At 36.3% G+C, this 469,264-nt stretch overlaps 13 protein-coding genes across 55 annotated transcripts; 7 read left to right on the top strand and 6 right to left on the bottom strand.

The window, feature by feature from the left end:
- Positions 1–15,802: 15,802 nt before the first annotated feature.
- On the bottom strand, positions 15,803–19,539 carry LOC117322002 (60S ribosomal protein L35-like). Its single transcript, XM_033876696.1, has 4 exons — positions 19,484–19,539; positions 18,444–18,518; positions 17,768–17,829; positions 15,803–16,070 (listed from the first exon to the last, which is right to left on the bottom strand). The coding sequence occupies exons 1-4, from the start codon at positions 19,484–19,486 to the stop codon at positions 15,839–15,841; spliced, it is 372 nt and encodes a 123-aa protein (XP_033732587.1). The 5' UTR covers positions 19,487–19,539; the 3' UTR covers positions 15,803–15,838.
- A 175-nt stretch (positions 19,540–19,714) lies between these two features.
- Positions 19,715–23,812, top strand: LOC117322001 (actin-related protein 2/3 complex subunit 5-A-like). Its single transcript, XM_033876695.1, has 4 exons — positions 19,715–19,917; positions 20,843–20,915; positions 21,195–21,371; positions 22,634–23,812. The coding sequence occupies exons 1-4, from the start codon at positions 19,778–19,780 to the stop codon at positions 22,694–22,696; spliced, it is 453 nt and encodes a 150-aa protein (XP_033732586.1). The 5' UTR covers positions 19,715–19,777; the 3' UTR covers positions 22,697–23,812.
- An 11,753-nt stretch (positions 23,813–35,565) lies between these two features.
- Positions 35,566–57,613, bottom strand: LOC117322000 (golgin subfamily A member 1-like). Its single transcript, XM_033876694.1, has 21 exons — positions 57,508–57,613; positions 56,079–56,191; positions 55,254–55,366; positions 54,971–55,052; positions 54,214–54,288; positions 53,813–53,910; positions 52,879–53,007; positions 52,361–52,509; positions 51,863–51,974; positions 51,527–51,622; positions 50,503–50,631; positions 49,714–49,809; positions 49,305–49,400; positions 43,690–43,785; positions 43,290–43,442; positions 42,907–43,002; positions 41,640–41,729; positions 40,919–41,009; positions 37,877–38,190; positions 36,904–37,233; positions 35,566–36,268 (listed from the first exon to the last, which is right to left on the bottom strand). The coding sequence occupies exons 2-21, from the start codon at positions 56,188–56,190 to the stop codon at positions 36,110–36,112; spliced, it is 2,616 nt and encodes an 871-aa protein (XP_033732585.1). The 5' UTR covers position 56,191; positions 57,508–57,613; the 3' UTR covers positions 35,566–36,109.
- Positions 57,614–57,931: 318 nt separating this feature from the next.
- On the top strand, positions 57,932–60,312 carry LOC117321999 (peptidyl-prolyl cis-trans isomerase FKBP4-like). The gene is given in 3 exon segments (XM_033876693.1): positions 57,932–58,033; positions 59,315–59,863; positions 59,865–60,312. Coding segments are annotated over 2 exon segments (840 nt in total). The 5' UTR covers positions 57,932–58,033; positions 59,315–59,348; the 3' UTR covers positions 60,190–60,312.
- Positions 60,313–65,882: 5,570 nt separating this feature from the next.
- LOC117321998 (prostaglandin G/H synthase 2-like) lies at positions 65,883–109,610 on the bottom strand. Of its 5 annotated transcripts, none has more exons than XM_033876688.1 (12): positions 109,489–109,610; positions 91,964–92,057; positions 76,028–76,130; positions 75,202–75,318; positions 74,161–74,304; positions 73,731–73,874; positions 72,162–72,340; positions 71,443–71,526; positions 70,283–70,529; positions 68,694–68,980; positions 67,619–67,763; positions 65,883–67,133 (listed from the first exon to the last, which is right to left on the bottom strand). In XM_033876688.1, the coding sequence occupies exons 3-12, from the start codon at positions 76,095–76,097 to the stop codon at positions 66,790–66,792; spliced, it is 1,761 nt and encodes a 586-aa protein (XP_033732579.1). In that variant the 5' UTR covers positions 76,098–76,130; positions 91,964–92,057; positions 109,489–109,610; the 3' UTR covers positions 65,883–66,789. The 5 variants fall into 5 exon arrangements, with proteins under 5 accessions (XP_033732579.1, XP_033732581.1, XP_033732580.1 ...); XM_033876690.1 differs by lacking the exon at positions 109,489–109,610 and adding an exon at positions 104,659–104,739; XM_033876689.1 differs by lacking the exon at positions 109,489–109,610 and adding an exon at positions 101,500–101,600.
- Positions 109,611–120,515: 10,905 nt separating this feature from the next.
- Positions 120,516–167,681, top strand: LOC117321997 (cytosolic phospholipase A2-like). Of its 4 annotated transcripts, none has more exons than XM_033876683.1 (18): positions 120,516–120,681; positions 139,383–139,531; positions 142,821–142,853; positions 147,083–147,107; positions 147,328–147,409; positions 155,040–155,189; positions 156,017–156,132; positions 156,887–156,924; positions 158,794–158,926; positions 161,520–161,656; positions 162,036–162,258; positions 162,463–162,577; positions 163,475–163,612; positions 164,324–164,425; positions 164,640–165,002; positions 165,501–165,685; positions 166,220–166,406; positions 166,627–167,681. In XM_033876683.1, the coding sequence occupies exons 2-18, from the start codon at positions 139,518–139,520 to the stop codon at positions 166,962–166,964; spliced, it is 2,379 nt and encodes a 792-aa protein (XP_033732574.1). In that variant the 5' UTR covers positions 120,516–120,681; positions 139,383–139,517; the 3' UTR covers positions 166,965–167,681. The 4 variants fall into 4 exon arrangements, with proteins under 4 accessions (XP_033732574.1, XP_033732577.1, XP_033732575.1 ...); XM_033876684.1 differs by lacking the exon at positions 120,516–120,681 and adding an exon at positions 132,061–132,190; XM_033876685.1 differs by lacking the exon at positions 120,516–120,681 and adding an exon at positions 136,058–136,218.
- A 1,944-nt stretch (positions 167,682–169,625) lies between these two features.
- LOC117321995 lies at positions 169,626–183,538 on the bottom strand. Of its 6 annotated transcripts, none has more exons than XM_033876676.1 (13): positions 183,469–183,535; positions 182,408–182,527; positions 180,593–180,657; positions 179,119–179,505; positions 177,721–177,958; positions 177,092–177,375; positions 176,312–176,511; positions 174,924–175,266; positions 174,227–174,495; positions 173,456–173,905; positions 173,157–173,280; positions 172,508–172,757; positions 169,626–171,142 (listed from the first exon to the last, which is right to left on the bottom strand). In XM_033876676.1, the coding sequence occupies exons 4-13, from the start codon at positions 179,488–179,490 to the stop codon at positions 170,817–170,819; spliced, it is 2,856 nt and encodes a 951-aa protein (XP_033732567.1). In that variant the 5' UTR covers positions 179,491–179,505; positions 180,593–180,657; positions 182,408–182,527; positions 183,469–183,535; the 3' UTR covers positions 169,626–170,816. The 6 variants fall into 6 exon arrangements, with proteins under 6 accessions (XP_033732567.1, XP_033732570.1, XP_033732571.1 ...); XM_033876679.1 differs by having other exon boundaries at positions 180,619–180,657; XM_033876680.1 differs by lacking the exon at positions 180,593–180,657.
- Positions 183,539–183,756: 218 nt separating this feature from the next.
- LOC117321994 (cap-specific mRNA (nucleoside-2'-O-)-methyltransferase 2-like) lies at positions 183,757–199,730 on the top strand. Of its 3 annotated transcripts, none has more exons than XR_004531445.1 (14): positions 183,757–183,826; positions 184,577–185,059; positions 185,940–186,148; positions 191,500–191,697; positions 191,970–192,090; positions 192,448–192,722; positions 193,146–193,310; positions 194,429–194,560; positions 195,207–195,404; positions 195,858–196,007; positions 196,342–196,440; positions 196,937–197,240; positions 197,771–197,986; positions 198,270–199,730. XR_004531445.1 is itself a non-coding variant. In XM_033876675.1 (13 exons), exons 2-13 carry the CDS (start codon positions 184,582–184,584, stop codon positions 197,887–197,889), a joined length of 2,448 nt encoding a protein of 815 aa, XP_033732566.1. In that variant the 5' UTR covers positions 183,757–183,826; positions 184,577–184,581; the 3' UTR covers positions 197,890–198,119. The 3 variants fall into 3 exon arrangements, 1 of the variants encoding a protein (XP_033732566.1); XR_004531446.1 differs by lacking the exon at positions 183,757–183,826 and adding an exon at positions 183,965–184,090; XM_033876675.1 differs by lacking the exon at positions 198,270–199,730 and having other exon boundaries at positions 197,771–198,119.
- A 10,836-nt stretch (positions 199,731–210,566) lies between these two features.
- On the top strand, positions 210,567–239,918 carry LOC117321993 (folylpolyglutamate synthase, mitochondrial-like). Of its 3 annotated transcripts, XM_033876671.1 has the most exons (15): positions 210,567–210,701; positions 211,861–211,878; positions 221,093–221,224; positions 221,643–221,761; positions 223,023–223,137; positions 223,421–223,663; positions 223,921–223,998; positions 224,543–224,711; positions 225,326–225,424; positions 225,734–225,831; positions 226,790–226,842; positions 229,467–229,542; positions 229,770–229,833; positions 232,892–232,903; positions 236,581–239,918. In XM_033876671.1, the coding sequence occupies exons 1-15, from the start codon at positions 210,630–210,632 to the stop codon at positions 237,177–237,179; spliced, it is 1,947 nt and encodes a 648-aa protein (XP_033732562.1). In that variant the 5' UTR covers positions 210,567–210,629; the 3' UTR covers positions 237,180–239,918. The 3 variants fall into 3 exon arrangements, with proteins under 3 accessions (XP_033732562.1, XP_033732565.1, XP_033732564.1); XM_033876674.1 differs by lacking the exon at positions 211,861–211,878; XM_033876673.1 differs by lacking the exon at positions 232,892–232,903.
- A 3,289-nt stretch (positions 239,919–243,207) lies between these two features.
- Positions 243,208–275,043, bottom strand: LOC117321991 (protein SCAI-like). Of its 4 annotated transcripts, none has more exons than XM_033876667.1 (15): positions 274,742–275,043; positions 269,935–270,030; positions 269,417–269,503; positions 260,288–260,392; positions 258,926–259,022; positions 258,341–258,439; positions 257,209–257,364; positions 256,417–256,557; positions 254,375–254,555; positions 252,646–252,742; positions 251,903–251,984; positions 251,143–251,215; positions 250,339–250,509; positions 249,873–249,973; positions 243,208–249,646 (listed from the first exon to the last, which is right to left on the bottom strand). In XM_033876667.1, the coding sequence occupies exons 1-15, from the start codon at positions 274,849–274,851 to the stop codon at positions 249,491–249,493; spliced, it is 1,752 nt and encodes a 583-aa protein (XP_033732558.1). In that variant the 5' UTR covers positions 274,852–275,043; the 3' UTR covers positions 243,208–249,490. The 4 variants fall into 4 exon arrangements, with proteins under 4 accessions (XP_033732558.1, XP_033732560.1, XP_033732559.1 ...); XM_033876669.1 differs by having other exon boundaries at positions 256,435–256,557; XM_033876668.1 differs by having other exon boundaries at positions 260,294–260,392.
- A 12,305-nt stretch (positions 275,044–287,348) lies between these two features.
- LOC117321990 lies at positions 287,349–399,538 on the bottom strand. Of its 13 annotated transcripts, XM_033876658.1 has the most exons (65): positions 399,282–399,404; positions 393,593–393,685; positions 390,601–390,735; positions 389,691–389,826; positions 389,022–389,156; positions 388,321–388,458; positions 387,170–387,316; positions 386,161–386,304; positions 378,899–379,168; positions 377,910–378,038; positions 377,671–377,805; positions 377,408–377,542; positions 376,044–376,313; positions 375,556–375,684; positions 375,276–375,410; positions 374,998–375,132; positions 374,527–374,796; positions 373,696–373,824; positions 372,643–372,774; positions 371,640–371,774; positions 371,256–371,525; positions 365,698–365,826; positions 364,928–365,059; positions 364,229–364,363; positions 363,845–364,114; positions 363,503–363,631; positions 363,175–363,309; positions 357,791–357,925; positions 357,048–357,317; positions 356,382–356,510; positions 355,749–355,883; positions 355,481–355,615; positions 353,127–353,264; positions 349,375–349,521; positions 334,655–334,795; positions 333,544–333,702; positions 332,940–333,086; positions 331,563–331,703; positions 331,067–331,210; positions 330,418–330,555; positions 329,928–330,089; positions 329,137–329,304; positions 328,653–328,808; positions 308,500–308,599; positions 308,166–308,293; positions 307,221–307,379; positions 305,706–305,723; positions 305,066–305,224; positions 304,237–304,404; positions 303,836–304,018; positions 303,007–303,177; positions 302,797–302,816; positions 302,396–302,459; positions 300,918–301,079; positions 300,467–300,493; positions 300,111–300,269; positions 298,886–299,071; positions 298,553–298,714; positions 297,845–298,078; positions 297,397–297,484; positions 296,655–296,709; positions 295,775–295,858; positions 295,002–295,214; positions 294,649–294,696; positions 287,349–291,823 (listed from the first exon to the last, which is right to left on the bottom strand). In XM_033876658.1, the coding sequence occupies exons 5-65, from the start codon at positions 389,152–389,154 to the stop codon at positions 291,764–291,766; spliced, it is 8,859 nt and encodes a 2,952-aa protein (XP_033732549.1). In that variant the 5' UTR covers positions 389,155–389,156; positions 389,691–389,826; positions 390,601–390,735; positions 393,593–393,685; positions 399,282–399,404; the 3' UTR covers positions 287,349–291,763. The 13 variants fall into 13 exon arrangements, with proteins under 13 accessions (XP_033732549.1, XP_033732545.1, XP_033732547.1 ...); XM_033876654.1 differs by lacking the exons at positions 389,691–389,826; positions 399,282–399,404 and adding an exon at positions 399,438–399,538; XM_033876656.1 differs by lacking the exons at positions 375,556–375,684; positions 376,044–376,313; positions 377,408–377,542; ... (2 more) ...; positions 378,899–379,168; positions 389,691–389,826 and adding exons at positions 381,372–381,500; positions 381,771–382,040; positions 382,730–382,864; ... (1 more) ...; positions 384,511–384,639; positions 385,020–385,289 and having other exon boundaries at positions 399,282–399,406.
- A 4,833-nt stretch (positions 399,539–404,371) lies between these two features.
- On the top strand, positions 404,372–426,054 carry LOC117321989 (procollagen galactosyltransferase 1-like). 6 transcript variants are annotated; one of them, XR_004531443.1, is made up of 16 exons: positions 404,372–404,837; positions 407,090–407,199; positions 409,218–409,333; positions 409,486–409,550; positions 409,976–410,051; positions 410,574–410,778; positions 411,850–411,969; positions 413,928–413,972; positions 417,229–417,305; positions 417,572–417,678; positions 417,979–418,053; positions 418,794–418,851; positions 419,406–419,533; positions 419,992–420,195; positions 420,845–425,344; positions 425,474–426,054. XR_004531443.1 is itself a non-coding variant. In XM_033876651.1 (15 exons), the coding sequence occupies exons 1-15, from the start codon at positions 404,590–404,592 to the stop codon at positions 421,029–421,031; spliced, it is 1,821 nt and encodes a 606-aa protein (XP_033732542.1). In that variant the 5' UTR covers positions 404,372–404,589; the 3' UTR covers positions 421,032–426,054. The 6 variants fall into 6 exon arrangements, 2 of the variants coding, with proteins under 2 accessions (XP_033732542.1, XP_033732543.1); XR_004531442.1 differs by having other exon boundaries at positions 425,388–426,054; XR_004531444.1 differs by having other exon boundaries at positions 420,845–425,695; positions 425,739–426,054.
- Positions 426,055–435,510: 9,456 nt separating this feature from the next.
- LOC117321988 lies at positions 435,511–464,991 on the top strand. Of its 7 annotated transcripts, XM_033876643.1 has the most exons (10): positions 435,511–435,804; positions 437,889–437,912; positions 440,372–440,422; positions 454,551–454,610; positions 461,637–461,727; positions 461,993–462,124; positions 462,493–462,647; positions 463,158–463,362; positions 463,624–463,735; positions 463,912–464,991. In XM_033876643.1, the coding sequence occupies exons 1-10, from the start codon at positions 435,574–435,576 to the stop codon at positions 464,150–464,152; spliced, it is 1,302 nt and encodes a 433-aa protein (XP_033732534.1). In that variant the 5' UTR covers positions 435,511–435,573; the 3' UTR covers positions 464,153–464,991. The 7 variants fall into 7 exon arrangements, with proteins under 7 accessions (XP_033732534.1, XP_033732535.1, XP_033732536.1 ...); XM_033876644.1 differs by lacking the exon at positions 437,889–437,912 and having other exon boundaries at positions 435,512–435,804; XM_033876646.1 differs by lacking the exons at positions 435,511–435,804; positions 437,889–437,912; positions 440,372–440,422 and adding exons at positions 448,436–448,675; positions 452,549–452,563.
- The last annotated feature ends 4,273 nt before the right edge of the window (positions 464,992–469,264 follow it).

Raw genomic sequence — 469,264 nt, 5'->3', positions numbered from 1 at the left:
TAAGATGGTGAACATTTGACAGTATAAACAAACAACCAAAGACGAGTTGCGCAAGATCATCAGAAAATCGAAATCTTGTGAGCTGGATCATATTATCCTAAAGTTTTATTGAAGCAATGTCTTGAAACACTGCTCCCCTTGATAACCTTAATAATGACCAAGCAAACTCGTGGAATCTATATCCCCGTTTCCCTGACTTATTGTAGGTAAATAATTTGAGGGAGTGAACTTGTCATTATAGTTCGACAGAATGATAAACTCTATTGAGTCATAATGTATTGCTTGAAACTCTGAAAGTAAAGCATTATATATAAGCAGGGACGTACACGTACCATTGTAACCGTTGACATATGTCGAGTCTAAGTAATTGCAGTCGGGCAAACCCAAATTAATCCCCCCAACCCGTTCCGATGAAAGCGGGATAACAAAGCAATTATCCGAGTCGATGGTTCAATTGTTTTTCAAGAAGGCTTTTGTTATACTTCTGTTGAAGAAATATATACTAGCGCCAAAAAGAAACGCAAGTTTTGTTTTTTAATATAACGTTTAGACACGTGGTCTAATTTCAATTAAATTTCACTCTGAGCTAACTCCGTGCACTATGAAAATCTTTCATCAGATTTTTCAAGAAAGCGTGCATCCAAGGTACTCTTGCACCATATGTGCTGGTAAATCATTACAAATTTATCATTGGAACAGTACAGATCAGTTACACAACATTTCTTTTCGAAGCTATTGTAATGACGCGGCTGAGTGAAGTCGATAGCGGGAGGGCAATTGCAATTCGCAACGCCATGTAGTTCTGTAATATGGTGTATATGAGACAATTATACATATCCCGTTTATTTGGGTGTCTCCGAGCCACAGGGAGATTTGGTGACTGTCCCAGGAGCGGACGCCCGCGCATTACGTCGCGACGTCAGGATAGAAAGGCATATGTCTCTCGCACCTCAGTAACCAATTTCAGACGGCGAGTCAAGTTGTTTCGGTTGGAGACACGTGTTGTTGTTTACTGACCACTCCCGCTTTAAAGGTCAGATGGACGACAACGTCTCTCGACGTCGTGGTGAGTGATATTCTGGCGCTAGCGTTACAGAAAGCGTTGCGTAACAGAAAGCGTTGCGTAATAGAAAGCGTTGCGTAACAGAAAGCGTTGCGTAATAGAAAGCGTTGCGTAATAGAAAGCGTTGCGTAACAGAAAGCTTTGCGTAATAGAAAGCGTTGCGTAACAGAAGGCGACAGATTCGGAGGAGGCTCTGTTATGGTATGGGCAGGGGTACCTGAAGGCGTACAAACAGCTTTCGTGGTAGATATCGGGATTTGATGAAGAGTTTCAATCGTTGATTTGATTTTCTTCTGGGGTATAGTTGATGAGTTATTTTCGGGAGTAAGTGGTGGCAAAAAAGTAAAATCCTTTGCGATGTTTTAGGCGTTGCAATTTGAGATTCATCTGGCATGTTGTACAGAGTAGTTAGTTGCATATTCAATGTTTCATGAACGCGTATTCATATTGACTTACAGATTATATGACCCAGCCGTATTGGTAACTTTTGTCCTGTTTATATATTTGAAATGGCAATATAAGTTAATTGATAATGAACATCACTATATTAATGATGTATGTCTTCATTATGGAATTGCCTTCGATTTCCATTGAGTGGTATCGTTTTAAGTGGCCAGGTGTCATTGTTATGTTTGTCTAAATGTCGAATTAAACAGAATTGTATGTACTGCAATGTGAACTCATTTAAGACGTTTAGCTGATGATGACAATTGAAAACTCCAATCTATTGTAAAAACAATAAAATACGTTGTTAATTACCTGATCTTTTAATACTTTTGAGTATGTGTAACAAAAAACAAAACTGAATCACCACACATTTTCCACATGGTCCACTCATCTCAGTTTTCCTAATGATAGCTTATAGTATCAGGAACTCAAGAACACTGATAATCGTAATGGATGCAATAAAAGAATATTAAGTGTATTGATTGTTGGAAAACTGCAGATATCAAAAAAAAAATGTACACCCGGTACTCTAAGAGCATCATCAATTATTGATGTAAGAATGAATTCAGCACGAGAAATAATGTTGAACTCCTGCTATCAAATATGTATGTAAAAGCTTATTTGTTCGCATTACTTCTCCATATTCCAATATTCATCTTTAAAAACCACATACCAACGTCACACAACAAGAAGTAAGTCACCTTTTGTTAAAACACATTTTATATGCTTGATATGTCAAGCAAAACTCACAAAAAATGCTTTGCTTGCAAGCTTTGATATATTGTCTGCTTTAACTATTTGATATATTTATATCTACATATAACAAAATTCCTAAAGGGATCTTGGCGCCTACTATCGAATAATCTCTATCTGATCTGTGAAAGTCTGTTCTTTTCTCTTCTTTCCACATCCTTTGTGTTTCAAAACATGTTAAATTTGAAAAAGATGCCTTCGTACTTTCTGAGATATAGCGGTAATAAAATTTGTATTGTGACAATCCAAGATGGCCATCTGTCGACCATGTTGGATTCCGATCTCTTTGAAAACGACCTCAGGTGAATATTCATGTCAAATTTGAAAAGGATGCCTTCGTACTTTCTTAGAAATAGGGGTAAAACAAATTTATTGTCAAAATCAAAAATGGCAGACTGGCGGCCATGTTGGATTCCGATCTCTCCGAAAATGTTATATGCAATACTAAATATCAATGGGAACCTTCATATCAAATTTGAAAATGATGCCTTCAGTACTTTTTGAGAACTTTCTATTGTCAAAATCCAAGATGGCCGTCTGTCGGCCATGTTGGATTCAGATCCTTTGAAAAATATACATAACAAGACCTCAGGGGGATCCTTCATGTCAAATTTTGAAAAATCAAAATCAAAAATGTTTACATACGGACGGAATAACGCACAGACCACGGCCGCGGGGTGATTTGAATAGCCTACATGTGTTAATGGTTGGCTAAAGATATTATGTAATGACCTTAAATGCATAATATCTGAATCATTCTATGAAACATCACTCTGACGTGAACACATTAACCATCTCGATGGCAGACAAACGGTTTTGGTGAAAGAGTTCATAATTATCCAAAACTGTAATTCTTAGAACATTTCCGCATGTGTTTGCCATGGAAAAGCTTGCTGTAAAGTCGCCTACCAGATCTTCCATATGGCCGAAAGTCAAGGTTGCGGATTTATCCCAAAGGCCAAGTGCATCACCTCGAGTCCAGTAACGAACTTTAACAGATGGTCGAGTTTTTCTTCCTCTGTAAGATAAAGAAAAGATATAAAGATATACGTATTTATATAATATATTATGATATAGATACGTAATATGTATATATGCGGTGTAATTGTAAGTATTTATTCGTATGAGTTTGATATCTTTTCCCGTACTCTTCATCAAATTTAAACAGGATAATGGCTTAAAAATCATTTTGATCGTGTACCTTCCAGGTCCTGCAAAAAATCTCTCCAAAAGCAGAGAGTCTTTTCTTCTTTTTCGAGGCGATGATGTCCGGGCAAAGACAATGATGACAACGGTACTTCAAAGTACGAACCAAATATAACTGCATCCATCACAGGGTTATCAGCAAGTCGGGGTGGTCTTGTGTGACATGTAAAACATTACATGTTTGTGGTCCTGTCTTAAATATGAACAAATAAACATCGTTAGCACAAAAAACACGATCCAATACCTTTAAAAACAAAAAGCAATATCTATTATATGCAAAATATTGCACATAATCCTTGGCAGGAAAATGATTCTTTTTTTTTCAAAGTGTCATACCTTTGCTATTTTCAAACGTTCAGTTGAAACTCATTCTCCTTATAATCTGATGTATATCTTGATGTATATACAGGATGTAATGGTTAAAGTTATTTTCGTAAAAAGTTATGTTTTCCACTTTGTCATTTACTGATATATAAAAATAGAATCTGTATCAATTCTTAATACAAGTGTTGGAAAGAATTCTAGAAATACACGAATGTATGACAAAACATTAATAGATACTAATAGATTATCAGTTTCACTCACTGCAGTGGCATATGCTTTTCACCAGCCTTTCCTTGTTGCTATACCTAGTGGATAGTGTGATACAGCCGGATAAACGTATGGTGTCGCTCATACAGTCCACGGCGTGTTGAAAAGCAATTGCATCTTGTCTTCCCCGACTCTGAAACGCATATCAAACGTATGTATGGTAAGTTTATAGTTGGGTATGCCATAAATTAAGATACGTAGTTTAACTCCCATCAAAACACAGACACCCATGAAAAACAACACAAAAAGATACCTTAAAGGGTGTTCGTAGAGCACACATCCTCGAACACCATTATCAAATATTACATGTACCATAAATCTTGATATTTTGCTGTCGATAATGAATTGCGTATTTTGCGCATTTCCTCAAAACGCGAAAATAGAAACTAAAGAAAATGAGTATGTATGTGTGTGGGAGAATTATGAATGTTTACGAACTCATGTAGCTTTGCACTTCAGTTTGTTTTGTGTAGTTGACTTATCTTAATACAAGTGTTATTAGATTGATAGATTGTAATAGATTGATTTAATAATTGAAAAATCCTTATGCATTTTACTTTCGGCGGTTTGTTTTCTTTGAAAGAAAAGTGAATAATCAGTACTACAACACATGTTCAAAGGACAAAAGTTGAAAACAATAATAAATCTCTATCGTTTCAGTAAAAAAAATATATATGGAAACAACCGTGTAATTATCTCTAATTACAATGTATATCATTTTTACATAGTGTGTTTTGTCTAAATGCAAAGGGTTGTCTGTAACTGCGGATGTAGCTGTCATATTAAAGGGATATATATACGAACACAAAAGTGTTTAGAATGAAACAAGAATCAATCGACATACCGCCTGTACTTGTTTCCTTGTTTCCAAGTCGACAATATCGAATATTGTCGATGTCGCCTTGTCACTATACCCTTCGATATAGCATCGTACAGTACAGGGCTGAGGAATGCCGGAACGGGACCTCCATGGACAATACTATAGGCTATAATGCTCCCAGCCGTTTTAAACAAACCCTTTTTCAAGTGCTAAAATACAGATGTGCATCAATTCAAAACAAAAGCAATATATCGTCCATATAACGCACATGAATCCCGCACATATAGTTTAAAGACACATTAATCATTGATTATTTTATATATATTCATATTTTGGAACAATTTCATACGTATATCTCAAAACGAACGACAACAATGCGTTAAAAGGTGGTACAATATACATATTTTGTCTTTCTACATCAATTCAAGATTGTTATATATGTGCCTTCTGTCTTTGAATTTCCAGTATAAATCCATCGATTAAATTTACGAAATTACGAAATCGTGTTAAAAAATCCAGTGAGAGCTGACGGGCTTTAGAACCCCCTTCGAAAATATTGAGATCTCTAATGGCCTTCAAAGAAAGCAACACAAATTATCTTGAAGGCCCACCATTATCTATTCCCTGTTCCGAGGAAAACGCCACTGAGAGTGAAGCCCGCTCTCATTCCACCATCCAACACATCTTCTCTAACCACATTTACAATAATTCCAAATAATCGTTGCGTATATTCGCAAAAGTATTGCGTTTATTCACCAGTATTTACCACCATTACTGATATTACAGATTGCTTCTCTTTTATTATCTTCCTTTTCCTGTCAAGAAATAGAACAAGTACTTAACAGAGATAAACTCCTGGGCTAAAACATGGTTAGTTTCTTTTTATGATCTTTATATCCAGTTCTGTTGAAATCGAAGCAGACCTTGATATCATTTTTGATAGAAATTGTCTAGCTTTTACGGATAGTCACAGACATCTTGGGGGTAATTTTTAGTTCAGCTGCTAAATAGGGGGGATCATATTAATTCTATATATCAGTCAGTTATGAAAAAGATCAATATGCTAAGGAAATTAAAATTCATATTGAAACATGTACCGCCCCCTATGTAACCCCTCCAAGCAAACATTGTGTAACAGTTTTCATTTCTTGAAAATATCTTAAATTTTCATTCGTATACATTTGCTATTGAAAATGAAAAAAAAATATCATTGAAGACAGTCAGTATATTCAAGAAGTAGTCAACACGTTTCGAGAAGAGAAAATTGATTAAGTTTGTGCACATGTGTCGATTTCTGTGCGAATGGCTAGATATTGTCGAAGTGTTCGAGAAAACAAAAGCACTTTGGGATGAAAGGTCCGGTTCCGATGAAAGTGCTTTCCTTGCTGCGGTCCGTGCGCTAGTTAAATCAATGATATATGCTGAATATCTGAGCAATACTGACTTTGCCACTGTCGGGGTGCCTACCTCTATTGAAAATGCCCCCCCCCCCCCCCCCAACAGTTGGCTAATACACGGTGTTATTGGTAAAATATGTTTCTGTCCCAGATAAAATTTCTTAGCAGAAGGATTAGGTACACGTTACAGGAACGTTAGATACACATATGGTGTTCCGTTAGGACAAAATGTCTAATATCGCTCCTTCGACCTAAACACGAAGTTCTAAGCGAAAACAAGATGGCGAAGGGGCGATATTGGAAATTTGGCCTTAACGGAACACCAAAGACACCCGTTCCTAATAATATTATCAAACATACTTATATACATCATAAGATGGCTTAATAGTGATGTGCAATATGATTATAGTTGGATAAGAAAAGGGGAGATAAAGAGTGTGGCCCCGGGCGAGATCGTGGTATTTTAATATACTAAAGGGAAAATAATAGATGATAATTATAAAGAGGTAAATCCTTAGATAGCCAACTTTGAAAATTTACAACTACTCCGCCAATGATGACTTTATGGTAATTATGACGTCATTGTATTAATAGCGTGTCTGTACACTGTGCGACATTATTGAAGTCTTCCCATTACGTTGTTGATAGACTGGTGGTTATTTATACATTACAATAGTTTCATGGCTATGTGTGTTTTATACGAGTTTGGCCGTAAACTATCTCACAATTGGCTATCAATGTATGAATATGTCATCAGGGAAGTTCTAAAGCATCCTTAATTGTGATTCGCCTTCAACTTTTTTTTGTCGCTGTGATTGTGGTACTAGGCGACATGCGTCAGTATTTACACCAAAGTTTCTGAAGAAAATGTATAATATAGTGGAGATTCGAATCACCTATGGATCTCTAGACTGGCCCCCTGTCTCTAGAATATTAAATTTATAAATAAAATTGAGCTTCATGATTTTGATCCCTAGGATACGTCTGATCCTAAGTTTCAAACTAGGGGCAGATAATCTGGTATTAGAATTTAGCTTGTCAATTCTTAAAAAAAACCAACTTAGGGTCTGGTTGCCAGTCTAATGGATCTCGTACATAACAGCTTTGAAAAGGGAAACAGCTACATACGGTGTAAATGCGTAAGAAATATGCGAATCTTAACAAAACCTACATGTATGCAATTCCTGCTTGGCCTTGTTAGTACCAATTTCTGGTGTACGGTATACACAGTGAAACAAGCGACTCAAAGACAACGAGATACGATGTCCATCTCGGTCCAGCTACTTCGACTGATGAAGTTACTGTATCTTTGGAAAATACAACATATTATACGGGGGGTAAATCTTTTGTTAAAATGGATTTTTTCGGATGTTGTGGGGCTAAGGTAAAAGCACAGGAAACGGATCTAATGGGAGTAATAGGAGAAGGGACAAGAAGCTATTGGGTCTGAATACCGCGTGTGGCTCTAAAGGTTACAGATCGAATACCGAAGTGGACACTGGATACTGAATTTTGGGTGAATTTCAACCTTCTAAGTATTCCTTTTTGTTTCATAGCACTTCTACAGAGTATTATCAATATGGTGCGTCCATTTACAATTGACATCTGGGTAAATAACTAGATGATTATCGTGTTTAAAATGATCTGTATTAACATTAGTAAACACTAGTAAATCTATATCTAGTTCTGCGGCAGAATTTGAAACAATTCATGCTTCGTTTTAATAAGGGCAAACTTTTCAAGCCATTTGGTGTCCATGTTTGTATTTTTGCAAGAACTTTAATCATAAGAGTTTGGCTTTCTTTTTGAGTAAACGATAAACCGGGGTTCACTTCAGAACTACGATGTGAAATCAGAGACAGATTACATGTCATCTCTAATACAAAAACAACTAATGCCGGTGTACCACAAGGGTCAGTCTTGGTTCCGCTACTTTTTCTTTTATACATTAACGATGCCTTGTTAGTCTTTCCAGCTAATGTACTGAAGATACCTCCCTCTCAATATCTGTTTTTACTCCATACCTTAGCATACGTATAGTAACGTTCACCTTACGTTTGAAAGAAAACAATTTCCTTTTAAATATTAATTAATTTCTGCATCGCACCAAATGTCAGACGGCGAGGAAAACTCCAGTAGTGTACTCTGTACTCTATGTGCATAAAATAAGTCCCGGCCTGTTCTTTTCGTTAATGTTTTACAGTTCATTTTCAACTAAAAAAATAACAGATATGCAAATGAGCTTTCAACCAGATTTTTAGGTGAAAGTAATTCTTTATGAGAACGGCACTCAAGGGAGGATGGTGGGCTAGATCAGACACTCCAAAAAACTTTAGAAGTTACTATGGCAAAATGTTACATGATATTTAAATGAGATATTTAAATATGCAAATGAGCAATTTGAATAGTAAATAGGATATTATCTCCAATTTTTACTGTTCGCTCATTCAGTACACTTACTTTTTTTACAGCCGATGATTTAGACGATTATCCAAATTCAGAAATGATCAGCTATTTTTGTTCTAAGTTTCCTGCAATTTGTGCCTCGTATAATGTTGAGGTAATTTGTTTATATGTAGAAAGTAAATACCCCGACCTATAGGGATGATTTCAACTGGACCGATGGTTTTGGTCATTTCCTATTTTGCCGGACTAGGACCACCGACACCGACACCAGGGGGCGGAGCTGATGCATGATTTTCAGATGGGGGAGAGGGGGGCGAGTGTGCCAAGTTAAGTTAAGGGGGTCCTCTCCCTGAAAAAAAATCAGTAAATGCAAAATCCTGTATTCTAGTGTATTTCACAATAGATTCATACCCTTACTTTGACAATTTTACACACAGACACCCCCAGTAATAGTACCACAGCAGCAGTAATACAATTTAATCATTGAACATTTAAAAGTGAAGGATATGACATTTTTTGATACTGAAAATATTTCATAGAAATCGTCATTTGACCCCTGTGACCTTGAAAGTAGGTAAAAGTCATTCATTGAGAAAAAAACTTAGCAGCCTTTCATCCCAGAATGCTACTGCCCAAATATCATGTTCACATGCCTCTTGGTTATTGAGAAGAGGTTGTTTAAAGATTAGGACACATTTGACCCATATGACCTTTAAGATATGTCAAGGTCATTCATTTGAACAACTCCATAGCTCTTCATCCCAGCTACTGTCCCAATATCAGGACAATGGGTATCCTGGGTATTGAAAAGAAGTCGAAAATAGTAATTGTTTACGACGGACGACGCCGGACAAAATACGATCGCAATAGGTCACTTGAGGCTTCGTCTCGGGTGACCTACAAATTGTTGAAGTATTCTTTCCATGATTTCCATTTAGAAATTCCTTACGTATATGTTGTGTATACAAGAATTTTCCTTTTTGTTTGTTTCTAAAACATAGATTTTCAAAATGGCCAACACCATGACCCTGAAATTTTGCCGAGATATTCTTTGCATTACTTTCTACATGTTTCGAGAGCATTTGTGTATACAAAAAAGTTGATTGATTTTGAGATACATATGAAAAGTAGATTTTCAAAATGGATGTCTACGGCGACTTTCACATGCGACAGACCTGAAAAAATCAAAGTACTGGAAGTACTGTAAACGAACATTATTGTTTAATGCAAAATCAGTAATCTTCTTAGTTTTAAGTTGATAAATTTACTGATATCGGTTTAGGAATTAATTGCAAATAATTTGAAATGTTTGCATCTGTTCTGATTTGATTATACACATGCATGTTTCTGTAAGGTCCTAATTGAAATTGGAAGTTTGTTGATCTATCTTGGATCGATGAAAATAAAATATGTCTTCTTTCTTTCGGGAAGGCATCATCAGTTATAATACAGCCAGGACTCTGTGACCTTATTGATGCCAACTTCTAATATGCACTAAATTTCATCTTCGCTAGCCAAGGCTTCTGATTACGTTACACTCCACGAACCCTTGGCAGATATAGTCGACAGTCCTGGCCCTCTAGCGGAGATTCGAAATTACCACCCTTTACGCATGAAGTTTTCGACCAATCAAAACGAACGTTACCGATTTACTTCATCGGTGATGTTTACAGACACACATGAAGGCTTGTGTCAATTTTGATGAGCTGTGTGATCAATGACTTATATAAATTGATCAAAAACTGCGAATATTTCCCTAAAGATTGAACGTCTCTGTTTTTAGGTAAAATATCATGACATAGTCGACAATGTAGCTCTGCACTGGGCGCCGTAATTTTTGTTTACTGCGAAACCAAGCCTGAATGTAAAACGCGATTTGATTGGATGCCCTGGGATTCCAGGGCGCGACGGTTTGAACACGACTATATCCGCCAAGGGTTCGTGGAGTGTAACGTAATCAGAAGTCTTGGCTTGCGAAGATGACTAAATTTAGGCTAGTTCCATCGTTAGTTTGGCATACATAGTTGTATTTCAACTAAATATGATGAAACACACATAAAGAATTACTGAAAACCAAAACCAGAGCTGCTAATCAAGGCCCGAATTAGGAATGTATCCTATTGAAACTGTACTCAAGCATTTATGGTACTTCAAAACAAAAAAACTTGACTCCTTTTGTTCAGGAATCATTTGATGTTAATAAATCTGTATATGAGAAGATAAACTTCTGTTATAATTACAGTATTGTAAACAATGTGATAAAGAATAACCACCAGATAAAGACTATCTTCATGGAATAATTCAGCAAACAGGAAAAGAAAACTTCAAGATTCATTTTCAACTTCAAACCTGATCACAAAGATTACAGTCCATTCGATGGGACGACACATTCCCTATTTATTGTCCTTTTCCAATGTTGATCATCCAATCATACTGAACCACACAATTCAGCAATGTAATTGCACAAATCACAACTTTATGTGGTGAGAACATTTTTGGGGGTGTTATAAGATTCCATAACTGTATGCAAATTGTGAAGCATTCCATATCTATAACTATATATATATATACACTACGTGTATATATTTACACATATCAAAATTGGAATGACACAGGAGATTTGCAAGTTTAAGTTCACCATCAGTCATGGGAGGTTTATGTAAAATGTTATATTTACCGGGGTAATTAGTAATTTTGAGAATATATTTATGAAGCTCTATTCTGTACATTCTACCAGTGCTTAGAGAATGGACACAATTTTATGTTCTCCAATGTCAAAATTAATCATATGTAAAATATTAGGGGTTTATTCGCCATTCTAGGCCTGATTGCCGTCATAGTAAAATTATCAAAATGGACTTGAAATCAATATTTTTAAGAGAATGATGTATGACTTGAATATTTCATAAAAATAATGTAATACATCGTTTATTCACTTCATTCAGATTTTCAGACACCACATAATTTGTGAAGTCATATATAGAAATATATGAACCATTTTGTTATTAATTTATAGTTCACACAAGTAAGCACTAGATGTAAGCAGTAAGTATATGTACCGCTATCTACTGGCATGACTTTGAGTACAGTAAACTACACTCGCTTTGTGGATATTGACAGGATAACATATATTTACATACTAATTCAATTTTAGAATTGTAACTGAAATCTTGTAACAGCATGGCACAAATAGTCATCTGAACATGTGTTGTATATTGAAAAATTATTTAGGTAAATATCAACTCATTTGCTTGACTTCAATTTTCAATTTATCAATTCATTGATTACTGTGTTTGAAGTATGGTGTAGCGAGAATTTCAAGTCTTGATCATGACTTGATGAACGTTCTAAATTAACAAATTATCAAAATGAATTTGTTTGAAAAATAACACAAGTTCCACAGCAATATTATATAGAGAATCGATCACACTATTTCAGAAGTTATGAAACTACAAATAACAATTAATGGCTGAATGTCAAATTAAGTGAATATCACAAGTCTTTTTGCATTTGTTTTTAGATAATCCGGATTTCCGTTTTCCGTCTTTGAAAAAAAATTACGTAGGCGTATTGCATAGTAAACGTAGCCATGTGTACATGTACATATGTAACAGCTGATTTCAATCAGATTGACAGTAGTTCGTTACAATCGAAAATTTGATCGTGAATTCGGTATTTTGCAAATTCTTTCAAAATACTTCCAGGTAAAGGAAAACAATGCATATGGTCTCTATACACACACCAAAGATTTATAGATCCTATATTGGGTCCATTCTCTCGTAAAAATCCACTATCGGCCATTTCGGTAATTCAACTCTAACAACAATCGGGCCGCGATTCGCAAATGAAAAATTAATTTAAAATTCGTAAACCTCTAATATTTTACATATGATACAATTAGGCATTGAAAAACATATATGTGGGTCAATTCTCTGAAAATAATGCCAATTTATATTATAATTAGGCCTAAGCCCCATTTTTCTTCGTTTCGGTATTTCCAAGTCTGCTTCACCTGTGGTCCGTTTCAGTAAATATTCTCGACTTTGCCGAAATAAAAACAAGCTATATAATTGTTCATTTTAAACATGACAACTGCCGACCACACGTATCTAAAAGTGTTATTGTTCATATCATCTGAATATTGCCGTAGTTATGATTATCTGTCACTTCGATTGTAAACCCATTGCCAAAGTCATGGAAGAATCGACCAATCAAATTGGTTTAACGTTTGATTTCCGTAATCTTGCAGTTACCTCCCTTACAACAGTAAATACGTTCTAAGTATCGCCTACAACAACCAATCCCGTGCACATGACAACAAGATATTATCATTTGCATTTGATTTATTGGTCGTTTTCGTCAAAGGAAAATGGAAATCGATGACAATGTTAACGCTATGACCAGTCAGCCTGACCACAAATGCCACCTAGTATCTACCTTTCTCGCAAACATGTACTGTACAGTAACCTATAGTATGATACAATGTATCGTCTCGTATGCCGTTATTGATATATTTCTTTCTCTAAATTATAGAAATACTCATCTAGTTGATAATGATGTAACATTCTAGAATATATATAATACACATTTAAGTAAATCGCGGACATATTTGCAGACTGATGCTATAATGTCAGCCGTTTTGGAGTGAACACGGAAGAGCAAAACTTTCTAAACATCCGGAGACGAATGCGCCTGCGCAATATTTGTTTACATAAATATATTGACCTGGAGTTATTCGCAAAGTTCAGGTTCATTTAGTCTTCGCATTTCGCTAGCGTTATGCATTTCTCAAATCATATGCATCTTGAAAACATCTACTGAATACATTTCAACATTTTCGGTAAAACTACTACATAAAACGAAGATGTTTTTGCAGGTAAATCATTTGAAGCGTAAGGCCATGGGGGCAGCCATATTTCATTGAAACAGACAGTAGATGGCGTATTGGTGAATGTGGCTACCAAATATGGTCATATTTCTCAGTCCAGTTCTTGATGGCAATAACCGAACATTAATGTTCGTTTAAAAACAACTTGGAATCCAAGAGTTACATAGCAATCCTACAAAATTCCATTGGAATGCCTCTAAAGGAACTTGATTTTAGAAATAGGTTTACCGAGATGGCCGTTATAGCATTTGATTTTAAAATGACTTACAAAATAACAGCACTTGGCCAGAGCCAGGTACTAAGCATTGCTGTCTAGTTTAACCGAGTCCCCTATAGTAGTTTTTTTTAGTTAAAATCCAATATCTGAAAGTTGCACGACGACGGTGGACGGCGGTCGCAATAGAACTAGACCACACAAAATACTGTCTGCACATTTCACATACCGTAAGAATTGAAAGTTTATTTTTCTAAGCATTGTCGGAAATTGTCCAAAGTTTTCAGCGATTTTATTTGCTACGATTTTTCCCTTTTTATTTAATAATTTTACCTCTATCTTTTTAAATATGATGCATTTTCTTGGTTGGGCGGTGGTCTGGCGTTAGCATAAAATGCTTTAAAATTCTAGCGCAGTTTCTTTATTCTATAAGCCCTACAGCTAGCTTATTATGAATTACGGGATAAAATAAGCTAATTTTGCAAAAAATGGCATTGCATGGAAGCAGCAGAAACGAAACGTTTATCAAGGGGCCATAACTCTTCCAATAAAAATGTCCGGCAAAAAGTGACAATCGAAATTGGCCTAAACCTGAAGGCTTCAAACCCAGTTATAAAGTTTGAAGAAAATTTGTTGCAGTTATTTTACGAAAACGAATTTACTATACCCCCGTCTCCGTGAAAGCGTGGGATCTATCCCCTGTCCAAGTAGATCTCGTTTCAAGAAACGGTACAAAATATTTCCAATGAAGGCTATATATATATTGATACCAAAAACTATCTCCATTTGTGTTGTGTTGAGCATGTGTATACTAAATAGCAATGAAAAAGTGTGTTGTTCCCGTGTAGTAAACACATGGCTACTCACGAGTTAAAAGCTATATACTGGTAATAACCGACTTGTAGTCCTCTGAATTTGATAACATTGGCCACAGATGCCAAGGTCATGTGTACGCAGAAACTATAGGTCAAGGTCATGTGTCAAAAACTTTATAGCATTCCATACCAGGTGCAGTGTGCCTTGACACTGATGGTAGTTAGTCATATGTACCAGAATATCTTCCATCCAAGGTACCTGCAAGTTAACTATCTGCCCTCTTGCTTTTCTAGCTGAATCTCATAGAATTTCCATATTTGACTTCAATGAAATTGAAAGTAGGTAAAGACAAATTATGAGGAAACCCTGGCAAAATTAAGCTATCTGCATGGCCTGCGTCTCATAAACGTTCATAAATCCAAAGTTTTCCTTAGGAAAAGCATTACATAATTTAAAGAAACAATTTTAGTTTAGAAATCTTCGTTAAAACTCTCAATATCTTCCTATGGAAATTTCAAGTGAAGGAATATTCATGAAACTGGCTCCTAAAAAATCTAGGTAAATGGTAATGGTATGAGCAAACCATAGCAGGTGGCTACTGGCCAGTAGAGTGTCTTCTAGTAACGAGAAGATCCTCAAAGGACCATTTTACCTCTATAGTAAGATAAGACAAGGTCATTTATAGAAGATACCTTAAACAACATCATGAGAATCAAACCTGGAAAATATTGGAAACTTCAATGATTCTTGCAGTACATGTATTTTAAAATATTTGACCCATGACCTTACTAATAGTTCAAGATCTTTCATATGAGGAAATTTTAATGTATTCTACCACTGATACCTCATATTGGTGCAGTATCAGGCCAAAGTTGTTCAAAAGGTAATTAAGCTAATCACAGTTCAACAACATTTGAAATTCCTGATAAAATTAACTTGACAACGTTAACATTTAATGAAACTAAAACACTCTTCAGTCTCTTCCTACCTGTCTATTTCTAGGGAATACACACACTCAAGTTTTGAAGTGAAACAGAAATGAGATTTCCACTAATAAAGTGATTAAGCTAATCACCTTTTGAACAACTGGGCCCTGGTTGCTTAGTTTCCTAGAAGTTAAAATGCGACAGATTACAAAAGGCGACCACTTCTTCATCATAGCTTAATCACAAGCTCACTGAATGGATGAAAAACACAAGACTTTTCTACCCCAACGGTTTATTTGAAGGTAACATGTCTATTCTTTTACAGCAAATTTTCTCATAGGATAGAGACTGTTCTTCCTACGCTCCTTTCTGGTCTTCTGAGCAAGTTCAGAAGGAATGAGCTTGCGACGAATAGCACGTGTTTTCTTTTGACGAAGATCCTTGGGCTTATAGCGCTTTGTCCTGTAGTATTTCCTTAGGTTTTCTTTTTGTGTCTGATGAATGACAGTCAACACACGGGCAATTGATTTACGGACAATGTGACTGAAAATATAAAAGTACAAAGCCAAATTATAAGAAGAAAATTAACATGCTCTTTCTCTTTTGAAATGGAAAAGTTGGTTAGCAACAAGAGGCCCATGGGCCTTAATGTTCACCCGAGTTCTGAAATATTTCAGTCAATTTGACCACTTTAGACCATTTTCTGGTCTTACGAGAGGTCACAATTAAGTTGTAACAATTGGCTGCATCCAGTTTAGTTCATAATGATAATCATCATGATCAACAGAAATCTCAGTCCTATCGATCCAGTTGTTAAAATCTTCATAGATTATCGGATTCAAGATTTCATCATCTATTTCTGTTGTCATGATGGAATATTCATTTGAAACAAACATTTTACTTTGAGCGACAAACTGGCAAGAACTGAAAAGACAATGCCAGACAATAGGCAACTACAAAAGGTCAGTCGAGACTTCGTCTTGCAGGGACCTAAAAAGGGAAAGCTTTCTTTGAGCGTTAACTGTATAATAAGAATATACTTGATATCTTGAAAACTTTACCAATATCACAAGAATTTACTTTTAATCCGTTTAAAATTGGACCAACACGTTTTAAACATGAACTTGCTCAAGGACCAACAATGCTGAAATCTAATTTCTTGCTCTGTTGTATACATATGTTGGAAGAAAAACATTCAGTAAGGCATTTTCAGAGCTTGTAACTTTGACCAGCACTATTACACATTTGCCTGTCCTAATCTTACAAGAGGTCAGAATTAAGACATCAAATTAGCTGCATCCAGTTTGGTTCACAATGATAATCATCATGATCAACAGAAATTTCAGTCCTATCGATCCAGTTGTTAAAATCTTCATAGATTATCGGATACAAGATTTCATCATCTATTTCTCTTGTCATGATGAATTATTCATTTGAAACAGACATTTTATTTTGAGTGACAAAATGGCAACAACTTAAAAGACGATGCCAGATAAAAGGCAACCACTAAGGGTCGACTTAGTCTCGCAGGGACCTTAGTCCTAAAAACGGAAAGCTTTCATGGTGAGTTACCAACATCACAAGAATTTACTTTTGATCTGTTTAAAATTGGACCAGCACATTTCAACTTTGGGACAAGAGTTTTAAACATGAACTTGCTCCAGGACCAGTGATGCTAAAATCTAATTTCTTGCTCTGATGTATACATATGTGGGAAGAAAAACATTCAGTAAGGTATTTTCAGAGCTTGTAACTTGGACCAGCAATATTATAGACTTGCCTGTCTCGTTTTTAAAGAGGTCACAATTAATAATTGTTGTGACCTCTCCTAAAAACGATAAAGTCATAAAAGTTTGCTGCATCCAGTTTTGTCATAATAATGGTCATCATGATCAACAGAAATTTCAGTCCTATCGATCCAGTTGTTAAAATCTTCATAGATTATCAGATTCAATGTTTCATCATTTATTTCTGTTGTCATGATGGAATGTTCATTCAAAAGAAATTTTAGGTTGGGTGACAAATTATCAAGAGCTTGTTCTCTGAATATCTATCCACCATCTTCTGACCTACCACCTCAAAAGTTCACAAGATTTGAAATCAGTGACTCAAGTTTCTTTTCTATAAAGTTATAGGTTTCATAGAATATAAAACCATGATGGCCATGGTCCATCAATCAATCTTTACATTTTTTAAAAATCTAGTTCAAAAATATCTTATTCTGGAGTAAATAGACTCACATCTTGGACAGCTTTGATGCAGCTCCACCTGTCACCTTGGCAACCCTCAGGGTAGCAAGCTCCTAAAATGTGAATTTATAGGATTAAGCTCAAGACTCGCAGACAATTCAAAATTTCAACTACAAGTCATGGCTGTACATTAAACAAATTATCACTGTGGTGGCATCAGATCGATAAAAGGAATGAACTGTAACAAGTGCACTCGTGCAGGAGTGGCCCAGCCATCTATAGCTATTGACAGGTATAGTTCTGCCATAGCACACACATTATACGTGTTATGTAGCTTGCACAAAGCAGTCACCTCAACTATTTTTGATAAGACACCACACTTTACTTGAACATTTTGTGAAATAGGAAATATATTTCTAATTTTCTGAATTCCTGGATGACAACAGATATATAAAGCTCATGTTATTTTCAGGAATTGTGGGACTTTGAAGGAGATTTTCATACATTTCTCAAGTTTAAACTTTATTTTGTATTTATTCTATGATATTTACAAAGCAGACCTTGAGAATTTGTGAAACACCACGGTTTGATAAATTTGTATTTTTTTCATACACTGAAAAGATCAAAGTGACTCATTCAAGATGGCTGTCAAATAACCTCTTTAAAAAAACTATTATCCTTCACTTCATGAAAACAGAAATTGACAATAAGCACATTGCTGCCTTACGTTTTTGAGCTCATCAAGCTGTTTCATCAAATCTTCCTTCTTCTTACCCCGGAGTTCCTTCGCCTTAACTTTTGCCTGCAAATGGATGAAAGAAATGAAGATTGTGAAAATAACATTGTCACAATTACTTAACGAGAACACTGCAAGTTTTTATTTGTATCACAAGTACTTTAACATCAGTCCTATTGATGTCTCTGAAGTTAAGGAAAATCTTTAACTTCAATCCACAAACTAGCCTATTATATGACATTTAGAGCACATCGGTCCATTATATATATATATAATTACCAACCCTAGTATATGCATGCATGTATGTCACCATTTGTAATCAACCCCTGTGCATCTACTTTTAGAAATTTCCCACCTGCTAAATAATTTGACTTTTACTATATTATATGATGTTCCATGGCCAAATAACTGTGACAATTGCGGAAAAAAATCCTGCATATGGAGCTAATTTTAGTAACAAATGCCATATATCAAATTTATTGGCTGGTTTGCATATGTTTCATGAATACACAAGTTAGTAGCTTTTCACGACCTTTGTCGCAGGGATCTAACTTTGTATCAATACATACTAATTATACATCTTTGGGTTATATTGCCTGGTACTGTATATATGTATTGATAGCTACTCCTGTAGGGCGTCAGACTCCGGGAGTCCTGTGCCTGTATCATTAAAGTGAAAGTTTTAACATCTTCACAAGATTCCGCTCGCAACGTTTGATTTATCAAAGTACATTTTTAACGTAACAGAAACGACGTTCTCATTCTGATGTCAAGTGTGCATTCCTTAATTTCACACACGTATAATTACCACAAAGTTCGTAAACAATTTTTAGCGTTTAACTTCAGCAGACGAAATTTCTTAAGGATTTGTCTATTAAAAGCAATATTTTAAAGAAACGAGTAAAGTTATATAGAAACTATTTAGGTAATTATTTAAACAAATCCTGCTTTATTCAACCTTCAAAAAAGAATCGATGACAAAATACCAGAAAACGAGATGTTTATAGATTTTAACTGACAAAATTTCGTACCATGGTGGCAAATGTAATGTGTATAGAAAAGGCCGGAAGTCAGCCTTACCTCAGAATGTATGGACCTCCGTTACAAAAGTTTTTCAATGAAAGCCTGAATTTGAATTTTCACATTTTGCTCATAGATCAATGAAATTTTATTATACAAAAAAGATATGGTAATGCAATTTAAGTACTAAGTTACAATTTGCGTTATGACCTTTCAGGGTCTATTTGACCTAGGGTAAGAACCGGAAGTTTATTTTATTTCCGGGGTGTGGGTGGCTATCAAGATAGGAGACACGAGAGCCGAAAATGTCGAAAAACACCGGTGCTAGCAAATTCAGAAAGGTGAATGTCGACCAGTTCGACGAAGATCAATACATAGATGATGAGGATGACCAAGAAGCCGACATTGGTCCCAATGAAGGAGAAGTCAACGCATTACTTGCTCAATATCCTTACTCAAGTTATTGTAACTTATCACTTCCTTATGATTAATAACATAATCATGTCGATGACCATAAACACTGATAGCCCGAGTTTCCTCTGGCCCTAGCTGGCAGCACATACGGATTACAACTTAGATTTGTGTATATTAAGAATAATAATAATACATTACTTAAAGTAATATTTATTTTATCACATGTATTTATATCATTTTTTTAATGAAAGACTATCAGATCACAGATTTTTACGATTTTCATTTTGTTTTCGGACTAAAAATCATAGATAAGACTCCTGCACAAATATTGATTCAGTGAATACTGATTATAACATCACACAATGATGAGCAGTGTGTAATGTTATAATTCACTGAAAAATAGTAGTTGCCTGCAGTGTTCTCCAGTCTTCATATGTTATGGACTGGGTTGATCATCGGTGACCAGGTAGCTCTCGGAGGTCCTGGGTTCGAACCCTGGTCTGGCTGCTACATTGTCTCCTCTTTTGTTACAAAATTGGCGTCCAACTAAGATACCCACAGTGGTGGTATAAGGGTCCCGTGTGTCTTCGAGACTTGGAAAAAAGGAGGGAGGTGTGTAGCAGGACTAGACTGGGTCGATGATTGGTGACCAGGTAGCTCACTTGGTAGAGCATCCGGCTAGGTGTTCTGAGGTCCCGGGTTCGAATCCCAATCTGGCCTCTACATTTTCTCCTCTCCTGTTACAATTTTAATAGGAAGGAGTATCTCCACTCTTAGATATTATTTATGATTTTTACAGTTTTGATGGTCTTCAATTATCTTTTGCCTTACACAGAAAAGATTTCAATTATTTCAGATTGTTAACGAAGTAGGTGGTAAATATGTGAAGTTCATTGATTGCTAGGTAAATTTATTCCATTATTTTATTCACAATGATTTTCCTTAATGCTGATTATATCAAAGCAGAAAGAAGCACTAGTAGCAGCACTTAAAAATCCTCCAATAGGATGCAAAAATCAGGCAACTAAGGTAACTACATATATATGTCTTTTTCTTTTGGTGGAGAACCTTTAATTGCAAGTGTTCATTTAACAAAACCCACATTAACATATTCATTCTTTAAATATAATAATTGAACATTAACAAATATGGACATAGTCATGATATTATTTCTTATACTGTGTAAATATTAAAAGGAGAGTCTCCTTTTAACAAGCTGTATATTGGTACAAACAGCTATGACCTCTTACACGTTTATTTTTATTATTTGTAAAACTTGTTTTGATTTGTTTTTTCTTCCTTCTTCAGGATAAAACAACGAATCTTGTGGTTCGAGTTTTGCAATCATTCAAGAATAACGAGATTGAAGGCTGTGTGAAGACACTGGACTCCAAATCTATAGATGTTCTCATGAAATATATTTACAAAGGCTTTGAATTCCCAACAGATAATAGCAGTGCCACCCTTCTCGGCTGGCATGATAAAGTAAGTACATTGTATATGTGTGATATATAAGGTAGTAATCTATTATCTATTTAGAGTGATAGTTGTAGAAGGTAAGAACTTAAGAAGGAAATTATTTAGATACTGTATATCGAAGAAAAGGATGTAAAAATGTTTAAAACTTAGATGTGAAAAATGTGAATTATCATATTATAAGATGCATGGGATCCAGTTGGCACTTGATTTTTTTCCATTTCAGAAGTCAAATGACAATTTCTCAGAATTTGTAAGAGTCAACAAATAGTCAAATAGACAAATGTCCCTTCAACTCCAAGAGTTAAATATCATTTTTGGGAGTCAAACATATTCTCTCAATGGTCACCCGGATGTCCTGAGATGTGTGATGGTTGTACATGTAACAGTATTACATTGTAAACTGCATTGTGATATCAAATTTCATGTGACAAACAAAACTACATTTCAACATCATTCGAGATTGTCTCCCTTGTTTTGAAGTTTTATTCAAATTAAAGAGACTTTAGACTGGTCCCCTGGCTCTTAGAATAATACTGTAATAGAATTACACTTGATAATTTTGGGCTGTCTCAAAAATTCAAGATATCCCAAGTTTTAAACTAGGTGGAGATAAGCTAGTTGAAAAAACTAAGGGACTGATGGTAGCCAGCCTGGTGCCTTATGTTCATACCAGTTGACTCAAGTTAACAGTTTTTGTGAAATAAATAATCTGATTGAAATTGTGATTTATGGAATGTGTAATATTTATCATTAATAGGTGTGAAGTCATTGGATGTTGAACAAAATAGAACATATATTGTACCTAGTAATCTACCGAAAACAATTAAGAATTATGAGATATTTTATTTTTAATGTTAGTCTAAACAGTTTCTATTGCCCTCTTGTATGGAACACAGTTACCTTATCATAAGCGTAGTTGCATAGGTAATTGATTAAAAAATTACTTTGACTTTTTGTAGCTGTCCCTATAAATTGTATGTTTACATTCAATGGATAGGGAATCATTTTACCTGTAATAACTGTTATTGTACCATTTCTTTCATAAGATGGCAAAAGCTACAGATGTTTATTCATGATGATTATGTTCAAATCAAAATATTTTACACACTATATAGTATATACAAGCATAATCCAACTTCCAGAAGAGTCTACGCAAAATATACGGATAGAAGTTTTTTTAGCATTTTCAACCCCAAAAAGTACACTGGTGCGTAAATTACACAGGTTTTTGCAGTATCTATTTCTATATCTTTCTATCTGCATTCCAGGTATTTGCCAGAGCTGGACAGGGTAGTATTATACGAGTGCTGACGGACAAGAAACGCCTGTGATGATGTAAAACTGGATCAAAACATCTGGTGCAAATAATTCCAAGACATTTTATAAAACTTTATAATCATTATGAGACAATGTATTGTCATTATGCTGTTGTGTGCCTACAGGAAAGCGAGCCAGTCTCCTGCTGCCCGAGGTATGGCCACAGATTCAGTCGTTGGTCTCGTAGTGTGACAGACAGCTGACTCTCTACTATATAGGTCACCAGTACTTGTCATATCAGGTGGTGAAATTCAGCAAAGATCAGTTCTTCATCATAATCAGTGAGAGTGACTTTTTAATTTATATCAATGTTTATTCAAATCTTATTATCAATATTCATTCCATAGGAAATTTCTGTATTTTATTTCTAGGAATGTGATTGTTATTTATCAATTGCTGAAAAAAGGGGAATGAAAAATTAGTGTCTTACATGCGTTGGAGAACATCATTGTAAATAAAAGAAAGCCAATGTCATATGACCACTGGGACACTTAACTAATGATATTAATTTTCCATTAGTTTGTCCCAAGTTAATATTCCTTTGTGTATCAAAGAGTGCAGAAATTGTAAGTGCTTTTCATTAATACAGTTTGTACATATGAATTAGTTCAAGAAATAATGAATAATGTTCAAAAGTTACAGCTACCAATCTTCCTTTGTTTAATAAGTAAGTCGTCACAGGTACAGGGCATCCAGTTTACACTTGATATCTTGGAACGTTGAAACAGTAGTCAAAACATATTTCTCATAAAAATCGGAAGCCTAGAACATGTCAAAAAGATGTGTCCCTTCAATCCCAAAAGTCAAATTTTATTTTGAGGAGTCATACACACAACCTCAAGGGCTTACTGGATGCCCTGCAGATACCAGCATTACTCTGTCATAAGATTCCGTTCTCCTGTGATATCAGTGTCCTGAAAGGCTCTTTCTAAACAACAATGTCAAGGTAAAAGATAACAACGGTTCTTTTCACTTAGCTCTATAGTATAGATCAGGTTGAATTCGTGGTGATCTGTATCTTTGACATAAAATCACATTTTAAGAGAAATGTGTGTATGAGTTTATATTATGTGTAACATGTACATGTGTATGAATAAATATGTTACAAGATATTAAATTTATTAATAATACTCATGTTATTATCATTTTTTCCCTTATACAGCATTTAATCCTACATTTGTATACAGAATGAATTTGAATATATGTGAACTTTTATAACAAGCCTCTGGCAAACTAATGCTCTTCTCTCCCATCAACAAAATATGATTTCAAAGATTTCATTATTCACATCCAAACCCCATCCCCAAAACTCTGACAATACACCACGGCCAATCATTTGGTGAATCATTTGGTTTGTTTTTGTCCTTTTAACAGCCAGGGTCATTTAAGGACGTGCCAGGTTTGGAGGTGGAGGAAAGCCGGAGTACCCGGAGAAAAACCACCGGCCTATGGTCAGTACCTGGCAACTGCCCCATGTAGGTTTCGAACTCGCAACCCAGTGGTGGAGGGCTAGTGTTAAAGTGTCGGGACACCTTAACCACTCGGCCACCGCGGCCCCTTCGGTGAATCATAAAATGTGTCTGCCACAGTTACATCATACATGATAGACTAAAGTTTTTAGGCTGCAACCGAGATAAAGTCTCAAGTGACCTGTTCTAATTGCCTTTTGTCCATTGTCCTATGTCCTATGTGTAGGATTAATATATATTGTTCAACTTGTTGAAGGAGTTACTGCCCTTTGTTTATGTCAGTATGTTACTCCTGTCTGGAGATCTTTGTTTTAAACCAATCTCTATGCAATCTATATTTTGTGGATTTGTTACCATCATATTTACCTTAGTAATGGTTTCTTTGGCAATACACTTTGTATTTTGGTTGGAGTTTCATAATTCATGCATTTTGATACAAAAGTCGACATTACTTTGGCATGCAACAGGTGGATATTGTCCCCTCGCCTTCACCCTGAGTAAAGCATGCAAATTAAATGACTGAGCCTTGATGGCTGTTCACTATTCATTGATGGGGCAAAAGTGTGAAGTTGACATTCTTATCACAATAGCACTCTTTACCTTTCAGTAATACTGCAAGGATCCGAGGATCGACTGGTGTTTTAACCATTCAGTCCTTTAAAAATGATCTCATACAGAGTATTTAACAAATAAATAATAAAGAATTAACCAAATTGAAGATGCCTCCATAACAGAAGGAACTACCAGACCACTGGATCTATGTGTGTTGAAACAAATTATGGAGTTATCTTGAACAGTTTTGGAGATATGCTCCAGGAAAGCCAAACAGATAGACATAACCTGTTCGTATATCCTTGCCAACCTTTGTTTTGTGGGGATGAAGGTTTAATTACAAAGCTACACGAATGTACCTGTTTATAAAATTTTATTCATACATATGTCAATAGTTTTATCACAATTCCATGTTTAAGTCACAATGGACATATTGCATTTACATAATTATATATGCCTACCACACATGTTCCATTAAACAAAGCCAGGCTTTAATTTCTGCGACATTGTACCACACTCCCAAAGACTTCAATGATGTCCGTCAAAAAAACAGACAACTACATGTCCAATATATCCTATAGACCACCATAAGCTTGTATAAGGAACCCTGGGAGAGATTGCATCATGTCAGCCGTGACTACAATTTCTCACAGAGTCTTAACACATGCTGATCAATAAGGGTTATGATCTGTATATTAAACCATGCATTACCATAATAAATTAGAAATAATCATGACAAAGCAATGCATTCTGGGAGAGACTGCCGGGACCGTTTTAATGTCTGGGTTGACCTATTCAAAGCATTACTATAACACTACTTGATGTCTAAATATTTCATTAAATTTTGAATAGATTCAAATCTGTTGAAATTCCATGGGCATTTGAATGTAATCCAATTACTGTAAACTTACTAAATTTATGTGTGCTAAAATTTTAGCACATTATCAAATTTTAAGAGTTCAGCACAATGATGGACTGGGAAACCCACATTATTTGCTTTGAAAATCGTATAAATAGTCAGAGAATGTGGTGAAGTACTTACACAATTCTGTGAAGCAATTTATTTACAAAATGCAATTCCTGTTTTTATGAAAGTCAGGAACATGGGACACATAATTACGTATTCTAGATTTTGGATTCTGTGAGAGGGTTTTTTATCGTTGTTTACTCTTCATTTCTTTGAATGATTTAATAAATCAAACGTTTTGAAATAGCTATCCTAGATACAGTTGTTACAATGCTTCCAGTGTGAAAAGCACTTGAATTGGATTACCACAAAAAATATGTACGTTCACAGTATTGTATTACTGGGGTATCTTATAATATCAGACATGATCATTGACATCACTAATACTGCTCTAGGGCTAAGCTGATAGCTACCAGTACTGATAAGCGACATGACAGAAATTAAAACAAACTTCGCACTCTTAATCCCACAAAAAAAGAGTGATGAATTAGACACAGCGATACCTCTAGGCTTAGTGAATTCTTTTTAAAAAGTGACCAATTTGCTCACACACTATTTAGACAGTTAAAATGGAATCATTTTAATATAATAGCTGATTTTAATACAAAAGTAGTTAATATAACCAGTAGTTCCCATCAGAATATGATTTTTTTACAATCCACGCTGAAGAATTATCAACTTTCCCATGACAGATAAAATTACTACACAGAAAAAATTAGTAACAGTTATTTGAGATTCTATTATCAAATCATTCCTTTCGATTCCAAATTCATCTTTCCTTACACAAAACTGAAGAAAAAAAGTTATTTAGTGCTATTTAGATAAAATAAATGTATGTATTATGTACAAAGTTATAATACTAGTTTCAATCTTTTCTAGTTAGGACCAGATTCAGATTGTAGTTTGTGAATAAAGTCACCTTTTGAATACTTACAGTATTTGACAGTGAATTACAGTGTAAGTCAAGTGGTAATGATTTATTTTGGCAAATGCTTTCTGACATTAAGGTATTTTTTTCTATACAATGCAGCTTGCCACTTAAAATTAAGGTATTTTTTCTATACAATGCAGCTCGCCACTTAAAATTAAGGTATTTTTTTCTATACAATGCAGCTTGCCACTTAAAAATAAAATCCTCAATCTTTGTAATGTAAGCGAGAAGAAATATAAATATTAAGATAGGTCAATAAAAGGCAAGACAACGAATGGATCCTGCTTTCAAATGTTGTTAAATAGTATATATATAATATATACAATCAATACACACTAATACATATCAAAATCAAAATACCTTGAGATATCACATGTTGACTGTAAACTTCTCCAAATGACTAACAAAATTTTTGGTGCAAGAGTAGGCCTTATATTTCAACTACATTTTGTGTATTACCATATTTATCTGTAAATAAGCCCCTTCCCACAAATAAACTAACTTCTTCAGCCCCTACCCACAAATAAACTAACTTCTTCATATTTGTAGAATCATCAATTTCAAAATTACTGATGTAAAACTAAAGGTGGTTCACAAATAAGCCCTTCCAAAATTAATACTGAACTTTTACACTAGGGGAGGGGGGTTTATTTGTGGATAAATACAGTACTAAACTTTACACTAGGGGAGGGAGGTTAATTTGTGGATAAATACAGTACTGAACTTTTACACTAGGGGAGGGGGGTTTATTTGTGGATAAATACAGTACTGAACTTTTACACTAGGGGAGGGGGTGATAAATAATTTGACTGGTGTATGTACATAAATATGATGGGGGTGATCGTATAGTTCTGTTGCCCGATATGGTCCCATCTTTATACAGTTTATCAGAATCAAAAAATTATCCCTGAAGTATATTGTGCGATAGATTACAATGATGCGGAAAAAAGGCTTTGATGATAAATTATTTTAAAACAGGTACAAGAAAAATATTATCTGGTACACCTCTTGCATTCAGACATTGAAATCAATGTACAGTGTACCTGGTAAGATGGTGTCATTGATGTACCAGGTATTCAAACTTATAATTATTTCATTAAATTAATGTATTCTGGAAAATATATTCACATTCACATCTGATATTTTCAATAAATGTAAATGAACCCGTTTTAGGTCGGACGCATATGGATATAGAGAAAATATTTCGATTTCTCTCCAGATAGTATTGAAACATAAAAACACGGAAAAGAATTTTAGATCTCTCGCAATCGTATGGAAACATACAAACACGGAGAATAATATTGGATCTCTCACGATTGCAGGGAAACATACAAACATGGAAAAGAATTTTACATCTCTCGCAATCATATGGAAACATACAAACACAGGGGGAAATGTTAGATAACTCCAGACTGTTCCAAAAATAACACTGTAAAGAATTTTGATCCCTCCGGATTGTATGGAAACATCATATGAAACAAGAAGTTTTAGATCTCTTCAGATTGTAAAGAAACATAGGGAAACACAGAGTCCGAGAAAGATCCATTTGTATTTAGGCTTCTCCTGATTGTATGCAAACAAAACAAAATTGGAGAAGAATTTTAGATCTCACTGGATCGTTCCGAAAAAATAACATGGACTAGAATTTTAGATCTCATCGTATTGTATGGAAGCATAACATGGAGAGTAATCTCAATAACAACGGATTAAAATGTACATATTAAATATCACATTATATAAAATGGTCGGTGTTGTTTTATCTCAATGATAGATGAACACATTACCCTCTAACAAAATGATGAACTTTATCATATCTTATTAACGACACATAAATGCCAGTCATGAATATTTGAATATATGAGAGGTACAAATACAAGGAAACACAGTTCCGACGGTAATGTACGACAGGTCAGTGAGATCACTATATATGGACGTAATCAGAAGATCAAGTGACAACATTTCTCCCGTAATTAAGCATTTACTGTTCAGCCAACCGTATTAATGAAAACCATGTCCTGTAGGCATTCTCCCCCCGAACTGTACCAAACGTGTGTATTTAATAGTAAAACATGTACTAAAACGACTCATGTGACCCAACTTCATTCATGCATTTGGCTGAACCGGAAAATACATTGCTGGAAAAATATTGTCACATTCCATATATATAGTGATCTTCATGATTTGTTCAACATGTGTAATGAAATAAAAGCAGATGTGAGGAAGGGCTCACTTAGTACTTAGTACTCCCACCTGTAGAAAATGGTGTACATGTGTCCATTACCCGGCATTACCTGTAATTCTTTTTACCTTTGATAGTTGAACCTTAACCAAAGACCACTTAAATCTTAAAAGGTGTTTCTGATGATCCTAATGTCATGATGATACAGTGCAAATTTTAACAAAATATAATAAAACTGAGAATTACATATTTGTATATGTACTTTTTTCATTTTTTTTTTCAAAAAAATGCTCCAGTAAATACAAAATTTCTGGAAAGAAAGACAATTTCATTGAGGTTTCCAGAAATTAAATTTCATTGAGGTACATCAACCTTCTGTGCTATCAATGACAGGCATACAGCACTGTTACTTGGACTAATTGTATATTGTCTACAACCACAAATAAATAAATAAAGACACCCAATTCAATGATCAAGGCATGAACATAATTTTAAAAAACAACTCCTTAACACATTCTATTACAGAAATTCTGCAGTTGTTGCAGAGATTCACATGTTTCCAATTCTATCAAACATTCCTGATCTCTCATTTATACACAACACACCAAAACAGTATGAAAGTCAAAAATTTATTGAATGGAACCAAAAACTTGTTCAGGCTCATATTAAATATTATCTAAAGGTTTTGGCATTCTTAGGGGCTGCTCATTCTTACAACTAAATAACATCAACTAACAATATTACATAATAAATTTTTACTCGCTACTCAAAAGATACACCTAAACAATTAAGATACTAATTATACTATAGGGGCATGCAACCCCCAAGCTAGAGCGATCATAGCTTAGCTAGCTATGACTAATAGAGAGGAGAGAAACCTAGCTTGAGCGACCTCAAGCCACAGAGTAAGCAGTTGGTAGCTAAAAAGCAGGCAGTTCTGCTAAGACTGTTTCAGATGGGGCGACCCCCGAGCTTGGGCGATCCCAAGCATATCATCTACATAAGAAATAAATACACAAAATATGATATAATGAATTGGGGGCAAGAAATTCCCCGAATTTAAAAGCCAAATCGAAGAGGTTACAATAAAGTAACCGAATGAGAGCCCCCAAGAAAGAAATTATGTGCAAGAAGGATATGACAATGTAATATTTTTAAGAATGTAGATAAAGTGAATCGATGATGAACTAGAAAATTATTGATTATAATCAGTACAACTAAGCACAAATTTGCCTATAGAAATTAATGCACCGTATTACATATATACACACATAATTATCATATGCTCTAAAATGAGACATTAAGAAGTTAAATGTGGTCAGTGGCACAGTAACTGGTATAAAGCTTGCAGATAAACCAAGTAATGACAAGAGTTCAAATGATTGAAAGGTTATATCACGTATGGAATAAAGCTGAAAAGGAGAGGAAAAACATACCTAATACTATAAAGTGAGATAGTATTTAAAGGAGCACTAGATTCTGCGTCTGTGAATGAGACAGATGCAAGAACTACATCCTTCTGATGGAGGTCTAATTAAGGAAACAGTGCCAATGATAAAGTGTTAAGGATGATAATTAGGTACTGGGAACGCACCCTGAAGATGTAAGAGGATAACAAGCTCCGTATGTCAACTATATCTACTAATAATAGACAAAGAAAGGGTTGCAGATGTCCTAAGAAAGTCAACAAACTGGTTGCCAAGACTAAGGAACTTACATACACAGAACAGGTAGTTATAATGAACCTGCCAACACTCAAACTGATTACGATGCATAAAAGGAGATACGATTAAAGTTATAAGTACTTAATGCAATAAGGATACTGAATGTAGTACAGGGCTTATACAGCTAACTTAAATAAACAAGATGTGAGTATTCCGAGAAACACCCAGAGAAGAGACTTGACTCTGTCGGACTCCAGAGAAGCAGCTTGACTCCAGGTATTTCACAGTGAAGAAAGAATTGAGTACTCAAAACTAAAGAAGGGGCTTGACTCTACTGAACAGCAGAAATACAATAAGGATACTGAATGGTGTACAGGGCTTAAACAGCTAACTTAAATTAACAAGACTTGAGTATTTGGAGAAACACCCAGAGAAGAAACTTGGCTCTGATGAACTCCAGAGAAGCAACTTGACTCCAGGTATTTCACGGTGAAGAAAGAAAATGGAGTACTCGAAACTTATAGAAGGAGCTTGACTCTACTGAACCGCAGAGAAGCAACTTGACTCTAAAATGCCTGACTTAGAGAAGAAGCTTGACTCTACTTGACAGCAGAGAAGCAACTTGACTCTAAAATGCTTGACTTAGAGAAGAAGCTTGACTCTACTTGACAGCAGAGAAGCAACTTGACTCTAAAATGCCTGACTTAGAGAAGAAGCTTGACTCTACTTGACAGCAGAGAAGCAACTTGACTCTAAATCATTCATACTGAAAGGTCCTACTAGAGAAGAAGCTTGACCCTACTGAGCCATAGAGAAGCGACTTGACTCTAGTACCCCTGTAGTGACAAACTTGACTCCTATGTGCTACTGAGAATACCCTTGGCTCAGAGTCGCAGTGACTCATAAGAAGAGACTTGACTCGCAGACACAGCTGAGAAGACCCTTGACTCTTGAGTTGTGATTACTCATGAGAAGAGTTTTGACTCATGATTGGAGAAGCGATGACATGACTGCATAAACTAACGAATCAAAACACAGCGAAGTAGTAGCTGGTGGCATGACAAACTTGACTCCTAAGTGCTACTGAGAAGACCCTTGGCTCTGAGGCTCAGTGACTCGTGAGAAGAGACTTGACTCGCAGACACAGCTGAGAAGAGTTTTGACTCTGAGTGTGATTACTCATGAGAAGAGTTTTGACTCATGATTGGAGAAGCAAAGACCTGACTACGTAAGCTAACGAATCAAAACACAGCGAAATAGTAGGTAGCTAGTGCGGGACACTCTTGACTAAGTGCTACTGAGAAGACTACATACTTGAGTCGCAGTGACTCATGAGAAGAGACTTGACTCGCAGACACAGCTGAGAAAACCCTTGACTCTTGAGTTGTGATTACTCATGAGAAGAGTTTTGACTCATGATTGGAGAAGCGATGACATGACTGCATAAACTAACGAATCAAAACACAGCGAAGTAGTAGCTGGTGGCATGACAAACTTGACTCCTAAGTGCTACTGAGACGACCCTTGGCTCTGAGTCTCAGTGACTCGTGAGAAGAGACTTGACTCGCAGACACAGCTGAGAAGAGTTTTGACTCTGAGTGTGATTACTCATGAGAAGAGTTTTGACTCATGATTGGAGAAGCAAGACCTGACTACGTAAGCTAACGAATCAAAACACAGCGAAGTAGTAGGTAGCTAGTGCGGGACACTCTTGACTAAGTGCTACTGAGAAGACTACATACTTTGAGTCGCAGTGACTCATGAGAAGAGACTTGACTCGCAGACACAGCTGAGAAAACCCTTGACTCTTGAGTTGTGATTACTCATGAGAAGAGTTTTGACTCATGATTGGAGAAGCGATGACATGACTGCATAAACTAACGAATCAAAACACAGCGAAGTAGTAGCTGGTGGCATGACAAACTTGACTCCTAAGTGCTACTGAGAAGACCCTTGGCTCTGAGTCTCAGTGACTCGTGAGAAGAAACTTGACTCGCAGACACAGCTGAGAAGACCCTTGACTTCGAGTTATGACAACTCAAGAGAAGAGTGACTTGATTGTGGTTGAAGACATGACCTGATTACCCACAAAATAAACAAATAAAACATGGCATAGGTTGGTGGCTATTGTAAGGAAAAACTTCACTTCTTATGGCTGCTGAGAAGATCCTAGACTTTAAGTTGTGATTACTCATGAGATGAGTGACTTGACTCGTAATAGAAGAGGCTTGATCTGACTGATAACTAATTAAACCTAGTACATGATAATAACAATCTAGTAACAGACTAAATAAAGTGAGGAAGAAACATCATCTCTATATATATCTATGACAAAGCTCTCCTTAACAGTTGCATAATATATTCCGCACAAGTATAAACAAGAATCTGTGACAAGTACAAGGAAAACAATAATGCTAGATACAGATAAAAGGTGTGACAGCTATGCCGTAAACCAATTATTTAGAAATATCTGTGACAAGTACATAGAAAACAGTAACGCTAGATACAGATAGAAGGTGTGAACGCGAAGATATAAATGTTTACTAGAGTAACAAGTATCGAGAATGCTCCTCTGATATCCACGCTGTAACCAAAGTCTGGTCAGGTACAACAAGTCAAAATAGACAGATTGATGAGTAATCTCACCGCTGAAAAGTCCAAGACAACTGAGTTGGAAGCATAGTAAGCTGATGCTACGATTTCCACTTTATCTGCATGTCGCTATCATCGGGAGATGGAAACGCATAATGTAGTTCGGTGAGTTTCCGAGTCGTCTGTATGTAGTTATCAAAGTTGTTCGTTGATTATCCGAGGAGTCTGCATGTCGTAATCGTCGGGAGATTGAAATTCCGACTAGTTAAGTTGTTCGGTTAGTTCCGAGTACACTGCATGTCGTAATATCGCGAGATGGAAATCTAGACTAATAATGTTGTACGTGTAGTTCCTTAATTATTTTTCCTTAAATCAGATAATTACCCCTACAAAATTAACCGTAAACGCCAAAGAAGACGATGCAATGCCCTACAGTGTTCGACAAGACATGGGCGCTGCCATCTTGAATCCCGCACGGAATCCTGGGATCGCGCACCAAGCTGCTGGTAGTGACGCGTTCCTGACCTGCTTGGCCGCCATGTTAGATGACCCGAGACGGTTTACAAACTGATGTCTTTCGATTTCCACTAGCACGAATAAGTCACACACAAAGTTAGATCCCGATAGCAAAGAAAACACATTGTGGTTGCATAAAGACTGTTAGGATCCAAATAGGAAATACACAGCTCGATGACGAATGACATTCGTCAATGTAAACTAAAGGAAATGTCCTCGACACACGTCGATAAAAATGTAAACAAACACAACACACGTGTAAATACCGTTATTGGTGTGTACTACTGTCGTAGAAGACGACAACTCCAGGCAAAACACTCGTAAGTTCAAAAGTCAATAGGAGTTGTTGCGACGAAAGTAAACAATAGGAGAAAATAATGATGAATAAAACACTGCTGCTACAAATAATCACGCTGCTTGAAAATGAATGCAGGTGGCGCTATCCCCTGACGTATTTCCATTGGTCAAGAACATCACGTGATCAAAGGCGCGAGGTTAGAAATAGATATTTACTAACATGAAGACTGTGACGGGGTTTTTAAATGTTGTGTACAAACAACTATTTAGTAAACAAAATATCATTTCATACAATTGTGTATTCACTCAAACAGTCATCAGTAACCTGAAACCCCAACACAAACACACTCTAAAAGACACTTCAGACAGTAAGACAGTGTTATAAATTTAAGACCAGTTGATAGGTATATAGTTTCAGAAAAAAAGTATCTCAATCACTTGGAGAAGTATGTTTCACCAGAGGTGACCGTCTCTTTAATGGGTGGGCTTAGCAATGAGCGTGGACAAAACACAGATATTATACAAAACCAAATATGTTAATTTCATATTTTGTTACTGTGCTTCGACACTGTGAGAATTAAATAGTGTATAACATTGGAAACTTTAAATTTTATAATACAGCATATAAAATAAAGCACTATTAATTATTAGAATTAATAATTATTTTCAACATTATCTGTACAATGTAGAACTAACGAGATTTGACTCATGTAGCATGTCTAAGTGTTAACACAACCCATGTTATGATGTTATTGTTGTTCAGTAAAATTACAAATAAATATTAATTCATTGTCCTGATTTAAGCCGACCCTCTGCCATCGAATTAGAGGCTAAATATTGATCCACTTGGTATAAACACCTTAGTTAAACATTGTGCTGCCTGGCACCATTATCTATTGTCATAATCATTAAAAAGCTTTGCAAGCAAACATCATATAACGCCTCTATTCAAGCTTTGCATAAACTGTGACAACCAGCTGGGTCACATATATGTATTTATATATAACAGCTATAAATACCATGTCAAGACAGTTCAATGTCAATGTTTACATTTCCCACATTGTTTGATATAGATTCTAATTTTATTTAAAGTCATTTGGATGAAGAACTGACACCATTTGGCTACAATTATGACTTCACAACGGCCCCATGATGAATGTCTTTCGCAAAGACCACACAATGGATGTCTTTCATGACGGATGTCCTTCATGATGGATGTCCTTCATGTTGGACGTACGATGGATGTCCTTCATGTTGGACGTACGATGGATGTCCTTCATGTTGGACGTACGATGGATGTCCTTCATGTTGGACGTACGATGGATGTCCTTCATGTTGGACGTACGATGGATGTCCTTCATGTTGGACGTACGATGAATGTCCTTCATGTTGGACGTACGATGGATGTCCTTCATGTTGGACGTACGATGGATGTCCTTCATGATGGACGTACGATGGATGTCCTTCATGTTGGACGTACGATGGATGTCCTTCATGTTGGACGTACGATGGATGTCCTTCATGTTGGACGTACGATGGATGTCCTTCATGTTGGACGTACGATGGATGTCCTTCATGTTGGACGTACGATGGATGTCCTTCATGTTGGACGTACGATGGATGTCCTTCATGTTGGACGTACGATGGATGTCCTTCATGTTGGACGTACGATGGATGTCCTTCATGTTGGACGTACGATGGATGTCCTTCAATGTTGATATTGTCACCTTGACCTGGTAACATAGTGTATCACACTTCTAGAATGTTGATATTGTCACCTTGCCATGGTAACATAGTGTATCACACTTCTAGAATGTTGATATTGTCACCTTGCCATGGTAACATAGTGTATCACACTTCTAGAATGTTGATATTGTCACCTTGCCATGGTAACATAGTGTATCACACTTCTAGAATGTTGATATTGTCACCTTGCCATGGTGACATAGTGGATCACACTTCCAGAATGTTGATATTGTCACTTTACCATGGTAACATAGTGTATCACACAGAGAGATTGAGCTGCACAGAATAAAGTTGAACATGCCAGTGCCCAATTATGAGTCCAATGAAGTCCATCTTTATATGGCATGCTAACCTCAGAAAAACCAACACAATAATAAACTGTCACATATACACTTAGTTTATAAATTATAGGCCAATACATCCCCAGTGTTAACACTATCTTTCATGTTAACACATACACCTTTTGTTTACCCATTTTTACATCCAAATAATCACAGCTTGGTATTCTAGTTTGTCAATATGATGGAGGAATAAACTTTGTCGTTTGACCTGCACCAGTTGGTGGGCGGCTACCAAACCACGATTTCTTCCACTCCAGAGTTTCACGAATAAGTTTTTGTTCCTCATGAGTAAATCGGAGCAACACAGAAACAGCTCGTATCAAGTGGAGAGCCTGAAAAACAGGAAAATTGGTCAAACTGATGAACATATTGTCATTTATGATACAGAGAGGATACCTACTATGACTTATGATATTAATTAAATGAGTTCATATGATATTGATATACCACAAGCATTTAGGTGATTAAATTATTGAACGTTAGGGGTCTTTTTCCCAATCAGTTTTTATCTAAATTATTGAACAAATTTCATAAATGCAACAACACACAGTAACAAGTGTTAGTTCTGTTTATCATATAACTCATGTTGGTGAGAATATAAGTGAAGCTGTCTTATTAATTTCTTCATAAGACATTCAAATTTTGACTCCAACAGTGTTTTCTACTGAGACAATCATGCGACGTCCTATATTAATTGTAATGTGATAACCGTATTACAAACGGAACATGCCAGTTTTGTGAGAAAATAGTGCTTAAAATCAGTACACCACCTCAAACATTTTATCAGGCATGTAGTTAGACAAGTTATGTTCTTGTTGTATTGGAGATATTCTATGACATCTACATTAGCCTAAAAAATGCTTGAATGTTCAAGCTTAGATTTTAAAATCCAATTGCAAACCTAACCTTTTACTGTTTGCAAATTAAAATGATCTAATTCTCTACTAACATAAAACGTCATGCTTACCTCAGATTCTCTACTTAACATGAACTTTAGCACCACGTGTTTGAGGTATTGAAAATTCACTTCATTGTCCAGTGACGTGTCGCCCCCTGGCATGTGTAAATTTGGACTGTGTACTTCTAGGAGCCTATTGGGGCTCAGCCCTCCTCCATTGTAAACATAATCCCGGGGAGGAGAGGGTCTACTTGGTGGGGTTAATCTCTGAGAGATAGCACTTTGATCTGAAGCACCCCTCACAACGATAGGCTCGTCGTTGGGTAAGGCCTGTACTTTCAATTCTCTTTGTAAAGTCTTTTTTAAATCAGCTAACCTCTGCTCCTGTTTTTTCAAGGCCTGTAAATATTGTATAAATATCAATGTTACTTTAGAAAACATGCATTATCTAGAGAAAGATTAACCATTCTGTCTGTTTATCAGTACACTGACTTGGTGTGTCTGAGCCACATGAAAGCCCCTGATGGTAACAAAAGAAAAGTTTTAATCTTTATTAGTGTTATTGGCTTTGTTAAGAGGTGTCGTTATTACTTTTCAGAACACGTCCAGTATTCGTAGAACAAGGATGATTGTCTAAGTCACTTACCAGCTGGCCTGATTCTTCATTTTGTCACTTAGAAGTTGCAACTTAGATATTGCCATAACAGTGCTCCCTCGATAAAAAGATTCTACAATTTTGGTGTCCTTTTTCCGATTTTTGTTTTTAATTCCCACTGCAGTTAGTCAAGGCTCGCCCATTTTGGTCTAACTGTTTTTGTAAAATTTTAATTAAATTTTTAGAAATTTTGATATTTTTCAGAACTTGACCTGCATTGTTTTCATTATATACATATGTACAATTACATGTACACAGTGTATATGCCAAATAAGAATTCCTTATCCAGCAAAGAGTAAATGAGTGGAAACGAAAATATGATGGAATGATGGCCAAGGGTAACACTACCAAAGTGTATAGGGCTGGGGCTTACAGTCCACAATTTACCTTGTTTTTGTCCGCTAGCTGCTCCTCCAGACTCGTGACCGTCTGCTGAAGTGTGGACATTGTACTGCTGTCTTCCACCGACTTTGACCTTTGAACCTCTAATTCCTTGACCTGACCTTCATACTGTTGTAGCCTCTCATTCATCTGTTCAGCCTGTGACTGCTTGTCCTTCACTTCCTGTTGAAGGGCTTCAATAAGGTTCTCCTTGTCTCTCACCTCCCCACTGAGTTGTTGTTCCTCCGAAGATTTCCTCACCTCCATACACTTGAGTTGTTGTGAAAGCTCAGCATTTCTCACCATTAGCTCATCTTTTTCTAAAAACATAAAATTGAAACAGATCACATGATGATTTTGTGTTAAATGATTGTTTGAAATAATATCTGGCAAGCCAGATGAGAGGATGAGGAATATATTTGCGACTAATGTGAAACCTCAAAAGAGACACAAATCATTTTATCATTATCTCCCCAGCTAACATTGACTGTTTCCCTGGAAAATTTTCATGTCAAAGTGAGAACTAGTTTGCGGGTATTACCGATAAATTCCGTACAACAATGCTTTTGTTTGTTTTTGTTTAACGTCCTATTAATAGCCAGGGTCATTTAAGGACGTGCTAGGTTTTGGAGGTGGAGGAAAGGCGGAGTACCAGGAGAAAAACCACCGGTCTACGGTCAGTACCTGGCAACTGCCCCACGTAGGTTTCGAACTCACAACCCAGAGGTGGAGGGCTAGTGATAAAGTGCCGGGACACCTTAACCACTCTGCCACCGCAGCCCCACATGACAATGCCCTGTAAAATTCTCCAGCACAGACTTCTATACATTAGTATATACATGTATAATCATTCTCTGGGTAATTGTTTTCATTCTGTATTTAATGACCAGGAAAATAACAAAATTAACCCACTACCCACACCCTATTGCAAATTATACAGTAAGGCCATACCAATTTAATTTATTGTTCGTCGGATTTACCACTCCTGTTTTATCAAAATCAAAATTTTAATTTTAAACAAATTTACCGCTCCTATTTTTTCGTCAACGAAAAATGACGAATCCGGAAAAAATTCTCACGATTTCAAAATTTAGAAAGCGCCTTTCTGGATCAATTGAACGTTTGAAACGAAGGTCACAGTACAGTAACTGAAGCGCTTTTTTAACAGTGATGTGAACTGTCAAAGACAATGAAAGCACGAGGGTTTACCTGAAGAAAAGTTGTGTCAACATGGGTATTTTTGTTGTATCAGTAACGACAGAACGCGGCCGCCACAATGTACTACAACATACAGCTATGGAGGTGGACGACGCTTCATCATTTGAACATTTATTTAACAAGGTAAACGAAACACACACTCTCTCGTCGAGATACGTATATCGAGCAGTTGACTCCCGTCTGCAGACAGCATCGTTGTGTCATCGCTTACGATGACATTATCTTTGTGTCAAGAGTTGGGCATGAGATTTGTGGAGTTTTTAGTTAAGCCTGAAAGCATGATATTTAGAAGTTCATTTGCATTTCATAATTATGTTAGTGTTTTGTCTGTTTTGTCAGGGACATATATATTATACGTCCCTGGTTTTGTATTTTTGGTATTTAAATTATTCTTGTATCTATCAGTATCTTTACTATCTTATAGGCTCTAATCATTCCAATTCAATCTGTTCCTTATTTTTATATGACAGTCCATGAAAGATTGAATTTTAATGTGATTATTGGTGACAAGAGGTTTGTTTTGCATTCCAAATTATCAGTAGGTTAATTTCCATGTTTCCTGTATGTAATTTTGTTGAATAAGTATTAGGTTCTAGTCATTTTATTGAAATCATTTGTTTTTATGTGCCAATCAAGTATTAGGTTCTAGTCAATTTATTGAAATCATTTGTAACTTTATGTGCCAATCAAGTATTAGGTTCTAGTCATTTTATTGAAATCATTTGTTTTTATGTGCCAATCAAGTATTAGGTTCTAGTCATTTTATTGAAATCATTTGTAACTTAATGTGCCAATCAAGGAAAGTATTTTACCCGTATATAATTTTGGATCTTGTTTACAGAAGTGTACTAGCAGTGCATAATTTTGATTAATACAATACTGTTGATTTTGTTTTAACAATGTGTTTGTTGATTATTTTGAAATAGCGATAACCTTGGTCTGTTTCATCAAAACATCTTTCATATCACTAGACTTCAGGATTTGGTTGATAGAGACACCATACCGGTACATAGAATTTATTATTGTTATACATATGCATTCTTAATGAATGATAGAGTTTATCGTTGAAATGATTTGCTCATGCAGGTAAATTTGAAATTAATAATATATGGTTGCAAAAAGGCTGCTCCATATTGTTGTGGCTTTATCTTTTAATTTCAATGGATAGTTCTATTTAAAACGCTATTAAACAGTGCCTTTCTCTCTTGTGTAGCTCTATACACTATCTCAGTGCTGTGCAAGTCATTACTTTACAACATTTAACCAGTTAAAAAGTGTTTAACACATGTTTTCACATTATTTACACAGTCAAAGACATTTACTGATATTGAGACCTCTGAAATAATTTGCTCGCTCCAAATTTTCATGATTTCAAAATTATTTTAAAAACAAAAAAAATTCGCTCGCTCGCTTCAATTTTGAAATCTCGAAATCCGAAGAACAATTTATTAAATTGGTATGGCCTAACATGTGATCCCAATTTCAAGGATATAGCAATGGTAACTATTATATGTTTATCTGAAGTGTAGATTATCACTGTAAAAAAGAGTCAAGATAAATCCAGAGGGTGATGGAACTTTGACCAGCATACAGAATATGGATTAGCTTCCGACCTTCCATTTGACAAAACATGACACTTGTAATACAAAAATAGCATACTGGGCAGTTAGCATTTGTTTTCAACTGTTCGTTATCAAACAACTATTTACAGCTTATTTATCAACACTACCCTATTAGCCCAGGGATACCTGATAAACCATATTCCATGAGGCCCTTACTTTACGCCTTTTTCAGAAGTCTGACTCTGTGAGACAATTATTTCATACAAACCTTTTTCAGAAGCTTTTAACTTTGCCTTTTGTTCTTTGAAAACATCTGTATTTTGCTTCACAGACAGCACTTGTTCTTCTAATGATGTCACCTGTCCAGGAAAATATTAAACAATGTACATGCTTCATGTCATTATGTGTTATAATGGACCAATGGTGTTATGGTTTGTTGTGTAATAGGCTGATGGTGTTACATTTGTTGTGGTGTAATGGGCCAATGGTGTAATGAGTTATTTTATTGTGTATTAGGCCAGTGGTGTTTTTGTGTTGTGTAATGGACCAATGAAATTTCAGAATCTGTAACACTTCATGTTTGGGTCTTTCAAAATACAGAAGTTATATATAAATTACATATTACAAAACTTATTTCAATAATTATCAATTAGAGTATATTATTATATATAATAGTTCAGATAAAGTACTTACCTAAGCTTCAAGTTCCGTATTTACATGTCTGTAGATAAGTTATTATATAGAGTTTATAATGGTACAGATAAAGTACTTACCTTAGTTTAAAGTTGTCTGTACATCAATTATTATATAGAGTTTATAATGGTACAGATAAAGTACTTACCTAAGCTTCAAGTTCCGTATTTACATGTCTGTAGATAAGTTATTATATAGAGTTTATAATGGTACAGATAAAGTACTTACCTTAGTTTAAAGTTGTCTGTACATCAATTATTATATAGAGTTTATAATGGTACAGATAAAGTACTTACCTTAGCTTCAAGCTCTGTTTTACATGTCTGTAGATCTGTCATATCCTTGTGTAGTTTTGCTATTTCTTCCACCTTCTCCAAATTCTCATTCTACAATGACAACAATATCCAGGTCAACAATGACAGAAGGAACACTGATAATGCCACAATACAAGTTCAACAGCTCTGTGCCGATGTGGCTCTGTCAGTCTATAAAACAGCTCTGTGCTCATGTGGCACTGTCAGTCTATAAAACAGTGCCGATGTGGCACTGTCAGTCTATAAAACAGCTCTGTGCTGATGTGGCACTGTCAGTCTATAAAACAGCTCTGTGCTGATGTGGCACCGTCAGTCTATAAAACAGCTCTCCACTGATGTGGCACCGTCAGTCTACAAAACAGCTCTCCACTGATGTGGCACTGTCAGTCTATAAAACAGCTCTGTGCTGATGTGGCTCTGTCAGTCTATAAAACAGCTCTGTGCTGATAAGGCACTGTCAGTCTATAAAACAGCTCTCCACTGATGTGGCACCGTCAGTCTATAAAACAGCTCTCCACTGATGTGGCACCGTCAGTCTACAAAACAGCTCTCCACTGATGTGGCACTGTCAGTCTATAAAACAGCTCTGTGCTGATGTGGCTCTGTCAGTCTATAAAACAGCTTTGCTGATGAGGCACTGTCAGTCTATAAAACAGCTCTGTGCTGATGTGGCTCTGTCAGTCTATAAAACAGTGCCGATGTGGCACTGTCAGTCTATAAAACAGCTCTGTGCTGATGTGGCTCTGTCAGTCTATAAAACAGCTCTGTGCTGATGTGGCTCTGTCAGTCTATAAAACAGCTCTGTGCTGATGTGGCTCTGTCAGTCTATAAAACAGCTCTGTGCTGATGTGGCTCTGTCAGTCTATAAAACAGTGCTGATGCGGCACTGTCTGTCTATAAAACAGCTCTGTGCTGATGTGGCTCTGTCAGTCTATAAAACAGCTCTGTGCTGATGTGGCACTGTCAGTCTATAAAACAGCTCTGCTGATGAGGCACTGTCAGTCTATAAAACAGCTCTGTGCTGATGTGGCTTTGTCAGTCTATAAAACAGCTCTGTGCTGATGTGGCTGTCAGTCTATAAAACAGCTCTGTGCTGATGTGGCTCTGTCAGTGTATGAAACAGTGCTGATGTGGCATTTTCAGTCTATTTCTATCATTTGAATGATAACAATATAATCATAAGCTCCCAGTATTTGTGACTTATCAGACCTCATTAATCATCCTGTCCTCGACACAAATCAGAACTTACCATTAACTTGTTTTTGTCCTGCTCCACCTCCTCCACAAGTCTCTCTAACCGTACAGCATTGTCTAGATAACCCTGCTGTTGACTCTCTAACTGAGTCTAAAACAAATACAATAAAGGGGTTATGTACTACACTGTACCTAAATATAAGATTTGTCAACATCTTAAGTGTATATTTTGCATACATGAAGAAGTTTGAAGGTTTTATTGTGATTTAGATATTAACCCAAAGAAGAAACCAGCCATGGCTCAGATAATAACCTAAAGCTACGTCATGGTTTTATGGTCAAAGAAAAACCCAAATTGACATTATGTCAACATAAAATCAATAAATTCAGATAAATGTCATTATTAACACATTTGAACAAACATTTTTCTCGACTTACCATATTTTGCTGAGCCAAACTCTTTTCATGCGTTTTCGCTTCCTCCAGGGACTGAATTTGTGATTCAAGGGAGGTCATCTTGGCAATCAGCTGGGTCTCCATGTCTAATTTCTCCATGTGTGACTTTGTTATTTCAGCTTGTAAATTGTGTTTCTGAATTAAAAAAAAAATTCAGTTCAGTATACACTTGTTGTTATTTTAAATTTGCTTCCAAAAGATACATACAAATTTACATACAGCAAGTTTGAACATAGGTGAAAGAGCAAGGAGGATTATGTTCTGGGACAGGTATGTAATTATTCATTCTAAGTATTTTAAGAGGAAGACTTTCAATTCTTCAGTATTAATCACATGATCTGAACATTTTTTTTCCTTTTCTCATTCCTTATTCATCATTTACCTGTTCTTCAAAGAGAGAATCTTTCTTGTTTGCCAGTTGCCAATTTTCTTCTGCCCTGTTTTCTGCATCATCAACCTTTGATTGCAAATCTGTGATCTGTCAGAATAATGGAGATGAATCAAAATGCCACACAGGAAAACACTACACATTATGATTAAGTGTAAACTTTATTTGTTTTATGACAATTGCGAAACTTAACAATATAACTTAATAATATATTAATCATGCTTGTTGGTCTGGATGGAAGCCTGCAAGGGATCTTACTGTGGGAGGAAACAGGAGTACCCAGGAAAACACACGTGGTCGGGCAAGTGACCCCATACCTTTTCACCTCCAAGGGAATGGAACCCTGGCTGCCTAGGTGAAAGGAAAGTTACCACTGTGCCACCCGACCACCTATGTCATGATTATAAAGTCTAACCAAAGTTTACACAACCCACAGAATGCCATACCATTATCCTTACTAATTCTCATCAAGATTTTGAATGACATTTACAAACCAACATGTATGTTAATACACTAATACTGGTGATGTAAAGAGTCTATGTATTTCCTACAGATCTTGAAGTTATATGATATCATTATTGTCCCAGATATGCTTCCTGATCACAAGTAGATACCAAATGACTAGACCAAATCAAAGTACTGAAAGTACTGTAGGAGGCGTTAGTCAGATGTAAAAGGAGATATTTGAAATAAAGCAAGAATACAAATTAAACTGATATCAACATGACTAAACATTTCCACTTAAGTGTGTCAAACCAACCGGACATAATGGTTTTCACAGTCCTGATGAATGTAATGGTTTAGACTGTTCCGATATACATAATGGTTTTAACCATCTTAAAGTTTCAAACCTACTTCTAAAAGTAGTTAAACATTTCTTATTTCAATCAAACCTTTACTTAAGAAGTCAAACATTTTAAATTTTTTCAAATCAACTTCTACTTAGGTACATGTCATTAACATTCATACTTTAAACCATCTTTTATATTTAAGTAGTTCAAAATTTGCATTTATGTGTTTAAAACAAACTTATATTTTATAGGCATGGGTATTAGAAATGTCGAAACAATATGATATGCATTTCGATAAGTTATAACAATACACGATATGTATTGAAAATACAGGGAGTGTCTGCTACTTTTTTTGTTGAAAGTGTGCAATGTCTTTCAATATCTTGTAAACAAAATTGTTTATTCCTTTCTATTTTGATCTTAGAATAATATCAAAATTAGATTGACGGCTTTTAAAAGTTATTACACTTTTTTTTCAACAAAGACCTCATTTGTTAAGGACAATTATTTTAAAATTAGATATCAATTCCATCTATTTTAATAGATCCAATGTCAATATTAACAATAAACTGTGATTTGTGATTTGTTGCTTTTTAATTTACCACCAAGATGTAGATAATAGCCTAGTAGCTATAGGTACTGTATATAAATATACAGCGTTTTACATGCAAAATATTGAAGAAAACTTTCATATTTGATATCAATTCAATATGATTGTATAAGTCCCTTGGGGTGGGGAAAGAACCCTGGGCCTATTTTTACATCAGGATTGTGTTCATCTCTTGGTCAATTTGGCTTAATTGACATAAATAACTTCTTCTCTGAAACTAAGCAATCGATATAGCTCATACTTGACTGGTAGCATCATTTTGGGTAGGGATTCAAAATTGTAAAAATGGTGGGGTTGACCCCTGGGGGGGGGGGGGGGGGGGGGGCAGGGTCAAAAGGGGTCAATTGGTTTCTCTGAAACTAAGTTATTGATATAACTCACATTGGTGTGGTAGCAATCCCTATGGGGTTGTACCCAAAGTCAATTTCATTTCATGGATTAATTGCACAATTTGGTATAAAACCTACATTTGCATGGTAGCATGGTTATGGGGTGGGTATTCAAAATTGTACGAATGTTGGGGTTAACCTCCCGGGGGCTGAAGGATGGGACCAAAATAGGTCAATTTCGCTCAATTGACATTTTTAGAATAACAATAAACCAATGTACATGTACCCATATAAAATGCTTATGATATATTGACATAGAAATACCAGCGACAAATTAACTTAAGCATCATTCTTGTTTCATATCTCATAAAACCAGGTGAGCGATACAGGCCCTCTGGGCCTCTTGTTTTATCTGTGAAACCATTCAGATCCCAACTCAATAATCTTGCTGGACACCCCTTTTGAGCCAACAATTGAATTGCAATTTATGGATAATTTTTAATTTTGGCAAGAAAACATTCTTTAAAGGGCATGTCTGCATCATTTTTAATAATTTGCCCTTGAAACTTCGCACACACCTTCATAAGAGCCGGTTCTTTAAAATGTGAATGAAGGTCATGGTCAGAGAGATAAACTCAATATTTGTAGCCAGTCACACATGTTACATGTATCTGTTTGCCAAATATCCAGCCTTCATGTGTATGTGCAGTTTTGGGTCATTTTTTCATTTTGGTAGGAATTTCTTTTTAAAAGTGCCATATCTGCGTCATTTTGATTATTTGACCTTGATACATTGCACACACCTTTAAAAGGGCCGATTCTTTAAAATGTGACCCAAATTAATAATTTTGAAAGAACTTTGAATTTGTTTCATCATTTGACCCCCGTGACCTTGAATGAAGGTCAAGGTCAAATATAAGTATAACATTTGTAGCCAGCCATACGTTATCGATGCGCCAAACATCAAGCCTTCATGTGTATATAGATAAAAGAGCAGAAACCTTTATTCTGCAATTTTGGATTATTTTTTAATTTTGGCTGGAGAAAATAGCTATATGATTCTTTTCCAAGTGCCATATCTTTCTGCCTTATTTTTATCTGATGACAATAAAATATGCACATTCTGTTTCAGTGGACTATGTTCTTTCATATGAAATGAAAAAAATAATCAATTTGAGATTTTTATTTTTGACATTCGAACCCATAACAAGTCGTTGGCCTTGACATTCTCTGACAATATGTCATTGAGAAAAGTTTGCCCCAACCACGTGCTAACCAATTTCCAATGAAAATGAAACAAATTATGCTAAAATATGTGTGATGAGTTTCCTATATAAACTATAGTAAAATGTATCCTCTCCCCAGGGAGAATGCGACACATAGGGGGCCATGAAATTAACAATTTTGATAAAACAGCTTAAGAACCTTTTGTACACCATTCTGCGATATCTTGGTCTTAAGAAGAAGACCGACGCATGACGACAGATCAAATTATAATGGTGTATATTATGAGCTGAATGTCAAAGGATTGTAAACTCTGTACAAATTGTATTATATTATCAGGCAGTCAGCCTAAATGTATGTTTCATATCTACCATATTAGAAGTTTGAGGTTTTGTACGATATATATATACTTAATTTTTACACATACATTAAATGAGTTAGCTACTTTCATAAATTAAGATGTTTTTTCTAGAGTTTACTAGGCCGGATGAAATATGATCATGAGCAATCAGTATGGTCAATATGAGATTTGATAAAATGCCTCTCGTAGGTCAACCACTCATGATCACTCAACTTCTTTTTGTAGGAGTCAATATTATATGTACGAGAATTAAACTCTCGCGATGTCTGTTGCACATAAGTACAAAGAAATACATTATCACTTAAGCCGAAAAAATTCACACTTAAGTAGCAATAACACATAATAGTCGAAAACCCAATATATGTTATCAGTGATAAGAAACAGTACTTATAAGCATTTTTGGCAATTTATCCTGAAACAGCTATAGCCTTCCATATTTGACATCCCACAGATTGTTGCTTGTATATATATATAGTTTTAAAGGTCAACATTGGAAAAAACCTAAATGGTTATACATAAATTCATAATAAATAGAATTATTGACAAACAAGTTTCATTTATTTTCACACTTTCTGGAGACCAATAAGGAGATTGATGATTATTTTAAGGGATATGTTCGCGACATGAAAATCAAACATTTTTAATTAAATTTCAAAAGCAAATATAGATTTATTTTGAAAGTTATGAGGAATATTGATATTTGAGAAAGTCTTATATTATATGGATTTGATATCGATTGCCAATAGATATACATGTATTTATCATTTTACATGAAAACAACAAAAAGTTATATTACATGAAAACAACAAAAAGTTGTACTAATAGGTTAAATGCAATTGGTATACATTTTGTTAATCTACAATTACTTTGTATTGTTTAAATATTCTATGTAATACAAACATTTCACAGCTTGGTGCATACAAATGTATATATATATTACATGAAAACATTTGAAAAGGTTGAATCGTGAGCTGAATAATATATAAATAAGACAAGCTGGTTCAATAATAATTTAGCATTTTCATATATATTACGAGCGCGAGTAGCTACTGCAGTAAACCTTATCACAGAAATCCAAATTCTGTATATTGTCTCTGTCGGGGAAAGTACAGCACAAATGACCACCACGACAGATATGTGCGAGTTTTCTTAGTTTAAAAAAATAAACGATCGAATTCCATCACGCCATCACGTAGGTCTACCGATTCATGGATTTGAAACACAGGGACTTCGATCAGTTATCGCAGTAATCCGAAGGGTTCTGGGGTTGATATCGCCTTAAAGCTGATTAAAGTTTGCATATAGTATATAGCTGAGCAAGATCGTCAGAAAATTCGGACTATAATCGCAGTAGATATTGTGATTTTGTGGTCTGGCCAGGCTTGAACAACTTATCGTAAACAGTTTCGTCCTAAATAAACAAACACTTATTTCAGTGAGTCAACAAACAGATTTAAACTTTATAAGCAACTTGCCTTTAATTCATGTTGATAGATATTAATTTCTAGCGACAAACATCATTTTGATGCTTCGTGTGAAGCCCGTGTCCACGTGCTTCCATTTTGACAGAGTGCTCGCTCACGTAAACAGACGGAACACGTGATCGCTAAATATCGGACTAAATCTCATAAAATCTTGTGAACAAACTACCAAGTTGTAAACAAAAGAAATGTTGTTAGCCAAAACCTGGAGGGTATTATGAAAATCAGGAATTTGTTTGCGCTTGGTTGTTATGCCATCCTTATTTCTAGTAGTTAAACAAGTGTCCTTCTGTAAGGTAACGTCAGAATCTCGCAGTTATCTCCCTTCAAACAGTATTTTCAATATAGATTTGCAAAAATCGATGCAGGTGTAGATATTTACAAGACATTATTCTTATTGTTTATTCAAAATAATTCCTGAAATGTTCAAAACATTATCAGCATAGTTAATACATTTCTGTGCACATCTACTTTGAATGACGGACTACAATGACGTGCCTCATACTTGGAACTAATTATAAGCGAATCATTACCCCTAGTTACAGAAATTACCACCAGAGGTCTCAAATTCCGGGCTTCCGCCGAAGAGAAATTTATACTGAATATACCTTTTTTCATGTAATAGCACTTTATTTGTAGTCTTGATAGTTTTCATAAATGTATATATAGTTCAACTACATCATATATGTACCGAAAGAAACTACAAAATGAACTGTGAAAGGAAACATAACGAAAATGAAAGTGAGAGATTGTGACGTCACAACTCGTAGGTGATTGTAATATGGCAGGCGTAAACGCCTCCATAAAAATTACCTGTGACTTCAATTGCTGTCTTGAGGATTCAGAAGATTTCTGACTGCGTGCCATTTCTTCATTGTCTTCCACAATCTTTTTATTTAAATGTGTGATCTGAAAAAAAAATGGTTGGTTACACATTATAATATACAACATACCACAGCTGTATTTGATCCAGTTATTGAAAAATAAATGATACCATACTCGCGGTTCCAGTTTGTAATTTCACTGTATTCATGACCATTAAATTAGTATGAAAATACTTGTAGATGCAATATACACAAGAATGTCAAAATGTGTTCTATTTCCGTTTATTGCACAATTTTGAAAAAGCAGTGTTGTGTGAAATTTAAAATCTGAAAATAGTACAAACTGACAACAGTAAAATATTAGCCTTACACAAGAGTAGATAAGAAGCTAGCCATACCTGCTCCTCCAGGTGGGAAATTTTATTACTCCATGTCGTTTTTATCTCAGACAACTGCTGGTGTGACTCCTCCAACTTTCTCTCAAGGTTGTCTCTCTAAATACAAAGGTCAAGGTCATTACTCTCAACATAAATGTCAAGGTCATTTCATTCAACACAAATGTCAAGGTTGTATGTTTAGGGAGTGAAATAGATAATAAACTATGCATACCACATTGAAAATAACAGAATTTCTTAAAATGATACTTTACACTATTACCACCCTCCAAAAGTTACATACTTTACACAATTACCGCTCACCTTAATTCTGAACTTCTGTTTTTATATTTGAAAATTTAAGTGAATTAATAATGAAATGCCAAATGAAATTCTACAGTACTCTGCCTCTATATTAGGTATGTACCTCTTGGTCTTATTAAAGTGATCGTTTGTTAGACAACACTTACTATTATATATCTATTTGGTTAGTGGTAATTAGATAATGTGGGTGTCATTTTATGCATTTTGTGACAAGCATTGTATAGGCTATCAACAATGTAGCATCTTTAAACTAGAAAATGTCTGTAAGAAATAAATGCCATCACTACCACTTTACACCCCGAAACACAGTTTGTTGAGGATCGTATAAGCAGTTCCTGAGATTAGCTAGTTACATTGCATCGGGACGGGATGGCATGGGTAACACTTTATGCCCCACCCCCCCTCCCCCCATTTCATGGCAAGGACATGAAAATACATTTTTCATTTATAAGACATATTAATATTTAGATTATTCCTGTAAATAATCACCTCTGCCAGGACAGCCTGTACCCTCTCATCTCCACCTAAACTTTGATCTTGTACTCTCTGCTCCAGCATCTTCACTCGGTCCTGAAGCTGTGAGACATGGTCATCCTTCTCCTCCAGTAGCTGTGTAGTCTGTACAAACAATGTATTAGTTATACACTAGATCTCAAGGTTTCTAAACATAATCAAATATTCTTCATCATATGATTATAAAACAAAAGTGGGAAACATGTAATCAAACCTGTCTATAAAGACAAAGATTCCAAGATGGTCTTTATTATAGACATGTGGTTTTTACAGAGAGGAAATTGTGATTGACAGTTACTGTTTTATACAGAAGATCGTAGAAGACATCTGACAGAGGATATTTTCTCTTACCCTGGACAGGGATATCCGCAGTTTTACCGCGGTGAGAATTTCTTATCTCACCATAGGGAAAAGACAAGCTACACATACTCTTTTCACACTCTCAACAATTGTATTTTGTCACGTCAACAATACCATGATGTCACGGAAACAGTACAATGATGTCACGTTGACAATTCAATCACGTCACGTCAACATTTCCTTGCAATGATGTAACATTAATATTAGAAACATAAGAGGGTAAACAGGGTAAGAGAAAAATACCGTAATCATTCACCCCCATGGAAGTGAGACAGGGGAATCTCAACCCTCGGGGTAAGATGATTAAGTTGCCAAACACTCAACAAGCCTCGTGTTTGGCAACTTGAGACTCTTCCCTCGGTTGAGATTCCCCTGTCTAACCCCCAAGGGCGTGAAAGATTCTATTAATCTATCACAGGTGCAATTACAGTTGATCACCAGCTCCAGATATTTCATTTATCACACAAAGGGCTTTGATAATCAGTTGATACCAAATCCTAATTATGCATCCTCAATCCTCCAGTGGTTACAATCACTAACTAGTCATATGCCTTTGATTTTGCCATGACATATTCCATGTGTGTAGAGAGTGACAGTAATTGTAACCATTCTGTTTAGATATATATATACATTTTTATACCTTATTTTTGTGTTGGTCAAAGTTGTGTCGCAATGTCTCACTTCCATTTTCCAGTTCGGCTTTGGCATTCTCAACAGATTTCAACTGAGTAGAAAGCTAAAATAAATTGAAATATTCATATAATTAGTATGTAGTTAATGTGTATGCATAACTGAAAATTAACACATGTGTAGCAACATTATAATTATGGGCCTTTTTACATAAACAAGTCTCTTATATGTCCATAACACCCATCTTTAACAAGTCTCTTGTATATAATTCTGTAACCATCAAATAAAACAAGATAGCTTGGATTATCATAACCTTATTCTGTCACAATTACTGGTCAATACAAACCTGGGATAGCTCTGTGTTCAGTCTTTCTATAGCCTTCTCACATGCTTCTTTCTCACCGGACAGACTGGCCACCAACTTGGAATGTGCCTGTGCCTCCTCCTCTAACTGACCGCTGTCCAGTATAAATAATACTGGTGGTGAGTATAGCATTAATCAAACTGCTGTCATTTTCTAGCAAATCATGAACCTTGCATATCTTAAATATGTCCATTCAACTTCATTGTGTGTAAGACTTAACCCTAAAAATTCATACGTTTTTGCTCTAAACTGTAAAACCATGAAATCTGAACCAAATAGGAGATACTCTTATAATGTGCTAACCTGCATGTATCTAGAAGTCAGTTCCTTTGCCACAGATCAAAAAAGAATCAAACGGAGCAAAGCGCTCCTGTTTTGCAATAACAGGTATTGAAAATCAAGATCATGCTAAGTCTATTAAAAATCCCATTTATATTTTCCCCAGTAATCATAGAAACATGAGGCTCAGTAGAAACATACCATTGAAGCCTTTGGTCATCCAGCTGACTTCGGAGTGTTGAAACTTCCTGTTCATATTTTACCACCTTCTGTTCTGCTTGGTCCAATTTGGTAGATTTATTCTCCAATTCTTGTTTCAATTGTGACACTTCTTCTTGCGTGTTAAGCAGCTGTAAATTGGTAAAGAAGAACAGAAACATTTAACAATAGAGATACACAGAATTTGTAACCAAGAATGAAGTCCTTCTTTATTAAAAATAGTACTGCATTAAACTTCATCACAGTTAAAATGTTCTAGCCCCAAACATGTAACAAATTTGAAAGAATAGATAACTAAAAATTATTTTCGCAATTTAATTCATACCTACCATCATTTTTAGGCCCACAAAAACATTCACGCTAAAAATCAGGACAATAGTATCTGCCTGAAATGTAGATCACTGAAGAAACTGGCCACAAAACTTTAATGGATTGGTTATGGACAGACAGACAGAGACATCTACCATGATCTACCCATCAAAATTTAATGGTCTACTAACCATATGTTTGACCTTGGCCAGTTCCTGGGTGGTGAGTCCCTGAAACTCATCATTCTCCTCTTCTCGTTTGAAGAATTTCTGTTTGTAATCTCCCACTTGTTGTAATCTCTGTAAAACTTCCTCTTTCTCCTACAAACAATTATACTTATATTAAATAATGAACCATGAAAAGTTCCCAACAATATGAACTCAAAGTTTAAATACACACTTGATTATTACTGTAACAAACTTTACCTAACGTAAAGTGGCATACAATCTGGTTTAACGCACCTGTATATACATATATACAGTCAAATATGTCTATAAAGTCACTCAGGGGAACAAAAGAAATTTACTTCACTGTAGAGAATACAATGTTGTGTATTAACTTCCATTTGTTTTCATGGCTGCTTTGGAAAAACAAATATAAATACAACAAATACAATCGTAAGCATTATAACTGTTATATTAATGTTGCATTAAGACTAACAATAAAAGTTTGTACCCACGAACAATTCCAAAGCTCAAAATTAAACCATGAAAAAAAAAAAATTCACACGTACATTTCATGTCATAAAGTTTAGAATTTGATAGAAGTTCTTGTTTCTGTTATAAACAGGTGTCATTATAGACAGGTTTTTGTTATATATAGATGGCCTTTATAGACATGTTTTTGTCATATACAGATGGCCTTTATAGACAGGTTTTGTTATATATAGATGGCCTTTTTAGACAGGTTTTGTAACAAGTAGACTGTCATTATAAAGATGTTTTTGTTATTAACAAGTGGTCATAGACAGTTATGTCATAAACGGTATCTACACTTTTTTTTCCAGGGTATGGAAATGTTTGGTTCTCTATGGATAAACATCTGTATAGTTTATGCTGTATATGGTAAAGGAGATGTACAAAATGTGTCATGACATCTTTCCTAAAGTTTCTGATCACTAATTACCTCATCCTTCTTCTGTAGGGCCAGAGTAAACCCTTCGGACATTTTGGCCTGCTTACATTGAAACTGCTCTTGGAGTTCTTGAACTTTCTGTGCAGAATCTGAAAATAATTTTCTTTTGAAAGTAACCATTTCTAGTCAATACACTGGCATGTGAAGGTATCATATCTATCACTCATAAGTATAGATAATAATAAGAGTTTAAACCAGTGTTTCATCCTAAAATTTCTCATAAAAGATATTGAATTATCAAAATATTGAGGATTACAAAGTTGTGTTACATCAAAGGTATAACCAGGCAAGGCTGATGATATATTCTGAGGGAGAGAGAATTGAGTTTGTTCTGACAATTAATTACTGAACTAGAGCTGTTAAAATTTCCCTAGCGACCCATTTATACTCACCATCTTCTTGTTTCTTCAATGTCTGCTCAAGCTTTTCTGTGGTCTTGTTCTTCTCTTTGATTATTGCAGCATATTCTGTAAACACATTAATGGATTGGTGATATAATCGCTGACAGACCTAGGAAACAAACCATGTAAACTTACCATGGTCAGGAGAAAATTGATAGGCCTGGCCTGGTGAGAAGAGGAAATTAATGGACCATGGTCAGAAGAAGAAATTAATGTACATGGTCAGAAGAGGAAATTAATGAACCATAGTTGGAAGAGGAAATTAATGGACATAGTCAGAAGAAAAGTTTATGGATCTGGCCTGGTGAGATAAATTGACATGGTCAGAAGAGAAAATTAATGTACATTGTCAGAAGAGGAAATTAATGGATATGGCCGGGTCAGAAGAGAAAATTAATGGACATAGTCAGAAGAGAAAATTAATAGAACATGGTCAATGGAGAAAATTAATAGCACATGGTCAGAAAAAATTATCAAAAAGGGATCATTATAACTGTCAGAAGAAAATAAATTGTACCTAGGACAATGATTCAACATAAACAAAACAAAAATATTTGTAAAGGTCAACTCAACCTTAATTTAAGTACTTTTAATAGTAGCATGATATTTGGCATCAATTACAATATATAACATTCTTCTGAGTTTGATTTTGGCCTCAATTTTACCATTTTAACATCTTAGGTTTTTGTCCCCATTTGATTTTTTATTTCATATCTAGGATAGTAGCCTTAACCGAAACATTCCATACCTTTGATTGTAGCCTCATACTTTTTACACTGTTCTGTTCGCTTTGACAAGGAAGCTGCAAGCTCCTCTTGTGTCCCTGGGATCTGCCCACAAAACAGAAGAGATATTCCTGAGGTATTGTCAAATCTTTCCAGTTTCACTATGATTCAAGTGAAGAAATATTTTAGTAGAATAAATATTAATATTAATACTTTAAGGTCAAGTATACATATGAAGTCAAATAAAGAAATACTTTTTAAAGCACATGCATTAAATTCTGACAGAAGTACTCCAAAATCTCTCACCTCATTGGCTGATTTTGAGTTTACTGCACTGCCATGTCCTCCGGTATAAGTAGCTGCAGAATCAGACTCGTAACCATGGCGATCCCTGCTTAAGGGACTTGATACTTGGGTACCTATATAATGTATTACATTTGTATTGAAAATTAAGTTGAGTAGTCTGGAATATTACCCTAACAACATATCAATGACTACAAATACTGGAAATTAAGTGATTCAATTGCAAGTTCTTGTTTCAGAAAGTGCTCAATTGGAAATAATCAAGAGATATCATTGCTTTGTGAAATTGCAAAATACACCTTTATATAACTGGTTTGTCAACAGACATTTATACCTAATTTGTAAATCAACAGACATACCTATTTTTTATGTCAGCATACATAAGAGACATTTTTACTTACCTGGTTTGGTAAGGGACATTTTTACTTACCTGGTGTGTTAAGAGACATTTTACTTACTTAGTTTGTTAAGGGACATCTTTACTTACCTGGTTTGTTAAGAGACATTTTACTTACTTAGTTTGTTAAGGGACATTTTTACTTACTTAGTTTGTTAAGGGACATTTTTACTTACTTAGTTTGTTAAGGGACATCTTTACTTACCTGGTTTGTTACTTACCTGGTGTGTTAAGAGACATTTTACTTACTTAGTTTGTTAAGGGACATCTTTACGAACCTGGTTTGTTTAGGGACATCTTTAAAAATTTACTTACCTGGTTTGTTAAGGGACATCTTTACTTACCTGGTTTGTTAAGGGACATCTTTACTTACCTGGTCTGTTAAGGGACATTTTTACTTACTAAGTTTGTTAAGGGACATCTTTACTTACCTGGTTTTGTTGACGTCTGATGAGTAGGGACAGGTGATCCAGGAAGACTTCGCTCACTGTCGCTTACATTTTCTCCTTGTTGTTCAAGCTTCTTCTTTAGATTCTTGAACATTCTACAATAAAATGTACATTTGTAAAACTGTGTCTACATGTCTAGCTAGAAATCAATACTTATGGAGACAAGTTTTACATATATGTTATTGTGCAGTTATGCTAAAATTATTTATTTTTATTCATACAGAACTTAGAGAGTGGAGTAATGCATACATGATCATGGTTAATACATGTTTGTGATTTTTTACCAGAAGGCAAGATATAAGACAAAATTGTCACTTACATGGGAAAACGAAAAATGTGTTAAGATTTGTAGATCTGTTTGTATGTTGCAGATACACAAATTTCTGATGTCTGTGTCACATAGTATAAATACCTGTGTGTGGGTGTCTGTCATGACAATGTTTATCTGAATGTGGGTGTCTGTCATGACAATATTTACCTGTATGTGGGTGTCTGTCATGACAATGTTTACCTGTTTGTGGGTGTCTGTCATGACAATGTTTACCTGTTTGTGGGTGTCTGTTATATGACAATGTTTACCTGTTGTATGTGGATGTCTGTCATGACAATGTTTACCTGTATGTGGGTATTTGTCATGACAATGTTTACCTGTATGTGGGTATGTCATGACAATGTTTACCTGTATGTGGGTGTCTGTCATGACAATGTTTACCTGTATGTGGGTGTCTGTCATGACAATGTTTACCTGTATGTGGATGTCTGTCATAACAATGTTTACCTGTATGTGGGTATCTGTAATGACCATGTTTACCTGTATGTGGGTATGTCATGACAATGTTTACCTGTATGTGGGTGTCTGTCATGACAATGTTTACCTGTATGTGGTCGTCTATCATGACAATGTTTACCTGTACATGGGCTGTATTTGTTTGCCTTGAGGTTGCATGTTGAATTAGTTACTGCTTCAGCTGTGATGTGTTCTGTATAGTATGTACTGTGTATGTAGGTGTCTTAGTTCGAAAATTCAATGAACTGCTTCTGTCAAAGTTATTCTGCAAAAAGTGATACAATATCGATATGTAAGAGTATTTTGCATCATTGTAAGGGGGGGGGGGGGGGGGGGGCATGTGTATTCTCGATTAATTTTCTATATATATGTATTGACTGATAGCTATCCATACAATATTTTAAGTAATATAAATAGACATTAAAGTTGTATAGGCTACATCAGACATATGATCACGTGCACACTTACATAAACAAGGCCTTATGGACGAAATGACGTTGAAACGGCCCGGGGAGGTGGATTTGATGGAATGTAGGTATCTAGTAGACAAGAAACCAATCGCATTCCCCTATCAACGCAGATAAATCTAACGATTTGAATTATGTACCATTAAACTTTACTCACCTAAGAAATTCACATCGACATCTACAGGTCCCATAAAATAGTACAAGTCTATGCCAACATGGCAAAACTGCAAAACGGGAGTCGGTGTCTGTCAATCTACCTTTAACTTCCGGTTCCTCTGGTGCTTTTCGGGAAGGAGTAAATGGTGGAATTTCCACACTCTTTGTGCTATTAAATATCCGGTCATTAAAATCATTTACCATAAGATACGACTAAGGCTTACATCAAAATAATTAAATGGTACTATGAATACGTCAATTTCAGATTTCTTTAAATATTCGTTGATAGTTTATATATGCATATATAAAGTTACTGTTATTTGAAGCACTGTTTTGCATGAGTTGGGAAAGTGGTGTGGGTATTTCGTTGGTCCGCCAAATTTCGGCAGGTTTCCGCGCTTTACCCCATATCAATATAGTTTGTTTCACAACAAACCAAATAATAACTACACAGCTGGCATGTCTACTCTGCAGATATAACTGTCACATAACGTCTTCTTTATTCACATGTCGTAACACATTTTCAGGTAACTTCCATTGTCAATTATTGCTGTTAGGCGACACAATAGACATCTAGATAAATGCAGTTCCCTAGAAGATTGAGATGTTTCTATGACCATGCTTATGCTAATTTTAAGTTTGTTCAAGGTTCTTAAAGTTCGGAAAGTGTCCGAAGTTACCCGATCTCAAATTTTATAAAGGTTATGATCCACAAAAATCAGATGATCACAGGTTAATTATCTGTCATTATAGTATTAATTGTACCACAATGGTTGTCGGTGTACACAGGTCAAACTATGTACATATACCAGGTTACACAGACTAACCTGACCAGTGTAGTGTACCACATGGGTTGTCAGGTTACACAGGTTAATGCGACAGATATATTGAACAACATATGTAGGTGTCAGATTGCACAGGTTAATATGACCAATACATTGTACAAAATGGGATGTCAGATTACAAGGTTTAAATCTGACCATTATATTGTACCTCATGGGGTGTTGTAATATTACCACATGGGTCGTCAGATTACACAGGTAAATATATGTACCATGTGGGGTGTCAGATTACACAGGTTAATATGACCAGGGTAATGTAATATGTACCACATGGGTTGTCTGATAGCACAGGTAAATCTTACCAATATATTGTACTACATGGATTGTCAGATGACCCAGGTGAATCTGAAATATTGTGCCACATGGAGTGTCGGATTACACAGGTTAATGTGACAGATATATTGAACAACATATATAGGTGTCAGATTGCACAGGTTAATATGACCAATACATTGTACAAAATGGGATGTAAGATTACAAGGTTTAAATCTGACCATTATATTGTACCACATGGGGTGTTGTAATATTACCACATGGGTCATCAGATTACACAGGTAAATCTATGTACTATATGGGGTGTCAGATAACACAGGTTAATATGACCAGGGTAATGTAATTTGTACCACATGGGTTGTCTGATAGCATAGGTAAATCTTACCAATACATGTATATTGTACTATATGTACATGGATTGTCAGATGACCCAGGTGAATACGAAATATTATGCCACATGGAGTATCAGATTACACAGGGTAATCTGACCAATATATTGTGCCACATTGAATGTTAGTTTACACAGGTTAATCCAATGCTTTGAACATTGTGAGAATATATTATGAGAATATTGCATGGCCGATGGGTAACATAACACAGCTCCTCATATGATTTTACTTACTTAAATTTTTCATCCGTTTTGTATTAAGTGAACATATATACATGTATAATGTGATGGTTCTTGTTTTCCAGATCAATGTTAGGAATCCTAATGTGACTGGAGATCATGGAGACTACAGAATGTCTTAAAGATGTTCCAGAACTTCAACTAAACAAGTCATGCCTTTTTACCAAAACTATTCTTGTTGAAGGGTCGGGCTTAGCCAGACCTCAAGATCAGGCTACATGTTCAGTCATCGTAGAATCAAAAGACCTTCCAGTGTCCGATAGACAATGTGGTGAGGGAAGCTTGCTTGTTTGTACTATAGGGGAGCTGGACAGTGAGCATGATCTATTTATAGATAAATGTATAACCACAATGAGGATCAATGAAGTTGCAACATTTCAAAGTAAAGTTGCCTTCGAGGGGTTTGAAAGGCCATGTGTAGTTACCATAACACTTCAACACTTTGAAAACCCTTCAGGATGGCCACTTTTGACCAACACCCAGAAATACGAGAAAGCAAAAGAACACAAACAAACCGGGGTGGAACTGTTTAAACAAGACCAAATAAAAAGTGCCTTCAGACAGTTCAGTAAAGCAACAAAGTACCTCCTCCTCATTGATAAAAGTACGGAAGTACCAGGAATACTTTGAAAAGCTACTTTATGAATGTCATCTCAACCTGGCAGCCTGCCAACTCAAGTTTCCCTCGGCAGCAGACCATGTTATCACAAATTGCTCAAAGGCTTTAATTCTGGATAACAAAAATGTGAAAGGCCATGTTCGAAGAGGCCAGGCTTATTTGTCAAAGGGAGACTACTCCGCAGCAGCACAAGATTTCAACAAGGGACTACAGTTCAATCCTGAAAATAAGTTTATCAAAAATCTCCTCATGAAAGCTCATAAAGGCCAACGTGCTGAAAATAGGCAACTATCATCAGGACTAAGCCAGATGTTTACATGAAGATGTCGGCAATCACTTAGGAATTATGACAATCATCAAAACTCAGGCAGATTTTTACCTGATATTATCAGTGATCTCAAATGTATGACAATCATGTGGACTTAGCCAAATGGTTTACTCAAATTGACAAATGGATGCTAATGGTTTACTCAAATTGACAAATGGTTGCTAAGTTATAAGAATCATTAGGACTCAACCAGATGTTAACTTGAAATTGTCAGTGATGAATGAGGTGTTTTGGTTAGGTGATTTGGTGCCATAGATTATTAGTTCCAGTTCAGGTCAGGGCAGGAGTGAACTTTATATGAAGGTCTCGATCTGATGATCTTCGGCAATGATTCACCAAACCAGAAATACAACCTAGGGGTGTTACCACCTTACCAAGTCAACATCTCTAAACAGATATAACAATTTTTGTCCATGTATATATGATTAATATGTAGTAGGAGTCGAAAAATGCACGGCCAGACCGGGGTTCGAACCCGGGACCTCCGAACACTAGCCGGATGCCCTACCGATTGAGCTACCTGGTCGCCAATGATCGACCTGGTCCAGTTCTGCTATAAATATACATAGCAACACAGGGGCTTGTATCATCTAATATACCATTTGTTACTATATATGATCATGTCAGGGTATCAGACTGTCAATCACTACATATTTTCCTACTTCATTTCAAATTTGAAAAGTTGACATGTGTAGATCTAAAAATGTATATTTCTATGCATAAAATTTTTTTTGGATGCTTGCCTTCTAGTTAGAGAATGAATGATAGTCAAGTCTGAGTAAGGTATCAGGTATATGTATGGACGATTTAGGTAACACACTGGTGTGATGTGTACTGATGTAGATTTATGTACATGTATTCCATGTTTGATATCTCCTATGCCTTTAGTATTTGGGTTTCTTCATATTTCACATCTAAGAAAAGGATTTGTTAAAGAAGTATGTGTACTAGAAAAAGAGGCATCATCTATTATTTTTAAATGATAATGTAAACTATATATATGATAAAAAAAATAGGGTGGGGTTGAGGGGGGGGGGGGTGGGTAGATATTGGTAAACCTCCAGTTTTTTTAATACTTAATCCAAAGGAATTGAATCTCCTGGGTGTCTTTGGCCGCCACATTCTTGTTGATTCAGGAACAATATAGAACACATTCTTGTCAATTTTCATCCTTTTCACCAGGAACATGACAGAATACAATCATGGTGTCCACAAAACAACCAGACAGCGTAAAAAAATCAACGTGATGGCACTCTATCTTTATTAGTTAATCTTTGCAGACCAGATATCATTTATGATTACAGTATAGCAATTTCCCAAATCAATGATGTTTATTGAACACAATATGAATGACATACAGACTGATGGCAGTGTAAATTTACATTTCCTGGTCCTGCTGTTGAGGTGGTATGAGATTCTTGTTCCTAGAATACGTTCTGTACTTTGTTCTCAGTGTTACAGCGATAAGAACATTGTTCCCATGTTCGATATCAGCTAAGAACAGTGTTCTTTGTCACCCAAATATACCTCTTATGTATACGTCACCAAGGGAATTCTCGTATATTTTTACCATGATATCTTAACATGTTACTGACACCTTTGGTTGCAGTGAAAATGAAATGGATATATCTTACTTGAGTGGTTGTTTATAAGATTAATGAAATGTATATTGTTTCCAAACTAACCAACGATTTGAAAAATATTAAACTATTTTTCTACAAACTGAATTACGTCTGTCTTAATTCCGATATTTGGCTGCTCCACTTTGACCCCTGGTTTTACAGCAACTACTGAATGAAAATTTCTGGAGTAGGATTAAAGAAAAAAAATTCTGTCTTAGTTTCCATATTTGGCTGAACCACTATGACCCCTGGTTTCACAGCAACTTCATCTTTACAAAGTATTTTCTCGTTTCCCTAGTCATGTTTTAGACTAACAGTAAATTTAAACCTTCAGGAGAAGTAGGATTACACAGTAAAACAACAATCCCTATTTCCCCTATTGCTGTCCCAACTGGGCACCCCTGTCATGTAGGGGTCAAACAACCCTTATTTATTAAAATAACCTATTTACTTATACTATATATTTGTTAAATTTTATGGGGCTAATATTTTGTGGTTAGCCTTAAGCTTGTCAGACCTATATCACAGATATTAAATCTTTGCAACCTTGCATTTGTGTATACAAGGTATATTTAACGATACATAACATGTTTATAATCCCCTTAGTACAGAGGGGCGACGCCCCCCATGGGTAACTTGGCTGAAATTTTGCTTTAAACCCTACTCCTGAATGGATTACAATCAAATAAGGTCTGAAATATCACTAGCTGAGGACAGACAATTTATATAAATGAGGCTGGTTTGATCACTTGGGATGGAGGGGTGTGTCTCTGCTGTAGGTCTTTGACAGATGACCATTTAGGCCCATGGGAGATCATTTTGTTTATTTGTGATGTTTTTGGCAGTTTATATAAACACAATGACAAAACACCAAGGTACCTATTTATGTTGGTGATTGTTAACAAAACACTGAAGAAAATCTCTGAATAATTATTTATTTCACACACAACATTCAAACATTATACATAAATTTATATAATAGTGAATCTCATCAAATTCTCATGAAATCAATTGTAAATTCTCATGTTAACACTACATATACTGGTACACATATATACACATACTCCATGTTACCTTCGTCAGCATACACAAGTATAAGTGGGAGTTTCGTCAAATCAAAACTGGGGCAAATTTCATGACCTTATACCATTTAAATGTGTAATAACTGAATGATTGACAAATGGCAGGCCAACAGTACTAGTGTATTTACCCTTAGTGAAATCGGTGACTGCACTGCGGCAGCCATCACAATATGCTTCCAGTTAAATTGCAGAAACTTTTTGGGGTATAAAATCTCAGTGCATTTTATACTCAAAACAGTTGATATGTACGTGAAGTCAAAACAAGTAGTCCCAACAAATTAAGTTTTGATGTCCAACAGTTTAATCTAAAATATGGGAATACGATAAATGTATTCAGAAAAATTCAAAACATTTTCAATACTGAACTGTCATTTTATCATACCTAGAACACAGGTATACAAAATAGAACAGGTGTGATTTTATTGACTTTAAAGTCTTCAAATTACTTTACTGTGCATTTTAATACAAATAAGATAAAAAAAAAAAGCAATACAAGAGGTCACAAAGCAAAAACATGGTAAATTACTGTAACTGTACATGTATTAACCCAGATAGGGCAGGTGTGGAATGTATACTTATAAACTTAGAAGAATTTCAAAAACTTACTCCAACAACTTCAGAGTTTTTGGGTGAGGACCGTTACACTGACGTTAGTGATAACTGATGATAGCTAAAATTAATCTATCTCAAAAAACATACAAGTTAGGTATTATGATACATAAATACTGATAATGAGGGCATTTACCCATTACAGGAGTTGTTTATGATGGACATGTTAGAAAAATAAAATACATACCATATTTATCCACATATAAGATCCCTCCCATAGTGTAAAAGTTTAGTACCATATTTATCATCATATAGCCCCTCCCCTTGTGTAAAAGCCCAGTATTAATGTTGGGGGAGTGCTTATTGATGGACCATTTCAGCTTACCATGTACTGATTCAAAATTGATGATTATTTGTGGACAGGGCTTATTTGTGGATTAATACAGTATATGACATAATGCACCTAGTAAGTAAATCACAATGGTTTAAACAATGGAACATCTATATTTGTATTTTACAAAAATCTTAACAATAACATCATCACAAACAGGGTTGGGGTAATTGTAATTTGTAATTACATGTAATTGTGCTCATCCCTGGAATTCACAAATTTGTTATTTAGCTACCCATGTATATACCATTCTCATGTCAAAAATCTGCTTTCTACATTCTCTATTTTATCTATTAAAACAAAAAATCAGAGCCAACACACATACACTGTACATTTTTTTTTAATTCCTGCTCACTAACATTCCCAAGGTAAATAATTCTGCACAGCAGAATTTGAACATACGTGGAAATGTTACTTTCCAAATTAGTTGTTTTATCGACTTTTTTATATCATTGAAATTTACCCCCTTTTTCACTCAAATGACTTCATTTCTCAACAATAATACAAAAAAAAAAAAAAAAAAAAAAATGGCTACCACAAAACAGAAAGTGTTGGAATTTCCATCATCACAGTGGATGTGTATGCACGAAGATTCATATATTATAAAACTTTTTACATTTATTTTTATTTTGATATAATAATTTGTAGAATCTACTAAAGCAACCAAAAATGAGTCAGACTTCACAATCTTATCGCACTAGTGTAATTATGTAAATATGTAAATATGTAAATATGTAAAGCGAATTGAAACAGCAAAACTTCACAACCCTATCATACATATGTAATTATTTAATTATGTAAAGTGAAATCATCTACAATATATTCCAAAAGGGAAAATCTTCACAATGTTAAAGTACTTGTGCAATAATGTAAAGCCAAATGCAATCTATTAAAAAAATGGTGTAACATCACAACCCTATCATACATGTATAAAAAAAATAGTTATGTAAAGCTCAATGCAATCGATTGAAAAATAATGTAACTCGCTTATTACGAAACATTTGTAACTTCTCACAGAGTGTATATACAAAAGTGTACAAGAGTTGTCAGAAGTCACCCAGAAGGGTAAAATTCCGAATTAACTGTCAAATATGAAAGCCTTATCCCATACGGCCAAGGTTAAAGTTTTTTAAAAAGTAGGTCAAAAGGTCACGGTCAAGGTCAGCAGGTCCGCAAATATAGTACCAATGGAAAGGCCTTGTCACAAGAAACACGGATATCAAATGCCTATTGACACAAATTTTATAAAATTTTAACCTATAGCTGTCTACGGATGACACTGACAACAACTCGGGGGGGTACAGCATTACCTCCCTTGGCTTTGTTCAAGTGAGCTAAAAACTCATCAGAAACAAACATATAATGATATAAAACATCACAGATCTAATACATTTATAAGTATGTTTATATTTATATTATCGTCAGTGTTTTTCTGACAACATCTACTAACAGAGAAAAATGTGATACTTTTTCCAAAAAGCCTACCCCCAGCAGGGTTATCTCCCCTTAAGATGTGATACTTTTTCCAAAAAGCCTACCCCCAGCAGGGTTATCTCCCCTTAAGATCGAGAAGATAAAAGTGATTTATTATGGTATATATGCATCAACATTCTTTTATAAACCATACTCTGATAAAAACCAAACATTAAGTTAAATCTAAATTTTGTTCTATTGGCTATAATTACATATCATTATCATCTTGTATTGAAAATGACGTCAAAGACGAATTGTGGAGAATCATCAACATTATACATTGATACCAATAAATAATGTCATTAATACCTTGAGAATCAAATGTCATATAAAATCAGGCCTTATTCAGTCAAAATATTACAGTATCAGTTTTTCAGAGACAGATTAATTGATACTAAACTTGTGTTACATGATTTCGAAACAAAAATACCACCAATTTCAATAATTTCGTCCTTACTTCCATCAATATCTTAAAATAGATATGTAAATATATATAAAATAGCACTATGAAGTGATATTGATGAATATTCACCAGTAAACATACGTGTATCTTATTTATCACCGACATATTTAATTACCAGCGACAATGTATATCTCCTTGATGAATAAATGGGTAGCATATTTTGATATGGTATTGATAAAAAAATCTTTTTAAATGAAACTTGTCTATAATTTCCATTCCACTTCACACATCACAAAAAGAAATGAAGAATACAAAATTAAATTCTCATTTATATATATAGATAGTGACAGTGAAAAAAACCATTATAGTACTGTAAATAAAGTCTGGAATGAGGGAACTGTTAATGGGACTTAATGATGATTGAAAACAACACAAAGCAGTTATCCTGTAACGATAGTTGTGATTATCTGTAAAAATGTAGTACATGTAATACAAGAAATTCAGAAACAAAAAATATGATAAACATTGTACAGCATGATCGTACAATTCATTTTGTGATGTTTAAAGACTCATATGACTGTCTTAGGCCAGGACCATTTTACATTTGGACTTATCAAAGGGCATTACAATTACGATTGTCAGCATTTTTACTGAAATGCAATTTAATAATAAGATAGGGGTGGGCTTATTGCCAGATAAATAATGTTACATAAGGCTGGCCTTTTTGAACAACAATTTGTGATTTACATTCTTTCAGAGCTGAAAAAATATTGTCACTTGATGATTAGTTTGGTATATTATTGACTTATTTAAATATTTAAAATTCAAAATTGACATTTTTTTTGTTTTTCATCAAACTTAATATTGAAATATTACGTTCTACAATGAAATGGGAGTATAGAGTGAAACCTGACTTTACCGACACACTGTGGGACCGAGTCAATGAGTGGAGCATGTCTCTGCTCCAATTGATATGGTCTGATGTTACAGGATGTCGTTTAAGTCAGTGGTAGGTAAAGTCAGGTTCCACTGTATATATATTTGATAGATAATGACTACTATAGTTAGCTTTATCATAGCTCATCGTGTAAATCATCGCCTTCCACATAGCCGGGCACTTCAAACGTCACCGCAGGACAGTCTCCTTTAATATTGTTACAGAAAAGCGTTTTTAGTGTAGCTGTATTGATGATATCGAAGCCTACATCCCCTCCAAATGTAGAAGGTTTCCAATACTTAGGGCTACATATAGGGTTAGCCATGAGCCCTTTTACGGAGTAGGGACCGCCCATCTCTACTATAGATGTTCCGAACACTGATCGGTAGCGTCTCTTCTCCATGATGAGCCCTATATAAAATTCTACAGCATCAATGTCGTGGTATTCCTCTTCCAAAGCCTTGGCTAATTCTTTGTTCCCTAAAACATATAACAGAGACGCATGTCACCAAAATATATAAACTGATTTAAAAATCACGCTATGTAATCATTATTTATTCAATTCGCATTTTTAACATGATTTGTGAAACAATACATCAATCAATCAATAGATGCACAAGGAGATAATGTTTCAGACAAATTTAGGGCAAAAAAATTCAATATTAACTGTATAATGTAAAATTTTAGTGGTGATCATATATTCATAGGGGAAGCATTGCACTCAATCGTAATTGTGCGCTAATTACATTATATCAATTAATACAGGTGAGCTAATTCCTCATTGAGCTAATCTGTTAAAATTGGACAATGCACTAATTTGGGTGCACTAAAATTAGTACATTTAAAGTATATTGTAGGTTCCGTAAGATGACAAATGAGGCACCAACCCCCCACATTATAACAAAATTTTAGCTTGTTGTATAGATCAAGATCTGTTGATTAGGGATTGGTTGATGGACCCGTACCTGTCATATCCTCGAAGGTTTTGTAGGGAGGAAGGTTGAACTTTTTCCTATACTGGTTATAGGGTTGTAGTCTGAGCTGTCGTCCCTGTTTGATCAGTTCTGTTACCACGGGAATCGTCATTGGACCATGGTTATACGGACCAAACTACAACAGCCAATCGTATCACTTTAATATTGAAAAATGTTCGATTGTGAATATGTTTTTAAAATAGCTAGTTCAATAATTTTGCTGTGGTAATAAACTTCAGCAAAATCCTTACAAATGGAAAATAACTAAACTGCATTCTAATAGCATTATAAATTTCTTCAAAGGTGCTATGGCATCTTTGACAAAGACTAATCATGATCGAATGCAAACAAGAATAGGCCGATCAGCTGTTACATACTGTACTTTAATTACGCTATAGTGTACAACCCTCCCAAAGTTAAAATTTGGACTTTATTTTATCCCAAAGACGTTCTATCATCATCTGCCTCTATATATGATATGTTACTTTTCAATTTTTCTATTTTAACAAATTTCATTTCAAAAAAGAAAAAGGATCAAACAACAGGCATAGCCTCCTAAACTCCTATGTATTTTGACTCTTATCAGAGGTTGATCATTATCAGGACACTATTAACATTGTTTTCATTTGTTGCCAATAATAAGACATATATCTACACCATTTTCTGCATATTTGTGACAAGTAGTGTATACAATGTCTGCAATGTAGCATCTTTAAAACTGTGGTACTGTATTCGCCGAAATTTACGCCCCTCCCCCTTCCTGCAGAAAGAATGAAATTATATAAATGCCCCTCTTAATCTTGAAAAAACTTCAAAATAAGTCATACTACTTACATTTTATGTATATATGTAGAGACTTAATTTTGGTGATCAAAGCTAGACTCCTGCTAAATCTTAAATATCTGGTCACAATGCATCAAACTATTTTCATAATGACTTCTTGTCCATAACATAGATTTAATTACCTTAATAAGCGCCCCATTGTTACCATTTTTTTAATCACACTGGGTGCTAATTACGGCAGATACAGAACTGTATATTGTTTATTTGTTTCAAATACACATACTTGTCCAGCTCTTTGTTTCGATAGAGAATCCACAAAATCGTGCATGCCATGTTTAAGTAAGATCTCCGGGTGGTATACGAATTCCCGCAGGCTGTAGGTGGTACCACTGATGTTGAATTCACTAGGCATCAGTGGGTGCCAGTGATAAAGATGGTTAAACTCCACAGCGATTCTGTTCTGGTACTGGAACTCCTCCCCAAACAAGAGTTCTGGTCGGAACAGCAACTTGTAGTTATAGTGACTCAGATGCTGTACATAGTCCTCTATCACGATTTTGATGGTCTCCCCTATAAAAATAATAAATATATGATAAATAGGTTTTCCACTATTCCAAAATATTTTACTTATGATACACTATCTACAGTCTTCATTCTAAAAAGGGGCCGCGGTGGTCGAGTGGTTTAGGTGTTCCGACACTTTATCACTAGCCCTCCACCTCTGGTTAGTGAGTACGAAACCTACGTGGGGCAGTTGCCAGGTAATCCAGGTACTCATACTCATGATAGGACATTAAACAAAATAAACCAAACCAAACCAATCATTCTAAAAATAATGCATAGCTATGGTCTCACTGTTCTTCAAACACCAAATTATTCTACCGATATATTATCAATTTTTTTATATTGGTCAAAATGATGATAAAATGTTGGAATTCAGACTATCATTTTTTGTTATTAGGAAGATTCGAGCTTGTCTCCAATTTTACCATAAATTTTAATTATGGTATTAGTGTCTTAATCTACGATTAAACATTTCAGACTCGTACATTGTATATGTTGCATACTCATTAAAGCAAGCGTCTATGTGTTGTGATGATCGACCTACCCAGTGTAACTAGTCTCCAAATCTTGATTGTCTCCCCTTAACAACTGATTTAACAAATCATCTACTAAACAGATACATTCTACTCATTTTTAATAATCTACCCAGTATAACAAGTGTCTCCGTGTGTTATGATGACCTACCCAGTATAACAAGTGTCTCTGTGTGTTATGATGACCTACCCAGTATAACAAGTGTCTCCGTGTGTTATGATGACCTACCCAGTATAACAAGTGTCTCTGTGTGTTATGATGACCTACCCTGTATAACAAGTGTCTCTGTGTGTAATGATGACCTACCCAGTATTACAAAAGTCTCCGTGTGTAATGATGACCTACCCAGTATAACAAGTGTCTCTGTGTGTTATGATGACCTACCCAGTATAACAAGTGTCTCCGTGTGTTATGATGACCTACCCAGTATAACAAGTGTCTCCGTGTGTTATGATGACCTACCCTGTATAACAAGTGTCTCTGTGTGTTATGATGACCTAACCAGTATAACAAGTGTCTCCGTGTGTTATGATGACCTACCCAGTATAACAAGTGTCTCCATGTGTTATGATGACCTACCCAGTATAACAAGTGTCTCTGTGTGTTATGATGACCTAACCAGTATAACAAGTGTCTCCATGTGTTATGATGACCTACCCAGTATAACAAGTGTCTCCGTGTGTTATGATGACCTACCCAGTATAACAAGTGTCTCCATGTGTTATGATGACCTACCCAGTATAACAAGTGTCTCTGTGTGTTATGATGACCTACCCAGTATTACAAGTTTTCCTGTCTGGTATAATCTTTCGTCGTCCCAGTCTGGGTGTTCAGCTTTGAGGATATCACACACACGATTATGTTCGCGTAGCCAGACAGTAGCGTACATAAAAAGTCCAGGTAGCAGTCCGAACACCTGCTGGCCGATGGCAAACCTGTTGTTCTCTGGTGTCCCAGGGGGATATATCATACCCACTGGGGCATCCTTCTCCAAGGGAGGGTACTCCTCACCTTTTATTACCTAAAACAAACATCAAATTATTTTGTTTACACAAATATTCAAATTTTCCTGTGTTGTTTTTAATACATCAGGTACAGAAGTATTCCCCCTGCATTCAGTCTTAACAAATCATTTTTCAACCAATGCTTTATTTTAAACTGTGGATTATTAATGACTAATAATTTTATTGATATAACAATTGAAAAGTCAAATTTTCAAAACACATGTACAATATAATGCATACAATTTTTAAGGAGATATGTATAAATGGAGGTTCTATGCTTTTGCATTTGAAAACAGATTAGATTTCTCTTCATAGTCAAAATTTGACAATGATCAAGGAAACTTGAGATCTTGATATTTCCATAGTCAATATCTAACCAATCCCTTCAGGATTTATACCATTTCTGAGTTTACTTTATTGTATGTGAAACAACCAATCCCCACAATCCACAACCCGCCTCCACAACCCATCTGCCACAACCCATCCCCACAACCTACACCCACAAACCATCCCCCACAACCCACAACTGGGGCCCTCACAATCAACAACCCGCCCCCACAACCCACAACCCACAAGCCACCCCCACAACCTACATTCCACAAACGGGGCCCCCTGCAACCATTGATCACAAGCTATTACAATTTAATTATTTACTTTATGTAAAAGTATAGTGTTCATCGGTGCTAGGTCAGAAAGATGAAACAATTGCACACTGATCATATAAAGCGACATAACAATATTTTATATTCACTATCCAAGGGTGACAATCCACCAATTCCTCTTCACGAATCTTCACCTTTGGCTAACGAAGATGATGAATATTCAGCTAATTACACTGAAGAAAACTAGTTTAAAGTTATACGCCCCTAATTTCTCACTAGAATCCTGATAGGAAGTCACCAGTTTGTTAACACAGAGATGATAATTTACCTGAACTTTCAATTTTCCATCTTTAAAACTTCGTAGTTTTGCCTCTGCGTCTTTATCCCTGCCGTAAACATGAGTCACATCAACCTGATTTAGGAGAGACATATCACACTGTACAGTATGTGGACATTGTCTATCCTAGCTTATAATTAATATTCACAAGTGCAGATCAGAAACTGATATGGCTATACATTTGTATATGATATAATGTAATTTTTCTACTTTCAGTGAAATCTAACAATTCAAGATTCTACAATTTATCAGTTCCTTTGTCTATTCATACATCAGCAATCAAATTGTGTGGCAGGGATTTTCCAACTGGGTACAGGGTCCATTGAATTGGCAACAAAATGTGACATTGGTAAAAACCAAAAAATAGTGAAATTCATACAAGTTTCAGTTTTTCTTTGATGAATATTACCTTTATATTATTTTTGATTTCATTTTTTTTTATCTGTAGCTTTTTTTTTTTTTTTATTTTTTTCAAAATTGCCTTAGTATATGCCTTTGAAAATATAAAACATGCTTAATCATTCAAAAGTGACTTCAAAATTGGGAATTTTTACAAGATGTTTTTAGGGGAATAAGTCCTTTAAACGGACCTTGTTTCTATTGTAGGGAAATCCCTGTGTGTAGTCTGACTCCAGCCTGATACATCACTATACAGTAGCTGTAGGATGAATTTAAACAGAAGAAAAGAAAGAAAACAATATGTGACTTACCCCATGACCACCCCATTGATACTGAGGACCTTTTTTAACATCAGTCTTGAAAAACTGATGTGTAAAATGCTGAGCAAAGAAGCTGAACAGTGCACTGGTTCCCATGGGTTCTGGAATAAACTTCTTTCTGATGAAGAATTTTTTTACTATTCTATCCACATCTGGCATTTCTTTTTTACCTGTAATTATAAAAATAATTCATATCCAATCACCAAATTATTATGAGCAATTAACATAAACTAAAGAAATTCCATTCACTTAATACATGTATGTAAAAAGTCTAAGGAAAGATTCAACAGACTACCTTATACCTGTGATTTCTGTTAGAGTTAAGGGTGTATGCTATCTTACACTTCTACTCATGATCTGTTTCAGAGGGTATATGGTATATACTACCTTATATATAATATTTCTGTTAGAGTTAAGGGGATATGGTATTACTACCTTATACATCATATTTCTGTCAGAGTTAAGGGTGTATGGTATACCTTATACATCATATTTCTGTCAGAGTTAAGGGTATATGGTATATACTCCCTTATAAATTATATTTCTGTCAGAGTTAAGGGTATATAATATATATATACTACCTTATACATCATATTTCTGTCAGAGCTAAGGGTATTTGGTATACTGTAAAAGTGGAAATATTCGCGGTGTGGACATTTTTGCTTATTTCGCTATCAGTTAATCTCCGCGCGAATATATTAACACATAAAAATACTAAATATAAAAGATACAAGTTAACGCAAAAATATCTTGACAGCGCGAAAATATCTACACCGCGAACACTTGGGAAGCTGGCTAAGCGAAAATTTCCACACGCGAAAAATATCCACTTTTACAGTATACTCCCTTATAAATATTTCTGTCAGAATTAAGGGTATATAATATATATATACTACCTTATACATCATATTTATGTCAGAGTTAAGGGTATATGGTATATACTCCCTTATAAATTATATTTCTGTCAGAGTTAAGGGTATATGGTATATATATACTACCTTATACATCATATTTCTGTCAGAGTTAAGGGTATATGGTATATACTCCCTTATAAATTATATTTCTGTCAGAGTTAAGGGTATATGGTATATACTCCCTTATACATCATATTTCTGTCAGAGTTAAGGGTATATGGTATATATATATACTACCTTATACATCATATTTCTGTCAGAGTTAAGGGTATATGGTATATACTACCTTTTACATCATATTTCTGTCAGAGATAAGGGTATATGATATATATTACCTTATACATCATAAATCTGTCAAAGTTAAGGGTATATGGTATATTCTACCTTATGAATTCTGTCAAAGTTGATAGTGTATGCAATCTTCCACTTCCACTAGAAATCTTTTACAATGGTATAAACTATTTAAAATCATCATTTTATCAAGAAACAATCACTATAGAAAAAGTCCACAAGCAGTGCCAGAAGAGCTAAAACTAGATGAAATTAGTAGATTTTAATACAAAATCATTGGGTTACTTGGAAACTGTACATGGACAGAGTCCCTCTGTCTTCATCAGTTCAGATAAAAATTCAGGTTGATACTTACCCCATATGCCCATGGGTGTGGGACAGTCATTTGGAACAGGTGGTAGTGTGCGTGTATAGTACGTCATGTTGAAATTGGCGTCCAGTGTGATGTAGGAGTGTTCTGACGTGTAGGTGGCAGGACTGTCTACCATATTCGACCGCACTGTAAATACAAAGCTAACACTGAAACAATAGCAGATGTTTTATTTGTCTTCAAACTTCGTAGCACCAGCACGTGTTTGCAGATCTCAAGCTTCTTTCTGATATCTATGATGGCTATAGTCAATGAAAAGCTTTCGTTCAATGCATTTTTTTTATCAACAAGAAGGTCTTTTTATCTACAATTTTTTAAAACTCCAACAAAAGCAAATTGATTGTATTTTCACAAGATATAGCATGTACCTGTACGTATCACAGCGATATTTTAGGGTATGTAACCGTTTACTCACTTGTGTAGACCTTTTTCATGACAGCCTTACGTAAGAAGTCGACACTGTTGACAAAGTTCCAGAGCCAGTCGTAGTGAGTCAGTAGGTAATGGCTGGTATCAGGGCTAGGTTTTAGCCACAACTTGATACGCTTGATAAATGTAGCTAGAAAAGAAAGAAACATCCACCGTCTACAAGTCATTAGGTCAAGTTCAATTTTAACACATCATAAAGTAATGCTTTGCAGACGTTTATTATAGTTACACATCAGAATTGATTGGATCAATATTAATGAGTGTTATTCATTTTGTTAAAATTGTGAGCTCTTCATCGAAGAATGCTAAATATAAAATTTCTTTATCTCAATGTGGTTTAATTGACGATTTTTCTGAAGAAGAATTTTAAAGGTTTTAACACACTAAATACCTTTATGACTAAGAAAATAGGTACTATTTATTCAACAAACTTGATTAACCAGCCATTTCAGTAAGCTTCTGATCAAACAATATTACCTTCCTTACATGACAACCAGTTCCTTTATATGACAACTGATAATTGATATTGTTGATAGAGCAATGACAAGGATTTATTATATAGTAACTATGACCGTAACCATTTCACCTTGAAACACAAACTTGTTCCAGGTTTTCTTATGCTTAACCAATATATATGAAGTATAATAAAAATGCATTTCAAAGTAAAGTCGCTGGAGCAAAGGCAAATCTATAAATAGTTTCTGTAACCTTGACCTTAACCTTGACATCTGGAACTGTGAATTTTTTCGAGGTATTTCCTATGCTTGACCAATATATGGAGTTTTATTAGAATCTGTTTGAAATAAAAGTCAGTGGAGCGATAGCATCAATTAAGATACGCATATTGTTATGTAAGTATGTAAATGTGTATGTACCAACAACATATGCTATATATCCCCTCCCTGATGTCCTCCCAGGGATAAAAACCAGCCACCGTACCTCAAAACCAGATCCCTGACATGGCAACCACTTGTAAAACAGATACAAAACATATTATGGTGTAATCTGGGTCTGGAGATATACTTACGAGTCTCGCACGTTGTACCATAAAAATCTGTACCCGTACAATCACATTTAAATCCCTTCATTCCTGTTGTCATACACACACCTCCATTCTGGCAGGGATAGGAGCAACAGCTATTGTCTGTAACAAACACAGGATAAATTATAGACACAAGGGTAAAAGTTGGTGTTACAAAATAATGTTTTTAAATAATGCAGGTACATTACTTTTTTAACAGTTAAAAAAATCATTGATAAAAAGGTAAATTTAACTGTTGTTTTTATCTATTAGATCACGAAAACAAAACATGTTGACAAAAAAAAACAAATGTTTACATATATGTATTGGAAACACTGAAATGTTTTGATATTTTTAACACATGTAATGCACATAGATATTATCACGTGTACATGTACATGTAAAAGCTTATCACACAGATATACATTGGGTAATTCATGCCAATCAAATATTTCAGGTAGTTTTTCTACTGACACTTTCCTCTAAATCACTTAAACCTGAATAACACAGGGCAGACCCATATATGTCCGAGATCACCAGATGAACTAATGTTTAAAGTGGATGGACAGACACAGAGTGCCACAATATAGGAGTTGACAGGTGTCTGAAAATCTAAGGAGTCTCCTTAAAGTTAGTGGTATTGCTAATAGGGGAAATGTATCTCAGTGTCACATTTATAAAAAAAATTTCAAGATTATCGGGTTTTCAGTGTCAATACCATACAAACTATCAGATTTTGACAGAAATTTTACTGACCAATGTATTTACAGGCTGATGTAGAACAGTAATTATACATGTATAAGTAAAACTGGGTTAATTGTAAAACGCTTACTAGCTGAAACCATCCCCATGACAACCACCAACACCACCAAAACTCCACATCCCTGCTGAAATTCCTTCATGGTCTCACGGTTCTATCGAGTCGCTGGTTCTCCCTGTAAAATATCAAGTATTGTAGAATAAGAAAAAGATCAGTTTACATTTTCTCTACAAGGTTTCCAGATCAAATATAAATTCACCTTTAAAGAATATATATTTAAATTGAGAGCCACAATACCTCAAACTAACAGCATCAGCGAAGGATCTTTAACACAGAATGTCACTGTACAATAATAAAATATCTCTTTAACAAATTTGGCTTCTATGTGGTTTTCCTCATCGTGTGCCTGTAAGGATCCCTCCCACATGTGTCAGAACTACACATTTTGCTGTTTCATTCTCCAAGCTTTAGAATCGCACTCATTATCACAAACTGTTCAGTGTGGGTTTAAATATTATCACAACACAAAATAATTATCACATCATTTTGTCCTCTTACTGGTATACATGCAAGCCTTGTGACACGTGGTTCACCAACACGTGAAGGTTAAGCGGTGTGTACCAGCCCACTCAACACATCAATCAGCCACGAATCAGTACGCTGAAACTATTTATTATTTGGCAATTACAGATTTCACAAAATTGTATCAATTTAATGTTGATTTCATGACACCTAATCACAGGGACATGGAGTTGACATTTAAGATGTCGGAGGGTGTTAGAGACACAGAAAATCCAAATATACATTTTATCTGTAGGAATATAGGTTAGCAGTATTATAATTGGTAGCAGGCCATCAGCAAGCATGGGGAATACAGCAATTGTGATAAAAAGGGGAGATAATTCATCATTATGAACAAAGAGGGATATACATGTAATTCCTTATTAAAGAATAAAGGGGAGATTACCCATCAATCATTAAGGCAATGGCAACATCTTTTGGAAATTTACTGCAATCAAAACTGATTTCCGAAGATTGCTGGAAATTTCTCCAAGATGTTGCGATTGCCATTAGGGAACATAAGGGGAGATAATTCAGCATTAATGAAACATGGGAGATAATCTATCCCAACTTAAGATAAGACATAATCCAGCATTAGGGATCATAAGGGGGGATAATTTTGATTAATTTCAATAAATTTTCATTGAACAAAAACATACCATTGGATAAGATAGCAGGCTAAGCCCCTATAAATATTCTCAAATTATAAACAGATTAATTGAAATTTAGGTAAATAGAACAATTAGATAAAATGAAGATATAAATATTTTATATAGATCAGTCACCATAGAGATGTCATGTATTTGTATTGTTACTGGTTAAAGGGAGGTAATACATTATTTTATTTTTGAAGTATATATTACATTTTTTTTCAATTTAAATTCCAAAGAAATATCAGCTGTTATTGGTGTATGGAATTGACATCCAGTCCTAAATCCATCATCACTTAAGGGTTTCTGGCACTAAGATAACCATTATCTAGTCTTTCTTTTTCCTTCGACGCAGGAGCGTTGGAATTCTAACTGGATGCCCCAACACCCCAATAACAATTAAAAACTCTGTTTGGAAACAGAGTGAAAACTTTAATGTGGATGTGTGTATACAATACTACAATAGTATATTAATTACGAGTGAATGTCACCAACCATCAAACAATTTTGGCAAAATGTCATGAGTGATGAAAGGGGAGAAAGCATATGCTAAAATGTACAAAATTAAGGAGATCAAGTTAACACAAGATCTAATAGAATTAAGTTTCTTGTATTTTTATAGTTTCAGAATCAGAATTATCATAACAGGTTTATTCAGGATAGTTAATGGCCTTGAACTTTGTGAAAGGGTCTGTATAAAATATTTTACCTTTGTCAATCATCCTCAGGCTCTAAACCACAGTAGGTGGTCAATTCAAGCTTTGCATATCATTATATAGAATAGTCAAATGGGAATGTGTTTTAGATTTGTCAATTTCATACTCACTGCTTATAATTCGATTACAGAGAGTGATCTGCTAAGTGCTGAATATACAGTACACAGCAGCATATGATGTGCGAGACGAGAGAAGACAGGCCCGTTATCCAAGTGTAACTAAGTTATATCTAGAATTTGTCATCTGTCTATTTTGGCTTATTCCGAGATAATTAGGATGTCTATATAGCGACCATATAAACATCTGTGTCAGTACAGGTTCTACACATTCATAATCAAATCACCCTAACAGTACATACTTAGAAATTACATGGCATTACACTATCAGTACATACTGTAATCAAGGATGGGTATAGTGTAATTAACAAGTAATTAGAACTTACATAGCATTACAGGCAACAGTGTAATTAACAAGTAATTAGAGCTCACATGTTACCCATAACAGTTTGCCTGCTCAATCACAAACTGTACTCAGAGTTAAGTTAACTATACCTCGCTAGACCTGGAGTTACAAGTGTAACCTTAAGGTTAAGTTAACTATACCTAGTCAGGCCTGGAGTTACAACAGTTACCTTGAGGTTAAGTTAACTATACCTTGCCTGGCCTGGAGTTACAACAGCTACCTTGAGGTTAAGTTAACTATACCCAGCTAGACCTAGAGTACCAAGTGTAACCTTGGGGTTAAGTTAACTATAGCCAGGCCTGGAGTTACCAGAGTAACCTTGAGGTTAAGTTAACTATAGCCAGGCCTGGAGTTATACCAGACCTGTAGTTACCAGAGTAACCTTGAGGTTAAGTTAACTATAGCCATGCCTGGAGTTACCAGAGTAACCTTGAGGTTAAGTTAACTATAGCCAGACCTGTAGTTACCAGAGTAACCTTGAGGTTAAGTTAACTATAGCCAGGTCTGGAGTTACCAGAGTAACCTTGAGGTTAAGTTAACTATAGTCAGGCCTGGAGTTACCAGAGTAACCTTGAGGTTAAGTTAACTATAGTCAGGCCTGGAGTTACCAGAGTAACCTTGAGGTTAAGTTAACTATACCTAGTCAGGCCTGGAGTTACAACAGTTACCTTGGGGTTAAGTTAACTATAGCCATGCCTGGAGTTACCAGAGTAACCTTGAGGTTAAATTAACTATAGCCATGCCTGGAGTTACCAGAGTAACCTTGAGGTTAAGTTAACTATACCTAGTCAGGCCTGGAGTTATAACAGTAACCTTGAGGTTAAGTTAACTATAGCCATGCCTGGAGTTATAACAGTAACCTTGCGGTTAAGTTAACTATACCTAGCCAGGCCTGGAGTTATAACAGTAACCTTGAGGTTAAGTTAACTATAGCCAGGCCTGGAGTTATAACAGTAACCTTGAGGTTAAGTTAACTATAGCCAGGCCTGAAGACACAATTGTAACATTGAGGTTAAGGTAACCAGACAACAGTATAATGACTGTAGCTCAGATATAGGGATGATAAATTTGGAGAATAAGAGGGGAGAGATTAATGTATGTGCCTTACACCTTCTCTTTACCTAATAATTAAATGTCATTATGACGTCTGACAACATATTAGTACAACTACATTTCCCTACTTACGGAAAACGAGCTTCTCCACAATGCCAGTGGTTTCCCCATGTTATACACACATAACCTCTAGTATATAGTATAAGATATGGAATTCCTCATCATTTAATCACTACCTCTTTTGTGCTGAATAACAAACCTGACATATCCGTGTGTTGTTGTTGAATAAGGAACTGATTAACCAATTAGGAAAATGTACTAAACCCTGTTTTTATCATTAAAACAGCACCAATATTGGGGATAAGGGGAGGTAACTTGTCAGTATTGAACATAAGGGAGATAACTCATCAAAACTGAACAGAAGAGGACTTAATTCATCATTAGGAAATATAAGAGGATAATTCATCATTTATGAAGATAAGGGGAGATACTTTCATCATCAAATATTTCAATTTCTACTCAAGTTGGACTCGATGAAACTACCAAACTTAATCTGTTTCATTTGCTCATGAATTTGACCAGATTAACACTGATCAGTGCGTATGAATACATGGTTAAAATCCTTCCGCGGAACTATTTCACTTTTTCTACATTGTTGTTATAAACATGGATTAATTATTAAAATTATCAGATTTATAATGTATTCTTGTATTTTATGAAAGACCAGATATGCTAGATACTTTTATTTTGACAAAATAATGCTGTTTTTAATCCTAAAATTGCGGACTATTTTACTCGACCGACAAGACATGCACAATCCGGAACTCCTCGGGCTTTTCCGCATTTAGACTTGCACAAGCTACAAGATATTAATATCTAGACCGACTTTTTTATTCGAAAAAAAAACCAATTGAAATATAAGGATTGAATCTAGATTTGGTCGATTTCATGGGGTCATGAATTGAGTTGCTCTTGAGACAAATTCAACATGAACTGCTTCGCAGTTCATTAAATTTGTCTCAAGAGCAACTCAATTCATGACCCCATGAAATCGACCAAATCAAGATTCAATCCTTAAATAAAGAAAGGGGGCAGAGAACATGAGGGGAGATAATTCATCATCAGAGAATATAAGGGGAGATAATTCATCATCAGAGAATATAAGGGGAGATAAGTCATCATCAGAGAATATAAGGGGAGATAAGTCATCATCAGAGAATATAAGGGGAGATAAGTCATCATCAGAGAATATAAGGGGAGATAAGTCATCATCAGAGAATATAAGTTATCAATTTATCAATTTGTTTCGTAATAAAAAGAGCAAACATACAAATCAGCTTAATGAGAATGCCAATAAGAAAAATGACCAAAAGCCACAGGTAGCCTGCACAACTTGAATTCACCATGCTGGTATTTACTATGTTTGAATGGATAATAAATGTTACATTGGCAGGATACCTGAACTTAGCAAGCCCATCTTGTTTTTTGTTTTTTTCATATAGTCTTATTTTCTATTTTTATATAGATTACAGTGATAAATTTTACTCAATAATACCAGTGTACAAATTTAACAATTTTTCACACCAAATTGTGTTTATTCTTTCACTCCAGATTGTGTTTATTCTTTCCCTCCAGATTGTGATTATTCTTTCACTCCTGACTGCATCTATTGTTTTACTCCAGATTGTGTTTATTCTTTCCCTCCAGATTGTATTTATTCTTTCCCTCCAGATTGTGTTTATTCTTTCACTCCTGACTGCATCTATTGTTTTACTCCAGATTATGTTTATTCTTTCACTCCAGATTGTGTTTATTCTTTCACTCCAGATTGTGATTATTCTTTCACTCCAGATTGTGATTATTCTTTCACTCCAGATTGTGTTTATTCTTTCACTCCAGATTATGTTTATTCTTTCACTCCAGATTGTGATTATTCTTTCACTCCAGATTGTGATTATTCTTTCACTCCAGATCGTACTTATTCTTTCACTCCAGATTGTGATTATTCTTTCACTCCTAATTGTGCTGATTCTTTCCCTCCAGATTTGTTCATTCTCAGAGTATCAGACACATTAGAGAAGCTACATGTACTTTTATGTAAAGAGAAATGTTATCTTAATATTATAGCTGTTATAATGCAGGCAGAGATTAACTGCAGCAGGAATTTTAACTAGACTGGTAAGAATGTTTTACCTCTTTAACATAAACATAGGTTAAAGGTCAAACCTCCTCAACCATACCAAGATAAAACATTAAACCATTCAGAGTGTAAGAGCCATGTAAAGCTTCAAGTTTGAAGGGAACCTATTCATCTTGTCGCTGGGATGTTTACACTCTTGAATACACAAGAGTAATCGTGATATATTTTCTAATACATTAGGTGATGAGATATATCTAGAACTAACTAAAGCAATCACAATACACTATTTGAAATACTTGTGTCAAGGTTTACCTTGTGTTTTGAGATTCAATTGGTGTTATATGTTGAAGCCAGTAGATCTTGTCAAGGATCAATTTGGCTACACTTGTGGACAGACTAAGCAGAGCAACCATAATACCCTACTGTCTCAATAGATCTTGGACTGACTAGAGCAACCATGATATATAGATATTGGGAAACTTTACCTCTGTGCTGACTAGAGCAATCAGGATATATAGATGTTGGGAAACTGTACATCTGGGCTGACTAGAGCAATCACAATATATAGATGTTGGAATACTGTACATCTGGGCTGACTAGAGCAATCACAATATATAGATGTTGGAATACTGTACATCTGGGCTGACTTGAGCAATCACAATATATAGATGTTTGAATACTATACCTCTGGGCTGACTAGAGCAATCAGGATATATAGATGTTGGAATACTGTACATCTGGGCTGACTAGAGCAATCACAATATATAGATGTTTGAATACTGTACATCTGGGCTGACTAGAACAATCACAATATATAGATGTTGGAATACTGTACATCTGGGCTGACTAGAGCAATCACAATATATAGATGTTGGAATACTGTACATCTGGGCTGACAAGAGCAATCACAATATATAGATGTTGGAATACTGTACATCTGGGCTGACTAGAGCAATCACAATATATAGATGTTGGAATACTATACCTCTGGGCTGACTAGAACAGTCATAATATACAGATGTGATACTATACCTCTGGGCTGACTAGAGCTATCATAATATACAGATGTGATACTATACCTCTGAGCTGACTAGAGCTATCATAATATACAGATGTGATACTATACCTCTGGGCTGACTAGAGCTATCATAATATACAGTCTCACTAATGTACCAAAATTTACAGTATTCTTTCATCTTACCAAATACAAGTCTCTAGATTATTATCTTTCCCTATTAACAGAAAAAAGCATTGCTGATTTGAATCCGACCTTATGTTTTGTGTGTGATGTTGAGCTGTATTAGGAACTTCCCATCACCAGGTTTAGATTGGTGTAAAGTACACTGAACCAACATTAATCACGGTGAAAAGGTGAATTGGTGCTGTACAGCATACAACATGTTAATATTTTATGAGTTCGAGTTGGTATTTAACTGGAGACAAGTCATTTGAGCACTATTACATTATCTTACGCACCACGTACTAATGTACCTGGGCGAACGCTTGGCCCAGCTAAGATTAGTGGTATACAGTTGTACACTCTTTACAGTCACACAGATCAGACTAATACAAAGGCTACAGCTCATTAATAAAGTATGATGTATCCCACCTATTCAGTCATCCATCCACTGTTCAGATAGTTCACAGAGAAATGCTATCATCACCAATTATTTTTTCTGCCTATGACTGTGTTCTGTCTGGTATATAGAAATGTCACATCGACTAGACAGAATCATCGTGATTTTAGTCATCATCTTTGTGACTTTCATCCTAACATGATTTTTTGTGATAAATGCTGTGTATTATCCATATATCAGGTAACAATTCAAAATGTTGTGTTTTCCAATCACATCATACATAAACTGTCACCAGCGAGAGGGGTTCTTCATATATTGGCAGACTAGTACGAAACAGATCATACGTGATTAATATATAAATAATTTGTCGACTTTCACAGACCAAAGATAGTTCAATACAAAAATTTAATGTTAATAAAACTGATATTCCAAGGTAAAATATGCAGATGAGTTGATTAATAAGATAAAATTATTAAATGAAAACACAATTTAAACTCATCTCAGGTTACATATATAACATATAAAGTGATATGAGAGATTTAAAATCATAAAACTACCACAGTTCTAACATACCTTTTCAGTGAAGACTGTGATGAATCCAAATGAAAGGCTAATGGAATATAGCAATAACCTGCCTGTAATAATGACAGTACAGTAAATAATTGAGGAGTCCTTGTGTCACACGAGGAAAGACTGGCATCCGTTTCACGATAGTATCATCCCAACTCATCCTACGATTCCGTGGGAGTGAGTTGTGGGGTATTCCCTATAAACGCTATGTTAATGGGCGTTTACTATAAATAACTTTACTCGTAAATCTCGATAGGAATATAGAATCTGTAGGTAAATTCTACAACAAACAGAATACTGATATGAAAACAAAGGAGGATACCTTTATATCGGTATATTAAAGACTCGAGTCAAACCTGGTGTATAGGAGTTATCTCATTAAATGATAAATATCCACGATACATCCCACACTATTTAGAGGCTTAAAGAATGTCTATGTGATGGCTATCAGAAGTGTAGGTGGATGGGGTATGACAGGTGAATCCTAGTTCAGGATTTTCAATCATTGCCTTTTAAAATAGCTCCTTTCAAGCTGCGATAAAATATTCCGGTTTTTGTCCGGATGACACTTCATACCCCATGTGTAGTGGTAGGGGACATGTATTTGGCACGTATGTATACATAAAAATGTTAAAATATCTATCACTTAAAATATCTCTAAAGAGGTAGAATAATCCTTCTCTATTTACATATTCATATCTGTCGCAGACAATAAGCTCAATCTCACCGAAGTCTAAAAGTAGTATGAGAGTAAAAATGTCCTATAGTCAGGTGTGCAGCTGTCCTGGTCTATCAAAGCTTTCATAATACCATTGTAAAAAGTTTTGCAAGCAAGTCATAATCTCCTTCCTCAAAGAGACAGAACTGTATCTATAGTGTGGTACAAGATCCAGTTTTATTATCCAACATCCTGTCACTCCATAAATGGCAAAATGCCAAAGATAGGTGACATTGTAAAGAATAACAAGCATGCTATGTATTGCTAAAGCAATACCTGCCCTGTCTCCCGTCCCCAAACCCCCGCAAAGAAAGAAAGAAAGAAAGAAAGAAAGAGAAAGAAAGAAAGAAAGAAAGAAAAAAGAAAGAAAGAAAGAAAGAAAGAAAGAAACCCCTGCTAAGAAAGAAGGAAAGAAACAGAAACAAAGACCAAGACGGCACTAAAAGCAGGGAATACCAACATGCAAAGAAAACCTTACTTTAAGCACAAAATCACTTAAACAAGGGCAACCTTGAAACACATGACACATATGAAGTATTCCATTATCTCAAGACAAATTGCAGGCAAAATTTACAATTACATGTACATGTAACAGGTGACAAATATATGAGTGTATGTGCTGGAAAAATAATAATCTCTGACTGCAAGGATGACCAAGTGTTAACTATACTGTCATCTGGTAGGGGACACAAACCCCAACATGTTAAAGTATATCTTCTCTTTAGGTTTACTTGTAATGGCTGTCTCCCATATGGTAAGACAAAACTTAATTCTGGGATATGGCCCTGTGGTGACAAAATAGTCCCTACTGCCCCATCCTTAATAAATAGTCTCTACCTTACACTTACACTCAAGGTCGGACTTCTCTACCTCAGACTGACACTCAAGGTCGTTATTCTCTACCTCACACTTACACTCAAGGTCGTTATTCTCTACTTCAGACTTACACTCAAGGCAGCAGGATTTCTCTACCTCAGACTTACATTCAATGCAACAAGACATCTCTACCTCAGACTTACACTCAAGGTCGGACTTCTCTACTTCAGACTTACACTCAAGGTCGTTATTCTCTACTTCAGACTTACACTCAAGGCAACAAGACTTCTCTACCTCAGACTTACACTCCAGGTCGTTATTCTCTACTTCAGACTTACACTCAAGGTCGTTATTCTCTACCTCAGACTAACACTCAAGGCAACAAGACTTCTCTACCTCAGACTAACACTCAAGGCAACAAGACTTCTCTACCTCAGACTTACACTCAAGGTCGTTATTCTCTACTTCAGACTTACACTCAAGGCAACAAGACTTCTCTACCTCAGACTTACACTCAAGGTCGGACTTCTCTACTTCAGACTTACACTCAAGGTCGTTATTCTCTATCTCAGACTTACACTCAAGGCAGCAGCATTTCTCTACCTCAGACTTACACTCAAGGTCGTTATTCTCTATCTCAGACTTACACTCAAGGCAACAAGACTTCTCTACCTCAGACTTACACTCAAGGTCGTTATTCTCTACCTCACACTTACACTCAAGGTCGTTATTCTCTACCTTAGACTTACACTCAAGGCAGCAGGATTTCTCTACCTCAGACTTACACTCAAGGTCGTTATTCTCTACCTCAGACTTACACTCAAGGTCGTTATTCTCTACCTCAGACTTACACTCAAGGCATCAGGATTTCTCTACCTCAGACTTACACTCAAGGTCGTTATTCTCTACTTCAGACTTACACTCAAGGTCGTTATTCTCTACCTTAGACTTACACTCAAGGCAACAAGACTTCTCTACCTCAGACTTACACTCAAGGTCGTTATTCTCTACTTCAGACTTACACTCAAGGCAACAAGACTTCTCTACCTCAGACTTACACTCAAGGTCGGACTTCTCTACTTCAGACTTACACTCCAGGTCGTTATTCTCTACCTCAGACTTACACTCAAGGTCAGACTTCTCTACTTCAGACTTACACTCAAGGTCGTTATTCTCTACTTCAGACTTACACTCAAGGCAACAAGACTTCTCTACCTCAGACTTACACTCAAGGTCGTTATTCTCTACTTCAGACTTACACTCAAGGTCGTTATTCTCTACTTCAGACTTACACTCAAGGTCGTTATTCTCTACTTCAGACTTACACTCAAGGTCATTATTCTCTACTTCAGACTTACACTTAAGGCAATAGGACATCTTTACCTCAGACTTACACTCAAGGTCGTTATTCTCTACTTCAGACTTACACTCAAGGTCGTTATTCTCTACTTCAGACTTACACTCAAGGTCGTTATTCTCTACTTCAGACTTACACTCAAGGTCGTTATTCTCTACTTCAGACTTACACTCAAGGTTGTTATTCTCTACCTCAGACTTACACTCAAGGTCGTTATTCTCTACCTCAGACTTACACTCAAGGTTGTTATTCTCTACCTCAGACTTACACTCAAGGCAACAAGACTTCTCTACCTCAGACTTACACTCAAGGTCAGACTTCTCTACCTCAGACTTACACTCAAGGTCGTTATTCTCTACTTAAGACTTACACTCAAGGTCGTTATTCTCTACCTCAGACTTACAACAAAGGTAACAGGATTCTCTACCTCAGACTTAAAACAAAGGTAACAGCATTTTTCTACCTCAGGTTTACACTCAAGGCAGCAGGATTTGAATAATGTTTCAGCAAGGTGAACTATTCATTCATATATTTTTTTTTTGTAAAATGTACATGATTCATATTACCATTACGGTATTTTGTACCTGTTTCATACTGCCCTTCTTATCAAATCCATTCCTTATGGTGAGGTGTTCACTACCTTTAAAACTAGTCAGAATACTGCCAAGCTGTAAGGAAGCTTTATTGTGACAGCTACAATACTCTACAGCTCTACACAACATTTTCAAGATGTCATTATGCATTTGTCAATTGTAAATTGTTTGAACACTTTGGAAATGCACATAACATGTCTAGACATTCAGAGCATGCAGTTACTATATTTAAACTTCTACTTGAACATCACAAGTTTATAAATGATCATCTCAAACTCTTATGTAAAACCTTTTAAACAGTCCCTATAGAAATGATTCTGGAGTACTATATAGGCTGCACCCCTTACCTTCTATAACAAACCTTTCGAAGTTAAAATCTCTGGAGCCTACTTCCAATAGTTCCCCACCAACCTGATGTGATCTATATATATAAGTCGGCAGCATGAGGCAGCACGATTACCAGTCCCAAGGACAATCAAATATTGAATTACCAGATAGAATCTAGAAAATCACACTAACACGATTAGATCTAACAAAGCTTTTACTTTCTTTTGCGTCAGGTCTTTGTAATGGTACAGGCCTTTTTATACTTGTCACTAAGACTGAACAATCTACCAGATTTGATTCTCTATATTGCTCTCATTAAATGGAGTGTTAATTTTTATTCAAAATTAATTTCAGATAGTTAATTAAATGGCACAAAATCTTGCCCAGACTGGTTTGCACAGATAATTCTATCTAACGGTATGACCTGTTAAATGTCTATACAGTCTATGTCTGTGACTCATTCATTCAAATCTCCTATCAGTAATAAAACCAAAGTAACACACTGATTTGATCACAAAAAGAAATCTGTAAAATTTGGTCAGCCTTGAAATGGCTTAAGGCAGTTACCTGACCAGATCAGTAAGTTCTGGACATGTGAGTACTAGTATAAAGATGTGTAGGTCTACTTTTGTTTACAATTACACTATTGTAACATGGACAAGTTGCCACTAAGAAATTTAGCTGACCTGAGTAAACAATAATATAAATATCATTATGCGTGGTCTCACTTCTTCATAATCAATTAAATCGCTGTGTAGTACAAAATTACCCTCTATACCATCAAAAGTAACTTAAGTTGTGTTGTACAAAATTACCGTCTACACCTACATAATCATGTAAAGTTACCACAGTGTGTTTAGATTAGCCTCTATTTTTGAATAACACCTTTTTATTAATAAGTTGTTGTGGGTTGTACAACGATGAACTTCCCAGGACAAAAAACATAAAATTTTACAATCAATTAATATCTCCAAAAACGAAAATGCTGGAAACATGACAGATAACTTTAAAACATAAAGTTATACTTCAATTTAAAAATTTGTATTTTAAAAGGTAGAATTTCCTGTATAGAAAGAAATACTTAGAAATGTTATATGGACTAGAATTTCCTAGAATTTCCTGTGTGGAAATATGCAGAAATGCTATCGGGACTTTTCATGAAATGCTTTTCACTGATGCCATCTGCTTTTAAATAAGTAGTTAAGTCAAAAGGGCACATTCATTACACTTTCTTTTTTTTTTTTTTTTTTAAATATTTGGTGACATAGTTAAAGTACAATATATCTTTTTATGTCCATCAACAGATGAGAAGGTCACTCATGCAATAAGTCTTCTTACAACAGATTCAATCTTTCACTTTAACAAACTGTTGATGAAAGGAAAAACTGTTTCAGTGAGAAAAACTGATAAAAGATAAAGATTTTTCATTGCATTAGATTGTTGATGTGTATTATCGTCCACAAACTTTTAGTGAAAGTGTTGGTGAAAGGTGAACGTATTTCACTGTACTTTTCCTTAGGTGAGCTATGCTATTTGTTACTATATGCCTAATGTCAATGGAACAAAAATTTTTCGTTTCCTCTCTCCTATGATACACTGCACTTCAATATCTTGTATTTGAAAAAAATCCCCTTTTTGCACGGAACTGTATTGACACTCTAAACAAAGGATTTTTTTTTTTTCATTTTATAAAACTATATTTGTAGTAAAGGGAGTCTCAATACATATATAGATGTTATATATTATACAAATATATCATGGGTGTCCTGAATATTTGACACGAGATACTGGTAATCGACCGATGTTTTATTGCACGAGGCCAAAGGTTGATTACCAGTACCTTGTGTCAAATATTCCGGACTATTGCACAGACACCCATGATATATTTGTTTTATCATTTTAATCACTAAAACACATTTAGAATCACTGAAATCACGACTTTTCTGTAGGCCTAGAAGTCACCATGACTGTCGTTTGGCAGTGTTCACATCTGGGTGACTTAGTCGCTTGAAAGGGTAGGACTGAATTCTGAAACGTCACAAGTATTCAATAGGTCGCAAGTGACCGTGCAATAGTCATTTTAGCCGTGCAATAGTTCAAAATATAGCTTATTAGTATAGTTAAGGAAAATCAAATGCAATATGTAATTAAAACTGACACTGAATTGGTCACCCCTTCACATACTAATAAGAGAGGGATTTTGGTTTGGTTTGGTTTGGTTTGGTTTACAGTATTTTGTTTAACGTCCTATTAACAGCCAGGGTCATTTAAGGAAGTGCCAGGTTTGGAGGTGCAGAAAAGCCGGAGTACCCCGAGAAAAACCACTGGCCTACAGTCAGTACCTGGCAACTGCCCCATGCAGGTTTCGAACTCCCAACCCAGAGGTGGAGGGCTAGTAATAAAGTGTCTGGACACCTTAACCACTCAGTCACGGTGGCAGAGGGGGAGTTGTAGGCTGAAGCCTAAGGAGGGACAAGACATTCTACATTAAATTCTTAGCTTAAAGACCTGTCACTGTAAAATGCTGTTAGTAAATGGAAAGGGTCTGAAAACCCTTTACAACACCACATAAAGGAAAGCTAAATGAGAGCTCAAAAAAAAAATAAAAAAAATTGATATTTGAACTTCGATGTGTCATTGTCAAAAAGGGGAATTTGAATTTGTTTTTGCAAGAAGCAGGAAGTATGTATTATCTGAACATGGAGGACGGATCTCAGGTAGAGAATGATCCTGTGACCCTAGTCTTGATAGACTAAGATGTTTTGTGTTTTGAAGTCCTGCTTTTTTGACAGATAACAATGTTGAGTATCTTGCACTAGGGTAACTTTTATCTTCCTGTAGTTTTCCATCACCAAATATCATTCACTTAAATTCAAGAAATCTCCGTCCATCTTAGACCTATATATCACGGAAGTAAGGCCGACAGCTGTGTCTGAAGTTAGCATGATTTACAGGTATACGTACATGTCACTATTATCTAGTTCTGTCAATGCAAGAGGAAATGATCAAATTCTATTGCAGGTTTTTCGGTTTGTATTTGATTTCAATAGAATCAACAGATCTTTGTCAACTTAAAAATCTATATATGGGCTCTCCATGTACAAAGATATGTACAACACACAATGTAGCATAATTTATGTATATATTTGGGTAAAAATATGTTTACTTAAATTTAACTTTATGTTTAATTTAATAATCTTTAAGATCCATCTTAGGTTTAACATTCTTCAATAATTTCACTTCAATAAATGAAATCCTTCCATAATTACATCTCTCCTATACATAAAATCCTTCCATAATTACATCTCTCCTATACATAAAATCCTTCCATAATTACAACTCTCCTATACATAAAATCCTTCCATAATTACATCTCTCCTATACATAAAATCCTTCCATAATTACAACTCTCCTATATATAAAATCCTTCCATAATTACATCTCTCCTATATATAAAATCCTTCCATAATAACAACTCGCCGAGAGAGAGCGAAAGGCGGCCAGAAGGACAAACGCGCCGAGAAAAAGCCGGCCAGAAGGACAACTCGCCGAGTACAGAAAAGCCGCCAGAAGGGCAACCTCCTAACAGAAAATCCGTCCAGAATGTACAACGCCCGATAGAAAAAAGCCGGCCAGAAGACAGCGCGCGAGACAGAAAAGCCGGCCAGAAGGACACCGCGCCGAGAGAGAAAAGCCGGCCAGAAGGACAACGCGGCGAGACAGAAAAACCGGCCAGAAGGACAGCGGCCGAGAGAGAAAAGCGGCCAGGAGACAGAGCGCCGAGAGAGAAAAGCCGGCCAGAAGGACAGCGCGCCGAGAGAGAAAAGCGGCCAGAAGGACAACGCGCCGAGAGAGTAAAAGCGCCAGAAGGACACCTCGCCGACGGAAAAAAGCCGGCCAGAGGACAATCGCCGAGAGAGAAAAGCCGGCCAGAAGACAGGCGCCGAGAGAGAAAAGCCGCCAGTATTACATATCTCCTATATATAAAATCCTTCCATAATTACGCCGCTCCTATATATAAAATCCTTCCATAATTACAACTCTCCTATACATAAAATTCTTCCATAATTACAACTCTCCTACTTATAAAATCCTTCCATAATTACAACTCTCCTTTATATAAAATCCTTCCATAATTACAACTCTCCTTTATATAAAATCCTTCCATAATTACACCTCTCCTATATATAAAATCCTTCCATAATTACAACTCTCCTTTATATAAAATCCTTCCATAATTACACCTCTCCTATACATAAAATCCTTCCATTATTACACCTCTCCTATATATAAAATCCTTCCATAATTACACCTCTCCTATACATAAAATCCTTCCATAATTACATCTCTCCAATGTTTGCACTTCACCTATATTACAATTTGATGTAATATTCTGGTTTAGACCCATTGAAGCTCCTAATATAGGATACTTATGTATTTCATTATTTAGATAAAGGGATCACATTACCTCCAGTAGTCACTGTCTATTGAAGGACTGTTTATGCAGTTTACTTGTCCCTGTCTGGTGCAAATCTATGGAGAACCGGAAAATTATGTCACCACTGCAAAAGAAAAAAAAAAAAATGTACAAATTATGATGCAAGTAATCCTCTTGTTGGAATATGACAACAATCCAAAAACTATATAGATTTTGAAACTGATTAATTTCAAGTTATTTCCCATATTTTTGCTGAATTCGGTACCCATCACCTGTGTACTGGCATTGAAAGTACCTGGGTAAATTTGACAAAGTGCTGGCAGTGAGAGTATTTTACAGACAATGATCAAATCATCTATCACTGTCAAAGATATCCCTTTTTTCAGCAATTGAGAAAATTGTATTAATATCAGGTTACCTGCTATTTGTCATATATTGTAAAGGTTAAACATGTACACATTTATACATTTAAGCAGGTCATATTTCAATAACATCTGAAAAGTGACATTTTCAGCATGGTCACCACTGTGACATTTGTCTGTGTAACAATGTGACATCAGCGTAGTGACATTTGTCTGTGTGACATTCTGACATCAGAGTGGTGACATTTGTCTGTGTGACATTCAGACATCAGAGTGGTGACATTTGTCTGTGTGACATTCTGACATCAGAGTGGTGACATTTGTCTGTGTGACATTCTGACATCAGAGTGGTGACATTTGTCTGTGTGACATTCTGACATCAGAGTGGTGACATTTGTCTGTGTGACATTCTGACATCAGCGTAGTGACATTTGTCTGTGTGACATTCTGACATCAGAGTGGTGACATTTGTCTGTGTGACACTCTGACATCAGCGTAGTGACATTTGTCTGTGTGACATTCTGACATCAGAGTGGTGACATTTGTCTGTGTGACATTCTGACATCAGCGTAGTGACATTTGTCTGTGTGACATTCTGACATCAGAGTGGTGACATTTCTCTGTGTGACATTCTGACATCAGCGTAGTGACATTTGTCTGTGTGACATTCTGACATCAGAGTGGTGACATTTGCCTGTGTGACATTCTGACATCAGAGTAGTGACATTTCTCTGCATGACATTCTGACATCAGAGTAGTGACATTTGTCTGTGACATTCTGACATCAGAGTAGTGACATTTGTCTGTGTGACATTCTGACATCAGAGTGGTGACATTTGTCTGTGTGACATTCTGACATCAGAGTGGTGACATTTTTCTGTGTGACATTCTGACATCAGAGTGGTGACATTTCTCTGTGTGACATTCTGACATCAGAGTAGTGAAATTTTTCTGTGTGACATTCTGACATCAGAGTGGTGACATTTGTCTGTGTGACATTCTGACATCAGCGTAGTGACATTTGTCTGTGTGACATTCTGACAGAGTGGTGACATTTGTCTGTGTGACACTCTGACATCAGCGTAGTGACATTTGTCTGTGTGACATTCTGACATCAGAGTAGTGACATTTCTCTGCATGACATTCTGACATCAGAGTAGTGACATTTGTCTGTGTGACATTCTGACATCAGAGTAGTGACATTTGTCTGTGTGACATTCTGACATCAGAGTGGTGACATTTGTCTGTTTGACATTCTGACATCAGAGTGGTGACATTTTTCTGTGTGACATTCTGACATCAGAGTGGTGACATTTCTCTGCATAACATTCTGATATCAGAGTGGTGACATTTCTTTGCATAACATTCTGACATCAGCGTAGTGACATTTGTCTGTGTGACATTCTGACATCAGAATGGTGACATTTCTCTGTGTGACATTCTGACATCAGCGTAGTGACATTTGTCTGTGTGACATTCTGACATCAGAGTGGTGACATTTGCCTGTGTGACATTCTGACATCAGAGTAGTGACATTTCTCTGCATGACATTCTGACATCAGAGTAGTGATATTTGTCTGTGTGACATTCTGACATCAGAGTGGTGACATTTGTCTGTGTGACATTCTGATATCAGAGTGGTGACATTTTTCTGTGTGACATTCTGACATCAGAGTGGTGACATTTTTCTGTGTGACATTCTGACATCAGAGTGGTGACATTTCTCTGTGTGACATTCTGACATCAGCGTAGTGACATTTGTCTGTGTGACATTCTGACATCAGAGTGGTGACATTTGTCTGTGTGACATTCTGACATCAGCGTAGTGACATTTGTCTGTGTGACATTCTGATATCAGAGTGGTGACATTTCTCTGTGTGACATTCTGACATCAGCGTAGTGACATTTGTCTGTGACATTCTGACATCAGAGTGGTGACATTTGCCTGTGTGACATTCTGACATCAGAGTAGTGACATTTCTCTGCATGACATTCTGACATCAGAGTAGTGACATTTGTCTGTGTGACATTCTGACATCAGAGTGGGGCCATTTGTCTGTGTGACATTCTGACATCAGAGTGGTGACATTTTTCTGTGTGACATTCTGACATCAGTGTGGTGACATTTCTCTGCATAACATTCTGATATCAGAGTGGTGACATTTCTCTGCATAACATTCTGACATCAGAGTGGTGACGTTTTTCTGTGTGACATTCTGACATCAGAGTGGTGACATTTCTCTGCATAACATTCTGACATCAGAGTGGTGACATTTTTCTGTGTGACATTCTGACATCAGAGTGGTGACATTTCTCTGCATAACATTCTGATATCAGAGTGGTGACATTTCTCTGCATAACATTCTGACATCAGCGTAGTGACATTTGTCTGTGTGACATTCTGACATCAGAATGGTGACATTTCTCTGTGTGACATTCTGACATCAGCGTAGTGACATTTGTCTGTGTGACATTCTGACATCAGAGTGGTGACATTTGCCTGTGTGACATTCTGACATCAGAGTAGTGACATTTCTCTGCATGACATTCTGACATCAGAGTAGTGACATTTGTCTGTGACATTCTGACATCAGAGTAGTGACATTTGTCTGTGTGACATTCTGACATCAGAGTGGTGACATTTGTCTGTGTGACATTCTGACATCAGAGTGGTGACATTTGTCTGTGTGACATTCTGACATCAGAGTGGTGACATTTGTCTGTATGACATTCTGACATCAGAGTGGTGACATTTTTCTGTGTGACATTCTGATATCAGAGTGCATGGTGACATAAGTCTGTATGGCATTCTGATTTCTGACCTTTCATGAATTTGATACAGTGACATATATATCAAGACTAAATGTAGTGACTTTTCCCTGTGTGACACTGTGACACCAGAGAAGTGACATTTCCCTGTGTGATACTGTGACATCAGATCAATGACATTTCCCTGTGTGACACTGTGACATCAGAGCAATGACATTTCCCTGTGTGACACTGACATCAGAGAAGTGACATTTCTCTGTGTGACACCATGACATCAGAATGGTGACATTTCCCTGCATGACACTTGACACAGTGACCACAGACTTTCCCTGTCTGACCACAAATGACTACAGACTTTCCCTGTCTGACCACAAATGACTACAGACTTTCTCTGTCTGACCACCAGTGACTACAGACTTTCCCTGTCTGACCACCAGTGACCACAGACTTTACCTGTCTGACCACCAGTGACTACAGACTTTCCCTGTCTGACCACCAGTGACTACAGACTTTCCCTGTCTGACCACCAGTGACTACAGACTTTCCCTGTCTGACCACAAATGACTACAGACTTTCCCTGTCTGACCACCAGTGACAAGACTCTTCCTGTCTGACCACCAGTGACTACAGACTTTCCGTGTCTGACCACCAGTGACTACAGACTTTCCCTGTCTGACCACCAGTGACTACAGACTTTCCCTGTCTGACCACCAGTGACCACAGACTTTCCCTATCTGACCACCAGTGTCCACAGACTTTCCCTGTCTGACCACCAGTGACCACAGACTTTCCCTGTCTGACCACCAGTGACTACAGACTTTCCCCGTCTGACCACCAGTGTCCACAGACTTTCCCTGTCTGACCACCAGTGACCACAGACTTTCCCTGTCTGACCACCAGTGACCACAGACTTTCCCTGTCTGACCACCAGTGACTACAGACTTTCCCTGTCTGACCACCAGTGTCCACAGACTTTCCCTGTCTGACTACCAGTGACTACAGACTTTCCCTGTCTGACCACCAGTGACTACAGACTTTCCCTGACTGACCACCAGTGACTACAGACTTTCCCTGTCTGACCACCAGTGACCACAGACTTTCCCTGACTGACCACCAGTGACTACAGACTTTCCCTGTCTGACCACCAGTGACTACAGACTTTCCCTGTCTGACCACCAGTGTCCACAGACTTTCCCTGTCTGACCACCAGTGACTACAGACTTTCCCTGTCTGACCACCAGTGACTACAGACTTTCCCTGACTGACCACCAGTGACTACAGACTTTCCCTGTCTGACCACCAGTGACCACATACTTTCCCTGACTGACCACCAGTGACTACAGACTTTCCCTGTCTGACCACCAGTGACTACAGACTTTCCCTGTCTGACCACCAGTGACCACAGACTATCCCTGTCTGACCACAAATGACTACAGACTTTCTCCATCTGACATAATATTCCTGACTTTATGTATGTATATTTACCTCACTGCAGTGTTTTCCACAGCTGATTTTTGAAAGCACAGAAATTAAATCTAAACTTTCAAAAAGACATATATTGTCATGGATGACAGCTTTTGTAAGAGAATTTTGAAAGAGAAATCTTACTTATAAATCAACCTATATTTGGTTTACTAAATTGAAGTTACTATGTGAAGAACGTTCTGCATAATACACTGCAATAGCAATGACATCTAGACTGGTTAAACACAAAAAATATATTGTGCCTAAATCCAAAAACTTGTGCTGTCCAACAAGTTTCCATTCATTAAAATGTGTTGTCCTTGAAAACATGTTTGTAAACAATTTTAAAACTGTAAACATATTGAATACATAAAATATACAATTTGGTGTAAAGCATGTTACAAATATAGATCTATATATATACATACCTCAGGTTAACGACATTGAAAGCACATGTACTTGTGGACAGACAGGTACGGTTCTGTCCTGTTCTCATGTATACAGCTACTGATAAAATGCTTTGTCAACTTTAAACTGTTTTTCTTGAGAATTACATATCAAGGTAATCAGTCATGCATGACGCTATTATAGTAAAGTCATTCACATAGCTGTTCACTCATGGCTCCCTTACACGATACAGCTATACGTAGAAAATGGTATACAAGACTACATACCTGTTCCCTCCCGATACAATGTCCCACTAACAATCCCTTGTATCATATATGATACCCATCTGATTCCTGACCTATAGTTACAAGCAAATAAATATAAACTAGCATTCTCTTCAGCATAACTGAGTTGTCAGTTAGACTTACCTGTACAGGTACGATACATACATATAGAGAAGTCCTGAAATCTACACCGGGCATCCCTACTTCCTATCAATGTGTGTTAATCTCATCAAGGTGAGTATCCATGCACCGTCTGGTAATTATAGGTGCGGTGCTGCACATTGCTGTTCCCAAGTTTAAATAGTTTACCTGTACAAATGTGGTGCCAGACACACCTTTATGTAAAAAATCACAGTCTCACATGCCCTCCATGTAAAACACAGGTACAGTGGTCACACACATACACACATGAGGAATGCTTCAATTTACTGAATTTAATTAAGCAGACAAACACATATGTGTTCAACTCCAGTTGATACGGAACATCAAAACTAAGAACAAATATGTTCTTTAATTGCATACCATGTCACAGAGTAGCATCTAACATTGAACTATAAATAAATGTTCTACTTTATGTCTTGTATTTCTCTCTCTCTATTTTTTTAAAAAAATTTTTGCTCTACCTCTCATATTGAACGAACATATACTGTACACAATTTCCTGTACCATACCCACATTCTGATCATCAGCTATTGAACATGTTCTGTACATAAATTCCTGTGCCCACATGTGTTCATCCAGGGCTGTCTATCCACCCAGGACAGTCCACCCAGGAGGGTCCATTCAGGACTCACAGTCCACCCAGGACAGTCCACCAGGACAACCAGGACTGTCTATCCAAGACTGTCCATCCAGGACAACCAGGACTATATATCTAAGACTGACCACCCAGGACAGTCCACCAGGACAACCAGGACTGTCTATCATAGACTGACCACCCAGGACAACCAGGACTATCTATCTAAGACTGACCACCCAGGACAACCAGGACTATCTATCTAAGACCATCCACCCAGGACTGTCCACCCAGGACTGTCCACCCAGGACTGTCCACCCAGGGCAGTCTATCCAGTACGTTCCATTCAGGACTCACAGTCCACCCAGGACTGTATACCCAAAACTGTCCGCCTAGCCATGCCTGCCAAACCCAAAACTGTCCACCTACCCATGCCTGCCAAACCCAAGACTGTCTCGGGCAGTGATCACCATTGTCAGAATCTGACCAAAGAAGATAAATATTTATTCATATCTGATATATAACAAAGAGAGCATTACACAGTGTTGAACAATGGGCAGTAACTTAAGCCTAGAGTGGGGTATAATATGATTGTGTAAAAAAAGCTTAACCTGTCTAATATATACAGCCAAGTATCTACCAATGGTCGTCAGAAACTAGGTAGTATCTACCATTGGTTGTCAGAAACTAGGTTGTATCTACCATTGGTTGTCAGAAACTAGGTTGTATCTACCATTGGTTGTCAGAAACTAGGTTGTATCTACCATTGGTTGTCAGAATCTAGGTAGTAGTTGCTAGACAAATAGGTAATAATTACCATTGGTTGCCAGACAACTAGGTAGTATCTACCATTGGTTGCTAGACATCTAGGTAGTATCTACCATTGGTTGCTAGACAACTAGGTTGTATCTACCATTGGTTACTAGACATCTAGGTAGTATCTACCATTGGTTGCTAGACATTTAGCTAGCATCTACCATTTGTTGCTAGACAACTAGATTGTATCTACCATTGGTTTTTAGACAACTAGGTTGTATCTACCATTGGTTGCTAGACAACGAGGTTGTATCTACCATTGGTTGCTAGACAACGAGGTTGTATCTACCATTGGTTGCTAGACAACTAGGTTGTATCTACCATTGGTTGCTAGACAACTAGGTTGTATCTACCATTGGTTGCTAGACAACTAGGTTGTATCTACCATTGGTTGCTAGACAAATAGGTTGTATCTACCATTGGTTGCTAGACAACTAGGTTGTATCTTCCATTGGTTGCTAGACAACTAGGTTGTATCTACCATTGGTTGCTAGACAACTAGGTTGTATCTACCATTGGTTTCTAGACAACCAGGTTGTATCTACCATTGGTTGCTAGACAACTAGGTTGTATCTACCATTGGTTTTTAGACAACTAGGTTGTATCTACCATTGGTTGCTAGACAACTAGGTTGTATCTACCATTGGTTGCTAGACAAATAGGTTGTATCTACCATTGGTTGCTAGACAACTTGGTTGTATCTACCATTGGTTGCTAGACAACTAGGTTGTATCTACCATTGGTTGGTAGACAACTAGGTTGTATCTACCATTGGTTGCTAGACAACCAGGTTGTATCTACCATTGGTTGCTAGACAGATAGGCAGTATCTTCAATCACTTTTCTGACTTTGCTACACTGTTTATGGAGGTATACATCAACATACTCAACTCCATCCAAGCATGAGGCTTAACTCTGTGAATTTAGAATCAAGTTTTGCAAATAAAAAAGCTAAAATTACAGACAGAAAAAAAAAGATTAACCCCAAAACACATCAATCTTACTAATGGTATGTTGAATAGAGTTAATCGGTATATTTATGATAATTACAACTTTGTATACTTAGTTTTTTTTTAACTGACCTGGTCTTTAAATCCAACACGTTTGAACTCAATATCTCACACCAATTTACATCTGTCAGGCTCAAAGAAAGGTGTGACGATCCATACAAACAGTCTTTATGAAGGGTTGGTGTACTGTATAACTTAATGCAATCATGTCTTTTGTATTTCCAACATGACATTAACAACTTAAAGTTCAAATTCCTGAGACTAATGCATGCAAAACACAAACAGTTTTAAAAAAAAAAAAGAGCAGTGTATTGTGACAAAAGGTATTGTTTAATATCAATTTTAGAGATTAAACAATTTTTGAAAAGAAAGGAAGTACTCTGTAATCAAAAACAACAAAAGCATCAAGATTTGAAATCTGATAAAAAAAAAAATTTACTTATTGTAGTATATCAAATGTTATTTCCGTCTGAGAAGGAGATTGTTGAAGTGAAGGGAATATGTTTCCATTATGACAAAATAAGATAAATAAAATCTCAAATAACTTGAGACCAGGATTTGAATCTAAGTCCCCAAACCCTGAAGCTTTACTGTATAACATAAAATATTTGTGTGTACATTCTTTCGTGGTTTGGAGCTTTCATGGTTTGAAGCTTTTGTGGTATTCGAGCTTTCAAATTAATTTGTGGGCACATTAAACTTTTGTGGTTAGCCTATGCAACAATAATATAACAATAATTCATTGTTCCTTAGCAACCGTGAACACAACAAAAGTTTATACATAACAAATGGTTCATGCTATAAAGTATTATTTTAATAAGGTACTTTGTCATGTTTGAGGTCCCAGTTTCAAAAACATTAATTAACTTAAGGAAATCCCTTAACTTAAAATTTTCCATAGGAAAGCATAACAGAATTCAAGGAATGTTCCTTAACTAAAAGTTTTCCCGTAAACTTAATTACGGTTTCCTATTTTAAGCTATAAATAAAGAATTGCCTGAAGTTAAGGAACAATGATGAATCGTGCCAGTAACAAGCCACTGTTTCACTACACCGTTCCTTCAGAACACTTAGATTTGGGTTTTCTCTTGTCGAGTGCCCATAATGCACATAGTACTTGAAGCATGCAGTTGTTCACAGGGTGCCGTCAATATAACAGGAAATGAAGGTGGCAAAATCAACATGATGAGACTAAGATTTGAACATAGACGAACACTCTAGATTCTATATATTCATTGACATAGTGAATTGACCCTGTCGTACTACATCCAAATCTGTCGAGTCTATTTACCAATTACATAAGAGCTCTGTTTGCTGTTACTTCCACAAGAGCTCAGTAATTGGTAGCTTGTACTTTTAATTCTAAAATGTTTAGAATTAAGAAAGACAGGTAAAAAAATCAAATGTACACCCAAATTTAACTAAAAGATTAATAAACACACCTGGGTAGTTCTTACCTGTAAATCTCTATAACAAACAAAAGTCTGGTTAGTATACACAAAACTCTCCACCTTTAACAAAACCTTATGAAAATGTGATCTCTTTCTCATCAAATTTGATACAGATACGACTTCAAGACTCCAACATAGCCTCGGGTTGGTCACATAAGTTATATCACACAAACAGCAGGCTCATATATTTCCAGACAAAACCCAATGGTCAAATTCACCTGGCGGAATCAGTTACTGACCAATACACAATCTGGTGACCAGTGTTTGTGTAGCAGTAAAGAGGCTTACCGTGAAACTTCTGTTACTGTTAATTGTCAGTGTAATTCCTCTGTCATGTTTGTAGTACTTCTCACAGGACATCAGCTCAACACTTGAGGTCGTGTGTCAGTGTGGGGTGTATTTGTACTCAACAGTCACCCTTCACTGACCAGAGTGGGGTGGCTAAACACAGTGAGAATGTGATCGCCAGCCATACAGTGTAAGTGTTGTGGAGAGCACTTGAGTACCTCTGAGAATGTACTGCCGAAATCAAAAACCAATAATTATATGTCAAAACACTGATCAGCCCATTGAAATAGACAATCTAAAGAGGTAGTCACACTAGACCAGTTATATTGAGTCACAGGTGCCTGACTCGTTTTATAAAATAATAACATATCAGAGTACATATAAATGAGATTTATATGGACTCTTATATGTTATTATTTTATAAAACGAGTCAGGCACCTGTGATTGAGTCCTATACCAGAATAAGATGACAGTTCTGTCAGGTCAAAGCCCCCACATAGGGTGTTTACCCTGATCGGAGGGGACATATCATATCGTGTCATTATTACCTGATAGGCCCCCTCATCCTTTGTGTCATTGTGTACACAGAACTCCTCAGCAAGCCTAATTTATTTATTATGTCCACTGCCCACACCTCTTCACATTCTGTTCCGTGACGTAGTTCAAGGTGCTATGATTAAATAAATGTCAACATCTTCCCATCAAAGGAAGTGACATATATTCAAAGTGGATGAGTGTACTACCTAATTTACCAAACTTTTCATCATTAGAATAAATAGTTATTTGTTTAAACCGTCATATTCACCCTTTTATCAATAAACCACTTTATTCAGAGGGGAAAATATTTGAAAAATAATAGCCGATGCATATATTATAGTTCTTACATGATCAACAACTGAATCTGAGCTGATGTAACAAAGTTAGTAATAGGTGTTTCAATATATCATGAAATTGAAACAAAAGGCCAACAGTACTTGTATCACTCACTTCCCTATTTTAGTAATGACCACAAAATATTGTCATCAATGTATTATGTATATCGCCAGAGACTTATTCCCCTTGTATAGCCTCTTCATGCTCAGGAAGTATATATTGTCATTTATAGGATGGGGATTAGAATTGTTTCAAAACTTTGTCTCAAGGGTCTAGTAGAACACGGAGGCAATAACGGTGGCATGATTGTGCTTGCCTTTTCATGCCCCGGAAGTGATATTTCAATCGCTTCAAAACTTTAATCCAAGAGTCTGGCAAAACATGGAGGCAATAATGGTAGCATGACTGTGTTTGCCTTTTCATGCCCTGGAAGTGATATTTCAATTGCTTCAAAACTTTAATCCAAGAGTTCGGCAAAACATGGAGGCAATAATGGTAGCATGACTGTGTGTGCTTCTTTATTGCAATAAAATGGGGTGATATTTCATCTGTTTCCATGTTATTACCAGGGACCATTTTTTAAAGTACACTGTACATGACAAGCCAATGAGGTTAATACCTGTGGCACAGGTTTGGCTGTTCAATCAATATTTCTATAATTTGTTATAGGGTGGGGATAATTATCAGCTGTTGTTATTACGAATTTTTGGTCTTTGCTTTGAATAAATATATCGAATTAACAGCTCTAAATAAAGTCTTGCTCTGCCAAAAATCTTTCACAGTGAAAAAAATAATCTACAAATCGAATGATTTTATAAAAATTCTTTTTCTGATGTATTTTTCTTTTCTTTTTTAAATGTAGAATCTTATTTAACAAATAAAATTGCTGATATCAATTGAATGAAATCATCTGGTATTTCTAGCATCATTATAGAGGTACATATATATGTATATGTATCAATTTAGTACTGGTAAATAACAATAGTTTATTTTCAGATACAAGTATTATGTATTCCATGTTGTGAAGTCTCTTGCTGTTGGGCACAGCCAGATAAATCTGTTTAATATGTTTAAATATACTTAATGAAAATGAATGAAATCTTCAACTTGATCTAATTCAACGCCCAGAGGTTTACATTAAGGTATTTTTGATATAATGATGTCATGGTCTGAAAGCTATAAAGACACACATCGGTAGTTTTTGTGATCTTTGTGCCTTTAAAATATTGTGCACTGGAGGGAATCCCCTCCCTACAATCTAGTCTGTCACTTACTTCTGACACCAGATATAGTCACCCAGTAGTTTTATATCTCTTCAACGTGATGATCATTTAATATTCACAACGATTTGGGAGTTATTTATTCATTAGTTCTTTAATTTACACACAATCTTGACAAACAATGCTCCAGGCAACTCTTAAACATTAACACTATCAGTGTTATTTAATTCCGATTTATTCTAAAAATATTGGACAAAAATAAAAATCTTCGCCAACACACAGACTCCTGCCAAAACAGGGATGATATGAATATTTTACTGCCAAAAAGTAGGGGCAGCCACATTTTCAGATTTTTAAAATCCTACCAGTTTGAACTTTACCAATATTATCAAAATCAGATGTTCATTATCCATAAACTCTGTTCATGCGGAGTATACAGAGTTGATAATGAACATCTAATTTTGATTAGACTGGAACCTTACAGCTTTATTTTTCGAAAACGTTACTGGTCGTACACTGCCTAACTTGTGGTAACAAACTATGCTCTTGTCACTTGTACTATAGGCCTCAACCAATTTAGACAGACAATATCGCAATGTCTTCTGACTTCAGTTTTTAGATCCAAATTGAAGCCTCTCAACCTCCCACAGCTAACAATTGGCGTAATCAACTGTATCAAATCTTAAATTAAGGAAGAAGTAATGAAAAATATTCTGCCCATGCTCGAGCTTGAACTGTGGTGGACCCCTCCCTACCATTAGCTGATGCTAGTTAGACTACTTATTCTCCAAATCTGTTCCCTTCTGTGATCAGTAAGAACAATGCTCTGTTAACTGAAGCTCAGAACTAATTATATTTATGACAATAATTTATGAATAAGCCTGACATTTAATTTGTTTGGAGCAAACTACCAGTAGCTTACAAGTAACTAGTGATGGAAGTGACGTATCAACATCTCTACGGATCATTTAAACTATAACATCCTATCCTGGTTTGTTTAGTGAAAATTGGTGACAATGCACGCAAGTAGAACAATCGGAACATGACTGTAGAATTGTCTTCCTACCGGTATCCGCTAGTCGATATCCTGTAACCTGAGTGTTGATTGGCTGGGTGGAGATCGGGTGTTGTACGGGTACCGCGTCCACAGCCGATGACAGTGCGGTTAACCATAAACCTCACTTACTTATATCCTGCTATATAGATAATCGCTGACAGTAACAACTTCCGATTACGCTGTGTGCGCTCATCCATGAGAATTGTCTTATCAGGTTACTTCCCAATAAACACGTGCAACGAAAAATTACAAACTTGACAAGTTAATAGTAAGGATGTCAAAGGCATTCCTATGAATATAGCATTAAATCAGGTGATAATGAAATGGTCAGATTTATGAATGAAGGCCAAAGAATACTTCTATATATCCTGCTCATTCAGAAATACACAATGATAGAATTTTAATTAGATTCTATACCGATAGTTTATCATGGCATATTGTATCAGTAGTAAGGATCTGAGTTTGTTTTATAAATAGTAACACCCTATTTATATATGATGGCAATATAATCCAGTTAAATATACATTATATGCTAAAAAAAATTGAACTCCATGGTCCATTTCCTCACGGCCATAGTATGTATCCTGTACCTCTACCTAAAATAGACTTGGTAAATGCTCTGTATCAAATTTATTTCATCTAAATCACTACCCATTAAGCTCGGCATTCATTTATACTGTATTTTCCATATCAGCAATATGCGTATGGGGCATATACATCATAATATCTATTTTATCAATTTTATCTCATTTCCATAGCTTATAAGTATAGAATTGGCATACAGGTATATGATCTAACATGAACTGAATAAGATTCTTAACAGGTAGCTACAACATATACATACAGTGCTTTGAAGGGGAGAAATATACTTGTGTATGCAAATATGGAATAGTGAATCATCACTGATTTGATAGATTTTGATTGGATATTTAACAATATTTATCAATTAAAATATCATGATTATATAACTTATTTCTGTCAATGCCTCAGTCAGGATTTAACATAATTTTAATGTTGTTAAAGCCAAAAGATAAAATCACATTAGTATAGTCACAGAGTTTGATAGAAAATCTTGGCGAAAATAACAAATTCAGGTAAATCTGGCAAATACTCAGGTGAGGTCATGATGGTCATTGACAAATATACAGGTGACGTCAAGATTTTGTTTGTTTGTTTGCTTTTGTTTAACGTCCTATTAACAGCCAGGGTCATTTAAGGACGTCAAGATGATCAGTGAAAAATATACAGGTGATGTCAAGATGATCATTGAAAAATATACAGGTGATGTCAAAATGATCATTGATAAATACTAAGGTGATGTCAAGATGATCATTGAAAAATGTATAGGTGAGGTCAAGTTGATCATTGATAAATACTAAGGTGAGGTCAAGATGATCATTGATAAATACTAAGGTGATGTCAAGTTGATCATTGATAAATACTAAGGTGATGTCAAGTTGATCATTGATAAATACTAAGGTGATGTCAAGATGGTCTTTGACAAATATACAGGTGAGGTCAAGATGATCATCAATGAATTATAGGTGAGATCAAAGTTTGTGACAAGCACAAGCTTTATCAATGTTATTTTCATAATCGAAGATCACATATTAGCTAACTTCTCAGCAAAATTTGTAGACTTGCAATTGTTAGAAATAAGATTTTGCCTGACAATATATTGTGCCAGCACAGATATTTACACAAATTGGCCAGACAAAATACCTCAGATTTGACAGATATCTGTCAGACACAATATCACTGCCCTCTGACATTACATAATTGACCAGAAAAAACACCACACGTGCCATTGTTAACTGATGAATTATTACTAGCCTTGCATACATACAGCATCTGGTCATACAAACTGTCACTGACCGGATGCCAAGTGGCTTGATATTTAAGTTTTGTGCTTCTTTTAAATGTCATATATGTTAATATCAAGTGACATTCATAGCAGTTCAATTGTCATTGTAGATTATATACTCAAAGGAAAGTCAGTGTGACTACCAAGAATCATACCTAAATCTCTTATATATGTACATTCTGTATATCATAAACCACAATGATAGTCCTAGTTATCAAAACATTAAAATAATCTTTGGAGGCTAATAGCTGAAACTTTCACTAAAACTCCATTTTAAAGAGATCTTAAACAAAAGTAAATAAACAGAGGCTAAAATCTGATTATTAACCTTCAGGAGGAGTAAAGTTAATTTAAGATGTAATTTTTACACTGGTAAGTTGTCAGAGATGGCAGTTGAAAAATGTTGGGTGAAGTACTTGTGAGTTACTTCCCCTGAATTACACAATGTCAATCAGAAAGTGATAATTGTATGAACTAAGGGAGAAAAGCCTCATAATAAAATCCCACTCTATTTAGACTGTACAAACTTTAGTGGAACCATTACCTATTAATTTTACAATAATTAACAAATTTTGTATCAACATGCTAGATTAGAAAAAACTACCACAGATAAACAGAAAACTGTAAGCCACAAGCAATCTGTAAATAAATTTCTCCCTGTACGATAAAGGGAAATACATTTTATGAAAAAAAATATTTCAAGTAAAAAATAATGAATAATAAAAAAAAAATACAAACAAAGGCATATAGCTCTGAACATCTGTCCACTAATACACGGGTAGTTTCTTAAATAATGGCATGAGAAGCCCAAATCATCAATGGAAACTAGAACTGTCGCCAGGATGGCTGACTAATACCCCCGCAATCTGCACGAGTCAATGGTGAATTGGAACTGTTAATTAGAGGCTAACTAAGATAACCCAGTAATAAAGTGACCATTTGCCATAGCAAACATAATTTTGTGAAAAATAAAGTGGCATGCACATCTACACATGGTCCTCTATATTTGTGTGAAGTTTCATTGAAATCGGCCCTTCAGTTTAGGAGGAGTTGTCCGGACAAACTTAAAGTTATGGTTCTTATCAGAAAACCTTTTTATAGTGACCAGTTGCCATAGCAACCATAATTTTGTGAAAAATAAAGTGGCATGCACATCTATGTATGGTCCTCTATATTTGTGTGAAGTTTCATTGAAATTGGCCATTTAGTTTAGGAGGAGTTGTCCGGACAAACTTAAAGTTATGGTTCTTATCGGAAAACCTGTTTATAGTGACCAGTTGCCATAGCAACCATAATTTTGAGAAAAATAAAGTGGCATGCACATCTACACATGATCATTACCAGTGTCCAATAAAGTTCAATCAATATTTATAGTTGAAAGATGATTAAAGACTTCAGCATATTTAACATCATGAGGATAAATCAACTATCTGAAGAAAAACACATGTTTCACCATAACAGAGCAATGTCACATGTAGAAAATAAATGGCCTCCAAAATATACAGTGTCACATGACAGAGTAAAAAGTAAGATGGCCTCCAATACAGTGTCACATGACAGAGTGGAAAGTATTAAGATGGCCTTCAATACAGTCTCACATGACAGAGTAGAAAGTAAGATGGCCTCCAATACAGTCTCACATGACAGAGTAGTAAGTAAGATGGCCTCCAATACAGTGTCACATGACAGAGTGGAAAGTAAGATGGCCTCCAATACAGTATGTGTCACATGACAGAGTAGAAAGTAAGATGGCCTCCAATACAGTGTCACATGACAGAGTAGTAAGTAAGATGGCCTCCAATACAGTGACACATGACAGAGTAGTAAGTAAGATGGCCTCCAATACAGTATGTGTCACATGACAGAGTAGAAAGTAAGAAGGCCTCCAATACAGTGTCACATGACAGAGTAGTAAGTAAGATGGCCTCCAATACAGTGTCACATGACAGAGTAGAAAGTAAGATGGCCTCCAATACAGTGTCACATGACAGAGTAAAAAGTAAGATGGCCTCCAATACAGTATGTGTCACATGACAGAGTAGAAAGTAAGAAGGCCTCCAATACAGTGTCACATGACAGAGTAGAAAGTAAGAAGGCCTCCAATACAGTGTCACATGACAGAGTAAAAAGTAAGATGGCCTCCAATACAGTGTCACATGACAGAGTAAAAAGTAAGATGGCCTCCAATACAGTGTCACATGACAGAGTAGAAAGTAAGAAGGCCTCCAATACAGTGTCACATGACAGAGTAAAAAGTAAGATGGCCTCCAATACAGTGTCACATGACAGAGTAAAAAGTAAGATGGCCTCCAATACAGTGTCACATGACAGAGTGGAAAGTATTAAGATGGCCTTCAATACAGTGTCCCATGACAGAGTAGAAAGTAAGATGGCCTCCAATACAGTGTCACATGACAGAGTAGAAAGTAAGAAGGCCTCCAATACAGTGTCACATGACAGAGTAGAAAGTAAGATGGCCTCCAATACAGTGTCACATGACAGAGTAGAAAGTAAGATGGCCTCCAATACAGTGTCACATGACAGAGTAGAAAGTAAGATGGCCTCCAATACAGTGTCACATGACAGAGTAGAAAGTAAGATGGCCTCCAATACAGTGTCACATGACAGAGTAGGAAGGAAGATGGCCTCCAATACAGTGTCACATGACAGAATGGAATGTAAGCTGAATCTGAAATGCTTAACAATGTGTTATAGTCAATCATGTGTTATTTTGTTTAAAATTAAACTACATTTTCCAGGCTGAAAATGAACATTAATGATATAAACTATTTACTTGTAATCAATTTTGATTAAGACATATCAACATTCCACAATGTTAATACTCTGAGTTTCCCATGAAAAAATATATATCGAAAACCTTATAAACATAAATCACAGCTTCATTATTGCTTTTGATGTATGTGAATATTTTGTTATTAATATAATCAGTATTTCAAAGTTGTGAGAAAACTTACAGCTAGAAGATAGCAGTAGGGAAAGTCAGTTTTCTTCGTCCTGAGATCTGCAAGTCATTGAAGTTGAGAGATATTCTGAGGTCTTCTGACGGTTTGTGGAGTTACATTATGATACTTTAACTTATAAAATGCTTCCAATATTTACATACGATTGAATGAATAAAACCAAACATTTTCTATCTGTAGAATGATTCTATAACCAACCAATCCAAACACAGCTATTTATACAGCTTTGATCTCCCGACTTTGATGAATACCTAATAATAGGAAAAGTCACAACTTACATTCATTTAAAAGGATCTAGTGTTACACAGTCAAAGGAAATTCAATTTGCTTATATATCACCTTGGAAAGGTCTAAAAACTTACTATCATCAATGTGTCATTGGCAGGATTTTGTAGACTCAAGTCTATGATAAAAAGTTCAGAAATAACAATTCAATACAAGAACAGAGTAATGTTATACAATTCTGAACTAAACAATATTACCCAGCATACCCCTGAGCTACAGAAATAAACTTGTATAACAAAAATCACTGAAAACTAATTAATTTCACTGAGGTTAGGCCTGAAGGTTTGACCAAACCTGTTTGATACCTAAGCAAGGTGTAATACTGGTCAAACGTCATTTAATTTCCTGGGGTCATGACACAGATGAAATAACCTTGACCAATGACTAACAGTATTATTTTTACATGTAAAGTATATGTACTGCTATAACAATGAGTCGGCCTTTAAACCTGTAGAGTAACCTGCTACAATACCCGAGTGCCAATCAATTTCAGCAAAAAAACAATTAATCCCATATGATGGTTGTTGACTGATCACTTTCAATACCAATATATAAAACAGTGTGGCCGATACCTGGTGAGAGAAGTGGAAAAAACACATTCCTCTGGAGTGCCAAGACAGAAATTGAACCTGACTCTCTGGCCCGATAATCCAAGCTCTAACTCCTGATCCAAAGGAGAATATTCCATCAGCGTTATGACAGAGACTGTATTTAACATTAAATGCACAAGCCACATCAACCTGTTCTTTTACAATGTAATAGAGTACCAACCTATTTCACATATTGAGAGCCATAAAAACTGGGTTACATAGCTGACTTACCAGTTCCATTGGGTAAACGGTCCTACCACCGGCTGGTATAGTCATAGTGAAGTGTGGAATGTCTTTCAGAGGGATATATATCAAAGTGCAAAAGTACATCTAATTATCTGTGTAGGAGCAAGGAAATGTCAATACTTCAGTGGTATAACTCTTAGATGTAGGCCTCCTGATACTCCTCCATCTTTATACTCCTACAGACTACACAAACAGATATTCTCCCAGTCTCATCATTTCCTCCAATTAGTTATCCTGTAAAAAACAACATTAAAAGAGGGTATTACCTATTGAATTTATTAGATCTCAGGGACCTTAGTATTCAGTGCTTAATTAGACATAGGCCCTTCTGATGGGGATATATCACTTAATATGATTTTACATGCTCTCCAGAATAACCTGCCTGAATTCCACATCACCTGCTTGAACTCCATATTACCTGTCTGAATTTTATATTACCTGTCTGAATTCTATATTACCTGTCTGGATTCTATATTACCTGCTTGAATTCCACATTATCTGCCTGAATTCCACATTACCTGCCTGAATTCTATATCACCTGTCTGAATTCTATATTACCTGCCTGAATTCCACATTACCTGTCTGAATTCTATATTACCTGCCTGAATTCTATATTACCTGCCTGAATTCTATATTACCTGTCTGAATTCTATATTACCTGCCTGAAATCCATATTATCTGTCTGTATTTCATATTAAACGCCTGAATTCTGTGATACCTGCCTGAATTCCATATTCCCAGTCTGAATTCCATATCCCCAGCCTAAAATCCACATTACCTACTCTATTCCACTAAAGAGACCACAATTGATCTGCTGCAACACTTGGAATCTTTATATCTTTATTTTCTACTCTTTCATTCTGTGCTTTGGCGTCTTCAGTTGCTGTTCTAGACATCATTATATTACCCTGGCTGTTATAGGGATATCAAACACCATAAACCTAAATTCCAAACAAGTAATCAATATACCTATTGGAAAAGAGGGAAATTAATATATTCAGGCAGGCAATATAAAACTATGGTACCTGTTAAAAACTTACTTTCATATAATATTTAATGGAATTTTACCGATTTCCCTTTGTAGCATACAGTAATACCACTATCTAATCAGTTACAAGCTCAGTTATATTTCTGTGTACATCATACAAAATTTTTAAGTCGGGAATACCAATATTCAAACAAAACCATCAAAATCTATAAAACAAAGGCAAAATGCTAAAAAATGTAAACCTACATGGTGACCCTTACAAAAGTACAAGGAGAATAAGACCAGGTGTTCACGAGGGGTAAGCGTCTTCTAGTTCCAATCAGGGTTGATACACTTTCTTGAAATGAGAACCAGGGTGGAAACTATGGAACTACCAGGCACATCAATTAACAATCTAATATCACACTTGGAAAAAGAATATTTCCTAAATGAGATCAACATGTCAGCCATAAAACATTCCTATGGTTTTCATCGACCTGCATCTCTGAAAACCTCAAAATACATGTTACATGCCCTTCAATTAACATTTAAAGGTCTCTCTCTCTCAGACATTGGCAACCTGACCTTGAATGACCCTTTAAAAACCTTTTAAGGTTTTTGATGACAGTTCGAATTGCAATCTTTTTGTGGAAGCTATGGCATTGACTCAATAAGTTTCTGCAGTGGTTTTTTTTTATTTTTAAAAGATTCAGTTTTTATTCTAATTCAATCTCATTCTGTCCTGAAAGTACTGAAAAATAGAAACTATCATGAATAACAAGTACAGTATACAGTAGTTTACATCATATAAGGATCTAGAGAGATAAATTAAGAAATACACAGTACAATTAATTGAAATTAAAGATAAAATGAAATTAATTTGATTTAAGATATCAGAATCACTGTAATGTTTGTACTTTAAAAATCCAACAGAAATGAAAATAAATCAATTTGATCAAAGATATCAAATTATGCAATATTTGCATTTTCAAAAAAGCCTTATATATAAGGAAGTTAAGAATTTTTTAGAATGGATACAGTTTTCAAATTTCTGAAATGTAAAATTGAGTAAAATGATTCCAAAACCTTAAGCTCTGTGCTTGTGCTCACTGCTATCAGATGATGGCACAGTAATCCTGAGTGGTGCCAGTATCTGAAGTTTGAGAGGCTAAATTGTCTCACTAAACCAACATCAATGGAGACTAATTGGTTCCAAGACTGGTGCCGATTCTCAGCTAGGCCCCACGGGGACACTATAACATCACGACTACCTCCACAACAGATGGTCCCTCCTTCTCTACCATCTCTATAATTTTCTCAAGATCAGTTATCTTTTTTTATAAATATGTGAAGACATGGCCGATGGAAGATGCAAACCCTTGAATTAAGTGAGTGTATGATAACATCAACTGGAGCCAAATTATCTTATTACCTCCAAGAACATGATTGCGTTAATTTATTTTGGAATGTATAAACATGGTGGCTTAACCATGGAATTTGTTTCATGAAATTGAGGGGAAAATGCTGACCTACTTTCAAAATATTTTGATTTGAAATTAAATCAAATGTTACTTTAGATATTTACATATGATATTTTTAATAAGAGGGGACAGAACCCAAAGCCTTCCTCCAAGGGGCGAATGTTCAACTAAAGGCCAGTAGTCAGGCAGTGTCAAGGGAGACATTAGGAAGAAGTTTGTTTAGAAGGAAGAGAAAAGGTAAGATCCAAACTTAAGTGACCTCTTACGATCATGCAATGAGGCAGCAGGTCGAATTCTTACACCATATCTGCAGAGCAGGCCTTATAAACATTGTGCAGTAAACACTTCGATACATTTGTTTGTATATATAGATATTCACTAGGTAGTTAGTTTTGTTTGTATATATATAGATATTCACTGGGTATTTAGTTTTGTAATATATCTAATGACTGTAAATATAGAGAGATTAAATCCCACGCAAAATATCACCAACAATACAATTATCATTTACATGTGTTACATGTAGGACATTTTACAGTAGTGATTTCCACATCGTAAAGTACGGCCACATCAAGTCCTATAGACCCTGTCTTGTCAAACTTGTCACACACCTCAGATTTTAATATATTTTCCATACTTGAGATTTTTTTCAATAACCCCCACCGTCGATTGATATGTAGATGATTTTTGCACACACAATAACATATACGAGTTTCCTTCAGGCAGCCTATATCATATGGTACTTTCATGCTTGAATCTGCTTTCCAAGTCCTTAAAGGTCATTGTTTAAAAGATTTTAGCAGAACTGTTACACTTTTATAAATTTAAATTCACAACAAAAAAATTATCTACCAATGAATATTTTTCAACTTGCATATACAAATACAGATGTATAGATCTGCTAGTTGTGGATTATTGTAAAAGTTAAACCTAGAAGATAAACAGATTAAAAAGTTCTTAGTAAACACTATCAGTTACTGGTACAGTAATATCATATTTTTGACAAGTTTTCAGTGTATATTTTCTAGATTTAACAAACAACTGAATTGACACTTGACCTACGTCATATATATCCAAAAATAAACTATCGTGACCCAGGTTAATAAAATTCCTCAAAAATAGTAGTAAGATTTAGACACAGTCCAATTGATTTGGTATTCAAGAACATTTTTATAGATTTGTCTGGTGATAAAAATAGTTCTTCAGACGTCATGTTCCTCAATCAGTTATAAATTGTTTTCAATTAACACATTTCCCAAAGCTAAAACTATTTGCCCCGATTGCCCTGTTTATATTTCATGGCGTGAAAATTGAGAAAATATTGATATTGAGATTTAATAAAATACACAAAAATATATTCGACACTTTCTATGAGGTGTGTTGGCTAACCCAACAAAAAACATTTAATGTCAACAGCGATAGATTGGTTTTGAGAACTACGCTGGAAGTTAATCTGCCGGAACTTCGTGGTCAATCCTTCACTGATCCAAAATCTAGTGTGAATGACAATACGATAAAATACAATAAAAACACATGTCTGATGTCATTGTTCCAACAAAATATTAACATTTTACCATTCTACTGTTAATGTGATTGTGAATATGTGCTAGTTTGTTTTATTTCATCTCCGGGCTAGTATGCCGATATATAGCAGATCTATATATAGGTATTACTACCGTAATTCTCACTTAATTCTCACAATTGTATAACCAGTTGGGAACTCCCTTTAAAAGTCAAGACAGCCTTGATTTTGTGGGACCATTTTGTAATTTATTATTGAGTTCAACCATTTTGGATTTCAGTATTTGACTGATGACTGAACCTCATTTGGTCTTTTGGTTTTTGACAAAATTCCTGGTTTCTACACATTCCAGTAAATGTTTTTTGGCTTTGGCAGCCAAGTGGTTAAGGTGTCCGACAATTTATGACTTGCCCGCCACCTCAGGGGAAATCCACGTGGGGCAGTTGCTTGGATGACCCTGGCTATCAACAGGACATTAAACAAAACAAGAGGCCCAATGGGCCTGTATCGCTCACCTGGCTCTACAGCAACATGAAGGTCAAGGTCATTTATTTGAACAAACTCTGTAGCTCTTCACCCCAGCATGCTACAGGCAAAATATCAAGTCCCTGAGCCTCTTGGTTATTGAGAAGAAGTTGTTTAAAGATTATAGCCAATTTGACCCATGTGACCTTGAATGAAGGTCAAGATCATTTATTTGAACAAACATTGTAGCCCATCACCACAGCATGTTTCACCCCTAATATCAAGTCCCTGGGCCTCTTGGTTATTGAGAAGAAGTCATTTGAAGATTATACCCTATTTGACCCATGTGACCTTGAATGAAGGTCAAGGTCATTTATTTGAAAACACTTTGTAGCCCTTCACCCCAGCATGCTACAGGCCCAATATCAAGTCCATGGGCCTCTTGGTTATTGAGAAGAAGTCGTTTGAAGATTATAGCCTATTTCACCTCTGTGACCTTGAATGAAGGTCAAGGTCATTTATTTGAACAAACTTGGTATCCCTTCACCCCAGCATGCTACAGGACTAATATCAAGTCCCTTGGCCTCTTGGTTATTGAGAAGAAGTTGTTTGAAGATTATAGCCTATTTGACCCATGTGACCTTGAATGAAGGTCAAGAACATTTATTTGAACAAACATTGTAGCCCTTCACCCCAGCATGCTACAGGCCCAATATCAAGTCCATGGGCCTCTTGGTTATTGAGAAGAAGTCGTTTGAAGATTATAGCCTATTTGACCCATGTGACCTTGAATGAAGGTCAAGGTCATTTATTTGAACAAACTTTGTAGCCCTTTACCCCAGCATGCTACAGGCCCAATATCAAGTCCCTGGGCCTCGTGGTTATTGAGAAGAAGTCGTTTGAAGATTATAGCCTATTTGACCCATGTGACCTTGAATGAAGGCCAAGGTCATTTATTTGAACAAACTTTGTAGCCCTTCACCCCAGCATGCTACATACCCAATATCAAGTCCCTGGGCCTCTTAGTTATTGAGAAGAAGTTGTTTGAATGAAAAAGTTGAGGCCGGACGGCCGGACGGCCGGACGCCTCTCCACGGCATAAGCTTCGGGCAGGTGAGCTAATAAAACCAAAGTGTTTTTGATGCAGTTAAATCGGTTCAAAAACAAGAGGCCCAATGGGCCTGTATGATCACCTGGCTCTACACCAACTTTGAAGTTGATTGAGGTCATTTCTACACATTCTATGCTGATTACCTCTTTATTCAAATATCAGTGTATGCTTGGTTTTTCATATCAATAAATTTTCTAGTCCTTCATTCCAGCATAATATTTGCCTTATATCAGGTTTCGGAGACTCTTGGCTATCGCAAAATTATTGTTTACAGATTTAAGCCAATTTCACCCCTGGGACCATGAATGTAGGTCAAGGTTATTTATCTGAACAAACTTGGTAGCCCTTCACCTCAGCATGCTACAGGCCCAATAGCAAGTCCCTGGGCCTCTTGGTTATTGAGAAGAAGTCATTTGAAGATTATAGCCTATTTCACCTCTGTGACCTTGAATGAAGGTCAAGGTCATTTATTTGAACAAACTTGGTAGCCCTTCACCCCAGCATGCTACAGGACTAATATCAAGTCCCTTGGCCTCTTGGTTATTGAGAAGAAGTTGTTTGAAGATTATAGCCTATTTGACCCATGTGACCTTGAATGAAGGTCAAGAACATTTATTTGAACAAACATTGTAGCCCTTCACCCCAGCATGCTACAGGCCCAATATCAAGTCCATGGGCCTCTTGGTTATTGAGAAGAAGTCATTTGAAGATTATAGCCTATTTGACCCATGTGACCTTGAATGAAGGTCAAGGTCATTTATTTGAACAAACTTTGTAGCCCTTTACCCCAGCATGCTACAGGCCCAATATCAAGTCCCTGGGCCTCGTGGTTATTGAGAAGAAGTCGTTTGAAGATTATAGCCTATTTGACCCATGTGACCTTGAATGAAGGCCAAGGTCATTTATTTGAACAAACTTTGTAGCCCTTCACCCCAGCATGCTACATGCCCAATATCAAGTCCCTGGGCCTCTTAGTGATTGAGAAGAAGTCGTTTGAAGATTATAGCCTATTTCACCCATGTAACCTTCAATGAAGGTCAATGTCATTTATTTGAACAAACGTGGTAGCCCTTCACCCCAGCATGCTACAGGCCTAATATCAAGTCCCTGGGCCTCTTGGTTATTGAGAAGAAGTTGTTTGAAGATTATAGCCTATTTGACCAATGTGACCTTGAATGAAGGTCAAGGTCATTTTTTTGAACAAACTTGGTAGCCCTTCACCCCAGCATGATAAGGGCCCAATATCAAGTCCCTGGGCCTCTTGATTATTGAGAAGAAGTTGTTTAAATGAAAAGTTGATGCCAGCTGGACGGACGGACCCTGCGGGCAGGTGAGCTAAAAAAATTATTGAGATCATTGGTAAGGATCTTAAATTAATTCAACTTTTAGTAAAAAGGTCATTTGCTTGATCAAACTTGCTAGTAATTTATCCTACCATACCACTGCACCAATATCATGTCCCTGGGCCTTTTGGTTACTAATAATTTGACCTGTGACCTTGAAAGTAGGCAAAGGTCAAAAATCACTTAAAGGAATGACAGGTAATCTAAAAAGTCAGCTTCAAAATGTCATAACAAAATTTACCAGTTTAAAATATGAAATTTATTTGAACATACCCTAGCATGCTACTAGCCAATCATGACCCTTGGTCTTATTGAGAAGAAGCAATTTTAAAAAGTTGACCCCTATGACCTGTAAAGTAGGTTTAAGTTAATTCATTTAAATAAAACCTGGTATTGGTTTCCATCCTCAAAAACCTCTGGCCAAATATCATGATTGTAGGCCTCTTAGTTATAAATAAGAGGTTGTTAAAAACATATTCTAACACATTTGAAACCTGTCGCCTTGAAAGTAGTTCAAAAGTTATTCAACTGAACAAACTTGGTAGTTCTTCATCCCACCATGTTACTGGCACAATATCACGTCCCTGGGCCTCTTGGTTATTGAGAAGAAGTCGTTTGAAGATTATAGCCTTTTTGACCCATGTGACCTTGAATGAAGGTCAAGGTCATTTATTTGAACAAACTTTGTAGCCCTTTACCCCAGCATGCTACAGGCCCAATATCAAGTCCCTGGGCCTCTTGGTTATTGAGAAGAAGTTGTTTAAATGAAAAAGTTGATGCTGGACGGACGGACGACGGACACCGCACCACGGCATAAGCTCACTTGCCCTTCGGGCAGGTGAGCTCACTTGCCCTTCGGGCAGGTGAGCTAAAAACTGGGTCTTTTTTTTTTTTTATAAAATTGAGATGTCATTTGAAGAAAAAACTTTATATCACAGAGACGCCCTTAAGGCAGGTGTCCAAAGAAGTGTCCAAAATATGTGTCCACAGTGTACTGTGGCAACATTGAGTTCCCGTGGAAAAAGTGGAAATGGCAACCAAAAACTAATAATATAACGTAGAGGATACATATTCTGTAATAGTTATAATGATGCTGCATCATAATTTATAAGATATTTTTATCGGCCAGAAATAATAAAATATTCAACAAGTATTAACATGCCCTGCGAGACAGTTACATTTAATCCACCTTTTCTTCTTTCTTTTCAGTGAATAAAGGACATAGGAAACATTGTTAGGTGGACATTAAGACCCCTGTTTCATCAATGCTTGTTAAGATCCTTAACTTAATTTAAGGAAATTCCTTGAATTAAAAACTTCCACAGGAAAGCATCACCAGATCTAAGGAAAAAATCTTAGATAAGGAACCTTCCTGAAATTCTGTAATGTTTTCCTATTGGAAAAAAAAGTTAAGGGATTTCTATTAAGGAATATTGATGGAACTGGGGTTGATATTCATGAATTCTTTCAAGTAACATGTATGCAGTCAGTACTGTGGTATGTGAGTGGTGTGTATGGGTTTAGTACGATGTGTACATACGCAGGGTGACACACAAAGGATTAACATGGGTGGCATACACAATGGATTAACGAAATCTTTAGAAAGTAATTGTATTAAATAAACAGCTGCCAAACCTAAGCTACATAAATAGACGTATGAATCGGAATTAACGTAAGCAAAAGTCGTTAATAAACTGAATAGCTACAAATCAGGTGCAATATGATTAAAGTCATGCCAGTTTTAATCCAATTACAAGTTAGGATTAATAGGTGGCATGTTTCCCACAGGGCCAAGGTAAGGCTATATGATTCATTTTTTTATCAAATAACATCAGAAATTTTTAATCATAACTTAATTTTTTTTGATAAATTTATGTAAAACATTAGAATTTTTTAATTATAGCCTTTTTTATCAATTAACATCAGACAAATTTTAATTTATCTTTTTTTCAATAACATTAACATTAAAATTCATAATTTTAACTAACTCAGCAATCCTTTTTTTTTTTATTATAAATCTTCTCAAAAATTTGTGATCAATTCAAAGATTTCAATTCATTATCCAAAATTGTGAACAATATCATTGACAGTGGATATACACTGTATTGCTCCCAGCTACTTCTGTCGAAATAAAGAGGATGGCGGATGGAAATGGTGATATCAAAGTCTAAAGATAACGTCATATTTACCATAAAGCTGACCATTTATAGATATGGCCCTGGTAATGGCGACATAACTCGGGATACATTCGGCTATGATGGACAGTGTGTCACTGCGGTTCCTGTACCTAATGTTTACCTACCCAATCCTCATATCATCACCAGTTAAAGATGATTGGACAGCACATGGTCAGAGATTTTAAAATGCAATTACATGTACTTCTAATCCAATTTGAAATATAATTTATCAAATGATATTTTATGACAGTAATAACATCAATTTCAATGCTACCTACCTTTACCATATCTTAAGAGTCACTTTTTACCTTTTTATCGTTCAGGTGTAATAAAATGGGAGTCAGTTTTCATGTCAAGTTATATTTACAAGATCACACATCTATATGTTAAACCAAGTTATTTTTACCCGGTGTGGCATGGTATTTTTATGGTAAATGAACTGCGGTTCAATTCACCATGCTTCACAATACCATGCCACACCAGTATCCATTTCTACAATAACTGTTTACTACACACTAACCCAAACCTAATTCAAAATATAATAATTACTCTCTCACACAAATAACTACACCATAAAGAGGTGTGATGTTTTTAAGGTAAAAAATGTGTCCTTGGTATATATTACCAAAAATAGACCAATGAATTATAATTAACTATTCCATGAATTAAATCAAACACCAACTGTAAATTGATACTCTCCAGGATTTATGTGTATTGCAACACATATGAGATTAAGCGTGTATGACAACTAGGAATAACCCGCGTCACACCACACAGGCCATAGCCAACGTCACAGGATCTACTGCTATATATACAGGTAATAACAAACTTACCACAATCCGATAAGTCACTGAATCCTGTCAACTGTATTTACTGTATGGAGTCTCGTGTTACATGACAGTGAGCATCAGCTACGTTTAATATTTCTCACTATCAAAAGGAATTACTAATGAGATTTACCTGTATTTTTCTAATTTGACATGGAATGCAAATAACACAGGTAAGATATTAACCTTTGATTGACATGTATTCTAATTGTCACTTGAACATTCCAGGTATATATATATTTATACATTGTATTAGGCAAAAAATTTTCAGAGCTACGTACATCTTAAAGGAAGAATTAGAGGCATAAGCTTTGTAGCAGATTATTTCAGAATGATTTCCTCTAATACAGATTATTCTTGTAAATGTATGAAGTTTAGCATCTGAAATAATTGTACTAAACAGATTGAAATCTTAATGAATAATTATGAACATGTGCAGCCTTATACAATGTAATGTGTGTAGCATGTGCCATCCATCAGAACAGGTCAAGAATGACATTCAATTATTATATTTAACTAAACTTAATTAATTCTTAAAAGTTAGAATAGACACAACGAAAGTTTATTGATTTTCAAGTTAAAAAAGACACAAATATGAAGTAGTGCCCATGTGTAATTTTTTTTTTCACATTTAAAATGGCATATGATCAGTATCAACCAAAGAGTCAATGAATCTGTTCCTCCCATATTTTTTTTTTTTTTTTTTACATTTCACATTTTTCATCATTAACCTTCCTCCTAACTGCAATCTTTCAGCAGCTTTATCAAACTCTGTTTCACTTTAAAATCATTCTATTTGGTTTGTTATCGGTTGCGGAAATAAAATTAAAACATTTGTAACAAACTAAACATTGGGTATTGAATCAATGCTTGATAACAGTACCTATATCCTGGATACAAAGTGACCAATGAAAAGCAATTACGTAATTACATAATCCAATGAAAACATTAGATACCTAACAGTATACACAGATATTTGTATTCATTATGTATAGTTAATGAGTATTCAATTATGTTTAACTGGAATTAATTAACCCTGATAAGAAAATCATTGACAAAACAAACAAAAACATTGATATTGATTTGATAGGTTAAATATAACTATCAAGTTAAAATAAATCCCAACTTTTCAAATCCTTAAATATTTTCATTCTTTTAAATTTGATCTTGTTACACATTTTACAGAATTTGATTTACATGGTATTTTAGCATTTGAAAAAAAAAAAATTAATTATCTTGGTACCTTTATTTCATAATATATGGGGAGTGATGTTAAATTTATTGTATTTGAAAAATAAAGAATAAAGAAAATGCCAGCTCAATTAGGTTGATCCTAAACTATACTGACATTGTTATCCAGGGATGCACAGCATCAAAACGAAAGCTGAATTCCATGATAAGGGGAAGTAACTCCATGGGAGAAAATAGAATTCTCTTATTTTCTATCATCATCATCTGTATATTAGAGAGCTGATTCAAAGCAAATTACATAATGAGTAAATAGTGATTACTGGTCAAATTGTAAACATTTATATTTAATTTACATTCCACCGTATTAAATATGGGACATGCTTTCATAAGAATCAGATGTCTCACTTACAATGAGATTTATGGGTCACCAGAAAATTGGTCTGGAGTAATGCCAAAGCTATAGTTTAATTGTGGCAAACATCAGTTCAATTCTTCAGTTTAGGTCTTACATGAACACTGACAAAAATACACTACATGCTCGACACATTGCTACTATCTGATTTAATTACAAACTAACAAGGCATTGTTGACAGGGACACTCCCTCTGAGACACATATACTGACCAGAAAATATCCACGTGACACTTGGTCACTATACACACAGTCGTTATAAACATGTTTCCTAAATATATATCGATTTATGGCTAAAATTAACTCTTATTAATTATTGCCATGGCCAACCCAACAGAAATTTTAGATGATCTGTATAAACAGCTTAAGTATACAATATACAGTATTTATCCACAAATAGCCCCCTGCCGAAAAATCAGTCCCAATTTTCATATTTGCTAAGTCATCACTTTTAACATAATAAGCTGAAATGAGTTCACAAACTTAATGCTTAAAATTTCAAACTAGGAGAGGGGGTTATTTGAGGATAAATATGGTACTAAACTTTTATAGTAGGAGAGGGGGCTTATTTGAGGATAGATACGGTACTTAGCCCTTACCCTAGGGAAGGGGGCTGAATTGAGTATATATAAGGTACCATGTCATTTTCTTAGAGAACTATCAATTTGTCTGTTAAGCCACAAGCATATATTATGGTCACATACATGCTTGACCATAGACAACTACAGCAGGATGAAGAAGGGTGCAGAATGTTCGAAGTAGGTCTCAAAAATATCTGGACAAGTACTTATCCCTTGGTTGTCCCTATATAAGTATATACTGTATATATAAGCTGTAGTGTTTATCACTATGTAATGTTGATGTGGTCAATTACGGTAAAATACTACGGTGACTATGGTGAAGTAGGGTCATTTATGGTCAACTACCTTCAAACTGTCGTCACAGTAGGGTCTTGGCATCCAAGCTAAACATGTTGAAAATGTATAGGCTAACCATGGCCAAATCATGGATTTCTGGAAGTTCAAACTACATCTGTAACTATGTTGAATTATGGTTTACTATGGTTTACTATGGTTTACTATGCCTGTCCTAATACCTTGTATGTTAAACTATGGCCAGCCATGGTCCATTACGGTCATTCCCCACTATGTCCAACTATGTACATGACTAAGATATGTGACCACTGCTTGAAACGGATATTCTAGACAAATTCGGATGTCGTAAGACAGTTTTCATAAAAACTGCACAGAAGTGTCTTCTTTAATTGTTTGTTTATAGATAGACAAGTTGATGACCCATCACATCCTTTTAAAGATAAAACTTTAAAAACTAACAATTTATATCTTTTAAACAGTTTTTCCTCGATATCAGTGTAAACAACTGCCAGAGAATGAAAAAATTGCCTTTTTGAAGAGATTTTTCTGTGACTTTTCTAGTTATGATAACGACATGGACATCAATGTAAAATATGTTATCTAGTATTTTTTTAAAACATTAATCAGTTTAGAAGCCTTTGAAGCATAGAAAATAAAAAGGATCCCACACATACTCTGGAGGACTGTTCAAACTACAGAAGGGGCCCCATTCCATTCTATAAAGGACCCATGCATTTATAAATACCCATCACAAAGCCAAACTTTTTTAACATTACCTAGCTGTCATAAGTTTCATCCAACAGCTGTCAGGATCTGAATAAACATTTCACATTGTGATATTAACTTTGATATGATTATCATGATGTCAAATTTGGTACTGGTATGTCAGACCTACAATGATATTAACTTTGATGGGAGTATATTGATGTCAGAGTTGGTATTGATATGATGTCAGTCGTGATATTAACTTTGATATGATTATCATGATGTCAGAGTTGGTACTGGTACGATGTCAGTCCTGATATCAATTTTGATGGGAGTATATTGATGTCAGAGTTGGTACTGGTATGATGTCAGTCCTGATATCAACTTTGATGTCAGTATATTGTGTCAGAGTTGGTACTGGTATGATGTCAGTCCTGATATTAACTTTGATGGGAGTATATTGATGTCAGAGTTTGTACTGGTATGATGTCAGTCCTGATATTAATTTTGATGTCAGAGTTGGTACTGGTATGATGTCAGTCTTGATATTGACTTTGATGGGAGTATATTGATGTCAGAGTTGGTACTGGTATGATGTCAGTCCTGATATTAACTTTGATGTCAGAGTTGGTACTGGTATGATGTACATGTCAGTCCTGATATTAACTTTGATGGGAGTATATTGATGTCAGAGTTGGTACTGGTATGATGTCAGTCCTGATATCAACTTTGATGGGAGTATATTGATGTCAGAGTTGGTACTGGTATGATGTCAGTCCTACAATGATATTAACTTTGATGTCAGAGTTGGTACTGGTACCATGTCAGTCGTGATATTAACTTTGATGGGAGTATATTGATGTCATAGTTGGAACTGGTATGATGTCAGTCCTGATATCAACTTTGATGGGAGTATATTGATGTCAGAGTTGGTACTGGTATGGTGTCAGTCCTACAATGATATTAACTTTGATGTCAGAGTTGGTACTGGTATGATGTCAGTCCTGATATCAACTTTGATGGGAGTATATTGATGTCAGAGTTGGTACTGATATGATTTCAGTCCAAATAAAAACTTTGATGGGAGTATATTGATGTCAGAGTTGGTACTGGTATGGTGTCAGTCCTACAATGATATTAACTTTGATGTCAGAGTTGGTACTGGTATGATGTCAGTCGTGATATTGACTTTGATGTCAGTATATTGATGTCAGAGTTGGTACTGGTATGATGTCAGTCGTGATATTGACTTTGATGTCAGTATATTGATGTCAGAGTTGGTACTGGTATGGTGTCAGTCCTACAATGATATTAACTTTGATGTCAGATTTGGTACTGGTATGATGTCAGTATATTGATGTCAGAGTTGGAACTGGTATGATGTCAGTCGTGATATTGACTTTGATGTCAGTATATTGATGTCAGAGTTGGTACTAGTATGATGTCAGTATCTACAATGATATTGACTTTGATGTCAGTATATTGATGTCAGAGTTGGTACTAGTATGATGTCAGTATCTACAATGATATTGACTTTGATGGGAGTATATTGATGTCAGAGTTGGTACTGTTATGATGTCAGCCCTGATATTAACTTTGATGTCAGAGTTGGTACTAGTATGATGTCAGCCCTGATATTAACTTTGATGTCAGAGTTGGTACTAGTATGATGTCAGTATCTACATGTACAAACCCGACAATCAGTCAGAAGGAGTAATATACATGTTAGCCTGAGGTTTAAGAAGAAGCTCCCAGCTACTTATCTGATAAGCTCTAATAAATCAAATCCAGAGTGTCATAGTAAGTAGATTTAAACCTCATATAAATGCTAGTACACCCTAGAGTCAAGCAATTACATTATTAGCTGTGATGGAGTCTCCAGGTTAAACACAGACTTTAAAACTCAATCCTTAGACTAAGGCAATCAACATAAACATCACTATAATGTCTCAATTCTATCTAACAAGATTACCATGATCCCCAGGAGATTACCACACAAACTCCCCACCCCATCCCCATACCCCCGATATTACCACACAATCTCCCCACCCCATCCCCATACTCCAAGAGATTACCACACAAACTCCCCACCCCATCCCCATACCCCAGGAGATTACCACACAAACTCCCCACCCCATCCCCATACCCCAGGAGATTACCACACAAACTCCCCACCCCATCCCCATACCCCAGGAGATTACCACACAAACTCCCCACCCCATCCAAATACCCCAGATATTACCACAGAAACTCCCCACCCCATCCCCATACCCCCGATATTACCACACAATCTCCCCACCCCATCCTCATACCCCAGATATTACCACGCAATCTCCCCACCCAATCCCCATACCCCAGACATTACCACACACTCCCACCCCATTAAAATATCATTAAAACATGTTTCAGTTTCCATTTTCATTACAAGTATAATTTTCATTATGATGTTGTATAACCACTATAATGTCTCAATTCTATCTAACAAGATTACCATGATCCCCAGGAGATTACCACACAAACTCCCCACCCCATCCAAATACCCCAGATATTACCACAGAAACTCCCCACCCCATCCCCATACCCCAGGAGACTACCACACAAACTCCCCACCCCATCCCCATACCCCAGGAGATTACCACACAAACTCCCCACCCAATCCCCATACCCCAGGAGATTACCACACAAACTCCCCACCCCATCCCCATACCCCAGATATTACCACACAAACTCCCCACCCCATCCCCATACCCCAGGAGATTACCACACAAACTCCCCACCCCATCCCCATACCCCAGGAGATTACCACACAAACTCCCCACCCCATCCCCATACCCCAGATATTACCACACAAACTCCCCACCCCATCCCCATACCCCAGGAGATTACCACACAAACTCCCCACCCCATCCTCATACCCCAGGAGATTACCACACAAACTTCCCACCCCATCCCCATACCCCAGGAGATTACCACACAAACTCCCCACCCCATCCCCATACCCCAGGAGACTACCACACAAACTCCCCACCCCATCCCCATACCCCAGGTGATTACCACACAAACTCCCCACCCCATCCCCATACCCCAGGAGATTACCACACAAACTCCCCACCCCATCCCCATACTCCAAGAGATTACCACACAAACTCCCCACCCCATCCCCATACCCCAGGAGATTACCACACAAACTCCCCACCCCATCCTCATACCCCAGATATTACCACACAAACTCCCCACCCCATCCCCATACCCCCGATATTACCACACAATCTCCCCACCCCATCCTCATACCCCAGATATTACCACACAATCTCCCCACCCAATCCCCATACCCCAGACATTACCACACACTCCCACCCCATTAAAATATCATTAAAACATGTTTCAGTTTCCATTTTCATTACAAGTATAATTTTCATTGTGATGTTGTATAACCAAAGCATGAACATTAAAAACAGGACGTCATTATTTTATATCAGATATTCCTTAATTGAACATTATGGCAGCTATATGTTCATTTGTATTTCTTACAAGATTCTATGTGTTAAGATTATGGGTTATTAATGGAGCTTCCTACATATTCAGAGAATATTACTTCGTTTGAAATGACTTTAGCCTTTTACCAAGTCCCCATACAATGATATAATTTTCAGACTCCAAGAAATGTCACGAGAAATCGATACATGCATATACTTATAATTGACACCTTTAAATATTCATGAATATTTTTGTATCAGTGTGGGTTTAATACCACTGAGGTTTCGTCATTATGTGGTAGGTCTGTGGTATTTTTAATATGTCAATAGATTCTGCTAACTCCATGTGTTCACTGTCAGTATATCGCCCTTAAGTGCTGACATTTTAAAACAAAATCTTGTCCAAGGCAAAGAATGAGATGTTTCCGAACTTCAGGAGAATGAGATAAATTGGGCGGAGATATCTAGTGAATTCAAAATGATGACAATTTATTATTCAGTAGGAAATACTGATTTATAAGAACTCTTTTCATTCTAAGTTATACTGATTAAGAGCTCGTTAAATAAAGAGCAATGCCGATTTCTATAATGAACTCAACATGATAATAATTCATTGTTAAGTAGCAAGTGCTATTAATCTGCATATATTATGACTGATACAGAAATGATATACTACTGACCTATATTATAACAATAAGCTACCATACCTACTCTATGATAAACAATACTATATACCTACCTGAGGTCACATGGTGCTGTTTCTGTATGCACCATTGAAAACAGAGGGTGGTTGGAGGCTACACAATTTTTCTAGAATCCAATGAATATTTGATTGTTGGTATGTAAAGAGATATAAAGGTAGACTTGGAAATTCCAGCATTGTTCATCATCAATAAGTTATGATTTAGGAGTGTTATCTGAGTACTGTTATAATGATAGTCCTCTGGGCCTTAATGGTTCAGTACCCATATACACTATCAACACTTGTCTCCTACTGGGATAGTGTTGTGATGTAAACAAAAATGTCATTGGTATTACCACAAGGATCACACAGAAACTAAAATGTTACTTGTGACTTACTAGTATCTGTGACAACTCAGAAGGTACTTACTCTTCTGAAACGCCTGGTCTTATTTACATTCGTGCTTTTTCATGTGAATCAATTCCTTGTTTATAATGATTTTGCCCTTGTTTTCTTATTTTTTTCAGTTTTGAATCATTGTTTTGTTTCCATGGCAATATTCAATTGTATTTGTGACTCCATCATTAGCATCTTAAACTTTTACGGAACACTATTGGTTTGTCCCTAAGGCATGTGTCCTCTTATCTGTTTTTATTTATTTATTTATTTATTTACAAGCATACACTACAATAAGTGCTAATATTACTAATTAAATATTGTTTAATAATTATATATATATATATATATATATATAGTATATAAGAAATTGAAATCTGTCCTTGCGAAGGTGAATGTATAAAAAATAACAAAAAAACAGACTTTGCCGCAAGGCCTTTCTGCCCTCTCAGGCTTCTTCAAGCGGACTTGATGTCTCACTTATTGTCCGCCTGAAGAAGCCTGAGAGGGCAGAAAGGCCTTACGGCCAAGTCTGTTTTTTTGTTATTTTTTATATATATATATATATACAGTTATTTTAAGCTTGCATGCCCCCATCAATGAACCTAAAAACCTACAAGGATATCCAAACTTAACAGTACTGTAATGTATAATTCAACATCTTACATACATAGCAATCAATGATGGACATATCTGATGAATATGGTGGTCCAAATCTGTGACATTGTAAAGATTACACTGATCTGAAGACAGTACTGTGTTGACTACTCAGTTTTCTGAAGACAGTACTGTGGGGACTACTCAGTTATCTAAAGACAGTACTGTGGGGACTACTCAGTTATCTAAAGACAGTACTGTGGGGACTACTCAGTTATCTGAAGACAGTACTGTGGGGACTACTCAGTTATCTGAAGACTGTACTGTGGGGACTACTCAGTTATCTGAAGACAGTACTGTGGGGACTACTCAGTTATCTAAAGACAGTACTGTGGGGACTACTCAGTTATCTGAAGACAGTACTGTGGGGACTACTCAGTTATCTAAAGACAGTACTGTGGGGACTACAGAGTTATCTGAAGACAGTACTGTGGGGACTACTCAGTTATCTGAAGACAGTACTGTGGGGACTACTCAGTTATCTAAAGACAGTACTGTGGGGACTACTCAGTTATCTGAAGACGGTACTGTGGGGACTACTCAGTTATCTAAAGACAGTACTGTGGGGACTACTCAGTTATCTGAAGACAGTACTGTGGAGACTACTCAGTTATCTAAAGACAGTACTGTGGGGACTACTCAGTTATCTAAAGACAGTACTGTGGGGACTACTCAGTTATCTAAAGACAGTACTGTGGGGACTACTCAGTTATCTAAAGACAGTACTGTGGGGACTACTCAGTTATCTGAAGACAGTACTGTGGGGACTACTCAGTTATCTAAAGACAGTACTGTGGGGACTACTCAGTTATCTGAAGACAGTACTGTGGGGACTACTCAGTTATCTGAAGACAGTACTGTGGGGACTACTCAGTTATCTAAAGACAGTACTGTGGGGACTACTCAGTTATCTGAAGACAGTACGGTGGGGACTACTCAGTTATCTGAAGACAGTACTGTGGGGACTACTCAGTTATCTAAAGACAGTACTGTGGGGACTACTCAGTTATCTAAAGACAGTACTGTGGGGACTACTCAGTTATCTAAAGACAGTACTGTGGGGACTACTCAGTTATCTAAAGACAGTACTGTGGGGACTACTCAGTTATCTAAAGACAGTACTGTGGGGACTACTCAGTTATCTGAAGACAGTACTGTGGGGACTACTCAGTTATCTAAAGACAGTACTGTGGGGACTACTCAGTTATCTGAAGACAGTACTGTGGGGACTACTCAGTTATCTGAAGACAGTACTGTGGGGACTACTCAGTTATCTAAAGACAGTACTGTGGGGACTACTCAGTTATCTGAAGACAGTACTGTGGGGACTACTCAGTTATCTAAAGACAGTACTGTGGGGACTACTCAGTTATCTGAAGACAGTACTGTGGGGACTACTCAGTTATCTAAAGACAGTACTGTGGGGACTACTCAGTTATCTGAAGACAGTACTGTGGGGACTACTCAGTTATCTAAAGACAGTACTGTGGGGACTACTCAGTTATCTGAAGACAGTACTGTGGGGACTACTCAGTTATCTAAAGACAGTACTGTGGGGACTACTCAGTTATCTGAAGACAGTACTGTGGAGACTACTCAGTTATCTGAAGACAGTACTGTGGGGACTACTCAGTTATCTGAAGACAGTACTGTGGGGACTACTCAGTTATCTAAAGACAGTACTGTGGGGACTACTCAGTTATCTAAAGACAGTACTGTGGGGACTACTCAGTTATCTGAAGACAGTACTGTGGGGACTACTCAGTTATCTAAAGACAGTACTGTGGGGACTACTCAGTTATCTGAAGACAGTACTGTGGGAGACTACTCAGTTATCTAAAGACAGTACTGTGGGGACTACTCAGTTATCTAAAGACAGTACTGTGGGGACTACTCAGTTATCTGAAGACAGTACTGTGGGGACTACTCAGTTATCTGAAGACAGTACTGTGGGGACTACTCAGTTATCTGAAGACAGTACTGTGGGGACTACTCAGTTATCTGAAGACAGTACTGTGGGGACTACTCAGTTATCTGAAGACAGTACTGTGGGGACTACTCAGTTATCTAAAGACAGTACTGTGGGGACTACTCAGTTATCTGAAGACAGTACTGTGGAGACTACTCAGTTATCTGAAGACAGTACTGTGGGGACTACTCAGTTATCTGAAGACAGTACTGTGGGGACTACTCAGTTATCTGAAGACAGTACTGTGGGGACTACTCAGTTATCTAAAGACAGTACTGTGGGGACTACTCAGTTATCTGAAGACAGTACTGTGGGGACTACTCAGTTATCTGAAGACAGTACTGTGGAGACTACTCAGTTATCTAAAGACAGTACTGTGGGGACTACTCAGTTATCTAAAGACAGTACTGTGGGGACTACTCAGTTATCTGAAGACAGTACTGTGGGGACTACTCAGTTATCTGAAGACAGTACTGTGGGGACTACTCAGTTATCTAAAGACAGTACTGTGGGGACTACTCAGTTATCTAAAGACAGTACTGTGGGGACTACTCAGTTATCTAAAGACAGTACTGTGGGGACTACTCAGTTATCTGAAGATTTAAACATTTCAAGATGTGCACATTTTCATCTGGACCAACAAGACCTTATATACAGAGAATGGTGAATTACCTATATAAATCAATTATATAAATTGATAAAACTTCTTTTGATGTTTAAGAAATTTCATGTAACATAATAAGAGATAGCTGGTGTCTTCATGCCATATATACATATAATTTCGAACAGATTCGTCAATATTTATTTAATTTTGTTCGAAATAACCAAAGGTTTACTGCAGTAGAACCTTGTATATCCCATAACAACTTTGTAATAGCTGAAATTTGTTTCGATTCCATTTCTTCAATTCCATTATACTACTAATCAGACAGTAGTAGTTTATGCCTCCATTCAATATCTTATAAATGAGATGAGTCCAGATCCTACTCTGATATCTACATGTTGTAACACATAGTAACATTTATCCCAGACTTTCATTGATGAAAGACAAAGGTAAAGATAAGAAACCAGACATGTTGAATTATATAGACATGTGCGAGATCCTGGGGAATCATTCAGGCATGGTCAATCAGTCCAGTACTGTAAACAGGTCCGCCACACATCATTAGACATGGAGACAGGTTTGTTGTACATATCTAACCGTCAACATGTCAACAACCAGTTACTCCACTATACCCACTTTACCTGGTGTTATATCAGTATATAGTGTGTCAGAGATTGGTCACTGGAAAACTTTTCAGGAATGAAACATATCTCTCAGGTAAGACAAAATCTCATTTTTTTTTTCATGTAATGTTTACTGAATGGTTGTAGCTATACAAGGTTATCAGGGATACATATATGTCACTTATCACAATTTTATTTTCAAGTGTCTATAGGATCCACTTTTACCTTCTAAACTAACTCAAGAGTTATTTCTGACCATTTCAAGGCGAAGACATGTAATGCACACGTTGATGAATACATAACTTGTTCATATTACACCCGACATTATTCATGATATTACAGATGATGGTTACAGCTGATGTTTACAGCTGGTGTTTACAGCTGATGATTACATCTGATGTTTACAGCTGATGTTTACAGCTGATGATTACAGCTGAAGGTTACAGATAATGTTTACATCTAATGATAACATCTGATAGTTACAGCTGATGTTAACAGCTGATAGCTACAGCTGATAGTTACAGCTGATGTTTAATACAGCTGATGGTTACAGCTGATGTTTAATACAGCTGATAGCTACAGCTGATGGTTACAGATAATGTTTAATACAGCTGATGTTTAATACAGCTGATGTTCTGATGTTTAATACAGCTGATGTTTAATACAGCTGATGGTTACAGCTGATGTTTAATACAGCTGATAGCTACAGCTGATGGTTACAGATAATGTTTAATACAGCTGATGTTTAATACAGCTGATGGATACAGCTGATGTTTACAGCTGGGCTTAGGTGTTCAAAAGGTGAGAAACTCACACTTATTGATGATGAGACAACCTAACACATATTAATGATACTCAACCTTACAATCATTGATGTATACCCAAACTCACACTTATTGATGATGAGACAACCTAACACATATTAATGATACTCAACCTTACAATCATTGATGTATACCCAAACTCACACTTATTGATGGTTATACAAACTCACACTTATTGATGAATACACAAACTCACACTTATTGATGTATACCCAAACTCACACTTATTGATGAATACACAAACTCACACTTATTGATGAATACACAAACTCACACTTATTGATGTATACCCAAACTCACACTTATTGATGAATACACAAACTCACACTTATTGATGAATACACAAACTCACACTTATTGATGAACACACAAACTCACACTTATTGATGAACCCACAAACTCACACTTATTGATGAACACACAAACTCACACTTATTGATGAACACACAAACTCACACTTATTGATGATACACAAACTCACACTTGTTTACAAATACACAACCTCTCAATTATTGATGGAAACTCAGACTTCTACTTCTTTTTGAATATACAACATTATATTACACTTATCAATTCACACAAACTTATACTTAATCAAGAAATGTTCACCACCTGAACATTTGATCCGACCTTCAACCTCTCAGCCATTGACTTTATGACCTTGATCAGCTTGAGATATATGACCTTTAATTTACTTATTATACATACTTATAGCTATTTTCCTTTGGAAGTTTCCTGATCACACTAATGGTCTATAAAACATTGACTGGTGACAATTACAGCCGACTGGTGACAATTACAGCCATCATTGTGGATATTTTACAGATGTTTCCTACTGTTAGTGTTAAATCCTGTGAGACATTGCACTACAAAATTTACATACTACTTAAGGTGAGTGAAACATGTCATTTTTGACTTATTAAATTTCCTGTAGTTCTTATGACTGACTCCCCAGCTTAGTGTGGAGGAGCAGCTCTCCATGCCTGTCGTACCATTATAAGGGCCTCGACGACGTTTCGGTTCACTGTTGAACTATTGATTTGTTTGATCCTTTGTATATTAAAGTATTACTATCCACTTATACTAAATTTTAGTAAATTATAAACACATTTACATAATGACAGGAGAAAGCCATAATTAACAACACTTTGATTTGACCCAACCGACAAATGAGTTCAATCACTGGGTCAAATGTAGCTTAATATACAGGTGACCTGTACAATCTATTACCCCTTAATGTCTTATATAATATACAGAAAATACAAATATCAATCAAAACTGTCAACCAACAGAGGAGCTGCCAATACAAATTTAGACTGATGAATTAAATAGCTTAACACCAGGTGTTTATATCACATTTGATAGTTAACATGATATTAGCTTAACACCAGGTGTTTATATTACATTTGATAGTTAACATGATATTACATCTTATTCAAACATGATAACCTAATGTTTACAGCTGATATTTACAGCTGATGTTACAGCTGATGTTACAGCTGATGTTTACAGCTGATGTTACAGCTGATGTTTAGAGCTGATGTTACAGCTGATATTTACAGCTGATGTTACAGCTGATGTTTACAGCTGATGTTTACAGCTGATATTTACAGCTGATATTTACAGCTGATGTTATAGCTGATATTTAGAGCTGATGTTTACAGCTGATGTTTACAGCTGATGTTTACAGCTGATATTTACAGCTGATGTTACAGCTGATGTTAATATATCTTAAGTTATGTTTACATCTGATGTTGATACAGTCGATGTTTACAGCTGGTAGTTGAATGTAATGGTTAAAGCTGATGTTTACAGTTGATGTTACACCCGATGTTTACACCAAGTGTTACACCTGATGATACATCTCATCATTTACTTAATGTTTTGAGTGTTTTAACAGGCAATTTTTGTTCTTTATGTGTCCCTAATACCCATTTTGTAAGTTTGGCCCACTGGTATGGTGATCCTCAATGGTATATGATGGTACAGATTGTAGGAGTTACACTTTAGTTAGAGCCATAGACTGAGACATGTATAACATCCATCACTACGTGTCAATCCAAAGTGTCAAAGCTTACCTGTTGGTCTCAATTACAGTTTGTAGTTATCTTTGCTAAATTATAGATGTAATTTTGGTATAAATTCAGCTCTCATGCTGTTCAAGTGTAAAAACTATCTAATTTTTCAGTTTAATCCCTGGTTGGGATAGGAAATAAGAGCCAGGAAAGAGAGTCTTGTTCCACTTCTAATTGTACTCTAAACTTAACTAAACATCCGTTCTGGATAAATCACTTTAAACAAAATTATACAGCAATAGTCAGCAAAAACAGTCATTCATACAAAATAGATTTATATTGAATATTGCCAATTCAATTTATATAATTACTTAGCATTAAAACTACTTATCCTAACTAGTTAGAAATGTATGGATACAGTGTATCTCATAGTGGTACAAAAAACATCCCAATAAAAGCGTTCCTACAATGGGGCCAAGCTGTCCTATATTTGTAGATATGAACTCAGAAATTGACAATACAGGAAGCTGTTGTTCCTGGTGTGATAGGGGTTATGGGTCATCAGTAGAGTACTGACTCTCATTCCTGTTTCAAGTACCGATCTCAAGGGCCTACCAGTGTAGTAGATACCTTAAAATCTGCAACCATTTTTGTATCCTTTTTTTCTGAGAAATTCTATAACAGCAGCAAAGACATTCATTATTTTTCTTGAAAGTTCAAAATTAATTTCATGAAGTGATATAAATGTCTACTTTGATTGATTTAGACACTACAACACTCTTTTTTTTTTTTTATATATTCAATAAAGTGAAGTAAAATATATTCCAGCGAAACTTCAGAATATTTACCTCATTCAACACTGTGGACTGTTTATTAAATTTGGATCAAACTAGCTGTATCAGGTAATTTAGCACAGTATTTGGACTGTTTTCTAAGTCTATCTAACAATAGGTAGCTTTTGATATTGCATATTGTTTTACATCTGAAGTGTCAACATATTGTTTTACAACTGAAGTGTCATTTAGAACAGAAATATCTGATCAGACAGCTATAGAAAGAAAATGTACTGGAGGTACAGCTTGGTGATGTATATGTACTCGTTTTGAGATCTCTCTATCAGAAGTATGGTTAAAAGTGTCACCTTGAGATATCCCTGTCACATTATGGCAGTCATACCCTGACACAAGGTGTACCACTTTGAGTTCACTATAAGCAAGGCTGATCTAGCTGTTCATTCTAGGAGGATAAATACAAAATGGAGGGAGAGATATCATAAATAGAAGGTTTGTATATCTTGGATCTTCTCGTTAGCTGTACTTCAAATCAAATTTTTTTTTACAGTGACAGGGTCCTCTAACGAAGCACCTAGCTGTGCGGGTGGTGGTTCATTAATTACACAATATCTTTATTACCAATTAATACCTTAGAGGCAATGAACCGTGACCGGATACCAATTGTAGCCTTTGTTAAGCATTTCTTTTTAGTTACAGGTTACCAAAAAAAAAACATAATTGTTTTGTATTTTGGCATGAAAATAAAGATTTTTCACAGCTTTACTACAATCTGAGCAAATTAATATGTGATATAAACCTTCATAAAATTAAGTTACAACTAATTTTATCAGAATTTGAAATATTTTACTTTTAATTAACAATCTAAAAATAATTCAGGGACTTCAAGTAACAATACTATTATTCGGTGCCGATTGCTGCGAGCTTTCAATGGAGTTTGCTGAAAAAAAATCATACTTTACGTTCTTCATTTGACAAGTAAAGGGTCAGTTATAAACAATCAGACTTCGAACTAACACTAGCAAGAAAATAGTGCTTGAAAAAAAATATGTGTTCAAATTATCTGCTGATTCAAACTCACTGAAAATGTTAACTATACCATGACTATGGTAAAATAAAATTTAATGAAATTTTTTTCTTCTAAATCTTTCCTGAAGCATTCTTAACCTTTTTCAAATTATGTCTGAACAAGGGAATAGTTTTCCCATGTTGCTGGCCATGGTAAAATGAACAAAACTATTCATCATTTTTCTATACTGATATTTTCATTGTATTATTTTCAGTTTACCTAATTTTTTTCAGAAATGAAAATTCCACTTGCATTATAAGATATCAGGTGGTAGTTTGTATCACTCATTCATATGCTATAGTTGTAATAATTAATTAAATCTAACCTTAATTATCCCTTATGTTTTTGACAGGTAGGCTCAATATATGAATTCAATACAATTCAATAGCTTTGAATGATCACGCCTGCAGTGTAGCTGTCGGGTAGAAATTCAGTTTCATTTAAAAATAGGCCCATTACAGATAAGACATTGCCTAAACTAGGCCTGTGTGCTCATTGATTTATGATGTCCAGGGAATTAATTTTTATTAAAAAGTGATTATCTTGTGATCAGTATTATCATTAGTCAACAAAAATAAGGAAGTGTAAAGTTAAAATTTACTAACAGCCAATTAGAAACTTCCTTGTTAGCACATATATAGTATTTGTATACAGAATTATGATAAAATACAAAAGCATAGACTATGGTAATACGGTAAGTCAAATCTATATATAACATAATTATTTTATTGGGTATAAGCCCATGCAGAGGGCTAGTGCACTGAAAATGGGTAAAAATGGAGGGTGGGCTTATTCCCAAGTAAGACCCTATGCAAGAGGGAACATTTCTACCACCATCTTTGATTAAAACAATATGTAAGAAGATAGCCTGATCTACATTTATGAATTCTAACTGAAATATTTTCAAAAATATTTCAATATAACGTGTATTTCATTCAGATTTTGACAACAAATTGTAGGTAAAATAACAATTTACAAAGGTCTGTAGTTAATAACTGATTTACCTGTTACAACTTCCTATAAAGAAAAATGTACTTGAATATTAAAATGTAGAAATCCTTTGACAAACTGCATATTTTAATCCACTCTTTCTGCTGGACTAATAGAATTTGAAAAAAAAAATTGATAATAAAGTTTCATCCATCCACCTTGTACATAAATAAGTGTCATAACGGCAAATTTTGTCAGTGTTCTAGTGGCCTCATTTCTCGAGAAAGATCAAAATATCTCGCACAATATCTCAGGTTTCAGGGGTTTTGGGTCAAGGTCAAGGTCACTGTTACTATTTTTAGCAGGGACCGGTAGGGGACATGTATTGATTAAGCAATACCTTGTGTGCTTGTTCTTTCCCAAACAGACAACAATAGTTAATAAATGACCATTTTAGAACCATAAAGGTCAAGTTTAAATATATATTCAAGGGACATAACTCTGACAAACAAAGAAATATGATATGACAACTTGAATTCCATAAGATTTCAGATTTCACCAGGAACTGGGATATATCTAGATTATTGTGGGTCTCCTGTATCTAACTGCATATTCAAAAAGGAAAACTGTATACCAGGATTATCAATAATATTTTTGTATATACACTGTACATATAATTTGATCTTTCTAATAAAAAATGTCTTCTTTTTTTCTTGAAATAACGTATTTTCTTTGCAGTTAAGAGGAATATGAATATGTACCTTAAACAGTGACTAAAACAACATAAAATTAACATTTTGTACATGTAAAATGATTACAATGATAAGAGAAATGAAAAAATAAACTTTTTATTTACTTTTTTTATTCTAACTTTCTGCATGCACCCTGAAATCCAACAGTCAACCATATTTGTCCGACACGTCCTTAAATGACTCTGGCTGTTAATATACATCAACAATGTAAGTAAAAATATCTAGCTTACTACAAGGAACTTTATGTGATAAACTATAGTTTGAAACTAGGTGCTTTAAGGGACTGTGTTGATTGAATACTCAACTGAGTGTAACTGAAGTTTCACTGAAATAAATATACATTGGATGTATATATGAAATAAGTGACATTTACTTGAGGTACTCTGATTACTATACTCATAGAAGGTGCTATAGTTGATGGATTCTTTGCTAAACCATCAAAGGAGGTCAGGGTATTTAGCTTTTCTGTTCCTTAGAAAATGTTTGAATGTGGAAACGCCCATATTGAAATATTTCCATAAAACTACAAGATATTTAACAACCTAACATCTGTAATGGTGATAATAATCCCATTTTACTACTTGTATTCCTGTTCTGATACAGGATATAGGAAATTTGAAATATTCAGTAAATAGGGTGAGAAACTAAAATCTCTGATTGAATTGCTCCAATGTATCAAACTACCATCCACAATATTCCTTGACCTTGACAGAGGTCACATGACAGACTGAACCTGTTCAAACATCATTCAAGTACACAAAAATAGGCAGAAAACATTAAGAGAATTTGAAAGCAATCCATGGCCATGTGACATTGGGGAAAAAAAAATAAAACTGAACTTGTGTAATGGACAGTTTTTAACGGTATGAAAATCACCATCTTCAGAGATTTTCTTTTTTTTCTAGTGATGAAGACTGAAGAGATAAATGACCTTCAGCTGTGATCAGTAAGGATAAAAAAAGGATAAAAAATTACTTACCGTCATCTCATTTCTGTCGGCATTTGATCATCATCAACGGAAGCGCGCCTCTACAGCAAACATGGACCTGAAAAAGTAAGTAAAGTATTTAGATATACAATCAACAGCAAATGTCCATGATCTCATAACCTTTCTTCTATAAATACAGCAACTGTTCATGATCTCATGACCTTTTATCTATAAATACTGGAAATGTTAATAATGTCATGACCTTTCTTCTATAAATACAGCAACTGTTCATGATCTCATGACCTTTCATAATTGTTCCCATGACCATCTATAAACAGCCAAAATGTTCATGTTTTTATAAATGCAGCAACTGCTCATGTTCTTATGACTTTAACTTTTTTATCACCTTACTTCTATAAATAACCCTGGTAACAGCTCACATATCATATGAACTCAGACCTTAAACTAACCCCTGCAACTCAAACAAATATAATCTTCTTTGAACACTGAAGTCACACTCTTTATAATAAGCCATCATGTTATCAAACATTATCTATAACAACTTTAGCGATGCATATGAAAATGATTTTAGATTTTTTGATATCAAATTATTTTTAAATAAAATGCATCAGAATATAAATTTTGTATCTTTTTGAGACAAATTACTCTAAATTACTCTTGCAACTTTCACAGATCCAAATTTAGCTCAGTAAAGCAGAACCTTCTAAACAGCTGAAATTAGATATAAATATGTTCGAATACACATTTCTATTCTGTGATAAACATCAGTAAGCACTAGTGTGACGTAAATAAAGGGAAATATCACGTCATACTAGGGGGAAATAACTCAACAACATCACTAGCTACGTAAATCCATCCAGCTACCGTGAAATGTTTATCTATCATTTTCAAAATGATCCTGTAAATATGAGGGTTTGGCATTTGATATCATCGTTTGATCATTTCGAATCCAAGCGTGTCCTTTGTTGGTGTAATCAAATAGTACTCAAGCTTGTAATGTTGTAAACATATTGGCTTCCAAAGCCCCACTAACAGAATCCTATCACGAAACAAATAATCATTTCTAGATTTTCTATTAACAGACAAAATTTAATAAATCACGCAGATTGCAGTTCAAGTGCATACAGATTTTAAAATAGAAAATGTATCTTGTAGCCGCATGTGTTTTTGTTCACTATACATTATGACTGCCATTTACAATTTTCATTTTTTGAATCAAGCTTATAATCTGATCTGCCTTTTCCTCGGCTATAATGCTTGTTTTTCCCTACAGATCTACCCTGAATAAATTTTATGATGAAATTAACATGGAAATTATTATGAAAAATTTTAAATATGCAATGCTGCTAATTTTAGCTTGTATCAAATTTATATTAAAAAAAAATGTTTATATAAGAAGTTATGATATAATTACAGCGACCTGTTTGGGTAGGTATCACATGCACGTGTCTTTATTTTGTTTTGAAGGTGATTATCAGTTTTGATGGAGTGTTAATGATGTGGCTATTAATTGCATCGCAAGACTTCAATTACACATGTACTCGATATACCTGTACAGTGACAATTATCTGTCAGGTGGATAAAGTGAAAATGACCAAGAATTTCTATAGAATTTCATCTTTTTATTCAATTAGAAACTGGTTTACTGCCTACATGACTCTATTGCGAGGATTTCATGTTGCTACTGGATTATTCACAATGACTGTGAGAGAAAACCTATCAATAGGCAAACCCAGCAATAGGTGCATGGAGTACTTCTTAGAGGTAGAGATGAAACCTAACAATTGTCGGAGTCATGTAGGTAGAGATGAAACCTAACAATTGTCGGAGTCGTGTAGGTAGCACACTAGTAAATAAATTACACTTAAAAATAAAATTCAATAAAATGGTCTTTGATTTTCATTTAATTTTAATATTTTCACATTTAGCAATCAATGAGTATTGGAATGGGGCATCTAGTTTAACCCAAATATATAGGAAAAGCAATAGTTTCTATTGTTTAATATATGTGTTTTATGATAATGTTCTTCTCATTAAGATAAGAATTTTTATCATTTTTTCATACTAATGACTGTCATATATCATTTCTGTTATTACAGTGAAACCTGACTTTACCGACCACTGGCTTTAATGACCACTGACTTTACCGACCACTGACTTTAACCGACCACTGACTTTACCGACCACTGACTTTACCGACCTCTGACTTTACCTACCACTGACTTTACCTACCACTGACTTTACCGACCACTGACTTTACCGACCACTGACTTTACCGACCACTGACTTTACCTACCACTGACTTTACCGACCACTGACTTTACCTACCACTGACTTTACCGACCACTGACTTTACCGACCACTGACTTTACCTACCACTGACTTTACCTACCACTGACTTTACCTACCACTGACTTTACCTACCACTGACTTTAACGACCACTGACTTTACCGACCACTGACTTTACCTACCACTGACTTAACTGACCACTGACTTTACCGACCACTGACTTTACCGACCACTGACTTTACCTACCACTGACTTAACTGACCACTGACTTTACCGACCACTGACTTTACCTACACTGACTTTACCGACACTGACTTTACCTACCACTGACTTTACCTACCACTGACTATCCCGACCACTGACTTTACCGACCACTGACTTTACCTACCACTGACTTTACCGACCACTGACTTTACCGACCACTGACTTTACCTACCACTGACTTTACCGACCACTGACTTTACCTACCACTGACTTTACCTACCACTGACTTTACCTACCACTGACTTTACCGACCACTGACTTTACCGACCACTGACTTTACCACTGACTTAACTGACCACTGACTTTACCGACCACTGACTTTACCTACCACTGACTTTACCTACCACTGACTTTACCACTGACGTAACTGACCACTGACTTTACCTACCACTGACTTTACCACTGACTTAACTGACCACTGACTTTACCTACCACTGACTTTACCGACCACTGACTTTACCACTGACTTTACCGACCACTGACTTTACCACTGACTTAACTGACCACTGACTTTACCTACCACTGACTTAGCCGACCACTGACTTTAACGACATCCTGTAACATCCAACTTTATCCATTTGAAATGTGACATGCTCCATTGTTATTACCAACACTGTCTTTACTGACACACTGTCTTATCCGACACATCCAACTTGGCCCCCACAGTGTCGGTAAAGTCAGGTTTCACTGTATTTACATGTTTATTGTAGTTTTAATTCATTGCGACTTTTTTTAATTGTTTTTTTTATTACATTCTAATACTTGTTCGATAACTGTTTACATTTTAATGTTGTGTTACAAGCACTAACTTTTTTCTGTTCATTTTGTTCCTAACTGAAGGAGGGTTCTACAACATCTTCCTAAACTGTCAAGGTGATTATAATATATATACCCTCCGCCTATCCTCAGATATATATTATAACTATAGAATACCTGCTTTGTTGAATGGGAAGGCCGCTTCACCAAATAAATATTTCATCCTTTCCTACATTAGATTACATGCATGCAAGCTCACATATATATCTTTGTTTAGTCTATATAGAAACTTATTTCAGAAATATAATTCAACTTTCATCATCCGTTTAAGTAACATATTAAATACTTGTGCAATAAGCATGTAATAGGCATGGTAACAAAACGATCAGTTATACCCTAACAAAAAAACATGTTTCAAATTATTTGGATTCCCAAACTGATTCACATTTCAGCAGTCGTGCATGAAATACATGTATTGATGATTTCCTTTCATTGTATTGAAAAATCTAGGGACTAGAAACTTCCTTTGATGGTAAGCCCTGAAACAAGTCATGTCCTGACCCCAGTATAAATAGATATGAGTAACCAGATGGGCATGTTGAGTCCCCCTTCCTCTGTAGGTAGTCATAACAAACAATCAAATTATCATCTTTTATTGCTGGGAATACCAGACTTAACCTTCTACCCTTGAAAAGGTTGTGGTTACTAATCCGCATGTAGAGACGTAGAAAAAAGTTCCTCGTGACAAATTTCTAAATTTGTATATCTCATTGGCAAAAGTATATACTACCATTAACCATTGTGATTGGTCAACACTGAAAGTGAGACTGTCACGTCTGAATTAGATAAAATTATCCCTGTCACGTCTGAATTAGATAAAATTATCCGTCACGTCTGAATTAGATAAAATTATCCCTGTCACGTCTGAATTAGATAAAATTATCCCTGTCACGTCTGAATTAGATAAAATTATCCCTGTCACGTCTGAATTAGATAAAATTATCCCTGTCACGTCTGAATTAGATAAAATTATCCGTCACGTCTGAATTAGATAAAATTATCCCTGTCACGTCTGAATTAGATAAAATTATCCCTGTCACGTCTGAATTAGATAAAATTATCCCTGTCACGTGTAAGTTAGATAAAATTATCCGTCACGTCTGAATTAGATAAAATTATCCCTGTCACGTCTGAATTAGATAAAATTATCCCTGTCACGTGTAAGTTAGATAAAATTATCCCTGTCACGTCTGAATTAGATAAAATTATCCCTGTCACATCTGAATTAGATAAAATTATCCCTGTCACGTGTGAGTTAGATAAAATTATCCATTTTTCAAATACCTGATTATGGATAGTATTTCACATGATAAACTTTAACATTGGTCAATTTTTTTTTATCATTTTGTTAATTAGCATTAATATTGATAGTTAATAGCAATTGGTGTTAATTAGATCTTTTCAATATACCATGGATCCAGATTTATTGCTAGTAATGTTAAAATTTTGTGAGAAACTCTACATACTGTCAGTGGTGTATAAGCATCTTTAATGTACAGTTTATAGTACAAAATTACTTTATACAATTTATTACCATATATCGCAATAAAACCGTAGCTTTGATTATTCATAACCTGTTTAGTCTACTATGTGTTTTAACTGTATCTACCTATGTTAAGCAAATCAATATCTAAACGTTCTCAGATTATATCTCAAGGTATAGCGACAACATTATTTCTATTTAAAATGTAGATAATTGAATTCTGGACTACTTATAAGTTACTACCTACCAATATATACATCACGATCTTAACATTAGCATGAACAGCCATGCATGACTTCTTTCTGTCAACTTGTTTATGTATATTTTCCAGTTGGCTTAACAACCAGATATTATTCCTGAATCATGCAGCCTTAACAGAAATAACCTTTGTTGATGATGTTTTCAAACAAAACATTGCTTGTTTTTTTCATCTTTCAGATTTGGTAACTTTCTTCTTCTTTCAGATTTCAACAAATATGTACTTAATATACTTGATATTTAAGGACTATTCTTATATGTAGAGTTTGTATCATTTGTTTATTAACTTTCATACATATGTTATCATATATAGTTCACATATGAAAATTTTCTTCATGTTGGAATGAATAATGATTCATAAACTGGATACCAGGACCACACCCTAAAATTTAATCATAAGTACACTGAGGTGTGAATAATGTATAAAATGATAATCAAATTGATTTTCTTTTTGTAGTTTATGTGCACGTGTGTAGCCAAAAGGACCTAACAATATGATGTTATCCTGTGCATCTTATAATCAGTTTGTATATATGGCTGTGCATTTACATAGACACACCAGCGAAAAATAATCGTTTTTTCTGCCTTAAAGTGAAATATATGAAAGTAAATGGGAAGCACCTCAATTTTCTATTTATTTAATTGAAGCATTTTTTTATTAGGTTATGCGTAAAAAAACCCAAACAACATCAGAATTAGTAGCACATTTGGATATTATAACAAAACCCTGTCTATTAAGGTCATCTGCATGTATTAAACCTGACTATTAAGGTCATCTGTATATATCAAAACCTGTCTATTAAGGTCATCTGTATATATCAAAACCTGTCTATTAAGGTCATCTGTATGTATCAAAACCTGTCTATTAAGGTCATCTGTATATATCAAAACCTGTCTATTAAGGTCATCTGTATATATCAAAAAATCCTGGTCTTATAGGTCATCTGTATTATTCAAAAACCTGTCTATTAAAGGTCATCTGTAGTATATCAAAATCGCAGATGGTAAATATAAGCATTGAACGGCTTTTAGTTGGCATTCATATTGACTATGAATGCCAACTGAAAGCCGTTCAAATCTTAAATAACACAACCCTGTCTATTAAGATCATCTATATATACATATATCAAAACCTGTTTATTAAGGTCATCTGTGTATATCAAAACCTGTCTATAATGATAAACTGCTTTGGTTCCCAATGTAACACACTTCATTGTACAATGTATATGTAGCTGTAGTTTTGAAAGCCACTTTTCTCTGCTAATTGAGTGGCATTTATAGGCAGATTTGATAGTACATTTTGTATTTACCACTAAAATATCATTACCACTAAAATAAGTAAATCTACAGTATACTATCAAGATGTCCTTTTACATTAATTAATGTTATTTACTATTTTACTTATTTTTTCCCAATCTTAATCAATCACAGATGAGGAACCTGGTACCAGCATGTAAATTTTAAAAAACATTACTCTTTAAAACCTAGATACAAAAACACCCATTAAGATTGGATATGCAAATTAATGTTTTAAGGCATTAGGGTTTTCTTTTTTTCCATTTCTTTTTTCTTTTTCATGTTGAAGTGGATATAATTTGTTCTGAAAGGTTATTGCACATATCCCAATTAACAGAAGTGAATTAAACATTTTGCAATGTGTCATTTCATTTGTGATTTTTTATTGAATTATCATTAAAATAACATTTCAAAATTCATCAAAATTCACTGCAATGTCTCAGGATTTCATTTTATCTCTTAGTTCACATACTGTATACTTTGTAAGGATAATATCATACCACATGTATAATATGCTGTACATGTTTGAATGATAATCTCATTTCAGCAATTTCCGTGCTTAAAATTTTTTGTTTAATTATGACAGTGATAATTTCAGTAATGAACATTGCTTTCTACAACATATTGTTGGTTTACAATTCACGATTGCACTATTTTGGTACACTTTAATTATGTATTAAAATATCAGTACACCAATTGTAATACAGTTGCTCTGTCGGAGAAACCTCATTCATTCGTATCACCTTACTTACTTATCCTCAAATAAACCCCCTCGTCGGCCATCTTACCCCGGGTGAAGGTTGGAGGTGTGTGGTTCGACAATCCCTACCCATGCTGGTTTGTGTTTCTTAGGAAGCTGAGCAACGAACCCGTCCCTGGGCAAGACACTTTACCCTAATACTTTGGATGGCATGCTACATGCCTCCCTTATGTTGTTCAGTGAGGTAGTCACCAACTACTACAAGGAGACCCAGCCTCAAAATGACCCTGGCTGTTTTCAGGGCAATAAACCCAGAAAACAAACAAACCCTCCCCAAGTGTAAATTCTAAAGTTCAGGGAGGGCTTATCTGTGGAGAAGTGGAGAAGGGAAGGGAGGGGTGCTTATTTTTGGGCAGAGGGCTTATATTCAGATTAATATGATACTTTCCATTATAATGACCTCCCGATCATTTATATCTTTCAGTATCAGCATTATGTAAGATATAATATTTGTGACTGATTCATAAGTTTGAGTATTCATTGTTGTAGGTTTGACCCATTTCAAGTTTTTGAGGTAAGTCAGCAGGTCTTATTTCTTTCCCTGAGATTGGGTGGAAGCAATATAATCCGAGACTTTTATAACTTATTCCAGTAATAAAACATACAATTGAAACATGATTTATTGTCTCAATACTCCTTTAGTTCAGATATACCTCTGCAGTGAATCATTTCTGACATAATTTTGTTGCCAATATTCCTTGTGATCAATATATCATTTTCTTTTACAAATACAGGTTACCCACTATCCATGTGCTGTGCTGTATATAAAGGTTTTACGTGGATACAATATCACCAAAGGATGGGCAGGGGACCTCAGTAAGTAAATATACAATGGGCAGGGGACCTCAGTAAGTAAATATACAATGGGCAGGGGACCTCAGTAAGTAAAATATACAATGGGCAGGGGACCTCACTAAGTAAAATATACAATGGGCTGGGGACCTCAGTAAGTAAAATATACACTGGGCAGGGGACCTCAGTAAGTAAAATATACAATGGGCAGGGGACCTTAGTAAGTAAAATATACAATGGGCAGGGGACCTCAGTAAGTAAAATATATAATGGGCAGGGGACCTCAGTAACTAAAATATACAATGGGCAGGGGACCTCAGTAAGTAAAATATACAATGGGCAGGGGACCTCAGTAAGTAAAATATACAATGGGTAGGGGACCTTAGTGAGTAAAATATACAATGGGCAGGGGACCTCAGTAAGTAAAATATACAATGGGCAGGGGACCTTAGTAAGTAAAATATACAATGGGCAGGGGACCTCAGTAAGTAAAATATACAATGGGCAGGGGACCTCAGTAAGTAAAATATACAATGGGCAGGGGACCTCAGTAACTAAAATATACGATGGGCAGGGGACCTTAGTAAGTAAAATATACAATGGGTAGGGGACGTCAGTAAGTAAAATATACAATGGGCAGGAGACCTCAGTAAGTAAAATATACAATGGGCAGGGGACCTCAGTAAGTAAAATATACAATGGGCAGGGGACCTCAGTAAGTAAAATATACAATGGGCAGGGGACCTCAGTAAGTAAAATATACAATAGGCAGGGGACCTCAGTAAGTAAAATATACGATGGGCAGGGGACCTCAGTAAGTAAAATATACAATGGGCAGGGGACCTCAGTAAGTAAAATATACAATGGACAGGGGACCTCAGTAAGTAAAATATACAATGGGCAGGGGACCTCAGTAAGTAAAATATACAATGGGCAGGGGACCTCAGTAAGTAAAATATACAATGGGCAGGGGACCTCAGTAAGTAAAATATACAATGGGTAGGGGACGTCAGTAAGTAAAATATACAATGGGCAGGGGACCTCAGTAAGTAAAATATACAATGGGCAGGGGACCTTAGTGAGTAAAATATACAATGGGCAGGGGACCTTAGTGAGTAAAATATACAATGGGCAGGGGACCTTAGTAAGTAAAATATACGATGGGCAGGGGACCTTAGTAAGTAAAATATACAATGGGCAGGGGACCACAGTAAGTAAAATATACAATGGACAGGGGACCTCAGTAAGTAAAATATACAATGGACAGGGGACCTCAGTAAGTAAAATATACAATGGGCAGGGGACCTCAGTAAGTAAAATATACAATGGGCAGGGGACCTCAGTAACTAAAATATACGATGGGCAGGGGACCTTAGTAAGTAAAATATACAATGGGTAGGGGACGTCAGTAAGTAAAATATACAATGGGCAGGAGACCTCAGTAAGTAAAATATACAATGGGCAGGGGACCTCAGTAAGTAAAATATACAATGGGCAGGGGACCTCAGTAAGTAAAATATACAATGGGCAGGGGACCTCAGTAAGTAAAATATACAATAGGCAGGGGACCTCAGTAAGTAAAATATACGATGGGCAGGGGACCTCAGTAAGTAAAATATACAATGGGCAGGGGACCTCAGTAAGTAAAATATACAATGGACAGGGGACCTCAGTAAGTAAAATATACAATGGGCAGGGGACCTCAGTAAGTAAAATATACAATGGGCAGGGGACCTCAGTAAGTAAAATATACAATGGGCAGGGGACCTCAGTAAGTAAAATATACAATGGGTAGGGGACGTCAGTAAGTAAAATATACAATGGGCAGGGGACCTCAGTAAGTAAAATATACAATGGGCAGGGGACCTTAGTGAGTAAAATATACAATGGGCAGGGGACCTTAGTGAGTAAAATATACAATGGGCAGGGGACCTTAGTAAGTAAAATATACGATGGGCAGGGGACCTTAGTAAGTAAAATATACAATGGGCAGGGGACCACAGTAAGTAAAATATACAATGGACAGGGGACCTCAGTAAGTAAAATATACAATGGACAGGGGACCTCAGTAAGTAAAATATACAATGGGCAGGGGACCTCAGTAAGTAAAATATACAATGGGCAGGGGACCTTAGTGAGTAAAATATGCAAAGGGGCAGGTGACCTTAGTAAGTAAAATATACAATGGACAGGGGACCTCAGTAAGTAAAATATACAATGGGCAGGGGACCTTAGTGAGTAAAATATACAATGGACAGGGGACCTCAGTAAGTAAAATATACAATGGGCAGGGGACCTCAGTAACTAAAATATACGATGGGCAGGGGACCTTAGTAAGTAAAATATACAATGGGTAGGGGACGTCAGTAAGTAAAATATACAATGGACAGGGGACCTCAGTAAGTAAAATATACAATGGGCTGGGGACCTCAGTAAGTAAAATATACAATGGGCTGGGGACCTCAGTAAGTAAAATATACAATGGGCAGGGGACCTCAGTAAGTAAAATATACGATGGGCAGGGGACCTCAGTAAGTAAAATATACAATGGGCAGGGGACCTCAGTAAGTAAAATATACAATGGGCAGGGGACCTCAGTAAGTAAAATATACAATGGGCAGGGGACCTTAGTGAGTAAAATATACAATGGGCAGGGGACCTCAGTAAGTAAAATATACAATGGGCAGGGGACCTCAGTAAGTAAAATATACAATGGGCAGGGGACCTCAGTAAGTAAAATATACAATGGGCAGGGGACCTCAGTAAGTAAAATATACAATGGGCAGCATACCTTAGTAAGTAAAATATACAATGGGCAGGGGACCTCAGTAAGTAAAATATACAATGGACAGGGGACCTCAGTAAGTAAAATATACAATGGGCAGGGGACCTCAGTAAGTAAAATATACAATGGACAGGGGACCTCAGTGAGTAAAATATACAATGGGCAGGGGACCTCAGTAAGTAAAATATACAATGGACAGGGGACCTCAGTAAGTAAAATATACAATGGGCAGGGGACCTCAGTAAGTAAAATATACAATGGGCAGGGGACCTCAGTAAGTAAAATATACAATGGGCAGGGGACCTCAGTAAGTAAAATATACAATGGGCAGGGGACCTCAGTAAGTAAAATATACAATGGGCAGGGGACCTCAGTAAGTAAAATATACAAGGGGCAGGGGACCTCAGTAAGTAAAATATACAATGGGCAGGGGACCTCAGTAAGTAAAATATACAATGGGCAGGGGACCTCAGTAAGTATAATATATAATGGGCAGGGGACCTCAGTAAGTAAAATATACAATGGGCAGGGGACCTTAGTGAGTAAAATATGCAAGGGGCAGGTGACCTTAGTAAGTAAAATATACAATGGACAGGGGACCTCAGTAAGTAAAATATACAATGGGCAGGGGACCTTAGTAAGTAAAATATACAATGGGCAGGGGACCTCAGTAAGTAAAATATACAATGGGCAGGGGACCTTAGTGAGTAAAATATGCAAGGGGCAGGTGACCTTAGTAAGTAAAATATACAATGGACAGGGGACCTCAGTAAGTAAAATATACAATGGGCAGGGGACCTCAGTAAGTAAAATATACAATGGGCAGGGGACCTCAGTAAGTAAAATATACAATGGACAGGGGACCTCAGTAAGTAAAATATACAATGGACAGGGGACCTCAGTAAGTAAAATATACAATGGGCAGGGGACCTCACTAAGTAAAATATACAATGGGCAGGGGACCTTAGTAAGTAAAATATACAATGGGCAGGGGACCTCAGTAAGTAAAACATACAATGGGCAAGGGACCTCAGTGATTAAAATATGCAAGGGGCAGGTGACCTTAGTAAGTAAAATATACAATGGACAGGGGACCTCAGTAAGTAAAATATACAATGGGCAGGGGACCTTAGTAAGTAAAATATACAATGGGCAGGGGACCTTAGTGAGTAAAATATACAATGGGCAGGGGACCTTAGTGAGTAAAATATACAATGGACAGGGGACCTCAGTAAGTAAAATATACAATGGGCAGGGGACCTTAGTGAGTAAAATATACAATGGGCAGGGGACCTCAGTAAGTAAAATATACAATGGGCAGGGGACCTCAGTAAGTAAAACATACAATGGGCAGGGGACCTCAGTGAGTAAAATATGCAAGGGGCAGGTGACCTTAGTAAGTAAAATATACAATGGACAGGGGACCTCAGTAAGTAAAATATACAATGGGCAGGGGACCTCAGTAAGTAAAATATACAATGGGTAGGGGACCTCAGTAAGTAAAATATACAATGGGCAGGGGACCTCAGTAACTAAAATATACGATGGGCAGGGGACCTTAGTAAGTAAAATATACAATGGGTAGGGGACGTCAGTAAGTAAAATATACAATGGACAGGGGACCTCAGTAAGTAAAATATACAATGGGCTGGGGACCTCAGTAAGTAAAATATACAATGGGCTGGGGACCTCAGTAAGTAAAATATACAATGGGCAGGGGACCTCAGTAAGTAAAATATACGATGGGCAGGGGACCTCAGTAAGTAAAATATACAATGGGCAGGGGACCTCAGTAAGTAAAATATACAATGGGCAGGGGACCTCAGTAAGTAAAATATACAATGGGCAGGGGACCTTAGTGAGTAAAATATACAATGGGCAGGGGACCTCAGTAACTAAAATATACAATGGGCAGGGGACCTCAGTAAGTAAAATATACAATGGGCAGGGGACCTCAGTAAGTAAAATATACAATGGGCAGGGGACCTCAGTAAGTAAAATATACAATGGGCAGCATACCTTAGTAAGTAAAATATACAATGGGCAGGGGACCTCAGTAAGTAAAATATACAATGGACAGGGGACCTCAGTAAGTAAAATATACAATGGGCAGGGGACCTCAGTAAGTAAAATATACAATGGACAGGGGACCTCAGTGAGTAAAATATACAATGGGCAGGGGACCTCAGTAAGTAAAATATACAATGGACAGGGGACCTCAGTGAGTAAAATATACAATGGGCAGGGGACCTCAGTAAGTAAAATATACAATGGGCAGGGGACCTCAGTAAGTAAAATATACAATGGGCAGGGGACCTCAGTAAGTAAAATATACAATGGGCAGGGGACCTCAGTAAGTAAAATATACAATGGGCAGGGGACCTCAGTAAGTAAAATATACAATGGGCAGGGGACCTCAGTAAGTAAAATATACAAGGGGCAGGGGACCTCAGTAAGTAAAATATCCAATGGGCAGGGGACCTCAGTAAGTAAAATATACAATGGGCAGGGGACCTCAGTAAGCATAATATATAATGGGCAGGGGACCTCAGTAAGTAAAATATACAATGGGCAGGAGACCTTAGTGAGTAAAATATGCAAGGGGCAGGTGACCTTAGTAAGTAAAATATACAATGATCAGGGGACCTCAGTAAGTAAAATATACAATGGGCAGGGGACCTTAGTAAGTAAAATATACAATGGGCAGGGGACCTCAGTAAGTAAAATATACAATGGGCAGGGGACCTTAGTGAGTAAAATATGCAAGGGGCAGGTGACCTTAGTAAGTAAAATATACAATGGACAGGGGACCTCAGTAAGTAAAATATACAATGGGCAGGGGACCTCAGTAAGTAAAATATACAATGGGCAGGGGACCTCAGTAAGTAAAATATACAATGGACAGGGGACCTCAGTAAGTAAAATATACAATGGACAGGGGACCTCAGTAAGTAAAATATACAATGGGCAGGGGACCTCACTAAGTAAAATATACAATGGGCAGGGGACCTTAGTAAGTAAAATATACAATGGGCAGGGGACCTCAGTAAGTAAAACATACAATGGGCAGGGGACCTCAGTGAGTAAAATATGCAAGGGGCAGGTGACCTTAGTAAGTAAAATATACAATGGACAGGGGACCTCAGTAAGTAAAATATACAATGGGCAGGGGACCTTAGTAAGTAAAATATACAATGGGCAGGGGACCTTAGTGAGTAAAATATACAATGGGCAGGGGACCTTAGTGAGTAAAATATACAATGGACAGGGGACCTCAGTAAGTAAAATATACAATGGGCAGGGGACCTCAGTAAGTAAAATATACAATGGGCAGGGGACCTCAGTAAGTAAAATATACGATGGGCAGGGGACCTTAGTGAGTAAAATATACAATGGGCAGGGGACCTCAGTAAGTAAAATATACAATGGGCAGGGGACCTCAGTAAGTAAAACATACAATGGGCAGGGGACCTCAGTGAGTAAAATATGCAAGGGGCAGGTGACCTTAGTAAGTAAAATATACAATGGACAGGGGACCTCAGTAAGTAAAATATACAATGGGCAGGGGACCTCAGTAAGTAAAATATACAATGGGTAGGGGACCTCAGTAAGTAAAATATACAATGGGTAGGGGACCTCAGTAAGTAAAATATACAATGGGCAGGGGACCTCAGTAAGTAAAATATACAATGGGCAGGGGACGTCAGTAAGTAAAATATACAATGGGTAGGGGACGTCAGTAAGTAAAATATACAATGGGCAGGGGACCTCACTAAGTAAAATATACAATGGACAGGGGACCTCAGTAAGTAAAATATACAATGGGTAGGGGACGTCAGGAAGTAAAATATACAATGGGCAGGGGACCTTAGTGAGTAAAATATACAATGGGCAGGGGACCTTAGTGAGTAAAATATACAATGGACAGGGGACCTCAGTAAGTAAAATATACAATGGGCAGGGGACCTCAGTAAGTAAAATATACAATGGGCAGGGGACGTCAGTAAGTAAAATATACAATGGGTAGGGGACGTCAGTAAGTAAAATATACAATGGGCAGGGGACCTCACTAAGTAAAATATACAATGGACAGGGGACCTCAGTAAGTAAAATATACAATGGGCAGGGGACCTTAGTAAGTAAAATATACAATGGGCAGGGGACCTCAGTAAGTAAAATATACAATGGGCAGGGGACCTTAGTAAGTAAAATATACAATGGACAGGAGACCTCAGTAAGTAAAATATACAATGGGCAGGGGACCTCAGTAAGTAAAATATGCAATGGGCAGGGGACCTCAGTAAGTATAATATATTTAATGGGCTTTTGGGAAAAAATATACAACCCTACAAGAGCTTGCAAATTTTTTGGCATGAGACACCAATGTCTATATGACGCTAATGGTTTGGTAAAGTTAAAGGATAGGTGAGGGACAGGTGGGAGAACTTAGATGCCAGATAATTTTATTTTAATTGGTGAAAGTTTGATCAATGATAAAACAAGCAACAGACCCAAAGGGCCTGCATCGCTTACCTGGTATTCACTTCTTCAGTGATTCTCTACATTTCAGTAAATCAGAAGAATTTGTTTCTGTGCTCATCAAATTTGACCCCTGTGACCTGGAATAATTTTATTGGTCAAGGTCATTTTTTTCGCAAATTTTATTGAGCATTTTCTCAGGAACATACCAGCCAAATATCATGCTTCTAGGCCATTTGGGTTTGGAGAAAATGTTGACGCTGGATGACGCATCATGGCATAAGCTAACTTGGCACTTTGGGCCAGGTGTGCTAATCAATTATATAATAATATAACAAGTTGAATTGTTTTATTAACCATCAAATGACTTTTAATTTGTTTCCTCATCAGTGGACACTCCAGATCCATATGTCACCCTCTACATCAAGACAGCCCCAAACTGTTTACAGAAGACCTCTATCAAAGACAATGATATCAACCCAGTCTGGAACGAGACCTACACATTCTACATTGACCCCAGGGAACGAAGCAATCGACTAGGTGAGTACCAGGCTGGTCTCATAAAAAAATTACAGCGATACAGAAATACCTACCAACAGAGGATGGTCTTTCTGGAAAGGTAGCATGAACAGGTCTAATCTCAGAAAAAAAATTATACAAATCCCCTCATGCACAACATGAACTTGTTCAAGATAACTACCGTAATTCTTGTACTTGACTAATATATAAAGTTTGATCAAAAATAGTTTAAAAGTGAAGTCACTAGAGCCATGACAAGGGTTTTCTATAAAAAGGAAACTGTGACCTTGACCTTGGCATCCCTAAAACACAAACTTGTTTGAGGTATGCTAAAACTTCATCAATGTTTGAAATTTGATCAAAATCTATTTTAAAATGAAATCCCTACTAAAAACGACAAAGAAAGTGAATGAATGATTTTAAGAATGAAATGTTATATCCCTCCTTGGCTTAATTGTGAGGTGATAAACATTCTGTAAACTGGGTACTCAATTTCTAACCGAGATGTACAATGATCCACAGCATTATATATAGTGTATTATCATGCTACCAGAAACATTTTTCAGCAACATTCTGTAACCCTACCAACACCCACACTGGTATCAATGTCTCCAAATGTCACAATAGATGTAAAGTGACCTAGGAGTCAAAATTCTAGTGTTAAAGAAAGTGTCAACTGACCCAAGGGATGACAATACCCATTAGTATATTATCATTTACTCATCCTATATAAAGTGACCTGGGAATGAAATTTTAAGCGTCAGAATTAAGTGTCAGATGACTGAACAAATGACAATGTCCAGCAGTACGATGTATCCATGACTCCTCTTGGTTTTCTTTTGTTACAGAGATATCATTGATGGATTCTAATTACCTAATGGATGAGCCTTTGGGGTCACAGGTCATCGATCTCAAAGAACTTCCATATCAGGAAAAAGAGAAATACTCACTGGAATTTTTTGGGGTAAGACGATCTTTTTCAATACATTAAAAAGTAACATTAGTAATATTAGAAAGTTTCATTTCACATTATATGTACATCATAAATAGTGAACATGGATGATACTCACACAGCCTGTAGACTGTATGTCTACAGTCAACACAGGGGCTTGACACAAACTCTAACCCTAACTGTAATACACAGATAACACATTTTATAGATCATAGAGTTGGAAATCTGTGCCAAGTCCCTGTGACAGTCTGTTAAACCTTGTAATGCCTGTAAACTTGTATGTATAAACCCTGTTATTATTTTTACCTGAAAATTGACCTTATCAGGTCTGAAAAAATTGACCCATTGACCCATTCCAGTCTAAAAACACTGACCTATTGACCCTTTCAGTCTGACCTATTGACCCTTTCCAGTCCGTAAACACTGACCTATTGACCCTTTCCAGTCTGAAAACACTGACGTATTGACCCTTCCAGTCTGAAAACAATGACCCATGTCCTTTCATTGTTCAGTCTGAAAACACTGACACATTGACCCTTCCAGCCTGACCTATTGACCCTGTCCAGTCTGAAAGAATTGACCAAATGATCCTGTTCCATCTGAAAAAAACTGACCTAATCACCCTTCCAGTCGGAAAGCACTGACTTATTGATAAATCAAATCTGAATGTAAAAATACACAATACTATATAATTTCATGTTAGAGTTCAAAACACATTGAATACATAAATATTATACAGTGAAATAAGCCTTCCTCTTCATTTCAGACATCAGTGGTCGAATTTGAGCTGTGGGCAGACATGAAGTAAGTATTAATATATTATATACTGTACCCACCTACATATGTATATAGGGTCTGATTACAAACATCTAAAATGTCTAGAAGATTCTTTATTAAATCAGGCAATACCAAAAAAAAAAAAAGAGAAATATTCTTGATGGCCATAAAACATGAGGTAGTAGATCCAGCTTCATGTGAGATTCTGCTCAGTTACAAGAAAATGTCTTATGTAAACTGTATTTATTTTACAATGATTGCAAAACAAGTTAAAACAACTTATTAGGTCACCTGTTGACCTATTGCGATCGCCTTTTGTCCGGCGGCGTGCGTCGTTCATCGTCCGTCGTAAACAATTTACATTTTCAACTTCTTCTCAATAACAAACAGGCCCAGAGACCTGATATTGGGTGTGTAGCATGCTGGGATAAAGAACTACAAAGTTTGTTCCAAGTGGATGACCTTGTCTTTCATTCAAGGTCATAGGGGTCAATTATGCTAAAATCTTTAAACAACTTCTTCTCTGTAACCATAAGGCCCAGCTACCCAATATTAGGTCAGTTTTATGCTGGAACAAAGGGCTATTAAGTTTGTTCAAATGGATGACCTTGACCTTCATTCAAGGTCACAGGGGCCAAATATGTTAAAATATATCATAACTCAGGTGACTGTTAAGGCCCATGGGCTTCTTGTGGTAATAATGCTTGTCGGCCTGGATGGAAGTGCACAAGGTGTCTCTTACTGTGGGAGGAAACCAGAGTACCCACAGAAAACCCATGTGATGGAGCGGGTGACCCCATACTTTATTACATGCGATTGTAGAATCAAATCCTGGCCATCTAGGTGAAAGCCAAGTGTGTGTAACCACTGTGCAACCCAACCACCTAAAGAAAATGTCCGTTAGACATGAATGCCCCCGCTTCTATGCAACAATATTTCTTGTGCAGAAGGTGTCAAAGGTGACCTTTGACCCTCTAACCTTGACCAATGATCACCAGAATGTGATCGGATGTAGAACTTGATGTTATAATACTATGGTGTTAATATGAACAAAATCTGTTCAAGGGGTGCTCAAATATGTCAATGATTGGGAATGGGACGTAGTAAGATGTGGAACTGATAAAGAGGAAGGGTGATAATAACTCTCACTAACTTGTGGGAGGGTGATAATAACTCTCACTAACTTGTGGGAGGGTGATAATAACTCTCATTAACTTGTGGGGGGGGGGGGGGGGGGGGTCATAATAACTCACTAACATGTAGGAGGGTGATAATAACTCTCACTAACTTGTGGGAGGGTGATAATAACTCTCACTAACTTGTGGGAGGGTGATAATAACTCTCACTAACTTGTGGGAGGGTGATAATAACTCTCACTAACTTGTGGGAGGGTGATAATAACTCACTAACTTGTGGAAGGGTGATAATAACTCTCACTAACTTGTGGGAGGGTGATAAAAACTCTCACTAACTTGTGGGAGGGTGATGATAACTCTCACTAACTTGTGGGAGGGTCATAAAAACTCTCACTAACTTGTGGGAGGGTGATAATAACTCTCACTAACTTGTGGGAGGGTGATAATAACTCTCACTAACTTGTGGGAGGGTGATAATAACTCTCACTAACTTGTGGGAGGGTGATAATAACTCTCACTAACTTGTGGGAGGGTCATACAAACTCTCACTAACTTGTTGGAGGGTCATACAAACTCTCACTAACTTGTGGGAGGGTCATAAAAACTCTCACTAACTTGTGGAAGGGTCATACAAACTCTCACTAACTTGTGGGAGGGTCATACAAACATTCACTAACTTGTGGGAGGGTCATACAAACTCTCACCAACTTGTGGAAGGGTCATAAAAATCCTCACTAACTTGTACTGTTGTTCTGTCCAGCTGTGAGCCTCAGTTACGCTTCAGTCTAACACTAAGTGAAGAGGAGAGGGAATTCGTTGAGAACAGAAAGATGAGAGTATTTGAAGCCATGAAGAAATACCTAGGGGAGGAAGCACCAGTTACTCATCACGAAGTAAGTCGGTCCAGGTATAGGATGTTAACAGGAACACCACAAACAGATGTATGTCTGAGTTTATTCAATGATTTAGGTATAGGATGTTAACAAGAACACCACAAACAGATGTATGTCTGAGTTTATTCAATGATTTAGGTATAGGATGTTAACAAGAACACCACAAACAGATGTATGTCTGAGTTTATTCAATGATTTAGGTATAGGATGTTAACAAGAACACCACAAACAGATGTATGTCTGAGTTTATTCAATGATTAAGGTATAGGATGTTAACAAGAACACCATAAACAGATGTATGTCTGAGTTTATTCAATGATTTAGGTATAGGATGTTAACAAGAGCACCACAAACAGATGTATGTCTAAGTTTATTCAGTGACTTCTCTTTCTTTTGAAAAGTAACGTCCTGAATATAACTAAAATTTAAAAATTGGAAATAATTTTAATAATATGAATTCATACCATCATAATGTTAAACCTCATAATAACATTCATGCCAAAAATGAGATAATTTGACCTCTGAAGACACTTGCCACAAACCTTTAACCAAAGAATGGATCCAAACAAGTAAAGCCTCACACATTTTTGTTGAAAAAAAAAATATGTTAACAAATTAAATCCATACTACCATTGTTACATCCCACAAGGGCACCCTAATGACCCGACTTATAACTGTAGACCACTGACAAAAAACTTTTAACTAACAAGAGGCCCATGGGCCTTAACGGTCATCTGACAAACACTTACACTCACAGCAGGGACACACACCCCAATCCAGCATTATTACCATAAATTATTTATCGCAGCCAGTTATGTTTTAGATCAAATTTGGTTTTTATCCATTTAGCTTGTCCAGGAAGAGCAGCATCATAAAGCAAAATTTTAGCCAAGTTCCCATTTTTGGGGCATGCCCCTCTGTCCCAATGGGTCAGACAAGACTCATTTATATCAATTAGGATTGCCTTTCCCCAATGATGTTTCATACTAAATATGGTTGTAATCAATTCAGGCATTAAGGAGGAATTGCATTTTTAAGAAATGTTTAACCTAAGCGCTCCTTTTGCCCCATCTTTTTTTCCCCAGGGGTCAAACCTGTCTCATTAAAAAATATGATTGCCGTCACCTTATGTTTCACATCAAATTTGGTTGTAATCCACCAAAAGGTTAGGGAGGATTAGGATTTAACAGCAAATATTCACCAAAGTTCCCCTTTTGGGGCCCTGCCCCTCAGGCCCCAGGGGTCACACTAGCCTCGTTTATATAAAATATGATTGTCCTCCTCCAATGATGTTTCACACCAAATTTGGTAATAATTCACTATGGGTGTTAGGAGGAGTAGGATTTTACAGCAAAATTTCATCAAAGTTCCCCTTTTGGGGCTCCGCCCCTCTGGCCCCAGGGGCCACACCAGCCTCATTTATATAAAATATGACCACCCTCCACCAATGATGTTTCACACAATATCTGGTTGAAATCCACCAAAGGGTTAAGGACGAGTAGGATTTTATAGCAAAATTTCATCAAAGTTCCCTTTTTTGGGCCCGTCACTCTGGCCCCAGGGCTCACACCAGCCTCATTTATATAAAATATGACCACCCTCCCCCAATGATGTTTCACAACATATCTGGTTGAAATCTACTAAAGGGTTAAGGAGGAGTAGGATTTTATAGCAAAATTTCATCAAAGTTCCCCATTTGGGGCCCCACCCCTCAGGCCCCAGGGGTCACACTAGCCTCATTTATATAAAATATGACCGCCCTCCCCAAATGATGTTTCACAACATATCTGGTTGAAATCCACTAAAGGGTTAAGGAGGAGTAGGATTTTATAGCAAAATTTCATCAAAGTTCCCCATTTGGGGCCCCGCCCCTCAGGCCCTAGTGGTCACACCAGCCTCATTTATATAAAATATGACCGCCCTCCCCAAATGATGTTTCACAACATATCTGGTTGAAATCCACTAAAGGGTTAAGGAGGAGTAGGATTTTATAGCAAAATTTCATCAAAGTTCCCATTTTGGGGCCCCGCCCCTCAGGCCCCAGGGGTCACACCAACTTCATTTATATAAAATATAACCGCCCTCCCCCAATGATGTTTCACACCAAATTTAGTTGTACTCCACCTAAGGGTAAAGGAGGAGTAGGATTTTATAGCAATATTCACCTAAGTTCCCTTTTTGGGGCCCCGCCCTTCTGGCCCCAGGGGTCAGACCAGCCTCATTTATATAAAATATGATTGCCCTCCCCCAATGATGCTTCAAACCAAATTTGGAAGTAATCCACCCAAGCGTTAAGGAGGAGTAGCGTTTTGAAAGAAAAAGTTTACGGACGGCGCACGGCGCACGGCGGACGGCGGACGACGACGGACGAAGCACGATGACTATAGGTCATCCTGACCCTTTGGGTCAGATGACCTAATTATTGACAGGTAGACAAACATGCAGGTATTCCATAACCAAAGTATTGAAATTTTACAGGTGTATAATTTTTTTTTCAGAAGTTGGCCATTAAAGAAACATTTACTGTGATTTCCGAGCAGTCTTTCTGCTATTCGTAAAAAAATATATTAAATATGTGTCTCCTTTATTATAGGTACCAGTAATTGGTGTGATAGGGTCTGGTGGAGGGTTCCGGGCCATGACGGCTTACAGTGGGGTGTTCAGTGCTCTTGTAGAAACAAATATACTGGAAATGGTCACCTATGCTGGGGGATTGTCAGGGTCAGCATGGTAAGTACATCTACATACATATCACAGTAGGTAAACTGACATATTTTTACCAGTAAAATATAAGAAATTATCAACTTGATAAAAAACTTATATCATCACTGCACAAATATTATCACAAACAAATGATATAACTTCAGATTTTGACCAAACATTCCATTCATCGCATTACAATCTGGATTTTTATTGAGTTGAAATGGTTGTACTTATATTTACCTGTGTGTTGTACCTGTATTTTGTACCTGTATTTACCTGTATGTTGTACCTGTATTTACCTGTATGTTGTACCTGTATTTACCTGTATGTTGTACCTGTATTTACCTGTGTTGTACCTGTATTTACCCATGAGGTATACCTGTAATTATATATATTTTACAAACAGGTACCTATCCCAGCTATATACTCACCCTGAATGGCCAAAGAAGTCACCACTTTTACTTCAGGAAGAGCTGAAGAGTAACATTGACTCGAGTCCATTCTACCTGCTAGGGCCCAACAGTATGTATTCTTATGTCTCACGGATCATGGAGAAGCGTCGCCAGGGACAACCTGTCAGCTTCACAGATTTCTTTGGGCATCTTGTTGGGGAGACCCTTTTAAAAAATGTGAGTATATTGTATAAATTTATCTAATCTATGTAAGATCATGTTGCAAAATTTAAATCAAGATATTAATTCTGTTTTACTTCAAACAGCTATCAGAAACAAGCACATTTTGAACTTTTCTTGGAATATTCCCCTTAAAAAATTTCCTATAACCTCAACTTTTGGCAATGAATTTTTCTTACCTGATTTTGATTTACTTTTCAGCGACAAAATACAAAATTATCCGACCAGAAAGAGAAGATAAGAAACGCTGACATTCCTATGCCTTTGTACACTTGCCTACATGTCAAAAAGTCTGTGTCTGCCATGGTGTTCCACGGTACGTATTTACCACAGCAGTCATATTCATATCGGCACCTATCTACATAACTGTAAGGTTTCTCTGCCCTGGCTTCCTTAGTATATAACATTGCTCTCACTTTTAGAGAAGTCTTTGTTTTATATAGAGTCTAACCTGTCTATAAAGGACACTCAAAGGAACAGAGAAAGGTGGCTTTTATAGACAGGTGGCTTTTATAGACAGGTGGCTTTTATAGACAGGTGGCCTTTATATAGAGGTGGCTTTTATAGACAGGTATCCTTTATATAGAAATTACTATACTGTGTTACATTAGGAACTGAAACAGGTGGCCTTTATGAAGAGGTTAATAATGTATAACATAAACACATTTGTTGTATATTTCTGAAGCGTTTGTGGTTGCTATGGAATAAAGATACAACAAGTATTGTGTTATATTGGGAACCTTCCTGTGACAGGTTTCAGTAAAATACTGGTGGTTTTTAGTTTAGGTCAGATTTGACTTCATAGTTGTTAAACATAATTCATACAATTAATTCTATATATAAAAGATATCTTCAATAAAATGCTATCTGTGTATCTGCTCTCTCCTCCTACCCTGAACTACAAAAGAATACAGCTGAATTGTTTCATTATTTTTTTAAGAGGCCTATGCTTCAGCTAGCTCTAAAATCAGGGATTTCTTCAGTCTAATTGAAAAAGTTTTAGTGCTCTGATGCCCCAATCAGATCAAATGGACTTTTTTGATAACAACAACTTGTTTATATTGTGACCTGGTCCTCCCTAGGTAACAACACTTTCATCAGCTAAATAAAAAGCGATTTGCAGTTGCCATGGCATCAAGCCAAACAAGCGAATCATACACTGCATCAGAAAATTGTACTAAATCATCAAACTCATTAAAACACACTGTTACAGAATGGATGGAATTCACTCCTTTTGAAATTGGACTACCGAAGTATGGCACATTCATGAAGTCAGAATACTTTGGAAGTAAATTTTTTATGGGTCAGTTGGTGAAGAAATACCCAGAACAACCTCTACACTTCCTTCAAGGTGAGTAGATTGTTCATTTGATTTAGATTAATAATATTATGCTAATTTTAAAGCTATTATGCAAAAGTTTTGGACATTATTAGTTTTGAATATATAATTATATCCCTGTGTATCAGAATCAAGACTATATTTGTTTTTGCATTCAAAAACAGATTTCAATAATGGCTACACAGAGAACTTAACTATCAGTTTGCAATTTTTGCAACATGAATCATTTGATACTGAAATAGATTATGTAACAGGTAAGATAGCAAAGTAATTAACCTTCCTTGACCTTATATAGTACTTGATCTCGAATGACCTTACATGGTAATTAATCTTGAATGACCTTACATGGTACTTGACCTTGACTGACTGAACTTACATGGTAACTGACCTAACATGACCTTACATGGTAATTGACATTGACTGACCTTACATGGTACTTGACCTTGACTGACCTTACAGGATAGCTGACCTTGACTGACTTTACATGGTACTTGACCTTGGCTGACCTTAGATAGTAATTGACCTCAAGTGACTTACCTTACATGGTAATTGACCTTGACTGACCTTACTTCATAATTGACCTTGACTGACTTTACATGGTATTGACCTTGACCGATCTTATATTATAATTGACCTTGAGTGCTAGCCTTACCTGTTAATCAACTTTCACTGACAGACCCTACATAGAAATTGACCTTCACTGACCTTGGTTGTTTGTTACAGGTGTGTGGGGGAGTGCCTTCTGTATCCAATTCAAACGTCTCCTCAAAGACGACAAACGCACTGATGAGTGTCGCATCATACAGGAAGAAAGAGAAGAGCTTGGTTGGTACCTTCCATAGTTATGTATGCAGATCTATATAAATACAAATGAAAGAAGAAATCAGTACAGTACATGAAGATATATAAATATATATAAGTAGGAGTATATCAAGAAAAATATATAGTACAGAAAAACATGAAAACACTGCCACTAGAATAAATTTAACTGAATCGAACCGTACAGAATTATTATGACATAATATCTTATCATTACCAGAAAGAGAACTTCTCCAGGAGCTTGACACACAAACAGATGAAGAAAGTGAATCGAGTGAAACAGAGGCAGAGGAAGAGGAAAGAAAACGCAAACAAATACAGCAGAAAGGTCGACGGAAGAGTTCCGCAGCCAGTGTAAATAGTCGGAGAGGGTCTACTGCTAGTATCAACAGTCTGAAAGATACAGACAGTAACAAGGGCTTCATCAGGAGCATGTTTGGCAAGATGTTAGACAGTACTGGTAACTACCTTCTAGGGTCCATCGAGGGACGAGCTGCCAAAGTACACAGCTTCATGAGGGGTCTGTCTCTCTATAAGGTCTACCCCTTCTCACCGTTCACATCCATTGACGATAGCACAGAAGGTAAAGATCTTGACAAAAAATGGAAACATTTCTCAAGATATTTTTAATTTTCATTAGCAATTAAGATTATTCAATATCTGTATTCAATCACTGTTTTTGTGACTTTATTAATAACAGGATGACACTAATACAAATTCTGACAATAGCTATTGTGATCATGAGTTTGTAAAATATTTTTTCACACAATTTTTATCCCCAAATATCAAGGACCTACCTTTAATTACAAATATGTATACTTTTTTTTGTAAGAATACAAGTATTTTTTATATTTTTAAGTGGTTAAAATACCTTTATTTAGACATTTAAAAATGAATGTTACACATCAGCCAGTCTACTGAAAAATAAATTGACATTCTTATACTACACAATGGATTATGAAAACTTAATTTTCTCTGCATATTTTACCTTTAAGTTATATCTCGTACAAGTAAGAACTGTTTTATATTCAAACAATCATAAGTTACTGTCATGCATTGATCTACCTTGATTTATAAATAGGTATGGACCAGTTTGACGGAATATTTGAGATGTACCCCACCAACATGAAGAAGCTATACGTCGTGGATGGTGGTCTGACCTTTAACTCGCCCTTTCCTCTCCTGCTTCGTCCTCAGCGACAGGTCGACCTTCTGCTGTCCTTTGACTTTAGTGCTAGACAGAGTGATAGTACACCTCCATTTAAGGTAACATTCTTCTTTAAGTTACACTGTAAAATGGAGATTTGAAAATGTCTCTCTCAAATTATTGAAACCCTTCCATACGTATACACTCTCTAAATAACCAACAAAACTCTTCCATATCTCTCTCTAAATAACCAACAAACCTCTTCCATATCTCTTTCTAAATAACCAACAAAATTCTTCCATATCTCTTTCTAAATAACCAACAAACCTCTTCCATATCTCTTTCTAAATAACCAACAAAATTCTTCCATATCTCTTTCTAAATAACCAACAAACCTCTTCCATACATTCTCTCTCTAAATAACCAACAAAACTCTTCCATATCTCTCTCTAAATAACCAACAAAACTCTTCCATATCTCTCTCTCTAAATAACCAACAAAACTGCATATACTCTCTCTTCCAATTGAAACCATTCCACACATTTTCTCTATTACAGATGAAACAAAACTAATCTTACTGTCTCTCATAATAGGAACCATGCTTATACATTCTTTACCAATGGCATGCAATAATGTTTGCTTTACCTTTTCAGGAGATTAAACTCGCAGAGAAGTGGGCACGATTAAACAATGTGCCATTTCCTGAAATAGACCTGAAGCGGTTTGACCGTGAGGGGATGAAGGAGTGCTATGTATTCCAGAACCATAACGACCCTCGCTGTCCCATCGTTCTCCATTTTGTGTTGGCCAATATCACCTTCAGAGATGAGAAAATGCCAGGTCGGTATCAGACTCAACAACAGAACCATGAGTTTAGAACACTGATAAAGATTTTTTTTCAAATTATCATTCATACATGAAATTAAGTGTAGTAAATGTTAATTTGAATTCATCATGGCATGAAATCCTTATTCTCTCACTAGCACTAACTTAAAAAAAGTCTTGTTTGTAGATATCAGTTTAGCCAAAAAGTTTACATGTTTCAATGGATTGTTGACAGGTGTTCCCCGAACTACAGAGGAGGAGAAGAAATTTGCAGACTTTGAGATCTTTGATGATCCAGAGAGACCCTACTCAACATTCAACTTTAAATATACTCACCAAGCATTTGATCGTTTAACACAGCTGACTGAGTTCAATACAAGACTTCATAAAGACCTTATCATAGAAAAAATTAAGGAATGTGTTCAAAAACATCGGAACAATGGGGCTGTTACCCGGCGTCCAATCAAACTAAAAGACATCAAAAAGCTTCGGCTCCAAAAAATTGAGGAGGACCGGCTAAAGGAATTTGTACAGTCGTTTGATAGAGATGATGGCGATGTGCCAATAGTGTGATAAAACTCATTGGTACCAATTGTTACCTTCTTGCCACTCACAATGGCCGCACAATGACCAGTTAACAGAGAGTTAAAGGTCAAAAGTTGTGCTTGTAGTTCATCCTGTATTTGATATTCATACTGATGAAGGATGCTCAACATTCCAGGTACTTTTACCCTTCTGGGAATGACTTGTCGCAAATCCAGAGGCGAGTCAATCCTCCTGCAACATGGAGTCAGGAGGCATAGGGCTAGCAACTAGTCAAACATCACAATCTCTGGGAGTTGCTGAAAACCAGTTGTTTTTAGTGGAGACAATTCACGATGAATGGCTCTGTGACTTTTGAGATGTCAGAGTATATTACTTATATGAGGACACAGAGGATCTAGCAAATCGAGAGATGCAAGACTCATTATTTTCACAATACAGTACTGTAAAAAGATTTTGCAGATATTTTTCATCCAATGACTAACTTGTGAGGATTCTAAATCCTCCATGGATTTAAAGCTATGTATGCATGTTCTTTAATTGTGTTTTTAAAAAATGGTTGTTATAGGTATTGATTTCAGATTGACACTGGATAATTGACATGGTGATTTATATTATGCAAAATAGAAGTGATTTGTTGTTACAGCTATTGCAAACTGACAGCAGACTGTGAAAATTTGATGTGTTTCTGAAGTGTTCAATTGACTTCATTGAGATGTTAAAATAAACTTGGTGAACAAAATAGAATTGAATGTTTTTTTGCTTTCTTATCCAATATGAAATGATCAAAACTTTTGTCAAAACAGTGCTAATTAGATCAATTTTTGAGTCCTCTTATCAAAGTGACAATGGTGACATCTATATTGATGTTTTACCACAGAATATAACAATGGGTCTCCTAAACTGTCACAACTGGACTGTTATCATTAACACTGTGACAACTGGACCCTTATCATTTACACAGCGACAACTAGACTTATCATTTACACAGCGACAACTAGACTTATCATTAACACAGTGACAACTAAACAGTGTTATCATTAACACAGTGACAACTGGACTGTTATCATTAACAGTGACAACTGGACTGTTATCATTAACACAATGACAACTGGACTGTTATTGTTAAGACAGTGGCAACTGGACTGTTATCATTAACACTGTGACAACTGGACTGATATCATTAACACTGTGACAACTGGACTGTTATCATTAACACAGTGACAACTGGACTGTTATCATTAACACTGTGACAACTGGACTGTTATCATTAACACAGTGACAACTAAACAGTGTTATCATTAACAGTGACAACTGGACTGTTATCATTAACACTGACAACTGGACTGTTATCATTAACACAGTGACAACTGGACTGTTATCATTAACACTGACAACTGGACTGTTATCATTAACACAGTGACAACTGGACTGTTATCATTAACACTGACAACTGGACTGTTATCATTAACAGTGACAACTGGACTGTTATCATTAACACTGTGACAACTGGACTGTTATCATTAACACACTGACAACTGGACTGTTATCATTAACACACTGACAACTGGACTGTTATCATTAACACAGTGACAACTGGACTGTTATCATTAACACTGACAACTGGACTGTTATCATTAACACTGACAACTGGACTGTTATCATTAACAGTGACAACTAGACTGTTATCATTAACACAGTGACAACTGGACTGTTATCATTAACACTGACAACTGGACTGTTATCATTAACACTGACAACTGGAATGTTATTGTTAAGACAGTGACAACTGGACTGTTATCATTAACACTGACAACTGGACTGTTATTATTAACACAGTGACAACTGTATGCTACAGGCCTAATATCAAGTCCTTGGCATTCTTGGTTATTGAGAAGTCAATTAAACATTTCAGCCTATTTGACTCCTTTGACCTTGAAAGTAGGTCAAGGTCATCCATTTTAACAATCTTGGAAAGGCTTTATCCAAGCATGCTACAGGGCCAATATCAGCACCCTGGGACTTCTGGTTATTGAAAAGAAGTTGTTTGTATGAAAAGTTTACACACGACGCACAAAGCATGATGACTATAGGTCACCCTGACCCTTCGGGTCAGATGACCTAAAAATCCATGCTTGTCAGCATTTCCATACACAATACTGTGCACCTTCAAACTTTCAAATCTTAGGTAAATACACATATACATATGGGCCTCCTTTTGACAAAATAACACCTTAACACTCAGCATTTCAAACTGCTCTTCATTCTATCTTAAGCTACTCTTTCTATACAATAATAGAATTTTGAAATCATTGATAATTAAAAATATCTAGATAACTAGAACATTTCTGTAAGACATAATACCCTGCTGCCACGTGACATCCAGAAACAGTTTGGTGCGGATTACATCAGCAGTTCCTGATATTAGCTAAGTTACATTGCATCGGGACAGTATGGACATGGGTAACACTATATGGCCCCTCATTTCATGGAGGGCATAATTAATGTAAAAGTTCCATGTAAATATCCCTCCCAAATAGGAAGGATTAGTAAGTACAGAAATCTGAACTGTTATCAGGATAAAATCTTAAAATGTTGACAGTCCTAATGATGATTAAATGCCCCATCCCTTCAGAATGGATATTAAAGCCAATGATATATGTAAGTATAATAAAAACACATCTTATCAATCATTCATTTATTATCAAAAATCTTACAGTACAGTTTATATAATAAAATAATGTTTAAAACAGAAGCTTAGTACAATATATTATAACCATACATATCGTAAATATAATAAATTTGCCGCATTCAAATTTTAGCACATTATGAAATTTTCTGAAATTAGCGCATTGTATGAATTGTTCACCTGCATTTTCTGCTATAGAAATGGTTTATTTGAAGTGTAATACATGCAATCATAATTCAGTGCAATACTTCTAGCATGATTACCGCTAAAATAAGATAACCACTAAAATATGATCATTTACAGTGTTATAGTTTTACTTTGACAGCACGAATTACATGCATGTATGTATGACAAGCTCTGTGGCATGGTAATACTAATCATGTACAACAAACTGTACAAACTGTGTGTGACGAGCAAGTCTACCAGTCTTGATCACAACTAGACAAAGAGAAACAAATATCCAAATAATATATTACTCCCCCACCAAACTGTTATTTCAACAACACATCTCAGTTAAACTAGATTTGTGCAATTGATATACCCTATCAACATGACCGTAATAGACACCTTTAAATAATACAGGTACAAAATATATTCCTTTAAGGAATCTTAAAAATTCACAAAAATTTACAGCCCAAACAAAATTTTATGGAAAACTTTTGCACCTGTTTGACCTTTGACCTATAAATATCATTGCATTCATGCTATCTTAATAGTTTAAAAGTTACAGCCTGGACAGGACATTACAAGGACATCAGCCATAAGAAGATGAACAGGAGCTACAGAACATGATAGTATGCAAGACCCAAACAAACTCCTACAATCTTTCCATCAACTGTTGGCTCAAAAGACTTCCAATGAAAGGATACTAAAGGATGATTAAAGTATTTTATATCAACTTGCAAAGGATATTCAAAAATAAATTGTACCGTAGAAGACTGAAAGTAACTGATGTGGATGGTGGGAGTCAGGTATCAAGTCATACAACTTTTCATTCTACTTAAATCCATCATGAAATGTTGCTCAAAATCTCATTCTTATCGAATATCAGAGATTACAGAACTGGCATTTCATATTGAGTCAAACATCAGACATTTCCAATGTCAACAATGTTAAGCAGAATTAAACTGAATTATATTTTGATCCTTTTCTGTTGTTTACAAATAATTTATCCTTAAACTAGAGTTTCATTGTCAATTTAATTGCTCATCTGTTACCGGTACGTTATCTTTTTTAATTTTCTTCTTGTTTGTACCCTCGGTGTTGCCAGTGTTCCTCATGGCCTCATGTTTTTCTATCTCTGGAAGGAGTTCCTGGTAAGTTGGCAGTGTGGTCTTGTCCACAAGAGAGTACTTGCCACTTTGGGAGTTGTTGGCCCGAAGTACCTTGACCATTTCCTGTGGAGTTGTCCTCTTATGTATGATGAGAAATGACTGGCCTTCCAGTTGGCGGATGTCATGTTTCAGATCCATGTTCCTTGCAATTTGTCGTACCTCTTTACTTTCGCTGAATGGCATACCTGTCCACAAATCAACAGGCAATGGTTAAAACAATTCAGGCTACTTATCTGATTTTAGAGAAATACCTGGGGAGGGGGTTAACAGCAACTACTGGTGAACTAATCATTGTTATATTTTTATATACAATATGTATATACATGTATATTTTTATATACAATATGTATATACATGTATGTTTATGTGGGGTTAATTTCACGATTTTTGACATGTAAACTATACGCGTGGGGGTAATTTTCGCGATAGATCTACCCATTTGTAGTTCGAGATTATGCACATTGATATCCAAATAATCATGGGGGAAATTTTTGCGATCAAAAGAACGCTGCATAACTTGCATACATTTCCCCCTCACGTTAATTTCGACGTTTACAGTAATCAATTTACTGATATACTCCATAAATATTAAAATATTAAATCCTACAGCAAAGATGTGTCCCTATCCAACAATTAAATGACATAATAACAACTAAAATGCACCTACAGTTTTTCTCCCGTAATGAATGAATACCAGTAAACCCTGAACCAATAGAACAAGAGTAAAAGGGCAGAAAATTAAATGCTTGATGTAACTTTTTCATAAACCAAAAAATCTTTTGTGCATCTCAATTATGAAATTGTTCATTTTAAGCAAGTATGACTTTTTCTGCTATTTCTTGATTGATAGTCATGCCAACAGTAACTGTACATCTGTATCATGCAGTAATTTATTCAGCTATATCATACAAATATTTTCATCACTATCGCACACTATAAAATAGGCAGTTAGACTGATGGATGATATGTTTATAACAATATTACAATTAGATGGTTCCCCCTTTTCTCTGTTGACTCATTCACTAGGACTCCTAATCCATGGCGATTATTGCTATCATTTGAATTTACTGAAATTAACTGTTTTGATACCCAAAACTTTGACATATACCGTCAACTGCTTATATTAAACTTATAAGTCATGCTACTACAAAATTAGAAGTTTCAAGGAAGAGCATGCCTGCAAGTTGGCCTCCTTTGATTTGTGTTGAAGATTTATAATTATAATGAGTTGATATTTGGTATGATTTCATGTTTTATGAAGAAAAGATTTGAAAGATGACAGGTTAAAAAGATAATTCAATTTGTTAGGTTTTTATCATGTTTGATGCTTTTAACCTTGAGTCAATGATAAATGTTAGGTTAATGTCACTTTCATACTTTATAGCACTTCCAAATCTACCTACTGGTCAAACATATTGACCAAGGGGCTTGCTATCATCATCAAATTATATTCAATGATGTGCCATTACACCATATGATAAGCTCACAGGTACATTTTGCCAGGGGAGATAAAAACTGGTGATATTTCCCAAATACTACTGTCAACTAACCTGGCCCAAAGATGAGTTCCTCGAGTGTCTGTTTGGCAATGTGCTGTGTGATCATCTGTTCAGCCACCTGGATGACCCACTTGTTGGCAGGGACAGATGGCTTTTCTTCCCCCTCTCCTTGTGTGACAGTAGTTACAGGAGTATCCACTTCCTCTTCCTTTGGAGCCCCATTTGCCACTCGCAGAGCTTCTGCCTTCTTTTTAATCTCTGAGTATTCCACCCATAATTTTGTATCATCTCGTCGTGAAATCTGAAAAAGAACATTTCGATAAATAACAAGACTAATAGAACATCGCCTGCTGTGGACATCAAAATCGTATTCCCATCCACTGTATACTAACAACTGGTAATAGTTCAATATATAAATATACCTGATATGACATATATACCATAATTTTCATTTGTTAATCTTTCTTTACTTCAGATTTCAAAAATAAACAAGAATTCAGCTGCTGCAGAATGTTATGTGCTGCCATCAAAGTGTACACACTCGTAAATTACACAAATACCAAAACATGTACAAATTTAGAAAACGACTAAACAATCCAGAAACAGAATACTGTATGATAATGAGGACGTACTTAGGTTTTAGGTGTACACATGAAGTTATAATTATTTTGAACTTTTAAAGACACTGAAAAAAACCTACCCTGATGACATCCTGTGTTTCATATAATTTGAAGAGAGCACATGCAGCAGCAAGGTTCCTGGATGTATTTTTTCCCAGAGCCGAGGCCTCCCCAATATTCTTGTGTTGTAGGTTTATTGTGGACCTGCAAATAGAGTGTATTCATAGAACTGGCTTCATAATACAATTTCCTATTGTCTTTATCTCTAGTTTGTTTAATATACCATCTACAGGCCTTAACAGGATTTTTTTTTAAACTGAGCATGTCAACAATGGGCTGAATTGAGTGATTGGAAATGGGAGATACAAATAAGACTTACTTGAACATGTTGCCATCATGCTCGGTCTGCCACTGTAGTAGCATGCCATTTAAGGTAGAGCTGTAGTTCAGTATACAGAAGGCCTGCCTCTGACGATCAAAACTCCAGTCCTCATGCTCCATTAACACAATCACCTCTACAGTTTTCCAAGCCTCATTGGGATCCATCTTGTTACGTTTGAGCCCTGGCATGTTGGTATTAGCATTAGGTTTACCTGAGCCTTTGACCCACACATCCATCACGCTGGGGTCGTCCTGCTCTCCCGGTTTGAGGCGTTTGTGTTCCTTCAGGATGTAGTCAGGTGCTGTAGTACAGAGAACATCCCAGGCATTGTTGTAGGTCTCTACCTGGGCTTCCTTGCGGCGTTCAGCCTCACCTGTTGATATCAGTATGCTGTCCAGGTACAGCTCACAGGAGATCATGGTCTTGTTGCCTTCAGCCTCAAGTTTTCTACAACAAAATGTATGAAGTAGGCTTTATTCAACATCATAATAGAACTATAAAATATTTCAGTATTAATTTTATTGTAATAAGACTGCAAAAATGTATCTGATGGATGAAATAGGCTTTATCCATAAAATGCAAAGATCCATAAACAATATCATAATGGAACAACTAAATATTCCAATATTAAATTTAGTGAAATAAGACTGCAAAACTGTTCATATAATGGAACTACTAAATATTCCAATATTAATTTTAGTGAAATAAGACTAGCATAGATAGAAACAACTGACAGAAAATTGGAAAATGATATATTAAGATACACACCTGTATATACAGGTTGGAGTAAAGCCTAGGTGTATGGCAGTAACATCCAGATAATTGATGTTGTTTTCTCGGAACTGTGCCTCCTTAATGAGTTGTGTGATCTCAGTCATCTTCTCCAGAAGTGTCTGGCTACTACGATCCTTCTCTGGAACTGGTGGCACCTTCTCCTGGACAACTCCAGTCCCTGTCTCTGCCTCTGGTACACTCTTAAGGATCTGGACCATCGTCTTCGTCCTCAGGGCCTCCAAAGCTCTTTCGTATGTCTGTACCTAGTAACAGTACATAAGTTGTTGGATACATACTACTAACTTCACATGAAATGATGCCATGTTTTATTCTCTATATTTCCTTTACCTGTACATAATAACCATATACAGTTAATGGTTTATTCTAGATATCTCAAATGTTATGGTGTCCAATCAAACAAGATGGTGAAGAAGAAAGAACTTACAGTTCATATAAGAAACCTTGCATACTTTTCTCTTTTTGGCCAAAAAATTGTGTATTCATACAATATTTATGAGTTTAGAATCCTTTGATAAATATTATTTCTAAATATCTTGACAATCTATGTACTAATTTGGTAATATTTTAACTGTAGTAATTAGCCATATTTGCAGTACTTTCTGAACCCTCAAACCTGAGGTTAATTTGAGGCTTATATTTAACAGATTGTGATGCATAAAACTGACAATACCTTGGCATCCTTTTTCTTGTAGCCTGTTCCAACGGCAATTACAACTTCAGCGATCGTTAGTGTACCTCTGAAGAAGAGTTTACCAGTAGGAAGTCGCACCATCTGGCCATCAAACGAGTGTGTGAGCCCACAATGAGATGCTGATATACCCTGCTCAATACAGGAGATCTGTGACTCAGGCAGATTGGAGCTTTGGCGCAGATATGTCATCAACTTATCAAAGCCATCATGTTTGGTACTGAATGTGTTGGTCATCTCTTCCATAGCCTGCTTGGCTACCTGTAAAGATTCTGTCTTCCCTAGACCTTCCTTCTTCACCTCAAGACTGTTGGTAAGCTCAGATCTGGAAAAAGTCAGATATTTAGATTTCTTAGACCTGCTACATGTACATAGTACACATACAAATAATAATTCTGTACATAACATTTTAAATCAAATATCAACAAAACAGAACATTGCTAACAACCTATGACCTTCAGTTTTCACATTCACCAAACTTCGACAGATTTTTTTAAAAATCATAGCAGTGCTGGAGAATGATTACTATTGTCTAAACTGTAGAATGTTTTAAACCTGCCAGTGTGCTAGTGCTTGCATTGTGAAATTTTTTACAACTGAATATCATTCATAATGTCAATATAGTATCATCAGTTGGTTACACAGATTTTGAACAACATTTCGTCTGAATAATCATGGAACTCACTAGGCTATGAAGTCTATAACACTTTGGAAGAGTGAATGTCAAGGTACTCCTCCAAGTTGTACACAATGGTTGACTGACTAATAGCACTGACCTGTTTATACTTATATCGTGTTGCTGTCTCCTGTCAATGTTAGCTAAATCTGGATTGTATTCACAGAAGTGTAACACAGAAGTCTCATGGGTCTATATTTCTCACCTGTTCTACAGGTAATTATGTGTAGACTTTGTTAGAAGTCTGGATCCATGTGACTTTTAAAGCTGATCAGTATTAATTGATGTGATCAATACCCCAATCTTTAAGGAATTTGGTAGCATTTATCTCATAAGACGTTAATGACTTTTACAAATTTTACCCATGTAACCGTGAAAGTCAATCATTCATTTGAATAGACACTTGATAGCCATTCATCCCAGCATGCTACTGGCTCTATACCATGACCCTGGGTATCTTGTATTTGAGAAGAAGTTGACACCACACAGATGGACAAAAGATGTTGCACCACAGCATAAGCTTATTATTTGAGAGTAAGAGAAAAATATTGACATCATGCTTAAGTAAGCTATATCAATGCTTTGAACACTGTTTCAGATAATGTATGCTACTGATACAGCTTTGTATCAATAATTTAAGGAAGTATGTAAAATCATAGAACATTAAAATGTGCATTCAAGATAAAATCCAAACCTGATTGCCTCCACTCCTGGATCCTTGAGAGCAAATACTTCAGCAACAGTCTTTGTTTTGAGAAGTTCCAGACCTTTTGTGTACACGTCATGCTTGACCTCCTTTTTGTTGGCTCCAACTGAGCGTGTCAAAAAGATGCCGTCCAGTTTTAGGTAGCCAGTATACATCCAACGACCAGCTACACGCATCAACTCTTCTACCTGTTCAGCAGATGAAATGTACACTTAGGAAACTTTCATTCTTAAAGGTTGCTGTATTAATTACTGAATCGTAAGATATCTTGTACTTTACACAAATAAACCTGGCATATCTTTTAACTGAAATTGGTAGATAACCAAGGTATTTTTGTCTATTTTTTCTTCATCAGTCTGAAGAAAATTGACAATGCTGAGTAGCATTTGGTCAATAACTTTGAGCCATAATTGTAGGTGAGCAAATATTAATCATGGCATTGACTACCTGCCAATCAAAATTAAAACACTTAACATAAATTTTGTGCTTTAAAACAATTTTGAATACTAATTCTGAAATTTATTTTTATTATGAAAATTGCTTCAAAATATTTCCAAACTTTTTCATTGTTATAAACAATTGATGAATTAGAAACGAATCATTTCAGCCGGTGTTAAAAACATGTGAAGAAATTATCAGTACATCTGAAACCAAACTGTTAGATAGTTCTAACTTGAAAATTTGTTACAGCCTGTGACAAGGGCAATTTCAGTATCTTACAGCTCTGATCATAAGGTTAATGGATATTTGGTAGAGGACATAGCTTACCTCATACTCTGTCTTCAGGCCTAGCTTACTCCCTGTCAATGCATTCTCTATTGTCTGTATGGAATTGACCTTATTGGTTTCTGCCTGCAGGTAGAGACAGAACCGCCTGATCTTCTCTGCGATGGACATCTTTGAGACATCCGGGACAGAAACTTTGGCTAGACTGTGAATGGGAGGCACCATAGCATTTCCCCCTCTACCTCCACGCCCTCGTTTATTTCCACGCATGGGCCCAGTAAATGCTTTCTGAGGAGGGAAACCAGGCTTTTGTTGGCCTCTCTTGCCTAAATCAAATCATTAATGACAAACATTAGAAAGTATAAATGCACAATCAAAGAAACAGTGATCAGGTTGGATATCAAAACACGATATAACTGTCTTGGTTAATTGGTTTTATATCACAAGTCTCAAAATTGACCATGCACAGCCAGACACCAAAGAGACATTCCTGGTACTCTTTCTATGGGCCAATTTTTCTAATTGAAATTGCACATTACCAAGCTAGGGATCAAAGTTCTAAAGATATAACAGTAAGATGTTTTCCGGAAAGACAGATCATAAACAACTGGTTATTTCAATGATCTATCTGATGGCTGGCTGAAATGGAGCTACTCATGAATATGCCTTACCCATCATTCCGCCTTGATTTCCTCGGTTATTTCCCCGGCCTCCACGCATCCCCTGGCCTCGCCCCCATGACTGCTGTTGCTGCTGCCCTCTACCTCCTCGACCCCCACCACCTCGCTTGCTCCAGGTTTGTTGGTTCTTATTATAGACTTTGCTGAAGTTGGACTTGGAGGGGAAGTCAATATCTTGAGAGAAATCTGAAGACTGATTGTATCCTCCAGATGACTGTTGCTGGGAAGCCTAAAAAATAATGAAACATATTTATATATGTATACTGTAATAACAACCAAAATTGTTGTCAGAATGGATAACCAATATTCCACTTCCTAATCCATTCTGATTCCCACTTTGCCCAAAACACTCGTCAATCAGGATAGAAAACGGCAAGTCAGCAAGGTTATGACTACAGACATTGGAAAATGTGCCTAACTGCTCTAAAAGTATGCATGCAAATGAAAACAGTAGACAGATGCATAACTTCAGGGTGTGCCAGTTATGGCTGAACATAAATCTTGAAATGTTTCGAAGAATACTGTACTATATGAAAAGTTGTTCTGATAAAATTCTGTCTACTAACATCTAGGAAAGAACATAACTCTGATAAAAACACTAGCATCAAAAATGTATTACAGGTGCACAACTTCAGTATGTGCTGACTAAAATTGGTGAAGTTTCAAAAAGTTTACATGGTTGTCAAAGATGCACTCTGAAATCATAGTAAAAGGGAGCATAACTGCAACAGGAGACCTAAGCCTTAGCCGAGGGCCTTAACGTTACCAAAGATATGCAGATATAGTTTTTTTTATTATTATTTTATAAACACCACAAACACAACTATTCTGTGTTGAAAATAATAAAACTGCCTTATACAAAATCTAGCATTCATATTTAACACTGGAGAGTATTGTATTCTAGCGATGAAATACTGTATACCTGGAAATTTTCGGCCCAGGTTATTTTCGCCATTTAGCAACACAAAACATATTCGCCCCGTTTTAAATTCGCTCTTCACAAAATTATTAATTTGATTCAACCAGGCCTGACATTTTCGCCTTCATCTTAAATTCGCCCTATCATCAAAAGGCGAAAATAGCAGAAAATTAAACGAGGGCGAAAATTACCAGGTATACAGTAAATAAATTTGGTAGAACCTTACAACAAGAAAAGTATTTGCATGTTGCAAATTTATCTAGGTTTGGAGAAGATGATTGTTGAAATTTTAAGGCAATTTGACTCCTTTGAGCTACCACCATCAGTTCCTTACTTCCTTGAGGTGAACCAGATACATAGCTGTCCTAGTATCAAATTTTCACAGTTATAAACTATAATCTGAATAAGTCATATAATCAACATTAGGTTTCTATGGAAATAAAATTGTAAAAAACCATCATAATACTTACATTATAGTCCGAGTAGCCACCAGACTGGGAATTGTTACCCTGGTTGTAATAGCCGGAGTCCCAATTCTCATAGTAGGATGCATATTGGTCTGGCTGCTGCGTAGTCTCAGTCTTAACAAATCGTGATGAAGGAGGATCCAATCCACGATAATATGGATCAGTAGAACTGTTTTCGTAATAATTAGGCACGGAGTAGCCATCTTGGGACTCATTATAGGTGCGTTTTTTCCCTCCCTGACCATACAATCCAGTATCATCCTGCATCTGGGAGTTGTATCCTCCCAACATGCTTCCACCCACAGCTCCCATGTCTGTTTCCATTCCCCAGGATCCCCCTCGTCCACCACCACGGTTTCCCCTCTGTCCAACCATGGTACAGCTTTATTTCTATAAAAGATGAAGCAGATTCATATCAATTCTGTTACACTTATAGATTAGGAAAGCAGGATAACCAATGCATGCAAACTTAAGTCCTGCAAAGCAACAAATATGCTCAACCATGACCCATGATCTACAATATATACAACTGTGAAGTTCCTCAAAAATCCTTAGATTTTATAATGAGGTTTAATAGGATATTATGAACATGTTCAGTAGATTTTGTTTAAACAAGAATTTTAAATACTTGTTTGAGCTTCACCTTAGGTAGACACAGTTGTGAAGTACTGTTATGATATTCAGTTCTACTCCAAATCTAGATGTAATGGAACAAACATCACTATGACTTTGAGTACCTACTTTGTGACCTTGACCTTAATGGTACAGAAATGAGTTACATGGCACTTATATACATTACCTATCTATTAAGCCCAATAAAATACTATTTAGGATTTTATGATATGTAATGACAAGTGCTACAATGAGCAGACTTTTGACCCTTTTTTATGACCTTGACCTTTGATATGGACCTAGGAGTTGTACATGCCACATAGGTCAGTTTTAGAAACATCGACATGCTTAATTCCCTTTAGAAGGTATCAGATATTACTATACACACTAAATACAATGGTTAAATTTGTCCTCCTTGGATTTGGATCAAAATTTCATGTTTGTTTCATAAACTTTTACCTATATAACCTAAATTAAGGGGTATCAAATCCACTACAACACACTTGTGAATACCATACTTACTGCATATACGTAGTTTTGTGACACATATTACATACTAAGACCCACACCAGATGTAACAACAAATTCAAGCATTGTTTGGTTACACATTCTCGATCATTCATAACTCTAGTCAAGATAAATGCCTGATGCTGTGTTTCAAAGTGTACAACATACAGTGCTTGAATTTCCAGCAATTATGTTTGTTGTGTCCCAAGCATTAAGGGGTGTGAAACATTGTACTGCGCCAGTGAAGCACAGCTCTGCTCCCATGTATACAAGCCTCACAACATTGACAATCTGGCCCATACAATGCTGCGCTATGTATGCTATGGTTGAGAACGAGCACATTCACTGGTGCAGTTACCTGTTCTTCTTGAAAGATTCACACACCAGATGGCAACCCCGACTTCACTTCCACTGTAGCTGAACCTGGACAGAAAAATAAGGAAATTGTAACAGAAACACTGGCTGCAGTTTCATCTCCTCACTTCATATTCTATTGTTGTAAGCACAATAACCTTACCATATGTACAAAAGCTAGACCAGAAACTTTGTGATTTTGATTAAGAAAATTTAAATATTCTTATGTATATAAGCATCCCAATTACTTTGCTTCAGCACTTATAACTAATATAAGACAACCATTGATCACCTGCATATAAATCTGTTGTAATATTTTTTCTTCAATATGCAAGCATAATGCCATAACATCTCAATTTACATCTAGATATCATTTATTTCTTTTTTATTGATTACATTATGTACCAGTTATAAATCAGGATTTAATGGCTAACTATCGGTAGATTAAAACTTCCATCGAACATGTGTTAAAGTGGCCGATACAAAATCTAACACTTTTAACTGTAAAGTACCTCATTTTTATACTGTAGTACATAGTTCACTTTTTTAAACCACCAGAGAACAAAACCTGATTTGCTTAGATGAAATGTGAAACAAGCCTTTCACCTTTGCACAAACTTTGTAAGGTAATTATTAGCTTACACCAAATGTAAAAGTATGAAGTGAACAAATAGAAAATGCAGCAGGTGTCACTAACAATTTAACACATACGAATCAACAGGTAATCAATTTCAATACTGTGTGTCAAATATACAATTAAAGTGTATGTCTTATAAATATTTCTATTTTTTCTGTAGATATGAAAAGACCTATGTGTCAAATTAATGTCATTACCGAATCTAAAACTTCAGAGGAAGACTTTTTAGCATTTTTATAACCAGACATATTTGCAATAGTCAATACTTGTCAAGTTCGGTGTCTAAAGTATACACTCTAGTCAGATCAGGGTTGGCAAAACAATCATGTATAAAAACAAAATTTAGGCAAAATATGAAGACAAAGCTCCACTTAATTAAGTTAATGATTGTTATCCCAGCAAATACTTTTACATCAAATCTATTGAATGAGATCCTCAAATTGATTTTTTTTATCAAACTAATACGATGTCCAGTACATGTAAAACAGTCAAGTTGATTCAAATCTTTTGATCATGATGTTAAAATGTAATGGTGTATAGTTTCAGAGCTGTCCTGTGTTCAGATGTTTTCAAATGTCATATAAGACTACATACATGTGAAAACATTCTGAAACTTTACTACAAAAATATTCAAACCAAATTAAAATAGATTTTAGAAAATTTTAACTGTTATTGAAACACGTCTTCTATGCCAGAAACAAGTCCCGATATCAAAACCAAATCTCCTTATCTATGTAGATTTTCAAAAATTGTATAAAAAAATATACTACAGGCATATATTTGTATCAAAATCAGTTTCAACCTTTTAAACTATCTGTACTGTAAAATGACAATAACTTTCATATAAATAGTACACATAAATTGGTGGTTTTTTAACAACTTGTCTCACACATTGCCTTTTTTATTTTGGAAAAATGTATGCATATGGCATCAAGTTCAATAGCACTATATACCCATCTAATGATATCTATATAAATCACACATAAACATTACAATGTAGTTATTTCACAGGACAGCTTTGAAAAACTAATATCAAATTACACAAAAGTTACTGAACCAGAGAAAATAGCTAAATTCCAGTTTAAAAGATATTCTTCAACATCTGCTATAATAAGCAGCAGCAAAATGCCATGTTGGACTCTTATCAACTGGAACCATTTTATTTTCGTCTGGTGCAGTTACCTGAAATTGTTCCTGTATCTCAACACAAGGTGGCACTGTGATATATTTTTTTCTTATTATATCACAACTCTCCTCCAAGTTCAAAGGTCACCTGATGATCTCAATCTTTCTTCTCCAAACCTAGACGTAAAAATTGAAATCGGTTCATGTTATTTATTAATCCATGTGTTGACATAATCACATCTGCTTAAAAGATAAAAAAGTAGAAAATGAATATGTCAACAATGCAAATGCAATTACATGAAATACAATATAGGTCTTCAAATAGTGATGAGATACATGTGCTTCAGATACTAACACTATAGTGTCCTGAAATATGGCAATGGGATCCTTATAAAAAGTAATATGTTACTAAATCAATTTAAATGTAACTTTTAAATGCTAACACATGTAAAAAAAAAAACAGTTTGTAAACTCAAAGGATGCATAATAATAAGGGACCCAAAACTATCATTAAATGAACAACTTTAACAGGTTAGGAACTTCCTCAGGAAGTGGAGACAGTCCTAATTTTTGGAGACAAATTTGTACTTTACAATCAGGTACAAAACATCAAAATTTGGATTTCGATATATTTGACATTTATCTACACCTCTTTTGCTTATGATTCACAACTCCTGTTTGAATAGTCACTTTACACTGATCTTATAGCATCTGAAATCTTTCTCCTTTTTTCCGGAAGGTGTGAAAACCAGAGAACCTTGTTAAAAAAAGAGTGCATTTAATTGTATTTAATTACACGCAAGATCATTGTAGTTTCAGACAAAAATATTCGTATTCAATAAAAAAAATATTGAAGTACAAAATTATGATCTCTTATATCACCTCATGACTAGACTTCTTAAATTGATGTAGGCCCTAAGTTCGAACAGAGCCTCTGAGGTCAACACTTTATGCCAAGGACCCTATCCTGTTCGTCCTAGTCGGCAAATCTATTATGCACAAATTATACCCTCGCATTCCGTTGTTAATATCAAATATCGTTCATCGTGACCAAAAAAATCATTTGATTCTAATGAATATGTTGGATAAGCATGATAAATAATAGGTTTGACAATTACGGTTTTCAATCGTCGGCATCTTCTTCTTGCGGCATCAAAAGTCCCCGGATGTTTTCCTGACAGGCAAATGGCGCATTCGATTACAAATGCTGCGCCAAAGATTTCTGTTTTGTAATAAAATATGATCAAGCAATCCTAAATCGTCGTGAAAAATGAAAAAAAAGTACGCAAAAATAGGTAGAATCTCTAAAGTATCTGAATTAAACCAGTTCACTTTTTTGTTACTGTTTGAGTCTGAAAGAATTTTTTTTGCTAAGAGTGCTGTTTTTGTTTTGACCGGAAACACGTGTTTAATGTCTTCGATCGTTTGTTGTTTAGCAAGATCCGTTGCGAAAGCTACGTTTTTTGACGTACAAAGGTAACCATTAACAATTGAGCTCAGCTTACTCTTCCGGCTTTACTCTAGCTATTCATAACGAACATATATCAAAATTGACGCGGGTAAACTGATAACCAGAATGTCGATATAAATGTACTGTAACTGTTAACAGTTACAGTACCGGGTGCTAATTTAACATTCACAGCCCCCCTGGCATCAAGTTTCTGAGTAGAACGCTTTCAGTTATTATCTTTTAGTAAAATATTACTTATCTTGCTCAGCATTTTACCTTAAGTAATTAAGGTAAGTAATTAAGGTATACTTATACACATATTGTGTCATTATCGATCTTTGACTCATGAGCAAATGCAAAACACCTTTGATATAGGCCTATACTGTAGTAATATAAAACCTGCGAGTACTCAGTATCAATTTCGGATTTTATCATTCACCTAATTTTATTGCAGTTATGCCCCTTTTCCTATGTTTGTAGACAGAATTTTGGCTGTACAATTTTGGATTCCTACAGTTTTCTCCCAAATTTACATAATCAGCATAATGGCTATAAACAATTGATGTGCACCAATGCAATTATTTCTTTTTTTAGATAGAATCTTGCTAAATAATAATTTGCACATTTTGTCGTAATTGCATGTAACAATTAAGTGTTTAAGGTGGAGTACTGGGTATCCGGATTGATTGAATAGTAATTTTTTTGGTAATTAGTCATTTATCCTCAGGGATAGTTGTAATTTCACTCTGTTAAAAAATGAGTTCTTTTATTTGTAGAGAAAATGAATGTGTTACGAAGAAAAAGAAAGACATCGGGGAGTTCTACTCTACAAGCTGATCCAGCATCTAAAAAAAGAGTAGAGAAGCTCTTCCAGAAAAAATTCTCATATTCTCCAAACTCAAACAAAACAATCTATGAAATGCCATCACTAAGCATTGCATGTGAATGTGATGAATGGCAAATTGAAGAAACCCAGCAGATGAAAATGACATTGAATGCTGTCAAAGACAAACTCAGTGATAAGGATATCTCCTCATGGCATGGACATACGGGACAGATGAATTTGGCTGGAACTGTTATATCAGAGCTAAGAGAGAATTTCAAGCCAGAACTTTGCACTCAAGCTTGGTGTAAATTTTATGAAATTGTGTCGACTTTTAAGCTTATTGACTTTGATATTCCAGAAGTGAATTCGGTACATCTGTGTGAGGCACCAGGAGCATTCATCACAAGCCTGAATCATTTCTTAATATCTCATGGTAATGTCACTATTGAAATGAAGAATAGTATTGACATATTTTTTCTTTAATTTTGTATTTCATATCTATACAATGTAGACAAAGGATGTACATGATTAAATCATGTACACTGTTTGTCTGTCTGTTGAGCTAGACATTGGTTTGCACTTTTGCAAAACTAAACTGTCCCTATTGTGTTGTATATACATATAATATATGTATCCAACATCACAAGATAAATACAAATTTGATGATTCAAAACCTTTAGGTAAAATGTCAAGGTCACAGTCATATGAAGTTGTGTGTCGCATAATTAAACATATACTCTAAAGTGAGCAATTCAATTCAATTAAGTGTCAAAATTCATGTAGGACACAATGGATTTTTTACCAGACGATTACTGATATGATGATTGATTTGGGAATCAAAGTTCAAGGTGACAGTGCTAGCAAATTTGTTATAAAATTCCTTCCAAAAAAATATCAACTGTTTTTATTTTACAATTGCAAAACAAGTTATACCAACTTATATATTAATCTCTCTTATTGGCCGGGAGGGAAGTGTGGGAGGGGTCTCTTACTGTGGGAGGAAACCAGAGTACCCAGAGAAACCCCCCCCCCCCCCCCCCCCCCCCCCCCTCCCATACCTTTTCACTTTGGCATTGACTTACATAAGTTACATGTATATACTGTAATAACATCTCAAGTTTCCTAGTATCTGTCACTGTTTAAATTTTAATTTATGTTCAGGCTGTCTTGAAAAAAAAAGCCTGATCAACATTGAATTCATATTCAAAACTTGGACATGTAACTTTTCCTAAATAACCATTTATTAAATTTATCAATATTGTAAATTCTCATACCTTACACCTATATACAAGTCTGTGTGACCTGTTTTTCAGATTACCAAGGGACATGGACCTGGTTTGGCAGCACTTTAAATCCTTACTATGAGGGAAACAATGTCAGCCAAATGATCGCAGATGACCGCTTCATCCTGCACAGTTTGCCCTACTGGGACTTTGGAGTGGATGACACTGGCAATCTCATGGACTGGGACAACTTCCAGCAGCTGGGGGACACCTGTTGTAAAATGGGTTCTATCCAACTGGTAAGGGAAGTTGTATGTGAAATAACTGAAGAAAGTTATTAATTGTGAAACAAGTTGCTATTTTTATGCAAAAAAGGTTGTTTTTAAACGAACATTAATGTTCGGTTATTGCCATCAAGAACTGGACTGAGAAATATGACCATATTTGGTAGCCACATTCACCAATACGCCATCTACTGTCTGTTTCAATGAAATATGGCTGCCCCCATTGCCTTACGCTTCAAATAATTTACTTGCAAAAACATCTTCGTTTTATGTAGTAGTTTTACCGAAAATGTTGAAATGTATTCAGTAGATGTTTTCAAGATGCATACGATTTGAGAAATGCATAACGCTAGCGAAATGTGAAGACTAAATGAACCTGAACTTTGCGAATAACTCCAGGTCAATAGGGCCTATATTTATGTAAACAAATATTGCGCAGGCACATTCGTCTCGGGATGTTTAGAAAGTTTTGCTCTTCCGTGTTCATTCCAAAACGGCTGGCATCGGTCTGCAAATATGTCCGCGATTTACTTAAATGTGTATTATATATATTCTAGAATGTTACATCATTATCAACTAGATGAGTATTTATATAATTTAGAGAAAGAAATATATCAATAACGGCATACGAGACGATACATTGTATCATACTATATAGGTTACTGTACAGTACATGTTTGCTAGAAAGGTAGATACTAGGTGGCATTTGTGGTCAGGGTGACTGGTCATAGCGTTAACATTGTCATCGATTTCCATATTCCATTTTCCTTTGACAAAAACGACCAATAAATAAAATGCAAATGATAATATCTTGTTGCCATGTGCACGGGATTGGTTGTTGTAGGCGATACTTAGAACGTATTTACTGTTGTAAGGGAGGTAACTGCAAGATTACGGAAATCAAACGTTAAACCAATTTGATTGGTCGATTCTTCCATGACTTTGGCAATGGGTTTACAATCGAAGTGACAGATAACTACGGCAATATTCAGATGATATCAACAATAACACTTTTAGATACGTGTGGTCGGCAGTTGTCATGTTTAAAATGAACAATTATATAGCTTGTTTTTATTTCGGCAAAGTCGAGAATATTTACTGAAACGGACCACAGGTGAAGCAGACTTGGAAATACCGAAACGAAGAAAAATGGGGCTTAATTATAATATAAATTGCCATTATTTTCAGAGAATTGACCCACATATATGTTTTTCAATGCCTAATTGTATCATATGTAAAATATTAGAGGTTTACGAATTTTAAATTAATTTTTCATTTGCGAATCGTGGCCCGATTGTCGTTAGAGTTGAATTACCGAAATGGCCGATAGTGGACCCAAATCGATATTTTTAAGAGAGAATGGACCCAATATAGGATCTATTAATCTTTGGTGTGTGTATAGAGACCATATGCATTTTTTTCCTTTACCTGGAAGTATTTTGAAAGAATTTGCAAAATACCGAATTCACCATCAAATTTTCGATTGTGACGAACTACTGAGACGGTGTTAAGTTCATGTTAAGTCAATCTGATTGAAATCAGCTGTTACATATGTACACTGTACACATGGCTACGTTTACTATGCCATACGCCTACGTAATTTTTTTTCAAAGACGGAAAACGGAAATCCGGATTATCTAAAAACAAATGCAAAAAGACTTGTGATATTCACTTAATTTGACATTCAGCCATTAATTATTATTTGTAGTTTTATAACTTCTGAAATAGTGTGATCGATTCTCTATATAATATTGCTGTGGAACTTGTGCTATTTTTCAAACAAATTCATTTTGATAATTTGTTAATTTAGAACCTTCATCAAGTCATGATCAAGACTTGAAATTCTCGCTACACCATACTTCAAACACAGTAATCAATGAATTGATAAACTGAAAATTGAAGTCAAGCAAATGAGTTAATATTTACATAAATAATTTTTCAATTATATATATACAACACATGTTCAGATGACTATTTGTGCCATGCTGTTACAAGATTTCAGTTACAATTCTAAAAGTCAAGCAAATGAGTTAATTAAATATTTACCTAAATAATTTTTCAATATACAACACATGTTCAGATGACTATTTGTGCCATGCTGTTACAAGATTTCAGTTATAATTCTAAAATTGAATTAGTATGTAAATACCGTATTTGACCTAATAAGGGCGCAGGGCGCGGGTAATTGACAGTGGGGGCGCCCTTATTAAGATGAGTTATTCTGAAGTTTTATAAAACAGACTATACCTTGTAGCAGAATACCAAAGGTTGTGGAAACGATAAAATATTCAGTCATAAAAATATCCCAGATGAAGATATCTATTCATTATCATATATTAAGCTTAAATATCACTTGAATACTCATGTAAACTTGTAAACCATGCCAGCTGATCTTTAGACCAGAGAACGTGTGTTCCACCATTTATGTTCAAATGGAACTCTTTTGTGTTCTATTTATAGAAACAGGTGATTTCCCAGATCATATCAGACATCGTTTTCTTTGACCTAATAATTGATTTACAATGTCTTTTACTAGCTTTCTGTTCTGGACAAAAGTTATTTATCAACAAGAATGAAGTCTTTACTTTATCTTCAAATAAAGATGGTAAGTTATTATTTGTATGTGTGTTTAGTTTTGGGTGCTCTTTGCACTGACATGTCATCTGTAGCCTGTAGGAATACACAAAATGTGGCGAAAACATGTGTTCCAGTTACTTAATTTGCTGAAGAAAATTGAACACATAAAGTAGCAAAATATTTCACATGAATTATTACTTTTGAACACCATTTTGACACCATTTTGACACTCAGTCAAAGATTTATTTCCTTGAAAAAAGGTAGGGGCGCCCTTATTAGGGCAGGCGCCCTTATTAGGTCAAATACGGTATATGTTATACTGTCAATATCCACAAAGCGAGTGTAGTCTACTGTACTCAGTCATGCCGGTAGATAGCGGTACATATACGTACTGCTTACATCTCGTGCTTACTTGTGTGAACTATAAATCAATAACAAAAATGGTTCATATATTTCTATATATGACTTCACAAATCATGCGGTGTCTGAAGATCTGAATGAAGTGAATAAACGATGTATTAAGTTATTTTTATGAAATATTCAAGTCATAGATCATTCTTTTTTTAAAAAATACTGATTTAAGGTCCATTTTGGTAATTCAACTATAACGGCAATTAAAATACTTCTCGTTTTTTTTAAAGCCGGAAAACCGAAATCCGGATTATCTAAAAACAAATGCAAAAAGACTTGTGATATTCCCTTAATTTGATATTCAGCCGTTAATTGTTATTTGTAGTTTTATAACTTTTGATATATTGTGATTGATTCTCTATATAATATTGCTGTGGAACTTGTGTTATTTTTCAAACAAATTCATTTTAATAATTTGTTAATTTAAAATTTTCATCAAGTCATGATCAAGACTTGAAATTCTCACTACACCATACTTCAAACACGGAGTAATCAATGAATTGATAAACTGAAAATTTACCTTAAATAATTTTTCAATATACAACACATGTTCAGATGACTATTTGTGCCATGCTGTTACAAGATTTCAGTTACAATTCTAAAATTGAATTAATATGTAAATATATGTTATCCTGTCAATATCCACAAAGCGAGTGTAGTTTACTGTACTCAAAGTCATACCAGTAGGTAGCGGTACATAAACTTACTGCTTACATCTAGTGCTTACTTGTGTGAACTATAAATAATAACAAAATGGTTCATATATTTCTATATATGACTTCACAAATTATGTGGTGTCTGAAGATCTGAATGAAGTGAATAAACGATGTATTACATTATTTTTATGAAATATTCAAGTCATTCTCTTAAAAATATTGATTTCAAGTCCATTTTGGTAATTTTACTATGACGGCAATCAGGCCTAGAATGGCGAATAAACCCCTAATATTTTACATATGATTAATTTTGACATTGGAGAACATAGAATTGTGTCAATTCTCTAAGAACTGGTAGAATGTACAGAATAGAGCTTCATAAATATATTCTCAAAAATACTAATTACCCCGGTAAATATAACATTTTACATAAACCTCCCATGACTGATGGTGAACTTAAACTTGCAAATCTCCTGTGTCATTCCAATTTTGATATGTGTAAATATATACACGTACTGTTATATATATAGTTATAGATATGGAATGCTTCACAATTTGCATACAGTTATGGAATCTTATAACACCCCCAAAAATGTTCTCACCACATAAAGGTGTGATTTGTGCAATTACATTGCTGCATTGTGTGGTTCAGTATGATTGGATGATCAACATTGGAAAAGGACAATAAATAGGGAATGTGTCGTCCCATCGAATGGACTGTAATCTTTGTGATCAGGTTTGAAGTTGAAAATGAATCTTGAAGTTTTCTTTTCCTGTTTGCTGAATTATTCGATGAAGATAGTCTTTATCTGGTTGTTATTCTTTATCACATTGTTTACAATACTGTAATTATAACAGAAGTTTATCTTCTCATATACAGATTTATTAACATCAAATGATTCCTGAACAAAAGGAGTCAGGATTTTTTGTTTTGATGTACCACAAATGCTTGAGTACAGTTTCAATAGGATACATTCCTAATTCGGGCCTTGATTAGCAGCTCTGGTTTTGGTTTTCAGTAATTCTTTATGTGTGTTTCATCATATTTAGTTGAAATACAACTATGTATGCCAAACTAACGATGGAACTAGCCTAAATTTAGTGCATATTAGAAGTTGGCATCAATAAGGTCACAGAGTCCTGGCTGTATTATAACTGATGATGCCTTCCCGAAAGAAAGAAGACATATTTTATTTTCATCGATCCAAGATAGATCAACAAACTTCCAATTTCAATTAGGACCTTACAGAAACATGCATGTGTACAATCAAATCAGAACAGCTGCAAACATTTCAAATTATTTGCAATTAATTCCTAAACCGATATCAGTAAATTTATCAACTTAAAACTAAGAAGATTACTGATTTTGCATTAAACAATAATGTTCGTTTACAGTACTTCCAGTACTTTGATTTAGTGAAACAATTTGTAAAAATTAAAGTGGGGGAAATCCCAAAGAGCCATCATCCATTCAGTGTAGTTTTGGAAAAAATTTGTCTTCTAGGCCTCAATGTAATGGTATAGCAGCCTTGGTATTTATTTGATCAATCCAGTCTTTTTATTTTATCCGAACTTGATAGGTTGGCAGTGGCTGAACCTTTCATTTTGTCATATTCCAGGGTGAGAGAGTGAAAGTTAACCCTGGTGTGGTTACTAATTATGTTGTTTTTTTTTGTAATATTTTCTGGGTAAGTTCCATATCAGATCCTGTGTATTTTTTAGGTGACCTGTGATGGCAGTATTGACTGTCAGGACACACCAGGTGACCAGGAATCGGTTGTATCCCGCCTTCAGTGCTGTGAGGCACTTGCAGCTTTAACTATCCTATCTCCCAATGGCTCTCTTGTCCTCAAAAAGTTCACCATGTTTGAGTGTGAAACTGTCTGCCTCATGTATCTTCTCAACTGTGCCTTTGACCAGGTGAGGACTGAATTATTTTCTAAATGTAACACAATGTGTATTTTCAAGGGTGTATGGATTCATAGCTTACTATAGCAGATTATGGAATCTTTTAGATGATGTGTCTAAAGTCTAAATTTAAAGATTTTCTGTTTTAGAAGGCACTTGAGTAACAAGAAAACGTGCAATATTACAATGCAGCCATGAAATCGAAATGTAAACAAGAAGTTAAAGATGCATATGGTTTAATATTGAAATTATTTGAGTATATACATTCTCTTTTGACCTATCAGGTTGAAGTTTTCAAACCAGCCACCAGTAAAAGTGGGAACTCTGAAGTCTATGTCATCTGTACAGGTTTCCATGGCAGCAGTACAATAACAGGACTCACAGATTATGTCAAACACTATTTTCGTGAGTAAAAATATGCTTATATTCAAACATTTCTATATTTCTCTACATTTTATAATAAAAAAAAAAAAAACACTTTTATAACAGGCTGAGATATATTACAATTTTGATGAGTCATTCTGAATATGAAATGCAATGGATAAAATGCATTAATTGGGAAAATCTCTCTCTTTAAATTATAAATAGCTTACATCGACTATGCCATCAATGATTTCTTGTGGTTGCTCAATATTTGCTTACATGCCTGTTGCATTTACGATTTTTATGTGTGTTTTAGCCGATAATTTTCGAAGTCTGCTTGTTTAAAAAATATCAAGGAACTTTCATTACTATTGAATATGAACTTTTGTTTGTCCACAGAAAACCAAAATGGAGGTGTTCAGATGCTGTTTAATCGAGACTGCATTCCGGACACTTTTATATCTGAGCATGTGGCATGCTGTGAAATGTTTACATCACTTCAAAGGGAGACAATCAGCAACAACTTGGATCACTACCCGTCTGTATCCGATCAGTATATACTTTGGCTGGAGACTATGAGGAATTACTGTGCAGAGATGTACCTCACAAAATTTGATCTGAAACAAATACCAGTAAACTGTAGGATTGGTCACAGCTACAAGAAGAAGAGATTGGTAAGTTTATAGGGAGATTTTTTTTATCTAATAATCAGTAAATTGAGGAGGATGTTAAGGAAAGGAAGCCACAAAGTGTTGTTATTTATCAACCTTGTCAAAATTTTGAAAATGGCTGCTACGGTGGCCGTTAAGTAACATGACTTTGCAATCAAAGGTTTTCTTGAACAACACTTACTTTTCATGTCTTCTCATATTACACAAGTGGGATTCAGCTTAAACCTGCCTATTTGGCTTCCCAAACAATGACAACACATCTGTATTTCTAAATGTTACTTACTACCATTGGACGTTCGCCACACACCATGCAGTGTTTTATTCAGCTTAATGCTATGTATAAGTAACATTGTATGTTACATGGTGACAAAATATTTCTATTCTAAGCACTTTGATCCAGTATTGTTTTCACTCCTTTATATATAGAGCCATACTGCCCAAAGCTTCAAAAATGACTTGACACCCTTTGACCAGAAACGGCATTCAGGAACCTTCACCCAGAGAAACAACTCAAATTCATTACCGTGGCAACAAAGAGTTCATCTCTTGGACAGATACAGTGTGAAACCTCCAAAGATTATCTGGTGTCAGGTGAGACTTGATGTTTTTGGTATCATTAGTGGGGATAGGCAGTTTGTTAGTGGTAATGACAGGACTGGTACCACCAGACACGTTTTGGTAGGGTAAGGAGATCAGTATCATTTAGAGTCTTGATTTAACCTGCCCAGTTTTCAAATAACCTGTGCCTTAATTTCAAGACCTGATATGACCAAGATTTGTGGCCTCTATTCAGATCAATATATAGGTATACGGTTATTAAGGTTGTTTGGTATCGTTCAAAGTGACGGATTGGTTGGCATTATTTATAACAATTTGTTATGTTGGTTACTCCAGAGTCAGGTGTCTGGTATGACATCATGAAGTCAGATTAAATGAGTTTGAATTAGACATACAAGACCTTTTACTTATTTATTTGAACAGAGATTACAAATCTTGCTCATATCTGGTTGTGAATCTGAAGTAACTGGGTAAGCAACACTGATGTTTTTGATATTGAGATTTTTCTTATTGTTAATTTGTAGACATGTTTACAATTTATTGATGGTTGATTTCATGTTATTTGCCATTTTAAGTTTGAGAGCTTCCTGGAGAAATTATTTCATGTTATTTGCCATTTTAAGTTGAGAGCTTGCTGGAGGAATGATTTCATGTTATTTGCCATTTTAAGTTGAGAGCTTGCTGGAGGACTGATTTCATGTTATTTGCCATTTTAAGTTTGAGAGCTTGCTGGAGGACTGATTTCATGTTATTTGCCATTTTAAGTTTTTTAGAGCTTGCTGGAGGAATGATTTCATGTTATTTGCCATTTTAAGTTTGAGAGCTTGCTGGAGGAATGATTTCATGTTATTTGCCATTTTAAGTTTGAGAGCTTGCTGGAGGAATGATTTCATGTTATTTGCCATTTTAAGTCTGAGAGCTTGCTTGAGGAATGATTTTATGTTATTTGCCATTTTAAGTTTGAGAGCTTGCTGGAGGAATGATTTCATGTTATTTGCCATTTTAAGTTTGAGAGCTTGCTGGAGGAATGATTTCATGTTATTTGCTATTTTAAGTTTGAGAGCTTGCTGGAGGACTGATTTCATGTTATTTACCATTTTAAGTTTGAGAGCTTGCTTGAGGAATGATTTTATGTTATTTGCCATTTTAAGTTTGAGAGCTTGCTGGAGGAAGTAGACTGTAAAAGCTGTGCGTGTGGTAGACCAGTAGACCGTCTCATCAACTCACGTTTCTGTGATGGCCGACTCATACAACAAATGCAGGAACTGATACAAAATACCAAGGTAGGATTTCTTGTTATTGGGCCAGACTTGTCAAGGTCATTTTTACAAGCAAGTGTTTACCTCTTGTTTATCCTCTCACGATGACATAGAGCAGGGGTTAAAGTGTTCTGTTTGCATGAACGCATGTTCACTTTTGTCATTGCTCTAGTTACTTAATTTTAAAACAGATTTTGATCAAACTTCACATATTGGTTAGTATGAGAATACTTTAAATGAGTTTGTAGTGGCCTGCAAGGAATTTGTAACGTTTCCAATGTCATGTTACTATTGAAATACATGGATGTAATCTGTTCTTAAAATTTGTATGTGATTAAATCTTGAGACGTACTTTACTAATACATCAAATATAGATTACTGTAACATATAAAAAAAAGTACATCTACATTGTAGAAGTTAATGATGATATTAGGTTGATGAAATTTATCCCGTTGAGTAACTAAGGGTACCAAAGGAGCCAAATTTTATTAAAGTTATTGCCCTTTGTGACAGAACATTCGGACAGCTGTAGGACTAGTTTTAAGAAATTTGCAAAAATTCTGATTCATAAAGCTTCTACTGTCCATAAATGAATACAAATTCTTTCCATTGAATATGTCACAGGCGTATTATCCTCCGCTTCTCAGTTCTCTTGTTTATACCAATACAGGACTACAGAAACAGCAGTCATGCTCCACCATTGTCATCAGTCAGTCACGCTCTAGATGGCCTCGTACATGGATGTGAGGAGTCTGATAGTAATACCTTAGAGGTCACAGAGGAGAAGTCATCCTACACTGTTATACTGTTGTCGAGTACACCCCAATCATCAGACACCGATTCATCAAAAGATCCTCGGATAACTAAGGTAGTAGATAGTTTATACAGTCAGTTACAATAAGTACAGTCAGGAAATCAGCTTTACTGTAAATTCAACAATTCTTATTTAATTTACGGTGAAGCCTATGCATGCAGCTTTGATCATAATTTCTTTATTGTTTATTGCAAACAGTGTAAAAGTTTATGTATTGAATACAATTTTTACAATTATAGACATTATAAATATCAATTTCATGGTTATGAATTAAGTTATTTTTTATTTTATTTTTTTTCATAAGTTTTGGATTGGGCCTTTGAAATTTGGTGAATTGGAAAGAAAATTTTTCAGTAGTTAACTGCAAATTTTGGGAATTTGACTTAAACATAAATCCTTTTTACTGTGAACGGGGACCATTATCAACCCACAAAAAGCCCCCAGAAAATGTCATGGAATTAATGATGTCAGCTATGACTTTCATTGTGGTACAAAATCTCTCAATAGGTGCTGCATATGTCATCGTCGTCAATCCAGTCTCCTGATGGGGGAAACAACAATGTTTTCTATGTGGATGTAACAACGGACAGCTACTGTGGGGAGATGGAGATTCTGTCTCAGCCTTCTCTGTTGTCGTGGACACAGACGCTGTTAAAGGTAACACGTACATCTCAGCATGTGATTAAGTGTGTAACCAAGATAATCTCAGTTCTTTTTGCTTCATTCTAACAAAGTTTGCTGGAGTTTGCCGTGTGTTGTTAAATCTGTGAAAGAAAGTGTGACATGGACCATAATTATTATTATTCATAATACCCATAAAGGTACCTCATTTAGGTAATATTTCTTCTGTTTTTAACTTGTATGTTGTTGTATGGACAGCAGTATCTATTGAGCAGTTTTACTAAATGTTACATCAATCTTACATATAATTGTATTGTTGGGTAGGATCAGTATCTCTTTGTTCACACTTTTTTTATCCAACTTATTTTAGACACTGAGGATGACCGACTCGCTGATTGTACGGATGTCCAGTTGTCTGACTCGGTTTACTGCAGGCGTAGTCTACTTGTTAGGTCACTGTTTCAGTAAGGTGAGGTTTATTGTCACAACGTAAAATTGTATTCTTTATTAGTTTGTCTATAATTCAACACTTGAAATTTCCTCATGAAAGACTGTGCTTGATGATTTATTTTAAGCCTGAGAAAAGTACATCATAAACCTTCTTCAGAAAACAAATAAATATTGTACCCTAAAACTACATATTTCTTCTGCACTGATTAGATTTTAAATGAATTTCTTTTATCAATTGAAAGGCTTTTCTGATAATTTATGTCTAAATTTAGGGTCAAAATCGATTGTGTCCCTCTTGGAGGGTTGGTAAGTATGGTGAACAATGGTATTGAGATAATATAGTAGGCCAGCTGTCGTAAATTCAAAAAAAATGAGGGAAAAAAATTCTTGTTTATATATTTTTATAGATGCAGGTGGAGACCCAAGATATTAATAGATAAGCCATGTCATTAATTGTACAGGTGACATATGCTTGATATACTGCAGTTAAATCCTCTTATACCTTCATGATACAGATCGGTTTCCTTCAAGACACAGATGGAACCAGACTCCAGCAGCTCCTGATTTGTGAAGAGTATACAGGAACTCCAGTCTTGGTCCTTCAGCAGCTTGAAGTGATTCAGGAAAAGTTTGACAATATCAGAGAAGAATGCATTCCACAAATGTGCACGTTGGACTCTGAACATGAAACGAATGTACGAAGTGAAATGGAGACCAGTACAGAGTGTCATTCAACTACACAAATCTCTGGAAAGAAAATCAGCCAAAGGTCACGGAGAGCACTCTTGGAGACTGTGTCTTTGACAGTTCTTCTTAATGGTAAGTTAATGAATATGTTGTGGATTTACAGTATCAAATCACATTCATGGTCTGGTGTATTTTTCAGCTCTGTGAAATTCATTTCAATTTTAATTTGAGAAGAATTTCAAATTTCTAACGTAACATTATCAATGAACAGTGTTTAGTTTAAGATAACATGGGCTGGAGATGGTCATGTGACAAGTGGCCATAAACAAAATGTCGTTTGTAAATGACATCATCATATTACATGTATTGGTTCTATCACTAAAAAAATGCATTTTACAAACTGAATGGAAATATTATGATGTAAACCTATACTTCTATGATTATAATGTAGACGTAGACTTACCTACTGAACACTTGCAAAGAAGGTCTATTTTGAAGTCCAATCCAACATTAGTTCTTGAATATTACCTCAATTAAAGATCTTTACTTAGATCTGTATGTCCGAAAAAATTAAAATTTATTGAATGTTTTTGAAATTATTTACATGTATTTAATATTTCTACACATATATAAATAACTTCACTTATATTATCAAATTACAGATTCCCTGTTTGTGGCCTCCCTGTGTCACACTAACGCAACTCTTTTGAGGACCTTTGTGAGGACTGTAGGGGACCTAGAGAGGGAGCGCTATCCTATGCAAACTGATCGACTTGAATGATAGACTCATACCAATATGTCTGGTATGCAGAAACTATATGTGAATGGTGAATGAGGGCAGTAGACATGTTGGGCATATGGAGGTCTGAATGGTTTAGGTCTGGTGTTGAGAGGAGAGACTACCATTGGTGTACAGAAGACAGACATGTTGGCATATGAAGATCTGAATGGTTTAGGTCTGGTGTTGAGAGGAGAGACTACCATTGGTGTACAGAAAACAGACATGTCGGGCATATGAGTCTGAATGTTTAGGTCTGGTGTGAGAGAGAGACTACATTGGGATACAGGAAAACGACAGTCGGGCATTGGAGGTCTGAAAATGTTTAGGCCTGGTGGTGAGAGAGTACATGTCGGGTATAGGAGGGAGGTCTGAATGGTTAGGCCTGGTGTTGAGAGGAGAGACATGTCGGGTATATGGAGGTCTGAATGGTTTAGGCCTGGTGTTGAGAGGAGAGACATGTCAGGTATATGGAGGTCTGAATGGTTTAGGTCTGGTGTTGAGAGGCGAGACATGTCGGGTATATGGAGGTCTGAATGGTTTAGGCCTGGTGTTGACAGGAGAGACATGTCGGGTATATGGAGGTCTGAATGGTTTAGGTCTGGTGTTGAGAGGAGAGACATGTCAGGTATATGGAGGTCTGAATGGTTTAGGTCTGGTGTTGAGAGAAGAGACATGTCGGGTATATGGAGGTCTGAATGGTTTAGGTCTGGTGTTGAGAGAAGAGACTACCACTACGTATACTGTACAGAAGATAGGTTATGGAATTGGTATGTGTGAAAGACAGACAACACTTGGGATCTATTACTAAGACAGACTTGGAGGAATAGTTTTCAAGTCTTTCTTATGAATAGTTATGAAGTAGTCTGTCTTTCAGACTAGAAGGGTACTGATGCTTAGGTGGCAAGTGGGATTTGGTGTCCAAGGGGAATTACTATGGAAAGGACAGGCAAAGAGGAGAATTGTTTTGGTATGAAAAACAGGATTGAAATCATTCAGGCATTAAGTGAATCATCTAGAATATTTTTTGATATTTATATGCAAGATATTTTAAGAGCTGGATGACATTGCCAACATGCTGACTGAGGAAAAATTGTAATCAATGTTAAGCCTATCATGATCAGATCAACTGTGGTCTGCCACCTAACAATCCATAAACTATCCTTGCTATTGCTACTTCTTGAGAAGTATCGGGTGGAATGTTTCCCTTTTCCTTGGTTCATAGTTATGTCTGTTCAAATTTGAGACTGATCAGAAAGACAAAATGGCGGACAAGTGGTCATCTTGAATTCTGACGGTTGAAGATTAATATCACTATCTCATGTGAAATGCTGAAATGTTTTTGTTGGAGTGATCTGAATAACAGAATGGTTGACAGTCAGAAATTTGGATTTTGACAGTTGATGTTTGTTATCACTTAGTCTATTTCTTGGATCTTTCCAGTATTTCATTTGTAATTTCTTCTTTGTAGAATGATTACCGTTCATATTTTTGCTAATAGAACATGTCTATGTGACATAAGTGAAAGGGAAGACAAGAGAGAAGTTCATTAAATATCAAACTGCCATAGAAAAAAATGGCGGATACCAAGATCTCTTTGGGATTGGTCATGAGTGTTGAAGTCTGTGAAATTAATTTGTTTTTGGTGTCAATAACTTTAAGGTTTAATGGAAATAACAAACAATACATGACACTACAAGTATGATTCATAGTGTAGTGTTATTTACATTTGATAATTTTACATGAATAAAACTTTTGTATTGAAAAAAAATTTGCAAATTTTTTTCATTGTGGTAAAAATTAAATGATCTATGAAGGGATAACCTTTACTCTGACATTAATATCTACATGAAAACAAAATCATTGCTAAAGATAAAAGCAACCATTTTTTTATACAAAGATATTGCTCCTAAATAATCTGATAAAATAAAGCGTAAAAATAGAATTCTTCATCCCATGCAAGATAACAAAATAAAGAGAGAGAGCTTCGTGTACAGAAAATGCAGTCATGGAAACATTAATGATGTCAGCTACTGTAGATGAGAGATAGCTACATGGCGTGAACACAAATACTAGAATTAGCCAGTCAATATTGTTATAAAAATAACATGATTATCTTTTAAATCTTGTTAAGATTATTAGCATTGAACTGAATTGTTTCAATACGTGAGTTGGGCCGCGGTGGCCGAGTGGTTAAGGTGTCCCGGCACTTTAACACTAGCCCTCCACCTCTGGGTTGCCGAGGGCCCTGGGGTGGGGATTTGGTGGGATGGGGTCAGAAACATTGAAAATGACATCCCCTGGGTCCTCTTATCATATCTTCACAATTTCAGATTGATAAAGTCAAAATTAAAGATTTTTGGTAGGGGGGTACTTTTTATGCAAGGGGGGTACGTTTTGGTAGGGGTATAAAAAGTATCTGAGTACTTTTTATGCAGAATTAAAAGTATCCGGATACTTATTATGCAGTAGGTACATATTATGCATGACACCTGTCCCTTTTTGGCTAAACGAATCTGCATATTATTTTTATACAGTTCATTGCCTTCTCTATGTGAATCTTGTTCCTTTTTTTCGTCAATGCAACATATTTGTCAACCAACAAGTTGAGTCGCCGAGACACTTTCAAGAAGTAACGGAACATTTTCAACCAGCGCAGGGGAAGCAACTGTTTTAACAATTCCAAATTTAGGAATGCGTAATTCAGACATAACGTCCGTTTTATGAAATGACAAGATGTACTGTTGTTAATATCAGAATAGCATGACCGATACCTTATTTCAGTGTCCGTTTGAATGGATATTGTTGTTTTCTTGAGTAATGATATTGGAATGCATTTCTTTTGGTAGTGATGGGTACTTCTTCAAATGAGGTTGTTTACAAACATACGTTGTCCACCGATTTGATATTCAATTATTAATAGAGCTGGGAGAAAAATAATCATTGCCTACCGAGGGTGTGTGCCAAAGAAATCTCAACCCTCGGGGAAATTCATGAATGTCCAACCCTCGGCAAACCTCGGGTTGGGCATTCATGAATTCCCCCTCGGGTTTAGATTTCTTTGTCATACCCCAAGGCAGGGAAAAATTCTATTGATCATTATACCTTACTCATCAGATTGTGTATTGTGTATTCATGCAATTTTCAAAACCATACCAATTTATATATATATGTAAATTATTTATTGACAGACTTTCGGGAGACAAGCTTTGCTGTTGTAGATTGAATAAATATATCAAATAATTGCTTTTGTACCTATTCAATGTTTTGATAAAATTTTATCCTAATGAGAGTTGTCTCCCTTGAAAATTGTGGAACCTTATAAATTGTCTAATGTATTTTCACATTGTTTTTTTTTTATCCCCCACGAAACGCGTTTGCGGGGGATATATTTTATCCCCCGCAAAACGCGTTTGCGAGGGATATTAAATTGGGCTCCGTCCGTCCGTCCGTCCGTGCGTGCTTGTGTCCATCCGAGATTCTTTTCCGGGCTATAACTTGATAACCGTTCAACGCAGCTCCTTGAAACTTTCTGTATATATCAGACTAGTGCCTTAGTTGTGCCTTTTGCTATTGTGGACCTTCCATTTTCGGTATTTTTTCTGTCACCATGGAAACTTAGTCAAAAATACCAAATTACTGTTTCCTTTTGTTTCCGGGCTATATCTCAAAAACCGTTCAATGCAGCTCCTTGAAACCTAGACATCAATCTGATTAAAATCAGCTGTTACATGGCTATGTAGTGCATCATAGTAAACGTAGCTATGTAACATCCCATTTTTTTACCTTGAATGAATGTCCAAGAAATGAATATAAAAAAAATAAATTTGAACCAGGTTTGTCTGTTCGTTGTGTAGTTCATGGTCTGCGCGCGTTATCAGAAAATATGTCCCAGCACGAGGTCAAATCAAGGTAAAAAACAATGAAAAACAAAAAATGATTTATTTTTAAATGAATTGGAAATGAAAGATCATCATTCATTGAGACAAAATGTGGAGTTTTATGGTCATGCGATAAGGAATGGCGCAGAAATAGCACTTTGAAAAAACTTTGAAAAAATTCAAATTTCTCCAAAACATGCGCTTATTTTGCTTCTACTCGGATTGCTTTTCATTGACCTTGACTCTACCTACAGACATGATAATTAGCATATCTTTAACATTAAATGCTGGCTTCAAAAGGTATGCTAATCGTTGACCTTCGAAGTTCAAGGTCGTGGCCACAGATCAAAGTCAAATGACAGTTTAGAGAAGAGAAACTAGAGAATGCATAAGTATTAAAGGAGATTGCCACTTTAATATAATCCATTGTATTAATACACCGAAAATTACCGAAATAAAGGGCAATAACTCAAATATCCATTATATAGATGGAGATTACCTTGAGATAATGAATAACAAATTTTGTGTTTTTTTCCAATCTGTTTATTTAGGAAGCATGACACTGGTCATTTTTTTTTTTTTTTTTTTTTTACACAATTAACTTTCAAATAGGACTACCGTCTTCCATTTGTTTCTTATTCATTGTCTGCATTGATAAAACTTCAGTCTTCCTCCAACACTGGGCCCAATCCTTGTCAATGGACTATCGCCATCGATGGTGTTGTTCATTTGAAAGGACGCACCACCTGAACAGGCAGAGCCAAAATGGATTGGCACATCAAGGTCACAAGGTGAACCTACATGTGAGGTTTTGAGAAATACCAGTACTTCAAGAAATTGAGAGAGCATGAAAAAACAGGAACAGAGATTTGGTTTTGTGAAGAAAAACATGTCTCCCTTTAATTATTCGATTTTATTTAATTTCTGAAATAGCAAAGAGGTCAGCCTGGACAAGAATTTTTTTTTTTTGGAAAAAATCACTTATTTGATCTTTTTGTCAAGGTCACAATGACCTTACAGCAGTATATTGTGCAATCGATTCAGATGATGCAAGTATGCTGGTAGTTCTGCCATGATATATACAATTTAGAAGTAATTACCCAGACAAGAAATTGTTGAAAAAACTGGTTCAAATACAAAATACTTCCATACTTTCAAGGGGAGACATGTATGAGGATGTTAGCCAGCCCAAATAAACATACATTTATGTGTACCGTATTTATCTCCAATAAATCCCTTGCCCTAGCATTTAAGTTAAGTATCAAAATTTGGGCAGTACATATTTTCAGGTAAAAGCAATGATTCTGCAAAAATGATTTGGCGGGGGAATGGCTAATTTTCGGGTATGGGCTTATTTGCGGATAAATACGGAAAGCTGTTACCAGTTCTGCCACGGGGAGGCCTCCTCAACAGAACCACCTGAAACAGAAAAAGAAAAAGAAAAGAAAAAGTTGGTTCCCGTCAGTTCCCGTCTGGAATAGATATAATAGCTTTTATTAGACCAACCCCAGTAAATATCTAGAGTAATTCTATGTGTTATAATAATGGGTACAAAGTGACATACACTATGAAACAGTATTTACAGGTTTACTATGAACTGCTGCGAGCAATACACTTATCCATCCCTTCCTAGGAAACTTTTTATGTCCTCAAATTAGTATAAGAGAATGATGTTTCTTTACCATTCTTTTTGGTGTGGAAACTGATCCCAGTTGACACGGGAAGATGCCTGTATCCTATTTGGACATGCATGTACATGGGTACACATTTTTTATCTAAATTCTCTACTACAAAAACTTTTTATAAAAATATTTCAAAATTTTAAATGAAACAAATTTTGGCCCCTTCATGTGGGTGAGGGCTTTTTGACCTTGTGTTGATCGAATGATGTTGCGATACACACCTGGGTTTTAGTGGGGCATGGCATCCTGTCCTTATAGCCAGGATTCTTCAAACTTACGCAACCTTGACTCCAAATAGACTTCCTCGCATTAGGAAGATATCGGAAATCACAAGATGACTCATTCAAGTCTCAACTAGATCTGTTCATTCCTTCCCAAGTATTTAACCCAAGGCACAAACAATCACCCAATACAAGATTTACAAGCAATTACAGTCTGACACATGGTGGTCCATTGGATTACCAGGCCTGGACCACACAGACCTGGCGCCCCAATCATGACGCTGAATTGCTTAACTTGTACCAGATTCATGTCTGTACCAGGAGTCGAACATTGGGAAGGAAGTGACGGAACGAATTGAGAAATGAATGAACCACCTTGAGATTCCAAATATCCCCATTGCTAAGTCATCTATCCAGAGGTAGATCACGCTCGCTTTAAAACCCTGACCCGGTGAATGTCCTGACGTTGGACAATCCCCTGCAAATAGCATTTTTTACATTAACACCAAATCTTGAAAAACAAGACGCATGTGCTTGAGCTCTCAAGTTCTTATCTATTTCAGTTAATTTGACTAATTTTGACCCCACCTATCGGCCACTGGGGGTCAGCTAGAGCAATATGTGCATACCATCAAATTGAAACAGATAAATTATAGCTCAGTATCAATTTTTCCTGTGGCAAATCAACAAATGTTAAAAAAAAAAAAAGATTTCCCTACATAAACTTTAATATGACTGGGCAAAACTCAATTAGAAAAGGTCACACGAGACCATTTCAAATGACCTTAAAATCAAGTATACTAGCTGCTAGCTTCTAGGTTAATTGTGTCCTTTCTGTTTTCAGTTGTTTTTGTATACTTTATTTGTTTGTTCCTTTTCCCTTTCTCCTGTTTGTTCTTATGTTCTTATTCCACTGACATAATGCCTTTTGAACAAAGTTTAATTAATACAACGACCACATAATTTATTTGGGTGGAGTGAAAGTGTAACTGTTGATGTATTAAGTCTGAATGTTTTGTCTTTACTCATGTATTTTGTATATGTCATGTTTTGTAAACAAAATTTGAAAATAAGAAAAAATTCTAGCTGCAGTATACAGAATTTTACCTGGTATAGTCCCACACCCCATTTCCCACATTTTCTCTACATAGGCCCTTGTTCAGGATTAAGCCCATATACACAATGAAAAAACTATTTTTCCAGAGTGATTATTGTTCAGTTATTTTAATCTGGATGAGTAACCAACATTTTAAGCTTAAAGGGACATCACGGTAAACCAATTTTTTTTATTATATTTTGGATTTTTTTCATATTATTGGTAATATCTTTAAAAAATATAACCTTATGAAGAATAACCATTCGAATTTGATGATATATGTACATAAAAAACATCAATTATTAATTATAACAAGAGCTGTTGGAGAACAGCATAGCATCTCACAAATGTTTGTCAATAAATAATTAAAATATATTAATTACATTGATAATATTTATATTGTTTACTTGATCAGATTGTGTATTCATGCAATTTTCAAAACCATACCAATTTATATATATATATATATGTAAATTATTCATTGACAAACATTCAGGAGACAAGCTATGCTGTTGTAGATTGAATAACTATATTAAATAATTGCTTTTGGACTTATTTCTTCAGTTTTTTGATAATCATCCTAATGAGAGTTGTCTCCCTTGAAAAATGTGGCACCGTATATATTGTCTTATGTGAGCATTTTCACATTGTTTTTTTTTCAGTTTCACTCCAAGAAGGGTTATTGTAACCCAGATGGACCCTTTAACCAAATATCAGCACCATAGTACAATTATAAAGTGGTGTCTTAATAGCTTTCAACACTTGCACAAAAAAAAATTTAAAATCTGTTTTTTCCCCCAAAAAAATATTTCAGTTTAACTCCGGCAAGGGATAGTTTAACCCCCACAGGGACCCAAAAACAAAAACAGGGACCATATTACGAAGCTAAAAAGGTTATCACAATTCGTTGATCAACAGTCTGGATATGTAAATTTTGTGACATACACGATAAAACGCATGCATAAAACAAACTAAAACACCTGAAAACAAAAATGGCTTCCAACGTGAATCGACTGCGATTGAAAACGATAACAGCTTATGCAATAAAGAGAATAATGGCCAAATGGGTCAAAGACAATCCTAGAATTACACTAGTAGGCCATAACAAACTCGGTAATATTTATTCACACACGGTAATATGTATACAGTCTGTACCAGTACATCGCTACTGTCACTATACTATATGTACAGTGTTTACACATATTTACATAAATATATGCGCCGGAATATATGCAGAACGTGTTATTTAACATTTAAACCACTGAATAGTATTGTTATATCCAGAGACAGTTATATCCAACTAACCTAGATAGAATATATTCCCACTTGTAAGCTATCGTGTGTTTGTGTTCACAAATGAAAATGCCTTGATTTCAAAACAGTCATGTGATGATTTAAAAATATTTTCCGCGCTAAATTTAGAGGGGATTCCCAACTAAATCGAGTGGTCAATCTGGAAATAGGGATTGACTGAATATTGGGATAGCACAGAAACATAACTGGAAAGGAACAAAACACGTACATTCAATGAAAATAACATTTTTACCGTGATGTCCCTTTAAATACATCTCCTTAATATTGTGACCACAAGATGATTTGTTTTATTGTGGTGTTTTTCTTATTCAATACTCAATTTAAATTCTGAATATCAATATTTATGAAATATCACAAAAGATTAAAACATTTACTATCCATAATTAGGAGAAAATGTTCAATTTCAGTCCATTCATGATTTTGGCTTCCATTTTGACAGATTTGAAAATAAACGAGAGGTCCTTCTGGCTTGACGGCGGCGGGAAAACTGAAGTGCCCGTCTAAGTCCGTGCAATATATCACAAGGGCCTCACTTGCTGGTAGTATTTTCATTGGTGAAAATTATTTTTGCCAGGTGGGCACCTCGAGGGGAAATTCATATTATCAGCAGCGATATACCATTGCAATGAATGCATATCTTTGTCATCGTCGATTGGAAAACGCAATTATTAACTAATATTCTGATTACATAACAAAATCCTGCATACACTTTTTAACACGCCAAAGCCCTCTATATGACCGATTAACACAAGTCGTTATAGGTTCTCCACTATATAAAACGAAAGCCACATATGTAACCAATCAGCTGTAAGGACTGAGATTGGCAGCGAGACTTCAGAAAGAAAAAAAAACACACACACAAAAAAGACGTTTGATTGAGGATACCATGAAAATGTACTAAAATAATACTGATCTTATCTTGTAAAGTATTTTGCTATATACTCGTCAATTTTGTCATGGAAAGTTATAACAGGGTAGAAATAATTTCCAATATCGCTCCTTCGCTCCTTCGACCTAAACGCCAAGGAGCGAAGGAGCGAAAACACGATGGCGAAGGAGCGAAAACACGATGGCGAAGGAGCGAAGAAGCGAAGGAGCGAAAACACGATGGCGAAGGAGCGAAAACACGATGGCGAAGGAGCGAAAACACGATGGCGAACTTCGCTCCTTCGCCATCGTGTTTTCGCTTTCCATCGATCCTTCGCCATCGTGTTTTCGCTCCTTCGCTCCTTCGCGTTCGGACGTTCGGTGGAGAGTAATTGATTTATTTATTTTATTTGATATGATGTTTGCATAAGCTACCGTACTTTGAAGAGACGTTTAAAGAATCTTGGTCTCAAGAAACGGGGAAATTGGAGTTTAAATGAAATTGTCACCGCTATTAAGGTTAATATACACTTCATTTTACTTTCAGTTTAATATACTTAGTAGTTATCTTATTACTGTTTCCCATTTGGGAAAATACATTTACCACTGAAATTTTTGGAAAACAACTTTTTTTGTTCAGGGGAAACTACTGAAAGTCGACAGAAAATAGGGCTAAAACTCACTGAATTGAAACTGTTGATTAACCGATAAAACAACAATATTTAACTCAAATTTAGTGTTTGCGTAATTATTTCTTTTCTTATGTAAAACTCTAACAATTTGGTTGCCTGGTAAGGTATTTAAGGCTTCATTTATAAACACTACTAAATCTTCATGTCAAAAGGAGGAAATCGAAGGGAGTGGACAGGTTTTAGGATGCCGGAGCACGGCATAGCTGCTGGAAGGTACCTTACACTACATAATCAATAATTCATTATAGTTGGAGGGGATATATATATTTATATAGGTGGTGTTATTCTGAAATGATTGTTTTTAAACTTTCTGATGGCGTCACGTGACTATATCAGCGTTTCTAAATATAATATATGGTCTTTATTACTATACATGCAAGTATAGAGTAATGTTTTTAATTAAGGATCAAATCATACATGTAGATAGAAAAGTAAGATTTCTGAATGTTTGAAAGCTATATGTATTTCATTGTGGTGAATGATTACATTTTGTTCCTGTTCTTTGCACTATAATTCTCATTCAGAATCAAAGAGTCGAGCACAAAATTAATTTTGAAACTTAAAGTTGTGTACATTCAAATATACATGTATGCACATGAATTGGTAGTCCTTGTAGGTCAATTTTGTGCAACTTAATTCATTAAAATGATGTCGTATATCAATATATAGTGTACTAGAGACATTTTTTAATTTCCGAAACCACTGAACATAAATCAGGGAATGGAAAAAAACGGACACTTTTCGAAACTACGTATACCTCCATCGAATTCCGAACGCGAAGGAGCGAAGGAGCGAAAATACGATGGCGAAGGAGCGAAAACACGATGGTGAAAGAGCGATCGAACTTCGCTCCTTCGCCATCGTGTTTTCGCTCCTTCGCAATCGCATGTTCGCTCCTTCGCCATCGTGTTTTCGCTCCATCGCCATCGTGTTTTCGCTCCATCGCCATCGTGTTTTCGCTCCATCGCCATCGTGTTTTCGCTCCTTCGCGTTTAGGTCGAAGGAGCGAAGGAGCGATCGGGAGAAATTTGGCCCTAACGGAACACCATAAATACATACCGACTAAAGAACGATAACTCTCACGGTTACTCATAGTGCTCATAATGATTATACGTAGCAAAAATGGACATTACAGTTTTATACAAATTAAACCATTGTAAATTATAGTTTAATAATTTACTTTACATATTGTTATACATAACAATTCAATTACATGCTAATTTATAGAATTAACATACTTTCATGGCTATATACCATTTTAGAATACATATACATAACCACACTCCAGTCAAAGCCAATCAGACACTCACTCCACGGGTTTAGGTGGGAGCTTAGACAAGTTTTAATGGGCACAGGGACCAACCGGACGGAGGAGCTAAAACAATTACAAGAGACTAATGAAACAGCTGGATCACATGTACTTTAATTTTATAATAAAAAATAAAAGGTTGAATGCAAGCAGAATAAGTGGATGTATCCTTTTAAATGACACATTGATAAAATTATATTCCTGATTCAAATGCAGACTTATTATCACCAAAAATGATTCAAACTGATATAATTTTGTTATCCGTGCTGAAACGCATTAGTTCGTTGATTTATTTCACCGGCAGTTTTACATTTAAACCACCAGCATAAAAACTATGCCGTTTATCTTTTTCGGCATAGCCGTATAATTTTCTTTTTGCCCTGGATATGACGCAAAAGGTGGCGTTACTGGTCAAGATGAAGTATGTGATTGGTCAATGTAACGGTAAATGCAAAATGCAGATATGCAGTTAAAAACGAAACAAAGATAAAATTGAATGCAAGCTGTATAAGTGGAAGAATCTTTTCAAATGACACATTAATAAATTTATATTCATGATTCAAATGCAGTCGTATTATCACCAAAAAGGATTCAAACTGATATAATTTTGTTATCCGTACGCGTGCTGAAACGCATCAGTTCGTTAATTTATTCACCAGCAGTTTTACATTATAACCACCAGCATTAAAACTATGCCGTTTATCTTTTTCGGCATAGCCGTATAATTTTCTTTTGGCCCCGGATATGACGCGACAGGTGGCGTTACTGGTCAAGATGAAGTATGTGATTGGTCAATGTAGCGGTAGATGCAAAATTCAGATATGCAGTTAAAAACGAAACAAAGTTAAGATTGATTGTAAGCTGAGTAAGTGGATGTATCCTTTCAAATGACACACTGATAAAATTATATTCCTGATCCAAATGCAGTCTTATTATCACCAAAAATGATTCAAACTGATATAATTTTGTTATCCGTGCTGAAACGCATTAGTTCGTTGATTTATTTCACCGGCAGTTTTACATTATAACTACCAGCATTAAAACTATGCCGTTTATCTTTTTAAAGATATTTCTTGTTTAAAGATATTTCTTGTTTAAATATAAAACTAGACATGTCCCTGTGACCTAACCTCGTTTCTTTAATTAATTTCAGCAGAATGAATTAAATCATAACTGATTAAAATTGCCTGTTATTTATCATGTTTTAACTTAATAGTGAAAAAATCAAATCAAACGGCCTGATAAATAGTTGGACACAAGAAATCTACAATGACACATGTACGTCTACGCCACCTTTAATAAAGTTTGGGAAGACAACTTCTGTCCTGATTTCTGATTGGCTGGGGCTGAATGGGTGCATTTGATTACGGCTTACTTAATCCTTGTAAACACTCCCAGTATGTAAAGAATGTGGAGATATATCTTTATTCTGACAAAGTAATTTAATGATACATAAGAATAAATAATTGATATATATTTTTAAAAATAGTATAGAAGGTCTACATATTCATTCAAACTTTGAAATAGTGTCATAGCATATTTTTATAATTAGAGTGATCTCCCTTATTATGGTATAAAAGAAAACAGAACTCTTCAATCGTTCATTTGCTCAGCAACCAAACACGTGTGAGCATGGGTATGAAGGTGGAATGAACATTGTTTTGACAGGAAACGCTTAAAAATGAATAACATGGTGAGATCGTTCCCGAAACTAGCTGCAAATGTCTCCAATGACATTAGCAAGAAATACGAGGTAAGATTACCTGTAATTTAATTAAATCCAGGGGAACTTTTCGTGTGTCTTCATGTGGGCGCCAGGTACAACAGCGTTTGTTATGATTTTTATCAACAAGGCACCCTTCATAAGTTACTCACCGTGTAATCATCTAGCATTGTTTAAGTGATATCGTTCGTTGCAATTTTGTATTCTGAAGTTATTATTCTGTTTTTTTTAAAGAAGACTGATGCTCTTAATACTACATAGTACATACAGCAGCTTTAAAGTCCATAGAATGCTTACTTATTTACCACAGTGCCATTGATCTGCCGATCCATGTAACGAATTGAAATGTTCCCATACAACTAAATTGATGAATTGCATTTTTAAGTTCACACACACACACTACTTGTGAGGGCAGTTACAGGATTCTTTAAAGTAATAGAGATTACATTTATAATTACAATCACTTATGGCTATTTTTTTGAAAGAATAGCACACAGTTTAGTTTTCTCAGGCTCCATCACCTTATTCTGAGAGAGAGATGTCTTGTGTGCACTCAACACCATGTTTATATGACACATTGGAATTTTCCGACCCATTTCACGCTGCAAATGCAATGAAAATCAGAACTCTTATTTCTTACATGTTTAGAAGGCCATGCAGAGTTACAATGATCATTGATGCCATACAGAACATACTGAGGTGAAAAAGTAGATAACATGTCAGTATATAATTTCAAGTGCCAATATTCTGATGTAGGGAAAATCAATATAAATGAGGTCTATTATTCTAGCATCATATCCAGTGTTGTTCTGATTAATCAATTTAATCAATTATAATGATTGTCATACCTATGACAAATCATTCATGATTTTTTTTTGTGATCGATCATGGTCATCTTCAGCAATTCATAAATGAACAATATATCACTTATAAATTGAAATAAAAATTTATTAAAAATAATTTAAACCATAGCTAGCCCAGATGCCTTAAAAAATATATCCACAACATTTCCCCCAATTTCGATTAATGTTTTTTCAAATATTTCCCTTGCCATTCATTATCATTCAGTAATAATCGATCATCGATTGTTGCAGAGATGGTAAATGACCGATCATGAAATGTATAGTGATTCCCAACTCTAATCATTTGAACATTATCCCATCTGCTCATACTCCATGTGTTTCTTTAGGTATGGTGGAGAATCCAGGTGAGTGCACAAATCTTGTGTGGCTCTCCTCCATGATGTCACCCCCAGATGTCAAATAGTCTTCTAACATGTAGGCTTGCCTCATGACACAATTTGTACCTCAAAATTATCTTACAAATCTTTGATTGAAACTATGTGTTTCGCTTCGTTTTTTTTTTTTTTTTTTTTTTTTAATTTACTAAATCTTTTAATGCTGTTACCTGAAATCTTCCTTTTCCATTAGCAAAAATATTATTACCAAATCTTGGTCCTGCTTTCCTCTGGTGTTGCTAAATATTCAAATGACGAATATTTTTTAAAGTTGTTATTCTGTAGAGTTTCTGAATAAGGCCTGCTCTATTTGTCTGGTGGGTGATATGAGGGAGCAGAGATGTTCTTTTTACTAACACTGGTTGTAGTATATAGTGGTGTTTTCATTTGATTTTGTGTTTTACTGGTTACATCTGCTACCCCTATATCAGCTACTCATCTGTCAATGTTACCAAGCTTGATATATTACACCAAGCATACAGGTATATACATTTAACAGGATTTGTAAGGCCTGAATACAGTTATGATCTACCCTCTGTTTATCATCCTTCAGTTGCTGTCTTATTGCTTGAGCTCCACAATTTATGTTTTTTGGTCTTATTACACATAACACTAGCGTTGTCTTAATTTCTATTTTGTTAAAAGTTTTCCTAAAACTCCTGATCAAGTTGGTCAATACTCTAAAAATGAAATTTGAAGTTGATATTCCTTGTTGAAAATGTATCTCTATCGTCACCAGAACATTTTGTTTCTTAGGATTAAAATATTGATAAATACTTGATTCAATAAGACAATATTGTTAGATTTGTTATGCTGATCGAGGTGAAGAATTCTGATGATAAAAACCTTTTAAAAATAATGGTGTCTCTGAATCTCCCCCTACTCTTGTGTTTAAATCATCACATTAGTGTGCATGAACATGTCTGTCTTTTCTACTCATACCAAACCATCACTACATACTACTTGCATGTATAATCAAGTTACTGTTCTAGTCCTTCAAATTCACTCTTAAACTTCATATTCCAGATTCTAACATCACAAATGTTTCTCATAGCTGGATTGTTTGTATTAACTACTGGTATTATTATTACATGGCTTGAAGTTTTATAATCAGTCATACTCTTTAAACACCTAGTATCACTTTAATCTGAGGGAAATTGACAAACACTGTAACACACAACTTTGAATGATTAACAATCATCGACAGATAAAATATGGTTATCAGGTATATTGGTCTGTAAGGTACTTTGGCTCTCTCTATAAACATTTGATTGATCTTCTACAGCAGACACTTAAAATGACGGCAAGTAGGTGGTTATATAGAACTTTAGATGGGATCCTGTTGTAACTCCTACCTATTACCTATAGATACTTGTAACAAATTGTCAGAATAAGTTTTAAGTGTCTTAGATAATTGTGTACCGGTAAATGTATGTAATATCATTATATTATGTACATGTGTAGCGGGACTGGACTGGATCGATCATCGGTGACCAGGTAGCTCAATTGGTAGAGCATACGGCTGGTGTTCAGAGGTCCCGGGTTCGAACCCCTGTCTGGCCGCTACATTTTCTCCTCTCCTGTTACAAAATTGGCGCCCAACTAAAATACCCACGGTGGTGGTATAAGGGTCTCGTGTGTCTTCGAAGGCGAAGACTTGGAAAAAAGGAGGGAGGTGTGTAGCGGGACTGGACTGGATCGATCATCGGTGACCAGGTAGCTCAATTGGTAGAGCATACGGCTGGTGTTCGGAGGTCCCGGGTTCGAATCCTGGCCTGGCTGCTACATTTTCTCCTCCCTTGTTACACATGTATTTGATGACTCTTTTATCTTGTAAGGCAAGAGCATCTAACTTATGTCACTGAATTAAATCATACCATGCAAATTTATTTTCGATGCCAATAAGATCAAGGCTACATGTACAGATTCTTAACTTGTTCTCCACTTTGTATTTAGTATTGCTGTTGTTCACATATGTTGCGATTGTGTAAATAATATGTACCAATTGGCAATATGGCCCACAGTTAAGTTAATAAAGAAATTGAATGTGTGTGTGTTATAATGTTTTGATAATCTTGTATTATCCAATGACGAAAAATGTAGAAATGAAAAAAATACACTCAGATTTATTTCATGGCACTGGTAACCAGCAACATATTTATGAGACTTTACAATTACAGGGTCTAATTTATATCTGCTTAATACTCCTTCTTCATTAATGATGCTTTGCTTTTGAAATTGTCTCAGAGATTGGGCCATTTGTTTTCGATGCTTATATTAGTTACTTTGGACGTTTGTTCATATTTGCACGATAAGCTAACCTAAGCAGATGTACTAAAATAGTAATTGTTGTTGTTTTATTGACATAGATCTGGTGATAGTCAAAACACTATTTCCAGTTGTAATTATTTGTAACTTTATTATTTTGCCAGTTTGTTCAATAACTCTTTTGCAAAAATAATTAGTTTGTCTTTTATGGCTATTTATTTTGCATTCATAACATTTTTGTTGTCATAGCTATTTTGCATGTACTCTATAAACATATAACGACTACCAGAAAATTGTTATTACATGTCTATCAGTAGTACTACTAGTGTACATTTGCACTATTGCTTTCAGAACCATGTTCTACTGTGCATCAACCAGTATGTGTATTAGGCCAAATATAATTATAGTTGTGTTTCCCCTTTCTCGACCTATCCTAGTTTTTTCTGCCGACGCTAAAACATTTTATGATATTTTGAGTTGTAAATACTAAATCACAGATGATCTGTAAATAATTGCCAGTCAAAGTCACATCTTCTGGTCCAGATGTAGGCTGGCCACCAGACCCTAAGATTTTTTTTTAAGAATTGCCAAGCTAAATTCTAATACTAGATTATCTGCCCCTAGTTTGAAACTTAGGATCAGACATATCCTAGGGATCAAAATCATAAAGCTCAATTTTATTTATAATTTTAATATTCTAGAGACAGGGGGCCAGTCTAGTCCAGATGTTGATGGACACTTGCTTGTTTGTGGTACATTAAAGAGATTTGAAGATCACACTACCTGTTATAAATTACTACCCTGAGGTTTGGTGGTGAGGGGTGTCTGTACCACATGTGTCCATGGTATCTTAGACAAAACTGTATGGATGTGAACCGCCAGTCTTCAGGGATTCATTTGATATTGTCAATAGATTTTGTGAACACCACTCCATTACTAGTAAAACACACTTGATACAACTGTCAATGAATTGATTTGCTCACATATTTGTAGGCTTAAGTAATAGTAGCCTGAACATTGAATTTTATTTTATCAGAAGTGTTTTTCAGATGGAATTTAATGTAACAGTTATGAATAAAACAGAGATGTGAATCAAGGTATGAAAGAAGAAACCTACTAGGCCAAAACATGTCGACAGGATCATTTTCAAACCTGGACTCTGGAGTTGCTGCTCTTCTTTCATACCTTGATTTATCTACTTTTAAGAGCACTCTGCATACCATGTTGTATACTCCTGAGACCTAGAAGATGAACTTTTTCCTTAACCACATCGAATGGACTTTGGTTCTTTGGGGATTTCCCCACATTGATTTAAAGAGTTGTGAATGTTGATGCTATCTGCATATTCATTATTATATAGATTAAGATATTGATTACCTTCAAATAAAAAATAAATGTTTTGGCTGGGGAAAAAAAATGAAATAAAAATGAAATAAAAAAAATAAAAAAATTTCCTACCTAGCTACCTACCCTATTTTTTTCGGAGCCGAAATGGGAAACACAACTTTGATTTTATTTGGCCTTATATACATCTGAACGAATTGCAAGATATACATGTACTGTATTTATCGGAAAATAAATCCCTGCTCATAAATAAGCCCCTTCATTTTTTGCAGAATCATCTTTTTTGAAAATATGAAGCCAAAGTTGGTGGTCCACAATATAAATAAACCATGCCAACACTTCGATACCAAACTCTTATACCAGGGTTAGGGGGCTTTTTTGAGGATAAATATGGTACCAAACTTTTAAACTAGGGAAGGGGGGCTTATTTGAGGATATAAATAGTATAGTTGAACTGATTTGGATTAGCTGATATGTGCTGAAAGATTTTGACCAAGCCCTCAAAAAGCTCACATACACATAATGTACATGTACCTGAATGTACCGATAGGAAACTTGAACTGTAACCTCTAGTGATTTGTTACCTGGAAACTGCTAACTGTAACTTGTATGTAGGAATACATTGTACTTAAATAACAATACTAGCTATATCGTGCCTTGTAACAGGTGGAATTATTAAAATATCTCGGACAGTAGATGGAGAGGGCAACATCTCCAGTCTCCGGTAGCTGTGGAAGGCAACGACATGCAGTCTGGATTTAAGGTCAGACATGTCAAAGGCACACTGGCCTTTGTAGTGTGTCAGTTAACTATTTATGAGTGTGATCTTCTTTGAGATGTGTAAAGTTATGTATCATATATGTTGGTATACATATTTATACATTATCGATTCCAGTCATTTTGATAAAGACTTCAAATTTTCAACATTTATTTCAGTTTGATTATAATATTATGTACCCTTGGCTTTGTTGTGTGTTACTCACTTGTTTATGAGTGTGATCTACTTTGAGATATGTGAGGTTATGTATCATATATATATTGATACACCTCAATTTTAAACAATAGTTAATTTTACAACGAGGGATGGAGGTACAGCATCTCTCAAGGTAGAAATTGTTGAAATCCTGATGAATCTACTGTGGATACAATAGTATACAAGAGGGCTAGAGATCTCACTAGAAGTCCAGGTAATATACTTTAAGGGAGCAAGTCTTATGCAATGGTTCTTTCTTAAGTTTGAAATTTAATGTGGAGAGTTGTTGACATGTTTAGACATGGGGGATGTCATCAGAGCCTTAATGGGGATGTCATAAATGAGTACTCTGTATCGCCAATCATACAGAAATTTTGGCAGAAAACAAATCTTCATTTTTTTTTTAGCCACGAAGTTTACAATATATAATAAATCTTAAAAAAGTTATGTATGATAATAACACTTAAAGCTGAATATGCTCAGGAAATTGAGCTTAGAGATAGTATGAAATTAGAATTTGGAACTTTGATCAAACTTGGTGTAAAGATGGATCACATAGCGGACATCTAGACAAAGCCTTCATTTAGGGAATAGCATCCAGAGTTCATGGTCCATTGTCCCATTGATGCTGGGATCTGGACTTCAAGTTTTGTGTTAAGCTCAGTTTCTAAGAAAAGTGTTGATGTTATTTCATTCAACTTGGAATATATTTTCACTGAACATTGGACATTTCAACACACCCTACAGATTACAATTTTTTTTTGCTCTATTTTTTAGTTAAAAATTTTGATTTGAAAATTATAAAATCTTTATTGCTTCTCTAATTGGTTCACAAATTAGTTTTTAGCTAAATTTGATTGAATTCTGTACATGTAAGACATAATTGTGTTATTTTTGTTAAACCTTATGATTCTGTTGTGTCACTAAAGGCAATGTTTGATTCCTCTGTCTGGGGTCTGATGCTGATATAAGTTTCTGATTGCACTAGGCCAAGATATAAGTTTCTGATTGCACTAGGAAAATTATGGCACAACACTGGTTTGTAATCGTTATCTTGTCAGATATCCCCAAAATGTCCATGAAATCATTCCCTGATAATGTTTGATATTTGGCCAGTGTATTATATATCCCACATTAATGGCTCTATATTTACATGCTGTGTTGCATAATGCCTATATGTCGTTAGTAAACCAAATTGTATTCATGAGACTGTATACTACAATTTACAGTGATATGGTCTGTGTAGGAATACAGCCCCAGGTGTTGCAGGTTAAAACAATGGCCGCCAGTTACTTTCGGCCCAGAGAGCTTTCGAATGGCATTATGCTAGCATTTATTTACATAAGCTACCACAAAAAATAAAGCAACTTCACAAGTTATAAGAGTAAAATTTTATAATAAAAAAAATGTAGTGGAAACAAAATTATTTTAAGGGCTATTCTTCATCTATATGAAATTATCAAATTGTCAATGTCGTCGAACTCACAGGGGCTCATTTCTGAATTTTCAGAAATGCTAGACACGACAATATTAAAAGTCCAGCATTTATTAAAAAATTGTGTGAAAATAAGGCAGTATTGACATGGTTTCTGGTTGTATATGTATACTAGATTTTAGTTTTGTGAAATTGAGCCCCTGTGAAGTTGAACATCATCTTCTAAGTTAGCGAAACTGATGTGACGTGAGGATTAGACTGGAATCTGTTTCAAACGATATATCCTTGGAATCGTTTTCACCGGCTGTCAAGATGACTTTCATTTAGAATTTAAGAGCTGATATTCTTCTGAAAGTAATGTAAATCTAGTCAATAAAAACAGAGTTTCCAAGGAATCGAGTCCATCCAGTGCAATACCCATTCAACGTCACATCACTTCTAAATGATAATCATATACAATTTCGTAGAAAAAACGGCTTTGATTTTAAACAATCAGAAATTATGCAATTGTGAACAATTTGACAATATCTACAAACATATATGAAATATAAAATAAAGTCAAATTTGTGCAAAAACCATTTTATGTGTTTGCTATTGATAACGACATAAGAGACTATATAATTCCTTCTCAAAATTTCGGCTGTTCCGGTATTTGAACTTGAAGACGTCGTTGATAGGGGAAGCGGCAAATTTAAACGTGTCTTAAGCTACAGTAAATAAAGAATCTTTATAAATGTAAATATAAGCATTGAATTGTTAGCAAATGGTAGTACAATGTATACAGTCGATATGAATACAATTTGGGCGACATGAAATGTTTATATTTATCTGTCACCCAAATTGTATTCATATCGACTGTATACTACCATTTGGTAACAGGTAAATGCTTAAATATCAAGTAAATGGCACATGTGTTACAACTTATACAGCGGCATATGCTAATTTTCTTTTAATACGAGCAACAGGTTGGCTCTTTGCAGATTAGCATAAAAGGACAGTGCTTCAGACGGACATGGCTGTCTGGAGTGGTTTTCACATCTACTCTTACCAGGATGGGGTTCAGTTGTTTTTCCTTTATGATCTCATAAAGATGTGTTTGACATGTATGAGGTGTGGGTCATGCTTTATTATGAATGGTAATAGTCTGTTTAATGGTTTTTGATTCGGTTGGAAGCTCCTTCTGTTCAGTTTCTTGCTTTTTGGAAAACTGTATCCAGTAGTGTACAAGGGTATCCACGATCACGGAAATGTGAGTAGATCGACCGCCATGTTTTTCAAAGTCATCTTTGGTGGTGCAAATGCATTTTACTCTCAGCAACTGGTCAAAAGTTATGTTATGTATTGGTGTTTTGGATTGGCTGAATCAGTAGGATTTGTGTACAGCTTAGCTAGTGCTATAAGGGTACCATCTTCCTCTTTGATAGCATGTGTTTTCTTGAAAGTTAATTTTGTGTGTATCCATCTTGTGGGTGATTTTTATGGTTGGATGAAACTGGTTGGAACTGGTTTAGACTTTCCATGAAGGTCTGAGGCATCTCTCGGGAAAAATTATGCATCATCAATGTAGCACCACCACATTAAGAATTTCAAGTTTGCTCTCTGTAGAAATCTCTTTTCAAGATGATCCATGAAGAGGATGGCATAGTTGGAAGCACATATAGTGTCCATGCTGGTTCCTTGTTTTTGAAGATAAAATTTCCCATTGAATTTGGCACCATTCTTTGTCAGAATTAAGTATAGAAAACACAGAAGGATCAAAGTTGGAGGGGAGATATATATACTTTTGATGTTGTCCAGGGCTTCTTTGTCAATTCCGATGACGGCTCCTCTGTGTCAAAGCAGGTTGACAACTCTCTGCATTAAAATTCAGATCTCAGGAAGACTGCCAATGGCACCTTGTTGGACTCCTTCCTTTTAAAGATGAAAATATCCCAGACTTGTTTACTGGTACATGTTTCAGCTTGAAGTCAATGACATATATAATATTTCATAAGTTATGACACCTTATACACAGCTTAGTAGTACAATGTGATGTATATCAGTGTAAACAGTAGCTGTATTTATAATTATATACTGCATGTTTTGGCTGTGGGTGTGAATTAACATGCTTGTACTACAATGCATAACATTTAGCGGTTTCTTCTTTCTTGTCTTTAGCTATGGACGTGCTTTTTGCATGCAACTGTATGTATCTTGTATCAGTAATACATATGCATGTACTAAATGTGATAGCGTTGTGCACATTAGTTTGATTAGTTTGAAGACATAGTATATCAGTTATACTACCAATGATATCTAGCTACAAGTACCTACTTGGTATAATAAGCCCATCAATGTCGTTGTCAGTTAAGGTAATATGCTAACAGATGCTGTATTATTCTGATTGCCAAGAAGTATGCCAAGTCCCTTCTATGTTTAATAGTGTTTAGCTCACTGTGACAAAGTCCAGGGGAGCTTTTACTTAACCCCCAGTATTGGTGTTCCTAGACAGCTATATAACAATGTGTTTACAAAACAGTGTTGTGTCAATACTATTGAGGATACAGCTTAGATATTTGACATAGGTTTACCTTGTAATAAGACATTTCTTTTACTACTACGTTTGTGGACCTGCTGACCTTGAATATGACCTTTGACCTATTTTTGAAAAACCTTTAACCTTGGCCACTGTATGTTTACCCAACGAAAAAGGGCTTTCATAATTGACATGTGTGTCCCTTGTGACAAGACCTTTCTATTGGTTCTACATTTGTGGACCTGCCAACCTTGACCGTTGCCTTTGACCTACTTTCAAAGACTTATCCTTAATTTCAACCCACTCCACAAGCTATGTTGTCTTCTGAAAACTCTTGTTAATTTTTTGTGTTGAAATGGCTCTCCACTTTAGTTTGTTTCTTTTTTATGTTATTTTGCCCTTTATTTGACCTTTAAATGGCAAAATGTTGTTTACTGTTGTATACCTATATGCAGGTTATGGCCTTTGTGTATTGTGCATCACATTGTCTTGTTCACATCTCTGTCTCTTATCATTGTCAAATTTTGTCCCAAAAAATGATTGATCGTAACTTTTGTTTGTACTAGCTATAGGGGATAAGTACAGAAAATCTGTATCGTTAATATTATTGTTAGAATGAAGATGTCAAAGATTTATGTTTTGTTCTCAGGAGGCAGTAAAGATGCTCAACACCCTCCAGAGTAATGCACAGACCATACAGAAGATACGTAAAGAACGGGACTCACTGTCCCATCTGAACATCCCAAACATGGTCAAGTACGCAGAGCGAGCAGGGATTACGGTAAGTCTGGGAAAAAATATAAAATGAAACATCTCTGACCTTGTGTCTTCATTTTAAATCATTATTATTTAAAAAAAAAAAATTGAATGTAGGTACATTTCAGATCTTCCTTTATCATGTAAACCAAAGCATGCACAATTTCCACATTAAAATAAATATATACCCTGGTATTGTAATGTATTGTATTGGTTTTATATCAGTGACTTTTATGTGTAATGAGCATCACATGGTTCGTGTCTTATGTTCCATATGTCATTAAAATCCAGACGATGATGTATACTGAACTACATAATTTACAAATGTCTAGACTTGTTGATATTATCGTTAGTACAATGTATTTTTTTATGGAAGGTACCAATGTGTTTTAAGCTAGACAAAGAAAGTTTTCTGTTTTGAAGATTAATTTTCCTTGTTACAGCTGGATGATATTGACAGCCTGAATGTGATCCATGTCAGTGGTACGAAGGGCAAGGGATCAACATGTGCCTTCACCGAGAGTATCCTCCGCCAGTATGGCTACAGCACGGGCTTCTTCAGGTACAGTTACGGTATATAGTGTTAGGTATAGTGGTGTTAGGTATAGTGGTGTTAGGTAGTATTATTCTAATTAAACCATTGTATCAATGGATTATCTTTACTATGCTTGTGTGGACTCTGTGCACCATGGGTATCCATGCCAGTGTTCGCTGGAATTAACAAATTACCAACAACATTCAGGAATGTTGTGCCTCAAATACCCTTGTAGTCTTTAAATCAATGACTAGGATTAATCAATCACGGCTTTCTGTAATCTATCACAGTTTGGCTATAACATAGAAACCTTTCAGGACATTTACTCCTTATGAAGAAAATTTAGTTATTCATTATGCTAAGTCTTCAATGATTTCACCCTTTAGGCTAAATAAAATTAATTACTTTGAACGTGGGCCAATTTTTATTCCCCCCATCCCGTCCCATCCTTATGCAATGCAACTAGCCAATCTCAGGAACTGCTGAGGTTTTGGTGTCCCAAGTGGCAGCTATGTGTATTTATGTCTTACAGACAATATCTAATTTTAAAAAGAGATGAGGGAGGGAGTTTCAGATTAAAACAGATTGTTTTTTTCCAAACACATCATAATCCATTTTTAGCTCACCGGTTTAAAGTTTTTGGGGCAAGTTTTTGGAAAGCTTGTAAGTCCAAAAGTATACACCTCATGCCCTTCTAAATTGGTTTATACATTAATTAGAGGTCTAGGAGTGATGTTATGGCAAAATCACGCAGAAAAAAAGTGTGATTTTGTTTTGACATTTTACCATTTAGTGGACTTACTATTTTTGACACACTTTAAAGATTTTGGGGGTTAGTTTTGGAAAGCTTATAAGTCCACATCCTTCTTATTTGGTTCATCCATCCATTAGAGGTCTAGGAGCGATATTATGTGACATGCAATTTCAAAATGACATGCTTATATATACATAAAAAATGAATGCATAGTGCGATTGCTGCCGCAGGTGAGCTTTTGCAATCATTGATTGCACTTGTTATAAAAACTGCTTCAAAAGTTCATAATTTATCATGGTTCTTTGTCTCCTGGATAATAATAGGGGAGATTTTTTTTTATTCAGTGAGGAAAAGTGTCAAATTTCAAATGAAAATATCATCCAAACACACAAATGAATTCGAAGACAAGATTTCTCATAAGACACATTATGATTTACATTTCATATGTTTACACTCTTTTATTGTGGTAACAGTGTATATATGTTATAAAGACAGGAATATCATGTAGAATTGATAACTTTCATCCATCCTCAGTTCCCCACACTTGGTAGAAGTCCGGGAGCGATTTCGGATCAATGGCACACCGCTATCTAGAGAAAAGTTCGCACATTACTTCTGGGATGTGTATCACAAGTTAGAAGCATCAAAGGTAAGAATTCAACATGGAATCGAAAAACATTCCACAATGTCAGAAGTAGTCTCCACTTTTAATGATATTTCAATTTGTGAATTATGTTATAGCTGATTATTGAAATAATCAATTATCAATGATAGATCATGGCTTTTAAAGTGATTCAATTTTTTTTCAATTTCTTTATTAACTGTTGGCCATTGGTACGATTCACAACACTAAAAACTGTTGACCCAGGTGAATAAAATGGTCTCAATTCTGTCAGACAAATGACAATTATAATGTTATCTCTATTCTACAGCAACAGCACAATGGAGCTATGCCAGCTTACTTTGCATTCTGTACCATCATGGCCTTCCATGTGTTTCTACAAGAAAAGATTGATGTGGCCATTGTTGAGGTCGGTATCGGGGGCCAGTATGACAGTACAAACCTCATACAGAAGCCTGTTGTGTGTGGAGTTACCTCCCTTGGACTGGACCACACCTCCATATTGGGCAACACCATTGAACAGATAGCCTGGCACAAGGCCGGAATTTTCAAGGTCAGATGTCTTACTTTGTGTACTTTTAATTTCATGATTCTATAAGATATCTAAATCACCTGGTACAAAATTTCTGTAAACTTGTGTCATGGTGTAGATATATTAAGTATTAATGCCTAGAACTTTAACATAAGACCATATGAGGCCAAGAGAAATGACATTTTCCCTGTAATTTGTTCTGTAGGATGATATAAGTATCAATACCTTTTGAGTGATTGTATAGTAAAGCAGATTTTGGTAACATCTCTGATTCACAGCCAGGAGTACCAGCCTTCACTGCCCCACAAGTGTCACCGGCTCTACAGGTCATCAAGGAAAGAGCGGAGGAGATAGGGGTAGGTATCCCAGCCAGTCTCATCAATATTCCATAAATTAAGGAAATTAATTAACTTGAATTTTACTTAGGAAAGCATAACAGAATTTAAGAAATGTTCTTTAAGGAAGATTTTTTCTTTAAATTCTGTCATGCTTTCCTTAGTTATGGAAGGTTGATGAAACTGGGTCCAGATTCTACAACATAATTGTCACATTTTAGCTTGGGGTATTCAGGAAGTTTTCCATTAGTCACTTTACTGTAGGGTTACAATTCACTAAAACAATTGTAACAAGATATAAATACTATTTTTTACAATATGAATTTAAGTATTTGATTAAAATCTTAAAAAAGAATTTTTTTGAATTCAAAATCCTCTGTCCTGACAGTCTCAATTTTGAACTGAATATTATGTTCTGTTCTGTAACCTTATACCCTAATACTTTTTCCATTTTTAAAATTTTCTGTTTTATGTCTTTTGCACTGAAATGAAGTGAAGGTTTTGTTGTTGTTTTTTCATTCATAAGGCAACTCCATGTTTGGTAATAAATTCTATTTCTTTACAGAGTCCACTTCACAAGATAACGACCTTGCAGGATTTAGACTTGCAGGGCAGAAAACTAGAACTGGGTATTGAAGGTACCATGCAGAGGGTGAATGCAGCCCTGGCAATGCAGCTTTCTAAAACCTGGCTAGAGGAAAGGGGAGACAATTCTCGGAAAGAGGACAAGAGAGGTAATAACTGATACTAGGTCAGATATGACTACGTATATGTGTGGGATGTTAGTAGCTAATAACTCCACCTGAAAAACCCAGTGTTAATGAGTTTAGTTATTGTTTCTGATGCTACGCCACCAACAATGTATACATCAAAAATGTATAACTTGGTACCCACTGTATAGAAAAATACCCCCAGAAAAGAAAAAGGTAACAGTATCCAAAAAGTGATTTGTTATAAGTCTGAAAGTTTTGTTCCAAATATATTGGCAAAGTCCTGTTATATAATTTCTGGGGATGCAATTAATTATTTATTTACTTTCAATTGAAAAAAATGAAAAAGAGAATTTCAATCTATTGGAAGGTGGTAATGATATAATGTATGTAACTTTTGATATTATATAGCAATATAAAACAGCTTATTCCGGTTTTAAATTGATCATAAATTCTCATTGTCATAGATGCAGCACCATTAACCCTTTCACCCCAACTGATCATATTGGACTTCAACTTATGAAGGATTGGCAGAGTCCACTAAAGTTTCTTAGGGTTGAAAGGGTTAAAAGTGTCGTTTGGATCTATAAATCATTATCTGTTTGTATATTCTGAAATGGTAACCATTTTGTTACAAGGTCAGAATGGAGTCCACTCCTCTACACCTGAGGCAGGAGATGGCGTCCCATTTATACCAAAGGGTGAGAAATTTGCTGTAACTGAGGAAATGTGTCAGGGTAAGTCAACAGCACAAAATCTGCAGATGAAATATTCCGAGAGGACAGATGATGATTGTTTCAGGATAAATCAAATTATGGGATGATTTAAAACAGAAAAACACCTCAAAATGTGGTGTAATGCTCTTTTGATGTCTACTGTCAGGAACCTTGATGCTGGAAAGACTTGTGTGTATTGTTGATCCCTGTCAAATTATTTAATCCAGTTGGACGGAAACTTGTGTATGTACATGTTGTACCTTTATGTAATATGACTCTATCACCTGTTTAAAATCAGAACATACATTACGTAGCTTGTGTCTCTTACAGGGCTAGCAATGTGTAGGTGGGCCGGTCGAAACCAATCCATAAAGAAACACCGCCTGACCTATTACTTGGATGGAGCTCACACCTTGGAGAGTATTGAGGTATATATTATATAAAGAATATGTTCAGTATGATCATTTATTACATTTTTACAGATGAAATATCAGAAATTACCTGTAATCACCTAATAAGTATGATTCATAGACTAGATAACCTGTATTTAAGTTTGTATCGTTTTACTATCTAACTTAAACGTGAAAACAGAAATTCTTAAGAGACATCATTATTTCAATTAGCATATGGGGGGGGGGGGGGGGGGGGGGGGGGGCGCAGTTATTACTCAGTACCATAACACTTAGGAGTTTGATAAAAAAGAAATTGCCACTAGTGAAAATACAACTTTTGGTATTGACCAATCACAACGGGACTTTCTATTCACTGCATTAAAATCTGCCAATTTTTCAAATCATCTCCAAATAAAGAAAGGAATAAAATAACTTTTTGTTTTGGTGCATGTTAGCTGTATACAATGCATGTTTTACATTTCATACCTATTTGTAAACAAAACCCACTAGATAACAACAGAATGGGTTGAGTAGCTGTTCCAAATGGTGCTGTTTTGGTGTCAGGTGTACCGATAATGACAATAGAAAGATAGTTTTTATTTAGCGGTTGTCATGTTTGTTTTGATACATAGACTTCAGGTTTTTCTATGATTTTCATCTTTAGAAATGAAATAGATAGAAAATGGAATTGTTTCCATTGAGTGTAAATATATTTCACCCGTATGACCAGAGTATTTTTTACTCTTTAGTGATATTCAATTAGAAACCCTTCAATATCCTGCATACATTTCTAGTAATCTTTTGTTGGTATGTTGATATTATACTTCTCCGTCTACAGAAAAACACTTCAGAATGTTCAAAAACAATATCCAATTCTCTTTTGGTGTCTACTGTTCGGAATCCTGAATGCCGGAAAAAATTTTGTGTATTGTTGAAAATGTCCAAATATTTTATCCAGTTGGACAGAGGTGTATGGGATGCTTTTATGTTCCAGCAATGTGTGGAATGGTTCCAGTCTGTGTCAGCACAGGAAGCAGAGACCATTAGGTATATTTTCACTTCATTTCCGATCACAATTAATGTGACCATCTGGTCAAATCCAGATACGGAGAATACATTCACGATACAAAACAACAAAGAATACTGACATGATAACAAAATTGTAATACTGACTCCAAATAGATAAAACATGGGCAAAAATTGAACGAAATTCTAGATTTGCACAGGGATACTTGAAGAAGTACAAGAACAAGACCAGGTGTTCCAGAAGGGGAAGCGTCTTCTGATTCATCAGCGTCACCCTCCATACAAATCTAGGTCACTACGACACCCGTCAAACAAATCCAGGTCACTACAACACCAGCCATAAAAATCTAGGTCACTATGACACCCATCATACAAATCTAGGTCACTATGACACCCATCATACAAATCTAGGTCACTATGACACCCATCATACAAATCTAGGTCACTATGACACCCGTCATACAAATCTAGTCACTATGACACCAGTCATACAAGTCTAGGTCACTACAACACCCGTCATACAAATCTAGTCACTGTGACACCCATCATACAAATCTAGGTCACTATGACACCCGTCATACAAATCTAGTCACTATGACACCAGTCATTCAAATCTAGGTCAAATCCACGTTAAGTAACATACTCAAAACGAGAACTAAGGGAGTGACAACAGAACCACCAGGCGTTACAACAAACATCAAATACTTCTGACTTCATATCACACAAGGATATATTTCTGAATGAGATCATGTTGTCGACCATCAAACATTCTCATGGTCAGCATTAACCTGCATCTCTCCAAACTTTGTGTTATTGATTTTTCCGTCAGTAGTGGACATCATAGAAACTGTTGGAATGTAGAATTCTTATATTCTTTATCGTGTAAAGTAAACATTTCAACAAAGTTTTATACATATATTGAACTTCAATAGAAGAGATAATATTATCACAAAAATGTTATGTTTTAGCTTAGAACATGTTATATTTAGCTCACCTGGTCCGAAGGACCAAGGTGAGCTTATGCCATACCGTTGCGTCCGTCGTCCGTCGTCCGTCGTCCGTCCGTCCGTCCGTCGTCTGTCGTCCGTCGTCCGTCGTCCGTCCGTCCGTCAACAATTGACTTCTTCTTCATAACCACTGATCAGAATTTGACGAAATTTTGTCAGAAGCATCCCTATGGGGTGTGGACTCAAAATTGTACAAATGGTGGGGCTGACCCCCCAGGGGTCTGAGGGGCGGGGCCAAAAGGGGTCAATTTGGCTATATTAATATAAACGACTTCTTCTCTGAAACCAAGCAAAGGATATCGCTCCTATTTGCCTGGTAGCATCACTATGGGGTGAGGATTCAAAATTGTACAAATGGTGGGGCTGACCCCCTGGGGGCCTGAGGGCGGGGCCAAAATGGGTCAATATACCTATATTTATATCAACGACTTCTTCTCTGAAACCAAGCAATGGATATTGCTCATATTTGCCTGGTAGCATCACTATGAGATGGGGATTCAAAATTGTACAAATGGTGAGGCTGACCCCACGGGGGCCTGAGGGGCGGGGCCAAATGTGGTCAATTGGGCTATATTGATATAAACGACTTCTCCTCTGAAACTGAGCAATGGATATTGCTCATATTTGCCTGGTAGCATCAGTATTGGGTGGGGATTCAAAATTGTACAAATGGTAAGGCTGACCCCACGGGGGCCTGAGGGGCGGGGCCAAGAAGGGTCAATTTGGCTATATTGATATGAACAACTTCTCCTCTGAAATCAAGCAATAGATATTGCTCGTATTTGACTGTGAGCATCCCTTTGGGGCCAGGATTCAAAATTGTACAAATGGTGGGGCCGACCTACCTGGGGCCTGAGGGGCGGGGCCAAAAGGGGTCAATTTGGCTAAATTGATATAAACAACTTCTTCTCTGAAACTAAGCTATGGATATCGCTCATATTTGCCTGCTTCAACCCCCGGGGTAGGGATTCAAAACTGTATAAATGACAGAGCTGACCCCCGGGGAGCTAAGAGGCGGGGCCAAAAGGGGTCATTTTTGCAGAATTGATATAAACAACTTCTTCTCTGAAACTAAGCAATGGATATATCACTCACATTTGTATGGTAGCATGGTAGCATGGTCATGGGGTGGGGATTCAAAATTGTACAAATTTTGGGGTTGACCCCCCCCCCCCCAGGGGACTTAGGGGTGGGGCCAAAAAGGGTCAATTTGGCTAAATTGATATGAACAACTTCTATGAAACAGCTCATATTTGACTGGTAGCATCCTTTTGGTTAGGGATTCAAAATTTTATAACGGAAGGAACTGACCCCAGGGTGCAGAGGGCGGGGTCAAAAGGGGTCAATTGGTTTAAACAACTTCTTTTCTGAAACTAAGCAATGGATATCGCTCACATTTGTGTGGTAGCATCAGGGGTTGCGCCAAAAGTCAATTTCATTTCATGGATTAATGCATTTTTGGCATAAAAACCTCACGTACCCATATAAAATGCCTATGATATATTGACATAGCAATACCAGTGACAATATACTTAATCATCATTCTTGTTTCATATCTCATGAAATCCAGGTGAGCGATACAGGCCCTCTGGGCCTCTTGTTTATTGTTTACCTTAAATTTGGGAATTTTCTTTGTAGGGGAAAAGTTGTCAAGGTCATCATATTCAACACAACTGGAGACCGAGATCCGTCTATCCTGATTTCTCCACTCACGGTAAGCACCATCAGGTTGTCATGGTAATCTGTACAATAACTTACATTGTGTCTGGATTCTTAATAAGTATTTTGATAAACTTCAAAAGTTCAGATTTACAAGGTCTGTCCATCTATTGAAAACTGTTGTAATTCAGAGTATAATTTAGAAGTATGAAAATTGTGTTTCTAGCTTAATATGATATGTCACCATGTAATCAAATTTTGTTGTATTTTGATTTTTCACAGGAATGTCAGTTTGACCTGGTTGCTTTCTGTCCAAATATTGCCTTTAGTAATCGTAACACTTTAGGTATGTATAGCGTTGGTTATGTAACTGTGTTCATCCTTACTGTAGTTTTTTAACTTCTGTGGGTTTTATTTCTGTATAGCCAACTAACTAGCTTTTTCACCCCGTAAATGCAGCTTTGTTTAACCGCCTTAACCAGTTTTATTTAACTGCTGTAACTGTAGTTATATTTAACCTATTAACCTGTAACTAAAGTTATCATTAGCTCTTACAGCTGTAGTTATTCAAACCACTAAGGACAGATTCGCTCCCAAAACAGATCAAAAAAGTTTGAAAAAAAAATACACATGATAAAATTTCTGTTTATAGTTGATCATTTTATGAGTTCAGTGACACTAGAAAAATATTTGCTGTTAGTTGTTTTAGGCTGAAAGAAAAAATCTTAACCTAGAAATTCTTTTCTTCATTTGATATCAACATACCCAGTAATTGAACACACTGAAAATCTTTTATGAAAAATTATATTGAATGAACAAAATAGATTTAGGTGTGATAACTAATAGAGGATTTGTTATAAGGTATTAATGTTTATGATACTGTTGTCTGTGAGTCACAATATCATTTAACTCATTGTTAAGATATCATTAACTCATTGTTAAGATATCATTAACTCTGTGGTAAGATATCATTAACTCTGTGGTAAGATATCATTAACTCAGTGTTAAGATATCATTAACTCTGTGGTAAGATATCAGTAACTCTGTGGTAAGATATCATTAACTCTGTGGTAAGATATCAGTAACTCTGTGGTAAGATATCAGTAACTCTGTGGTAAGATATCATTAACTCGGTGGTAAGATATCAGTAACTCTGTGTTAAGATATCAGTAACTCTGTGGTAAGATATCAGTAACTCTGTGTTAAGATATCAGTAACTCTGTGTTAAGATATCATTAACTCAGTGTTAAGATATCAGTTACTCTGTGTTAAGATATCAGTAACTCTGTGTTAAGATATCATTAACTCAGTGTTAAGATATCAGTTACTCAGTGTTAAGATATCAGTAACTCATTGTTAAGATATCAGTAACTCTGTGTTAAGATATCAGTAACTCTGTGTTAAAATATCAATAACTCTGTGTTAAGATATCAGTAACTCAGTGTTAAGATATCAGTTACTCAGTGTTAAGATATCAGTAACTCTGTGTTAAGATATCAGTAACTCTGTGTTAAGATATCATTAACTCAGTGTTAAGATATCAGTAACTCTGTGTTAAGATATCAGTAACTCTGTGTTAAGATATCAGTAACTCTGTGTTAAGATATCAATAACTCTGTGTTAAGATATCATTAACTCAGTGTTAAGATATCAGTTACTCAGTGTTAAGATATCAGTAACTCATTGTTAAGATATCATTAACTCAGTGTTAAGATATCAGTAACTCTGTGTTAAGATATCAGTAACTCTGTGTTAAGATATCATTAACTCAGTGTTAAGATATCAGTAACTCTGTGTTAAGATATCATTAACTCAGTGTTAAGATATCAGTTACTCAGTGTTAAGATATCAGTAACTCATTGTTAAGATATCAGTAACTCTGTGTTAAGATATCAGTAACTCTGTGTTAAGATATCAATAACTCTGTGTTAAGATATCAGCAACTCATTGTTAAGATATCAGCAACTCTGTGGTAAGATATCAGTTACTCTGTGTTTAGATATCAGTAACTCTGTGTTAAGATATCAGTTACTCTGTGTTAAGATATCAGTAACTCTGTGGTAAGATATCAGTAACTCTGTGGTAAGATATCAATAACTCTGTTAAGATATCAGTAACTCTGTGTTAAGATATCAGCAACTCTGTGGTAAGATATCAGTTACTCTGTGTTAAGATATCCGTTACTCTGTGTTAAGATATCAGTAACTCTGTGTTAAGATATCAGTAACTCTGTGTTAAGATATCAGCAACTCATTGTTAAGATATCAGCAACTCTGTGGTAAGATATCAGTTACTCTGTGTTAAGATATCAGTAACTCTGTGTTAAGATATCAGTAACTCTGTGTTAAGATATCAGTAACTCTGTGTTAAGATATCAATAACTCTGTGTTAAGATATCATGAACTCTGTGTTAAGATATCAGCAACTCATTGTTAAGATATCAGTAACTGTGTTAAGATATCAGTTACTCTGTGTTAAGATATCAGTTACTCTGTGTTAAGATATCAATAACTCTGTGTTAAGATATCAGTAACTCTGTGTTAAGATATCAATAACTCTGTGTTAAGATATCAATAACTCTGTGTTAAGATATCATGAACTCTGTGTTAAGATATCAGCAACTCATTGTTAAGATATCAGTAACTCTGTGTTAAGATATCAGTTACTCTGTGTTAAGATATCAGTTACTCTGTGTTAAGATATCATGAACTCTGTGTTAATATATCATGAACTCTGTGTTAAGATATCAGTAACTGTGTTAAGATATCAATAACTCAGTGTTAAGATATCAGTTACTCTGTGTTAAGATATCAATAACTCTGTGTTAAGATATCATTAACTGGGTGTTAAGATATCATGAACTCTGTGTTAAGATATCAATAACTCTGTGTTAAGATATCAGTAACTCTGTGTTAAGATATCAGTAACTCAGTGTTAGATATCAGTAACTCATTGTTAGATATCATTAACTCAGTGTTAAGATATCAGTAACTCTGTGTTAAGATATCAGTAACTCTGTGTTAAGACATCATTAACTCAGTGTTAAGATATCAGTAACTTAGTGTTAAGATATCAGTAACTCTGTGTTAAGATATCAGTAACTCTGTGTTAAGATATCATTAACTGGGTGTTAAGATATCAGTTACTCTGTGTTAAGATATCATTAACTGGGTGTTAAGATATCATTAACTCTGTGTTAAGATATCAGTAACTCTGTATTAAGATATCATTAACTGGGTGTTAAGATATCATGAACTCTGTGTTAAGATATCATTTACTCTGTGTTAAGATATCATTAACTCCATGTCAGAGATATCAGCAGTTCTTTGTTAAAATATTGACTCTGTTAATTTGGAAGTAGAACCTATATCAATTGAATCCATGTGTGTTCTAATGTTTGGTAGGAAAGAATGGAGGTAAGATAACTCTTCCTGTTGAGCTTATCTATCCCTGCAGTCACACAACGTATCATATGGATCTATATCATTATCACTTGTTATTCAGATCAAATTCTATTCCATATCAGGCTTATCCACATCAGCTATTGTATCTTCATAATCATGTTAGAGCAAAAGTCATGTCTCATCTCAAGTCATATCAGTATTTACAAAACTAATGTACTGCTTTCTCAATTCTAGTCACTGTAGCAAATCAGTGTATCTTTTCTCAATATATAGAGACCTTACCAAACCAATGCATCTCTTTCTGAGCTCTAGCCAACTTACCAAACCTACATACCTCTATCCAAATTTCATCTCAAAATCTCAAACCAGATTTTCACACCAACATTTATTCCATTCCCAACTCCATGTCATCACCAGACCGACTCCTTATCCAAAAATCAAACAAGGATATCTACGTTGAAGTACAATCACTTACTGTGAACATCATCAGCACTGTATGTGATACTGCATTCTATACTAAGGTCATCTGTCCACGGTTACTGATTCAAGGTGTTGGTGATCACAGCTATATACTCTGATAATGCTAGTATTAAGTTATATTCATACTCATCTAAGTCTTGTACTACAAACATACATATTTTATTGGTAATATTGTTTTAACCATTTTCATGTTGGAAATATTCTGCTAAATTGTGCTACATGTAGTTTCTGTGAATTGTTTTGTGTTGTGAGTATTGTTTGAGTATGCCAATTTATCATGTAGCAAATCAGTACTAAAATTTTAGTCCATCTAAAATAAGAATGTTTACATTACCTGAATACAGATATACACAAAAGGCGTCCTTAGCTTAATGGTCGATGTCAGTGATGGATACTGTTCCACAAAAGGCGTCCTTAGCCAAATGGTAAATGCCAGTGATGAAATACTGTTACATAAAAGGCGTCATTAGCCTAATGGTCGGTGTCAGTGATAATACTGTTACATAAAAGGCGTCCTTAGCCTAATGGTCGAGGTCAATGAAGAATACTGTTACACAAAAGGCGTCCTTAGCCTAATGGTCGATGTCAGTGATAATACTGTTACACAAAAGGCGTCCTTAGCCTAATGGTCCATGTCAGTGATAATACTGTTACACAAAAGGAGTCCTTAGCCTAATGGTCGATGTCAGTGATAATAATGTTACACAAAAGGAGTTCTTAGCCTAATGGTCGATGTCAGTGATGAAATACTGTTACACAAAAGGCGTCCTTAGCCTAATGGTCGATGTCAGTGATGAATACTGTTACACAAAAGGAGTCCTTAGCCTAATGGTCGATGTCAGTGATGAATACTGTTACACAAAAGGTGTCCTTAGCCTAATGGTCGATGTCAGTGATGGATACTGTTACACAAAAGGCGTCCTTAGCCTAATGGTCGATGTCAGTGATGAATACTGTTACACAAAAGGCGTCCTTAGCCTAATGGTCGATGTCAGTGATGGATACTGTTACACAAAAGGCGTCCTTAGCCTAATGGCCGATGTCGGTGATGAAATACTGTTACACAAAAGGCGTCCTTAGCTTAATGGTCGATGTCAGTGATGGATACTGTTACACAAAAGGCGTCCTTAGCCTAATGGTCGATGTCAGTTATGGATACTGTTACACAAAAGGCGTCCTTAGCCTAATGGTCGATGTCAGTGATGGATACTGTTACACAAAAGGCGTCCTTAGCTTAATGGTCGATGTCAGTGATGGATACTGTTACACAAAAGGCGTCCTTAGCTTAATGGTCGATGTCAGTGATGGATACTGTTACACAAAAGGCGTCCTTAGCCTAATGGTCGATGTCAGTGATGAAATACTGTTACACAAAAGGCGTCCTTAGCCTAATGGTCGATGTCAGTGATGAAATACTGTTACACAAAAGGCGTCCTTAGCCTAATGGTTGATGTCAGTGATAATACTGTTACACAAAAGGCGTCCTTAGCCTAATGGTCAATGTCAGTGAAGAATACTGTTACACAAAAGGAGTCCTTAGCCTAATGGTCGATGTCAGTAATGAAATACTGTTAACCATAAAACTTTGGCAGAGTATCTACTGATTCACCTTCATGGTGGTTTTGTTTTGTTTTACATCCTGTTAACACTGTTTAAGGATAAACCTTCACAGTGGAACTAATTATATATAGAATATTTATAGGAAAATGTGGGCTTATACTTGTTTTCATGAAGAATTTACTCTCCTGATAACGGTCAAAAAAGGCAATGAAATCAAAATTCACCTGGTAAACGTTATTTCCAGAAACCAAATGATGCCATGCAGAATCAGAGTAGTACTGTATCAGATGTGTCACCACTCATATTGTGTCGTTAATTTTATTTTCTGTCCCAAATCAAAAGAACCCCAGATATTAAGATAAGTTGGATCACAGTCCTTTATCTCCAATGCAGGCACTTACATCTGGAGGAAATTCTTTTTCTTGGAGGAAATATTAGATGGTTATGTAAACTAATTTTATATATTAAAACCAAATTACAAAGAAAAAAACATTTTTTCATAGTTGCATAATTTGAGTAAACCAGCTAGGTGATTGTGCTTGTGGTGTGCAAGTCTGAGCTTTGTCACAGCCCTAAGTGTCATTCCTTGGTTGTGGTATGTCATGTCACTCATTAAGCTTTGTATGTACATGTATAAAGGGATACTGTATCATATAGTATTATTGCCTGAACTATCATATCAATTAATATCATGTTACAAATTTTTAAAACCGTTTTCAGAGAATTTATTTTGAAATATTAATGGGAAAAAAACATGCTGCCAGAGTTGAAATTCAACTCTCTTATGAAGAAATTGATTTGAGAATTTTCCTTTATTTTTCATGAATATAATTTTATACTTAATTATACATTTTGAATGGAATCTTGCACATATATCAATTTAATATTTATACCATTTATTAAATTTGTTAAATATTTCAAATGACACTTGAGTAGGAATTACATAAAGTGTTGGTATATCTCAAATCATTTAATAAATTCCATTGATAATACATTGACAAGATCTTCAATGCAAAGTCTCAGCAACACTGTATAAAGTTTTCTGTGTCTTCTTAAACTTTGAATTTGTTTAAACCTAAAATTTGTTTTGAATAGACAAAAACTAGAATTTATTAGAAGTTGACAGAACTTGATACTAGAATCTGTTTCAAATAAACAAAACTAATCAATACTGGAATTTGTTTTAGATTGACAGAACACAATATTATATTTTGATTTAAATTGGCAAAACTGATCAATACAAGAATTCATTTTGAATTGACAGAACTTGATACTTGAATTTGTTTTAAATCAACAAATCTCAATACTAAGATATGTTTTAGATCAACAATACTCATTGCTAGAATTTTTTAAATTGACAAAACTCAATACTAGAAATTGTTTTACTTGTATTTGTTTCAAATCAACAAATCTCAATACTAAGATATGTTTTAAATCAACAAAACTCAATGCTAGAATTTGTTTTTAAATTGACAAAACTTGATACTAGAAAATGTTTTAAATTTACTGAAACTTAATAGATTTACATAGAATTTATTTCAAATGGACAAAACACAATACCAGAATTTGATTTGAAATTGATAAAACTAAATACTATCACAGTGACAGGTGACATTCAGTGTAAGATAATGTTCTCTTTATGTTTGTAGATCTCACCAACAATACAGTCACCACAGAGAGCCAGCATTCCAGGTGTCTCCTAAACAAGGAATGTTGGACCAAAGTTCATCTGTCCAGGACAGCCTCGGCAGCCTTGTCAGATGATGTCACCGACCATTCTTCTAAACGTGCTTTTCAAAACGGGAACGTCAATGGACAAACAAACGAGTCCAACAAAAGATTTAAAAAAGACCAAAGTGATGTTTTATCAGGAGCAGTAAATCAAAATTCCTCAGGATTGCCAAATGGTGTTTCTAGAGATCATGAAGATAGTCTTTCAGAATCTGTGATAAATGGAAAATCTGACGAAACGTCCATTCATAAGTCATGTGAACAAAGCAACTGTGATAGTCAATCCAAGCTTCCTAACGAAGCTGATGTCCTTTCTGAAGTATTTCCCTCTATATATGATGCTGTTAAGTGGGCCACTCAAGGTCGTGAGCCGTTGGTTGATGATGACCATAAACTTGACTTAAACCAGATCCCTGAAGACCTTCGTGACCCTGCCCATATACAGATCCTGATCACAGGAAGTCTTCATCTTGTCGGTGGGGTGCTTAGGGCAGTGAGCCCTGACTACAACTCCTAGTGCCATGACAGTTCCTAGTCTGTGCATGATAGGAAGTTTAATCCTTGGTTATTGGGCTGGAGACTTTACTTCAATGTGGCAAGGAAATCGTAAAAGGTTGTACAGGATATCGGAACAAACTACAACCTCGGTACATGGCAGAAAATTGTAAAACCAGAAGGAAGGTTTCTCACAGGATGACAGAGGGACATAATTTCCTGTTTCACTATTACAGAGTTATGGCTCTTTAAAAATTTTGATACAAAAGGTTGTCTCCGAGTTAAAGTTGTAGGATTACTCACGATACACTGCCTTGTGTGTATTATGTAACACTAGCAGATATACTGATAACGGCATGCACAGGTCTTTTGTATGTTTATCTTAGAGCAATGTTCATTTCATAATTCCAATATGAAATTGCATCCAAAAAAATGTTTTAGTTGATGTTTTTAACTCCGGTTTTGTAAAGGACAGTACCGATACTCCAAGTCCTGCCGAGATTGGTTCTCCTTTGTATTATATCACAAGGCGACAGAAGAGTTATGTTATAGATATGGCAATCATTGTTTAGTATTAAAATGGAATTAAAGCTTTAAGTTTCTAAAGGGATAATATATATCATGAAATGATCTCTGTGTTTATCAGTGGTTTTCATGGCTGATTTTAGGAACCACAAAATGAATTGATAAAATTTAACTGAAATACTGTACAGTTGTTGTTAAACGTCATGAGAGTAATTATATAATATTTCATGGTTATCCTGGCCAGTCAAAACTAGTTCAAAGATATGTTTTTCACACAACACTGCCTTGTAAACATTTTGCAATAAACAATGAAATTACTTTTGTGTGTATATGTTACCCAGCAAATACTAATACATATATACTAATATGTATATAACATAGTAGCACAAATGACGAAGGAAAACAACTTTTTGACGCGTGCCCTGACCGGGCATATATATACTAATATGTATATATTATATGCTTCATGGGTATATATAAACATTTGCTGGGTATATATTTGTGCTGTAAATGAAATCCCCTATAAATATACCAACTCTACAGTACTATTTGTAAACATGGGGTACACACAAAAGTTTGTAAATTGAAACTATCTGAATAGCTTGAAGCCACAAAAGAAGGTACTCTTCACTTGAATATTTTATGTTATACAGCAGTATTGTATTGATGGGAGAGGAATATATAAAAGCTCTAAGCTTGTATGTATATCCAGGTAAATGTATACATATCATTGTTTGCTTTGTTGAAAGAAATATTTTATGAATATTTAAGTTTTTAATTTTGAGGTACTGACACTTTTAATCAATAAAACTGATTTGTTTGTTAGTTTAATGAAGTCGTTGAAATGGTTAAACAGTATCTCTCTTAATTAGTATCATGTATCTCCAAACTTTGGGATGTTATATTGAGCCATGGAAGTCTAGCCACCATCATTCCTACCTCAGACCTGGGTCAGTTGTGTGACAGGTTGTTAGAAAAACGGGAGAACAGTCGTCCAAAACACAAGTTTAAGTGGGACTATAGACAGCCAGATAGCAGAAAACTGATGATGTACAGGAACAACTGGATTGGTGGGGGATATTGAAACTTTAAACCACACTGGATAGGGACTCATAGCAACTGAATGATGAGAATGGAAACTGAAATAGTGGATGCTGAATGATTGGACAATACAGGCAGTTTATTTATGCACACAAACTGGTTCATCTTTCTCAAGACTCAACAGTTTGGACATACCATTTTATGAAACTGGATGTATAAATAAAGCCTTCGTCAGAAAGTGAAACATCACTTGGTCCATCCTTATTTCAGAAACAAACAACTCTGGTAGAATTTATTGAACCAGGGGGGACTTGATATGGAGAAACTGGGCTGTTGTTGGAGGGACGATTTGACAATAAGGGCTGGATATTTAGATGACTGGGCTGATGGGAGCCAGACTTAAAATATGGGACTCAACTACATGTAACGACCCTACTTCAATAGTGTTACCATACACAATAGATTTACTTTGTAGTATATATACAAGTGCCATTGATGCCGACAAAAATGCTTTTTTACATATACATACCAAAGAATTTATATTATGTTTTATTTTCATCTGGTTGCTATCAGGGATTTCCTATGATCATCTCGCTAAGATCCTTATAACACGACTCTTTGTTAACGTTGATCACACTGTATACTTGTGAAAGATCATTGTACTTGTAAAAGATCATTGTACTTGTAAAAGATCATTGTACTTGTAAAAGATCATTGTACTTGTAAAAGATCATTGTACTTGTAAAGATCATTGTACTTGTGAAAGATCATTGTACTTGTGAAAAATCATTGTACTTGTGAAAGATCATTGTACTTGTAAAACATCATTGTACTTGTGAAAGATCATTGTACTTGTGAAAGATCATTGTACTTGTAAAAGATCATTGTACTTGTAAAAGATCATTGTACTTGTGAAAGATCATTGTACTTGTGAAAGATCATTGTACTTGTGAAAGATCATTGTACTTGTAAAAGATCATTGTACTTGTAAAAGATCATTGTACTTGTAAAAGATCATTGTACTTGTGAAATATCATTGTACTTGTGAAAAATCATTGTACTTGTGAAAGATCATTGTACTTGTAAAACATCATTGTACTTGTGAAAGATCATTGTTGTTTCTTATTTTACCAGCTCCTACGGTGAGTGATAAGTACGATTTTACAGAGGTAGTTATGTGTTAGATCTCGGCGTTCCATTATACATTGTACATCTTTAGTCTCCAAAAGTGGTGCTGAATAGCAAATTGACCAAGTCATCTGGTGGAATTTATTGTGTTAAAATAAACATCTTGGAGGTTGTTTGAAGTCTCTGGATGTAATGATTTGGCTAGATTATACTCATTCCATATTTTTTATTCTGCTGAACAATGGTTTTAAAAATGTGTTTATCCCAGATGATTGTGAATATTTGTGAAAATTTGCAGACAATTATCGGTTATCCAAATGTTCAAGTTAATTATCTTGATATACGTGTGATCTTTTGTGTTCATGTCAAAGTGTGCATGCAGTACAGTACCTGTCTATAATGACCACTCACAGGAAAAGAGAAAAGTGCCCTTTCTATACAGGTTCATTTACAATAAATTCATTTACATTGGGAACAAAAACATGTGGTCTTAATAGACAGGTTATTGTTATAAACAGGTGGTCTGTATAGACAGGTTATTGTTATAAACAGATGGTCTTTAGGGCAGGTTCAACTGCAATAGATTTTCCTGATCAATTACTGTGTAAATAGCTACTACGACTCCTTAGACGGTTTAAGTGAGACAGAATCAAACATCACCGGAATTAGAACCTTTTATAATGTATTACATTCAGACGAATTTTGAGAAGTTTTAAATACAGAAATTTTTAGTTAATATTAGTGTTTGCTTAAAACTGAAATGCAAACTTTATTTATTTTACAACAATGATGAATTGAGTTATATCAACTGATATAATTGATCTTTCTTTGTTGTGTGAATGGATGCGTGCAAGGAAACCGGAGTACCTGGGGAAAATTTGTGATCATGCAGATTACCCCATATTTTTTAAGAGGGAATCTAAACCTGGCCACCTAGGTGAAAGGCCAGTATGTTACTACAAGTCTGCGCCACCCGACCACTCAGGAAAATCAAAATTTAATTTTTTTAAATCTTAATTTTTTGTGTTCAAGTGGGATAGGTAACACAGATCATTACTTGTAATTATCCCCTCGCGACAAAAGTCGGGGAGGGGATATAGCGCGTTCCGTTCGTACATATGTTCACTTTTTGTCAGCGCTCTTGCGACTTCATTTTTGAACGGATTCTGACCAAACTTCATATATGGGTCCAGCATGGGAATACCTCGAACGAGTTCGTGTTTCAGGGTGCCAAGGTCAAGGTCACCGTTACTATTTATAGAAAATCTTTGTCAGCACTCTTGCAACTTCATTTCTGAACGAATCCTGACCAAACTTCATATATGGGTCCAGCATGGGAATACCTCGAACGAGTTCGTGTTTCAGGGTGCCAAGGTCAAGGTCAGCGTTGTTGCGACTTCATTTTTGAATGGATCCTGACCATAATTATAATAACTATCAGGAAATGAAGTTGCTAGTGTGATGCATAACCAGATACTGTTGAATGCATAACAATATATACCATATTTATCTGGCAATGAGCCCATGCCTGATAATAAGCCCATCCATGTCTATTGCAGTTCAGTGCAAATGACAACTGATGTTATTTCAATGTCCTGGAATAACCCCGCCCTCCCATTTTGCGTCAGAGTTCATGTGTTAGCACGGGAGGGGATTTGTATCGTTTGCGATGCCTTGTTCTTGTTACATTAAGGACTATGTTTAGTTTGGCTGAACATATTTGAACATATTTGTTTGGTTGAAGTACATGTACATTGTACATATGAGATGTCAGTTATGTTATTAATAAGTAGGTGTTGAATATTTGATCGACAGGAACAACATAAGCTATGCAAATATGATCATGAATAAATTTGTTGAAAATCTTACTTTGTTTTGTTTTTGCTCCCCAGTTAGGTTGACTGAGATTTTTGCTCCCCATTTAGGTTGACTGAGCTTATACTAACCCTGGTATTTGGTGTGACATGCATCCGTCATAACTTTATCTAGAATCTTCCCTTTTAGCACTGCTAAAATTTGACAGGAATATATATTATGGTATGGTATTGTCCTTGGTCCGTGTAACACTTAACAATTTCAAAATTCTAAAATGTTTTAGAATTTTAGATTTTTGACCAAAAACTTATTTTTTTTTTTAGATTTTTGACCAAAATTCTAATTTTCAACTTTCAAAATTGTTTTGAGTTTTTAAATTTTAAAGTTTTTAACCAAAATTCTAAAATTTCAAAACTGTTTTGAGTCTTAAGATGTTTAAGTTTTTTCGCGACTTTGAGTTTTTGGATTTTTAGACCTTTGCCGTTCCAAGTTCCAAAACACCAAAACTCGTTCCCTGACCCTGTTAGACATGCTCATCACACTATACTGACTGATAGTTTGTTCACTTCCTAATTTTGAAGGTCTGCTGATGATAAATCAAGCATTTGGATATATCGTATTTAAAAAGGAAATAATTATAAAAAAAAATTAAGAAAAACATAAGCAATAATTTCGGTGCTAAAAATACTACAAACAAAATAAAAACATGAACAACATTTAATTCATAAAGTAAACAAAATTTCTACCTAAACAATGTATAAAACCTAATACATTTTGTACAAAGAGTTCTGTAGTTTGCTAATAAATATGATGTATTTTGAAAATACCACAATATGCATACATAGACACACAGAAAATTAATGATAAATAAACAAGTACATAAACTCACAACAGTGCATGTCAACTTATCACAATGTATGGTTTGGCACAATTAAGGGATACAAAACAAACACAAAAAATTTGTCCAAGATTTGTGAGCTGGTTGTCCAGGATATGTTGGACACGGCTGTCAGGGCCATGTGACCTTTTAGTTTTGTCAGTGAATGTTTGGAAGCATTCTTTGGGGGGTGGGGAAACACATTGAGGCTAGTTCATTACATTTGTGTACTGATCCTGGATAATGCAAGAGTTACACTCACTTTCACTGTCTACACCCCTGGAATATGTCATGGCAAAATTGAAGGCACTTAAGCTATTTGATTGGTGTCCCAGGAGGGAAAAACCGAATCGGTCGCTAAGCTGGAGCATTTCTTTTGAAAAGAGAGACAACTAAGTTCAAATCAAGTTAATTTAAAAGTATATAGTGACCGCAAGATTCATTTGATGCACATAAAAGAATCAAACTAGTCTTTTAGTCTCAGCCACAAGATGGCGCTGACGAAGCCTTTGATTTTGCCATATGGCATATTCCAGGGGTCCAGAAAATGAAAGTGAATGTTACAACCGGAGTATCAAGGATGTTGTGTAGCAGGCAAAGGAGCTTAAGCTTGCTCTCCATTTGACGGCTGCTTTATCTACTGGGTAACTGAAGGAGACATTCAACAGAGGTATAACTGCTTTACTGGGTAAAAGTTTAAGACGTTTACAAACATCTTTTACATCAACAGAAAGTAAACACAGGACTGTAACCACAAAATGTCCCTTTAAAAGCGCATTGATAGTACATCTTATAGTTCCAACCCAGAAGTTGGAAGTTAAAACTGATCTAAAAGTCAAACAATTACTACAAAATATTCACAATATGCGTAGCTCTATCTGACAATTTAACCAATATCTGCACAAAAAAAAAAAAAAAAAATACATTCATATATGTAAACCACACCCTCTCAATCATAACAAAAACCTCAAAAATTTGCATGTGACACTATGTAAAACAAACAAGTAAACAGAATATTTACAATACTTCACCAGAGTATAAAGGAAGCTTCTCAAACTGTGCCAATTTACATATCACAAATACAGCAACATACGTAGAAAAAAAATCTATATAAAAATGTGTATCATAATTAACAGGGTCAAGTATAATGATAAACTCAATAGATGGAAATAACTGAATGGACGGGACAGGAAGAGGAAGGGAGAACACTCCGACAGGAACTCTGTATAAACAGGGATAACACCTTAAACCAATGCATGTACATACAGGCTAACACCATGAGATACTCACAAAATAAATTGTCAGCTGTAAGTTTGTAATTCATGCTAAACTAATGTGCACCATTAACGTTCATTTTAATATTTAAAAAAAAAATACATAAAAAAAATTTGAGAAGCCACCTGATAAAATATTACAAATTTCTTCGGAGTTAAAACAAAATTATTTTAAACCAGCATAAGACCTGCATAAGTTATACCATTATTTTTTTTTTTTTTTTTTACTATTTTAGCTAGGGCAAATACTTGGTTCACTATAATAAAGTTTAAACATTTCACAAAATATGTGTGGAATGTGGAATTTATTATCATTACATAATTCAAAGGGAGATAATCAAAATAGTATTTAATGACATGCATTACAAAAATTCAGGATACATGATTGAAGGATTTGATAGAAAATACCACTCCTGATAATCAGAGGCAACTTAAGCAGGGGAGACAATTCAATAATATTATCTATTACTAAATGAAAGTGACTTTGTACTGGTGTAAAAGACATTTCAAAATAAAATCACACATGCACATCAATAAGTATACAGTATTATATGTAAACTGTATCAACAATGGATGGAACGTCTACAAACAAAACACTAGCTACTGAAGGATGACTTAACAGAAGGATGGGCAGGTGTGTAGTCCTAACACACATGTCCTTAGGCCTATACTTCCGACATAACATAAACACTAAAATATCGCCTATTTCTATGACAGGTTAAAGTACAACCAACTATATGCATGTACTTGTCCATATTTTGATATATTTTAAATATCTACAGTATATTTTCTTGTCTTCCTGAACATCAACAGTTCTATAGCTATCTTGTAGGGAATGTGCTTATTACAGGACAACGAAATAACATTTTTCTAGTATTTTCACCAAACTGCAATGGATATCGTTAGGCTTCTTACAAGGATTACTCTATGTGCTTATTACAGGACAACGAAATAACATTTTTCTAGTATTTTCACCAAACTGCAATGGATATCGTTAGGCTTCTTACAAGGATTACTCTATTTGTTGGGTACATAAGGTAATTTGGTTTTTATATGCCTGTGTACCAACTGTATAATGTTTTCATGGTTGATCAGAAACTCAACAAAAATAAAGCGAAATTCAGTTGAAATCCTAGACCATTTCTTGCTTATAGTTGGTACTCACAAAAGTTTGCTACCCCAAAATAGCTTGAATCCATAATAGAAAGTAACCCCAGATATTTCACATTTTACATTATTTTTTGAACATGTAAACTTTACATATTTTACAACAATTGTAAAACAAGTTATATTAACTTATATTAATCACTCTTGTTGGCCCCAAGCGCATGAGGGGTCTTACTGTGGGAGGAAACCGGAGTACCAAGAGAAAACCCATGTAAACCTTGTAATTTTTGCTAAATACTCTGTAGTTTACTTTCAAGAAGACTGTTGAATCTATATACAGCATATTTGGTCACATCCTACATCCCCACAGGTACACCTTAATGTTAACATAGCTTACCAAGATAAATTATACTGAGGTTGAAAACATTTGAAGAAATTACAAAATTTTCAATCTAAAACAATATGCTGGATGTACTCTCTATTAGCCACATAAGCAGCCCAGATGATAATATCAATCACAGAAGAAGATTGTCAAATCAATGTAGGAAGTATTTATTTCCACAGGTGTGCTGTAAGTAGCTATAACCTGTCTGAAAAGTGTACATGTATTTATTTGTTAAGAAATCTCTTTAATGTGGCAAGCATACTGGAGTTTGTTTTTAGATCTATACTATAAGCTAACACTGATCGATAAATAACTTCGGAACCTGAGTAAACAAACAAACAAAACAATGGTCTATAATGTACAACATATGATATATAGTGTTTGTTTCAATATACTGTGTCACCAGACAGGATTTCATCACCAGACAGGATTTCATTTTACACAGGTTCAGAAAAGACAGGATTTCATTTTAACATGTTCAGAACAGACAGGATTTCATTTTACACAGGTTCATAACAGAGAGGATTTCATCTTACATTAGTTCAGAACAGACAGGTTTCATTACACAGGTTCAAACTTCAGAATAGACAAGTATTAACACAGGTTCATAATGGACAGGATTTCATTTCACACAGGTTCAGAGCAGATAGGGTTTGTTACACAGGTTCAGAACAGACAGAGTTTCACGTTACACAGGTTCAGAACAGATTGGTCATGTTACACAGGTTCAGAACAGATTGGTCATGTTACACAGGTTCAGAACAGATTGGTCATGTTACACAGGTTCAGAACAGATTGGTCATGTTACACAGGTTCAGAACAGACAGAGTTTCACGTTACACAGGTTCAGAACAGACAGAGTTTCATGTTACACAGGTTCAGAACAGATTGGTCATGTTACACAGGTTCAGAACAGATTGGTCATGTTACACAGGTTCAGAACAGATTGGTCATGTTACACAGGTTCAGAACAGACAGAGTTTCACGTTACACAGGTTCAGAACAGATTGGTCATGTTACACAGGTTCAGAAGAGGTTTATATTAAAGCAGATACAATCCAAATATCCATGAGACTGCTTAACACAAAGAAACATACGATTTTGTGACACAGAAAACAGTAACAGGATCCTAGCCATTATTATAGGTGTTTGTTTCCCTTTGTTGTCTGGGAATGTTCCGATCCTACACCTCCTCATACTACACAATTCTCCCATCGGACTATTGACAGTACATACACTACTGGAGACGGCTAGATCATGTCACAGGTCTCTGTGGTCAGAGACACAATGCAAATACAGGACATCTTAAGTCTTCCAACAAGTCTTAAAAAATAACAATGCCACATGAAATATACATAATTAATACTAAAATGACTATCTTTAAAAAAATCTAAATCATATATTCAGTTGTACATGTGTACAAAGTTTGTGACATGATTTCTCCCTGTTTCATAAAGTATCATCATTGGTAATGATCAGTGTGCTAACACTCACACTTACAGTCCTAGATAAAATAGAAAAACTTCAGTTATTGTCTGATAATAGGGTACAACCAGAGACAGGGAATGCTGATAATGATGTTCAGAGGTCAGTAAGGGAAAACAGTAATGGAAAACTGAAAACCTATTTCAGAATTTTGAGTCTCATTAATTCCAAATCAGTTTTCATAAGAATTGATCGAGAGAAGATGCAGCATTACTCCAGAACTATATATTAGAATAAAGGACATACATGAAAATTGCCAAAATAAGCAATGAAATTAGTTGTGATAAGATACAATAGCTGTATAATTAGCAGTGATAAAATTCAATAGCTGTATAATTAGCTGTGATAAAATATGATGGCTGTATAACTAGCTGTGATGAAATATGATTGCTGTATAACTAGCTGTGATGAAATACGACGGCTGTATAATATAACTAGCTGTGATGAAATATAAATAACTAGCTGCAGTTGACATGTACGTAAATGTGTACCAAATGGTCTTGAGACAAACATCAACATTAAAAGCGTATCATTGGTCAACTATAACAATGAGGCCATGCTTTTCCCCCAAAACAAATAAGAGAACTGGTAATAATCAGCTATATGTGTACAGGAGTAGGCTGCAGGTACCAGATCTCCTGGCTTCAGTTGTGACATAACATACTAGGGTAGGTTGTCAAGAACATGTGATCAAAACTGGAGTGTCACACAAAAAACGCTCAACACGCACAGCAAACACGGCAAGGAATATCACATAGAATCAATATCAACAGGCTGTCCTACTGTCTCACATCTACAACAGTATCTATATATAGGAATCACTCACTCTCCCGTTCACTGTTATATCTGTATTTATATATGGTTGCAAGTGGAGTGGTGCGATGTTAGGATTGCTGAAGTGATATCTATAGTGAATCCAACTTGGTTTTTGGTGGCGTGGTATTTGGTGGAATGGTGTTTGGTGGAGTGGAAGGAGGAGTGGTATCTGGTGAAGTGGTATCTGGTGGAGTGGTAGTTTGGAGAAGTATTTGGTGGAGTGGTATTTGGAGAATTGGTGGAGTGGCAATTGGTAAAGTGGTAGTGGAGTGGCATTTGGTGGAGTAGTAGCTGGAGAAGTATTTAGGGGAGTGGTAGTTGGTCGTAGTATGGGGTGGAGTGGTATTTGGTTGAGTGGTAGGTGGAGAAGTATTTAGGGGAGTGGTAGATGGTCGTAGTATGGGGTGGAGTGGTATTTGGTTGAGTAGTAGCTGGAGAAGTATTTAGGGGAGTGGTAGTTGGTCGTAGTATGGGGTGGAGTGGTATTTGGTTGAGTGGTAGGTGGAGAAGTATTTAGGGGAGTGGTAGTTGGTCGTAGTATGGGGTGGAGTGGTATTTGGTTGAGTGGTAGGTGGAGAAGTATTTAGGGGAGTGGTAGATGGTCGTAGTATGGGGTGGAGTGGTATTTGGTTGAGTAGTAGTTGGAGAAGTATTTAGGGGAGTGGTAGTTGGTCGTAGTATGGGGTGGAGTGGTATTTGGTTGAGTGGTAGGTGGAGTTGCATCTAGTTGATTTGGTTTTAGAAGTAGTGGTTGGTTGATTTATACCCAGTTGGAATGGTTGTTGGAATGGTAACAATTGGAGTGTTTTTTGCTGGAATGGTAACAGTTGGAGTGGTTATTGGGGGATTGGTCACCAATTGGAGTGGTTGTTGGGAGAGTGGCCACCAGTTGGAGTGGTTGTTGGGAGAGTGGTCACCTATTGGAGTGGTTGTTGGGAGAGTGGTCACCTATTGGAGTGGTTGTTGGGAGAGTGGTCACCAGTTGGAGTGGTTGTTGGGAGAGTGGCCACCAGTTGGAGTGGTTGTTGGGAGAGTGGCCACCAGTTGGAGTGGCTGTTGGGAGAGTGGCCACCAGTTGGAGTGGTTGTTGGGAGAGTGGCCACCAGTTGGAGTGGTTGTTGTTGGAATGGTAGTGGAGTGGTGCTGAGTTGCAGTTGTAGTTTGATTACAGTAAACAGCACACACCCATGCATACTGTCTATATATCAACCCAAAATATCAATATAGCATCAAGTATTGAAATAGCAGAATTAAAATGTCAATCAAGTTTAAACATCTTAATTATTAAATGGGCTATTTAATGAACATGGAAGTTAATGGCAAATTTGTGGAAAGAAGATACATATTAATAAATGTATTTTCATAAAATAAATAATGGAGAAGGAAAGTAGTATATACAATTTCTGATGATGTCATTTCATGATGTTGGTGTAAGAATGATGACATCATCACTTTGTGTGTGGAAAGTTAACACAGTCAATCCACACACAATACAGCCCTCTGGTCCTGGACTGAGGAACACAAGGTCTGTAATAATACACTCCATAGGCAGCCTACAGTCCTATCAGGATGGTTGATTCACCCAACACCTCCATGTTGATTCAATAAAATAACCCAGCTGTGCACTAGCCAATCCAACAATGATAGACTGGTAAAGTCGAATCAGAGCTGGTTGATACAGTCTGGTATGCTAGGCTGATGGGAGACCTGGAACACTCGGGAATGACTGGATAACCATTTCATGGCTAGGAATGTCTTGGGTATCCTCAGAGCCCCGTTATATTAAGATATTTACACAGTGAGATAGTAATCAGGTGAGCATTGAAATTTGTATAATTAATTGAAAATAATAAAATTGGTTCCCCTAGGAGCTGCTTCATCTACGTCGCATGTATATCTCCCTCGCCTGGCTCTGCAAACTGCATGCGTGAGTTGAGGAGGGTGGATAGGTCAAGAACAACCTTGTAGAGATTAGGATGTTCTAGGATCTCCTCCGTAGGCAGGGGTGGGTGAGACATCGGGAAGTAGCTTGGACCCTGATACAGAACAAGATCAATTAGTATATAGATCAGTATATCCTCTATATATAGGTCTATTTCATAACAATGATACAAAATATGGGATAAAATGGAATCAATGAAATGGACTTATCTCCAAATGAGGATAAACTCAAATGAATGGAAGAGATCTATCTTAAAATGAGGGGTAAGATTAAGTAGCTCTTAGCATAGACTTTAGCGTTATGTAAGTACAAACACTGACCTTGAACCCTCGGTGGAGTATGAGGACTATATAACAGAACACAAACCGGAACATTAACAACCGCAGGAAGTCGTCTCCTATAAACTGTAGGTAGGAGTGATCTGTAACCATAGCAATAAAGGTGTTACAACCAACCACAGACTTCAATATCAATAACACTGGAAACATACTTCTTCTGGTGAAATTTTAGAAAGTTATCAAATTTTTAATTGATCAATGCAATGATGTTATGTTAATTGCTATCAAAATTAATTGGCACAATCATGATTAATAGCAATGTTTCCAGTGGAAAAATAAAATTTTCAGTAAAATGCACATTAACAGTAAATTCTGAAAATAAGACAAACTACATTTTTTGTCTTTCACAAATCCATGAAACTACCCAGGAAGTCCCAAAAGATTTCAATTCTCCTCAAGACATAATACATATACAATATCATGTTCACAAAAAAGCTTGAATACTCACCAAGTGACCTGGATCTTAGAAAGAGTTTTGATGCCTCAGACATAAATTTGTCAATTTGACCTTGACATTTTTCCCACTTGGTGATGGGAATGTCATTTATATTACACACGTAACAGAAGGCCATCAGTGGTGAGTGCAGAAACAGTGTAAACAGGTTGCCCTTCTGATGGTCTGTAACAAAAACACAAAGTGTAAATCATACATCTGATGGTCTGTAACATAAAGTGTAAATCATACATCTGATGGTCTGTAACAAAAACATAAACTGTAAATCATACATATGATGGTCTGTAACAAAAACATAAAGTGTAAATCATACATCTGATGGTCTGTAACATAAAGTGTAAATCATACATCTGATGGTCAGTAACATAAAGCGTAAATCATACATCTGATGGTCTGTAACAAAAACATAAAGTGTAAATCATACATTTGATGGTCTGTAACAAAAAGTATCCTATGGGCCGGAATCACTCACCTGCTATCTAGTAATCCTTTTTATACATGCCCTTTGGGCAGGTGAGCTAAAAACAGTGTAAATCAAATTTCTGATGGTCGGTAACAAAATTCTACGGTACAGATGAGATAGAGCCAACAAGGTAAATAATTAATGAGTTGGGTGAATAGATCCTTACCCCCCTCACCTAGATACCTATAGTTATGTAGGGGTCCGGTGAGTCAGGGTTGAATCAGGAACAGTTTTGTTGAATATCTGTGAGATGATCTGATGAGATTGTCCCTGTGACAACCTGTGTGAATGAGATATGTGCCCTGTATGAGTATAAGTGTATCTGTAGTACATACCCTGCATGGTAGTTGGTACCTGTTCCTGAGACAGCAGACATACCACAGGTTGCCCAAACAAATTGGGGAAATTCTGTAACAAACAGTATATCATCATAGAGTTGGTAATGAAAGTTCTAAACATGTTAAACATTCTACGGAGTATGCTGTAGCTAGAATGTGTTATTTTTTTTTAAAGATAACATTGAATCAGTATTTGTATTGTATTAATGATCCTGTTATTACTCAATATCTACATCTAGTGGACTAAATATGACACTAATTCTACTGAAACATATTCTATATCTCTATTGACCTAAATATCTTATATACTTGTTAGCTTTATATATCTACAACAATTGTAAAACAAGTTGTATCAATTAATATTAATCACACTTGTTGGCCAAGATGGAAGCAAGAGAGGGGTCTTCTTACAGACGGAAACTGAAGTACCCGGAAATAACACCACATGGTCAGGCAGGTGACCCTATACCTTTTCATGTCTGATCGGGGAATTTAACCCCCGCCACCTTGGTGAAATTGAGTAAGTTACCACTGTGCCATCGGACCTCCTATGCACTCTTATGTATAATGCTGTAACCTTTGGTATGAAATATAAGTATGTTACCACTGTGCCATCGGACCACCGTTACACACTCCTATGTATAATGCTGTAACCTTTGGTATTAACTATAAGTATGCTACCAGTACACTAGTGTTACTAATCAAACACTGAGATAGCTCAGTTTGTATTTGTAGAAGTGCTGGTTCTATGACTTACCTGGAATGCCGAACTGTTGTCACTATCTATGATGAGGAACATGGGTTTACGACAGTAGGGGTACACATCTCCTGGGTGTAGACTAAAACAAGGAAATTACATGTGTGTTCAGACAACAAAACAAAAGACATCTCGGCAGAATTTTCATATTTCATGACTGTCAAAGAATTTTCATTTCCATAATTATCCTGTATGAAACCTGACACTTAAAATTTGACTCAAGGATGGTGTGGGCTTATTGCAGGACAATGAAGTAACAAATATCAATAATTTTACTGAACTACAACAGACATAGTTGGACTTATAAGATTATTACCAGAATTGGCCTTATTGTCTCTAAAGCTATTTATATGGAGTATGAAAGCTATACTTCTAGATCTTTAACTACGGGTATATCACAGCTCTAGAGCTATAGACTACGGAGTATGCAGCAGCTGAAATCCTAGATCATTAACTATATCACAGCTCTAGAGCTAATCCTAGACCTTGGACTATATCACAGCTCTTGTCCTATATAAATCCTACATACATCTATAATCCTAGACCTTGGACTATATCACAGCTCTTGTCCTATATAAATCCTACATACAGCTATAATCCTAGACCTTGGACTATATCACAGCTCTAGTCCTATATAAATCCTACATACATCTATAATCCTAGACCTTGGACTATATCACAGCTCTAGTCCTATATATATCCTATATACAACCCTTGACTATGTAAATCCCTGTATGACCCACCAATGCATCTCCTTCAGTGTCCCTGATCTCTTGTTCCTGTTCATGATGTCACCATCCTTCCTACTGTTGGTCACCACTCCTCCCAAATCGTAGGCAGCTACAAACGATGATAAAAATGTAAACATTTCAGTCAGGCATAGCACCAAATTTTGGCTGCTGGTACCATTCCTTAGCTCAACAAATTTAATATCTATATAATTGTATTATTTGAGACTTTACATAAGATTCTTTTCCAAAGGTTACAATGAAACAATACTGTCAACAGGAAATTGTTAGACATATCTGCCTCCAATCCAACTCTGACAGAAATGGAGACTTTTTTTTTCACCAACTTGAAAACAAAGTCGTCAAAAAGGAATATTACTCCAACAAAGATATTTACACTACAGTTAATATACGGTAAACCTCCGATTAATTCGAGCACGCGGATAGTTCGAACACACATTTTTTTCTAGAAAAACAGTAATTTTTTAGCTGGTAATAGTTTGAACTCTGGTTGTTTATAACTGACACCATTTCGGATAGTTCGAACTTGTCAAATGAAGAGCGTAAAGTAAGGTCTTTTTTTATCGGCAAACTCAATTGAAAGCTCGCGACGACCCGGCCCCGATGACCGGCCCAGAAAAAATGCCAAGATTTAAATTTGATCAACAAGCACGTTTAGGTTATAAGATTGTATGCGTGATCATTAGAATGCGTCTGTGATTTAATATATGCCACATATTTTAGCTTTAATTCAGTTTTTGTTACATTGCAAAATACACCACACACGAGACAGCTGATTGCAAAATTTAGGCCCCGACAATGTATAAATAACATGCGATATTTGTATTCGCGCTGTGTATGGCAAACTAAGAAATCGTCCGTGTATTTTCACATATAACTAGTGTTAACTTAGCATTATAATTATTTAATTGTGACTGGACAATCTCTTAAGTATTGCCAATCAAGGTATTACCTGAAAACCTGCGACCTCACACTAGGTAAGTGAAGAGCATTCATATCCAGTCAAAACAATCCACAGGTGTCCACATTAGTGATGGATAATTTTGCAGGTATCAACTATGTTTTGTAGATAATATGACTGGGCATATTTAAAAGCAGACATGTTGATGTTCTGACCTAATTTTACCAACACATATCGCCTATTTTTACAATAGTGCTTTCGTAAACGCAACAGGTTATGAAGACTGCTTTTGATGTATTTAAGAGACCATTTATTACAATAATAAAGTGATAGTTTCTCATTCAGATAAAAATATAATCATGCAAAGATTATACTGTACAAATGTTTAACTTTTGTGTCACAAATGAAACGTGTACTGTACTGTTTTGGGGCCTACTGTAGCTACGCATTGCCTGATCCGCGAGCGGCTTCGCGCAAAAACCATCATAATTATCGCGAAATGAAGAACGTTTAACGATCAATTAATATTGAATTAAATGAAAAACTTTCATTTTACTTACTTATAAATGTGCCATTGTTCAGGCCGCCGTTGTTACGTATCAGATTTACGATGGATGTGTTTGTGTCTAATGATTTTACTCTGCCGAGATTTTCGCCGATATTGTCTCGAATAGTTCGAACTCACGCATATTTTCTGAAGCATAATTTCGAATAATTCGAACAGGTTCGTCAATATTTATTTGATTTTGTTCGAACTAACCGGAGGTTTACCGTAGCTAGAAATATATATTTGTATGTATAAGTAACCAAGTAACAACCTACCATCATCATTACGTTTAGCATTGCCTAGACAGCCATCAGCTGATATGTACAACAGCATGGCACCATTTGGTGGGAGCTCCTTGAATCCTGAGGCAAGAAATGTGTTGAGCTGGCTAAAGGTGGGTTTGTACAGTAGGTACTTGTGGGGATTCTCTCTCCGATTGTTCCGGTCTCCATTTTCCTAATCATGGTAATTAAATCACATGTCACTATAAATCCATTAAATATAATTGTTACAAGTAAGATTTTTCCTATATACAACAAACTGTATATATATAATGTCTACATCAAAAATTATACTCATCAATTTAAATCAATACTTAAACCAAGTAATAGATCCTTCTCAGCCTTGGATGGAATGAGTGATCTGGACAGGTGGTGGAGAGGGGGTGTGGGAGAGGGGGTGTGGGAGAGAGAGTATCAACATTACTTATTTTACAGTTATTGCAAAACAAGTTATTAAGTTAATCAACTTAAGTACATGAGGAGTCTTACTGTGGGAGGAAACCAGAGTACTCGGCGGGGAAACCCACGTGGTAAGACAAGTGACCCCACATCCGACAGGGGAGTCGAACCCTGGCCAACTACATGTGTCACCACTGTGCCACCCGGCCACCCGACCACCCAGGTGTCCCTGGTAGGAAGGATCCTTAGCTCATATAACATGACGTTAATGAGAGATGAGATCGCCTCTCAACTCACCTATGGAGAGATAATTCATACCACACCAGCTAAAGTGTGGATCATTTGTCAAAGACAAGACAAGGACATCAAATAAGAAAACTCTTAAGTTGGTGTTGGCTTATTACAGGACAACGAAATAACATTGTTTGTCATTTCCAATGAACTACAATGGATATATGGGTGGGATTAACACCAGGCAAAGGCTTATTATCGTGTTTCCCTCCAACAGTATCTAGTTACACATCATAATAACAAATGTATTTCCTGATAATTAATATTGTTGAAAAAGTGATGACAAAGAGTTTGTAAATGATGTAATTATGACTCTGACCTTAACAACCTGAAACATTACCAAGTGACTTGTTTGAAGTATTCTTATACTTGACCATTTAATGTATGAAGGTTGATCAAAATTTGCTTTAAAATTAATTTTCTAGAGCAAAGACAAAGATTTTCTATCAATAGTAACTAAGACCTTAACCTCATTATTTTCATATTATAGACTTGACTAAATATTAATCTTAATAAAAATCAATTTAAAAATGAAGTGGCAAGAGTGATTACAGACTTTCTATAAACAATGACTGTGACCTTGACCTTGACCCCCTCCAATACAAACTTGATTACATATATGGCCAATATATGAAGTTTGATCAAAATCTGTTTTAAGATGAAGTCACTACTGTGATGATAAAAAGTGAAGTGCAAAAAGATGAATTAATATGAGTTGAAAATGAGTCGTTTGTGGGATGTTGCTATGAAATTTGACATTGTTGCTATGAAATATGACGTCATTGCTATGAAATTTGACGTCGTTCCAATCAGAAATGTAACATTCAATTGTTACCGTAAAAATACCTAAAGGTAAACTGATGTCAGCAGTTGACATAACTTTATGGAAATACACAATATATAACTGGACCATTGTAAAGGTTTACACCCTTGTATCCTGTACCAGTTTTCACTCTTTTCAAATATATATCGGTAATAATGCTTAGATTGTATGTTGCCTAGAAGACCTCCTACATGCAGATCCATTGCTGGGTTAGAAATGCTTGTTTTAAGAAAAGTGGGGAAACATTTTTACAAGTATACCATTTTACAAGTATACCACAGTATTAGCAATATGGAAATTCAATCCTCATGGATAAAGTTTTTGGCCAAAAAACACTATGGATTTTTAAACACTCACTACAATGTGTGAAAAAGTAAATGATAATGTGTCTTTTGTACAGTTAAAGTCTAATAAAGTCTAACTATTGATTGTGTACTGAGTGAGAACATCAGTGCTATGAATGGCCTTTACGACCTTATGATATCTACGCTAGGCGTGCAATAACAGGAAAAGACTTATTTACATAGGCGTGTGGACGTACAAATGGCGGTTTGCCTGGTGCCGGGGAAGCATCAAAGATTTGATTGGACAAATCCTCCTGCGGCTCTCGCTCCAGAGTCTGCAGCATCCGGAACATGTCCAATGTTAGCTCACTGAACTTCACCTGCAGTGGAAATAAAAATTACTTAAGGTCACATGTAGCTACAATACAATTAACATGCAAAGTTATAGGTCCAATTTGTTCTGTTTTGTCAATATAGTAGTTATTTTAAGCCAACAAATTTTGCTAAACATTTCTGTATTCCCCCCCACCCCCCACCCCCCAAAAACAACCAAACTAACTTCAAAAAGTGACAGTTTAGAAGCACTGAATGCTGCTGCCTCTGTAAATGTTTGGTTTGGTTTAGTAAATGTTTAGCCTCCTATCAACAGCTAAGGTCATTTGAGGATGGCCTCCCCTGTGTGCGAGATGCATGGGTGAGATATATGCATGTGTATTTTTGAAGGTTGTGGTATGTATAAGTTCATCTTGTGATAGCACAAACTGATGCCAATTTTATAGTGTTACCCCACTGAAGCATGCTGCTGAAGACATCCAGTAGGACCCCCCACCCAGTCACATTATACTGACAACGGGCAAACTCTGTAAAAGTAGCGCCATAGTCTGACTTTCCCAACTTTTTATATCAGGCAAGAAAAAATGTAAACTGTTATACAAGTCTCATATAATCAGCTTACCAGTAACTTTATAGACAAACTTCAACATTTACGATTGATCTACCTATCTACAGTATAAGTATCATCTAGTGATCACCTGCTCTGACGAATTTCCTACTATCAGTATCTCCTGGAGTGACAGGTATACAGGTGTACCCTTGGGATCCAGAGGTGTGTTGTTCATTGGAGTGAGTCTGTGTGACAGGACGATGGAGGAAGAGTCTATATCTACCACACTGATAATGTTGTCAGCCTGCAAATAAGATTATCTCATCAAGCACAATTCTAAAAACATCAGGAATTTGATAAAATCATGGGGCACTTACATTTGGTAACAATTTCAGTCATGTAATTATAATTATGATGTTATATCCTAACCAAATTGACTGTCTATATTATAAAGGCCTTGTTCTCCTCCATAACCCGTTACTTCTCACCTCTATAAAGGCCTTGATCTCCTCCATAACCTTTCCCCTCTCACCTCTATAAAGGCCTTGATCTCCTCCATAACCTGTCCCCACTCACCTCTATAAAGGCCTTGTTCTCCTCCATAACCTGTCCCCACTCACCTCTATAAAGGCCTTGATCTCCTACATAACCTGTCCCCACTCACCTCTATAAAGGCCTTGATCTCCTCCATAACCTGTCCCCACTCACCTCTATAAAGGCCTTAATCTCCTCCATAACCTGTCCCCACTCACCTCTATAAAGGCCTTGATCACCTCCATAACCTATCACCACTCACCTCTATAAAGGCCTTGATCTCCTCCATAACCTGTCCCCACTCACCTCTATAAAGGCCTTTATCTCCTCCATAACCTGTCACCACTCACCTCTATAAAGGCCTTGATCACCTCCATAACCTGTCACCACTCACCTCTATAAAGGCCTTGATCACCTCCACAACCTGTCCCCTCTCACCTCTATAAAGGCCTTGATCACCTCCATAACCTGTCCCCACTCACCTCTATAAAGGCCTTGATCACCTCCATAACCTGTCCCCACTCACCTCTATAAAGGCCTTGATCTCCTCCATAACCTGTCCCCACTCACCTCTATAAAGGCCTTGATCTCCTCCATAACCTGTCCCCACTCACCTCTATAAAGGCCTTGATCACCTCCATAACCTGTCCCCACTCACCTCTATAAAGGCCTTGATCTCCTCCATAACCTGTTCCCACTCACCTCTATAAAGGCCTTGATCACCTCTATAACCTGTCCCCACTCACCTCTATAAAGGCCTTGATCTCATCCAAGACCTGCCTCCATTCACTTTTGTCCTCTGGTTCATATGTTGATGTATAGTCATCTATTTGTTTGGACAACTCCTTTAAATGATCAATCATATATATACACATACAGAAAATCAGATGGAACATGACAATAAATTACATAATATTAATCAATCTGTTTAATATTTGTATTTATTTATTTAACTGATTCTTTTCTATCAACTAGACAATACAAATTCCTGTTATATACAAAGGATCTTGCATGGATGGCAATGTCGGATGGAATTCATTAAACTAGTGTAGCTTGCGGCACATCAAATTATTAAACTCATTTAATAAATTTTGCATGACATATAGCCACATGTGTAAGATTCTGTTGATGACATAACTTGTATTTGTGAGAATATAAGTGAAAACTCTTACTACAGAGACAAATCCCTAGCATATGTATGATATAGTCATATTACGTGGTGTAACAGGCTAGCTATGAGATATAATGGAATAAGATTGTGTCTGTTTACTGGCCTAGAGTACCTGGTATTTTACAATTTAAGAATATTCACCCGCTGGGTCATTTCTTACCCGAACTAGATCTCGTACAAGCTTCATCTTCTTCAGCAGCAGACAGACTACAATGAAACGTGCGTAGTACCTCAGCTTCTTCACCATCAGGTCAGGCCTACAAACCAAATATACTCCAAGGAATAAGACACGAAACATGTGATGGTGTAGTCCACTCATACGCACACCTCAGCTAGTCATTGCGTACCATCTCTTAGTCTGTCTTGCACCATTTCTACCTCACACAATCTCTACCTCACACCATCTCTACCTCACACCACGCTACTCACACAACGCGACCGCACACAAGCGCGACGCACACCAGCTCGTACCGCACACAATCGCCACCGCACACATCTTACCGCACACAAGCGCACTCACACCATCTCTACCACACACCATCTCTACCTCACACAATCTCTACATCACACCATCTGTACCTTAAACCATCTCTACCTCACACCATCTCTACCTCACACCATCTCTAGCTCACACCATCTCTACATCACACCAGCTGCGACCGCACACCAGCGCGACCACACACCACTCGACCACACACAAGCGCGACCGCACACCAGCGCGACGCTCAACAAGCGCGACCGCACACCAGCGCGACCAACACCACAGCGCGACCGCAGACAACGCTAACACACCAGCGCGACCGCACACAAGCGCGACGCACAACAGCGCGACCCACACCATAGCTACCACACACAAGAGCGACCTGCACACCACGCCACCTCACACCAGCGCGACCGCACACCAGCGCGACACTCACACCATCTCTACCTCACACCATCTCTACCTCACACCATCTCTACCTCACACCATCTCTACCTCACACCATCTCTACCTCACACCATCTCTACCACACACCATCTCTACCACACACAATCTCTACCACACACCATCTCTACCACACACCATCTCTACCACACACCATCTCTACCACACACCATCTCTACCACACACAATCTCTACCACACACCATCTCTAACTCACACCATCTCTACCTCACACCATCTCTACCACACACCATCTCTACCTCACACCATCTCTACCTCACACAATCTCTAACTCACACAATCTCTAACTCACACCATCTCTAACTCACACAATCTCTACCTCAAACATACCTGCCAATCCTCCCTTATTTTAGAGAAAAAGTCTGAATTGTTATATGGATTTTCAATCAAACTTTTTAATTATTCATAATTTCAAAATTGCAATAAGTCATCAAGAAAGAGCAATCCAAAGTGGGTGAGGTATTTGTTTGTTAAAAGTTTTTAAACATTACCCCATAGAAACATTGGCAAGTATGTTCCACTACACTCAACTCTCACTAGTTGTGTTATTTATATAAGCTAAGGACTACAAACCCACCCATACCTCTCCTCCTTGTTGGCCTTGGAGTAGTAGACACGCATACGGATGGCAGAGTAAAAACTGAACGATTCATTCAGGTAGTTTGTCTCACTGGTACGCAAACTGAAAAATAATGTCACAACAAATTAAATGCACTGTATGTACTGTAAATATGATTATATTTACGCACTCAAATTTTGGGGCACAACTGAATGCACGGCTGAATTCTAAACGATTAGCGTTATGACAAATTGATGCTCCCAGTACTTGCCATAAAAAACAATTGCAATATACAATTAGCACAGTCTTACTAGCTTTCAAATATGTGCATTTTCACTCACTTTATAAGCCATGAATGTTTAAGTAAATGCAGTTTTGGTTCTATAACACTTGTTTTACCTGAAAAACTGTATGTTAGTTTGTCATCAATAGCTATAGATGTGATAGCATTATAATGTCTTTTGCTAAAAACATTAATTCCTTGTATTTATATTTCAATGGAATGCTGTGTAGTTATGAAATGTTTTTATTGCTATGCTAACATCGCTTTGTGAAGTTCTTGGAACAGTAAAGTCAGTTCTGACCCTGTCAAAGCTTAGTTTAAGCTGACCATAGTCCTACCTGTCTGTCACTTTGACCCTGTCCTACCTGACCAGTAGTCCTATTTATCTGTCACTCTGGCCCTGTCCTAGCTGACCAGTAGTCCTATTTGTTTGTCACTCTGACCCTGTACTAGCTGACCAGTAGTCCTATTTATCTGTCACTCTGGCCCTGTCCTAGCTGACCAGTAGTCCTATTTGTTTGTCTCTCTGACCCTGTACTAGCTGACCAGTAGTCCTATTTATCTGTCACTCTGGCCCTGTCCTAGCTGACCAGTAGTCCTACTTATCTGTCACTCTGACCCTGTCCTAGCTGACCAGTAGTCCAACTTGTCTGTCAATTTGACCCTGTCCTAGCTGACCAGTAGTCCTACTTGTTTGTCACTCTGACCCTGTACTAGCTGACCAGTAGTCCAACTTGTCTGTCACATTGACCCTGTCCTAGCTGACCAGTAGTCCTACTTATCTGTCAATTTGACCCTGTCCTAGCTGACCAGTAGTCCTACTTGTTTGTCACTCTGACCCTGTCCTAGCTGACCAGTAGTCCTACTTGTCTGTCACTCTGACCCTGTCCTATAGCTGACCAGTAGTTGTCACTGACCCTGTCCTCCCTGACCAGTAGTCCTACTTGTCTGTCACTCTGACCCTGTCCTAGCTGACCAGTAGTTGTCACTGACCCTGTCCTCCCTGACCAGTAGTCCTACTTGTCTGTCACTCTGACCCTGTCCTAGCTGACTAGTAGTATACTTATCTGTCAATTTGACCCTGTCCTAGCTGCTGACCAGTAGTCCTACTTGTCTGTCACTCTGACCCTGTACTAGCTGACCAGTAGTCCTACTTGTCTGTCAATTTGACCCTGTCCTAGCTGACCAGAAGTCCTACTTGTCTGTCACTCTGACTCTGTCCTAGCTGACCAGTGGTCCAACTTGTCTGTCACTTTGACCCTGTCCTACCTGACCAGTAGTCCTATTTATCTGTCACTCTGGCCCTGTCCTAGCTGACCAGTAGTCCTACTTATCTGTCACTCTGACCCTGTCCTAGCTGACCAGTAGTCCTACTTATCTGTCACTCTGACCTTGTCCTAGCTGACCAGTAGTCCTACTTTTTCTGTCACTTTGACCTTGTCCTAGCTGACCAGTAGTCCTACTTATCTGTCAATTTGACCCTGTCCTACCTGACCAGTAGTCCTACTTATCTGTCACTCTGACCTTGTCCTAGCTGACCAGTAGTCCTACTTATCTGTCACTCTGACCCTGTCCTAGCTGACCAGTAGTCCTACTTATCTGTCACTCTGACCTTGTCCTAGCTGACCAGTAGTCCTACTTGTCTTTCACTTCGATCATGTCCTAGCTGACCAGTAGTACACACTACATGTGACCAGCAATCATTATATAATGTAACCATACATATTCTATTGGTCACATGTATGATAATACTATTGCGTTTCAAACTATTATGCTATCATGACTCTGCCATTTTCAAATTGGTATATACATGCAACAGTAAACTGTAATGTTACATATTGAACATGTGCCAATTCTGCAAATGGCAATAACATATCGATATTTGTGAACATGAAAATCTCACTAAAAATAAGCCAATAGTACTTGCTATATACATGTAATAGCAAGTTTAATGTTAGAAAATATATGGTCATCAGCACTATTACTAATGCACTTTTGGCAGTATGAATTATTATCAGTAATTATGCTATTTTGATTTTGCTACACAATTCAATTTTATATATTGTTTTCCTACTAGACAGTATACTGCTGTATATTGTACAGCTGCCAAACATCAACAATGATGACAACAAAAACAGTCTGTATATTTGTTTTTGTCCAAAAAAAATATCACAAAAAAAGCTGATAGAACTTGACAACTGTCCATAGTATTGAGACTTGAATATCCCCACCATTCCTCATTTGCTATCGTTAATTTATTTGTTATTTGAACCTCTGCTTTAATGAGGTAACCTAATACGGCCATTAAGGTTGCTTGTATATTACAAATAGTTACTTATATGGCCAGACCCACAGTGGACCCTATTGTGTTACGCACGAGTAATCTACCTCACTACAATGACAGTGACGACAAAATTATTCACAGTGGCCAATTCAGACAAAGACCTAACAGAATGTATTGGACGGTCCCACAATGACAACACTACCCCTCAATGTTGATGGGAATCAGGTGTAAACAACTGCCGGCCCGTGCATGACTTGTGTTATAGGTACGCCAGAGGACGTGGCCACCAATCGTAAACTTTATCTCATTACTTCAGTGCCTGTTAAATATTTCATCTCCAATATCCCGGCCCTCTTGTTAGCTACGCAGAATAAAACACTGGTATCCTTTTAAAGTTCCTTCAAGAACTTCAATAATTTCATATATATAATCCAGTATTTATATATCTCAACTGAGCAATTTTACGAAGCCCGAGTGACTTTACTAGTCCTGGTTTGACTATGGGTAGGAGTCAGCTCGGGCAGGGTTGACGGGGTGAAGTTGACCTGGAGACGATCAGAACGGGCGAGGTAATCAATAAATGAAGCGCTCCATATGCTGTGTATAACATATCCGAGGCACACCAACAACACACAGTTTTCCTGTTACAATTTATACCTAATAATGAATATCAGTGAGTAAATTGCCAATAATGACTAATAAGAAGCAAATTGGTAAAGTGGAAAATATTTAAACGAGGGCATGTCTGTGTGTCTTGTCAGGATCAATTGTAGAGCTGTACTGAAGATATTCTGAAGGGATTATGTTTTAAACCATATGTTCATTGCATTAATTACACTAACCAGCTCAGTTTTGCATTCTGTTGAAAGGGCGTGCTGCACAAGAGGTGCACAATTACAGTTATAGAGCTCTCAATGTACATTTGGTGTGCGGGAGCTTTGATCATCATTTTATAAAACAGCCTCATCATCTGATTATCATGCAAGCAGCTATTAGTTGTAAAATACAAACAAAAAAGATGTGTTGCTAATCATTGTTTTTTGTAGACTGTTCTGAGCGATATATACAGATATTTCAGACAAAGACGATCATACATGAATTGTCATTTTATATGAGATTTATGAAACAAGTTTTCCATTCTACAAACCCTCTGGGGCAACATTCACATAGTCAAACTATGGCAGTTAAAACATCTGTATGAAGTTAAATAATGACCTTGACAAAAATCTTGTATGTCAAATTAAAAGTGTAAGGTCATGGAAAGACTGCATGAATGAAGTGTAGGGTCATGGAATAACCTTGACTAAAAGACTATATGACTTAAGTGTAAGGTTATGGAATGACCTTGACTAAAAACCTGCATGACTAAAGTGTAGGGTCGACTTTGAATTTGAATGACCTTAACTAAAAGCCTGCATGACTAAAATTGTAAGGTCTTGAAATGACCTTGACACATACTATATTCTATTCATAAAATGTTACACTATATATACTTAACAAAGACAAAAGAATCTGATTAATATAAAGAAATTTCCATGGAATTCCAATTTAAATGATAGTACAGCATTTACTCAGTTTTCTATATATACTAAAATATAACTTATAATGTAAAATACACCACTTCTATATAATAAAAGTTGTTTCTTCAAGGTCGCTGCATGACCTTTCAATTACATCTGTTTAATTATGTAAGGGGCAGTAAAAATCCTCATATGGCTATCTAGTCCCAACCCAGTCTTTTAGTAGTTCCTTTGTAAGGGCCGTAATGTAATTATCGTTTGTATGTCAACTCTCTATGGCCTGCTTGCGGCCTCATAACATAAATATGTTACAGTTTAATATCCGGGCCCATTTGTAGATGGATTTTCCCATTACAGGTTTATCTATATACATAACCTAATATTATCGTGCCCGATACATCTTGGTCTGTTATAGGTTGGCCACCAATTAAAGTATCAAGTCTCCGACGTACAGTCTATACCAATTACGGGGCAAGTGTGTATTGGCCCTAATGTTCCGTTTGCCTGTTGGGTTGGCAAGCGGAACTCGCGCTACGATCCCTATCCCATCAGCCTTGGCACCTTCGTAACTATACACAACAGGTACACTATCCCCTCTACATGTGTATTTTGTAGCCATTAATTTTAAATGGAGCTTATGCTATTCCCTGGAGATATTGTACATTTGTTTCAGCGGGAAGCAGTGGTAGAATTTCATTAGCAGGCTACCAGTGAACACAGTCTATAACTAATGGATGAGAGATAGAAAGGCGAGCAGTTTTATACTATCAATAAGCGACCAACATACCATTTACTTTGCCTATTTTCAAACATGGAATGATCTGTTCATTGATAAGGACTATTCCCACTATCATTTATAGGGATTAACATTTTTCCAGTGTATATTTACTGAGTTATACAGAGAAATTTGAATGATGTACAGCAGTAATTATATGTAATGGCAAAATAAGCAAGCCCTTTTAAATGAAATTCTAAAACGTAAGTTAATTACTATGTAATAAGAAAATCAGATTTTATAATAAAAAATAAAAACAAGAACCCCACATACTTTTGCTAGAGAAAAGATCTGAGATTATATAATCTATCATTCTAGTGATGTAAATGTAGTGCTAGGAAACCTCTCAGTTTATGATGACAAACTGCCTGACCTCAGTCTTCTATACTTGTACATCTATTTATAGTTATCAGAACCTTGTCTCTCCTGGAGACAGTGACAGTGTTTATCAATATGTCATACGAATTCAAGGTCTCAACAAAATATGTAAAATATACATCCAATAGCATGAACACATCTATATCTATATGGGTTTCAATAGGTATTGGTGATGTCACTATGCTGTCTTGTTACACTGATATCATTACATATGTATGTCCGTTATATGTCGGTGATGTCACTACGCTGTATTGTTACATTGATATCATTATGTATGTCCGCTATGTTGATATCGTCACTATGCTGTGATCCATGTTACATTATAATGTATGTCCGCTAGGTGATGTCACTACACTGTGATGTTACATTATAATCTGTCTGCTAGGTGATGTCACTATCTGTGATGTTACATTATAATCTGTCCACTAGGTGATGTCACTACACTGTGATGTTACATTATAATCTGTCCGCTAGGTGATGTCACTACACTGTGATGTCACTACACTGTGATGTTACATTATAATCTGTCCGCTAGGTGATGTCACTACACTGTGATGTTACATTATAATCTGTCCGCTAGGTGATGTCACTACACTGTGATGTTACATTATAATCTGTCCACTAGGTGATGTCACTACACTGTGATGTTACATTATAATCTGTCCGCAGGATGATGTCACTACACTGTGATGTTACATTATAATCTGTCCGCTATGTAGGTGATGTCACTACACTGTGATGTTACATTATAATCTGTCCGCTAGGTGATGTCACTACACTGTGATGTTACATTATAATCTGTCCGCTAGGTGATGTCACTACACTGTGATGTTACATTATAATCTGTCCGCTATGTAGGTGATGTCACTACACTGTGATGTTACATTATAATCTGTCCGCTAGGTGATGTCACTACACTGTGATGTTACATTATAATCTGTCCGCTAGGTGATGTCACTACACTGTGATGTTACATTATAATCTGTCCGCTAGGTGATGTCACTACACTGTGATGTTACATTATAATCTGTCCGCAGGATGATGTCACTACACTGTGATGTCACTACGCTGTGATGTTACATTATAATCTGTCCGCTAGGTGATGTCACTACACTGTGATGTTACATTATAATCTGTCCGCTAGGTGATGTTACTACACTGTGATGTTACATTATAATCTGTCCGCTAGGTGATGTCACTACACTGTGATGTTACATTATAATCTGTCCGCTAGGTGATGTCACTACACTGTGATGTTACATTATAATATGTCCGCTAGGTGATGTCACTACACTGTGATGTTACATTATAATCTGTCCGCTAGGTGATGTCACTACACTGTGATGTCACTACACTGTGATGTCACTACGCTGTGATGTTAAATTATAATCTGTCCACTAGGTGATGTCACTACACTGTGATGTTACATTATAATCTGTCCGCAGGATGATGTCACTACACTGTGATGTTACATCATAATCTGTCAGCTAGGTGATGTCACTACACTGTGATGTTACATTATAATCTGTCCGCTAGGTGATGTCACTACACTGTGATGTTACATTATAATCTGTCCGCTAGGTGATATGTCACTACACTGTGATGTTACATTATAATCTGTCCGCAGGATGATGTCACTACACTGTGATGTTACATTATAATCTGTCCGCTAGGTGATGTCACTACACTGTGATGTTACATTATAATCTGTCGCTAGGTGATGTCACTACACTGTGATGTAACATTATAATCTGTCCGCTAGGTGATGTCACTACACTGTGATCGATGTTACATTATAATATGTCCGCTAGGTGATGTCACTACACTGTGATCGATGTTACATTATAATATGTCCTCTAGGTGATATCGATGTCACAAGCTGTGATGTTACATTATAATCTGTCCACTAGGTGATGTCACTACGCTGTGATGTTACATTATAATCTGTCCACTAGGTGATGTCACTACACTGTGATGTTACATTATAATCTGTCCGCTAGGTGATGTCACTACACTGTGATGTTACATTATAATCTGTCCGCTAGGTGATGTCACTACACTGTGATGTTACATTATAATCTGTCCGCTAGGTGATGTCACTACACTGTGATGTCACTACACTGTGATGTTACATTATAATCTGTCCACTAGGTGATGTCACTACACTGTGATGTTACATTATAATCTGTCCGCTAGGTGATGTCACTACACTGTGATGTCACTACACTGTGATGTTACATTATAATATGTCTGTAAGTATGTTAACATCTCTTTTAGTATATACAAACATTATAAACTAATTTCAAATCACATGTAAATCTACTAATATATCTCTATACATATTTATGTACACAATATACCAGTACCTAAACATACAGCTATAGATGCAAGTATATCATACAAGGAAGGTATATATATATACATTATACAAACATAATAAAAAGTATATAAATGTAACATATTCATCTTCCTTGCCAACTGCCAGACCCCAGAAAAATCTGATAGTGTCCAGAATGTATATCCATGAATATTATTGAGGTCATATAGCTGCCCAGTATCATCACACTTGGTTAGACCTACCAGTCTGCCTGCCTACACCAATAACTTTTATATACCAGTTTGTCAAATTTCCAATTTACAGATCCAACACATACTGTATAACAATCCAGACCTTTGCACTTTTGATGTCACACCATACAAATTTTAAAACATACTGGAAACAAGGTTATATTAATAACTAATTAATAACTGATTTTTCTAGCTGTAATATTTTCAAAATTGCTTCTTTATCTGTTTTGGAGTGATACAAAATCAAACAACTGGAGTACCATGGCCAGAGTGAATCAGCTGTGTTAGGGTATTTATAGTGAATCAGCTGTGTAAGAGTATTCAGAGTGAATCAGCTGTGTAAGAGTATTCAGAGTGGATCAGCTGTGTGTTAGAGCATTCAGAGTGAATCAGCTGTGTAAGAGTATTCAGAGTGAATCAGCTGTGTGTAAGAGTATTCAGAGTGAATCAGCTGTGTGTTAAAGCATTCAGAGTGAATCAGCTGTGTGTTAGAGCATTCAGAGTGAATCAGCTGTGTGTTTGAGTATTCAGAGTGAATCAGTTGTGTGTTAGAGTATTCAGAGTGAATCAGCTGTGTTAGAGTACTCAGAGTGAATCAGCTGTGTTAGAGTACTCAGAGTGAATCAGCTGTGTGTAAAATTATCTAGAGTGAATCAGCTGTGTGTAAGAGTATTCAGAGTGAATCAGCCGTGTGTAAGAGTATTCAGAGTGAATCAGCTGTGTGTAAGAGTATTCAGAGTGAATCAGCTGTGTGTTAGAGTATTCAGAGTGAATCAGCTGTGTTAGAGTACTCAGAGTGAATCAGCTGTGTTAGAGTACTCAGAGTGAATCAGCTGTGTGTAAAATTATCTAGAGTGAATCAGCTGTGTGTAAGAGTATTCAGAGTGAATCAGCCGTGTGTAAGAGTATTCAGAGTGAATCAGCCGTGTGTAAGAGTATTCAGAGTGAATCAGCTGTGTGTTAGAGTATTCAGAGTGAATCAGTTGTGTGTTAGAGTTTCCAGAATAAATCAGCTGTGTGTAAGTTTCCAGAGTAAATCAGCTGCGTGTAAGAGTTTTCAGAGTGAATCAGCTGTGTGTAAGAGTATTCAGAGTGAATCAGCTGTGTGTAAGAGTTTCCAGAGTAAATCAACTGTGTGTTAGAGCATTCAGAGTGAATCAGCTGTCTGTAAACTAGAGTTTCCAGAGTAAATCAGCTGTGTGTAAGAGTATTCAGAGTGAATCAGCTGTTCATGTTTAAGAGTGCAGAGTACCAGCTTTGTGTAAATGTATCGAGAGAAAATCTGCCATGTGTGCATAAGTGTAACCAGAGTTAATATTCAAAGTAATTCCATACTTACTAGTAATGGTAATACAGTTGTCCTATCTTTGAAGCTACCTCCCCAATTTGCCACCGTTTCAGTCCATATTTGGTATCCAGAATTTGTCTGACAACAAATATTGGTATTTTTATAAATCATATTTTAGTATTCAGAAGTATACATTATAGTAAGAGATAATACACTGTAGATTTTTATATAAACAAAATTTCCAGGTCACAAATCGTTCGTAAAAAAGAATATTTGAAACTAAAACAGGTGAATGCATGTTCTATGAAAAATATATAAGTGTTCTAGTTTTACTCTCAAAACCTTACCTTTTTAGTTAAATAATTATACAAGATGAATTACATGCATAATATTTCTTCAGATAATCTGTATTTTTTTCTCCAAAGGAAGTTATTTTATACTTTGTTTAAATTTCTAGAGTTTAACTAGGGGAAATCTGATAACGTTGTTATTTATATTCCATCAGAAATAATTATTATTCAAACATGACCCTAAGGATACCCAGTAAGATAAGACAATGCCCTACATACCTATGCTGCTGTTGGAACTTCCATAATTTAGTGTACACATCAAATGTACGGCCAAAGTAAGACTGCCATTGTTTGTGGCCATACTGGGGCAGGTCCCTGTAAAACACACAAAAGTCATTTCTCTCAATTGTCATGATCATATATATATATATATATATATCAGAAATAAAAGAAAGCCAACATGAGATTATCGCTAGTGCTTTCAGGCGATTGTTTCATTATTGCTAGCGCTTTCAGGCCTTTAGGTCATCTTCAGGTGATTGTTTCATTATCGTTAGCATTTATACTGTATATATATAAGATTGCATGTTTAATTACAATACAATAGACATACTTTGTACCAGGATACATATACACACACAGAGACAAACTATAGCAATCCAAGATCAACCATTTTGGTGATGAACTAATTCTATAAAAACAAAACCATACAGGTCTCACCATAAGGATGGTCAATAACTTTTATATGTATTTGTATATCATGGATGACTTATGATTGGGGTTCCAGCTACATACATGTACATCCTGATATTTCATGCCTTCAAACTTCCATGCATGTTGATATCATGGTATAGGCAAAAGTTCCACCGTATAAATGTGTATAAAAAATGAACTATATGTATACTAACACCACACGGCAAAAATGCTTTGCTATATACCAAGGAACCACATGAGATATCTGTTTTTAATATTACATAACTATCGGTAAACATCACACGAATCTCTGATAAAATTTTACCAGTAGTTCTTTTGAATTATATATATTATATATGTACATGTGCAATTTGCTGTGACAGACCAGTCAGTTCTTAAAGTTCAGACAAAATTTTCGCTGACATAAACAACTCGAAAATTCCCATAGCTTTTCAAGGTGTTTAACTAACCCAAGACTCCACTAAAAGATATTCCGAATCTTACACATGTATAAAATGGGTTGGAATATTCCTTTGTCAATTTGACAGCCTACAGCCAGCTGATGAGAGGCAAACAATATAAATGATAATTGAGTGCTTGAAATCACCATGTCTTTTACAAATGTTTACAAGTTAATTGAAAACCATGTGATGTCAAATGTGGTATGACAATTCCTGATCACATGACTTTTCAGTAAAAATTATATTTCATGGTCACATGATGTTGCTGCATGCAATTCAACATTTTTCATGGCAAATAGCAGATTTTTTTTCATTTCAGTATGGAACAAAATTACAGTTAGACATTTGCTTTACAGATAAACATTAATTAATAGTCATCATAGCAGTTAGTGCAGGTTTCTTTGACAGTGCAATTATAGCGACGGTCTGTTACTAAAAATAGATTTTCAATAAAAAACATTACATTGTGTGATAAAACATAATCTCTGTCAAACCACCGCTAATTATAAATTAGGTTTAAAAATGATGATTTAATGATGCATTTCACAAGTGTTGAGATGTTTTTATGGTGGAGACGTTACCTGGTAATAATTAAGGTATTAATCAAAAATTTGTTCTTTGTGATTCAATTTTGATAATACTGGTATATATACAATCATTAACAATCACTTCAAATTCAAATTGACAGTAAAACTATATATCAATGTACCAATTGTCTGCAGCTGCTCATCTTCATTGTTATATGATCAATGAAGTAATAGCTACAGTATATACGTACTGACAACTAAATTGTCAAATTTTCAAGGCAATCTCACACCTCTTCGTTAAACTGTTGCTATTAATTAACTGATCATGTATCTAGTAATATGCATCCAGTGAACATCTGTTTATTTGGATCCAGTATCTATATATTGGACAATACCATCACTATTACACTGTACATATATATATATTTAACTCATATTTATACATTTGACAACGATTTTTAAAGACTATATCCAGGAATTTTGGTTCTACGATGAATGAACAAATTATTATCGTCAAAGCCGGAACAGCCTTTTCAACAGCCATCTTTCGTTATCGCCGACGTTACAATTATGACGTCACTATAATAATGACGTCATAATAAAGATTTGGAAGTTATGGACTCGTAACCTTCAAGTGAGCTTGGTAAAGTTATATAGTGGGGCTGCAGTGTAAATGTAAATATATATATATATATATATATATCAGAGAGATTCTATCATATATTCACTACAACAATAATCTATACAGGTTTAATACCCAGGAGTTTTTACCACGACAGAAATCAATGTAACTATACATCCACATTTTCAAAACACAGGTAATTATAGCATTACCAGCTGGTATATATATATGATTTTCATGAAATATTGCTACTTACAGAATGTCTCATTCATAAAGTGTAATGATATTAATAAGTGATCAGAATTAGGTGTGAGGATTTACATCGATTCAAGGACAGAATTAACAGATACTGTACAGGTAGACAATGCATCACGTCATCATGGCACATGTTTTCACTGATTTACCTATAACACACATTAATTTCTGAGCTTGAATAATTCATGAGTCTTGTGTCAAATGATGACGAATTCTTTGCCTAATAGGAAATTTGTATCCAGCATTGATACATAATATATGAAGCTGGAAATCATCTGTGGTGTTGACATTGACAAGAAGACATTGCTTTTCTCATATTTTTTTTTATTTTTTTTTTTTTTGTCTTTTTTTCTGAATAAATTTATAGCTTCAATGAAACAAATTAATGCATCAAGCTTTTGTCTTAAAATTCTATATAAATATCAATTAATATATATCTGATGGGATATTTAATCAACAAATGAATAAATTTAGTTATTACATTATTACATGTATACCATAACAAAGTGATATTTCTATGTTAACTAACAAACTGTATTCAGTTTAAAAAGTGCACTGTACATATGCATGTACACTTACAAAAACAAAAAAAGGGTGTGCTTATAAAACAATGTAAGGGAAAATTAAAGTTTCCATGTGAAAATTAGGTAGAAAAAATAACTTTCAATTAATCTCGATATATAATATATATATAAGATAATCCAGTCTGGATAATATACTGAAGGTTTATTGACAGATATATCAGTAAGATAAGGAACTTTGTTTAAAACTAATCTTTGACACACATAAATATTGACAGAAATCCTGAACAGATGTATGTAAACAGCGAAATTATTACCTTCTGCAAACTAATGACATAACTAATTACATGTCATATACATCTGAATGGGAAAACTCAAGGACACTGAAATATTAATATTTCAATAGTTTTTAAAAGGTTCAGACTCCGGCAACCAACCTTGCTATGAGATATGCTGTGATACCATATATATATAATACTTACCTATACATACAGATATACTTACTTATATATACATATTGTATTCAACCTAATAAGAACACTGTGCATTTATTACAAAAACAACAAAAAAGTGTGCATTTAATCAACCATACACTAGGAAAAGCTTTCCATGTGTAATTTCGTTGGGAAAAAAGTAACTTTTTTCTTTAATTTCATTTACATAAATTTATGGAGCAAACACAATCTAGAGTCTTTGGGTAAAAGACTGAAGAATTCAGATCATACGATCAGTGATGAAATTAAAGGAGCTTTTTTAATTTGTGTTTCATAGTAGTGCACTCATCCTCTTTTCCTGAAAAATGGTGGGAGTAGGCTTATAGGGGCATGTGTACTTATAATTATTAGGTCGAATACAATATATATACATAATACACCAACTTCTTGGAATTTTTCGGAAGAGATTATGCATACATATTTCAAGTCTCAAAAAGAACATTTTGAGTTTTTAAACCTCTTGACAATCGCCATCTTAGATAATGAGTGATGGCAAAAATTTGACACCAGCATAAGAAATAGTGTATGTGTAATTATGTATTTCATATTATTTCAACATATCTATTGTTATAATACCGGGTATATGAACAAAGCCAGGCAGGGCCAGGTAATTTTTCATCATGTATATATGTAACACCATTATATCTGGTATATATATATACATGTATATATATATCAAATTAAAGGGTGCTTTATTTGCCAAACTACTTCAATAACATTAGTATATAACACCAGTAAGAACTACATTTAATACACTCACTAAGTTTCTATATAAATGGTATCTAAGTAAAATAAACTTCCTTAATCTTATACATACATTTTTTTCTTTTAATAAAGCACTTATTCAAATAGTACTCCATAACCAAAAGAAACACACAATATTGAAAAGGTAATACAAATCAAGATAAACATTACCTCTGATTTAAAAACAAACACACTCTTGTTAGGTCAACAACAGTCCTTTGTATATACATGTATATATAATATACAGGTATACGTTATATATACACATGACTGTAGTGCTCAATACACATTTCCTCTTGATTTACTAATGGGTTTTAAATACCTTAAAATACCCCACCTGTTTAAGTGTTTAACATGTACATTCCATTAACAGTGGGTGCTTAAGTAATATTGTATGCATGAGGTTCTTAAGAAAAAAAACAAGACCACATTATGATGTTAATATTGTATATTGGATAGGTTGTGTATTGCATTAAATTGACATGAAGTCTCAGTATATAATCTATATAACAAATAAAGTTTTGTACAGGTTAATACTAAGTTTAAACCAAATAAATATTTTCTCTTGTGCTATTGCGTTACAATTGGTCACAAGAAGCCACCAAAATGAATTTCTCACATGTCAATTTTATCCGGAAACCTGGCAGACGATAATGTTATGTGTGTCGGCATGGATGACAAGTGTGAGCACATGTCTACAATATGCAGCATTCAAATACAATAAATACACAAGAAATTAATATAGGGTTGACTGAAAATGAAACCATACCGAAGTCCGTTGAATAATTGCTTTGATTTCTCCAGCAAATGACAAAATTCATTCACCACTTTCTTCTCAGTTTCGTCCATGGCAGGTAGGCTGCCATCCGCGATCGACATTTTGTTGTGTAGCGGCGATCTTGAACCAAACCAACACTGTAAACGAGGAACACCTCCAACAAACAAACACTTTGGAGATCAGAGACTACATGGAGAGGGCGTTTACGGCAATACTCGAATAACAATAGCCTTCCTTCACCTCAGTAATCGAAATTTATAAAAATTAACATTATTTGACAGTGTGAATTTTCTGGGTCGACGAAACGTTTACGTATGCAGTCTAAAAGTGGAAAGGGATACGGGGAATTCCGGACCAATTGATTTTAATATGAACTGTTTTACTAATATTCCCTACGTAAAAAAAGTGATATTAGTAATACTAAATGCGTCTTTATTTTTTTATTTATAGACAGGGATGTATTTTATTATATACAGGCACTCCATGTTGCAGGACAGCGAACTGGACAGCGAACTAAATTCCCGTTAAAACGTCACAACTAGCTCAGATTCTACTTCTTTCGTTTAATAATAACAAGCCTCTCGTGCCAGTTTCACTTCCCAGACACAGACGAATATTTATTGGTGAAAATTCATAAAGTATCCAACACATAACATCAAAATGTAAATATGTGTTCCAAATATTTTACAGACAGAAAATAATCACCTACAATTGTATATTTCGTATTAAAATCTCTTTAAACTGACCGATCGCAAAATACGCGGTGACCTCAACCAGAGACCTATATACTAGTATATATAGTACATAGGTCTCTGCCTCAACTTGGTTCTTAAATATGTTTTATATTATGATAGAAATAAAAACCAAAATAGTGCAATATTTGCTTGAATAGGGGAAACTTTTTTTCGAAAGCTCGTAGCAGTTTTCATTGACTGTTAAGATAAACGTTTGTCCGAGAGATTCTGTAGAAGATTACACCAAAGTAAATAAGAACATGCTGCCATGGACCCACTTTCAGAGTAAATCCATTAGGCCCGTCATAACCAAAAGAATTATAAACTTAACAAAAATAAAACAAAGACGAATTGATAGAAAGTGGATTTTGAGATATTTCAAAGAAAATTTCATAAATCTTGACTTTCCTCTTATCAGATAAAAAAATATATATATATATAAAAAATGATGAAATATTTTGTCCACCCGCCTTCGTACTCTTAAAATGCAAGTATAATATACTGAACCGTAATCCGAAAATTACTGCGCGCGAATGAAATGATATTTCATGCAAATACAATACAATTGAGCACGAATTAAATATTGTATTGTACGAATGAAATAATTGTGTGTGCGAATGCGAACGAAATATTTATTCGGACGCAATGATATTGCGTTTCAATGCAACAATATAGTGTTCCAGCTAGGATTTCAAAAGGGCAAGTCACTGACCTAAAAAGGGCAAGTCACTGACCTAAAAAGGGCAAGTCACTTACCTAAAAAAGGGAGCACTTTTGTGAGCGATTTAAGATTTTTAGGACATATTACACGTTGCATACATCAAAACGGTATAATACAATGTTATAGGACAAATATCCAAATGTGTTCTTTTTGAAAGGTGATTACTAATATGTACTGCATTCTCTCTTTTTCGTAACCTAATTGTTTCCAGTAATAATATATTAGGGCATCCAGTAAACCTCCGGGTTTGTTTTTGACGAGTGTATTTGATGTGTCAGCATTAAGTTTCTTTATAATATTGGAAATACATTGAAAATAACCTTTCTTTCACGATTTTAAATTGCTTAAACTCAAGGGTCAGCTAGACGCCATAATATATTAAATATGCTTTCCTTCTGCAGATTTGTCTTCCAGTTTAATAATTATGTTTGTAAAGTCCATTCAGCCTCGTTTTAAGAATGATATACCAGTAAATTAATAATTGTATCTTTTTGTAACCATTTCATCATTGCTTTCTTTCAGAATTCAGTGCTGACCATGAGCTTGAATGGAAGTTACGGACTGAAAATAAAATAAGGAGAAACAAAATTTTAACAATTAAATTAAATTTATTAACATTGTATTAATGAAACATGGCATTAAATTTTTTTTTCAATTCTTTCTCTGCTGAATCAACATATATTGACTCTCTCTGACCAGAACAAGAGTTAAGCTCTGACACATTTTTTAGTCTGCAGATTGAAATATGTCTCCAAGATCTCTCACTTCAACAACATGCTTTCACAACATCAATCTCACAACTCTTTAAGAGGGGCCGCGGTGGCCGAGTGGTTAAGGTGTCCCTCCACCTCTGGGTTGCGAGTTCGAAACCTATGTGGGGCAGTTGCCAGGTACTGACCGTAGGCCGGTGGGTTTTTTTTTCCGGTGGAGTGAAAGAAGAGACAGATTGGAAGTTCATGAAAATGGCAATGATATCACAAAGGAGATTTTATTATTTACAGCAATATGGAGCATGATAATATATCGAATATCAATTGTAATATACCATATATCTGACTGGTTCATACTAGCTACTAACTCCAGCTACCTTCTCTGTTCTATGTGTCCAGGTATAAATACTCTTGCCGAGTAATCTCTCTCTAATATACACTCGTGCTCGTTCTAGGTAGCGTGCTTCGTGTCAGGCAGAAATTCAATTTCAATTTATTTTCTAATCTTTAAACACATTTATTAGAGAAACATAAATGAGAATATACGGTACATTATATCTGGTTTACATCGCTTGCAGGGGAAATCTTGATTGTATTATTGTAAACGTCATAGAAATTGATTACTAGTACATACTGTCCTCATTATTTGAAAACTGAAATGCCTTCAAAGCTCCCTCACTGAAATATATCCTGGCATCATCAGGATACATGAGGGTAGCCTTTATTGTTTCATATAAAATGGTTAGTATCAATGACCGGTGTGCTAATTTTGTTCCTCTGGCATATGGAAACTTACAAAAACTTACCAACTTTTGAGGGAAGTTTCTTAAAGTCCACAAATGTACAATAATTATGTCTCGGAGTAAAGTTACGACAAAATGATGATAATGTTCTTTTAATTTTATCATGTTTAGGACGTGGTGTTTTTTTTCTGCATAAAATTCGCTTCAGACTTATCGAAATATTCCACATACTTTTTTGATATATGATATTTGACTTCTGGTTAAGTAAAAATAGAACCAGATTGTTGAAATTACTTGGGATATATTTTTTTTTGTTTAGTTTTACCAAATTTTGGGTTTAACCGTTGGACATCAGAACTAGTTTTGTTTTGGTTATTTTCGGAATTTGTTTTAACTTCACATGCATGTATCTGGCAACCAACGGGGAGCTTCGTTACCATTTTAACTTGTCTCTGAACGGATGGATCTTGCGGGACGAATTGAAATTTTCGGATTTTCTTTAGCCCATTTTAACCAACCAGATTTTAGATTTGAATGGTTGCGTTCCCTGCCAAGTAATGATTAATTATGATAACCCTGTTCGAGTTGTACCATATAAAATAAATAAATAAATAAACCCCAAAACATTGGCCTCTGACTAGACCACTTACAATACCAGGTGTCCAGTATCCATAAAGGAGACTAGCTCAGAAGTCTCCGACATTTCACATACCGTAAGAATTGGAGGTTAATTTTACTGAGCCTTGTTGATAACTGACTCAAGCTTGGAAATCAGCGTTTTGCAAACGGTTTATATAATTTGATATGAGTTATTTCCCCTTCTTTCTTATTTAATAATTTGACCTCTATCTTTTTTAGTTTGGTGTATCTAAAACATTAAACATAAAAGAAACTTGCTTCCTTAAATGGCAGAGGATAGTTTTAAGCTGAATTCATCCTCACTTCCTAATGTGAATTGTATTTGATTTTTTAAACAGCTTATCTTTGAAACGGAAATCCAGAAAAAAGGTATATGAGACACAAACTATACGTTGTGACTGGTACAACCATCATTACGAACATCTCAACACATCCTGATGACATATTTTTTGTTGTATTTTCGGGTTGAAAATCTTAGATGTCAATAATATAGAACATTTATTACTTCTCTAATTCACTTTCAAACGACTTGTAGTCAAATTTGAATACATTTGATCATATACGAGATGTATTTTCCTCTCATTTTCAGATAGCGTTATATTTGGTGTAGAAATGTAATATTTATGTATTTTTTAAAGAAAATAGCAATATGTACAAATGCTAAATAAAACTACAAGCAGACCTGTCTTGTTAGATAAATAAACAGTCTAAAGTAAACAGTGTTGGTAAACGTTTAACTTTCTCTATTATAGTAAGCTGATGTGATGAGAGTTTTATTCATGTTATACTTTTCTTTATTTTCGTCCTGATTCCAGCAAACTGCCGAGAACGGATCATATATAAACATTTTGTTCCAACTTTGTGGCAAAAGTATGCTACTGCCTTTCTCTCTCTTTTTTTCTCTTTTTTTTTCAAGTGCGATTCCAAGGCCCTTGCCTATATGAACGTTTTCTTTTGTACTGTCAAATTCGTTGCGGATTGTCAACAAATGTGAAGTGCGTCTGGATTAAAATATAACCGCTTTACATTTCAACCCCGTATTGAAATGGTGTCCTGGTGGAGGAATTCGGCTTTGTTTTCACGGATTAGTGTGCTTTGGATATAAAAAAAAAATCGTAGTTATAATGTCGCGGTTGGTAAAGAAAGATGTTCTTGTGTTAGTTTGAAAACATACCTTTTCTTAATTTTTAGTCGATTGAAGCACAGACGTCTGTTTCTAGATAGTATTTATAGAAAAAAGTATCAACCCCTAGTCTTACTGTTGATATAGTAGGAGTAGGGGCAGCTATTTTTTTCAATTGATACTAACCAGAAACAGACGCCTGTGTTGAAGTAAGGTGGGATGTCGTCTTGCACGTGACGTAATAAGTTGTCAACCATGTCAACAATATCCAGATTTCTGCCATATCATGCCTTTTTTGAAAAATTAATATCTTATATGTAAGTGCCTCTGGTATCAATACAATACGTGGTCGCGTCAAGGCTATGCCACGTGGGTTTGAAATATTTCACTGCATCTGAATTTGCAGGGACGTGCATGTACGCTTATCATTAGTTTTATGCTTAGTGTAGATTTTGAAATATCATGTTTTGAGGAGTACGAGGTCAGTAGGAAAGTTATAATCTAAGCACCAGTTACTGCCAACACAACGCGTTTGTTGATAGGCACCAGTTTTGCCTCCTACACCGATCTTTTGTTGGCTAATGAACGTAAGCTCAAGCTGTCAGTTACAGATCGGGTTTGGCTGCTGAACTGATGCTTTGTTTGTTTTTGTTCAACGTCCAATTAACAGCCAGGGCCATTTAAGGACGTGCCAGGTTTTGGAGGTGGAGGAAAGCCGGAGTGCCCGGAGAAAAACCACCGACCTACAGTCAGTACCTGGCAACTGCCCCACGTAGGTTTCGTCGAACTCGCAACCAGAGGTGGAGGGCTAGTGTTAAAGTGTCTAGCAAATAGAGGTGATGAGATGAAACCATTGATACTTTCCAAACACAGGCGACCTGCTGCTATCTTAATTTCGAAATCTTTAATGTCTTACACAAGTTTCCGAAACTGTTGAAAATCCCGCCAAACTACTCATATTTAATTGTTTTTGAACGTTCCGGTGCGTCTGTGCTGTACATTGGATATACATTTATTTGTATATAGTACGTGTTGGCACGTAGGACCAAGCGTGATATAATGTTTGCATATTCCCTGCAAATTTGGGTTACCGAGAGCCTTAGCAGGCGTTTCGTCAATTCTAAAACCTTTGCCGTTCTTGCGCCTTTCATAGCTTTCATTGATGACCGGGGACGGACGTGTTCCCTTTTCCGGCTTTTGTAACAGTCATATCGCGGATGTATTATGCAAAAGCGGGAATCTGTTCTGGCTTTGTCGATGTGACTGTTATCTTTATTTATTGAACCTCTGACTTATCTCACCTGTCCAAGTCCGTGGTAAAACGTACATCTTGCTAAGCTTGAAAGTTTATGAATGACCCCTCTATCGGTGTTTATAAAAGATATCGCAAATCAAAATCAACCCAAAACTTATTTGTTCAATAATATATTGACAGTATTAATTTCATTTGATAATTTACATATGTGTCACCATATTGGTAGTTTTAATAAAGAAAGAGTGTGTATTTAATCTTTATTGTGTATGATAGTATGATAGTTAGCACCATATTTTGTAGTAGATATACTGGGTCGTAGTTGTCACCATATTTTGTAGTCTATATTTGACCCTCTTTGACACCATATTTCGTAATTTCGCCCTAGTTGGCAGTTTGGCACCATATTGTGTAATGGGTGCTTGGCCATAGTTAGCACCATGTTTCGTAATGAATGTTTGACCCAAGTTGACACCATATTTTGCAGTGAATGTTTGACCCAAGTTAATTGACACCATATTATGTAGTGGATGTTTGGCCCTAGTTGACACCATATTATGTAGTGGATGTTTGGCCCTAGTTGGTAGCATATTTTGCAGTAGGTGCTTGGCCCTAGTTTGCACCAAATTGTTTAGTTCATACAAGGCCCTTGTTTGCGCAATAATTTGTTGCGTTTTTTTGGAACAAGTTGCAATGTAATTTGTAATTGATGTTTGAATCTTATTCGCATAGGGATCCTCGCCCAGACCACAGGGGTTTGTGTCGAATTATTTTATTTTTTTTTTACATTTCAAATTTTTTATTGATTTTCTTATACATACATACAAATACACAATACATACATTACAATATCTATATTATTCAGACTTTTTAAGATTATGATGCTATTATATAGATATTGTATACAAATAACAAGTAGACAAACATGTAATCTACAAGACCAATTTCAACCATACAGGTCTGAAAAATTGTAAGGAATAGTATAAGGAGTCTAGAATTTATTTAAATTACATTCTATTTTTCCTTTTCGAATAAAGCATGCCATCCTCCCCATCTTGTAAGGAATTTAACATATTCATTTCTTGATTTATACATAATCTTTTCAATCTCATAGTACTGACATACATGAGATTTAAACACTTCAAAGCACACATAAATTTTCTTAATTCTATTCTTACTGTTTGAACAGTAATGACATCAAATTACTTATATTGTTGTGGCGACCATTCAGACCAAGCAGTATTGATACTGGTGATAAACTAAAGCTGAAAAAGGTTTTCTCCAGAATCCATTTCTCAAACTCCTTACGAAGTTTGACTATCCTTGAACATTCATAAAACAAATGTACATATGTTTCATTTTCTTCCCTGCAAAATGTACAAAGGGGAGAATCCAATACTTTAATTCTAAATAGAAAAATATTCGTTGGCAAAATTCGATGGATCAGACGATATTGTAGCCACCTTAATTTTGTATCATATGTTTGTTTAAAGATATTTCTGTGAGTTTTTTCCCACCAGTACTCATCGTCCTCTTCAAGTCCCAAATCCTGGGCCCACTTTACCTTGTAAGAGTTATTAATTGATGAATCATATCTTTGAATTAATGTTTTGTATATTATTCTTTTTCCAGGTACGTCTGAGACGATGCTTTCTAAGAAAAATGGAAATGTGGGGTTGTTGTTCATATTGATTTTTTCTTTTAACCTTGGAAAAGATTTAATTAATGCCTTTTTTTAGACCTTCAAATGATGTGAAAGGGGGCTGAAATTGATAAAATTGACAAAATTTGGGATATGAATATAATTCTCCATCTTTGTCCATCATATCTTGAACTGTTATTATTCCTTTCTCATACCATTCTTTCCAGTAAACAGTTCTTTTATCAATGGTAAACAGAGAGTTGAACCATAGCGGTTCGGTTAATATATATTTGTCTTGAGGTGGACATTTTTTTTTTATCTCCGAAACCACAAGGAAAATTTCCTTCCAAAATAAATTACTTGTTTTTTTTGACATCAGCTTATAAAACTCATCACCTGCATTAGAAAAATGGAGTTCGACTTCATGATCATGATCCTCCAAAAGGACATGTGCCCATGTACTTGCCGGACTTTTGATAAATCTTCTTATCCAACCGAGTTTTAAAGATTTAAGAAATGACTCTAAATGGAGCATTTCCAATCCCCCCTTCTCTTTACTCTGTATAACTTGTTTTCTTGAAATTCTATCGGTTGAATTACCCCAAAGGTATGAAAAAATTATTTTGTTAAGTCTCGACAGATATTGATTACTTGGAGAAGGTAAGCTCATGAATAAATGGACAAGCTTGGAAATAGCCAATGACTTAATAACTGTTATTCTACCCAATACAGTCAGATATCGTTTAGACCAATTATTGAGGAAAGCTTCTATTTCGTCAATTTTTCGGAGATAATTAAGTTCCATCATATCCTCAAGTTCTGGACTGAAGACAATTCCAAGAACCTTTATTGGACCCTTCGTCCAGTTAAACTTCATTTCGCTGCAAATTGTATCGTCTGATCCTTTGTGTCGAATTATTTGATACGAGATGGGTTGCACATATATGTGTATATACAACCAATCTTGTATATCATGTTATTTGTAATGAACACCTGTGCCCAGACTATCTGTATAGGTCAACCTTATAATTATCTGTAAACTAGATATGTGTGATATATATTAGAAAACTCCCAAATGGGGCAGCATTCAGCCATTAGTTCTGGTATTTCTGGCCAGACGTGTATTAGTTTACTGAACTGACATCAGCTAAAAAACCATAATGTAGGAATTAAGGGGCATCTAAACAGCAAATCCAGTCAAAACATTGATATTTTACAGGCCTATAAATCCATATTATGGTGCAATGTCACAGAAGTAACATGATGAACTTTTAGTATGTATCATGGCAAACCGTGGGACTTGCTATTGACATGTAATTTGATAAATTGTTTGTAAATTTCAACAAAACGTAAGAAAAATGCATGTTTCAGGGGGACATTATATATATAAATTAACTCATTTGTATCCCATATATTACACAAACTTGCCATGTTGTTTTGCTCACAAGTGTCTAAAGCACAAAATAGGAGCATTGGTTTGACCAGCTTTGACGTTATTATATGTATAAACGCTGTTTTTATTTTGACCTTGAATTGCAAATGGCGGTCGTGAATGATATCACACAAATATGGCATATAAGGAGGTATTTAAAACATCAAAAATGCTCTTATTAGACAATATAAAGTATTCTTGAAGTGGCAAGAAGACTGCTTTTATGAAAAAAATTTCAACCGTTGAGTTTGGGGTAAAATATGCCTATTTCTGAAAAAGGCTGCAAACTCACCATTTTAACAAATTGACATTCAAATGTTCATGTTACTATGATGAGATGTCTTAAAAGGTCGATATAGGAGTTTTGTTATTAACTGAAATGCCTCCTTTAAGCCATATGTGTGTAATATTATTCTCAGCTGCCATTTGCATTTCAAAGTCAAAACAAAATAAGTGTTTATACGTACGTACAGTAAAATCCCGTCAAACAAATGCTCCTACCCTGTGCTATAGACACTTGTGAACATAACAGCATGGCTATTTTTCAGGTTTGATCATTTGCGTGACTTAGAATTATTCCATGCCAAATCTTACCACAAAGTTACTCTACAGAAGAAACTGGTAGCATCTATAGCATATTATTGGTGATTGTAAGAAGCTACATGTCCAAACAAACATTTTGGTATATTACACGACATTTTTTGTGCAAACCTTAAGGTATTTATTCGTGTTTGAAATTCAACACTATTCTGCAATATAGATGACCCTTAATGACTATTATTAACAGGAACGAATGTTTCACAACAAAGTTTATTATTTGATTTTATCAAATTCTTCACCCATTAAAAAGGCTATTGCAGTCAAACACTAAAACAAATGTAAATGTATGTATTTCCTCTTTTTGATAAAGATGGCTGTTTTTAAATTTTTACACACAAAAAAAAGTAAAAATTGTGAAAGCGTTTTTGTTTTCGTCCTTCTAATTTGGATGATAAACCATGTTGAATGTAATACATGCACATGTATTCTGTATCTACCTCTTGTGCAACACTTGGTATGTAAAAGCCAAAAATGCCCAATTAGAACATCAAAAAGCATTACAAGGTGGAATAATTTGAGGTTTACTACATTTTAAAGATAGAAAAACCACCAGTTAAGGTCCATTAAAATACTAGTTTAAGATTAATAACCTAAAATGGTACTATCATATCATGTATGACTCTAATAGAACCTATCCAAAAATATATTAATGGTGATCTAAAACAATTGGTCGTCTTGTTTTACTGTTTTCCCATCGCCAAGGTTACACAGTAGGTGGTAACCAACCCTTCTATTTTGATCCCAAATATAGTTTGGTGTTAGGGTAAACTTGTCAAAGCGTTGGAAGGTTTATTTAGATTTTTTTAAAAAATATTCATTATTTAATTCAAATAACACCAAACATCTGTTCAATTTATGTTGATAACAAGTCTAAACTTTTGGGTCTGTGCTCCGAAATGTCTTCATTATTATGGGCCTTTGTTTGATTTTTGATACATGTACCTGATAAATGTTTATTTGCTCTGCAATTAACTCAATTCTGTACTACTAAGGCCTCGCCAAATTAAGAAGTTGTTCTTTGGGAAATTGGAAAAATAAAAAGAGAGCGAGCGAGCGAGCAAAATTTGTTTTTTTTGCCAGAAATTCCATCTAGAGATCTGTGGTGACTGTATTGTTGGTGAGATCTACAACATAAAGAGAAAACATTACTTTACACTGAAAGTCACCCTGTCACTCTGATAGTATTTAGTGTTATCAATTTCAAATCAAGTTCTGGTATTTTATTTCGTCCATTTAAAATAAATTCTATGTATTAAGTTTCAGAAAATTTAAAAACAAATTCTAGCATTGATTCTTGTTCAAATGTTGATTTAAAACATATCTCGGTATTGAAATTTATTGATCTAAAAAAAATTCTAGTATCAAATTCTGTCAATCTAAAATAAACATCTAGTATTGATCAGTTTTGCCAATTAAAACAAAAACTAGTATTGAGTTTTGTCAATCTAAAACAAATCCTAGTATTGATTAGTTTAGTTTATTTAAGACATATTATAGTATCAAGTTCCGTCAATTTAAAACAAAATTTAGGTTTAAACAAATTCAAAGTTAAAGAAGAAGACACGAAAAGCTTAATATATTGTGGTTATGTGTACCGGTATAGCCACTGGGATTTATCAAATGATTTCAATAATTTGAGATATCTTAAGTCTCTATGTGATTCTCACTCAAGTGACATTTGAAATATTTAACATGTTTAATAAATAATATATATATTAAATTGAAATGGGTGCAAGATTCCATTCAAAATGTATTATCAAGTATAAAATCATATTCATGGAAAAGAAACCAAAATTCTCAAATCAATTTCTTCATAAGAGATTTCAAGTTTGGCAGTACGTTTTTTTCCATTTATATTTCAAAATGAATTCTCCAACTATGTGTTGAATATTCATAATATGATATTTATTAATAAGATATCTCAGACAAATTATGTAGTAAATAGTACTATATATGATAATATTATTTATGATAAATAGTACTGTATATTGTATGATACAGTATCCCTTTATGTACATACACATATGTACATGTACATACATAGTGGAATGACATGACGTATACCACAACAGAGGAACAACATGTAAGGCTTTAATTGACAAAGCTTAAACTTATGGCTCACACCACAAGCCCTTTTACCTAGCTGGTTTATCTTGGGTTCTTTGATTTGAATCAGAAAAAATTTAACAACACAATATGAGTAGTGACACAACCAATACAGTACTATTCTGATTCTGGCATCATTTGGTTTCTGGAAATACTGTTTACCAGGTGAATTTTGATTTCATTTGCCTTTTTTGACCGTTATCAGGAGAGTAATTTCTTCATGAAAACAAGTATTAGTCCACATTTTCCTATACATATTCTATATATAATTAGTTCCACTGGGAAGGTTATACTTAAACAGTGTTAACAGGATGTAAAACAAAACAAAACCACCATGGAGGTGAACCAGTAGAGACTTGGACAAAATTTTATGGTTACATACCAGTATTTCATCACTGACATCGACCATTAGGCTAAGGACGCCCTTTGTGTAACAGTATTTCATCACTGACATCGACCATTAGGCTAAGGACGCCCTTTGTGTAACAGTATTTCATCACTGGCATTTACCATTAGGCTAAGGACGCCTTTTGTGTAACAGTATCCATCACTGACATCGACCATTAGGCTAAGGACTCCTTTTGTGTAACAGTATTATCACTGACATCGACCATTTAAAATTAAAACTTGTTTGTAAGACATAAATGCCCCTCCTCCTATAGCCAAAGGTGACCTTTGATCCTTTAACCTTGACCCTTAGGATGTGAGCAGGTGTAGAACTTGATGTAGTGACACTACGGTGTAAATATAAACAACGTTTCTTGTGGGGTTCTCAAGATATGCCACTGATTCTGAGTGAGAAAGGATGGATGGGTGGATGGACGAAGGATGAACATGGGATATATTATATGCATTCCCATAAAATGGTAGTGGCATAAAAAAAAACTAAGAACATATTAAATGAAATCTCTTTATTTTGAAGTAAATCCAAAGTACACAACACAAAAGATTACTGATAACAGTTAATGTTTTTGATAACAAATATCTAACAATTGACTGTCATGCCTCGACATTGTCCTGCAGTCCGAAGCAATGGAAATTGGAATTCTGAGATTCTATGTAAATGATGATAAAACAACTGATTATAAAGAAATAATAAATAGAAACAATACAAAACTCCAATAGAACTCAAGCTATCTACCGTTTCTTAGTTAACACAAAATACCCTGGTCTCTAGTTAATATACCTGACTCTCCAATTCATACTTTCTGAGGTATGATGGTATCAGTCTTTAAACCTAACTTTCCAATTCATACTTTCTGAGGTATGATGGTATCAGTCTTTAAACCTAACTCTCCAATTAATACTTTCTGAGGTATGATGGTATCAGTCTTTAAACCTAACTCTCCAATTCATACTTTCTGAGGTATGATGGTATCAGTCTTTAAACCTAACTCTCCAATTCATACTTTCTGAGGTATGATGGTATCAGTCTTTAAACCTAACTCTCCAATTCATACTTTCTGAGGTATGATGGTATCAGTCTTTAAACCTAACTCTCCAATTCATACTTTCTGAGGTATGATGGTATCAGTCTTTAAACCTAACTCTCCAATTCATACTTTCTGAGGTATGATGGTATCAGTCTTTAAACCTAACTCTCCAATTCATACTTTCTGAGGTATGATGGTATCAGTCTTTAAACCTAACTCTCCAATTCATACTTTCTGAGGTATGATGGTATCAGTCTTTAAACCTAACTCTCCAATTCATACTTTCTGAGGTATGATGGCATCAGTCTTTAAACCTAACTCTCCAATTCATACTTTCTGAGGTATGATGGCATCAGTCTTTAAACCTAACTCTCCAATTCATACTTTCTCAGGTATGATGGTATCAGTCTTTAAACCTAACTCTCCAATTCATACTTTCTGAGGTATGATGGTATCAGTCTTTAAACCTAACTCTCCAATTCATTCTTTAGTATGGATTTTTGAGCATTCACAATTTCACACAAGCAATGTTACCAAGTCTATCAAAAATCTATGACACACTAAACAGATTGTGCTTTGATCATAAATAAAATGAATAACTTATTCAGAACAGTGGTACACTACCAGTTAGGTTAATTCAACACTATAACTACAATAATACATCTTAACTCTAGGATTTTCTTTGAAAATACACTGTATATAATTTATAAAACTTGGATTTCAATAATTAATGTTTGAAAAAACAATTCAAATATCTCAGAAAAAAAACTCAACAAAAGCTTTGAGTAAACCCACATTCCAAAGATAAATGTTTTATGTAATATAGAATATGTCTAAGGCATCATATAATTATGGATGATACAAGTGTGAAGGAAAATGAGTGTGTAGTCACCAGGACTTTGTAAGGAGTGAATGAAGTAGATAAAGCAGTACATCTTCACATTATACATAAGTATCTAAGCTAGAAAAGTCTCCAAATGAATTATAATATATCTCAATCAAAGAGCAGAGGATGCAGCGTGCAGAGTTACCTTCCCTTCCTCGACCTACATATGGAGAAATTATTACAGAGGGTGTCTCCGGGAGGGAATATGCGCGTGTTAAATTACCTTCCATTCCTCGACCTATGTCTAGATAAATTGTAGGGGAGGATGTCTCTGGGAGGCAGCATGCCAAGGTATCCCCTCCCTGGACCTATGCCTAGAGAACTTGGAGAGGGAGGGTGTGTCTCAGGAAGGCAGCATGGAAGTATCTAAGATTGAAGAGTCTCCCAATAAACTAGGATCTATTTCTGAGAGAAGTAGCATGCTTAGTTACTACAGTTGCTAACAAAACATTGCATATATATTGTACTTTAAAGTTATTATATAAGTATCTGAAAGGTTATACTAACATGATGCAACCCCTCTCAACATTGCAATAAATACATAACATGAAAAAAATAAATTGTACAATTGATACATTAAAAACTTTGTACAAAATTTCCACAAACAATATTTGGACTGCATTGATGTGAAGTTTTGCCCCAGAAAGCAACCTCAAGTCACAGTGGTGGCTGACATATATAGAATAACATATACGTAATCATCAATTGTTTCCAGATAACTAAGGCCATAATTAGATTAATATATTCACAGAATTTGATAAACTTATAACACATGATATTTACATTTTACAATAAAAATAGACATATGGCTGATTACATGACAATGATATGTATTATATAATCCTCACAACGCGGAATGAGTGTAATGGTATTAACCTATAATGATTATACAGAATAAATATGAGATTTGACAGTAATTAATTCAATTACCTCCCTTGATTTTGTCAGTAAATAACTTGGTTATCTCCCTTCAGTTTGACAGTAAATAACTTGGTTATCTCCCTTCAGTTTGACAGTTAATAACTAGGTTATCTTTCTTCAGTTTGACAGTAAATAAACTCAGTTATCTCCCTTCAGTGTGACAATTAATAACTCGGTTATCTCCCTTCAGTTTGACAGTAAATAACTCGGTTATCTCCCTTCAGTTTGACAGTAAATAACTCAGTTATCTCCCTTCAGTTTGACAGTAAATAACTCAGTTATCTCCCTTCAGTTTGACAGTAAAAAACTTGGTTATCTCCCTTGCACATTGGTAAATTCATGGTTTGTTTTTTCATCTTGTTGAAACACAGACAGTTTGTTCTTTATCGAAACATACCAGATTCAACCAAAAGTACAAATAATGCCATCAGATTTCTTGTTTCTAGGGCCATTTTTTGCTTTTGTAGTCTAAATGGATTATCTGTTTTTACTAGAATTGTTCATTTTACTTTCTGGAGAGCCTTTGACAAAAACTCTCAAGTACTGTATTAATACCTGATGATATTAGATCAAGATTCATGCCCGATTTAGTTAAAAGATTAAAATTGACAAACTGCATCAGCAACATGACAAAAAGGAACAGGTCCCAGGTGTTAAAAATAGATGAAGAGAACCTTACCCTTGGAATATAATGCCATTCAAATTTCTCAAAATATATTTGGGCAGAAAAGTTATTTCTGAGTTTGATGGTACGTGTAATTGATTAGTTACACCAAAATCACCTGTCACATTCAAAATGACCTGTTCCTTAGCTGGAAACAATAGATCATTGTTCACAGGAAGGTCAGTATGACAGGTCATTGTGGTTTAACTATAGACATCACATGAATTATAAACAAAAAATTTACAATATTCCAGAATAATATAAAAGACCTACCAAGTACATTGTAAATCTTGTAACGATCTCCAGTCAAAAAATGAAGGTATGATATCTTGAATAAAGGTGATCTCTGAGTAGTATAACAATGCATTTATATAAAGAGATATATTATATACAAGATTGGGTAGAGGATACAGATACTCACAGACCTCCCACACTTATTGTACCATCGCCTGGAACAGGTAATCTCGCACTCAAATTACACACAATTACAAATTTACTATAGAAAAAGTTAAGGTGACCGGAACCTTACCAGAAAGCATATATGATTTATCATACAAAAGTTATCAAAAATATGTTACTATAAAAATGTGTCTTTTAACCTTACCGTAGTGTATATGTATATAGACTACATTGTACAATCATTTTTGAGAATATCTTACTCTGAAAAATTCTCTAAGTAGAACAAATGAAAAATCTGGCAGAATGTTTAGGATAATATTTAAGGGAACATAAAGAAGTTTTATAAAGATATACACAGAACAATTCTCAATATACAAGTAAAATTAACGTACATATATTTTAACTTTTAGTGATTCTGATAACTAGATGCAAGTCATATTGTTGAATTATGTTGAAACATATTCAATATCTTTAATAAACCTAAATTCCTTTAATATTTTTAAAACAAATCTTAAAACTGACTTGTTATTAGGGGAATATGACATGATTGAGACTATTTGTGGACAGGTAGTATAAAGTAGTATCACATTGACTTTCAGACAAAGGAGTTCAGGTGTAGAAAAGTGAGATTGTCCAATGTAATGTCTCAAGTCAGAATAATCAGTAAACATGATTCAAACATTACACCCTCCCATGCAGGTGAAGAAGGAAGACAAGAAATCTGATTTTCCCTTCCAAAAGTGATTAAATGAGAAGTTCCTATATCCAAAACAGTGATAGAATGTTTCTTTGTCTCGTATACACAGTAAACAATATAAAAATAAATTCTTCACTCTATCTGTACCACTCAGGGGAGATTATCAGTGTCAAAAGTTTTAAAGCAAATTAAAATGAATATCCCCGAGTTTCTGTGTATTGTTTCAGTAAAAATATGTGATTATAAATTGAGTTGCCTTGTACAATATACAGGTGACCGAGTCAATCTTACATGTACAGGAACCAGGCCACTCACTTTGTTTCGTACGCCTGATTGTACACAGGATTGTTGTGGCCTGTTACCTTGGAATCCTGTAAATAGATAAGATGTTAATAAAACACATTAGTACAACTCATGCACAACAAGTTAACTAGAGATTTTTAAAGTTAATAGGATAGGAGAAACTTTATTTATTACATAACTGTACCATGATGTCGAACAATTGTTTTTGTATAGAGAAAGTCACATGCAGTTCAAGTCAAAATTTGCCTGTCTCATATATAAATACTTTGAAAATTTCAATGCAATTAATATAGATATGAATTCAGTCCTTCAGCCCAATATAATATTGATCAATAAAAGTTGTATTGAAATCTTGTATAATGTCTTTTGTTCATAAAAATGATGAGTTATGCGATAAATAGAATCTTGCATTTGTGACTTTGTCATATGAAATTATCAAACTAAAGGTTCATGTCATATAGAATGATCAAACTAAAAGCTCATGTCATACATAATTTATCAAACTAAAGGCTCATGACATACATGATTTATCAAACTTATGATTTGTGTCATAAGGAATTTATCAAACTAAAGGCTCATGTCATATGGAATTTATGGAATTTATCAGACCATAAAAAGCCTCTTCACATGTACATGTACATCATTTCATCTGACCATAAATTAAAATCAATGACGGTGTTGAAAAAGGGTAACACAACTACACAAACATAAATAGTTGTTCTTCATACATATCTAAACTAACAGATCACTTTATGTCAGGAACCAATATTTACTGTAACTGTTGTGCAGTTCAGGAATTGTCATGTTCAGAGAGGTGGATATGAAATCGCAATACAGTATAACAAATAACAAGGTTAGTTTAAAGTGCATTAAACTGGTTAGTACTGTCTGTGTTGAAATTACCACAAATATCCAAGCACTCTTGTAGAATCATTTGCAATTTCAGTAGCACTAATTTACGAAGAGCTTCGTATACAATACTATTTTACGTTATCCCTTTGATTCCCAATTAAAAAAATTCTTAGAACAAAGAATTTTAACGTTGAAACATTTTCACCTAGACCATGTCCATTTTTTTGAAAATGTTTCAAGGTATTCATTCTTTTTGTTAGCTTACTTTTGCTTGGCATTTTACCCAGGACAATCTTTTAAACTTATGATATGCATTGTAAAGAAGTAAAAATTGTAAAAGCACTATTTGGTAATGAAAATTTAAGCAATGTTTTCCAAAGGGCCCATCATGAATTGTAACAAATTTTAAGTCAAACACAATAAATAAGGTTTTTAATTTAAGGTTTTGTCAATATTCAGACTGCTCCAACAACAGCATGCATTATAAAGTTGGGTGATGGATTGGTGCGAGTTGGATGTGGAAACAATTGGAGGGAACAAACAAAATATGTCCAAAACACCAGGATGGTGACCTTGACTTTTGAAAATCAGCAAAAGGGTGTGACAGGTTGACTCAACCTTGATCTTTGATTTCATCTTCTCTGTGTAAACTCAAAAAAAAAAAAAAAAAATTCTGTTTATCAACTAAAGATTTATATGAAAGACACACAAATAGCACCTTTATACATTTAATTAATACATATATGAAATATACTATATACTATAAATTGCACAATGTAATTGCTTTGTCCTGCCTTAGATTGAAGATCTGGGCCCAGTTTCATTAATAATCCTAAATTTAAGAAATCCATGGAAATGGATGTGTCACCTTGACCCTGAAAAGCAATCTCGATCAAGCAATCACTTTTTGTAAGGAAAATCTGCATAAAGTTTAAGGTTAATCAACCCAAAGGAACTTGAGTTATCACACAGAAAACAAATTGTCTATTTTTAGTAACAGTGACCTTGACCTTTGACCACTGGACCCGAAAAGCAAACCAAAGCAAGCATTTTTGATAAGAGTGATCTGCATTAAGTTTGAGTCTGATCAGCCCAAGGGAACTTAAGTCACTGCAAGGAAACAAATATTTTGTTTGTAACAGTGACCTTGACCTTTGGACCTTAAAAGTAATCCCAAGCGAGCAATGTAAGGAAGGTATGCATGAAGTTTGAGTTTGGTCAGCCCATGGGAACTTGAGTTATCACATTGAAACCTCTGTGTGGATGACACTGCTGCCGCCAACATAGTGATACCTATATGTTAAGTAGGCGACACAAAAATCACTTAACTTCAATTTTCCTATAGGAAAGCAATACAGAAAGAGAGTTCCTTTTTTTTAAATTAAATGATGTTTTCTTATAGAAAGTTTTAAGTTAAGTAGTTTCCTTAAGTTAAGGAATGTTGATGAAACTAGTGCCAATTGCAACTTATAAATGTAGGTATTTAAACAATGCTAAAACTGCTCCGAAGTTTACAGACTAAAAGTTTAATAATGTTCTCAATGCTTGTAGAGAAAAATGACTTTGATTTTAGTAAACATTATATCAAAATGAAAAGATGAACTAAGTTGTTAGACAAGGATTATTGTCATTACTAAACAGACCAAGCTGTCATGTATAGCTTACTAATAAGTCACTAGATACATTGGATATGATTGCATTTTTAAGTCACTAGATACATTGGGTATGAACTGCACTTTTAAGTCACTAGATACATTGGGTATGAACTGCACTTTTAAGTCACTAGATACATTGGGTATGAACTGCACTTTTAAGTCACTAGATACATTGGATATGATCTGCATTTTTAAGTCACTAGATTTGTTGGGTATGAACTGCACTTTTAAGTCACTAGATACATTGGGTATGGACTGCACTTTTAAGTCACTAGATACATTGGGTATGATCTGCATTTTTAAGTCACTATAGATACATTGGGTAAGAATCACGCTCATAATTCACTAGATAAATTGGGTATGAACTGAAGTTGTGTGTAATTTACCTCTAAACTAGAGAATTCATTCTTTTCTTGATTTCTCTTGCGAAGGATCTGGAAAAAAAAGAAAACAGGATTTTAATACATGGATCAGGAAATCTTTCTCCAGCTTAATAATAGGACAGTTTAAGTGTATAGGAGATGTGGTGGACTACTGTGTGTACAAGTTGAAACAGTGATTTGAAGCTTAATATCTCATTATCTATTTTAAAGATACCAAAAACTTAACAACACCAAATAGAGTGAGAAAATTCTTGACCCAACATCTGTCTGTTAAAATGTCTAACTTTTGGTGTAGAGGCCAAAAGAAACTTGGACTATTCTATACCTAATATATTGTATACTTCATATATACTTACAAATAAAGCAATGACAATCAAGATTGCAGCAAGAACAACGATGGTGATGATAAGAGCGATGACGGTTGATTTGTCACTGTTGTCACGGTGTCCAATAGGTATATCCTCTTCATTACCAGTCTGAGCCTGGAACACTAGGCTAGTCTCCACACTGGTAGGATCAGCAGTCAGGGTCTGCCCTTCAAACTCCATCTGTAGGTTACCTCCCTGCACCTGTGCACCACAGTCATCAACATACATATTAGTTTATCTAAAAATATCATATTTTAGCAAAATAAGAGGCCCAAAGGGACAGTATCACTTATCTATTGTTCATCTAGTTTTTGTGGACTTCAGTAGGTTAGGTTATTGAATATACAATCTTAAATGAGTTTCATTGATGAAAAAGTCTGTCAGCCTTAAAATCAAAATGTGGAGTACAAATCAAATGGAGACAGCGTTCATGTTTTGTCATTTTCTATTCATGGACATGATGTCATCCAAATTTTGGCGTCAATTGATTTCTTACTGGCACAGCCAATGAAACGTGCCCCAAGTACACATTACACTGGTGAAATATGCGAAAACATTACGTGGGAGAATTCACTGAATAATAGGTTGGTTATATGATACAATAAGATCTTTACTCAAGGGTTTATCATGTATTTTATGACAACCTCATCAGTAGATTGTTGAAAATTAGCATATCTTAGCCATGGAACATGTGGAGGAAACACAGAGATTACATCATACATGTGTATGTTTAAAACGAGGAGTGATAGATCAGAACTTACATCCTCCTCGATCTCAGCAGCTACAACAGTTGGGTCAGCATCTCCATTCACAGTCATCTCAGCCACAATACTGCCCTCCCTCAACTGTTTTGTAAAATTATCAAAATACGAATGTTAGAATTATACTGGTTTGCAAGTACTTGTGAAGAAAAGAAATCAGCATGTGTATTTAAGCTGGTCACCAGATTTTTGTGCAGAAGTTCCAAGCTAAATTGTAATAGAAGATACTCCCCAAAGCTAGAAACTTAATATATACTGTGCAAAAGAGCTGTAATAATAGTGCATTAAGTAATGTACAGCAAGTTTCATCAGGATATCTTCAATGATTAAGAAGTTATGGCTCAGACAAAAATCACACATATTTGGCCTTTGACATTGAGGTCAAAATTTCAATGATCCAATGACAGATTGCTGCACTTCCTCAGCTGATAATTAAGATATACAGCATTTTTTTTAAAAATATCTTCAATGATTTAGAAGAACAAGAGAATTTAATTATGATAAAATTTCCACTTATTTAACCTTTGACCTTGAGGTCAATGTCACAATGACCTAATAGCAGTGCACTGCACATTGGCTTAAGGTGGTACAAGTATCTTCTTCTAAGTTTCATGAACACATCTTCATCAGTTCAGAAGTTACGGCCCGGTCAAGAAATCATTATAATCGGAAGAACCAGAAGAAGAATTGACCGGAACCAATACAAAATGTCTCACTTCATTCGAAGGGGAGACATAATAAATGCCAGAAGAAAGGAAATAGAAGATGAAATATTACAGAAACACTTCTATAAGCTGATATAGACACATGTTTCTCAGATACACTTCAGTAAGGGTTAGAGACATTTCCTGTACTATGATACACTGGGCTATAGACTTACACGAATGTCTGTGATTTCCCTGGCTATGTTTGGTCCCAGTGCTGCCTTAATGACTCTGAAAACGTAAGTCAGCATAACAAATTAACCATTACTGAATATCAATTACAACAATTAATTTTTATGGAAGCTAGGTGCTGGATTCTCAAAATGCTGAACTATTTGATATTGAATACTGAAAACTTTCAGCCATGCATCCCTTAGAATGTTCAAATAATCCACAAAACATGAATTTTTTCAATAATTCAAAAGTTGTTCTTTGGATAAGGTTGCTCTCCAAATTTTGTACTTGTTTGACCTTTGACCTAAGTCTAGTGTACTGCACACCGTAAGTAGGAGTAACTGTGTTTACATTTCAAGTTTCCTCATATCAAGACATATATTTTCCCTTAGTTTTAAAGTTATGACCATGACAAGAAGATTGAAAGAAGCAAGAGGATAAGAGGAATTAGTACTAATGAAAGAGTTTTTGCCCTTCATTGAAAAGGTTAGACAATAAAGAATGACATTCATTAATTCAAGAAGTCAGTAGGTGGCTTGGCATTGTCTATGGTGAATCAATAAATTTACCAGGGACTGGCTCATGGCATTTGTCATCAATGAATCTATTAATTTATTAATTAGTAGGCTTGTAATCTATTCTCAGTGACGAAATGTCCATGGTACATGTACACGAATGAAACCATCAGTTCTATTGATTGACAGTGAAACAGACAACTCGTAGTGGCATACAGGAATTACTTACACAATAAAAGCCTGCTCCTTGCCTCTGACCAGACTGAAGTCAGTGTTAAATCTCAGTCTCACAAGTACGTGAGTTAAGTTGTTTCCCTCTGTCAAACAAAAATAACATTTACTAACTCAAAAAGGCATACTGTGGTTACAAAAGATTAATTCAGTTTCCTGTTAAATCTCGGACTGACCAAAATGCATGTTTTACAGAGACATATATGTATATCACACACCAATCTAATTTAAATCATCATTTTTGTCCTGTTTTACAGCCAGAATAAGTGGTATCCTTTAGTTAAATGTTATTGATTTCCCAATTAAAGATGGTACAGGTTGTTTTAAACTAATCCAGAAATTTCACTTAAGTTTGCAAATGTCAGATGCCCTACTGAATGATTCATCACAGCATTTTGAAGGGAACAGACACATTACATTATGGTAACACAAAACACGGTACTCACTACAACTGATGTCTACATTTGGGGAGCTGACCCTAACCCTTGTCCTGGGCATCTCCTGGCCTGCCTGGTTTACACACCAGCAGGTTAAATTGGTCTCGTTACATTGCTGGTTGGAGAAGCGTCCATCCTCTCTACACTGAGGGAGGGTCACGTTCATTTCAGCCGTTCCAGCAGCAGCGTTCTCATTATACGCTATCAATGCATTGGTACGGTTCTTCTGGCACTGTGTGATGACTAAGTATTACAGGAAAATAGGTAAATCAAAGGATGATATGACACTGGTCTTGTCAAATGTTTGATAGGTCAGAGGTTACAGAGTAAGTCATGGGGTGTTCATTAGATATGAAAGGTCAAAGGTTACACAGGACATGGGGGCAATCACTAGATACATAAGGTCAAAGGTTACACAGTAAGACTTCAGATGATCACAGGATTAAAGGTCATAGGTTACACAGTATGATATAGGATGATCAATAGAGGTTAAAGGTCAAAGGTTATACAATTGGACATGAGATAACCGTAAGATGTGATAGGTCAACACTTGAACAAGGCTACGGAGGGATGTATGTTATGTGTATGGTACTTTAATGGCTCATTTTCACTACAGAAAAATAGTTCCTAGCTTTCTGATATAACGATACCTGTTTGTCAGTATTAACAACTAAGACGTTAAATATACCTTTACACAATATAATAGCTTATACTCACACTTAGAGCAGTCAACAAGTTCCATGGTGACCGGGTCAAAGAAGTGTGCCTCACAAGTACATGGATTCACTTTACATGTGGCATTGGGGTAATATTGACAGGTCATGTTGGCACAGGTATTCGTACAAGTTCTCAATGTACCAGTCTCACCACAAGGGGACCCTATAGTAACAAAACCAAATTTTCAAGCAATTTCCAATAATAAAGAATGTCTTTCTTTTCCAAACATTTTTAGGGTGATAAAAACTTTTCTTTGAATATTTTTGAACAGCAATAATTCAGAAAAGTTATGTGTTACACACCCAGAAAATGATAAGTTTATTCAGTAACTACCTTGACATTTGTTCCGACAATCCAGAAGGGACTTGAAGTAGGAATCCTTCCCATAGCAGTTGGCAGAGTACTTAAAAACTTCACATGTCTGCGTACTCTTCTTGAAGAACCATCTACGAGCTCCATTGAGGCAGCCACCAGCTGGCTTATTTATCATCTTAGGTTCCCTCATGTCACAAGGACTGACTGGAAACAAATAAGCGGCCATGATTTCTGTTCTATCACCAGCTCTAAAGGAATATGACTATTCAGCTGTTACCTCCTCAGAGTTTCTAACATTAACTATATGTGATGAGTGATATACTACATGAATATAAAAACATACTGAAATATACTGAAATATACTGAAACTTGGTACAGTGATCATGTAAAGAGATATATAGACTAGGGAGGAGCTCTCTGGAGTGTAATGGTATGATACAACCTTTGGGGCCTGACTTGAACAAAGTGTATAACTATGTTATATGATGGTCAGTGAAACTGAGCCCTCGACAGGATTGATCAGGCTACCAGGAAACTGAATATGTATGTGTGTGAGGGTGTATGTATGTCTATCAGAGTACATTCACATTTATAGGAGTTTGTATGGTTTCCTATGTACATGCATTTACCTTTGTAGTTAATGATGATGATATTATGAAGATGATTAGAATGATGATTATTATGATGATGAGTATGATGAGATTATGATGATGATACTATGATGATGAGAGTATGTTGACTTGTATGATGATGTGATTACGATGGTGATGATGAGTACGATGATGCGGATGAGGTTGCTTTTAAGACAATGAAAGATCTTTGAGGTTATTCTGATCATGATGATATATAATGGCAAACTATACATTCTGGAACTGATGTGTGTATGTTTGAGGGTGTGTATGTGTGCATGAGGTTATTATCTATTCATGTATTAAAAATGTCTTCAAAAATTAAAAATTAAAAAAAAAAAAAAAATGATGGTCAGTGAAGTTAAAGTAGGGAGAGACTCTTGGAGGAATATCTCTAGGTATGACACAATCCCTGGGGCCTGGTTTAAACAAAGTATAAAACTATGGTTCAGGACGGGTTAGTGATGTGGGATAGGGAGGAGCTTTCGGATGTACAGTATATTAAGTTATATCCCTAGGTATGATACAACCCTTGGGGTTCGACTTGAACAAAGTATAAAGTTATGGTTCAGGACGGGTTAGTGATGTAAGATTGATGAGAACGAGATATATACCACCACACTTCACTTCTTTGTTGTTGTAATCCACAAACTTGACCTGACAGCGCTGACATGGGTTGGTCAGACACCGGACATCAGTGCGGTCACCACATGTCCTATTCTGACACTTGTTTGAACACACCATTGGTCGAGTATTGTCTGGACACACCACATCTAGTCAACAACAAAGACAATCACGTTAATTTTTCTGTATGGAGATGTGAAAATTGGTTTCATAAGACATTTGTAATTTGAAAAGAAGTAAAGTTTTTACTTGTAAACGTGTTTTCCTTTTTCATTTATACATGTATTGTAGATCCATACATATTTACATGGAAGGTTGGATCCTGTTTGTTGGTGTAATAACTTACCTGGTCCTTGTCCTCCAGTGCTTGAACCTGTTAACATGAAAATAAATAAAGATTACGGATGACATGAGCATTATGATGAGAACTGTAATGACTTTAAAAATTACTAAAAAATGTCCCGTTAGACATGCCACTGCTCCTATTTAACAACCATCCAAATGAAGGGGTCAAAGATGACCTTTAACCTTGACCAATGACCACCAGAAGGTGATCAAGTGTAGAGCTTGATGTTATGACAATATGGTGTAAAAAATAATAATTTGTTAAGGGGTTCTCGGGATACGTCATTGGTTAAAAATGAGATGAGACACTAGCTATGAAATGGAATGTATAGACATGGATAACACTTATTGATACCCAACCCCCAAAATGGCAGAAAGGTAAAAATTGGCTGACATCTTAATTGCAGATTTAACGTTACACAGCCCAAATCCTGTGGATTTAGATTACTTACCATTACAATTGGCATGAGCCATAGAGATGGTGGTGTTATCAGGGGTTCCATGACTGTCCACACACCAACAGGTGTCACCAATACACTGCTGGGGTGAGAAAGAACCATCTCGCTCACAGCGAGGCACATATGACTCGTACCCAGAATCCACCTGGTTCTTGGCTGGACACAAACAAAAAACAATTCAAAATCAATTTTCTGTAACAGTCATTTACTGCATTTAAATCATTTTTTGTTTTTATCAAAGGAGCTTATGTACATATGGTCAATTATCATCTAAAGATGACCAGTCAATCAGCAATTTTCATTGTCTCATTTTTGGCCTTTAGTGAAGGGTTCGTCCCTGTGAGGAGGGCTCCTGGCTGGGACATACCTACCATAATTGTACCAAAAATCACAGTTGCGTCTCCAGCGAAACACTCAGTGGGACAACTAGTTTACCTATTATCAGTAAAACAATCTGAACTAGTGTGGTGTCTTTCTTGCGGCCTTTGGCAGTATGATTCATTGATCATGAGGTAGCACTATGAAGTTGAGACGATCACTTTGTGTTATCATAAGTGGACAAATACAAACTGCAGCCTCCCAAAACACATACACCACACACATGTATCTCACACATACACCACACACATGTACCTCACACATACACCACACACATACACCACACACATGTACCTCACACATGTATCTCACACATACACCACACACATGTACCTCACACATACACCACACATATGTATCTCACACATACACCACACACATGTACCTCACACATACACCTCACACATACACCACACACATACACCACACACATGTATCTCACACATACACCACACACATACACCACACACATGTCCCTCACACATACACCACACACATGTACCTCACACATACACCACACATGTACCTCACACATACACCACACACATGTATCTCACACATACACCACACACATACACCACACACATGTACCACACACATACACCACACACATACACCACACACATACACCACACACATGTACCTCACACATACACCACACACATGTATCTCACACATACACCACACACATGTATCTCACACATACACCACACACATGTACCTCACACATACACCACACACATGTACCTCACACATACACTACACACATACACCACACACATACACCACACACATGTACCTCACACATACACCACACACATACACCACACACATGTACCTCACACATACACCACACACATGTACCTCACACACAGGGGAAGCCATCCTTAAATGACCATAGCTGTTGATAGATGTTGAACAAAATGGAAAACCAAACCAAAACCATCAATTTTCACAGGACTAGAAAGTATATATTCTGGGTTTATCATATTAAAGGATTCAGTCTTCAGTACTGATGACTATCTCTATAATCAGAAATATACTGTTGTTTTACAGGGTGTAATTTTAGTGTAGGGTGGATCAGTAAAACTTACGTATACATTTGGCTTGTTTCTTCCCTGTTGGCTGACAAATAAACTCTGGTCCACAGTTCCTCATCTAAACACAAATACAAGGATGATACCGACATCATATACACATAGGGTGAAAATTAATTAAACAGGCGATTGTAATCGCATTAAGTACTGGGATTATTGCAAAGGATTTGTTTCATTTCAAACACAAATACCAGGCACAATTAACTAAAAGATCCGGTTTAAGAAAAAAAGTGAAGTATGATATCAGTTTTTTCAATTCTTTTTTATATTAAAATCAGATATAATGCTGTTAAATGACAAATGAAAGATAACAATATTTTATGGGGATACACTGAACCAGTAACACATCAAAGGATTTGGTACTGAACCAGTTACACATCAAAGGATTTGGTACTTACTTGACAAACTTCAACTGGAGCTGAAATTAAAAGATATGAATTAAAAGCTTGCAAAACGAAAGGAAATTTCTAAAACAAATATTTCTGCTGTTACTATCATACCTGTTCACACAGGCAACTATTAAATACACATTTTCATGTGTCTGGCAAACCTACATGATAGACTGAAATCAATGTAAGTAATAATTGAGAATGTCAGATCGTACTTACCACATTTACTCATACACAATTTCATGGAATCAAAGATATTGGTGAGGTCTTTTCCACAGCCGCCCCAGTAGAACTTCTCACACATTTCTGTGGTGGTGTTGTAGTAGTACTTGGGAATGGCCGCCTCACAATCACCCACTTTAGGTTTAGGTACACAGAATGGAGGTACAGCTAAGGAAATAAAGAATACAGAATGGAGGTACAGCTAAGGAAATAAAGAATACAGAATGAGGCACTTCTGTTTTAAAACAGGTTCAAGTTTGACCTCTGACCCCTTAACACTGAGCAATGACCACCAAAATATAGATATAGATGTTACCATACCAACAAAAAAAAGATGAAATTCTGATGTTGGAGGCCATGGGAAATGAACTTGAGATAATGGCCATCTAGGATTTGCAAACTTTGTTTGAAAAAAAAAATCTTCTCAGGAATGAAGCTGTTAGAGTGCTGACAGATGGCGCTAGTACAAGATGGAGTTTTTTTTTGTTAGGGTCCTTTAAGGATTTGCTAGGTTTTGGAGGTGGAGGAAAGCCGGAGTACCCGTAGGAAAATCAACGGCCTTCGATCAGTACCTGGCAACTAGCTGCCCCACGTAGGTTTCGAACTCGCAACCCAGAGGTGGAGGCTGAGGGCTAGTGATAAATTGTAACCACTTGACCACTGTGGCCCCTGTATATTTGGTGTGTCACTTCAAGGATGTTTATTTTACTATTTTTTTTATGTTTATTGGTGTAGACTGTTGATTATATTTATATAATTAGATATTTCTATACTGTGGGTGTCACTTTATGCATTTTTAGTTTTAAAATTCACAAATATTGCCTACCTTTGGAGGCTTGACAGGTTTTATAGCAAGTGTTAATATCCTCGAAGTTGTTCTTGTTGCCTTCACAGCCACCATATTTAAACTTCATACACGCCTGTTGAGTGTGGTTGTAGTAGTATCTGTAGATGAAGGCCTTACACGAGCCCTTCGTCATAGGCAGTCTACACACTTCATCCATCTTATCTGTAAAACACAACTCCTTTTATAACTAAACATTATCACATCAGTAGCCTATTGATCGTTATCACAAGGTAACACTGAGAAATTGTCTCACAAAAACCATGACAACTTTCTGATCAACTTGCTACGAGGGCTGATTGATAAGTTGTGAGCCTCATATGGAAGGATTTGAATTTTGTCGCACGTATTGTATTATTTTTCAACATAATCCTCTTACTTACCTGTCTCCTCTATCATAGGTACTGTATCCTCAGGTCTTTTGGTGTTGTCTTCTTTTTCTTCCTCTTCCTGTTTGATCAAGTAAAGGTACCTGCGGATGCGTTGTCGGCGTGTTACATTCACTTTCTTCATGTTAGCATCCATCCGCTGTAGCTGACACGGGGTCAAACCTGTGACATTACAATATTACCACACTTTTAAGTAATGTTCAAGTGATGTTTTCTTTCTTGTTTAATTTCAGACATGTCTTGTTTTAAGAAAGAAAAAAGTGACAGAAAGTGACTTTTTTATGCCCGAATCTGTTTACATTCACAGCTAAAAAAATTAGTTTTTTTTTAAAAAGAATTTTGTAGTAATACTAATATTTCAACAAGCCTAGTGTTACTGGTACTGTCATATAAAATCCAACTCTACAATATTTCTTTTTAGGAAATATCTACATATAGAATGTGAGGTTATGAAAAAATATGCAATCATCACTCACATTTCTGATCTGACTTTTCATTTCGGGAGACATTATATCGATGTATCTTACAATTTCACGTTCTAGGAAATACAGCTGTATAACAAGCTTCCATATCAGAACCTTAAGAAAGACTCTACATACTACACAATTTTTCTTGTCATCCTTTTTTGTGGCATCATTTCCATGCTGTGTATCTGTGTTATTAAACATTTATAATACAGTTATGTAAGTAAGAGTTAGCACTGGATAAACACTTAACATTTGGACACTCACAGCTAGTCAACAACCTTTATCTATTCGGACCGGGGTGAAAATGTCTGATTCGGACAATGAGATAAATGAGAGAAAGTTAAAACACTACATACCTTCGGTACAATTGACTTTGTTGCTGTATTTGTCGTAGAACTCCACATGACAACCTCCACAGGGGTTCATTCGACATTTAGCCCTTGGATGGGCTGGACACATGTGGTCCACACACTGCAGGAAGTCGCAGCACATAGCCTGTACCCCAGCAGGACACACTGAAACAACGAAATCACAGAAACATTTATAGCAGTGAATTAAAGAGGAAGTAATACAGAAATATCGAAGTACTTCATACTATAGGTGTAACATCTCCGACAAAGAGTAAACAGTATATTTTTTATAGAATATATGAAGACAAAAGACATGTACTGTACCAGGCCCCCCCCCCCCCCCCCTCCTCCAAGTTTCAATTTCTCTTTTAAAATCAGAGTGGAAGAATAATTAATTTCATACCAAGGAAATCGAATCATACTCTGCTTCTTTACTAACTTTAAGTTTTACAGTAAAAATAATAATATTTTAGGACACTGTTATTTTTCCCTGATTTGTCAGTGATAATATTATGAAAGATACCAGTATATTAATGAAATACTAGAAGGATATCCCCTCATTCCCCCTGACAAAATCTAAAAGTCTCCAGCTATCATCTATCATATAACATTCAACATGGATGGTTTATAAATGTTTATTACTTACATTCAGGCTCTGGGTCACCTACAAAAGAAACATAATTCAAAATTACAAAATGATTTATTAATAAGAGCTAAAAATCTCTCACAATGGTTCTTATTGTTTTTTCAATTGATCAGTAGAAACTTCTGAATCAGTAACTTCTGTATGTAATTCAGCACTGTTCAAATCAACAAAAGAGAAATCATTTGACAAGTTTTTGTTATCTAAAATTATCAATATTCTTCATAGTGAGTGAATGTAGACAGAGAAAATCTCCACCTGAGATTAGATTTGGAGATTTTACAAATAGGCTTTTGTCAAGTACTAATCCTCAAAAATTTAATCCTAATGGTTGATATTTGTTTGTCTGTCACACAGGAGTGGTGGATTACTGTATAGTTGTTTAATTTCGCGGGGTGAAAATTTTGCGTTTTTCTGTTCAGGACTATTTCGCGGGGAGAAAATTTCGCGCATTTTAATATTTTATGTGACATTTAATACCATATAGGGAAATAGTAGAAATTATACTTACGATGTACACATTTTATGCGACTCTAATATGATATCGTGAAACGGTAGAAACTACATGTATACTTACGATGTACATGTTCTGCTTAACAATATGCTTTAAATAAAGATTGTTTATTATTCATTGTCATAGTGGTCACTCATCACAAGGTGAAAAATATTCACGGGTATTTAATTTCACGGACATTACCTTGACCGCGAATATAGCGAAATTAAATCCCCCGTGAATAAAAGCAACTATACAGTATTCCCCCACAGAAATCAATTCTTCATTGCAACCAGGTACACCATACAATATGAAGTTATAAAAGACATACACTTTAAATAATTCTGAAAAGATTGTCACCAGTCCTTATATGTACAATTTTGGCTATTGCAAATGGTTTTCAACAAATAAAGAAGCGGTTGAATGCTAAAAACATGTTTCATTCAAATGATGCAGGCACTTATTTAAGATACCCTTATATGGCACTGTGCAATTTATTAGGCTTATACATTATGCAATATTCACCTTCAATTATTAAAATGTGCATTATCCTAACAAATTTCAAGTTATAGGCTTTATTTCAAAGAATTTAAATCTTTTTATGGAAGATTTCCGTTTCTTATATAATTACATAAGTTTTTGATTAATGTCAATAGCTATTCCATATACTGGATTACCCTGGTATATAATAAAGCAACAGACAACAGCTAGGTGGTTGGGAGGTACAGTGGTAAAACACTTGCCTTTCACATTGGCGACTGGGGTTTTATCTGATGAGAAATGGTATAGGAGTAACCTGGCCGACAAATCTGATTCTTCTCATAGTAAAACCTTTCATGTTTCCATCCAGGCCAGTGAGAATGATTAAGAGAGATGAAATAACTTTGTTTCACAATTCACTTGTTGTAAAATAAATAAAGTTCCCAACCAATAATCAGCAATGTGCATATGAAAGCCTAACCAGGGATACTTGTTCCTTCAGACATAAAAATGTATTTTAAGACCTGAGATAGTAATATATTCACCCCTGATAGCCTGACAGGTCGGTCCACAACTGGAACTTTCACAACACCGCTGTCCAGCTGTTGTACAGTTGTCATCAGAGCTACATTTTGCAGCACATAAAGTAGGAGCAACAGTTTGGGTATTCATGGTCACAACAGGACACTGGCCAGGTCTGCTAGCTACAAATGAGTAACAATTACATTATGTTATGGTCTTGATATTGAGGATAAATCTCATCCTTAAGTGTAGTTTTTATACACAATTTTGGGTCAGATACCTGACACTGTATTATTTTCGTCATCCCATTGTGTTCAAACATGTTCACTGAACGTAAAAGATTTAGGTACTCTTGGTAAATACAAATTTGCTTTTAAGAAATAACTGAGGATAGTAAAGATTCAGAAACTTATAAGGACATAAAATCTCAATAAGCCAAATTAATGCAATTTATTCATCAACAGAGATATTATGTAGAGTTGAATCTGATGTTGAACCATTAAATCCAAAAAAGTTGAAAATTAAAAAAACATTTCCAACATTCAATTGTCATTTTATCATATCTAGATTTATATAATGATTATATGTATACTTATGGACTTAGCATGTCTTGGGATAAAAAAATAAAATAAAAATAAAACCAACAAAATATTTTCCCATTATTTTGCTGTACCATATCACTACCAGACCTCTTATGAATTAAGATAACTGCTTTCTTAAGATGCAAACATTAGAATAAGCAAGCATTAAGAATTTTGCTGTTTTTTTTTGTTTTTTTTTGACAAGTTATTGCAAAAGGGGGAGTTATGTAGGCAGTACACAACTAACTAATTAACTAACTAACTAACTAACTAACTAACTAACTAACTAACTAAAACTAACTAACCAACAACAAACTTACTAACTAACTAACTAACTAACTAACTATATATCTACCCAGTATTGTTATAATTTGAAAGTATACCTACCTTTATTACACTGGGGTCGTCCAATCCTCTTGGTTCTGGGGATCTCTGTGCCATTAGGGAACACACACCAACATACCCCTGTGTTATCCTGACATTGGGTACGACTGTAGTTACCATTCCTATCACATCTGTTAATATAAGTCTAAAATGAGTGACCTGATGGGAGACAAACCTAGGCTATAGAATGCTCCGTCAGCCGAGACACAGAGATTGTATTTAACACAATGAACAAGTCAAACAGACCCATTCTTTTTACAAATTACTTCTCAAAATCAAAAGATCTATATCAAGAAAACTTCAAATTGTAAAGATAAAACAATGAGACTAGAAATACCTTGGGATGAATACACTGTCACAGATATCTCCTTCTGTCTGTAGAGAGATTGCTATCTTCAACTTGCTCATCTGGCATTCTGTCAATGGCTTTCTAATTACTGAAGAAAAGGTGAATTATTTATGATATTTCCTTAATTGATTAGAGCTACTGTAACAGTCAGTGAATTCAGTTGTCTTCTCAGTGACAGTAACACAGTATATTAATAGGAGGTTAAACAAAAACAAACCAAATACCTAATGTTATTTAAACAATGAAGAAAATTTAAAGTAATTTTAAGTTCAAAATGAAAGTTATAGTCACGTAGCTCTGGTATCTTACCACAGAGAGATTTAAACACAAGTGAGTTGTTGTCTCCTCACTGTAGAGTAAGTAAATTACAAAGAAGGAGATTTACTGGGGGAGAGTAAACCACTCCCCAAAGTAGGAGATTTACTGGGGGAGAGTAAACCACTCCCCAAAGTGGGAGATTTACCGGAGGAGAGTAAACCACTCCCCAAAGTAGGAGATTTACTGGAGGAGAGTAAACCACTCCCCAAAGTAGGAGATTTACTGGGGGAGAGTAAACCACTCCCCAAAGTGGGAGATTTACTGGAGGAGAGTAAACTACTCCCCAAAGTAGGATATTTACTGGAGGAGAGTAAACCACTCCCCAAAGTAGGATATTTACTGGAGGAGAGTAAACCACTCCCCAAAGTGGGAGATTTACTGGGGGAGAGTAAACCACTCCCCAAAGTGGGAGATTTACCGGAGGAGAGTAAACCACTCCCCAAAGTAGGAGATTTACTGGAGGAGAGTAAACCACTCCCCAAAGTAGGAGATTTACTGGGGGAGAGTAAACCACTCCCCAAAGTGGGAGATTTACCGGAGGTGAGTAAACCACTCCCCAAAGTAGGATATTTACTGGAGGAGAGTAAACCACTCCCCAAAATAGGAGATTTACTGGAGGTGAGTAAACCACTCCCCAAAGTAGGAGATTTACTGGGGGAGAGTAAACCACTCCCCAAAGTAGGAGATTTACTGGAGGAGAGTAAACCACTCCCCAAAGTAGGAGATTTACTGGAGGAGAGTAAACCACTCCCCAAAGTAAGATATTTCCTGGAGGAGGGTAAACCACTTCCCAAAGGAGATTTACTGGAGGAGAGTAAACTACTCCCCAAAGTAGGAGATTTACTGGAGGAGAGTAAACCAATCCCCAAAGTAGGATATTTACTGGAGGAGAGTAAACCACTCCCCAAAGTAGGATATTTACTGGAAGAGAGTAAACCACTCCCCAAAGTAGGAGATTTACTGGAGGAGAGTAAACCACTCCCCAAAGTAGGATATTTACTGGAGGAGAGTAAACCACTCCCCAAAGTAGGATATTTACTGGAGGAGAGTAAACCACCCCCCAAAGTAGGATATTTACTGGAAGAGAGTAAACCACTCCCCAAAGCTTGAGATTTACTGGAGGAGAGTAAACCACTCCCCAAAGTAGGAGATTTACTGGAGGAGAGTAAACCACTCCCCAAAGTAGGAGATTTACTGGAGGAGAGTAAACCACTCCCCAAAGTAGGAGATTTACTGGAGGAGAGTAAACCACTCCCCAAAGTAGGATATTTACTGGAGGAGAGTAAACTACTCCCCAAAGTAGGATATTTACTGGAAGAGAGTAAACCACTCCCCAAAGCTTGAGATTTACTGGAGGAGAGTAAACCACTCCCCAAAGTAGGAGATTTACTGGAGGAGAGTAAACCAATCCCCAAAGATGGAGATTTACTGGAGGAGAGTAAACCACTCCCCAAAGTAGGATATTTACTGGAGGAGAGTAAACCACTCCCCAAAGTAGGATATTTACTGGAGGAGAGTAAACCACTCCCCAAAGTAGGAGATTTACTGGAGGAGAGTAAACCAATCCCCAAAGATGGAGATTTACTGGAGGAGAGTAAACTACTCCCCAAAGTAGGATATTTACTGGAGGAGAGTAAACCACTCCCCAAAGTAGGATATTTACTGGAGGAGAGTAAACCACTCCCCAAAGTGGGAGATTTACTGGGGGAGAGTAAACCACTCCCCAAAGTGGGAGATTTACCGGAGGAGAGTAAACCACTCCCCAAAGTAGGAGATTTACTGGAGGAGAGTAAACCACTCCCCAAAGTAGGAGATTTACTGGGGGAGAGTAAACCACTCCCCAAAGTGGGAGATTTACCGGAGGTGAGTAAACCACTCCCCAAAGTAGGATATTTACTGGAGGAGAGTAAACCACTCCCCAAAATAGGAGATTTACTGGAGGAGAGTAAACCACTCCCCAAAGTAGGAGATTTACTGGAGGAGAGTAAACCACTCCCCAAAGTAGGAGATTTACTGGAGGAGAGTAAACCACTCCCCAAAGTAGGAGATTTACTGGAGGAGAGTAAACCACTCCCCAAAGTAAGATATTTCCTGGAGGAGGGTAAACCACTTCCCAAAGGAGATTTACTGGAGGAGAGTAAACTACTCCCCAAAGTAGGAGATTTACTGGAGGAGAGTAAACCAATCCCCAAAGTAGGATATTTACTGGAGGAGAGTAAACCACTCCCCAAAGTAGGATATTTACTGGAAGAGAGTAAACCACTCCCCAAAACTTGAGATTTACTGGAGGAGAGTAAACCACTCCCCAAAGTAGGAGATTTACTGGAGGAGAGTAAACCACTCCCCAAAGTAGGAGATTTACTGGAGGAGAGTAAACCACTCCCCAAAGTAGGATATTTACTGGAGGAGAGTAAACCACTCCCCAAAGTAGGATATTTACTGGAGGAGAGTAAACCACCCCCCAAAGTAGGATATTTACTGGAAGAGAGTAAACCACTCCCCAAAGCTTGAGATTTACTGGAGGAGAGTAAACCACTCCCCAAAGTAGGAGATTTACTGGAGGAGAGTAAACCACTCCCCAAAGTAGGAGATTTACTGGAGGAGAGTAAACCACTCCCCAAAGTAGGAGATTTACTGGAGGAGAGTAAACCAATCCCCAAAGTAGGATATTTACTGGAGGAGAGTAAACTACTCCCCAAAGTAGGATATTTACTGGAAGAGAGTAAACCACTCCCCAAAGCTTGAGATTTACTGGAGGAGAGTAAACCACTCCCCAAAGTAGGAGATTTACTGGAGGAGAGTAAACCAATCCCCAAAGATGGAGATTTACTGGAGGAGAGTAAACCACTCCCCAAAGTAGGATATTTACTGGAGGAGAGTAAACCACTCCCCAAAGTAGGATATTTACTGGAGGAGAGTAAACCACTCCCCAAAGTAGGAGATTTACTGGAGGAGAGTAAACCAATCCCCAAAGATGGAGATTTACTGGAGGAGAGTAAACTACTCCCCAAAGTAGGATATTTACTGGAGGAGAGTAAACCACTCCCCAAAGTAGGATATTTACTGGAGGAGAGTAAACCACTCCCCAAAGTGGGAGATTTACTGGGGGAGAGTAAACCACTCCCCAAAGTGGGAGATTTACCGGAGGAGAGTAAACCACTCCCCAAAGTAGGAGATTTACTGGAGGAGAGTAAACCACTCCCCAAAGTAGGAGATTTACTGGAGGAGAGTAAACCACTCCCCAAAGTGGGAGATTTACCGGAGGTGAGTAAACCACTCCCCAAAGTAGGATATTTACTGGAGGAGAGTAAACCACTCCCCAAAATAGGAGATTTACTGGAGGTGAGTAAACCACTCCCCAAAGTAGGAGATTTACTGGGGGAGAGTAAACCACTCCCCAAAGTAGGAGATTTACTGGAGGAGAGTAAACCACTCCCCAAAGTAGGAGATTTACTGGAGGAGAGTAAACCACTCCCCAAAGTAGGATATTTCCTGGAGGAGGGTAAACCACTTCCCAAAGGAGATTTACTGGAGGAGAGTAAACTACTCCCCAAAGTAGGAGATTTACTGGAGGAGAGTAAACCAATCCCCAAAGTAGGATATTTACTGGAGGAGAGTAAACCACTCCCCAAAGTAGGATATTTACTGGAAGAGAGTAAACCACTCCCCAAAACTTGAGATTTACTGGAGGAGAGTAAACCACTCCCCAAAGTAGGAGATTTACTGGAGGAGAGTAAACCACTCCCCAAAGTAGGATATTTACTGGAGGAGAGTAAACCACTCCCCAAAGTAGGATATTTACTGGAGGAGAGTAAACCACTCCCCAAAGTAGGATATTTACTGGAGGAGAGTAAACCACTCCCCAAAGCTGGAGATTTACTGGAGGAGAGTAAACCACTCCCCAAAGTAGGAGATTTACTGGAGGAGAGTAAACCACTCCCCAAAGTAGGAGATTTACCGGAGGAGAGTAAACCACTCCCCAAAGTAGGAGATTTACTGGAGGAGAGTAAACCACTCCCCAAAGTAGGATATTTACTGGAGGAGAGTAAACTACTCCCCAAAGTAGGAGATTTACTGGAGGAGAGTAAACCACTCCCCAAAGTAGGATATTTACTGGAAGAGAGTTAACCACTCCCCAAAGCTTGAGATTTACTGGAGGAGAGTAAACCACTCCCCAAAGTAGGATATTTACTGGAGGAGAGTAAACCACTCCCCAAAGTAGAAGATTTACTGGAGGAGAGTAAACCAATCCCCAAAGATGGAGATTTACTGGAGGAGAGTAAACCACTCCCCAAAGTAGGATATTTACTGGAGGAGAGTAAACCACTCCCCAAAGTAGGATATTTACTGGAGGAGAGTAAACCACTCTCCAAAGTAGGAGATTTACTGGAGGAGAGTAAACCAATCCCCAAAGATGGAGATTTACTGGAGGAGAGTAAACCACTCCCCAAAGCTGGATATTTACTGGAGGAGAGTAAATCACTCCCCAAAGTAGGAGATTTACTGGAGGTGAGTAAACCACTCCCCAAAGTAGGAGAGTTACTGGAGGAGAGTAAACCACTCCCCAAAGTAGGATATTTACTGGAGGAGAGTAAACCACTCCCCAAAGTAGGATATTTACTGGAGGAGAGTAAACTACTCCCCAAAGTAGGAGATTTACTGGAGGTGAGTAAACCACTCCACAAAGTAGGATATTTACTGGAGGTGAGTAAACCACTCCCCAAAGTAGGATATTTACTGGAGGAGAGTAAACCACTCCCCAAAGTGGGGGATTTACTGGCGTAGAGTAAACCACTCCCCAAAGCTTGAGATTTACTGGAGGAGAGTAAACCACTCCCCAAAGTAGGAGATTTACTGGAGGTGAGTAAACCACTCCCCAAAGTAGGAGATTTACTGGAGGAGAGTAAACTACTCCCCAAAGTAGGAGATTTACTGGAGGAGAGTAAACTACTCCCCAAAGTAGAAGATTTACTGGAGGAGAGTAAACCACTCCCCAAAGCTTGAGATTTACTGGAGGAGAGTAAACCACTTCCCAAAGTAGGAGATTTACTGGAGGTGAGTAAACCACTCCCCAAAGTAGGAGATTTACTGGAGGAGAGTAAACTACTCCCCAAAGTAGGAGATTTACTGGAGGAGAGTAAACTACTCCCCAAAGTAGGAGATTTACTGGAGGTGAGTAAACCACTCCCCAAAGTAGGATATTTACTGGAGGTGAGTAAACTACTCCCCAAAGTAGGATATTTACTGGAGGAGAGTAAACCACTCCCCAAAGTAGGAGATTTACTGGAGGTGAGTAAACCACTCCCCAAAGTAGGATATTTACTGGAGGTGAGTAAACTACTCCCCAAAGTAGGATATTTAATGGAGGAGAGTAAACCACTCCCCGAAGTAGGATATTTACTGGAGGAGAGTAAACCACTCCCCAAAGTGGGAGATTTACCGGAGGTGAGTAAACCACTCCCCAAAGTAGGATATTTACTGGAGGAGAGTAAACCACTCCCCAAAGTAGGAGATTTACTGGGGGAGAGTAAACCACTCCCCAAAGTGGGAGATTTACCGGAGGTGAGTAAACCACTCCCCAAAGTAGGATATTTACTGGAGGAGAGTAAACCACTCCCCAAAGTAGGAGATTTACTGGAGGTGAGTAAACCACTCCCCAAAGTAGGAGATTTACTGGGGGAGAGTAAACCACTCCCCAAAGTAGGAGATTTACTGGAGGAGAGTAAACCACTCCCCAAAGTAGGAGATTTACTGGAGGAGAGTAAACCACTCCCCAAAGTAAGATATTTCCTGGAGGAGGGTGAACCACTTCCCAAAGGAGATTTACTGGAGGAGAGTAAACTACTCCCCAAAGTAGGAGATTTACTGGAGGAGAGTAAACCAATCCCCAAAGTAGGATATTTACTGGAGGAGAGTAAACCACTCCCCAAAGTAGGATATTTACTGGAGGAGAGTAAACCACTCCCCAAAGTAGGATATTTACTGGAGGAGAGTAAACCACTCCCCAAAGTAGGATATTTACTGGAGGAGAGTAAACCACTCCCCAAAGTAGGATATTTACTGGAGGAGAGTAAACCACTCCCCAAAGTAGGATATTTACTGGAAGAGAGTAAACCACTCCCCAAAGCTTGAGATTTACTGGAGGAGAGTAAACCACTCCCCAAAGTAGGAGATTTACTGGAGGAGAGTAAACCACTCCCCAAAGTAGGAGATTTACCGGAGGAGAGTAAACCACTCCCCAAAGTAGGAGATTTACTGGAGGAGAGTAAACCAATCCCCAAAGTAGGATATTTACTGGAGGAGAGTAAACTACTCCCCAAAGTAGGAGATTTACTGGAGGAGAGTAAACCACTCCCCAAAGTAGGATATTTACTGGAAGAGAGTAAACCACTCCCCAAAGCTTGAGATTTACTGGAGGAGAGTAAACCACTCCCCAAAGTAGGATATTTACTGGAGGAGAGTAAACCACTCCCCAAAGTAGGATATTTACTGGAGGAGAGTAAACCACTCCCCAAAGTAGGAGATTTACTGGAGGAGAGTAAACCAATCCCCAAAGATGGAGATTTACTGGGGGAGAGTAAACCACTCCCCAAAGTAGGATATTTACTGGAGGAGAGTAAACCACTCCCCAAAGTAGGAGATTTACTGGAGGAGAGTAAACCAATCCCCAAAGATGGAGATTTACTGGAGGAGAGTAAACCACTCCCCAAAGTAGGATATTTACTGGAGGAGAGTAAACCACTCCCCAAAGCTTGAGACTTACTGGAGGAGAGTAAACCACTCCCCAAAGCAGAAGATTTACTGGAGGAGAGTAAATCATTCCCCAAAGCTGGATATTTACTGGAGGAGAGTAAATCACTCCCCAAAGTAGGAGATTTACTGGAGGTGAGTAAACCACTCCCCAAAGTAGGATATTTACTGGAGGAGAGTAAACCATTCCCCAAAGTAGGATATTTACTGGAGGAGAGTAAACCACTCCCCAAAGTAGGATATTTACTGGAGGAGAGTAAACCACTCCCCAAAGTAGGAGATTTACTGGAGGAGAGTAAACCAATCCCCAAAGATGGAGATTTACTGGAGGAGAGTAAATCACTCCCCAAAGTAGGATATTTACTGGAGGAGAGTAAACCACTCCCCAAAGCTTGAGACTTACTGGAGGAGAGTAAACCACTCCCCAAAGCAGAAGATTTACTGGAGGAGAGTAAATCATTCCCCAAAGCTGGATATTTACTGGAGGAGAGTAAATCACTCCCCAAAGTAGGAGATTTACTGGAGGTGAGTAAACCACTCCCCAAAGTAGGAGATTTACTGGAGGAGAGTAAACTACTCCCCAAAGCAGGAGATTTACTGGAGGAGAGTAAACTACTCCCCAAAGATGGAGATTTACTGGAGGAGAGTAAACTACTCCCCAAAGTAGGATATTTACTGGAGGAGAGTAAACCACTCCCCAAAGTAGGATATTTACTGGAGGAGAGTAAACCACTCCCCAAAGTGGGAGATTTACTGGGGGAGAGTAAACCACTCCCCAAAGTGGGAGATTTACCGGAGGAGAGTAAACCACTCCCCAAAGTAGGAGATTTACTGGAGGAGAGTAAACCACTCCCCAAAGTAGGAGATTTACTGGGGGAGAGTAAACCACTCCCCAAAGTGGGAGATTTACCGGAGGTGAGTAAACCACTCCCCAAAGTAGGATATTTACTGGAGGAGAGTAAACCACTCCCCAAAATAGGAGATTTACTGGAGGTGAGTAAACCACTCCCCAAAGTAGGAGATTTACTGGAGGAGAGTAAACCACTCCCCAAAGTAGGAGATTTACTGGAGGAGAGTAAACCACTCCCCAAAGTAGGAGATTTACTGGAGGAGAGTAAACCACTCCCCAAAGTAAGATATTTCCTGGAGGAGGGTAAACCACTTCCCAAAGGAGATTTACTGGAGGAGAGTAAACTACTCCCCAAAGTAGGAGATTTACTGGAGGAGAGTAAACCACTCCCCAAAGTAGGATATTTACTGGAGGAGAGTAAACCACTCCCCAAAGTAGGATATTTACTGGAAGAGAGTAAACCACTCCCCAAAACTTGAGATTTACTGGAGGAGAGTAAACCACTCCCCAAAGTAGGAGATTTACTGGAGGAGAGTAAACCACTCCCCAAAGTAGGAGATTTACTGGAGGAGAGTAAACCACTCCCCAAAGTAGGATATTTACTGGAGGAGAGTAAACCACTCCCCAAAGTAGGATATTTACTGGAGGAGAGTAAACCACTCCCCAAAGTAGGATATTTACTGGAAGAGAGTAAACCACTCCCCAAAGCTTGAGATTTACTGGAGGAGAGTAAACCACTCCCCAAAGTAGGAGATTTACTGGAGGAGAGTAAACCACTCCCCAAAGTAGGAGATTTACCGGAGGAGAGTAAACCACTCCCCAAAGTAGGAGATTTACTGGAGGAGAGTAAACCAATCCCCAAAGTAGGATATTTACTGGAGGAGAGTAAACTACTCCCCAAAGTAGGAGATTTACTGGAGGAGAGTAAACCACTCCCCAAAGTAGGATATTTACTGGAAGAGAGTTAACCACTCCCCAAAGCTTGAGATTTACTGGAGGAGAGTAAACCACTCCCCAAAGTAGGATATTTACTGGAGGAGAGTAAACCACTCCCCAAAGTAGAAGATTTACTGGAGGAGAGTAAACCAATCCCCAAAGATGGAGATTTACTGGAGGAGAGTAAACCACTCCCCAAAGTAGGATATTTACTGGAGGAGAGTAAACCACTCCCCAAAGTAGGATATTTACTGGAGGAGAGTAAACCACTCTCCAAAGTAGGAGATTTACTGGAGGAGAGTAAACCAATCCCCAAAGATGGAGATTTACTGGAGGAGAGTAAACCACTCCCCAAAGTAGGATATTTACTGGAGGAGAGTAAATCATTCCCCAAAGCTGGATATTTACTGGAGGAGAGTAAATCACTCCCCAAAGTAGGAGATTTACTGGAGGTGAGTAAACCACTCCCCAAAGTAGGAGAGTTACTGGAGGAGAGTAAACCACTCCCCAAAGTAGGATATTTACTGGAGGAGAGTAAACCACTCCCCAAAGTAGGAGATTTACTGGAGGAGAGTAAACTACTCCCCAAAGTAGGAGATTTACTGGAGGTGAGTAAACCACTCCACAAAGTAGGATATTTACTGGAGGTGAGTAAACCACTCCCCAAAGTAGGATATTTACTGGAGGAGAGTAAACCACTCCCCAAAGTGGGGGATTTACTGGCGTAGAGTAAACCACTCCCCAAAGCTTGAGATTTACTGGAGGAGAGTAAACCACTCCCCAAAGTAGGAGATTTACTGGAGGTGAGTAAACCACTCCCCAAAGTAGGAGATTTACTGGAGGAGAGTAAACTACTCCCCAAAGTAGGAGATTTACTGGAGGAGAGTAAACTACTCCCCAAAGTAGAAGATTTACTGGAGGAGAGTAAACCACTCCCCAAAGCTTGAGATTTACTGGAGGAGAGTAAACCACTTCCCAAAGTAGGATATTTACTGGAGGTGAGTAAACCACTCCCCAAAGTAGGAGATTTACTGGAGGAGAGTAAACTACTCCCCAAAGTAGGAGATTTACTGGAGGAGAGTAAACTACTCCCCAAAGTAGGAGATTTACTGGAGGTGAGTAAACCACTCCCCAAAGTAGGATATTTACTGGAGGTGAGTAAACTACTCCCCAAAGTAGGATATTTACTGGAGGAGAGTAAACCACTCCCCAAAGTAGGAGATTTACTGGAGGTGAGTAAACCACTCCCCAAAGTAGGATATTTACTGGAGGTGAGTAAACTACTCCCCAAAGTAGGATATTTACTGGAGGAGAGTAAACCACTCCCCAAAGTAGGATATTTACTGGAGGAGAGTAAACCACTCCCCAAAGTGGGAGATTTACCGGAGGTGAGTAAACCACTCCCCAAAGTAGGATATTTACTGGAGGAGAGTAAACCACTCCCCAAAGTAGGAGATTTACTGGGGGAGAGTAAACCACTCCCCAAAGTGGGAGATTTACCGGAGGTGAGTAAACCACTCCCCAAAGTAGGATATTTACTGGAGGAGAGTAAACCACTCCCCAAAGTAGGAGATTTACTGGAGGAGAGTAAACCACTCCCCAAAGTAGGAGATTTACTGGAGGTGAGTAAACCACTCCCCAAAGTAGGAGATTTACTGGAGGAGAGTAAACCACTCCCCAAAGTAGGAGATTTACTGGAGGAGAGTAAACCACTCCCCAAAGTAGGAGATTTACTGGAGGAGAGTAAACCACTCCCCAAAGTAAGATATTTCCTGGAGGAGGGTGAACCACTTCCCAAAGGAGATTTACTGGAGGAGAGTAAACTACTCCCCAAAGTAGGAGATTTACTGGAGGAGAGTAAACCAATCCCCAAAGTAGGATATTTACTGGAGGAGAGTAAACCACTCCCCAAAGTAGGATATTTACTGGAGGAGAGTAAACCACTCCCCAAAGTAGGATATTTACTGGAGGAGAGTAAACCACTCCCCAAAGTAGGATATTTACTGGAGGAGAGTAAACCACTCCCCAAAGTAGGATATTTACTGGAGGAGAGTAAACCACTCCCCAAAGTAGGATATTTACTGGAAGAGAGTAAACCACTCCCCAAAGCTTGAGATTTACTGGAGGAGAGTAAACCACTCCCCAAAGTAGGAGATTTACTGGAGGAGAGTAAACCACTCCCCAAAGTAGGAGATTTACCGGAGGAGAGTAAACCACTCCCCAAAGTAGGAGATTTACTGGAGGAGAGTAAACCAATCCCGAAAGTAGGATATTTACTGGAGGAGAGTAAACTACTCCCCAAAGTAGGAGATTTACTGGAGGAGAGTAAACCACTCCCCAAAGTAGGATATTTACTGGAAGAGAGTAAACCACTCCCCAAAGCTTGAGATTTACTGGAGGAGAGTAAACCACTCCCCAAAGTAGGATATTTACTGGAGGAGAGTAAACCACTCCCCAAAGTAGGATATTTACTGGAGGAGAGTAAACCACTCCCCAAAGTAGGAGATTTACTGGAGGAGAGTAAACCAATCCCCAAAGATGGAGATTTACTGGGGGAGAGTAAACCACTCCCCAAAGTAGGATATTTACTGGAGGAGAGTAAACCACTCCCCAAAGTAGGATATTTACTGGAGGAGAGTAAACCACTCCCCAAAGTAGGAGATTTACTGGAGGAGAGTAAACCAATCCCCAAAGATGGAGATTTACTGGAGGAGAGTAAACCACTCCCCAAAGTAGGATATTTACTGGAGGAGAGTAAACCACTCCCCAAAGCTTGAGACTTACTGGAGGAGAGTAAACCACTCCCCAAAGCAGAAGATTTACTGGAGGAGAGTAAATCATTCCCCAAAGCTGGATATTTACTGGAGGAGAGTAAATCACTCCCCAAAGTAGGAGATTTACTGGAGGTGAGTAAACCACTCCCCAAAGTAGGAGATTTACTGGAGGAGAGTAAACCATTCCCCAAAGTAGGATATTTACTGGAGGAGAGTAAACCACTCCCCAAAGTAGGATATTTACTGGAGGAGAGTAAACCACTCCCCAAAGTAGGAGATTTACTGGAGGAGAGTAAACCAATCCCCAAAGATGGAGATTTACTGGAGGAGAGTAAATCACTCCCCAAAGTAGGATATTTACTGGAGGAGAGTAAACCACTCCCCAAAGCTTGAGACTTACTGGAGGAGAGTAAACCACTCCCCAAAGCAGAAGATTTACTGGAGGAGAGTAAATCATTCCCCAAAGCTGGATATTTACTGGAGGAGAGTAAATCACTCCCCAAAGTAGGAGATTTACTGGAGGTGAGTAAACCACTCCCCAAAGTAGGAGATTTACTGGAGGAGAGTAAACTACTCCCCAAAGCAGGAGATTTACTGGAGGAGAGTAAACTACTCCCCAAAGATGGAGATTTACTGGAGGAGAGTAAACTACTCCCCAAAGTAGGATATTTACTGGAGGAGAGTAAACCACTCCCCAAAGTAGGATATTTACTGGAGGAGAGTAAACCACTCCCCAAAGTGGGAAATTACTGGGGGAGAGTAAACCACTCCCCAAAGTGGGAGATTTACTGGAGGAGAGTAAACCACTCCCCAAAGTAGGAGATTTACTGGAGGAGAGTAAACCACTCCCCAAAGTAGGAGATTTACTGGGGGAGAGTAAACCACTCCCCAAAGTGGGAGATTTACCGGAGGTGAGTAAACCACTCCCCAAAGTAGGATATTTACTGGAGGAGAGTAAACCACTCCCCAAAATAGGAGATTTACTGGAGGTGAGTAAACCACTCCCCAAAGTAGGAGATTTACTGGGGGAGAGTAAACCACTCCCCAAAGTAGGAGATTTACTGGAGGAGAGTAAACCACTCCCCAAAGTAGGAGATTTACTGGAGGAGAGTAAACCACTCCCCAAAGTAAGATATTTCCTGGAGGAGGGTAAACCACTTCCCAAAGGAGATTTACTGGAGGAGAGTAAACTACTCCCCAAAGTAGGAGATTTACTGGAGGAGAGTAAACCAATCCCCAAAGTAGGATATTTACTGGAGGAGAGTAAACCACTCCCCAAAGTAGGATATTTACTGGAAGAGAGTAAACCACTCCCCAAAACTTGAGATTTACTGGAGGAGAGTAAACCACTCCCCAAAGTAGGAGATTTACTGGAGGAGAGTAAACCACTCCCCAAAGTAGGAGATTTACTGGAGGAGAGTAAACCACTCCCCAAAGTAGGATATTTACTGGAGGAGAGTAAACCACTCCCCAAAGTAGGAGATTTACTGGAGGAGAGTAAACCACTCCCCAAAGTAGGATATTTACTGGAAGAGAGTAAACCACTCCCCAAAGCTTGAGATTTACTGGAGGAGAGTAAACCACTCCCCAAAGTAGGAGATTTACTGGAGGAGAGTAAACCACTCCCCAAAGTAGGAGATTTACCGGAGGAGAGTAAACCACTCCCCAAAGTAGGAGATTTACTGGAGGAGAGTAAACCAATCCCCAAAGTAGGATATTTACTGGAGGAGAGTAAACTACTCCCCAAAGTAGGAGATTTACTGGAGGAGAGTAAACCACTCCCCAAAGTAGGATATTTACTGGAAGAGAGTTAACCACTCCCCAAAGCTTGAGATTTACTGGAGGAGAGTAAACCACTCCCCAAAGTAGGATATTTACTGGAGGAGAGTAAACCACTCCCCAAAGTAGAAGATTTACTGGAGGAGAGTAAACCAATCCCCAAAGATGGAGATTTACTGGAGGAGAGTAAACCACTCCCCAAAGTAGGATATTTACTGGAGGAGAGTAAACCACTCCCCAAAGTAGGATATTTACTGGAGGAGAGTAAACCACTCTCCAAAGTAGGAGATTTACTGGAGGAGAGTAAACCAATCCCCAAAGATGGAGATTTACTGGAGGAGAGTAAACCACTCCCCAAAGTAGGATATTTACTGGAGGAGAGTAAATCATTCCCCAAAGCTGGATATTTACTGGAGGAGAGTAAATCACTCCCCAAAGTAGGAGATTTACTGGAGGTGAGTAAACCACTCCCCAAAGTAGGAGAGTTACTGGAGGAGAGTAAACCACTCCCCAAAGTAGGATATTTACTGGAGGAGAGTAAACCACTCCCCAAAGTAGGATATTTACTGGAGGAGAGTAAACTACTCCCCAAAGTAGGAGATTTACTGGAGGTGAGTAAACCACTCCACAAAGTAGGATATTTACTGGAGGTGAGTAAACCACTCCCCAAAGTAGGATATTTACTGGAGGAGAGTAAACCACTCCCCAAAGTGGGGGATTTACTGGCGTAGAGTAAACCACTCCCCAAAGCTTGAGATTTACTGGAGGAGAGTAAACCACTCCCCAAAGTAGGAGATTTACTGGAGGTGAGTAAACCACTCCCCAAAGTAGGAGATTTACTGGAGGAGAGTAAACTACTCCCCAAAGTAGGAGATTTACTGGAGGAGAGTAAACTACTCCCCAAAGTAGAAGATTTACTGGAGGAGAGTAAACCACTCCCCAAAGCTTGAGATTTACTGGAGGAGAGTAAACCACTTCCCAAAGTAGGATATTTACTGGAGGTGAGTAAACCACTCCCCAAAGTAGGAGATTTACTGGAGGAGAGTAAACTACTCCCCAAAGTAGGAGATTTACTGGAGGAGAGTAAACTACTCCCCAAAGTAGGAGATTTACTGGAGGTGAGTAAACCACTCCCCAAAGTAGGATATTTACTGGAGGTGAGTAAACTACTCCCCAAAGTAGGATATTTACTGGAGGAGAGTAAACCACTCCCCAAAGTAGGAGATTTACTGGAGGTGAGTAAACCACTCCCCAAAGTAGGATATTTACTGGAGGTGAGTAAACTACTCCCCAAAGTAGGATATTTACTGGAGGAGAGTAAACCACTCCCCAAAGTAGGATATTTACTGGAGGAGAGTAAACCACTCCCCAAAGTGGGAGATTTACCGGAGGTGAGTAAACCACTCCCCAAAGTAGGATATTTACTGGAGGAGAGTAAACCACTCCCCAAAGTAGGAGATTTACTGGGGGAGAGTAAACCACTCCCCAAAGTGGGAGATTTACCGGAGGTGAGTAAACCACTCCCCAAAGTAGGATATTTACTGGAGGAGAGTAAACCACTCCCCAAAGTAGGAGATTTACTGGAGGAGAGTAAACCACTCCCCAAAGTAGGAGATTTACTGGAGGTGAGTAAACCACTCCCCAAAGTAGGAGATTTACTGGAGGAGAGTAAACCACTCCCCAAAGTAGGAGATTTACTGGAGGAGAGTAAACCACTCCCCAAAGTAGGAGATTTACTGGAGGAGAGTAAACCACTCCCCAAAGTAAGATATTTCCTGGAGGAGGGTGAACCACTTCCCAAAGGAGATTTACTGGAGGAGAGTAAACTACTCCCCAAAGTAGGAGATTTACTGGAGGAGAGTAAACCAATCCCCAAAGTAGGATATTTACTGGAGGAGAGTAAACCACTCCCCAAAGTAGGATATTTACTGGAGGAGAGTAAACCACTCCCCAAAGTAGGATATTTACTGGAGGAGAGTAAACCACTCCCCAAAGTAGGATATTTACTGGAGGAGAGTAAACCACTCCCCAAAGTAGGATATTTACTGGAGGAGAGTAAACCACTCCCCAAAGTAGGATATTTACTGGAAGAGAGTAAACCACTCCCCAAAGCTTGAGATTTACTGGAGGAGAGTAAACCACTCCCCAAAGTAGGAGATTTACTGGAGGAGAGTAAACCACTCCCCAAAGTAGGAGATTTACCGGAGGAGAGTAAACCACTCCCCAAAGTAGGAGATTTACTGGAGGTGAGTAAACCAATCCCCAAAGATGGAGATTTACTGGAGGTGAGTAAACCACTCCCCAAAGTAGGAGATTTACTGGAGGAGAGTAAACCAATCCCCAAAGTAGGATATTTACTGGAGGAGAGTAAACTACTCCCCAAAGTAGGAGATTTACTGGAGGAGAGTAAACCACTCCCCAAAGTAGGATATTTACTGGAAGAGAGTAAACCACTCCCCAAAGCTTGAGATTTACTGGAGGAGAGTAAACCACTCCCCAAAGTAGGATATTTACTGGAGGAGAGTAAACCACTCCCCAAAGTAGGATATTTACTGGAGGAGAGTAAACCACTCCCCAAAGTAGGAGATTTACTGGAGGAGAGTAAACCAATCCCCAAAGATGGAGATTTACTGGGGGAGAGTAAACCACTCCCCAAAGTAGGATATTTACTGGAGGAGAGTAAACCACTCCCCAAAGCAGAAGATTTACTGGAGGAGAGTAAATCATTCCCCAAAGCTGGATATTTACTGGAGGAGAGTAAATCACTCCCCAAAGTAGGAGATTTACTGGAGGTGAGTAAACCACTCCCCAAAGTAGGATATTTACTGGAGGAGAGTAAACCATTCCCCAAAGTAGGATATTTACTGGAGGAGAGTAAACCACTCCCCAAAGTAGGATATTTACTGGAGGAGAGTAAACCACTCCCCAAAGTAGGAGATTTACTGGAGGAGAGTAAACCAATCCCCAAAGATGGAGATTTACTGGAGGAGAGTAAATCACTCCCCAAAGTAGGATATTTACTGGAGGAGAGTAAACCACTCCCCAAAGCTTGAGACTTACTGGAGGAGAGTAAACCACTCCCCAAAGCAGAAGATTTACTGGAGGAGAGTAAATCATTCCCCAAAGCTGGATATTTACTGGAGGAGAGTAAATCACTCCCCAAAGTAGGAGATTTACTGGAGGTGAGTAAACCACTCCCCAAAGTAGGAGATTTACTGGAGGAGAGTAAACTACTCCCCAAAGTAGGAGATTTACTGGAGGAGAGTAAACTACTCCCCAAAGTAGAAGATTTACTGGAGGAGAGTAAACCACTCCCCAAAGTAGGATATTTACTGGAGGAGAGTAAACCACTCCCCAAAGCAGGAGATTTACTGGAGGAGAGTAAACTACTCCCCAAAGTAGGAGATTTACTGGAGGTGAGTAAACCACTCCCCAAAGTAGGATATTTACTGGAGGTGAGTAAACTACTCCCCAAAGTAGGATATTTACTGGAGGAGAGTAAACCACTCCCCAAAGTAGGATATTTACTGGAGGAGAGTAAACCACTCCCCAAAGTGGGAGATTTACCGGAGGTGAGTAAACCACTCCCCAAAGTAGGATATTTACTGGAGGAGAGTAAACCACTCCCCAAAGTAGGAGATTTACTGGGGGAGAGTAAACCACTCCCCAAAGTGGGAGATTTACCGGAGGTGAGTAAACCACTCCCCAAAGTAGGAGATTTACTGGAGGAGAGTAAACCACTCCCCAAAGTAGGATATTTACTGGAGGAGAGTAAACCACTCCCCAAAGTAGGATATTTACTGGAGGAGAGTAAACCACTCCCCAAAGTAGGATATTTACTGGAGGAGAGTAAACCACTCCCCAAAGTAGGATATTTACTGGAAGAGAGTAAACCACTCCCCAAAGCTTGAGATTTACTGGAGGAGAGTAAACCACTCCCCAAAGTAGGAGATTTACCGGAGGAGAGTAAACCACTCCCCAAAGTAGGAGATTTACTGGAGGAGAGTAAACCATTCCCCAAAGTAGGATATTTACTGGAAGAGAGTAAACCACTCCCCAAAGCTTGAGATTTACTGGAGGAGAGTAAACCACTCCCCAAAGTAGGATATTTACTGGAGGAGAGTATTTACTGGAGGAGAGTAAACCACTCCCCAAAGTAGGATATTTACTGGAGGAGAGTAAACCACTCCCCAAAGTAGGAGATTTACTGGAGGAGAGTAAACCAATCCCCAAAGATGGAGATTTACTGGAGGAGAGTAAACCACTCCCCAAAGTAGGATATTTACTGGAGGAGAGTAAACCACTCCCCAAAGCTTGAGACTTACTGGAGGAGAGTAAACCACTCCCCAAAGCAGAAGATTTACTGGAGGAGAGTAAATCATTCCCCAAAGCTGGATATTTACTGGAGGAGAGTAAATCACTCCCCAAAGTAGGAGATTTACTGGAGGTGAGTAAACCACTCCCCAAAGTAGGATATTTACTGGAGGAGAGTAAACCATTCCCCAAAGTAGGATATTTACTGGAGGAGAGTAAACCACTTCCCAAAGTAGGATATTTACTGGAGGAGAGTAAACCACTCCCCAAAGTAGGATATTTACTGGAGGAGAGTAAACCACTCCCCAAAGCTTGAGATTTACTGGAGGAGAGTAAACCACTCCCCAAAGTAGGAGATTTACTGGAGGAGAGTAAACCACTCCCCAAAGTGGGAGATTTACTGGAGGAGAGTAAACCACTCCCCAAAGCTTGAGATTTACTGGAGGAGAGTAAACCACTCCCCAAAGTAGGATATTTACTGGAGGAGAGTAAACTACTCCCCAAAGTAGGAGATTTACTGGAGGTGAGTAAACCACTCCACAAAGTAGGAGATTTACTGGAGGTGAGTAAACCACTCCCCAAAGTAGGAGATTTACTGGAGGAGAGTAAACCACTCCCCAAAGTAGGATATTTACTGGAAGAGAGTAAACCACTCCCCAAAGCTTGAGATTTACTGGAGGAGAGTAAACCACTCCCCAAAGTAGGAGATTTACCGGAGGAGAGTAAACCACTCCCCAAAGTAGGAGATTTACTGGAGGAGAGTAAACCATTCCCCAAAGTAGGATATTTACTGGAAGAGAGTAAACCACTCCCCAAAGCTTGAGATTTACTGGAGGAGAGTAAACCACTCCCCAAAGTAGGATATTTACTGGAGGAGAGTATTTACTGGAGGAGAGTAAACCACTCCCCAAAGTAGGATATTTACTGGAGGAGAGTAAACCACTCCCCAAAGTAGGAGATTTACTGGAGGAGAGTAAACCAATCCCCAAAGCAGAAGATTTACTGGAGGAGAGTAAATCATTCCCCAAAGCTGGATATTTACTGGAGGAGAGTAAATCACTCCCCAAAGTAGGAGATTTACTGGAGGTGAGTAAACCACTCCCCAAAGTAGGATATTTACTGGAGGAGAGTAAACCATTCCCCAAAGTAGGATATTTACTGGAGGAGAGTAAACCACTTCCCAAAGTAGGATATTTACTGGAGGAGAGTAAACCACTCCCCAAAGTAGGATATTTACTGGAGGAGAGTAAACCACTCCCCAAAGCTTGAGATTTACTGGAGGAGAGTAAACCACTCCCCAAAGTAGGAGATTTACTGGAGGAGAGTAAACCACTCCCCAAAGTGGGAGATTTACTGGAGGAGAGTAAACCACTCCCCAAAGCTTGAGATTTACTGGAGGAGAGTAAACCACTCCCCAAAGTAGGATATTTACTGGAGGAGAGTAAACTACTCCCCAAAGTAGGAGATTTACTGGAGGTGAGTAAACCACTCCACAAAGTAGGATATTTACTGGAGGTGAGTAAACCACTCCCCAAAGTAGGAGATTTACTGGAGGAGAGTAAACCACTCCCCAAAGTAGGATATTTACTGGAAGAGAGTAAACCACTCCCCAAAGCTTGAGATTTACTGGAGGAGAGTAAACCACTCCCCAAAGTAGGAGATTTACCGGAGGAGAGTAAACCACTCCCCAAAGTAGGAGATTTACTGGAGGAGAGTAAACCATTCCCCAAAGTAGGATATTTACTGGAAGAGAGTAAACCACTCCCCAAAGCTTGAGATTTACTGGAGGAGAGTAAACCACTCCCCAAAGTAGGATATTTACTGGAGGAGAGTATTTACTGGAGGAGAGTAAACCACTCCCCAAAGTAGGATATTTACTGGAGGAGAGTAAACCACTCCCCAAAGTAGGAGATTTACTGGAGGAGAGTAAACCAATCCCCAAAGATGGAGATTTACTGGAGGAGAGTAAACCACTCCCCAAAGTAGGATATTTACTGGAGGAGAGTAAACCACTCCCCAAAGTAGGAGATTTACTGGAGGTGAGTAAACCACTCCCCAAAGTAGGAGATTTACTGGAGGAGAGTAAATCACTCCCCAAAGTAGGAGATTTACTGGAGGTGAGTACACCACTCCCCAAAGTAGGATATTTACTGGAGGAGAGTAAACCACTCCCCAAAGTAGGAGATTTACTGGAGGAGAGTAAACCACTCCCCAAAGTAGGAGATTTACTGGGGGAGAGTAAACCACTCCCCAAAGTAGGAGATTTACTGGCGTAGAGTAAACCATTCCCCAAAGCTGGATATTTACTGGGGGAGAGTAAACCACTCCCCAAAGTAGGAGATTTACTGGAGGAGAGTAAACCACTCCTTGAGCTGGAGATTTATTGGAGTTACAATGGAGTATGGTTCATGTTTAGATACCTGGTTTCATACAGGTGAGGCCACATCCCCTATGACAGCATTTCATATTTGCTTCACAGTCTGTGTCCACTGTACATACATCTGCACATGTGTCTGCAGTAGTTTCTGTGGTAACTTCATCCACTGCTGGGCAAGTGCCTGGCTTGGTAGCATTTTCTGGAGAAAACGCAAGGAAATTCCCATAAAGATACATTCATTGATCTCTAGATCTCTATAAATATACAGTACCTGTATAGATATACATTCATACGTCTCTAAATCTACTGTAATCATACAACTTCATACAACACAAAATTGACTACTATATCTATATCATATACATGTATACCCTTTCACTTAGCTGGGGGATACTATGAAAAGTATAAATCAGAACTTGGAATGAGTGTCAATATAGGTCAAATATTGTAGAGATATACAAAGTTTTAGGAGACAAACCCAACACTGTTTATCCTAATATAATTGATCAGACTATGTGTACACCTACTTGGGCAGCACACAGCAAATCCATCTGCTGGGTGGACGGTGCAATGGGTATCTGAGGGACAAGTTACTCTATGGTTTCCACGGCCGCAGAATAAGGAAGTGCCATTTGCATATTTTCTTTCTTCTCCACCTCGGAAATAATTGCAAGGTTTGTCATCTCCACCAACAACTAAAATGAGACACATATGATTGCATAACAGGGTTGTCCAAAATACAGCAGGAATATTATTTACACAAGAGGCACATATGCCTCATTGTCTTTTGTTGTTAATATGCCTCATTGTCTTTTGTTGTTAATATAAGATTTAAAACATCTGATTTCTGTAATCTTGAAAGTAGATCAAGGTTTGTTCATTAAAATAAACTTGGTAGTCCTTATTCCCAGCATGCCATTTATAACTGCTTTATACACTGTATCATGGCTTTTGGGCCATTTGAAGACATTTACAAATTTTAACACATCTGATCCCTGTTACCTTTAAAGTAGGTCAAGGTCATTCATTTACAAAAAATTGGTAGCCATTCATTCCAGTATGTCACTGGCCAAACATCATGACCCTAGGCCTCTTGGTTATTGATAAGGAGTCAAAAATGTAAAATGTTTATGAACAGACCTTAATTTTGTGTCAGGTGTAGAAATCATGCCATAACATTATCCTGTGTCTAACCACAAATGTAGCATGTTTGTAGCATGCATAGGGACTATTTTTTTATGACATAATTTTAGTGGAAGGTTATTAATATTGAAAACTTAAGTAAACTAAAAACTTGATTATAACAGTGAGAACTTACAATTACAACAGACAGCATATGTTCCATTCTCATCGGTCATACATCGTCCCTTGTAGGGACAGTCCTTTCCGTTACTACAGTCATACACAGTGCCATCACGCCTATGCATTGGGTAGCCACCGTGGTAGTTCATACACTTCTTCCTGTCTTCATAGTATTTATCTAGCAGGTATATAATTACAATGTATAGCAGAAAGTATGGCATACAATGCAATGACAGTGTAATTATTTGTGCAGTACACAGATATATAAAATTTTTAATTTTTAATTTAAATAAACCAATTCAAAAACTTTTAAATTAGGGTAAAATTTTTTTTTTTAAATGCCTGTTCAATTATATATGTGTATGTATATAGAAAGTTGTTAATTTATTCTCAATTTTAACAGTAAAGATGTGCTTTCTTTATATTACCAGATCGACTATATTTACTGGTGAATTAAATAAGAAATCACAATATATAAATTTAACTTTTGTGTAATATGTACTTACTTGAACAACAGACTGCATATTTATCCCCTTTGTCGACTTTACAGACAGAATCGCTGGGACAGGCTTGTCCACCTCTACCACAATGTAATTCAGTGCCGTTCATATGTGTGAGAGGCATGTCCTTACCACAGGGGCCATCTAGGAGACACAAAATAAAACTATTAAACCTATTTCCGATGGCTGATCACCTTTCTTGCCTTAATTAGAGGTGGCCAGTTCCTCTGAACATTATCTTCCATTTATCACCAACTAAGAATTCCTACATCCAAATAGAACTCGAAGAGCAGGAGAATTATATTTAAAACTTTTTATTGCTATTTGCTTTGTTTAGAGTTGTACTCAACTTTTCAGAATACTTGTACAACTGTAATAGATTTCTACACTTTTGGTATAGAATTTACTTGTTAGAATTTTGTTTTTGAAATCCACTATTGAGTTGCAATGCTTTCCAAGTTTTAAAATCAAACTGACCATCACCAAATCATATGATCATAATATAGCTACATACCAAATTACTGTTACATCTGTATACATTTCATGGTAGGGGTTATAAAAATCAATATATTCAAAGACTAATATTCGCCAAAATCTTAAAGAGAGCGCATCCCAGGTACGGAAGGCAAACTATGACCTTGTAGAAAGGACTTACCTGGTGCCAAACAGATGTGTCCACAACCGTTTGAACAGCATTTGCGTTTTCCTTGGCAGTTGGAGTCCTCTGAGCATTCCTCCAAACATGTTCCAACTGGACCAGTGGGCAGAATGGGACACTGACCAGGCTTTCTTCTTCTTTCTGGAATGTAACAACTTTATTTGTACAGTGGGTCTTCATCATGCGATAAGTGTGGGACCAAATATAGACAAAATGGAGATCAAAGCTAGTAGTGAAAACAAAAGGGAGATAAATCTTTACCTCAGTATTATAATACATTTTCTTCAGTTGGGTATGTGCGTGTGAATAGACACAGAGAAATAAAAACGAAGTATAATTTTGATATACATTGGTCTGATAAATTTAAAAGGTGACAGAATGTAGCCAACAAAACATCACAAATATAATCCAATACCGTTTTGATATAGAGCTTAAAAACCACTGTTTAGTTTAGTATTATTGACACATTATAAAACTCAAACACTTTATTTACCTGGGGCTAAACAGATGTGTCCACAACCATTAGAACAGCACTTCATAATTCCTATACAGTCTGTATCATTTGAGCATTGCTCCCAACATATTGCACTTGTACCATTGGCCACAGGACACTCTCCAGGCTTAGGATGTGTGTCTACAAAGGTAACAAATACATATTGTATCATGGTGCTCCAAGCACTTATTTAAGGTATCACTTTTAATAATACTTTAATATTGGAAAAAATATTACTCCTGCTTAATAAATCTTCCAGTATCAAGGAAGTCTCTTTCCAATAAGTTTTCAGTTATTTCTTAGTAATAATGACAGTTTCAGCCAATTCAATACCATTTAAAAAAAAAGCAAAAAAAAAAAAAAAAAAAAATTAAGGGACTTGAAAGAAACTAGAAAACGGTAGATGTAAACATAATGTCCCAAAAGTACTGGTTCTGTAGCCATCATTTTTATGTGTTAATTAAAACACAGTTACTGAAGGAACATCAGAATCAATTAATTCAGGATACTCTGGAGAGTCCATATGTTTTTCTCACATTTTTGCATGACGCTATAAACATCCTTGCTGCCAATGTTATGATTTATGTTATGACTCCCTGTCACAGTACCACCTGCCTTGAGTACTAAATATGTAATGTTATACTGGATATATACTTCAGAGAAGAACATTAATACAGGTGATAAGTGATTCCGTACGGGTGATAAGTGATTCCGTACGGGTGATAAGTGATTCTTTACAGGTAATGCCAGACAATTGTTTCACTACTTAATTTAAGAGAATATGGTTTAAATAAGAACTATAAGATTGTTTAAAAGAAAACTACATCTGGAAACAATGGTAAGAAAAGGTGATAAAGAGGTCTTTTGGCTAATAAAAGATTTTTTTTTTGGTTGATTAAATATGTGTACATGTAATTCAGTAAAACTTAATGCAAAATGAGAAATATAAATTCAAACAAGAAACCAAAATTACTTAATTTGAATTTTAAAATCTGGTAATGACATTCCCAAAAGATCTGTATAAAAGACCTCCCCAAACAAACCTATTTCCAACCATGACCCTGGGTCTTTTGGCTATAATAATAAATGCTGGTTGATTAAATATGTGTACATGTATCACCACTGTGACCTTTAAAGTATATCAAGGTCATTGATTTGAACAAACGTGGTAGCCCAGCATGCTTCTGCTTCAACATTTATTATACCAATGTTCTTGTAAATTCTATGATAAAATCATTTCTATAAAGATTAATATGAAACCATTTCCAAGTAGAGTCTTCAGTATCTGGATTTTATGTTACAGGCCCTATGCTGGACCCTTATTACGGCAGTGTATAGACATTTCCCTGGACCCTATTGAACCAGTTGTGTACTTACATTTGACTGGACAACAAAGTCTGAAACTCTGTCCTGCCATCTGGTGACAATAGAATGCCCTGGCTGGACATGTGGTATTGTCTTCACAATCTAGGGCAGAAGTGCCATCTCTGCTGAGCAAAGGACCCGCTCCAGGCCCACACGGCTCTGAAACAAACATACAAATCTGTTAGGACCGAATCATATCTCACCTTTATCTGATTAATCAGTGTGATTTTAATTGGACATAATTAGAATTGGAAACTCTTCTCTTATGTCCGATTAACAAATAGATAGCAAAACAGGAAAAATATTTGCTTTAAATTCCATCCTTGTAGCCGAGATAAAGTTATCTATTGCATTTTTTTGCCCGTGAAATACCGTATAGAAATTGATCAAACTAATAAAACTTATATTTTCACAGGCCAGAATATATCAATATTTTTCACTCATGCTTCACACTCGTGAAAATTTTGACTGGTGCTTCACACTCGTGAAAATATTGATATTCAGTCATACTCATGAAATATATGTTATATTAAATGGGAAACCATTCAATATCCTCTGTATGTATACCGTTAGATGTAATGGTATATACATGTATATCTGATTTTGCGTTACCTACCCTGCATGTTAGAGATGTTGACTGTTTTTGGACAACACGCCATATTGCTCCCGACATCCTCACAGGTAAAGGCTGTGCCACATGACCCCTTTGTTGTTTCACAAGTTACTGGATTTCCATTGGTATCCATTTTCATATCACCTCCATTTCTACATGGGCCTGTGATAAAAGTGTATTTTTATCAGGTATCTAAAGGACTTTTCTCAAGTCATATATTGTACAGAAATAACACCATGAGAACAATAAGATCCAGTAATATAAGCTACCAAAATAACAATCCAGTCGTTTTATATTTATTCTAATCACCTTTTGTCTGTCATCCCACGTTGTGCGTCTGTAAACACTCAACATTTTTGACCCCCTTCAATCAATTTCAATGAAATTTGCAGAAACCTATGGCCAAAGGTCAACCAAAGTTGTGAATTACATTGGTCCCAACCCCCTTGGGACTGAGGGGCAGGGCAAACCAGTGTAGGAGTCAATTCTTTCCCCCTGTAAAAGTTTCCCCGGGGAAAGAATCAGCTAGTCAATTGTTTCCCCGGGGAAACTTTCAGCAGGGGGGAAGGAATAGGCTGCTACACCGGGTCAAATTGACTGAAATTTCAAAAATCTTCTTCTCAAGAACCAAATAAGGTAGAATCAAATACTCTTTATAGATGGAAGGGGCAAAAGGTGCTTTACCAAAATGATGACTTCCATGACCCTAGGGTATCCCATTAGCCCCTGGGGAAACTTAACAATAGTTTATAAAGGGAAATAACATTTTTGACTCTCAATCGTTTCTATTGGAATTAATTCTAACTTGGTTAGAATTATCAGTATGGATGGTATGCACATGTTGGCCTGACTGACCTCTAGGGTCTGATGAATGGGATCAAAAAGGATCAAATTGACAGAAATACTTCAGAACTCGGGTGACCCTTACGGCCCATAGGCCTCTTGTTCAATAATATTATCATGGTATTATTCTTTGTTTGCTTGCATTGTTGATTCATGAAGTTGATTCTGTCACAGAAAATTACAGTAAGCATTTAAGAAATATTTTAAAATAGTAGGAAAATAAGACACCTTCGTTTTATGCAACAAATTATTAGATAATTTGTGTACCTACCATTTGCAGGAATAGCTTTAGGGCAACACATGTTGTTCTTGCAGAAGGAATCAGAGCTGCATTGACTGGTGGCAGAAGTTTCCTCACACATCTTAGGTACATCCCCCATCATCTCTGGCATAGCTCCTCCAGGACAACGACCTGTAACAGTCATACATACTCCAAAGTCTTTCCAGGGAAAACAGGATAAGTGTGGCTTCCCAGGGAAAACAGGATAAGTGTGGCTTCCCAGGGAAAACAGGATAAGTGTGGCTTCCCAGGGAAAACAGGATAAGTGTAGCTTCCCAGGGAAAACAGGATAAGTGTGGCTTCCCAGGGAAAAAGGATAAGTGTGGCTACCCAGGGAAAACAGGATAAATGTGGCTTCCCAGAGAAAACAGGATAAGTGTGGCTTCCCAGGGAAAACAGGATAAGTGTGGCTTCACACAGAAAACAGGATAAGTGTGGCTTCACCAGAAAACAATATAAGTGTGTCTTCCCACAGAAAACAGGATAAATGTGGCTTCCCAGGGAAAACAGGATAAGTGTGGCTTCACACAGAAAACAGGATAAATGTGGCTTCCCAGGGAAAACAGGATAAGTGTGGCTTTCAAGGGAAAACAGGATAAGTGTGGCTTCCCAGGGAAAACAGGATAAGTGTGGCTTTCAAGGGAAAACAGGATAAGTGTGGCTTCACACAGAAAACAGGATAAGTGTGGCTTCCAAGGGAAAACAGGATAAGTGTGGCTTCCAAGGGAAAACAGGATAAGTGTGGCTTCCCAGGGAAAACAGGATAAGTGTAGCTTCCCAGGGAAAACAGGATAAGTGTGGCTTCCCAGGGAAAACAGGATAAGTGTGGCTGCCCACGGAAAACAGGATAAGTGTGGCTTCCCACAGAAAACAGGATAAGTGTGACTTTCAAGGGAAAACAGGATAAGTGTGGCTTTCAAGGGAAAACAGGATAAGTGTGGCTTCCCAGGGAAAACAGGATAAGTGTGGCTTCCCAGGGAAAACAGGATAAGTGTAGCTTCCCAGGGAAAACAGGATAAGTGTGGCTTTCAAGGGAAAACAGGATAAGTGTGGCTTCCCAGGGAAAACAGGATAAGTGTGGCTTTCAAGGGAAAACAGGATAAGTGTGGCTTCCCACAGAAAACAGGATAAGTGTGGCTTTCAAGGGAAAACAGGATAAGTGTGGCTTTCAAGGGAAAACAGGATAAGTGTAGCTTCCCAGGGAAAACAGGATAAGTGTGGCTTCCCAGGGAAAACAGGATAAGTGTGGCTGCCCACGGAAAACAGGATAAGTGTGGCTGCCCACGGAAAACAGGATAAGTGTGGCTTCCCAAGGAAAACAGGATAAGTGTGGCTTCACACAGAAAACAGGATAAGTGTAATTTGCCAGGGAAAACAGGATAGGTGTAATTTGCCAAGGAAAACACAATATGTGAAGTTTTCCATGTATTAAGTGTACATTAAATATCAAACACAAGATAACTAGACTTACTACAATACACATGATCAAACATACATGCACCATTTGATTCAATAGGTAAATGCTAACATTAAACAGCATAATTTCCCCTGTCTGTAGGAATTCTCTATCTCTGATAAATCATTTTAATAGATTCATGTTCAATGAACAGATTATATTTCAACCTACACCTTAACCAGCTTTGATATCAAAGTTTACCTAAACAAGAGGATACAGAACATATATACATGTAGACACCCATCAATACATTCATGATATGAATGGATTTAAAATCGATTAGAAACGGTACAATTAAAATGTCTACCCTCCTATTTCTATTTAAGCTTTGAAACCAATAGAAAAAGTAGATTGTTGGTACAGAGCCATACACTTGTCTTCAACAAAGACAGCCTTCGTGTAATACATAGGTTTAATAATTTACTTCCTTTGATAAATCTCGACAGACCATATCTCATAACAAACTACTCTACAATGGATTTTAACATCACTGTTCTAAGTATATTCTGACATTGACATTTGATACTCTCATATGAATCAAAGGATGATGTTTAAGTTTAATACATTTTGGCTCTACTGTATCTGTCAATTTGCTGTGAACCGTGTTAATACCTTGTGTGTATTTTATACAATCCTTTCAGTAACAAAACAGATACTGACAATGCTCATAGTCTAGGGGATGACGGTTTCAGTTCTGTTACTGACTTTGTCTAGAAGATGTAAACTTAGCTCAAAATTTTTATAATCTTAATAAACAAATGAACATGTACACTGCACACGACATCCGATACTGACCAGGTGGAGCGCCCGTGACATTTGGATCTGGAGGTGTGCCCACAGGAGGTGGACTAGGTTCATCAGGTTTGGTTTGACCGTTAACCGAGCAAACTACAGCCAAGGCAAAAAGGATTGCCCGATACATAGCTGTGTCCAAAATCCTGAGAATGTCAACACACTAGAACTGGAATCCCGTCAGCCTTCTATGTTATTCCAGAGAAGTAAAACTGTTCTTAGCTTCCTGTGTTATGACATATTATTATATCCTAGTGGATCAATACAGATGATTGACAGGTTCCAACGACCAGTAAAAATACTACTGTCTCCTACTTCAACTATTTCAAATGACTTAATTCAGCTGACCAACCGGTCATACTTTTTTATCAAACACTGTTGTACTCGAGCTCCAGCTGACTTAATTCAGCTAACATTGCCAGTAATACTGTTTTACATAATATGACACTGCCTCCTATTTCAGCTGCCTTCAGTTACCAATCAGAGCAGAACCTCAGGGTTTTTAAACGATATGACTGGTTAGGTAGAATTCTATCAAGTGTAATGGACCTGAAATGTAGCCTGTTTTATATACCGCCCCTAATTGCAATAAATTATACCTTTTTATGAGTCAATGGTTTTGTTTACAGCCAGATACAGCATCATGGCTATTTATAGATTCCTATACATACCGTAGTGTAGAGATATTACAGCTGACAGTGTAACAGTTTTCACTCTTCACTGACTCAGAAGATGTGATGTGTAGCAACAACACAGAAAAGTTTCAACTACCAAGTACAATATTGATATGGATAGAAAATGAAATAATTTTGCACAGGGTGTATCATTACGGAAGCGTATTAGGCTCACATTGGAGTATGTTTTTCATGGCATGCGAAAATATTTTATCTGGCGGCCGCCACTTGATTATCTGGCGGCCGCCACTTAATTATCTGGCGGACGCCACTTAATTATCTGGCGGCCGCCACATATTTATCTGGAGACTGCAATTTTGTTTTTACACTTTAATATGATATCTGCTACGGTAATTACAGTTATTGTCGTTTGAAATCCAATATTTCAGATAAAATATTTTCGCATGCCATGAAAAACATACTCCAATGTGAGCCTAATACGCTTCCGTATATCATAGACAGGCTGTGAATAAAATAATACAAAAACAAATATTGATGTAACTCCAACACTTTGTAATCATGCAAATTCTAGAAGAAAATTTTTTTTTTTTTGAATAAATCTCCTCTTTTCAGTTAAAATGTTGCATACATCAGTTACATTTCACTTAAGCATTTGATACACTTGGAAGATAAGCATTTTGACATTTGCATAACTCATGAGTTCGTGATGTGGCAATTAAGGACACCTTTTTCTATGGAATGTAAAGCTTCAATGATTTTATTACTCACAAAAAGTATGATGATTTGGAGGTAGCTGGCAATTTACATATTGACAATGGTCACAGAGGGGTCAAGGGCCTGATGTCACGCAACAGCATTTTATTAACCTTTTAACCTATTTAAAGTGTTTTTTAAATCCATGAAAGCAACAATTTTCCAGGGTCATATGAGGATAGGGCCACAGTTGTGAAGTGCAGGATTGACAGAAGGTACTGATCAAGAGTTTGATCAGCCCAAATATTGTTTTTATTTTTGTTTTCTAAAACTTTGTAGGACAATAATTCTGAAGAAGAAAAATTGCATCAAATTCTTTGTTTGATATGTTATGTCTAAATCTATGGAAAAAAATAAAAGAATAATGAATAAGAATAGAAGAAAAAGTGAAATAATACCTGGAAAAGTTGCAACTTGCTGGCACTATGCATCGCAAGGGAAATGGTGCAATGTCATTACCTATCACAAGCTCAACTTTTGACTATATCTTTACACTCAATTAATTGTATTCTGTTTTATGCAAGGATAAGGCTACATGTACCTAAAAAAGGTTTTGTTTTCCTTGTTTAGAGTTACAGAACCTCCAATTTTTAATGTATACATGTTTCATTTAAACAGTGTATTTTTATAATCTGGGAGAACATAATACATCATTAAGGCATAGAACTGCTAACTTCTAGTATAATTCCTCAGTTTGACCATGCATTAACTTTTTTTTTTTTTTTTCATACCGTACATTCAGTTTTTCTTAAATTCTCTATATTCTGAAATAACAGTGACAACTATATGAAGAGCAACATTACGTGTGATTTATGCCGTACAGTTTCAGCATCATTCATGCCTCCAACCACCACCCCTTCCCCATCCCCAGCCAGGTAACATCCTTGTGTATCATTCCCCACCCCAGCCAGGTAACATCCTTGTGTATCATTCCCCATCCCAGCCAGTTAACATCCTTGTGTATCATTCCCCACCCCAGCCAGTTAACATCCTTGTGTATCATTCCCCATCCCAGCCAGTTAACATCCTTGTGTATCATTCCCCACTCCAGCCAGGTAATGTCCTTGTGTATCATTTCCCCACCCCAGCCAGTTAACATCCTTGTGTATCATTCCCCACCCCAGCCAAGTAATGTCCTTGTATATCATTCCCCACCCCAGCCAAGTAATGTCCTTGTGTATCATTCCCCACCCCAGCCAGGTAATATCCTTGTGTATCATTCCCCATCCCAGCCAGTTAACATCCTTGTGTATCATTCCCCCACCCCAGCCAGGTAATATCCTTGTGTATCATTCCCCACCCCAGCCAGGTAATGTCCTTGTGTAACATTCCCCACCCCAGCCAGGTAATGTTCTTGTGTATCATTCCCCACCCCAGCCAGGTAATGTCCTTGTGTATCATTCCCCACCCCAGCCAGGTAATGTCCTTGTATATCATTCCCCCACCCCAGCCAGGTAATGTCCATGTGTATCATTCCCCCACCCTAGCCAGGTAATGTCCTTGTGTGTCATTCCCCACCCCAGCCAGGTAATATCCTTGTGTATCATTCCCCACCCCAGCCAGGTAACATCCTTGTGTATCATCCCCCACCCTAGCCAGGTAATGTCCTTGTGTGTCATTTCCCACCCTAGCCAGGTAATGTCCTTTTGTATCATTCCCCACCCCAGCCAGGTAATGTCCTTGTGTATCATTCCCCACCCCAGCCAGGTAATGTCAATGTGTATCATTCCCCACCCCAGCCAGGTAATGTCCTTGTGTATCATTTCCCCACCCCAGCCAGGTAATGTCCTTGTGTATCATTTCCCCACCCCAGCCAGTTAACATCCTTGTGTATCCTTCCCCACCCCAGCCAGTTAACATCCTTGTGTATCCTTCCCCACCCCAGCCAAGTAATGTCCTTGTATATCATTCCCCACCCCAGCCAAGTAATATCCTTGTATATCATTCCCCACCCCAGCCAGGTAATATCCTTGTGTATCATTCCCCATCCCAGCCAGGTAATGTCCTTTTGTATCATTCCCCCACCCCAGCCAGTTAATGTCCTTGTGTATCATTCCCCACCCCAGCCAGGTAATATCCTTGTGTATCATTCCCCCACCCCAGCCAGTTAACATCCTTGTGTATCATTCCCCACCCCAGCCAGGTAATATCCTTGTGTATCATTCCCCACCCCAGCCAGTTAACATCCTTGTGTATCATTCCCCACCCCAGCCAGGTAATATCCTTGTGTATCATTCCCCACCCCAGCCAGGTAATGTCCTTGTGTATCATTCCCCGCCCTAGCCAGGTAATGTCCTTGTGTATCATTCCCCACCCCAGCCAGGTAACGTCCTTGTGTATCATTCCCCACCCCAGCCAGTTAACATCCTTGTGTATCATTCCCCACCCCAGCCAGGTAATATCCTTGTGTATCATTCCCCCACCCCAGCCAGTTAACATCCTTGTGTATCATTCCCCCACCCAAGCCAGGTAACATCCTTGTGTATCATTCCCCCACCCCAGCCAGGTAATGTCCTTGTGTATCATTCCCCGCCCTAGCCAGGTAATGTCCTTGTGTATCATTCCCCATCCCAGCCAGGTAATATCCTTGTGTGTCATTCCCCACCCCAGCCAGGTAATGTCCTTTTGTATCATTCCCAGAATCCAAGTCAGGTGATTCAACACATGAAATTTGCAGCTTGATGTGACATTCCTGAAGAAAAAGGTATTGGTCCGTGACTATCTTATCTGGTACCGAGGGTGCATAACAGCTGAGTGTACAGACATATACCAGTTTCATGATCAGAAACATAATTGGAATGTCTCCTGTATTATTTACTGAGCATGCTTACCGAAGATCGTGCTGACCCAGATACTATAGTCACGGTTTTAGATATAAATAGCTTGTTAAGGAAAAACCCTTCAAGGGGTATTTGGGCTTTGAATAGGTTACACCTGGATTTTAAATCTGATCACAAGCCAGTAAATGATGTCAGCATGAAGAATTTATTATAATTATACCTTAGTGGTGACAAATACTCACTTTATTCATCACTGGTTCTTTACTAAGGTTGGTAATGCATCTTAGATATCCAACAATACCGTTAACACTACATATCTCAAACTGTATCTAACTGTAGATATCCAACAATACCGTTAACACTACATATCTCAAACTGCAACTAACTGTAGATATCCAACAATTCCGTTAACACTACATATCTCAAACCGTAACTTACTGTAGATATCCAACAATACTGTTAACACTACATATCTCAAACTGCAACTAACTGTAGATATCCAACAATTCCGTTAACACTACATATCTCAAACTGTCACAAGCTGTAGATATCCAACAATACTATTAACACTACATATCTCAAACTGTAACTAACTGGAGATATCCAACAATACTATTAACACTACATATCTCAAACTGTAACTAACTGTAGTTATCCAACAATACTAATAACACTACATATCTCAAACTGCAATTAACTGGAGATATCCAACAATACTATTAACACTACATATCTCAAACTGTATCTAACTGTAGATATCCAACATTACTATTAACACTACAGATCTCAAACTGTAACTAAACGTAGATATCCAACAATACTGTTAACACTACACATCTCAAACTGTCACAAGCTGTAGATATCTACTAATAATATAAACACTACATATCTCAAACTGTAACTAACTGTAGATATCCAACAATACTGTTCACACTATACATATCTCAAACTGTAACTAACTGTAGATATCCAACAATTCCGTTAACACCCCCTTTTTAGCAATGTGGATGTGTTTATCATGTGAAGGCCAACAATGCTATATATGGTTTATATGGGGTGGGGATCTCCATGGTTTCAAAGATATAACAAAAGAACTAAGTCTTTATGAGTGGGGAAAGACCCCAGGGCTTATTTTTATTACAGGATATTGGTTATCTCTTGATGCCTAGCAATGCTATATTTGGTGGGGATTTCAATAGTTTTAAACATATAACAAAGAAACTGAGTCCCTAGGGGTGGGAAAAGATCCCTGGGCCTATTTTTCATCATTATCTTGTTTATCTCTTGATGCCCAACAATGCTATATATGGTTATGGGATGGGGATTGCAATGGTTTCAAAGATATAACAAACAAACTTAGTCTTTAGGGGTGGGGAAAGACCCCAGGGCTTATTTTAATAGCAAGATATTGTTTATCTCTTGATGCCCAGCAATGCTATATATGGTTATCAGGTGGGGATCTAAACAGTTTCTAAAATACACGAGGTCGTTTTTAGCCATACAGCCAAATTGCTCCCTTATGCCCATCCCCTCAGGGCCCCTTGGGGGGTCAGCCCCATCATTTGTATAAATTTGAATCCCAGCCACATAGGGATGTTACCACTGAAATATCAATGTCATACATTGCTTAGTTCCAGATAAGTTGGTTTAAATATCAATATTGCCAAATGGACCTCTTTTGGCACTGCCCCTCAGGCCCCAGGGAGTCAGCCCAATCATTTGTACAATTTTGAATCTGCAACCCATAGTGATGCTACCAAGCAAATATAAGCAATATTCATTGCTCCATTTCAGAGAAGTCACTTATATCAATCAAGCCATATTGAAAAATTTTGGCACCACCCCTCAGCCTTATCATTTGTACAATTTTTGAATCCCCACCCCATAGTAATGCTACCAGACAAATATGAGCGATATCCATTGCTCGGTTTCAGAGAAGAAGTCATTTATATCAATATGGGCAAATTGACCCATTTTGGCCCCACCCTAGAGGCCCCCAAGGGGTCAGCTCCATCCTTTGTACGATTTTGAGTCCCCTACCCATAGGGATGCTACTGACCAAATTTGTTAAAAATTCTAATCAGCAGTTTTGAAGAAGAAGTCAAATAAGTCTATTGTTGACAGACAGACGGACGACGGACGGACGGACACCATGGTATGGCATACGCTCACCTTGGTCCTTTGGACCAGGTGAGCTAAAAATACAGTTCACACTATATATCTCAACTGTATTTAACAGTAGATATCCAACAATACCGTTAACACTACAAATCTCAAACTGTAACTAACTGTAGATATCCAACAATACTGTTAACACTACATATCTCAAACTGTATCTAACTGTAGATATCCAACAATACTATTAACACTACATATCTCAAACTGTCACAAGCTGTAGATATCCAACAATACCGTTAACACTACATATCTCAAACTGTCACAAGCTGTAGATATCCAACAATACCGTTAACACTACATATCTCAAACTGTAACTAACTGTAGATATTCAACAATACCGTTAACACTACATATCTCAAACTGTAACTAACTGTAGATATCCAACATTACAGTTAACACTACATATCTCAAACTGTAACTAACTGTAGATATCCAACAATACCGTTAACACTACATATCTCAAACTGTCACAAGCTGTAGATATCCAACAATACAGTTAACACTACATATCTCAAACTGTAACTAACTGTAGATATCCAACAATACTGTTCACACTACATATCTCAAACTGTCACAAGCTGTAGATATCCAACAATACAGTTAACACTACATATCTCAAACTGTCACAAGCTGTAGATATCCAACAATACAGTTAACACTACATATCTCAAACTGTAACTAACTGTAGATATCCAACAATACTGTTCACACTACATATCTCAAACTGTAACTAACTGTAGATATCCAACAATACTGTTCACACTACACATCTCAAACTGTAACTAACTGTAGATATCCAACAATACTGTTCACACTACACATCTCAAACTGTAACTAACTGTAGATATCCAACAATACTGTTCACACTACATATCTCAAACTGTAACTAACTGTAGATATCCAACAATACTAATAACACTACACATCTCAAACTGTAACTAACTGTAGATATCCAACAATACTGTTCACACTACACATCTCAAACTGTAACTAACTGTAGATATCTACTAATAATATAAACACTACATATCTCAAACTGTAACTAACTGTAGATATCCAACAATACTGTTCACACTACATATCTCAAACTGTAACTAACTGTAGATATCCAACAATACTGTTCACACTACACATCTCAAACTGTAACTAACTGTAGATATCCAACAATACTATTAACACTACATATCTCAAACTGTAAGTAACTGTAGATATCCAACAATTCCGTTAACACCCCCTTTTTAGCAATGTGGATGTGTTTATCATGTGAAGGCCAACAATGCTATATATGGTTTATATGGGGTGGGGATCTCCATGGTTTCAAAGATATAACAAAAGAACTAAGTCTTTATGAGTGGGGAAAGACCCCAGGGCTTATTTTTATTACAGGATATTGGTTATCTCTTGATGCCTAGCAATGCTATATTTGGTTATGGGGTGGGGATCTCAATAGTTTTAAACATATAACAAAGAAACTGAGTCCCTAGGGGTGGGAAAAGATCCCTGGGCCTATTTTTCATCATTATCTTGTTTATCTCTTGATGCCCAACAATGCTATATATGGTTATGGGATGGGGATCGCAATGGTTTCAAAGATATAACAAACAAACTTAGTCTTAAGGGGTGGGGAAAGACCCCAGGGCTTACTTTAATAACAAGATATTGTTTATCTCTTGATGCCCAGCAATGCTATATATGGTTATCAGGTGGGGATCTCAACGGTTTCTAAAATACAACAGGTCGTTTTTAAGCAATACAGCCAAATTGCTCCCTTATGCCCAACCCCTCAGGCCCCTTGGGGGGTCAGCCCCATCATTTGTATAAATTTGAACCCCAGCCACATAGGGATGTTACCACTGAAATATCAATGTCATACATTGCTTAGTTCCAGAGAAGTTGTTTTAAATATCAATATTGCCAAATGGACCTCTTTTGGCACTGCCCCTCAGGCCCCAGGGAGTCAGCCCAATCATTTGTACAATTTTGAATCTGCAACCCATAGTGATGCTACCAAGCAAATATAAGCAATATTCATTGCTCCATTTCAGAGAAGTCACTTATATCAATCTAGCCATATTGAAAAATTTTGGCCCCGCCCCTCAGGCCCCCGGGGTCAGCCTTATCATTTATACAATTTTTGAATCCCCACCCCATAGTAATGCTACCAGACAAATATGAGCGATATCCATTGCTTGGTTTCAGAGAAGAAGTCGTTTATATCAATAAAGCCGAATTAACCCCTTTTGCCTCCCCCCCCCCCCCCCCCCCCTCCCCAGAGGGTCAGCCAATTTTGAATCCCCATCCCATAGGGATGCTACCAGGCAAATATGAGCGATATCCATTGCTCGGTTTCAGAGAAGAAGTCATTTATATCAATATGGGCAAATTGACCCCTTTTGGGGGTCAGCTCCATCCTTTGTATTATTTTGAGTCCCCTACCCATAGGGATGCTACTGACCAAATTTGTTCAAATTCTAATCAGCGGTTTTGAAGAAGAAGTCAAATAAGTCTATTGTTGACAGACTGACGGACGACAGACGACGGACGGACGCCACAGTATGGCATAAGCTCACCTTGGTCCTTTGGACCAGGTGAGCTAAAAATACAGTTCACACTACATATCTCAAACTGTATTTAACAGTAGATATCCAACAATACCGTTAACATTACACATCTCAAATTGTAATTGACTATAGATATCCCACAATACCGTTAACACTACATATCTCAAACTGTAACTAACTACAGATATCCAAAAATACTGTTCACACTACATATCTCAAACTTTAACTGTAGATATCCAACATTACAGTTAACACTACATATCTCAAACTGTAAATTGACATTGTGTGTTGCATTTGCAGTATGTCGTAAGTAAACCAAATGGTATTCATTAGACTGTATACTACAATTTACAGTGATTCTGTCAGTGTAGGAATACAGCTCCAGGTGTTGTAGATTTAAACAATGGCTGCCATTTACTTTCCACCTTGAAAGCTTTTGAATGCTTGCATTTATTTACATAAGCCATCACAAAAAATAAAGCAACTTCACAAGTTATGGGAGAAAATCTTAAAATAAAAAAAATGAAGTCAACACAAAATTATTATAAGCCAAATGGTAGTATACATGAGTCAATATGAATACATTTTGGGTGACAGATGAATATTTCTTCTATCTATCTGTCACTTAAATTGTATTCATATCGACTGTATACTACCATTTGGCAACAGTTCAATGCTTAAATAAACTGTCTTAGATATTTAAATCAGGAGGTAATACAATTCTATCTATGTTGTTTAATATCTTTTAAATACATCCCTCAAATTCCACAGTTTACCTTCATCATTATGAGGTGATAACTCATTGAGAATGTAACCCTTGGATTTTGAAGGTTTGGTTTGGATTGGTTTTGTTTAACGTCCTATTAACAGCCAGGGTCATATAAACATGTGCCAGGTTTTAAAGGTGAAGGAAAACCGGAGTACCCGGAGAAAAACCACCGGCCTTAATACGGTTAGCACCTGGCAACTGCCCCACGTATGTTTCGAAATCGCAACCCAGAGGTTGAGGGCTAGTGATAAAGTGTCGGTACACTTTATCCACTCGGCCACCGTGGCCCCGATTTTGAAGGTGCTTCAGCAAAGTGCAGCTGATACTCATGATGTCTGATATGCACCTGTCAACAGTGTGTATCTCAAATAAACTGAAATCAACACAACAAAAATGTTTAGTTTGAGCTACATAATTGTAGTATAACATCACTATTCCTTTGTCAGCCTGTAAATGTTAGCTATACAAGACTGTAGAGAAAGAAAATCTTCCAGGGAAATTATATACTCTGGTAGTCTAATCCTGTTTGGTAACTACATTTAAATAAATGATCACTGGATCGGATTTACTATTTATCAACATAATTCTATGTTATATATACCATATTTAAATGTTCTCTCATTGATAAATACCCCCTCTCCAAATTTATTCTTATTCCAGTCACACTGTTTGATTTAAAATGTCCCCATACATGTGCAGCTGAAGTACAGTACAGGACATTTACATTTGGAAGTCCCAACTACAATGTACACACATAATTAACCAGGAAGTATTTATCTAAACTTGTTTGAACTCAAAGTTAATATCTAGGACTGACCTTCAGACATTGTACCATGTTCTTTTTCACAAGGTTATTCTCCTTAGGTGTTAATTAACATCTACTCTAGCTGTAAAATCATTCCCCGACCTCTAAATGTATACACCACAGTTGTATAATCCGTACAGTAGTTATTTTGGGATGAAACATTTTGTTTTTACATTGTTTTACATGCTGCGTTGGTTGGTGTTTCTTAGGCAGTAGGGAAACAGGCAGGTCTGTGGTGTTGTGGTTGTGTCCTTGGGCAAGACCTTTTACCCTAATTGCTCTGGATGGCATGTATGTAGGCCTCCTGTATGTTGTTCAGTGAGATAGTCACCAAATACTACAAGGAGACCCCGCTTTAAAATAAACATGACTATTCACTGGGCGATAAACCCAGAAAAACATGCCTGTCAGCATTTTCATCCATTAATTCAAAACTGATCATACACTTTGAAACTTGACAAAAAGTCAAGCGCTTTCTGAGAAAGATGGCAACCTGTCAATCTTTTTTTGTGGAGATTGGGGGTGTTGAACAGACATATTGATTTTGACAAATATCCTGTAAGTACTTTTCAAGATCCAAAATCCAAGATGGCTGACAGACAGTAATGTTGCTTTCCTGAGTGATTAGTCTGATCAAACTTGAACAGGCACAAGGACCTGAAGAGAACCTACATACCGGGTATCCTATATATAAGTTTAAGACATATCCTTTCAGTTATTCTCAAGAAATGACTTTTAACAAGCTTATTCATAGAATTCATATCCTCGCTTTCCCTTCTTTTGTGAGGGGCGATTGAACTCGTCCAAGCCATTTAGCCATTCAATGTTATTACCAAGTTTCAAGAAAATCCAATTATTTTTGTTGCTATTATTATCAAGGGGCCATAACTCCACCAAATAACCTCTGCAAAATTATGCAATCAAACTTGGTTGAACCATTTAGGCATTAAATGTTGTTACCAAGTTTCAAGAAAATCTGATAATATTTGTTGCTGTGATTGCATGGAAACTTCCAAAAATGACATTTTTCGTTAATCAAGGGGTCATAACTCAACCAAATAACGTCCAGGAAAATTTGCGCTTGAACTTGGCCGCGTCATTTAGGCATTTAATGTTAATACCAAGTTTCAAGAAAATCTGATAATATTTGTTGCTGTTATAGCACGGAAACTTCCGAAAACTACATTTTTTTATCAATCAAGGGGCCATTAATCAACCAAATAACGTCTGCTAAAAATGGCGATCAAACTTGGCTGTGCCATTGAGACATTTAACAATGTTGATAAGTCTCAAGAAAATCTGATAATATTTGATACTGTTATTGCATGGAAACTTCCAAAAATGACATTTTTCGTTAGCCAAGGGGCCATAACTCCACAATATACATCTGGGAAAATTTGCGATCAAAATTGGCCAAGCCATTTAGGGCATTTAATGTTGTTACCAAGTTTCAAGAAAATCTGATAATGTTTGTTGCTGTTATTGCAAGGAAACAAAGTGTGACAGACGGACGGCTAGACTGACTGACAAATCCAAATCAGTATCCCCTGTTTCAGTAAATACAGGAGATAAAAACTAAGGATTCTTGGCCAATTTGAATTTCAAGTATGAAATAGTATAACTCTATCTTTGCCTGCATTCACAAGATCTACATAGCAATGCATAAAATGTAAAATATGCCATAAACCTCCCACAAATGGTCAAATTGAAGACTCCTTACTTCATGCACATCTATTTTATCAAAATTCATCAAGAAATGAAGGAGGAGTTATGTTCACAAAGAATTACAGACAAACAGATGGATGAAATAATGATGACAATACCCTGTCGACCATTTGGCCAAGACATAAAAATTATCCTCACATTGTTGCATATTCGTATGGGAGGATTTCACAGGATTCTGTTAGTAAATAACAAAAGGCTTGAGCCTCCTGAAACCCACTATTAACAAAAAACCTGGATGTGTAACAAACACGACTGACCTTGAATGATGACCTTGTGAGGACAGCAGTACCCCTCCATACAGCTGTGTGATCTAGCTCGACACTGTGAGGCTGTACCACTCTCATTACATGTTTTGGGTTTCCCAGCCTCCAACTGCACTAATCCACCATACGGACAGTAGTTCACTGAAATACAAGTTCATTACAGTAAACAATTACCATATATCTTAACATACTTATGGAATGGTCTGAAGGTGTTACATCTTTGACAAAACATTCATGATCAATTAAAAACAAGAATTTGCAGTTATATATTCCTAAATTTTTCATAAAATACTAAAGGTTACATACCTGAAGTCATAAGAACCCTTCCAAATTACAGCTAAAAATTCTCTTTTTTCATTTAATTCAAAGAGAATAAATTAATTGCATGCTGAAGAAACTTTATGGTCTTCTGCCTCTTAATTAATTTTGATAAGTAACTTTTGGTATTATAAGTGAACGTTTTTAGGACTCTGCTTTTATTTTTGTCATTTGTTGACGGTAATTAGATATATTTTCTATACTGTGGGTGTGTATCTGTATATACAAGAATGTATATGATTTAAGACAGGGCTTTTTCTGAGGGCTTTTTGGGGCCGTTAATGGGCTCCATTCCCATTTGGAATTATTTCATTTTAAAGCCAAATTCCAAAAATTTGCAGTTTACTCCTGAACAAGAGGCCCATGGGGCCTGTATCGCTCACCTGGTTGGATTTGACCAAATGTCAAAATAATGTACATGTTCAATTTGTCAATACATATACAAAAATGTACTCTCTGAAAGACCATATGGATTATTTTTACACAATAATGGTGTTTAAAGAAACTAAGTCCCTTAGGGTGGGGAAAACCCTTTGGCCTATTTTTACATAAAAATTGTGTTTATCCCTTAATGCCCAGCGATACTATACATAGTTATGGGATTGAGGGTCACAGTAACCATTTATGCAAAATCTGTTCCCCCATCACCAGGGATGTTTCTGACCAAATTGGGTTCAAATCCATTTAAAACTCAAATCTCTATTTCCCCTATTTGGCCCCTCCCTTCAGGCCCCTTGGGGGTCAGAGTCAATATTTATATAAACTCCCTTTCCCCCTTCCCCTAAGGATATTCCAGACCAAATTTGGTTCAAATCCATTCATAACTTTATGAAAATAACGATTTAAAGGAGTAACCCCTATTTCCCTATTTGGCCCAGCCCCTCAGGCCCCTCAATATTTATACAAACTCTTTCCCCCCCTTCCTCTCTGGATGTTCCTGACCAAATTTAGTTAAAATCCATTCGTAACTTAATAATTAATAGCGATTTAAAGGATTAACCCCTATTTTCGCTATCAGACCCCACTCCTCAGTCCCCTGGAGATTCAGAGTAAAACATTATACCAACTCGGTTCCCCTTCTCCAATGAATATTCCTGACCATATTTGGTTTAAGTCCATTTAAAACTTTATGACTAGTAGCAATTAAAAGACTAATCTCTATTTCCCCTACTTGGCCCCGCCCCTTAGGCCCCTAGGGGTACAGAGTAAAAATTCATATAAACTCTGTTCCCCCTCCCCTCAAGGATGTTCCTGACCAAATTTGGTGAAAAGCTATTCAATACTTCAGGAGTAGTAGCGATTTAAAGGAGTGACCCTATTTCCCCCCGCCCCTCAGGCCCCTGGGGGTTGAGAATAAAGATTTAAACAAACTCTGTTCCTCTTCCTCCAAGGATGTTCCTGACCAAATCTGGTTCAAATTCATTAACAACTTTATGACTAGTAATGATTTAAAGGATTAACCCTATTTCCCCTATTTGGCCCTGCCCCTCAGGCCCCTGGGGGTTCAAAGTAAAAAATGTATACAAACTCTGTTTCCTTTCTGCCAAGGATGTTACTGACCAAATTTGGTTCAAATTCATTCATAACTTCATGACTAGTAACGATTTAAAGGATTAACCCTATTTCCCCTATTTGGCCCTGCCCCTCAGGCCCCTGGGGGTTCAAAGTAAAAATTTATACAGACTCTGTTTCCTTTCTGCCAAGGATGTTACTGACCAAATTTGGTTCAAATTCATTCATAACTTTATGACTAGTAACGATTTAAAGGAATAACTCTATTTCCCCTATTTGGCCCCGTCCCTCAGGCCCCTGGGGGTTCAGAGTAAAAATTTATACAAACTCTGTTCCCTTTTTGCCAAGGATGTTCCTGACCAAATTTGGTTCAAATTCATTCATAACTTTATGACTAGTAGCGATTTAAAGGAGTAACCCTATTTCCCTATTTGGCCCCGCCCCTCAGGCCCCTGGGGGTTCAGAGTAAAAATTTTTACAAACTCTGTTCCCCTTCTGCCAAGGATGTTCCTGACCAAATCTGGTTCAAATTCATTCATAACTTTATGACTAATAGCGATTTAAAGGAGTAACCCTATTTCCCCTATTTGGCCCCGCCCCTCAGGCCCCTGGGGGTTCAGAGTAAAAATTTATACAAACCCTGTTCCCCTTCTGCCAAGGATGTTCCTGACCAAATTTTGTTCAAATTCATTCATAACTTTATGACTAGTAGCGATTTAAAGGATTAACCCTATTTCCCCTATTTGGCCCCGCCCCTCAGGCCCCTGGGGGTTCAGAGTAAAAATTTATACAAACTCTGTTCCCCTTCTGCCAAGAATATTCCGGACTAAATCTAGTTCAAATTCATTCATAACTTTATGACTAGTAGCGATTTAAAGGAGTAACCCTATTTCCCCTATTTGGCCCCGCCCCTCAGGCCCCTGGGGGTTCAGAGTAAAAATGTATACAAACTCTGTTCCCCTTCTGCCAAGGATATTCCTGACCAAATTTGGTTCAAATTCATTCATAACTTTATGACTAGTAGCGATTTAAAGGATTAACCCTATTTCCCCTATTTGGCCCCGCCCCTCAGGCCCCTGGGGGTTCAGAGTAAAAATGTATACAAACTCTGTTCACCTTCTGCCAAGGATGTTCCTGACCAAATTTGGTTCAAATTCATTCATAACTTTATGACTAGTAGCAATTTAAAGGAATAACCCTATTTCCCCTATTTGGCCCCGCCCCTCAGGCCCCTGGGGGTTCAGAGTAAAAATGTATACAAACTCTGTTCCCCTTCTGCCAAGGATATTCCTGACCAAATTTGGTTCAAATTCATTCATAACTTTATGACTAGTAGCGATTTAAAGGATTAACCCTATTTCCCCTATTTGGCCCCGCCCCTCAGGCCCCTGGGGGTTCAGAGTAAAACTGTATACAAACTCTGTTCCCCTTCCCCCAAGGATGTTCCTGACCAAATTTGGTTCAAATTCATTCATAACTTTATGACTAGTAGCGATTTAAAGGAATAACCCTATTTCCCCTATTTGGCCCCGCCCCTCAGGCCCCTGGGGGTTCAGAGTAAAAATGTATACAAACTCTGTTCCCCTTCCCCCAAGGATGTTCCTGACCAAATTTTGTGAAAATCCATTCAATACTTTAGGACTAGTAGCAATTTAAAGAAAAAGTTGACGGACGACGGACGACGGACGACGGACGCCGGACGCCGGACGACGGACGCTGCACCATGGCATAAGCTCACCGGCCCTTCGGGCCAGGTGAGCTAAAAACTCTTTCCCAATTCACCAATTTTCTTCCCAAAATGACATTTTTGTTAGAAACAGTGTATACTCTGTCAGCAATTCAGTATCTTTAACAACAGAGTGGGGGAGTAAGTAAGTGGGATATAAAGAAGAAGAGACGATGTGTTGCAGACTTACTGTGATCCTGGATGACCTGTGGGCAGCACACATGGTTTGTACAGGAATAGGACTGTCCACATGTATTGGTGTCATTGATATAACAAACACGGTCTTTTCTGTCCATCTGCTCAGCAATACCACCATAGGGACAAAAACCTGAGAAAAAGAATGAGATGACCACATGTATAGCACAGACAGAAACCTGAGTAAAACAAGAGGCTCAATGGGCCTGTATCGCTCACCTGGTTCTACAGCAAATTTGCAGTTGATTGAGGTCATTTCTACAGATACTATGCTGATAACCAATTTATTCAATGCATATTATTGGCCTAATATCGGGTCTTGGTGACTCTTGGCTATCACAAGATTTAAAAATATTTCACCCCTGTGACCTTGAATGTAGATCAATGTCATTCATTTGAACACACTTGGTAGCTCTACACCCCAGCATGCTACAGACAGGCCCAACCTCAAGTGCCTGAGCCTCTTGGTGTTTGAGCTGAGCCTCTTGGTGTTTGAGAAGAAGTTGTTTGAAGATATTAACCGATTCGACCCATGTGACCTTGAATGAAGGTCAAGGTCATTCATTTTAACAAACTTGGTAGCCCTTCATCCCAGCATGCTACAGGTCAAATATCAAGTTCCAGGCCTCTTGGTTATTGAGAAGAAGTTGTTTTAAGATTTAAGCCTATTTGACCTCCCATGTGACCTTGAATGAAGGTCAAGGTGATTTCTTTGAACAAACTTTGTAGCCCTTCAACCAAGCATGCTACAGGCCCAATATCAAGTCCCTGGGCCTCTTGGTTATTGAGAAGAAGTCGTTTGAAGATTATAACCTATTTGACCCATGTGACCTTGAATGAAGGTCAAGGTCATTTATTTGAACAAACTTGGTAGCCCTTTACCCAAGCATGCTACAGGCCCATTATCAAGTCCCTGGGCCTCTTGGTTATTGAGAAGAAGTTGTTTGAAGATTATAGCCTATTTGACCCCTGTGACCTTGAATGAAGGTCAAGGTGATTTCTTTGAACAAAGTTGTTAGCGCTTCACGCCAGCATACTACAGGCCCAATATCACATCCCTGGGCTTCTTGGTTATTGAGAAGAAGTCGTTTGAAGATTATAGCCTATTTGACCCCTGTGACCTTGAATGTAGGTCAAGGTCATTCATTTGAACAAACTTGGTAGCCCTTCACCCCAGCATGCTACAGGCCCAATATCAAGTCCCTGGGCCTCTTGGTTATTGAGAAGAAGTCATTTGAAGATTATAGCCTATTTGACCCATGTGACCTTGAATGAAGGTCAAGGTCATTTATTTTAACAAACTTGGTAGCCCTTTAGCCAAGCATGCTACAGGCCCAATATCAAGTCCCTTGGCCTCTTGGTTATTGAGAAGAAGTCATTTGAAGATTATAGCCTATTTGACCCATGTGACCTTGAATGAAGGTCAAGGTGATTTCTTTGAACAAACTTGGTAGCCCTTCACCCAAGCATGCTACAGGCCCAATATCAAGTCCCTGGGCCTCTTGGTTATTGAGAAAAAGTTGTTTAGATATTATAGCCTATTTGACCCCTGTGACCTTGAATGAAGGTCAAGGTCATTGATTTGAACAAAATTGGTAGCCCTTCACCCCAGCATGCTACAGGCCCAATATCAAGTCCTTGGGCCTCTTGGTTATTGAGAAGAAGTTGTTTAAATGAAAAAGTTGACGCCGGACGGCCGGACGACGGACGCTGCACCACGGCATAAGCTCACTTGCCCTTCGGGCAGGTAAGCTAAAAATGAGATGATCACATGTATAGCACAGACAGAAACCTGAGTGAAAGAATGAGATGATCACATGTATACCACAGACAGAAACCTGAGTAAAAGAATGAGATGATCACATGTATAGCATGGACAGAAAGCTGAGTGAAAGAATGCGATGATCACATGTCTAGCACAGAAAGAAACCTGCCAGTAAGAAGGAGATGACTGCCAATCAAAGAACGACTGCATTACTAGCTTAAAATCATCCTTTCTTTAGGACAATTAGATATCTACATTAGAGAAGTTTATATCAAATCTTCCTTCCAATACAGATTAACAAACATCAGTGTCTGGTGACCACGTCTGTAAACATATTAAATAAATTTACATTACAGACAAATAAATTAAAGTAGAGAGACAGATAACCTATATGTATACCCAGGAACACTAAGTTTGATTATGGAGATATATTATGATTACCAGTTAGTGGGACACTTTTTTAAGAGAATTTAACAGGCTCAAAGATAATCACATATCCCACTAAAATATTTACCTAATTATGTGAAATTTGACATTTTTTTATGTTTAAAATTGATGTCACTTTATTTGTCTCCTTTACTCACCACTAAAGGAAACTCTCTGAGGACAACAGTAGCCACCATCACAGATGTACATCCCTCCATCACAGGACTTGTTAGAATGACACGTCCGTGGGCGGCTATCATGGTATGCTGGTTTCCCACCATTAGGACAGTAACCTGTCATGAAAAAATAGCAAAAAATAACAGTGTTATTCTGATGTAGTTTTGATTCTTCTGGTCACATGTCGAGTTATATGTTTTTGATATATGAACATTATCATTAATTGCCAACAAAATCTGGATGTCTTACCTCTGTACACTTTAGCTGGACAACAGTAACCAGCTTTATTACATCTATATCCTGATTGGTTACATGGTTTCTCGGCCGAACACATGACCATTTTACCGTCCTGCATTGACGCATTCCCTCCATTGGCACAAACACCTGGGAAAAGACGAGGAGTAAAAGCAGAACTTGATTATACTGAAGATGTGAAACCCATAATGCATAAAAACCATTTTTAATATCTCATTGCAAAGATGAAGAATTAAAACTTATCGTAAGTTCCTATTGAGCATAATAAAATTACTATGAGAACAAACACGACACTTGTTTACAAATAATGACACTTTGCCCCAGTAAATGAAGAGTATACATATATAGATTACATACTTATTGTGAGTTGTGAGATAGATAATATTTAGGACACTTTTGATCACAGTAACAGTGTGAATTTGCTAAGATTATAGTGGAAGTTATTTCAATTTTTTTCCTACATATATTGGAGATTATCTATCTTTTCATTCAGTAGCACACACAGATATAATTTGGTGCAAATATTGGTTTGTAAATTAAATTCTATCATAAGACCTTTCTTTTTGGTCCCCATTTCTGTATCAACTGGTATCTTACTTCAACATTTGAAATAGAAATGACATTTACCTGTAAAAACCCTGACAGGACAACAGTGGCCATGTTGACAGCTGTATCCTCCCCCACACCTCTCATTGTTGGGACACGTCCTCACCGCCCCGTCCATCATTTCTGGTAAGGCATCACCAGGACATATACCTGTCAATAAAAACACTCTATTATTATCCACAGATTCAACTTAATCATTAATTCTGAGAGGTAATCTGATAGAAGATTGACTGCAACAAAGGATGAAGATTGGGAGATTTTGACAAACTTTGTATATAGGATTTTCTGTCAGCTAAAGTAAACTATGACTTAAGAAAAAGGAGCCCAATGGGCCTGTATCAAAGAAACTCCTGGGATAGCAGTACTCTTCCTTAGACCTGTGTGATAACTTACCATCAGTGGAGTATCTCCGGGGACAACAGTACCCTTCCTCACATCTGTGATAACTTACCATCAGTGGAGTATCTCCGGGGACAGCAGTATCCTTCCTTAGACCTGTGTGATAACTTACCATCAGTGGAGAATCTCTGGGGACAACAGTACCCTTCCTCACATCTGTGATAACTTACCATCAGTAGAGAATCTCCGGGGACAACAGTATCCTTCCTCACATCTGTGATAACTTACCATCAGTGGAGTATCTCCGGGGACAACAGTACCCTTCCTCACATCTGCATGATAACTTACCATCAGTGGAGTATCTCCGGGGACAGCAGTATCCTTCCTCACATTTGTACGACCTTGACCTACAGGGAGAGGTCCTGTTACACATACGAGGTTGACCAGTCTCCATCTTGTCTGGGATTCCATCAAATGGACACACACCAGATTGTACAGGGACAGGACAACAGTAGTTATTGGTACACGTGTAGCTTCCTGACTCACAGTCCCCATCTCTGTCACACATTTTATCTGTACCATCTATCTGTGCTGCCATGCCACCGTTGGGACAGGGACCTGGTAATTAAATAACAATGAAAGTTACATTCCAATCATTGAACTAAAATGAGAATTCCTTGACTCTGCCACTTCGATCAGACAAATGAGGAGTGATGTGTTAATATATGATCACTAAAGTGTGCATTAAGTTGACATTAAGTTGACATTAAGTTGACCTTAAATTGACGAAGTTTTTTTTGGCTACAATATAATCTCACTGCATATGCTGTATAGCTGGTCATATTGGTGTGGAGGGATATAATTTAGCCCAAAAATAAACACACATACAAAATATTTGTATACATGTCTACAAACAGAACAGATGTTTAGTGCAGAATATTAACAAGTCGGGTAATTGCATGAAATTTAATACCCATGAGTTATGACTGAGACAACCACAAAATATTTGGCCCACAAAATTTAACATATCTAAATTACAAAAAAGTGATAAATAGTGCACAAGTAGCTTTAGCTATGCTTTGTTTACTCACCACCAAAGGAAACTCTCTGAGGACAACAGTAGCCACCATCACAGACGTACATCCCTCCATCACAGGACTTGTTAGCACGACACGTCCGCGGGCGGCCATCATGGTATGCTGGTTTCCCGCCATTAGGACAGGAACCTGTCACAAAAGAGTCAACATCATTTTCAGGTAGTCAGTTACATTTTTATCAAAATCTTATAAGACTGCATGACCAACCCTGAAAGCTCAGGTCTGGAGCACTTGAGTGTTTGAATCCTTTGGGCAAGGAGAAGAGGGCTCAAGATGGTTGGGTGTCACAGTGATAAGGCAATTGCCTTTAATTAAGCAACCTACTGACAGTTTGATTCCCCAATTGGATGTGAAAAGGTATAGATAACTGTCCTGGCCATGTGGGTTTTTTCTGGGTAACCTGGTTTCCTCCAACCATAAGGCCTGTAATGCGCTTCGATCCAGGCCAACAAGAGTGATTAATCAGTTTATATCAATTGTTTCACAATTGTTGTAAGATAAATAAAGTTTATTGTTAGGAGTTGGTTCAAATCTTGATGTTGAAGACAGCGGGAGTCAAATCTTAAGATATTGTTTTAAAATGATGTTTTCAGGTGAAATAAAACAAAAGGCCCATAAACAGACTGTATTGTTCACCAAAGTTGGTCTGTAGTTTGTGAAGATTCAGTTTTGTCGCATGTCAAACATCATAACCCTGAGATATTCATGAACAAATAATTGCAGATTTTGGCACCTTTGAAATATGTGACCTTAAAAATTCATCAAGGTTATTCATTTTATCAAACTTCATAAGGTTTCATGTCCCCATGCTACTGACCATCTATCATGGACCTTTGCTTGGTAAATGGAAAGGCCTTTAAATATGTTAACACATTTGACAACCGTAACATTGAAAGAACATGTAATTTACATATATTATGAGAACCAAACACTTCTACTATATGCCTTTTCTAAACATACATCGAAGTGTACTAAAGATTTGGTTTGGAAGTGTTTTCTGTTCTATTAATACAATAAAGTCTGGTGTCAATGGGGCTGCTGACACATGCTTCTATAGTGCCATCATGCTGAAATGGCACACTTTGACATGGAAGCTAGACACACCAACTGGTCATATTATATTGACAGTGGGCAACCACCCAATTCGAAGCTGAATGTTGAACAGAGACTTTCAATAAGAATATCTATACAAACGTTCTTATTTTGGTCGAAATTAGAGCAATATAATGTCATCAGAGTACAACAAATGTGAAGTGACCAAATAGAAATTATTCCACTTATACCACTGAATATCGTCATTGGTGAGATAGAGATGTTTAAAAGTAGTACCTTGTACTAGTATCTCGATAATGACTTTTAAAGTGTGTGAGTTATATAATAGTGCTGTACAGTCACATTTGTCGGTTTGCCTAAATCTAGGGTGATTCAGATTTTTCTTTTTGCTGAATTCCAAATGTAATAATGTTAAATGCTTAATGAAGACTGATATTACCTGAAGTTGGTGACTCTGACTAATATATAGTAGATAGAGATAATTGTTGCTAATAAAACAAATCTGAATGTCTTACCTCCGTACACTTTAGCTGGACAACAGTAACCATCTCTATTACATCTATATCCTGATTGGTTACATGGTTTCTCCATGGAACACATGACCATTTTACCGTCCTGCATTGCCGCATTTCCTCCATTGGCACAAACACCTGGGAAAGGACAAAGGAATTGAAGTACCGTACAACAGGTCTACATTGTATTGAAGGTGTAGTACACCCACTGCTATCATTTAGTGTTTCAATTGACTTGTATAACTATAAGAAAGATATTTCATACTGATCCTGATTTCTGTTTAAACAAGTATCTTACTTCAAATGATAACAACCTTTACCTGTAAAAACCCTGACAGGACAACAGTGGCCATATTGACAGCTGTATCCTCCCCCACACCTCTCATTGTTAGGACACGTCCTCACTGCCCCGTCCATCATTTCTGGTAAGGCATCACCAGGACACATACCTGTCAGTAAAAATATTCTATTATAATCAACAGATTCAACTTAATTTGAGAGATCCATAATTCAAACACTGACAATAGGTCAATATGTAAAAAAAAAAAAAAAAAAAGTATCCTCATTACCTTTCCTCACATCTGTGATAACTTACCATCAGTGGAGTATCTCCGGGGACAACAGTACCCTTCCTCACATCTGTGATAACTTACCATCAGTGGAGTATCTCCGGGGACAGCAGTACCCTTCCTCACATCTGTACGACCTTGACCTACAGGGAGAGGTCATGTTACACATACGAGGTTGTCCGGTCTCCATCTTGTCTGGGATTCCATCAAATGGACACACACCAGATTGTACAGGGACAGGACAACAGTAGTTATTGGTACACTTGTAGCTTCCTGGACCACATTCTCCATCATTGACACAGAGTTTGTCTCTACCGTACATCTGTTCCGCAATTCCTCCATTGGGACACGGACCTTATAAATACATAACATTGAAATCTAGTTACACAAGCTGTATTTATAGTTAATGCTTCTAGCATTCCTTTATGTTCTTAATCTACACAAAGGGCATTAACTCTGTAAATCAGTGTTGCGTTAAATTGCTAGATAACAATACAACTTCAGTAGGATGATACGGGAATCAGAAATGATCTTAGATAGCATAGATGTCAGAACAAACATAATGTACTTTGATATAATACAAGAATTCCCTGGAAGTGGATTTGTCGCCTGTGCAGAAAGTTGGGTGATTACAAGAGTTATCACAAGGAAATATTTTTTTCTATTTCTAATAACAGTGAACTTGACCTTTGACTCTCGGGCCTGGAAAGCAATCCAAATCAAGCACTTTTAGTGAAGATCTACATGATGTTTGAGTTTGATAGGCCCTAGCTAGGGAACTTGAGTTAATCGAACGGACACATCTGTATAGAAGACACTGTTGATGGCAACATAGTGCTAACTATATGTGTCCTGTTTTTTGCAGGTGACACAAAAAGCAAACTGATTGGGACTCACATAAATCCCTACCCCATATATGAGTAAATATTTTACATGGAAAATGAGATACATACATGTATTAGATGACAGGCAAACAAAACACAGCCAGCCTTTTAATGTCCATGATTTCATAATAGTAACAAGAGGCCTAATGGACTTGAATTGATTATCAATTCTAAAGCTTATTAAGCATAGACGGTGAAGGAAGACTTACTTCATGTGACTTAAGTGTGGTCACTACTAAAGCAAATTACAGTTTTATGAACAAATTAAAGATTGTATATATCCGTAATTAAATTTCATGTAATGCTGAGTTCCAAAGAAATCCCTGACAAATCTAAATCGTTGAGAGAACAAAATGATATGAAAATGACACTCCCATATTCTAGTCAGGCTCTCCAGTCCAATAATGCAGTGCAAATGCTGATGTTGTGACCTCCAAAAAAATGTGCTTGAAAGAAACATTAACAGGATCTGTCACAAAAAGAGAAAGAATGACACAGACAGTATCCCAAGATATCTTTGGAAAGGAAAGACAGATTGTGGGACAATGTCAACAAACAAGAAACAGAGAAGCCTGCATTCTAAGAGATACTGTACATAGTGTATTTGGTACAGGTGGGTGAAAGTTTACTTTTTTATATTCTATACCATGTCCCATATTGTTTTCTTATACAGTACCTGCACTATGAACTTATTTTTGTTTGTTTGTTTGTTAATTCAACGAGGACTTAATGAATTAAAATAAAATTTTCCATGAAAAAAAACTAAAACGTTCAATTTTTGATAAAGCTGTTCTTGAAATGACAATGAAACTCAGTCTGAGTACTGAAATCTTGCCCAGGACCAGTACTGCCCAATTTTCATCCAAACTATTGGTCCATAGTAGCCTTGCTTTTGATATTATAACACCACTCCCTCAAATATAGCCTTTAGACTGAGCTATTTACAGGAAGATATTTTCCTTGCCAAGAAGGACATAAGATTGTCCCATTAAATAAATGAAGAAGTAATGAACATCTGGAAGCAAAATGTGTTTATGTGTGATATTTGATATTTTCCTTATATTTTATTATGTAGGACATGACCACCTATAAAGTCAATTTAGGTAATTGCTATGGATTTCAGAGTATACCCCTTCATTCACAGATTTGATAAACCTTCAGCTAAGCATGATTAGTTAATCAGAAATTGTATAAACAAATTTCACAATGTGACCATATATGCTCTTGAAAGTAGGTCAAGGTCATTAATTTGAACAAACTTGGTAGCCATGAACCACAGCATGCTACTGGCCCAATATCATGACCTGTAGCCTCATGGTTTTTGATAAGATATTGTTTAAAGATTTAACACATTTGACCACTGTGAGCATGGAAACAGGCCAAGGTCAAGGTCAAGGCACAATGATTACTATATTCCCTTTTCACTAATTGAAGGATATTTGAATAAACATATATATTTACACTATATTTGTGTAACTGTTCCATGTTCTAAGTCTATATGTGATCGTATGTAATTTACCTGTGTCTTGATAAAGGGACAGATTGCTTCGAAAATTCGACAATTTACTTGTCTGTACTGTTGTTATTACTACTTGACAATCATATACCCCCCGGTACATGTATATACATGTAAATATACAAAAACAAAAATTTCAATTCTGAAAATTTGAGGTTTTATTTCTTTTGCATATCAGTGTATATGATCATAGTTATATAATAATTTGATTGATGACCACCAGAATCTAATGAGGGGATATGTATGATACCATGGTATGAATATCAATTAAATCAAACCAACTTACCTACCTACTCATAAACACAGGCACACACAGATGCACAAAACAATTCCTATCTTGTACCCTCCTTAATTATGTGAGTATAACATTGTTAAATATCTTTATATCTCAAAATGAAACTTAACTTTTAACTCATGGATAAAAAAATCAACCTAAATTCAGGTGACTCTTTGTTTATCTCATAAAACATCCATGAGAATCTAAAAGTTCATCTCTGGGAAACTCACATTAAATATAACAATTTACATTTCAAAAGTTTGAAGTAATGACACTATACATAGTCTCCTTTACTCACCACTAAATGAAACTCTCTGAGGACAACAGTAGCCACCATCACAGACGTACATCCCTCCATCACAGGACTTGTTAGAATGACATGTCCGCGGGCGGCCATCATGGTATGCTGGTTACCCCACCATTAGGACAGGAACCTGTCACAAAAGGTCAACAGGTGTTACTCTCCAGTTTTGTGTTGGTTTTTCTAGAGACATAGCCAGTTATGATCTATATTGGTATCATATATGAACATAGTTATTAATCCTCAACAAATTCTGGACCTCTTACCTCCGTACACTTTAGCTGGACAACAGTAACCAGCTCTATTACATCTATATCCTGATTGGTTACATGGTTTCTCGGCCGAACACATGACCATTTTACCATCGTGCATTGATGCATTTCCTCCATTGGCACAAACACCTGGGAAAGAACAAAGAAAGGTGAGTAAAACAGGTCTATATTGTATTGAATGTGTGGTGCACACACACACACACACACACTGCACCCCTGTTATCATTTGGTCTACTGCTTTGGATGTCAAGGTCTTTCCTATTGATCCTGATTTCTGTTTAAAGTATTTGACTTTAACTGGTAGAATAGTAACAACCTTTACCTGTGAAAACCCTGACAGGACAACAGTGGCCATGTTGACAGCTGTATCCTCCCCCACACCTCTCATTGTTGGGACACGTCCTCACCGCCCCGTCCATCATTTCTGGTAAGGCATCACCAGGACATATACCTGTCAGTAAAAATACTCTATAATTACCAACAGATATAACTTAATCATTAATTCTGAGAGGTTATCTGATAGAAAACGGCCAGCAACAAAGGGCAAAGATTTGGAGATTTTGACTAACTTTGTATATTGGAAAAGGATTTTCTGCCAGCTAAATAAGCTTGAAAACAAGAGGTCCAAAGGACCTGCATCATTAACGTCTACAATATAACTTACCATCAGTGGAGTATCTCCGGGGACAGCAGTATCCATCCTCACATTTGTACGACCTTGACCTACAGGGAGAGGTACTGTTACACATACGAGGTTGACCGGTCTCCATCTTGTCTGGGATTCCATCAAATGGACACACACCAGATTGTACAGGGACAGGACAACAGTAGTTATTGGTACACGTGTAGCTTCCTGACTCACAGTCCCCATCTCTGTCACACATTTTATCTGTACCATCTATCTGTGCTGCCATGCCACCATTGGGACAGGGACCTGATAATTAGTCATATACATATTAAGATACACGAAGAGAAATTCTTACTATTAGATTGATATGCTTCAAGTAAATCTGATAAAAATTGACTAATGAAGTACCAGTTAACTCACCACCAAAGGAAACTCTCTGGGGACAACAGTAGCCACCATCACAGATGTACATCCCTCCATCACAGGACTTGTTAGAATGACACGTCTGCGGGCGGTCATCATGGTATGCTGGTTTGCCACCATTAGGACAGTAACCTATTAATACCAAAAGAATTAGTACTAACTTTGTATCTGTGGTAAACAGAAATCTGTGATCAAATTCTAAACATGGTGTCACTAAACAAGAGGCTCATAGGGTCTGCATTGCTCAATACACACCTGTTCTACTGCTTATAGAAGGGACATTTCTGGAGAATGGTATTTCAGATAAGCTTCTAAGTTGATTTAGGTCATCCTATAGAAATCGTCTTCATGGTATCTATCCTCTCATGATCACCCTTAACTAGTTACTAGTACCCCCGTCCCTTATCCCCTCCCCGTCACTCAAGTTGTATCACTCCCTTCCCCCATCTCCATTGGGAGGGCCCATGGGCCTGAGCATAGGGGAAACTAAAGCCACCACAGAAACATGGAAGAAATATCTTTAAATAAGCCATGTTCTACAGGTTTCTGTAGGTAACTTCTTATGCCCAGGGATCAATTTCAACATATGCAATTTGGCAATGCAACATGTTTCTGATGTTTTATGATAACCTCTCTTCATTAACTGATTCATCACTGTAATCATTATACTAGATAATCAATATGAGGGTTTCTTACCTCCGAACACTTTAGCTGGACAACAGTAACCATCTCTACATCTATATCCTGATTGGTTACACGGTTTCTCCGCCGAACACATGACCATTTTACCATCCTGCATTGCCACATTTCCTCCATTGGCACAAACACCTGGGAAAGGACAAAGACTTCTGTATACATGTATACATGTCACAATAGAGCTCTCCTTTTTCATTTACTCAGGTAAATGAGTCATGAACATTATTTTTCTTTTTGTCTTCCAAATCACCTTTGACCAATCGACCACCAAGGAACACCTGTTAAGGCATATCTAGTCAATCATGATTGATCTTAACAGATTTATGTTACATATTTCAAATTGATTTATATCATACACAAACTATGCCTGTCTAAAATTATGTATTCATATTCCGGCTGCAACCATTGAAATTTGCCAATGGTGAAAGAGAACATGCAATATGACACCTCCTCTACGCCATATGGAAGGTATGACGTATGGATACTGTCACTTTTTAATTAATTAGACAAGCTCAATAAAATGTGGAGAAGATATTCCAATAACTGTTACAGTCTGAATCCTTAAATTTCAGTGAGTTGCTATCCCACAAAGTATGTCTAGGTTACTTTTACTGGCAGTAGGTGCTCTATCCATGTGTGATTGTCACGCTATGTTTCATAATTCTATCTGTCAGTTTGTTTTTATCTCTTACCATTATCTCATTGAAAAAAATAAAAAAAAATGTATAAGTCATCAAATGGATATCATATTAACTAGAAATAAGATCTACCTGTGAAAATTCTTGCTGGACAACAGTAGCCATCTTGACAATTGTATGATCTTCCACACATCTTATTGTTTGGACACGTCCTCACCGCCCCGTCCATCATTTCTGGTAAGGCATCACCAGGACATATACCTGTAACAAATAGTAAAATCACACAATAATTGTCCAAGGCCCATAGCTAAACTGATCAACTCTTTCTGTTATCAGTATTTAAAAATCGTAACAAGAAGTGGCAAAGTGTGGCATTATTCCCCTTACAGAGCTGTTGGTATGTAATTCAAAGGTCATACTGTGCTGATACAGTAATAGAGAAATATCAAACATCAAATGTCATCAATAGCAAAAGGCACAACTGGAGTACTACACTGACATGTGTATAAGGTTTTGTAGAGATAATTTGAACAGTTTTCAAACTGCGGCCTGAAAAAGCTTGCAAGCAGTAAAATTTCATATTTCTGACCAATTGTTTTCACAATAAGAAATATAAGAGCTGTGAAAGAAAACAGCAAAGCTCCTCTATTGGTGACATATTTTAAGTGAACAGTAATTAATACTCAAAGATGTACAAAATATATATATATATATGTAGCCCTTGGGCGCTCGGGACATGCATGTGTCAACTACATGTATGTCCCGTGCGTGCAAGGACTCTTCTCAAACGTCATCGTATGAGAGAGGTTCGATTGGATGAGAGTGTTGCACGGACTTTTCGTCCTATTCCCTGCACATATCATTCCTGTTCCCCGCTCCCTGTTCATTCTCCATCATGCCATTGGACAGAGCAGACAACATTGTAGCTAGCCCTGGTAAGTCTGTCTTCATGTATATTTTATATAAATGTAAATTTCTATTGCATAATTGTAACCGTGGTCGCGTTGTGTACTATTGTCGCTTAAATATATTGTAATTGTTCCGGTCAATGTACTACGTCCATGTTATATGTTTTGTAGGTCTTTATGCATAATAAAGAACCAATATACTGAACCTGGTGAGGAATTCAAGGAAACACCAGGTTCAGTATATTGCTAGGGTTTTGGCCCTTAAGAGAACAGGTTTTCATCCCAGGGGGAAACGGCTGAGTGAAGAAACTCCATATGTCCAGAAATTACTCAGAACTTGGAATAAATTGAGTTTACAGAACGGTGTTCTATTTCGCACCATCTGTAATCATTGTACTAGATAATCAATATGAGGGTTTCTTACCTCCGAACACTTTAGCTGGACAACAGTAACCAGCTTTATTACATCTATATCCTGATTGGTTACATGGTTTCTCCACCGAACACATGACCATTTTACCATCCTGTATTGCCACATTTCCGCCATTGGCACAAACACCTGGGAAAGGACAAAGACATCTGTATACATGTATAAATGTCACAATAGAGCTCTCCTTTTTCATTTACTCAGGTAAATGAGTCATGAACATTATTTTTCTTTTTGTCTTCCAAATCACCTTTGACCAATTGACCACCAAGGAACACCTGTTTAGGCATATCTAGTCAATCATGATTGATCTTAACAGATTTATGTTACATATTTCAAATTGATTTATATCATACACAAACTATGCCTGTCTAACATTATGTATTCATATTCCGGCTGCAACCATTGTGCCAATGGTGAAAGAGAACATGTAATATGACACCTCCTCTACGCCGTATGGAAGGTATGAGGTATGGATACTGTCACTTTTTAATTAATTAGACAAGCTCAATACAATGTGGAGAAGATATTCCAATAACTGTTACAGTCTGAATCCTTAAATTTCAGGGAGTTGCTATCCCACAAAGTATGTCTAGATTACTTTTACTGGCAGTAGGTGCTCTATCCATGTGTGATTGTCACGCTATGTTTCATAATTCTATCTGTCAGTTTGTTTTTATCTCTTACTAGAGACCAACCAACCATAGACCTTAGTGTTAACGTTTTGGATTATTTCATTCAAATTCTTGAATTGAATATGACGATTATGGTTTATAACAAAAGTTTAGGGTCTGATATAACACCTAATCAAAAAAAAAAGTTGGGTCCTTCAGCTGAAATTTTCTCCAGGGTAGCCATTTTGAAAATAGGTGAATTTCGCAGTAAAAATTCTCAAAAATCTTAAATGTTTACCTGTTTACTATTATTACGTGAACTTTTGGGAAAAAAACCAATCGGACTTAAGAAATTTATATCAACATTTCTTATTGATAGCTACCTATCAGGCTACATATATCTATTTTCTCACTTCATAACATACTGGCCAATCAGTGGCTGCCAGACATTTTATCCTTGGCTCAACGTTCTATACACAGGGGCTGTTTCAAAAATATATTTTTTCAATTGGTTGGTTGTTCCCTATATATCTCATTGAAATTTTTTTTTTTTTTGTATAAGTCATCAAACGGATATCATATCAACTAGAATTAAGATTAACCTGTGAAAAGTCTTGCTGGACAACAGTAGCCATCTTGACAATTGTATGATCTTCCACATCTCTTATCGCTGGGACATGTCCTCACGGCCCCATCCATCATTTCTGGTAAGGCATCACCAGGACATATACCTGTAACAAACAGTAAAATCACACAATAATTGTCCATGGCCCATAGCTAAAGTTATCAACTCTTTCTGTTATCAGTATTTAACAAGAGATCCCAGAGGGATCTTGGCGCCCACCATTGAATGATCTTTATAGGTTCCATGTCAGATTGATCTTTTCTCTACTTTTCCCTTCTTCTAAGTCTTACTAATCTGTGTAAATTCAGAAACAGCCCTCTAGATCTAGTACTTTTCAAACAAGGGGAACCTATATATAAAATTTAAGATTTAGCGATAATGGCTGTCTGTCGGCCATGTTGTTTTCCGATTGGTCCCAAAATGCAATACCAGGGACCAAGGGGAACCTACATATGAAATTTGAGAAAGATCCCTTGTGTACCTTCTGTACAATAGCGATAACAAACTTCAATTTTCAAAATACAAGATGGCTGCCTGTCAGCCAGGTTGTTTTCTGACTGGTCTCAAAATCCAATATGTATAACTAGACACAGAGGGCAACCTACAAATGAAATTCAGAAAGATCCTTTCAGCAATTTCTGATAAATAGCGATAACAATCTTCAATTGTCAAAATCCAAGATGGCTGCCTGTCGGCCATGTTGTTTTTCGATTGGTCTCAAAATGCAATATGCATAACTACGCACTGAGGGAAACCTACATATGAAATTTGAGAAAGATCCCTTCAGTACTTTCTGAGAAATAGCGATAACAAACGTCAATTGTCAAAATCCAAGATGACTGCCTGTCGGCCATGTTGTTTTCTGAAAAGTCTCAAAATGCAATATGCATAACTAGGCACAGAGGGAAACCTACATATGAAATTTCAGAAAGATCCCTTCAGTACTTTCTGAGAAATAGCGATAACAAACTTCAATTGTCAAAATCCAAGATGGCTGCCTGTCGGCCATGTTGTTTTCAGATTAGTCTCAAAATGCAATATGCATAACTAGGCACCGAGGGAAACCTACATATGAAATTTCAGAAAGATCCCTTCATAAGTATCTGAGAAACAGCGATAACAAACTTCAATTGTCAAAATCCAAGATGGCTGCCTGTCGGCCATGTTGTTTTCCAATTGGTCTCAAAACGCAATATGCATAACTAGGCACCAAGAGGAACCTTTATATGAAATTTCAGAAAGATCCCTTCATAAGTTTCTGAGAAATAGCGATAACAAACTTCAATTGTCAAAATCCAAGATGGCTGCCTGTCGGCCATGTTGTTTTCCGATTGGTCTCAAAATGCAATATGCATAACTAGGCACCAAGGGGAATCTACATATGAAATTTCAGAAAGATCCCTTCAGTACTTTCTCAGAAATAGCGATAACAAACTTCAATTGTCAAAATCCAAGATGGCTGCCTGTCGGCCATGTTGTTTTCCGATTGGTCTCAAAATGCAATATGCATAACTAGGCACCAAGGGGAATCTACATATGAAATTTGAGAAAGATCCCTTCAGTACTTTCTGAGAAATAGCGATAACAAACTTCAATTGTCAAAATCCAAGATGGCTGCCTGTCGGCCATGTTGTTTTCCGATTGGTCTCAAAATGCAATATGCATAACTAGGCACCAAGGGAAGCCTACATATGAAATTTGAGAAAGATCCCTTCAGTACTTTCTCAGAAATAGCGATAACAAACTTCAATTATCAAAATCCAAGATGGCTGCCTGTCGGCCATGTTGTTTTCCGATTGGTCTCAAAATGCAATATGCATAACTAGGCACCAAGGGAAGCCTACATATGAAATTTGAGAAAGATCCCTTCAGTACTTTCTCAGAAATAGCGATAACAAACTTCAATTGTCAAAATCCAAGATGGCTGCCTGTCGGCCATATTGTTTTCCGATTGGTCTCAAAATGCAATATGCATAACTAGGCACCAAGGGGAACCCACATATGAAATTTGGGAAAGATCCCTTCAGTACTCTCTGAGGATTAGCGATAACAAGAATTGTTTACGGACGGACGGACGGACGGACGGAGGGACGGACGGACGGAGGGACGGACGGACGGACGACGGACGGACGGACGACGGACCACGGACGCAGGGCGATTTGAATAGCCCACCATCTGATGATGGTGGGCTAAAAATAGTAACAAGAAGTGGCAAAGTGTGGCTTTATTCCCCTTACAAAGCTGTTGGTATGTAATTCAAAGGTCATACTGGGCTGATACAGTAATAGAGAAATATCAAACATGAAATCTCATCAATAGCAAAAGGCACAACTGGAGTACTACACTGACATGTGTACAAGGTTTTGTAGAGATAATTTGAACAGTTTTCAAACTGCGGCCTGAAAAAGCTTGCAAGCAGTAAAATTTCATATTTCCGACCCATTGTTTTCACGATAAGAAATATAAGAGCTGTGAAAGAAAACAGCAAAGCACCCCTATTGGTGACATATTTTAAGTGAACAGTAATTAATACTCAAAGATGTATATATATATATATATATGTAAAAATAGAAAGTTTGTTGAATTGTAGTCCCCTCGCTGCCTGATGTAAACGCAAATGCCCAAAAACCATAGAATGATGAATTCTTCATAAACAAGCTTGTTCAATAAAATACAGCCCCAACAAACTTTTTCTGTGACGTCAGTCAAAGGTCATAATGTAGGCCAGTGGAATATGTGATAGAGCTCAGACAATTGCTTCTTTGATGCAGGATAAAGGTCAAAATGTAGGTCAGAGTGACCTACTTTTGACATATGACATACTAATACACCTAGGTGAACCCATGTCCCAACTACAAAGCTCCAGTGTCAAGTAGTGTAGGAGATAGAGCTCGGATAAGGTAATGTGCAGAAGACGGACAATATGCATAACTATATTCCTTCAACAATAGCATAAGGTACAATTAGAATACAAGCATAATGTATGTGTGTATGTACAAAAAATTGAAGAGATAAGTGTATCAGTTCTCAAAGTGCAAGCACGGAAATCTCTGGAGACAGACAGAGGGACTAAAAGATGGATAGAACCAAAAAGAAACATCTGCATGATAACTTACCATCAGTGGAGTATCTCCGGGGACAGCAGTACCCTTCCTCACATTTGTACGACCTTGACCTACAGGGAGAGGTACTGTTACACATACGAGGTTGACCGGTCTCCATCTTGTCTGGGATTCCATCAAATGGACACACACCAGATTGTACAGGGACAGGACAACAGTAGTTATTGGTACACGTGTAGCTTCCTGACTCACAGTCCCCATCTCTGTCACACATTTTATCTGTACCATCTATCTGTGCTGCCATGCCACCGTTGGGACAGGGACCTGATAATTAGTCATATACATATTAAGATACACGAAGAGAACTTCTTACTATTAGATTGATATGCTTCAAGTAAATCTGATAAAAACTGACTAATTAAGTACCAGTTAACTCACCATCAAAAGCAACTCTCTGAGGACAACAGTAGCCACCATCACAGATGTACATCCCTCCATCACAGGGTTTTTCAGCATAACATGTCTGCGGGCGGTCATCATGGTATGCTGGTTTCCCACCATTAGGACAGTAACCTATTAATACCAAAAGAATCGGTACTAAATTTGTTTCTGCAGTAATCATAGATCTGTGTTGGAATTCTAAACTAGTTGTGACCAAACAAGAGGCTCAAAGGGTCTGCATTGCTCAATGCTCAACTGTTCTACTGTTCATGGAAGGGGTACTTTTAGAGGATCTATTTCATACTAATTTTAAAAGTTGATTTAGGTTATCCCATGGAAATCCTCTTGTCTGTGTCTATCTTGTCATGAAAACCCTTAATAGTTTCTAGTACCCCCTTCCCTTACCCCCTCCCCATCACTCAAGTTGCATCACTCCCCTTCCCCCATCTCCATTTAGAGGGCCCGTGGGCCTTAACAGCAGGGAATGAAAGCCACCACAGAAACATGAAAGAAGTATCTTTAAGTAAGTAAGCAAAGTTCTACAGGTCGCTGTAGGTAACTTCTTATGGCCAAGGATCAACTTCAACATATGCAATTTCTTGGACAAACTTTGCCGGGCATCAACCCACCAATCTAACAGTCAAATATCATGTTTGTATGCATTTTGATTAATTAGAGAAGTTGCAGTATTTTAACAAATTTGACCCCCATGACCTTAAATATACATCAAGGTAATTTCTGTTTTGCAAAATTTGTCAGGCTTCATCACAGAAACCAACCAGGAAATCATAGTTCTGGGCCATTTGGTTAATGAGAAGTGATTGACTATGGAAAACTGATTCCAGATGGAGGACAGAAGCTGCACCCTGGAATAGACTCCCTATCAACAGGCATAAAGCTAAAACAGATTCAAATGCTTTATGATAAGCTCTACTTCATTAATTGATTGATGAACATAATCATTATACTAGAGTAGATAATCAAAATATGGGCCTCTTACCTCCGAACACTTTAGCTGGACAACAGTAACCATCTCTACATGTGTATCCTGATTGGTTACATGGTTTCTCTCTTGAACACATGACCATTTTACCATCCTGCATTGCCGCAATTCCTCCATTGGCACAAACACCTGGGAAAGGACAATGACATCTGTGTTTTACATACAAAACAACCACATTTATATATAAACATTGAGATACCTTTTGCAATAGAACTCTACTTTTCCATAACGTCAGGAAAAAAAGTCATGAGAATTATGTCCTTTTTTCTCTTCCAAATTACTTTTTTTACAGTCTAGTTTATGAGGATTGATTATTACAGGTGTTTTAATGTATCACATTGACAAATTTTAGTCAAGTATAAGTGATTCCCCTCACTCAGGAGGGCCATATTAATGATCAAGTGTAATTTAGTCAAATTACCTGGGACCAAGAACATCTTTTAAGGCATGTTTAATCAATTATGAATGATCTTCATAAATTGCCCTTACATATTATAAATGAATTTGATATAATAAACAAACTATGCATGACTAAAACTAAGTATTGAAATTCTGGCTACAACCATTGAAATTTGCACACGGTGAAAGAGCAACTGTTCATGGTACCTCATCTGAGCCACATGGAAGGTACACTGTTTACATAGACACATATATTGTCACTTTTCAATTAATCCTTTCAACCCTAAGAAACTTTAGTGGACTCTGCCATTCATTCATCATTTGAAGTCCAATATGGTTAGTAGGGGTGAAAGAGTTAAATACACAACGATCAAGATAATGTGGAGATTGAGAAGATATTTTAATCACTCTTACAGCCGGAATCATTATATTTCAGAGATTTGCAATCAATAGGAATGTTAATCTAAAAGGTCAGCTATTTAAGGTTCCTGGTACATTATGTATTGGCAGTAGGTGTGATTATTACACTGTAATTTCACATTTTCACCTGTCTGTGTACTTCTTCATCTTTATCCAATTTTCTCCTTGAAAAAGATGTATTTTTTTTGTTAAAGTCATCAAATGATTATATCAACTAGAAATAAGATTTACCTGTGAAAATTCTTGCTGGACAACAGTAGCCATCTTGACAATTGTATGATCTCCCACATCTCTTATTGTTTGGACACGTCCTCACCGCCCCGTCCATCATTTCTGGTAAGGCATCGCCAGGACATATACCTGTAACAAATAGTAAAATCATACCATAATTGTCCAATGTTCGTAGCTAAAGTTATTCATCAATTCTTTCTGTTGTCAGTATTTAACAACAGGCCCATGGGCCTTAATGGTCACCTGAGACTTGAACATATAACCATCTTCTATGTACTTACAATGTATTTCTAAACATTTCTTAGATAAATAGTAGTATAGTTTTGCCCTCATAATTCTAAAATTTTGAATCATTTCCATTAAAATGTGACTTCCCTGCATAAAATAGAGTAAAGTTTGGCACCTCTTCAGGTAGAGACATTAAACCTATGGCCCATTAAATTGGCACTTTTGATAAATCACCTAAGACTTTTTCATCCATGAAGAGTATTTGACCTAAAACATGGGATTAACATTAAGGAAATGATCTAAGATCTGACGTTCGCATTCAAATGCTATACCTATGTTTTCTCTTCACTTCCATTCTGTAACCAGTTATTTGATTAATGTGACCTTGAACTTTGTTGGTCAAGGTCAACTATTTGTGATAACTTACCATCAGTGGAGAATCTCCGGGGACAACAGTACCCTTCCTCACATCTGGGATAACTTACCATCAGTGGAGTATCTCCGGGGACAGCAGTATCCTTCCTCACATCTGGGATAACTTACCATCAGTGGAGTATCTCTGGGGACAACAGTACCCTTCCTCACATTTGTGTGATAACTTACCATCAGTGGAGTATCTCCGGGGACAGCAGTATCCTTCCTCACATTTGTACGACCTTGACCTACAGGGAGAGGTCTGGTTACACATACGAGGTTGACCAGTCTCCATCTTGTCTGGGATTCCATCAAATGGACACACACCAGATTGTACAGGGACAGGACAACAGTAGTTATTGGTACACTTGTAGCTTCCTGACTCACAGTCCCCATGTCTGTCACACATTTTATCTGTACCATCTATCTGTGCTGCCATGCCACCGTTGGGACAGGGACCTGATAATAACATAACAGTAAATGTTTGTATAAATCTTTTCAGATTAATACCTTTAAACATATGTCTCTAACACTACCAGATGCTAGACTTATTAAAATACCATTAAATCAACTATTGAGCTACCATCAACCCAAATCTGGATTCTTTGTTTAAAGTTTATCTGCAGCATTCTTTGCCCTGTTTTGGTCCGCTTTACTCACCACCAAAAGAAACTCTCTGGGGACAACAGTAGCCACCATCACAGACATACATCCCTCCATCACAGGACTTGTTAGCATAACACGTTCGCGGGCGGCCATCATGGTATGCTGGTTTCCCACCATTAGGACAGGAACCTGTCACACAGAGTCAACATTAATGGTGATAATCTTCAGTTTTGTCTTGGTTTGCCTAGTGATATATCTAGTTACTGGTATCTGTTTTTGATATATGACATAATGGTATTCTACTAAATGTCAACAAAATCTGAATGTCTTACCTCCGTACACTTTAGCTGGACAACAGTAACCTGCTCTATTACATCTATATCCTGATTGGTTACACGGTTTCTCTTCTGAACACATGACCATTTTACCATCGTGCATTGACGCATTTCCTCCATTGGCACAAACACCTGGGAAAGGACAAAGGAAGCTGTGTTTTACATACAATAAATCCTGTTTGTTTTGAAAAAATGAAGTTTTGTTTAAATAAAACAGAACCTGTTTGTTTTGAACAAAGAACGCAAAATTTTAATCTTATCTTATATTGATATTTACCTGTAAAAACCCTGTTAGGACAACAGTGGCCAAGTTGACAGCTGTATCCTCCCCCACACCTCTCATTGTTGGGACACGTCCTCACCGCCCCATCCATCATTTCTGGTAAGGCATCACCAGGACATATACCTGTTAGTAAAAATACTCCATCATTATCAACAGATACCACTTAATTTTAGTGGTCAACAATTTCCAGACTGACAGTACTGATTTCCAGTTTTAAAGAGGAGAATAACTAAGAAAAACTCTCAATGAAAGTTGAAACAATAATAACCCATTTTGACAATTTATGCAAAATTTTCTCCTCTTTTTCAAAGGATGTTTCTCACCAAATTTGGTCAGAATACATTCATTCCTTTATGACAACTAGTGATTTAAAGAATTTAACTCAGTCTGTTCCTCTATTGAGCCCCTGTGTGATAATTTGCCATCAGTATTTAATTTTTGGGGACAGCAGTACCCTTCCTTACATCTGTGTGATAACTTACCATCAGTGGAGTATCTCCGGGGACAGCAGTATCCTCCCTCACATCTGTACGACCTTGACCTACAGGGAGAGGTCCTGTTACACATACGAGGTTGACCGGTCTCCATCTTCTCTGGGATTCCATCAAATGGACACACACCAGATTGTACAGGGACAGGACAACAGTAGTTATTGGTACACGTGTAGCTTCCTGACTCACAGTCCCCATCTCTGTCACACATTTTATCTGTACCATCTATCTGTGCTGCCATGCCACCGTTGGGACAGGGACCTGATAATTACACAACTACATTGTATTACCTTTAATCATATATCTCCAACCCTGGCACTACAAGGTTGGATGCTAGACTCATTAAAATACCTTGAAAATACCATTAAATCCCCATAAATATGACATGAGTGTATTAAAACACCCCTTGAAATCTTGTTTGTGTATTATTAATGGTTATCTATGTCTATGAAAATCCCATTAATTATATTGACATGGCTATCAAAAATGATACATACTGGTCACACTGTACTTATATCTTTAATGATATATCTACCACAATACCCCATGTTATTCCATTCTCAGGCCATTGTATAAATGTCCTGACTGTCGGATATATATGTTATATTCCACTGGTGGAAAATAACCTTCCGGTCTTTTGATTGGTCAAGAATTTGAACTTTGCCACAAACTGAAATTGTTATTGACATCATCAATAATCGAATGATGTCACATCACAGGGTCCCGGCAGTCACTTGTAGACCTTATTTGCATACAAAAAATTTGACTTGGCCACATTCCCCTTTGATTCAAGCTGATATCATCGTGGTGGAAACAGGTTACACGACTCATGATTTTTGGATGTGGATTTTATTTCACTATCCCATGGAATTTATTTCACACTTGTAAGGTATTTTTTTTTAAAGTTAGAAAAGACACTCACTAAAGCTTGTATCTTTTATAACTTTGAAAAATTACTTTTCAGATACTCGAGTGGAATAAATTCCATATCTAACAACCACTTGTCGTGTAACCTCTATATCTCTGACATTTAACTGAGTATCAGTCACTACATAAATTTATATAGCTCATATCAAACACCAACCCAAAACCTTAGGATAAGTACACAAAGTTTATTTTATTTCATGAAAACCCAGGATCAATCAAACATTAAATATGTATCACTTCCAACCACAGTAAAAAACTACTAGTTTAAGATGATCGACCATATGAGTTTGTTCAAGTGTAAAACCTGACAGATCCAGGTTGTTTGTAAACATCCTAAGAAACTTCACCAATGTAAGTTTGGTTTATAATATTTAACAGTAACAATTATCTGAACAATTCTTTGCCCTGGTTTGGTCCCCTTTACTCACCATCAAAAGCAACTCTCTGAGGACAACAGTAGCCACCATCACAGATGTACATCCCTCCATCACAGGACTTGTTAGAATGACACGTCCGCGGGCGGCCATCATGGTATGCTGGTTTTCCTCCATTAGGACAGGAACCTGTCACAATAAAATAAACAGTGATAGTGTTATTGTTGTTTTGTGTTAGTTTTTCTAGTAGCAAAGCTCGTTATGCTCTGCTTTGGTATAATATATGAAAAACTGTCAGCAAAATCTGGGTGTCTTACCTCCATACACTTTAGCTGGACAACAGAAACCTGCTCTATTACATCTATATCCTGATTGGTTACATGGTTTCTCCATCGAACACAAGACCATTGTACCATTGTGCATTGACACATTTCCTCCATTGGCACAAATACCTAAGAAAAGACACAGGAAGATGTGGTTTACATACAATAAAACATGATTGTGTTGGACAAAAAAAAAGTTTTTTTAATAGATCTTATCTCATCATGACATTTACCTGTAAAAACCCTGATAGGACAACAGTGGCCATGTTGACAGCTGTATCCTCCCCCACACATCTTACTGTTTGGACAGGTCTTCACCGCCCCGTCCATCATTTCTGGTAAGGCATCACCAGGACATATACCTGTCAATAAAAATACTCCATAATTACCCACAAATTTCACTGAATTTGAGAGGTCAATAATTCCAACAAAGGTAAACAAAGATTTTATAATGTCTCAAAAGAGCAGAATCAGACAATCTGTGCTTGAAAGTAAGCCTTAGCTTATATTAGTTAACCCTCCTCACAACTGTGATAACATAAGGCGTGAATCTCCAGGGACAGCAGTACCCCTCCTCACATCTGTGTTATAATTTACACTCAGTGGAGAATCTCCCAGGACAGTAGTACCCTTACAAGCATCTGTGTGGTAGCTTATCATCCATGGACAGCAGCACTGCCTTCTCCAGATCTGTGTGATTACTTACCATCGGTGACACATCTCCAGGGAAAGCAGTACCCTTTCTCATATATGTGTGATATCAGCAGAGTATCTCCGGGGACAACAGTACCCTTCCTCACATGTGTGATAACTTACCATCAGTGGAGTATCTCCGGGGACAACAGTACCCTTCCTCACATGTGTGATAACTTACCATCAGTGGAGAATCTCCAGGGACAGCAGTACCCTTCCTCACGTGTGTGATAACTTACCATCAGTGGAGTATCTCTGGGGACAACAGTACCCTTCCTCACATGTGTGATAACTTACCATCAGTGGAGAATCTCCGGGGAAAGCAGTACCCTTCCTCACGTGTGTGATAACTTACCATCAGTGGAGTATCTCTGGGGACAACAGTACCCTTCCTCACATGTGTGATAACTTACCATCAGTGGAGAATCTCCGGGGAAAGCAGTACCCTTCCTCACGTGTGTGATAACTTACCATCAGTGGAGAATCTCCGGGGACAACAGTACCCTTCCTCACATGTGTGATAACTTACCATCAGTGGAGTATCTCCGGGGACAGCAGTATCCTTCCTCACATTTGTATGATCTTGACCTACAGGGAGAGGTCCTGTTACACATACGAGGTTGACCAGTCTCCATCTTGTCTGGGATTCCATCAAATGGACACACACCAGATTGTACAGGGACAGGACAACAGTAGTTATTGGTACACGTGTAGCTTCCTGACTCACAGTCCCCATCTCTGTCACACATTTTATCTGTACCATCTATCTGTGCTGCCATGCCACCGTTGGGACAGGGACCTGATAATGACATAACAGTAAAAGTTCGTACAAATTAGAATTGTAAGCCTATGGCTAACGATTAACCCTGCTACCCATCATTTTCGACCACTGCAACCAAATGACACCTATTGTTTAGGAAAATGGTACCATTGTATTTGCTATCTCTGAAAAGCCTTACATACCAATTTTCAACTAAATTGGACAATATATCAATTTTGGCCATTCAGAAGATTCCAGTATGTTTCCATAGCAACGATTCTGAAACCCTGATTTCTCAAATCATAGGCATCAATATATTTATTACCCCATCAGAAGTTTAAATAAAATTGCTTGAAGGACTGATGAGCAGAATCTGTGTATAGGGACTTGGTTACCATGGCAACCAAAAATTTCCGGCATGCATGCATATTAAGAGATGATCCCTAACTATCATTTGAATTGCCTGATATGATGTGGAGTTGCACGGACAAGATTTGGAGATGACAGAGATACAAAGAGAGGGTAATTCTAGTATACCCCATACAAACTTCATTGTTGGGGAGGGGGGTTGGGGTATAATGATCAAATATACCTTTAATCTATGTCTGTTACACTACCAGACGACATGAACCTATTAAAACACCCAATAAAATCTTGTTCATGTGTTTTAATGGATATTTGACTACCCATGAAAATCCCAGTAATTAAATTGATAGTGCCAATAAAAACCAATGTTGCTGTCAAGGGAGTTGTTTAGACATTAAGATTCAGTCTACAAACATGACTATAAGGACCATAACTGCCATCAAAATAGGTATAAAATAAGCTGAGGTGCACACCTTCAGTGTATGACTACATCCACAAAGTTTTGATGCCAAGTTTAGTGCAGAATGTTTACAAGGCTAGGCTGCAAAAAATGTAATGCCCTCAAATTGATAGTTCCAACTAGGACAATAGCAACATATTAGCATGTGACATTTACAAATATACAGAACCAACCATACCTTTGTTGTGGGGAATAATTCCCTCTTACTTTCTTTGCCCTGTTTTGGTCCCCTTTACTCACCACTAAAGGCAACTTTCTGAGGACAACAGTAGCCACCATCACAGACATACATCCCTCCATCACAGGGTTTTGCAGCATGACAAGTCCGCAGGGCGGCCATCATGGTATGCTGGTTCTCCACCATTAGGACAGGAACCTGTCATGAAAGGTGGACAGTAACGGTGTTATTGTGGTGTTGTGTTGGTAGCTCTCTAGTGATATATCTAGATATCTGTTTTTGATAGTTGATGTATGTATCATCATTTCTACCACAACATGACATGTGATTTCACCCTGGGACCATTAAGTAAACATTCTGATTGTTGGTGAGCATGTAGTCTATGATTGTTTCATTTATAGATTAAAGAACTGTAAATAAAGACATCTAACCATGGTTTTGACATATAGATGTCCACGCTGAAGTAAATTAAAAAAGTAATTTAATATTCATAAAATCTAACTATTTGAAAATTGATTATTGACTTTTTACATATGATTATAACGTTACAACTTATTTGCATATCAGTGCAAATATCTATACAAATACATGGGTATTCAAACCAGGTCACAAAACTGTTGCTGCCAACTCATATTGTGACAGAAACAGATCACACCACTTGTGGTTGTTGGATATGGTATTTATTTCACTCTCCTCATTTACCTTTTTAAAGTTACAAAAGATACTTGCTTAATCACTTGCTGTATAACCTCTATACATCCTATTGTAAATCGTAATAATCAACAAAATCTCGGTGTCTTACCTTCGTACACTTTAGCTGGACAACAGTAACCTGCTCTATTACATCTATATCCTGATTGGTTACAAGGTGTCTCCATCGAACACATGACCATTGTACCATTGTGCATTGATGCATTCCCTCCATTGGCACAAATACCTAAGAAAAAACAAAGGAAGCTGTGTTTTACATACAATAGAACCTGGTTGTGTTGGACAAAGGAAGCTGTGTTTTACATACAATAGAACCTGGTTGTGTTGGACAAAGGAAGCTGTGTTTTACATACAATAGAACCTGGTTGTGTTGGACAAAGGAAGCTGTGTTTTACATACAATAGAACCTGGTTGTGTTGGACAAAGGAAGTTGTGTTTTACATACAATAGAACCTGGTTGTGTTAGACAAAAATAAAACAAAAAAGCAACACATTTTTATCAGATCTTATCTCATCATGACATTCACCTGTGAAAACCCTGACAGGACAACAGTGGCCATGTTGACAGCTGTATCCTCCCCCACACCCGTCATTGTTAGGACACGTCCTCACCGCCCCATCCATCATTTCTGGTAAGGCATCACCAGGACACATACCTGTCAGTAAAAATAATCTATTATTATCCATAGATTCAACTTAATCATTAATTCTATAAGGTTATCTGATAGAAAACTTCCAGCAACAAAGGATGAAGATTGGGAGATATAGAAAACTTTGTAGGTTAGAAAAGGATTCACTGACAACTAAATAAACTTAAAAACAAGAGGCCCAATGAACCAGAATCATTCACAACTGAGTGATAACTTACCATCAGTGGAGAATCTCCAGGGACAACAGTATCCTTCCTCACATCTGTGATAACTTACCATCAGTGGAGTATCTCTGGGGACAGCAGTATCCTCCCTCACATTTGTATGACCTTGACCTACAGGGAGAGGTACTGTTACACATACGAGGTTGACCGGTCTCCATCTTGTCTGGGATTCCATCAAATGGACACACACCAGATTGTACAGGGACAGGACAACAGTAGTTATTGGTACACTTGTAGCTTCCTGACTCACAGTCCCCATCTCTGTCACACATTTTATCTGTACCATCTATCTGTGCTGCCATGCCACCATTGGGACAGGGACCTGATATTAATCAACAGTAAAAGTTCGTACAAATTGTTTCAGACTAAGGCTGTACCTTTAATCATATATCTCCAACACTACCAGATGCTAGACTCATCCAAATATGAAAATACCATTAAATCCCCCATTAAGATGCAATGAACCCATAACAACACCTTGTGAAGTATGGTTTATTTGTGTTTTAATGGATACTGTTTGCCCAAGAAATTCCAAGTAAGTATATTGAGATTGCCATTAAAAACAAATATTCTTGTAGTAGTTGTCCACACAAGATTCAGTCTAGTCATGACTGAAAGGAGCACAACAGACATCGAAATAAGTAGATCCCAAAAAGAAACCCAGAAGAAAAACGTCAGTGTTTTTACAACGGTTTGGTGAAAACTGTACGAGTTTTCCAGATAAACTCCTGACAGAGACAGACAAGGATGGACAGACATAGAGCCAACTTCCAGTTTACAGTATAAATTGTAATATTTAGAGTATTCAGAAATTTTCCAGTACAGAGTTTACTGCAGAGTGTACGACCCTAGTTACACAAAATTTAATGCTCAAAAACTAGTTCCAGCTGGGATAATAGCAACATATAAGCCCAGTGAAATTTATTAAATATACAGAACTAACCTAGCTTTATCGGGAGAGGAATAATGACCTTTACCTTTCTTTGCCCTGTTTCAGAGCCCTTTACTCACCACTAAAGGCAATTCTCTGTGGACAACAGTAGCCACCATCACAGACATACATCCCTCTATCACAAGGTTTTTCAGCACGACATGTCCGCGGGCGGCCATCATGGTATGCTGGTTTCCCGCCGTTAGGACAGGAACCTGTCAGGAAAGGTCAACAGGTGTTACTCTCCAGTTTTGTGTTGGTTTTTCTAGAGACATAGCCAGTAATGATCTGTTTTAGTATGATAAATAAGCATTATTATTAATCATCAACAAATTCTAGACCTCTTACCTCCGTACACTTTAGCTGGACAACAGTAACCAGCTCTATTACATCTATATCCTGATTGGTTACATGGTTTCTCCGCTGAACACATGACCATTTTACCATCGTGCATTGACGCATTCCCTCCATTCGCACAAACACCTGGGAAAAGACGAAGGAAGTTGTGTTTTACATACAATAGAACCTAGTTGTGTTCATGATCTCAATTGAAAATATTCTATTTCCATATGCAATATTGAATGTTTGATGCTTGATATTTCTAGTAGTTCTATTGTCAGCACCCTAGCTCTCATTTGATATTGTGATTTAACCCGGATTTGACCTAGATTTGACCTAGATTTGACCTAGATTTCTATGGTTGGCGTTGTCTTCCAGAGTACCAGGTCTTATTTCACTTGTACTTTTTTTAAGAGTCTCAATGTTTAACTATTTTTTTATATATATATTTTGCCCTTGTTAAATCAATTTTAAGCTTGAATTATGTTTTAGTTATTATGTTGAAATTCTTTGCTGTTTTATAGAACCCAATAGAAGGAAGCTGTGTAAGACTTCAACAAAACGTTATTAGAACAGCCCAATATGGTGATCATCACTAATTGTAGGTTTGTGTGGTATTTTACATACATTATTCTATCACATATCTGAGTCCCTTGAAAATAAAAACTCCTGTATACCTGTATCATGACACAATGAACAGTGGGATACCTGTATCATGACACAATGAACAGTGGGATACCTGTATCATATAATCATTCAGAGTGAGATACCTGTATCACGACACCATTCAGAGTGAGATACCTGTATCATGACACCATTCAGAGTGAGATACCTATATCATGACACCATTCAGAGTGAGATACCTGTATCATGACATCATTCAGGGTGAGATACCTGTATCATGACACCATTCAGAGTGAGATACCTGTATCACGACACCATTCAGAGTGAGATACCTGTATCATGACACCATTCAGAGTGAGATACCTGTATCACGACACCATTCAGAGTGAGATACCTGTATCATGACACCATTCAGAGTGAGATACCTGTATCACGACACCATTCAGAGTGAGATACTTGTATCATGACATCATTCAGGGTGAGAAACCTGTATCATGACACCATTCAGAGTGAGATACCTGTATCATGACACCATTCAGAGTGAGATACCTGTATCACGACACCATTCAGAGTGAGATACCTGTATTACGACATCATTCAGAGTGAGATACCTGTATCATGACACCATTCAGAGTGAGATACCTGTATCATGACACCATTCAGAGTGAGATACCTGTATCATGACACCATTCAGAGTGAGATACCTCTATCATGATACCATTCAGAGTGAGATACCTGTATCGTGACACCATTCAGAGTGAGATACCTGTATCATGACACCATTCAGAGTGAGATACCTGTATCACGACACCATTCAGAGTGAGATACCTGTATCACCAACATTTTTAGAACAGGTTTACTAGAGCATGGTCTGCGGTAAACTCAAATCAAAATTTACCTGTAAAGACCCGGAAAGGACAACAGAGGCCATGTTGACAGCTGTATCCTCCCCCACACCTCTCATTGTTGGGACACGTCCTCACCGCCCCGTCCATCATTTCTGGTAAGGCATCACCAGGACATACACCTGTTGGAAAAACCAGAAAAAACTAGAGAAACTCAGTAAGTCTCACAAGACCAATCAGCAGTACCCTTCTTCACATCTGTGATAACTTACCATCAGTGGAGTATCTCCGGGGACAACAGTACCCTTCCTCACATCTGTGATAACTTACCATCAGTGGAGAATCTCCGGGGACAACAGTACCCTTCCTCACATCTGTGATAACTTACCATCAGTGGAGTATCTCCGGGGACAGCAGTATCCTTCCTCACATCTGTGATAACTTACCATCAGTGGAGTATCTCCGGGGACAGCAGTACCCTTCCTCACATCTGTGATAACTTACCATCAGTGGAGAATCTCCGGGGACAACAGTACCCTTCCTCACATCTGTGATAACTTACCATCAGTGGTGTATCTCCGAGGACAACAGTACCCTTCCTCACACTTGTACAACTCTGACATACAAGGAGAAGTCTGGTTACATATACGAGGTTGACCGGTCTCCATCTTGTCTGGGATTCCATCAAATGGACACACACCAGATTGTACAGGGACAGGACAACAGTAGTTATTGGTACACGTGTAGCTTCCTGACTCGCAGTCCCCATGTCTGTCACACATTTTATCTGTACCATCTATCTGTGCTGTCATGCCACCGTTGGGACAGGGACCTGATAATTACACAACAATGACAGTTATATTCCAATCCTTGAATACCTTTAACAAAGCTACACGCTGTAATAAGTACCTACATGTATTACTGTATTCAACCCAATAAACACACCTGCCCCTATAAGCTAACACCAAAAGGATCAGTGCACTACTTGAATCATATAAAAAGTTCCTAGTTCACTGATCTGCAAATATAATCTGCGGTCTTTAAACCAAAAATCTCTGGATCATTTCTGTAGGTGGTTTGATTAAGTGCACCCCAGGGGAGGGAGAGAGGGGAAGAGGAGGAAAGGGGGAGAAGGGAGGGGGAGAAGGGGAGAGAGGGAGAGGGGAGGGAGGGGAGAGGGGAGAGGAGGAGAGGGGAGGGGAGAGGGAGGGAGAGGGGAGAAGGGAGGGGGAGAGGGGAAGAGGAGGAGAGGGGGAGAGGGGAAGAGGAGAAGGGGAGGGGGAGAGGGGAGGGGGAGAAGGGGAAGAGGAGGGGGAACAATACAGTTGTGACAGGATATCAATTCGTAATCAATTATTTGTTATAATTTGAACTTCTGATGAAGTTTATTGATTACATGATCATATGTTCATATCCTAGAAAATGCACACATTCTCAGTTGCAGCCAAATGCTATTTTTGTTCAAATTTTACTAAAAGATACCCAACTTTCAAAGAATTGCTATGACTGAAATATTTTGATAATTGACTTGGAAATCTTAATACATCAATTATGAAATACATGTGTCAATAATCAGATCATTTGATTTGTTATTTGATTATATATATTACATCAAATCACTCCCCATCACTAGTGACCAGTTTCTACAGAATTCACTATGACCTCTGATTTATCTTATCAGAAAGGATCAGATAAGATCTTACCATCAAATGTTACTGCCTGAGGACAACAGTAACCTCCCTGGCAGGAATACATCCCATGGCTATTATCACAACGGTACACCTCACTACAAACCCGAGGCAGTCCAAACTCAGTCACATCAGCCATTCCACCATTAGGACATACACCTTAGGTGAAAACGAAAGCTCTCAGAAAGGTTTTTGATATATAATGTATAAAAATCAAATGAAGAAAAGCAATACTATCAATTCAAGCTTATTTATTATCATATGCATTACACTGGCCACAGACATAGAGTTTTTTGTAAAGAATTGTTCAGCTGAGTTAATGTACAGAAACTCCAATTAGCGCGTCATATTTTGTACAATGCTTTCAAGAGACCAACCAACCAATTGTTTTCCCATCGACTTTAGTGTTAACGTTTTGGAGTATTTCATTCAAATTCTTGAATTCAATATGACAATTATGGTTTATAACAAAAGTTAAGGGTCTGATATAACACCTAATCAAAAAAAAAAAAGTTGGGTCCTTCAGCTCAAATTTTCTCCAGGGTAGCCATTTTGAAAATAGGTGAATTTCGCAGTAAAAATTCTCAAAAATCTTAAATGTTTACCTGTTTATTATTATTACGTGAACTTTTGGGGAAAAAATCAATCGGACTTACAAAATTTATATCAACATTTCTTATTGATAGTTACCTATCAGGCTACATATCTATTTTATCACTTCATAACATACTGGCCAATCAGTGGCTGCCAGACATTTTATCCTTGGCTCAACTTTCTATACACAGGGGCTGTTTCAAAAATATATTTTTCAATTGGTTCGTTGTTCAATGCAAAAAGAGCTACAATAAGATTACTATTAAAATATATACATTTACAGTTATCAACTCCATATTTCATTAACAAAAAAATTCCAACAAATCAATATCATACGTGTATACGAATAAATACGATAGAGAGAAAAATCACCAAAAAACATTTCATATCAGTTTGAGTAAAGACTGAGAGAGGGTTTAGCTTTTAATACCTGTGTAGATTATGATGGGGCAACAATACTGAGCTGCGTTACAAACATATCCTGAGGAACAACTGACAATTTCCTGGCCTTCCTGTAAACCACATCGCTTTGATTTACCACCATCAGTCTCTTCCATTCCTCCATCTGGACATAGACCTAAAAATAGTCAGTCAAGGTCAATAATTTGAACAAACCTGTTAACCCTTAATTCAAGCAATGAGCATGCACCTTTTTTTTAAGTTGATGCCAGAGAGTTGATGGGACAGACAACAGACCACAGCATTATCTCATTTTCCATTTTGCGAAAATGAGTTAGAAAACAAAAACTTTCAGACTCTTTAATAACTGTTTTGGAATTGTTCGATCCAGGGGTAGATCTAAATCCATGACACACAAGCTTCCATTATATCTTGATTGAATACCTTCAGGTATGAATGAAAATTAAAAGAAAGTAAAAATAAAAATACCTTAGACAATTCAATGGTGACAATCAGTTCTTGTTTAAAAAAACTCTAGGAAATAATGCTTGGCACATAATGATGCTATCTATTTTTTTATGAATCTAATTAATTACTTTTAATTATAAGTGCATCATTTTTTTTTTTGCCATTTCTGAATACAGACATTATTACTCACTAACTATCATCCTGAAATATACTTAGCTGTTAAACATCAGCAGTAAGCAAGAACATATCTTGAAAACAATTTCATCTTCATGTAAATAGACTCACATGAATGTTATGTTTTTCACTTTAAAACATATGAGAAGTAAATACCAGCAAAACTGATTACATAAATTCATTATACTCCTCTGTAACATTGGGTACAATCTTTTGAAACAATCAGCCTCTTTACAGCAAGTTGGTTTATATATCAACCAGCCTTACTTTAGACAACATTCAATGTGTATTCAAAGGTGTATTCCTTTTCATAACTGTTTCTATTGATAACTGGTGTGTTTTTCCTTGAAAACAACCATGAGTATCATATCTGGTTAATTAAAATGAATGAGAAGCCATTCTCAGACATACCAAAGGTGAAAAGAAGATGTTATATACATGGTTATGTTATTTGAACTTTTGACCCCTGCATGAAATCAAATTTAAAGCATTAAGGACAGATTATATAATTGCATTAAGGTAATTTGATAAATAACAAACCTGGATCAAACAATCTGGCCGGACAACAGAGACCAAGTGCTTCCTCACACTGGAAGATTCCACCACAATGTTCGTCTGTGATACATCCTACAGTGAGGCCATCTCTCAGCTCAGGAAGACCTCCGTTTGGACACATATCTTTAGGAATCATGATAAAATATTCTCATAGTGAATCAGTAACACTACAATTGTTCTAATTTTTTACTTCAGCTATCAGAATTGATGATAACAACATTTTTAAATGTTCATATTGAGTAATAGGTGAATATGAATCATAGAAATCTGAATTGAAATCTTTTGATGATTTGACATTCAGCATCATTAGAGCAACATTTAAGTATATTTCATCCTCAGAATGTTTGAATCAATTAAATTGCTGCAAAAAGGACCAGATTCCAAGGCCAATAAAAGATATACTTTATTTATGCCTAAAGAATGCCAATATTCCTGATGTTTATATACTATAATCCAGTCACAATTCCCCTGGAGATGAGGTAAATCCTGAGACCAATACTGGCTGTATGAATATATTTCATGCAAAACAATTGTATAATATTTCTTGTAAGTACCCAGTAACTGAAAAATCTAGTGTAGAACTGAATCAAGAGCCTATTCCAGTTACATAATTGTGTTTGTCTCTTCATTCCAAGTGTTGTCAGTTAATAGGAGCTTACTTGACCAGAATTCCCTTGTCTACTCACCTGTCTGTAGGGGCACAGGGCAGCATATACTGCCCTCACACAAGAATCCTCCCCTACAAGTAGGCATCCCTTCTCCACATATCTTATCTATTCCACCCTCCATCTGCTCTGGGATGCCTCCATTCGCACACATTCCTAAAACAATGTTTTGGGTATTACATCCTTCAAAAATATCCAAAAAAACAACTCAATAAACATCACTTGGTCAGACTAATACATGTATATAGCTCTGGTTTCCCCAGCAGGGACTGCACTTGTGCTTAGCATTGATCTTTATATTACGAACTACGTACATTAGTTATTCAGTTTCACTAATATGTTTCTTTATAGGAGTTGAAGTTGGACTCTAGAGAGATTTGATCTTCAATGGCTTCTCAAGAAAACAGCCTATGTCACATAAGCCATTGGTGGTTGAGTTTTGTTCAATGTTTCATTATTCAGTTATCAAAGAAATACTGTCCTGAAAAAATGGAAAATCATACAGAAGATTTTAACTCTGACTTGTATATAATCTTATCCTCTGAGTTAAATCCTGGAAAAGACTGTTGCATACCCTCTGAATGTGATTAGTATGTCTATGAAGTTGTACAAATATTGTTTTTTTATAGGAGCTTATGTTTCAGATAATCTCTATTAAAGACCTTGACCAGAATTCCCTTGTCTACTCACCTGTCTGTAAGGGCACAGGGGCAGCATGTACTGCCCTCACACAAGAATCCTCCCCCACAAGGAGGCATCATTGGTCCACAGATTTGATCTCCTCCACCCTCCGTCTGCTCTGGGATGCCTCCATTTGCACACATTCCTAAAACAATTTGTTGGGTATTACATCCTTCAAAATGGGTATTACATCCTTCAAAACCTCCAACAAGAGGCCGAATGAGCCTGTATTGCTTACCTGACACCTTTGAAGTTGATTGAGGTCATTTCTACAGAACCTATGCTTATTACCACTTTATTCAAATATCAGAGTAGGCTAGGTTTATTCATGCCAATAAATTTTCCAGTCCTTCATTCCAGTATATTATTGGCCTAATATCAGGTCTCAGAGACTCTTGGCTATGGCACAATCATTGTTTACAGATTTAAGCCTATTTCACCCCTGAAACCTTGAATGTAGGTCAAGGTCATTCATTTGAACAAACTTAGTAGCACTTCACCCCGGCATGCTACAGACAGGCCCAACATCAAGTTCATGGACCTCTTGGTTATTGAGAAGAAGTTGTTTAAATGAAAAAGTTGACGCCGGACAGACGAACGGACGATGGACGTCGCACCATGGCATAAGCTCACTTGCCCCTTGGTCAGGTGAGCTAACAACCAACCCAAAAAACAAAACTTGATCAAGACTAATGTAGATAATTCATAGGAAGTTTAAAAGTAAATCCTGCTGGTGAGGCTTAAAATGTGAAAAGTTTACAAAGCACAGCTCAGGAACGATGAATGAGACACAATTGACAAGATGTCATCTTGACCTTTCGGGTCCTAGACTATCATAAATTTATGATTTAAGATTGGATTTATTTGATCTTATATCAAAACAAGGCCTTCTATGATCAGCAATTTCCCCTCCACTCACCTGTTTGTACAGACATAGGGCAGCATTTACTGTCCTCACACAAGAATCCGTCCAAACAAGGAGGCATCCTTGGTCCACACATCACATTTTCTCCACCCTCCGTCAGCTGTGGCATGCCTCCATTCATACATGCACCTGAATTAGTGTAATTATTCTTCATATAATAAATATGTATGGTAACAATGATTTGTACAGTAATAACTAGATATCAAAATAAATCAAACAGGGGCTGTATGTATATATAACATATCATTCAAAAGATATTTTTTCATCTCAAACTTATAAAGGAAACAAACCTACAGCTTACAAAATTCATCATTCTATAATTACTGATACAATAATTCATGAATTATATTTATTTTTACAGACTTAAGCCATAAAAAGGGGCATAACTCATGCAAGGCATTTTGTCCTAATTTGACTAAATCCTGAAAAGCAAATGCTAAACTTCAGAGAAATTGCTTTAGAATTTCATAAGATGCCCGTATATTTGTTTGACAATATTATGGACAGAAAGGCAAGTCCAATATGCTACAAAAATACTACTATACAGTAATATTTTGCCTTGGTAAAATATTGAGGAAGACTGAAAATGTAACAATTAAAACAGTAGCAGGGGAGTAGCTTCCTATACGAGGGTACGCAAGTGCGTACACATAATTTTCAAAAAAGAAAAAAAAAATCCTGATGCTTTAATTGTCATTTTGCTTTTGGATTTTTTTTTTTTTTTTTTTTAAGAATACTGAGTATTGAGAAAGTAAACACGTAGATATAATTTGAAAATGAAGAAAGCGGCAGGTACTAGCCAAAAGATAGAAACATTATTCAAATTCGATGAAAATTGGTGTAAGTGGTTTTGAGGGATTGCGAAAACAGCGGTATGACTGCAGAGTCATTTGGGGGACTTCTGTAAATGTTTCCCATTACAATTAGTAATTGTTCTTTGTTTTATTATACAGGAAAATTGGCACTAAAACACGTTAAAGTGCTAGAAAGGCCTATAAAGAAATCAAATTTTCTCCTGGGGGAGACCCCCAGACCCCCTAGCGGTAAGGGGGCATATCCCCCTACATTACGCGCTTCGGTTGGAACCTTTGGCACCATATCAAAACAGGTCTAGCTACGCCACTGAGTAGGTTATGAAGTTTGATAGGAATCCATTTAATAAGGTTATTTATTTGAGCAAACTTGATAGCCCTTCACCCAAACATGCCACAGACCAAATATCATGTCACTGGACCTCTTGGTTATTGAGAAGAAGTAATTAAAAGGTTTTAGCCTATTCGACCCGTGACCTTGAATGTAGGTCAAGGTCATTTATTTGAACAAACTTGGTAGCCCTTTACCCTAGCATGCTACAGGTCCAATATCATGTCCCTGGGCCTCTTGGTTAATAAGAAGTTGTTTAAAGATTTTACTTTTAGCCAATCTGACCCTGAGACACTGAATGTGAGTCAAGGTCAATCATTTGATCAAACATGGTAGCCCTTTACCTCAGCGTGCTACAGACCCAATATGAACTCCCTGGGATTCTTGGTTATTGAGAAGTTGTTTAAAAGATTTTAGCCTATTCGACCCCTGTGACCTTGAATGTAGGTCGGCCAAGGTCATTCATTTAAACAAACTTGGTAGCCCTTCACCTCAGCATGCTACAGACATAATATCAGGTTGATGATGGACAGTCATACAACGGACAGACGACGCACCACAGCATAAGCTCACTTGACCTTCGGGCAGGTGAGCTAAAAATGAAGTTGCTAGAGCACTGACAAAAGGTGAACATATGTAAGGCATGCCTGTATGTACAAAAGGAACAAACACTATATCCCATATCCCATCCCGACTTTGTCACAAGGGGATAATTATGATGTTTAGCAGACGTAAGCACCTATAGGTGGCTGGTTTAATTGCCCGATTGGATGTGAAAAGGTATGGGGTCACCTGCCTGACTACATGAACTTTTTCTGGGTACTCTAGTTTCCCCTTACAGTAAAGGCACACGTTGCATGCTTCCATCCGGACCAACAAGTTTAGAGTATAAATGTAAGTTTAAAGAATTGTTGTAAAATAAACAAGGCATCGCAAACGATACAAATCCCCTCGCGTCCATTCAAAAATGAAGTCGCAACAACGCTGACAAAGATTTTTTATAAATAGTAACGGTGACCTTGACCTTAACCTTGGCGCCCTGAAACATGAACTTGTTTTTGAGGTATTGCCATGCTTGACCCATATATGAAGTTTGGTCAGGATCCGTTCAAAAATGAAGTCGCATTACAGCGCTGACAAAGATTTTCTATAAATAGTAACGGTGACATTGGCCTTGACCTTGGCGCCCTAAAACATGAACTCGTTCGAGGTATTCCCATGCTGGACCCATATATGAAGTTTGGTCAGGATCCGTTCAGAAATGAAGTCGCAAGAGTGCTGACAAAGATTTTCTATAAATAGTAACGGTGACCTTGACCTTGACCGTGGCACCCTGAAACATGAACTCTTTCGAGGTATTCCCATGCTGGACCCATATATGAAGTTTGGTCAGAATCCGTTCAGAAATGAAGTCGCAAGAGTGCTGACAAAGATTTTCTATAAATAGTAACGGTGACCTTGACCTTGACCGTGGCACCCTGAAACACGAACTTGTTCGAGGTATTCCCATGCTGGACCCATATATGAAGTTTGGTCAGAATCTGTTCAAAAATGAAGTCGCAAGAGCGCTGACAAAAAGTGACCATACATACGTACGTACGTACTTACGTACGAATGGAACGCTATATCCCCTCCCCGACTTTCGTCGCGAGGGGATAATAAAGTTAACACTGAAAGAAAATCTGGTGCCTACCAGTAGTTTCATATATTGGTAAGAAAACTACTCTTAACTGATTTCTGTCCCTTCCTTATCCCGATAAGATTCTTTTATTTATTTTATTTTCACTTATAGTTTAGATATAATCCTGTATAATCCAAAGCATTCATAGATATATGTACTTACCGCATAGTTTCAAAAGAACAGTTAGCAGCAGAACCACTGTTCCTTTGTTCATGATTTCCATCAACCAATATTACAAAGTTTTCTTTTTGTAAACTGTCAGGAAAGAAAGAAAACAGCAGATTATTAATATTGCATGAACAGGTTTTACAGATGTGTCAGTCGTGTTCTCTACTTTTGTGAAAATATTTCTGTAATCATAGTGCATCAAATTTTTAATGAAGCTGCAACCATTTAAGATATGGACATGAAATCAGTAACAAATATTATATTAAGCACAGGAAGTGACATGAAGCAACACGATATTTTTTAGGGCCAGTTTACACAGAGATCCTGATTGGACAGAGTCCAGTTTAGACAGAGTTCACTATAAAGACACCTTTAACCTCCAGTACAACCCCCTCTTTTTTCCAAGCCTCCTAACATGTTGCATTGAGAGGAAGTGTGTTTGATGAGTTATTGAACAGCGAGGGTCATTTTGAGTGGAGTCTTCTTGCACATGTAGTAGCTGGTGGCTAATCTAACTGAACAACATAACAGGAGGCAAGTTTTAAGTCACATACTATTAACAGCAACTGGGTGCCTTGCCAAAGACACGACCACAGCGCATGTTTGTTCGTGATCTCAACTTTTCTGGGAAAAACACAAATTGCCTTAGGTACGGATGAAATCATAAACAAATGTATCTCATATCATGCGCTATCAAATGAACTATTAGGGGAACAGGGATTGGGGCTATAATCATACAACTATAAATCTCAAACCTGGCTAATGTGGTCAGGCCTTGAAGAATTAAAGGAATGTATCTGTGTTCTCTCAAAACAAAACATTAGACATAAAACTTGTAATAGTTTAACTTGATATCTTATATAATTGCTACCATTTTTATCAAATTTTTCACAACTTGGAAATTACGTCTTACAGTACTAGATACTACCTATACTTGTTTCACCTAAGATTTCCTTTGTTCAGGGAACCACAATGAGAATGTGTATAACAATTAAAGTGTACCTAACAAGTAACAGGTACATTAGTACAAGCATACTAACAATGACACCCATCTATTGTCACCATTAAGGACTGTGTGTTTAGCCACTCAGTCCAGCAGTACACAATCTACCTGATCTGTCAGTGTCAGACCATTTCATTCCTGAGGCTATCAAACAGTCACGATTTTATCAGAAGTCAAATCTCTGTTAAATAACTCAGAATAACAAAGCAGACAAGCAGATCGATCATCCACTATCAGACAATTTAATATTCAGTTTTGGATGACAGTCTGAAACATAATATTTACATCATCTTATATGTATATGATAGGTGAAAATGTCCATTCTACAATGTTCCATGCTTTTATAGAATAATATCTGTACTTTCTGAGAAACTCAGCTTAACACGATAAATTTTAAGGTCCAGTTTCTCTGCATCCCAAATTTCCAGGGTCCCTGAATTGACTACAAAATCCGGATGAAATTCCACAAAAGAAGAATACGTTGAGGCATCCACTTTGTGATCTACACGTAGTTACATACCCAAAATATGGTTAAAGTTGGACTCATACTTTCCGGCCATCAGATAGAAACAAAATTGTTTAAAGGGATTAAGTGTTAACGACATCAGAAAAGTAACGCCATGGTGTTACTTTCATGACCTTTCTTTAAAGGTGAGACAATAAAACTTGGATAAGAGGAAAGTTTACCCAGCTGTCCAGATTTACCAATCAGGCTATAGACAAGACTGTATTGCTATATGTAGAGTAGATACATTTAACAAAGTACAATTACATCATGAAATCCCCATCTTAAACCTTTAACAACACTTAGTCCATATGATATGCATATTATAATAAATTGATTATATTATTTAGAAACATAAATGACAAAGGAAGACAATTTTTGACTCTTGTCTAGCTGACTCTGGGGTCTCAAACTGTCTATGATCTATGGCTGCCAAAATGCCTACCCAGAAATACTTGTAGCTGTTACCACTACACCAAGTTGACATCCCTAAAAAAAATGTTTCTATGTCATAGTGATAAACTGCCAGCTGATACCCTGACATGATCATAGTGTCAAATTGTCTTACATCCCCTCTCACTTTTAAAATGATTTTGTTACACTGATGACCACATCGTCCCAGGTTATATCAATCTTAGTCTCTTATTCTTGGTAGCTTGCCTTTAGAGTGGCTAACAACACCAAATGTAAGAAGGTTAGTGTGCCTTAATTCACTAGGGATTAAAACTGTGTGACCTTCAGCTCTCAGATCCACCACTCTTCTAATGGGAAATAACCTGTAGCATGAATAGGTCAGAAAGTGACTATTCCTATGTACACTATAGATAAAGCATGACTTGCTTATTTCCATCACTGTACTAAAGGGAAATTCCCTCTAGCATGAAGAGGTTAGAAAGTGACTGTATTACATGACTTGCTTAATTACATCACTCTACTAAAGGGAAATTCCCTCTGACTTGAAGAGATAGATGTTAACTGTATCTGTGCAGTGAAAACCTGCTACACTTAATTCCATCAAATTCTCCCTTAATCACGAAGAGATGCGACAGGAAGGTGACTATTCATATATGTACAGTGAAAACCTACTAGATCCATCACTGTGCTGAAGGGAAATTTCCTCTAGCATGAAGAGATAGGGTGACTGTTTCCCTATGTATTGAAAACTCTCTTCGCTTAGCACCATCACTGTACTGAAGGGAAATTTAATGCCATCACTGTAATAAAGGGAAATTTAGCACCATCACTGTAATAAAGGGAAATTTAGCGCCATCACTGTACTGAAGGGAAATTTCCTTTAGCATGAGGAAATAGGTGTTTCCCTATGCACAGTGAAAACCTACTACACTTAGATCCATTAATCTACTGAAGGGAAATTCCCTCTAGCATGAAGAGATCAGAGAGTGACTGGACTCCTATGAACACTAGTTAAAACATGACTTGCTTAATTCCATCACTCTACTAAAGGGAAATTCCCTCTAGCATGAAGAGATCAGAGAGTGACGGTACTCCTATGTACACTATAGGTAAAGCATGACTCAATGCTTAATTCCATCACTGTACTGAAGGGAAATTTCCTCTAGTATGAAGAAATGGGGGTGACTGTCTCCCTATGCACAGGGAAAACCTACTACACTTAGTTCCATCACTCTACAGAAGTGAAATTTCCTACAAAATGAAGTGATAGGGGGTGACTGTATCCCTATGTACAATGTAAACCTACTTACTTTGTTACCAGATAATAATGTTCATTACTATGTCTAGACTTGCAAACATTAATTACTGTGTTGGATCTTTAAACTTTCGCGTGCTGTGGTCTCACAGAGTTCAATACAAAATGGTTATGTATTAACACCATAGACCAATACTTGTAGGTCAATATACCTTTGTGACCAAACTGGACATCATAGGTCAATATACATGAAAGACAAAACTGGACATCATAGATCAATATATACAGGTGACATAACTGGACGTCACAGATTTCATAACTGTTGAAATCTCCTTGACTTGTACTACCCCACAAATGACATCTGCTGATTGCTATATGGCAGTCTCACAATTGTTTTTCACAGTTATATCTTTAATGCAGATACCATGAAAATCTGACACAATTCCAAAACTTTTTGTAAGCAAGATTTTTATATTTTTAGTATTTCTGAGCAAAGAAATTATAAAGTGTTTAGGAAACCACAGCTCCCAAAATTTTAAACTATACAATGTATGTCTGCAAGCAATACCTGTAAGAAGATTGCAAATAATCGATGGTGAGATCCCAAATCCAATATCAGCTTCAGACTGATCGATATATTGTATCTTATCACCAGCGCTGCCATAACTTCTTCTTAAGTACAAACTTTGATCCTTACCCTAGGCTGACAGACCTGATTACCACCAAGTTTCATCAGAATCTAACACAGAATCGACACTAACAGTAGCCTAGCAGCCTGGCAGACCTCATCTTTGCTAGCCAAGGCTTCTGATTACGTTTCACTCCACGAAGTGGCTAGCGAAGATGAGCAGCCCTGGGCTGTCTGGAATCTGGTTAAGCTGTTAGAATGTCCAGAACAGCATCCCATTGGGCTGTCAACATTTTCAGTCAAATGAGTAATGTTTGTTTATTTTTTAAGTTTTTTTAAATTCTGCTACAATAATTTCATTTTCCAAAACTTTTAAGAAAACCCAATGCTGTAAAAAATGACTTCTAGAATTCAAATTTTCCCCAGGGTTGGGGTGGCATGCCCCCAGATCCCTCTAGAGGATTGAGCTTCACCTTTGTCTGTAAGCATAGGACAGCCCGGGTCCCTTATTTTAAAACCTTGCAGCTCAATGATCTGTCAAGGAGATTAAGTTAGTGTCAACTCCTGCGACACATGCTTTTTTTAAGACAGTCTGTTCTGGTTAAATCTGTCTATATTTCAGAGATCCCAGGTTTGTTGATTTTTTCTTGTTCTATTGCATTTAGCATCCAAATAAATACACCCAAGGAAAAAGGTATAGGGTCTCATGTGTGTCTTCAGGGTTGAAGACTTAGTTGAAGGGGGATGAATGCAGAACTATATTAATCTGCCTAGAGCTCAGAAGTCCTGGGTTCGAGTCCCTGTCTGGTTATTGGATTTTCCCTATCCTATCACACATCTGTGATATACATTACGCAGTATACCTGGACATTGGTAATCTGCACCTGAATAATTCAGTGAGCTGAACTCTACACCTGGACACCATTTCATCTATATTGATCTTCTCATATACAGTTACATATACATATATACTACACTAAATCAGGCTGGAATGGTGCCAGAATAGATGAAGCAGATAAAATGCAAGTGGTTTGAAACAAAGTTCATTAATCATTAACATACCATTTCTAGTAGCAAATTCATGTACTGGTAGCCTACTGTTTGTCAATGATCAATCATCACAAGGTCTAAATCAGATACCTAAAATCTGCATAAATACCAAGTAACACCTTAAAACCGTGGCAGGTTCCAGGAGATACTTAAAGCCTACTTAATTTCCTTTGAGAATATATTAGATTCTATCTATAGACTTTTAAATTCTCTAATTGATATCAAGGCTTCTGGACCTTTTAATTTATTTTCCAAATACTAAATTACATGTAATGTTATATACAGGCTATAGTTCCATATGATTTATCATTAACTGATAATTACATGGCAGATTGGTAGTTTATGTTTCTAATATTACTGATATCATCAGAGCACATGTACTGTATGGGATATAGCCAAACATGTATATCAAACATGGTACATAACAAAAACCTGTCTATAAAGGACACCTGTTTCTGTTCCAGTTACAATGCAACACAGGTTTTTTTTGGGGGGGGGGGATGAACCTCTGTATAAAGGTCACCTACCAATAACAATCACCTTTCTCTGTCTCTTGAGTGACTTTTATAGAAGGGTCTGACGCTATAGAATAGCTACCTATATGAACTGGCAGAGAATTTTAAGCAAATGTACATCACAGATATGTTCTAACAAATGAGATCACATCTCAATTCTTGTAAAAGACAGCCATACAAAATAAATTGAGATCACATCTCAATTAATCATGAATATCCAAATAATATTTGTAAAGGACCTAGTTAGAGAAGATCACTAAAATCATCAATATACGAAGATAAGACAAATGTTCTAACAATGAGTGGTACTCACCAGATTCTACTTGTAATGAAACACCAGACTACTACAGCTAGATACAGAGATTCTGAATTCACATCTCACCACTGACTACAAATCACAATCAGCATGAACACTTTGTGATCCTACACCACCAGTAATTGTCTACCTGTAAAATAGATCCGTGTTTACCTGTTTACTTGACTGGACATTACAGGTAAGAGCCAGCCAAGGTCAGATCCATATTCTATCTGGTCAATGATCAAATGCACGCCTGAGTGGCCAGCCTGGACTCACCCTTGGGTACATATATACACAGTCATGGCAGAGGAAGTTTCCATTGACTCACTGCTTTCTACAGAGAATAGCATCCTTCCTCTTGTTTCCTGTAGAAAAAGCATTCAAACATTGTTCTATATACCAACACTGGTATAGCATTGTATATTGTCTTCGTAACCTGGTGATAAGAATTAGTCACTGACTACTGCACTAAGTGCATTGATTAAGAAGAAAATTTATATAAAAACAGTATACATGTAGGTATATGATATGTGTCTATATAAGGCACTACATGACTAGTATTTAATATTACATTTAAATATATCAGTATGTTTATTCATTAATTTAATTCTTAATGTATACCAGCTTTTCAATTTTGAGGCTGAAAAAAAAAAATATATATGTATATATACATACTGGTACAATAGATAAATATCAAATAGAGATGAATAATGCAAAACAAAAAATATGATTTGTTTGACTTTATCCAACAAATTTTTCATAAATACTGTAAACTTTTCTGATGCAATAGGTATTCAATGACTGCCCCTGCAGGTAGGGTATAAGAATTATATCTGCTGCCCCAATTTCATGATCATAAACATGGAGTGAATATGGGATCTTATATTTTCCTTTCTTTCTAAATCATTTTCTTCTTCCTAATGTCTCCCTCGACACTGCCTCACCTTTGGCCTTTCATTGAGCATTCCCCCCTTTGAGGAAGGCTTTTTGGTTCTGTCCCCAGGCTGAGACATACAAGAGCCTATAAAAATGGTAGTTGCTACTCCTGCTTAACGCTTAGCATATTAGGAGTGGGATGACTGGTTTGCCCATGGTCAGTATAATGTGACCAGTTGGGGTGTCCTGTCTGTCTTTGGCAGTATTTGTCAGTGAGGTAGCACTATAAATCGGCAAAAGTTTCAGACTATCACAAGGAGACTGTAACACATACAAAATTTGAGAATTTTATCATCATTTATACCGTATTCAGCCTAATAGGCACAGTGTGTAACTACAAAAAACACAAAAGAGTGTACTTGATGAAACCATGTACAGAGAAAAAAATCTTTGTGAAATTTGTGTAACTTTTTTTTTACATATTTCAATTAGCACATCCATTCTCCTTTTCCTGAAGAAGGTGGGTAAGTGTGTACTTATAAGGGCAAGTGCCCTTATTACGTTGAACACTACAATACATTTTTTGTATGAGCAGATTCTACAAATCTTAATCGATCAGCATCTTTTTTCAAAAGATATTGACATATATATTTTCATCTATTCTCTTGGTGAAATCATCTAATTTTTGAATTATGGATAATAAAATAAAGATAACTGATAACTTACATCAAAGTATGATAAAGAATAGGCAGGGTTGTCAGGAGAGGAGATATGCAATATGTAAGGTGCAGCAATTTAATCCACCTTATTCCAATAATAACATTAATTACAGTTCCTAAAGTGTAACATTTTTTATCTTAATTCTTTGAAAGATTATATGAATCATGACGTCCAGATTTATGTACTATACCAATTTTTTAAGATAATATTAAAATCACCATGGTGACAAAAAAAAGTAACACATTACCTTAATTAACAAGCTTAAAAATTAAGTAACTACAGTAACTGGTAGTCTTTTACATAAAGTCTCACCAATATTAAATTTCCTTAAATATTTAAATTAATTTTTCTTCTTTATTTTACATACCAGGTAAATAATACCTGAATATCTTTTTTTTAACATTTCTTTTACATGTATAATATAAATAGTGCTAAAAATTGGATAAGATTTCTCATTGTAGACTAAAATAGTTGTCTGTCTAAAGGACCCTTGGTTTTAATGTCCGCCTTATCACTATTTTTCCTATCTAAGGCAAAGAAAATAAAAAACGTTTTTGCTGTATTTTTAAATTTAAGTAACCAGTTCATTGAGAGGATATTTACATGTAAACAAGTCTATGCCCCTTAGCATACATGAACTGGCTGACATGGGTGGGACAAGACAGAGTCACGAATCAACAAAGGTTATCTGGGTGTCAGCCGGCGAGACCATTAACAACTCCCTAACATCTGTTTGTTTAGTTCCTACTTCTAATAGATGGGGAATAAAACATATAGGTAATTTGCATTAGAGATAACTATGTATTGATGGCATGTGATAACTATTCTCATCAAAAATTAATCAAATGGGCTATATTGTTTGGTACAAGATTTTCATCAATTTTTTTTTTTAAAGTGAAGGTCACAGGCAGTTTTGTTATTATGAAGGCCAAACCAGGGACACACAATATATATATACATTGTATAATTGTATATGTATGATAGGTCTTAATAAATCTCTGATGATTATAAACAATTAGTTTGAGGGTTTCTTTCTTAAGCCATTTTATGAGAAAATGCATTTTTGCAGATATTTACTGTTCAGCAGACATCTATACTTTATATTTGTACCTTTTTGAAAAATAGCAGTTACATAAATTAGATATCATTTTCAGCAGGTCTCAGAGTCTAGCATGATTAAGCTATTAATATGTTTGAAAAGATGTTAATTTAAAAATATATGTTTCAAAATTCAGTCAATAGCAGTCATCAAAATGATCTGTAGATTAAACAAGAATATTTCAGTCAATTTGTCCCCTTTTGGCACAATTAATTTATATCCTTTCAGTACACATTTTTTTGAAGTAACAAGGCGAATTATACATGTACATTGTCTTTAATTGTTTTTTGTTTCCTAATGCTTATAGTCATTTATATACCGATGGTATGTTGTAGATCACATGATAATCACCTGATCTGAAATATTTTGCATGTTGACGCTTTAATAGTTTTTAACTAATTAGTTTCATCAACATTCTAATATAGTTTGAAACATCAATGACATTTGCATGAATTAAGAAAAAGCCTAAAAAGTTCATTCACGGAAACATACTACAATCTATTCCGACCAATCAGGTTTGAGCAGTGAGTTCAAACACATTGCCTTTGTCACAGGTCAGTTCAAGGTCAGACAGCCGACAATCAACAAGTACAATCTTTTCAAATAATCAATTCCAGATAAATATAATTGTACCTACAATTATATATCTATTTATGAATAAGCATCAATATTTGCAAACTATTTATTAGATACAGAAATCATGCATCGTTTTGTATATGGGTTATAGGTATACATGTATTTGTAATCTTTTCTATCTATATGCCCATTTATATGAACTATATTTATACATACTTGCATGTATATGATATGTGCGATATGATGTAGTGGATAAAATAATAGCTTCATATGTGGGTAATAAAATCTTAGTCTCATAGTTAATTATGAGAATTAAAGAGATAAGTAAATTTAACATATGTTGTATTTTATAATATTGAAATTATTCACATTTATAGCATAATTATGTAACTGAATGCTTATATTTGATGTCACAGGCTGTTGAAATCATGTCGAGAAAATGGAATTGAAATCCCATCAAACCTATACCGTAGCAGATGAGATTACTTGAATAATGTTAATGTTGTCTTATCATAGCAAAATGTCATTCAGGCTATTTTACGACACATATTATATATGTAATCTGAAGAACAGGATGTGAATTAGTAAATGGAATTGTATGAATAATGTGATTAGCAGGGATTATTTTGGGTTACCAAATGGATGGGTCATTTTCAAGAAAAAGGCCTATCTGTGATATAATTTATGGGCCATCTATAGACATTTAAAGGATTTTTCTGAATCATGTGGGTCATTCAGGAAAATTGTGGGCCAATGGCCCCATGGCCCCCTTCAAAATGATCCCTGGATTAGTGTGATTCATTGGATTTAATTACATGTACATTATTGTCAAAATGTTATCATTAATCATTCTTTGATTATCTTATAATGATTTGTTAAATGTATTGTCTGTGAAGAACCTAAATGTTTGCAGACAAATGTTTTTTTGTGATATGGAATATAAACAGACGAGATCGAATTAACCATGTGAGTTGTAATTTCTACATGTGACATTGATATGACCAAAAATGTCTCAATTGATATTTTTATACATGCTGTATCTCAGCCAAATATTTCCATGGAAGTTCTTTTTTTTCACAAATAAATCTATCAGAACTGTTGTGTTTTAAGAAAAAAAAGTTGAGCATTGCTTCAAACACATTGTACATGGAGATATTTTTTCTTCTACTAGATATCTATAAATTCAATGTAGATCTATAGTATGGGTCTATGATAGTCCTATGATATAAGACTTCAAAGATTCATATCATGATTTTTTACGTTTATTATCGGATATTTACATTTTTGTTATTTGTCTAACCTCAAAGTCTTATAGGACTAGGATCTATGAATGACATGTGACTAAATAGTCACGTTTTTATTATTCATTTTGATTAAAACCTTGAAAGAGAAAAACAAAACTCCCAAAAGTCAGTGCAGTTACTTCTATACATCATGAAGGATGTCACGGACATAGGCCTACTAGTCTGTGGTCAATGCGTGAACAGCCGACTGGAATCTGCATCTAACCAGAGACTTGTATATCAGGTATAGGCTATACGTCTCTGATCTAACCTATCGATGTCAGTTTCAATTATGCCAGTGTCAGAGTATGTGGTACCGTATTTAGGCAGAACAGCTATCAAGGGGGTCAGGGACTACACAGTTCAATGAACAAATATAAAACCACCCAGCAGAGGGATACGGATTATGGTGTAACACTTGATAAGCAGACGAGCGGTCAGTAGGCTACACACCGTAGGTGCCTGTGGTCAACCGGTCAACCGGTCAACCCGAGGTTACAGTACTCTGATTGAATAATACTTTCCTGGATCTATTCTGGTTATGAGAATCCTTAAACAATCAATCTCCTTTCTCGTGTATTGATCCTTGTATTACCTGAACTCTTAGAAATTTCAACTTCGATGTCTTTTAAAAAGTCCGCCATTTATTCTTCGCATTTGTTGTCTTTTCTAAAAATTGGCGAATGCGTGTGAAGCGCTTGAAGTTCATCTAAGCGCTTGGGAACAGTTAAGCGTGCAACTAACAAAGATCCACGTTCGGGAACTGTTGATGTTGTGGGAAATGGCTGTAAATCAGCTGACGTGTCGCCAAACAATTTTATTTTCTTTAGTTTTCTGTCTAGTTCTCGCCTCAAGCGTCGGGGAAATAGACGAAACTGACGACACGGAAGATGTGCAAGAACACTACCACCCAACTGTTATGATAGCTATTCTTGTTCGAAACAAAGAACATGTGCTGCCATGGTTTTTAGAGTACCTGGAAAGACTGGAGTATCCAAAAAATAGAATAGCATTATGGTAATATTCCTTTCGATTTAAACTACTTTATACCACATTCTTTGTTATATATTATCTTAACGAGGTATTTTAGCCGTAAACCATACTACTGTACACAGTAGAATTGACTATAAATCATTTATTGGTCTAATGCTACTGATGCTGGAAAGCGCTAGTAATCCACCGTATAGCAATACTCGTACAGAAAAACGATCTAGTTGGGACAGAGTTTGAGTTTTTTTTCAACACGGATAATTTCCTATCGATATGATTAAACAGACTTATATATAAAGTTGTATTAAAATAACAATAAAAAAAAGTTTCCAAATAAGGAAATTTTGAAAAAAAGTCATGAAATTAACAGTTGGTATACAATTACATTTCCATCTTTAACGGTTAGACATAGATAGATAATATTATTGGCGATGTGCCTGTTGATGCACAGTTTCAAATCCTAATGTTTCCCTAAACAATTTTGTACATGAATTTACTGATCATAAATTGGGATTCATGATTATGTAATACTTCGATTAATATTTATTTTCAGAGATAATTGTTAGAGGAAATGTAAATAAAAAAAATAACTTATAATTATTCCACAATTGTATAATTGTTGATAATGTAACTTACAAATCCTTTTAAAAGCCAGGATTGATCATCTTAATTTCTCAAAACAACTGAGGCAATGATCGATCTTGAACAGAAAGGGAAATTTCTACAGAAGTATTCACCAAAATGGGTTCAATTTGAAATATTTTTCTAATCAATTTTAATGTAAATTGATCATTAATTTTGTCCATTTAATCACTTCTCAAGTCTCCCTTATATAGATCTCGAGTCAAACCATCATCATTCAAAGAATATCATAATTAATAAGTCATAGTCGGAGGTTAAACATCTTATTACCAATGAATTTTACATCATAACATCTATCAGAAGAATATGTATATGTATAACTTTGATACCATATTTAAAAAAAGCTTTTAACATCTATCTGATTTATATGATTATATACTGGGGGGGGGTCATTATTACCAAAGATTGATATTATTATTTTGGTAGTGTTAAAATTATCATACTGCATGTTGTGAAAGTACAACCAAAGATTGATATTATTATTTTGGTAGTGTTAAAATTATCATACTGCATGTTGTGAAAGTTTTTATTTCCTGATCAAAATCAATAGTGGATGTGACCATGCAACCAAAGTTTCAGTCATCTGTGATTGAATTCTCTTCACCACATTATACATGGTTAATTAAGAGCATTAACTTTCTAAATCTCTTAAAGTTATGGGATATGTTGTAAAAGTTCTACTGAAGATTCTCTGTCTGATCATGAGCTGATTTAATATGAACAGCTCTGTACATGTTTGGGATATTGGTGTGCTTCGTGAACTTCCTGATCAGCATTTAGATACAGATCTGGATCATAATGCGGTAGTTGATCGAGTGTTGAGTCATTGTTTTCACTTATGTGTTTTAATTAATTAGGAAGTCATGACACACTGGATCAATGTATGGACAGCTGATCATGAATGTAAGGTTTTATGTGTGAAGCTTGTGAGAGTGTCCTTAGTACAGTACAATGACCCTGGCTATTAATAGGACATTAAACAAAAACAAGCAAATTAAACAAATAGTACAGAACTACTTTATTTTTAAATTTCTGAAAGTTATCATCAAAGCATACAGCATCGGTTTTGGTTGACTGACTTTTAACATATCCAAAGGTTGTGTCAAATTTTACAGGACCTGGTATTTGATCAAATGTGTTACAAGACTGAACTTGCGATTTTTTCTTTCTGCTAATACATATGTACATGTGCACGTTTAACAGAATTTGAAAGTACAGAGGGGAGCAAACAGCAGAGGGAACTATTACAATACCATCAAAATCACCACCATTTATTTATTGTAAAAAAGAAACCCCTCCCCTAGTTAAAAATAGTTAAATATTGAAGTTTGGGAAGGGCTTATATTATTTGTGAGCCATGTTAAGCTTACTATTTTAAAATTTATGATAATGTAAACATGAGGGAGGGGTTTATTTGTTGGAATTAGGCCCATGCAGGCTTATTTGCGGATAAATACTGTTGAATTTTCTCATATAAAATTCAGGTATCAACTAAATTGTTCGCTAGGTATCTTGTATGTTTTTTGATGATTTTTGACACAATTTACTCGCTGTATGGGGAAACAAATGGTAATATTTCATATAAATAAACTTTATTTTCCACAGTTTGGTAATGATTAGTTTCTTCCTTTTCACAGGATCCGAAGTGACCACAATAAGGATGACTCTATACGCATGCTGAAACAGTGGTTAGCAGTAGTGGAGGACGAGTATCATTCTGTTGATGTAAATTATGAATATGACGAAGGTATTTGTTATTAATACATATTTATATTTCCACTTAATTCAGACTCAATGAACCTACCACAGTTAACTCAAGTCATTTTTCAATGATCAGAACTATATCAAGTCTGGCGTAGGAATATATTTGTCATTCTAAAAGTAGGGGACTATATTTTTTAATTCCTTTTCAAAAGTGATCGTACTTATATGAAATAAAATCCATTAAAAATAGTATTTGTTTTAATTCATTATAAGTTTGTTCACGAAAGAAATCCTGAAAGTAATAACCATATGTAGACGAAGAGTACTCGGTAATGACGTACATTTCGGTAAGTTCCGTGGTAGACTTGCACAAGTCCCTATTTGTCAAGGACAAAATATTATACAAAAATATCAAAAAAATATAGATATAAGGATTGAATAAAGTTATGTTGAGGTGTATGGGGGTATAAACCTCACTAGGTCTTTAGACAAATTTTAATGAACTGTTTTGCATGGTATAAACCTCAATAGGTCTTGAGACAAATTTTATGAACTGTTTTGCAGTTCATAAAATTTGTCTCAAGACCTATTGAGGTTTATATCCCCATACACCTCAACATAAGTTTATTCAATCCTTAAATGATGCCATGATGCTCTTTAATTTTGTAACAAGTACCGTATTTATTCTAATAAACGCCCCCACCCTAATAAACGCCCCCCCCCCCCCCCCCCCCCCCCCCCCCCCCCCCTTTTTTTTTGGAAAGAAAAATTCCTCAATTCGAGAAAAAGAACTTACTGTGGCAAAGTTATATATCCATCCACGTGTGTCCAGAGGTAATTATTTAAAGGATATCCAACATAAAACTAACACAAACCACAAAACAAAGTTTCAGTAACTATATACACAGTACCACTATATGTTTCATGGTGTGAAATGGGTACATACAACAGATCTCACAACTTACCGACTCTGAAATTTTGATCTCCATTAAACTAAACGCCCCCCCCCCCCCCCCCCCCCCTTGTAAAATTTTCACGCCCCCCAGGGCGTTTATTAGAATAAAATAAATACCATGTTTAGCTCACCGGTTAAGAGTAACTGAGAGCTAATGCTGTCACCCAGTGGTTGGCGTCCCACCCCAAAACTTTAAAGTTTTTGGGATCAGTTTTTGGAAAGTCCAAAAGTATACACCTCACACCCTTTTAATTTGGTTTATACATTCATTAGAGGTCTAGGAGTAATGTTATGACAAAATCATGCAGAAAAAATTTGTGATTTTTTTGCATTTTACCATTTTGTTAACTTAACTTTTTTAGCACCAAATATCCACTTTAAAGTTTTTGGGGTAATTCCATAATTATGCTCTCACACCCTTCTAATTTGGTTTATGCATTCATAATTAGATGTCCAGGAGTGATGTTATATCAAAATAATGCAAAAAAAAATTTGTGATTTGTTTTGGCATTTTATCATTTAGTGGACTTATTTTTGTGACACAAAAACCCACTTTAAATATTTTTGGGGTAAGTTTTGGAAAGCTTGTAAGTCCACACCCTTCTTATTTGGTTTATACATCCATTAGAGGTCTAAGAGCAATATTATGTGACGTACAATTTCAAAATGACATGCTTATACATGTACATACATAAAAAATTAATGCATAGTGTGATTGCTGCCGCCAGTGAGCTTTCGCAATCATTGATTGCACTTGTTTATAACCTTATCAGGGATTTCTGCTCATAGAAACAAAATCATATATACTACTGGTATATAGACTATATAGGTACATGTATGTTAAATGAAAAGTTGGTCATACAGTATATAAAGAAATGATAAACTGCATTTTCCATCAGACAAGGTAAATTTAACTTGTAAACATGTTTATATTACCAGGACCAGATTAATGTGATATCAAAAGAAAACCATGCAAAAATGGCTTCCATGGTCTCAAATTTTTGTCCTACCTGCAAAAATTGTCAAAAGCAAGACTATTAAGGTTATGACAGTTATTGTTGGTAAGTGTGGACAAATAGATATGTATATATATGTTTGACTTACAGAATATGCTGATGAGCGCGGACCATGTGACTGGAGTGACGACCGATTTACTAATGTCATCAAACTTCGGCAAGCAGCTTTGGATAATGCACGGAAAATATGGGCAGACTATGTCTTTGTAAGTTTGAGAGAGAAAAACTTTGTTTTGTTTATTTCTACTGTAAAGTAAATCATATTAAAATGGAAAGTATTAAAAAATGAAAGCTTTATATTTATATAATCTGCATATATATCTTGAAGACCAGTATTTTAAGGATGTTTATTTTGCAGATGCTTGATGCTGATGTTGTTTTGGAAAATTCACAGACATTAACTCTATTGATGAACGAGGAAAGGTAACTTTTTTTTACATGACAAATAAAAAAAGTTCTTGTGCTATTTCTTTTGTTATTATAGATGGATTATAACAATGTTATATCTGTTGTACGGTGATATTTGTATGCCCCCCGAAATTGGTATGACCACATTTGGGAACCTTGCCTAACTCCAGTGGGAAGTCGAATTCTATACAGAAAAAGTTTTCCAAAAGTCTAGAATCTGTTGTTAGCAATACATTGTTTTTAAATAAGTTCTGTTTTTTGTCACTCTTTTACAAATTGAATTCTATACAAAGAAGATGAATTGACTTGTAAACTTTTCGCCACCTCATGATCAGTGTATATAATATTATAATGTAGACAATTTATTTACAATCTCATTCACTTAAACCTCGATGTACAAATTTTTCCTGTTAAACCTTTTTATGGTGTATTTCTTTCAGAACAATAGTGGCGCCCATGCTGAATGCCAGTGTAGGTGAAACCTACTCCAATTTCTGGGGCGGTATGACTGATGCTGTAAGTACTAAGCCAGGTTTGTTATGTACATCGATTCGTGTCTCATATGTCATAATATCTTCAATGAGATTTCACATCATATCACATTTTATAAAAGAAGTCTTCAAAATTTTTATTGTTGCCAGTCTTGGCAAGCAGAAATTTAAACTTTAAGATAAGTCTCATCAAATCATATATGGAATGAAAACAAGATGCTTTTTATGACTTAATTAAGAAACGTGAAGGACAAATAAGGCAGCCATTTTGTTGTCCTATTTTCAATTCTTGTCATTTTGTCATTGTGCATATTTTCACAATTGATTTCCGACTGGCACAGCCAATGAAAAAACACTCCAGGGTGTATAACACGCGGGAGAATTCACTGGATAACGGCCGATTATGTGATAAAAGAGGTATTGTCGCAGAAACGATACAATATAATTGTCAAGTGATCCATATTAGTATTATAGTTCTATCTTCTAAAAAAAAAATTGCTACATCATAGTTAAAGTATTAACACATATTTTCCCCCTTGTTTAACAGGGATACTACCTAAGATCTGACGATTACTTCGATATTGTGGGTAGACAAATAACTGGCTGCTTACGAGTTCCCATGGTGCACTCGGCTCTCCTTATCAATATGCGGCATTTACGGACAGGACAGATTGCCTACAATCCAGCACCAGAGAACTATGACGGTCCCTTCGATGACATCATTATTTTTGCCCACTCGGTCAAAGCAGCTGGTAAGTTCATTTCACCAAATTTTATTGACAAAATTGTTATCAGTCGATTGTATAGAATAACAGGCAAAGTCAAAATAAATTCTCTCCATGAAATGGCCTTAGTAAAATAAACAATAAGACAATTTTTTTGACATATTATTTATAAAAAAAATTACACAACATAACTCATAATAACACAAGGGGAACAACTCTTGATGGATACTGAGAGAAATTTATGCATTTCACTGGGATATTAAATTGGGCTCTGTCTAGGAGTGTGTGCATCTGACTCCTGTTTGTAAAGTGTTTAAGATACTTCACGAAACCTGGTACATGGCTTTAATGGTATATATAGTGGTGTGTTTTGGTATGGAGTGGTAAACATTTCTCATAATGTTCCTGTTAACCATGGAAACAAATGGTTAAAAACTTTAATATTGCACTTTATGAAAATAACCAAATTCATACATGTATGGGTAGTTTCCAGTTCTTAGCACTAAGCGGGGGATGTTGACGACAATGTTTTCTTGTTTGGATTTTGTATGCATCAGTTTGATTTCGGTGATAATATTTAGGAATACATGATCATTATTGTTTACCGGTGTGTATCTATTTGTGTTGTTGTTTGCAGGTGTTTACCTATATGTATTGTTTACAGGTGTGTACCTGTATGTGTTGTTGCTTAAAGTTGTGTACCTGTAAGTATTTTTGTTTACAGGTGTGTACCTGTATGTGTTGTTGTTTACAGGTGTTTACCTGTATGTGTTGTTGTTGTTGTTTACAAGTGTGTACCTGTATGTGTTGTTGTTGTTGTTTACAAGTGTGTACCTGTATGTGTTTTTGTTTACAGGTGTGTACCTGTATGCGTTGTTGTTAACATTTGTGTATCTGTATGTGTTGTTGTTTACAGGTGTGTTCCTGTATGTGTTGTTGTTTACAGGTGTTTGACTGTATGTGTTGTTGTTTACAGGTGTGTTCCTGTATGTGTTGTTTTTGCTTACAGATCTACCTGTACATGTTGTTTACAGGTGTGTAATTGTATGTGTTGTTTTTTTACAAGTGTGTACCTGTATGTGTTGTTTTTGTTTACAGGTCTGTACCTGTATGTATTAAACACAGAGTACTTTGGGAAAGTGATGATACCTCTTGATTACTTCCATACACTACAGGAGGAGGTGGATCATTTCACCTATATCAAACTGGAGGCTGACGGTAAGTACATTCCATGCCTGTAGTCTCCTTGGAGACCGCTTAAATTAGTTGTACAATGACGTTCCTTAATTTATCTTTGTGGACATTGATTTAATAATTGTAAGTTGTCAAACTGACATATATATAACCATTTTCATAGTGGCACTCATACAGTAATTATGAATCATTCTTCTTCTGACTATTTTATCACTCCTGAAAAACTTATTTTATTTTATATTTATTGAATATTTATTGATTATTTATTATGTTTATTTAATACTATTAAAATATAAGGTGCATATGCTGCCGATTTTAGAGGAATTATTGATATATTTAAATTATTTGTAGGTTTGAAATGATGATCATATAAACTATTGATTCAGAAATGGAAACAGAAAAATGATGGTATATGGGTATATCTAGGTATTGACAGGGAAGTATTGATCTATGGTATATGGGTATATCTAGGTATTGACAGGGAAGTATTGATCTATGGTATATGGGTATATCTAGGTATTGACAGGGAAGTATTGATCTATGGTATATGGGTATATCTAGGTATTGACAGGGAAGTATTGATCTATGGTATATGGGTATATCTAGGTATTGACAGGGAAGTATTGATCTATGATATATATGATTTACATGCAGCTAGAGGGATAGAAAAGGTTTTTCTATGGCATATTGGAAAAAAAATCTTTTTTTAGCGAAGAGGTTAAGATTAACTGTGGTAGGATATTGGTGATTCTTGACAGTAGAAGGGAATATAATGGAACAAGTTGTAGGGGAGATATTTGACAGAAGTAGGAGAGATACTTGACAGAAGTAGAAGATATTTGATAGTTGTTTTTGATAGTAGTATGTTGAGATATTTGATAGTGGAAGGTGGAGATATTTGACAGTAGGTGGAGATATTTGATAGTATTAGGTGGATATACTTGATAGTGGTATTTGATAGTTATAGGTGGCCATGGAGATATTTAACAGTTGTAGATGGAGATATTTGATAGTTGTATTTGATAGTAGTAAGTTGACATATTTGATAGCAGCAGGAGGAGATATTAGATAGTAGAAGGTGGATATATTTGATAGTGGTATTTGATGGTAGTAGGTCGAGATATTTGATAGAAGGTGGAGATATTTGATAGTGGTATTTGATAATAGTAGGTTGATGAATTTGATAGTCGTATTTGATATTAGGTGGAGATATTTAATAGTAATAGGTTGAGGTATTTGATAGTGGTATTTGATAGTAGTAGGTCGAGGTATTTGATAGTGGTATTTGATAGTATTAGTTTGATATATTTGATAGTGGTATTTAATAGTGATAGGTTGAGGTATTTGATAGTAGTAGGTCGAAGTATTTGATAGTGGTATTTAATAGTTATAGGTGGAGATATTTGATAGTGGTATTTGATAGTAGTAGGTCGAGGTATTTGATAGTGGTATTTGATAGTATTAGGTTGATATATTTGATAGTGGTATTTAATAGTGATAGGTTGAGGTATTTGATAGTGGTATTTGATAGTAGTAGGTCGAGGTATTTGATAGTGGTATTTAATAGTTATAGGTGGAGGTATTTGATAGTGGTATTTGGTAGTATTAGGTTGAGATATTTGATAGTGGTATTTGATAGTAATAGGTTGAGGTATTTGATAGTGGTATTTGATAGTAGTAGGTTGAGGTATTTGATAGTGGTATTTGATAGTAGTAGGTCGAGGTATTTGATAGTGGTATTTGATAGTAGTAGGTCGAGGTATTTGATAGTGGTATTTAATAGTTATAGGTGGAGATATTTGATAGTGGTATTTGAGTGTTGATATTGAGAATATGGATAGTGCATGGGAGATATTTGACAATTAAGAGTAATAAAGGGGAATCTGTTTGACAGTAGTAGGATATACTCAATAAAGTCACTACGGACATATCAGTCCATGTTTTGTGTTGATTGTGTAAGCATTTTCTACATTGGTGGTCAGATGCCGACTTTATATATGAGGAGCTAGGACCACGTCATTACCCAGGTATACATAGCTTGAACACTTACCATGAACCCTCTCATATTAGAATGGCCTATATTCAGTCGGTTCTGTACAGTAGCTATTGTCCGACAGTCTACATTTAGATGGGAATTATTTTCCTGTTGCATGAACATTAACAGGGATTTGCCTTTCGTGTGTATATTGTCAAACTGCTATTTAAAGTGATATATTCGATTTTGTGGAAATCACTTTTCAGTGAAATTATGTACATGTACATACACTTTCACATATTTTATTACAGTAATATTGTTTAAAATAATATTTGAGAATAAAAAAAAGCAAAACTAGCGTATTTGCTGATTAAAAACTTTGTTAAATTCAACTTTCATTGTTATAATCGTGTATTGATAACATCATTCACAGCGATTAATATACATGAAAGCTGGTTTAATACAAAGCTAAAAGGTGTCTCTATAGAGACCATTATGTTTGTAAAAAAATATTTTTCCTCAATAATTAGCCAAGACTGACAAGTGACAATGCTGAGTCAAGAGCTGGATGTGAGCTCGGAATCAGGACTAAAGTCCTGTTACAGGGTTTCACCTCGGCTCCTAACATTGTCTAATTAATCCAAACTTTGTGTGCTTACAACCTATGCATGTAATATTAATGTCTCATAGAGAATTCTCGCATTAGTTTACAAGCTTATATTAGATAGAATTTATTAGAATTAATATTTAGAGAGTAGAATTATCAACTTGTTTGTCGTTACGAGTCCTCTACAGCTAGAGAGCTTTTATTAATCATCATAACTGCTTTATACTGGTATATGAGTAGGCATCCTGGATTACAGTATGGTGTTATCAGTCCATCTGGCTGGGTATTAACACAATGTTGTCAAATTGACAAGAAAACGTTGTTTCAGCTACCTTTAATAAAAATTTCATATATGTATAGCTTTGGAAAGTGGAAAGTCATGTACAATATTAAGTTTACCTAAAGCAACACACTAACTCAGGCTGAGTGTCTCATTTGGAAAGTATGGTAGTGGTTTATCTCGCCATCCCCTATTAACAGAGTTATAGGCCTTTGTTTTATTATGATTTTAGAATATGGGCGAAGTAGATAACCTGTTTTATTATGATTTTAGAATATCGGCGAAGTAGATAACCTGTTTTATTATGATTTTGAATATGGGTGAAGTAGATAACCTGTTTTATTATGATTTTATAATATGGGCGAAGTAGATACCCAATACAAATAAGAATTTTAAAGGTTATATGGTCAAATAAGGGTATTGTGATGTAACCATTGTCAAATAAAGTACAATAGGCTTTCCAAAATGTATGTCTTATATAAATATCACATGACAAGTGACATTTTTTGTTCCATGTCTTTCTCTTGATTTAGGTTTTTATCTTGTTGTTGTAACTTAGGATAATTATGAAGAAGTACATAAAGCAGCAAACTTTCCCATTGATGGACAGGTTATAAAAATTTTTCCTCTGTCATCTCTATGATCAATTGGTGGTCTGTTAACATCTTAACGTTAACATAGAAAAGTCTCTGGATTTGTTTTATTCCTTTCTTCTTACAATATAAAGATACATAATCATATATTTATTCCAACATACTAACAATATATATATATATATATCATCCTATTCAAATATACTTACCATACAGCCTATAATCACAATGTCACAATGTAGTATGTGATGTTTTTAACCCACCAACATCAGATGTTTTGTTGTTCAAATCGCCCTTCATCTGTGGTCAGTCGTCTGCCGTTGGTCTGTAAATATATTATTATCAAATCATAAGTCAGTTTGGGAAAACAAAATGGCTGACAGACAGCCATCTTGAGTTTTGACAGCTGATGTTTGTTATTACTTTTTCTCGAGAAGTAAAAGGATATTTATCAAACTTGATTTACATGTGTAGGCTCCCCTCAGTTCCTCGTGTTAGTTGAAGTTTGTTATCACTATTTTTCAAAAAGTTCTTGATGGATCTTTCAAAGACTTGAAATTATTAAGAGGTAAAGAGAATTGTTGAAAGAGGGAACCAATTAAGATTGTTCAGTGGTGGCGCCAAGATTCCTTTGGGATCTCTTGTTGAATATTTATAGAAATAGATTATGGACTAATTATTGTAACTAAAACCTGTTTTCTCTTTTAAATGTATATAATGATTAACATTGATTTAGTAGAGCACTATGCTTCTATAATATTGTTAATGTAACCAGGATTCTACACACAGAAAGTTAAAACTTCAATATAATTGCACCACTATGTAGCTTATATTCTAGTATGTATACATGTATCTGTATTTACCATCTATCTACATGGATCACTATACATCGAAGTCACTATACATTAAAGTCACTATACATGGTATACCATATAGAGGAATCACTGGTCTACATACACATACCATACACTTCTATCACCAAACTAAAGTAGTTAAGTGTATCATACATTTTAAACTCAACAGATCCTGTAAATGTGGAAATTTACGCGAGGGGAAAATTTGTGCTTATTATGTAGAGTCCTTTTGATCACAAAAAATTACAGCCAGGTGTCTTATTTTGATATCAATTTGCAGAATCTTGAAATACAAACTAAGGTGGTTTGATTACCCCGACGTGTATAGTTAACATATCCAAATCAATTATCCCCGCGAAAATGACCACATTTACAGTAGTACACTATTTTAATTATGACAATTAAGTATAATTATGTAATTATGTATCGTACACTTTAATCACAATGTGCATTATACTTAGCTATGTACACTACAATCTACCACTATGTACAGTATAATTGAACTTTGTACCAAATATATAGAGAATACATGGTCTGTGTCTTAAAATATAAGCTGTATTTTGGCGAGGGTAAAGAAAAACAAAAGTGGCGAGCCTTGGGGAGCCACTTTTGTCTTTCTGTCCCGAGCCAAAAATACAGCTTATAATTTAAGACACTGACCATGTATTCTATTTATCCTGCAACAGACATAAAAATAATCATCAAAAATAATCATTTTGAAGTGAAACGGTGTCAAAATGACAGAAATTGTTCGCCTTCTAAACGTAGTTTCACATTGAAGTAGGTCAGTCGAACTGACGCACGTGCTATGATTCCAAAATACAGCTGTTTTCCGTCACTGCCGTATACAGAAAAAATATATACGGTGGGTGTATTCCGACAATGCGGGGGCAGTTGCAGGATAAACCTACATATATATATATTGTGATTCTGGACCTTGTGGTTAATAATATATGTGTTATTGTCTCCCACAGTCAAGAGACCTCCTCTCGTCAGGTCCCCTCACATAGACGTCAAGGATGTCGTCGCAGACAAGTTGATGTTTGATGAGGTATCGCCTTTCTTCAGCAGTGTTATTTTTCAGTATTGATTGGTTATTAATTGCATAAGGGAGATAACTCCATTGTAACTTGCATGTTTTACTTAAAAGGCAGAATAAATATTATGAAATATATACGATAATGATCTATTTGTAGTGGGAATGTTTAAAAGATACACGTTAAAAGTGAAGAACAACAGTCTTTTTGAAATCAGTTATTAAAAGTTAAGGACAAGAGTTATCACTATGGAAATACATATATTTTTTTCTGTCCCTAGATATATATGATCAACCTTGTAAGGAGACCTCTACGCCGAGAACGAATGCTCAGATCTCTGAAAGAATTAGGTCTACAAGTGACTATTTTTGATGCTGTTGATGGGAGGTTAGTCATGACTAAAAACAAAGAAAATTTCAAATTTGTGTTACCAACATCAGTTTGCAAAAAAATTTAAAACAAAAATTAAAACCATTGACCCTTGACTATTTAAACATCAAATACCATTTACTTCAATATTGACTAAATTCTGTGAGAGCAGTTTCAAACTTATATATCATTCTGAAAAGATAAAAGTTAATGAAGTTTCATGGTGTTGATACTTGATTGAAGTTCAAAGGAAATGACTCTTATATAGTTATTTTTAAATTCTGTGATGAAAAGAAATTTATTTTCGGTTTGTTACAGAGAGTTGAATGCTACCTACCTGGACAAGCTTGGAGTGGAGATGATGGACGGATATGCAGACCCCTATGCTGGCAGGTAATTGTTTCAGAAACCTAACAATGATGTTAGATATCCTAAAGACAACATTATATTGTAATCATTGAAATTCACTTAATTTTCATTGATTGGTCTCTATGCTGTATATGCATGTCATGCATAAAAATGGTAGACAGCACAAAAACCAGTATAAACAAAAATCATCCAATATTGTGATCACCTGTGTCATCCGACTAATACAATATTAATGTGATACGAATGAAAAATGAAAGACATTCTGTGTGTGTTGTGACTCGCACTTATTGGGGAGTCCTTCACACTAAAATACTGTTGTGCACCCTATTATGTGCTAGTTGTGGCCCTTTGTTTTGATTTTGTTTTTTTGATACCAAAGTTTGGTTGGAGCTTAGGACACTGAATTACCATGTTTATCCTTGAATAAGCCCTCTCCGTTAGTGTAAAAGTTTATCGACGTATTAATCCTTAAATAAGCCCTCTCGCTTGTGTAAAAAAAGTTTATCGCTGTATTAATCCTTAAATCCTTAAATCCACTAGTGTAAAAGTTTATCGCCATATTTATCCTTAAATAAGCCCTCTCCCCTGGTGAAAAATTTGGGGAGGTCTTATTTGTGAACCACTTATAGCTTGCTATTTTAGAATTGATGGTTGTGCAAAGATGAATAAGGGGGCTTATTCGTGGACTCATGTGGACTTTATAGTTATGAAACATAAGTTTGCTGCTTTAAGCAGGGATATTGATTATGTGTTGTTGATTTCAGAAAATTGACAATGGGAGAGATAGGATGTTTCCTCAGTCACTATTTCATCTGGAAAGAGGTATTTTTATATTATTTATTGCTTGAATTAAGGCAGTTTCTTTGGCATGTTTCTAGTGTATACAAATTGTAGTGTGTGATTACCAGACTATTTTTTAAAAAATTACAGAGAATATTGAGATTTACTTCCACAGAGATTATATTTCATAGTATAAGTTGTATTAGCTAAGTATTTATACAGAGCAATCACCATGGTAACACTTTTTCCAAGCAAAAAAATGAAAACAATGACAGTCTGAATTGAATATGGCCACTATTTTACATTAAATGACGGTTGGTACAAACTTTAACTTTATTGATGACAATTTAATGTGTATTTAATTTTACATTTTCTGTAATTACTTTGAAAACATTACCAACTATACACTTACAGTATATGCAATATATCCACTGTATATAAATAGATGTACTGAATATATTTTCACAGTAATATTGCTATAATTTGATAATTATATACATGTCCAGTGTGTGTAAAGCTGTATATATTTATATCTTCACTGTATAAAGATATGTTATATTTAAATGTAGTAAAGTATGTATGTATTTATGCTTCAGATCCTTGACAAAGGTTACAAAACGGCACTTGTGTTTGAGGATGATGTGAGGTTTGAGCCGTACTTCAAAACCAAACTTAGACGTCTCCTGGACGAGGTGGAGGATCGAGTACCTAACTGGGATCTACTGTACGTAACTCGTTGGTTATAGACTGATATTGTAAATAATGATGATCGTAGTTAGTTGTCCCACAACCTTCATACCTGCTCACTGGTGATAGCGTAGATATTATAAATAGTAATAATCGTAGTTAGTTGTCCTACAACCTTTGTACCAACTCATTGGTGACTAGATATCGTAAATAATAATAATTGTAGCGAGTTGTCATACAACCTTTATACCAACTCATTGGTGATAGTCTAGATATCGTAAATAATAATAATCGTAGCGAGTTGTCATACAACCTTCTTACCAACTCATTGGTGACTAGATATTTTAAATAATAATAATCGTAGTCAGTTGTCATACAACCTTTGTCCCAGAAATTAAGGACTTAAGTATCAATTTTTGTTGTCTGTTAATATGGAAATGAATTCCTTAAGTAGAAATTGTTAAGCTATCTAATGACTGTTGTCTTTACATACAGCTATCTGGGTCGCAAGAGGTTGAAGTTGTCAGAGGAAACGTATGTTGATGGCTCACAGACCCTGGTGTGGCCAAGTTACTCGTACTGGACCCTAAGTTACATACTGTCTGACCGTGGGGCAAGGAAACTTCTCCAACAGCAACCTCTCAGCAAGATGATTCCTGTCGATGAATACCTGCCCATTATGTTCGACAAACATCCCCAGTGAGTATTTCTCCAATGAAATATATAGAGGATATCTAACAGTGTCTTCAGTAATACCAAATATATTTCACGAGTGGGGCTAATATTAGCCACACGAGTGAAATATATTTGGTTTTACTGAAGACACTGTTAGATATTCTGTTTATTACATTTTTTATCAACGAAAACCTACCCCGTATACTAACTAGGACTACAGCGATAATTTGTAAGCAAAAAAAGTAGTTTCCCCTGTCCAGGTGCTGACATATATGTCGGGCTTTCTGATTGGTCAATTATTTTGGTATTTTCTAATCATTAATTTGATTGGTCAAATCAGCAAAAGTGATATTTTTCACTAGTGAAAAATATGATATTCTTCACTAGTGAAAAATATCACTTTTATAGAATGAATAATTTTTGATATTTCACTGGTAAAAATGTAATAATCCATCCTCACTTACCGTCTCTGCTTCCCTCGTATAAGGTGGCCGGAGATTAATTCTCTAATTGGACATGAAAAGGCATGAGGTCACCCATCCAGTTTCCTCTCACAGTAAGACCTCTTGCATGCTTCAATCGGGCCAACAAGCATTAATATAAGTTAGTAGAACAAATAAAGTTTCTATCATCATTTAGACAGTTTTCAAAATTGCTTGTGCCCCTATTTCAGGACCAGCTGGAAGGAGCAGTTTTCACCACGAGACATGATCGGCTTGTCCGCCTATCCGTTCCTGGTGTTCCCGACCCACTACACTGGTGAACAGAGCTACTTCTCCGACACGGAGGAGTCGGTCACCATCTCGGACGAGGCCATCAGTACCCATAACCAGCAGCATAACAACAGAGATGAGCTCTGACCAGTCTACAGATATGTCCACACATTCTAGTTCTTTGTCGTCTTGATGGGTTTTTTTTGGGGGTATTTTGGTAGATTTTTCTATTTTACAGTTTTGCTACTAATTTTTAAGCTTATAATCAAAACTACAGTCATATGGAAAACTACACAAACCAAGTGTTAAGTCTGTTCTTGCCAAACATAATATTTAGCTCTTCAGCATTTATGTATAGTTTTAAAAAGAAAAAAGAAAAAAGCTACTGATTGCTAGGAGAAATAATATCCTGTTTCTTTTTCTGTTTTAAAGATATTCTCTCAGTCTTACTCATAATTAGACAATCTTGTATGAAAATTCATGTTTGTAATCATGTAAACTTCTGTCACTTGAGACACCTGAGTGGGGCCACTTCACAATTGAGCAATTGCTTTTCATGTTTGTCATTAACGACATGGGTGGTTGTGGTATCATTAACATCAGATTTTCAGTTGTAGGTACTTATCAAGTCCTCATATTAGTAAATCCTGTTACAACACCTAATAGTTAAGTATCCTTGACTCATACAGGAACTCATTTGCCATCATTTTTTTGCCAAGATTTTTCTGGCTGTTAGACTCAAAGAAAATCAAAATACTTCAAACCAGCTTATTGTACAAGTGTAAATGTAGGTCTTACCCCTTGTTTCTGTACGTCTGTCCTTACGTGTGTGTACTTAAAATCTTCAGAGTCTTATCATAAGATGAAGATTTAGTGGATCTGTAGCCTCGATCTACTCTTGGATGTAGGTTTTGAGGACAAGTCTGAGGCTTACAGAGATTTTAACCCTCAGTTCCACATGCTTGAGTAGAATATCCATGTGTACTTTACCTTCATAATTACTGACTTTTCTTCCCCCTGTCATCAAGGATTTGGTAAAATCAAGGGCACCAATATTTATTGAAAATTGAAAAGAAGTACTAAGTAATCAAGATCATATTTCAATGGGGAAAAGTATGATTAATTAAGTCTAATAAAACACCTAATATGTAGGATTTCTGTGCAATATTACTTAACCAAGAAAGTCAGTAAGTGTCCCCCTATCTACTTGTCACCTACCTATGTCAAGGTATAAATCCCACCGATCAGTAATTCTCCCCACCCACCAATCAACCCACCCATCAGTCAGTAAATGTGCCCCTGTCAACTGTGGCCTACTTTTCTCAATGTATACATCCCCACCGGTCAGTAAATGTGCCCCTGTCAACTGTGGCCTTCTTTTCTCAATGTGTACATCCCCACCGGTCAGTAAGTGCCCCCCCCTGTGTCTTTGTAGTCATTTATACCAGTCACTGTCCTCTGTCACATGCTTATGTCAAGGTATTTGACCTCACTGTTAAATAGTATCCCCTGACTATCATTGACCTATATCTAGGCTTGTATCTCCACCAGTACCCATGTAAACAGTTCCAGCAGTCTCTGTCAACCCCAAATTTCAGTCGGCTTTTCCATTGGTCAGAAGATGTTCTCAGTAACTTAGTAACTATGTACCTCTCCTCAACATGCCACTCATGAGATAATGACTCCATTTGTAAATAAGAAGTTTTTGAGAAGAATGCGGATATAAATTTGACTACAATGTGTATGTACATTGTTATTTCTCAGGGCCTTTTTAAAGACTTATATAGATGTATGTGGCATATACAGTATATTTCCTAATAAGGGCACATTGTCAAATAATGGTGTACCCAATACTTGACAGAATGATATCCAGACCAAATAGGCAACAACAAATAAATAAATAAATAAATAAATAAAATAATGTGTTAAATTTAACTCTGAACATGATTTCAATTTTCAACTTTTTTTAATAAACCCACTGAATCGGCAATAAAAGTTGTTTGCATAATTAATTAATCCATATGCCAACTTTATCTAAATAAGAGCACCGTCATCAATTATGCATGCCCTGTGCCCTTATTAAGCTTTTTACAGTATATTAAATGTGTATATCCCTGTATAGATAGAGGTATGTAGTCAGTAGCAGATATATATGTATGTATTGCATGGGTAAATGAGAAAAACATCAAAGTAGATAAAATATATTTTAGGTTTGATTGATGATTCAGTTTTATGTGGTATACTGAAAGATGCCAGATGTGATATTGTTGTCATATAGAAATTTATTGATGAAATCTCGGTCTAAATAACAATTCCAATCCCATGATATGTATTTATATCTTCATGATTTGCTTTGTGACAATATGACCTCACAATTACATTTTACTTACTTCTGATACAAATTAGTTTTGAGACTTTGGGGGGGGGGGGAATAAGAGGGTTGCATAAATGTAATGAAAATCATTTTTGGAGATATAGGAGGAGGGTGTAAATAAAAATCAGTATTTTGAGACTTTGGATGGGAAAGATGTAAATAGAGATAATTTTTCTAGACTTCTGAGTGGGTGTGTCAATGAAAATCATTTTTTGAGACTTGGGAGGAATGTCAATGAAAACAGAGCTTACCACTAGTTCTGAATTTAGAAGATTACTTTCCTCTTTAAAATCGAAAGCATTGACAGCAACTATCAAATCATATTTCAATTATTCATATGAAGATTTAATTTTGAGAATGGGCTATCACCTGTACAGTGTTGTAGGTACATCCATTGTTATAGTAGTGACATGATAATGTATGGTATAGCCAGCAAAGAGCTGGGATATAGAAGTTTGTCAGATCCAGATAGACTTTGTCAGATCCAGATAGACTTTGTCAGATCCAGATAGACTTTGTCAGATACAGATAGACTTTGTCAGATACAGATAGACTTTGTCAGATCCAGATAGACTTTGTCAGATCCAGATAGACTTTGTCAGATCCAGATAGACTTTGTCAGATCCAGATAGACTTTGTCAGATCCAGATAGACTTTGTCAGATCCAGATAGACTTTGTCAGATCCAGATAGACTTTGTCAGATCCAGATAGACTTTGTCAGATACAGATAGACTTTGTCAGATCCAGATAGACTTTGTCAGATCCAGATAGACTTTGTCAGATACAGATAGACTTTGTCAGATACAGATAGACTTTGTCAGATCCAGATAGACTTTGTCAGAGCCAGATAGACTTTGTCAGATCCAGATAGACTTTGTCAGATCCAGATAGACTTTGTCAGATCCAGATAGACTTTACGTAGTACTAAATTGATGATTTATCGGGGGAAAAAACCCTGACAACTTGAACTGAGAAATCCAAATGTAAGAAATATAGGATGAGTAACTAATATACTGCCATTGTGTTCCCGGTATAACTGAATCCAGTAGTGTTCATATTTCTCTAGTATTATATATATACCACAGCCAGGATTGGGCCCTAGCTTTTATATGTCGTAACAATTTATGTTTACCAGAATGTCACTTACACATTACACATGTACTTGTAGTACATTTATTTTGTTTTTTCTTTTTACTATTTGCAATATGCCAATATAGATTTAGAATGTGTCATATATAGGTTACATAATTAGTATGTTAATGGAATGTACAACGGCTGATTGTTTTATTAAATCTGAATTTAGCCTAGTAACCTGTTGCTGCCAATGTAGATATTAAAAACTTATAAGTCCCCTATGGCTGAATCCGGCCCGGGGTTACTATAGGTTTCCTCTCCGTCCGTCTTGTACGTATGGACGTACGTACATAATGCCAGAGTTTTGTAACAGGGAAACAACAATAGTTAACCTTAACCAACTAGACTGTATGTCACATGATTCCACTTAAAACGGAAACATAGGGCATACAAAATGGAGCTTCATTGTAAACAGTATTGCACTCAAGGTTGTAGGTAAAAGGTAAAACAAGTTTATAAAATGTAATTCAATATTAATTTGCAGAAATACATATTTTTCTCAATATCACTTTTAGGTAATTATACTCGCTTGTAAATGAATTCAGAAATGATCTTCTTAGATTACAGAGTTTTATAACATTTAAGGAGAATGAAATGTTAATTACAAGATATCATATTGTTGACAGTTATTGCTATGGATTAAAAAAAAACAACAGATGGACGTGTTTACCAAACCCTATTTAGAGTAACACCATATAAGTGAATCAATTTGTGGCCATCACCACATAGTAAAATAGGTCACAACATGGGTAAATAGGGGGTAACTACATTGGTAAATAGGGGTCACGACATGGGTAAATAGGGGTCACGACATAGGTAAATAGGGGTAACTACATTGGTAAATAGGGGTCACGACATGGGTAAATAGGGTCACTTCATAGATAAAAATAGATCACAACATGGGAAAATAGGACCATTACATAGATAAATAAAATAGGGGTCACTACATAGGTAAGTAGGGGACATGACAAGGTAAATAGGGGTCACTACATAGGTAAGTAGGGGACATGACAAGGTAAATAGGGGTCACTACATAGGTAAGTAGGGGACATGACAAGGTAAATAGGGGTCACTACATAGGTAAGTAGGGGACATGACAAGGTAAATAGGGGTCACTACATACCTAGGTAAAAAGTAGGTCACAACATTGGTAGATAGGGGTCACAGTCTCACTACATAGGTAAAAATAGGTCATAACGTAGGTAAATAGGGGTCACTACATAGGTAAATAGTATCACTACATAGTTAAAAAGTAGGTCACAACATTGGTAAATAGGGGTTAAAACAAAGGTAAAAAAATAGGTCACAACATGGGTAAATAGGGTCGCTACATAGGTAAAAATAGGTCACAACATAGGTAAAAGGGTAAAAAGGGGTCACTACATCAGTAAATAGGGTCCATACATAGGTAAAAATAGGTCACAACATGGGAAAATAGGGTCAATACATAGGTAAAAAATAGGTCACAACATAGGTAAATAAGGGTCAAAACATTGGTAGAATAGGGTCAAAACATAGGTAGAATAGGTCACAACATGGGTAGATAGGGGTCACTGCATAGGTTAAAATAAGGTAAAAATAGGTCACAAGATAGGTAACTTTGGGTCGCAGCATAGGTAAGAATAGGTCATAATATAGTTAAGAAAAATAGGTCACACAGGTAAAAAATAAGTCACAGCATGTCAAAATAGGTCACAAAACAGGTAAAAAATAGGTTATAACTTACATTAAAGATAGGTCACATAGATAAAAAAATCAGTTACATCATGGGTAAAAATAAGTCACCATTGATGTCATTTTACCTAATACTCTGTAATAAGAAATGACTGAATGTAATATTGCTGTTGAACATTAGATCCCTATTACTTAGTTTTCCCCCTGTAGAGCTAGCTCTTGTCTAGACACAAGTTTGTACATTAGTACAGTAAATCTGTGCCTTATTACAGAAACATGTTGTTTAAGAAATATCTCCACTGCCTAAACTCCTTTATATTTACTAGAGTTAATCTCATTGCAATTACAATAAAAACATACTATTATTTAAATGCATAATACTCCAGTTAACATATATCGTGTTATTCCAAACATAGCTTTTTCCTGCTATTTGTTTCTGCTAGCTTATACTAATCTCATTTTTAAACGAACATTAATGTTCGGTTATTGCCATCAAGAACTGGACTGAGAAATATGACCATATTTGGTAGCCACATTCACCAATACGCCATCTACTGTCTGTTTCAATGAAATATGGCTGCCTCCATTGCCTTACGCTTCAAATAATTTACTGGCAAAGACATCTTCGTTTTATGTAGTAGTTTTACCGAAAATGTTGAAATGTATTCAGTAGATGTTTTCAAGATGCATACGATTTGAGAAATACATAACGCTAGCGAAATGTGAAGACTAAATGAACCTGAACTTTGCGAATAACTCCAGGTCAATATATTTATGTAAACAAATATTGCGCAGGCGCATTCGTCTACGGATGTTTAGAAAGTTTTGCTCTTCCGTGTTCATTCCAAAACGGCTGACATTATAGCATAGGTCTGCAAATATGTCCGCGATTTACTTAAATGTGTAATATATATATTCTAGAATGTTACATCATTATCAGCTAGATGAGTATTTCTATAATTTAGAGAAAAAAATATATCAATAACGGCATATGAGACGATACATTGTATCATACTATAGGTTACTGTACATGTTTGCGAGAAAGGTAGATACTAGGTGGCATTTGTGGTCAGGGTGACTGGTCATAGCGTTAACATTGTCATCGATTTCCATATTCCATTTTCCTTTGACGATAACGACCAATAAATCAAATGCAAATGATAATATCTTGTTGCCATGTGGACGGGATTGGTTGTTGTAGGCGATACTTGGAACGTATTTACTGTTGTAAGGGAGGTAACTGCAAGATTACGGAAATCAAACGTTAAACCAATTTGATTGGTCGATTCTTCCATGACTTTGGCAATGGGTTTACAATCGAAGTGACAGATAACTACGGCAATATTCAGATGATATCAACGATAACATTTTGAGATACGTGTGGTCGGCAGTTGTCAGGTTTAAAATGATCAATTATATAGCTTGTTTTTATTTCGGCAAAGTCGAGAATATTTACTGAAACGGACCACAGGTGAAGCAGACTTGGAAATACCGAAACGAAGAAAAATGGGGCTTAATTATAATATAAATTGGCATTATTTTCAGAGAATTGACCCACATATATGTTTTTCAATGCCTAATTGTATCATATGTAAAATATTAGAGGTTTACAAATTTTAAATTAATTTTTCATTTGCGAATCGCGGCCCGATTGTCGTTAGAGTGGAATTACCGAAATGGCCGATAGTGGACCCAAATCGATATTTTTACGAGAGAATGGACCCAATATAGGATCTATTAATCTTTGGTGTGTGTATAGAGACCATATGCATTTTTTCCTTTACCTGGAAGTATTTTGAAAGAATTTACAAAATACCGAATTCACGATCAAATTTTCGATTGTGACAAACTACTGAGACGGTGTTAAGTTCATGTTAAGTCAATCTGGTTGAAATCAGCTGTTACATATGTACATATGGCTACGTTTACTATGCAATACGCCTACGTATTTTATTTTCAAAGACGGAAAACGGAAATCCGGATTATCTAAAAACAAATGCAAAAAGACTTGTGATATTCACTTTAATTTGATATTCATTCATTAATTGTTATTTGTAGTTTTATAACTTCTGAAATAGTGTGATCGATTCTCTATATAATATTGCTGTACATGTGGAACTTGTGTTATTTTTCAAACAAATTCATTTTGATAATTTGTTAATTTAGAACGTTCATCAAGTCATGATCAAGACTTGAAATTCTCGCTACACCATACTTCAAACACAGTAAGCAATGAATTGATAAATTGAAAATTGAAGTCAAGCAAATGAGTTAATATTTACCTAAATAATTTTTCAATATACAACACATGTTCAGATGACTATTTGTGCCATGCTGTTACAAGATTTCAGTTACAATTCTAAAAGTCAAGCAAATGAGTTAATATTTGCCTAAATAGTTTTTCAATATACAACATATGTTCAGATGACTATTTGTGCCATGCTGTTACAAGATTTCAGTTACAATTTCAAAAGTCAAGCAAATGAGTTAATATTTACCTAAATAATTTTTCAATATACAACATATGTTCAGATGACTATTTGTGCCATGCTGTTACAAAATTTCAGTTACAATTCTAAAATTGAATTAGTATGTAAATATATGTTATACTGTCAATATCCACAAAGCGAGTGTAGTCTACTGTACTTAGTCATGCCGGTAGATAGCGGTACATATACGTACTGCTTACATCTCGTGCTTACTTGTGTGAACTATAAATCAATAACAAAAATGGTTCATATATTTCTATATATGACTTCACAAATTATGCGGTGTCTGAAGATCTGAATGAAGTGAATAAACGATGTATAAAATTATTTTTATGAAATATTCAAGTCATAGATCATTCTTTTTTTTTAAATACTGATTTCAGGTCCATTTTGGTAATTCAACTATAACGGGAATTAAAATACTTCTCGTTTTTTTAAAGCCGGAAAACGGAAATCCGGATTATCTAAAAACAAATGCAAAAATACTTGTGATATTCACTTAATTTGATATTCAGCCGTTAATTGTTATTTGTAGTTTTATAACTTTTGATATATTGTGATTGATTCTCTATATAATATTGCTGTGGAACTTGTGTTATTTTTCAAACAAATTCATTTTAATAATTTGTTAATTTAAAATTTTCATCAAGTCATGATCAAGACTTGAAATTCTCACTACACCATACTTCAAACACGGAGTAATCAATGAATTGATAAACTGAAAATACAACAAATGTTCAGATGACTATTTGTGCCATGCTGTTACAAGATTTCAGTTACAATTCTAAAATTGAATTAGTATGTTATCCTGTCAATATCCACAAAGCGAGTGTAGTTTACTGTACTCAAAGTTATGCCAGTAGATAGCGGTACATATACTTCCTGCTTACATCTAGTGCTTACTTGTTTGAACTATAAATCAATAACAAAATGGTTCATATATTTCTATATATGACTTCACAAAATATGTGGTGTCTGAAGATCTGAATGAAATGAATAAACGTTGTATTACATTATTTTTATGAAATATTCAAGTCATAGATCATTCTCTTGAAAGTATTGATTTCAAGTCCATTTTGGTAATTTTACTATGACGGCAATCAGGCCTAGAATGGCGAATAAACCCCTAATATTTTACATATGATTAATTTTGACATTGGAGAGCATATAATTGTGTCCATTCTCTAAGCACTGGTAGAATGTACAGAATAGAGCTTCATAAATATATTTTCAAAATTACTAATTACCCCGGTAAATGTAACATTTTACATAAACCTCCCATGACTGATGATTAAACTTGCAAATCTCCTGTGTCATTCCAATTTTGATATGTGTAAATATATACACGTACTGTATATATATAGTTATAGATATGGAATGCTTCACAATTTGCATACAGTTATGGAATATTATAACACCCCCAAACATGTTCTCTCCACATAAAGGTGTGATTTGTGCAATTACATTGCTGAATTATGTGGTTCAGTATGATTGGATGATCAACATTTGAAAAGGACAATAAATAGGGAATGTGTTGTCCCATCGAATGGACTGTAATCTTTGTGATCAGGTTTGAAGTTGAAAATGAATCTTGAAGTTTTCGTTTCCTGTTTGCTGAGTTATTCGATGAAGATAGTCTTTATCTGGTTGTTATTCTTTATCACATTGTTTACAATACTGTAATTATACCAGAAGTTTATCTTCTCATATAAAGATTTATTAACATCAAATGATTCCTGAACAAAAGGAGTGAGGTTTTGTTTTATTTTGAAGTACCATAAATGCTTGAGTACAGTTTCAATAGGATACATTCTTAATTCGGGCCTTGATTAGCAGCTCTGGTTTTGGTTTTCAGTAATTCTTTATGTGTGTTTCATCATATTAAGTTGAAATACAACTATGTATGTCAAACTAACGATGGAACTAGCCTAAATTTAGTGCATATTAGAAGTTGGCATCAATAAGGTCACAGAGTCCTGGCTGTATTATAACTGATGATGCCTTCCCGAAAGAAAGAAGACATATTTTATTTTCATCGATCCAAGATAGATCAACAAACTTCCAATTTCAATAAGGACCTTACAGAAACATGCATGTGTACAATCAAATCAGATCAGCTGCAAACATTTCAAATTATTTGCAATTAATTCCTAAACCGATATCAGTAAATTTATCAAATTAAAACTTAGAAGATTACTGATTTTGCATTAAACAATAATGTTCGTTTACAGTACTTCCAGTACTTTGATTTTTATGTTTTTGTTAGATGATGTAATTTACTCTTATGGATATTAAGAATGCATGCCAACAATAAAATCAAACATTGTTTGTTAGATATAGCTTAATGATCCATTCTGCTGTGCCATTTTTAAAATACAATTGTAGTCCCATCTATTGTTAAATATTTATTGTTAAGTATTAATAAAGGAATCCTTAGATAGTTTTTAACTTTCTATGGTTAGAATAACTTTTACAATGACCCAGTTTCTAACAAAGTCTATGACAAACCTGATGACAAGAATTTCAAGATTGTTAACTTTCAGTTTCTTGGTAGAAACATTCGACCTTACCCCAACTATGGAAAATGCATGTCCCAGTTTTTTTTTTCCAGAGCATACCAATATCCCAGTCAGGTATTTCATGGAGCTTAGAGCACCAGAAACTCCAATGTACAATGTGGTAATTTCCGTACCTGTTGGTGACTAAAATAATTTTCTGGATTTTACTGGAGATACCGTGATAGGTAGGGGAACCGAGTTCACCTGTTTATGTTTATTAGATGGTTTTAGAAATGCTTTGTTTAATGTTCTCCTCTGTCCCTGTTGTTTGTTTGAATTATCTGCCATTTATATTAGCGGTGTAGTACTTCTGACTATGTGTTCATCATTGCGTTATGACAATATCTTTTGTATGTTACTTTCAACATAGAATGTAGTTAGACATATTTTGTTATTGATATTTTTTTTCTAGATAATGAAAAGTAAATTCTACATATTGTGCCAACAGTCCTCAATGTCAAAAGTATTTATGATAGCTGAAGCATTAAAGCCATGTCTTGTACTTAAACATATTACCGGTATACTTTGTACGTATTTACCGGTATACTTTGTACGTATTTACCGGTATACTTCGTACATATTTACCGGTATACTTCATACTTATTCACATTTCTTTGTTCTGTTCCTCTCGTGCTGACGCTTGAGTTCAGAAATAACATGTGTCTGTGTAGTACATAGCTATTGCCACTAAGCTCATTGCCAATACTGTCTTTATGAATCTGCAGATTGTTATTAAAATATTTTTCAAAGTTAATTTGTGTGTTGAATTCTTTTGTCTTATGAAGAAGTATGCCAGATATGTAATAGGTATATCACATGTTAATCATATTGTCCGATACCTGGTATTGATTTGCTTTTTGTCTTGCTGATATTACTGCCATCTCAGGTTAAACACATCAAACAAAGTTTAAAAAAAAGAGAGAGAGGGGGGGAAAATATAGAAAATAGGAAAAAGAAGGAAATAAACAAAAGGAAAAAAAATCCTGAAACAAAAATTTTGAATATATCCTCATAATCTCACCGATTTAGATTTTTATCTCCCAATCATTTCATGGTCTGGGGCATAGTGTTATCCTTATTCTCTGCTCCGATCGACTGTCAAGATATTGTTAAACCATCCGACAGAATGAACAAAGGGAGGCAACTCTCAGATAGATCAGAAATGTTACCCTTGGCCTTCGCATCATAATCATTTAGTTTTAACTTATTTAATAGATATACATATTGAATTGTTATATGGTATGCAGTTGTAAAGTATGGAGGCCAAGTTCGGATTTGGTTATGGTCAATTTTATTTATCCAGAGTAATGTATATTTAATTCATTTTGTACAAAAAGTGGGGCCAAAATTTGAGAGCCCTGTCTGCCTCCAGTATGAATTTTAAGAAGGAAATCGCAGAACAAAAATTATACCAACAGTGAATAATCTCTTGATTGAAAAATACTGCCGTAAATAAAAAAATATCTGGAGTGCAACTTTCCCCAAATAAGTTTCAAACGAGTCATTTGGTAATTTATCAAGACAACCGTCTTTGGTCAACCAATACCGGACATGTTTTGAAAAGTCATGACTACCTCTTAAAGCTAAACACGAAAAAGTTCAAAACTTCTTGGTTACTGACGGGGGCATTAGTACCTCTCTGGCACGCCTAGTTAAAGGTAGAACTGTATTAGAAGAAATCCCAGACAGTAAAAAATCAAAATGATCGGAGGGAGTGACAGGATACAAATATCTTGTATTGAAATTAAAAATATATATATATGATACCCCACCTTCCCTAAATAATATCACTACTTTGAGAGTGAACTAAAACATACAAGTTTTACAAGGTACCAAATATAATTAATTTTAAATCTCTTATTCCGTGTAGTAAATGTTTCTGTTGCGTCCAACACGAATATCTGGCGATAAAATAACCTTCAGAAGTGAAAATGATGGCATGTTAATGTTGAAGAACTGATCTAAACATCCGCTCCCTGGAAAACGCATATTTCACTAAAACATTACTTTTTTTCCACTAAGTACACCATCCTGGATTTGGTATAAGAGTTTGCTTTTCCAAGGAAGGCGAACACCATAAAAGCATGATTATGACTGTGAACAAAACTGGGGCGCATTTCGTGAATGCCAAGGTGAAATACCTTTGTTAGGTTCCGTGGCAAGATCTTCCAACGAAACAAACTGTCATTCTATTGGTTGACTTGTTTCCATGACTTAATCTGAATCTATAATCAGAACAGGGGGATGTTGATGCATTGTCTTTCCATGAAAAAAGAAACAATTTAAATTAAGCCATGTCGGTCCGGTAAATACGGAAGAAAATCCAGCACACGACAGACTCTTCAATACAGCCGCTTACCTTTATCTTTACACAGAACGTATGGTAACGCCGTGCTTTTAATTCCCAATTGTTTATGTTTTTTAAGATATATTTTAGATGGAAACATCTCTGTTGGTACACCGTCTTGGACAATACGCCGATTTAACGGTTGTTTTTCTATATCCTCAAACGATGTGTTGATACTATAAGAATGTACTCATTCTTGAAGAATATCTGCAGTGTTAGTCAGTTTGGCCCTTGCAGAAGATAAATTATTTTGACTTTTAAGTGGATGATTTATATTATCGTTCATTCTACAAGTCTCTGGTCCCAATCGACTGTCAAGCTGTCACGAAGGGAAGTAACTCAGAGATATCAGAAGGACCATGTCGTTACGATCTCCAGGACGCATACATAGATCGTAACGACATGGTCATTCTGATCATAGTTACTGGGGTTAGTATACTGTGTATTAGCAGTCTACCTTCTTAGCGGACAATAAGATAAAAACAGCATATCTTTAAATACCGCCATTGAAACGAAACCGCAATTCTAACTAAAATCGTTAATTTATAGATTCGCATGGCGACCAATGAAAAAAGTACAAGGAGAATATCGTTATCGCCTAATCTCGCGTTTTCGACCTAATGTCAAAAACGTGAGAATGCGAAAACGCGACGGCAAGAGTGCGATATTAATATCGCAATTTAGCTGTCGCGTTTTCGCATTCTCGCTGTCGAATTTTCACATTCTCGCGTTTTCGCGTTTTTTTGCTCCCTCCCCGTCGCGTTTTCGTATTCTCGCGTTTCCGACATAAGGTCGAGAGAGTGAGAATGCGACATTTGATATTCGGCCCTAAAGAGCCACCATAAATATCCGATAGACATGTTGGATAGCTTTTGACACATCGTCAATGTATATATCTATATGGTCGTGAGCACAGTTTGCTCCTAAGAGTATGTCAATAATCTGCTGTAAGGTAAACTATCCGATCGCAAGTTAAAACATTCATACATTTTGATATGTATACATACTAGATACTCTTCATATATCCAGAAACTCCGTCTATAGTTTGAATCACACTAATCTATGTTTACATGTTAAACTCATACCGTGCTATTCAAATTAATTTGCCAACAATTAGCATGTGTGTGTATTCGGTAACAAGGATTGAGCTCCCAATAAGTAGATTTTAACAAGTGACTCCGGGGTGAGGTTTCACACAGAGAAAGATCATAAGTTCATATAGTTGTTAATCGGTATGACAAAGGCAGGTATAAAACAGTGGGTATTTAAATTCACACTAAACCAGATATCATGCGTCAAGCACATTGATACTAATTCAAATGAAACCAGTCGGAAGTCGAACCGTCCACGCCCCCTACCAGTAACTATTGGCTCAGAAATGGGTTGGCATGGAAGCGCGTGCTTAGATACAGGGTATGACATGCCGTTGTGTATTGCAAGACTGTTCATATGTTGATTAGTTAAGGACCATTGTCTCGTGAAACTAAGGCTTAGGTACTATTGTAGTGTAGGGGCAGTCGACCGACCCTCTCTAATCGTTAGATCTACCTATAGTCTATATGAAGTAGTTGAAATATTGAAACTGCTACATAAAAAGAGGCCAGTTATTTAAATATAGTTAACAATCGTTTAAATATTTGATAATTAATTACTTTAAACGCACATAAGAAAATGTTCATCAAAATGATTAAACTTCATATTGAATTTAAATGTATGTAACTTTTAAAGTATATTGTTGAAGATTAAATGCTTAGCTGTGATTTAAATTTTAAATTGCCCCATATTAGCCCCATTGGGTGATTAAAATCACTAGAATAAAACTAACGTTTAAACCGTCCCTATTTGAAACAAGGGTATGTAATGACAGACATATTGGGTTAGGTTTGTCCCCGACACTTGATCCACTATCACAGAGGGAAGAAAGTTGGGGGAGCAAATGTCACCCCGTGGGGTGTCGCTAGTGTCTGACGGAACAGGGTCTGTCCCTCTCATCTTGGAAGATCAGATGGAATAAGTGGTGACAGAAAAAAAACGCCGTCAGGAAATTATTACAAAAATATTTTATTGGATAATCTGTCGGCACATTCTTAGAGACGCTTGACGAAATTCAAAATGGCGCTGGATGTTATGCAGAGATCTAACACATCTTTTGAGATTCCGTCGCCCGTCCCCCCGGGGAACTGGCTGGCACACCAAATCCGGTTGCTTCAAGACAATAGTGCGCATCTTTTGCCCCAGTCCGCGGGGTCGAAACGGAGCTGGGACAAGTACAATTCCACCACCCATAAGGATTTCTGTGGCCCCAGGGACATAGATCAATGGGCACCTGACTTCAATAGTATGGTAAGTGACATATTTAAATATTTTGTTGGTAAAATACGACTTTTTACATGTCTTTGTGAAATCTCTATCTTTTTAAATCAGTTTTTTCTATAATAGAATTTACACACTTTCCATTTCAGAATAAAAAAAATCATTGTTGTCAAGTTGCTGCCGTTTGATTAATATTGTCGCTTTTATTTTTCGGCGGTTTGTTTCATACTCGAATATCGCCTTAGATTCATAGCGGCATAAAGATACACACGAAATCAGTTCAGCTCGACAATATTTTCTGTCGTATAGTTTCTTAACGACAAGAATAATGGCCCATAGAAATGATCAATCGGGCCATGTGTTGGGTATTCTTTATGTGTGCATTTTTTTGAATGAAACAATGTTCCTATCTCTTTGCTGTTCTTTTAGTTTTTCCCCCTTAATGGTACATTAAAAACGGTACAATGTCCATAGAGAAGGGATAAATTCTCACCCTTTTACCTTATACGGAATTAATTCCAAAGAATATCGTTTGAAGCTTGAACACTGATTATATTGAATTAATGGTTTAATGAGAACATAAGAGATTCAATATAAAAAAATACGTTAACTATGGTATTAAACGACAATGCAATTTACCAGTACTCAGTATTTTGAAGAATAAGAAAAAAAAAATCACTAGTGAAGTTTGCCCTCCTTTGTGCGGCTGTTGCGATTCTTTTGGATCAGCCGTATTACTGTGTATCAACGCCAGTAAGATGAGACGTGTTACTCCGATATGTCCCTTACGTCATGACCTGACCCCCTGTAATTACTCATGTGACCCTCCTTGCCCCGTGTACAATCTCGCGCCGTCATATGGGTGTCATATGATACCCTATCAATCAAATCACGGGCTTGTACAAAGACGCACATTTGAATCATATTTTTACCACAGGGTATTGTCTTCGAACGTATGACCCTCCAGCTCTCAAACCCCTGACTACTAACACGTGTACAGTGAGACATGGGTGATGACAAGCGCCTGTGATCGTACGCAGTACCCCGCGATACTCACAGTAATACACCGATACATTGCTGTTCATGGTGATATTGCATTCGTACTTCGTAGTATGAAGGAAGTTATTTATGTGTAACGAGCACAAAAAACTACCCCTACAGATACTAGGTCATGGTACACTGTTTCTTAATGAGATTAACCTTACTTTCAGAAAGTTTATAATCTAGAAGGATTAGTTAAATCCGTATTCACTGCACATTTTGGTATGTTTGAATAGCTACAGTTGTTTCCGTGTCTGTCGGCCAGTAAAAAGCCGACCACAGAACATTGCAGACCATAATACGGTCTTAACATTTTAAAGATATTAAAAATCGGCAGACATGTCCATGTGTTAAGTAGTTATTTGTTTATAGTGATGTTAAATCCGGAAATGTTTCCGTGTGAGTTAGGTAAACCTTGTTACATGTTTTCTGGTGTAAAATCGGCAGACGTGTCGTCCGTGTTTAGTAGTAAACCTTTCGCATGTTTTGATTGTGTTAAATTGGGAAACTTTCGTGTATAATTGGAGAACCGTGTTACACGTTTTAATTGTGCTAAATCGGGAAACTTTCGTGTGAAGTAGTAAAATCATGTTACACGTTTTAATTGTGTTAAATCGGGAAACGTCCGTGTGAAGTTGGAAACAGTGTTTTACAGGAAGTGTTTCCGTGTAGCTCAAATATCATTGCAATACATATTCATCTCATCTCATTTGTCTTACAACATTTATATTGGTACATCGTTCATCTTGTAAGCAATAATTCGTAAGCCTTCCGGTTTTCTTAACAAGACCGAATCTTTCTGATGGCATTAAACTTGTTTACTTTGTCAATTATCTCAATAAGTTTTTCGAATAGAAAACCCCAATTGAAATCCTAGCTAGAGAAATATATCTGACTATTCACTAAAGCATATAGTCGAATCTCTCCTCCAGGGTGCCTTCATTACCACCAACGAATCATAAATCGGTTGGATTTAAATACAGAAAAGAACCCGGTTTGAATTTTCACAATTTTCAATGACAATAACAAAATCTTGTGTTAGAAGTAACATGTCTGTACTTGGTCGTTTACAGCAGTTGCCCAAGCTGACCATCAAGGTAACATAATATACGTACTGTATACACACGTTCTTGTGATGTAAAGCAAGCCTTTTTTATATATATGTTTATACGTATGTGCTTATTTTGCTACAGATACTTTGCTTTTAAAGAAATCCAGTTTTAGTATATTAGTAATCGCATTCCTTTGCCGCTCCGCCCCCATAAAGCCAGTAGCAGTAGTCATTGTGTTTGCAATGCTTACTCCAAAGGAATCTTGTAGCAATAATCCATACACACACGTTCTTCACTTTTCATTGTGATAACACATTGCACGTGCATGTATCTGTGTCAGTACTGCCTTACTGTTTACGCATGTCAGTACGTATATTCGTTGTCGTGATGGAAAAGATGACATTCTTAATGCAGGAGAATAGTTGGATATTCTGATATTCTAAATGCTTGAGAACAGTGGTGGGTTTTATACACATGGATAAACCATGACAATCATTCTCTAAGGTTAGGAGGCATGATTGGTTAGTAACCCTTTGTTAAGATATTGTCATTATGTTGATTGTTGAGATTATGTTTTTTCTAGATAAAAGTAAACAAAATTTGCCGTCATTTCTTAAGGCTAAAATAAGCATCATGTCTCATCAGGATAGGTTCATTCCATTGGGGCATTCCATTGGGACATTCCATTGGGACATTCCATTGGGGCATTCCATTGGGACATTCCATTGGGGCATTCCATTGGGGCATTCCATTGGGACATTCCATTGGGGCATTCCATTGGGACATTCCATTGGGACATGCCATTGGGACATGCCATTGGGACATTCCATTGGGGCATTCCATTGGGACATTCCATTGGGGCATTCCATTGGGACATTCCGTTGGGACATGCCATTGGGGCATTCCGTTGGGACATTCCGTTGGGACATGTTGGGTATCCCTTGTGTATGAGGAAGGTTAGGTTGGGTATGTGTTGTGTATGAGGAAGGTTAGGTTGGGTATGTGTTGTGTATCAGGGAGGTTAGGTTGGGTATGTGTTGTGTATCAGGAAGGTTAGGTTGGGTATGTGTTGTGTATCAGGAAGGTTAGGTTGGGTATGTGTTGTGTATCAGGAAGGTTAGGTTGGGTATGTGTTGTGTATCAGGGAGGTTAGGTTGGGTATCCCTTGTGTATCACGAAAGTTGGATATCACTGATATATGAGTAGTAGATATGCAGAAATGTCGCCTGATCTAGAATAGTATACAGTTTTAAATTGTGTCAATATGCCATTACCGTTATATCTATCTACAATGTTGGATTTTGGAGTATAGAAGTGAGCGTTTTGATGCTGATCACCTTGTATATCAGTAAGTCTTTACCCTATCCAGAAGTAATCGACTACGTCTTGTATCGTGGTATTATTGGTTAAAAGTAAGTAATGGGGTACATTGTTTACGTATAATCGTTTATGTCTTGACGCAGCTTGCTCAATCATTTGCGAGAACCCTGTTAAAGAGTGACGTTTATGAGAATGTTGTTTAGAAGTAACGTTTATTAGAACGTTGTTAGGAGTTAGCGTTTATGAGAATGTTGTTAGGAGTTAGCGTTTATGAGAACGTTGTTTAGGTGTCAGCGTTTATGAGAACGTTGTTTAGGAGTTAGCGTTTTGAGAACGTTGTTAAGTGTTTATGTTGTTGTCAATGACCAGCCTCTTTCGTAGTAAGCATTATAATGTCTATGCCTTGTTTAGCAGAGATTGTGCATGTTGTGGGGTTTGTCTGGAGAACCTTGTTAAGTTGTAAGCGTTTATAGGAACATTGTTTAGGAGTAAGCTTGATGTTGTGGAGAAGTTTGTTTAGGAGTACTAGTAAGGGTAGTTACGTTATGGCATCATTGTAGAGCGACTGGCTGCGCCCTTCTTTGTAAAGAAATAAAGGCAAGGTTGACACACAGTTCGTCTTGTAGTAAATGTTCGATATATGGCACAGTTCACAATATTATATGCTTTCTACATACATGTATAGCGTGGCTTTACGATTGTTATTGTACACACTACGTGCTTCACATATTTGTTCACGTGTTTCATATATCATTGTTCATACAAAACGTCTATTTCTATATTTATTTTGGAAATAAATTGATTTTAGATAAAAATCTGATAACCTTGATCACCTCACCCGCAAACAATAAATGCAGTAGATACAAACGTTTTACACAATGTTGCCATGTATTATTGTTGTTACATATACTCAAATACAATTAGTCATTTTTCATGTTTGATTTTGCTTTTCATCCAAAGTACTCAAAATCTCGATTATTTATTCATAATTCCATATAAAAAAATCAAGCGCCCGAATCTATTGGTACCGTTATGGTGGATATTTCTTGCTTTTTGCAACATTATAATTTGATATATATATTTAGCTGGCTAGCTGAACCAATGCCTACTACTCTTCCATGTATAACCTCAATAATACTCTAATGTAACGGTTTATACAGTGTTTTTATTGCTGTCTTGCCTAGGGTAATCGTAAACCAAAGAAAAAGGAGAAACAGTTCCATCGGACAAGTCAGGTAAACGGATTGTTGTCACGTGAGCACGCTGTATATTTTGGTGATTAAGACACCTTCTGAAGTCACAAAATGCACGTTGATGATTTTTCTCAGATTTCACAATTAAGCACTTTTTGTGATTACTTTGTCATTGACACCGGTCATCCGTTTGCTGTAAATTAATTAAGAATCAATAAATATACAGAATGAGCCTAGTAGGGCGAGAAGGTCTTTGTTATTATAGTGTGTGACATTGCAATGTTAGACTGGCGGACATTTGTATCAACGGTAAGATTTTAATCAGACATGTTTGTTTTAAAGTAAAGATGTTACAACCTTAAATGTAATGAGAATAAGGTCATCACCTTACATATCTTCTGTAAAACTTGAGAGCAATAAACATAAAAACGAATCAAAGCAAAATATAAGTATTGTGAAGTTTCATATATATTTTTTCTAATGTGATATCTTTATAAGGTAAATTGAATTATATATTCACCGATGAAATATAACATATAACGATCTACAAATCTAAAATATAAATACGAAGGGTTAAGTAACATTAATTATGCAGTAAATGTCACCGACTGAAATAAATTGTTTAAGGAGGTTTTTTTTTACATTCTAGATATAGAATAATATAATAAATAGCCCGAGTTTCCTCTTGCTCTGACACCATGTCTCCTGTAGGTTTCTTGTCTGTATAATTTGACATAAATCGGATATAAACAGTGCAAAGTAAACTTAAACAGTACTTTTAGACATTATTGCATCGTCCTTAAGTTTTATTAATGGGACACATGTATAACAATATTTATGACTGTAGGTATTACAGTCAAACAGTAAATGGAGGTTAGGTATAATTTTTTTTCTGGTGACGCTTAAATTAAAAAAAAAAGTTCTTACATTCAGCGTTGTATCGAACGGACACCGTTTCATAAAAAGACATAAAAAATATATGTGTGTATTTGTGACGTCCGGAACACTTTACTAATGAGTAGGTTGTTTTGTGCTATTATTAGGTTTTGAATGGTGACACAAGATAAGTTTACACGTTTGTGGTTTACACAGCAGTCATACATTGGTACTAAGACTGTTTAGTAATAAAAGTAAACAAACCGAGAAAGCAAATCATGTAGTACCTGTTGAAGACGAAACATTTGCATGCCACAGTATCAAAAATAAATAGATAGATAGATAAAAAAAAAAAAAAGCAGAAGACGAAAATAACATATTAATGGTGTACAGTGCCCCGCATCCTCGATATTCCAGAGGATACGTTCACTTTCGTTTTCTGCAACCCTAACTGAAATATGTCATACAATTGAAGGCTCAGCCACCACCCAATCTTTTGGATAAAACAAAGGTTAGTTTATTTTATGTTTCGAGATCACCTTACCGTTTGGCTAGCTTTGCACTTAGTTGCCGCCGCGATGTAATATGCTATTGATCAGGTTTACTTTCCTGGCACCTATCAAAAGGCTACTTAGGATGTGTGTCATGGCATTCAGGTTTTGGCGTCTAATCACGTATTACGTAGGAAAATAACTGCTACTTAAACTTTTTGTTCACTATAAAAACTAAACCTGCTGTAGGTTACTCTGGAATGATGTAGGGACGAAAAATAAATGTTACACATAATCTACCTCAGGAACCTGAACATGAGATGTGTGGTATAATACTGCTGTATAATCTAGCGGTGAAACGGAAAAGTATGTCATCTTACCAATAGTACTGGTTACACTGAGTTGGTCCTATTGAATGATTATCTGCTCTTTGTTTTGCTATGCATTTCCCTCTGGAACATCAGAGTAAGATATAGAATTTAAAAAATAGATATGGTAGGTATTGATTCATTTGAATAGTGACACTGTTCATAATATACAAATGCTTTCTTTTGAAATTCAATATTGAATATGATCAAATTATCAAAATATGGTCTACAGTACCTTCCCAATGCAGCTTTTGACATTGTTTTCAATCTATTTGAAGTTTCCTTACGTTATGTATTAAATGTATTCAAATATAAGCGGACAGATTATCTAAAGCTTTCGGGACTACCTTCCATACTTACAATCTAAGCCCTTAGCACCACTGGCCAGTCCTAGAAGGACGAAACAGCTGTATGATGCAGTGTAAATTATTTTTGAAGGTTGCTAAAACCTGATGTCTTTTGTACAACCCCTTTTTGCAAGACCAAAACACATTTATCGATCTTTTCCTACTATTCCACATCACAGTGTGTTGATATGACGTTATCAGTAAGTGTCAGTACCATTGTCGAGTGCTGGATGGGAGAATATCACGGACGATGAATCATGCGACAAATCTGGCGTGCCAAAGGCAGACAGCCCTGGCCTTCCTGCGACAATTGTGTTGTACTTTAAATCTACATTTTAAAGTGCCCGTTTCTTTGATGATATCGACTAGATAACACTTGTCTGTTAAAACATATTAGACCTATATCATATCTGTCAAAATTTAGTTTTTTTTTAAAACATTTCATTTAGTTTATTCTAATTATACATTTCTCTCTATTTGTTAAGAGAAAACTCGTATTCCTATTTTCCAAGAGAACAAATTAAACGTCTTTAAAATTATAGGTTGAATATATACACATGGCCGTTTAAAATAGCGGAACGATAGATATATGTTTGATTCATAGACTAATTTACAACAAAGTTCATATATGATTATATTTGCCATTATTTTAGATAAGTATCGTTGTAGTCACTGTAGGTAATATATTGCATATACAATGGATTTTGACACACAACCAAACAGATATAACCAAACTGAGCATGTCCGTCAAAGCCAATCAAGATTTTTGCGTAGGGATATCAGCAAATCAGTTTGGGTTTTGTCCCCGAATTTAAACTATTTGTTTGGATTCATAGATGAGGAAATAAAGATAATTGATTTACAATTTTCGGATTTTTACGTTTCGTGTAATATGAAAAATGCGATTGTTTATCGGAAGGTGTTGATGGCTTCGCTGAAGTCTAAATATGCCACTTTGAGTTTAACTTATTGCATTTGAATTGATATTAAAGATTTCTTCGTGGCAATTCTTGTATGTAAGGTAAGATATCTAACGTAACGTCTTAGTAATGCTTAATACTAGATTGTCTAATCTTCGTAATGCTTTGATTTTTCCAACCAATCGAGAACGTCCTCTTCCTTTATAGTAGCATCACTTCTTACCACACATACCAGATGTTTTGGTTCTTGGACGGTTGATATTTTTGCTCTTCTGCTGTCACTGCACGGTACTCTCATAGAGAACATGATAATACGTATCCTAATTTACTTACCGGGATGAAAACCATGACAGATTTGGCCTTATTCTTCCCCTGGTACTTTTCAGTTATATCTGTATTAATCGTTTGTTTGCATTTTCCTAAAACAATGAGAAACTATTGACTTGTCAACGAAATCGTAACTCTGACTTAAAACATATTATTTACATAGTTACCGTGGAATAAGTACAAAAAGAATAAGACCAGTTGTTCCAGAAGGCTAAGCGTGTTACCCTTAATATTTACTTTACGGCATTCTCATGTTATTTATCTTAATTTACTTTTAGCAGGAAACACTCGCATTTGATTTGGTTTTGTATTTCTTAATACCTCTGGTCATTTAAGGACGCTGTGTCATAATTCTTCATGATGAATTTGTATTAGATTATTAGCTTTAGTACAAATATCATTCTAGATTAGCTCACATCTGTAGCAGTTGATGGACAATATGAAGTGAGGGGAGGTAACTGGCACTGAACCCATTGCATTCGAGCCGTATTTATGTGTATTACATTAGTACATACATACAATAATTGTGAACATGTATCGAACTGAAGTAGATTGCTAAATAATATCTCTGTTATAAAATCATTTAAAAAAAAAAACACAAAAAAAACGGCACAAATATTGATAACGTTAAATAGGGTATGTTATTGAACAACTATTCTTTAATGTAAATGTGTCAATGCTAATGCAAATTTCCACCTGTAGACAGATTGAGTACCTAGTGTATATAGCAATTAATACATAATATGCCTGGACGATCACAGCGTTGATACACACCTGTACGTTTATCTACCCGACCTGTGGTTACTTCATTAGAGCTTGCGTTGTTATCACACCTCCTAAAGGCGAAGGATATCAAAGTAACTCATGCTTTGTATGCTTAAGGTATATTACCCCGAACGGATTGTACAAAAGACACGCCCGATATTAGCACTGTTTGAAACATATTAAGAGTTCGGGAAAACATTATACTGCATATAGTACAGCGTTTTGTCATTCTAGGACTAGTCAGTGGTGCTGTTACGTAGGAGGCGACTGAGGAAATTAAAGTAGGCAAAAAGAAATTCTAAATTTTGATGAGAAGGTGCAATGGCCAAACATAAATGAATTTCATAATTATATATTGGATTTCAAAAGGACGTTAATTGCATGTGAATATTCTGTACCGTGGCACTGTTTAAATGAATCATAACGTGACTTACAGGTTATGGGAATAGAGACGGGAAAAGCTCAAATAAAAAAAACTATTACTTCATAACGATATCGTTCGCTTCCACTCTTTGTCTCAAATATCTGTCTCATTCACTGTTTGAAACTAATTAAATATTACGTAATTCATGAACGGGATCAAATGTTTGGGTAATCATTTATGTTTGATCTTCCATTTCACGTCTCGTCTTGATTGCCACACAGACTTTAATGCTCTACCTTTTGTGTGTGAACGTTGCCAGTAGTGTTCTCCTTGTGTTTCAGTGTAATTTTCGCAGTGACTGTTAATGCACATATATAGTCAGTGTCTGTCTTGGTCTTTAAGAGGAAATAATGCTCACTATAGCTACCAAGGTTAAAGGTGACCAGACGATTCACGGTACTAGTTAGTGCTAAGTACTCTCCTGTATGGGTAGCTATCAGAGATGTTACCTTTCTAAATAACAAGCACCTATACTGTCTTGCACGTTAAATAAGAAATCATCGTTTCGAATTCAAAATCATTTAGTTACTTTTAAACATTCAATTATTCACGAACAAATATCCCATTGCAGTAACATACCTTTTACTCAATTAATGTACATTTATATCTAACTATCCAAGAAATAAACTCATTAAAATATGAAATAACCAACTAGAATGTATGATCTAATCTGCATGCATGTCTCTATCCACGGAGAAAACATCTCGCTTTAAACTAGTATTGACCAAGTTTGCGTTATTGTATATGAAACCCCTCATTAAATGGATTACTGTGACAAACATCTATTCAAACTTATGTACATTTTACAGTTTACATAGGAATATCTAAGTCAATGACATATACAAATGTATTGTTAAAAATAATATTTACATGTTATTTACTGTCCAAGAAGAAAACTTCATTATGTTTACACGTAATTGAGTTACAGATCAGTTGTCATTTAAGTGTCTTAAATTTCTGTCTTTTTCTTATCGTCTTTAAGATTTGGGTTTATCTTTGTGTATTGGCGACTTCAAATGTGTTTCCATTATTTTACTGCAAGTACGAATCAGAGAAATAGCCTCGAAAAACTATTCAACGATTGATGACACTTTTTATACAATATGGTTCAGCAGTTCTGATAGTAGTTCTGTCTTACAGGAGGATAATTGTAATCTTATCAGTAATCTTTAAAGGTCCTTATAACCAAAACGTTTGCTCCAAAACAACAGTGTAGGGGACTTAGCTGGATTACATGATGTGTATTCTCTAGTATGTAGCTTACTGAAAGGTTAAGCAAGAAGGGCGGGCATTACACGATCTAACGACATGTCGACACACCTTACTTTAAAATATTTATTCTTATGCAACATTTAAAGAAATTAAAATAGTATAATTCCAATAACCCCGTCCTTGACGGAATAATGATATAGGTAGTTATTTGTCGTTAAATATTGTTAATTCTGTAAGCTGATATGAAGTAGTATCCCATCCGTGTAATTCGGCCATTACTCTCACTCAAATCTTTAATACTATGGGGCCTATACCATGTTTGTCACAGAAGTGGCTATGCTGTACGTCCTAGTGTGAGTAGTAACAGTATATTTTAGGTCGGGTATAATTATGCCCTTGTTGTCATAGTAGTGTCTTCTGTTGACCCAGTAGGAAAAGTCGGATAAACGCTTCTTCATGACCGCAATCTGTGATCTGCAATGTGTGTCAAGTTATGCGGAAAGCAACCTTCGTGAAGAATAATTCATAACTTTGGAGTAAGACATACTTTAGACAATATGGTAAGTAGTGTTTGAATGATGTAGTAATTCGTGTTACATGCTTAATTATAGAGGTGACTCTCAAAGCACAATTGTTAGACATTAATTAATCAGTAATAATAAGCAGGTGTATGTTTTATGAGAATAAGCAGACACGTGGTTTAAAATGAGTTGGTAATGGTGTTGTTGGAAAAAAGTAGGTAAGAAGTTAGAGGATGAAATGAGCTGGTGTCAGTGATTGGAGGAATAAGCCGGAAGTGGTGCGAAAATAAAATGTAGACGCTGTGCGAATAACCGGGTAAGTGGTGCGAGGATGCAAAAGACAGATATATGTATCGAGATATGTTGAATGGTTGTAGGTGTTGAATGGTTGTAGGAGAGGGAATTTTCAATTAAATGTCAAAAAGTCGTGATGTACATGTGTTGACACAAGACAAGGTTAAACAGTCCTTACTGAACCCTCTATTCCCGTATATAAAGATATACATTAAAAGAGAATTGTATGGGAATATCAATGCTAATTAAAATAACAACACAAGTCAATCATAACCTTAAATCCTTGTTAAGGTTCCAGACGGAAACGCCTCTTTTGAAGCAATCATATACAGGATATACATACGGTAACAAAAACATATTTCGAGTCGATAAGAGCGGTATAACTGATTTCAGGAACGCTGACTTTTCATGTGTAAAGTTGCCTGGCCCCAGGATAATCAGTTTTATGTTTTTTCTAATGTTAATGAGTGTCCTGAGTTAAAGAATATTGATGAAACTGTGGCCTGAACAACAACACAAAATATTGGAATGTGGCAAGCACAGATCGTCAATGAATGTCATACACATTACATCAAACTCCATATTTCCTAATGAAGTAGAAAAGAACGCAATTGCAATACACATATTTGGACAATCACTCGCAAAGTACAGGATACAGCAAAAAATGCTAGTATTTGTCATACATGTTTAATATAGCTGTATATATAACTATTAGATATCTTAAGTTTCAACATATTTTTATTCAAATACATTTACAAATACATTTACACACTTCATCACAATATAATTTCATCCATCATTAGGATTGAAAAACAAGCGATACGATTATATTAGCTCTTCTCCTTTATAATTGCTACATAACAGATACAAGCTATAGGCTATAGAACATCTATAAGAACTGTATAATTACTTCGGCTCACAATCCGGTACAAATGTAGGAATATAAAGACTTTTTTGTTTCAGTATATCACAACTATGTTATCTCAGAATAAATCCAATGTTATTGGAACCTACAGTACTGAAATATGCGATATGTAATCTGATATAAATGTAATTATGATAGCATAATTCCACTGGTAAATTTGTCAAACACATGCAGATAAGTCTGAGATATTTACAGATAGGTTTCAGACATATACAAATACATATAAATCGTATGTATTTTGTAGGTATCGGTCAACGAGGAGCACCTGAATGTATTGCATATTTAATAGATCATAAATCAGAAGGAACGTATCAATGTTATTGACAGAAGTGGTTTGACAGAACACTCTGGAGTAACTGCTACTCCCGTGACGTGCATTACAACTTGCTAATGCGATTAGGTTGGGATATCGGGAGGGCTATTGTTGTACATATCGTATAAACAATATATAAATCTTTATCACTGTTCTCCATTATTGTGTAGGCTTAAAATCTCAGTCATTGATCACAGCTATCAGGTATCGAAGGCACTGGGATTAATGGTTGTACGTACTGGATTTATCTGGAGAGGTAGAAATCCGCCCAAAAAGTATCGGAGATATATTATACCTACTATCGCCAGTAGGCAAACAACACTCAAACAACGGCGGGTATCAACACTCACTGTGGGTGGTATAGTGGAGGAAAACGATGTCGGATAACTTATGTTCCGGATATACGTGAAAATTAGGGAGTTGTACCCGAAATGAATGTTTTAAAATTGCCTCCTCTTACTCCTCTGTTGGAACTGCCAGACGATGTGGAGCAGGAAGCTGCGGGAGCCAAGGTAACATGTAAATAAATAGCGAATTGCGCGTGCGGTAATTTAATATCTACGCAGAACATAAAGGAATATATAATTTTGTGTGTCGTAACGTAATACATACGTAAAACATAAAGGAATACAGAATTTTGTGTGTCGTAACGTAAAACTTACGTAAAACATAAATGTACACTAAATAATGAGTGATGAATGGATACAATGAGAGAGACAATACAAAATTGTACGATGTATTTAATGAGAGAGTGGGTCAATGAAAAGTTGTATAATGGATTCAATGAGAAAGTGGGTCAATGAAAAGTTGTTTAATAGATTCAATGAATGAGTGGGGCAATGAAAAGTTGTATAATGGATTCAATGAGAGAGTGGGTCAATGAAAAGTTGTTTAATAGATTCAATGAATGAGTGGGGCAATGAAAAGTTGTATAATGGATTCAATGAGAGAGTGGGTCAATGAAAAGTTGTTTAATAGATTCAATGAATGAGTGGGGCAATGAAAAGTTATATAATGGATTCAATGAGAGAGTGGGACAATGAAAACTTGTTTAAAGGATTCAATGAGAGACCGGGGCAATGAAAACTTATCAATGGATATAATGAGAGAATCAATGAAAACTTGTTTAATGGGTTCAGTGAGAGAGCTGGAAAAGGAAACATGTTTAATTGATACGATGAGATATGGCGGCAATGAAAAGTTGTTTAATGGATGCATTGAGAGTGTGGTACAATGAAATGTTTATTAATGGATATATTAAGAGAGTTGTACAATAGAAGAGTTGGATAATAGAAAGTAGTTTTACAGATACAATGAAGGGCAATAAAACGTTGTTAAATGAATACAATGAAAGAGTTGGACAACAGAAGTTTTACAAGGATACATTGGAAGAGAGGGATAATGAATAGTTTGTTATAATGAGAGAGTGCGACAACTGAAAGTCGTTTAAAGGATCAAAAAGAGAGGGATAGATTGCGACAATGGAAAGTTGTTTTACGGTTGCAGTGGGAGAGTTGGGCACTGGATATTGATCTAGTAAAACTAAGACAATCTATTTTCTTCTGTCAAATTTAGTGACAAGATTCAACAACAGGTCGTCCATTCACACCCATTACAGAAAAAAGGACTATTTTATTGGTTGCAGATTTTGACCAATTGTTTTCGTCAAACATTCCGTAAATAGCCAAATATTCTAGCATTCCAATGCCCGAAACTGCCCCATTAAACTTAATATCACCTGTACTGATCAGCACGCACTACATTAACAAACTAAGTAACATCATTCAATTGTCATGAGAATTTTTATTGAATATGAAAGGATTTGATCAGTATCACATGGATGCATTGATACGCTCAGAAACATGACACAGGGCACAATGACAATCAAAGAAATAAGTTTGACAAGATGGACGATAATGTCGTACACAGTTACTGATACATACTGCTGATAGAGATATTACCATAGTCGATGATATTTTGGTTTGTTTGGTTTGTTTTTGTTTAACGTCCTATTAACAGCCAGGGTCGATGCTATAGTTCCTGTGTTGCTATGGTATATATACAATGCTTCTTGTTGCTATGGTATTCCATTACTTTTAGCATTCACATGATAAGGTATGTGACGTTCCATGTTTTTATGATATTAATCCATCCCCTTTTCATACTTCTAAAGTGTGAAATGAAAAACAATCTATCCATTAATATGAGTATTCACACGATAAGGCATATACCTGTGTCTGATCGAGTGTTATGTTACAATATCAATATAAAAAATATTTCTGATGTAACTTATATTCCATGTCGACAAGATACAAGGCGATTAAATTACACCTTTTCTCCTCATGGCCAACAGTTCAAGACGACTTCTTTAGAATTCGGGACACGACGTGCGCTAAAAACCCTACTATAGAAACTACAAACCTTGGTTTGATCTACAGCCAAAATTATTCACAAACATACTATGGGTCACGCGTGCAATAGACTAGAGTTCCAAATTATATACAAGCATTTACAGTGTATTTAACGTGCGTGGATACCAAATTAGCGTGGTATTTACCAAATTAGCATGGTGAGCAGTGTTTACCAAATTAAGCATATATTACCATACATTAGTAACAATGTTAATTAGCAAACACAATCGTACGTTTGCACCAATTTAGCATATATAATCGAACAATGGTACTAATTTAGTATATATAGCCATACGTGGATACCAATTTAACATATCTAACCGAACGTTTGCACCAATTTAGCATATATAACCGTACGTTTGCACCTATTTAGCAGATATAGGCGTACATTAGTACCAATTTAGCATTTATTATCTACGTTGGTGCCGATGTAGCATATATAACAGTACATGGGCACCAAATATTAGCATATATAACCAAATATTAGCATATATAACCAAATTTTGGCATATATAACCGCACATTGGCACCAATTTAGCGTATACAATCGTACGTGGATACCAAATTAGCATGGTGTGAATCAAACTAGCATAGCTAAATATTGCCTGTACCAATTTAGCTTTTATAACCATACGTCGATAACAAATTAACATATATAATACATGTTTAACAAGTTAATATAATGTATATGACGGTACCAATTAGTTGTTTGTTCATTATACCGATTTTACAGAACATGGTCGGTACATACACCCGTTTGTAGTGTGACAAACACTAGGCACATTACGTAACTTGTTGTTAATGATACTTAGGTATTACTTATCAGGTAAATCTGGTGATTAAAAGATCAATTATTTACTAATGCTCTGATAAAACCGTTACTGGTAAATACATACACTACACACATACTACTGGAACAGGCTCAAGTAAGTACGGAGGTGGATTTATTTAGGAGTACATATCATATAAAGTGTACTGTAGTATAGTTTAATATGATGAGTATGTTTATTGATTTTTAATGTATGAAATTGACGATTGTTGGAATTTAGGGTATGTAAATACCTTTACTTATAACCGATAACATATTGAGACACATTAAACTTATTTTAAGGCTTTTCATAAATACGACCATTGGAAACATAAGCAAAAAACATAAATTGTTATATAAGAAGCGTTTGTGTCAATCTATTGTTTGTTTATTTACAGTTTTATGAAAATATCCTACGTCAGAACATGAATTTTAGTCTTTAGTGTATGATAATGGTTATTTAGAAATTTGTTTTGAGGAACTGAATGTGTTTTACTGGACCATCTGTGCATTGATATTGGACCATACTACGACAAATGCATGTCAGGAAGAAATGACAGGGAAAACGTGAAAGGGAAAACACTCGTATGTTTGTTACGCCATAGATATTAGTTTATGTCACAATATAACTCGAATCAACATGGCGAATCAGGTTTTCAAGACAGAGCGAAGGGAAGTAACTCTGCCAGTGTTATAATGTAACCACGTTTTTATGAAGCATTGTTGGTAAACTTATATTTTAAGTTAAACCCTGATTTCTATCAAACCTTCCTTTTAAACTCAAAACATGCTGACTGCAATAGATAACTAATACAAGATTTGTCTTCTCAAGCTTGTCTGTTAGATCTTACCCTACATAATACAAATTGTCATTTGTAAATATTCTGTCATTATAAACCCTATAATTTTGAACATTACATTAATATTGGGAAGTAAAATGACAATATCCAAAGCAGGATATTACATTGAATGTACAATGTATGTTTGGTTTTAGAGGGATTAACCTCAGTTTAGAGGTGATATGTCGTGATATAACTGACTGGCACCTACCTCTGCTTGTTCAGTTGCTGGGATGCCTTTTGAATTTGTAAAACCTCAACTGAAGTCAATTGATACTAAGAATAAACATATTAATGTCATCTCTTGACTCATTGTGTTGTCATCAGCTTTCCATGGGACCGGTAAGTATAATATATAGTCGTAATAACCAGCCAATAAAACCCTTCCTCAGTAGTAGTAATGGCTGACCTATGGTTTTGGTATGTACCAGTAGATTAGTGCACTATTCTAACGGATGGGTGATAATAACTAATACCTCTGGTAGATTTAACAGATTGGATAAGAAAGTTGTGTAGTTATGGAATCGTAGAAAGGATTCTCTATTCTTGTTTTGAAGACAAACAGGAATTTTCTACTTTAATATTTTCTTTATCTAGAATATCGGTAGATTCAGATGGTCTGTAATTATTTTACATCTGTGCGATTGTTTCAGAGCGTTGACGTTACTTCCAAACTTTCCGACTTTTTTCTTTAACAAATGCTGAAATTTTTTCAGCGTTATCGAACTCAGTTGGTTAATAATCTTCCATGGAGTTATTTTTAAAACTATGTTTTTGTAACGGTTTGGGAATTTCCAGAATATAATATGTATTACGATAATTACTACAAACATTCTAACTAGTACACGTTAAAGAGTGTTTTATATTTATATATTATATATGTTATCAGTATGGTTAACACATGTGGGTCAATCCGCCTAAGGTTCTAATTGGCACAGTTTTAACACTTAGATACCTAACGTAGATAATATAAATAATGTATAACATAGATAATGTATAAATAACATACATAGTGTAAACCATGCATATGGAACAAAAATAATATATATATATATTAATATAATTTTCTCCATTGGCGTTTGTTCGCAGTGTTCTGATTTGTAAAATCAAGAAAAGTGATATTTTTCACTAGTGAAATATCACTTTTATAGAATGGATAATTTTCAATATTTCACTGGTCAAAATGTAATATACATGTATGTATAATAAAATAGTCTACATGATATATATAAGTCGAACTTGAAGTCAGTGGGGGTCATGAAAAAATTTTGAGGTATCCCAAGTATTCGAAGTAACCGAAGTACATTTTATTGATCATTTCAACTGTCCAGGGGTGAAATTTTTACATCGAGTTAAGCATGGTTTTTGAGTTATCAGAGTTAGAAGTTTGACTTATATTAATAATGTAGATCATCCATATATATAAACATATATAATATACATGATATGGAACATGTACATGTATATATAATAAAGATAATCTAGATCATGTATGTGTATTATATACTTATTAGCTCTACACTAACTATGTTCTCACGGAATGAATTGGAGTTACGTACACATAGATACGCTTAGATATCCATCTAGACTAATACCTAACCTACAATAACGAGCTACGAGGTATTCATCGTGTTCACGTGTACATAAGGGGAGATACCTTGTAGTTGTTGACACCATTTTAGTGTCACATCTTGTCAATATCGTAATTAGTTTCGTTTTAGCAAAATATGTATCGCTGCCTTTAAAATAAATATGTTAAATATCCTGTTGTAGTACCAATGCTACAGGACGCATGTGTTTCTAATCAAATCTGCTTTGTACCTGGGATTATTGTTATATTTTAATCTAGATTCTGACGTAGATAAATATAGTATATACTTATTATATCTGTGGTTTAAATGTCCTTCCCTACTGTAGTTTGTAGCAGTACAGTCGTACATCTGGGCTTAAATAAATAGACCATATTAGTGATTACTTAGATGGACATAGACAAAGCACTATGTAAGGAGATCTTAGTCTCCATATACGATATCGTATGACAGCGCAGCATATGATACATAGCTATATCATATATATACATTAAACAGAAGTTAATTCCAGATCGCTATCAAAGTTAGAAGTATTTGATAAGTATACCATACAGTAGTTCAGTTTTAATTGAATTAATAAGTGTTCTGGATGTGACAATATAAGTAAGCATGAAGTATTTCATATTTGATATCGAAGGCTAAATGAGTACACAAAATATGATTAGTAGAAAAAATATCGTGTGGAAAATGTGTGTATTTTTGCTGGTATATAATTAATGTACAATTTTCATATATTTCAGCCCTTTGAAAAGAAGAGGCAGACGTTAGCCGAAATTTTATTTGGGAATAAACAGAATCAGGTGAGTATCGATTTACAAAAATAACTACAAAACAACCAGAATCACTCGTGGTTATTTAAATTGAAAATCGTGTCTAGAAATCAATTTAAATGCCCTGGAATCAAACCTAGTTTAAGTGGTATTAAAAGCATTTCAAGCCTGTAAATAAACAAACGTAATTGTAGAAGTAGAAGACAGAAATATCACAGTATTCGTGTCATGCGCTGTGGACATCAGAAAGGGGTAGAAATTGGTTTGCAGACGATAGGAATGGGTATGAGTTTCAATATGGGCGAACATTGTTGCTAAGGATGTGTCTGAACTACTGCAAGTAGGCGTATGGAGGAATAGTACAGTGTTCTTTTTAAAAGACAACACTCACAGACAAAGGTAAAACAATTACATTGTATTTCATAAGTACAAACCTAAAGTAACGCTCCAATTTTGGCATGTGTGTAGTTTTTGGTTTGCTTGTCGCGTGCCAATTGAACGTATTTAGAATAGCTTTATAATCGATGTCAATGGCCATGTTTGTACGAGGCCGCCTGGCCAGTTTACTATAGGATCAATACAGAATTTACATTCGTTGGTTAAGTTTACAAGCAGTCCTCTGTTAATACGGTGTTTTATGAATATCCTTGTATGCTAAGCCTCAATACCTTTGATATATCCGAGTCGGAAATCAATTCGGTTCTTTGGAATAACAATGCATGATGTGTACAGCTTCATGTATTGTCCTCCACCTCTAGATGCGGTTGTTACATACCAACAACCGTATACATAATATACATTCTGTACACGCTGTAGTAAAACAATACATCAATAATTGTATACATGACATACATTGTATTACACATCAATATTGTACACATTGTATTACACATCAATATTGTACCCATTGTATTACACATCAATATGGTACACATTGTATTACACATCAATATGGTACACATTGTATTAGATGTCAATATGGTACACATTGTATTACACATCAATACGGTACACATTGTATTACACATCAATATGGTACACATTGTATTACACATCAATATGGTACACAGTGTATTACACATCAATATGGTACACATTGTATTAGATGTCAATATGGTACACATTGTATTACACATCAATACGGTACACATTGTATTACACATCAATATGGTACACATTGTATTACACATCAATATGGTACACATTGTATTACACATCAATATGTATACATTGTATTACACAGATTTCGTCAGAAAGTTATATGTTAATGTTACTTTGTATAGAAAATAATGAAAATCAATAAGTTAGCTGACCTTATTAAGATAGAATATTTCTATGAAATACCTGTAACAGAGATTTCGTATTGTGGACATAAGTTGATAGGTTCGTCCTTATAGATCTTTAATACTCTGTTCCTATAAGAGTTTGTAGAACCCGAGAAGTACTGTAAATTAATTCGAATATCTCACTGAAGAATACCCCCATTTAATCCAATTCTATATCACATATTTTAAGTCAGATAGACATTGAGAAGGCACATGTGTATCATTTTCCCCTGGCGGGTATTGTAAGGATTATATATATATTTGTATTGACCAACTAAACATAATTTTCTGAGCTATACTTGGGAAAGCCACTTACTATACGGTATAGACATTTACGTTAAAGTTTACGTGGCTATGAGGTAGTATATAGTATAACTGTCTAATATAAGACTACAATTTATATATAGCTGTGTTGTATAGTCCGTCAATATAGTCTGGTATGTACCTTACACTGACTACTGTAGCACACCTGTACTACTATATCACACCTGTACTACTATAGCACACATGCACTACTATATCACACCTGCACTACTATATCACACCTGTACTACTATATCACACCTGCACTACTATAGCACACCTGCACTACTATATCACACCTGTACTACTATATCACACCTGTACTACTATATCACACCTGTACTACTATAGCACACCTGTACTACTATATCACACCTGTACTACTATAGCACACCTGTACTACTATAGCACACCTGTACTACTATATCACACCTGCACTAATATAGCACACCTGCACTACTATAGCACACCTGCACTACTATATCACACCTGCACTACTATAGCACACCTGCACTCTTATCTTACTAACAGGTATAATGGACTATACTTTTTTCTCGTCCAATTTAAATCGCTTGTTTTGATGTTTATGTATTATTACCAGTAGACCTGTATTGACTGCCTATTTCAATAGAAGGTTATGAAGTGATAGGTACAAAAATAGACATTAGGTCAATGGCGGACTTTAAGCCCGCCACACGATATACCGAAATCTTGGACAGGAGGTTTGTCGATTCTTTAATAGATATAAAGTGAAATACTTATCAAACTGTTTATCTGGTTAAATCTCTAACTGACAAGATTACGTAACTATTTTAGGTAAATCTTTTCTGACCTCGCTGATTATTGATTAGACCAGGCTATCACCCATAAAAATCCTTATATAAGATTAAATCTAAAACATTGTATGATGTACATGTTAAAATGTGTATTTTCCAATCAATTTAAAAAAAATCGTTATTCAAATACAAACGTTATACAGTAGATAAGTATATATCCCGGTTACCCTCCCAAACATAATATATACACGTAATTTACTTTCGAGTGATCGAGTGCTCGAAGTTAACACACATTTTATATGCATGGAATGGAAGTAATTACTGTGACAATCATTGGGTTTTTAACTTGTAAACCTGACTTATCTCGTGGAGCGCCGCCAACTTTTGTATTATCAGTGATTATATTGAGAGGAGACAAACTTTAGTCGATTGTGTTCCTAGCCACAGCCGTGAAACACTACCATATACCTATATATCTTGTCATTCCTGGGTGTTTAGTATTGGGAACTATAACTAACAAACCAAGGACTGTTGTTATCTCCGGCCATTTTAATAATCAGGCTCCATATTTAGCGAACAGTGGTGTTTTATTATTTACATACATTCCATTCAACACTTTAATTTACATACATTCTATTCAATTCTTTAATTTTCATACATACCATGTAGTTCGTAAACGACCTTCGGGAAGACAAAAAATGTATTTAGAATAAATTCTTGCAAGAAGATACATTTAAGTATTGTTAAATATTTTAAACGAATTCGAAATAGTGGACAAATCTATAGAACAAAACAAATGTAAATCAGATTTATAAAAAAAGTTAAGTTAAGTAATTGTATGTGATAAGCATGTTATAAACTGTATTTTGTTGACGGAGCATGAAAAGTATACCCTGGGGTACTATGTTACCCTGGTGAAGGTACTCTGTCACCCTAGGGTACTATGTTACCCTGGTGAAGGTACTCTGTCACCCTAGGGTACTATGTTACCCTGGTGAAGGTACTCTGTCACCCTAGGGTACTATGTTACCCTGGTGAAGGTACTCTGTCACCCTAGGGTACTATGCCACCTGGGGTACTATGTCACCCTGGGGTACTGTTACCCTGGGGTACTATGTCACCCTGGGGTACTATGTCACCTGGGGTACTATGTCACTTGTGGTACTATGTCACTCTAGGGTTCTATGTCACATGGGGTACTATGTCACCTGGGGTTCTATGTGACCTCGGGTACTATGTCACTCTAAGGTACTATGTCACTCTAGGGTACTCTGTCACCTGGGGTACTATGTCACCCTGGGGTACTATGTTAACCTGGTGAAGGTACTATGTCACCTGGGGTACTATGTCACTTGTGGTACTATGTCACTCTAGGGTACTATGCCACCTGGGGTACTATGTCACCCTGGGGTACTATGTTACCCTGGGGTACTATGTCACCCTGGGTTATTATGCCACATGGGGTACTATGCCGCCTGGGGTACTTTGTCACCCTAGGGTACTATGTCACCCTGGGGTACTAAGCTTCCCGTCTAGGCTTGATATGTCTTCTCGATTCGTGTTAATTAATTGTATAGAATGTGAGTTCCGGAATGACTGTATATTTCGGCCTATGTGTTTTCTTCAAATGTTGGTTATATCATTTGGTCTCATAACGTTGGATATGTAGTTAAGATTGTAAACAATTATGTTTTGCTTGATTTGCCCGAACTTCTACCTAAAACGATTTTTTTTATTTTAAAGAATTGATGAGAATATCTTTGATTATCATTACTTAATTTTGCTCAATTTCCCGTCTACTGAAAACGATTTTAACATGTTATAAGAATTGATGAAAATGACCTGAAAACACCTGTAATTATCATTGGGGTGCCAGTGAAAGTCGACAATCTTTGCAACTGAAGACTTCGTTGCTAAGACTCGTACGTTCTCGGCAAGATTAAAATATAATATAATTATTCTACAATTAAATTTCTTGTTGCACTAAATGCTTCGTGACATAAATGACATATCGTATTAGTCTACCTCATACCAAAAAAATCTATGCATGCTTCTTTCGTGTATGAGAAGTATATGTATGAAAGTATACAGGGGCCATGTGTATTAATACAAATGTAATTGAATTCAAATAAATGTTAGTATACATTATCCTCGTGTTTTGAGTTCGGTTTACACATTGAAATTTAATTTCTAAATGACATTGGTTATACATTTCAGTGACCGTTGTATATAGGTCACGTAGGTATACCACAGTTTGATATCAATAAGGAATTATCTTGGACAATCAACCGTATTGTAAAATTCTAAAATGCTTCCTCTCCTGTTATTATCCCCCTTTGTAACTCGGGACAGGTAAACGAATGTAAAGGTATATGAATTAAAATAAATGAAGGTAATAGATAAGTTGTATTGTGGGCGTTTAAAAGGATATCTTCAATGCTACGTAGGGGTTATATTGATTATAGACTATTCAGCCGGTACATTTGGGCACCCAGACGCGTATCGTTCATTATATGAATATTTCTTTTCAATGTGTGATATTATCGAGATCACAACCAGAACATTTTATGAAAGTAAAAAATCACACGGGTTTCACAAACAGAAATATACATTAATTTCACGATCACAACATTGTCATTGGTTTCACGAGCGCAAACATTGTCAAGTGTTTTACAAACAATGCATATTTACAGGTTTCACCACCAGAAAACATTCACATGTTTCACAATAACAATGTGTTTCATAATTTATCGGCATGCTCTGATGCACGGAACGAAATTTCCGTTTTTACGAGCATAAATCATTTCAAGGTTTCACGTGCAAATCTCATGAAAATGACATATTTTATGGTGTCACTTGCAAACAATATTTTCCGGTTTCACTAACATAATATATTTCTTTATTTCACAAGAAGAACATATTTATTGGTTTCAAGAACATGATTTTCAGGAATGGAACATGGTGACTGGTTTGATGAACATGAACATGAACTATGGACAGACTTCCATAGGTTTCATTAATATACCCCCCCCCCCCCCCCCCCCCCCTGGTTTTTGACGTCGTTACATTTGTCGTTCCTTCTTATTCCTTCTTATTCCTCGTTGTGTTCTTCTTGTATTCGATTTTGGTCGTCCATGCGTGATGCTTTAATTCGGTGTATAGGAATACCCCTACAAATATAAACAGAAAAAATATCTGGGACAAATAGTACAATTAAGATACTTGTAATATGTCTGTGGAATTCATTATTCCAAAGATTAGTGTCATCAACACAATGCTCAGTTTACACAGCTCGTAAAGAGTTGGGCCTTTGACCCGGTTGTTTGTTTAGTTTTATTTACACAAAGATTGATAAACTTGATAAACATTGGCATCAAACTTTTTATGATAAGCATACATTCATTGATTATTCACACAAAAAAAACACGGCTGGTCAAATCAATAATATACTATGGAAAATAAAACTTAAACACTTTAATGGCCGATATCATGAAAAAATCTAATGATAAGTATGAGATTTAAGCTGACAATGCTTTTTTAAAGGTTTGTACTTTCGTGGAAGTAAGAAGCTTGTATGTTTTAATTGAGAAGTAAGCCTGCCGTGTTTTTGAATAGAACGTAGAACACATGACATAAGAGACGCGGTCTGAACAGTCGTCTCCGGGCCTTCCGTCAAAGTTGTTTGTTATCCAAGTCAATAATTTATAGAGCACTGGAGACGGCCATATTAAGGCTGTGGTGTGGTAAGGAAGTAGTGTGCTATGTTATGAGGCTAAAATGGGCGAAAACAAGGGAATAGACTTGCTTATAGAGGACTACAGATATAGACAGGTAGGTAAAATAGTATATAGATTCACACCTATACTGTCTGTTTATTGTGATTCGCAAGGCCTATCAGGCCTGATGTGGTCCATGTTGTGTGACGTCATTGAAGGACTCGATTGTCACAGGTAAATACCCAATTTGGGTTAGATTGGTTTTAAACGTATATTATATTCAAACAGGATAGAGAACGTCTTATCTGATTTATCATAAAAGTAAAGTCTCGATTGTATGGACATTGTTTCCGGCTTTAAATCAATTGAAGGTTAAAGTATCATTACCTTACCTTAGAAACCAAGTAAGTTATGTTACCTACTCCCGTGGGTAGGAAAACGCATTTGTCACCTACTTCAGTGGGAAGGAAATAAGTATTTGTCGCCTACTTCAGTGGGAAGGAAATAAGTATATGTTGCCTTACTTCAGTGGTAAAATGGAAAAATAAGATATAGATGCCACAACATCAATAAGTAAGAAATAAGTAACATGTATGATACCTGTAGTATCAACTGCCGCTAACTTATTTTTCATTACTTTTTTTTTGTTTAATAAGTGACAAACATGTACTAGGTATAACGGCCAACATTTTAAAACAGGAGCTAGATATAAAAACTTTTTTTTCAGTCTGCTTGTCCTTAAGTAAAATACAGTTGCTGTAATGGTTGTCGATGGTATTCATATGGTGAGAGAGAAATTCGACTACATAAATTGTCCTCTTTGTTTATGCGTGTTTTTTTTTTTATGATTTTCCGTATGTATTGGTATCTCCTCGGTCAAGTTTTCAAGTTTGTCTCTGTGTGCTATAGGTTATTTGTTTATAACTTCCTTCACAGATGTTCACCAACTGGCGGGTGCCACAGAGATTCTACCGTCCTCACAGCGTCAAAGACAAGTACGAGCCCCCAGTTCCTAGGAACGACGCCAGTGAGTATATAAAGTAGTTCTGGAGCTTCCAGAGACATTATCCAATGTATTTAACGGATTTAAAACCAACAAATATTAAAATACGCTTATTACAGGCATCAGGTAGATAAAAGGATAACAAGCATCTTAATTCTCCAAAGAAAAATTATTGAAAAAGGTGTTCTCACTTTCTCTCAAAAGTGCTCTGAGCATCGTCATGATTATCTTATGATATCATTGGTATATGTTTTGTGGATCATGGTCTGTGTAACTTCCTTTTGTTTAGATGTTGGCGTTGTAACAGAGGAACACGAGCGATTCTTCAGGCCATCATCAGAGGCATCCCAAGTACCATCTAGAGCACCGTCTGTCGTATCAGCGAGGTCTCCGCCTCCTCGCCTTAGCAGACAAATGTCACGTAAGTCAATAGCACAAGAAATTCTACGTGTTTGTTATTATGTATAGCTGATAAAATTAGTTACTGTTAAAGTGCATATTGTAGCGGTAATCTTATTTTAGTGTTTTTCACGTTGAAAGCATTCCACTGAATATTGTAGCTACTTTATGCTGTTTTCTATGGAAAGTACTGTGGGGCGCAAATTCATCGTAGCACCATATCTAATAATAAATCTGTGATGCGCCAAAATTTGAATGCACCAAAACAAATATATTTACAGTACATTCAATTTTAGTTTTGTAATTAATATATATGTATTAAACCTGAAACTGTGAGTGGTCGCTAACTAAACGTGTGTAGTAATTATACATTACTATTAACACCTCCAGTACCGGAATTAAAGATGAGGACTAACCAGCCCCGCCCTCTAGGTATGTCCAGACAGTACACTAGGATCAACAAGGCCGCTGGTACACCTGTTCCAGTAGCTAAGCCTGAAGCGTCCAAGCCACAGTGCGAGGAAGATGCCAAACTGGGCAAGGAGGTGAGAGCTCTCTTATTATCACTTTATTGTAAATGACAACCGATGTTTTAGTTCAGTTTATTGTGGCACGGCTCAGAATAGACAAAAGTTTGTGATTGACGTTCGTTTGAAATACACATTGAACATGATAAAGCTATTAAAGTATGGATTGTTGCACTCTCCGTCAAGATTTGAACATTTCTTTCGACATTTTTGAAGTTCCCCATCGTCGTCTGATAGGTATGAGCATGCCTTTGCTCCACTGACGAGTTCTAGAAGGACAAGACAGCTGTATGCCGCAGTTTCATGCATTTTGGCTCTACTATATATTACATCTAATTTGTATTGAAAGGTGCTGACATCTTGTGTGTCTTTTGCGAATCAAAATCGGGTAATCTTTGGCTGAAGTTTGGAAACAAAATGTTGGTACTTGTCAATGAAACAAGTTACTGTCAGCATGTCACGAGAGTAGTTCCTATTGATAAGTATACCTTGTTGGATGATTCTGTACCGTCAAACCTTCTCTTACAGGACTTCAAGACATCCTTACAACCACACGTAGTGGACAAGGCTGATGAGCTGCTCAAACTGGCTCCGAAAGCTGACAGGAAGGTAATCGAGAAGATACTCAAAATGGCGGACAGGAAACAGCAGATGGAAAACTCGTTAAAAAAGACGATGATGCCCGACGCCCGAGAAGAAGTAGAAAAGTGGCTAACCTCAGCAAACGAAGATGGTAGGTGTTGATGACGTGAGGAAACAACGTCAGTGTACTCCTGATAAAAATAAGGCAGACAATGTTTCAATGTAGTCGCAAAAGGTAAATAATTACCCATGTGTATGAGTAAAATAAGTAAATTCATCAGAGAAGGGATTTACCTTTTGCGGAAAAGCTTATAATTCCAAAACGACAAAATATTCTACTTTTAATGTTAAAACAGCTAATTTCAGAACCAGAAAAGGTTAAACTTTTCATGTCTGAACCATTCCTTTTCAGAACGACAGGTAGCTTTGAAATTCTTCAACTCCCTCGCCGGCACGAAGTTGATGGGAATCACAGCAGCAGAACAAAAGAAGCGTCTACAACAAGTCATTGACACTTTAGAAGGGTAAATCAACATACTGTATTTAATTTCTAAAATCTGTCCACTGCTTTAAACTACTTTCCAAATAAACTTATTTAAGATAATTGTAAATGTAGAAATAATAAGTGAAAAGTGCAGTTATTCTTCAGCATTAAACACGGAGACAAACCACATGCCATAACTGTAACTTCTTGTTTCAGTGCCAGTGAAAAGAAGGGAGGAGCTCCGCGTGCTCGTAATAATGCTGACCGTTCCAAGGCGGGTAAGCTACAACACTTGAGGCTGCTTTCCCCACAAACACGTAAGGAGCGCTGGATGCACACCACATGGCACCACCTACCGGAGTATAACGATAAAGGAGCAGGCAACTGGAGCTCTCACTACATTCGACCACAGGCACCAATTCCCCGCCATTTTGTCATCCACCCCGACTGGGGATAAAGAATAGCCCAAACTAGTAGTCCCTGATTAATCCGAGACAACTGCCTGTACACGTTTACAGATCAAAGCGTGGCAATGTTTAAATTGTCTTAATCTGCTCATATATTATGTTTCCTTATGTTGAATAACTTAATTATCTCTTATATCTAAAATTGGATCGTCTTTATTAGACTTGACTGGATTACCTGCCCTGAATGACGAATTGGAACGTCTGTGGATTTATATCATCGTTACATATTGGAAGTGCCCTACGTGCCACATAGATGATGAATGTGGTACCAACTTCCGGTTTGTGTCGGACGTGATACAGTGATTATAGTAATTTGGTACCGACATCCGGATGGTGTATCACGTGCTACAGTGATTAGAGTCGTTTGGATACCAACTTCCGGTTGGTGTCTTGCGTGGTACAGAGATGATGAGTGCGGTACCGACTTTCGGTTGGTATCTGAAGTGATACAGTGACTAGTAGTGTGAAACCGACTTCCGGTTTGCCATGGAGGCCACGTATATCAGTTTTCTACCTATTTATTTTGCTTTAGTTGGACTATGCGAGGTCAGGGATGGCGTGCTATCTGTGATATCAATGTTAAATCTGCGGTATAGACTGTGATATGTCAGCTGTGATGTTTAAACTGTTGTGCAATCCTGTGTAGAGATTTCGAGTGACCAAATGGTATATTATAATTATATGTTTGCTATACGACACTTTCACTTCCTTTTATAATAAAATCGATAGTTGGAAACAACCTTATTTTTAAACCTTCACAATATTGGCACGACAATATTTGTATTACGTTTTGTGAATAAATCAGTTCCATGTCCGAAGCTGAAATTGATCCAATTCTCTTGAGTGAAGCAGATTCATCAAACATACTGCTACCATTACACTAAAACGTGCATCACAAAGGTATTTAGTTCTGTAATTGGTGTGCTCTATTAGAGGAAGGCGATGATTCATTACAAGTCTTCAATTTGAAAAATCCACTCTGCCATATCACCATGTTATAACATGTTTAAATATCTACTTAGCTTCCAATATTGTCAATAGCATGCCTTTCTTGCATAGATTAATTTAAGTTGGTCTGAAAACACCTGACACAATTACATGTATATAGATACGTACCTGGTAGTAACAATACTGTCGCCATTGTTGTATCGGCTCCACTTGGTTGTTTTGTTGCTTACATCATCAGTTGTAAGCTCCGGAAAAGATGTAAAAATACCAGTGGAGGTGGTTAGTTTAGATATTGATTGGTGAAGGTTATTAGAAAGAACCGATAATAATAATCGTCGGATTAATTTAGTTAAAGGTTTTACATTCCAAGTGATTGTATAAAGCATACACAAATGAATAGCTCAATTAATTGAGTTTAGTGTATAGTATGATATCCCAAAATAAAATAAAACTGCATTATACAGCTCTTTTGGCCTTCTACGACTCCTCAACCGTTTATAAAGTCGCGACAGTTAGTCGAAGAGGTAGATATATATGGATAAGTTGGTGTTTGAGAAATATGAATTATCCATGTACATGTACTGACAAATAATGTCAAAGAAAGGGTTCATGCATGTTTACAAGAATAAAGGAACCTACTAAAACAACTACGATTAGGAAACTGCATGATTATAAAAAACTTTATAAAGTGATCTCCACACACTTGTTTGGAGATATAAATACTGACATTTCGTGTAATCATTTTTTGTCTTACGGCCTCGTCAATACATACATAGACAACAATAGGGGAGGTCATATCCACGAAGTTTATACCTCTGTTACGAGGAAACTTAATGTTTTACGGAAACTTAGATACATTCTTAATCGCGACGCTCTCTTGAGAATATACAAAACGTTCATTTTACTAGACATGGAATAAATGGATGCATCTTTTCAAATGACACATTAATAAAATTATATTCCTGATTGAAATGCAGTCGTATTCAGGGGTGTAGCTGCCTATATGCAAATACGCAGTTGCGTACAAATCAGTTTTCAACAACAACAAAACAAAAACAAAAAACAAAAACAAAAAAAACAAACAAACAAAACAAAGAAAGAAAAAACTCTGTTATTTATATGAGCTTATCTATAAACAAACTATGAATGCTGTCCCTAGGTAATGGTTCTAGTCAAACCCACTAATTGATATAACTAGTCATTACGTGGTAGGGAACGCAATCAATCGGTCGGTTAAAGTGGGACAAAGACAAATCCGAAGACCTGTTTCTTTGGAAGAAATTTCAGTTCGCCCCGCAGGAACCATCAGCATCAGAAACAAGTCAAAATGGTACACCTGATGTAACAAAGCTCCCTGGTGGTTGTCAGAATTGCAAAATGCTTACGCTAACATTTTAGAGCATTCAGGAATAAAAGATCAATGCCAAATGTATGCATTTTATATACAAAATTTGCAAGATATACATGGTATGTACATGTATAATATGAGAGGTTGAAGCAAATTCTAAATAGCACACAAAACTTAGTTTTGATATCCAACGGTTTACACAAATTATGGGAAAAATAAAAATAAATGAAAATAATTTCAAAATTAGTTGTCAAATAAAAAAGATGCCAGATTTATATACTAATATAGACTTAAAAACTTAATATAGACTTATAAGTGTTTCGATAAGTTTAAAATGAGCTTTGATACAAAAACGTTAAGTCCTAAACATAGGAAACTTAAATTAAAAGTAAAAAATAGAATAATTCAATAATATTTTTTTTGTAACTTTACTCTATTAAATGATTATCAACTTGATTCCGGTTTGGCGTCCTTTCACCTCTCTTGTCTTGATCAATCAGTCTATTTGGTATTGTACCTTCAAAATAGAGCAAATTATTTTCTAAATTCTCCTAATTTTCTTCTGTTTATCTCTCCTACCATTCCCTTTTACAATACATATTTATTTTTATACAATTCAGGTGGCTAGGAATCTAGGATTTTGTTCGTTTGTATAAGTTTAAATTCCTCGCATCAAGCAGGAAATGTGTCAAAGAGTCACTAAGAGCCAGTGCCATATATATGAGGACAAGTGTCGAAGAAGGACCGTAAGTCAGGGTCATATAAGGATGGGCGTCATGCAGGCACCGACAGGCACCGACAGAAGAATATAAAAAGGTGTTGCAATGTATGCAGTAAATCCAGTTCGATGTCCCAAAATAAGATAACACAGACCGATTTAGCAGGATGCAATCCAAGTCGGAGAGGAAGCTGGCCCTGGGGTTTCATTTAAACGTACCTTGACAGGGAAATTTGTTAATAATTTCCATAGGATATCATTACTGCATTTAAGGAAAACATCTGAGGAACTGTACTTAAATGTGTTTTTCAAGTATAAGGATTTTAAAAGAGTGTCGATGTAAACTGGAGCTTTACGACACCAAATGATGACGCATGGCAATTTGACGCTGTAACAGTGAGATTTTAAAAGCTTTTCCCTCATTTCGTTCGGAATGAATAGGTTGGCTTTATCACTAAACAAGCTTCAGCTTTGAAACTTAAGAAATGATTTACTAGTAATTGCCACATGTATACGTAACCTATTTGACTGATAATTAGAGATTTTTTGTTCGTTGAACTCCTTCGTTTGTAATGATGGTTTTAGCACTGAAAGCATTCCGCTATATTATAATGGCGCTAATTTTATTTTCAACAGATTTATTGTAAAACTTCTAACAAAAGATTATGCAAAAGTTATTTCAACTTATCTACGCCTTCTCCCAGTATACATTTACACATAGAAGACTAGTAATATAATGAAGAAAAATCATATTTCTACAACATTAAATAAGTGTTAACATCAAAATCGATTGCTGGATTTAATATATGTTTGCATATATCTAAATGCATTTGAATTAAGGTCCACGGTAAGATTCGGGTTCCAAACAAGGCTGTTTCAACATTTTAAAAAGTTAATTTTTTGAATAAGGTTACCCATGTCTTTTATTAATATACTACATTCTATAAAGTAGTGAAAGACATTCTCACATGGGTTACCACAAGTACATGCAGCATTACCTACAAGATCCCCCCCTAGATAGATCATTACTAAGGGAACTACACTGGTGCCTGAGCCTTGTGTGCAAAATATTCATCTTACGATCACCGACCATAAAATATATGGGTGAGGAGACTGCAAATCGGACTTTAACGAGGATATAAATAAATCTTAAGAATGTAGTGAACACACTGCATCATTTAAGGCATCCAAACTGTGAAGAGAAAAAGATATAAAAGACGGGATGGTAAGATAACCGATATGGATTCATCTGTATTCCGGATTCCGGATTGTACTCTTATCAAGGTTAGTGGTGCTAAGAAGTAATAAAAACTATAGATTTTTTTTAAAACAAGGCTGGCTGTGCTAGTACATGTAAGTTATTGGTTTATAGTGCGAAGGTTACACTAACCCGATTTTTTTGCGACCGTTAATTATATGATCAACAGAAACGGCGCTCGACTAGAAATTAATGGTAAACGTAATAGTTTTGATTTTTTATCGTAAAAATTACTCTGTCCTGATTTTAGCGTACTTGTTCACTTCGGCTTTGAAATGCGGCAGTTGATTCCATATTTTCGATTCTCCCCCGAAAATTACAATATCCGTGACGAATTTCTGAACCACTTCTGACTTATAACAGTATAGAAACACTTTATAAAGTGATCTTCACACACTTGTTTGGAGATAATAAATACTGACATTTCGTGTAATCATTTTTTTTTTGTCTTACGGCCTCGTCACTACATACATAGAAAACATTAGGGGAGATCATATCCACGAAGTTTATACCTCTGTTACGAGGAAACTTAATGTTTTACGGAAACTTACATACACTCTTAATCGCGACGCTCTCTTGAGAATAAAAAAAACGTTCTTTTTACTAGACATGGAATAAATGGATGCATCTTTTCAAATGACATTAAAAAAATTATATTCCTGAAGGAAATGCAGTCGTATTCAGGCGCGTAGCTGCCTATACGCAAATACGCAGTTGCGTATTACGTACAAATCAGTTTTCAACAACAACAAAACAAAAACAAAAAACAAAAAAACAAACAAACAAAACAAAGAAAGAAAAAACTCTGTTATTTATATGAGCTTATTTAT

This window comes from Pecten maximus, chromosome 2 (assembly GCF_902652985.1).
Source record: "Pecten maximus chromosome 2, xPecMax1.1, whole genome shotgun sequence".
Taxonomy (NCBI): Eukaryota; Metazoa; Mollusca; class Bivalvia; order Pectinida; family Pectinidae; genus Pecten; species Pecten maximus.
The sequence above is the reverse complement of the archived record's forward strand: the minus strand, read 5'-3'. Positions and strand labels throughout refer to the sequence as shown.

Bases quoted from the DNA above. Each gene is read 5' to 3' on its own strand.
- LOC117322002 (XM_033876696.1), bottom strand. The intron at 17,830-18,443 runs GTAAGGCAGCAA...TTCACATTTTAG, and splicing joins AGCTTGATGAGCTCAAAAAC to GAGCTTGCTACCCTGAGGGT. The intron at 16,071-17,767 runs GTGAGTCTATTT...TTATATTTTCAG, and splicing joins GCATCAAAGCTGTCCAAGAT to TCACATTGTCCGTAAATCAA.
- LOC117322001 (XM_033876695.1), top strand. From the start codon at position 19,778: ATGTCGAAAAACACCGGTGCTAGCAAATTCAGAAAGGTGAATGTCGAC. The intron at 20,916-21,194 runs GTAACTACATAT...TTCCTTCTTCAG, and splicing joins GCAAAAATCAGGCAACTAAG to GATAAAACAACGAATCTTGT. The intron at 21,372-22,633 runs GTAAGTACATTG...TCTGCATTCCAG, and splicing joins TTCTCGGCTGGCATGATAAA to GTATTTGCCAGAGCTGGACA.
- LOC117322000 (XM_033876694.1), bottom strand. From the start codon at position 56,190: ATGTTCAAGAATCTAAAGAAGAAGCTTGAACAACAAGGAGAAAATGTA. The intron at 51,623-51,862 runs GTTTGTATTGAC...AATTTATTTTAG, and splicing joins TGAACACAGAGCTATCCCAG to CTTTCTACTCAGTTGAAATC. The intron at 41,010-41,639 runs GTAAGTACTTTA...TTTCCTGGACAG, and splicing joins AAACAGAGCTTGAAGCTAAG to GTGACATCATTAGAAGAACA.
- LOC117321998 (XM_033876688.1), bottom strand. From the start codon at position 76,097: ATGAAGGAATTTCAGCAGGGATGTGGAGTTTTGGTGGTGTTGGTGGTT. The intron at 68,981-70,282 runs GTAGGTCATCAT...TTATTTTTATAG, and splicing joins AGGAAAACTTGTAATACTGG to GGGAGACCATCAAAATCGTG. The intron at 67,134-67,618 runs GTACGGGTCCAT...TATATGTTTTAG, and splicing joins AACCTTCGAGGATATGACAG to GGAACAAAGAATTAGCCAAG.
- LOC117321997 (XM_033876683.1), top strand. The intron at 155,190-156,016 runs GTGAGTACCAGG...CTTTTGTTACAG, and splicing joins GGAACGAAGCAATCGACTAG to AGATATCATTGATGGATTCT. The intron at 156,925-158,793 runs GTAAGTATTAAT...TGTTCTGTCCAG, and splicing joins GAGCTGTGGGCAGACATGAA to CTGTGAGCCTCAGTTACGCT.
- LOC117321995 (XM_033876682.1), bottom strand. From the start codon at position 179,490: ATGGTTGGACAGAGGGGAAACCGTGGTGGTGGACGAGGGGGATCCTGG. The intron at 177,376-177,720 runs GTAAGGCATATT...GATTTGATTTAG, and splicing joins AAATCAAGGCGGAATGATGG to GCAAGAGAGGCCAACAAAAG. The intron at 174,496-174,923 runs GTATTGTCAGTT...TACTGTTACTAG, and splicing joins ACAAGAAAAAGGATGCCAAG to GTACAGACATACGAAAGAGC.
- LOC117321994 (XM_033876675.1), top strand. From the start codon at position 184,582: ATGAATGTGTTACGAAGAAAAAGAAAGACATCGGGGAGTTCTACTCTA. The intron at 191,698-191,969 runs GTGAGGACTGAA...TTGACCTATCAG, and splicing joins TCAACTGTGCCTTTGACCAG to GTTGAAGTTTTCAAACCAGC. The intron at 193,311-194,428 runs GTGAGACTTGAT...TGCCATTTTAAG, and splicing joins CAAAGATTATCTGGTGTCAG to TTTGAGAGCTTGCTGGAGGA.
- LOC117321993 (XM_033876671.1), top strand. From the start codon at position 210,630: ATGAATAACATGGTGAGATCGTTCCCGAAACTAGCTGCAAATGTCTCC. The intron at 225,425-225,733 runs GTAAGTCAACAG...TGTCTCTTACAG, and splicing joins AACTGAGGAAATGTGTCAGG to GGCTAGCAATGTGTAGGTGG. The intron at 226,843-229,466 runs GTATATTTTCAC...TTTTCTTTGTAG, and splicing joins CAGGAAGCAGAGACCATTAG to GGGAAAAGTTGTCAAGGTCA.
- LOC117321991 (XM_033876667.1), bottom strand. From the start codon at position 274,851: ATGTCGATCGCGGATGGCAGCCTACCTGCCATGGACGAAACTGAGAAG. The intron at 269,504-269,934 runs GTATGTAGGGCA...ATTTGTTGTCAG, and splicing joins AAGTTCCAACAGCAGCATAG to ACAAATTCTGGATACCAAAT. The intron at 257,365-258,340 runs GTGAGTGGGGAC...TCTTATTTGCAG, and splicing joins AGATCAAGGCCTTTATAGAG to GCTGACAACATTATCAGTGT.
- LOC117321990 (XM_033876654.1), bottom strand. From the start codon at position 393,653: ATGGAAATCATGAACAAAGGAACAGTGGTTCTGCTGCTAACTGTTCTT. The intron at 371,526-371,639 runs GTGAGTTAACTG...ACTAATTATCAG, and splicing joins TCAGAGAGTTGCTTTTGATG to GTCCCTGTCCCAACGGTGGC. The intron at 295,859-296,654 runs GTAAGTCTATAG...TTTACAAAACAG, and splicing joins GGGAAATCACAGACATTCGT to TTGAGGGAGGGCAGTATTGT.
- LOC117321989 (XM_033876651.1), top strand. From the start codon at position 404,590: ATGTTGTGGGAAATGGCTGTAAATCAGCTGACGTGTCGCCAAACAATT. The intron at 413,973-417,228 runs GTATACATAGCT...TGTCTCCCACAG, and splicing joins AGGACCACGTCATTACCCAG to TCAAGAGACCTCCTCTCGTC. The intron at 418,054-418,793 runs GTAATTGTTTCA...TGTTGATTTCAG, and splicing joins GCAGACCCCTATGCTGGCAG to AAAATTGACAATGGGAGAGA.
- LOC117321988 (XM_033876643.1), top strand. From the start codon at position 435,574: ATGGCGCTGGATGTTATGCAGAGATCTAACACATCTTTTGAGATTCCG. The intron at 437,913-440,371 runs GTAACATAATAT...TGTCTTGCCTAG, and splicing joins TGCCCAAGCTGACCATCAAG to GGTAATCGTAAACCAAAGAA. The intron at 462,125-462,492 runs GTAAGTCAATAG...TAACACCTCCAG, and splicing joins CCTTAGCAGACAAATGTCAC to TACCGGAATTAAAGATGAGG.